The 488,837-nt window shown below is 44.4% G+C and overlaps 5 protein-coding genes and 2 long non-coding RNA genes across 17 annotated transcripts; 3 read left to right on the plus strand and 4 right to left on the minus strand.

Moving 5' to 3' along the window:
• Positions 1 to 111,100: 111,100 nt before the first annotated feature.
• LOC119087908 lies at positions 111,101 to 117,524 on the minus strand. Of its 4 annotated transcripts, none has more exons than XR_005091437.1 (3): positions 117,484 to 117,524; positions 111,406 to 111,588; positions 111,101 to 111,300 (listed from the first exon to the last, which is right to left on the minus strand). It is a non-coding gene; the product is annotated as an uncharacterized LOC119087908 (long non-coding RNA). The 4 variants fall into 4 exon arrangements; XR_005091439.1 differs by having other exon boundaries at positions 111,406 to 111,511; positions 117,484 to 117,522; XR_005091436.1 differs by lacking the exon at positions 117,484 to 117,524 and adding an exon at positions 111,667 to 111,706 and having other exon boundaries at positions 111,406 to 111,511.
• A 119-nt stretch (positions 117,525 to 117,643) lies between these two features.
• Positions 117,644 to 139,272, minus strand: LOC119087909. Its single transcript, XR_005091440.1, has 3 exons — positions 139,140 to 139,272; positions 136,447 to 139,019; positions 117,644 to 118,310 (listed from the first exon to the last, which is right to left on the minus strand). It is a non-coding gene; the product is annotated as an uncharacterized LOC119087909 (long non-coding RNA).
• A 19,901-nt stretch (positions 139,273 to 159,173) lies between these two features.
• Positions 159,174 to 248,224, plus strand: Top1 (DNA topoisomerase I). 2 transcript variants are annotated; one of them, XM_028868386.2, is made up of 21 exons: positions 159,174 to 159,559; positions 159,870 to 159,894; positions 187,838 to 187,940; positions 201,202 to 201,325; positions 203,189 to 203,244; positions 208,660 to 208,755; positions 211,344 to 211,419; positions 216,405 to 216,508; positions 222,367 to 222,482; positions 227,159 to 227,280; positions 228,175 to 228,297; positions 231,296 to 231,483; positions 231,755 to 231,899; positions 237,802 to 237,945; positions 239,072 to 239,257; positions 240,054 to 240,122; positions 240,671 to 240,785; positions 241,766 to 241,893; positions 245,117 to 245,211; positions 245,514 to 245,663; positions 246,909 to 248,224. In XM_028868386.2, exons 1-21 carry the CDS (start codon positions 159,527 to 159,529, stop codon positions 247,009 to 247,011), a joined length of 2,301 nt encoding a protein of 766 aa, XP_028724219.1. In that variant the 5' UTR covers positions 159,174 to 159,526; the 3' UTR covers positions 247,012 to 248,224. The 2 variants fall into 2 exon arrangements, with proteins under 2 accessions (XP_028724219.1, XP_028724220.1); XM_028868387.2 differs by lacking the exons at positions 159,174 to 159,559; positions 159,870 to 159,894; positions 187,838 to 187,940; ... (4 more) ...; positions 216,405 to 216,508; positions 222,367 to 222,482 and adding an exon at positions 226,795 to 226,956 and having other exon boundaries at positions 246,909 to 247,011.
• Positions 248,225 to 256,940: 8,716 nt separating this feature from the next.
• On the plus strand, positions 256,941 to 289,118 carry Plcg1 (phospholipase C gamma 1). The gene is made up of 32 exons (XM_028868389.2): positions 256,941 to 257,244; positions 273,601 to 273,753; positions 273,860 to 273,953; positions 274,088 to 274,135; positions 276,618 to 276,702; positions 276,798 to 276,881; positions 277,099 to 277,133; positions 277,331 to 277,403; positions 277,483 to 277,584; positions 277,782 to 277,900; positions 277,989 to 278,074; positions 278,146 to 278,266; positions 278,861 to 279,029; positions 279,308 to 279,430; positions 279,509 to 279,610; positions 279,692 to 279,879; positions 280,176 to 280,376; positions 280,450 to 280,569; positions 280,648 to 280,828; positions 281,489 to 281,566; positions 282,321 to 282,424; positions 282,642 to 282,738; positions 282,991 to 283,060; positions 283,749 to 283,906; positions 285,285 to 285,381; positions 285,509 to 285,733; positions 285,809 to 285,957; positions 286,873 to 286,987; positions 287,102 to 287,263; positions 287,372 to 287,460; positions 287,564 to 287,748; positions 287,938 to 289,118. The coding sequence occupies exons 1-32, from the start codon at positions 257,028 to 257,030 to the stop codon at positions 287,978 to 287,980; spliced, it is 3,873 nt and encodes a 1,290-aa protein (XP_028724222.1). The 5' UTR covers positions 256,941 to 257,027; the 3' UTR covers positions 287,981 to 289,118.
• An 8,024-nt stretch (positions 289,119 to 297,142) lies between these two features.
• On the minus strand, positions 297,143 to 420,727 carry Zhx3 (zinc fingers and homeoboxes 3). 4 transcript variants are annotated; one of them, XM_028868392.2, is made up of 5 exons: positions 420,519 to 420,727; positions 372,793 to 372,911; positions 329,897 to 329,976; positions 306,986 to 309,976; positions 297,143 to 297,490 (listed from the first exon to the last, which is right to left on the minus strand). In XM_028868392.2, exons 4-5 carry the CDS (start codon positions 309,837 to 309,839, stop codon positions 297,480 to 297,482), a joined length of 2,865 nt encoding a protein of 954 aa, XP_028724225.1. In that variant the 5' UTR covers positions 309,840 to 309,976; positions 329,897 to 329,976; positions 372,793 to 372,911; positions 420,519 to 420,727; the 3' UTR covers positions 297,143 to 297,479. The 4 variants fall into 4 exon arrangements, with proteins under 4 accessions (XP_028724225.1, XP_028724223.1, XP_028724224.1 ...); XM_028868390.2 differs by lacking the exon at positions 329,897 to 329,976; XM_028868391.2 differs by lacking the exons at positions 329,897 to 329,976; positions 420,519 to 420,727 and adding an exon at positions 420,119 to 420,325.
• Positions 420,728 to 438,489: 17,762 nt separating this feature from the next.
• Positions 438,490 to 455,949, plus strand: Lpin3 (lipin 3). 4 transcript variants are annotated; one of them, XM_037205413.1, is made up of 22 exons: positions 438,491 to 438,599; positions 441,271 to 441,384; positions 441,527 to 441,637; positions 442,216 to 442,608; positions 444,229 to 444,324; positions 445,431 to 445,678; positions 445,862 to 445,942; positions 446,839 to 446,959; positions 447,099 to 447,456; positions 448,988 to 449,087; positions 449,224 to 449,384; positions 449,931 to 450,024; positions 450,119 to 450,188; positions 451,817 to 451,909; positions 451,991 to 452,034; positions 452,704 to 452,845; positions 453,732 to 453,880; positions 454,063 to 454,149; positions 454,553 to 454,705; positions 454,882 to 454,996; positions 455,070 to 455,173; positions 455,293 to 455,949. In XM_037205413.1, exons 4-22 carry the CDS (start codon positions 442,417 to 442,419, stop codon positions 455,435 to 455,437), a joined length of 2,553 nt encoding a protein of 850 aa, XP_037061308.1. In that variant the 5' UTR covers positions 438,491 to 438,599; positions 441,271 to 441,384; positions 441,527 to 441,637; positions 442,216 to 442,416; the 3' UTR covers positions 455,438 to 455,949. The 4 variants fall into 4 exon arrangements, with proteins under 4 accessions (XP_037061311.1, XP_037061308.1, XP_037061309.1 ...); XM_037205414.1 differs by lacking the exon at positions 441,527 to 441,637; XM_037205416.1 differs by lacking the exon at positions 451,817 to 451,909 and having other exon boundaries at positions 438,490 to 438,599; positions 441,527 to 442,608.
• A 73-nt stretch (positions 455,950 to 456,022) lies between these two features.
• Positions 456,023 to 462,721, minus strand: Emilin3 (elastin microfibril interfacer 3). The gene is made up of 4 exons (XM_028868395.2): positions 462,400 to 462,721; positions 461,134 to 461,256; positions 459,863 to 460,086; positions 456,023 to 459,596 (listed from the first exon to the last, which is right to left on the minus strand). Exons 1-4 carry the CDS (start codon positions 462,561 to 462,563, stop codon positions 457,810 to 457,812), a joined length of 2,298 nt encoding a protein of 765 aa, XP_028724228.1. The 5' UTR covers positions 462,564 to 462,721; the 3' UTR covers positions 456,023 to 457,809.
• Positions 462,722 to 488,837: the final 26,116 nt, after the last annotated feature.

Genomic DNA, 488,837 nt, shown 5'->3' on the forward strand with positions numbered 1-488,837 from the left:
CTACCCTGCCTCAGTTCTTAACACTCCAAAACTGCAAGAGGTCATAGGTGACCCATGTTCAAACCACTGCATCTGAGGATATAGGACAGGCCTCACTTAACCAGAATAATACCCTCCTCACCTGCTCTTTACCTCAGGTTCCCACATCAGATCTTTTAGAAGGAAGGTTTGTGGCAGAAAGGTGTTGAAAACGTACTATTCTAGCAGAAAATAATTATAATAACACCACAAATTTGGGGGTCACATAGACCTGGGCTGAGTCCCAGCTCTGAGCTTCCTGGCTGTGTATCCTTGCATGGATCCTTCTGAATCTCATAGCTTGGAGGATTTGAGAACTGTGCAAGAACCTGACCCAGGAAACTAGCAAAACATCACAGTGAAGAAGGCCTGATGTTCCATAGTGAGGTGGACCTGAGTTCCCTGGCTCCGTGACCACACATGGCTCGTGGCTCTTGACCTCAGGTCTTGCCATCTGCACAGTGGGGACAGAGTTTGCAGTGAGTTCATGTGACAAAGTGTGCGTAGTGAGTACTTGGCTCACAAGACACCTGTCGTTTGAAACACAGCAGCCAGAAGCACTTCTATGGGTCTGCTCTAATTGCGTGCTGCGCTCTCAGACAGCAGCCTCGTATATGGAGGGCTCTTGTAGACATTCAAGCCAGCTGGGCTAAGGGAGACCCTAGGCTGGGTTCCCATCTGGACATCAGCAAACCCCCAGACCAAGTTCCTTCCACCCCAGAACCCAGGCTGGGTGAGCATCCCCAGCACAGATTCCGCTCCCCAGGGTGGTATTAAGCAGGCATTTAGATACCTGGCATGGAGCGTGTGATGGATGGCTTTATTAACCCACTGAGGCAAAGCTGCTGACAGTGAAGGACGCCCCTGTCAGAAAAGCCTCCCTTGCCTGTGGGCCCCTCACCAGCCTGCCTGACAGTCTGAGTCACTGACAGATGGGCAGCTCCTGCAGATTGGGAGGGCAGCATGGGGACAGGCCAGCATCCCTCCGAATGCCAACCCTTCATCCAGGCCCCAAGCCCATAAGGCTGCTTACTACCCACATCACCTGGCCCTAACAGCCAACAGTACCATCGACCCCCATGTCTGCTGTGCACGTTCACTTTGCAGTATGTATAAACTGTTCCCAGCCAATACGGCTGTCCTGCTAGTGTTCTCTCATGGCATCTGCTACCCTGACTTTGACCAGAATTTCACATTTCATCTTAGCAGCCTTACTGCATCACCTTGGGAAATAGAAAATACTGTTTTAAATATCCATTTGGTATGGGGAGACACTCAAGGTCAGAGATCTGAAATGACTAGCCCAAGTTCACACTGCTGGATTTGAGACCATTCCATCCCTGGTGTTATTCTCCACCTGTTTCCATGGCTCTTCTTCCTCCTCCCATCCAGTCCTGATCACCTCCCTCTCACCCCTACAATGGCATGGGCTGCAAGAGCAAACTCACCTGCTTCCTGGTCTTCAGCTTTCTAAGGCTGAGACCAGAAATGAGACATTTATTGCAAAGAAAGTTCTGCCTGCCCCCACTACTCCAGAGAGTCCCCTCCCCAGAGTTCCTTTGACCTCTCCCAACCATCTCATCATCCCTGAACCCCTCTTACCACTGTTCCTGTTTCGGTCTCCTCCACACTTCTCTAGACCTTGGGTTCCTTGATCTAACCACACACAAGTGTGATCTACCGTGAGCCCCAAACTCCAACCTGCCTGACCCTCAGCATCCAGTCCCAACTCCTCATTTGACCCATCTTCCTCTACAAAACCTTCCTGTATCTTTCAGCCCCACCATGGCACAGACACACACACACACACACACACACACACACACACACACACACACACACACACACACACACCAAATCCTTCCCTCCATTCAGCTGCCCCCCTCTATTCAACACCTCACAGTTCTGCTCCTCTTTCTGACCCTGAGTGCTCTTAGGACCCCATATTTGGCTCTTGGCTTCACCCCCTTATGCGTATCTGGGATTTATTCATGTCACCTGCTATTTCTCCACTTTCCCATGAGCCCTCTGAGGACTGTCTCACACCGACTCAGGCTTATGTCATCATATATACTCTATAAATCTAAGCCCTTATGTTTGCTCGGCTCCGGCAGGTCTTGCTCTGGAGTGAGCTTGGGCTGGCCTCTGGTCTCTCTCTCGGCCTCATCTAAACCTACATCTGCCTCTTGTGCAGCCTTCCAGTGAGTGTCTTGATTCTGTCTAGTTCTGTCACTCCTCAGAGCTCAGCCAGTCCATGTTCTCAGCCTGGAATGTTCAAATTCTATCTTCACTTGGCTAACTCTTTAAAACTTAGCTGAAATGTCACAACCTCAGAGAGGCTTCCTGAAACCACTCATCTGAAATCAAGCATCCTGGTGCACCTGATCAGGTTGTGCGGTAACACACTGGTACCCCAGTGCTTCCTCTTGCCCCAGCCCCATCTGTATCCTTAACCTGATTGACAGTCCCTCTATACAGGAGATAGGGCCCAGCTTCCCACCACTGAAACTTAGGTTGGCCCCAAAACTTGCCTTCGCCAACAAAATGAGCCAGCAAGTGGAGACGGGCTTTCTCCAGTGAAGCCCTGACCAACTGTTCCACAGCCAGCTCTGAGAGCACGAGAAAGGGAGATCTCTTCTGCTGTTTGCCCCTGGTTTGTTAGCTGACCTCCCCTCCGGCCACCTGCTAGAGCAGGAGAAATGGAATGACTGCCAGGACTGCCACAGTGGCTAACTCCTTCTACCCCTGTGTAGGTCAGCTGGAAAGTCATATCATCAGAGAGGGCTCCTGCAGCCGCTCAGCAGCACTGCATACTTTCACTTACCTCTTGCTTCTCTACTTGCACCTGGAGAACATTCCAGGCTGCAGAAAAAGACACATGAATAGCAAGATGTCTCAGGTAAAACCATCTTGGCCAGGCAACCTAACCCAAACCATCAGATATATGAGGGATCCAGACAAGGCAAGAAAAGCTACCACACAGATCTCAACCTGAAAGGCTGACTTAATTAAACGGCGTTTTGAAGCAGGACCTTTTGGAATGATTTGTGATACAACGTTCTCTTACTATCAAGAACTGATACATACCTGTTGGGGGATATTTGATCACACTGTGGACCCTGAGTTTGCATTTGTACTAGTTAAATAAAATTAACCTTGGGTCAGGGGGTTGAGTTAGCAACTAGTTGACAGAAAGTAACCACAGAGCATCAATGGGCATCTGAAAGAGATAAAGAGAAGCACAGGAAGTAGTAGGGAGGGGTTTTGAGTGGCATAGCTTTTTCTGTTTGGGCGGAGTGGAAGGACAGGCTTTAGGGAGATGCCATCAAGGAGAGAAGGTTAACTAGGTGCTATTTAACCTCTCTGAACTATCAGGTTTTTACCCCAGCCATTGAGTCTTGAGTTTTATTTATAAATAGAACGATAGAGATTTAGTTAAAGCTACCTTTAGCAGCAATGGCAAAGCCAATGCCTGTGGGAACAGAATTCCCTCCAGGCTGTTGTCTGAGCAGCCAGGCAGCTGCCAGAGAAACAGGCTGGTAACTGTGGAGTCACAATTGCTGGCAGTAGATTTAGGCACAGCCACTGTGCCTAAGATAAAACAATACATACCCGAAATCTCCCTTCACAGTAGGTTATCACAGTGATTATAGATTTTTGTGTATGTGCATTAGTCTTGTGGGTGATTTCCCTCCGTTAGACTATATGCTTCATGCTGGCAAATACCATGTCTGTCTTTTGCATGATTAAATACATTGTCCTGACATTGGTTAACATGTAGAAGATGAAAAAAAATAAAAACAATTGAGCAAATTAATTAATGGAGTGGCTAAATGGTTAAGTAAATGAATGAACCCATTCACCCTTTCTACAGCCTTTGGCTTTTCCCTCCCAACAACAGCCAGGCTCAGAGCTTTTTCCAGACCAAATCACAGCAGAGAGATTAGGTCAAATGCAGCTGTAAAAGTCCTGAGCTTCTATGAGCTGGGGAGCCTGTGACAAATAGGAACTTCTGTGGCTCCCAAAGCTGTGCACACCTGCACGAGGCTCTGTGGCAGCACCTGACCTGGTCCCAGCAGCCACTGTTTCTCCAGCTCTGGTGCACAGCTGGAGGGGAAGTCAACCATCAAACCAGGACCGAATGGCACAGATATCTCCTTTCTCATGCTTTCAGAGCTGGCTATAGGTACATGGTCAGGGATTCCTCAGCCATGGATCAACTTTTAAACCATTTCCTACCTGGTTTCCAAGGCCCAGCCTCTTCCTTCCTCCCAGTCCCAGAGAGAGGTGGTCTTTGCAGTCACATCAAATGAGGCAGGGGAGGTGTGTTTTACGGTGTTCATGGACCTTACATCACTCTATCAGTCATCTCTTCTCATGTGTCCCCCTAGGCCACACCTACTCCTTTGGCTACAGTTTTAAGATCTTTGAACGAGCCATTCCAGAAGTAGACTGTCCCAGTGCTGAGTCCCTGGCACCTACACAGACAAGCAGGAATCCACAAAGGAAGCCATTTCGTTTATTCTGCATAGTCACTTGTTTATAAAGACAGTCAAGCAATGTTTTCTTGACCATTAACTATTTGCCAGGTCCTAACAATACGATGGTATGTGAGAAAGACATAGGCCATGAAGAAGCTTTGAATCCAGTGGAAGGATAGGCAAAGAGCAAAGAAGTAAATGTTGGGAAGTCAGATAATAGAAGCATTAATGTAACAGCACAGAGAGTGAATGAATGTGGGGGAAGCAGGGGAAATTCAGACAGGCTGCAAAGAAAACAGCAAACCTACAAGCAAACCTGCAGGGGTGGTATCTTTTCCACAGAACTATTTTCTTTATAGGCCAAAGAGATAGTGAACTATACCAGTAATCCCCAGACAAGCTAGTCTTTCACTCAGTACATATTTGGAAAGTGCCTACTGCGTGCCTGGCTAGTCTGCAGTGTCAATGTTGCAGCATGACCTAATGTCTTCTGACTCTAGGAGAGGAGGGAACTGGGGAGAACGAAGGACACACAGCATCCCTGGAAGGGCTCCCCCTGCTCCAGCCTCAAGCTGTGCAGGTTCCCATGTATCTGTTCATCTAATCCTCACATGATGCAGGGAGTGCTAAAGAAGGTAATTCCCATTTTACAGCACCTCAGGGAGGCATCCTCACACATCCAGGAAGTGGAGCCACTGGGATTTGGACCTGTGCGTACCAAGCTTCTTTATCCCTGCATCTGCTCCCTCTTCCGTGAATTGAATCAAATAATCAGAAGTTAAATCTTTATTTTATAGTCGTGAGAACCTAAGTCCAAGAAGAATTATTGACAATAATAATAGAGACAATTTCTCTTAAGGACCTAATTTAAAGCACTCTCCATGCCCTTCTCTATCCCTAGCTGAACCCTCCCAGGACAGTCTCTCCTTCTTCCACCATATATGACCATCCTTGACTGTGACCAAGTCTAGACCAGTTGCTATGTGCCCTCATCGAGGAGCTAAGAAACATCTTCATGACACCTGCCTGAGTCTTTGGGACAGCTTTTTTTTTTTTTTTTTTCAATACTCTCGCATTAAGGAAAGTGTGATTAAAACATCTTTTACAAACTGCATTAATTCCTAGGCCAAGATAAAATTCCATTTGACACAAATAGATTTTCCATGGTGAGTTAGCACTGCATTGAGGGTAATGGGTGGGGGGAGGGGAGGCATCCAGCCCATAAATCAGCAGGGAGACAGGAAGGAGGAAAGGAGTTGATGGAGGGGAAGAAGAGGCACGAGTGAAATTTCAACCTGTGAGAATGATGCCCCCTCCCCTCCCCCCCAGTTCTTAATGATCTCATCAGGGGTCCAAGATCGATTCCTAGCCTTGTTCATCTATCCCCTTCTGCATTCATTATTTTAATAGCATCCACACAGGACCATTTGACATTTGCATCAGGCAAGCATTAATAGGAAGTTTGTTTGGGAAGCTTAGAAATGGAAGAGAAGCAGGCACCTCCTGGCTGGACCCAGGGCAGTCTGAAAGGGTAAAATGCAGAGATTGTTGAAATATGGGAGGAGGAAAGTAACAATCAACGTTCTGCCCAGATCAAACCAGAATGCTGAGTTTCCTTTTTTCCTTATAAAATCCCCCTACCTTCCAGTGCCCAGACCTCTTAGCAAACTAAAGAGTGAAGAATGTGGCATGTGGATTAAAAGAGCACAGATCTCAGAAGTAGATCATATAGAGTGTTGTCGTTCCTCTAGGTCATCCCACCCCCATGTCCCAGCTGCTCATCAGAGCTGAGGTTTGCACTGTGAATGAGCCCCAGGTCTGCCCTCAAGGAGCTCCAGTCTGGATGAAGAAAACCATTTCCAGTCCTAGGAATAGGCAAAGGAGAAGGACATGACCAGGGTTTCCAGAGTTGGGAATGCTTAAAGCAAAACACAAAGGTAAAGGCTTTCCTAGCTCTTTCCTGACACTGGAAACAGCACACACAAAAGTGTGGGGCAAGAAACAGGCTGATGGAGCAGGACAAGAGTTTGTTTCCCAGCACCCACATTGGGCAGCTTACAGCCACCTGTAACTCTACCTCTGGGGGATCCAACACCCTCTTCTAGCTTCCAAGGGCACCCACACATATGTGGTAGACAAACACACACATACACACACACACACACACACACACACACACTCACACACAAATACATAAATAAGTATAAAAGTAAATCTTAAAGAAGAAAAAGCAGGATAATGTATTATGTATTTCATGGCTGTGGGAGCTTGGGCACAGAATCAGCAAAGAACGGTCACCATTTCCTAGCAAACAGTTTAGAAAATTTTTATTTATATATGTATTCATACACACACACACACACACACACACACACACAAACAAACATAATAATGTGTCAACTTTGAGTAGTATATATAAATCCTTTTCATTTATCACTGTGACTTCCTATAAATATGAAATCATAAAACTGGCATGGTGGTTTATATCTAAATCCTAGAATTTTGAATCTAAAGCAGGTTTTCCACAAGTTCAAGGTCAGCCTGGACTACATAGTGAATTTCAGGTCATTTGAAATACTCTGTCTCAGATAGGTAGATAAGTAGATAGATAGATAGATAGATAGATAGATAGATAGATAGATAGATAGATAATAAAACAAATGAGTGATTAAAACTAAGATCATTTACAAAAAAAAAAAAAAAAACAAGCCGGGCGGTGGTGGCGCATGCCTTTAATCCCAGCACTCGGGAGGCAGAGCCAGGTGGATCTCTGTGAGTTTGAGGCCAGCCTGGGCTACCAAGTGAGTTCCAGGAAAGGCGCAAAGCTACACAGAGAAACTGTGTCTCGAAAAACCAAAAAAAAAAGAATTCACATTGCTACCATAAGTATGGTCCAAAGCCCATGGCTAAGGAGCTCCTAGGCTCTAGTGGAGAAGCAACTGTTTTGTTTGGCTAAGTAGACATGATGCACCGATCAAATTGCCTTCTGATAAGTTATGTTTATGCCCAGAGATTAGAGCTGCTGTCGGCTTTGGTCAGAGCCTTCTCTTAGTAATGGGCATTTGTTACTGCAAATACTCATACCTGGTCAAAGTGATGAGAATAAGTGACTGTTGAATGTTCAGTCATGATTGGGACATCTATATCACCACCATACCCCACCAAGGCTCAGAGATCATCATGGAAAAAGGGAAAGAAAAAAAATGTAAAAGCCAGAGAGAGGAATGGAATGCTATCTTCTGGGCAGAAGATGGCTAGTGCAACTGTGATTGGCTGCACAAAACCTGCACATGAGGGGGCCTCATAATGGAGGAGAGATGTATTCAAGAGGCCCAACCCAACAATCCCTGATGGTTGCGGGGTGGGGGGGGGATTTTCCTTCAGGAGTGTACCCAATAGTAAGATACCCATGCTCCTGTAAGCAAGTATAATTTCAGTGTCTCTCTCTCTCTCTCTCTCTCTCTCTCTCTCTCTCTCTCTCTCTCTCTCTCTCTCTCTCTCTCTCTCTCACACGCGCGCGCACATACACATACACACAATGAAAGTAGAAGGGTGACTAGTTACTGGGAAGAGAAAGGGATGGGAGGAGACAAGAAAGGGTAATATTGAATATGTATATGTGTATATAAGAATATGCATACATATACATATATATGGAAATATCATAATGAAATCCAATATCATGTGTAATTAATATATGGTAATAAAAAGATAAAAGAAAAGGAAATGGCTACCTGTACAGGAAATGCCTTTAAGGAGTTATCCAAAAAAGTACTTTGGTCCTGAAGGGTTTCCTGGATCTTTTCTCTTCCCTGAGAACTTGAATTCCTTTAATAGCTGAGACTGGAGATTCAGTGCCCCGCAGTATGTCCCTGCAGGGGCAGGAAACAGCTTCCTCACACAGCAACCATACTCTAGCCTGCTGGGCCTGGCCACAAGGAGGGATACAGATGAGCTTTCAGAAACTCACGTCCTGTGTCTCTCAATGCTGAATTTGGCCTCAAGGAGATTCCCCAGTTCAAAGGGATGAGAATGCCGGTGGGGTGCCAAGGGTTTAGGAGAGAAACATGAGGCCATTCTTGCTGAAGATCACTGGGGTCAGTGCTTGGATTCCAGTCCTGACTCCACCAAGTGGTCTACTCGCTCCGTGTCTCTCAACCCCACGATGTCTGTGACAGGAGGAATTGAAACGTCTACCTCGTGCACTTGCTCACCCTTGGGGAAGCATTCTCTGAAGACCCTCTGTGAGCCTCAAGTTTCGTGAGTTGCCAGGGTGCAGGAGCAAGTAAAGCAGATTGGCCATTCATTCCTGGGAGTGGAGAAGCAGAAACAACGAAGGTAAGCAGATGAGTAAGGGGTAGAGATGCTCTTCTGGATCAATGGTAAGAAAGGAAGTCCTCTCTGAGGAGGGGACTTCACTGGGGCCCGAATGCTATCACCAGCTGAGTGAAAATTCACTCTTGGGATAATCAGAGATTTTCCATCATCCTCACCCTTCTTCCCACTCCTGCCCAATGTAGGCAGCACTCAACCAAAGAGCAGGAGCCCCTTTGCCAGAAAGAGTAACAGCCACCCTCACAGGGCCCTCCACACCCCCACCTGATCCCTGAAAGCCCAAAGTAGCAAAGCACATAGGGACTGTGCCAGAATCCAGAGAAAAACCTCACTCTGTCCAGATGGTTGGTTATAAGACTCTTGCTGTTTCCCTCAGGTGTCGCTGGGGAGGACGCCAAGCCTATTGCCTTTGCCAACATCCCTCCCACTGCACAATGAGGAAACCTCTCTCCTGTGTCCCCCTAAGGTTGGGTGAATACCCCAGTCCCCCGCTTTAACGGGGCAACACCCTTGTGCATTCAACACTGTCTCTTGTGAGGCCCTAGAGACTGAGCCCTCCTTAGTAACACTTCCTCCAGCAACTTTCTTCACTGCCCTGCCCCATGTCCACAGCCCCAGCACTGTTTCCTGAGGTGACCTCCAAAATAAACCATTTGCAGCCTACAGGCTGAGCCTACCTAGGAGAAGCCAGCTGCAGACAGCATTCCGGTGTTCAGCAATCCAAATGGAACTATAAGCTCCTTGAGGACCTCTGCTTTGGGTCTACGCTGTGCCTCAACATCTCACCCAGATGCTTTGAGAATGTTTGTTGAATGAGACGTTGCCTCACACAGAGCTACACAAGAACATGGCAGAGCAGAGAGTGGAGCCAGGCTCCTGCAGACACCAGGCCTCCGCAGAAGGAGGCAGTGAGTGGTCCATATAAAGGGGGCATTATCGTCAGTGGGAATTAGGAGGTGAATGGCAGACAGGGCTTGCACGTGTGAGGCAGGTTCTACTCTGCTCCAGAGAGGAGCCAGCTCCTCTGGGCACTGCTCACCAGGGCGAGTATGTGCACAGCCACAACACGGGCCATTTCGGTTAGCTCGGGAAAGGTACAAGAGCATGACAAATATGTGTAATTTGTAAATTGGCCAGTCTTTTGCAATAATTTAGAGGCACTAGTTAGGAGCAATAGAAACCCCCCAATTACTGATGTTTAAGACTGGTACTGTTGCTGGCTGAATATTTCATGCATAAATGAACTTCCACTAGGCCACCCGCTGCTTCTGATGAGGCTCTTGCGGGCTTTATTGCCCAGCACCCAGCAGGGTCCCTCCAATGGGCCCCGTGACGGATGATGCATCGTTTTGAGGCTTAAATAATGCAGCATGGGACAGGCTCAATGCTAGTGCACTTTATTTACATATCAATTGAGTGGCCACCCTGAATATGAAGAAATATGAGAAGAGAAGTCACTGTCGCTGAATATTTCATGGCCATGAGCCCTGCAGGAAGTGACTGTCTCCAACCCAGAGCTGGGACTGGCCACCAGTGCTAAGGAGAACCAGTACTAATAATAGTCCAGGGATACAGCAGGAACAGCCTCCACAGCCAGGAAGGAAGCCACTAACTGGAATTGATGACCGCCCTAGCATCTGGGCACAGCCTGACGCTGCTTTTACAAGTCAGCAAAATATCTGTTTCCCGCCACTTGCTTCTGGATCTTGGGAACTTCTGCAGAGAAGGGAACCTGTTCAAGCCACCCCATGGTGGCTTCCAAGTCACACAAAAGGAACAGAAAAGAAAAAAACAAAAAAAAACAAAAACAGAGAACAGCAAGGTTCTCTCAGGGAAAACAGCTCTCTTTCCAAGAAATCGAATCAGGAATCAGTCCAGTCCCTCCCTATGAAGGGTCTGGAAACCCCCTTCCTTGGAATCAAGCAGGTAAAAATCAACTTCTTTTATCTGCCAGATGCCAGACCCCTTGCCAAGTGATAAGGACAAAGCTGAGAAAAAGACACAGGTCCACCCTCAGGGAGCCCACAGACAAGAGGAAAAATACTGAAAAGGGGATCTGTTCAATACAGTCAATGTCTATGACTGCTTAACAAATTATTCCAAGCTTAGTGGCGTCAAACAATAAATGTTTATTATGGAACACAATTCCTGTGAGCCAGGAATTTAGAACTGGTTTGGCTGGCTGAGTTTGCCCAGGATTTCTCATCCGGTAGCTGTCAGGGTGTTAGCCAGGGCTGCAGTGGCTGGAAGGGTACACTGGGGCTAGAGAGGGTCTGATGCCAAAGCAGAAAGCAGCACTGGACGTTAGCAGGAGATGTCATCTCCTCACCACATTTGGCCTTCCAAAGAGCTGGGTGCCCTCCCAGCGTGGCAACTGGCTTTTCCCAAGCAAGAGATCAAAAAGAGAGAGAGAGAAAGAAAAAAAAGAAAGAAGAGAAAAACAGAGCATTGGTGTGTTTCAAGAGCTACAAGCAGAAGTCACAAACCATCACTTTGCCTGTATCCTGTTGATCACATGAATAAATGATACAATATAGGAGTGTACAAGAAGGTCATGAGTACCACGAAGCCAGGATCATTGGGGCCATCTTAGAAAGTAGTTACCACATGGAGCCAATGGGAGACCAAATGAGGAGAAGCTTTTTTGCTTTACTGGAATCTATTAAGGTATCTTAGAGGAAGGGAAATATGCACAGAGACTTAAAGGAGAAAGTTGTCTCAGCAAAGAGGAGTGTTCAGCTGAGGGAACAGCTTGAGCAGCAGCTCAGTTTGGCTACAACTGAGAGCAGGCTGTGCAGAGACACCAGGCTTGTTTCTGAGAGGCACAGGGAGCTACTGTAGGATAAAGGAGAAGACTGCCCTGAGGATACAGTGGCTCCAAATCTGCTGCCTATCAGCAAACGTGGGTGGATCTGAGTGAGACAGAGAGATGGAACCAGACCTCGAGTCAGTCCTGGACAGGCCATACTCTAGCACAGTGGCTCTCCACCTCTCTAATGCTGCCACCCTTTAATGCAGTTCCTCATGTTGTGATGACCCCAACCATAAAATTATTTTTGTTGCTACTTGATAACTACAATTTTGCTACTGTTGTGAATCATAATGTACATATCTGACATGCATAATATCTAATATGTGACCCCCATAAGGGTTTGTGACCCACAGGGTGCGAATCACTGCTCTAGAGGTGAACGACGTGGCTTTAGTGGGAACCAGAGAAAGCAGATCTGTCTCCAAGACCAGCCCCCTCCCACACTCTCACTGTGTAATCTTGCTTAAGCCACCTAACCTGAGTGGGTCTCAGCTTTCTCATCAGTAAAGTGGGAAGAATAGGAGGATTTGCCTGAACACGGTGGTGGGTGTTGACTGGGATAAGGCATCTGACACTTAGTGCCCCTCATCTGTGTTGAAGATCTCCCTGAGATCAAAATGGCCACCTTTCCTTACCCTCCTTCTCCTGAACTCTGATGCTACTTTTGAGTCTGCATCTGAGAATATTATCGCCAGCCCCCTGCACTAGATCAGAGCCCCGAGAGTGGAAAGAGTCCAGCTAAGACCCCTTTTTGGACTGACCATCTCTCCACTGCACAGCACTCAGTCAGGTTAAGTTTTGTGACTCCATCATTGTCATGACAGTAATCACATCCAGTACATTGTTTTGTTTAGACTTATATTCTGCTCATATTCTTTATGCCCAGATTGAATGCTGCATAAGATCAGAGTCTCGTCTTTACCTCCACACCCAAGATACAGACTCTGTACTTCTCAATAAAGATAGAAGACAAAAGCAGAGACTGGACCAGCCTAATTTTGCCTCTCAAAACATGCTCTCTTGCCGTATTGTTTTGGACAACCCAGTGCCTCAGTTTTCCTGTCTATAAAATGGGTCTGATACCAACTCGTTAGGAGGACTACGTTATACTACATATAAAGCACTCCAGAGTAGTACTTGAAAAAATTATATACAGTTGAAAAGTTTGTTTCATACATGGACCATTGTGGGATGGATGTGAACTAGCTCCCATGGGCTCATATGTTTCAACATCTTATCCCCAGTTGGTGGTGCTGGCTGGGAAGGTTGTAGAGCCTGTAGGAGATGGAGCCTGGCTGCAGGAAGTGGATCACTAGATCCAGGCCTTGAGATTTTATAGCCCTGCCTCACCTCCTGACTACAGTAATGTGACCGACCTGCCTCTTGCTGCTATTACCATGTCTTCCCCTCCATGAACTGTAAACCAACATGAATCCTTTCCCATGTAAGTTTGTGTCAGGTATTTTTGTCACAGCAACAAAACCCATAACAATATATGGATATAAATATATATACATATATAATCAGAGATACAGTAGTATGTGTTGTTGGTAGTTTTTTGCTCACTTGGGGGGCCCGCCACCCAGATCCCAAATAAATCACACATGGAGACTTATTCTTAATTATAAATACCCAGCCTTAGCTTGGCTTGTTTCTAGCCAGTTTTTCTTAAATTATCCCATCTACCTTTTGCCTCTGGGCTTTTCCCATTCTCTTACTTCTGTAAATCTCACTCTTACTCCCTGGCTGGCTGTGTAGTGGCTGGCTGGCCCCTGGAGTCATCCTCCTTCTCTGGCCACTTCTTTTTCTATATATCCTCTCTGCCTGCCAGCCCCACCTATCCATTCTCCTGACTTGCTATTGGCCATTCAGTTCTTTATTAGACCATCAGGTGTTTTAGACAGGCACAGTAACACAGCTTCACAGAGTTAAACAAATGCAACGTAAACAAAAGTAACACACCTTAAAATAATATTCTACAACAAGTAAGTGCACAATAAATATTTGTTGAATAGTGTGTATAGTCTAATAAAAGGGACAAGTCCTAATTAAAGCAGAGCCCAAGACAGGCATGAAGACAGGGACAAATTCTTGATCTGAACAAGGGGAGAGAGAGCCTTGAACTTGAGAATCTTGGGAGCTGAAGACAGCAGAAGAGAAGGCTCATTGGGAGGAGCCAGAGGCCAAAAGGCCCTTCTCTGGACCCCCCACCTGGGATTGCCAGTCCATGTACTAACACACACCGAACAGCTAAATCATACATTATTGATTTGTCAAACGTATTTGCATATAAATAAGCATGATCATTCATAGAGGCCGAACAGTGCCACCTCCCCTCAGTGCCATGATTGCAGATGGATGGCCCTAGTTAGACACGAACCAGGGACGCTGCCACCCCAGCCGCAAAGTCAGTGGCTGATTTAAAACTACATTTATTGGAGCATGTAAGTGTGACAGCCTAGTGGTGAGTTTGGGATAATTAGTCTAAAAGACAAGATAAACGACTCCTAAAACTGGTATTGTGAAGAAGATCCCACCCCAACACCCCCCTCCCCTCCCCTAGCTCAGCCCTGATAGAGCCAAAAATACAGCCTGTGATAATTAACTAGGAGATGTTAACAGGCAGGATTCAGTTCCAATCTCACTTTCCAAAGGACTCTAGAATTTTACACCCAAGTTGATTGAGTCCCCTCCCCCTCTGTGATTAGGCAAGAGAGAGCAATTCTCAGCTCTAAGCTGAAGCTGAGGGGGGTGGGGGGAGGGGCGTGGGTAGGCAGACAGTCCTAGACAAAGTCTCTATGGCCAGGCAAGCAGGTGGCTTCACTCAGCCTCCCCCGCACTCCAACCGAGATGGATCTGCAGGGTGAAGCATGCTGACCCAGGGAAATTATATCTGCCACGTTAATTCATTCTGCGTGGGAGATCAGCCGTGAGCTTGGAGGCTGGCATTGCCTGCCTCTGATGGATCAAGGGACCCAGCTGCTCAGCTACACACAATACTAGAGAATCATCATCCATCGCAAGGGAAACATGCCGTGTGCTAACACTTCATTTTAATTGTCCTAAATTACACTTGAAGACTTAGAGCCCAGCAGGCCAGGCAGCAAATATCAAGCACAACCCTGAGAACCAGCTTGGCCCAGAGGGGACCTCAACATGAGGCTGATGCAAAAGCAGGGGCTCGATGCCTTTATTCCCATCACTGCCTCCAGGCTCCCAAGGGAGGGATCAGCGCTGCCCTGTGACTTCCAATCCACCAATAAGTAAGTTTCCAGGTTTCTTCTGAGATTTAAATGTTATAGATCTAGCCGGGCATGGTGGCACACGCCTTTAATCCCAGCATTAGGGAGGCAGGGGCAGGCAGCTCTCTGAGTTTGAGGCCAATCTGGTCTACAGAACTAGTTCCAGGACAGCCAGGGCTACACAGGGAAACCCTGTCTCAAAAAACAACAACAAAGAAAAAAAAGAAAGAAATGTTATAGACCTCAATGGGGAGGAAAATGGAGACTTTAGTAGTTTGGGATTTTCAAAGAGGAATCCGAAAAGGCAGAGCCCAGCAAAGAAGTCTGTGGTAGGCAGAATGAGTTCCCAAAAGAGGTCCACATCGAGAGTACCAAAACCTGGTGTGACAAAGGGTCTTGGCAAATGGTTGAAGAAATCAAGATGGGAAGCCTTTCCTGAATCACCCAGGGGGCCCAATGCAAGCACAGGAAGGGTGACAGAGGCTGGGTGATGTGCTGCTGGCTTCGGAAATGGAAGGAGGGACTAGGAACCGAGGAATGCAGGTCACCTCCAGAAGCTGGGAAAATTCAGGACACACACTCCCCTTGAGCCTGCAGAAGGGACCCGGCCCTACTAACACCATGTCAGCCCAGTAATAGGTACTTCAGACTTCTACATCCAGAACTACAAAGCAGGTGTGATCTAGTCCTCTAACTGTTTTGAGATTGTACTTGTGGCAGGCAGTGAGAATTCCATCTAAACTTCTGGAATCACGCTTGTGCTTCTGGGGTACCCAGGGGAAAACTCGCTATAGGTGGCAGATACCCAGTAAATGAGACCTGGGAAATCAGAAGATTACAGTGACAGGTGATCCAAATAAGAGGTGGCCTGATCAAGCGTGGCCCTCAGCTATTGGGACACACCTGTCCCTTGCATGTCTTGGCCCCTGTCTAACTCCATACAGGTGAGAAATACCTGGTTCCTTGTGCTTGGGCCATGCTCTGCATGTAGAGCCCCCAGCTGGGACAGGTAGGTATCTTACCCTGGCTGAGGAGGTAGAGACAGGCAGATCCCTAGGGTCATTGTTCTCCCAGCCTAGCCTGTTAGATGAGTTCCAAGCCAATGACAGACTGTCACCAAAATCACTGTGTATGGCTCCTAAATAATGACACCCAAGATTATCTTCTGGCTTCCACATGCACATGCATAACACACACACACACACACACACACACACACACACGCACGCACGCACGCACGCACGCACGCACGCACAATGCAGCTATTGACCCAGCCTATGGCTGTCAGATCCCTCCACCAGACAGCCACTTTAGACAACACCCTTACAACCTCAGGAGCATACAAAAATCACTTCTGGGCCTGTAGACATCAAGGATTAGACTGAACTCCAGGGCAGAGATTGGGTTTGAGCCAAAGCTAAGTCTCAGAGTAAAGAGTATCACCCTGCCCCTGTGAATCCATGCTGCAGCACAGGACAAAGGCTAACTCATTGGAGCAGGCAAGAATAGTGCCCACCTTGACATGGAGGAGAAAGTCTTTGCCTGACCACTATCCAAACCATGGCAAATCTTAAAACCTTATCTCAGGATAATGGACAGCTCCTCTCCCCTTAGGCAAGGAAAGACTAGGGACTTCCCATCACTCTGTGCACAAGATATCAAGCCTCATGTCCTAGTTAGGGTCACTATTGCTGCAATAGAACACCATGACCAAATGCAAGTCGGGATGGAAAGGCTTTATTTCATAGTTCCATAGAACAGTTCATCAAGGGCAGTGAGAGTAGGAACTCAAGCAGAGCGGGGGCTAGTACAGAGGCCACGGAGGAGTGCTGCTTACTGGCTTGCTCCCCATGGCTTGCTCAGTCTACTTTCCTATAGAACCAAGGACCACCAACCCAGGGTTGGCCCCACCCACAATGGACTGGGCTCACCCCCAGCAATCACTAATTAAGAAAATGCCCTACAGGCTTGCCCACTGCCTGATCCTTTGGAGACGTTTTCTTAATTGAGGGTCCCTCCTCTCTGATGACTCTAGCTTATGTCCAGTTGACATAAAACTAGCCAGTCTACCTCAGGTCTCTACTCTCTATACACCACCTGTATACACCTTTCTGTGACCACCTAATCCTATGGTGACTTAAAGCTGCTCTGTCCCAAAGCCTCTAGTCAGTTTGTTTGGAGACTGAGTACTGAGACTATAAACAGAACTATCTGATAAGTGGCAAGAGGGAGGGAGGAAGGCAGACCCACATCATCCCTAGGACATAACTGATTGGCCTATTGGAAGGAAGTTCTCCCTGAAAAGTCAACCCTACCTCCATTCCTGATGTACAGGCATCTTATGCAGAGGTATCACAGTGTATTTCAAAAACTACCTACTCAAACAATTACAGTACAAACCCTGGTCCCTCTCTTTCTCAGCTTTCAAAACGCTGACCATGCCACTGGCAGACAATCCAAAACAGCCTCCAGAAAGTGGACATGTGAGACTGTATCCCCAGAATGCTTTGCAAAAAGTAAATATTGTGACAAACAGTCGGAAAAAAGTGGTGCATTTATCTGCACTTTTGATAGCTGCTCATATGTTCGCATTAAAAACATTGAGATGTATAATTAAAAATCTGTTTCAAGATGCAGAGAACATGTAAAAAAAAAAACTTCTCGTTTACACATGAAAAACAAAAGCAAATCAATGTGAGCCACAGGGGGAAAAAATTAAAGCAACTTCAGTGGATGCAGACCCATTGGAGAATGATGGCAACAAGTCTCAGATTGCACACATATGCAATCCCCATGTCCCTCAGCACCGATCCACAGGATCTAGGCTAAGTATGTATGTCTTGCAACATACCTAATGTGATGCTTCCGTCTCTCTGAGTGAGAAGAATGGGAAGACAAACATGGGTCTTGAGGCCAGAGAACAACAGAGGAAAAGGACTATAAAAAAGAAAAGACTATAAAACTGCAGGTGTCTGTGCCCTCGAAGCACACGTTTATCTTTTACCCCCTTGACTCTTTCTCTGCTCCCATTCCAGCCAGACCCTGAGTCTTCTAGGAATTACCCTACAATTCTGTTTTTTTAGCTTTCATTTGGGAGGGAAGGAAAGCCACTTAGGAGGAAAGAAGCTAAGAGGAAGAGAGGGAAAGGGGAGCCAAGGGGTATGAGTAGGTTTTGTCCGGAGAGAATTTTTGTGCATTATGGGGGGGGGAAGTTACAAGCAGAGATAGAAGAAGAAGGCAGAGAACGAGGAGAGGAAAACGCAAGAAGCTCTGCGCTGTGAATTAATATTTAGATCTTTAACATTCTTACAGAGATTTCAATAAATAATTTAGGTTGTTCTAAATTCCTTTGATCGTGGGGCATTGGTTTTATGTGGGTTATGTAAATGAATAACCATTCGCTCTACCCTGCACAACCAGCTTGCATAGCAGTGTGGACACAGTGCTTTGAGAATATCAGTAACAACAGGGGAGTCCCAGATGAAAGAAAGATTTTTTTTTTCCAGAAGAAATAATGTTTGAGTTGGAACCAGGAAGCATATGTTAAATTCACAGGTGTGAATTGCAATTTCTTCTCTCAAGATAGAAGAAAAAAATCGCTGCATGGACACAAGTTATTCAGGGCAAAGGGGACCATTTGCTGGATAGAGGGGAAAAAAAACAAGACTCGGGAGGATATACAGAACCCTGTGTGGTGAGAGACCCCAGCGCCTTTAAGAGAAGCACAGCCATCAAAGTGTGATCAACCACCGAAGCAAGCATCTGAGCATGGGAATGGCTTGACTTCCAGGTCATTTGATCCTCCGGCCAGGAGCCTGTGGCCCCCAAGCTGCCTGCACTTTTCCAAATTCCATCTCCAGAAGCGTGGCCAGGAGAAATGGAATTGGCCTGAAGATGCCTCAAGCAGTCCAGAAGGCCCTTTCAAGAAGGTCCCGGGGATAAGAAGACACTCCAGGGGAAAAAAAAAAAAAAAAAAAAAAAAAAAAAAAAGGCCATTTGCCACCATCTGAATTCACGAGCTGGGAATGCATTTGTTTCCAATGAGTTTGTTTCACACACTTGTATGAATGGAAATGAACTTGATTTTGGTGATTTTAGCTGCAGTGTAGCCTTGGTAGCAATATGATGTTTTATTTTATTGTTTGCAATTAGTGGCCAGTGAGGGAACCATGGAAATCACTCCATACCACACACGGTGTGTGCTATCCAAGTACTTAGCTTTATGAGCAGGTGGGGGCAAATATGTATCCACAACAAACTTGAAGTCCTAGAGAGCACCCTGAAGCACATATGGTCTTGAGGCCCTTAACTGGGGAAGCAGCACTCCCTCCCTAAAGTCCAGGAGGGATGGAGAAAGACAGGATAAACCAGGGATCAAGTCACTAACGTGGTGCAGCTTGGCCAAGAAGTTTCCCATGGCTTGTGAAAGGCAGACTTCCAACGTTGCCATGTACTGGCTATGAGTGTAAAAGGGCCAGTATCCACTACCCAGGACTACCTGGGAAGCCTGACTTAGACTCACCAATTCTTTGTTTAGGATGCTATTCTCTGCGCTGAGGAATAATAGCATCCATAGCCTCTACTCACTACATATTAGAAACACTACTTTCCAATTTCAATAATTAAGAATGTCTCTGAACACTGCCAAATGTTCACTAGGTTATAAACCACCCCCAGTTGAGGCCCTCTGGCTACCTGCAGTTACCTTCTGAAACTCAGCTACATAGGAAGGAAGTCCTTAGAAAGACTCATCTGGCTTAGGAAGGCTCTACTCAGAAGGATCCAAGGACTCTCAGCCAATCCCAGCAAAGTCTACTGGGACTATAGACTGTTGCCTTCTCATAACGGCCCAGGAAGCAGAGGGCACAGGGTGCTTTCCCATTGATCTGCATGGGACTCCAAGAAAGACTGAAGGAAAACTAATCAAGTTGATCAGGCCCTAAAATGAGCTCTGTAGATGTGAGTTTGGTCCCAAGCTCATCTGTGGTCAGTCCTTTGCTGACCTGTAAACTCCCTGCTCATCATGCACCAGCCACAATGGCCTATGTATCTCACACTCAACGAACATGCTGCCACCTCCACCTACAGCCTGACAATATAGTGAGACCTTATCTAAAAAAAAGAAAGAAAAGAAAAAAGGATAACTCAGTGATGACTCCAAGGTTTTCCCTCCTCATCTGACATACATTCAGGGCTGTTTCCCTTCTGGCCTGAGACTAGACCTGTACTACCTTCCGGTAAAGCTGAGTAATAACATCTGCATGTTGTTTCAATGTCACATGGCAGAGGCTATCATACCCCCATGGATAAAGGGGGAAACTGAGCTTTGGAGAAAGTATGCAATCCTTAACTGAAGTAAAATCGTCAGTGAATCAGAATTCATATGCAGGTACATGAGGTACAGAGCCTGCCTTTCTGGACTTTGCTAGTTTGAGCCAACAGGAAAGGCTTCGCAGAAAGTCAACTTTCAGTAAAGAGTTCTTGAATGAGCAGGACCAGAGGTGGGACTGACTTCGGGGAAATGCTCACCCAGTCTGCGGTGCAGCAGACAAAACCTCCCCCAGCCCATCCCCCCACCACCACCCCGCCCCTGCTCACTTATCACCATGTAATTGAAATAATGCTTATCGACAGAGACTCACAAACAACTGCTCAATTTTCCTCAAAATTCAATTAAACTTCGTTTATTCTGGGGATCGATCCAATTAAAAGAAGGAAAATTTCAAATGGTCTGAGCAACACCATCCATCTTCAAACACAGTGTCTACCCCAGTGATGTAATAATTCGCCCAATCAATGCTTTAAAAGCATTTAGCAGTCTTGATAATGAACTTTTGTCAAAACAGCCTTGCAGAGCAATAAGTGCCTGCAGATTAATATGAAGTCATAAAGGGCTAATGCCTTGGGGCAGATGGGGTGCAGGGAACTGACGTGAATCAGTTGGAGTTGTGAGCCGGGGTTTCCTGTTTCTCTACCTTCTCAGAACTAGCTAGCTATGGGCAGTATTAGGGGACCTGGAAGATGCCCCGGGTACTTCTCCACTTCTGCTCAATCTGTAGGCTCCTCTTCCTCCCTCAGCCTCAGGGATCCCAACTCCACCAGCCAAGATCTGGGATGCCTCCACCCCAGAAAACACTCAGGGCACTGCATGTAGTTTTCCTTGCCTAGAAGGTAGCCAAGAATGAAAGGGCTTGCCTGCAAGCCGGGCTTCTGCTGGGCCACCTGCACTCACTAGCTCTGGCTTCAATTGGTCTTTGAGCCCTAAGAACCTCCTTTTCTCCTATAGATTACCCTGTTTCTCAGGGTATCCAACTTCCAAGCTAGCTGTGTGACCACTAAAAAGTGACTCATCAGTAAAGCAAGATTAACAGCATTTATTGAAGGTGGGAGAAGGAGGTTGGATAACAACAATGCAAAAACTAAGACCCAGGCTTTATCTCTGAAGATCTTAGAAAGGGGCAGGTAGACAAGATGCAAAGAGCTATAGAGAGAGAAGCTATCATAGCTAAAGAAATATGAGGCGTATCTAAAGCCAGTGTCGGAAGTTCGGTGCCTGACAGATCGGGAAGGACCTGGTCAGAGTGCAGGGATTTGCCAGGCAAAGAAGAAAGAATATGAGCAGATGAGGCAGCAAGCGCAGGGGAGGCAAGGAACAGCAAAGGGAAGGGAGCAGGGTGAGATGGCTGAAGACCTCAGTTTCCAGGGTGAGGTGACTTCATTACAAAGGAACCAGGGAGCTGTGGGAGGTCATATGTCAAGGGTTGATATGTAGAGAATGGCACTCAGAAACGTTCATTAAAACCAGAGGAGGAACGGGCGGCTGGGGATGAGGAAGTGATCATTTAGATGGTATCTAAGATGGTCGAGCCACAGGGCTCCCCGGTGAATCCTCTCATCACACTAAACACGACCTGGGGGGGTCTCAGCGAGTGTCCCCACACACCCACAGAGCAAGTCTGTGAGTCCTTCCATACAACGGGATTGCCTTGTCTGGATGCTGGATCCTGTTTCCAGGGGCATGGTACTCCTTCCCAGGCATTTAAGCTCATTTTTAACTGCGAAGTCTCCCTTAACTCCAAGACACCAGTCAGAGCACAGAGAATGGACAGAACTGTCCTTGGTACTTACTAGCTGTTCTGCTCCAGAGAAGGAAGGATTAAGGGGCTCCTGGGGCAAGAGCTTAGAAAGTCATTTGTGTTCTGACCAGTCTGGGCCCCAGGGGGTCCATGATCTATCAGCAACTACTTGTCCATCTCTCCATGAAGTCCCTCTAGACCCTGAGTGCTCTATCCTCTCTGAGGCAACCAGACTGCAGTTCTACCTGTCAATACCAGCAAGTCTGTGGGTGCCTCACTGCCAGCCTGGACTATCCCCTTTAAACACCAAGAGTAAAACTCGGAAACTGGCAGGTGTTTTAAAAGTGGGGGGTGGGGCGGGGGCATTTGCTGGAAGTCACCGCTCCCCATGGAACACTGTGCCCTGACCTGCCATCACAGAGGCCCAGGATTGGGAAAGAGGGGGATTAAGAATTAAAGGGGGGCTGTGGATAGAGAAGAACTTGTGTCGCTAGATCAGGAGAGGTATTAAATGATCCCATGCCCAGAAATACCTTTTCAAAGACTTTCCCCATTAAGACTTAATATTAAATTTACACTTTCTGTGCCCTAAAATATAGCTAATTTTTTTTTTTTCAAAAGGTAGTTTTGATGCCAAAGGTACAGCTTTGGCTAAAAGGCAACAAGGCACATCAAACATCATGGGGAGGGGAGCGGGGTTTCAAAGGGTAGTTTCAGCAGGATCCTTCCCATACTCGGCATCCTCCTCCTTGGCTGATGAAGTTTCTGAGCCCCCTGAAGTCAAATCTTGTGTTCTTGGCTATCAAAGGCCCAGCCACACCGAGTCCATCTGTCTGTCCATTCCAGTGAAACTCTTGCAAAGAAAGCTTCCCTTTTACCCAGAGATCTGAAGGGAAAATAAAAAGGATGCTGATTTGCGAGGAAACAGGAGGGAAGCCCTGCTGGGCCGATAGGAATCTTCTGACTTAACTGAGGCCAGATTTGAATACATTTGGGGGTGGGGGGGAAAATCCATTACTTTGGAGAAAAGCCTCACAGGGGTTCAAAAAGGAAATATGTTAATGTTGGGAGGAAATCATTTGTGCGAGCTTCTGTGTGAGTGTTTCAGATGCACCCAAAGTTTAACATCTCCAACCAGAGCCAAAAGCAGAAGCCGCAGAGCTGCTGCGGCTAGGTGGAGGCGTGGGGGAGTTGCCCAAGGGCGGGGCCAGACTCTGCAGCCCTCAGGGTCACTCCTGACACTTAACCACTGTTCCTGGGGGCTAACACAAACAACTAGGGATCCAGGCCTGTACCCCTAGGGCCCCGCACACTCCTTAACCCCATCATCTAGATTCTAGATGGGAAGACTGAGGCCTGGGAGGGAGAGGGGCTTGCCTTTGACTCCAGCTTCTCTCCATAAGCTCAGTATTCAGGAGCACCTGCTTTGCTCTCTGGGGGCTACACCTGAGCTGATGTAGACCTCTACCCAGGCAGCCTGAAAACAGACTACCCAAAACAGGCACTCCTGTGGCCTGGACATGTCCTACCCTATATGGAACTAAATATTACTTCTGGATAATTAGTTAGAAGTCTCCTCACATGACTTTAAAAGATATAGTACAGGCTCAGAAAATGGCTCCGTCAGTAAACTGCTTCCTGCAGAAGCATGAGGGCCTGAGTTAGGATCCATAGCCCCCCACATTAAGAAAATAAAATAAACAGGTGTGGCAGCACACAGGTACAAGCACAGCCTCGGTGTTGGGTAGGAGGGCATGGGAAGATCCTTGTGGCCTGCTAGAAGAATTAGTGAGCTCCAAGTTCAATGAAAGATCCCCGCTTAACTAGTAAGGCAGACATAACTGTAATTTTGTGTTTTGACAAACATTTCTCGGAATCCCCCAATGTTGTGTGTGCATGTTTGTCAAAAAACATCCCTCAAACAAAATGCTACAGGAGAAAGTTGGCAGATGCTCTATGTCAGGAATATAAGAATAATAAGAGGAATTAAGTCTTGGGTGTATGAAATTCTCTCTACCCTCTTCCAAAATTTTCTCAAATTGAAATTTTATTAAGAAAATAGCACCCAGTTCTACCTTACATTGTTTTTCAATTTGCTAAATTTTTTCATGTGTGTTTTGGAATGTTTTCCCATTTTAACATACAGATTTATACCATTCTTTATAATATATGTAGAGTAATTCATTGGGCAATTCAACAATAATAATTAAACAAGCTTTTTCTGAAAAAAAAAGTGGAGACTTATTGAGGAAAGCACCTGGTGTTGACCTCTGACCCCTACATGCATGCACACATAGATGTGTGTGCAGCTGCCCATACACATGCATACACATACATACACCACACATGTGCAACACAATGCACACACAAAAACACAAAGGGTAGAGCATGGCTGTTTCTTCCAAGTTGTACACCACCATCTCTGTCTTGAAGCAAGAGACTCGTGAGAAATCGGTCCATAACATTCTCTTGTGGAACAAGTGGAGAAACTCGTGAGACTCAAGAGGCCCTTCCTCTCCCTGAGAGTCCAGTGGACACTATGCAAACAATAGACAGTTGACTACAGTGAGACTTCTCAATGCTGTAGCTGGTGTAAGTCACAGCAGGTGTCTCAGCGACACAGCTTCCTTTGAGTCGTCCATGCTCTTATAAGTGACCCCAATAAACTCACTGGTCACCAAGCTGGACTTGGACAGAACCTTTCCTTTTGGTGCCCTCTCTATATAGGGTGAATAGATGGGGTAAGAGATGTGATAGGAGCTGTACACTAAAGGCTGGATGTGTAGCTCAGTGGTAGAGTGCCTACCTAGCATACACAGTGGGTGCTTGTCCCACTGCCCTAAGAAAAGAAGAGGCTGTGTGCTTGTACTCAGGAGTCACAGATCATCGGCTTAGTTTAGTCTCTCTCGGGGCCAGTCTTTCTTCCTCTGTAAAATAATGACAATTCCATCAGCCCTGTCTTTACTTTGTAAGACCACTGTGACATTCCCTTTAGGTTAGGAATGCAAGCTATAAAGGGGAATTCACAGAACAAAACCAGGAGAAACACCCCTGTCCCTTGAGAAGTTCCCAGCATGAGCAGGAAGAAGGGAACAGGTTGTTCAAAAGGCTAAATTATTCTACTGTGGCAAGTGCAGTCTGAGTTGACAGGAAGCTTCTCACCTTCACATGAACACAGGACTGTTCATTGCAGACTTGGGGGCTTCTTCATTAGGACAAGGGCTAGTAGAAACCAGAAGTAAAGAACTCTAGGATATGTGTTGTGGTAGAGAGGAGGAGGGACAGGGTGAGAATTAGGAGCTGCAGTTGCCGGTCTTGGAATCCTACTTAGGGCTTATCATCTAAGAACCAACAGAATTCAGTACTTGAATCTGAGTCCTGTGCTCTTGCTGTAAGAGGAAAGAGAGAAAAGAGAAGCAATAGCTCATCATTAATGGGCTTGAATTAATATAAATTAGCTGAGCACATCCCAGTTCTCCCAGGCAGGCCACGCCTGGAGCACGGGCTGCTGGGGAGCAAGGAGTTTCCCTTCACTTTGCATCCCCGAGACCATCCATAAAGAGCCTGCTGACCACGCACTCTTCCTTCCTCCCTGCTCCCTCCCTCCTCCCCAGCTCCAGAGGTGTGAAACAGGATAGTGATGAGACTCACCCAACCCCCACGAGGAGTACCCTCCACCAGAACTCAAGACCTTTGGAATGACCTTTAGAACACTGTGGTCAAAGCATTTCTGATTTCAGGAGCCAGAGGAGCTGGCAGTTCTGAGCTCAGCTATACGCTAGGCCTCGTCTCTTCCATCCCACCCTCTCATCCTGGACCAGAGGTGGCAGCCATGTGTGTCTCCCAAGAGCTGATCTCATGAAACAGTCACACCTTGTAGTATTTAGTGGAAGAACAGCAAGCCTGAGCATCCAGACGTGTCCAGAACTGCTCAGCACAGTGGGGCACAGGCTCTGGTATGTCTGTTGAGATATGTGGAATTGTGAATTCTCACTTCACGGAACCTAAGTTGGGCTGGGCCCTGCCCTGTCACATCACTTTAGCTGTCATTAAAGGGATGTGGAGCATTCATCCAGCAGGAGGCTCAGGGCTGAGGGTCCTCCAGAGATCAGAGGTCGACTCAGGCACACTGACACCCACTCTCAGGGCTAGTTCACACTCAATTTCCCCAACTCAAGAATGTCACACTGGGGCATGCTGGAACTTACTGGCTTGGGCTCAATCTACCAAGTGTGCTGGGACCCCTTCATTCACACCTGGGCCCCAGAGTACACCCACAGTCCCTAGGACCAAACAGAACACTGGCCGCTTAGCTCAAAGTCCAAAGATCAAAGAACACACTCCCTCTCTCTCTCCTGGTATCTCTGGGAGACCTGACTTTTATTTCCAGTCACAGATAAGAAAGCCAACACTCAGAGGGGTCAAGTAGCTTGCCATAGGGTCACACACATCAGGTTCAAGTACTGATAAAGACTAACTTTTACCAATGAGGAGATACAGAACTTTATGTGTGATTCCTCATCCAAGCCCAACAATTCATCGTTGTATACACAGCAGCTGTAGCTCACAGAAGTTGAGACATGCTACCCCGTCACACAGCTGGGATGCAAACCCACAGTGTACACAAGTCCAGCAGCACTGGCGTGGTGGTTGAAACCCAGACTCGGGGGCCGGATGCCTGGCTTCATATGCCACCTTTTCCATGTACTGTTAGTGTTGTCCATTTCCTACCTACACAGTAGAAATTGTCATTGTAGCAAGAAAGAGGACTCTGTCACTGAAATCCACGGAACACTTAGAATAGGGCCTTGCAAGTTCCAAGTTTTGTGGAGTTTATTCCGTGAGTCTTTGTTCTGCATAACTATCACCCCTATCATTCTGTAACCATAGGGTAAAAGTTAGCAAACTGGAAAACTTCCACTAGAGCTGAATCCTGGCCTCTCAGGCCTAAGGCTCAAGAGAGACACCCTCCCGAAACAGGCCCCAGACACAGCATCCATAACATTTCTGTCAGACAAAACAAGGCCATTAACTGACGAGCTCCATGATAGAATTGTCCTGTGCAGTATTTATTATAAGGTCCTTTCCCTGACACCTCCCAGGGAGAGAATATTAAATATTTAATGCACGGGAGGCTGCTCATTTTTCATCCCCACTTCAGCACTCAAGCAGACTCTCATCTGGGGGAGAGCCAAACTCTACCTGGCACCCTCACACCATCTTTCTCCCTCCCACAGCCCTTCTTTGGGGGAAGGTTTAGGGGTCTGCGGCTAGACACAGCCTGGGACGAACCAGCGACTTGGAGTCCTCGGACTTGGCGCTTGTCCCACACACAGCTTTGATCAGCTACCCTCTGGTGGTGACCCGAAGACAGCCCACTTTGTCTAAAGCGTTGTGAGTCTTTGGTGGCGAGCCTTGTGTCCTGCCCGTTTCTCCCCACACACACCTCTGGCTTCTCTACCCATCTACCCACCCCCAGGAAACTTCTCACTCCGTACCTACACCCCTGCTGACAGTTACTCTGGCTGCAAGAATATTGGGAGCAGGAAGCTCTAGGGATCAGATAACCCTGAATCATGACTTCATCAACGACAGTGATGAGTCGAGGTATGAACACCCCAGCCTCTCTGCCTCTCTGGCTGGATAACTCAGGAGTACATGCTCTACTGTCATCCCTGGGGCCCCAGGAGGACTGTGCTCTACCCTCCCATGGCAGAGGTCCACTAGTCAGCACACTCGGCTTGTTCCCTTCACTTCCTGATCCCACCTCCTACACACACATCCTGGGGTCGCCTCCCAGACAAGCTTCTGCTCTCAAAGCCTTTTCTGCAGAAGCTGCAACTGTGATGATGCCTCGAGTGGAGGACTCATGGGGAATCATGGGGGAGGGGGCGGGCAGGATCCTGTCTTAACCCTTGGGCTCCTCCCTCCAGATCGCTCACTTAACTCTGGGCTGCATTCAACTAGCAGCAGCATCTTTTTTGCAGCAACTTTGCAGCATCTTCTTTTTTTGTGTGTGTCTTCCATGACATCACCCTTGTCTGGTTCTCCTCCTGTTTCTCTGGGTGCTCCTTCTCATCTTTTGCATCTCTCTCTCTCCCACTGTGCAACTTCTAAGTGCTGGAGCCCCCAGGACTTCACCTTGTGCCTCCACTTCTCTCTCCCTCTCTCCCTCTCTCTGTCTCCCTCTCTCTCTCTCTCTCTCTCTCTCTCTCTCTCTCTCTCTCTCTCTCTCTCTCTCTCTCTCTCTCTCTCCCTAAGTAATCCCATCTAGTCCCAAGGTTGAAATAGCATCAATATGGTTGCATACTATGCAACAGCAGCTTGGCTAACAATGCAGTATGGCATTAGCCTGGGTTGTACCACCAAAACAGTCTAGTATTCACCCAACAACAAAAGCACCTACTATATCTCTCATGATGTCTCATCTTTTCATCTCCAGCTCCCAGTCCTCACCAATGAACTCCTACTTTCTTTATGTAGCTTTCCAAAAGGGATCTCAAAGATAACATGAATATAAGAAAGGGTGTGTGTGTGTGTGTGTGTGTGTGTGTGTGTGTGTGTGTGTGTGTGTGTGTGTGTATCCACATGCACATGGAGGAAAATATGTATGTATGTGTGAATGGGTACATGTATGTGTAGGTGCACATGTAAGCCAGAGAACAACCTTGGTTTTCATTCCTCAGATGCCACCTACGTTGGGTTTTGAGACATGGTCTCTTGTTGGCCTGAAACTAACCAAGCAGGCTAGGCTGGATGACCATCAAACGTCAGGGATTCACTTGTCTCTGCCTAATCAGTTTGTAACTACGATTACAAACCTGTGTCAACACATCCAGCATTTTAGTGTGGATACTAGAAATCAAATTCAGGCCCTCACAGCTGCATACCAAACACTCTACTGACTGAGTCATCTCCCTGCCACCAGAAGAAAACTCTTGATTTCCATGTCTCCTGTCTTAGTAAAGAGTATTGCCTCTTCCATCCTGTTGATGGGAGAAAACACCAAGGAACACTTCTGGATTCTTCTCTCTCTCTCTCCTTGGTCCTCATTCCTCACATCTGCATGTCCCCACTTACCTTGAATCTGGCTACTTCTATTCCCATACTTCCTTGCTTGTTTCCCTGCTTCCATTCCAGCTACCACCAGTCGACTCTCCAGCCACCAGCCTGAATAATCTTCTAGAAGTGCAGGCTCTGCTGATGGCAGAAGACACATCAGCAGCTTGGAATGTGCACAAATCCGTGGGGCCCTTCTGGTAACAGCCCCAGTGCAGGACCTCCAAGAGGGAACCACAGCAGCCAGAGCAGCCTGCCTCCTCCATACTTTTCATGCTGAGAAGCAGCCATGCTACTCAGGGCCTGAGCATCCTACCTGCTGCTCTCCAATGAGTTTCTTTTCACTAATGAAAATAATAACAATTTCATTCTTGACCTTGGTGATCCCCCGCCACTTGCACCTTCCAGGACATCGGTACTTCAACTTCAGCAACCCAGCAGGATCAATATCAGAAGCCCCCATCCCAGTTAAAACTATTCCTCTTAGATACCTTCACCCACTGTGATGTCTGTCACAATGAGCCTTTGGGTCATCTCCTTAAAACACAATCCCACAGCCTGGTGCCACTTTCCAGTTGACTTGAGAATGCGGCAAAAAGCTTTTGTTGGCCACCAAGACCCAGTTTGGACTGAAAAAAATTCTTAGTATCTTCCTGCCTGGCAGGCCTGAACCCAACCACTCTATTCGGGGAGAGCCTCATCTAAACCAAAGCCTGACTAAGCTCCCTGGCAAAGCCCCTGGCTTCACTGGCCCATTCTTGCCATTCTTCACCTTGACTGCTCTTGAAAGTCTCCTGGGGAAGAGTGTGTTGGCCTGGAGCATAGGAAACTCTTGGACACTTTCTAATAAGCCCTCTGGGTGATTCCGTGATAGAAGGTATGTCATTTGAAAACCACCAATAGTCAATCCACAAACACACACACACACACACACACACACACACACACACACACAGAACTCACTGTTAAAGACCAGGGACTGTGTGACTAGAGATGCCTTCCAGATGCTCTACTTAAGGTGGAAAATAGAAAAGTAAAGAGATAACTGGGTGGTAGTGGCACATGCCTGTAATCCCAGCACTCAGAAGGCAGAGGCAGGTGAATGTCTGTGAGTTTAAGGACAGCCTGGTCTACAGAGTGAGTTCCAGGACAGTCAGAGGTACTGGGGAAACCCTGTATTAAAAAACCAAAGAAGAAAAGAAAAAAGAAAGATTATTGAATGAGCTTTTCCCAGGTTCTTGTCTTTGTTACCTTCTTAATTAAACAAACATTTCTAAATATTGCACAAATTTCTAGACACTGCACAAATTTAACTCATTTAGCCTAAAAACATCTGTGAGGTATTATTACCCCCATTCTTCAAATGAAGAAAATGAGACATAGCCAGCTTAGGTCATAGTATAACGTCACATTGTGTGGTGAGTGGCTGAGTCATGACTCTAACCCAGAGAAATGAATACCATGCTTCCAATGACCAGTTTCTAAAAGCAATGCTTCTCAAGAGTCAGGAAGACTGGGATAGAAACAGATTCTTGGCCCCATTTATCTCCCTTCTGGCCCCACCACCTTCTAACTCTGACTCAACCTGCCCGAGGTGAGTGAGACCTGGGATAATGCATGGTTGTTAACATGGCGTGGATAAGTCACTTGCAGACTATCCTCTGAATGACTATTTTGATGGTTTTAAACTATTTCCCCAAATATCCTTTCCTCTGAAAGGGGGGACCTAATTTAAGTATGGGTTGAACTTAATGACTGGCTTCTAACAAACATACATTCACATGTCCTATAGAATTTCTCTTTTTTTTTCTTAATATATAATTTATTTTTGTTTTGTGTTCATTGGTGTTTTGCCTGCATATATGTCTGTGTGAGGGTATCAGATCCCCTGGAACTGGAGTTTCAGACAGGGCTCTGGGTGGGGGTGTGCAGCCAATTCATCAGAGACCCTGTCTCACTAGAGACAAGAGCAAAAAAGCAGGCCTGCTCAAGGCCTGCAGGAAGCCCAGACCCAGAGGTTGAGGACCTGAGTCCTCTGGTTAAAAGTTAACCCGGACCAGGAAGTCTGTCTGTAGGGGCCATAGCCACCATGCAGAGAACAAGGGCCCAGGCAGGCCCCTTTCAGAAATCTGGAATTTCTACCAGGAAGGGACAGAGCCAGCACATTACCTAAGGCATACCCACTAGTATCACTCAGGGCAGAAGGGCACCTCAGGCTCCTCCTTGTGTCCTTTTAGACCACTCATCGCAGGGAAAATGGCCACATCATGAGGATACCCAAGAATACCTAAGAAAAGGCCCCCCATGGAGAAGAGCAGAGGCCTCCTGCCAACAGCCTGCACCTGCTGCCACCCCCAAGAAGACACTATCTTGAAATGCAGTCTTTCAGCCTCAGATACTAGGTAACCAGCCAGAACTGTGCCACAGCCTCCTGGTAGAGCCTGAGACAGAATCACATAGTTAGGTCAAGTCCAAATCCTGATGCACAAAACTGTCAGGTAATGCGTTACTTTGTAACACTCTATCTTGAGACAGTCATTAAGCACCAACAGAAAACAAACATAGAGGGACATCTTTCAGGGTCGATGGGAGCCAGGAAGAAAACAGCAGAGATGACCACTCATCCAGGGCTAGAAGGGAAGAACACTGGCCAAAACAGAGACAGAGGGCATTTGTCCCAGCTAGAGAGAATAGTGTGTGCCAGGGCATAGGTGAACAAACTGAGCCAGCACTGGGGACTTACAGAAGCAGGAGAGGTCCTGTGACAAGTGGCTGGATAGGAGACAAAGGCCAGCCCATGATGGATAGAAGGACCCCAAATTCCACTTTGCCAGCACAGTCCCAGTTTGTGTCTTTTGACTAGAGGTGATGTTCGATAGTGTCACTCAAGAGGCAAGCCTGTAAGCACGTCTGTGAAGGGGTTTCAAGATTAAGTTACATGATGGGAAGACTCATTAACACCATTCTATTGACTTAGGCCCTAAACTGTATAAAAGAGAAAGCTGCATGAGCACCGGCCATCATCCCTCTGCATCCTGACTGCAGATGCGATGTGACCAGCTGCCTCAAGCTCCTGCCTCTATCCCTTGCCCACCAGGATGGACTTATGCCCTCCAGCTGTTAAGCCCATATAAATTCTTCCGTCTTTAGTTTTCTTGTCAGATATTCTGTCAAAGCAACAAGATAAGCAACTAGTACACCAGGCAACCATACAACTCGTGGATAAAATGTCTCTGTTTAGAAGATACGTTATATATTTACCACATCCATGAGCCTGCTGTGGCTACTTGGACACCATGAGGCTCTGGGGAGCCAGAAATTTGCACTGAGGAATGAGTAACACGATTCAAGGGATACCCCTACTTGTTGAAGACACACCCATGTGTGGGATGGACTGGTTCGGAGCAGGAGCTAGTTTCGAGGGGTGGCTAAAGAGGTTTGGCCAGAGCTGAACAAAACAAGAAGCAAGGAAAAAGAGAAGAGCCATCCTCAACCAGAGCAGCCTGTGACCAAGGCAGCCTGTATGGAGGCCAGAACAGTGGGATGGTGTCAAGGGAAGTTTAGGAAAAACTAGTCAATCTTAAACAGACTTGATGGCAGTAAGAAGAGATGGAGGAGCAGCAGCCAAGAGTGATTCTGAGGCTGTCAAGGGAGTGTGCCCCACCACCGCCACCAGGGTTGGAGACCGGGACCGAGCTCTGTCTAAAAATAACCAGCACATGAATCACCTTAGCTGTAGCCAACAAAGCTTTGGCTGGGTGCTTAAGGAATTGTGAAGGACTTGGCCAAATAAACTGAAACCACTTGTCCTCCTGGCACAAGCCAGTCCTGTTGGACTCTGCCTCCCGCTGAGGGCAGGACCGAAGCCTGGAGGCGCCTAGAATGTCAATCAGTTGCCTTCCCCACCCAACAATTCTGCATTAACCAAAGCTGTAATTACCACACACACACACACACACACACACACACACACACACACACACACACACGCACGCTTTTTACAGTTAAACAACCAAGCTGCCAAATGTTCCCAGGGTGCAGATTCCATGGCCAGCACCACTGGAATTCAAACCCAGACTGGTCCAGAAGCTCGGTATCTACTAGAAGGAGGTTTGGGGTAAAAAAAAAAAAAAAAAAAAAATCCCTGGAAACTCACTTCTGCCCCTCCCCTCAGGGATACCTTAGTTGAACTTGAGTCACCCGCCTCATAAAAATTCCATGTTCCATCAGCACAATGTTTCCGTCCCAATTAGATCAATTCTCTCTAAGTAGCAATAAATGTGTTTTTCTTTCAGAGGCCAGCCCGACACATTAAGCAGGCTCAGGGCGGCCATTCCCCAGACCGCTGGCTCTGAGTGTGTGGGGTCAAGGGTCACAGTGCCGCTGTCTCCAGCTCATTAGTAGGACCCATTCATCTTTGCTAGGGACATCAGTATTCAACATGGTGGCAGGGCTCTGGTTGGGGGTGTGCAGCCAATTCATCAGAGACCCCACCTCACTAGAGACAAGAGCAGAAAAGCCAGCCTGCTCAAGGCCTGCAGGAAGCCCAGACGTAACAGCTGAGGACCTGAGTCCTCTGGTTAAAAGTTAACCTGGACCAGGATGTCTGCCTGTAGGGGCCATAGCCACCATGCAGGGAACAAGGGCCGGGGCAGGCCCCTTTCAGATGCACCTGGCTGCTATCCACCAGCAGAGCATCCCTCTGTCACCACTCCAAAGGGACCCCTAAAATCCATCCCAGCAAGCCCTGGCCCTTTGATTTGCAAATGTAGGCTCTAGGAACAGAAAGAGATGATTGTTCTACACTAACTTTTCCTGCCCTAGGCTGCCTTCAGAAGCTTGACCAGAGGAAGATCACTCTCTTCCTCTGTGTTTGTGTTTGGGGCTCAGCTTCTATCAACATATGAGTACACACACACGCACACTCACACACACTCACTCACACACGCACACACATCAGAGCCAGGCAGGGCCACTACTACCTTAGACACAAAATACACAAAATTCCCAGAGGGTAACAGTCCACAGATGTTGAAATAAAATTACACACTAAATAACGGAACAGACACTGATTCTCACAATTCTAAAGTCCATGGTCACCCTGAAGGCTCAAGGGAAGGATGCACCCCATGCCTCTTTCCTGGCAACTGATAGGTCCTTGGCTTGCTTGGGGCAGCATGGCCTCCATCTTCACGTGGCATCTCATGCTTCTTCTTTTATAAAGACACCAGTCATATTAGGTCAGGGACACAACCCCACACCCGTATGACCCATGTGAACATCTGCATGTGCCCTATTTCCAGTGTCAGGTTCTGAGGCGTTGCGGAATTGGGGCTTCGACGTTTAGACTTGAATGACACCTAATCCAGCCCACATTCCAACCTTTTGAGCCACTTGAGGTGCACATGTGTATGGAGCACCCAGCAGTACCCCAGTGCCAAGTGCTGGGGTACTCTGATGGACTGATGCCCGTCCTGTGAGCTCACAGGTAGCAGAGGAAACAGGCTCTGACCTGTCACCAGAGCAAAGACACGATTGCAAACCCACAGAGGCAGGTTCCACTCCAGGTAAGAAGTCAATACCATGCCAGTTCCTGGCTTCCCTGGGCAATTCAGCCCTCCCTGTGCTGCACCTCGCCTGCCCTGCCCTTCCAAGCCCTGGCTGCTCCATCCCCTCCCAGCCTGAAAGCCTTCCTGGGAAGCTAGATTAACAGCAGTATCTGAACAAACTCTCCAGGAACCATAGGTCGGGGTACTCTTTCTGCAGAGCCCCCAAAGCCTAGCAGAGGTCATCTTGATTGGCACAGCCCCTGGTTCTGCCGCTGTGCTCAGCAGACAGCTTCTACCTCAGATTCAAGGGTCTAACAGCAATAAGCCACAGCTCGGTCCACTCCCAGGACCCAGGGCAGAATCCATATCCAGTTCATGTCTAACCAGCTCCAGGCTCAAAAGTCACTTTTTCTGTAACCTCCACTGGTGTGACTACCAGTTTCTCCAGTCCCAAGCATCTCTCACAACTGAAATTAAATAATGGGGAAGGAAATTAGCTGTTCCGTGTCTGTATTCCCCAGAGGCTCTAAGCGTTATGAAAGTTAACACAACTGTCAGACTGCCTCCAGACACCCAAGTCCACCCCAGGCCTGTGGCATAGTTGACTTCTACAAACGTGGGCTGGATCAATAAACAAAGTAATTGATCATTTAATCAACCTCTTATTTCTCCTCACCATAAACTAAACCACAGGCTTGATGCAAGTCTGTGTAAGCCCTGAGGGTTACCAGGAAGGAGAATAGAGATAAGGGAGAGATGCGATTGGAGTGGTGGGGTGAAAAGAACAGCTTGGGCACCAGAGGACAGGGCAAGGGAAGAATGAGGTTTCAAGAAGAGAGCTGAGCATTTGGGTTTGACCCACGCAAGGCTCAGCATGTTGAGAATCGGAGGTGTTTAGAACCCCGTCCCAGCACGCAGCCCCCTTCTGGGACTTCCCAGTCACTCATCTCAGCATGCATCAGCATTTGCAATCTCCGCACCCATGCGTGTTTGCAGCTGGGCGCATCTTTGATGCCCATGTGCAGCACAGAGTGTTTAGCAGCGTCTCTGGGAACAAAAAATGTCTCCAGTCACTGCCAAATATTCGTCACCCCAGCTGAGAGCAGCTGGGGAACAACGCAGATCTGCAGCCCTCTCCCCAGGGAAGACTGTGTGCACCACTGTGTCTTCTACTGCCTCTGCCTCCCAGGGGAGAGCCTGTGAGCAAGCACCCTCAGGTTACTCAGTCACCAAGCCTTCTTTGATCACGTCTATGCCAGCCTAGGGTGGGTTCTGATGAAAGCCCTGAATACACAGGGGATCCTGTTCTCAGAGATTGTACAGCTGATAGTGGGCAAGATACTGGCCTCAAGATGCCTGTCTTCTGTGACTATGTGACTCACGTGGCAAAAGGCACTCTGCCATGTGATTCAGTTCAGCTTCCTGTGATAGGGAGATGATCTGGGTTGCCTAGAGGCGTGGGTTCAATTTATTACAAGGGTTCTTAGGAGTGAAAGAAGAGGAGGCATCAGCCAGAGAAGGTATGACAATGGATGAAGGTATGACAATGGACACAGCTGTCAGTCGGGACCATGGTGACGCCACACTGATGGCTTGGAAAAATGAAAAAGGGGCCACAAGCCAAGGAACACAAGTAGCTTCTAGAAGTTGGAAAAGGCTAAACAATGATGCATATGTGCTGTTTTGAGCCGCCTAGCTGGTGATAGGGTGCCACAGCTGTAAAAAGAAACTAGAACAGAGAGCTGTGAGATCTCAGAAGGAGCAGGGTTGCCATGTGGCCTCACCCAGGTTACGTAGTCCCTAAAGTAGCCAGGCTAAGAGGTCAGTGGAACTAAAAGATGTGACTATGCATGCTGGACAAGGGGGCTTTTTTGAATTTGCAGAGGAGCTACACGGTGACTGTGGCCCCAGCAAGACACTCAGACTCTTCCCAGGGACATCCAGGACCTTCGGAGAGGAAATGATGTCTCAACCAGAATTTAAACGACAGATGTGAAGAGGAGAGTTGTTTCAAGTAAAGATGATGGGGAAGTCTGAAAGGTTGGTGCATTTGGAGGAGAGGATGAAAACCCAGCGCTTGAATTCAAGGTACCCAGGAGACAGTAATCAGTGAAGAGTTCTGTTTGAGGGAGTGCGGCAGAGCGTCCAATGGGATGTTCTTAGGGAGGTATATAGCAAGTGACCAAATGTCCACATCTGGAACTGTGGCAGAGGCCAGGCTATTCTACTGGCCTCCGAAGGCTGGTTCTGCTGGGACCAGCTTCAGGCTCCTCCTTGCCCAACTCCAAACACCGATGCCCCATGACTCCAAGGGGCACTTGGCTCTTCTACTGTATCCTTTAGTATGTAACAGTGAGTCTGTCCCCACGGTGCCTTTGCTCCCCTGCACTTAACTCTAAGACAGGTATTGATGGTGCCTTGACCTTCCCTAATATATCACCACAAGGTGACATGGGCCAGCCCTGCAGTCCCAGGCAGGCCACAACCCCTCCTTGGGCCTAAGCAAAGAACATGAAAAAACCATCAAGCTGGGTGCAAGGTTTGAGATATAAATAGCAGGAAGTTGTTTTCCTCAGGCAAATGGTCCCCTGTGGACTAATGGCCCTTCATAGCTCCTCCTACTGTGTCCCCATCAGTCCCCACCCCCCACCCCACCCCCTACCCCCCCCACCCCCGCAAAGCTGGCCCAGCTGGAATGCTGCAGTGGCTCCAGCCACCCCCAACCTGGCCCTTTTGCTGACAGAATAACCTTCAAGAACCTGAAATTCCTGAGTGGTCCCCAGAGCCCAATGCATCTTGAAAGAAAATTTGTGTAATGTCATTTCAAGCTGTCCCTAATCCAGAATTATTGAAGGGGGGTGGGACTGGGACCTGGGAATTGCCTCTGACACTTGACAAATACTTGGCTTTGTGTAAATGGACAGGCTCCTGAAATAACTGCCTTTAGATGTCACATGAAGAGAAATTAATTCTTTATTAACTTCCACAATGATAATCTAATAAACCCATCGGGCCTCCAGGCCCCAGCATTTAAAGAGCTTGGTGGTTTGGATGCAAATGTCTCCCGACCCCATTTTGTCGGGAATATGCTAGTGGAGAAGAGGAATAATTGGCTCCAGAGGTCAGGTGTCTGTTCGGGGTTAAGGGAGTGACTTTCTTGGCTCCATACGGACCGGGGATGCACCAGGCAGGACTGGCTCTGGGCCAACAACTGTTCTGGGTTTTCTAGGGTGATCATTTCAGATATGCTGTCCCTTTGCTTCCTAAAAGATAATTGTCTCTGCTATTCACTCAGATTACAAGGCCATTGAGTCCCCCAGCCTTCAGTTCCAAAGAACTGGCCACCCTGGTCCTTCTTTCCACTCCTCCATGCCCCCGTGTGCTGACCTGAAGGAGACTCCAAAGCCTCTGTCCTCATTTGTAGCTTACAGTCTAGGGGGTAGCAAACAAAAACATTAGCCTTAACTGTTAACTGAGGGAAATGCTACAACAGCCAAGCATCTGGAGAGGTGGACAGCGTGTGGGTCTGCAGTATGGGTAGTCACCCAGCCAGGACTTCTGGGTCCTTCCAGCGAGGCCAGGCTCAGTCCCTGCCATCAACCCAGGCAGAAATAACAATCTGACTATCTACTCTGGAGGCAGGAAGAGCAGGAAAGAAGGCAAGAGAGGAGACAGAGGCCTTCAGGGTAGAGAAAGCTCCACCCACCCACGCTTCCTCCCTACACTACCACCCCTGCTTTCCCCCACTCCCGGAATGCCAGGAAGGAAAGACTTCAACCTCCCCACTTGCTTAGCTCCCTTAACAGGGCACCTACTACTACCCAAGGAGGCCCCAGGAAACAAATGACTGTACAAGCCCTTGGGGGGGGGGAGTGCGCGCGTGCATGCATGTGACTTGTGTATGGACATTCCCACACCACATATATTATTAGAGAATGATAAAGACATACCAAAGACTATCGAAGAAATGAATTGTTCAGTCCGTGGTACTAGAACAACGGTCCAACATAAGGGATTCCCTCATGGATTTAAAGGCTCAATAAAAAACCAACAAGAAAACAAGGAGAGGAGGAGGGGGGAGGGGCGGAGGAAAGTGAAAGTGTTTTCTAAGTATAAAAACACGGAGAAATTCATGAAGGAAAAGATAATAAATGTGACGACATAAAAATTTAAATTTCTCTATGCTATAGACTCAGGAACAATAATCAATACCACTTTTTAAAAGGGGCAGAGGTCAAGGCAGACCATTCAAACAGGAGGAAACCCAAACAGTTAATATGCATATGGAAGAACTGTTCATTTATATGTAATATTATAGAAGAGCAAGTTAAAGCAACTGTGAGGTACCACCATTCACCTCTCACATTGATTATTTTTTTAATTTGGTGCTGAGGATGAGCAAGATGTGAGCTCTCTCAAATCTCTAGCAGAGGCCCCGATGGTTAAAGCCCTCCAGAAAAGCAGCCTTTTAAAACTCATGGAGAACTGTAAAGGTCTTTTATACTGGGCCCTCCATCACACAGAGGATAGAGTCCTAAAAGCGGGCGTGGTGGTGTGGAGTAAGAAAGGTCCCTGAGATGTACCAATCAAATACACAATGTGCACTTTTGGCTGGACCCCAGTTCAAGAACTGAAGGCAAGAAGACTCTTCCGGTGATAATTAGAGAAAATTAAATGTGACCAGATATAAGACGGCACCGAGGAATTATTTTTCATATATGCAGTGTGATGATGGTGTTCTGTCTATCATCTGAAGAAATTATTTTACTGTCAAATTAATCTGTGGATTTTATCTTACACAAAAATATCCAGCTGAAACAGTATTTGTGCTGAGGAGTTTTAGAGGGGGCGATGTTAGCTGAACATAATTTTAGCATGCTTAGGGTGTGTCTTGCTCTTTGTATTCTCAAGAAAACCCAAGGTATCTGGCCATGAAAGCAAACTCAAAATCAATTATGAGCCAAATACCTTATACAAGTCCATGGAATAGTCCAAGAGGTGAATATTAGGCCACTGGTGTGAATTCAGATCTTTAAAAAGAAAAAACACATATTGGTCTTTTAAAGCTGCTTATGGGTTAAAGAAGGAAGGGGGGGGGAGGAAGAAAAAAATTGTGGATTTGCCTTTAAAAGTGAATATATCTGTGCAGAAAAGAAAGGCCAGAACTAACTGCGGTCCTGCATAGGGGCTTCATTACAAATGACTTATTTGCCTCTATCAATGTTTGTAAATACAAGAAAGTTGGGGGGGGGTGTAGTTGTAGTTATCTTAAGGGCTGGCACCAAAATTCCTCTTAGGAAAGGCTCTAACTTTGCAGAAACATCTAGAAAACAAAGGAGTCTGAAGATGGATCTTTGAAGACCTGGCCCGTGGGGCAAGGCACCAGTTAGGGTGGGGGTGGGGGACACCAATGCCTGGTCTAGCCTGGTCTCAGGCAGGGGGGAGGGGGGAGGAAGCCAGACCCACCCCAGCATGCAGCACTCAGTGCCCCCACACACGGCAGGAAGCTTGTTTCACATAGACCTGCAGAAATCTTGGTGATCTAACATTCTAAGGTTGCAATTCTACAATCAAGAGAAATGTCTCATTCTCATATTTTTAGGGAGAATAAACCTTCCCTATCCCAAGCAGGAACCTATGTTTCTGGAGTCCTCCACCAGTATTGCCACCTGCCTGGAATCACGCATGTCAGCTCCTCTGCCTCTCGCCTGAAATCTCAGCCGTCTAAAACGGTCTTTATTTACCTTCCTCTGCTGCCCTCGGTCCTCTGACTTGATGTCCTTGGTGTTGCTATCATTCTGAATCTCCTCTGCAGGCAAAGTCATCATCTCCAGGCAGGCTCAAGAGAGCCTAGCTCTTGTTTCTGTTACAGGACACACACCTGAACCCACTGATCAGACAGTTCAAAGAAATGACTCCCACCTCCCTCGGATTAGATGATGCTCCTAATAACCAGCCTTTGACTACATCGAGTGTCTGTTGATGTAGATTGCAGCCCTTACAAAACTGTTTCGTTCTGGCTTCGACCTACCCTAACGTGCTCTGTTTCTCAATGGTGGGGCTGGAACTTTGCAAACCATGTTTCTCCCTGGTTCAAAGACACTGCCAAGACGAGCCTTCGGGGTGAGGAGAAAAAGAATCACACACCTTCATGCTTCCCGCTTTTCGTTTTTGTTGTTGTTCTGAGAAAACTACCTCACACTGGCAGAAGAAGCTCATCCAGGTAAGGAGCTGATTCCAGTCAGCAGCGCTTTCGATCTTTGCAGGCCCAGCTTCCTTACATGCCCTCAAAAACACCTGTCCCTGTCGGATTAACATCCTCCCTCAGGCCTAAATTCTGAGCCCCTAGAGGTTCCTCCCAGCTTCAGACTTTTTATATCCCCAGCCTCCTCCCTGGGTTTCCTCTGCCCCAACCGTTGCTTTCTGCAGTGGTCTCCCGCATCAAACCCCTGAGTTAACTTTATACCTTTTCAGTTGTCTAATGCCTAACTGTTCTTTAAAAAAAAAATCATTTTGATGTGTTATATTTGCTTGTGTAGCACTTACACTCTGTGTGCTCCTGGTGCCTGGTGTCCTCAGAGGCCAGCAGAAGGTGTCAGATCCCCGGGGACTGGAGTTACTGACAGCTGACTTGCCATATGGGTGCTGGAAACCAAACCCAGTCCAGTGGGAGAGCAGCCAGCGTTCTTAAACATCGAGCTCTCTCTCCAGCCTCACTTGGGTGTTCTTAATGTAGAATTCTTCCTGTTGAAACCTGGTGTGAATTCAGTGTCCTGACTGGACCCTGGAGAATGCACTGCCTCCAAGTCCTATCTTCCTGCACTGTGCATCTACTGAGTCATTTCCTAGATGCAGTTTCCATTCCTTCCTACTGGGTTTGATGAACACAGATCCAACATGTACCTAGCCAAGTAACTAACAACTGCTAGTGGCCTCATGTTGATTTGTCAGTCAAAACATCAGCGAGGGAAGAGGTCTGTATGAGCCATTGGAGATTTCCCTCCCTTCCCCAAAGCAGCCGTTCTCAACCTGTGGGTCACGACCCTTTGGGGGGGGTCAAATAACCCTTTCACGGGGGTCACCTAAGACCATCAGAAAACACAGATATTTTCATTATGATTCATAACAGTAGAAAAATTACAGTTATGAAGTAGGAATGAAGATAATTTTATGGTTGGGGGGGGTCACCACAACATGAGGGACTGTATTCAAGGGTTGCAGCATTGGGAAGGCTGAGAACCACTGATCTAAAGCACCACCCAAAAGGCCTTCTTCCTGTCTGGGTGTGGGGACTTACTTGTGAGTCCCATCAGAGCTCAGACAGAGCTAAGAAAGCCAAATGTGAACCACTGGGAAACAGGAAACAAAGCAAGGGACCTGACCGGCACTGCCCGATGCGCTCTAGGGAGCGTGAACCTCCACGGTGTGGACCTGAAGTGTCACTTGGGACTGAGAGCAGTCCCAAGCCACCTTCTCTTGGAGCACACTGAGTGTTTACAGATTGCACAGCGAAGCTGCAGTACAAATATCAGAGGTCTATTTTGTAAACTGCTTGTCAATTACATAATTTTCTCAGGAATGATTTTTACATCTAATTAGCACAAAGTGTCTTACACACACACACACTGAAAAAAAATTTAAAAATTAAAAAACACATTTTAAAGGAGGATGCATCTAAAAATAACACATGGGCTTTGGATACCTTAATTAGAAACAGGGCCTTAAAAGGGAAAACAAGCAAATTTGCAAATCAAAGAGGCTCCAAGGTCAGGCCCTAGCTTCTCTCAGAGAGTCTAGGAGGCCCTTGAAGGACAGATCTCACTGGGAGGAGGTTGTTTAGGAAAAAAAGGGTTGCCCAGGTTATCTCTCTCTCTCACCTCTGAAGGTGGGGACCCCAGAAGAAGTCATAAAGAGTGAACACACATGCCCTTTCTGAGAAGCACCCACACTGGGTGCTGGACCCATCCACCTGGCTTATATGGTCTTCTCCTCTAAGTCTGTGACTAGATCCATGGTCCAGCCCCAAAGATACCTCACGTTACAGAAGGCATGTCATGGCCACTTGGGTACCCTGGCTGTCACAAAACACATTGACAAAGATTCGTTCAGATAAGACTCATCCCACCTTCAAGACACTCAGCAAAGCCCAGCTCCTGGTCCCTAGCCAATACCTTTTTACTCCCTCTCTGTCCCATCTCCAGCCCATCGTTGTATTAGGGACCCACAGCTGCTGTAACCAAGTCCTACACATTGAGTCACTTAACAACAGATGCAATGTTCTGAAGCTCTGGAAGCAAAAGTCCATCCTCAAGTATCTCAGGGCTGGGTTCTTCTTAGGCAGGCAGGGAGCAGTTATCCCTCATCGTCTCACTAAATGAAAACCTTGACTTACAAAGACTCCATTCCTCAGCTTCCCATAACCTTCTCTCTGTGCCTCTCCTCAAAATTCCCTTTCTACAGCTATCTCTGTGAAAATTTCCCTTTCTGTTTGGATATGGAGCATATTTATAAGTGCCTACCTACAGACCTCAGTTTAACATGGTTTTTTGTGAGTTGCCTGTTAGCAAATAAGGTCCCGTTCCCAGGTAGCAGGGGTCGTCACTGCAACACCTTCTGAGAGTACAATGCAATCCATATGGCAGGGGCATGTTTGGGGGAATCATGGCTGACAGTTCTCTGGTAGCCCCAGGAACGTCCCCACCTAATACCCAGAGAGCAGGAGAAGCACCTTCCGGACAGCAATGCCCCTGCCTCCAGCCCACTTGAGGCCTAAAATGTGCGAGGCTGTGAGCAGCAGGCAAGGGAGAGGAGGAATGGAAGTAGCTAGACTCAGAGCCCTGCAGCATGAGCAACTTCATAATGATTAATAATTATTAATAAGTTATTAATAAAGATGAATCAGTACTCATCCCCAGAGATGCCTATGAGAGTAGCTAATAGCATTAAATAAGTCGGTAAAAGCAAAGAACTCCCAGAAAACCTAATCAGAAGCCTGGGGACCTAGTGACTCCCTCTGCTTCTGGAGCCCTGCTTTGTCTGAGACATCACACAGGAAAACCCTCCCCTTCCTCCAAGAACAGCGGGAGCATCACAGAAAGGTGCTCTGTAAGCATTTGCCAGTTCTTATGTGGAAAGCCTGAACCCCAAGTTATGGTTACCCCAGGCCCAGTTCAGTCTAATCAGCTGAACAAAGGAAATAAGAACTGGAGTGGAGAGTAGGAAGACCCTCCCCCCTCAGGCTCCAAGCCCTCAGAGACTCTGATGACCAGGACAGACCCAACAGTTAGTTGACGGCAGGAAAAGTGACCGCTCAGTCTATCTTCCAAAGTTTCCTGTGGGCCAGGCAGGCAACATGTGTTAGCACCCCACCTCACGGTGAGGAAACTGAGCTGAGAGGTTGCAGGAGGTCTTTTAGAATACACAGCTGGAGGAGCTTAAGACACTGATTCCTAAAGTAGACCTAGCATGGCGGTGGAGGGGTGGAGCAGGGGGAGGGGGGAGAAGGGAAGAAAGGAGAGGAGAAAAAGAGAAAGGAAAATAAGGAAAAAGAAGAAAGGAAGAAGAAACGGAGGATGGAGAGAGGGAAGAAGAAATGGGAGGGGAGGAGGGAGGGAAGGAGGGAGAGAGGCAGACGGAAGAGCATACATTGCTAAGGTTTGAAACCACATTTAGGGACCAGGATGGTTGCTCCCCCCATGCCCTAGGCTCCATGTCCTATTGCACTTTCCTCCCAATGTTCTGGGCTTCCCCTTTTGAGATTCTCAGCGAGTTTATATTTGGGAATAATTGTAACATAATTTGATGCATAATTAGGGCAGAATAGAAGACTGCGTTTTTAACTACCCATACATCCCCATCTCATTTAAATAATTCCTAATCTATCTGAGCAGGCTGCCTGTGCTGCACTGGTGTGTATTGAACTGAGGATAATGAAATAAGAGATGGGACAGAGAAAATGCTATTTCAGAGTCTGAAGATCACCAATTAATGACATGAAAAACCGAGAGGGACTCTATTCCTTAATATCCCCTACGCAGGGCACAAATGCAGACTCCCTGTTCAGTCCCCAAAGCAATTAGGACAAGCCAGGGGGACTAGGCAGGAGGGGGAAGGGGTGTCTGACACATGAGAAGTACTACATAACATTTTGGGGGGTTTGTTGTTGTTGTTTTAATTGCGCTTAGGGGCTGCGGAGGTGGCTCATTCAGTAAAGTGCTTGCCATAGAAGCAGAAGGGCCTGAGTTCAGATCCCTAGGAGCCACATAAAGAGCTAAGCACAGCAGTATGCATCTGAGATTCCAGAGCCAGAGAAGCCAAGATGGGCAGCTTCTTGGAGTTTGCTGGCCACCTAGCTGAGTGGAATCAGTGAGCTTAATGTGCAGTCAAGAGATACGAACTCAAAAGTAGTATGGAGAGTGGTTGACGAAAAATGTCCAGTGTTGAATTCTGGCTTACACACACACACACACACACACACACACACACACGGGGTGGGGGTGGGGAGAGTGATCCACATTCACACATATACAAAATTGAGCTGTACAGCACTAACACCCTCTGGCAAATATGCACCCCTGTCCTCACCCCAAGCCCTCACCAGACTCACAAGATTGAGTTGAGGGCAGGCTAGTTCGGTGCTTGGAGTTGGCCTTTCCAAACCCACTTGGGAGGGGGGCTTCTATTCCAACAGGCCTGGATGCCTGGAGGGTGTTTCTATACCCAGAAACATCCTGTCCCCTGGTCATCTCCTCAGGCCAGGGTCTTTCTGCTCCAACAGATGGTTTCCTGTGGGCCGCCCCCGCAGCCACAGAAGAGAGAGCTGCTGCTTAGCCAGACCCCGGCCCTTTCACAGGCAGGTAAAACTTTAACCAGAGCCCTTTGGCGGGGCACTGGGCCCTGCGCTCCCATTCAGGGTGTGATAAATGACTGCTGTCAGTGCGACATGAATGCTCATATTGAAAAGCCCTGCTTTCTGTCTCCCTCCCTTTCAGGCCGCCAACTTCTTCTCTCTCTTCAGTCACTGGGTGTCACTCACGTGTCACCCTTATCTTGAATGCCTCCTAGTCAGGGACCCCTGCTCCCTCTGCCCCTCTCCTCCCACCTACCCCACCCACTCTCCCGGCTCTCAAAGTCCCTCTCTTCCCTCCTCCACCCTCCACTTCCTCCTCCCCAGATCCTCCCCGCCCTGTCTGTTCCTCCTCCAGCCCTGATCTGCCCGTTGCAGTCTGGAGACCAGGGAACCCTTTCCCACACCCATGTTGTCGCTGCCACTGCTGTTGGTCACAAGCGCGTGAATGCACTATCCCCACGTCCCCGTGTGGCCCTTCATGGTGAACTGTATTGGCAACAGTACCACGAAGGCCATCCTGAAGGGAAGGACATAGCACTGAGCAGGAACCCCTGGATGCAAACAAAGAGAGCAGCCCCACAGCATCCTGAGACTGCAGTCCTCGACCCAGACACCAGGACGCACGGTGTGCACTGCATTTCAGTGGGGCAGAGACACCAAACACTGTCCATTCTGCAGATATAAATAAAACACTGTTGCTCAGGACCTCCACACTCATCCCAAGGCCTAAGAACCCTGCTCCCACCCCCACTGGAGATGCCAACACAGCTTCACCCTGTACAGACGACCATCCACACCCCCAGTCACCATGTCTGAAGCCTCGACGTGCTGGCTTCCTTCCTCCCCTCACTCACAGGTCAATCAACCATAGGAAGAGCCATACCAGATACCAGACTGGCAAAGACACAGAGCTGAAAGAGCCACCACCACAGGCGGGGATGTCTCATCACAACATCTCACCCAGAAAGGCAAGACACTGGTTTTCTCAGAGATGTGGAATGGTTTGGTGAAAGTTTAGCTTGTTCAGTGAGGTCTCCTGTCCCTCTATTCATCAACCCCCCCCCACCCAAAAAAAAAGAGGAAGATAAGAATGGCTCAGTATGGCGGGGCCTGATTAGTAAGTTAGGGGTGTGTGTGTGTGTCTGTGTGTCTGTGTGTCTCTCTGTGTGTATCTGTGTCTGTGGTCTGTGTGTATGCCTGTATGTGTGTGTGTGTGTGTGTCTGTGTGTGTGTCTGTGTGTGTGTGTGTGTGTGTGTGTGTGTGCACACTTGCAGAAAGCATGTATGCAGGTACACATGCAATACGAGAGTGTCCGTGCATGCATGTAGGGGTCAGGGGATAACATTAGATATAATTTATAAGGCATAGTCTGCCTTGGTTTTTGAGACAGGGTCTCTCATTGGCCTGGAACTCACCAGATAAGCTAGTCCAGCTAGCCAGCAAGCCCCAGGGAGCGCCTTGTCTCTACCTCCTCATCACTGAGATTACCAGCACACACAGCCTCACAGTGTTCTTCTTACCTGAGTTTTTAGGACTGAACTCTGGTCCTTGTGCTTGCAAGGCAAGCACTTTATCACCTAAAATCGCTGTGTCTTTATGCATGGAGGTGAGTACCTTGTGTTTTCATAGCACTAGGTAGAAGAGCATGGTGGCCTCATCGTATGCAGGCCCCTCAGGACCACCTTTCATGTACATTCCCACCCAGGACTGTCTATTTGCTTGCTGTGAAGCCTTGTGCATTGTGGGAAACATGTGAGGGCATACAGGGGGCATGGTTAAGTCTTCTGCGCCCAATACACCATGCAAAAGGAAAGCAGGGGCCTCACTCACTCCGCATAGGGCCTTCTCTCTACCTCAAAAAGAAGCCCTCCTACAAGCCTAAGGGAGCCTCAGATGTGGGCCTCCAAGGGACCTGGGTGCCAACAGCTAGATTCCCACAAGTACAACTAAGGCCATGGAACACGGTGAAATGGCCTCCAAAGAAGGATTCTTGGATCAAATACACTGAAGAAACTCATGCAGCTTGTTTTGTCGCAATGAATATCAGTGATCATAGGTAATTCAGAGCTCCACGGTAGAAAAACCTCATTAGCCAGTTTCCCACCCCACCCCCCATACTTAGTAGGCAAGACACCATCCATGTTCTCCAAGGCACACGGCCTGTGTAACTTTACTGCACACGGCCACAACTCGGAACTTAGGCACCATCCTTGCCCTATCAGAAGGTAAAGGGGGAGGGATTCCACAAGGTGACTTCTATCCTGTAGGGTTCCATCTCCCTAGCAGAACTGGGACTTTCTGACTGCTGAACTGGTCGCCAGGCCATCTGATTCTTGAAGCACATGAAAAGAAACTTAGAAGGACCAGACACCAACCTAAGTTAGAAGGGAGAGAAGAAGGTAGTACGTTCTCAGCATGACGGCCTCTTGGCTATGAAAAAGACAGAATACAACCAGTATCAGAGAGGGGGAGGGGACGAAAGAGGAGGGGCACTCTGCCAGCTGATCCTGAAGGTGGCCATGCCTCCCCCGAAGAGCATCTGTCACACTTGTTGCTTCTGTGCCTCCTCTGGGCTGCCGGACCCTGGAGATTTTGCCTGGCTTGTGATCTGTCTCATGAACTGGCTTATTTCTCTCCCTGGTCAGCAATCAGGGCACCAGATAGAAACTAGCCTCCCTAGCCTGGTTTTTAAAAAAAAGCATAAAAAAAAGACACTGGGAGGTCTGAAGCAAAGGATCCCACCTCGGAAGGGCAGAAGGGCTGGGCTGACAAACTTCTGTCATACTCCAGCAGTCACCTCAGCATTTCATCCATCACCCGCTCCAAAAGGAGCTGTTGATGGGCTCCTGGCAATCTACATCTGTCAGTCCACTCATATTTTTAATATAATATTGTTACTAAGTCTTTGAGAACTGCACACATACATCTAATGTGTTTTGATCGTATTCACCACGCACACACACACACACTCCTCCTAACTCCTTCGAAATTTACCACCATCCCTGACCCCTCCTCCCAACTTGCCCTCCCTCCCTTAGTAGCCATCAACTGTCAGGAGCTCCTGACATGTTGGAGTGCTGACTGGCTTTCTTTTGTGCAGGTTTTATACAGATAACCACCGAAGCTGTGAGTCCGTGAGTAGCCCTGTCATGTCCAAGAGACACTGTTTACAGTTCTCTCCGACTTCTGGCCCTAATGATCTTTCTGCCCCTTCCTCAGGAATGCCCTCTAAGAGTTGGGGTACGTGCACACATGCATGTGTGTGTGTGTGTGTGTGTGTGTGTGTGTGTGTGTGTGTATACACACATGCGCACATGCACATGTATTTGTCTGCCTCTGTGTGTATGTGTATGTGCATCCACACGTGACATGGGGTAGGGGTATGGAGGTCAGACGACAACTTCCAGAATCAGTTCTTTCCTTCTTGAATGTGGGTCCCAGGGATCAAACTCGGGTCCTCTTGGTGGCAAGCACCTGGACCTGCTGAACCATCTTGCTAGCCTGGTACTGGCAAAGTTTGAACACAAGTCTGCCTCATTGCCAACCACCGCAGCACTGCCACCAACCACCACCCAATGGATGCTGGAAATCTCTATGAATGAAAACGCCTTCCCTGCCCCCAGATCATGATTTGTCCTGGGCCATTAGTAAGGGCACATTCTGAGTTGAGAGCAAGGAGTTGGAATGTAGACTCAGCTCTCAGGCTCCAGTGAGAGTGATGCTTGATGGGAAAGGCAAGGATGCTTCCTCTGAGTCAAATCTCCTCTGACGGTGAAAATAGTACTGAAGGGTGATCCAATGCCAAGACTCACGCGTGGGTAGGTGTTTTTACCCCGTAACCAAAGCATGTCACCAGGCTGCTATTGCTGATTGTTATTAGCCTGGTTCTAGATCACAGCCTTGAAATGAGGCTTGCAAACAACTGTCACTGTAAGTAGCTCTAGATTTCTACTACTAAAACAAATTTTGCATCATTAAGAAAAAAAATCAGTTCTGTTGCATGCTCTCCATAGCACATGCATTCAGGATCTCAGTTCTAGGCAAAATAAATGCAAAAGGGGGAAACTCAGTAAGCTTGGCCTTAAAGTGAGAATTGCCTCATTATTATAAGTGAATAATCACTTTCACATTAATGAATTAACTTTAAAATATCAGGCTTAACTACTAATTAACCTCTAGTCGATGCTTTAAGCAAATTTTATTATACTTACTTTCCAAAGTAAAAATATCATTAATAACATATGCTCAGTGTTATATATCTTTCATATGTTATAATTAATAGAAAGTATTTTATAATTTCCCATGTTTGCTGTTTTTAAGTGGTGGGTAAAGACAAGGCTGGGGTTGGAAAGGAACAGGCATCTGGTCATGAATGTCCAGCCAGAGTGCCGTGAGCCAGGTGGGCACACAGCAGCTCCCCTACCGCACCAGGTGTAGAACCTAAGAAAGCACCCTGAGTTCTTTGTGTTTTCAGATCCAGCTGGATGTATGACAGCAGGCAGAGTCCCAAATTCAGATCAAATGAGACAAGGCACTAGGCTCAAATCCTGGGTACCAAGAGATCTGAGCAATCTACTTTTCTTTCCTTCAGAACTAAGGATTGGAAAGAAGCTCTCCCACATAATCCCTTGTCCTAGCCACTTAGTGTATCCCTGAGACCTTAGAGGCATAGGTGTTGCTGTGAACTGTTGCCAAGTGCAGAGAGTCGAAGACTCACTTTCCACACATTATTTTACTGCATTCTCATAATGTTCCTGAGGTAAATATGGAAGAGACTGTCAATGCAGTCAAACCCACCTGCTCTCCTACACTTCCCAGGTTCCGCTGAAATGGTTTTATATTCATTTCATAACTGGGTTGTGGTCAGTGGACTAGAGGTGGACTAAAGGTTGTGGCCTGACCTGGAATGTATCATATGCACTCAGCAAACATTTTTCTGCAAAGGAAGAACTCATGAATACTTGTTGCTTTGAAGGCCATGTGGGCTTCATCAAAAGAACTCAATGTTGCCATGTTAGTGTACAAGCAGTCCTGAATAATAAGGAAACAAATGGATGTGACTATGTACCAACAGAACTTTACTTACCGAAACCAACGGGAGGCCAACTGGCATATGAGTGCAATTTGCAAACCTCTGTCACCAAAATATCCCACTAAAATTGCAGTCCTGGTTATTTCAGAAGATCTAACAGAAGGGTCCAAGGAGGCCTTGTGGAAGACAGAACCTGGCTCCCTTGAGTCAAGACGGCAAAGCACTGCCTGGCCCATGTTATACTTGGATGAAAGCAAGAGATTGCTAGAGATTTGGAGATGGTTTGTTATAGCATCTTGTACTTGTTTTGTTATTTCTGGCAACTTTTGAAAATGACTTGAATGGGGCCAAAGCAAGAAATAGTAAGGCCAGGGTTCAGGATGACTGACAGGCCTCCTGGGCCAGGCCTTCCTTCATTCTATCACTGTGTTCACATTCTCAGCAAACGGGCACCATGCGATCACTCAGCCAGAACTGGCATACAGGTTTCCAAAGCCCACCCTTGCAGCCCTGCTCAGACTGCTTCCTAAGAAGTTAGGAAGACCAGGTTAGCTCAGTCTGATCCCTGCTAGGGGTGCACACACCCTGCTTTACCCTTGGGATGTGACCTAGGAGGTAAGCCTCCTCCAAGGCTTCGGTCCTCCTCCCCAAAGGCATTAAGTCAGGTGTGAATATTTTTGATGTTTTATTTACTAGTCAGGTGTGGCAGTTACACATGCCATGCGTGTCGAGGCCAAAGGATAACTTTGAAGTTGGGTCTCTCCTTCCACCTTTATGTGGTTTTGAACTCAGGTCTCTAGGCTTGTGTGGCAAGTGCTTTTACCCACTAAGCCATCTTGCTGTCCCGCCCCCCCCCCACACACACACCTGCCAACCCCCTGATGTGGATTTTAAGCATATACCAGCTTTGGTGTAGAAGCCAGCCCTGACGTCTATAAAATGGCACTAAATCCTGCTTTTATGAGCTCTTGCTGCCTTCAGCTGAGTGTTTTATCACAGTGGCTGGAAGTGTACTGAAGGGAGTTAATAACCCAGCAGTGCTGGGGCCTGCCTACCTCAGGACTGAGAAGAGGAACCCCAAGTCAACTTCTCTGCAGGCTCCCCACATGCAACTCTACCAGTCCTACCCCTCAGCTCACAGACCCGATCCTCTGAAGTACCAGTGCCCCCACCCACATGAAGGCTCAAAGAGGTCATCCTTCGACCTGAAACCCAGAGGTTAAAGAGAAACTGGTTGGGCCATAAATAAAGGGAGACTGTCCCAGAGAAAGGACAGCAGCTCGGATGAGAGGTGGAGACAGGTGGGTCCCTAGGAGTTCTGGGCTAGCTAGCCTGGCCTACCTTGAGAACTTCCAGGCCAAAGAGAGACCTTGTCTTAGGCAAAAGGTGGAAGGTGCCTGTGAACCAATGACATGTGAGATTATCCCCTGACATCCATACATGTGCTCTGTACACACATATGGCCATATGCTTCATACACACAAGTGAAAATTAAACAAAAACATTAAAGAAAAAGCCCAATCCCGGCATCACTCTGTCTTGCTGCTTTGAGATGTGATCTATTCCTCCTCACACACATGTTCCTGACTCAGTGCCATGAGGTCCTCGCCAGAGCCAAGAGGATGCTGGCACCATCCTGTCAATCTCTAGACCTGAGAGCTATGTAAACCTCTTTACTTCACAAAGTTACCCTGTCCTCAGTGATAGCAGCAAAAAGCGGCTAAAGTCACCTCAGAGTTTCATCCATCACCCGCTCCAAAAGGAGCTGTTGAGGGGCTCCTGGCAATCTACATCTGTCAGTCCACTCATATTTTAATATAATATTGTTATATTATAAATATATAATGTAATATATTATATATTTTTATATAATATAATATTATATAATAAAGTTGCCCTGCCCTCATTGATAGCAGCAAAAAGCAGCTAAAGTAGAGAGGAAGGGAATCCGTTCAGGAAGGAGCCACAGGTGCTAAGAAGAGGAACAGCACATCACAGAGCTCAGGGACATCCAATGATCCAGAGGAGCTAAAAGGGCAAATCTAGGTGTCCCTTGGCTTTGATGACATCAAAGTCACAAAAACTCATGTAAAATCTATGGGTCATACTGCATCAAACACCAGGGCAGCAAAAATAGGCGAACATACAAGAGCACGGAGCATCAAGGAAAGCACAGAGAAATACCAAACACCATAGTGTCTAGAGGAGCCCAGAAGAAAGGGTCAAGGGAAGTTGTTGACCTTGGAGTCAAGGGACTTCTATGGGGAGGGTGGTATCCTTGACTACAAAGAGCAGGAGTTTACTAGACCGGTGTGGAGACAAAAGAAACGCCATGGACAAAAGTGTCAGAGTGATACAACTCGGGAATATAAGAAAGTCTCTTACTCCAGGAGAGCTGAAGAGATGAGGCTGAAGTAAGAGGGCAGAGAGCAAGGGGTCAAAGACCTTCCAGCCTATGTAGGAGTTTCAGTTCACTCCAAGGCAGAGAGAGGTGTAGAGGGAGAAGACATCTGATTAAGAAAATAGTCACTGACTTAGCTAGGACATTAACCTGATGGGTAGTCTTGGAAAATACCTCCCATAGGCCTGTTTTACCCTTTAAAGTTAAAAATTAATATACAACTTCCCCGTTCTTACAACCCAAGGCTCCTAAGAGTTGGTCCATTTGGAGCTGGGGTATAATCTAGTCAATAGAGTGCTTGCCTAGCATACAGGGGACCCTGGGTCTCATCTCCAGCACTTTATAAGGTAGGTGTGGTGGTGCAGTGTAATCCTAGCACTAAGGAGTTAGAGGCAGGAGAATTAGAGTCCAAGTCCATCCTCAACTATGTAGTAAGTTCGAAGCCAACCTGGGCTAAATGAGACCCTTAGAGTCAGTTCATTTGAGAGAGCCGCTTGTTTGAAACAAATGAACACCCCAGTGGGCTCTGATTTTTGGAGCTGTCACGTGGCTTGAGATTTTGCAAAGGGCCAAAAGACCCTCAGGGTCAAGCCATGCCATCAGCATGTGTAGGAGGTTTGTTCCCAATTCTCCGGTGAGGATGAGAATGGAGGACTCTGCTGTGGCCCAGGGGAAGGGCTGACATTTGCTGAGATGTCTGTATTTAACTCCCACTGCCTGACATCTGTTTCCAATTAATCCGCCTGTGTTAAGAGGGATGCTACCCAGAGCACTTGATCCCAGCTCAGTTCTCCAGAGAGGAAGCCACAGAAGGGTAAGGCGATCCTGACTCCCGCCTCCATAGCTCCACTCCCCTACTCCCTGGGGCTCTTTTGACCTCCAGGAGCACCTGGCCTGAGAGGCACCCCAACACCCATTCCTCATCACCCCAACACCAGTTCCACACCATATTTTGCAGCATCAGGGATATGTTACAAGAAATGAAGAGAAGCCCATGTCCAAAGTCACTAGACACGAACTGTGTATAGGGAGAGAAGCGTGAGGTGGATGCGAGAGGCAGGCAGGCAGGAGCCAAGCTGGACAAGAACCTGGAGCCTCCATTAGGAGTTCATGTTTCCTCATTTTTTCGTTTGTTTAGTTGGTTGGCTGGTTGGTTGGTTGGTTTTGTTTGGCTCTCTTTTGGGGTGGGGGGCAGGTAAAGGGATGGAGGTGCAGGACATATTTTGAGACAGGGTCTCATGTAGCCCCCGGATAGCTACTTTTCTGTAGCCAAGGATGACCTTGAATTCCTGATCCTCCTGCCTCCACCTCCTAAGTGCTGGGATTACAGGCATGTATCACCACACTCAGTTCCCAGTTGCTGGGGTCAGAAGCTTACCGCATGCTAGGCACTCTACCAACCAGCTACATCCTCAGCCCCAAGTCCCTGTTTCTACCCTAGGACTGTGGGATAGATCATAATAATCCTTTTACATCTTCTCCCTCTGTTTCTCTCTGCCTGTCTCTGTCTCTATCTGTCTCTCTGTCTCTGTCTCTGTCTCTCTCTCTCTCTCTCTGCTTATAGAGAAGTGGACGGGGCCAGAATGGGAAAGAGGATCATTTTGAACTGTGCTTTCAAGAGCAGCTTCCCCAGCCACACTTAGAAATGTCGTTAGAGAAACCAGGACAGCAAACATCTTCTGCTTTTTTCGATTGATTGCACTTACACTCAAACACTACTTGATTCAGCTATTTGAACTTTCAGTAAGTTTAGAATAACTTAGGAATGTGATTACAACTGTCAAGTTTATAAAACCTAAATACAAATCAAGTGTTTAGGATGAAGATTTTGCAATCCCATTGAAATATAAAGTAAGTGTAAAATGTGTGCTGCATTTTGAAGACACTACATATTCACCACACACACATACACACACACCACCTCAAACATACATACACATACAACATACACACACACTACCTACACACACATCTTTAAGAGAAGAATGTAAAGTGTCTCAATACTGTTTAATACTGATTATGTTAATATGACAGTAGTTTGAATGTAACAAGTTAATTAAATAGAGTATTAAAATTATGGGGCTGGGGGATGCCCTAGTCAGTGAAGTGTGACTTCACAAACATGAGGACCTGTGGTTGAAATGAAAACCAGGCATCATGACACACTCTTCAAATCCTAATGGTGCCAAGCAGAGGCAGGTGGATAGTTCCAGGCCAATGAGAGGCCATTCAAAAAGAGTGGACAACACCTGACGACACCTTGGGTGAGTGGACACCAGAGATTGCCCTCTAGTCCCTCTCTGCACATGTACACACACACACTCACACACACACACACACACACACACACACATGCACCATTCCACATACATATGTATGCACATCATATACATACATCTCACACATTCATACACACACCAATACACACATATATACACATACCATACACACACCTACACACATACCTACATGTGCACATCATATACATACATCTCACACATACATACACACACCATCTACACAAATATACATAATACCACATACAAATCTATACAAATACCACCACACACTACATACACAAACACCACCACATACACACCATGTACACACACTACATACACACACCATACACACATATACATATATACATACCACCACATACACACCACCTACACATACACATATATACATATACAGAAATTACACACACATACCACATACACATGCCACACACAGACATTAACATGTACAGAAACATACATACACATACCACAGACACACACACACATATCACTACATACATGCCACCTACATACCGCACACACACAAACACACACCCCACATACACAAAAATTACAGTCCCTTATTTTGTTTTCTTTTGCTTTTGCGGTGCAGTGCCAAGAAAATGTTGACATTTTCACTGGTGGGACATGCTGTATTCCCACAGGACAGCCCGGTTGGAGGGAACGATGATGCTTTGACAAGGTCAGCAGTGGCATATGCAAAGGTAGCAGATGCCACACCTGAGGCATGTTTTGGAGCTGTTTTGGAGGCGGCCTCGGCAGACCTTGCTGACGGACTGGCTGTGGGGAATGCGTAAAGAGAAGGAAAATCACAGAGGGTTTCCGTTTTGGACTGGGTTCTGGCTTGAGCCCTTAAATAGATGTCGGTACCATGTCCATGAACAGGGAAAACTTGGGGAAAGTCAATATTGGCAGAGGACTCTGGCTTCCTTTGGGACGTGCCAAATCTGAGATGCCTTTGAGATGTCAAACAGGCAACTGGGTGTGCAGGGCTTGTATGCAAAAGCCAAGTCGACGGCAGAGATCTCAATATGGAAGCAAGCACTTGGAAAAAGAAGAACCCTCCCCTGGGTATGCACCTCCTGACGGATGGACAGTCATGTTAATGCCATCCCTGCTCTCTCAGTCAGAGCAAAACCTGAGGACGCAAACAGTCCCCCCAGCACTGAGTCTCTTCCGTGTGTCCCCAGCTCCCATCTTCCTCGCCCTTCTCCTCCTCCAGAAGAAGTCTTTCCTGGGTTCTCCCACATGCCCACAAATTCACCAGGCCAGACAGTGTGGTGAAGGCACCGGGAGCAGGCAGGCCTCGCAGCAAGCTGTGGGTCAGGATGTTTGCACAAACGCCTCCTGGCATCATTTATCTTGAGGGATGTCAACTCGAAAAATGTTAGTTCATGTCACTGTCAGGGTAAATGCCAAAAATTAGCTTTCTTTCATCAGAAAACGGAATAATTAACTTTGCAACTGTTTCCAAAACTGCTAATTAATGGATTTTAGTCACTTGATTTGTCAGGCTGCATGGCGAGCTGAGCGGCAGCCTCGGCCCCTAGAGGATTCCAGTCCTCCCGCCCTCATGACTGGCAGAACTGGGAGAAGTTTCAAGTGAACACACTGGGAGAGCAGGCCCCAGGAAATCACCACTGGATTGGAACATCAAAATCAGTCTTCTATCACCTGTCTTTCCCATATCGTTCTCCCAAGGGATTCTCAAAATCATGGCACTCAACCTACTCTACCTGTCCCCAAACTTGAAGAGCAGATTAGACTTCAATCAATCTCTCTCCCAAGATGGGAGGTCCCTAGAGACCTCTTAGGGAAGAGGGGGAGTTGAAGACCAGCAAGACACTTGCCTCTTTAAACCTCAGTTTTCTGGTCTATAAAATGGGTACGTGTGGCTAGAGAGAAGGCTCAGCAGTCAAAAGAACTTGCTTGCTTTTCCAGAGGATCCAAGTTTGGTTCCATGACCCAGAATGGGCAGCTCATAAGTGCCTGGAACTCTAGCTCCAGGGGATCCAATACCCTCTTCTGGCCTCCACAGGCATCTACATGTGTGTGCATCTACACATACACAAACACACATACACACACACAAATAAAATATACATATACATACACACAAATAAAATAAATAAAATCTTTATTTTTACAAAAATAAAGAATTACAATGTGGATTCTGTGGTAGAGCTACATGCCAAGTTTGCCAAAAGCTTACAGGAGAAAACTCAAGCCTTGGATGTAGTGGTCAAGCCCTCAATCAACACGGCTACCGTCTCTCTCTTACTCCGCCTCCTATACCTACACTACACCTGCCTGGCTCAGGCTCCTTCTCGGCCACAAAGTCACATCTCCCCTGAGAACCAGCTGGAAATCTGTTGCAATTACCAGAGAAACGTTCACACTGTGCAAATCTGAGCAAGCACAAGATTGGAATGTTGGTCCCCATTCTAATATCACCATCCTGAGACTTGACATGCAAGCCTAGTAACCTTCACAGGGCTTCCGATTGTAGGTGGAGTGTACCTCCACTCCCACTGATGGGTATGGTGTGTATGTATGTGTGTGTGTGTGTGTGTGTGTGTGTGTGTGTGTATGTGTGTGTGTCTGTGTGTGTCTGTGTGTCTGTGTGTAACCCCCAATGGTACAATATTCACTATCCTCTGTTGTATCTGACTACTTGAACACTGACTACTAATAGCTTCACTTTCTCCACAGGCTTGCCATTGGCTAACCGAGCTGTGCACTTGTGGCCAGTGAAGGGTTAACAGAAGATGTGCATATCTAAAGACACTCAGGCGGGACCAAGGCTGGAGTGCATTTTTTCCCTCCAAAGTTCCTCCTTGGGGCCAAGCTGAAGCTTAAGTTAATTTCCTTCAACTCTTTTATCAACCTTCCTCAACTTCACATCTCCTGAGAGCAGCCCCCTGATAAAACATTGTCACGATAGTTCCCCAGGAATAGTAACAAATGGTTGTGGTCTTAAGCCACTTGGGTTTTGAGGTGTTCCATTACATGCATTACGAGCTGATACAATTAGAACATATAGCACATGGACTATTATCCAGCCGTTAAAAATGGCAGAAGCTTAATATACTGACTCTAAAGCATGCCGACAGAGCAATTTTGTTGAAAAAAAAAAAAAAGGGGGTCACCAAAAAGCATGTTTAGCAATCTTCTTTCTGTTAAAACAAACCCCTGTTCCCATCCCAATATTACACTAAAGAGAAATGGCTGGCTGGCTCTTAAGGACTTCACAGTGTTCCTGTGCAGGGTGTGTGTGTGTGTGTGTGTGTGTGTGTGTGTGTGTGTGTGTGTGTATGTGTGTGTGTGTGTGTGTGTGTTTTAAGGGAGTAAATTTTCACTTGTTCTTGATTACAGAGGTTTCTATCTATCATGGTAGGGAGGGTGTGGTGGATCAGCTTGAATCATGGCAGATAGGACAGGAAATCGAGTAGAGCAGTGACCGGAAGGGATGAAGGAAAATACAGTCCCCTGTAAACTATTTCCTCCCACCTTCAGCAGACCCACCACCTCCTCAAACAGTGCCACCAGTGGGGACCAAGTATTCATCAGATGAGCTTGTGGAGGACATGTCGTATTTGAACCATGACATCCATTATATAAAATGATATAGTACTTACATAGAACCTACATACACTTTTCCTACACAGTTTGAACTACCTCTAAATTATTTATAATGCCAATACAATGGAAACACTAAATTGTTATTTACTTTATTATTATTGTTATTATTATTATTATTATTATTATTATTATTATTATTATTATTATTATATGTGTGCAAGTGCATGCAAGTGCCTACAGAGGCCAGAAGAGGGCATCAGATCTCCTGGAACTGGTTACAAATGATGGCAAACAGTCCAACATAATAGGTGCTCAGTGCACATGCCACAACACACATGTGGAGGTCAGAGGACAACTTGTGAAAGTCCCTTCGGTTCTCTCCTTCCACCATCCAGGGATCAAACACGGGTCATCAGCTTGGCAGTAAACACCTTTACCCAGTGAAACATTTTGCCAGCCCAAGAACATTCTCATCACCGATACAAAATAATAATAATAATAATAAAAATAAAAAAATAAAGGTGAGTTGGTGAGCAGTCTGGTCAAATCTCTCTACAGTCTACAGTAACAGTGGGTTATACCACAGTGTATAGGTTAAAGAGAGTCTATCAAAATGTGAGCTGTTTTCACCATGCACATAAGCATGGTGGCTTTGAGTTCCTTTAGTAGGAAAGCCTGTAGGAGACACATATGCACTTTCTGGTCTCTTGTCATGTGGTCCCTGCTCCACCTTAGGATGTTCCCAGATACAGGCCCTTGAGCCTACAGAACTATGAACTAAAGAAACCTCTTCTCCTTATGACTTACCCAGTCTGTAGTGCTGTGCTATTACCAACAGAAAATAGACTAACATAGATGCCAATCGCAGAGATTGTCACAGTTCCTGGCCACTGCTCTGGTTTGGCCACAGGCCTGACCCTTATCCATGGCTTTTTCTGAAATTCTTGGATGGAATATATATGGTTCTAGGAGTCCAGAGGTAGTGACACCACTTAAGGATGACCTGGCTATGGGACCAGATACAATCATGACTTGGCCTTTCCACCTGTTAGTGTTTATAACACTTTTGTTTGACTATAAAGGCTATTTATTAATCTACCTATAATCTGTCTACAACTAGCAAGCTACTAACATTCTATGTATTGGCAGTCCAGACAGTGGGATGACAGGAACATGACCTCACCTGGAAGTCAAGAAGCAACGACAACAAGACACGACCACATTTTGTCTACACACAGGAAGTAACGAGAGAGAACAGGAAGTGTTGCAAGGCTGTAGACCTTCGCAGCCCACCAGCAGTGACGTACTTCCTATAGCAAGACTCTGTGGGCTAAAGGTTCCATAACCTCCCCCAAATAACTACACCAACTGGAGACCATGTGTTCAAATAAAGGAGCCTACAGTGGACGTTTTTCATTCAAACCATCACAACCAGCGCCCACTCTACCACAGGTCCTGGCTAGAGAGGATCCTTTCATGTGTGTCTGCTCAACTCTTACATTCCCTCCTGTCAAGACCCAGTTCAGCATCATCTCCTCTGAGAAACATTTCCTGATTCTCTCACCAACAAATACATACAGGAAGGACTGAGAGGAGCAGTGAGAAAGGAGGGGAGAAGGAGAAAAGGAAGAAGGGAAGAGATCCATCACCATCCCACTAGAGAAGCGAAGACCTCCAAAGCTAACGATTGCCCTGTTCTCTATTCATGAATGTTATGTAAAAGTCTAAAGATTTGGGGGAAGAAATCATCACAGAAGGAATCCAAGCACAAAACATGTAGTTGAGCCGGGTATAATCAACAGTCTTTCCTTGGGATTTGGGGCTGTTCCAATTAATTTCTTGCAAAAGATAAATTCTTTGTGGTAGTTCAATCAGTAAAATATTTACATCAGGGACATGAGGACCTGAGTTCAATCTCCAAAACCTAAAGTAAAACCGGGCATGGTGGTGTGAGCTTGTAATCCTAACACAGAGGAGGTAGAAGTAGAAGTGGTCTCTGGGGTTCGCTGGCCAGCAAGTTTATCCTAATTGGTGAAATCCAGGCCGATGAGAAAAACTGTCTCAAAGGAGGTAGATAGTGTTTCTGAGGCTCTCCTCTGACCACCACACAAATGTATATACATGTGCACCTGCGTGTATACACATTTCTTAATATTTATTTTTAATGTTGTGTGTGTATAAGTATGAGCATGTGAGCACAGATGCCAGAGGAGGCCAAAGGCATCAGATCCCCCTGAAGCTGGAGTTGTTGGCTTTGGTGGGCCATCAGATCTGGGTGCTGGGACTCAAACTCCAGTCCTCTTTAAGAGCAGTGCACGTTCTTAGCTTCTGAGCCATCTCCCCAGGCCCTTATCCAACACATTTTTTATAAGAAAAATATTTGATTGTGTCTCGTTTTTCTGGAGCAGGGTTTACCCAATGTACTTGTTATCATTGCTGTGATGAAACAGCAAAGTGACCAAAAGCAGCTTGGGAAGGAAAGGATTCACTCCATTTCACTTCCAGATAACTGCCCATCACTGAGGAAGTCGGGGCCTGAACTCAAGCAGGGCAGGAACCTGGAGGCAGGAGCTGATGCAGAGGTCATGGAGGAGTGCTGCTTACTGGCTTGCTTCCCATGGCTTGCTCAGCCCGCTTTCTTATAGAACCCAGGACCACCATCCCTGGTGGCCCTACCCATGATGAGCTGGGCCCTCCCTCATCAATCACTAATTAAGAAAATGCCCTACAGGCTTGCCTTCAACCTGATCTTATAGAGACATTTTGTCAATTGAGCCCCCCACCCCCAGGACTGTAGCCTGGGTCAAGTTGATATAAAACTAGCCAGCACACCCAGGTCATTTTTCTACTTTAGGTGAATGTCTTAGTTAGGGTTTCTATTGCTGTGAAGAGACACCATGACCAGGGTAACTCCTATAAAGAAAACATTTAGTTGAGGGTGAGTCACTTACAGTTTCAGAGGTTCAGTTCATTATCATCATGGTGGGGAGCATGGTGTTGTGCAGGCAGACGTGGTGCTGGAGCTGAGAGTGCTACATCTTGCAGGCAGGTAACAGGAAACTGATTGACTGTCACATTGAGGAAAGCTTGAGGAAAAAAGAGCTCAAAGCCTGCACCCATAGTGACAACTCCATCAAGGCCACACCTCCTAATAGTGCCTCTCACTTTGGGGGTCACTGCCTTTCAAACCACCACAGTAAAACTATGTTTGCTTAGTATTCTGCCAGCGTCTGGGCTGGAGTGGACTGGGCTGAAGCATCCAAGGTGGAGGCCTTCTTAGGTATGGACCTGAGCAGGAACTGAAAGGCTGGGCTTTTCCCGTGGTTTCTTCTCTGTGTGTGGACATAATGCCTGACTGGAGTGTCCAACAGCACCGTTAAACTTCTCACTCAGTAACTCAAGCTCCAAGGAGACCAGAGCATGAGCTTCCGGGCCTTTAAAAAACTGTACCTAGAAAGTGGCTGGGCTTCATTTTCCCCACATTCTATTGGTGAAATGGTCACAGGCTGTATTTGGAGAGAGACAGACCTCCGCTTTTTAATGAGAGAGATGCTAAACAATTTAGAACCATCTCTAGATTTTTGGAGCAAGACAGAAGAGTTCAACACCGGAAAGATTCACCCAGCCTGGGAACCGACAAAGCAACCCCACAGCCCTGACAGATGTAACTGTGAGATAATAGTAATTTTGTGTTGTCCTAAGTTACCATGTAGTTTGGGAGTAGTTTTTCCTGCAGCAGGAGAATACAAATCCATATGCTTTTTGTCAAGTGCTTTCTGAAACCAGACCATCAACACCTGCTCTAAAACAAACCTGCTTCTTGTATGCCTTTAACAAACATCTTTAAGTTCCTCCCCTTTGCTGTGTGTTAAGCAAAATGCTGAGACAGAAAGAGAAGTTAAAAACAGGCAGGGTTCCCCAAATTACAGGAGTCTAAGAATACCTCTCTTCCTGGTCCTGTCCTGGGAGGTTTGCCTCCAGGCGGACCCTGCCAGATGACGTGGCTTTGTGACCTCTGACTATTGCCAGACTCTGTCCCAAAGCCATCCTGCTTCCTATTCCTCATTCTTCTCCCTGGCTTCTGACCCCTGGTTTATTTCCTGTTCTCAACTTTCAGCCCAAGGGTTAGACCTAAACTCCGTGACTACTACTTTCCCTCAAAAGCCACGGTCCTCTGCACTCCCAAATTTCAAATCCAACACAGGTATTAACTGAGCCATTTCTCCTCGTCAACACTAAGAGCCAGAACCGGAAGTCCGTATTGCAAACCCGGAAGTAGTTCGGGGCTCATTCTTCCCTCTACAGGCCCTTTCCTCCTCAACTGCTCCCTGAGAATCATCCCAGACCGGGAGCCATTGTCCCCGGCCAGCGAGGCGCATCTCAGACGCCCCATCTCCTCGGGCTCTTTTCCTGCTCTGTCTGGATTGGGCTCATTTACTAAAAATTAGTTGGGAATGAAAAAAGCCCCTAGTTTATTAGCGTGCTATTATTCCCTCCCGCCATCCCCCTGCAGCATGATGGATTGCCTGGTGAGGGGACGCAGCCCCAGCCCGGGAGCGAGCAAGCTCTGCTCGGTCCCCAGCGCAGACAGATGGGGAGGCCGAGTCCTGAGCATGATTGATTAGCTCCGCAAAGCCTGTTGAGCGGGGTTCCATCAAGATTGATGCTTTCTCCTCATAACAGCATTTCCAAAAAGTTTCTATTACATTTTGATTATGTTTATAGAATCTCGCTGGTCCAGGGGAAGATGCAATCTCGTTCCTTCCCAGTGTATGTCTGCGTGGGCCGCCACAGTGCCTCGCCGAATCCGGCCTGCTTGGCCTCTTCACAGTGACCTTCGCTTGCTAGACAGCAGAAGGGACCCCCGCCCCCCCAGTGGCCTCCCAAGAACAAGTTAGAGGAAACTAACGTACACTCTCCTCGTGCCTAATGTCCAGCATGGCAGCTCTGGTTTTGAAGGGCCAAAGGTCTAGAGGGCTCTATGGCCTAGGCCTGAAGATAGAAGAAATCTCCAAAGGAATTCCCTTAGATCTGAGGTGGTTAAGGAACAAACTGTAGGGGCCTCATTTTTCTACCCGATTCCCAAGGACACAACAAGGCCATGTCAAATGTAATAAGCGTGATAAAATACATGTTTAAATATTTATATGAGTGTGTGTGTGTGTCCATCTTATCCCACAAGGGATTTTAGTATTGCTTGGGGCATGGTGAAGAATGAGTAGAGAAAAAGAATTAGGAACAGAAATGCAAATTAGGCAAGAATGTCAAGACCAAAAAAGGGGGAATTAATATATATGCAGCATGTAAGCTGCTACACAGTCTTTATGTTTAGACCTTTAATTTGGTCTGAGTTTCCTGACAGTCAAAGTGAAAAAGGAAATAAATCAACTATTTAGTTCTTAAAAATTTCTTTAAGTTCCTTGGAATAATTTTAGGGTATTTTTCCCCAAATACTAAAGGAAATTTTTATATTAGATGGGGGAGGGGGATTCACATTGCTTATTTGCTCATTAGTTTGTTTATTGGAATGGAATCATGTGCATGCCAAGGTGCACATGTGGAGGTCAGAGAACAACTTTCACAGATGCCGATCTCTTCCTCCCACCACGTGAATTCCCAGGAATTGAATTCCCAGGGATTGAACTCGGGTCATCGTGTTTGCTGGCAATCGCCTTTGCCCACGGAACTCTCTCTCCAGCCCTTTACTTAGGTTTCTTATTGTTACTGTTGTTTTCTGGTGTTGGGGAGCAAACCCAGGGCCCTGCACATGTCCTTCTGTGTTGTATCATTCCTTAGCTGTAAATTTTATTGTGATATACCTTGAAAGTAAATGATACACTTTCCAAAAATAAAAATTCAAAGCTCTAATTGAGAACTCCTGAATTAAACAATGTCCTCAAAACACCCTTTCGGTAATGTTGAAGGGAGCTGTCTCTTACAGAACCTATAGATGGTTCTATCAAGGGCCTAACTTCACAACATATGGGCCAGCGTTGGGTATCTATCTATCTCTCCCCACTTTATTTCAAGATGGGAGCTCTCACTGAGCCTGGAGTTCATTTCAGCTTGGCTGGCTAGCCAGCAAGCCTCTGGGCTCCTCCTGTCTCCACCATCACTGCCACTCCAGTGCTGGGGTCACACACACCACTGTGTCCAGCTCTCACATGAGTGCTAGGGATCTAAACTCGGGTTTTTATGTTTGTGCCGCTTCTGCTTTACCTATGGGGCCCTTTTCCCAGCTCCAAGATTAACTTTTTAGCAAATATTCTTTGAGTGGTTTAATGTCTTTAAAACATGTGTATTAGTTTTTCAGAATGAAACCAACATCTTTTATGGGAACATCAATAACATACAGCGAAGGCTGAAGATGTGGCTCAGTGATGAAGAGCACCAGCCACCCTTCCAAAGGACCTAGGTTCAATTCCCGGCACTCACATGATGGCTCACAACTAACCATCTGTAACTCCAGTTCCAGGGGATCTGATTCCCTTTTCTGACGGCCTCAAGCATCTAACAGAGATGTGATCCACATACATGCAAGAAAAACACTCAAACACATAAAAGGAAGTAAATCTTTTTAAAAACTTAAGACACACATGGTTAACAGGCACATGAAAAGGTGTTCACCATCACTAATCATGAGGAAAATTCAAACAAAAACCACGAAGATGCATCACTTAACATCTGTTAGAACAGCTATTCTCAAAATTAAAAGGGTAACAAATGTCGGCAAATGAAGTGGTAGTGAAGAAATTGGAACCCTTGTTTCTGAGATAGGAATGATTCTCTGATGTTAGCAGCCACTTCCCTGAGTCATGTTGTGACTCAGTGGTTTGAATGAGAATGCCCCCCTACAGGCTCAGATGTTTGAATATGTGGTCCCCAGTTGGTGGTGCTTTTAGAGAGGTATGGCCTTGTTGGAAGAAAACTGTTCCCTGGAGGTGAGCTTGGAGAGTTTAAAGACTCCCATGGTTCCTAGGTCTCTCCCTCTGCTTCCTGTGGTTGAAGATGTGAGCCCTCAGCTTCCTGCTCCCGAAGATGGCTGCTTTCACTCTGCCATCATGGACTCCAACCTTCTGGAACCAAAAAGCCAAATAAACTCCTTTTTTCTATAAGTTACCTTTGTGACGGTGTTTTATCACAGCAATAGAAAAGCAGCTAATCACATGTTTGCAAAATATTTGAATTTTCTACTTCATACTTATATCTATGAATATGCATGTAATCCGTATTTTACTTGACAAAATACTGTTTCATAATTTTGAAGTATTAAGTATTATATAAAAAAGAAACAAATTTTCACTGGCCCTATGCTAAGAAGAATGTCTAGTTTCCTCAGCCATCTTTACACACAGTGTTTCTAGGGCCATCATTCAAGGTGACCCCGCCTCTCCTGAACATGACCCCACTTGAGCCAATCAGGATCATTTAAAGAACATTTAAAGTAGGAAGGACAGAGTCCCCTTGATCCCACTGGTTATTAGAAATAGACTAATTTTTGGTTGTGAGCCCAGCCTTTAACGGCTGAGCCATCTCTACTCGGAAGGCAGAGCCAGGAGGATCTCTGTGAGTTCGAGGCCAGCCTGGGCTACCAAGTGAGTTCCAGGAAAGGCACAAAGCTACAGAGAAACCCTGTCTCGAAAAAAAAGAAAGAGAGAGAGAGAGAAGGAAGGAAGGAAGGAAGGAAGGAAGGAAGGAAGGAAGGAAGGAAAGAAGGAAGGAAGGAAGGAAGGAAGGAAGGAAGGAAGGAAGGAAGGAAGGAAAGGAAGGAAGGAAGGAAGAAAGAAAGAAAGAAAGGAAGGAAGGAAGAAAGAAAGAAAGAAAGAAAAAGAGAAAGAAAGAAATAGACTAATTGAGCCAGGCAGCGGTGGTGCATGCCTTTAATCCCAGCACTCAGGAGGCAGAGCCAGGTGGATCCCTGTGAGTTCGAGGCCAAGCCAGGCTGATTACAGAGCAAGATCCAGGACAGGCACCAAAATTACACAGAGAAACCCTGTCTTGAAAAACCAAAAAGTAAAAAGAAACAGACTAATTGGAGTCTATCTGAGCGATCTTGTTGACCACATAAGCATCCATATAACACTGACTTGGCATCTTTTAGGGAGTGTTGGTGTGTCCTGCCGGCTCCCTCGGGGGAGGGGGTAAGAAGGTTCGGAGTCAAAGCACAGACACACCAGGAGTCAAGTAAAAGGCAAACAGCAGACTCATTTATTCAGCAACAGGGAGAACCTTATTATATACCCTCCTCCCAGCACCCAGGCTGGGTCCTGATCCAGTGACATTGTGTGGCTGCCCCTCATTGGGTAGGCACAATCAGGACTTCTGACAGTGCCTGTTGCTAGGCCCTCAGGCAGACTCCAGGTTGGCTCATTTCTCTGCCTTGTAGGCCTTATCTTTCAACAAGGGAGAGGTTTCTCAAGGCCTGCAGCTGAAGCTCACTGCAGAACACTCATCTAGCATTCTCAGTACCCTGGGTGCAATCCACAGTTTAAACAAAACAGTTTGCTCAATTTAGCTTGCAACCAAAACATTCTTCTGAACAGACTAGCAACTATGATACACACACACACACCAAAAAAAAAAAGCTCTCAAATTCAAGAATAAGACTCAAAAATTCTCAGAAAAGTATAGCAAATCAAACTAAGCAGTTGGTGACCAAGAGTTACCAATTCTATAAATGCAAGGATGGCCTAACATAGAAGTCAACCAATGTAATGCACCTATTAATAGAATGAAGGACAAAAAAAATTACACAATTATCTCATGTGATGGAGGTAAAATATTCAATAGGATATAATTCTATCTCATAACTTTCTTAAATTAACAAGTCAGAAGTCAACCTAATAAAGGTTACCTATTTTTTTTTTAAATGACCATCATCTTATCTAAAGGAAAGGAACTCAGTGCTTTTCTCCTAAGGTCAAACTTATACATTACAATGAACATCCAAGACATGAAATTAGGGAAGCAGTTCATTTTGTAATAGCATGAAAAAAGAATAAAAGAATAAAATACTTAGGAATATAAAAAAAGATGTGGAAGACACTGAAAATAGCAAAACATCATAAGGCATTAAATATGATCTAAGCAAGAGAGAAGAGATTTGTAAAATAATATTGTTGAGATGACTTTACTCTTTGTATCGATTCATAAAACCAGTGTAATCCTTATCAAAGTTTCCATTGCCCGTTTCCATAAGTAGACAAGCTGATTGAAAAGTGCATATATAAACTCACATATACACAGTAAAGCACAATAGGATCATCTGGGGATGGAGCTCAGCCGAGTTTTTGCCTAGCATGCAGGAAGCCCTAAGTTCAATCTACCAGCACCACTTGAAACTAGGCTTGGTGGTGCACGCTTGTAATGCCAGCACTCAGGAAGCAGAGGCAGGAGGATCAGAAGTGCATGTTCATCCTTTACATAGTGAGTTCGAAGCCAGCCTAGGATACATGACACTTTGCCTCAAAAATAAATAAATAAAAATAAATCAATAAAATAATCTTGAAAAGGAAGGCTCATTAGTTTCTTTTCTTGTTGCTGTGACAAAATACCCAACAGAAGCAACTTTTAAAAAGGTTTATTTTATCTCATAGTCCAAGGAAGGGTACAGTCCATCATTAGGAAAGCCTTCACAGCAGGAGCTTGAGACTGGTCACATTGCACTCATAGTCTAGAAGGAGAAAGCTGTGAATGCTGATGCTCGGCTCATTTTCTATTTTATGCAGTCTAAGACTCAAGTCCTGTGGAAAAGCAGCAAGTGCTCTTAACTTCTGAGCTATCTCACCAGCCCTGTAACAGCACTATTACTAACAGCCTGGAAGAAAACCAACACAAACGTCCATCCGTTAATGAGTGGCTAACAAAATATGGTATAGCCACATAATAGAATACTAGTCATCTATAGAAAAGAATGAATTTCTGAACAATACTGCAATTTGAATAAAGCTTGAAAACACACAAAGTGGAAAAGGCCAAGCCTACACCATCATATATGACATGATCTCACTTGTATAAATGTTTGGGGGCCAGAGGCATTGCTCAGTAGCAGTACTGTGCATCCTTAGAGTTCATGAGGTCCTGAGTTCAACTCCAATACTTAAAAAAAAAATTGAAATGTCCATAACAGACAAATTCACAAAGACAAAAAAGCCATGATTAGCTTCCAGGGCCTGGGGAATGACAGAATGGGAGGTTATTGTCACAAGGTATGAGTTTTCATGATGAAGACATGAAACACTCTGAAGGTAGACCATGGTGATGGACACACAGCTCTGTGCACACACTAAAAACCAGCCAGTTGTATATGTGTGAAGTATGAGCTTTATAGTATGTGAATTATGTCCCAATAAAACTGTTATTTGGAGGGAAAAAAAGAGGGAGAAAGAAAACACAGAAAATAAAAACCTCAACAGTAAAAAGGCAAACAACCCAATTAGAAAATCAGCAAAAGGCGTGAAGAAATGGTCCATCAAACAGACATGAGAAGATGGTAAATATCATTAACCAGGAGAAAAAGATGGCACTAGGAGCCTGAGGCAGGAGGACAGTGAGTTTGAGACCAGTTGAGCTACATAGTGAGACCCTGTCTTAAAATAAATAAGAATTCAAGAATGACTAAATTAGGTGCCTACAAGATGCCTCAGTGTGTAAAAACAACTGAGTTTGACTCGTGGAATCCACAAGAAGGTGGAAGGAGGGAAGCAACCGCACACAGTTGTTCTCTGGTCTCCATACACACACTGTGGTTCACATATGCACACATACACATCATGGACACCCACACACATGAAAAATAAACTTTAAAAGGATGAGTAAAAATTTTAGATGCCAATACCAAAGGCTGGCAAGAGTAGAGAGAAGTTAGATCCCTGGTACATCTCAGTAGATACATAAAGTGGCACATCTGCTTCAGAAAACAGTTCAATGGTATGTCATTGCTTTATAAGTAAATGTACAGTATCTTATGACCCAGCAACTGCACTCTTGAATATTTATCCCACAGAAAAGAAAATATGTGTTCTCACATGAAGGAAACTTCGTGAAAAATGGTGTGATGTTTCATTAGTAAAAGGTACAAACTGGAAGCAACCTAGATGCCCTCTGATGGATGAACAGTTAAACCAGTTCTGATATATCCATGTATGGAATAGTATTTAGCAATAAAAAGGAGAGAATTATTAATGTATTCACCTTCCATGAACCTTCAGGGAATTATGTTGAGTAAAAGTCAATCCTGGGATTGGAGGGATGGCTCAGAGTTTAAGAGCTTTTGCTGCTCTTCTAGAGGACCCTGGGTTCAGATCCCAGCACTCACATGGCAGTTCACAACTTCTATGACTCCAGTCCAGGGGCTCTGATGCCCTCTTCTAGTCTCTGTGGTACTGGGCATACAAGTGATGCACAAACATACATACAGACAACACACACACACACACACACACACACACACATACACACGTACACACACACACGTACATACACACATACAAGCGTGAACATTTGAGGAAAAAGAAAAAAAGCTAGTCTTAAAATGTTGCAATTATATGGCTCCATTAGAGAAACTAAAAGTTTTAAAATAGAGATGAGTGGTTGCCAGGGATTGGAGTCTGGGAGGCCAGGGCTGAAATGCAGGAAGAAGATAGGCACATCTGTCAGAGTACAGCATGCAGGAGACTGTTGTGTGTATGCTGACCAGTGGTAGACACACAACTGCACAAATGACAATTAAATTGCATATAACTAAATCCACACATCCAAGAGCAGTCAACACTGGGGAAATATAGATGAGATTCACAGATTGTATAGATGACAATGTTCTGCTTGTGATGATGTGAGTTATAAGACAGCACCACTCAGAAGTTCAGAAAAGGACACACAACATCTATTTTTATTACAACTGCGTATGATTCAGGTATTCTTTCAAAGTTAAGTTTTTATTAAATTATGCATGGTCCAATCAAGGAAGGAGGGAGAAAGGAGAGAGGGGATGTGGGGGGAAGAATAGAAGAAGTCCATAGGGATAAAGAGAGGAGCATTTACCGTGGATACACCATGTTCCAGAATCCAAGCTCTCTACCATCTTTTTTTGTTATGTTTTGTGTGTGTGTGTGTGTGTGTGTGTGTGTGTGTGTGTGTGTGTGTGTTTACACACTCACCCCAGTGCACACATGGAGGTCAGAGGACCACTCGCTGGAGTGGGCTTTCCCCTTCCACCATACACAGCCCAGTGACTGAACTCAGGTCATTAGGTTCGGTGGCAAGTGCCTTTACCTGCCGAGAATCTTTCCAGTCTCAGAGATAAACATTTTACCCCCGTTTTATAGCTGAAGAAACTGAGTTCAGGGAATCACTGTCCCATTCTCAAAGACACATTTTGAGGAGTCAGGACTCACTCCCTACCCTCCATCTCTCCTGCCTGCTCCCATCCTTTAGCCAAACACAAGCATCAATCAAATGTAGGCAATGACTGCATTACTCAAGAGGAAATTGAAGCCAGACTGTAAGATGCAGTCCACAAAATTCATGATTTCTTCCTCCCACCCTGGCTCCCTTCTACTTGGTCCCTTTTTCATATGGATTGGTTTTTATTTCTGCATTTATTGCATACACAAATTACAGATGAGAGCATCGACTACACAAGTCATTACTCAGTAGTTTCTCCCCAACTGCCACTGGATGAGGACCGAACAGCTTGTGGTTAATTTGCTATATAATCACTGCCTGTGACAGGGGGGCGGGGCCGGGCCTGTGCTAATATTAGGAAAGGGGAAAGTGAGCAGAGAGGACCCCTGGGGTGTGGGAAGAGAGGGTGGTATTGAACCAGAGAGAAGAGAGGAGAGCTGCTAGGGAGGCAGTCAGGAGGCCTGCCTCACTTAGAGGCTTCTGGAAGGGTTGACTCCATTGCCAAATGACAAACGGATTCCTCCCATTTACCACTCCTCTGTGGAAGGGCTAATCATATCCCCCATTGCCTAACCTCTGCCATTTCCTAGTCAGTGAGGCCTCTGCTAACCCTCAGAGCAGGGTGTCTGTATACATAGGCTGTGCATGCCGGGATGGATACCTGCAGAATGGGCCTTGGAGAGGAGAAAAATTGCCAGCAGCGGGAAGTAGAGCCACCAGTATTAGTACACTAACAATTCAGAAACAAGAAAGGTCGTCCACTCAACTTTTAAAAATGATAAAAGGATATGAACAAGCAGATCCCAGATCTGGAAACTTAAACACGAGCAGACAAAAGAATGTGCAACTGTCACCATAGTGAAAAGGAATTCTCAGTTCAAACCGCAGTGAGACACCTTTCCTTTTTTTTTAACCTGTGGGAGTGACCAAAATCAAAGTGTTTGATCCAACATACTGTGCTAGCCAGGGTGTGAGAAAGCCAGCCCTCTAAAGGTTACAGGGAGTGTAAAACAGCAGTTTGCATGAATGGCAATTCAGCACGCTCCATCAAAAGTTTTGACTCGCGTGCCCATTGACCCATAAATCCCACTGCTCTGGAATGGATTCCACAGACACACTCGAATATATGTATGCAAAGTTGGATGTACAAGGCTATTCACTGCAGCACGGTTTATAATAACAGAAGATTGGAGACAGCCTGAATGTCCATCAAGAGGGGACCGCTCAGACAAATTGCAATACATCCTTAGGATGGAAATCTTTATGGCTGTTAAAAAAGAATGAGGCAGCTCTTTATGTACGGATATGAAACAATCTCCAAGATATATTGTTAAGTGAAGAAAAGCAAAGTGCTGAACAGTGTGATTAGAATGCCACTGTTTGTATGGGGGTGGGGGAGGCTTATATATACACATATGCGTCTCTGCTTATAGACACAGAGCAGCAGATATGTGCTTCTGCAGTGGGGACAAGGTCTTGGTGGCCAGGGTCAAAGGAGAGAGGCTGGTTAGTTATTATTATCTCTTTGCCTTTTGGTTGATGGGGCCTAAGTGTATATATGACCAATTCTAATGGATTAGCAATAGTTGTAGTGGTGCTGTTTAATTTTTTATTACATTATATGTGTATGTGATGTGTGTGGGCACACACATGCCATGGCACATGTGGAGGGAGGTTTCAGAACACAACTCTTTCTACCATGCAAGTGCTAGGGATCAAGCTTGAGTCATCAGGCTTTTCCTGCTGAACCATCTCTGTGATGTTTTTAACCCTCTGTTGACTCATCTTGATCAGGAATTAAACTTGGTCCTGCCCTCAAGGCCTTGCATCTTTGACCTGAGCTTATTCCTCACTTCCTAAGCTCCACAGCAAGTATGCTCCTCTCCAGGCACACTGAATTTCTCTCTTCTCCCCAAGGCATGTTTTCCCACTTCACAACCCTTGTACCCACTGTCTTTCCGGTCTAAGATATCCTCTCTACTCTCGCTTGCTTTATACACTCTTGCTTGTCCTTCAAAGACCAGAACCAAAATGACCCCCAGAATGTGACCTTTCCTGGCTTCCCTCCCTGCTCTGTGATTCCAGAGCACCTTAGAAAGGTCTCTGACCCAGAATAACTGGGGTGGTTCCTGGACAAGAGGCACCCAGGTCTGGCCCAGTTTTGAGAGACTCGTCCCTGTTTGGTCTGGCCTCACTGGATACCAGCACCTGCCAGCAAGGGCTCACCTAGCATGTACAATGTGCCACTTTCCCCAGAGCTCCAGATGTCTATGTGGATACCTCTACACAGTAGACAGAGTGAAGACTGAGCAGTTGTCAATTTGAGCTGCCATAACCAAGTACCATAGATTGGATGGCATACCAACAGCAGCATTTTACTTCTCCAGCTATCAGGATGGCTCAGTGGGTAAAGGCACTTGCTACTAAGCCTAATGACCTGAGTTCAATTCCTGGAACTCATTTAAAGGTGGAAGGAGAAAAGTGAATCCACAAAGCTCTCACCTCCCCCTACACACACGTCAGAGAGAGAGAGAGAGAGAGAGAGAGAGAGAGAGAGAGAGAGAGAGAGAGAGAGAGAGAGAGAATGAATAAATACAATTTTTAAAAAGAACTAACAAGGCCAAGTCCCAAGAAGGATAAGAGCTACTGGAACTCTCACATGGCTGATGGGAGCACAACGTAGTACAACCAACTCAGGAAATAATTTATTAGCCTTTAATAAATCTAGATCATACTAGCCAGTGTCTAGAAAATCCACAGGGAGCTTATCAAAAAGAAATGAGCATACACTTCAGAAACAAAGGCAACTTGTACACAGATACTCATTGCGGCTTTATTTATAATAGCCAAATAGTGGAGACAGCACAGACTCCCCAACAATAAGAAAATGGAAGGACATATTGTGATATAGTCAAATACTACACAGTAGTAAATCAAAGAATAAAATATAAAATATGAATGTATAAAATGTAAGTGTTATGAGGTCCGTTTTACATGATATTCAAGAATAGGCAAAATTGAACTGTGGTGGTAGAAGTCAGAATCCTAGACTCCCTATTGGGACCTCAGAGTCCGCTGATTCTACATAGTGGGTGGAGAAGAGAAGAGGAAAGGTAGACTCAACTCGGAATTTTCTCTGCCTATATGTTTCTGTTCACAGTCCACTAATGAGAACTAGTCACGTGGTCCCACATACATGCAAGGAAGTATGGGAAAGGTAGTTTCTGTCTGAGAAGCTGTTCTTATTTTATGAAAGGGAAAGTATGAAATTTTGGAGGTCAGCTAGCAACCTCTGCCTCACCTGGCCGTGTCTAGGGAAGATGATGATGATGATGACGATGATGATGATGACGACAAAAATGATGGAAATTGTAATGATAACCAATGCTGCTGCTGCTGATGATGATAGTAACAACCACAGTACAACATACGCACTTCCTGTGACACAAGCAGTGTGCTGAGAACTTCCCAAGTATCATGCCATCCAATCTTCCATCATCCCTATGAACTCAGAAGACTTCTATGTGGTCAGATCCTGATCCATTTCACTCTGTACTCATCCTTGCTGCCATAGTCAACTCGTATACCTATGACAAACAGGTAGTGGTAATGCCCCCACTTCCAGGCCGTGAAAAAGAAACACAAAGGTCACTTAAGGGAACTAAAACCCAAAGTGATAGGAAGACAGCTCCATCAGTAAAGTGCTTCGACACAAGCATGAGAGCCTGAGTTCAGATCCCCAGAACCCACATAAGAAGCCAGATATGACTGCATGCTCCTGTTCTCCCAACACAAGGAAATCAGAGACAGGAGGACCCCAGGAGTTTGTTGACCAGCCAGTCTAGCAGCCAGATCATTGGAAGACGTCCACTGTTGACCTCTGACTTCTGTACACACACACACACACACACACACACACACACACACACACACACACACACACACACATGTATGCACATGCAAATCTATATACACCACACAAAAAAATAGAAATAAGATATTATTCCTCATAAGCAGTGGCACTATTATTATGTGTCAGTTAAAATGAAAGGATGTGGATTTTAAAAAAAAAAAAAATTGAGCCGGGCCGTGGTGGCTCACGCCTTTAATCCCAGCACTCGGGAGGCAGAGCCAGGGGGATCTCTGTGAGTTCGAGGCCAGCCTGGGGTACCAAGTGAGTCCCAGGAAAGGCGCAAAGCTACACAGAGAAACCCTGTCTCGAAAAACCAAAAAAAAAAAATTGAACCCAGGCATGGTGACCTACACCTGTAATTTCAGAACCCAGGAGGCTAAGGTAAGGTTGCCATGAGTTTGAAGCCAGCCTGGGTTATATAGGAAACACTATCTTTAAAAAAAAAAAAAAAAAAAAAAAAAAAAAAAAGGCATTCGGAGGTAGCTGAGAGAGGTAGATTTAGCTCAAGATGGTGACTCTTCTCTACACAGGAAGTCTTGGGCTTCCTACACAACAGTGTTGTGTCTACACTTCCCAAAATGATGGAGAGGACTGGGGCATGTTCTATGTAGCCTCCTAAGTAGGAGCTACACAGGCAGGCAGATGCTAATAGTCACTTCTCGTGTGGATTTTTATCACATAGCTTTCTTTTCTTCCACATTATAATTCTTTTTTCTGGAAGCATGGGCTTCCCAGCAACTCAGGTACATGGCTGCTTTTTAAGGGACCACAACATTCAAATTGGCTACACTACATTGGCTTCTGGAGCCTGGATGCTATTCACTGACTTGAGGAGTGGTACTGAAGATGTGCCAAAAGGTCTTCTGGGGCAGGTGGGAGTCTCCGTCTGAACTAAACCTTGAACTACCAAATTCTGTGGACCTTTCAAACACCAGCATCAAACTTGGTGGCATCCCCCAAAAAATCTCGTAATCTGAACTATATGATCCCCATTTCATAGAGAAGGAATAGAGGTTCAAAGAAATGGAAAGAAAAAAAAAAAACCTCATTCATTCGTTCAGTCAACCACTGCAATATCATCACCTAAAATGTGCCAAGACACTGAAGAGTAAGGAAGCAACTGGGAAGACAAGTCAGTAGCAAAGAGGCAAATGAAAATGTGTTCTAGCCGGGCGGTGGTGGCGCATGCCTTTAATCCCAGCACTCGGGAGGCAGAGCCAGGTGAATCGCTGTGAGTTCGAGGCCAGCCTGGGCTACCAAGTGAGTTCCAGGAAAGGCGCAAAACTACGCAGAGAAACCCTGTCTCGAAAAACCAAAAAAAAAAAAAAAAAGAAAGAAAATGTGTTCTAATAATTGTTCAGTGTAGCCAGGAGAAGAATATGAAGAGTGAATGACTGACGACAGTTCCCCACCCCTCTCTGCAGCAAGCCTTTGCCACATGATACTGCAGTCCAGCACGCACGCACACACATAGACTGGCCGAGGGAGTGCTGCTTTAGTCAGTGACACATGAGCAGTCATCCTGAATTGTGCTTGCATGGTAAGCCTGTCCTCTTACGCTTGAGCCACAGCCATGAGCCTTGAGATCCTGCTAACCCCAGGAGGCTGGAAGGACACAGATGATAAGTATATGATAGCTGAGCCACCAGCTCATAAATAAAATAAACATTTATTGCTGAATGTCCCTGAGACTCTGTGCTGTTATTGTTACATAGTCATAGTGCATTATTGAACAATATGAAGGCTGAGAGTTAATGAGTTAAGAAAGCAAGCAATAAAGACTAGAGTTAGATGAAGAAGGGAGAAGAGTCATCTTCCTTGAAAAAGCAACATTGGAACAAGTTTAAGTGTCTCTTAGACACATGAGGATAGCCAAGTGAGAAGGAGAGTTTCTCTGAGAAAGGCCCCAGCATGTACAAAGGCTCCGAGGTAAAGAGAAGCAGAGAGGAGAATGCATTCCCAGGACTCCGAAAAGGCCAAAGAGGAAGGAAAGGGTAGTGGCAAGCACAGAAGTCAAAGAAAAGATCTTCAAGTGGTAGTAGTAAAAGTCCCCCTTTCGCCAGTCGGTGGTGGTGCGCACACCTTTAATCACAGCACTCGGGAGGCAGAGGCAGGCGGATCTCTGAGTGTGAGGTCAGCCTGGGCTACGGAGACAGTTCCATGATAGCCAGGGCTATACAGAGAAACACTGTCCCAAAACACAGAGAGAGAGAGAGAGAGAGAGAGAGAGAGAGAGAGAGAGAGAGAGAGAGAGAGAGAGAGAGTTCACATTTCAAGGGGAGTGGGAGCCTAGAGAAGTTTGAACATGGAAGTCACTTGGGGAAATCCTTTCTGGTTATTGAATAAAGAACAAATTGGAGGAGCAAGAGAGAAGAGGGAGCCATGGACAAGGCGTTACGTTTGTCCAAAGGCTGGTGGTGGCCCAGACTAAGGAGGCGACTATAGAGATAGAGAAAAGGGGACAAATTGAAGGAGCATTTTGAAGGTAAAATTGGTAAGACTTGGCAGACATGATGGCACACACCTACAATCCCAGCCCTTAGGAGGCTGAGAAAGGAGGATTGATAGCTGAGGACAACCTGGGCTATATAGAAAGACTTATGTTTTTAAAAAAATAATGGATAAATCAGTGGGTAAGATTGCTTGCTGTGTGAGCATAAGGATCTGAGTTCAAATTCCCAGCACCTACATAAAAGTCAAGCATGGTTGTGCATATGTATCATATGTATCTACTACCCCAGGTTCGGGTAGGTTTCTGGGAGCTCCCTGGCTGCAAGCCTGCCAAAACAATGAACTCCCAGTTCAGTTCTGTCTCAGGGCAATAAGATACCTGATGTCTTCTTCTAGTCTCTGTGCACATGCATTGCACACACTATAGACATGCATGTACTCCAGTATGTTCATGTACATACACACGCACACACACACACACACACACACCACATACACACCATATACACACAATTAATAGGACTTTTTAAAAAAAAAAGGTATATATGTGTGTGTCCATTGATTTTCAGAAAAAGAACCACGTTCTGTGGAGAAAATGAATTTTAATATTTTTTAAAAATCTTAATCTATATCTTGTACCAGGATCAAACATTAACTCAAACCTGATCAAAGAGTGTGGTTCATCAAATTAAAAAAAAAAATCCTACTTCAAAGAATTCTAGTAAGAAAGTGGAAAATAAATAGAAGTGGGTACTGATGAAGACTGTGTGGGTGTGAAACTGTGACTAAATTTTTAATGGAATTTTATACTTTCTAGGCACAGCTGGGGTCAAATCCAAGACATGTGCTACGTGATATACCATATCTTCAGCTCTAAGCTATTCACTTTAAATGGGTAAACTGTAGATTATGTGGATTTTAGTTCACTCTGTTATCAAAAAAGAGGCAGAAATGAAAAAACCAACACCATAAAACATCAGAACTGTAGTTATATATTTCTCCTACAGTTGTTGGAGAAAATCTTCACGATTTTGCATTAGACACCATCAAGTGGGAATGACTCAGGAGCCAGCAAGAAGGCAAGAACAGGAACCAAGCCTGAAACCTGAGTCTGACCTCTGGAACCCACATGGTGGGAGGAGGAAATTGGCTCTCATAGACTGTCCTCTGATCTCCACACACGTGACATGGCAACTGCAAACACACACTCTCACACAGAGATGGACAAATAATAAATAATTTTTATTTTTAAAAGAATAGTTTGTATAAAAAAACACTTGATGAGTTGAATCTCATTAAAATTTACAACTTTTACTTTCTTAAAGATACTTTAAGAAGAACAAAAAGACAAGCCATAGGCCAGGGGAAATGATTTTAAATGGCATACGTGATACAGACTTTGTATTCCAAATACGTAAAATCAGTCCAGACTCTGTCCTAAACAAATAGTTCAAAAGTTTTAAATAGGTAAATTATAAACAAACACTTGCCAAATAAGAACTTGAAATTTTTCCCTGTTATTACCTAAGAACACATCAAAAACATAATCAGAAATTATCATGATCCTATCTGCATGACCAAAACTTAGTGGGCTTCACATAAAATATTGCCAAGGATAGGGAGTGTCTTAAAGTTGCCCATGATGATGGTAAGATTATAATATGGCACAACTAAGCAGAAAAAAATAGCAGGTTTGATTTTGGTTTTGCTTTTGTTTTCTAAACTTTGCAACTCTGGCTGGCCTGGAACTATCTGGTAGACCAAGCTGGCCTCTAACTCACAGATCTGCCTGCCTCTGCCTCCTGAGGGCTGGGATTAAAGGCAGGCACCACTATGCCCAGCATGGCATGTTTTTATCTCCCTGAGTGCAGGATTTGGCTTCAACATTAGATTTCCTGGTATTCCTTTCATCCTCAAATTGTTATAAATATCCCTGCTTGCTCTTTTTTTTTTTTTTTTTTGAGACAGGGTTTCTCAGCGTTGTTTTGGTGCCTGTCCTGGATCTCACTTTGTAGACCAGGCTGGCTTTGAACTCACAAAAATCTACCTGGCTCTGTCTCCCAAGTGCTGAGATTAAAGGCATGCACCACTGCCACCCGGCATGGCATATTTTAAATGTTAAATATCCACCAACATATTATCCAGACATTCCACTCCTGGGAAAATCAGACTATATGTTCACACAAAAACTTGTTCGGTAATTTCCATAGCATCATTAGTTGTAAGAATCCAAAACCAGAGCAACCCAAATGTCCATCAGCAGCTGAATAGGTAAACATATAGTGGTATATCCACACAGTGGAATACTATCCAACAATATAAAGGCATTTGGCAATATTGAGACAGTCAATAAAATGGTGATCAAAATAATTGTGAATAGGAAGTCCCACAGGGTGGATGCCATCTGGAAGCCCGGGCTGATCAATTCAGCTGCCATCTGGGCCCAGATCCAACCTTCAAGTTAGTCCACCCCAACATCTACTCCATCTATGAGCTGTCGGAGCTTGTGGAGGAGCCGGTCCTGCAGAACCAGATCTGGGAGCATGTATGTCATCACCACAAAGAAGAAAACCTGAAGCACGGCTGTGATCAAAGACGGCACCACAGAGCATCCCCCCAATGAGCTTGAGAGACCCATAAAGGCTTTGAGGAGAGACAAGGAGGCAGCTGAGGAGTCTGCAAAGCCCGCAGTACCCCCAGGACAGCTAGAGAAGGGCAGGTCCTACGGAAAGATGCTTTGTGAAAAGTAGACTCATAAAACTGGAAGGAAAGATGGCACAACAGAATGGCATGTGCAGGGGAGAAAGGGCATGGGAACGATATGGGATCGTGGCCACAGTGGACAAAGACCATGGCATTAATAAATAGACCATGTCCTCGGCCTGAGGGGCAGCATGGAGGAGAATGCAACAGCCAAGATATCCCAGACGAATTTCAGGGATGGTCCAGTGTTTGTGGTGTTTCAGAAACCAGAAACCTTGAACCAGACCAGTAACTCATTGTAACAAGTATTTGCATGTAAAGCCATTCAGGCAAAATATGTGTGTGTGCTTGGACATATACCCAAAGGATATTCGATCATGCCACAAGGACACTTGCTCAACTATGTTCATAGCAGCTTTATTTGTAATAGCCAGAACCTGGAAACAACCTAGATGCCCCTCAACCAAAGAATGGATAAGGAGAATGTGGTACATTTACACAATGGAGTATTATCAGCTGTTAAAAATAATGACATCAGGAAACTTGAAAGCAAATGGATGGAACTAGAAAAAATCATCCTGAGTGAGGAAACCCAGATCCAGAAAGATAAGTATGGTATGTACTCACTCATAAGTGGATATTAACTGTAAAAGGTAACCATGCTAGATTCTGCAGACCCACAGGGGCTAGGTAACAAGGAGGGCCCAAGGCAGAACACATAGATCTCCCTGGAAAGGGCAAATAGAGGGGATCTCCTGGTTGGACTGGGGGTGGATGGGCATGACTTGAGGGGTGGGATTGAGGGATGGACGGAGGAGGACAGTACTGAGAGAGGTGACTGGAAAGGGGAGCTTTATCGATTCGGGTAGAAGCCTAATGCAAGGGAAACTTCCACAAGTCTACAAGGACAGCCCCAGCTAAGACTCGTGGCAGCAGTGGATGCATAGCCTGAACTGGCCATCCCCTGTAATCAGATTGGTGTCATCAGAGAGCCTTCATCCAGTGACTGATGGAGGCACAGCCAAATATTGGGCCAAGTTCGGGGAGTCCTGCTGAGGAGGAAGGAAGGACTGTAGGAAACAGGGGGATCAGGAACATATCAGGAAAGCCCACAGAAACCACCAGCCTGGCTCATGGGAACTCACAGAGTCTGAACCAACAACCAGGGAGCCTGCATGGGACCAACCCAGGCCCTCTGCATATGTGTGACAGTTGTGTAGCTTTATCTATATGTGGGACTCCATACTGCGTGGCACTGTTTGCAATGCCACTTCAACAAACAAATATGTGAAGGAAAGAGGCAGAGCTAGAGACACCGCCACAGGGACAGTTGTGGGCGAAGGGTGCCATGAACAGAGGAGCGTGTCCTCTCCAAGCGGGGCTGGCAGGATGGTGTGAAGCAGCCTGGAGCTAGCACAGACTCTGCCCCCAAACACACTGCCCAAATGCACAATCACCCTGGCTCAAAACAGTGACAGGCTATCTGAGATGGAGAATAGACTGGACTTCCTTGAAGCCCTCCACGGTCCCTGATGCCCCCGGAGGTCATAATCCATGTTATAGCTAGGGAATGTGCTTACATCCGTGGTCCCTGCTGCCACCCTAGGCCATTTTGATGCCCAAAGTCCATGTGGATGTCCATGGTCTGTGCTGTGACTAGGAGCCATGCTGATGTCCTTCTGTAGCCTATGTTGCCACTGAAGGCCATGGGGATGCCCAGGGTCTGTGCTGCCACCTGAAGCCATGTTAATGTCTAAGGGTCGTGTCGCTGCTGGAGACCATGTCAAGAGCCATGTTGATGTCCATGGCCCATGTTACAGTAAAGGTAACATCTACTGTACTGAGGCCTGTGGCTGTGCTACCACTGAAGGCCATGGAGATATCTGTGGTCTGTGCTGCTATCTGAATCCATGTTGATTTCTGCTGCCCATGCTGTTGTGTAGGCCGTATTAGAGTCCCGTGGTCCCCATTGCCGCTGGAGGCCATGTTGATACACTTGGTCCATGCTGTAGCCAGAAACCATGTGGAAGTCTATGATCCACGCTCCCATTGACTGTAAAGGGCAAGGAAGCATCTTTTGCAGTGTTATTAATGACTGCTGACTCACAGTTGAGAATGAGAGACATAGAAGACTTCTGTGACAACCTCTCCTTGCTCCCACTCCCAAAGAAAGAAACAATCTAGACAGGAAGCCATTGAAGAGAATTCTTAAAAACTGTGATCGGGATGCTGAAGTGTAGCTCCTCACAGGTGATGGCTTCTAGCAGGGGTGGGGATGAGAAAGGACTTTAAGAGGCTGGCCAATGGGAGTTTGATCATGCTCCAGTGAGTGTATGGGCAACAAAAATCGAGCTTGATTTTTTTTCTGTTTTTCTTCTTCTTTTGTTTTGGGGAAGGTCACAAGGGTAAGGGTGTGGATCTGGGAGGGCAGGGAGGAAAGTCAAGGTGATCGGGATGCATTATGTGAAATTTTCAAATAATCAATAAAAATATGATGTTAAAAAATAATTATGACTGAGAAAGGCCACGGGGGGGGGGACACACATTGTGTGTAATTTCTGTTTATATAAAATTCTATAAAAAGAAAACTACTCTTTTTTATTTTGTTTTATATTTATCTAACAAGGGGAGGGGTCACATGGAGGTTGGAAGACAACTTTCAGGAGTTGGTTATCTCCTTTCTCTATGTGGGTCCTGGGGACCAAACTCTGGTCATCTAGCTTGGCAGCAAGCCTTTGAAGCCACTGAGTCATTTTATGTGCCCTCAAACTACTGTTCAGTGACAGAAAATGAATCTGGGGCTGTCCGAGGATCAGATGAAAATGCAATACGAATCAGGAAGCCTTACATTGGGTCATAAGGAAACTTCAAGATCTGATAAAAAATGTTCATTGAGTCTCCCAGCAACATATCTCATGTTAAAACCTCTAAATTTTTGTCAATTGTACCTCAATAAAGCTGCAAAAACTTACCAGTGCTTAGATGTGGCAGATGAGAGGAGAGTGTTGCCAGGAGTGACCCCCAGCTGTTGGCTGGAGACAATGATGGATATAGGTGCTGTATCCTGGCATGAGACTATGAGAGAGGGGGCTGGAGAGATGGCTCAGCAGTTAAGAGCACTGGCTGTTCTTCCGGAGGACCCGGGTTCAATTCCCAGCACCCACATGGCAGCTCACAACTATCTGTAACTTCAGGTCCAGGGAATCTGACACCTTCACACCAATGCACATAAAATAAATTTAAATAAATTATTTTTTTTAAAAAAAGACTATGAGAGAGGAGGCTGAGGGAAGGTGGGGAGCAGTTGGGAACAGAGTGTTGATGTGGTAAATTGGTTATCTCTGTAGACGGGTGGAGAAAATAGTTGTGTGTGTTTGTCAACTAAAATGAGAGCCTGTGGTTTGAGAAGGGGATGAGGCTACCCAAGCAAGGAGAGTGAGCAGGATAGAGGGTGGGATAGGAAATGGGCGTGGCCTGGGGTGGTAATCTTCAGGAAGCTGTGGGCAGGTGACCAGAGGAAGACGGCCTCTAAGGTAGATACAGGGATAGGTAGATAATGGTGGAAGTCACTCTAGGGAGGATTTCTTCAGGGCACATGGTGGGGAGGGGAATGAGAGAGAAAGTGCCCGGGAGGCCTCCTTGGAACCTACTAGATCTGTTAAGACAGTGGGGCAAAAGGTTGGTGTTGAGACAGGAGAAACAAAGGAGTCAGCTTTATAGTGACTAAACCTTGAGGGAGACCTCACGCAAACACCTGGATCCCTGGACTACAAGAGCCAGGAGGCAGCTGGCTACAGAGAGGACCTCAGCTACCCCAGGAGCACCTCTATCTGGAAGCAATGTATGTATAGAAGACAGGCAGACATGGAGACAGACAGACAAGCTTGGAGACAGCCCTAGGAGAGCAAGTGAGGGTGGATGTCAGGTTGGGATAGAGGAAAATGCAGCAAGAACAAGACCCATGAAGTCTTTGGAACCTGCTAGAACATCTCAAGCCCAAAGCAAGGTGTGGCCAGGCCTGAAAAGGATGATGTACCCAGAAAGACACAAAGAAGAGGACATGCTGTTCCTGGCACACACACCTCCTCACTGTGTGATCTCTGCTCCAATAGAGATCAGTCATTAACCCCATTGGGCTTAGAAGAAACTAAGAAGCACATAAGTTAAGGGACTTCTTGCAAGGTAATAAGAGTTTTGTTCTAGTCCCTGCCTGGAGAGACTCGTGCTCTTCTTGGGGTCCTAGAACAAGGTCCTTGGGGACCAGACCTGACCCCAGGGTGTCTGTGTGCAGACTTTCTGAGGCAGTTAGCATGAAGGAGGGAGTACAGCTAATTGCCTGTACAAATTAACTCTAATGTGCTCGGCATCGACATACTTATCTTTCTTTAATTACATTAATCAATTAATGAAGAAGATGGCTCCTTCTTATTATGATTTCCAAGGCCCATATGTTCTTGGAACTCCAGCTGGAGCTTGGCTCTCCTCTCTGCCCTTGGCTGGGAAGAACAGGGGACAGGGTGGACATATTTAAAATAAATTGTCCCCTAATTTTCTGCACCCTGAAGTTGAGGTCCAAGAGGGAAAAGGTGAGAAAATGAAGGTTAACTGGTAGGGCTTCAAATGCTGCATATTCAAGACCCTTTTCCCACACTGTTCACGGTTACTGGACCCACCGGTATTAGCCTGGGCAAGTGGACTTTCTTTGCACTACCCATGCATGCTATAGCCCCATGACAGAGCTAAGGGCATAGTTTGGAGTAGAGTGATTGTCTAACATGCATAAGACCCTGGGTTCCTCCTCAACAAAAAGAAGAGAATCTATGACATATCTGTGCCATTTCCTCACCCAGAGAGACCAGCTCCCATCAATCTAATGTCTAAGTCAGGCCAGTAGGTCCCAGTCACATCCTGACAAGGAGCCTTCTGAAGGCCTTCCCTACAATAATCTCAATTCCTGTCAAGGAATAATTGGCAAAAATTGTTCACCTTTGGCTAGCCACGTCTTTAATCCCAGCACCTAGGAGGCAGAGACAGGTGGATGGATATCTGTGAAGTTTGAGGCCAGCCTGGTCTACATGGGGAGTTTCAGGCCAGACAGGGTTACATAGTGAGACTCTGTCAGAAAAACTAAGTTGTTCACATTTAAAGTATACAACTTGGCACTCATGTGTGCATCAATGAAATATCCTTGCTCTCAAACTGTGCTGCTATCGACAATGTTGCAGACAACAGCCTCCGCCCATGGCCCCCAACACACCATTTTAGGGGTGGAAGCCAGGATCATAAATACCTCCTGCTGGTGTGCAAATGTGGGTGCACTCACCTGTGTGTGAGTGTGCCGGCCACAGGTGGACACCAGGCATTGCTCTGCATCTTGTTTTTTGAGACAAGGCTTCACTGAACCTGAAGCCCTCTGTGTTGGCTACACAGTCTGGTCAGTGAGCCCCCAGGCTCTGCCTGGCTCCAAGCTAGCGTTTACCATGCTCTTAGGTGCCTGCACATCACTCTATGGACTAAGTGCTTCAAACAGGCAGCTTCCCTTCCCTCTTTGACTGCCAATCTCATAGCCAAGCAAGCCCCCAGCATCACCTGGGAAGGACTTCTGAGGTCCCAGGTCTCCTGACTCAGCTCTCGGATGGTGCCCAGCCTCCTGGCATCTAAGAAGCCACCCAAGAGATTCCGGTGATTTCTCAAACTGAGGGTATTGGCTTGAGGCATTGTGTTAACTGAGCCTCCGAATCCTTTGGTTTTCTACTCTAATCACTTCTGTTATCTTTTCATAAAAAGACAATTAACTTCCATTTGTCAAGCCATCCCATGTGGCAGGGACTGTGCTAAGCATGCTGTATTTTGTTGAATGCTTGCACCCACCCAATACTCAGCTGTCTGTTTCACAGAGAACTAAACTAGAGTTGGAGAGGCTGCAGAATTTCGTCTGCCTGTAAAGTGGGAAATCCAGGGAGATGAGGCTTGCAGCTTCATCCTGACACTACATTCTCCAAACAGTACAGTAGACATTGTCACACCTGTGTGGATATGTTATTCCTTGTATGGATGTGTTATTCCTTGTACAGATGTGTTATTCCTTGTATGGATATATTATTCCTTGTATGGGTGTGTTATTCTATGCTTTGGTTCCAGGCACAAACAAACGCTCCTCTCAGGTTAACTGGTTTGAACACTTTGTCTCCAGTGGACAACTCGATTTGAGGGATATTGTGGGAATGTCATGAGGAAAAGCCTTGCCAGAGAAGATGAGTCACGCAGGGGTGGGCCTTGAGGGGCAGATCCTGGCCTCTCTTCCTGCCCAAACTTTCTGCTTTCTGGTCAGAACCACTCAAGAAGCAGCTGCCACAGGGTCCCACAGACACAAACCAAGCTGACCCAGCTGCCAAGCCTTCCCTGCCATGATGGACTGTTCCCTCTGAACTGTGAGACAAAGCGAATCCTTCTTCCTTTGAACTGTCAGGCATTCTGTCACAGCAGTGAGGAAAGTGAGTAGAAAAGTCCAATATATACTTCCCCTTCAATCACAAGCTCTCCCTCACACTCAGCCCTCTCCTACCTTGATGCCTTGTTCTTAATAAGCTTTCTTTTTCGATCAGTTTCTTATGTGCTTGAAAGCATCAACCACCCTCACAGACATCACAGGTTTTAATTGTACAAGCATCGTATAGTTCTGTTTACTTCTCAGAATAAAAAGATGGACACAAAAGTTTCCTCTCAGAATGAAATTTAGGTGGAAATAGAACTTTTCAGGGACAGCTTTGGGTCGTTTCTGCTCAAGAGAGTTCAAATCCAACGAGCAAATGTGACTTGAGGCCTCAGTACCTCTGGAAGACCATTACTCTTTCCCAAATGGCACTGTTGTTGTTGTGTGTAGCTTTGTTTATCTTTTGTGCCTCAAAAATAAACTAGGATTTTATTCAGGAAGTTTATTAAACAAGTTATATAAGTTAAAGAACACATACTTTCTCACAGTTGAATTGTTGCAAATACACATTTCTAAGGTTTTTTGATTCTTCTTTATTTCTGAAGTGTTTTAATCAGTCAATCAAACCATCCCCTCTAGGCAACTGAACTGTCCATGCTAAGTCCCCTGGAAATGTGGGACAGGTCCAACGTTTTTTCAAAGAAGAGATGATAAGCAGCCAGCGTCTTTAGCAGAAACAATGTTCAAATCACACACAGAGAGCTTAGAGTGACCAAAACATGGTTTGTCCAGGACTGTTCCCCATTAAGGAGCTGGAAATCCCAAATCCCAGGAAACAGTCAACACAACTGTACCATTCATGGCTTACATATATGAATGAGTCCTATTCTCTTCAGCCAGCCATGGCCTGAGTCCAGGGTTCTCATAGATCAGAACACCCTGGCCAGAACCAAGGTCAAATAGAAGAAATGTCCCTTGGCTCAGCCTGCTGTAACAGCATATCAACTCACAACCAGTGGCACAGGCAGAACATGAGTCTTCCTCCCCGTTCTGGAGGCTGGAGGTCAGAGGCCAGAGTACTCAAGCCTGGCAAAGACTATCTTGTCACATGGTAGAGAACTCTGCACCTCTTCACTGTTAGAGGGCGATGAATCCCGTTCATAAGACCCAGTCACCACCCCAAAGCTTTATTCCCTACAATATCTCATTGTGAATGCAGTCTTCAGTGTGTGAATTTGCAAGAACATAAACATTCCATCCAGAGCAGGCTGCCTGAGGACAGCAGAGAAACTAGCCTGCACAAGGACCATGTCTCCTCCCTTCCCCCAGATGATTCTGGGGCAGGAATGCCCCTCTCAGAACCCAGGCAGATACAAAAGGAGCTGAATACTGGAACTCCCTTCCTGATTTGACCTTGGCTCTCCTGTGCTGGCGAGGGTGGGGAGTACTCAGGGAGAGCCCAGCCAGCTCTATACCCTGGGCCTACGAACTGGCAGGTCCACTGAGGCACCTGAGCACCTTGGTCTCCTTGAGAGCAGAGGCTTGGGAACAGGGCAAGGGGCTGACAAGAACATCCCTGATGACAGGCACTCCATACTACCTGGACCACGTGTAAGCACTCAATGGTGCTAGCTATTTGCAGACAGCTACTGCCTGCTGTGACCCAGGCCCACATTCAGGATTGGCTCAAGTGCCTTCCTTTCTGCCATCTCCATGGCACACCCTGCCTCCTCCATTGCTCTGTGGCCTTAGCCAAGCAACTCTTTCTGAGCATTGGTTTTTCTCATTTACGAAGTAGCACGAATAATAGCCCTGACCTCAGAGAATCACCCTGTGATCCTCAGGAATCAGGCAGGACTAGAAAGATGGCCCAGCAGGTAAAGGCATTTGCCACCAAGCCTGAAGACCTGAGTTGGATCTCCACGATCTTCAGGGTAGAGAAAGCCTATTCCCAAAAGTTAGTCCCCAACCTCCATTTACTCATAGTGACACATGCACATGTAAGTGCTGACATTGTCCTGGCACCCAGAGAGCAAGAGCGGCTGGGGACAAAGAGGTAGCAAAAGTCTTCCCTCCTCCCTCCATCAGTCTCAAAGCAGGAGATCTAAACTCCAAAACCTGCTTTGTTGTTGTTGTTGTTTGTTTGTTTGTTGTTTTCTCCAAAGTGATATAGACTGTTTGCTCTTTGGGAGCAGGAGCAGTGCTTGGGGCCCATGATATTTCAGAGACCCGGGAAAATGTTTTGATTTCCTTCAAAATCCAGAGACAATGAACCTTGAAAGTAGGCAAAAAAAAAAAAAAAAAAAAAAAGTACTTTTTTTTTTTCCTCATCAGAAAGAAATGAAATGTTTAGAGCCCCTGAAAGTCTGTTCTCAGAGGAGTCTCATAAAGACAGTAGTTAGTGTCCCATGCCATGAATGTCCTAAGGCAGTCCTGACCCTGGAAGAGCCACTCCTACCGTTCCTATCAGACACAGGCCACTTTCAACGCTACCTGGCCAATAGCAAGAGCCCTCCTTGCCTACCCATCCCCCCACCCCACCCCACCCCCCTCCCCCGACTCTAAGTCCTACACAGAGCAGCCAAGGCAATCTGTCATCACAGATCTGAACACAGATCTGTCATCACAGATCTGAACACAGCTCCTACTGTCCTCAATACAAACTCCCAGCACAGGAACACAGACCTGGGGGGGGGGGGGACTCTGTCACAGGCATTCTCCTCTACTAGGTGTGCCTTCTCCTCCCCTGAAACTCCTACCCATGCTTCAAACCCTGCCTCCCCTAAGAGAACCAGACAGAAAAAAAATGAGGCACACGTCTACATACCCATCACACTGGGATCTCAAGTGAATGTTCCCTCCAGGTCCTCCTCCAACAACCAGGTAGAGCAGTAAGTAATCCCACAGCCAGCATGAGGACCTCCTCTGGTTCACCCCATCCCTAGAACCTTTCCATTACAAGCGCCCCGGGAAGCCCTCTGATCCTGCCCAGCCCTTCCTCTTGTAACAAGCTGGGAGTGTAGAAGTGGCAGAGGACCCCAGGAGGGTTCCTTCAGCAGCAACGTCCCCCGTAAGTGGTCAAATTCAGAGACACGGTCCAAAGCGGGGGACGGGACCTGGTTCAGCCTTCGTCTGTGACTACACACCCCTCTCTGTACCTCAGTTTCCCCGTCTGTTAAGCTTTGTTCCAGCAAAGGTCTCTGAAAGGATTCTCCCAAGTGACTACCAAGCTTCCTCTACCAGCTCAGATGGAATTGCCAACGCAGTGGGAGAGCGCCACCTACTGGCTCCCAGGCCGCCTGCAGAACGGCACCAAGAACCAACCTTCAAAGGCAGGGATACTTTCTGTCTTGGCAAAGCCACAGCCACCTCCTTCTTGGGGGCTGAAGAGGACTCCCTCCAGACCGGCCAAGCAGCTTCACCCGCACCACCCCCTACCCCAAAGCCCCCAGGAAAGCCAAGAGCCCCGTGGCATGTTGCCCCGGTGCCTTGCCTATCACCAGGGCAGCCTCCCTCATGCTGGGCCGAGGGCTGGAAGGGGGGAACAATGATCCCTATTGTGACTAAATTTCCCCCTGAAGATCTCATTCAAGATGTTAGAGTGAGCGATCATAAAAGGAATTAATAGTTGATTCGCTGTATAATTTCCTAGTTCAATATACTTTAGTGCAGAGACTAAATGAGCCGTCCCGGCCGTTCGGTGGGGCCAGATAGCGACTTTATCGCTGGGATCTCAGGCTGAGGAATAAAAGCAATTCTTCTGAAGTAATTGCGTCTAATTAAAAGAAACATTTAAAAAGTGTAACCAAAAGGAATTCATTTCAAATGGAAAATTAATGCTGAAAAATAGCCCTGAGCTCTCTTGTCGCAGCTAATAGCCAGGCAGCCGCAGAATAATTAAACTGTTTTTGAAATGTCGATACCATCCTCCTCGGGAGAAGATGGGCACCACTAAGCATGCTGTGGGCATCAGCAAAGGGGGTGGCTTCCCCAGAAGTGGCCAGCCAGGGGACTCAGGGTCAGCAGCTAGCTTCCAGGCAGGATGAGAAAGAGGCCAGCTCCCAGGGACCAGGCTGGAAGAGGTGGGTGCTATGGCTCTTAATAAGGGACAGCCACCTCTGGGGACTTGAGTATCTCACCGAATATCCCAAACAGCCCTGTAAGTCTCATTAATTATAATTATGTTGTCAAAATTCAAAGGCAGATTCCACCGGACAAGACACCTAGCTCCAAATCACAGCAAATCTCAGCAGATTCAATATTCAATTTAAGCCTGCCTGGCTCTGCTCTCCATGTCAGTGCGATGACCCTGACGTTAGATGTCAGGAATAGGGCTGCATGCTTTCAAATGTTGTCATAGCTTCTGGTCCTGTCTACCAAGAGCCTCCCCATCATTCCCATCTGTGTGGCTTTGAAAATCCACTTTTCTACTAGTCTGGGCATCATTAGTCCAGAGCCTTGGTTCTCAACCTATGGGTCACAACCCCTTTTGCCAACCCTGTCTCCAAAAATATTTACATTATGATTCATAACAGTAGCAAAAATGTACAGTTATGAAGTAGCAACAAAAATAATTTTAGGATTGGGGATCACCACAACCTGGGGAGCTGTATTAAAGGGTTGCAGCATTAGGAAGGTTGAGGACCACTGACTGAGCTAGAGGAAGCCTGGGCGGTGCAGGTAACTGACTCCTCTACGCACCAGAGCCCGGAAGCATCCATAATCCCTAAGTATCCTACACTCTATACCTCATGAGCTGCACTGAAGTTTCCCTGCCCAGCTCCTTGTAATGAAATCAGAGGGCAAATCCTACCTTACAAGGCCTCAGTTAGGGCCAAATGAACAAAGAGGGACACTAAGGCAGAACCAACGCCTACTCAAGTAGGGCAGCAGACTTCAGAAGCCAGGACAGCTGTCTAGTCAGCCTGGGCTGTAGCTTCTGGCTTCTCTAAAGCTTAAAAAAGGGTATGGCCGAGGAAGAAAATTAAGTCTCAATAATTTAAAGGTGAAAGCCATCCTCCCAAAGAAGTTTTGCTCCAACCTGAATTGAGAAAGGGGAAGTCACTGTCTTCAAAAGCAAACCAGAATTGCTGAATAGACATACACACACAAAAAGCCACTTTTCTTTTTCAAGTACCTCGTAACTCAAAGTAGGCTAAGAGTTGCCTATGGTCCGTGATTAAGGGACTTGCTTTAAGGAAGTTGAATAATTTATAATCTGTAAATTGTTTATATGCTGAAGGATATCGCTAAAGACCTCTGGAATGTTCCCCCAAAAGTCTGTGCCCTTAAGTGAATTTAAGCATGCCCCAAACCTAATTCACACCCGCACCGCTGTAGGAAAAGCTTTCTTTATACATATGCAAAGACTCCTAGCCTCCCTCCTTCCTGAATTGCAAATCCATACGGTTTCCAAAGATCATCACCCAAGCACCATCTGCTTTGCTGCGGCTAACCCTTAAAAGGCAGCCCTGGTCCCGGAGACATTCAGAACCAGCAGAAAAAAACTACCTCCTGAAGAACCTGGCTCCCAGGGACTCCAGCAGCTCAGGCAAGTGTAAGGGATTTCTCCAACACTCTTGAGGGAGGGCTGCTGCCAGCTGCCATTTTCTTGCCTGGGAGCTTCCTTTGTACACAGAATGTATTTTGTCCACCATGTGCCCCTGCTCCAACGAGTGATCAGTGAACACCCCATCTCTCCAGCACTTTGAATCTACTGTCCTGGGACATTGAGACCAGTAGAAACCAATAATACCCCTCAACTAGTTCTCTCTCCCCTCATTTCTTTTCTCCCTTACCCGCACTGCCTTTGCCTCCCAATAGAGACTTGCGTTTGAATCCATGTAGAGACGGACAGGGCCAGAGAGCCTGGAGCTGCCCCTCAGCCTGGCCCTGTGCATTATGCAAGGATCTGAAGCCAAACTTCTCCGGCCACGTGTTTTCCAGCTGTGTGACTTACGGAATAGCACCAGCGCTGGTGAGCCTCTTTCTTCTACTGTGAAATGGGAGCCGCTGAGCAGGGATCCTGGGGAGAGTGTTGGCATCCTGCAGGTTAAGATTGTGGCATGATGTGTTTACTCAACAAGTACTAGTAAAAGACAACAGGTCATGAGTGTGGCAAAGGGTGAGCACAGAACCCCTACCCTTTGCCAGCCCTGCCAGGGCGATGAGATGCAAGCAGGACCAGAGGGCTATGGGCTGACAGCAGGATTGGGGGGTGGCTGCCATAAACTCTCCAAGGTTCTGGTATACTGTCATACAGTAGCCACCAGCTACAGATCCTATTTCAATGTATACTTCAAAGCTCGGCAAGGTCCACGGTGTGTAGTCCCTGCTACTCCAGAGGCTTGGCTTGAGTCCAGGAGTTCAAAGCCAGGCTGGGTAACATCATTTTAGTAAGACATCATTTTTTAAAAGATAAACTACAATACAAAAGTATCTAATGGATATATAGACGTTATAGTTTTATAAAAAATAATTGCTGAAACTTTGAGTGAAATGTGATATATTAATTTTACTCTCAAGTATGTTTATAGAAACGAGAATATTCAGGTCTGGAGAAACGGCCTAATGGTTAGGAGCACTTATTGTTCTTGCAGAGGACCCAGGCTCAGTTCCCAGCACCCATATGGTGGTTCACAGCCATCCGTAACTCCAGTTCTAGAGAACCAGATGCCCTCTTCTGACAGCTACTGTCACCAAGAACGTAGGTAGTGTACATACATACATGCAGGTAAAACACTCACACACAAAATAAAATGAATAAATCTAATACATGAAAAAGAAGTGAGAAAACTGAGTGCAGTGAATGTTTTAGGCGTGACTCTCATTTGTGAAACGCCCCTGAGAATGACAAGCAGTGTGAGCATCCCGAACAAGTCAGTCAGGGATGTGCTTCCAGATAGATACCTTCAAAAAACAGAATGAAATTGCAATCATTAAAACCAAGTACACTAAATTGTCAGGGTCTCAAGCCCTCTAGGCACACCTCAAGTGTGGCTGCATGTACTAGCTCATGGCTTTGCTCTAGTCACGTGGCTAGAGACTATTCCCTGCTGGCCTCGCATCAGGCAGACCTGGACAGCAGATCAGTGTTGTCCTTGCTTCTGTGAGGTTCCGGCAGGGTGCCCGACCCTGGGTGTGTTTCTCCTGTAGAACAGGCTGCACTGGACTCCCTAGAGAGGTGAATGGAAGCACTAGAGGAGCTCCTTATCTGAAAAAGTCTGGAGCCCAGCAATGTTGGCTCAGTCACATCCAGGTTTAGTTTTGCCCTGGGGTCCTCTTAGATCCAACAGTTGCTAACTGTCCTATTTTTCTAATCAGGACCAGCTGCAACCCTACCTGCCACTTTGTGAATCAGCCTCTCCCGCGCGCGCGCGCGCGCGCGTGTGTGTGTGTGTGTGTGTGTGTGTGTGTGTGTGTGTGTGTGTGCGTGTGTCTGTGTGTGTGTGTCTGTGTGTGTGTGTGTCTGTGTGTGTGTGTGTGTCTGTGTGTGTGTGTCTGTGTGTGTGTGTGTGTCTGTGTGTGTGTCTGTGTCTGTGTATCTGTGTGTCTGTGTGTGTCTGTGTGTGTGTCTGTGTGTGTGTCCGTCCAAAACAATCACTAGGTGGGTGGTGGATGAAGGTTAGGGGCTTGCTGGACATGTACAGACAGAAGCAGAAGCTGGCACACAAGTGACTGAGCACAAAGCCTCTCTGAAAAGGCTTCTTCAGGCCGGTGATGGTGGTGCATGCCTTTGATCTCAGCACTTGGAAGGCAGAGGCAGGCAGATCTCTGTGAGTTCCAGGCCAGCCTGGTCTACAGAGTGAGAGCCAGGACAACCAGAGTGGTTACACAAAGAAATCTTATCTCAAAAAAGGGGGGGAGGGGAGGAAGGAAGGAAGAAGGCAAGAAAGAAGGAAGGAAGAGAGAGAGAGAGGGAAGGAGGGAAGGAAGGAGGGAAGGAAGGAAGGAAGGAAGGAAGGAAGGAAGGAAGGAAGGAAGGAAGGAAGGAAGGAAGGAAGGAAGAAAGGAAGAGTGAGCTCCTTGCAGCCTGATTCCGACTATACCACATTCCAGCTGAAGATCAGTGTTTGCCAGAGGCCATAGGAGCCGGGAGGGGACAGGTAGAACACAGAGCATTTGGAGGGCAGTGAAATTGCTCCCTCTGATACTACAAAGCCAATCCAAGCCATAGTGTGTGGAAACCCATGGAAGGAAAAGCACCAACTTCCGGGTCTAAGAGAATGTTAGCTCACAGGCTACACTTGCTGAGGAACGCTGGAGGTGGGGAATTCCACTCAGGGTGAGGGAAGACGGATGGAGAAACTGGGTCATCATGTGAGGGACAAATGAGGAAGGAGCATTCCAAAGCTCAGGCACAAAAAAAGGGGGGGTGGAGAAGACAGGAAAGGGGAAGAGGAAAATGGAGGGAGGAAGTGAAAGAGAGCAGGAAAGATGGGAAAGAAAAAAGGCCCAACAAGATGGAGAGGAAGCAGGGCTTAACAGGGGTTCCCAGTGCCCCTTTGTCCTTGGCCACCACCAAGTGTCCCAGGGTGGGCCACCCCAATCTCACCCCACACCTTCCTTCCTCTGTTAGCTCATTCTCTCCCTTCCGCCACAGTCTGCTCAAATCATCCCAAACTGTCCCTTTATCATTGAGCCTCCCTAATTAAGCTAACATTATTAGAAGGTTGGGGGGGAGAAACCCTCCCAAATTCTCTCTGCGTTTCAGTAGCTCTTTAATATGCGAGGCGACGAGAGATGAGCGGCCCCTAATTGCCAGTCCCTGGAGTAGCCGGTCAGAAAATGAATTGATGCTTTTTTTTTTCCTTATGAACAATGCATGTAGCACAAATTGCAGTGGCCGTCACCAGAGATTTAATTACCAAATATCATTACTTTCACACATCATTTCAGATTTGGCCTGATCAAATCAAAGTCCGGGAGAGAGGGAGAGAAAACTGCACCCTTGGCGGGTCACTCATGCAGGGATGGCCTTGCTTCCGAGCCGTGTGCACTGGCGTTGGGAACACTCCTTCAGGCACTGTGGGAGGAGCCGCTGCTGGAGGCATCCAAGGCAAGGGAGATAGATGCCCAGGGTTCTGGGGTTTGGAAAAGTGGAGGCTGCATACCTATAGGAAGGTTCCCCAGGAAGTGGGTGGCATCCCACCCGCTCCAGGAAGAGACCAGGCTGTAGCGAGCCCTGGGACCCTGCAGGTGCAAGGTAACATGACCATCCGTGGCTGTTGTCGACAGCTTGTTCATTCCGCAAATGTTTGTGAAGCACCCAGTGTGTGTCAGACACTGAGCCCCGACCCTGAGGGTACAAAATAACAAAATAACATAGTAAACCCCTGAGGATACAAACTAACATAGTAAGCGTCGCAGGTTTGCAGTCTGGCTGAGGAAACAGGTTTGATGGAATAACTTGATGCAGTGAAAGGGAGGAGGAGACAAGAGAGCCAGGCTTCCTGGTCCTTCACAGCTGGGTGACCTTGACTAAGTCCCTCAGTCTTGTGGTGTCTCGGTTTCCTCATTGTACAATGGGGATTCTACCAGTATTTATCTCGCGGTTGTATGCAGAATTAGATGATTGGATATTTACAAACACTTGGCACTGTGCCTGGTACATGGCAAACTCCGAAGACGTGTTTGTTAAATGCATACAAATGTCAAACTGGAGCGTGTGTAGTGCTCTGGCAGCCTGGAATAGTGGGACTTTACCTAGACAGGGAACTCAAAGAGGGCAGAGACACCACACAGTCGCAAACTGACATGCAAAGGAAGGGAATATGTTAATTAAGGGAAGTGCTGAAGAAACGTGGCCTTGGCTTCGAAATCAACATGTGCAAAGTCCCTGTGGCAGAAGGGCTCATTTGAAGAACAAGACCTGGAGGGAGGAAAGGAAAATGCGGCTAGAATCCCAATCATCTAAGGATGAGGAAGCTGGTAGGATCGATTCTTGCAGGCTATAGACAGCCAAGAGTTCAGACTGTAACCGTTAACCCTGAGCATCCGAGTCTTGGAAACACTCATCTCTCAGGTAGCTTCAGTTGTGGAGCTTATTGCCAAAGTGTCCTGTATTTCCTCCCTTCCCGCAAGAAGCAGGTGCCAATCAAGGAGAGTTTAATTCTTAGGATACAAGAAAACCAAGCAGGAAGGTGTTACACCCCAGCAAGAGCAGCAGTGAGAAGCCCCGCCCACACCAGAGGCTGGAGGGACCAGATGGGGAGCTTCACTGAGACCCAGAGGAAAAGAGACACAGCAGCTATGGCTCCTGTCCCCAGATCCCTATCACCCTCGGTCTCCAGCTGGAATATTTCATTGGTTGGGCCATCCAGACATTGGGAGATAAGGGAGCTTATGATACAGTATCTTCAGTCAGTGCCAGGATAAGAGGGGTTGACAGGAGACGGGGTGGCCGCCATACAGACAAGTGGGCACTCCCTCCATAGACGGAGCACAGGCTCCAGAGGAGGTCAGCTATTGGCAGAGGCCTGCCTGGGACCAGCTCCTGCAAGAGATCCCCCCTCCATGTCACCTCCTTCCACCTGTGGCTTCAGCTCATTCTCAGCAGCGGACATCCTTTATGGAAGCCCATGAGGGCAAAGCTGCTAACTTTAGCGCTCAGAATGGAGCCCAGCCGGTTACTTCTCTTTTTCTTCTCATTCTCTCATGAGTCTGTGGGGAGGTTTTCCAGAGGCTGACTGTCAGAGTGCCTGCCTGGTATGTCGAACAGCGGCTCCAGAGGCCAGATGGGAAGATCACCTGAGTCCAGGAGTTCAAGGACGATCTGAACGACATAGTGAGAGCCCCCAATCCCAAAAAAGAAAACAGCACACACCCCTTTTTCTACCTGGATTTTTTTCCATACTTTTGACCTATAACAACTCACCACAATGAACCCAGAAACAAATATAAGAATCTAACAGTGTATTGGGCCAGAAATGTAAAATATCTCCCTCTCTCTCTCTCTCTCTCTCTCTCTCTCTCTCTCTCTCTCTCTCTCTCTCTCTCTCTCTCTGGGGAGGGGGAAGGAGGGGGGGGATGGGTGCAGGTATACATATATGTGCAAACATTGATGTCTAGTGTCTTCCTTAATTACTCCCCACCATCTCTTTTGGAGACAAGGCCTCTCGTTGAATCTGGAGCTCGCTAATTCAGCTAGACTGGTCTCAGGGATCTTCCTGTCTCTGCCTCCTCAGTGCTGGGAATTACAGGCAGGTACTGCCACACCCATTTTGTTTGTTTGTTTGTTTTTTGCAGGTGCTGGGAGTCTGAACCCAGATCCTCATGTCTGCACAGTAAGTCCTATATCAGCTGAGCCACCCACCCCATCCCCCATCTCTGTTTTTATTGAAAACATTGTTTACATTAACTTGAAATAGATTTGGAACTATTATTTTAAATAAATGAGTAGATTTTAAATTTTCTGCTTTAATTTCTAATGTAGCAAATATTGGTAGGTACAAATCACATGAACAAAAGTTTTGGAGAGAGTTCAGCAATTTTTAGGTACATAAAGGGGTCCTGAAACCACAAAGTTTGGCACCAAGGTACTCAGAACAGCTGTCAGAGGAGGACATACCTGTGGTGGTATTGTGTTCCCCGAAATATTGTGCATGCTAAAAAACTTATCTGGGGTCAGAGACAGAACAGCCACAATATTAAACACAAAGGTTAGGCAGTGGTAGCACACGCCTTTAATCCTAGCATTCCAGAGGCAGAAATCCCTCTGGATCTCTGTGAGTTCAAGGCCACATTGGAAACAGCCAGGCATGGTGACACTCACCTTTAATCCCAAGAAGTGAGCCTTTAATCCCAGGGAGTGATGGCAGATAGCAGAAAGGTATATAAGGCATGAAGACCAGGAACTAGAAGCATTTGGCTGGTTAAGCTTTCAGGCTTCTAGCAACAGTTCAGCTGAGATTCATTCTGGATGAGGACTCAGAGGCTTCCAGTCTGAGGAAAACAAGACCAGCTGAGGAACTGGCGAGGTGAGGTAGCTGTGGCTTGTTCTGCTTCTCTGATCTTCCAGCATTCACCCCAATACCTGGCTCCAGGTTTGATTTTATTAATAAGACTCTTTAAGATTCCTGCTACACATACTTTTTCTTTTTTAAGATTTATTTATAGTTCACATGTATGGGTGTTCAAGATGCATGCAATGCCTGCATAGGCCAGAAGAGGGCATTGGTTCCTCTGGAACTGGAGTTAAAGACAGTTGTGAGCTGCCATGTGGGTGCTAGGACTTGAACCCAGGTCCTCTGGAAGAGCAGCCAGGGTTTTTAACCACTGATCCAGCTTTCCATCCCCTTGGTTAACAAAGAGAAAGCTACAACTCAGAGAGGAACTGAGGTCACACAGTTGGCTGGTTCTTGGCACAGCTGCCTGACACCAAAGCTCATGTACACGCAGACCGCTCTTCTCATGCATCAAAAGGACAGGGAAACGGTGCATGATGGGGCAGCACCTGTCTTCTGCCACCTCCTCCACCGAGGGAAAGTGACAGGGATGGATTGATCTCAACGATCAGCTACAAATGGTCCCTCTATGTGGCCATGTTAATCAGCTTCCGCCAGCCAGGATCTGACCAGTTTGAAAGGTTTATAGCAACAATGTGGGGTTGATTTATTTCTCCTTAATAAAAAAGTGATCAAGTGAGACCTGCATCTATCATCCTGTTTATCACTCAGGATGATTGATTAACTAATTACACTTGTGTGGCCACTGGTTCCAAGTTTGGACAAAGAGGGGAGCTGGGGTCAAGTGTGGCCCTCCGACTGCCCTGGCCATGTCGGCTGCCTTCCACTCAAGCCTCCCCGCTCACACACAAGCAAGAACGAGCTCTCAGATCTGAGTGCCAAGGCTCTGGAGAGAGTGGAGAGGGAAAGAAGAGGAAGATGGATGACTGTCTGGTGCAGCCTTTTTTCATCTCTGAAGAAATTGCTCTGGTAGTGTGTTCTGTTGATCCCAGGATCTGTCCCCATGGCCATGCCTCCTTCTGCTACACTTAGTCCCCTTGCTAAACCAAGGGACTTCCAAGTGAAGACTCCGAGAGGACATGACTTCTCAATGATGGTGGGCCAGGGAAAGTGAGAGGTGTCTGTAAAGTGAAGCTCCCAGCCAGCCCCTCTCCACCACACACACACTCCCTCCCCACATTCCCCCCCCACCTCCCCACCCCGCCACACACACACATATACAGCAAGGGCTGGAGACAGAAGAAGTCTCCCCCAGTTACTAACCAAATGCTCCTTTCAGGACCCATGGCGGTGGTTGGTGTGGCTGGACCAAACACACCCTATGATGGCCAGGTTCCCTCTAGCCTCCTGAAGGCATACTAGGATTGCATTAAAACAAGTTAGCATCTTCCTGTTGTCAAAAGAAGAGGCAGAAGTAATGAGAATGCAAAGGATCTGTTAACCTGCCAGGACTCTGAAGGTGGTGGTGATGATGATGATGATGATTGGGAAGGGGAATAAGTAGAGAACTTTCTAGACCTGGCTTTCTCAGCCCCAGCCAGTACTACTGATACTCAGGCAGGATCACAGTGCCATGAGAGCTGACCTGTGTCACATAATGTATTTAGCAGCATCCTGGCCTCCATCACTGGGTGCCAGGAGCAGTCCTTCCTCAGCACAGGGATCAAAATGTCCCCCACACATTGCTTCATGTCCCCGGGGATAAAATCAGTGCCTGAACGTGAACCGCTGCTCTAGACGGCATGAGGGATGTTTAGGTGAGCAGAGCACCCAGGGCACAAAGCTAAGGGTGGGAGTGCAGAAGAAATGGTCTAGAAGTCTCCAGGCTGACAGCTGTGGTTGCCCCTGGGAAGAGGATGGGGTGTGCATGGGGAAGAGGAGAAAGAGGAAGGCTTTCACTCCTTGAGTGTCATCTGCACACTTGACAATAAGAATGCATGTGTGTGTCTAGTACCTATGAAACTGGGGCTGGAAAGGGAGGAAAGGAGGGAGAAAGAGGAGAGCGGAAGGAAGCCCACGCCCGCCGAGACTGACCTCCAGCAGCTGAGCTGCTGTGAGTCCCTTGACTGCCGACTTTCAGTCTCTGGCCCTCAGTGTCCTCAACGTCTCAGTGAGGGAATCCCAAGGTGACCTGTCCCCCTCCCTCCTAACCACCCTCCCCTCCTACCCAGCCCAGTCTTTGCACAAAGGAAAGAAGAGCTGGGAGTCCTCACTCCCTCTCTGCAGCTGATTATGCGCCTGAGGAGTGGGGGAGGGGGTCTGGTCAGCTGCCCCCGGCTCCACTCACACTGAGGACTTAGTTGGGTTGATTAAATAATTACACAGGGTACTGAGTAATCACCACTCGAGAAGCAGGAGCACCTTCAGAGGGAGGCCCCATTAGTGATTTGGGGGCGTGTGAGTGTGTCTGTCTTCTGCCTGTGATAAAATTATCATCCGAAGACCTTGCTTGCAAAATGCATGCATGCCCCAAGCTCCTTCCGTGAGGACAGCAGAACCCCAGGTCGGCACCTCCTGGAGCTGAGGCTTGGAGAGATTTGGTGCCTGCTGAGGTCCCACTGGGATGGGAAGCCAAGTCCGGCAGGGACCTGTGGCAGAGGCGTCCGGTCCTATGACAGCAAATGCCAACAGGGCAGGGAGCAGGCTGGAGCCAGAGAGGGTGTATTTCTTCTCCCTCTTTTGGTTTGTGACACCACTGGGATTATTTCTGTTTTTCACTTTGGAATACAAATCTGCAAAGAGCCATAGGAGCTTTCCTACATCTCCTGGAGATGTAGAAAGTTGCCTAACAGCTGCAGTCTCTCCCACTCCCCACACCCCACCACTGGCCAAGGCCAGGGGCTGCTCCAGGGGAGGGGCAAACCCAGACAGTAGGGACTGGGACCCTCCAGTCACCAGAGTACCACCCACTCTAGATAAGGGCACACCTCCCAATGAGTACCTACCTAAGAAGAGAAATAAACAGCCAAGACTGGGAGTCCCTGGAGCCTGCTCATCGCAGATTCGGCTATCTACCCACTGACTACCGGCTCGCTTACACTGTGGCAACCCAATTCATTCACACCTATTAGTCTGTCCCACAGAAGAGGAGCAGCCAAAGGGCCATTAAATTTAAGTGCTGGGCCGGCAAGATGGCTTAGTGGTTGCCAAGCCTGATGATCTGAGTTCAATTCCCAAAACCCACATTGTAAAAGGAGAGCACCGACTCCAGCAAGTTGTCCTCCGACCTCCACATGCACATCGTGACACACACACAATAGATAAACAAATATTTCAAATGTTTAATTAAGTGCTGGAGCAGGAAGGAGGGAAGGGTATCAGTAGAAACAGCCAGACAGTGCAGCAAGACAGTAGTGGTGCATGCCTTTAATCTCAGCACTCAGAAGGCCAAGGAAGGTGGATCTCTGTGAGTTCAAGGCCAGACTGGTCTATAGAGTGAGTTCCAGGACAGCCAGGATTACACAAAGAAACCCTGCCTCAAAAACAAGACAAAACCAAAAAGAAAGGAAAGGAAGGAAGAAAGGAAGGAAGGGAGGGAGGGAGGGAGGAAGGAAAAATAAACGACGGGCATTCAGGAAGACTCCCACACCTTATGCCCCAGGACCTTGGCTCAGTCATGGTGCATCCCGTTTGGAGATCTGATCTAAAAGAAGATCTAGATGAGTTGCCATGTCTGTGACCCTTGTGTGATGATAGCATCCAGAAAGAAGTGTGAGGTGACCCTGACAGGAAGCTCACAGCACCCCGATCCTTGGGGGAAGTTGTTGAGTGCGTGGAGCAATAATAGTAATGCCAACTCACTGAGCTAGGTCCATGGACAGTGACTTCTCCATGTCCTGCTGCCTGCTGCAGGAAGGGGATTATTCAGGAACAGCCTTTAAGGTTTTATAGCCCGACCTCAGCCTGGCCCAAATGGTCTGTTTGCCAATCCTCCAAGATGTCAGTAGACTGCCACACACACACGCTTCTGCTGCAAGGACCATCTATGAACTTCACCATACCTTCACCTCTCAAACCCTGAGCCAACATCAAGTCTTCCTCCCTTGTTTCCTCCAGGCAAACACAGAAAATGGGAAAGTAGCTAATTACAACGTGTAACCACACCTTGATGGCCTCAGCCAGCCCCTTAGCTCATGCCCTCTGCCAGCAAGTAGCAGAAGCAGACATATCAAGAACACTGACGGGCTGGAGAGATGGCTCAGCGGTTAAGAGCACTGACTGCTCTTCCAGAGGTCCTCAGTTCAATTCCCAGCAACCACATGGTGGCTCACAACCATCTGTAATGAGATCTGGCACGCAGGCAGAGCACTGTATACATAATACACAATAAATAAGTCTAAAAAAAAAAGAAAAGAAAACAAAAGAACACTGACGATATGGGAGGGACAGGGAACAGGCCACCCTAGACTCTGGAGGAGAGTGGACCACGTGGTGATTTCTGATCACAGCGGGTGCCTCTCAGCCCTCAGCTTTTACTGATGCCTGGCTTCTCAGTAGGCTTCACCCACACATACACATAGCCATAACTCTCCAAACTGTCCTGAGCAACAAGAAGCCAGGACACAGTTCTCTGCTGGGCACCTGGAGCCCCATGCATGGACAGTGTGGAGAGGCACTCTGTCTCTCAAGGAAGACAATCCACACAGGAACAAAGAAAGAAAGTGTAAGAAGTAGAGGGGAGCTGAGGAAATAGCTAAGTCAGTAAAGTGAGTATAAGGCCTTGAGTTCGAGCCCCAGCTCCCTCATAAAAAGCTGGGTGTAGTGGTATGCATTTGTAATCCTGGCTCTGGAGAGACAGACACAGACAGACACCCTAGAACTCCTGGTCAGCCAGTCTAGCCTAACAGGGGAGTCGCAGGTTGCAGGGAGTCTCAAGAAAGAAGTGAATGGCTCCCAAAGATGGGCACCTGAGTTTATGTGGCCATCTGCTTCTTCTTGAGAACGGGAAGTGACATTTTACAAACTCGTGAATTACCAATTACCTGCCTAGTATTCGATACTTTGTGTAACAGCTGCAAGGACACCACAGGGTGTGTGTTAATCTTTTAGTCTTTCCTGGTTTAGAAAGGAAAACTCAGGACAGACTTATCCAAAAATCAAGCCTCGGACAGTAAATGACAAAGCCAAACTTCACCAGGAATGTCGAATAGAGAGGCCGGGGGTGCAGGATGGGGATGAGTGGCAGGGTCTGGCTGTGTTGCTTAGGCTGACTCTGAACTCCCAGCTTCGGATGATCTTCGTGTCTTAGTCTCCTGTGACCACACTCAGCTAGGTTTCTTCCACCCTTCCACGTGGCCTGGTGACACCATAATGACCTCAGCTAACACCTCCCAAGCTCCTCGGGTGCAGGTTTTGGCCAATTCATCCTCGTGGAAACTCTACAAAGTCAACGCTATCTTACTTGCAGCATGATGAGGACACTGAGGGACAGCAGAGCTCCATACTTATCCCAGGTCAAAGGCAGAAGTAGCAAAGCCAAGACTCAGCCTGGCCACTCTCAACCTGCAAATTTCATCTTTCTCTGTGAGCTTCTGGTGTGGAAAGCAAAGGCCACAATAGCTCTTCCCAGAAAACACTGAGAAACAACACCCACAACGTGGCATAGGATGGGTGCTCTGTGCTGACTCTTAGCCTGGCCTGGAGGTGGTCAGACCCCATATTTGCATAAGACCTCCTCCAGTTCCTTACGGTGAGCCTGTTTCTCCCAGGGCTGGCCTACCCACTGGGCACCCTAGTCCTGTGGTGTAGCTGCCCCCACTCAGAGAATAGAGTTTTCCAGCCTGCCATCCCTGAGAGGAAAGAGCAGAGGCAGAATTTTCCCTTGGGAACCTGCGGACCTAAGAAGAAAGCTCTGGAAGACTCTAGGAAGCTTTGTGTGAGCTGATGGGTTAAGAAACTCCCAACCAAATGATCACAGCGCCACCTGCTGATCACATGGTGTTTCTTGGCCAAGAACATTAACACACTCAACAAATGGATTGAGGGCCTGGGGCTGGAGAGATGGTTCAGCAGTTAAGAGTGCTGGCTGCTCCTGGGGACGGCCCAGGTTCAATTCCCAGCACCCACATGGCAGCTCACAACTGTCTGTAACTCCAGTCCCAGGGAATCCAACATCCTCTTCTTACCTCCAAGGGCACCAGGCACACACGTGATATACAGACATACGTACAGCAAAAACATTCATACACATTAAAAGATAATAATTAAGTAATTCTAAATAAAGAAATAAACTGAGGTCCTGATACTGACCTCTTTGACAGTTGTGTTCATCTATTGTATTCTAAATCCTAACAACTGTCTAAAGAAAGAATCCTGAGGGTGGAGAGATGGCTGTTAGTAAAGTCCTTGCTTTGAAGGCACATGGACCTGAATTTAATCCCCAGAACTCACATTTAAAGTCAGTCACCAGGCATGGTGGCCCATGTCTTTAATCCCAGCCCTAGGTAAAGAAAGATGAGTATGAGTTCAAGGCCAATCTGGTCTACAAAGTGAGTTCCAGGCCAGCCATGGCTAAATAGTGAGACTCTGTCCCAATAATAATAATAATAATTAATAGTAACAATAAATAAAACATCAAGCATGGTGTCCTAAGCTTAATAGCAGCTCTGGGGAGGCAGGGACAGGTGAGTCCCTAGGGCTTGCTGGCCAGGCAACCAGCCTATTTGATGAGATCCAAACAAGTGAAAGACCCCGTCTCATAACACAAGCTGGACAGTTCCTGAGAAGCAACAGCCAAGATTGACTGCTGGCTACACACACACACACACACACACACACACACACACATGCATACTTTTTCACTTTTAAAAACATAAAGAAAGAATCATTGTCCTTTTTACAAACAAGGACCCTGAGCTCAAAGATGCAGTTACCCCGAAAGCCGTTCACTGGGCATCCAGCAAGTGACAGACACTGGGCCAGGTACCGGATGCTTTGTTGAAGAAAGTGGCTTAAGTCTGAATAAATGAGGTTGCGGAGAAGATGGACATTAACAAATAATCACACAACAGTAACAAGGGACATGAAGGAAATATATATATATAAATGCACCTACCCAGTGTAGCACGAATCTTAAAGAGTCTTATTAATAAAATCAAACCTGGAGACAGGTATTGGGGTGAACACTGGAAGATCAGAGAAACAAAACAAGCCACAGCTTCCTCACCTCGCCTATTCCTCAGGTGATCCTGTTTCCTCAGTCTGGAAGCCTCTGAGTCCTCATCCAGCTGGATCTCAGCTGAACTGCTGCTCAAAAGCCTGAAAGCTTAACCAGCTAAAAGCTTCTAGTTTCTGGTCTTCACACCTTATATACCTTTCTGCTTTCTGCCATCACTCTCTGGGATTAAAGGCATGAGTCGCCATGCTTGGCTGTATCCTTGAACACACAGAGATCCAGGTAGATCTCTGCCTCTGGAATGCTAGGATTAAAGGCGTGTGTGCCACCATTTTCTGGCCTCTATATCTAGTGGGTATTCTGTTCTCTGACCCCAGATAAGTTTATTAGGGTGCACAATATTTTGGGGAACATAATACCACCACAACCCAGCCCAGGGGTCAGGGAACGGTCCCCCATAGAAGTCAGGCACTAAATTTAGATCTGAAAGATTATAAAGACTTACTCAGACAATGAGGCATTAATTTGCTCATTGATGAATGAAAGCAGTGTGCCTCTCCTCTGCCCTGTTTTCATTCCTCTCACACATGTATAAATTCCTAAAATGCTTGCTTTCCAATTCCCCATGATTTTTCAGCTCTTCGCCTGTCAATGCATTGAGGCCGTTCATTTTAACTACGGAAGCTGTCAGCCCACTGACAGCTCCCATCTGTACCACAATTTATTTTTCCAAGCCCCTGATGTTGACACTTGGGCTATTTCCAAATTTTCCTTCCTTTAGACAGTGCCACAACCGATGCCCTCCACGTTCGCTTTTCACAACATCCAAATCTGTGAGAATGCCCCTGTGTTTTCTGCCCGTGCTCACTTCAATACTCACTGACATCACATTTGTGTGTGCAACATGCGTGTATGTATGTGTACAGTATATGTGTCTGTAGTACGTGTGTGTGTGGTGTGCAGTGTGAATAGTGTGTGCATAGAGTATATATGTGTGTGTATGTGGTATGTGTACATGTTTGCAGTGTGTGTGTGTGTTCAGTGTGTAGTTTGCAGTGTGTGTATATAGCCATGTATGCAGTGTATGTGTGTTTGTGCAATGGGGGAAGAGCACACATGTGCTACAATATACATGTGGAGGTCAGGAAGACAACTTTCTAGAGAGTTCCTGCCTTCCAGCTTGTTGAGGTAGTTTCCTCCTCTCTTCGGCCATATACTCTAGGCTATCCCCCACCCCTGCCCCCGCCAAGCTTATGGGCCATCCTCCTGTCTCCTCCCAGCTCCCAAGAGGGATGCTGAGAGTCCAGGAGCAGTACCCCTCAAGCTGTGGTGTATATTCTAGACAAACTCGGGTCATCACGCTTGCACAGAATGTTCTTCACCCACTGAGCCATCTGCCACCCTCTCCCACTTCCTTTTAGAGCTCTCACATCAGGCAGCTGCTTGAGAAATGCACGTAAAGAGCAAAGCTGGCCAGTGTCGGGATGGGAAGAGCAAAGGAGACTATGCCAGAATACACCGCCTTCTCTACCAAACTCACTCCCCAGACTCTCTACCATCCACTCTGTCAGGCTCAGCCTGGGCCGAACAGGACAGAACTGAACAGGAAGTTGGACTCCAAGCACCTGATCCAACAGCAGCTCCTAAAATATACCACCAGGAACAGTGCAACTTCTCCAGCCCTGTACTTTCACTGACTTGGGGTGGGTCAGTCCCCTGGGTCTTTCTGATCTGCATCCAGACCTACATTGTGGTTCTTCCATCTTTACAGTATGAGTCACTCAGTGTCCCCTAATTCCCATCAGAAACTCCTCCAAGGCTGTTTATTCAAGGCCAGCATGTGTTGCACAAATCCTAAATGGTCTTATAATAAAAACCCGAAGCCAGATATTGGGGTAAATGCTGAAATATCAGAGGAAACAAGCCATAGCCATTTCTCACCTCACTAACTCCTCGGCCAAAAAGATCTTGTTTCCATGAATCCCCAGACTGAATCTCAGAGTCCTCAGCAAAAAAGGCCTTATACTTCTTTCTCTGTCCACCCATATCACTTCCTATCTCAACCTTCCTAGTGCTGGGATTAAAGGCATGTGACTCTCAAGTACTGAGATTAAAGGTATATGATCCCAGGTGCTACGATTAAAGGTGTGTGCCACACAGCCTGACCTCTGTGGCTGGCTCTGTCCTCTGATCTTTAGGCAAGTTTCATTTCTTAGACTACAAATATCACCACAAGCCTGGGATAGATACATAACAAGAAACTGTTGGAAAATAAAGAAAGAGGAATGGGAAAGGGGAGGGGAAGGAAGGACTGGGGAGGAGACGGTGTGATCCCACCCACCACGAGCTGGAGAGGATGCCCCAGTCTCCAACACAGGGAGTTTCTGAGCCTCTGGGCAGGTGTTTCCAAAGGAATCCCTTTCATTCCTTCACACTGGAGGTGCACGGACAGCTGCTAGGAAGCTTTGCAAACCTCAGGATACAACAGGAGTGCTCAGGACAAGGTCCATCAGAGAGGGGACCCCCAGAGCCCAGGAAGTTATTACTGCTTCTACCCCCTCACCTGTAGCCACAAGAACCTAAACCTAGACTTAGCACTACCCTCTGAAGTCATGGCCCTGGGCCCAGGCTAGGCTTTTTCTAGAACTGCTCTGGAAAGGGGTTGGGGGTACAGCCATACATCAGGCTCAGACTTCTTGGCCCACCATCCAGGTAGCCCTCTGTGGTGGTTTGAAAGAAAATGGCCCCCAAAGAGGGTGGCACTCTTATGAGGTGTGGCCTTATTGGAGTGGGTGTGGTCTTGTTGGAGAAAGTATGCCACTGTGAAGGCAGGCTTTGGGGTCTCATAAATGTTCAAGCCACGCCCAGTGAGACAGACCACTTCCTGTTGCCTTTGATCAAGATGTAGGACCCTCAGCTCCAGCACCACGTCTGCCTGTACACCACCATGATGACAATGGACTAAACCTCTGAAAATGTAAGCCACCCAATTAAATGTTTTCCTTTATAAGAGTTGCCATGGTGTCTCTTCACAGCAATAGAAACCTTAACTAAGACACCTTCCCTGACCCCCACTGACCTCAAGCATGGGGCCCAGGCCCCTATACCCCAATGCATCAGTACATCAGACCTGAACCACAGCTCACCACACATTTAGCCAATGGGTGCATCATGCGGTCCTGTCCTTTGAATCCCAAGCACCAGTCAGGAAACATTAAATCTGTGTGACATTTGAGCAAGGAGAAGTGGTGACCACTCCTTATGCCTGGAGCCTGAGGTCTGGAGAGGCCGCAACTCCACACTCTCACAACTCCCTGTACCCAGTGCTATTGCAATGCTGTGCCTGGGTGTGTGCTTGTGACCTGCTAATGTTCTGCTACCCTGCTGCCGACCGACTCCCCCACCACCACCACCATCATGAAAGCAAAATAGCTGGCCTGCTAGAAATGAAGACACTAAACAGGAACACTTGTATCTTTCAATATAACTATTAGACTATTGAAACAATGGACCCCAAAGATAAAGGAATTTCCCCAGGAATCTCATGGTGAGAGAAGGAAAATGTGCCAGCCAGAGGGAAAACGTGTCTCCTACAAAGAGATTTCCAACTTGTCAAATGTTCGCTTTCCAGGATGACTCTGAGGTCCAGACAAAGATGGTCCTTGGTGGGCATGGTCACACCTGGGCCAGGACTGCTTAGATGTGAATGTCCTGGGCCTATAAACGTTAATCTCACTTCAGGACCCCAAAGGTAGACTTGAGAGAGTCGCTGGATCTTTGCCTCTCTTCCCAATGTCATCACATTAAATCTCCTTTTACTCTTTTTTTGATATTAATTTGGCTGTTTTAATTGGTGTCGCAAGATCAAACTTGACCTCTTGGAGTACAGACTCTAAATTCGGTAACAGAAGAGCTGTGTTCACTCCTGTAATCCTGCACTGGGCACAGAGTAGGTACTCAGAAAATGACTGTAAAATATGTAAAAGAGCAAAGGTTACTTTGCTGGAGGGGACCTTGCAACACTTCCTATGTACACACAACCTGTCATTCCTATCTTGTAACTCATGACCACACACAACATCATCAGATGATCATCTAGAGATCAGAAACTTTGGCACTTACAGGTCCCTGGGATGGAAACCAAGACGTCAGCAGGTCTGCATTCCTCTGCAGGGCTCCCAGAAATATCCTTTTTTTTCTCCCAGTGGTTAGAAGTGTTGACATAAAATACAGCTCACACATCAGAGGAAATAAGAGATAAGTTTATTCTTGAGCCAAATATGGATGGACATGGCCCAAGAACCCAGGTTCAGGTTACCACCCCCCACGTGCTCCAATTGGATATGATTTCATGGTATTCTCTCAGAGTTACAGAAGAGAAAAGAGCCATAAGTCAGGGCATTTTTCATATACATAGGTGGAGCCACTCACTGTGTAGGTAAGTCATAGCAAAGCCAAGAAGTCTATTATAGGTCTCAGATGTTATCTGATGACATGCTTAGTTTGGGGGTTGATGGGAGCTAGTGATCTGCTAGGCTGATGCATCAAAAGGATGTCAGGGTCTGGGAAGACCACTCTGCCATTCAAGTACTCGCCGTACAGGCATGGAGCCCTGAGTCCAGTCCCCAGAAGCTATGTGTAAAAGCTGTGTGCCCTGACATGCACATGTGACCACAGCACTTGGAAGGCAGAGACATACAGATCCTTAGGGCTTGCAGGCCAGCCAGGACAGCCCATCTGGCAAACTCTAGACCAGTGAGAGAAGAATCTGTACCCAAAACAAGATGGAGACATGGAGATGGTTCGGTGAGCATAGGTGATTGCTACTAACCCTGGTGGCCTGAGTTCAGTCCCCAAAACCCACGTGATCAAAGAAAAGAACAATCTCCCACAGTTGTCTTCTCCTCATGCTCCCCTGCCTCTCAGTAAGTAAGTAAGTCATTATTAAAACCAAGCTGATGAAATGAGCTGAAGCATCTGAGGTTATCCTCTGGCCTCCATATGAACACATGCATGTATGCACATATGCACATTCAGAATAGGATGTGAGGTCACACACAGAGGCAGGCAACTAGCCATCGGGGTATTAAAAAGAACCTGAGGGGCGGTGGTGGCACACGCCTTTAGTCCCAGCACTCAGGAGGCAGAGGCAGGTGGATCTCTGTGAGTTCAAGGCCAGCCTGGTCTACAGAGTGAGATCCAGGAAAGGTGCAAAGGTACACAGAGAAACCCTGTCTCATAAAACAAAACAAAACAAAACAAAACAAAATGTTCTGGGTTGGGGATTTAGCTCCGTGGTAGAGTGCTTGCCTAGCAAGTGCAAGGCCCTGGGTTCAGTCCTCAGCTCACGGGGGGGGGGGGGGGGGGGGGGGGGGGGGGGGGCGGGGAGTGAGATAATTTTGGCCTCACATCCACAGTATCCAACTTTCCACCATCATGAAGTTCCAACCAGTCAGTCAGTCCGCAACAGGAATGTGGCTTTCTTCTAGAAAATTCCATTTCCAGAAGCCACTTAGATTCCTTGGCTTGGGTTTCCTTCCTTCCAGCTTCCAATCCTTCACTGTTGCATCTCCATCTGAAACCAAGACAAGGCCTCTGCTTACAGAGAAGCACCGTTCTCCTGAGAAAGGATCAGGTGATTAGAACGGGCCACCCCAGGTAGCCAGAGTAACCTCCCCACCTCCAGGTCCATGTCTGCAGAGTCAATTGCTCCTATGAAAAGGGGGCAGAACCACAGTCCTGTGAACTAAGCCTGAGCACCTTTCTCTTGCCCAGCACAGCCAGACCTGGAAACAGGAAGGTGAATTAATATCACCTTACTCTCTGGTGTCCAGCAAAGTAGAATTCAAAGTGAAGTCTTGAACTACAAAATGAGAGGAAAAATACACGTTATTTATGTTTTCTAAAGAGAAAAGGTATAGCTAGGCATGGTGACACTCACCTTTAATCCCAGCACTCAGGAGACAGAAGCAGATGGATCTCTGAGAGTTCGAGGCCAGCCTGGTCTGCATAAGCAAGTTCCAGAACAGCCAGAGCTATGGAGAGAGACCCTGTCCCCTAAAAAACAAAAACAAAGGTGTGCATGTCTAGAAAATAGAGAAACTCTTTATTTCCTATTATTATCATTATATTAACATAAATATAACTTTCTAGGTAGGAGAAAAAAAAGATTAATCCACTCACTCCATTCATTGGCTGAGGTGGAACTGTGGCCTCTCTTCCATGTAATTAAATATGTGACCAGCAGATGGCGGTACAGGCTCACCGCAGGCCCTTCACAACCCAGGCCAACCTCTTTTTCTTAGGTGATGGAGTCAGTTCTTTTCTTCTGTTCTCTAGAAGAAACGCCCCAAAGGACACAGGGGTGGGGACCCACCACATGTCCTTCTCATGAGCCAAGTACAAGGAGCAGAGGTCAAGCCTGCAGGAACTGAGTGCAATGAGCCAAATTGGAAGCCTGGCAACGGACACAGGAGCCATTCGCTCTCAGACATTTATCATCTCATCATGCCTGTGGCTCAGTATGCAACTTGCCACCAGACAAACTGATCCAAGGCTGGGTGTGGTGGTGTATGCCTGCCATGCTGGAGACTGAGACCGGAGGATGAGCAGTTCAAGGTGAATCCCAAATACACAGAGAAACCCTGTCTCGGCCTGCTCCCTTGCTGAGAAGATCACACAGTGCCAGCAAAGCTTATTAATCTCTCTAAAGCCCACATAAAAATGAGTGGGATCAGAGCAATCAAAATGGAGGGGAGGCCAGAAACTGAGCCAGGAATCCCCCGCAAAAGGTTGCAATCTTTTTGTATGCCACATTAAAACCACACGAAAAAGTGTTCTTCCATTAGGAATGTTAGCCTGCACAGCTCCTTCAGTTGAGGAAAATGGCTTTCACATAAACCATTGAAAAGTCTTGAGGCTAAATCCCAAATGGAGTTGATTCAAGCAAGAAAAATGAGGAACAAAATAGCATTTCCACCAAAAGGAAAAGCATGTCAGAGAGAGAGTCTCAGAACAGAACGGAACCCTAACCTATTTCAAAATGACATTCGAGGCATTCAGAAATCATGCAAGACTGTGAAAGAGCAACACACATCAGCATTAGAAAGCCCTGTGAGTACAGCAAGGAATTCGGGAAAAGATGAGAAATACATTTAAAGGATTGTTTTAAAATTGAAGACTCAGAGGACACAATCAGCCCTGCCTCAGGACAATGCCTTCAAAGAGGTAAAAGATTTTATGTCGACTGAAAAAAGCATACAAAACTGGGCGTGCTAGCATCTGCCTTTTGTCCCAGCACTTGGGAGGAGGCAGGTGGATCACTGTGAGTTCCAGGATAGCCAGGGCTACACAATGAGACACTCTCCCCTTCCCCAGAAAAAACATGCCTTTAATCCTAGCACTTGGGAGGCAGAGGCAGGTGGATCTCTGTGAGTTCAAGGTCAGCCTGGTCTACAAAGCGAGTTCCAGGAAAGGTGCAAAGCTACACAGAGAAACCCTGTCTCGAAAAAAACAAAAAAAAAAAGAAAGAAAGAAAGAAAATAAATTTAAATATTATTGAGCAATGTTTTATGCCAAAAGAAAACAAAGTAACATTCTAAAAATAGTCTGTAACAGAGAATATGCTAATAATTTTTTCCCAGCAAAACTAACTTGAAAATATAATAGGTACAGCCAAGTTCTTATATGAATTGAAAGTTAAGCGTTCCTTGAAGACATCGTGTTAAAGGCTTGATCCCCAGGCAGAACTACTGAGAGAGGGTGGAATCTTCAGGAGGTAGGAGCTAGCAGAAGCCTTTAGGTCACAGGAAGTATGTCCCTGAAAAGGATTCTGCCTGACACAAACCCAAAGCAACGGGGCCAACCGATTCTCTTCCTAAGTCAACGGCTTCCATGTTCGCCACAGCTGCAAACAGCTGACAGGAGAGAACTGAAGGAGGAGGATTCTCATGAGTACTTCCTAAAAATCTATTAGAGAAAAATACAATCCAAATGACCAAAACTACAGAAAAGAAAATGTAAGGAAAGCATTTGTAGGATACATAGTTACTTATGTGACTGAGACTAAATGAGACTTGTGAAGGAGAGAGTATGCCGGGCAACAGCCATAGGCTCTGACAATGCAGCTGTAAGACCATTTCTAAAATGTGAGGAATTCTAAAATAGGAAGAACTGAGCCAATAAGGTGGCTCAGTGAGCAAAGGTATTTATGGCCATGCCAGATGACCTGAATGTATCCCCAGAACTCTCTGGTGGAAGGAGAGAACCCACTCCTGAAAGTTGTCCTCTGACCTCCACATGAGCACTGTGATCTGCATTTGTACATGTATCTACACCAAAAATAAATAAATATAGAAAGAAAGTATGAGAAGATGACGCTTCCCATAAGGGGTTGAAGAGATGGCTCAGAGGTTAAAATCATTGGCCATTCTTCCAGAAGACTCTGGTTCAATTCCCAGCAGTGACATGGCAGCTCACAACTGTCTATAACTCCAGTTCCAGAAGATCCAACAGCCTTACGCAGACATACATGCAGGCAAAACACTAATGTGTGTGTGTGCGCGCACACACACACACAAAGAGTACTAATATAAACTTTAGAAGCTGGAGAGATGAATCAACAATTTAGTTTAGAGCTCCTGCTGTTCTTGCAGATGACATGGGCTCATTTCCCATCACCTACATGGCAGCTCATAACCATCTCTAACTCCCAAGGAATCCAACACCCTCTTCTGGCTTCTGTGGATAGTGCACACAAATGGTATACATACATACACGCAGGTAAAACTTTTATACACATAAAATAAAATAAATATGAAATATATACATATATTCATATATATATCCTATTAGATTAGATTTATATGTATTTTAGGGCTAGCAAAATGGCTTATCGAGTAAGGGTGCTTGCTGCCGCACCTGACTACCTGAGTTCAATTCCCGGAATCCACATAGTGAAGAGAGAGAACTGACTCCCATGAGCTGTTCTCTAACCTCTCTACTTGCACACCATAGTACATGCATGGGCACACACATACTAAATAAATAAATGTAAAACACAAATTAAATGAAAAGAGTATATGCTTTCCAAATGTTGGTGAATATGTCTAGAAAGAAAGTTGCTGGGGTATGACTGTTGCCATTTTTATTTTTGAGTGTGTGACATATGACAAATCAAATAAATAAAGTTGGATCCTCTAATTTTAGTGTCCCCTGTATCCATGAGGATTTAATTTTCCACATGGTAAAAGGGGATATATTCCTTTTTAAAATATTTTATTTTGTGTGCACACACACATGCCGTGCCCCTGGAGGGCAAAGGTGACAGATCCCAATGGAGCTGAAGTTACAGGCAGATTGGGAGCTGCCTAATGTGGGTGCCAGGAACCAAACTGGGGTCCTCTGGAGGAGACATATCTATCTACTCTTAACCGAGAAGCCATCTCTCCTGCCCCAACAGAGTGTATTTCATAGAGAGATTAAGGCGGGTTACTTCCTGGCCTTTTGGCTAAACTCATGTGCAGGGAGATTAAAGAAAGATTTAATAGAGCAGAGAGTCAGTACAAATTAAAGTTGTGTATCACCACATCTGGCAGGAAGTTTGATTTTAAAAACTGCTATTTGTTTGAACTAGAGAGTTGGCTCAGTGGTAAAGAATGTTGGTTGCTCTCCCAGAGGACCCAGGTTCAATTCCCAGCACTCACATCGACAACTCCAATCATCTGTAACTCTAGTACCAAGGGATCTAACCCCTTCTTCGGCTTCCAAGTTGGCCAGGCATGCATATGGCACACAGATATACATGCAGTCAAATACTCATTTGTAAAATAAAAATAAGTAAATCTTTCTTTAAAGTTGTTGTTTCAGTCATTGACTTGACTTCCATTTTTTAAAACTCGTTTATGGAGCAGGAGAGATAGTTTAATAAGTACACTTGCTTTGCACACACAAAGAATTTGAGTCCACAGCACCCACATAAAAAATGGGGCATCAGCCAGACTTAGTAATGCAAACCCTGAATCTCAGCAATCAAGAGACAGAGGGCGGTGGATCTCTGAAAATTCAAGGCCAGCCTGGTCTACATAGCAAGTTCCAGGCCAGCCAAGACTCCAGTGAGAACCTGACTTCAAATGAAAAAAAGTACACTGGGCAGTGGTGGCACACACCTTTAATTCCAGCATTTGGGAGGCAGAGGCAGGCGGATCTATGTGAGTTCGAGGCCAGCCTGGTATACAGAGTGAGATCCAGGTAAGGCGCAAAGCTACACAGAGAAACCCTGTCTCGAAAGAAAAAAAAAAAGACTTGGGTTGGGGATTTAGCTCAGTGGTAGAGTGCTTGCCTAGCAAGCCCAAGGCCCTGGGTTCGATCCTCAGCTCAAAAATAAATAAATAAATAAAATTAAAAATTAAAACATGCAAGGCACAGCTGTATACGCCTATAACCGCAATATTGGGGAGTAGAGACAGGTGGAGCTCTAGAGCTCCCTGGCCAGACAGCCAAAACAGTGATGAGTCAGAGAGCCTATCTCAACGCAATAGAGGAAGTCACTCACTCAATGCCCTGCTCCGGCCTCCACATAAGCACAGGCTCATGGACTCTCACACTGAGATGTGTGCGCGTGTGTGGGATTGGAATTAGGACAGAATTCAAAATAATTTCTGAAATGACCCAAACCTTATTTTTACCATTTTGCACCATGTATTTATGTGAAGCATTATTCTCAGCATTGACAATTACAAAAATCAAAATATCAACTCTGAATAACTCTGAATATATATATATATATATATAAACTATACCAGAAGGCCAGAGGACAACCTTGGTATCATCTGAGGCACTGTCTGCCTTTTGTTGGTTGGTTGGTTTGTGAGACAGAGTCTCCCTGAGACCGGGGGCTTGCCAGGCAGGTGAGACTGGCTGGTCAGGGAGCCCCAGGGACCATCTGTTTTCACCCCCCAGCACTGAAATTACAAGAATGCACCCTCATGCCCAGCTTTTTTGTGGGATTTGTGGGTGGGAAAGTTGCTCTGTTTTTGTTTTGTTTAGTTTTTTAGGAAAGGGTCTCTCTATGTAGCCCTGGCTGTCCTAGAACTCTCCATGTAGATTAGGCTGGGCTCAGACTCACAGAGATCCACCCGTGTCTGCCTTCCAAGTGCTGAAATTAAAGGTGTGTGCCACCATGCCTGGCATGTCCAGCTTTTTTACATAGGTTCTGGAGGATCAAATTCAGATCCTCATTCCTGCAGAGCAAGCACTTTACCAAGTGACCCATCTTAATGCAAGATTTAACTCTTTCTTAGAAAAAGAAGGAGGAGGAAGAGGAGGAGGAGGAGGAGGAGGAGGAGGAGGAGGAGAAAGCCCAGGTACATCCATCTATTCTCAGTGTGTGTAAACTTGTTTTTAACTTTAATAAATGGTAAAATCATAGGTATTCCACAGAATTATTTTAATTTCTTCATGATTTAGTTCTAGTAGATGTTTGACTTGCATAGCTATTTTATGTGTCTATATACCCAGGGGCTCATAAAAATTTCTCCTTTAAAAAGGAGGTTACAGACTGGAGAGATGGCTCAGTGGTTGAGGGCACTGACTGCTCTTCCAGAAGACTTGGGTTCAATTCCTAGCACCCACATGGCAGCTCACAACTGTCTGTAGCTCCAAGATCTGACACCCTCATAAAGACATACCTTCAGACAAAACACTGATACACATAAAATAAAAATAATTAAGACAAAACAAACAAACAAACAAACATTACCAGGCTGGAGAGAAGACTCAGCGGTTAAGAGCACTGGCTCTTCTTCCAGAGATCTTGAATTCAACTCCCAGCATCCACATGGTGGCTCACAACCATCTATTAAAAAAAAAAAAAAAAAAAAAAAAAAAAAAAAAAAAAAAAAAAAAAAAAAAGAGCCTGTGAGAGGCAAAAGCCCTGATGGAGGTCGAGGGAAGGAGATGACTCACCAGAACAACCCTACAAAGGCATCCCTGCCCTCTCCTGATAGGTGACTAAGGGAAAACCCAGAGAGGACAGCAGTTTGCCTCGGGACATGTGACAGCCAAGCTGCCTGGTGGGGCCACAACCAAGTGAATGAGATTCATCTGCGGGCTCAACGCACAGTTGCTGACACTCCCTGAGCGAAACTAGCCTGACTTCCTGGCCACCTGCTCCACGTGGGGGATGGGCGGAAGCAGAAAAGATCAGTGGGTGGTCTTGGTGCCCAGCTGCGCACAGCAAGTGCAGGAGGCCGCTGTGCTGTGCCCAGAGCCCTGTAGTGTTCCTGGAGCAGTTGAGCTTGCATTCTCTCAGGCTTCAGAGATGACAGTGCATGTGAGTTCACCAGGCTGTCCTGAAGTTTCACTTCTGGTTCTCGGCACCTCCCCCATCATTCTGTCCCTTAGAGCAGCGGAGGAGCCTGAGAAAGGGTCTCGGCCTGAAACCGAGAAGTCAGCTTGACCCACCTCAATATCCTCTTGGGGAGAGGCCTGGATAAGCTGGGGCCAGCAGGGCATGCCATCTGCTCTTCAGGCTGCAGCCCCGACTGAATGTTGTATCTGCTGAGACCCCAACACTTGACACTCAGCCTTGGAGAAAGCAGAAGCATGATCTGCACTTGTTGAACAACCCAATGAATGAACGAATGTAATAAACTGTTTTGATCTCATTCAGACTCTAAACCTCAATTCATGCTTTTAGAATACATCCTCTTTTCCTCTGAAATGGGAGCTCAGAGGGAAATAATAAATAAGTATTACATCAGGACTAGATGGGAGCTTGTAGCGGGAGTGATAATAGCCAGGCAGTGAGTGGGGTTTCTGGTGTTTTGTTTAGTTTTGGACAGTGCCTTGCTGCATAGTCCAGGCTGGCCTCAGATTCATAATCTTCCTGCCTCAGCCTCTCAAATGCAAGAATTATAGGTTTATGTCTCCATATGGACATCCCATTTGTTTGTTTCTTTATTTATTTATTTTGGTTTTGTTTGTTTTTTGAGACAGGATTTCTCTGTGTAGCTCTGGCTGTCCTGGAACTCACTCTGTAGACCAGGCTGACCTCGAACTCAGAGATCCTCCTGCCTCTGCCTCCTGGGATTAAAAGCGTGCACCACCACTGCCTGGCTTATCCTGTTTTGTTTTGTTTTGTTTTGTTTTTTGTTTGTTTGTATTTTGACTATCAGTTTGCTTAGTTATGTCCACATTACTCCAGAAGGATTCCAGGTAGCTCTTAGCAACACTAACTGCAGAAAGGTAAGAATGGCAAAGCCAGAACTTTGTGATGGAGGAGTGCTTGTGGCTGCAGCCCTCCAGAACTCATTTACTCAAGACCAAGCCCAGGGTAAGGAAATAGACATGGAGACATGGGGCCGGACTGCAGTGGTGCACGCCTTTAATCCCAGCACTCAGGAGGCAGAGGCAGGCGGATCTCTGTGAGTTCGAAGCCAGCCTGATCTACAGAGCAAGATCCAGGACAGGCACCAAAGCTACACAGTGAAACCCTGTCTCTAGCCACCGCCCTCCAAAAAAACAGATGGTTGTCCTCACAATAGAATTTATGCCCTATGCCCTTAAGAGGGAGACAGCTCAGGCTATAGAATGCCTGGCACACATAAAAATGTAAGCATAACATCATGTACTATAATCCCAGCACTTGGGAGACAGAGACAAGAGAATCTCCAGACCTTGCTAGACAGTCAGTTTAGCTGAATGGGTTCGCTGAGAGTTCCTGTCTCAAAAAAATAAGTTGGAGGGGCAGGCGAGGATGGCTCACCAGGTAAAGGTGCTTACTGTACAAGCCTGATGACCTGAGTTCAATCCCCAGAACCCACATAAAAAAAAAGCTGAATGCTGTCGGCAACATCTGTAATCCAAGTACTACTACAGCAAGATGGGAAACAGAGATGACTAGTGTGCAGTGTGACAGGAACAATGTAAGAGACCCAGCCTCAGCAAGATGAAGAGAGTCAATTCCCAAAAGTTGTCCTCTGACCTCCACACATTCGCAATAGCAATGCACACAAGAAGCATGCACGCACACACACATACACACAGGCAAATACAAAAAAATAATAATGATGATGATGATTTAAAATTTTAAAATAGTAATAATAATGTGAAGAGTGATTGAGGAAAACACGTGACATTGACCTCTGGCCTCCACAGGTGTGCACACAGATGTGCACCCCTCCCCCCCCAAAAAAAAGAAAAAGAAAAAGAGGGCTGGAGAGATGGCTTAGGAGTGGTTAAGAGTGCTCGCCACTCAAGCAAAGGACCTGAGCTCCGTTCCTAGCACCCACATGGCTCTCGCAGCTGCCTGCAACTCCAGTGTGATAGCTTCCCTGGGCTCCTGCACGAATGTAGTGCACATAAATTAATACAAAAAAGAAAAAAGAAAACCACATAGCATAAACACACCTATCTTAAAAGAAAAGAAAAAGAAAGAGACAAGAGCCAGGTATGGCGCATACTGCAATCCCACAACACCTCTCTCCCTCTCTCCCTCTCTCCCTCCTCTCCACAGTGTGAGATGTAATAAGATAGTCTGAACCCAAGAGGAAGGCCCCCAGCACACACTGAATCTGCCAGTCCCCTGACCTTGAACTTGTAAACCTCTCTAACTCTGACACATGAAAACTTCAATTGTTCAAGCCACCCAATCAATGGTATTCTGGTACAGTAGCCCACACCGACTGAGACAGAAATTAGACATAGTACTGGTTTGTTTTTGTCAGTTTGACATAAGCTAGAGTCATCTGGGAAGGATCCTCAACTGAGAAAAGGCCTCCATCAGATTGGCCTCTGGTACATTTTGTTGATTAATGATTGATGTGGAAGGGTCCAGCCCACTGTGGGTGGTGTCATCCTTAGGCAAATGGTCCTGGATTGCGAAAGAGAGGAATCAGAACAATCTATAGAGAGTGAGTCAGTAAGCAGTGTTCCTCCGTGCTCTCTGCTTGGGTGCTCATGCTGCTTTGGGGAGGACTGTGGAAGTACTTGGACTTTGGATTGGAAACACCATTCCATGTTCAGAGCTTAATGAACTGCTGTGGGAACTTGGAAGACAATGGTGACAGCAGTGCAGACAATGGAGGCCTAGATTGTGAACTTTCAAAGTCTGGGAGTCCCTCAAAGACTCTAGCAGAACCATTTGTGTGATAATTTACATTAAGACTCTGTGGTCTCAGCAAGACTTTGTAGTTTCAGCACAGCACACCCTTAATCCCAGCACTTGGGAGGCAGAGGTAGGTGGATCTCTGTGAGTTCGAAGCCAGCCTGGTCTATAGAGCAACTTCCAGAAATAGCCAAGGACACACAGTGAGACCCTGTATCTAAAAAGGCAAAAAGATAAACCCTGCAGTTTCTGGTCAGCTAGTGGGGAAGAGTCTGCTGGGGTTAACAAGAGACCAGCAGCACTGAAGTGGAACCTTCACTTACCGGGGCAATAAACGCTGGCTAACAAGGGCTGAAATATCAGCCCAGGGTCCCAGGGTTATCAGCTCCCAGGATACTGAGTCCCAGGTCCTCCGCTGTGCCGAGAGGCAGACTATGGAACCAGGAAAATGACCTTGTTTCTCCTTCTAAAGAAACTTTTGGCAATGAGTTTGCTATGGTTTGAGTCTGAAATGTCTCCCCTCTGGATCCTGTTTTGAATGCTTGTCCCCTGGCTGTTGGGAGGCTGTGAAGTTTTTAAGAGATGAGTTGGTGGAAGTCATAGGCCAGGCCTGGGTTCTGCCCATTCTCTGCTTCCTGGTCCACCGTGGGGGAACAGCTCCACTCTACTGCATGCCACCAGGACAGAGCCACTCTGCTGTGCCTTCCCCGTTATGATGCTCTGAAGCCCCGACTGTGAGGGAAAAAACAACAACTTTCTCCCCTCGGGTTGTTGTATCAGACATTCTGTCATAGTAGCACCAAAATAACTAATCCAATGTCCTCACTGTGGCGCAACTCTATGAGTCTTCACAGTGTCTAAATAGAGTATTGTGATCACCTCTCTGATCTCATTGTTCACCTGCAGTACCAGCCAAGGGAAGAGGCAATACCAAGTTCCACCCATGGGGAAATCTGGGGTATGATAGACTTCATTACATGTTATTAGGAAGACCATTTCATGGGCTGGAGATATGGCTTAGTTACATAGTGTTGTGGTTTGAATAAGAAATGTCTTAGACCTGTATGAAAAGAATGTCAAATCTTTGAAGAAAGAAAATGAAGAAGATATCAGAAGATGGGAAGAATTGGAAGGAGTGGAGAGAGAGGAAACTTAAGTCGGAATATAAATAATAATAATAATAATAATAATAATAGTGAAACATGGTGGTATTTTATTTGTTCTGAAATGTGATTTTAATTGTATGTTAATAAATAAAGTTGCCCGGGGGTCAGAGCTATTAGAGCCATAGAAAGAACATGGCAGCAGCGGCAGCAGCAGTGGCGGCGGCAGCGCACACCTTTAATCCCAGCACTTGGTAAGCAGAGCTAGGTAAGTCTCTGTGTGTTCAGGGATACAGCTACCATTGGAGACACACACCTTTAAGACCTGGAGGGCTGTACTTACAGGCAGTGATGAGGCAGTCACGTGTTTGGGTTTACAACCAATGAGTAGACAGAACAGAAAGACTATATCAAGACAAACACACAGGAAGTAGGTCTCTTTCAGAGAGGTAGGACCACCACAGGAGGAAGGGTAAGGTTTTAGCTCTGAGCTCTGACCTCTTGGCTTTCTCTTTTACATTGGTTCTGTGTTTCTTATTTAATAAGACGGTTGGTTACATCTACAATGAAAAGAAAAGAAATGTCTTAGTCTGGCAAGAAGGCTCAGCAGGTAATGGCACTTGCCTAGAAGCCTGAAAACCTGAGTTCCATTCCCAGGACCCACATGGTAGGAAGGAGGGAACTGATTGCTACAGGTTATATCCTCTAACCTCCATATATTCACTCCAATACATAAAAAAATGTAATCTTAATTTAAAAGAAATATCCCTCATAGGCTCGTGTGTTTCAACACTTGGTCCCCAGTTGGTGGCGCTGTTTGGAAAGTCTGTGGAACCTTCAGGAGGTGAAGCCTTGCTCAAAAAAGTGGGCCCGTGGGGGTAGGTTATCCTCACTCCCTGTTCTCTCTCCTCTCCCCTCCCCTCCCCTCCCTCCCTCCCTCCCTCCCTCCCTCCCTCCCTCTCTCTCTCTCTCTCTCTCTCTCTCTCTCTCTCTCTCTCCCCTTCTCTTCCCCTCCCTCCTTCCTGGCTGCTTAAGCAATGTGACCAGCTGGCCTCCCATGCCTTCAGGCCTGAGGCCATGTTGTCCTCACTTTGATGGATAGACCTGTAATAAGCCTTTCTCCCTGAAGTTGCTTCTCGTCCAGTATTTTGCCACAAGAAGAAAAGTAACTAATATATATCTGGCACACTTGGAGCCCTGGGTTCTAGCCCAGGCACTGAAGAAAACCAGCACAATGACACACTCCTGGCATTCTAGCACTTGGGAGGCAGAGGCAGGAGGATCAGGAGTTCAGGGTCATTCCCAACTGCATACTGATTTCAAAGCTGGCCTGGGCTACATGAGACCTTCTCTGAAAGAGAGAGAGAGGGATGGGGTGAGAGACTGAGATTATTTCTTCACTTTCTGACGTGGTCCAAAGGACACCTGAGATCCTTCCAGCTCAGCAGAATGCACAAAATGGATTCAAAGATAGAACTGGTATGCCCAGGGACCATAACCATGCGTCCCTCAGGGCACCAAGTCCCATTTGCCCTGACTTCTGGCTATGGGTCTGGACTCCCCCACCTCAGAGACCATGAAGCAAGGAAGGAGCAGGCTTCTCACCAGCTTGAGCATCTTAGCAGCTGCCACTGGCAAGTGTGGATGTCACCCCAGCAACCAATTATCCCTCTGTAAAAACATTTCCTTTAGCTAAAAATCATAAATCTCCCCTTCTAAATGGCAGGTTGATTGTTGCCTCTGCTTTGAAGAGATCTGCACATAGCAAGTGGTCAGCTTTCACAGGCTAACAGGGGATGTGGGTCAAATACCAGGGTCAGAGCCTAGTCCATTCATCACTGGTATGAAAACAAGGTCATGCCAGGGACAGAGATGGCTACAGATCACGTCCATTCTAGGTGATCACAGAATGTTGGTGTCTGGAAACTGGAAGACTCAGCTCTTCTCTGCTCCACACACACTGAGATGACTCATATTAATTCCCTAAGACAGCTTTGATACTCTCATCCCGTGTTCCTAAAGCGGTCACCTCAAGAACTGATCATTAAAAAAGAAAGGAAGGGGGGTGGGCTGGGGGGAAGGGGAGGGGGCAGGAGGGGGGAGAACAAGGGAATCCGTGGCTGATATGTAGAACTGAATTGTATTGTAAAATTTAAAAAAAAGGAAAGGAAAGAAGGGAGGGAGGGAGAGAGAGAGAGAGAGAGAGAGAGAGAGAGAGAGAGAGAGAGAGAGAGAAAGAAAGAAAGAAAGAAAGAAAGAAAGAAAGAAAGAAAGAAAGAAAGAAGAGCTGATCATTTTATAGTAAAAAAAATGTGAAAAACAATAAGAAAGTGAAGAAATAGAAACAAGGGGAAATGAGTAATGGAAAGCTAAGAGAAATCAGGAATGCAGTCAGTACAGAGACACTCACAGAACCCCATGTACTTGGAAACTACAGGCCAATAATGTAAATGAGCTTCCTAACAGTCATTGTGAAAGGAAAATAAAATATATTGTGTGATCCCTAAAGCCAGCTAAAAGAAAACCATTCTCTAGGAAAATGCCTATCCCTTTTAGGAAGACCAGGCTTCTGAGGTCCCAGAGCCCACATGGGTAGAATGAACAAGCGTTGTCCTCACCAAGACCCAGCACTCAACCTCCTGGGCTGTTTCCCTTAATTCTCCTCAATAAAAACCTGCAATGCAATGCTAAGGTCCAGCTTAGCAAAACAGTGACCCCTGGGAAACTCTCCAACGTTAAGCATTGCAGATACAGATGGCGGGTTCTAAGAAGCAGTTACATGTTGAACTGGGTTTTCTAAAACTTTTTTTTAGATTTCTTTTTTTTTCAGTTGTACAAGTGTTTTGTCTACGTGTGTTCAAGTGCACCACGTATGTGCTCGGTGCCCCAGGAGGTCAGAAGGTGTCTGATCCTTTGGAGCTGGAGTTATAAACAGTTGTGAGTGGCCACGTGGGTGCTGGGAACTGAACCTGGGTCCTCGGCGAGAGCAGCCAGTAAGTGTGATGGATATGTTTATTTCTGCATAAAGAATTAAATTTGGGCTGAATATTTGGTTTTAATATTTTAAAATTGTATTATTTATTTATATTTATCTTAATATTCATTATTATTGTATGTGCATGTGTGTTTGAGTACCATGACACGCATGTGGAGGTCAAAGGACAACTTGAGCTGGGCGGTGGTGGCGCATGCCTTTAATCCCAGCACTCGGGAGGCAGAGCCAGGCGGATCTCTATGAGTTCGAGGCCAGCCTGGGCTACCAAGTGAGTTCCAGGAGAGGTGCAAAGTTACACAGAGAAATCCTGTCTCGAAAAACCAAAAAAAAAGGACAACTACTTGTTTCAGAAGTCCTCTCCTTCCACTGTGGGATCCAGGGACTGAACTCAGGTCATCGGGCTTGTATAACATGTGGTTTTATCCACTGATCTGTCTTTCCACTGGCCAAATATTGGATACAGAAGGACACAGAGCATATCTAACATTTATCAGAGTCATCAATAATTTCATTTTACAATAACCCATGCTGAAAATACTACTTTATAAAACTATACAGTATAAAATTGTAGACGTGTATCTTTGGACTATTTCAGATATTGTTAAAAATTCTCTCCTGATTCCAAACCAAAATTCATTTAACAATTTTTTAATGAAACTGGAGTCAGCCACTTAAACAACAATTTCAAACATTCTGACACAATATAATACAAAGTTATGCTGACTTGGGGGCTGGAAGGTTAAGAGCACTGGCTGCTCTTCTGGAGAACCAGAGTTGATTCCAAGCACTCACATGGCTGTTCATAACCCTCTGTAACTCCAGTCCCAGGGCATCTGACGCCTTCTGCTGGCCTCCCTCAGCAGCAGGTGCACACAGCAGGCAAAGACATACATGTTAATGAAATGCTCATGCACATAAAATAAATAAAGCTTAAAAAATAGTGATAAACAAAGATGTGTTAATTTGATAGTTAACGTTCTGAGGAATGACAATGGGGAAATACTAAAAGTCCTTGTTTTTCACAATTAAATCACTATGTTTTCATAAGAGCAGAAAATTTGCATGTGCTGTAAAAAGACTGCCAATTTATAACATAGAATAAGCAGTCTTGTCTCTGAGCTGAGGTGTTTCAGACAACACTGGCTGGTTTTATTTCATGATGGACAACACACAAAGTACAGAGTTCCCATGTTGTGTTCAGAACCAAGACTACAGTGAAGTCACGCAATGCAACATGGGCAAGCACTGCCAGGAAACGCCTGAGTCAGTGTGCATTTGATTTTGGATTACATTTTGGTTATTGAAAGTTCCAAATCCCTTAACTGTTGCCAAAAGTTTCACAGTCCCACATTCCATTATCAACTCTACATGGAGTCGTGACCCACAGTTTAAGCAGCCGGGACTTAGGAGTCACACTTGTAGGATGGCTGTGAGTTCGTTTTCCGTGGCTATAGGGGAAGAAGCACCCTAGGCAGGAGTGGCGCCATGCTGTACACTGGACACCCTGACAGAATAAGAGAGGAGAAAGGAAACAACTAGATGAGTCCCACCCGGCATTCCCTCTCCACTTCCTGCTCAGCCACCATGTGCCCAAGTAAGGAGTCCTGGCTGCAAACCACCACTGTCCAGCTTTTCCTCCCCTAATGGACGGTATCCCCTCACACCATGAGCCAAGAAAATCCTTCCTCCCTTATATCTCTTTGGTCAGGCATTCTGCCACAGCAAAAGGATAGGTAACTAAAATAAGGGAGCCTGAGAGGTGTTCTGGAATAGCAGCAATGTATGTCAGTTACGTGGATGCTTTATAAAAAGTCTTCTAATACAGGAACCTTTATGAAGGGGATACCAGGGGTCCCTCCTCCAAGTCCACCTCCATATCCTTGGGACTTTGACTCATGGTGTGGATCCAGGGTCCCCCTAATTCTTCTCTACTGCCCCTTTCAGCCATTCCTTCTAACCCATCTATACATTCCTTTGTGACTTCCCACAAACCCACAGAACAGCTCTCTACCAGGGACCCACAGCTGCCATACTTGGCTGGGACCCAGCCATTCTGTCTATCCCATCTACATTCCCTTGTGACTCCCACCAACCTACAGAACTGCTCTCTACCAGGGACTCCACAGCTGCCGCACTTGACTGGGATCCAGATTGGGCAATGACAACTAAAGACCAGAACACCTACCCAAGAAAGGCAAGACCAGATATCTGCACCAAGAAATACCACAAATGTACTGACTCCAGATGCCTAGATCCCAGCACAAAACACAAACAGGAAGAACCGAGACACTATGACTCCTCTAGAAGCCAGAAACCATGTTGTAATATGTCCTGAGAAAACCAAATACATTGAAGCACATGACAGGAACTTCAAAGTAGCAATTATTCATCTGTTCAAAGACCTTAAAGAAGACATGAATAAATGCCTTAATGAAGACCGTGAAAACCCTAGCAGATGAATGAGATAATGAAAACAGTTCAAGATATGAAACTAGAATTTAACAAAGAAATAGACCCACTCAAGAAAAGCCAAAGTGAAATAAAACTTCAAATGAAAAACTCTAGAAGTCAAACAAAAAGTCCAGAGATCGGAGCATGGCTCGACCCTCATCAGAGAGGCATCTTCTTGCAGTAGATTGTGATTAACACTGAGACCCACAAATGGACAATGTTCAGAGAGTGAGAAACTTGAGGGCACTCAACCCTAAATGGGGTGTCTCTATCAAATTCTTCCCTCAAGGCTCAGGGATCTATGTGGAAAAAGAAGTGGGAAAACTTAGAGATCCAACAGTGGTGAATGATTCCAAGGAAATAGTATCTTCTAGGCACAACAGGACCGATGCACATAGGACTGTGACCAAAAAAAAAAAAAAAATTGACAAAGTCTCCACCTGCTGGGAAGGAAAAACCAGTTTTGTTTTGTTTTGTTGTGTTTTTCAATGGAGTGATGCTAGGTATATCAACCACATTCTAGGGCAGGTCCCATGCCTAAAAGTTGTTGGCCGACACAAAAGAGACTTCATGTTTTTTGTGTGCTTTCTATTTTGGTTTGGTATATATATATATATTGTCTTACTGTTTTGTTTTGTTTTTTAATTTTCATTTCCTGGGGGGGGTCCTCTTTGAGAGAAAGAACATGAAGTTGTGTGGGTAAGGAGGTGAGCAGGATATTGGAGGAGTTAGGGAATGTCTTAGTTAGGGTTTCTATTGCTGTGAAGAGACACCATGACTACAGTTTTCCTTATAAAGGAAAAACATTTAATTGCAGTGGCTTACAGTTTCAGAGGTTCAGTCTCTTTTCCTCATGGTGGGTGTGCAGCCAGACATGGTGCTGGCTACATCTTGATCAGAAGGCAACAGGAAGTGGTCTGTTTGTTTCACTGGGGGTGGCTTGAGCATAGATAAACTGTCAAAGCCTGCCTCCACAGTGACAGACTTCCTCCAACAAGACCACACCGACTCCAAGATGGCTACAACTCCTGATAGTGTCACTCCCTTTGGGGACCATTTTCTTTCAAACTACCACAAGGAAGAAGAAAGAACATGATAAAAACATATTGTATGAAAGACGTAAATGAAAATAATTTTAAAAGTGATTATCAGACATAATAGTACAGATTTTTAAACAAAGGCTCTTGGCGAGACATGGTATACTCCCACTACTTGGGAAGCTAAGGTTGGCAGATCCTAAGTTCAAGGCCAGCCTAGACCCTGTCTTAAATAAACAAAGAAATATATAAAATAAGACATGAAGCTGGGCATGTTGACACATGCCTTTACTAGTGGTTCTCAACCTGTGGGTCATGACCCCTTTGGGAGTCAAACAATCCTTTTACAGGGGTTGCATATCAGATATCCTGCATATCAGATATTTACGTTCATAACAGTAGCAAAATTATAGTTAGGAAGTAGCAATAAGAATAATTTTATGGATTGGGGATTTAGCTCAGTGGTAGAGCACTTGCCTAGCAAGCGCAAGGCCCTCAGCTCAAAAAAAAAAAGAGAATAATTTTATGGTTGGGGGGTCACCACAACATGAGGAATTGTACTAAAGGGTCACAGCATTAGGAAGTTGAGAACTCCCAGCACTTGGGAGGCAAAGGCAGGTGGCTTTCTGAGTTCAAGGCTAGCCTGCTCTACAAAGGGAGTTCCAGGAAAGCCAAGGCTACACAGAGAAAACCCGTTTCAAAAAAACAAAACAAAAGACATGCTGTTTAGGAAGACAGGCACTCTGCCTAGGCTAGTATTGGAGCTCTATCAGCGCCTGGACCAGGACTCAGCCAAGACAAGTCAACCGTGTCTGGGTCAGGACCCAGACAGTAGCAGCCACCTTATGCCATAGCTCAGTTTAACCATTGCTGTTCCAGAGTCTGACCACTTGGTGTCTCCACTGGACATGCTGCTCAACAGGAACCAGGACTCACTACTACATTCAGAACACAGCCCTCCCCCTGAGGTGGAATAAGTCAGAGTTCTCAGCTCAGAGAAACAATGAGAAATGCCAGCAACTGAATTTAAGTGGCAGCAGAGCTGGCTGGTAGAGAGCTGAGATTCAGACCCCAAGGAACAGGGGGCCCCCATGGGGGTAGACTAAGGCAAGTCTAATTTGAACACTTACCCAACCCACACGGTTCCCTCCAACCCAGAACCAATCTGCTAGCCAGGATCCTCTTTCCTTTTTTTGTTGTTTGTCTCTCTCTCTAGGATGGAACAAGCAGGAAGCAGGGGCTTCATTTGTCTTGTAGAGCCTAGCACCCCAGAGCTTGGCTCAGAGCACATCACCAGCATCTGTTGAATGAAACTTGGACAACAATGCAGTACTCACATCACCCCCGCACAATGGAGATGGGTGGAGACTTCCTCTGAGTCTGGGGCATCAGCTTCCAAAGAACAATTACAATTGTTCCTTGTGATGTTGGAGGAAACCTTTACGGGGTAGGCACAGGCACCTGCGTGGAACTGAGAGCTAACGGTCTCAGTGGAGGGAGGAAGGTGTTGGTAGCCTAGCTAACGGACCAGACACTGGGCAGTTCCATTTCCCTTTTTTTTTTTTTTCAAAAGTAAACAGCATGGTGAAAGGAAGGGGCAGGTTTCCATACCACCCTTTGATAGGCCCAAGGAAAACAGAAAATATAAATCAGCGGCAAGTCAATAGAAACCAACGTGGGCTGCTCCTGCTGGTCTCCACTTCCCAACCACCCTCCATCGAGCCTAGGCAGATGATGGAGAGCAAACTGACCAACCAACCTGAGGCTTTCTGGGATCCTGAGAAAGACTCTTGGAAAGACATAGAACATGCTTGGTGAATAAGGATGGAAGAGTCAAAACTGCAAATACTTCTTGGAGATAGAAGGAGGGACAAAGAACCAGAGAAACAGACTTGGACAACCACACAGACACAGGCAGCTGCCCAAGACCCTCAGAGGATTCATTTAGGCACAGAGGTGGGGCACTAAGGCAGACCCCCAAAAACAGTTCTACACAAGACCACCCCGTGTACATCAATCAACATTTCTATGTGTGCTGTCTCACCAGGGCCTAGAGTTGATCAGCATTATCCAGTAGAACTTTAAGAGGTGATGGAAATTTCTAAAGCTGGATTTTCTGTTTGTTTGTTTGTCTGTTTTTTGAGATAGGTTCCTGTCCTGGATCTCGCTCTGTAGCCCAGGCTGGCCTCGAACTCACAGAGATCCGCCTGGCTCTGCCTCCCAAGTGCTGGGATTAAAGGCATGAGCCACCACCATCCCGGCCCGAGCAGGATTTTCTATTGTAGGGTATTTGCACACTTTGTATTGCTGTGACTGTTGTAATAAAAAGCTGAAGAGTCAATAGCTAGGCAGGAGGTATAGGTGGAATTTCTGGGGGGAGAAAGGAAGAAGAGAAGGGATCTAGGCACTCAGGTGACACCAAGAGACACAGAGGGGGAAACAGGAGGTGAAAAATGTAAGAGAGGTAACGCCACATGATAGAACATAGATTAATATAAATGGGTTAATTTAAGTTGTAAAGGTTAGTTAGGAACAAGCCTAAGCTATAGGCCAAGCTTTCATAATTAATGAGAAGTCTCTGTGTCATTAGTTGGGAGCAGGCTGATGGGACAGAAAGACTTGTTTTACATTTTCCAATATGGCAGCCAGGAGCCATAGAGAGCTCCTAAATTTCATATTGGATAGGACAGTCCAAGACATCACCACCACCACCACCCATGCAGTGAGCAAAGCTACCCCTTGGTAGGTATTTCTGTATCCTTTCCTGTCCTTCCACTCTCTCACACTGTTGGGGAAGCAGGCTTAAGAGACCTCATCCCTTATTGTGCCTCCAGGTACCACTAGACAATCAATGTTGGTGGGCTTGAATTTCATGTAAAACAAATATGTAAGATGCCTTTGGGGGCTAGGAATGTAGCTCAATTGGTACAGTACTTAATTAGCATGCACAAATCCCATGGTTCAATCCCCAGCACAACATAAAAAGATATGGTAGTGCATGCCTATAATCCCAGCATTCAGAAAAGTGGAGGCAGGAAGATCAGAAGTTCAAGGTTATCCTTGACTACCCAGTCAGTTTAAAGCCAGCTGAGCTATATAACACACTGTCTCAAAATAAAATAAAATGATTGTAGCCAGAGTTTTCCTCTATCACCTGCCAGTCCCACAGCCACTCAGACCTGACCAAGCAAACACAGAGACTTATATTGCTTACAAACAGTATGGCCGTGGCAGGCTTCTTGCTAACTGTTCTTATATCTTAAATTAATCCATTTCCATAAATCTATACCTTGCCGCCTGGCCCGTGGCTTACCGGTGTCTTCACATGCTTCTTGTCATGGCGGCGGCTGGCAGTGTCTCCCTCTGTCTTCCTGTTCCCTCCTTTCTCCTCTCTGTTAGTCCTGTCTATACTTCCTGCCTGGCCACTGGCCAATCAGTGTTTTATTTATTGACCAATCAGAGCATTTGACATACAGACCATCCCACAGTAAATGATTTTTTTTTTTTTCTGTGATTGGATTCAGTTTCTATCTCCAGGGCTCATGTTGTCCTGTGGTAAATATTTACTCTAAATAAATGCAGGTTAAATGCAGTTGTGTGAGAGCTTCCCCTTTCTTCTTCCAGGGTTCATCTGAGTCTCAGGAGAGTTTCAGGTATGTGGCCAACAGTCAAACTGCTGGGAAGAGGGATATGTTGTGGAATAATCTTTTTGTAAACTGTGAATATGTGTCATTCTGATTGGTTTAATAAAAAGCTGAATGGCCAATAGCTAGGCAGGATTTTTCAGGGCAGAGAGGACACTGGGAAGAAGAATGGCAGAGTCAAGAGGAGATGCCAGGAGAAGCAGGAAGGCAGGATAGACAGTATGTAGATGGGGTAAAAGAGCCTCAGGGCAGCACATAGATGACTAGAAATGGGTTTAAGTTATAAGAGCTAGCTTAAAACCAACCTAAGCTATCGGGTGAGCTTTCATAATTAATAAGAAGTCTCTGTGTGTTTATTTGGGACAGAGAAATCCACCTACAGGGATATATGGAAACTTAGAGGCCACTGTCTGTGCTGGCATCTAACTCTGACCTGTGCCCTCATCTCCAAGCATATAATCATGGTCTATTTAGTCTCTGGTTATAGGATTCCTGCCACCCCGACAGGAACAGGGGAGCAAGGCAGAAACCCTCCTCAGAGGCCCATGCCTGCCCACACATCTGCATGCCTCCCGCTCATGACAGATGTAATAAAGACAGCTGGCATTTATCAAACTTCCCTTATGTTCCAGGTGTAGCATTTTAACAGCACTAGCCCAGTTGGACTGCCCCAGAACCCACAGGGATACATGCTTTGCTACTCCTTCCCATTTGAGAAACTGAGACATAGAAAAGTACAGTGGCTGGAAAAGCTCAAACAGAAAGTCTGTTCTCCCCTCCCCACCCCCTCTAAGATTTACTCATTTGGGGCCAGAGAGATGGCTCAGTGGGAAAGATTGCTGCTCTTGCAGATGACTCTGGTTTGGTTCCCAGCACCCACACGGCAGCTCACAACTATTAACAACTCCAGTTCCAGGGGATCCAACACTCTCTTCTAGATTCCTTGGGCACCCGCACACATACATACAAGTAAAAACACATCTTTGAAAATAAATAAAATTGCCCACAGGGGACAGAGAGATTAGCATGGAGAAAACAGGTATAGAAGCTGAACTAACCTGAGTGTACTTTAAGACAAGGCTATGGAATAATACAAATGTTTCATGCAATTATTTAAATAAAATTGAATTATAAGTAATCCCTAGAACTTGAAAGCAAAATGAAGCAAATGTACCAAACTATTAATAAAATTGATAGTGAAAGTGTTTAGAGAAGAATTATTTCAAATTTTAAGCAGAATTTGATTCTATATTCCCATCAGAATATACCCAAAAGGCAAAAACAAAAAATGTTTTTAATCTTAAAATGTCTCCCACAAGCATATCATTAATAAAATCATTTTTATAGATATCATAAGATGGAGAAAATGAATCTAATGGTACCATTAAAAACCAGGTTTAGGGTTGGAGATTTAGCTCAGTGGCTGAACGCTTGCCTAGCAAGTGCAAGGCTGTGGATTCAGTCCTCAGCTCCAAAAGAAAAAAAAAAAAAAAAAAAAAAAACAGGTTTGGGGCCAGCAATGTGGCGCACTGGGTAAAGTTGTTTGCCACCAAGCTTATCACTTGAATTCAACCCCTAGGATCCATTTAGAGAAAGGAAAAAGCTGAATCCTATGAGCTGTCTCCTGTCTTCTACATGCTGTGGCACACCTGGGCATGCACACACACATACAATGTAAATAAGTAAAGATGTATTTTTTTTAAGCCACATTTTTCTTTACTGGAAGAGGAGGTAGAAAGATTGTAAGAGGCAGAGGTTGGAGAGGACTGGGGCTAAACAATATGTTGTGGACATGACAGGCCCACAGCACTCATGGACTCACAGCAGCTGTGGTCGCCTGCACAGGACCTGAGCAAGATCAAGCCAATCAACATTCCAGCACGGAGAGTAGAGAGGCACACAAGCCTCACCCCCCAGCAGAGAAGCTATTGGCAGCTGATGGCTGCTGGGGAAGGGAAAGCCAGTTCTGTTCTTTCATTGGTTTGGTTTGGTTTGCTTTGTTTTTATAGCTGTGGCCCCTGGTAAACTGCCCATCCTCCAATGAATGGCTCCACACCCAGGTATATATGGGTGCCTCTAGCTGGACTCAGTAGGGCCTTAAAACAAAAAAGCTATAATGTTTGGAAGGGGATATGCAGAAGGGATCTCACTATGTAACCCTACCTGGCCTGAAACTCCACACATAAACCAGATTGGCCTTGAATTCAGAGATTTGCCTGCCTCTGCCCACTGAATGCTGAGTGCTGAGATTGAAAGCGTGCATCACCACCATGCCCAGTCTAAAAAATATACTTTTCACCGGGTGGTGGTGGCACATGCCTTTAATCCCAGCACTTGGGAGGCAGAGCCAGGTGGATCTTTGTGAGCTCGAGGCCAGTTTGGGCTACAGAGCAAGATCCAGGAAAGGCGCAAAGCTACACAGAGAAACCCTGTCTCGAATATATATATATATATATATATATATATATATATATATATATATATACTTTTCAAAAATCAAAAATCAGGTTCTTGGCACAAGATAAAAGAAACACAAAAACAAAACCAAGCCAGGCTGATGGTACAGATCTTAATCCCAGTTACTCAGCAGGATGCAAGCAGAAGATTGAAGGTTCCAGGCCAGACTGTGCAACTTAGTGAGACTGACTCAAAAAGAACCAGTGACAGAGATGGAGATCTGTGGTAGGATGATCGCCTAAATGCACAAGGCCCTCTGCAAAAATAAATAATCAAAAAGTTAAAACACCATAATCCTAAATTGAAAGTTAAAATATCAGTTATGAATTCTGGATTGCTTACAATTTCTGATACTCTACCCATTGAAAGGGGATAAAAATTCATTTTATTTATTTATTTTTTGAGACAGGGTCTCTGCGTACCCCTGGATGGCCTGAAACTACCTATGTAGGCCAGGCTGGCCTCAAACTCACAGAGATCTGTCGTCTGAGTGCTGGGATTAAAGACATGCACCACCGCTGGGCATGGGGGCGCACACCTTTAATCCCAGCACTCAAGAGGCAGAGACAGGTGGATCTCTGTGAGTTTGAGGCCAGCCTGGCCTGCATAGCTAGTTCTAGGACAGCCAAAGATACACAAAGAAACCCTGTCTTGAAACAACAACAACAACAACCACGGAACAAAGACAAACAAAGCAGCAAAGGCCAGAGAGTCAGGGGGCCAGGGGTCAGGGGGCTGGCTCCTGCTATGTCTAGGCAAGAAAGCACAATTTCAACTGGGGTAGTCAAATAGAAAAGGACTGGTTGGGTTGGCAAGAGTTGGAGACAGATGATGCGGGGCTGAGGGAAGGGGAGGAGAGAGGGGGAAGAGGAATGGGGTGCGCAGCTTTCTAGTTTGGGCAATTAGGTAGGCAGATGGTGGTGTCATTCACTGACTGAGAAGGGAAAAGAAGAGGAAAAACAGGTCTGGGAGTTCAGTTTTGGAGCTGATGTTATGAGTGAGTGCCTGAGGAATGTCTGGAAAGGGATGTGATGTCTCTATTGAGGTTATGGGGCTAGGGCTCAGACCTCATTTCCCCTCATCCACCAAAATCCAGGCAGAGTTTTCCCCAACTCAGAAAACAATGTATATACAGCTCCTCCCTGCAACTAAGTTGGCCACAGCCCCTTTTAAACATTCAGATATCAGGTCAGATGTCACCTAAACAGAAAATCCTTCCCCAGGATCCAAGCTACAGTCAGTGTCAGGACAGCTAAAGATTCACATTGGTCTGATTTTGTCATGATGGTATTGCATAAAATCAACTTCCAAAGGAAGGAGGGAGAGAAGAAAAGTTGGCTAACAGATACAAAACTGAGGTTAGAAAGAAAGAATAAATCCTTGCTACTATAGGGTTGCTATAGGTTACTATAATAAACAATAACTCATAAATTTCAAAGTTGTTAGGAGAGGGCTCGGTTGGTAGAGTTTGTGTACAAGCTTGAAGACCTCAATTCCATCCTCAGAACCCATGTAAAGGTGAAAGGAGAGAATTGACTCCCCAAGGCTGTACTCAGACCTCCACACATGTGCTATGGCACACATGCCCCACACACATCATGCACATACACAAAATAATAATAGATACATAATTTAATTTAAAAATGAAAACAAAATGGAAGGTTCCTGAGTACTGACACACAAAGTTGATATCTAGCCTATACACACACATGCACATACACACACACACACACACACACACACACACACAAAGGAGGAAAAGGAGAAAATTTTTTAATATTCTCACCAAATACATGTGAGGTAAGGGATATGCTAACTATCCTGACTAGATCATAAAATACATGAAATTTCAAGCATCAATAACAAATAAAAAATACAGTAAGCTTCCAGAAACTCAGTACACATAACAATGAACATTGATTTCTCACCCAGGGGTCTGTGGGTCAGCTGGGTCAGGCTGGGCTCCAAGCTTTGGGTCATGCGCAGTTGCCTCACATGTCTGTTCATCGTATGTCCAGCTGAAGGACTCCCTGATGCCTGGTGTTCTCATGGCCAAGGACAATTGCTCAAGAGGTGGAAAGGGAAACACTCAGTGACTTGGAGGAGCTAGCTGCTGCCACTTCCACACATATTCTTTTGGCCCAAGCAAGTCACATGACTAGGTCCAGTATCAACAGGGTGAGGAAGTATACTCCTCTCGAAGTGGGGAGGGTTAGGTGAAGTAAATATTTGCTGAGCAATAATATAATCTACCAAATGACCCCAATTCTTTTTTTTTTCTCCTAGAGAGCCACAACACAGAGCAACACATCCCTATGGAAATACTATCTTCTATGAATGAATAGAGAAAATGTGCCTTTTAAAGCAAGAAGATTCTCTCCACTCTTCAAATGAGGAACCTGAGGATCAAGAAAGGGAAGTGACTGGCCCCACAGCCATAGAAACCAGCCTGTCTGGCTCCTGTTCTGTCTCCTACATATAAGGAATTAAGCAGCAAAAACACTAATTTCTTGGTAATTAAGGCCATATTACTCACCCTGTCCTCTCACGGAGGCTTGGTGAACAGGTATAGAACCATTCTGCAAGAAAGGTCTTTTGCTGATTCAGTCTCAGATCTCACTCAGAATCCAGGTAGTACTTTGGTTCGTCATTTCCAGTTTCCCAAGCCCCAAATGCTAAGTGTGTGTTGAACGGATGAGTCATCCATACTGTGAAATTTTAACTGCTGCTTACGCGTTCTGTGAATTCTGTGTTCTGTCCCACAGGGGCCTACCCTAAGGTACAGACGGTTAGTGAACCTGAAGTCTCAAACACACAGTGAGCTAAACAGTGAGAGACAGAGGCCTAGGAAATGTTTAGCAGGGCATGAATCAGATAAGCAATCAGCAACCCTTCTGAATTGGGGTTACTTAAGACTTTAAACTGCTTTGAGGTTTGTGTACTGTGTAAATAGCTCAGTGAATACAGTTTGCTTCTATAGGTATGAATTCAGGTGTGTTTCTGCTTGAATAGGCTACAATCAGAAACGGGTGTGGCATATGGATCCAATGGGTATTTCCCATCTGGAAATATTTTCAAGTTTATACTAGCATGCAAAAAGCAATTACTTGTTTGTTGGTTGGGAAACTCTTGAAAATCCTCCTCCTCCATAATCTACTCCTACACATTCGCCTGAAGCCTGTTTTCAGCAACAGAGTCAACTTCTAACCACTCCTTCAGTGGCCAAGAAAGGCAGTGAGTATACCGTGTGCCAAGTGCTGAGCGAGCCACCAGGGTGACAGGCGGGGAAACAGGTGGTGTCCAGAGTCGGCTAGGCCCACATTCACCCCATAGCTGACATGGATGACACAGGACCATGAGCCAGACAGCGTGCTAAGTGCTCCTCCTGGATTATCACGTTTAATCCTTGCAACAAGTTGATGAGGTAGGCGCTATTATTACACTGCTTTATAGCTGTGGAAACCAAAGTGCAGAGAGGCAAAGGAAATTGCCCAAGGTCACATAACTAGCAGATGGCAGAACTGACATTTGACGCTGGGGCCTGTGCTCTAAAATGCTCCCCTACACTGCTTCCTATTAAGAGCTCGCCCACATTCCTGGGGCGGTAAGTGGTAGAGTCAGAAATCACAGCAGAAACCCTCATCGACCCGGAAACACTGTGCTCTGAGTTGATAGGTCACCTTTCTTCCTTCCAACCCTCCTCATTTCTGGATGCCACACTAATATGATGGGGACCTTGGGGGGTCCCCCTGATCCTCCTTTTTTAACAAAGAAGAACATTCCTTACCCTGAGAAGTTGCAGGGGGCTCATTTTAGAAGATGGCTTCTCCTATCAAACATGGTAGACACTCACTCAGGATATATCTGTGTGCTTCCTGATTTCTAGGACTGGGTGTAGTTAGCTAAGTAGTTCTAGGAGTGAATCCACCCAACAGTCTCAATAACTAGCGATGTGCGGGGGGAGGGGGCAGGAAAAGGCCAGAGGCGTGCACTGGGTAAAATGTCAAGGGTTGCGAGTGCCCACAGAACTCAATTGAGGGAGCACTGGAATAAACAATCCCCAGAAGGAGGCAGCTTGGTTCGTCATCTTTCCTGTTTTTCCAGTTTGGCCCAATTCCAAAACCTCATCTTAATCTTGTCAGGATTTTGGCCCTCTGCCCCAGGAAGGAGCCGCCAGGAGGCTTAACGCCAGCCAAGTCTTCCAGGAAGTGATGTCTTTTGTGGGTCAAGAGAAAGCAAAGCGGAGCAGGTTTCTGGAAGGGAGAAGGTGGCAAGGACAGAAACAGGCAAGGGCCAGCTAGCCAACTCCCCCTTGAACAGCGCAAAGGCTGCGGTTTCGAATGAGGCAAGGTTTACCGATGGTGTCGCTGGCAGAGCTGGGGGTAGCAGTGGACTGTGGACTGCATGGACTGGCTGCTTACCCACAGAGTGGCCATCTCCCCTCATTCCCTCCAGCTTCTTCCAGTGTGGTTCCCATAGGCACTGAGAGAGGACACAACGGCTGTAAAGACATTAGTGCAAAGATTTTAGCTGTATATTTTTTTGTTACTTTTCCTTTTATGCTAATAGACCCTGACAAAAGCAATTTAAAAGAGAAAGTTTTTTAGGGGAGAAGGCTCACAGTTTGAGGGTACAGTCCATCACAGCAGGGAAGTCCTGGTAGCAGAAGAGTAAGGCAGCTGGACACACATCAGCAGTCAAAAAATAAAGGAGACGAATGCTTATTCTTATCTGTTTCTCCTTTTTATATTGTCCAGGATCCTGTCCCAGATAATAGTACCACCCACAGTGGGTGGATCTTCCCAACTCAGTTAACCAAATCAAGATAATCCCTCCCAGAGGCCTGTCTCTAAATGAATTCTGGATCTCATAAGATAACAACTGACAATAAAGTCACATTGGCCATGTGGGAACTGGTGATGAGACCTTTGAAGGAGTTAGCACGTCCCAAGCACCTACTGCATGTCTGTACGGTACGGTGCAGGGCACTTTTAACCTGGTGTGTCACCTCATGGACTCACTAGCCTTGAGAAGATTACACCCTCATTTTGTAGACGAGTCACCTGGAGGAGACAGTTCCTTTTCAACTCTATCATAACTGCCACCCAAGTCCCAAACCAGGCTATCCACTTTATCTTGAGCATGCCCATTTGAGGACCCTTCATATTTCTGGAACTCTGAGCTGTCCTGAACTTAGCATCTTCCCCTCCCACCGATTTCTGGTTCCCAATCACAGCTTCCCTATTCAGAGCCACAATTATCAGCCTTCATCCACCCATTTCCACATAGAAGCCTGGACCGTGGGTCCAACCTCTGACTCTCTCTCCCAGACATAGGCTTTGCTCTGCTCTGAGATTTGCAGCATAGTTAGGAATTCATGTTAATGAAATCAATTTTAATAACATTTAAATCCAATTTTCCAAAATACTGTTGTTATTCCAACATGTAATCAATGCAAAAAAATTATTAACATTTCGGGGTTGGAGGATGGCTCAGCAGTTAAAAGTTCTTGCAGAGATCCTGGGTTCAGTTCCCAGAACCTCCATGACAGCTCACAACCATCCATAACTCCCCAGTTCCAGAGGATCCAGTGCTCTATTCTAGCCTCTGCACAGACACGTATGCAGGCAAAATAGCCATACACATGCAATAGAAATAAATACATTTTAAGCATTATTGACATTTTAAACCTTGTGTTTATCTTACACTCGTAGCCCATCTTGATTTGGATAGTCCAGTAACACCACAAGCCAGTGGGTCCCAGATTTAACAACACATCTTTAAAGAATGTTTGAAGCTGGCCGACCTGTTTCCTGTTCTGGGGGACAGTAATTTTGAGAAATATTCTAGGCATTCTGCAAGGGGGAAACAGTAGTTTAAGTCAAATAAGTATTGAAAACAACAGTAACAAAGTGAAACCGAGTTTTCTACTTTAAGGATCTTCCAGAGTTCTCTTTGTGCTCATGTAAAATGTGATACTAGAAACAGAACAGAAAGCATGTAGCATTTCCCTCAACTTATCTGAGCTCAGAGTTCTGTTTTCAGAAAACATTTCTGAGGACTGGTGTCCAGAGGAGCACACTCTTGCAAGTGTGGTTTGAGACATATCCTTGACACAGTAGGTTCCTCAATCCCCAAAGAAAGAACTCAAGGAACCACCTCAGATATCCCTGTCCTTGAAACATGACTACTGGGTTGACGTATTCTGGGAAGCTAGAGAGGACGGGACTGGAATTGGTAGGTAAAAGTTTCAGCATATTTGAGTTTAAAAAAAAAAAGGGATGTATGTGCATGGTGTGTGTGTGTGTGTGTGTGTGTGTGTGTGTGTGTGTGTGTGTGTGTTTAAATTGTTTAAAACTAAAATGAGAGGATGGGGAGATGACTCTACTGATAGGATTTTTAAAAGTAAAAGGGATAAAGGGCGGTGCCTAAGCATGAGGACGTGGCTTTGAATCCTCAGCACCCATGTAAAAAGCTGGACATGGCAGCATGTGTCTATACTCCAATTGCTGGGGAGAGGAACATGGTAGTCTTTAACACTAGACAGACAGTTGAGCTGAATGGGTGAGCTCCAGATTCAGTAAGAGACCCTGTCTCAAAAAATAAGATTGATGCACACAAACTAGGGATAGAGAGGGCTCTGTAGCAGGATTCTTAAAAGTTCTTATTAATAAAATCAAACCTGAGGCGAGTTATTGGAGTCCATGCTGGTAGATCAGAGAGACAGAACAAGCCACAGCTATCTCACCTCGCCAGATCCTCAGCTGGTCTTGTCTCCTCAGACTGGAGGCCTCTGAGTCCTCATCCGGAATGGGTCTCAGCTGAACTACTGCTCAAAAGCCTGAATGCTTAACCAGCCAAAATCCTCTAGTTTCTGGTCCTCACGCCTTATATATCTTCCTGCTTTCTACCACCACTCCCTGGGAGTAAAGGCTGGCTTTCTGGGATTAAAGGCGTGTGTCACCATGCTTGGCTATTTCCAATGTGGCCTTGAACTCACAGAGATCCAGAGGGATTTCTATCTCTGGAATGCTAGGATTAAAGGTGTGAGTGCCACCATTTTCTAGCCTTTGTATCTAGTGGCTGTCTGTTCTCTGACCCCAGATAAATTTATTAGAGTACACAATATTTTGGAGAACACAATACCACCACAGGGCTCAGCAAGTAAGAGCACTTGCTGCTCTTCCAGAAGACCCAGGTTCAGTTCCAGCACCCACATGCCCGGTCAGCACCATCTATAACTCTAGTTTCAGGGAATCCAAGGGCCTCTTCTGGCTCTTAGGGCACACATATGTATGTGATGCACAGACATATGGCAAAACATCCATACATACAATAAAAATAAAACCACCTAAAACTAAGTTACTCGAGTGGTCTAGCCAATTCAATAGGAGATCTTGTGAGATGAAGGTTTCTTGCATCACTAAGAGTAGCCAAAGCTCCAGTGTCTTGTCAGGTAGATAGGAAGCTCCTCCCAGAGTCTCTAGTTTCCCTTTTTCAAAACCTGAGGTGGGGAAAAAGCAGTAGTGGGAAAAGAGCTTGAAGGTCAGAGGAAGTGATCAGAAATGGTCTGGGCCCTTTCCTAAGAACAGAGTAGGGGCCGGGAGTGGTGGTGCACACCTTTAACCCCAGCACTCAGGAGGCAGAGGCAGGTGGATTTTTGTTAATTTGAGGCTAGCCTGGTCTACAGAGTGAGTTCCAGGACAGCCAGGGTTCTATCTCAAAAACACAAGAACGCACTAGGATTCTGGAGGCTCCAGAGCACGAACAATTTGTAGCCCAAGTTCCTCTGAGACTTCAGACTCTTGGTTCAATCCAGGAGACTCTCGATCCATTATCCCAGTCACCTGGTCACTGACAAATCAGATGAGTCATGATCTCTCACAGACCACGGTGTGTCTGGGTGGTGGTCGGGAAGATGTTTCTTTCGAAAGTGCACCAGTGGGTGGGGTCCAAACCAGGCAAGGCCCATCTCTGCTGTGGAAGTCGTCAGAATAGTGGTCACCCTTAGGGGTTTGTGGTGGGGAGGAAGCAGGGGGAGGGGCTCACAGTGCTGGCAACACTTAACTTTTTTATTATGTATAGGTCGTAAAGGTGTTTGTGACATGTATCAAGCTGTACATGTTTATTTTCTCTCTGTCTCTCTGTCTCTGTCTCTGTCTCTGTCTCTGTCTCTCTCTGTGTGTGTGTGTGTGTGTGTGTGTGGTGTGTGTGAGTGTGTGAGTGTGTGAGTGTGTGAGTGTGTGTGTGTGTGGTGTGTGTGAGTGTGTGAGTGTGTGAGTGTGTGTGTGTGTGTGTGTGAGTGTGTGTGTGGTGTGTGAGTGTGTGTGTGTGAGTGTGTGTGTGTGTGTGTAGGTACACGTGTGCCCAGCACCCACGTAGAGGTCAGAGGACAGCTGTCAGGATGTCAGTTCTCTCCTTCCACCTTGCTTTTAACGCAGGATCCCTCTCAGTTATTTCTGATACTGGGCTGCACACTGGTCTGAGAGTTGTTTGATTCTCCTGTTTGCCATCAGAATGCTGGTGTTACAGACCTGTACCATCACAACTGTCTTTTCTATTTTCTCTTTCATAGGGTCTCACTATGTAGTCCTGGCTGTCCTGGAATTCACTATGTAGACCAGGCTGTCCTCAAAATCACAGAGATCCTCTTGCCTCTGCCGAGTACTGGGATTAAAGGTATGTACCATCCTGTCAGCTCTCACACCTTTTTTTTTTTCTTTTGTCAGAGCTGAGGACTGAACCCAGGGCCTTGCACTTGCTAGGCAAGCGCTCTACCACTGAGCTAAATCCCCAACCCCCTCACATCTTTTTTGGTGTGTGAGCAGCAGGGATCCAGTTAAGGTCACCAGGCCATTTCCCCACCCTGAGCCCATTTTTATGTGTAGTTTTTCATATTACATAGTGATAGACTTCCCTAAACTGCTTTTGTGATGATAAAATACATTAACCAACTAAGAGAAAAATCATGTGACTGATAAACCCAAGTAAAACTTAACAGACTAGGCTGAGATTTGAGCTGGGGAAGAGGGGGTTAATCACCAGCTGGGTGGTTTTTCCCAAACACAGTATGTTGCTGGCTAAAGGGTACCTAAAGGTTAGTTTGCTGCAGAAAGGTCCACAACCATCAACATCCAGAGAAAAGAAGGAACTGAACCAGCTACCCTACGGCATCCAGGAGCCCACAGGAATTACACGCAGATGTACCTGCAAGCTGGGGCCTTTCTGAATTGGGTTCTGTGTGCCCATGCCTATCACAGACCCTAGCACAGAGTAAGACACTCAGCTAGCTGTCTTCTTCCTCCTTAGATTTCAGTGGTGACTTGGGAACCAGAAATACCCAGGCCCACTGTGAAAAGGACTGCTGTGTCTCATTCAGGGCCAGCAAGGATCACAGAGGCAAGCAAAGCTGGGCTGAGAATGGAAGGGGAAATGAAACCCTGCCACAGCTCACATGTGCTCAAGCAAAGAAGCCACCTGCGGTCAGTTCAAGTGTGGCTGGGGTAGACGGGGTGCTATAGCAGTGGGGGTAGTAAAGACGCGAGAGCTCAGGTGGGGATGGGGGCAATCAAAGATAACAGCAGTTAAGAATAACAAGCAGTATGTCATAAGGTGAGGGCGGCACAGGTCTATGGTAGGGAGAAGGTGGCTCTCAGGTGGTAGACTCAAGAGATCAAAGAAAACAGCAGCTAATAAACTACAGCCTTTGCGCAGAAGAAAGAAACTCTTGACTTAGAACTATGAGGCACTGGCAAAGCATGTAGCTCAGCAGTTCTCTCATCTGGAAGATTGAGACTATAATAGTTCCTTCCTCTTGGGGTCATTGAGAGGATGAAGTCAACTGATGCATGCAATATGTACAGCGGAGCACAGCCAGGTGCGTGGTTACTCTGGAGGCTGAGACAGGAGGATTGTTTGAGTCCAGAAGTACACAGTCAGCTTGAGTGGCAGAGTGAGAAACCTATCTCAAAGACAAAATAGTGTATAAATCTTGTAGTTTGCTGTAAATAAATAATACGTGTTGATAATGAAAAGAAGAAACTTCTGACTTCTGAAAGGAGCTGAAGTAGACCATCTGGAGAGCCAGCAACAACCAGAAATCCACAGGGGAGGGAAGCAAGAAAGACACCCCCAGATGAGGGACTCTGACTCCAGGAACACATGCATGTCTATGCAAAGTGCTATGTTTAGGCATACCATATATATATATATATATTAGAATATATGTATAGGCATACCATATTCTGGGAGGAAGATGGCCCATAGTATATTAGCTTCTCAGAGGACTTGATGGCACATGTGCATATACACATTTTTAAACTACTTAGTCTAAAAAAAGGAAGCAGATGAGACAAGAGGCCCACACACATGCATGAATGGATGTCTGTGAACCCAGGACAAGCAGTAGGGGTAAAGAAAGCAGCAAAAGAAACAGAAGGCTTAGAGAACCAAGCCAACTTGTAGTGAGATGGGATAGGAGTTAGCTCAGCTATCATGAAGCCCTGAGAAGGTTCACAGGTGCTGTTGACTGAAGTTTGAGTGAGTTAGTGGATGGGCGGGTGGGAGAACTGCATTTCTGAGGGAGGGGGGATAATAAAGGCCCTGGCTACGTTCTGTCCTGCTTGACACATTAGAAGTTTAATTGGTAACCCAGCCTAGTCTTCAGGAGCAAGTTCCAGGACAGGTAGGGCTACACAAAGAAACCCTGTCTCAGAAAACAAACAAAAAATAAGCTTACTGCTGATCATAATTTATTCATTCTTTCAGTAAATGTTATGTGAACACCCTACATGTGCAGGCACTGCCATGGAAGGTAGAAGTTTAGCATTAAGATATGTAAGACTAGCCAGGCAGTGTTGGCACACGCCTTTAATCCCAGAGCCAGGTGGATCTCTGTGAGTTCAAGGCCAGCCTCATCTACAGAGTGAGATCCAGGACAGGCACCAAAACAATACAGAGAAACCCTGTCTTAAACCACCCCCCAGCAAAAAAAGATATGTAATACTAAGGATATTCTTCCATTTATGAAGTGCTTGCTTGGTGTGCTCAAAGTCCGGAGTTTGATTCCCTAGCACCACATAAACTTGAAGTGATGGAGAACCAAAGCAATCTGAGAACTCGGGAGATGGAGGCAGGAGGATCAGAAGTTGAAGATCATCCTTGGGTGCAAAAGGAGCTCAAGGACAGCCTTGGCTACATGAGACCCTACTTCAAAAATAAAATAGCCAGGTGGTGGTGGCGCACACCTTTAAACCCAGCACTCAGAAGGCAGAGGCAGGCAGATCTCTGAATTTGAGGCCAGCCTGGTCTACAGAGCAAGTTCTGAAACAGCCAGGACTGTTACACAGAGAAACCCTGTCTCAAAAACAAAAACAAACAACACCAAAACAAACAAACAAACAAACAAACAACAAAAAAGTCTTCAAAAAGATTACATCTTATGGACAGACACAGTGACTCCACCTTTAATCCTAGCATTCTGAGGCAGGGCTAGAGGCAGGCTGATCTCTGTAAATCCCAGGCCAGGCTGGTACCCGTATTGAGTTTTAGGTCAGCTAGGGCTATATAGTGAGACCCTGTCTTAAAAACAAAGAGAAAGATTACAATGTAGTTGAGGGAAGTGTATGAAAAGCAATAAACAAACATGTAAAATATTTAGATATATTTAAGCACCTGGGAGAGAATGCAGGAGTGATGGGTAGGAAGAACTAAGTCATTATAATCTCAAACAGAGTAGTTCCGAACAGTGTCACTGCAAACAGGATGAAAGGGAAAGGCAACTGGGACATGGAGATGTCTGAGGAAAAGAGGTTGTAGGCAAAAGTATCCCCAAATGCAAGGGGCTCAGGCTGGTGGACAAGCAAGTCAGCGATCCATACAGGGGTCCAGGTGGCTAGTAGACAGTGGTAGCAGATGGATGTCAAATAAGGCTGAGAGGGAAGCAGGTAGAGCAGGTCTGGAAGACTGCCATGAAGACTTTGACTTTACTCTAAGTGAGATGGGAATCACTAGAGAACCATAAGTAGCAGTGTGGGGATGCTGCATTCTGAAAGGAGCACTCTGATTCAAAGGATCACTTGTTCTGATGTAGGCATGGACCAGAGGGAGGAGCACAGATGCACACTACACCATTGGGAGGCTCCTGCATTAAACACCTCCAATGGAGAGGATGGAGATTTGGATTAATGTGGAAGCAAAAAGAATGGTGAAAGATTTTTCAGCATTTGAGCATTTGAAGCGATATAAACAAATTTGTTGACAGATTAGTTAGCACCAAGCACCAATGACGGCTCCAGGTTTTTGCCTGAGCCATTAACAACCATAGGGAAGATTAGGAAGGAACAGGTTTTGGAGGAAAGAGAAATTTGACTTGGGGCACATTATACTTAAGAAGCACATGAAAATCCAGATAGAAATGCTGGCTAAGCAGCTGGATATCCACATCTATGAGCAGGGCTCTGGTTACAAACTACAGACTTCTCAGTACTGGTACTCAGAGTGGTAGGAAGGAAGGGATCAATGACACAAAGAGCAAAGCGAATCTGAGTTAAGCCCTGGAGCTTGCCAACATCCAGAGCTGGTTGGCTCATCTGCTTTTAGTTTGCTCCTAGATGTAGACATTCTGGAAAGATTTGTGCAAATATGCCGGGCGGTGGTGGCACACACCTTTAATCCCAGCACTCAGGAGGCAGAGCCAGGCGGATCTCTGTGAGTTTGAGGCCAGCCTGGTCTACAGAGCGAGATCCAGGACAGGCAGGGCTACACAGAGAAACCCTGTCTCAAAAAATAAAAAAATGAAGAAGAAGAAGAAGAGGAGGAGGAGGAGGAGGAGGAGGAGGAGGAGGAGGAAGAAAGATTTGTGTAAATACATTCCTAGTGTTCTGTTTCCTGGTTCTGAACACAAATATATAAGAAAAATAAATTACAAATAATTGTGTTGACATTAAAAAAAAAAAAGCGGAAGAGCCATGGTCAAGGTTATTCAGGGTCATTGAGGGAATTTGGAGACCATAGCCTTGTCTTTTTTCCATGAAGTATGTAAAGCTAGATTCCCTGTCCTGGGGGCTCTCTTACGAGGTTCCAGAAGTTCGTGTTGTAATTGATAGGTTACTCCATCTATCTCCTCTCCCTCCAGGTGGAGGGGAGGTGGCTGTGGTGAACTCTGATCCACAGTAGTACCAGCAGGGCCTGACATCAAACAGCCATGGAGATATGTCAGAGTAACTTAACTGCATTGCAGAAGCTGACAAAGGAGCGTCTATCTATCTTCCTGGCTTCTGAGTGTCTTTCTCCAGATTCACTGCCAGAGCCCACTGCTGGTACCCAACGGCAGAGTCCTGAAAAAATACAGATGTTTCCTGCAGGCCCTTTGGGAGAAAAATATCTTTAGGACTCTGGAAGATAAGCCATCCAGAAAAACTAGTCCTCTGAGTCAATCCTCAAGTGATTTCCTGGGGCTAGAGGCACAGAGTCATGAGAGTAAGGTTGGAAGCAGAGTGTGGCTTTTTAGAGACAAAGAAGGCTGTCTCCTTCAAAGGGATGTGTCCCAAAATTCCTGGTATTAACTGGGCTAGCGTTTTTTCAAAGTTGGTTGGGATGATTCAATAGCTCTGAACTAGAAATCAGCAGATCCTCTTTCTTTTTCTTTCTTTCTTTCTTTCTTTCTTTCTTTCTTTCTTTCTTTCTTTCTTTCTTTCTTCCTTTCTTTCTTTCTTTCTTTCTTTCTTTCATTTTTCAAGACAGGGTTTCTCTGTGTAGCTTTTGCACCTCTCTCTCTCTCTCTCTCTCTCTCTCTCACACACACACACACACACACACACACACACACACACACACACACACACACCCTTTCTTAGCCCCAGGCTACTCCAGTTACTACTGCATTACATTCCTCCCTGTTTATAGCGAAACCTTCTGAACTACTTGTCTAAACTTGCTGCCTCCACTTCCTGATCTTCTACTCACTTACCAACCCAGGCCCATCCCTGAAATGAGGCTGTGCTTCCAGGCTCTCCCAATGACCTCATCTACTCGGATTACTTCAGGTATTACTTCAATGCATCAACTTCCAGTCCCTCTCCTGAGCTCCAAAGCCATGTGTCCTGCTGCCTACCAGACGTCATGACTCAGCTAAAACACAATCATTTTAAGCTCTGCATAGGCAGAGCTGAATTCATCATCTTTTTCTCAAACCAAGTTGTTCTGGCTAGTGTTATGTCAACTTGACACATGCTATAGTCATTTAAGGGGAAGGAACTTCAATGGAGAAAATGCCCCTATAAGGTGGGGCTGTAGGCAAGCCTATACAGCATTTCTTTTCTTACTTTTTTCCCCCCATTTTTTCAAGACAGGGTTTCTCTTTGTAGCCCTTGTTGTCCTGGAACTCACTTTGTAGACCAAGCTGACCTCGAACTCATAGAGATCCATCTACCTCTGCCTCCTGAGTGTTGGGATTAAAGGCATGAGCAACTACTCCTGGCCTGCATTTTCTTAGTAATTGATGTGGGAGGGTATAGTCCATTGTGCATGAAGCCACCCCTAGGCTGGTGGTCCTGGGTTCTATAAGAAAGCAGACTGAGCAAGCCATACGGAGCAAGCCAGTAAGCAGCACCCCTCCATGGCTTTTGTGCCAGCTCCCGTCTTCAGGTTCCTTCTCAGTTTGAGCTCCTGTCCTGACTTCCTTCAGTGATGAACAGTGATGTGGAAGCATAAGCCAAATAAACCCTTGCCTCCCTAAGTTGCTTTTGGTCACGGTGTTTTGTTACAGCAATAGCAGCCCTAACTAAGATAAAGGTCAACTCCCAGTATTCCTTGTTCTTGTGACTTGTACCTCCAACCCCATCCTTCACTCCTCCCCATCTCTTTCCCAGACAAATATAATCAATCACTGACATCAACCCTAAGCTATGAATACCACCCTCCACTGCCAGTTCCTCCCCCATCCTCAGGACTGTTTTGCTGACCAGGGCCATCAACATCGTTTGTGTATGGGGAGGAGGGTTGTGGGCACATGTGTGTATAAAGGTGAGAGTCATGTCAGGAGTCTTGCTCAATCACTCTCAGGCTTCTTTTTTTGTTTGTTTGTTTGTTTTTGTTTTTCAAGACAGGGTTTCTCTGTGTAGCTTTGCGCCTTTCCTGGAACTCACTCTGTAGACCAGGCTGGCCTCGAACTCACAGAGATCCGCCTGGCTCTGCCTCCCGAGTCCTGAGATTAAAGGCGTGTGCCACCACCGCCAGGCCCACTCTCAGGTTTCTTGTCGTTTTGTTTGTTGGGTGGTTTTAGTTCTGAGACCAGGTCTTTCGCTGAACCTGGAGCTTTACTAGATTGGCTGGGCATCCCGCTGCAGGATCATCCTGGGTCTGGGAGCTTTACTAAATTGGCTGGGCATCCCGCTGCAGGATCATCCTGGGTCTGTTCCCTGGAGCCCTAGAGCTGGGATTATAGACATGTGCTTATTTTACATGGCTGCTGTTGGGGATCAAACTCAGATTCTTGTGCTTGTCCCAAGCCCTTGATCACCCGAGCCGTCTCCTCAGCCAACATCATTATTTGTGCTTACGTGAAAACAACCACCTTCCTAAGGTCTTCTTCAAATCTACTTTTCTTTCTATGGGTAATATTATCTATAATGCATATTGATGATGTTTCTCTGTTGATGTGAGGACAAACTGCTAGCCCCTAATCCAATTCAAGAAATCCTACATGAGTTGGGCCTTTCTCACTGATCCAGCCTTCTATCAGTCTGCTTTTCTGTGACAATAATGAAACATTACAGACTGAGTAACCTTATAAAGAAGAGAGGCTTGGCTGGGCAGGGCAGTAGTGGCCCATGCCTGAAATCCCAGTATCCCAGCTCTCAGGAGGCAGAGGCCAGCCTGGTCTTCGGAGAAAGTTCCAGGACAGCCAGGGCTACATGAAGAAACCTTGTCTTTTTTTTTGTTGTTGTTTTGTTTTTTTTCCGAGACAGGGTTTCTCTGTGTAGCTTTGCGCCTCTCCTGGGACTCACTTGGTAGTCCAGGCTGGCCCTGAACTCACAGAGATCCGCCTGGCTCTGCCTCCCGAGTACTGGGATTAAAGGCATGCGCCACGACTGCCCGGCTGAAACCTTGTCTTAAAAAACCAAAATAAGTAAATAAATATCATTGATGAAATTTAACCCACTTACCATCTTACAACAAGTCTTGGGGACTCTCAAATCCTATCCAAACTCTAGGTCCCATCTCTCACACTCCATCCTGATACTCCACTCCCAGCCACACTGAATATCCAGGAACGCCCCAAAGCTCATAACTCTTTAGAGTTTCCAAGTCTTTCCCACCAGTCCCCTTGGCTTCCGGTGCTCAATTTCCTCACACATCAACTTTTTGTTTCATTTTGTTTTGTTTTTCGAGACAGGGTTTCTCCCTGTAGATTTGGTGCCTGTCCTGGATCTCACTCTGTAAACCAGGCTGGCCTCAAACTTTCAGAGATCCGCCAGGCTCTGCCTCCCAAGTGCTGGGATTAAAGGTGGCACACACACCAACTTTTAACCTGCTAACTTCTGTATCTACCTCCAGGCCTGCGTGCAATTGTCACTTTTGGATCAGGGCTCCTCTAAAAACATATAGCATTTCCCCCTACAGCATAACAAGTACTTGTTCCCTTGTTTGTCTTATCTACCACATCTGTACTCCTTCAGAACAGGCACCAGGCAATTCTAGTTCACAACTTAATTCTTTGTTCTAGGTGTAGTACTTGGCTCATTGGTTTTTGTTGATCTTTATCTGAGAGGAGGGGGAGAGAGGGAGGGTGTTGCATGAATCCTAAATGGTCATATAGTAAAGACATGGAGCCAGGTATCAGGGCGAAAGCTGAAAAATCAGAGAAGCAGAGCAAGCCATAGCCACCACCTCCTACCTCACCAACTCCTCAGCCTGAAAGAGCAACAGTTCCTGTCTCCTCCTGCCTTATATTCCTTTCTCTGCCCAGCCATATCACTTCCTGTCTCAATCTTCCTAGTGCTGGGATTAAAGGTGTGTGCTACCACTGCCTGGCTCTGTTTCTCTTTTAGACTGGATTAATCTTGTGTAGCCCAGTGTGGCCTTGAACTCACAGAGATCCACATGGATCTCTGCCTCTGCCTCCTGAGTGCTAGGATTAAAGTATGTGCCCCCACTGCCTGACCTCTGTGGCTAACTCTGTGGCTGGCTCTGTCCTCTGATCTTCAGGCAAGCTTTATTTCTTAGATTACAAACAATATATCACCACAGGAGGAAGGAAGGGAGGGAGAGAGGGAGAGAAAAAGAGAGCAAGCTTAGTGAAGAGGCAGGATGTACTGAAAATTGGGGAGGAGGAGGCAGATAACTTTTGAAGAATGTGTTGGTAGATTCCACAGAAGTAATAGCTACTACATACAGTGTGTGGAGAGCAGGACTAAGCGTTGACTCAAGAGGATACAAAGTTCTGAGCCCGAGACCTGCGCAGGGCCAACGGAGAGACAAGGAAAGCTCAGGGAGAACTCAGGACCTGAGGGCTGTGGGACTACATAAGTAAATATTTCAAAAGGAGTCGAGACTAGAGACATGCATTTGAGAGGCTACCTGTGGAAGCGGACGTAGGGGCTATAAAGCTCCCACGGGGGAATCCATAAGGAGAAGAGGAGGCTGCTGATAACAAGCTGGGAAGAGAGCTCAGCTGGAAAAAACCGCTGCCTCCTAAGAGTGAGGACCTGAATTTGTGTGCCCGGAACCCTGACATAAAAGCTGGACTTGGTGGCACACTTAGAACAAGAGGGTCTCCCACCTAGCCATCGCCTGTCCAAATGTCTCCATAAAGGGGAGGGGAACAGTGACCTAAAGACAGCTTGGGAAAGCAGCATAGGTATTCAGGGGCTGGGCTTCAAGGGCGGCTTAACATACGGATAAAATGAAGGAAGTACTAGGAACTGCTCCCAGTTGCTGCAAGGATTTAATAAGACAAACTCTCAGATGCACTTAGCATAGGAAAGATCTCGGAGTAAGCAGCCAATCAGTGGGAGGTATTTTCTGGTTTCGTTTTATTTGCTGTTGTCAAGACAGAGAGTCTCACTTTGTAGCCATGTCTGGTCTGGCACTCACTATGTAGACCAGGCTGGCCTTCAACTGACAAGAGAACTGTCTGCCTCTGCCTCCCGAATGCTGGGACTAAAGGTGTGTGCCATCGTGCCTTGTTTTTGAAATATTGGGGCTTTTTGTTTGTTTGTTTGTTTTGGTTTTGTTTTGTTTTTTAACAATAACAAGGTCAAAGAGAGCATCAGGAAGAAGGGAGCAAGTAAAGCTAATGCTACAGGAACTTCTGTAGGAAAAGATATCCCTTACAGTAGCCAGGATGCTGACAGGGGCAGAGGAGGGCTGATAGAGGACTTGGAGGGTCTGTGACAGGGGAACAGGAAAGGATGACGTTTTCAAAATCTGGCCCTGACTTAGCTGTCACCATTTGGTTGTTAAGTGGGGCTGCTACTTCTTCTTCTTCTTCTTCTTTTTTTTTTTTTTCTTCTTCTCCTGAGGAGTCACGCTGAGTCAGCTTTGGGTTTCTCTAGCTCCCAGAATCTTTGGGTGTTTTCTGGAATCCCGGTGCTTGCCTCTCTACCTCCCACTGCCTGCTGCTTCTCTAGCTGGAAGCAGTTAGACCCACACAGCAGCAAGATGACCCACCCGGCCGCACACCCTTTGAGGAGAGTCAGCAAAAGCTGCTATCACACCTGCCCTGTGTGTTCCTGTGTCACTGTAGATGGGTCAAGAATCCTCCGGGCTCCTTTATAATTCACATCTCCAGGCCCATTCCAAATGACCTGCTGTGGTTAGAATAATGACCCCAGGAGGTCTCCTAGTTAATCTCCCCGCCTCATTGTCAGCTCCACTGAACTGTCCACCACCCATGCTCATGGTTTTCACACCTTGTTTATACTAACCTCACCTTGCTGTAGCTCCACTGTTCTGGGGAGGGTCCTTCCACCTTCCCAGGCTCCTTCTGTCTCATAGCCTTACATTGATTTTCTCCTCCATTGTGATCTAAAGCTATTTATGCCTATAATCCTTAGGGTACCAGTTGAGGAATGTGAATTTCTCATTATTACATTAGAACTTTGTCTAAAATGAAGACTGGGTGTTGTTTGTATCTGTATTTACATGGCTTAGCACAGGACCGGTCTACCTCATAGTATCAACAATACTCCCATTCCTTCGGGAATAGTGGTTAAACGAATCAATACTCTTATCGTAGCAGAGATGTTTTGTAGAAGGAAGACAACAGAGGGCTTGGGCCTGTAACCTCAGTGCTCTGGGAGGTTGAGGCAGAAGGACGTTTAGAAAGATAATGGAAATACACAAGTCCTACCCTACACCCTGAGCTACGTGGCAGACTCCTAAATCCTAGCTACCTGAAGTCTGCCCATTGTGCACTTCAGGCATGGATCCTCCTCATTGGCCTTTCCTTTTAATTAGACAATTGTCAACCTTTGCTGAGCAGCTGTTGTAGTACCAGCAGACAGCAGGACATTTCTTGTTGCTACTGGGATCAACAGCATGAAAGTCTTCCATGCATCACCAACCAGATTCTATTTTGAGTGTGTCCTGTGGAGGCCCAAATTATTCAGGGTTCAAGAATCTGAGTTTGCTTTACCCAGCAGGGCTGCATAAGGGGATGGATTGACCACGTGCATGGTTACCGGGTGTTTGGAAGGGTCTGTACTTGATTGTGCGGTGTGCTTTGATCTAGCAGGGGGGTGGTCTTTTGCCCCGCCCCTTGGCATTGTTTTAAAAAGCCCTTTTGAAGAGGCAGAAAGGGCCTTTGGGTATTGACCCAGGTCCTCCCAAAGATATCCTGTTTCTGTCTTTCTCCTCTTCACTAACTTTCTATCTAATATTTTCTTATCCCTCTCTTCTCCTCATAGGAACCCTTGAAAAGGTAGAAGCTGGCCTCCCACAGTGTCCAAATCTTAATAGGGCAGTAGATCTCTAGGCAAGGCATTATGACAAGTGGGAACTGTTAGAAAACACTGTTTCAGAGAACCAGTGAAGCCAAGCACCTTGATACCAAGAATGTCAGGAAGGCTGAGTGTGGTGGTGCATGTCAGTATTAAATCCAGCACTTGGGAGAGTCAGGGCAGTGGATCAGGAGTTCAAAGCTAGCCTCAGCTATAACTGTGAGTTCAAGACCAACCTGGGCTACATGAGACCCTATCTCAAAAAGTTAAAAACAAAACAAACAAACAAAGTTAAAAACAACAAATACATTTTTAAGATGTCAGGAGGAGAGCCGGTTGGTGGCGGCGGCGGCGGCGGCGGCGGCGCGGCGGCGGCGGCGGCGGCGGCGGCGGGGCGGAGGCGGAGGCAGCATGCCTTTAATCCCAGCACTCCAGAGGCAGAGCCAGGCGGATCTCTGTGAGTTCCAGACCACCCTGGGCTACAGTGTAAGCTCCAGGAAAGGTGCAAAGCTATACGCTACACAGAGAAACCTGTCTCTAAAACCAAAAAAAAAAAAAAAAAAAAAAAAAAAAAAGTCAGGAAGGGTATCTGGGTCCTATAACATGAAGATCCTAGGTGGGGGTCAAAAGCACAGCTGAGGCCTTGAAAGTTTCCTGATTTGAGCATAGACTGGGGTTAAATATTAGTCATATGATCCACCATAGCTTACTGAAACAAAAGGAGCAATGTATTTAAGGATACCACAAAGGCATTACACATCATAATGAAGCAGAATCCACATCCTTGAACTTCATCAGGGTCTTCTCTCTGCCTCTTAGCACTCCCCTCAACCTCTCCCAGCTTCCTCTAGCCTTAACAAAAAGTGCTGTTCCTTAACTTACACACTATAGACCTACTAGTAAGAAGAGAGACCACACTACTTTTTTTCTCAAGTCTAAAGCCTCAAGGAATTTAAGCTGAGTGGCTCAGTTTAGGCCATGCCTGACAACCATCAAAGAGGAACCACAGCACATTTGTGTCTGTCTATATGGTCCCTACAGAACCTTGTACATCTGGGGGAAAGTCCTTGGAAAGCAGAACTTGTTCAGGCTTCGTCACGAGTGTTTAAATCTGGAAGACAAAAGTTGGATCAGGTTTAATAAAACCACTCCAAGAAGCAAACAGACATGGTCTGAATCTTGAGCAGCCTCCCAGATCCAGTGTCCTGAGTTCATTCCAAAGGAGGCCTAATCTCAAGCAGCAGGTGAGGGGGGTGTGGTTCTAGATTTAAAGATATTTTAGAGGGGCAGTGGTGACACACACCTTTAATCCCAATACTCAGAAGGCAGAGGCAGGCAAATCTCTGAGTTTGAGGCCAGCCTGGTCTACAGACTGTCTCAAAAACAAAACAAACAAACAAACAAAAAAAGAGATGTCCTGTCTCACTAGTCAGGGACTGGAGAGATGGCTCAGTAGTTAAGGGCATTGGCTGCTCTTCCAGAGGACACAGGTTCAATTCCCACCACTCATATGGCAGCTCACAAAGATCTGTAACTACAGTTCCAGGGGATCTGGCACCCCTCACACAGACTTACACACAGGCAAAATACTAATGCACATGAAAAATTAATAAATTGAAAAGAAAGTCATTTTTGGAAACTCTACATGCCTCTGCCATCTTTGTTTGTGTTTGGTTTTTCGAGACAGGGTTTCTCTGTGTAGTTTTGGTGCCTGTCCTGGAGCTCGCTTTGTAGACCAGGCTGGCCTTGAACTCACAGGTATCTGCCTGGCTCTGCCTCCCGAGTGCTGGGATTAAAGGCGTGCGCCACTGCTGCCGGCCACCTCTGCCATCTTTAAAAGAATCATATAGGCGTGGACATACTGCCGGCATATTCAAACAGAACTCTGAGAAAAGATCTGTTTAATGTTAAATCATAATGATGTATGCATTTAAGTGTTGGTGTGTTCCTTTTGCTGTAACATCTATAAATCATCCACCGTTCACAAATCATGCTTTGGAGACAGACCTACATCATCATTTTTCATCTGCTAGTTATTTTTACAGAGGCTGAGATGGTCCATCAGTGAACAGTCTTGAGTCAAAGCAGTATTTCCCAAACCTCATATATATTTATTTGCCTTTGACCTTCCTGGAGTATGTCTTATATTCCCTCTCTGTACCATTTCTGGATTTTTAAGACAGTCTCATTATGTAGTCCTGGTTGGCCTGAAACTCACTATGCTAGGCTGTCCTCAAACTCACAAAGATCCCCTTGTCTCTACCTGCTGAGTAGTGAGTTAATTAAAGGTGTGGGCCACCACACCCAGCTGGATATTTTTATTTAAAATTAATCACCCAACATTTTTTTAAAAATCTTTAACCCAAATAGTTATTACCATGCATTTCATGTGGTAGTTTTTTTTTCTTCATACATATTAAAATAGATACACATCAGTTAAAATGTAAATGTTGGTCTGTGTAGCACCAAAAGTCCTCTCAAGCATTATGACCATGTGTAGGATCATTGGTTGAGGAAGACAGAGAGTGGCCATGTGGACATTGCTTGCCAAACATAGAAGCAGAGACATTTAGTTTGTGACCAGATAATGGCTAGCCATGACTGTGCCTAGTGTACTACCCTTGATACATTGTTCTGGGGCTTGCATTCTGTCTCCAAGCCTATCTGGTGGGAGGGACCTAAAAAGCAAATGAAGATTATTCCAGGGGCTGGAAGCCAAAGCATAGGAAGATGGCACAGTTTTTCTTGAAGGTTGAATGATCTCAGCATAACTGCAGTATACTCGTGGTAGCCAGATGCCTCCCCTGCTGGTCTGGGATCGCTTCTGACTTAGGTAGGCTATGAGGACAGACACTAAGCCAGGCAAAATTGGCTCTGGCATAATGGTTGCAGAGAAAGAGCATTGGCATCAGGCAGACCTGAGTTTCAATAAAACTGGATGGTACATATTATCTACATGCCCTCAAACAAGGTCTTTTTGTTTGGGATACTCTTATTAAACACAATTATCACTATTGTCCAGATGAAGAAACTGGAATTCAGAGAGGTTACACAATTTGTTCAAGGTCACACAGCTAATAGGAAAGCAGAATTCAAAATTAAGCTGGGTTAACTTCCAAGTGTGGGCTGTTAGGCACTGCATTACTCTGCTTGCATTCACTTATTGACTAGGACCCCTTCTGTCAGAGGACCTGTTGCTGAGTCCTGGAGACTAAGTGCTAAACAAGATTGGCAAGTCCTCACCCTCACTGCCTTGCATCATATAGAGAAGACAGACAAAAAGTTGCTAACTCCCCTATAAGTAATTTAACGATCGTGACGTGTTATAAAGGAGAGATACTTTATGAGAGGCATAAGTGATCTGCAGGTGGAAAACACGCACACATGTGTGTGTGTGTGTCACTTCTAGGTAATATTTGGATTGAGTTTTTTTATTTTTTTATTTTTTGAGACAGGGTTTCTCTGTGTAGCCTTTTCCTGGAACTCACTCTGTAGCCCAGGCTGGCCTCGAACTCACAGATCTGCCTGCCTCTGCCTCTGCCTCCTAAGTGCTGGGATAAAAGTCGTGTGTCATCACCGCACAGCTGGGTTGAGTTTTTTGGTTTTTTTTTTTGTTTTTTTTTTCCCCGAGACAGGGTTTGCTCTGTTGTAGTTTTGGTGCCTGTCCTGGATCTTACTCTGTAGACCAGGCTGGCCTCGAACTCACAGAGATCTGTCTGACTCTGCCTCTCGAGTGCTGGGATTAAAGGCGTTGCGCCACTGCCGCCCGGCTGGGTTGAATTTTGAAGCATTCACAAGAATTAGCCCCAAGTATTTATCACTGAATGCGTTTATGAACATTTTTCGAATTTATATTTTGCAGTACTGGAGATTGAGCCAGGGTGATGAGTTCAGCCTGGAATGCGCTTGTGAGGCATCTAAGTGTTGATGTTACTTGTGATTCAAAGTCACTTATCCCTAAGACAGCTTTATAGGTAGGAGTAGGCCGTCCACACCTAGGACCGTGAGGATTCAGGGCAAGCCTTACAGTATGGTGCTCCCTAAATGATAGTTCTCCCTTTACCTCTCTCCCAATAACATGCTCGGGGTACAACCCCTGGATAGAACCGGGACCCATTTACCCAAAGGTCCAATTCCCATTGGTCTGGAACATCAACCCTCTTGATATCAGCGTAATTCTTGGCTCACAGTAGATGCTCAATGTGTATTTGTAGAATGAATGAATGCAGCTGGCCCTTGTGACAGGAATATATGTATGAGTCTGTAAACTGGAGCTAAACTTGATTGAAAAAGTTAAAATAATTTAAAAAAAAAAAAAAAGGGTGTGAAGTAATCCAGAAGTCTGAGGTCTGGACAATGGCTGGGAGGAGACTCCAGCAATACGCCTTAGGGACGGTGGTGAACTAAAATCCCCGCAGCCAAGGTATGCACAGATCGAACTTCTCGGGCTCCAGAGATGCGGAAGCTGGAGACTCGGTCCCTGCCTGGTCCAGCTGGGTCCCGCCGCGGCCTTTAAAGGCCTACCACGTGGCCGCGCCGGTGTCCCGGGTCCAAAGGCGGTGCCCGCGCTGCGCCTGCGCACTGCCCAGAGCCAGTGTACCGCCTCGGAGAACGCGAGCCCGCAGCTAGGCAGAGAGGGTGGGCGTGGTCGAACCATATGCAAATGAAGGGGGCGGAACCTGCAAGGCAAAACCGGCTCTGCCCCCGGACCTCGAAGAGACCCGCCGCAGCCTTCAGCCCCTTTCCACGAGCTCTGACGTCGCCGACGTCCCATTTAAAAGCGGCCGCGCAGGCGCAGTGAGGGGAAATGCGAACTTAGGCTGTTACACAACTGCTGGGGGTCTGTTCTCGTCGCCCGCCCGCCCGTCCGCCCGCCCGGCAGTCTGTCAGCGTCGCCGCCGCTGCCGCCGCCTCCTCAGCTGCCCCGGGAGTCTCGGGCCCGTGGCTGCTGTCGCCGTCTGCTCGTGCCTCTCGGGAACTCCGTCCCCCTGCTCAGGCCGCCCCGACCGTCCGCGTCGCTCCCCCGCGCTGCCTCTGAGCCTTCAGCGTTCGCCCGCCGGCCGACATGAGCGGGGACCATCTCCACAACGACTCCCAGGTGCGACCCGCGGGCCCCCGCCTCGCTGCCGGCCTCCCGGCTCAGCCCCGGCTCCGGCCGCGCCGCGTTGACAGGCCCGAGTCCGCGGTGAAGGGCGGCCGGCTGTGGCCGCTTGGATGGCCGGGCCCCGGGCGGAGCCGTCAAGTTGGAGTTTGGGGGGGATGGCAGCCCTGGGGAGGGCCGTTCGCGGGGCTCCGGGCTCCGGGCTCCGGGGCGCCGGGTGGGCCCGGCCCCCGGCCGCGCGCTCTCGCCCGCCGCCCCGGGGCTTCATGTGCCGGTTGTTATATCTTCCCTCCTTTTCTTTCCTCAGATCGAAGCGGATTTCCGATTGAATGGTGAGTGTGCCCCCCCGCCCCGCCCCGAGTGTCCCCTCACGCCGCCGGCCGCCTCCCCCGCGCCGGGCCGGAGCCGGGCAGAGGACAGACATGGCGTCCCAGAGACTAAGTCCCGGCTCCTCGCTCACCGGCCCCATTGTTCCCATCGGGCCGCCTCTAGACCCCCTTTCCCGGGGTCCCAGCACCCCCAGATCTCGGCCTTCCCCAGAGGGGGCAACGGAGACCCCGCGTCGCTCGTCGCTGGGTCTCGGGCGGCCTTCCTCCGCCGGGATTCTTCCCGGGAAAGTCGCCTTGTCGACGGTCGGGACTTAGTCTCTGCGCCATTTTCTTTTTCATCTCTCCTCTCCTTTCTGTGCCTGTGTCTTTCTCTCCCTCCCTCGGCTCCTTGAGCCGTCCAGAAAGAGCTTTCGGCAGAGCGGAGCCGTATAAATCACAGACCTCACCCGAGAGGGAAGGCTTAGAGACTAAATTATCCTTTTTTCCTAAATAGAACTTTATTTTGGAAGTTATTCGCCTTCTGCTTGACGTCTGCTTGCTTTTTTTCTGCTTCCAGAATGAAAGGTTCCCTTAGGCAGCTGTTGGGTTTTGTGTTTTTTCGTCTTTTTTTTTTTTTTAATGGTGAGATGTTTATGGTAGCAATTACAGAAAACTAAAGCCACCTTTTGTGGAGTTCTTTGTATTTTGGGATTGTTTTCCCAAGTTGTGTTCTTTGCAAATATTCCTCCCTTTAAAAAGTTTTCAAGTTGTCTCTGTGTCACCTAGTGTGAGTGATGGACTTGAGCATATTGATTTTCCTTAAAAAATTAAAAGTATTACTGACTAGAACTTTGTGGCTAGGGTTCCCAAGGCAAATGTTTTAAGAGACGCAGTTTAGTGTACTTGTCCTGAGGACGGTTGGCTGAGTTGCTCGTCTGGACCTGGTGTGCTGGCCTTTTCTTTGGGGGCTATAGGGAGTTTAAAAAAGATTTTATTTATTGAAACAAAGAGTGGCCATCCCTCACTCCTGTCTTCCTGTTCATTCTTCTTCAGACCTGCTGTATTTCAGGAATTAAGAGCTGACTAGCTTTCTCCACATCCTCATGTTTTGAGCCCTTTCCAGTCATTTGTTTTTAAAATATTTCCACTAAAGCTACCCAGGGAAGAATGTGTTGGTGGGTGTCTCCCTCCCACCACCCCAGTAAGAAGCTCACAGTTACGGGCTTTCCAGCAATCCCATTGTAGTACACTGGAAATTCCCACTGCTACATAATCATGTTTGAGTTTGGGGTCTGGGAAACTTTAGTGAGAGAAGCTGTTGAGTAGGTTTTCTGGTGCAGCAGTCCATACTTTAAATTAATATTTCTAAAAAGAGATGGTACCAAGTCAGGAGAGAATCTAAGTCAAGCATAGCTTGAGCTCTTTATATATGTCGTGCTTAGTGCTAGAATTGAACCTGTGACCATATCTCTGTCTTGCTCTCAACTCAGCCTATTGGGGGAGTCATAATTAGTTAATTACAAGGTAGGTGTTAGAGCATATGTGTACCCAAAATGCTTTGGGAGCATAAAGGACTTAATTTTATCTGGGGGTGGGGAAATTTCTCAGAAGTGACTGGGCAGGGTGTTGTACAAGACTAGGAGCTAAGAATTGTCAGGGGTTGGGTTGTTTCTTGAGTGTATCGTTCATCCTATCAGGCTTTTAAAAGAGGGAGATGAGACCTCTTGAATTTAGAAAACCATCTAGTATATGGATATGCTTCTTTGGAAGGGGGCAAAGAATGTGGTAGGTGTGGATGTAAGAAGTGGTTTTAAGCTCTCTGAAGGAAGGTAAGAATTTAATAATAAAGTATTTGCTTTTTAATTTGATCTGGTAAGTGATGTATTTAGTGATGAAACAAACTTGAGCCTTTTTCCTCTTAAGTTTGACTTCCATAATTCTCTTCTAAATAATAGAAAGGAGTTATTTAATATACCCAGTCCATAGTCATGCACATGTTATGTTTGCATTTTTATAGAGACTGACTTAAACTGCCTCTGTTAACTTTTAGGATATATTCACATTTTCCAACGATATCTTTTTGAGCACTTAACTGGGAAGCCGCACCTCAACTCTTTCTTGGTTCGTCTAATTTATTCTTTGGAAGGGCCCTTAGGAGTTAGGTACTGTTATCTCCATACAGTAGGGATGATACTGGTATGAAGAAATGAAGTTTCCTGTTTTGATAGAGTAGATCAAGGGGGGAGGGTGGTAATCAATGGCACACCATTTACTTCTTACCAAAATCTTGAAAAGCACTTTTGTGTACCTACCACCTTAAAGTTCTGATGCTGTAGTGATTAGCTTTGTGGGTATTGTCTACATGTAGTTTCAGTAACTGTTTGCTCTATCAAGTAATACACTGTTGACTAGAGATTGAGCAAGTAAATATGAAAGACAGTTTTAAAAATAAAAACCACCTTTTATACCCTGGCTTCTTAATTGATCTTTATAGTGAGGATATTTACTTAAATATGATTTTAAGTGATCCTGATCCATCTTAAGATTAGCTGCAAGTTCACAAAGTAAAACCACATATCCCTTATTTTGCTTACCTGAATCCTGTAAGATGTAAAAGATTTTTCCCCTGCTGTGGAGCTCATTCTTTACAGTACTTAAAAATTACAGCCTTTTGTGTGAAATTTAGAACATTCTGGGCCATATTCAACTGCTGTGAAAATGTTATTTGTGTAGTATATTTGTATTTAAGATATTAACAAGCTAGGAGTATCAGGAACACAGCCCATACTTCATACTTCCCTTTCACCTGAATGAAAAGGATTCCCTTTGTCAGTGGCACTAACCATTAGTGAGGCTGAGTCATTATTACAGTACTGCACAGGATGCCTAGCTGTACCGATGATAACATTAGCTTAAGGTGCTGGTAATCCTTTTCTGTTTCAAAGGCTGGAAGTTAACTGCTTATCTTACTGGAGTTATGGAGCTTGCTCTTCTCCCTGCATCAAAGTAGAATACTGGACTCCATCATATTATGATCTGACAGCATGTGTTGATTCTGGGTAGGCTTAATGGGTTTAATTTGGACGAGGAGAATTGTTTTTGATCCTAATAGTTGTGCTTTTGTCCTTGCTGTCTGTTGGGTATGAGTTGAGGTAGGTAATGAGAAAGCTCATGATGTGGCTCTGAAACAGTCATGTTTTAAAGCTGAAAACTGGTTTTCTATTCCGAATGAAATCTGGAAACCTTTAGATTCAGTCTGGACACATTTAATTATTAGATTCCAGTGGAGTATTTCCTTTTTTTTTTTTTTTAAACACACTGCAGCCGTACTCCTTGATAGACCTTTTTTGAAATTAGTAAGCTGCTGTTATCTTGGAGTATGTCAGGTCTCACACATTTCAGCCTGGGTATTTCTGGTAAAACAAGAAAATTCTGTAGTTACTAAAGAAATCAGAAAAACCGTATGGTTTAGAAGACACAAACTGGGTAATAATTCTAACCCTCTAACTTCTACTTTTCTTTGGTAAGCAGATAGTGTAAAATGGAAAATAACCCAAAGTTCTCCAGATTTTACAGGGGTGAGAAAGTCAAGTCTCCTGCCAGCATAAAAATCATGCATTTTGAAAGTTTGAGAGATACTGATTTATTCTGGGTATAGTAAAGTAATAGCTATTTGTGTGAGTGGCAGGGATTTTTATAGTTTACCTGTTTTAAGGTTTATATGCCAAAATAGGTTGTAAGATTTTTTTTTTGTTGTTGTGTGTGGCATGAAAAAGTTTTTAAAAAGTCTGCTATTTCAATCTTTAAATATATTAGAAAAGCTGTATATTAATTACAGCAACAGTTGTCTTCTGTTGATTGTGGTATGGGAAATGATTTTGTTGTTCTTTCTGAATGTGTGTCATTTTAGGAGACCACATTATTCTAAAATCTTATTGTTACAGGTTGGGCATGAGTGCATAATGTATATTACAGTTTCCAATAACTATTGTCATTTATTAGATGCAAAGTAAAACCGACTTTCTTCAAACCCAATCATTTCCCCAGAAGTGTGTTGTGTGAGGGATTGCATCTTTCTCCTATGAAACTATGTTGGACTCTTAATTTAAAGGTTCTAGGTTCACTTTGAAATTAATTCCAAGTGTAATTACTTTGAATGTAGGTGTAATTTACCTTGACTGCAAATGCTGGCAGTATTTAGTGTCAAACCCAGAGGTGGTTTCTGTTTTTGTTGTTGTTTTCTAAACAAAACAAAAACAACTTGAAGGAATGGTAAAAACATATTTGGCATTTAAAAAGTGGGAGTCCTTGAGTGAAATTCAGTGTTCTGTGGTTTAAATTATCTGATTATACATTGATTACTTTTAATCTACTAACTTTGCAAAATAAAGGCATTTGTGCAAACAATTGAGAAGTCACTTAAGATGTTGAATTTAGGATAGAACTTCCAGACTTAGTCAATGGAGAATTGTGTTTAAGGGAAGATTTCATAGTAAGGGGAGTGGGGGCAGGGGAGGTCCATCTCTATTTTCATTCTTTGTAAATCTGAAGTTTGAGAATCACCTTTCTATTTCTGTGGCTTCAGACCAATACCTGAAACAGGGACTCTAAAACTGAAGCCATCAGTTTGGAAGAATTAGCTTTTTTTTCAAACTCCACTCTTCCGCTTGGCTATCTAGGTGCTGGCAGTGTGCAGTGCTGATAGTGTGGGCCTGGGCACTTTCAACGGGAGTGAAGAAGGGTGGAGGGCAGTACAGTGGCCAAGGCTTGATTAGGAAAGAAAATGTTTAAAGCAGAAACCCATGTGCTGGGTGGTAGTGGCACACATCTTTAGACCCAGCATTCAAGAGGCAGAGACCCGGTGATCACTGAGTTCAAGGCCAGCCTGGGCTACAGAGTAAGTTCCAGGACAGCCAGAGCTGTTACACAGAGGAACCCTGTCTCCCGGGGAAGGAAAAAAAAAGTCAGAAACACACACACACACACACACACACACATATATATATATATATATATATATATATATATATATAGTATTTTGATAGTCTTAAAGGAAATGTCTCATAGTTTGCTGAAATACAAGTAGGTATTATTTAATATATCTGTTGCATATGTTTAAGAAAGATCTTAAATGCAAATAATACTTCTGGGGTGCATACAGATTTATAATACCATTGACTTAGACTATCCATGTCAAAATGTGTGTTAACTGTATGTTACGCATAACATCTCAAAATTTGGGTAAAGAAGCAACTTTAGTTTTTATTTCTTTTTGGTAGGAACTCATCTTTAATTTGTTATCTTGTTTTTAGTTACATTCTCTTCCCTACCATCTTCACCTCTATGTACCATCCTTGAGATTTTCTGAAACATAGTATTTTTTATATGCATCTCTACCAGAATACTAATCCCCATTTTATTTTAATTTTGTTGTTGTTGTTATGAGCCCCTCCCGTTTTAAATCAACATTTTTTTTGCTTATTTCTGTGGATTGAAGTGACCAGAAATTCATCTAGACAAATACAAAGAATGTTATTAAAGCAGTGTTACCCACTTTGCTATATAGATAGAACAAACTTAAGGCACACTTTGGAATTCTAACAGCTTCCTAGTTTTTTCTTTGTAATATTTATTTGCTTTGTGTGTTTGCTTGCACACGTGGGTTTTGTGTGTGTGTGTGTGTGTGTGTGTGTGTGTGTGTGTGTGTGTGTGTGTGTACAGCTCACAGCCACACTGTGACATCTAGACAGAGGACACTTGGCCAGAGTTAGTTCTCTTCTTCCATCATGTGGGCTCAGGTTGTGAGGCTTGGCTGAACAGGTCTTTACCTGCTGAGCCATCTCACAGGCCCCAGGTCGGTCTATCAGTCAGTCTGTCTGGAGATAGTGTCTCTCTACATAGCCCTGGTTGCTCTGGAGCTCACTATGTAGATCAGGCTGGCCTCAAACTCAGAGGCCACTCACCTGCCTCTGCCTCCCAAGTACTGATATTAAAGGTGTGCACCACCAATCCCAGCTAGGTTTCCTATTTAAGAGCAAGAACTAGCCAAACCTTAGTCCTGATATTCTTTATATTGTTTCTGTTGTGCTACCCAGTTTTCTTGTTTCTAGGTGTTGAGGTGTTTTGTTTTGAGACATAGCCTTACTCAATGTGTAGTCCAGGCTGGCCTTGAACTAAGATCCTCTTGTTTCCTCAGTGTTCCACCACACTTGAACTACAGTAGACTAATCCATCTTTTTGAGACTTAATAAAAGTTCATGTTTTAACCTTGCTACCATTTCTGAATGCTCAGTGATAACCTTTTATAGACATGTTACTGATTGGCAGGAGACTGGTCTGGCAGGTTTGTATCAATTGATTAAGACCCCTTAATTTAGCCAGGTGGTGGTAGCACACACTTTTAATCCCAACACTTGGGAGGCAGAGGCAGGCAGATCTCCGAGTTCTAGGCCAGCCTGGTCTACAGACCAAGTTCCAGGACAGCCAGGGCTACACTGAGAAAGCCTGTTTCAAAAAAAAAACCAACCAACCAAACAAAAACTAAGTTTACCCATCTCTTTATGGTATCTCCTATTTTTCTTTGTAGTTGGTAGTTGAGCTCTTGATTAGTAACAGAAGTAGAAGTGGAAGGAGGGGGACTAATTAAGAGTTCTTAACAAAACACTTTATTAAATCTGAACTGAGTGGGAGTAGTAGAGATTATGTAGGTTTGTGGAGAGCTGGAGGTCAGAAAGAAAACTTTTTATACTTTTTCCATTCTCACCTCCCCATTTTGATAGCATATTGCCTTGGTGCAGATTCCAAAACTCAGGTTGTGGTCAGTAAGCTTCCTATTATGTCCTTTACTATCTGCTGGTAGAGATAGCCTGGACCCATGCACCTGGACTATTAGATATCTAAGAGATTCTTTGGTATTAAGGCTGGAACCAGATTGGTATTGGAGGGTTGGTGGTGAAGAGGGAGCTACCATAAAAAGAAATTGGAGAATTCAGAAAAAATCTAGGTAAGTCTTTGTTCTCACTCTGAAACTTGTCCTGTCCCCGGTTTTTCTCAGCTAAACATTTTCTGTTTCATAAACTATTATGGATTATATAAGAATGTGAAGGTTCTTCTCTCTCCACTTTGTAATATTTAAACTTCAGTAAGATTGCATGTATTTTAAAATGGATCTTTATTTTCTTTTTTGGTTTTGTTTGAGATAGTCTCACTATATAGACCAGGCTGCCTCTTCCTTCTCAGTGTGGTGTTAAAGGTATGTGCCACCATACCTCAGTAGATCTTTATTGCCCCAGTAGATCTTTATTTATGTTAGATTTGTAGTAGTGCTGGTATTGGGATTATCCTTCACTGGTATTTTCTGTTAATGTTTTAAATCTTCCTGACAGTTACACAATAAATTTGTGGCTTATAACTAGAGTTGGTTATGTCTTTTTCTTGTCTTAATTGAACTTCCTGTTCTGTACTCATCTTCCCATTGTAAAAGGAGTCACTCACTGTAAAAAAAACAAGGGTTTCCATATCTATGTTTGAACTAAATAGGACCTAAGTATATACTATGTTCCTACTTTTCTTTCTTCCTTTTAAAACATATTTTATTTTTATTTTTTGATTATATATATATCTGTGTGTGCACAGATGTCATGGAAGTCAGAAGCATTGGATTCTCCCCTGAGCTGGTGAGCCATCTGATGGCGGGTGCCAGGACTCAAATTTATGTCCTTTCCTCTGTAAAAGTAGTCTGCTTTTAACAACTGATCCATCTCTCCAGCTCCCCTCCCCCCACACACTTTTCTAAGAATAAGTTTAAGGCCTAATTAATTTCTTAGAGCAATTGAGAAGACAGGCTTAAAAATGAAGATCATCTATAGATGTGACTAATTTCCCAGCCTTTTACTAGAACTGTGGGTTTTCAATTAAAGATGTCTAGATTTTGGATACATTTAATAAATGAAAGGCCAGATTAATTGTTTCAGTTTTGTTTTGTTTTGCTTTTAAACTGTGAAAGTTAACATGCTTTATCAGTATGTTTTTTCAAAGGCCATTTCTTCCCCAAAACATTTTTAAATTTAAAAACTGAAAACATCTGAGAATTATTTAATCTTTATTCCATGTCTTACTTAAAGTTGCCAACTCAGCCTCCTGTGAAATATTGATTTGGGAAAATAAGAATATCTTAAGTAAGCAAGCTTAGGCCTGTATTTGAGCTTCTCAGAATTTGAGGCAAGAGGATCATCAAGTGAGTTCCATGCCAGCCTCAGCAATTTAGTGAAACCTTGCCTGAAAATAAAAATGAAGCCAGGCGGTGATGTTACATACCTTTAATCCCAGCACTTGGGAGGCAGAGGCAGGCGAATCTCTGTGAGTTCGAGGCCAACCTGGTCTACAGAGTGAGTTCTAGGACAGTCAGTGTTGCACAGAGAAACCCTGTCTCAAAAAACAAACCCAAACCAAAATATTTCTGAGTATTTCCCCCCTCATTCTAAAAAAAATTTAATAATCTTGTCAAATATAAAGGGAAAATAAGATTGGGATCATGTTAAAATAGTCATTAAAAGAGAGGTGACATTTTAACCATTAAAATACTTCATATCCAAAAAAACCCCACAACAAACAAACAAACAAACAAATAAATAAGAAAGGCAGTGGTGCTTCCAAACACCAGCCTGGGCTACAGAGTGAGTTCTAGGAAAGGCTCTAAAGCTACACAGAGAAGCTCTCTCTTAAAAAAAAAAATAAAGAAAGGAAGGAGGCAGTGGTGCTTCTAAACAAGGCTACAGCCACCACAGACCAAAGCCCAGAATCCAGGACAGAGCTCTTGGCACCATGAATCAAGCTATCAGCATTGCTGTCCTGCTGGCAGTCTTGGTGGTATGCTTGGTTCTTACAAAACCTTTGTCTGGTCTGTTGTTAAAAGAAGAGTACAAGCTTGCTGATCCAGTATGAGTTCAGCCTGACCCTGGAGATAAGGTCTCTAATTGCACTGTAGGGGTGCCCAAACACATATACTACTTCCATACCAGTTTCACTGACAAGCACGGCAAGGTCTTCTAAGCCACTTTCACCTACAAGGATGAGGACAGCTCTACATGCAAACTCCACCTCTTGCCAGTCTCCTGTGGTCTTTAGTCAGAATACCTCTGTGCTCAAGAGACATGGCCACATTCCTCAGATATAAGAGCTTAATCCTGATGGCTCAGAATACCACATGGTGGTGGCTGCGGCTGTTGCTTTCTCACTCTGCCAGATTTCATTTCTCTGACTAGTTGAGTCTATGGAAATACAGAAAGCCTCAAGGCCCAATGTAGAGGCTCTGTTCATTCACTCCCTTTAGCCGTTCATAGACTTTGGAGAGAAACAGAGACCCTGTCCTTCAGAAGGTGCTCCTGTGCTATATGCCATAGCCATTTCACCCACCCTGCCACTTTGCTCCCTGCACACTATTGTCTAGTTTTGTCTTCTTCATTCCAGAGTTGCTTCTGTCTATAAAAAAATGGCTGTTAATATATTTTATAGCTCAGTGTAGAGCACTTGACTAGTTAGTATGTGCAAGCCTCTGGGTTTTGTCTCCAGAACTGCAAAAACAAAAAACAACCCCTAAATTAAAGCTTATATTAGAGAATTTGGTAGCAAAGTACATGTTAATAGATGTATAAGAAGATAGGCATTAGTGAGATAGTGGGGAAAAAACTACATAGTCTAGAAATGTCCACAGTGGCTCATAAGTCTAGTTAATGCTGAATATTGAATTGTCTTGAATTTGTTATTTTTAAAATACTACTCAAAGGAAATAAAAGTCATTTAGGAGTGCTTCACTAGTGTCCATTAGATTAAACCTAATAGATCTTAGAGATCATTGATCAGGAAGACTATCTATCACAATAGGCTCAGACTGCAAAATTAATATTCAATTGAAGGTAGGTTATAGTAACTGGAGATTATAGAATGGTTCTAATTTTAAGAAATCCTTAAAGCCTTCAGAAGGTTTTGTCATGGAAAAATGGTTCTTAAAGTATATGGGAAAAACTAGGATGAATCTTAATGCTGTATGGGTGTATTGACCTCTGTGTAGGAAAATGTACAGTAGAGTTTTATTTAAAGCTTATGCCATTTTTTCTTGCATCAGTCTTTTTCTAATGCATAAGGTAAATAGGCTTTTACCCACTGCATCAGTATAGATGCAGAGATTTTTTAAGGGAACTCAAATTTGAGTTCTTGAGCATTTGCTCAACAGCTGAATCTTTGAACTAATTAGTAGAGCTTTATTCCAGTCCCAATTTTAGTCTTCACCTACGAATTGTAGGTCTGATATTTTATCTTCAGTCTTGTAAGATAGGAGTGCTTGGTAGAGATACATGGTCCTAGTCCTACTCCTGGAAGTTGATTCTGTATTATACCATACTGAAAATCTGTGTTAGTGTGTCTTTGAGAATCCTGCATGTTCCTCATTCATGCTGGTGGCCCATAAAGAGAAATGGAGGTTTCTGTTAGGCCCTCACAATCTTAATTGGCTAGATGTGTATTTTGCTTCAGATACTCTGTTAGTCAAGCTACAAGGCTTACACAAGGGTGTGTGCATATGTGTATATGATTTCAGAGTGGATTGCTTTGTGAAAGATAACCAATGGGGCAGGGGTGGGGGTGGGGGGGAGGATGAGTCTCATTTCTGAGAGAGACTACTTTTCCCTCTTTCAGTAGTTATTAGTTGCCTATAGTCCAAGGAATTTTTTTTTAAAGACCAGAACATTGGTTTTCATTGTACATTTATAAAAGCTTAATGCCAACTCCATTCTAGTTTTTAAGTAAATAGCTGTACCAGTTGTGGTGTGTGCTTATAATGGCCAATGGCCAATACATGAAGACGGAGAAAGAAAAATCAGGCGTTAAAAGCCATCCTTGGCTACATAGTTTGAGGCAAACCTGGGCTTTATGAGGCCCTGCTTTAAAAAAAAAAAAAAAAAAAAAAAAATCATTTTACATTGATGATTAACCTAAATATTAGAGATAATTGACTGCCTTTACTGTGTCTTATCAGAATCTTGGTCTTTCTGTTTCTATATTTAATAAGCCATTTAATCTTGAGGTCATCTTTTTGGATGGGGTGATTGACTAGAGCTCAGAGAACTAGAGCTTGTTTATTTTAAATAATAGTATTTTTACTTCCCATTTCTGTCAGTCTGTCTATGCCATGTGTGTGCAGTGCCCTCTGAAGCAGGAGGGTGTGGGATCCCTTAGAGCTGATGTTACTGAAGGTGGATGCTGGGAACCAAACTTGGGTCCTCTGGGATAGCAGTAAATGCTGTTGCTGATGAGCCATCTCTCCAGCCCTATGATGGTTTAGTGGAGGGCTTTAGGTAAACAGTACAATACTGAAGATCCAGTCTCTAGAGGTCATTAAATTAGTTGGGGTCTTCAGCTAGTAATGTTGTTGATTTAAGTGAAGAACATGACTAGAAGAACAGTGATAGTTCTTGGAGTATGGTTTTCTGCCTGATCAGCAGCATTAGCATTGTCTAAGAACTTGTTGGAAATAGAATTTCATCATGGACCTTGCCTAGACCTACAGCATTCCAGTCTGAGTTTTTAAGCAGAATTCTAGGTGATATGATACATACTGAAGTTTCAGAGCCAGTGGAATAGAACAAGATTTGTAGTTCAATTTTGTTTAACCTCATACTTTTAGGAAAAATGAAAGATGTTCATAGTCCACATCAGTCAAAGAGAGACTCTGGACTTCAGATAGTCTTAGGTCAACACTTCTTAGCTAGATAGCCTTCAGCATGTCACAACTTTCTTATCTATAAGTTCAAAGTTGTATAAAATAATACTAATGTCTATAGCTCCAGCATTTGGGATGCAGAATCAGAAGGATTGCCACTTTGAACCAACCTGGGCCACATAGCAAAACCTGTCTCAAAATAAACAAACAAACAAACAAACAAACAAACAAAAACCCAAGAAGTAAACAACTAGGCCTGGTACTAATATATCCCCCATATCAAATTGTTGACAAGAATAAGATAAGTTGACTGATCATCATAATCTTCTTGTTAAGTTCTATAGTTACGGCATTTGTACAAAGCCTAAAGCTAGTTTTGTAGTAACTTAGTTCCATGGCTGGGGCTCATTACTTGTGCAGTGTTTGTGCTTCCTTAAGATTGTGATATTGAATAATTCCTAATGAGGAAGGGGCTCTCTGATTTCTTGAGTTACAACTCACTAGTGGTCCAGAGAATGGCCTGAATGTTTCCACAGTCATTCATAATACCTCAAAGAAAGGCCTCTTGGTGGATACAGCAGTGGGGTAAATGAAGAAACACATTAACACTCTGATACCTTTCTGGCCAGACAAACTGAATTTGGGGCCATTTGAAGCCCCTGACTGTTGGAATCAAAGGCAGTTTAGACTGAGCTGAGGACCCCTGTGTAGTATAGGCAGATTGGAAGTTATCTCTTTTACCCCCACGTATTAAGAACTCAGTCAATGGAAGTGAAAGAGGACAAGCCTGCAGGAATGGGCTTACCCTAAATTGGCTGGCCTGAGAAGGTGCAAGTTCAAATTAGACAAGTCTACCTCCTAGGAAAGGAGAAGCATTTGTAGTGCAGGGATGTCCTTGTGAAAATGAGTCATACTACAGAGACTTACATGGAGGCAAGAGTAAAACATTTTATTTTATTATTATGTTTGTTTGTTTTTTTGTTTTTCGAGATAGAGTTTCTCTGTGTAGCTTAGAACCATATGGTAGGTATTCTTGAGGGGTCTTTAGCTGATCAGCTGAGATGAGAGACACTTCCTTAGGGTCCTAGTTTGTCACAGTGATGTGAGGGGTGGTTTTCCTAAGGGGATGTCTTACTTCTCACCATACATCAGTCTGCTACCAAAGGTCTCTTCAGTCCCTTGTCATTAGTCAGATTCTCTGTTTCCCCAGTGTAAGCTATTTTCTTGAGCTCTCTCACCTTCTGTCACATGTTATCTAACCTCAGTTGTCAAGTGGGATATCAGTGTCACCTAAAAAATGCGTCTGCATTCTGCATTTCGCTGTCCATCCTAGTAGGTGGTACTGTGCTTTATTGAGGACTTCTTAGAACATCATGGTCAGCTGGGCGGTGGTGGCGCACGCCTTTAATCCCAGCACTCGGGAGGCAGAGCCAGGCGGATCTCTGTGAGTTCGAGGCCAGCCTGGACTACCAAGTGAGTTCCAGGAAAAGGCGCAAAGCTACACAGAGAAACCCTGTCTCGAAAAACCAAAAAAAAAAAAAAAAAAACAAAAAAAACAAAAAAACAAAAAACCATCATGGTCTTCCAATAGAATCGGAGTCCTCAGGGCCATGCCACTGCCAGGCTCCACAGTTGTGTTCCTTTGGTACACAAAGGCATCTTTGGTGGCAGAGATGAAGTGCAGCAGCTGTACCTGCTGTTTTGTATTGTGGTACAGATATTTATCCTGAATAGGGTGTCATGTCAGAGCATGGGAGGCTGGCCTGCTGTAAAAACTCCATCTGTGCCTGGACACCTGGCTTCCATTGGCATGCAGCCGCTCATAGTTCATGCTCAGAATTTGGCTGGTGTAGCTTACCAGACCGGCTCATGGCAGCTGGTAGCTGGTACAGCAGATACCCAGGAATAGCTACAATGTTGCAGTTTCAAGACACCAACATGCAAGGTAGTACTGCCCACCCCCATTTTATTGAATTAAATTAGTCACGTGTGACTAATGAGCACAACTCTATAAATAAAATGTAGATACAACCCAAGAGATAAAGTGTATATTTTGTTTAGAATAGGGGGTGGTTGGGGCTCTTGTAACTTTGCAAGAAATTGAAGACCAATGAGAATTTATTGTGTTAGAAGTCTGAATGAATTTCTCATCTATATGTTTACATTGTTTTATCCTAGATGATGTGCTAAGAGAATGTTTCACTTAGGAATTCAGGCAGGTCTTGAATTTCACTTGACCTCCTTAGTGCTAAACAAAAGAGAAAATTTAAAGTCCTCTAGCTAGAATGAGTTCTTATTTTATCTCAGTGTCCCTGAAACTATGAAGTAGTTTATGTCTATTTTATATTTGGCAAAATAGATTGGCTTAAATTTATACTATTCCATATATCAGCATACTTTAAAATGGTTACTGTGAGCTTTTAACTTTTGAAATTCTAAGCTTCTAGTGTGTTATCCATACCAAGTTTACTCACATGAAGTTATAGTTGATAAACACTACACTATAAATGATAGAGTATTGGATATGTTAACTTTTAGTAAAAGCAAATTAGAACTGTGTTCCTTCCTGTATCCCAGGCAGGGTTGTTTTCTCACTTGCATGCTCATGTTGGGTGTAGGCTACACCTTATAAATAATTGGACTCACAATTAAGAAATAGTAATCTGCTGAAACAAAATGGTATTGTAGCCTTGGCTGCTGAGACCACTGACGGTAGACAGATAAGATCTTTAACAACTTGAGTAAATTGTGCAAAGACTAGAAATAGACCCAGGTTCTTAACGGGTTTAGCTTCAATTATAATCAGGGTTTTGGGGACTAGGGTAGGGAAGGCTTAGAGGTGAAACAAATGGCTTGATATTTAATCAATTACTATTAATCAAGCAATGTTTGAAGGGCTCTGCATTTTCACCTGTCAATCCTGAGGCATGGTTGTCACTACTCACTTCTACTTTAGAAATTTAGGCTCAGGTGTTAATTAGCTCACAGTTGTTTAATTTGTAACTAAACTGTAGAGCAAGGAGTTTAATTTACTGTTAGATGCCACAGCTTGAGTTAAATGTGAAACAGAACAAGGTACATGGGAACCTGATGACATCCCCAGGATATCAATGGCTGTAGTAAAAATATCCCTTTAGACTAAGTTTCTGTTTGTGATGGATCTTAAGTAATTTGATACTGGGTTGTGCTGTTCTTTTTTATATGTCTGTGTGAGGGTGTCAGAAGCCCTGGAACTGGAATTAGACAGGTGTGAGCTGCCATGTATGTGCTAGATATTGAACTGGAGTCTCCTGGAAGAGCAACCAGTGCTCTTAACCACTGAGCCATCTCTCTAGCACCCCCCTGCAACCTCTCTTACTCCCCTCCTCTCCACCTTTTTTGGTCTCACTACATAGCTCTCACTATCCTGGAACTTGCTATGTAGACTACCAGCCTTGCCTCAAAGTAACAGGTATTCATCCACCTTTGCTGTAATTAAAGGTGTACACCACCACCCTTGGCTTAATTCTTGGATTCTTAAAGGTACGCATGCTGCATGTATGTATATTTGTGCTATGTCTCTATTTGTTCATTTATTTTATATAGAGAATTGAACCCAGGCCTTCACCCACACATGCTACACAAGTGTTGCTGAACCACATCTCCAGCCAGCCCATGGTTGCTTTAGAAGTGAATCCTTCCATTTTTTTTCTCTCCTTTTTAGTTCCAGAACTCTTAGAGCCTTTCTTTAGCAAGTAACTACCTGTGTCTTCTCACTGAAAGAGTTGTTAATTATGTCCTAGAATTTTGAAAACATTGTCAATGAGAATTGTAAAATAAGGACTCTTGTATGGATTCACTTTAATTAGCTGTTATTAAAATGGATCTAGACTAAAAGTAAACCAACATTCTTAAAGTGTGAATTGAGACTGTTGAAAGAGGGTGGAATTTTTTTGCTGAACTTGCCTTTTAATGACAATAGGCTTTCAGGCATCTTAGTTCCTGGGGAGATTCACATATTTCTGATATATGACCATATTTCCAGATGGCAGTCTTTAAGACCAGAGACCATTATCTGGTCATTATCTACCCTAAACAAAAACAGTCTTTTAAAGCATTAGAAAATACAAGTGTATAAGTATTAAGTATAATGTTGATTTGTGTAAACTCCAGCTTTCGGGATGTGATTCTATGGAGGAAGAAGATACAAGGCGTCATCTCAGTAAGCTTTATAATAATGAGATGATAAATATTTTTTAATTAAATCAGTGTACAGTCAAATGATTTCATTGTCTATTATGTTGTTTGGTGGTACTGAGAGGCAAACCCAAGGCTTTGTTCATGCTAGGCAAGTGCTCTACTGAGCTACATTCTAAGCTAGTAGTTCTCTCAACCTTCCTAATGCTGAGACTCTTAATACAGTTCCTCATGTTGTAGTGACCCTCTGATCATAAAATTATTTTGTTGCTACTTCATAACTATAATTTGCTATTGTTATGAATTGTAATGCAAATGTCTGATATGCAAAGGGTTATTTGAGCCCCAAAGGGGTTATGGCCCACAGATTGAGAACTGCTGTTAAAGTCCATTTATTTATGTATTTATTCATTCATTTGTTTTGGAGACAAGGTCTTGCTTTTTAGTTCTGGCTGGCCTGGAATACATCATGTAGGCTGGCCTCCAACTCACAGGGATCCACCTGTTTTTGTGTCCTAAGTCTTTGGGATTAAAGGCATATGCCACCAAGCCCAGGAGCCATTGTCTTTTTTGAGACAAGATCTTGTTAATTATCACAGCCTGGCCTCCCAATTCTCAGTCCACCTATCTCTGCCTCCCAAGTACTGAGATTACATTTAAGGGCCATCACATGTGGCTCCAATATCCTTTGTGAGCTGGTTGTATTATTTATCAGCGAGGAATAGAGATTTTTCTTTGAAAAAGTTGTACTGTGTGTACCTTCTTGGGGAAGACAGCTTTTGATATTATACACTGATTACACACCAGACTCGAGTACTTACTGTATTTGAAGGAAGGAGGTCATGCTGTTATATAACTGCTATAATAATATCTCAAAGTCTGTCAAGAAAAGTTGGTAAAATAATATCTCAAAGTCTGTCAAGAAAAGTTGGTGTAAAGAGTCTGGCTCCAGGCCATGCTTGGTGGTACATGCCTTTAATCTAAGCACTTGGGAGGCAGAGGCCAGCCTGGACTACATAGTGAGTTCCAAGACAGCCAGGGCTATGTAGAGAGACCCTGGAAGGGGGGGGGGTGCAGGGAAAGGAGAGAGGGGAGAGAAGAAAGAACTAACAGATAAACCAGATACACACATAGACTAGACTGGCTTCAAATATGGCTCAGAGTTCCCTTCTTTGTACAAGAAAGCTGTCTCTCCAGTCTTTGTTTTTATGGAAGCAAAGGATTCTTCTCATGCCTTGATTTGCTTACTTTAAAATCTTGAAGATTGTGAAATAGTGTTATAATTATTAATGTGTGTTGCTTCTTTAACATCTCTCCTCCACAAGGTGGAATTGATTTCCTAGACAAATGTAGTACCATGGAGCCTGTGCCACACACCCCCAGCCTGTGTTTTCTCTTAGAAAGTGTAAATGTTTATGCTTGGATTGAGCTTGACTGCATTAAAGTCCCTAAGAGGAATAGGCTTGGCTACTTTGTTAGGTGGCCACCTACTGACTGCAGCTAAAATAATACAAACATGCACTGCATGTGGGATTTTAACTGGTGTTTTCTTAGAAATTATTTAAAAACAATACAAAAAATTAATTTTGTGTACACACAGAGCATGTATGTTTTGTGTATATAAAGTGTTTATGGAATGAGAACAGCTTTCAGGAGTTGGTTCTCTTCTCTACCTTGAGGTGGGGTCTGTTGTGTTTGCTGCTGACTCACAAGCTTCTAGAAGTGATTCTCCTATATCTGCTACCTATCCTACCACAAGAGTGTTGCGAGTACAGGTGCCTGCCTCTGTGGGTTCTCTGGTTGTGGCTAGCACTAGTACCTGCCGAACCATCTTCCTGGACCAGCCTGGAAATTACTCAGACTTCTGAGTACAGGATTGTTAGAGGAGGCCAAAATTCTATTTCTTTTAAAGTCATTTTTAGGATCTCAGTATAGGAAAAATAATAAAATATCTCTTTAGTGTTGCCTTAACAGGCAAGGTGCCTAGGTTTGGTTCCTGCTTTAAGTGCACATATAGAACCAGAACTGTTAACTTGTATGCAGTGACTAAGCTCAGTTCAGTTCTATATAAACTAATAATGAAGATGATTAAATAATATCTGAGCCCGGACTATTATTTCATCTACAAGGAGGAGCTTTTTTTTTTTTTTTTTTTTTTTTCCTTTGCCAAGGACACAAATACCAAGTTTAAGATATGCAGAGATGTGATGCTCCTGAGAATTTTATACTGCTTTCTCTTTTGGGTGGTGGTGGTGTGTTGAGATAAGAGTTTCTCTTTATGTAGCTTTGGCTATCCTGGAACTCACTCTGTAGACCAGGCTGGCCTCTGCCTTCCCAGTGCTGGGATTAAAGGCATGCCAGCTTCTGTGCTTCTTTCTTGAGTAAAAGTTAAATGGTTTGCATCCAAGGTCAAACATTAAATGACAGAACAAGAATTTGATCATTTTAATTGTGGAGCAAGTCTGTTTTCCTCTAATCTCCTTCAGACCTCTGTGGTAAGGTTTGCCTATGATTGTTCATATTCTGTTTCATTCTTTTGAGAGGGCAGGTTCTCACTACTACCCAGGGAACCTTTGTTTTCAAGTAGTCTGCCTTCTTCAACTCCTGAGTAACTAAAGGTACTAGAGGTGTGCTCACCTTCACCCATCTTATCATTCTAAGGTTTTGCAAAATGTTTTGTGGGTTTGCCTTTTTTTTTTTCCCATATAATTTGTGTGTTTGATTTTCTTATGGAAAAGAAAAATTTATTTGGCCAGATGAGGCTAGAGGGGACTTGGTTTACAAATCTCTGGCTCCCGTTATCATCTTGAGATTAGGTCAACTTTGAGAGAGTTTCTTTTTTTTTTCTTTTGGTTTTTCGAGACAGAGTTTCTCTGTGTAGCTTTGGAACCTGACCTGGAACTCACTCCGTATGCCTGGCTGGCCTCAAGCTCACAGAGATCCGCCTGCCTCTGCCTCCTGAGTGCTGGGATTAAAGGTGTGCGCCACCACCACCACCAGGTGAGAGTTTCTTTTTTAACAGACCAAATTGTGTCAGATTTATTTGATGCAGATGTTTCTTAATTTCTAGATATGTTTTCTTTTTGTCTAAGAAGAGGATTAGGATTCTAGACCTACAAGAAAAATGAGTGTTTCTATAACTTTAAAAAAAAGAAAACTTTTGGGAACCAAATGGCTTTAGAGAGAGAAACATAAATAACTGGGATTTAATTAATCAATTTTCAGTGCTGGGTTTTGAACCTAGGCTCTGAATCATATAAAGCATTAGATTTTATTTATTTATTCATTCATTCATTCATTCATTCATTCATTTATTTATTTATTTATTTTCCGGAGTGGAGGGCTGAACCCAGGGCCTTGTGCTTGCTAGGCAAGCGCTCTACCACTGAGCTAAATCCCCAACCCCCTAGACTTTATTTATTTATTTTTAAAGATTTATTTATTTATTATGTATACAGAAGAGGGCGCCAGATCTCATTACAGATGGTTGTGAGCCACCATGTGGTTGCTGGGAACTGAACTCAGGACCTCTGGAAGAGCAGTCAGTGCTCTTAATCTCTGAACCATCTCTCCAGCCCTAGACTTTATTTTTAAATATGCTCCTGACAAGAATCAACTCCATCATTTCCTCACTGGCAGGAAGTGCATCTTACTTAATTTTGATCAGCCATGAGAGGATGAATGTTTCAGCAATGATAATAGTGGCTAGTTGCTGTTGCCTATTTTTTATTGCAGGTAGGCCCATCTGCCTAGAGAGCTTGCTTCTTATAATTCCCTCTTAGCTTCTAGTAAGATTTAGTCCAAACTGCTTCTTCCACCTGAATTCAATCCCTGGGACCCACCTAGTGGAAGGAGAGAAGTAAGTGGCTTACAAACATAAAATAAGAAGTAAATGTAGAAAAATAAAAGCAGCAAGAATTTAAACAGTTAATAGCATCAATACAATTATGAAAGTTGATAATATAGAAATTCTGTTATAATTCTTCAGAATAGTCTTAATTTCCTCATCCTTTTTCTTAACTCTTTGTTGTGTCCTTAGTGTTAAGTCTGTCTTCTGATTGCTTCCCTTCACCTGTCACTTGTGTTTTGGAAGTTTTTCCCTCTTAACTTTGCTGCCATCCATTCATCCTTCCTCTAGACTCTAGAGACACCTTGAAGGTTGTACCACTGGTGGGTCAGAGGAGGGATGTGAACACATGAGTTACTTGATTAGAAAGACATTGTGGAATTCTACTGCCACAAGGATTGTATGTACCAATTAGGTATACTTTATTTTCAAAAATGTCAAATTAAGGGAAATGCATATTTAGTAAATAATAGCTATTACCTTTGATATGTATATTTCCTTTTCATTAAAAATGGCCACATGGCTGGGTTGCTTCGTCCAACCTTGATGCAGGAGGAGGGGCTTGGTCCTGCCTCAACTTGATGTGCCATGCTTTGTTGACTCCCATGGGAGGACTGCCCTTTCTGAATGGAGATGGAGGAAGAGTGGATGGAGGTGGGTAGGAGGGGTGGGGGCAGGAGACGAGGAGGGAAGGGAACTGGCTATGTAAAATAAATGAAAAAATTTAATTTAAAAAAATGGCCACATGTTGAGAGACTGCATGTTGCCGGCTCCTGTTCTAATGTCCTTCTCTTGTGTGCCTTGGGTAATGGCTCTTCAGGTTCAAATATTAATTGCATAATTAGATTGTAAAGTCTTTGAATTACAGAGTCCTTGTCTGATCAGTCTTTAGTAGGGTACTTTGGACTTGAGAATACATGTAAATTAAATTAGCCCTTACAAAACCTAAATCTGGTAGCATTTTTTGCACAATAATTGTCAAATCCTGTGTAATGCTAGCTAGAAACTGCTCTTAAAGTGGGAAGAAGATGGAAGATTGTTATCATTGGGAAGTTTGGGTCTTTCTGCTTTATTTCTATGTGTGTGTATGTCTGTGTCCTTGGCATACGGAGCTGGAGTTACAGGCAGTTGTGAGCTCACCCAAATGAGTGCTGAGAACTGAACTCAGGACCTGGAAGTTTCTTTACTTAAAAGCCTTTTCAATTTCAGGGAGGAATACTTTAGATAATAATAACAAAAGATGTTGATTTCTGGTCTCTTCTATTTATTCATTTACTTATGTGTCTTTTTGGAGTAATTTTATTTAAATTGCAGTGAAGCAGTGTCACACACTATTCTGTTTTTTAAATGACTTTAGAGGTCTTTGGTTTCATCTAGCGTTTTCAAAAGCTAAGAATTGGAGCATGTTGTTGGTGTTTGTGTGTGCCCATGCTTCTACACGAGCTCAAGTGGAATGCATGCATAACAGCCATTGGGTGACTGAATTCACAGTAAGATTTTATGGTGATATAGTACACCGTGGTTGGCACCTTTAATTTCTTAGCTGTCAGTCAAGTTTATTGCCCTTCTTTTTGCATTTGATAGATATTTGGAATGTCACAATTGTTTTCATAAATATTTTAACAATAACTACAAATTCCAGGAGGATACTTAATCTTTAAAACCACTGGTATATTCTCCACAAATGTATTTTCAGCATGCGGGATAGGGTTCTGTGTGCTCTTACTGGCCTTACTTTCTACTTCTTGCTTCCTCCTTTGACCAGCATCTTCTTGGTCAGGTGTCCCACTATTGCCTTGAATACTTGGCCTCTTTTAGACACATAAAAGTCTTAGTTTTGTGGCACAGCTTTCAGTTTTTTACTAGGGCCTCTTGTTCTTCCAGCTACTAGGATCTAAAGATGAGAGTTTTCCTATGCTCTTCCTCTACATTCTTTACACATAGAGCTCTTAGAACTGAATTCAGCTTCTATTTTCCTCAATGTACTTGCATGTTTTTTTCTGTTGTTTTTAGTCTCTTTGCTGTCCCTGTCTTCTGGGTTGTTACTAGCTAATATTTTTTTTCTTTTCCCTTTCTTATACACACTGCCTTTCAGCTAGTTCCCCTTTAAGTATGATGTATTTTTGTTCTTTTTCAGATTAAAGTAACTGTCAACCTAGAGTAGAACACTGACCCTGGGTTAATACTCTCTATTAACTTTATCTTTGGTACCTTGTGTGGTGGCAAAGTTCTGTTATCCTAGTACTCGGGAGGCGGAGGCAGGAGGATCTTGAGTTCTGTAGACAGCTTGAACTACATAGCAAGACCTCCTTTAAAACAAAAACAAAAACCCAAAGTCTGGGGATGTTACTCAATAGGAAGGCATTGGATTGATCCTTAGCCCCAATCCCAAACAAAATTATTTTTCATTTTTTGCCTTTTTAATTCAGATTCTGTCTTGGAATTAAGCTCACCTTTTTTCCTTTACCTTTACCTTTACACAATAACAAAAAATAAAAAATTAGAAAGGAAAATGCTTAAAGAGATCATGTTTATTATGTAAAGTTTCAAGGATACACACAGTATGTAACAGGGTAGTTTGATGCTTCTATGTATCTTATCACTTAACTTCAATAACTGGCAACTTCGTTATAATTCTTGATCCCACCCCAATTTACTCAGAAATACCTCTTCAGTATGTATCTTTAGAGGGTTTTTTGTTTGTTTGTTTGGTTTTTCGAGACAGGGCTTCTCTTGTGTAGCCCTGGCTGGCCTGGAACTCAGAGATTGCTCTGCCTCCCAAGTGCTGGGATTAAAGGTGTGTACCACCACTCCCAGGCTTGAGGTTTTAACTTCTCAGTTTACTTCCTCATATACAGATCACCTTTTCAGTTAACTCAGTAGATTATTCAGTCCCGTCCAGTCCCGTCCCGTCCCGTCCCGTCCCGTCCTGCCCTCCCAACCCCCACAGGGTTTCTCTGTTTCTCTGTGTAGTTTTGGTGCCTGTTCTGGTTCTCACTCTATAGACTAGGCTGTCCTTGAACTCACAGAGATCCACCTGTCTCTGCTTCCCGGGTGCTGAGATTAAAGTTGTGCACCACCACCGCAGCCTGGCTGATTATTCAGTTTTTTAAATGTTAAATGATCATTTAACATCTCTTCTCTATGTGGACAGTGCTACTTGTGTGTACTGATTCAAATCTATTTCTGTGTCATTTGTCCTCAGATATCCAAGTCTGCCTTGTAAAACTCATGAATAGATTTATAGAATTCAACAGATACTCATATGTTTTAGTTACATTTTCATTAATTTGTATGGGGGTTATGGTACACATGTTTTAGTCAGAAGACAACCAGTGGAAGTCATTTTGCACACAATTGTCAAGTTTGGCAACAGGTTTGCCAGTCATAGAGATTTTAATTAAGAAAAAAATTTTTTTAATCTATCACAGCTTTTGTAGCACAGTTTGAGAATATACTAGATAGATACTGACTTTGAGTTCATAATTTTGGCCTAGATCTTACTTGTGTCCATGCAGTTATTTACCAGCAGCCCTAATTTTCTCCCTGGATAGTTTTTACAGTTCTAGAAAGCATTTGTTTTCAAAGGCTGGAGACCTGGTTTTAAAGTTAATTTTGAATTTTGTGTATTTCAGAAAGATAATAATGTATGTGAAACCTAGTAGGAATTACTCTGAATTTGTATGTCAGTGTTACTATTATTTTAAAGTTCAGTGCTTTTTAGTGATTTATGTTTGTATTTGACAAAAATGAATTTCATTTGTTTGTTATTCATTCATTCATTCATTCATTCATTCATTCATTCATTCATTCATTTAGATTAAGTCTCTCTATAACCCTGGCTGTCTTGGAACTCCCTATGTAGACCAGACTGGCCTTGAACTCCCTTGCTGAGATTAAAGATGTACTATCAGGCCCAGCTTCAAAATACATTTTAAAATTTGCTAATCTTTAACTAACTTTATTATAAAAGTAGTTCATTATGGAAAATAAGATGAAATATACTCAAGTTCATACATTTCTAAATTTTAAAATAATTACATTCACTATTTTGATGTTTGTCTGCCAGTGTTTTTGTATATGTTTATGGATTTATTGAATTACAATACAGTAGTACTCTTTTTCTCCCCTCTTCTCAGTTATTATTTTCCTGCTGTCTTAGTTGGGGTTTCTATTGCTGTGAAGAGACACCGTGACCATGGCAACTTTTATTAAGAAAAAGTTTAATTGGGGCTGACTTACAGTTTCAGAGGTTTAGCCTATTACTGTCATGGTGGGAAGCAGTGTGTAAGCAGACATGGTGCTGGAGAAGGAGCTGAGAGTTCTACATCTTGATCCACAGGCAGCAGGAGACTTTGTGCCACACTGGGTGTAGTTTGAGTATCTAAGACCTCAAAGTCGCCTCCGCAGTGACACAGTTCCTCCAACAATGCTGCACTTACTCTGACAAGGCCATACCTCCTAATAGAGCTACTCCCTATTTGCCAAGCATTCAGACACATGAGTCTGTGGGAGCCATACCTATTCAAACTACCATACTTGCCATGCCCTTGAGCCATAGCAGTACATCTTAACCTTCAATTCTGAAGCTCGTTTGCTGATTTCTGGTTATAAACCAAACAACTCATGCTTTTATTTCATGTTGTAGTTCTGGTGCATATATTGTCATGTTTATGACCTGAGGTAAAGGTCACCAATTTTACCTTGATTGACTCAGCATTCTAAGACTGGAGACTTAAAAGTTGGATGGTTCTGTATACTGCATGGAAGATTTGAGTTCAGCCTTCCAACACTTTATGGTTTGTTCCCATCTCTGTGGGATGGGAGTTTCTTAGAAGTGGAGACATGATCTTGCCAATATTGTTTCTCTTTCCTTGGGGCCCGGTATAGAATAGATACTCAATTATGCCAAGTGTCATTTCTTTAGCTGCAGGTCAGCAATACTTAATCTATACTTAATCTTATTGCTGTGGAGCATGCTCTTTCAAATTTAGTTGATTAAGCTGGGCATAGTGAACATGCCTTATAGTACCAACTTCTTAGGAGGCTAGCTGAATTCAAGAATTCATTAAAAAAAGCATTTCATAAAGATTGCATGTCTACCTGAGTTACAATCATCTGAAGGCTAAATTGGGTGGTGGAGGATTCACTTCTAAGATGATTTCTTCATGTGGCTGTTAGAAGAAAGCATCAGTTCCTCACCACATGCCTTGAGTGTGGTGCTAGTGTGGTAGCTGGTTTCTGCTAGATAAAGGAGCAATCAAGAGGGAAGTTCCAGTGCCTTTTACTATGTTGCATGCTGTATACTGACATTTACTTGTAGACATGCATGGGAGGGTGGAAGTGCATTTGCAGGGCAGTATCAGATGTCTTCATCGGCTTTCTCTGCCTTATTTTTTAAAGATTTATTTTATTATTTATGTGTATGTATGAATATAGATGCCTTTGGAGGCCAGAAGAGTGTGTTAGATCTCCAGGAGCTAGAATTACAGGACATTGTGTGCTATAAAATGAACTCCTATCATCTATCTTAAAGAACAGCAAGTACTTTTAACTACTGAAACTTCTCTCTGGCCTCTTTTCACATTATTATTATTATTATTATTATTATTATTTGAGATAGAATCTCTCACTAAACTGGGAGTTTCAGAGTTCTGTCTCTGTCTCCCCAGAGCTGGGATATAAGGTGCACAGCAATAAGCCAGACTCAGAAATACACAGTTTTGTAAGTTTCCCTTATGTGATCCTAAATAGACATTATAGTAAATGGGAATAGGATGGGATCCAGTGGCAGTGGGGATAATATGGGTAATGAAGGAGGGGATTTCAAAGTATTTTATATAACATGTATGAAATGTTATAATAAGGCCTACAATGTAGCTCTGTGGTAGAGTGTTTCCCTAATACTAGCAAAAAGTGGGGAGAGACAATGCAATAATGAAACCCATTTTTTTTTTAAGATTTATTTATATATTATGTATACAGTAAGCCTGCAGGCCAGAAGAGGGCACCAGATCTCAGTATTGATGGTTGTGAGCCAACATGTGGTTGCTGGGAATTGAACTCGGGACCTCTGGAAGAGCAGCCACTGCTCTTAACCTCTGAGCCATCTCTCCAGCTGAAACCCACTATTTTATACAATCAACATACATCAAAACAAAGAAAACCTCTGTAAGGGAACTGGGGGATAGGTGAGAACAAAGCTCATGCCAAGAGAAAAATTGATTAAATAAATTAGGACATCTTTTTTCTTAAGACTAGTTATGGGGGCTGCAGAGATAATTTGGCTGTGAAGAGCTGCCAGTGGTCTTCCAGAGGACCTGGGTTTGGTTCCCACCACCCACATGGAAGCTCATAACCATCTGTAACTCCAGTTCCAGTGAATCTGATGCTCTTTTCTGGCCTCCACAGACATGCATTACATGGACATGGCACATAGACATACATACAAGCCAAAAACCCATGCACATATTCAGAATAAATCTTTTTTTTTTTTTTTTGAAAAAAAGACTCATTATGAAAGTTCACTTTTAAATCTCCAACAGTTGAGTATCTGATGTATGAAGGAGGGTATCCATTCAAAATAGCAAGCCAATGACTAACAGAATATAATCATAGTATTATAATACATGGTGGCCAAAATATTTGCAACCCAGAAATAAAAAAACTTGTACAACTCAATAGTAAGACGCATACAGATTCACACAGACATATATACAAACAGGACATTGGATGATATTGCAATAGATATTTAACCAAAGTATGTGAATAGTCAGTAAGTACAGATAATCTTCATTAAAACATCTCTTAATCATTAGAAAAACAAGGACTAAAACCACAATGAGGGGGCTGGCTCAGAAGGTAAGAGCACTTGCTCTTGACCTAGGTTTGGTTCCCAGGACTCCAGTTCCAGAGGATCTAATGCTCTTGTGGCCTCTATGGGGACCCAACACACACACACACACACACACACACACACACACACACACACACACACACAAAGCATTTACATACATGCAGGCAAAACACTCATGTGTAAAATAAAATCTTTAAAAATCACAATGAGGTAGTATGTATATCTTAGTCACTGTTACATTGCTGTGAAGAGACACTGTGACAAAGGCAATTCTTTTTTTTTTTTTTTTTTTTTGGTTTTTCGAGACAGGGTTTCTCTGTGTAGCTTTGCGCCTTTCCTGGAACTCACTTGGTAGCCCAGGCTGGCCTCGAACTCACAGAGATCTGCCTGGCTCTGCCTCCCGAGTGCTGGGATTAAAGGCGTGCGCCACCACCGCCCGGCTGACAAAGGCAATTCTTATAAAATAAAGCTTATAATTGTGGGTTTACTTACAGTTTCAGAGGTTTAGTCTATCATCATCATGTCGGGGAGCATGGCAGCAGGCAGGCAGACTGGAGGTGTAGCTTAGAGCTATACATCCTGATCCATAGGTCAAGAGAACAAATCCTACCCCTGGTGACACACCTATACCAACAAGGCCACATTGCCTAACATTTTCAAATAGTGCCATTCCTGATGACTAAGCATTCAAACACATGAGTCTATTGGGGTCATTTTTATTCAAACCACCACAACATACCTTTTTAGAATAGGAAAAAAGACAGTAACGATTATATTAGCCAGGCATTGTGATGCACTCAGGAGGCAGGGGTGGGTGAGTTTAAGGTCAGCCTGATCATACAGAAGTCAGGCCAGCCAGAGCTGCATAGCAAGACTTAAAGAGAAACAAACAAACAAACAAACAAACAAACAAAAAAAGCCAAGACTGATAATTCTAGTTGTTGCTAATGATTTGTAGCAGCTTAAAACTAATGATTGTTCATGGATATGTATGATAGTACAACCACTTAAGAATATGTAATTTAGCACTTTAAGTTAAAAGTACTTTTTAAATATGACCTAGCAATTTTACTTCATTTAGAAGCAAATGTCCACCAGCATGTGAGTCATAAATTACAGTATAGCCATATAATGGATGTCACTCAGCAGTAAATGAAACTATGGAGGCAACTTAGTGGTAGAGTGCTTCCTTATCATTTGTAAGTTCCTGGATTTGAGTGAGACAGGGCGATGGGGTATCTTTGTGAAATCTTCCTACCAGTAGTATGTGCTGTTATGTATGGTCACTTTGCCATTTGACATCTATTTCTACAGGTAGGTAGGCAAAAGAACTTATGATTTCTTGTAACCAACTTGTCTCTTATGGTTGCAGATTCTCACAAACACAAAGATAAACATAAAGATCGAGAACACCGGCATAAAGAGCACAAGAAGGATAAGGAAAAGGACCGGGAAAAGTCTAAGCATAGCAACAGGTAAGGATTGATCAACAGGGCATCACTTATTAGGGAGCTGGCATCCTTAGCTCCCATGGATAGGTATCAGTTTGAGGTGAGGCCAATAGCATGGGTAGCAAAGTAAGAAACTGTATTTGCTGGAGTTGTTAAAGAGAATGCTTTTATAATTCAGGCCTCACTTGGGATGTTATTGTTTAGATCATGATGTACAAAGCAAGCACATTGAGTTTTCTTTTTTTTTCTTTTTTCTTTTTTTTGGTTTTTTTGTTTTTCGAGACAGGGTTTCTCTGTGTAGCTTTGCGCCTTTTCCTGGAACTCACTTGGTAGTCCAGGCTGGCCTCGAACTCACAGAGATCCGCCTGGCTCTGCCTCCCGAGTGCTGGGATTAAAGGCGTGCGCCACCACCGCCCGGCCTGAGTTTATTCTTTTAATAACATTTCATAATACTAAAGTATAGATCTGTTGTAACAGGCTGTTTAATCAAACATGCAGAGCTTACCTTTGTAAAAAAATGATTTGAGGGCTGGAGAGATGGCTCAGAGGTTAAGATCACTGACTGATCTTCCAGAGGTCCTGAGTTCAATTCCCAGCAACCACATGGTGGCTCACAACCATCTGTAATGAGATTTGGCGCCCTCTTCTCTATACATAATAAATAAATAAATCTTTAAAAAAAAATGATTTGATGCCATTGTTCCCTAGATTTTTAAAGCTATATTTATATTTTAAAACTACTTCACTAGTTTTTCTTATTATCAGAAGACAAGTTAGAAAATTTCTTACCATTTTGTGATTTATTTATGAATCATTAAAATATCCAGTTTAATTTTCTCTAGTGAGGATATTTCTTCCCAAATCATGTACCCCTCCTGGTTTTTCTACTACACAGTCATTGCTTATAACGTGATCAGCTAGTTTGTTTTATTTACTCTTAATACTAATCTCAGCACTTGAAATGAGTTTTGGTTCTTGTGCATCTTACCTTCTCCAGTTTACATTTGTCCAGCTAATAGTAATATCTACAAAAGTAGATTGAGAGCAAAGATAAAGAGCCTCATGTCACGATGATACATTAACAACTATTCATGTTTCTTTAGTATTATCAGAGCCTCAAAATACGCACACACATAAACTATTAGAATTTTGAAGAGAATTAATAATTACAGTCAATGTGCCACCATGCCCAGCCTAAATTTAGGCAGGTCTTGGTATACACTCTGTCTTTTAATACACTTTTATAAACCAGTAGCCTTTTTGCCAGGAAGCATTGAAAGAACTTGGCCTGCGTTTCTGTGACTGTAAGTCTCTAATTCATATGTGGTTAAGTTTATGAGGACAGTTAACCAGATACCTTGTAAGGAAGCTTGCAGCTGCTTCTGGTTTTGACTATTCCCTAGACATAGTTTTTATAGCAAAGCAACTGTGTAAAGGTTCTATTCTACTACAGTTCTTGTATAAGTAATTGCTGATGTTCTTAGTAGTGCTGCAGATTCATTATTCTGAAGCCCAGAATAATTAAAACTTAGAATGACCTTTTTCAGAATGCTTACAAATCTTTTTTTGGTTTTTCTTTCTGACCAAGCCTAGTTAACTTTGTGATTATTATCCTCATTTCAGCTGTTACTGTTACAGAGCAGGAGTTTGGAATGTATTTCTGTGTCCCTTCATCTAGATAGTAGCATTGATTGTTTGTCATCAGATTGAACTTGGGACTCAAGTCCAGGTATTACATTCCTGTGCAATAATAGTAGTATAAACAGGAGAGCTACCTTTCTTTCTTCTGGTGCTGTGGACACAAACCTGAAAGAATCCCACCTTGGTTATTTGGTTTCACTCAAGGTGCAAAACAAGGTAGCCAATATTGAGATGATTTCATTTGTTTCTTTGTGTGCACAGGAGTCTGAGGTCATGTGTACAAAAGTCATATTATCCAATAAGAAAAAGTTGTGACTCCAGTCAATATCCTCAGTAGATTATTCTTTACAATCAAAACAAACAAACATCTAACTCACTGCTTAAACAAAGTCAATTGTGTTGCCAATTTACCCAAGTTTACTGTCCTCCTAAGCATGTTGTAGGTTCCCTTAATTTTTTTTTTTGTTTTGCTTTCTCTGCTTTTTTTTTTTTTTTTTTTCCGAGACAGGGTTTCTCTGTGTAGCTTTGCGCCTTTCCTGGAACTCACTTGGTAGCCTAGGCTGGCCTCGAACTCACAGAGATCCGCCTGGCTCTGCCTCCCGAGTGCTGGGATTAAAGGCGTGCGCCACCACTGCCCGGCTTACTTTCTCTGTTTTTTCAAGACAGGGTTTCTCTGTGTAACAGCCTAGATGTCCAGAAACTCAATTTATTTTATTTTATTAGATTTAATTTATATGTATATGAATATTTTGCCTGCATGTATGTATGTGTACCACATGTGTGCCTGGTGTCCACAAAGGTCAGAAGAAGAGGAAATCAAATCCCCTGGAATTGGAGTCTGTGGGTGGTTATGAGCCACCATGTGAGTGCTAGGAACTGAACCCAGGTCCTTTGTAAGAGCAGCAAGTGCTCTTAACAATTTCAACATCTCTCATTTCCTCATTTATTTCATGACCTATGATTATGTGCTGGTTACTTTTTGTGAACTTGCATGAGTTACAGTCATTTGGAAAGAGGGAACCTCAGTTGGGAAGTTGAGAAAATGCCTCCATAAAATCTGCTTGTAGGCAAGCCTGGGGGCATGTTTTTGATTATTGGTTGATGTTAGAAGGCCCAATCTACTGTGCCATCCCTAGGGTTGTATAAGAAGGCGGGCTTGGCAAGCCATTCGTGATAAGCCAGTAAACAGCATTCCTCCATGACTTTTGCTTGATTTCTGCTTTGGCTTCCTTCAGTGGATTGTGACCTGGGACATGTAAGCCAAATAAACCATTTCCCCCCAAGTTTCGATCAGTGTTTTATCATAGCAATAGAAAGCAAACAAGGGACAGAGTAATAACATTCTTACAGTTCAGATTTAAAAAAAAAAAAAAAAAACACTGAAAGAAAAGGACTATTTTTTCAGCTCCCAAGGTGTTATTATTGGGCTTGTAGTCTGACCAGACAGCCCTCTTAGTGTTCATTAATAGTCATATTTTCTTCAATACTAGGTGTGATATTAAAAAGCACCATAAAACAAAAGGCCAAGTTCTGTTATTCACAAGCTTTGTCATAATCCAAGCATTCTACTTCTCTGTCTCTTTTTTTCCTTTTGGTTGACTGTGAATAACAGTACCTGCCTTGGCAAGCTTTTGGATTTGTTTACGTACATGATAGCTCATTATAAACTGTAACATGCTAAGTAATTAAGATAATGATGGTGACAGTGTTGATTACCAGAAAGCCTAATAGAAGATCATGTAGATAAATTGGAGCTGTCAGTTTTTGTAGTGGGATCTAATTCAGTAGTTAATTATTGATACATCTAATTTGGAGTTATGGTATTTTCAGTTATTTCTACCCTTATTGTAGTGAATACTAATCATTGCTTTTAAGATTTCATGGTGGATGCAACTTTTTTTTTTTTTTTTTTTTTGGAGACAGGGTTTCTTTAGCTCTGTAGACCAGGTTGACCTGCCTGCCTCTGCTTCCTGATTGCTGGGATTAAAGATGTGTGCCACCACGCCCAGCCCATAGAGACAACAATTGAAACTAGACACTGAAAATAGTTAATGATCTCAAAAGGAGGAAAGGTAATGGCTAGAAAAAGAGGTATTCCTGCTTGGCACAGTGACACTTGGCTTAGGAGGTAACCACATTGGAGGGTCACCAAGTTTCAGGCAAAACTGGGCTATAACTGTCTCAATCAAATATAATAAAGGGGCATTCCAGATGGTATGAAAAGTGTTTGGGGGGTATAGCTCTGTGGTAGTACTTTTCTAGTACATACAAGCCCTAATTTTATTCCCATAAACAAAGCATAAACAAGATATATTACTATTGTAGCATGTATTTTGTTTTGGAAAGAATGCAAAGAATGTGGGATACCTTAGTTAATGCTGGCTTTAGGCAGACTACCTACTGAAAACTGTTTAAAGTTAGTGCTTGATTTTTAAAGGGAAGAAGAAGCTACTGGAAAAAGTTTAAAAGGGACTTTATAATACAGAAAAGGTTCCTGTTTTGGATAATTGGCTGGCTCGTTATATTAAGACACATAGCCATTAAATGCTATGACTCAAAACCAAAATGCTAATGATAAGGAACTTCGATGGAGAAGGAATAGAATGTTAGAATGTGCATTAATTTGGGCATCTTTGAGCACATCCTCTTTTATTCCGGCCTGCAAATAAAGGAATAAATAGTTCCTAAATTCCATTTTACTTTAATTTTCTGTAATTACACATAGTATACCTCTCTTGGCCAGTTTGACTTTCTGAGATTTTCTTCAGACAAGAAGTCCAAACTGTACTAATGGAAAATTCCTAGTGATAAATTGTTCATAAGTTGTTTTGAGATGGTTACCCAAGGCTGGCTTCAAACTGAAGAGCTGCTTATTGGGATTACATAGGTATGAGCCACTTACTCAGCTCATAAGTTTCAAATTGTATGGCTTTCTAAGGAAATACAACCCTGGGACTTGATTCATCTCTCTATCCAGTATATCCATGATATATATGTATTCTCATGGTGTTTGTCAGTAGTTGTCTGGTTATCTGAAGATCATCTGTCAACACATCATAGTTGAAACTTGTATTCAATTTACCTTTATTTTACCTAATGCTTTCAAAGTGTGAGACTAGTGATGCAGCAATTTAGGATATACCAAAGCAAGCAGTAAAGTGTTTCTTGTAAGTGGAAAGGGAAAGTTCTCAAAGGAGAGGGAGAATAATTATGTGCTGAGAGTTATAGAAAATTGTTATTGTTGACATTAATCCCTAATATGCCTAATTTATAGATTGAATGTTATCATAGATATGCTTGTATAAGGAATACCAACCCCCACTCCACCCCCATAAATAGAGTTTGGTATTATCTGTGGTTTCAGACATCTACTAGATCCAAGGTGGGCAACTCTGGTAATTCAAAAGAGCAGAATCCTTGTGATTTTGTTTAGTAGCCTAGTGATGGTGGATATTAAGCAGCTACCATGCCTTAGAGCCTTTTGAAAACTAGTTGCTGCCGGGTGGTGGTGGCGCACACCTTTAATCCCAGCACTTGGGAGGCAGAGGCAGGTGGATCTCTTGAGTTTGAGGCCAGCCTGGGCTATAGAGCGAGTTCCAGGACAGGCTACACAGAGAAACCCTGTCTCAAAAAAAAAGGAAAAGAAAAAAAAAAAAAAAGAAAGAAAGAAAACTAGTTGCTGCACTATTTTCCTCAGAGACAACTTTTAAGTTATCTTGAATTGTTTTATTTAAAACATTTAAGCTTTATTTAGCTGCCCGCTTTCCTTGAAAAGCCATTAATTTCTTTCCTAGTTTGGAAGCCAACTCACTCTTGTTGGAGTACCTAAGATTCAATTGTCTGTGACCTTCAGGGTCTGCTGCTTTGAATAGTTGGCAAGCATCAGTGACTAAGTCCTATTCTCAGAAGATGAGTAGATTTCTTAATAGTATTATTTATTTGCTTGCCTGCTTTGTTTGGGAAGTAATAGAATGGTCAAGTTCATGACGGACTCTGGAGCCAGACTGCCTGAGTTTAAATCCTCATTCCTTCGCATTAACTAGTTCTCTTTGGTCAAGTTACTTAAGTTTTCTGTGCTTTAATTTCCAGATGGGTGAAGTGGAGATGCCAGTACTTACCTCGGGATTTTGTTAGAGCAAGATGTGTATATGTTGTGTGCTACTATTCTTCTATTTCCTAAACACTATTGTCCATAAAGAACAGATTTTGATGTCTTCCTGTAGCCAACATCTAGCTTCCCAGAATATCAGGACTCTAGGTTTTACAAGGGTACATCATCCCCTTTTAATTTTTCCCTACAAAATTAAATAATTTTCTAGTGTAAAAGAGAATGCCTTATTTTCCTGGCTTCTTCCTGCCATCCCCTTGCTTGTCCCTTCTCTCACCTTCCTTCTGTCTAAATACATGCTTTAAAGAAATACTGGTCAATCTTTTGTTTGCTTAGCTCCTATGAGAGTCACAGACCAGAGGTCTCACTATTGTCTCACTTTAAAAATAGCTTGGGCTACTTTCCATCATCTTCATCATTATCATTGGAATTCAACTGGTTGAAGCATAAGACAATCATGAACGTTATGAAAAGAAGGCTTTAAGTCTTATTTTTGGTTTTTCAAGAGACAGGGTTTCTCTGTGTAGCTTTGGAGCCTGTCCTGGAACTCACTCTGTAGCCCAGGCTTGCTACAAACTCACAGAGATCCGCCTGGTTCTGCCTCCCGAGTGCTGGAATTAAAGGCATGCGCCATCACTGCCCGGGGCTTTATCTTTCTCTTTTTAATATTAGCTTTCAGAGAATTTGTTTGTATTCTATTCCCTCTACCTCTTACTACACTCTTTATGCCCTTTCTACTGCAATGATCCTGAGCCTTTAGAGGAGTGGGTGCCATATATATGTATTTATGTGTATATGTATGTTTCATTTAAGGCTAGACATACTGTTTACTTTCTTTAATATGACTGGTTATTCAGCTGGTGTAGTATAATCTTATTCACCGAGGGACATGATTGCTGAATCGAGTTTTCCACTGAGGAAGATTAATTTTCTAATTACTTTCATTAAGAAAGAGAATTGTGAGATGGTGGTGTAGTGTACCCCTTAAATCCCAGCACTTGTAAGACCGAGGCAGGCAGATCTCTTGAGTTTGAGGCCAGGCTGGTCTACAAAGTGAGTTACAGGACAGCCAGTACTATTACACAGAGAAACCCTTCCCTCCCTCCTTCCTTCCTTCCTTCCTTCCTTCCTTCCTTCCTTCCTTCCTTCCTTCCTTCCTTCCTTCCTTCTTCCTCCCTCCCTCCCTCCCTCCCTCCCTCTCTCTCTCTCTCTCTCTCCTTCCTTCCTTCCTTCTTTCCATTCATTCTTTATTTATTTATTATGTATACAGTATTCTGCCTGTATGTATGCCTACATGCCAGAAGAGGGTATAAGATCTAATTTTAGATGGTTGTGGGCCACCATGTGGTTGCTGGGAATTGAACTCAGGACCTCTGGAGGAACAGCTCTTAACCTTAGCCATATCTCCAGTCGGAGAAACCCTTTCTTGACAAACAAAATCAAAGCAAAAGAAAAAAAGAAGAGGATTGGAGGGATGGCTTAGTGGTTCCAGAGGACCCGGGTTCAATTCCCAGCACCCACATGGCAGCTCACAGCTGTCTGTAACTCCAGTTCCAAAGGATCTGACACTTTCACACCAATCCACATAAAAGAAAAAGAAAAAAAAAAAGAAAGAAAGAAAAAGAAAAAAAAGAAGAAAGAATTGGGAAGAGTGGTATAATATGTAAAGGAAGATGGAGCCTGAAGCATTCCTTAATTAGCCATTTATATTTTCATAGGAGGTAATCACAAAGGTCTGATTCTTTCAAGTATTGAAGATTTCTGTTTTAGGAAATAACTACTTGATGGCAAGATATTAATGACCTCAATATGTCAAATCTTAGACTTTCTATACAAAACAAGTGATAATATTAACTAAGTGGAAATGTGATATCTGGGGTTGGAGAGATTCTTCTGCAGTTAAGAGTACTTAACTACTCTTTCAGAGGACCCCATTTTAATGACCAGCTTTCTTCATATACTAGCTCCCAACTTTCTGTAATTCTAGCCCCAGGAGATCTGACTCTCTCCACTGTCTTTCTCAGATACCAAGACCGCATGTTGTGCAGACAAAAACATCCATCTACAATAAACAAGGAAACAAAACAAGTATTTTAAAATAGTATTTAAGTGGAAAGGTGATAACAGTGTACTAGCAGGTGCTTCAAACTTCTAAATGGAAATACAGAGTTTAATCCTGGCTTCTCTATAACAGAATTTGCATTAGTTTTTAAACTTCCACTTCCTCTGTATATAAATTAGTCGGAAAGATAATAAAACGTACTTCTCAGGAATATTACAAAATTAAGTACAATAAGGATTGTGAAAACAAGTACAACCGTGTGTGCTGCACGCCTTTAATTGCAGCAGAGACTGGCAGATTTCTGTAAGCTCAAGGCCAGCCTAAAATACATAGTGAGTTTTAGGCTAGTCAAGACTACATAGTACCAAAACACACATACACACACTTGCAATTATTAAAACTAAGTACAATGCTTGGTTAGAAGATAGTGTGGGGAGAAGATATATTCATCATTAAGATGACTGCATTTGTTTCCAGAGTTTGCTTTTATATCAAATTTATGTAGGACACTTAAATGTTTAGACTTTGTTACAGGGTTGTTTATTATTATTATTATTATTGTTATTATTATTATTGTACTTTTATAATAGAAGCTAAATATAGTAATATCAAAACTATGTATATTATTAGGTATATGCCACCTAGTGAGTCAGATTTTAGGCTCAGCAACATATAAAGGATTAGATTCTTTTTTTAAATTTATTTATTATGTGTACAGTGTTCTGCCTGCATGTTTGCCTTCATGCTAGAAAAGGGCACAAGATCTTTAATTAGATGGTTGTGAGCCACCTTGTAGTTGCTGGGAATTGAACTCAGGACCTCTGGAAGAGCAGCCAGTACCCTCTTAACCTCTGAGGCATCTCTCTAGCCCTAAGGATTAATTTCTTTATACTGGTTATAGGATAATTTTTTTCTTTTTTGATAAAACATTGTACTTTGTTTGAAACACACAAGAACACAGTGAGTAGACTGATAATATTGTTAGTGGAGAAATGTGGTCACTGTATGCTATCAGCAAGCATTCTCTGTGCCATTCAGCCTTCATGAGCTAAAAGGTTTGCTGATGTAGAAACTTGTCGCTTATATAACAGCTGATGGGAACAGGAGAATGTAAATGAGGGAGGAGTATGTAAACAAGGCAAAGTGGGCATTTCGTCTCATCTGTGATAGTCCCTGCATTCCTCTTAAATCTGTCGTCCTGTTTCTCTTAGAGTTCTTAGAGTCTGTACTTATAACCCAGATGCCTGTCCTAGCTATGGCTACTTTTGTGCATAGAGGTGGGTATAACGGTAGGTGTAGCTGACCCATATTCTATGGCTTGTCTTAATTTAATGCCATTACTTTTTTGTCCTGTTTTTGTCTTTATAGACAAATACCTTTTAGGAAACAGCTGTAGAGGAGACCTTTTGGGCTTCTTGGGGTCATTGCCAGTGAAGCCTCCTTTTTCTGCTCTGAGTAAAACAAGTGGCGAATGAACTGATGAACCTTATAGTCCTGACTATTCCTATTGAGCTTACTATAATTAGCACTCCTGCACCTGGGATGAACCCCGAATTTATATAATTGAATTTGAGTTCTGTTTTGTTTAGCTGTGGAATCCATCAGCTCCTACAATAAGCAAATGCCAGATATACAGAAGAAAATGACTATCTACATTGTTCTGTAGCATGTGGTTTTTACTGGTAGTCTCTGTTTCTGTCTACATTTACAGTCAAAGGCATTTTTTCATAGTCCTGTTGGCATTTGTCAGGAATATTCTGTATGAATTCTTATAGTAGTCAACAAATATTCCTAATAAGTTACATAATTTGATGCAACACAATTTCTTCTCTGGTTTAATCTTTTAGATTGTATCCATATTCCCATTTTCTCATTTTCTTTTTCCTTTTGGTTCTTATGGTAAGTACCAAAATAAACATCTTTGTATGTAACATTTCCGTAAGAAATTTCTAGACGGTAGATCCTATATGAACACGTATGATCATTTTAATGGCTCTTGCCTTGTAATATTTTGCTTTCCAAAATAGGAGTTTTATTTTTACATGCTACTCTTTCAAAGCAAGACTTTGAAATAATGAATGTAGAACTTGTCTGTAGCTAGAATTTTCCTGCCTTGCTCACAGTCAGGACAAATCTTTGTCACCCGCCAGTTCCACAGCCGTTCAGACCCAACCAAGTAAACACAGATTGCTTACAAACTGTATGGCCATGGCAGGCTTCTTACTAACTGTTCTTATATCTTAAGTTAATCCATTTCCATAAATCTATACCTTGCCACGTGGCTCGTGGCTTTCCAGCATCTTCACATGCTGCTTGTCCTGGCAGTGGCTGGCAATGACTCCTTCTGCCTTCCTGTTCTTTCTTTTCTCCTCTCTGTTAGTCCCGCCTGTACTTCCTGCCTAGCCACTGGCCAAATCAGTGTTTTATTTATTGACCAATCAGAGCAACACATTTGCCATACACATCCCACAGCACCTACCCCCCTTTTTTTTTAAAAAAAAAAAAAAAAAAAAAAAAAGGAAGGTTTAACCTCAACAAAGTAAAATTACATATAATTTGGAAATTTGGGCATAGCTTCTCTTACTACTTCCTGCTGGAGGGGGGCACAGTATCTTATGGGGACACAAAGAAAATTTTAGGATTATGGAATAGTCCATGAGGCTGTATTGTCTGCGCCAGTTGCCTTCAAACCATTCTGGATGTTGGATCATCTGGGCCATGGTGTCATCGGAGACCTTTCAGGGGGTCTTGGCTGGTCAAACCTGCTGTATCTTAATCTGGAACAAATCCATAGCCTCTGGCTTTCTGTGGGAACAAAAGCAGAGTCTCCATTCCAAAGAAAGCAACACATCCTTACATCCAAATTTTGAAGTCAAGGTATCTTTAAAATATACATATTGGTTAAACTCAACATCTTTTACGATCAAATGTTTTTCTGCAGTTAAAAATCCCAAAGACAACACAATCCAGACTCTCTGTGTAATATTCATCTTTATGTGGCTTATTTTTTATATTAATTTTATTGTCTCTTTAAAGACTTTATTTTATAACTGTATATATCACCTTTTTTGTCTCTTTCAAGCCCTCGTATATTTTACACACATTGTAAACTATTACATCTGAATCTGTCTTATTGTGAATCTATTGCTTTAAACTGCAGCATTTGTAAGACTGAAACAGCGCTATGGCTGCTGGCTCCGCCCACCTCAGCTTCCCAACATGGCGGTGGTATGTTTACTGCCAGCTCTGCAAGCTATCATGGGTCTATGCTTTTATCCAAGTAGTGTGTCGCCCAGAAACCTCTTTTTTTTTTTGTTTTGTGCTAGCAAAGGCTAAATCCACCATGCAGCTTAATGTGCTACTTGCAGAGGGCTCATTCCCGCCATACTGCAGGTTGAGCGTGCACACCAGGAACCCACAAGTATCTCAAACCGGCAGCTGCCCGCTCATTTGAGAGAGACAATTAGGAAGCTGTTTTTAGCTCTGTTTTAGTATCTTTTCTCAGGTTTTAGGTGGAAACTCTTGCCAACATATTGGGTGCCATTTGTAGATGTAACCAACCGTCTTATTAAATAAGAAACACAGAACCAATGCAAAGAAGAAAGTCAAGAGGTCAGAGATAAGAGCTAAAACCTTACCCTTCCTCCTGCAGTGGTCCTACCTCTCCGAACCAGAGCTACTTCCTGTGTGTCTGTCTTTTTATAGTGTTTCTGTTCTGCCTTCTCATTGGTTGTAAACCCAACCACATGACTGCCTCATCACGGCCTGTCTGTATAGACCTCCAGGTTTTGTATGATTGGTATTGAGATTAAAGGCATGTGTATCCAATACTGGCTGTATCCCTGAACACACAGAGACTTACTTAGCTCTGCCTACCAAGTGCTGGGATTACAAGCGTACCCCACCACTGCCCTGCTTTCCTATGGCTTGCTAATAGCTCTGACCCCTGGGCAACTTTATTTATTAACATACAAATAACATTTTAATACAAATGAAGTATCACCATACTTGTCCTTGATTTCAGATGTGTCTTTTCTTGTTGTGAGGAAGAGGCAAGCAGAATTTATAAACTTCATCTAGAAGTAACTAGTTCTTCCTAGTTAAAGCTAATAGTGGAACTTTCAGTATGCTGGTCCATTCACTTTACAACATTTTGTCTTGAGGCTGGCATAGTCACCAGATACATTTTCAGTAAGTTGGATTGAGTCCTCATATATTAGATGTGACTGTTACAGATAAAACTTTCATTGCATTTTTTTGCTGTTAGAAAGTTATATAAATAACACTAGACTTGTATATTGTATATTCTGTCACTTTTAAAGAATGTTTTGGATTTAGTCATTTGCAGAGCTTGCATTATGTAGTGCTTTAGAGTTTATCTACTTGCTTCTGTGGGACCTAGTGTAGAAAAGCTTTTTCTTTTAATTTTAAATCTGTTTTTCATTGATAAACCGGCCAAAAGTCTGGACATGCTTGCTCTGACAACTCTGGGCTTTCTCACTTGTTCTCTAAGATACTCACTTCCCATACCCCTTCTGCCATGGAGCTGCTTATTTGCCATGTGACTATTTGGGGACCTCCATTGCTGAACATAATGGCTTAATTCAACAGCATGGCTTTCTGTTGTCTTCTTCTCTATCTTCCTCTGGCAGGAACCAAGATTTTCTAGTTGTGTGCCCTAATCTTCCTTCTGAGTCTAAGTTCTTTTATTAATTAGAGCAAGAACCCAAAAGCGGGGAACTCCCAGGCTATATGTGACAACTATGAAGGAGTCCTAAAGAAGCTTCTGTGAGGACAGGAAACAAGTGACTACGTTCAGGACTTTAGCAACCTTATTATTATTATTATTATTATTATTATTATTATTATTTTTTTTTTTTTTTTTTTTTTTTTTTTTTTTTTTGGTTTTTTTGAGACAGGGTTTCTCTGTGTAGCTTTGCACCTTTCCTGGAACTCACTTGGTAGCCCAGGCTGGCCTCGAACTCAAAGAGATCCGCCTGGCTTTGGCAACCTTATTTCTAAGGAACTTGATTGACTGCTGAGTCAACACGTAAAGGGGCACCATCTCTCAGGTCTCATTTGGCCCGTGCCATTCTCACAAAGAGTCATGAAACAAGGTTGTGCCATGGAATGTTTTCTCCTTCCCAGTTGTTCCCTGTGCGCCTAATACAGCACACACTGAGTATACTGAGTATACTTCTCTGTACCTCTGGTTCATTATTGGTTTCTGTCTCAGTGGCAGCTTGTACCTAGGAGCTGAGGGGAGATCACAACAAAATCCAGAGATGATTTATTTTGGTGTTTATGGTTACTCTTGGTGAACTAACCCAGGAGGGACCACTGATACAGCCAGCAGTCTTTGAACCTTTTGTTGGGACTATCTAAGTAAGCATTGCAAGTTTTCATAATTTATGTCTTTTAAGTTAATCTTGTTTTCCTAACTCTAGGCTAACACTTTGTCTTATTTTTAACAGTGAACATAAAGATTCTGAAAAGAAGCATAAAGAGAAAGAGAAAACCAAACACAAAGATGGAAGCTCAGAAAAACATAAAGACAAACATAAAGACAGAGACAAGGAAAAACGAAAGGAGGAAAAGGTACATAATTCCTTTAGGGGGAAAAAAGGGACTTAAGATGTGCTTTTATTTTGATCAGTTTGGAAGCAGGTAATGAAAGTACCTTTGTTGTATATACCCCTGGTATTGGGAGTAAAACGGTCTGTAGGAAGACTTCGGAGTTAGCAGGCAATACTGTAGTTACTGCCTAGCCCACCGCTTCTTTGCAGTGTTTCACTGAATTCCCCACCTCCCTCCCCAAAACACTTTAGAGTCAACCTGTTGAAACTATGAAAACTAAATCATTTACCACTGGGTCTCTCACAATACAGTAAACCTGTTTATTTTATACTACAATTACTACAATGAGGATATAAAATTTCTGGAAACATTATTAAGGAAGGTTCTGTTTTTGGAAGAAGGCCTAAAGCTTTTTTTTTTTTTGGTTTTTCGAGACAGGGTTTTTCTGTGTAGCTTTGCGCCTTACCTGGAACTCACTTGGTAGCCCAGGCTGGCCTCGAACTCACAGAGATCCGCCTGCCTCTGCCTCCCGAGTGCTGGAATTATAGGCGTGCGCCACCACCGCCCGGCGGCCTAAAGCTTTATCAGGTCTCTTTTTGGTGAAGATTGAAGATTCTGGGGTTGGGTATGTGCCTAGTTAGTAGAGTGACTAGAATTCAGGAACACTTTAGTTTGATCCCCAGCACTACCTAAACCAGGTGTATTGGTACATGCCTATAATCCCAGCATTTGAGAGGTGGAGACAGGAGGAGTAGAAATTCAAAATCGTCTTGGGTTATAAAGTGAGTTCAAGGTAATTTCTAACCTGGGATATATACCCTGTCTAAAAAAAGAAAGATTGAAGATTCTTGAATGAAAAAACTCAGACACGGTAAAGTAGAGATTGTGGAAAAAGACACCTTGTCATTCCTGACTTGCTGTCCCCATCTTTCTCCAAGATAGCCAGTGTACTGATGGTTTTGTGAAGGAAGCTGAGGGTCATCCCTTTGTGTATATGTGTTAAGATTTTTGAACGATTTATTTTTTAATGACAAGTGCAAAAAAGAACGTTGAAGGAGATTGGAAAAATAGATACACTATGCCTAAACCAGAGAGAGTAGGAGATAGACTAGTCCATTCTCTTGATTTTGGTATTTGTTTTTTTCTCTGCACCATGAGCACCAAATTTTGAGCAGGGAATATACTTACTGGGGAAGTGAAATTACTATTATCTTAAAATTTCAAAGTTGCTGTTTTGAGTAAGACCTTTCTCAGTCAGTTTTCCCTAGAATTGTCAAAAACTAATTTGGGAAAAAGTCAAGGTCTTTAGTTGACCCACCTTAGTTTCGATGACAAGAGTCAATCCAGGATCAAGATGCTCCAAAATGGCCTGGCATGCCCTTGGCCTTCTTGAACAGTCAACTGTTGTGATTATCCGCACAAGACATGTACAACAATATTGTCCCCATCAACATTTTGTCTTAGAGAAGGGTAGGGACTCACAAGGCTTCACTCCTTCAAGACTTACCACCCATTAAAGGTTATTAGAAGAAAGAGAGACATTCTCTCTAGTGTTGTCACTGGTAAGGTGCTTATACTCCTGTAAGCAACCTTCATTCAACTCAGTCACTCAAAAAGAAAGAAGACAAAACAAGACATGGCAGTTGAAAGGACTTATTGGGAAGGGGATCAGTGGGACTGGGAGGACAAGCTATGCATAGATCAGAATACCTGATATACTTGTATAGATGTCATAATGAAACCTGTTTTATGTATAATTAATATATGCTAATAACAATTTTTAACCTCCCCAGTTGATGGTAATAGCCTTGAATAAGAGATTTGTTTTAAGTATTTAATACTTTGCAAAGCACTTACTGAGTTGCTGTGGTTTTTACCTTGCAGATTAGAGCAGCTGGGGATGCAAAAATAAAGAAGGAGAAGGAAAATGGCTTCTCTAGGTAAGATCTTCTGCTATGGTAGCTTATTTTTTTCTGGGTGACTCCACCTGGTGGTGCCTATACTTTTCCAAGATGTACTGACTTAGCCATCTTAATGGTTCAAAACAAAGTCAGTAAGTAGTAAGAGAACTTGACCTAGACCAGCTTGTGTTTTACCGTTCTAGTTAGTGAGATTGAACAGCACTTATCCAGATAGTTTAGAAATGGAGAAGGCTAGTAGGATAAGATTTTTTTAAAGTTGAGGTATATGCATACCACAAAATTTGCCATTTTAGAGTGTATATAGTTTATGAGTTTTTAGTGTATCCACAGTGTAACCTTATTATTCCCCAATATTTCAAAAGAAACTCCTTGGTATGGAATTTCTTAGTCACTATGAATTACTCCTTTTTAATACTGTAAGGCTTATATATATATAGATCCTTATTGGACTTAAGTTTAGGAATAAGTATATATTTAGATAGATGTATAAAAATGTATACTAACTATAGCCCGTTTTTACTGTCTGCACTCCTTCTTGTCTTTTTCCTCATTTTCAGTACCCTCAAGTAAGCTCCCAAGTCCTCTCTAGATTCAGAAGACCTTTTAGAATCACATTATATTCTCATACCTTCCACAGAAAATAGAATGGTTTTGTTAGGGGATTGTTCAAAGCATTTATCTTACTGACTGAGACAATGACTCGGGTGGTTTGCTTCCTTGAGTCTTTGGACTTTGTTTTATTTGATAAAGATTTTCAGACTATGCCATGCATGTATTCAGGTACTTCAGAGAAAGAGAAGCAGCCTTCTGCAGGGATGTTTCATAATTGGTTTAAGAATATAGAAAAAGTCGAAGTATTCTACAAGCTACCCTTGGGGTTCTATGTCTTACATAAATTGAGTGAGGATTATGATATCTTAATCTCTGCCCAGAGACCGTGCAAAACTTTTGTTAAACTAAGATCTGAATAGATTCTTTGGACTTGCTGTGTTGTCCTGAGTTCATTCACAGGTTTTTGGAAGGTTAGAAGGGTTGGGAACATGTGCTTCTCCTAGGCATTACCTCTGATTCACTTTGCTGCAGGCACTTGCTAGCAGTGAGTCTTGTAGAGAATCTAGATGCTTCACCACTAAAACTTTTTTCTTTTTGGTAAATTATTTTAGTACTTCTTGAAGTATAGTAAACCCTCACCATGTGCTTTAAAAGTCACACATGACTGTCTTAAGATGGAGCATTTGCTTTGAACCAGTTGGGTGTTGCAGTGTTTCTTCTGGATCTCCAATGCTTTGTAATTGATTTGGGAGGAGAAAGAGGAACAGCTGTATGTAAACAGAAGTCTCTGTCCCGCCAGCAGCTTCCAAATATCCAGCAGCTGCTTCCCAAATTGACTTGGAGGCTTAATATTACTTATAAATGCTTGGCCGGTAGCTCAGGCTTATTACTAACTGGCTCTTACACTTAAATTAACCCATAATTCTTGTCTATATTTAACCACATGGCTTGGTTCCTTTTCTCAGTACGACATTCTCATCTTGCTTCCTCTGCAACTGGCTGGCGACTTCTTCACCCAGCATTCTTAGTTTGGTCGCCCTGCCTATACTTCCTGTTTGGCTACTGGCCAATCAACATTTTATTAAACCAATTTGAATGACAGTGTACAAGATGATTATTACACAGCAGCTGTAGAAGTGGTATTTGTTCTTAGACATAGTCCTCAGAAGGATTTCCATAGTGGCCCTACTACCAGTTTACATCTTCACCAGCATTTTTTTGGGGGGGCTTTTCTTTTTCTTTTTGATAGCTGTTCTGACTGGGGTAGTTTTAATTTTTCATTTCCCTAATGGCTAAGAATGTTATTTTTGGCTGGGCGGTGGTGGCGCAGGCCTTTAAGGCCTCCAGCACTTGGGAGACAGAGTCAGGCAGATCTCTGTGAGTTTGAGGCCAGCCTGTCTACAAAGTGAGATCCAGAACAGACATGAAAACTACACAGAGAAACTCTGTCTTGAAAAACAAACAAGCAAACAAAAACAGAATGTTATTTTTTTCAAGTATTTATTGCTCATTTTATTTTGAGACTTCTTCACGTGCTCATTTATTGATGGATGTTTTTTAGAGTTTTTTTGTACATTATTGTCAGATACATAGTTGGCAAATGCTATTGTAAACTGTCACTTCTCTGATAACTGTTTCCTTTGTATACAGGTGCTTTTTAATCTTGTGCAACTTTAGTTGTCTGTTCTTGGCAATTACTTCATAAACTCTGGGGATTCTTTCCAGAAATTTGTCGCTCATTCCTATCTCTATTTTGGAAGTGTTTCCCTCAATCAGTTTTAGTATTTCAGATATTACATTAAGGCCTTTAATCTGTTTTGAATTAATTTTTGTGCAGTATAATAGATAAGTATCTAGTTTTGTAGCACCATTTGCTGAAGAGACTGTCTTTTGTCCAAATGCTTTTGATGAAAATTAGGTGGCTGTAGCTTTGTGAGTTTGTTCTGGATCCTCTTTTATTCCATTGGTCTACATGCTTGTTTTATGCTATTTTTGTTATCATGGTCTCTATAATAGAGTTTGAGATCAGGTACTCTGTTATGCCTCCAGTGTTCTTTCTGCTTAGGATTACTTTGTCTGTATGGGATCTCTTGTATGAACATAGACATTTTTTGGGTATTCTTCCCCTCTAGTTCTGTGAAGAATGTCATTGGAATTTTGATGATCACATTGAATCTGTAGATAACTTAATAATATAGTTTGGTTCACAGTACTAATTTTACCAATGTGCAATCATGGATAGTCTTTGCATTTTCTAATGTCTTAAATCTATTCAGAGAATCTTAATGTTCATTGTATAAGTCTTTCTTTTGTGACTGTTGTTTAGTTTTATTTCTACTAGTGTATTTGTTTGCTTTTCATTCAGACACAGGTCTTACTATGTAGCCCTTGCTGGCCTGGAACTTGCTATGTAGGCCAAGTTATCATAGAGTTCACAGAGGTCTCCTGCCTCTTGCTCTTGAGAGCTGGGATTAAAGATGGGTACCCCCATACCTGGTGAACTTTGTTTTTATTTTTATTACATTTGTCTATTTGTGTGGTTTGGTGTGTGTGTACAAGCATACGATACAATACACAAAAATGTGGAGTTAAAGCATAGCTTCTAAGAATCAATTCTCTCTCCACCATGTGGGTCCCAGGTAGTAATGAATTCATTATCAGGATTGGTAGCAAAGCATCTTCATCTATTGATACATCTTGACGACCTTAGTTGTGTTTTGGTTTGTTTTATTTGGTTTTCGTTTTTTTGAGACAGGATTTCTCTGTATAGCCCTGGCTGCCCTGGAACTCACTCTGTAGACCAGGCTGGCCTCGAACTCAGAGATTCACCTGCCTCTGCCTCCTGAGTGTTAGGATAAAAGGAATATGCTACCATGCTCTGCCCGCCCCCTCCCCCAGCTGAGGATCAAACCCAATTGCACGTGCTAGGCAAGCGCTCTACCACTGAGCTAAATCCCCAACCCCAATTTTCATGTCTTTTTAAAAAAAAATTTAAGATTTATTTATTATATGTAAATGGTGCTCTATCTGCATGCACACCTACAGAAGAGGGCATCAGATCCCATTATAGATGGCTGTGACCTAATATGTGGCTGCTGGGAATTGAACTCAGGACCCCTAGAAGAACTGCCAATGTTCTTAACCACTGAGCCATCTTTCTAGCTCGATGCTCAGCTTTTATCTGTTATTTTATTAGGATTTACTTTCATTTTAAGTGTATGGGTATTTTGACTGTGTACATGACTGCTGCTCACAGAGTCCATATGAGGACAACAGATCCTTTGGAACTGGAGATATGTGCTGCCATGTTTGGAATTGATCCTGGGTACTCTAGAATAGCCAGTACTTTTAATTGATGAGCTATTTCTCTAATACTGCTTAAAGACTGTAGGTGTGGGTGCATGCACATGTGCCATGTGTAATTGTGCCTGTGGAGACCAGACAAGGGTGTTGTTTGCCCTATGTTGGAGCAGTTGTGGGTCACTTGATAAAAGTGTTACGAATCAAACTCTGATTTTCTGAAAGAGCAGTATGTGCTCTTAACCACTGAGTGTTCCCTCCAGACCTTGTATTTATCTACTTTTTTCTAGTTTATTTTTAGAATGTAAGGGTTTATTTTTCCCTTTTCTCCCCCCCCCAATTCATAGTCCTTTTGCCCCAGCCTCCAAATAATATTCTTTATTATTGTGGCTCTTATCCTTCATCATATCACAGACAGGCAGTTTCTGATCTACTGTCCTAAAATCTGTATCATCTTTATTTTCAGAGAGCAGAGTCTTAGCAAAAGATTTAGACATGTTTTGTGTGAAATAAGAAACCTAACTAGCAAGTTGGAACAGTGGAAGGTTTGACTTAATGTGAATAACTTTATTTTGTTCTGGTACTTGTTTAACACCTAGCTTTTTGTTGTAATTTTGTGTGACCGGTCATTTTTCTGTACTACTGCAGAAAATACATATGTCATTGCCACATCACCATTTTAGCATACCATGCTTAGACAGTCTGGTTTTCTTTCTTTCCTTGTAGAGCCTTTATTTAATTTTGGATTGTTAAAACAGTTAGGGTCATTTGTGGGACATGGGTCACATACATAGTAGATCTATCATGTAAGTTAAAATAATTTAAATTTATTCTTTTGATTTGAGCCCTACTGACAAAGGCAGCTAAACTTTAGTGAGGAAAAGAATGCTTAATTTGGAGTAAGGTCCTTTTTCCTGAATCCTGACGTTATCCATTTACCTGTAAAATGAAGACTCCTTTTACCTGTAAAATGAAGACAGTATTACCTAAGTAAGGTTTTTATAAGCTTGTAATGGAATATAAAAGTGATTGTAGAAAATACATGTGCACATTGGTCTTTCTTTGGTAAGTGAAATATGCCTACTGTCTTGGTTAGGGTTACTATTGCTATAATGAAACACCATGAATAAATGCAACTTGAGGAGGAAAAGGTTTATTTGGCTTATGCTTCCACCTCACACTGTTCATCACTGAAGGAAGTCAGGATAGGGACTCAAACTGGGCAGGAACCTGGAGGCAGAGGCTGATTTAGGGACCATGGAGGAGTACTGCTATTGGCTTGCTCCCTATGGCTTGCTCAGCCCGTTTTCTTATAGAACCTAGGACCCAATGTATTATCATCCACAATGGGCTGGGCCATCCCACATCAGTCACTAATTACAAAAATGCCCTATAACTGAATCTTAGGGAAGCATTTTCTCAATTGAGGCACCTTCATTCCTTTAAAATGAGATTCTAGCTTGTGTCAAGTTGACATAAAACTAGCCAGGACACCTATTTTGTGTTATTTAATATAATGTAAACATTCTAGTAATGAGAATCAATAACTAGCTGTTTTGTTTTATTTTTTTCTCTCTTTAGTCCACCACGAATTAAAGATGAACCTGAAGATGATGGCTATTTTGTTCCTCCAAAAGAGGACATAAAGCCACTGAAGAGACCTCGAGATGAGGATGAGTATGTTATTTCTTTCAAACAGACTGAAGAAGAACATTTAATGAAATTTCAGTTTTAAAAAATACTTGTTGCTGCCTTATTAACTATAGCAAAAAAAAATTGGAATCAGCCATGTTCATCAACAGATGAATGGATATGAAAAATTTCGTATGTGTGTGGATAATAGAATACACTACTCAGCTCTAAAGAAAAATGAAGTTAAAATTTATGTAGGAATATGGATGGACTTAATGTGTATAATACTAAGCATGGTCACATAATTTCTTTTTTCTTTTTAGTTTTTTGAGACAGGGTTTCTCTGTAGCTTTTGGAGCCTGTCCTGGAACTCACTTTATAGAACAGGCTGGCTTCGAACTCAAGAGATTCACCTGCCTCTGCCTCCCAACTACTGGGATTAAAGGCGTGTGTCATGGCCACCGCACATAATTTCAGAAAGAAAAAAAACCCACAGTCTCTTATGAAATCTCTGTATATATGTGTAAACAATTGTAAATACTGTATACAAGAAAGAAAGGGAATGGGAAAGGGTAAATAGAAAGGAGTGACAAAAGACGGAATGCTGGTGATCGAAATTAGTTATGAAAGTGTATAAAGCTAATTGTTTTTCTACTCACTTGTCATGGATTTGTTTGTTTGTTTGTTTTTGGTGCATTGATAAATGCATAAAATATATTCAGTACTGAAAATGTAAAATTGATTATGAAGCTCCAGAACTTCCATTCTGAATGCTCATTCAAGTATAGACATTGAGTTTTGGGTCTGATCAGTTTTGGTGTGAGATATTTCTATTTATTTATCTATTTGTTTGTTTGTTTGTTTTTGTGTGTGTGATTTATAAAGTTTAAAAAATAAGTTAGAAGAGAGGATACTCAATTTTTTAAAAGAAGACTGTTTAAAGAGTACATATGTATCTCTAATGAACAAAAATTACATTAATTGGTTGAGCAGTGGTGGTGCACGCCTTTAATCACAGCAGTTGGGAGGCAGAGCCAGGCGGATCTCTGTGAGGTCAAGGACAGCCTGGTCTACAGAGTGAGATCCAGAATAGGCACCAAAACTACACAGAGAAATCCTGTCTCAAAAAATAAAAATTAAACAACAATAACAAATCCCCCAAAATTACATTAATTGGCATTTTGTGATTAATAGACTTGATTTATGAAAATTGGGTTTGCTGAACAAATTAATTTATGTTAGTTATGTGTAAGGTTTTTTTCTTATTAAAAAGATAGGCATATTTAGTATAGAAATTTCAATAATACAAAGTTAATGAAGGATATTTATTTTAGTCTCTTAGAATTCATCATCAGTTTTATACCACAAATAAATTAAGAAATTGGGTTAGGGATATAGCTCAATTGGTAGAGTGCTTGCTTACCACACAGAAAGCCATAGATTGGTTCCAGGACTGTATAAAATTGGATGTAGTGTATGCCTGTAATACTAGCATTTGGGAAGTGGAGACAAGAGGATCAGAAACTCAGTCATAATGAATACATAGTGACTAGCTTGGGCTACATGAGACTCTACCTGACTCTACTTCAATTTTTCTTTTCTTCTTTTTATAGAATCTATGCCTTTTGATATATGAGGGACCCTTCAGTACAGAGATAATGAAATTGCTCTTGTTATTCAAGGCTCTTTCCTAGATTTACCCTGTGATAATACATTCTATTTATTAGTGTGAGTTATGTACCTTATTATATATACTCTATGGATAATCAAAAGATTTTTGATAAAAAGTTTTTAGGCTGTAGCACAGTTGAAGTGCTTACCTTGCAAGCATGAGGATCTGAATTTGATCCGGAGTCCACATATAAATTCCAGGTATGGTAGAGCATGCATATAATCCTAGAACTGGGAAGGCAGAGCCAGGAGAATTCCTAAGACTCCCTTGTCTATCTTAATTGGTGAACTCCAGACTCTTGGAAAAACCATGTTTCAAAGGAGATTGAGAATGTTCCTCAGGAGTATAGCAGAGGATGTTCATTGGCCTACACGTGAATATGAACACTCAGTCATATATACATCCAACAATTAAAAATCAAATATATTGGCTACAGCAATGGCTTAGTGGTTGCTCTTCTGGAGGACCCAAGTTTGGTTCCCAGCATCCACATCAGGCATGTCTTCATAGAGTCACATCTATTGGTCTCTAGTCTGTTTCTGTCTGTCTTTCTGTTCGCTTTTTTTTTTTTTTTTTTTTTTTTTTTTTTTTTTATTTTATGTCTATGAGCTTGAACATTTGTTTGTGTACCATATGCATGCCTGGTGCCCACAGAGGCCTAAAGAGGGCATTAGATCTCCCAGAACTGGAGTTACAGACAATTGTGAGCTATCCCATGTAAGTGCTGGAAATTAAGCCTAGATCCTCTGAAAGAGCATTCTGTGCTTTAGTAGCTGAGCATCTCTCCAATCCTTGGTCTGGTCTTTACTTGTTACAATTTGGTTACTGTAGAAGGCCCAATCAAGAGTAACAGCAGTCACACCTGCCATGGAAACTACCAAGAGTTGGGAAAGCCTAATCCTGTGGTGAGAACTCTTAAGTCATAGTTGCATTAACTGCCTATTCATGTTCCCCTTTCTAGTGCTGATTATAAACCTAAGAAAATTAAGACAGAAGATATCAAGAAGGAGAAGAAAAGAAAACTAGAAGAAGAAGAGGTTAGTAAAGGTTTTTGAGCTTTAAGCTTTTATGAAACAGCCTTAACATGAAACTTTAAAAAATTTTGTGTATGTGCACGCACATAATGGTGCACAAATGGAAATCAGGAGATAGCTTTGAGAATTTGGTTCTCCTGGAAACTCAGGTTATCAGGCCTTTTAACTGCTGAGCCATCTCATTTTTCTTCAAACAACTCTTGAGGCCAAATGACTTTTGGGAATGTATTGGTTTGTTCTAATAGTAATAGTGGAGAAAAGTTTTACAGGCCAGTTGTGGCTGTGGAACTGAGTATGCCAAGATCTTGAAGTGACCCCAGAGTATCTTTAAGTTATCCTCAGCTACCATTGAGTTTACTCTTCGTCTGATCATAGTTTGTGTTATTATGATACATAAGAAATTATGCCACCTGCAGGTATGCAGAAAAGTGTTCATAAGAAACATTTTGGGTTATAACTCTGAAGATTCGTATAAACTTTTATATCCAATAAAGCATGCTCTTCCCTCACTTTAAATAACTGTCCTAATTTAAAGTCCCTTAATGAATGCCCTATTGGACATAGTATGGTCTTGAGCACCACTCCTCAGTCTGGCCTCTGTATCTTGTGCCTGCTTCATTTTGTTCTTCCCGAGCTCACCTTGCTCTGGCCATATTGGCTGCCTGTTTGTTTTTCATACCAGATTCTGTGCTTCCAAGCTTTGTGTATAGTACCTGCTGTTTTTTCTGTCTGGAATACACATTATCATCACCCTTTCTTCTGCTAGCTTATAATCGTCCTTAAAAATCTTTAAGTGCTTTTCTAAGGATTTTAAATTTGGTGCTTGTAGTATAGTATTTTAAATAGAATAATACATTTTTTTTTTTATTTTTGATTTTTTTTGTACTAAAAAGATGTTAGCCAGGAATTTTTTAAAAAAGATGTCAGCAATTCCTAAGGCTCTTAAACTTGGTCTTTTGAGTAGAATTTTTAACTTTTATGTTCCTTTTGAGGTTAGTCAATGCTATGGACAAAATGGGCTAAAAGTGGATAACTTAAAGTACTACCAATAATGATATTGATAGTGGGGCAGGAGTTTTTAAGGATGTAATTTAAGGCTGGATGTGGTGGCCCACACCTTTAATCCCAGCACTCAGGAGGCAGAGACAGGAGGATCTGTGAGTTTGAGGCTACCCAGGGATACATAGTGAGACCTTGTCTTGAAGTGGGGGAAAAATAATTTGATCAGTTATGGTGACTACAAACTTGCAATCTCAGCACTTGGAGGACTGAGGTAGAGGGGTTATGAGATGAAAGTTTAGCCTGAGCTGTAAACTAACAATTAAAAATGCCACTTATCACATTACTAAGAACTTGATATGCATATTTAAATGTAATAGATACTTATTTCATCCCAGACAGCTTTGTACATATGTGTCTTTTAATTCTTGTGGCACCCACAAGAGATGAGTATCTCCATCCTTATTGGCAGATGTGTAAAATTGAGGTTTAGAGAGGTTGATCATGTTAGAGGTTGTAAGTTTACTGAATTGTATAACCAGAATTTGTTCTCATACATTGTGTGTCTAGAGCCAACACACTAGCTATCTTGTTATCTTGCCTCCTTTGTGAGAGTGTGCTGGTCCTTGCACTTCACAAGAAGGAGAAGAAAGGTCATGTCTAAAATATTCATGGGTTTCGGGCGGCAGTGCTGTGCATGCCTTTAATCCCAGCACTGGGAGGCAGAGGCAGGTGGATCTCTGTGAATTCAAGGCCAGCCTGGTCTACAGAGCTAGATCCAGGACAGGCACCAAAACTACACAGTAGAAAACCTGTCTCAAAAAACAAACAAACAAACAAAAAAAAAAAACCATGGGTATAGTGAGCTAAAGAAATAATCAGGTCTTGCAGTTAGGTTATAGCTTTTCAGATCATTAGTGTCTGCTTAGTAGAAAGAAGTTCAAGTTAATGAGAACCAGTGTATGGAATTGATAGTGTAATGTTGAGTAGCTGTTAGTAGCCAGCCACTCTACTCTCATTTAGATAATCAGTATAGATTATTAAAGAAGTGTACCAAAGGCCCCAGATGATAGACATGGAGCTATAGAGGATTTAGTGTTTGCTTTCCATATTTCAATCTTGCTTTGATTTGATTTTTCCTTGCTCTGTCTCATTTTCCTGTTTTGAAATGGTAATGTTTACTCTGTGCCCCTGTATATTGAATGTGTGTAATTTATTTTTTATTTCATGGTGATTCAGAATTAGGAGGTGAATCTCAGAAGAGACTGAACTTTAAAGTGTTGTAAGTGTTGAGATAAACCAATTCAAAAGTTCTACAAACCACCTGGCTGGATAGAGCAACAGCCTCACTTCTCTACAAATTTTTTGTATTACTATTGTTGTGATAAATTTTTTAACAAAATCAACTTACAGGAAAAAAGATTCATGGTTTGAGAGTATAATCCATCATTTTAGGGCATACATGTTAGTAGCAGGATATAAGGTTAGATGGTCACATTGTATCTGCACTCAGGGAACAGAGAGGTGAATTGGTCTTATTCTACTCACTTTTTCTCCCTGTCTGCCCATAAGTCTAGGACTTGAGACCCTAAAATAGTGGACCCACATTCAGAGTGGGTCTTCCATCTTCAGTTAAGCATTTCTGGCAAAACCCACTCTACCATGATGGCCCAGAGCTGTGTTTCTGTGATTCCAAATCCTGTCAAGTTGACTATGAAGATTAATCATCAAAACATATGATACATTTTTGTTTACTTTTTAATTTATTATTACAGATTTATTTTTATTTTTTTTATAATTTTATTTATTTATTTTTTATATATTTATTTATTTCATTTTCCATGAAAATGTATGTTCACCATATGCATGTGCCCACAGAAACCAGTAGAGGGCATCAGATCCCTTGGAATTGAAATTAGTTGGTTGTAAGCCACTGTAGGGTTCTGGGAACCAAATGCAGTCCTCGGCAAGAACAGCAAGTGCTTTTAACATCTGGGCTATCACTCTTAACAACCCCCCACCCCTCCCCCCTTTTTTGTTTTTATATAGATTTTTAAATTTTATGTGTATGAGAGTTTGCTTACGTGTATGTTTGTGTACCACCTATATGTTCAGTGCCTGCAGAGGTTAGAAGAAGGTGTCAGATCCCTGGAATTGGAGTGTCAGAATATTGTGAACTACTATGTGTGCTGTTAACTGAATTCAATATCCTTTGCAAGAGGAGCTATTGCTCTTAAATGCTGAGCCACCTTTCCAGCCCCCATTTTTGTTTGTGTTATTGAGACAGAGTCTTACTTTGTAGTTCTGGCTTATCTAGAGCTCTCTGTGTAGACTAGGTTGACCTCAAACTCAAAAAGATCCCTCTGCTTCTGTCTCCCAAATAAATACTAAGATTAAAAGTATATGCTATACCCGCAGCCTATTTTGTATTTTTAAGATGGAGTCTCATTCTGCCACCCAGGTTCTCCTTGAACTCCTGTCTTTCTACCTCAGCCTCTTGACTACAGGGGATTTTTAGACATGAGCTCACTCTCCACTAACAGGATTTTTGTTTGTTTGTTTGTTTTTTGTTTTTTGTTTTTTTTTTGGTTTTTCGAGATAGGGTTTCTCTGTGTAGCTTTGGAGCCTGTCCTGGAACTCACTCTGTAGCCCAGGCTGGCCTCAAACTCACAGAGATCCGCCTGCCTCTGCCTCCCGAGTGCTGGGATTAAAGGTGTGCGCCACCACTGCCCGGCCTAACAGGATATTTTGATGCTGTTCTTTTACTTCTACACACTTGTATTCCTCATACCTACTTAGAGAGAAACACTATAGCATTTGCTATTTGTCTTCAAAATATCTGCTTAGAGACCTAAATTTATTCCTACTTTGATTGACTTCCTTTTATGGAGTTATAGGATGTTCTCTAGCCATCTCCATTAGTCTCTCTGGTTTTTGTTTGTTTGCTTGTTTTGATTTTGTTGTTTGTTTTAAAATAAAATAGGGTCTCGTTATGCTCAGCAACAGCTACATAACCTTAATAAAATGGCAAACTGATTTTCTGAACTACCTTGGTTATGATTGGGGGAGAGCAAACCAAATAGTTTCTAGCTGGGCCATCCCATAAATCGTCTTTCATTGCTATATAATACTTACCAAGTAAAGTCTTATATGATATTGAAAATGTAGATCCAAGTGAGGGTTAGGGCTAGGATCAACAGGTGTTCACCACCATGCCTGACTGATGTTCTTTTGTTGTACCACTGTGAGCAGTTCACAGTTGAGAGTACTTAGTCTTTGTGTGTATGAGCAGTAGTAACTGAGTCTCAGAATTCCCTTAAATAGAATACTAAATTTTATGCATTTATTTTTTGGTGTTTTTTGAGATAGAGATTCTCTGTGTAGTCTTATCTGTCTTGGAACTCCCTCTGTAGACCAGACTGGCCTCGAACTCACAGAGATCTGCCTGCCTCTGCCTCCTAAGTGCTGGGATTAAAGGCATGCACCACCACTGATCAGCAGAATACTAAATTTTTATTGCGTAGCGTTTGTATACTTCATTAGATTTGAAGAGATTAAAGATGAGTAGGATTTTAAAGTAAATAAGGAAAATACCTGGGATTATTGTTGGAATAGTTTACCAGGCTTTCCTCTTGTGATATTCCGGAGTAATATTTGCAAGAGGTTATAGGGGAAATGAATTTTTATCTCTGGGGGTGGGGTTAGATATAAGGTCTTCCAGTTCTATCATGGCCCCCCCCCCCCCCCGCGCCCAAATAGGGTTCTCTGTGTAGCCCTGGCTGTCCTGGAACTCGCACTATAGTCCAGGCTGGCCTCAAACTCAGAGATCTGCCTGCCTCTGCCTCTTGAATGCTGGGATTAAAGGTGTGCTCCACCACCCAGCCAGTTCCAGCACTTTTTCTTTATAGTTTTTCTTTTGGGTGGCTTCCCCCAAACAGCCTCCAGATGTGTAATTAGTCCTGACTTAAATGCTTTCTGTTTCTTTGTAGGATGGCAAATTGAAAAAACCCAAGAATAAAGATAAAGATAAAAAAGTTGCTGAGTCAGATAAGAAAAAGAAGCCGAAAAAGGAAGAGGAACAGAAGTGGAAATGGTAACATTTTAGCATTAGGTTAAGATGTCAGCGCTCTTTGATTGTACAGCCTAACTAAGCAAGAGTTGAATTACTAAGGTTAATTTCGTGATGTCTGAGGGAGAAATACTTAAAACAAATCTCTAGAACAATAGCTAAAATAAGCTTTTGGGTCTCGATGAAGTAATCTCCTAGCTTTAAACCTAGTGGATCTCAAAATAGTTTTTTTCTCATTTAATAGAATGGCTGTAGAAGTAGCCTATGTATAGAAAGGTATTCAGCACAGGAGGAAGGCAAAAAAATGCATTCATTCCTTACAAATTAGAGCTATTAGAGGTGTAATACTCAGTGCATGTTTACCCTGTATAATGTTAAAGTAGGCTAAACCTGCCTATCTGTCTTTATGCTGAGAATTATCAGCATACTTTTTTTGTGTCTTTCTTACTCAGATCATTATTACTATTAGAAATGCATTTACTGTGATAAATCATGTTTGGAAAACTTCCTGTTAGGAAACTTCCTCAAGAAAATCTTGGCATATGTCTGTGTAATTGTAGAAAAGTGAAGATCTTTTGAAGCAAAATATAACCAGAGCTATAATGAAATTATTAATTTAACACTAGAAAACTAGGGGGCTGGAGAGCAGTTAAGAGCACTGACTGCTCTGCCAGAGGACCCAGGTTCAATTCCCAGCTCACAACCATCTGTAATGAGATCTGGTGCCCTCTTCTGGCACGCAGCCATACATGCTGTATACATATTAAATAAATAAATCTTAAAAAAAAAAAAAGAATAAATTATTAGGGGTTGGGGATTTAGCTCAGTGGTAGAGCGCCTGTCTCGCAAGTACAAGGCCCTGGGTTCGGTCCTCAGCTCTGGGGGGTGTGGGGGGAGGGGGTATTATTAATTTAACACATCAAAAATTAAAAATTTCAGGCTTGGATAATAGTCCAGTTGGTAAATTCCTTGAAGCACAAGCATGAGGACCTGAGTTCAGATCCTCAGCACCCTTGTAAGAAATAGAACATGGCAGGACACTTCTATAATCCCAGTGTTGAGGAGGCAAAAGTGGGCAAATTCCTGGCACTTGCAGGCCAGCAGGCCTAGAGCTGGATTTAAGAGCTCTGTGTTTAGGTAGAGAGCCTGTTTAAAAAATAAGTAGACAATGATGAGGAAGACACTTGACAGTTACTTCTTGTACAAACAAGCACCTGCAGTCTCACAAATGTACACACATGTGATCACATATTTCCCCACAAACCGTTTTTTTAAATAAATTTTTATTTTATAATTAATTTAATTTTACATATCAGCCACTCCCTTCTCCCACCCCCCAGCCTTCCCCTCCCAATCCACCCCCCATCCCCACCTTCTCCAAGGCAAGGTCTCCCCTGGGGAGTCAGCCCAGGCTGGTAGATTCAGTTGAGGCAGATCCAGTCCTCTCCTCCCTTCACCAAGGCTGAGCAAAGTGTCTCAGCATAGGCCCCAGGTTCCAAACAGCCAGCTCATGTACCAAGGACAGGTCCCAGTCCCACTGCCTGGAGGCCTTCTAAACAGTTCAAGCTCATCAACTGTCTCACTTATCCAGAGGGCCTGATCCAGTTCCATGGGGGCTTCTCAGCCATTGGTTCACAGTTCATGTGAATTTGGCAATGTTCCTTCTGTTTCTATTTTATGGAATAGTTTGAGGAGTGTAGTAGCTCTTAGAAAGTCTAGTAGAATTCTGCACTAAAACCATCTGGCCCTAAGCTTTTTTTTTTTTTTTTTTTTTTTTTTTTTCCTTCGTTGGGAGACTTTTAATGACTGCTTCTATTTTCTTAGTGGTTATAGGTCTATTTAAATTGTTTATCTGATCTTGATTTAACTTTAGTAAGTAGTATATAATGGAGAAAATTATCCATTTCTTTTTTTAGATTTTCCAGTTTTGTAGAGTACAGGTTTTTGAAGTATGATCTAATGAGTCTCTGGATTTCCTCAGTGTCTCTTGTAATGTCCTTTTCTTTTCTGATTTTGTTGATTAGGATATTCTCTCTCTTCCTTTTAGTTAGTGTGGATATGGGTTTATTTTGTTGATTTTTCTTGAAGAACCAACTCTGTTTCATTGATTCTTTGTATTATAGAGAATTCTTTGCATTGTCTTTGTATTATAGAGAATTTTTTATTGATTTCAGCCCTCAATTTGGTTATTTCATGTCATCTACTCCTCTTGGAAGTATCTGCTTCTGTTTTGTTCTAGAGTTTTCAGGTGTGTTGTTAAGTTGCTGTTATGAGATCTCTCCAAATTCTTCATGAAGGCTCTTAGTGCTGTGAACTTTCTTGTTAGCACCGCTTTCATCTATCTTGTCCCATAAGTTTGGGTATGTTATACATTCATTTTCATTGAAGTCTAGGAAGTCATAAATTTCTTATTTTTTCCTTCACCCAGTGGTAACTCAGTAGAGTTGTTCAGTTTCCGTGAGTTTGTAGGTTTTCTGTTATTGTTGAAATTCAGCTTTATTCCATAGTGATCTGATAAGATACAGGGGGTTATTTCAATTTTTTGTCTCTGTTGAGACTTGTTTTGTAACTGAGTATATGATCAATTTTGGAGAAGGTTCCATGCGGTGCTGAGAAGATGGTATGGTTTCTTTTTTTTTTTTTCTTTCTTTCTCGTTTTTGGGTGAAATGTTTTGTAGATATCTCTTAGGTCCATTTGAGTCATCACAGTGTACTAATATATTGGAGGATATGTTTGCATTTTTCTGTCTAAACTGAAGTTTTGTGTTCAGTGATTCATTAAAAATCTCTCTTTCTCTCTCTCTCTCTCTCTCTCTCTCTCTCTCTCTCTCTCTCTCTCTCTTTTTTTTTTTTTGACTTTGAAGATTTTTCTGTGTAATAGCTCTGTCTGTCTTAGAACTCTCTGTGTAGACCAGGCTGGCCTCGAACTCAGAGATCCACCTGCCTCTGCTTCCTGAGTATTGGGATTAAAGGCATGTGCCACCACCACCCAGCTTTCATTGAATCTCTTAATTTGCTTAAATGGTAAGGAAATTGATATAGATCCTGAAGAAAAACCATGTTGAATTTGAAGGTATTTGAGAAATGATTTAGAATCTTAATTTCAAAACAGTGCAGTTGGTGACAAGAATATAAAGGATACATGATGGTGTTCTGAACCCCTCCACAATTAACACCGTGACTGTTAAAACAGATTTAAGTCACTTGCAGAAGCCTTCAGATGCTTGCAGACATTTTCTCTGAGTTGGAGAGTAGTAAATTTGGGGATTAGATATTTTCCTGCACTCCAGGCTTTTATCATCTCTAGTAGAGTAACTTCCTATTTGTAAAGTGGTTATTGGTTGTAGGAAGTTTTTATTCTTCCTTCCAGATCTAAGATTTTATAAAATCTTCACTTTAAAAACTGCATTATTTAAATACTTATAATGTGAATGTATATTTAAAATGCACGTAAAATTTGTCATCTTAATTATCAAAGCTGTAATGAGATACCACTTTACACTATTACAAAGCTATAATGAGACCCATTAAGATGGGGAAAAAACAGAAATAGAAACTGGAATCCTTATATACTCTAGAGGGAGTGGTGTATCCATTGTAGAAAACTGGAAGGTATCCCTACTACCCAGCACTCATTCATTCGTTTGTTTGTTTGTTTGGGCTGGAGAGATGGCTCAATGGTTAAGAGCACTTGTTGCTCTTTCAAAGGATCCGGTTCGATTTCTAGCACCCACAGAATTATTCACAGCCATCTGTAACCCCATTTCCAGGAGATCCAACATGCATACATGGTGCACATACATGCATGTGAGCAAAATATTCATAGACACAAAGTAAATAAACAAAAACTTTTGGCCGGTTGTGGTTGCTCTGGCTGGCCTTGGATTCCTGGCTCAAGTTTTCATTTCTTCTCAGCATTTCAAGTTATTGGAACTATAGGCCCATGCCGTTATGACCAAAAAGGAATTCTTTGTGTATTCATAATAGTAACTCTTTATTAGATTTCTAGCTTTCAGGTATTTTCTTTCATTGTGAGTTGCCTTTCACTTTCTTGAATATGCCATTTGATCCACAGGTATTTTTAAGTTTGTAGCCCAACTTATGTGTGTGTGGTTTTGTTGTTACTTTTGGTATTATATCCAAGAAATCACTGTCAAATTCAATGTTGTAAAGCTGTTCCCCTTTATTTTCTCCTAAATGTCCAAATGTGTTTTAACTCTTATATTTAGAATTTTAATTTCTTGGTTTGTCGTGCCCCATCCTCCCACCCCCCAGCTAAGGACCGACCCCAGGGCTTTGTGCTTGTTAGCAAGTGCTCTACTTCTGAGTTAAATCCCCAACCCCTCTTGGTTTGTTTTTTTTAGTTAACTTTTGTATATAGTATAAAGAACTTTCTGAGTGTCACTCTTTGCAAACTCCAGTGTTTAGAATCTGTCCTCTAACCATTGGGTCATCATAACTCTTGTTGAAAATTACTTGACAATATATTTTGACTGCAGTTTTTTTAATATAACAGTATTATTACAACTTGATAAGATTAATGTGTTTCTTACTGTTTCTGAACTTTGTTTAAAATATTGGACTTGGATTTAGTTAATAGCAGAATAAGCCAGGCAGTGGTGTCACATACCTTTAATCCCAGATGTTCGAGACCAACCTGGTCTACAGAGGGAGTTCCAGGATAGCCAGGGACACACAGAGGAACCCTGTCTCAAACAAAAACAAAAACAAAAACAAATCCCCATAGGAGTACATAAAATTCTTTTTGTTTAGAAGTGGCAGTAAAGATGGAATCTGAGAAGTTTAAAAATAATCTGTATGTCAGATGCATTCTATCTAGCTGATTCTTTCCAAACTGTGAGGATGGTAAGATCTGTCTGTGTAAAGGAGGTATTAGAAACATCTGTCAATTGCAATGCATGATCTTCCAGTAGATCTTGACCTGTAAAATACATCGAATCTCATTGGTGAATTTATAATCAAACTAAATATTAGAATGACACTAGAAAATTGATTTTGTTAGATCTGATAGTATGTGTTATAGTTATTTATAAGATCATTTTTATAAGGATAATTGCTAAATTATTTATTGTATATTTATCCACATCTAACTTTATCAGTCAAAATAGAAATGTAATTCATTTCAATAGTTCTTTGTATATATCCACAGTTAATTGTATTAGCCATAGTTTTTTCTGTATGCTTGATTTTCTTTTAAGTAAAAACGTTTCAGAAAGTTATGGCACCTGAGATTTATTTAGAATTTTGCTGTCTACTAGATAGCTCGATGTATTTCAGAAGTGCCTTAAACTCAGTGTGCCTCAGTTAAACTAATATTTCAATCTTTTTTTTACATTTGAACTTCTTTTTTGTTTGATTGCTTTGTGTTTGTCTTGAGACAAGGTATTACTATGTAGCTTAGCTGTTATAGAACTAGATATGTAGATCAGGCTGTCCTAGAACTCAAGAGTTCTGCTTGCCTCTGCCTCTCAAGTGCTGGGACTAAAGGCATGCGCCATCCTGCCTGGCTGTGTTTTGTACTTTTCCCTGCATGTCATCAGTACCACTGTGGCATGTTGTTAGGGTACCATGGTAGAACAGTTATCCCCATTTTCATATTCCCTAGTTAGTGCTGGGTTCTTTGAATGATGGTCTTTAATACCTACTGTCTTTTAACTGAAACTGTTGAATGAAATAGTTACCGCATTCTTTCATCTTACTTGAAATTGCTGCCTTTCTCAGTGAGATACAGGTTATTCTTATCCAGACTTTGAATGAGTACCATCAATTGATTAGATAATTATTATTGGCATTTAATAGGTGAGGATTGTTTTTATTATGTGAAGTGATCCCTTAATAAGGTTGTGCCTTGTCTTTGAAAGGTGGGAAGAAGAACGCTATCCTGAAGGCATCAAGTGGAAATTCCTAGAACACAAAGGGCCTGTCTTTGCTCCACCATATGAGCCTCTTCCAGAGGGTGTCAAGTTTTACTATGATGGTGAGTTATTTCAGGTTTGAATTTTGGCTAAGAAGAGTTTGCTTCTATTGGGATAGAAAATGAAGGCGCCGCCTCTACTGGACAGTCTTATCTAGTTACTTCACTTTGTTTTATTGACCTTGTCTGGTTTGGTAAAAGGGCCCATTTGCTGCTTAAAAAATAGTATAAGAAAAGGGGCTGTTGGTATCTTATCTGTAATCCTAAAAAGGTTTATTTTTGTAGCTCATAGCCAGGCTATGGCCTACTCACTGAAGGTTTTTATCTGAACTCAATTTCTAGAAAGCTGTTGTGTTCTGTGGAATCATTAGAAAAGCCTTACTCAAATAGTAGCATTTTATTTTGGTGGTAATATATACCAACAAACTGCTTGTCACTAGAGATAATGTTTGGCAAAGGATTAGCTGCTTCCATTCAGCCTGTCGGTAGAAATCATAAGCTGTATCATTCACTCCATATAGTGCAATACTTTGCCTTTGATGCATCAGTTATAAAGATAGGCTCTGCCTAGGTCTCTTATTTATTTATTTACATTTATTTACATTTATTTACTTTTATTTATTTATTTATTTATTTATTTTGGAGATACTTCCTAACTACGTAGCCCTGCCTAGCTCAGAACTTGCTAATGTAGATCAGCTGGCCCTGAATTCAGTTGATTAACCTACCTCTGCTCTTGAGGCATGTGCTACCCTATTTGACCTACTTGGATCTCTTGGAACTTCCCAGATTGGCTGAGAGTTACATCATCTGTGTTTTTGTCCTTGAGTTTGAAAGATTTGAGAGTAGTCTTTCACAAGCCTTTTATTGACAGTGTATCAGGTGGTAATGTTCAACTGAATGTCTTCATTCCAAGAGTTCTGTCCAGGGATGCTAGAGTCTTGTTTCTCAAACCCTACATATGCTTAAGATTCACCAAGTAGATCTGGGCCCCTTAAATAGATGAGTGCTAGGACTGGGTGCTTCTGAACCAAATAGTCTATTTACCATTATGGAGAAACACTGGACAGAAAAGCTGCTGAGAAGTACCTGTGGCAAGCACTCAGAGTTGAGTTATTTGGTACGTCTCTGACCACCAGCAATGTTTCATGACCATAGATGCCTGTGGGTTTAGGATGGGATAGGCTTATTAGCATCCAACAATTGAAATCTGGATTTCAGAAAATTTTTTTAAAATTTAAATTACAACATGACACTACAAAGTGAAATGTTAAGGGCCAACAAGATGGCTCTGCAAGGGCACTTGCTTCGAAGCCTGATGACTTCAGTTTAATCCCTAGTGCCCCCATGGTCATGTTGTTCTTGACCACCACATTACACACATAATACACACACTAAATAAATACATGCAATTTAAAAAAAAGTGAAACTTGTATGCACCATATCATTAAAGATATTATGTGACATTACTTTAGCATTTAAAACTGTGTATGAAACAAATTTGTTATAAACCTGGGTCTCATCTTCAAGATAACTCATTTCTTTCTTTCTCTCTCTTTTTTTTTTCTGTTCTTTCATTTATTTATTTGTTTATTTTTTATTTATTTTTGAGACAGGGTCTCACTACATAGCCTTGGCTGGTCTCAAGCTCAGAGGTCTACCTGTCTCTGCCTCCTGAGTGCTGGAATTAAAGATGTGCACCATTATGCCCAGCCTGATACTTCATTTCTTCTCTCTCTCACACACACACACACACACACATTCTCTCTCTCACTCACTCACTCACTCACACACTCATTCTAAAAAACTTGGGGAGGGGGGAGAAAGAAATGAAAGCCTAAATACCAGATCTTTCAGATAAGAGATGTTCAACTAGTTTTGACCAGAGGGCTCATTCTGTATGCCAGGAAAATGTGTTTTTTGAATATGTTTGTCTTCAGACACCCAGGTCCTAGTAATAGATGGAGACTACTGATTCAAACTATTTAGAAAGTTGACATCATAAAACACTTCATGATCTGACATGGTTTGATCAAAAAACACAAGACACTGGGTCATTCCTGGAGACTCTCATGAAAATACTTGATGTTAAATTTCCTGATGAGGAGGCAAAGTCTAAGGTCTTGAAAAAGACAATTAATGCTGGTATTTTGTAGCCTGTTGTGGGCTTACTAGCTTTAGAAAGCTCAGCTGGAAAAGCCTCACTGTGAAAGTCAAGGTGGTGATGGATGGAAACTAGATATAGATAAGAAACTAAAGCCTGGAACCAGTTCATCGTTGGCTACAGTCCCTGCCTCCATTTTCCTAGCTTTCCACTATTGGAGTGCTTGTGTTTTATCTGTTGGTCCTCCTGGGATTTCCTCCCTAAGGTTGTAAAACTCCTGCTTGATTTGTTAGTCCAAGCTGATAAGTAAGTTCTGGTAGGCAGGACCTGGTTGTTGAAGCACGGAATTGCAGCCTCTGCTGTGGACCTTCACTGTCAGCTGACTCAACAGTTTCTGTGTCCAGGAGTTCAGCCTCTTCCACAAAGTGCTATTGCTGGGAACCTACACGCCCTCCACCCACTGCTCTGCTGTAGGAGCTGTTGTTTAATTTTTCCACAGTCCATTTATTTAGAACAGTGAGTCATAGTAGCTTCTTTACTGGGACAAAGCCAATGAAATAATCCAGAGACACCCTCACCCCCAAAATAAAAACATTGAATATCTAGTTTATGTGAAACATATCAGGCAACACATTCATTTACATTTTTTTCTTCTCTATGTTTATTTTTGTTTTGTTTTGACATGGTGGTTCTATAGCCTAGGCTAGCTTCAAACTCACAATCCTCCTGTCTCAGCCTTCTGAATGCTACATAATTATAATTGTAGGCCAGTGCCACCTTGGCTTCATTTTTTTTTCCTTTATATTTTAAGCATGTTGTAGTTTTGCATGGCAACTCTAGTTGAGACCTGAGTGGAGGGTGGGGAGGAGCAGGAAACTTCTTCCTTCAAAGTCTTTTTCCAAAACAGAAGCTTGAAAAGACTGAGAGGGAACTACACCACCTACTGGTCCTTTAAATTATGTCTTCCAAGCTGATCCTCCACTACCACACAAGTTTCAGTTTGTCCTGTATTCTCTGTGTTCCTACAGCCAGGAAGAGCACTTCCACCCATTATAAGATAAGGTATCTTCTGAATTGTACAAGGAGTAGGCTTCTGCTTAAGTTTTAGATTTCTGTAATGAATGTGAATCCTTTGGATTTATTTGTACTTACATAACTGTAAGTCAGTAGGATTATATTTAATCTCATTTAGAATGCAGCCAAATGTTGTTATGGCATAGGTTGCTTCTTTATAGTATTGTAAAGTTGGGTTTTGTTTGTTTGTTTGTTGGCTGGTTGTTTTTTGTTGTTTTGTTTTTTGTTTTTTAAAGAAAAGATAGAAATTAGCCCTAGGAATACAAATTGCCTTTGAATATGTGGTAGGTTAAATTCCTAAGTACTTTACTTTTACTGACAGTTATGATCTCACTAAGGTACACAAAACCTATGCCTCCTCCAGAATTTCCTTATCAGTTTACTGGCTTTCCTTGTGAACACAGGGGCTTTTTTAGAGCAGCTTTTACATATACTTATATGCTGCCCAGACCCAGGCACACCTTGTGCTGTGGATTGATTGGGATTTCCTGAAAGAGGTGAGTTCCTGGTGCTGTTCCCAGTGTTTCAGGTGCAGTGTGTGTCACTTTTTGTGTACACTAGTGTTGCAAAGTGCTGTTTCTGGCAGAGGATGGCTCAGTGGATAAGCTATGAAAGCCTAGTGATCTAAGGTTGTTCCCTTAGAACCCACATCAAAGTTGAATGAAGTAGCACACTTGTCTGTAATTCCAGCATGTCCCTATGGAGAGATGGGAGGTAGAGACAGGAGAATTGACATGAGCCTCTTGTGCCCAGCTAGCCTGGATATGTAGCAGTGAACAAGAGAGACCTTATCTCAAAACAAATGGAAGACAATGACTGATACCTAATGCTCTGACCCCTACATGCATGGGCACTGTTGTACATGTACAACCAACCCCACATGCACAGACGCACACATATACACATTCCGGTTTCTGATTCTAGGTCTAGGGTTGAGGCCCAAAACTTGGTATTTATAACAAACTTGCGTGTGATGCCTTTGGTAGCAAGGTTCTAAAGGAAGGTCTTGTTTAGGCTTTTTATGTGGGAAATCTGGGCTTGCCTGCAATGAATATATATTTTATTCATATTCCACCCACGTAACTTTAAAGAAGAAAGATGCCTATTTCTTTTCCCCACAATTCCTTTCTTCCACTCCCTGCCCCTATCCTTTCCTCCCCTTCTTGAACAGAGGCTGCTTAGCTTAGCAGTGGCAGGAGTCCTTCTGAGGATTTGATTTTTAAAAACCATTGAAGAAGTGTAAAGGACCCTGCTTGCTGAAAGGAAAAGGAAGAGTGGCTGGGCCTTCCCCAGGTCATCCCTGTCCTGAGCAGGCACCTGGGAACAATTAACTGGCATAGTCTCCAAAAAAAGACCCAGGTAAATATCTACTAAAGAGAAGGAGAAATCTTATTAAGTAGATATATAACAGTATGTTGCTCTGTTGTTGTTATAATGATGTGTCAGCAGACCTTTGTACACTTTGGAGAGGTAAGCCATCAGTAAAGATGTCTCCAGTATTCAGTACTCATAAAATATTAATGATGTGCCTCACTGATTTGAACCATTTTCTTCCTTTTAGGTAAGGTTATGAAGTTGAGTCCCAAAGCAGAAGAAGTAGCTACATTCTTTGCAAAAATGCTTGACCATGAATATACTACTAAGGAAATATTCAGGAAAAATTTCTTTAAAGATTGGAGAAAGGTATGTGTTCATATATTTAATAGATTATGAAAGCGCTGACTGGGAAGTGGTTTGATAGTTTTTTTTTTAAAGCAAATTATAGTTTAATCAATAACTTTTCTGAATTTTATTATAGTAAAGGATGTATGTCTTTTGTCTCTTACTATTTTAATTGGGTTTTGTCCAACAAGAGTGTTTTTTTTTCTTAGCTTTTATGTGACTGCAGGAAGGAGTTGGTTAGAAAAATCAGGTTAAACAGAAAATCTCAATTTCAGCTGAACAAAGGAAAGTTTGTTTCTGCAGGGATTGTCTCTGCTGTTTTTGCAGAGGGTTAATCTGACCTCCTATTCCATTTTGATTCATATTGGATTCATATACTGTTGGCCTAGGTAAAAACTGCATTGTTCTCCATTTGAATAATGTAAACAAAGGCTGAGTTAAAACTTACCGTCTAAGGATCTCTAAAGCCAGATTTAATAAGATTTAATAAGTAGTTCTACAGGAGACTAAGAAAAGGTTTTTCCTTTCATTACTAAAGAAATTGATTAATGTATTTTCTCAGGTTGGTATTCATATGCTTTGTGTTCATGAGTTTGTATTTTTGTCAAGGATCTCAAAAAAATGAGAGTAATTTTTCTCCATAAATCACTTAGATATTTTTATACAAAAAGAATACAACTTATAGGGGTTGGGAATTTAGCTCAGTGGTAGAGCGCTAAGGCCCTGGGTTCCGTCTTCAGTTCTGAAAAAAACAAAAAACAAAAACAAAACAAAAAAAGGAATACAGCTTATAACAGAACGACCCCTCTCCCCCAAGGAAAAAATACCTCACTGAGAGAGATTGACTACCTTTCTCAACACCTTTTATTTAATGCTTTAATTATATTTTATTTTATATTTCTTTCATTCAACTAGGAGATGACTAATGACGAGAAAAATACGATTACCAACTTAAGCAAATGCGACTTCACACAGATGAGCCAGTATTTCAAAGCCCAGTCAGAGGCTCGGAAGCAGATGAGCAAGGAAGAAAAACTGGTATGATGGAAGAATTCTAATTACGTGTCTAATTATCTTGGTTCTTGTGACACAACACTGACTTCATTAATTTTATATTTTTCAGTGTTAAAGATTCACTTAGTAAAGTCATTTTTTTTTTTTTTTTAAAAATTTAGATTGAGCTTTGTGAGTACTCAGTAGCAATCAGTAATTTTATTACTATAGTGTTTAAGCACGGGGAGTCCTGGTCCTCAGTGGCTACAGGTACTCAGCTTTAAGACACATGAAATAATACTGGCCATGTACCTACCCATTCTTTTGAGATGTTTTACTTTGGTATCTAGCCACTGTCGTCCATTTCCATTCCTCACTGTTGGTCACACTCATTGTGAAAAAGATCTTTTAGTATCTAACGTGTAAAACTGCCTGCTTTCATAAATGAATGTATCTATTTTCATATTCTCTGAGTAGTTGAAACAAACTGTATAGCCTTCAAGCTTAAAATAATTTCTATTTAGAAAAAGTTGCCAAGCCCATGTTTAGAGGAATCTGAGGTAGGTTTTTTTTGTTTTCCTAACCAGGGTCTAGAAGTTAAGGATTTCAAAGAATGTTTTTTGTACTTTATGATGCTGTAGTTTTAGCATTTTAAAAGGACTTGTAATTTAAGTCACTTAATATTTATTTTGTTCCATACTTTTACAAGTATTGAGCTACTCTAACTGAAAGTTATGTGTGTTGGTACATGCCTTAGGCTTAGGCAAGAGGATTACTGCAAGTTAAGTTCCATTCTGAACTGCAAAGCAAGAACCAGGCTGTCTCAATAAAACAAACAAAAATTGCATTAGACTTTTTCATTTTAGGTTCATTTTATTTGTAGTTTTCCAAGTCATTGAAATTTGGTCAGTTTTTTACTTAGGGGGATTTTAAAATTTTTAATTGTATGTGCATGCAAGCATATGTGTGTGGGTACAGCTGGAGACTGGAAGATGTCGGGTCACCTAGAGCTATTACATGTGGTTGTGAGCTGCCCAGCATGGGTGCTAGGAACTGCCTTAACCACGGAGCTGTCTCTATAGCCCCAGTGTTTTTAAACATAAAGGTCACTTTGGACCTTTGCTCTTGGAATACTAGTCCAAATAACGACATTTTTTATAAACATTGCCTTGTCTAGGCCCCTGGCAAGGACACCTGTGGCCAGTAAGTTGAGCAAGACTTGTATTGAATCACTACATAGAATTCATACACCTATGGGCCATGATGTTGCACTCTTATAATCCCAGAACTGGGTAGAGCTAAGGCAGGAGGATCAAGAATTTAAGGATAGCGAAGCCCTGTCTGAAAGCTAAAATAATAACAAGGAAAGAAGGGGAGGAAACCCACCACTAATCACCATATATAAGGTAGAGGAGAATGGTTAGAAAATTAAGAGGCTGAACTCCTCACATACACCCATATTTTCATGGGCTAAGGATCACATAGTATAAAGAATGGGGTTGGGGATTTAACTCAGTAGGAGAATGATTACCTAACAGACACAAAGCCCTAGAAAACAAACAAAAAACTATGTACCAAATACCAATAAAGACAAGTTCATTGAGGTTTTAAAACCCCATGGGAAATGCTGTTCAGTTAAGAGGGTCTGTTAGTGTTCTTTTAGGAGACAAAGAAGTGAAAGTTTGTGCATGTTAGACAAGTATTCTATAACCAAGCTACATCTTCAGCCCATAGTATGAATTTTTGTTTTTTAGTAAAATTTGATTATAAAGAACTATAAAGAAATGGCAATACCACAAATCAAAGTTAATGAGACCCAAAGTCTATATATCTCAATGAAACAGAATAGTCATTCTGAAGGTGTGGGTTAAATTTTATACTTTCACTATCATAATATACACACTCATACACACACGCACAAAATTTATCACTGTATCCCTGGCTGTCTTGGAACTCACTCTGTAGTACAGCCTGGCCTCAAAGATCCGGCTGCCAAATACATTTTTAGGCGTTTATCTTCCACCACAAAAAAAAAAACCAAAAAAAAAAAAAAAAAAAAATCCATAAAGGAGTTGAAACTAGAGGGGAAAAATTAGCTTTATATCCTTTCTGTGACTCAAGTCTCCTTTACCTGTTTTCAGTCCTCCCTCATTATTGACATTTACTTCTCCTTCTTCATAGTATTAATTTTTAAGGTTAACATTTAAATATATCTCGGTAGAACTTGGGCTGCAGTAACTCATTTGGTACAGGGCTTGCCTGAAGGCTTGTGTGAAGCCCTGACTCTGCTTCCAGAACTGCATAAAACCATGCATGGTGGTGGTACATGCCTGTAATATCAACCCTTGGGAAGTGGGCACAAGAAGATCAGAAATGTATGGTCATTTTCAGTTACATAGAGAGTTTGAAGACATCTTGGGATATATGAGACCATATCCTTTAAATTAAACTAAGTTAAACTAAAAATAAATGACATTCATAAATCTATACCCTTTACAATAAAAGATCAAGGATTGAAGCTGTAGCTCAGTGGTAGAGTGCTTACCTAGTATACATTGGTTTTCATTCAGCACTACTACAAAAGACAAAAGTGAGCATCTGTTAGATATAAGGTCAGTTATTCTCAGCAGATCTTTTGGTGATTTATTTATTTATTTATTTTGATTAAGAAAAATTTTTCATTTTACACACCAATCAAAGATCCTCCTCTTCCGTCCTCCCACCCTCCCAGCCTCCCACTCCCAATCCACCCCCCCCCCACACACACACACACATACACACAAGAAGGCAAGGCCTTCTATGGGGAAGCACATCCAATAGAGGCAAGTCCAAGTCCTTCCCTTTGCTTTTGGCGATTTATTATGTGTAAGTTTAAGATCCAGTAGACATTTTCCTTTATTTGAGTTCATTTCTGAGTGAATTTTGGATTTAACCTTGACCTTTCTCCTGCAAGAGATAAAAAAAAAAAAAAAAAAAAAAAAAAAAAAAGTACTAGCAGACAGGAGTTTGAATCCATTTTGAGTACTTCCTTGCTCTATTTCAGAAAATCAAAGAAGAAAATGAAAAATTATTGAAAGAATATGGCTTTTGTGTTATGGATAATCATAGAGAGAGGATTGCCAACTTCAAGATAGAGCCTCCAGGGCTTTTCCGTGGCCGAGGTAACCACCCCAAGATGGGCATGCTGAAGAGAAGAATCATGCCTGAGGATATAATCATCAATTGCAGCAAGTGAGCACAAAAGTTCACCTTTAGGGGCAGAAGTGAGGTGCAGGCTTCTTTCCTCAAGGCTGGTGGTTGGGACTATTCATAGTTTTAAGAGTACATCTGTAAAGACAGCTTAATATTTATTTCTATGGGTAAGTCTCTAAGTTTTTGTTCAGAATTGGGGAAAGGGAGATTAGAAATACATACTTAGGAGATAGTTTCACTTCTGGTTATGAAAAGCAACATGGTTTGTCATTTTTAATTTCACTTCCCATCTACATGGTTATTTTCACAGAGATGCCAAGGTTCCTTCTCCTCCTCCAGGACATAAATGGAAAGAAGTCCGACATGATAACAAGGTTACTTGGCTAGTCTCCTGGACAGAGAACATCCAAGGTTCTATTAAATACATCATGCTGAATCCCAGTTCACGAATCAAGGTAAGTATAATAACTATATGCTACACCTCTTGGTGGGCCTGATAATCTCTACCTCTCTTTTGGCTGAGTTGCAGTGTGCTTTGTAGACTTGATTTAACAAGTTAAAAACCTACCTTCTGCCCTGAAAGGAGACAAGTGCTTTCATTTACCATTAACTTGATAACCTCCCAAAGATGTTTCAGTTTGTGTCCTATTGTTATTTTACCTATGGAAATTTTCTGAAAACCCACTACGTTCCAACCACAGTGTATTTATAGTAATAGCAATTGTGCAGATGCAGCTCTTGCCTTTACAGTTAAGCATTTACTATCTGGTGGTCAGGATGTGGGAAGTGTAGGAATTACTTTATCTGGATGTAGAAACAAGCTATATACAACCTAGAGTTTTATATACTGGCTTTCTGAGGTCTCATGTGAGTAAGTTCCTTTAGGACCAGTTGTAATTGAAAGCCCACCATATACTATCTTACACACTCATGTGTTTTGAGTTGTTAAACTTATTGAGAGGGACTGTCTTGGTATTTTGTTAGCCAGCTAGCTATATCCTCTGCTCTGGAGAGTTCTAGTAGCTTGTAGCTTCCTTTAACAGACATTATGGAAATGTGAACAACCAAAAGAGAGCAAATACAGCCAAGGAATTAGTCCTGTGTAGTAGCTTCACAAGTCTGAAGCTAAAGGCTTTTGAAACTCTGGTTTATAAGGATTTATCTTCTGTTAATATCTGAGAGTTACAGGTGAAAAAGCTATGTAGGTACATACTTTCTAGCTTATACCCTGTGGCCTGACATGTTTCACTACTTTCTTATTGAAAAATATCATCAGAATATGTTTTTCAAATAAACTGCAAAATAGTTTTTCTAGTTCTAAATAAGTATAGAATCAGGAAGGAGAACAGAGAAAGACAGTTAAAAATCATGCTATTCTTCTCTCCTGTAATTAGGTTATAGAGCTACAGAAGTGGATAAACCCTAGTTTTATTCCTTTACACACTTGTAGGTTGGTGGGCAAATTGTGTAAGGATCCAGTTGTGTTAGAAGAAAGGTAACTGTTCTTATTAATACAGTAGTTATTCTTAACATCCTTAATATTCCCTTTTTAAAGGAAATCAGATTAAAATTAGATCTTTAAAGAGGTCTTCTAAAAAGAGTTGGGGGTTTATGAACAAAAGAGGGTAAGTAAAGAATATGTCAAGATATTCGAGGATGTGAACAGTAACACTGAAACTGTCAGGGCTGGGGGAAATAGCTCAATGGGTAAGAAGACCTGAACTGAGTTTATGTCTCCAGCACCCACATAAAGCTGGGCATAGCCGTGCATGCCTATAACCCCAGTGTTTGGGACAGATACATGCTGATCCCAGTAGCCCACTGGTCAGCCAGCTTAGCTGGGAGCTTCAGGTTTAGTTAGCGATATCCTGTCTTAATCAGGTGGAGGGGCTAAAGAGATGGCTTAGTGATCAAAGAACACTCACTAAGATTACTGGGGTTCAATTCCCAGCACCCACATGTCAGTTCACAACCAGTTCTGTTCCAGGGGATCTCATGCCCTCTTGTTGCCTCTGTGAGCACTGCATGCATGTGGTACACAGGCAAAATACTGATACACATAAAAAAGTGGAGAGTCTCCTTATACTTGCACAGGGATTTGTACCTACATACATATGTGCATATACCACACACCACAATGTGCATGTACCACCTACACTACAACTACCAAGTAGTGTTGTTGGTTCCATAACATTGTGAATATACTAAATGTCACACTAATGGTAAATTCTATGTATATCACCACAAGCAGAACATTGTCAAACTATGATGAGTATTATTTTAGTGTTAAAAGGCTTTTTCATGTAAGTTGGCATTTAATAACCATATATATATTCATTTGTGGTTCCACTTTGTAGATGAATAAGCTAGTCTGTGGTAATTTAAAAAAAAAAAAAAAAAAAAAAAACAAACTGTCCTAGATCTGATAACTGGTAACTCTGTCACTCTTCTTAGAAAGTAATTTAGTTCTCCAATTTCATACTCTCCCATGACATCCTGCAGTTAAATTGTGGCCTGTCTAGATGCATGTACCCAAGGTAGAATGCTTGACTTAACTATGATGAGATCCCAAAAAGAGTCATTACAGGTCTGGAAAGAGCTGGTACTGTTGGGGCCCAGGGGTGAGGAGGTAGTGTCTGTGGCTTCTTGAACTTGCTCTCAGTCCATTTAACAAAACAGTAATGTCTTCAGAGGTTGGGTTTTAATAGCACCTTGAATAGTTTTTTTAAAATTTTGTATTGCTACCCAGAGAAGCATTCTGTTCTTAAATATTTTTTTTTCCTTTTCTTTTCAAACTTGGGGAGTTTTGAGGGGTTGTTGTTATTTTAGATTTACTTTTATTTTATGCATATGAGTGTTTTGCCTGCTTGAATGCATGTGCACTGTGTTAAGTGCCTAGTGGCCACGGAGTCCAAAAAAAGGCATCAGATTCTCTGAACTAGCGGTAGAGACAGTGTTGAATTGCTGTGTGGATGCTGAGAACCAAACCTAGTTCCTCTATAAGAGCAGCAAATGCTCTTAACCTCTGACCATTTCTGAATTTTATTTTTAATAAAATATTTCAAATATGTAAGGATAGATATATGGTAAATTCTTGTCCCTAAGATCTAGCATTGTCATATTTTAGCACAAAATCCAGTATATTCAATCACTTAATTACAAAAAATATTTTGATATGCCGGACAGGGTGGCACAAGCTTTTAATCCTAGTACTTGGGAGGCAGAGGAATCTCTGAGTTTAAGGCTTTCCTAGTCTTCATAACAAGTTCCAGGCTAGCCAGGGCCATGTAGCAAGTTCTTGGTTTGTATTGTTTTTTTTTTCTTTTAAATTCTGATAGATTTCACATGCTCCAGTTGATGCCACCGTGCCACTGTCTGTATACATGGATCTATGGGTGGCACTAACTGTACTTAGTTAACATAAAACCAAAAACTTGAAGTTGGTAGTCGGAATGGAGGGCTTGAGGGGAAATGAGAGATAGATAAGATCATATTTGTATGCATGTGTAGTTTTCCTGTGTCCTGGCCAGCTGGCGGTCGGGACTACTCTCTCCAATGCACATCCCCCAAGTAAACACATAGAGGCTTATAATAATTATAACTGCTTGGCAATTAGCTCAGGCTTATTACTTGACTAGCTCTTACACTTAAATTAACCCATAATTCTTATTTATATTTAACTACGTGGCTTGGTACCTTTTCTCAGTTCTGCCTTGTCATCTTGCTTCCTCTGTGTCTGGCTGTTGACTCCTGACTCAGCCCTCCTCTTCCCAGAATTCTCCTTATCTGCTTATCCCACCTATACTTTCTGCCTGGCTACTGGCCAATCAGAATTTTATTTTCCAACCAATCAGAGCAACACATATTCACAGCATATAGAACGATATCACACAGTACACATGTATGACATTTTCAAAAATAAAAATAAAAGATGTGGCAATTCACATTAATAATAATAATAAAAGCTGAGCATGGTAGTACTTGCTTGTAACCCTGTCCTCCATCCCAGTATGAAGGGAAAGCTGCTATAGAGGTGTCTTGTGTAACTTACTTATATGACTTTCTCAAAGCAGTCATTGAGATAGACTGATGATGCCTGTGAGTTGGAGTGATGAGGTAGAATCCACTCCTGGCTTGATAATTGTGTTTTGGTGAGCCTTTCAGGTGTCTTGTTGGTAGTGGTTTATGTAACAAATGCATCATTGCCTTATACAGGAGGACAGCTTGTATTGTACTTTTTGAATTAATTCATTCTCTTAAATGTCAAGTTGTACTTACAGAGAAATTTTCAGTTCCCCAGGAAATGAGACAACTATTAGTTATTGAACCTCTTGTTTTAAACCAAACAGCACATACAAATAGTACACACACAGTTGTGAGGAAATGTTGATGACTCCTTAGCACATGCAAATAAGCATTGCTTTCTGAGCTTGTTGAGATCTGGAAGTTCGCCTTTTTGTCCCATGTACCCCCATGCCTCTGTGTGTAAAGATCTTGACCATCGTTCTTATGTCTCAAGGATTTCATGAGGTCCGATGGATCAGGTCCTTATGTCTCAGGTGGAAAACAATAATTTATAAAAAGAAATCACTTCCACCTCCTCTCATTTGTTGTAGGATCAAAGGATCAGGAGCAGAGATTCTTAAGTAATTCCTAATTCACATACACACACACCCCTTCCTTCTCGGTTTCATGGCAACTCTTTTTAGTAACCTACTCAGTTGAATTAGTGGTGTGTGTGTGTCCGGCCATCCACTGGGGGCATGGAAAAGCTACCAGGAACCACACCTCTAAAGAAAACTGATCAAGTACACACCAGCAGCCACCAAATGTCAGTAACTCCTCAGCTACAAGTTAGGGCTTGCTATCCCTCCCTCCCCACTTCATGCAGGAATGTTGACTGGTTTGATCTTGTGTAGGCAGCCACAACTGTTTTCTAGTTCCTGTGTAATGGGATTACCATGTCCAGAAGACACTTTGGCCCCAGTCCTCTGTCACCTGTGCCTCTTAAGTCTTTCCATCTCCTTTTTCAATGCTTCCTGAACCTTGAGGTCAGAGTGTATTGTATAATGTGGAGGTCCCATTCATGTCTGAGCAGCATTCCACAGACATTTGTTCTCTGTACTTAGAACAGTTGCAGCCTTGGTATTAACCACATTCATTGCACAAGCTTTGCTGATGAGGACCAAGAAAGAGCTGCACCAGTCTGTGAGTGTAGAGATGCGTATTTAGAAGGCAGTTTGATACCATACCAGTATTTTGCAAAATCATAACAGTACGTTCACCTCTCAGACGTATGAGCTCCCTAGTCACAGGTTTTTGGTTAGGTTTACAATACCAGGCATGTATAACATTTTCCTAACAGTTTATGGGCTTTAGGGTCAGACCTTTAAACTATTATGCCAAAAATTCCATTAAAAAAAGGTGTGGTAACAGGCGGTGGTGGCGCACGCTTTTAATCCTATCACTCAGGAGTCAGAGACAGGTGGATCTCTGAGTTCAAGGCCAGCCTGGTCTACGGAACTAGTTCTAAAACAACCAAGGTTATACAAAAAAAAACTTGTCCTGAAACAAACAAACAAAAAAGAGGAAGGGAAGTATTCCCAGAATCATTGTTTTTCTCAGTCTAACCAGACACTGCTTTTAAATGCAGAAGTTAGAAAATAGTGAATAACTGCAACTGTTCATGGAGGTCAGTGTGTTCCTTGGTGATTACATGTTGTAGGCTTAGGTTCTGTTTCTTGGATAGCTCCATGAAACTCAATGGCTGTCTTGAATTTAATAGAATTCAGTGCTAGCAGAAAACTGGTATTGGACCTGAGATTTGGGAACAATGCTGTGGTACTTGTGAGGGAATGGGAATGCTTATATTCTTTATGTTGACAGAAGTCAGTTTGGGGGGCTGGAGAGATGGCTCAGCAGTTAAGAACACTCTTGTTCTCCCAGAGGTCCTGAAGTTCAATTCACATCAATCACATGGTGGCTCACAACCATCTGTAATGAGATCTGGTGCCCTCTTCTGGTCTGCAGGCATACATGTAGACAGAATACTGTATACATAATAAACCTTAAAAAAAAAAAAGTCAGTTTGGGGGCATGGTTTGTGGGCTTCTCCAAAGAGTATGAGCATTTTAGAGATTCGGAAGCTTTCTTAGCAATTATACACGAGTCAGTTCTGAATGAAAATAGAACAGAATGTATTTTTGTCAGGTTAAATACTCCAGACTTTCTCTTCAGTTCTATGCTTTTCAGCCTCACTTAAGCTCAAGTTGCTGTTCTTGGATATAGAGCTCTGAATATTCAGTGTGTTATTTTACTCTTTGTAAATAATACACCTTTGGGGTGGGGTCTCTATAGGGTGAGAAAGACTGGCAGAAATACGAGACTGCTCGGCGGCTGAAGAAGTGTGTGGACAAGATCAGAAATCAGTATCGGGAAGACTGGAAGTCCAAAGAGATGAAAGTTCGACAGAGAGCTGTAGCACTGTACTTCATTGATAAGGTGGGAGCAGGTTCCTTTATTTGCATTGGACAGTTCTGTTTATAGGTATAGGGTGTGTCGACTCTGTAAGTATAGGGGTTGGGAGTGTATATCTGCTGTGTGACTTATAATCAAATCTATCCTAGTAAGAAAAGTAGATGTGGATTAAAAAGAGGCATTCACCAATGTTTATTGTTGAGTGCTACTCATTTTGTAACAGGAGGATCTGCATAAATTGAACTTTTTTGGGGGGAGGGATTAAGGATAACTAACACTTTTAAATCTTTTCTTTTTTAAATCATAACCCATAATGAAAAGTACTTATTTTATGTCAAAATCCAACTCACATTTATTTGTATGCAATTAATTCAGAAATTGCACAAACCACTGCTTAAACGGCTAGCCCTGAATTCTGATATTTCTTCTCCACTTCATTCTTTTAGAAAAGGATGATTATAACCTGTAAAGTTGGTTAAACAAAAAGTATGATTTATTAAAACTACAGTGTGAAAGATAATGCTATAGAGTTCAGTTTCTTAGTACTCATGTGATTTTTTTCTTCCATTTTACAGTGCTCATATTTTAGCCCAAATTCTGAATTCTCACAAAATTGATAATAGTTTTTAATCTGACTGCCCAAAGGAAAAGTATTTGTTGCCTTGTTAAAATTTTCTCTCTCGAGGGCTGGAGAGATGGCTTAGCAGTTAAGAACACTGGCTCTTCTTTCAGAGGTCCTGAGTTCCATTCCCAGCAACCACATGGTGGTCAACACCATCTACAATGGGATCCAATACCCTCTTCTGGCATGTAGGCATACATGCAGACAGAACACCCAGACCTTAAATAAATAAATGAATGAATGAATGAATGAATAAATGAATTTTTTTTTAAAAATTTTTTCCTGTCTTCCCTCTATCTCCATTCTAAGGATAGAGTAGAGAAACTTGGTCTCTAAGTATCCCTGTGGCTTTCATGAGTCATAACATTGTAGAATCTGAGTTTCCAAGCTGTGCTGACTGATGCTTCATCCACAGAAGAATTGGGGGCTTCTGGTTTGGGGTTTCTTACCTAGAGATTATATATGGTCCATGTCTCTTCACTGATGCTTATCTCTTTCTTTAAAACCCCAATCCCCTTTCCTGTGCAGCTTGCTCTGAGAGCAGGCAATGAGAAGGAGGAAGGAGAAACGGCAGACACTGTGGGTTGCTGTTCACTTAGAGTGGAACACATCAATCTACACCCAGAATTGGATGGTCAGGAATATGTGGTGGAATTTGACTTTCCTGGGAAGGACTCAATCAGATACTATAACAAAGTCCCAGTTGAGAAACGAGTAAGTTCACGTGGCCTGTGCTTTCTGGCTTGCTTTTTTACTTGTTCATTCAACAAATACTTATTGAGTGCTTTTTATATGCTCCACATTTTGCTGGGCTTTAGCAAAAATGATCTCAAAGAGAGATACTGCTTGATGCTGTGTATGTGCTGTGTGCCTCATTTTAGCCCCATCCTGCAATCTCTGCTACTTGCTAGGAATGTGTAGCCATCTCTGGAAGCAGTTTGTAACAGTCTGCAGAGAGTTAGCCCTTAGAGCAAACTCAGCATAAGATTGGACCCAACCACTTTAGTGATTTAAGCACATCAGCATCCTCTGGTCATGTTGCACACTTGCCACCTTATGCCTTTGTTTAGCCTCAGACCAATTCCCAACTGAATGAAATGGTAATCTTTCAGTTTTCAGTGCTCTGCACCCATCACTGTAGAGTGTGCTGCAGTTCCATAGACCCATGAGATAGGCATACAGGCGCTTTACTACTCTAGCCTACTGGATAACTGTACATATCAGCTAAGTCATATAAAACTGGGGTAAGCATAGTTTGACTATAAAGGAGTATTTCTGTTTTTAGGAAACAGACACTGAGATGTTTAGAGCTAAAAGAGATACAATATGTAACCCACAAATGGCTCAGAACAGATACTTAGGTATTTATGTAAATTTACACATCCATAGCAAGAATTTCAGTATAGTATATATGGGTGGTCCCTGTGCCTTTTCTCTGTTTTGCAAGTTTTTGTGAGTTTGAAGTTATTCTAAAGATTTTAAAAATAATAATTGGATTTATTTCTTTTAGGTTTTTAAGAACTTACAACTATTTATGGAGAACAAGCAGCCCGAGGATGATCTTTTTGATCGACTTAATGTGAGTAGACACAGGACACTGGTCTAGAGTCCCAGGCAATCTCCAGCTTCTAAAGACAAAAGTTGCCAAAGGATGCTTGGGCTGTCCATTTAGGCTAGCTTGTCAGTGACATTCTACATACCCTTCCTCCACTGGGGCCAGGAACAGACACCTTCTGCTTCAGATTAGTACCAAAGCCTTAAGGCAGAGGGAGTTGAGGCCTACTGTATCTTTCCCTCTTTCCTGCATCCTTTTATGAGATGCCTAGCTGCCTGTGCTAGGGAGCTAAGATTCATTGATTTCTGTACTGGGAGAGATTTTTATAGGAAAGAACACACTTGTTGTTTTGAACTGCTCAAGATTGAAGTACTTTGTAGAAAGGTATCATGCAATCATGTATTCTGGAATTATTTTCCCTCTTGGCTAACTCCCTCTTTGATGGACAGGGTCATAACTTGTCAGGATGCTGACAGTACTGGCACTGTGACTCCTAGCACTTGCTGCCAGGGAGAGGGTAGTTTGACTTTTACCCAGTTCCAGTATCCTCTGTGTTGCTTTGTCTTCTGCAGACTGGTATTCTAAATAAGCATCTTCAGGATCTCATGGAGGGCTTGACTGCCAAGGTGTTCCGTACATACAATGCCTCCATCACGCTACAGCAGCAGCTTAAAGAGCTCACAGCCCGTAAGTAGTGACTATAGGGCTGCCTGCAGGTGGTGCCAGTGTCCTTGACCTTCGCTCTTTCCCTCCAATCTCTAGAAGAGGCTTCGCTGTCTAAACAAAACCAGTGCCTTTCTTCCCAGTCCTGCCCCAAATTCTAGATTAATCTCATAGAATGCTAACAAAACTTTTTCTAAGAATTTTTGTGTTTTGTCTGTGTTACTTAAAGCTCACAAGAAACAGACAATGCTATTAAATTGGGGAGGGTAAAAGTTGTCACAATTACCAGAAAAATATGAGAATAAGTCTTTTTCTCTGCTATTTTTTGTCTTAATAATAGTATGTAATAATTACTCCTAGTACTTTCCTACCCCCTTAAATCAAGTTCTCACACTGTACCTGAAGGCTAGCCATAATTCATTAGTGCTCCAGGCTAGCCTCAAATAGTAAACCTTCTGCCTAAGTCCCCCTCCCCCACACAGCTGGGATTAATTGATTTTTATTTTATGTGCATCAGATTTTCACCTGCATATGTGTCTATGTGAGGGTGTCCGGATTCTCTGGAACTGGAGTTATAGACAGTAACTTACTAAAGTTAAAAAAAGAAAAGCCAGGTGGTGGTGGTGCACACCTTTAATCCCAGCACTCAGGAGGCAGAGCCAGTCAGTTTGAGGCCAGCCTGGTCTACAGAACAATATCCAGGACAGGCACCAATGCTATACAGAGAAACCATGTCTCGAAAAATAAAGAGGGAAAAAAACAAAAGAAAGAAAGAAGAAGAAAAGTAGAGGCCCAGAATAACTCTTGTGATAAGAACTCATTCAGGCTTATGTAGAAATTTCCTGCCTTTGATTCAAAATTTGACCTTGTACCTTCAGAGAAAGTTGGTTATGGTAAGTTGAAGACTGGTACAAACATCACAAAAGGATGAAGTCCCTAGAGATACTTCATGTATACATTCTTGGTATACAAATTGACTCTGTTACTATTATATTTCTTTACAGCTGATGAGAATGTACCAGCAAAGATTCTATCTTATAATCGTGCCAATCGAGCTGTTGCAATTCTTTGTAACCACCAGAGGGCGCCACCAAAGACCTTTGAGAAGTCAATGATGAACTTGCAGTCTAAGGTATGGTGGGGTCCGAAGGTGGGATAGCAAAGGGAGTCATGTATGATATCATCTGAAAATGAGAGGCGTTTGGAATCTGACCTTGTGTAGGCTGGGATAACAGCAGGCTAGTGTGGGTCTGTTCTGAAGAAAGATCTGTTCTATAGATAAGAAGCGGAGATAATTGGATAGTATTGTATTTTTTCCTAAAATATTTGTGCTGGGGACACAAGTTCTATATTAATTACTTTCTATTTTGAAGTGCTAACTTTGATGCCCCTGGAATAGCTAATTGTCATCCCTGCTATATGCTTAAGGAAAATGGAAATAAGAGTGCAGCTTTGTGGTAGAATGCTTGTCTGGTGTATAATAGGCCTCTAGCACCACAAAAGTAAAGTCTTAGTGCTCTAGCTAAGATCCTGAAGATACACCTCAGTGGTAGAGCCTACCTATGCTTGTCTACCATACATGAAACCCTGGGTTTAATCCCTGGGGTAGAAGCAGGGGAAGGGAAAATTAACTCTTTCCTATCAGATTGTTTCAGCTTTAAAAGCTGGTCAAGCAATGGTGTTTAATTCCCCCTAATCCTAGCACAACTCTTTACATCTGTTGAATTCAGATCTGACTGTGTTAGGGTTGTGCCCTGTAGGGAGAGACTGATATCAAAACAAGGTGATTTTGTTCCACTACCATGCATAATTAGCATTGGCTGATTAACTATGCATCTGAACTCCCTAACCCACAGTGAAAATTTGCAGATAGTTCATGTTAAAACAGTTGCACAATGGAAACCAGTTATATTAAAATTGAGTCTGTGGCACAGGAATAAATATCCCCATTTAAGGTCTTGAGGTGGTCCTAATAATTACTGTATAGTGATACATGAGCTTACTTCACATCAGCTACTGTAATTATCGCTATTCCAACTGAAGTAAAAGTATTTAGCTGACTAGCTACTCTCCACGGAGGAAATATCAAATGACCTCCCCCAAAAAAGATAGTAATAAATAAAAGTGATATTTCAAGAGTTCTGTAACACTGTAATGTATAATAGGGAAGTATTCAACATCTGTTGGTAATAGTCACAGGACAGGTTCTTGCCCACACTCATAAATAAAAAGTAGCCAAAGTGCAGATACAATTTTTTTCCACCATAGTTTATGGAATTCTGTACTTAGACAACTGAGTTTTAGAAACTGCTTTGTAGTGAAACTTAACACACATTCAGGCTCAGAATATTTTTCTTCAAGCCGGGTAGTGGTGGCACACGCCTTTAATCCAGCACTCCGGAGGCAGAGGCAGGCGAACCTCTGTGAGTTCGAGGCCAACCTGGGCTACAGAGTGAGTTCCAGGAAAGGCGCAAAACTACACAGAGAAACCCTGTCTCAAAACAAAACAAAACGAATATTTTTCTTCTATTGAGATATCTGCAAGATGAGTACCCCAGGATAATGTATATAAAGATACAACCTAGAGGCTTTGCTGCATCTGGCCTGAAGGGATCTCTGTATCCACAGTGAGTGAATACAGATCACAGAGCTCTCTAGTCCATGTATAGGGTCAGCAAGCCAAGAAACTCACAAACTGCCATCTTAGCATTTGCCTTTGCTTTGCCCCTCTGTTAAACAGAGATCCTCTGATACTGCTTACTTTCCACATGTTGTCATTTCCAAGCTCAGATTAAAGCATGAGTACTGGGGTGCTGTTTACCTAGGTTAGAAGACCCTTCCTGGAACATTTGTTGCTTTTACTCTGGAACCCCTGTTTGAGTGGCTTAGGATGTCTGCCACATGAGCCCTCCAAGCCTAGGAACCTTCGCCTATGTGCCCACAAAGCAAACACACACCCCACTGCCTAGTGAATCAATGGTGTCTTTGATGCTCTGAGAGAATTTGACATAGCTTGCCAGTGTAGCATTCACAGAAATGGTTTAGACTGTGGTTTGCTGCATTTCTGGCCCAAGAGGCATCTGACTAGTGGTAGCTGTGATGCTTTTTTTGTGTGCAGAGTCAGTTCCAGTAACGTTTTTGAACGACATAGATATTGGAAGGAATCCACTAACAGTAAAGCATATTTAATGATTCTTTCACAGAGGTGGACTGTTTTTAATCTTAGGCTGCATTTTCTGTGGGTTTTTTTTTGTTGTTGTTGTTGTTTTGTTTTGTTTGCCCCGGGGGTGGGGTGGGGTGGGATGGGGTGGGGTGTTTGTCTAACAAATTTTAGGCTCAGTGAACAATAAGCCAACATGTATTTACTCTAGGATATTCTCTTGACCTCATAGGTCATCAGGGTGATCACAGGGGTGGGATTCTTGGGAACCCAGCAGCACAAACTCAGCAGCTTTAACCCCAGCATCCTAATATTGCCTACTGCTGTTTCTAAGCAACACCCAAAGCAGAACTTAGCTTTTCAAGGGTTCCAAAAAGCAAGAAAGGATGAAAATGCTCTGTCTTTTCTTTATAGATAGGGATTACCTTTGTGGTGGAAAATCAATTGATTCTTTTTTCACATCTCTTATTGAGTGATGACTAATTTTCTTCTTAGTTTAGACTTCCTTCCTTTCTAAAACAGAAAGCTAAGGCTAGGCCATTCCTAATTAATGCTATTTGCCATGTTTTTATTTTCTACATATTAATGTACCCTTTTCCTCAAACCTGGCCAAAAAAAAAAAAGTTGACAGACTGTGGGAAATGATCTGTACTTCCTTAGAAGATATTTGAGTGTCTAGCTTTAGTGTTTAGTTTCTCCTACAGCCTTAAAAGAGATGCAGAAGGCCAGGCTTAGTGACCCACACCTATAATCCCAGCAGCATTTGAGAGTCAGAATCAGGCAGATCTCTGTGAGTTTAGGCCAGCTTGGTCTATGTAGTGAGACCTTGTCTTTTAAAAAAAAAAAACCAAACAGACTAACAACAAAGGAAAACTAAAGCCTGGCACAGGATTCATTTGATAATAGCTGCCATCTGGGCCCTTCTCTGTTCTCTAAAGCCAAGTGTTCCCCTGAAAGATTACAACCAGATTTCCAGATACTCTTTTAGAAAAAGTTCACTGAAGAACATGAATGAGAAGCAAACAGGTTGGATTATTTTCTGTGGTCACTGTCCATCCCCCATCTTCATAAAGCCACCCCTGTGTTTGTACCTAGAAAACACTAACAACTCCCAGGTTTTACGTTCTTAGATGGAACTCTTTTCCCTCTCTGGCTTATTTTATTCCTAACTTTACTACTGTTTTTCTCTGCCTAGATTGATGCCAAGAAAGACCAGTTAGCAGATGCTCGAAGGGACCTGAAAAGTGCTAAGGCTGATGCCAAAGTCATGAAGGATGCAAAGACCAAGAAGTATGTATTTGATACTGTACCAAAGGCTGGTTAACAGAGAACAGTTGGCCTCATCATTTAGGCCTGGGTGTCTCAGCCCACCTACCTCTTTTCTTTGAAGGCAGGGTCTCATTATGACTATCTTGGATCTCACAATCCTTTTAGCTTCCCAGGCTAAACCACCATACTGAGTTTTTTTTTTTTCCCCCAAGAGTTTCTTTGGGAAATTTTCCATGCTTTTTCTCCTCTAAGTGGCATCTAAGGATGTAGTCTGTTCTTGTCCAGAGGTCAGTCTTAATGTGTAATGACTGCCATTCTTCCAGGGTAGTAGAGTCAAAAAAGAAGGCTGTACAGAGACTAGAAGAGCAGCTGATGAAGCTGGAAGTTCAAGCCACAGATCGAGAGGAGAATAAACAAATTGCCTTGGGAACCTCCAAACTCAATTATCTGGACCCTAGGATCACAGTGGCTTGGTAAGAATTAGGCCTATGCAAATCTCCTGCTATTGCTTAAGTAAGGTAGGAAAGGCAGAAAGTCTCAGAGTATTGCCAGTGTCCTCATGCCATGTCTAAGCTGCACACTTCTGGGAGAGCCTGATGCTCTGATTGCTGAGCCCCGTTCACAGGTACAGCAGAATAGCCTAGATGATCCCAAGGGCGTGTGTGTGTGTGTGTGTGTGTGTGTGTGTGTGTGTGTGTGTGTGTGTGTAGGAGCCCATGCCTGCAGAGGCCAGAGGACTACACTTGGTATCCCCGTTCACAGGTACAGCAGAATAGCCTAGATGATCCCAAGGGCGTGTGTGTGTGTGTGTGTGTGTGTGTGTGTGTGTGTGTGTGTGTGTGTGTGTGTAGGAGCCCATGCCTGCAGAGGCCAGAGGACTACACTTGGTATCTTCCTCCTATCACTATGCCTTGGTTCCATGAGACAGGGTCTCTAGTAGCCCCTGGGATCCATGTGTCTCCACCCTGCAGGGCTGCGATTATAGTGGCTCACAGCACACCCAGTTTTCCCCATGGGCACTGGGGACCCAAATTTACATACTTCTGTTTTCACACAAGTGTTCCTGTTTACTGTACATCTCCCAATCTTCTGTTATCCTGAGAAGGTGGGTATGACAGGAATGGACTCTCCTAGACCTCTATGAAGGAAAAAATAGAAGGGTCAGTTCACCTGTATTTTAACAGAACTTTTCAGTGGGGGGAAAAAGAAAACGCAAAATATCTTTTTATGAGATTAGTTCTCACTAAGTTGTCCTGGCTAGCCTTGAACTAGCTGTGTAGACCAAGCTGGCATTGAACTTGGAGACCTGCCTGTTCCTGCTGATTGCTGGGACTAAAGACATACACTACCAAACCCAGCCTGCCCAATATATGTGCCTAGTACCCAAGGATGCCAGAAGAATATGTCATATCACCTGGAACTGGAGTTATGGACTCCAGTTGTGAACTACCATGTTGGTTTTGTGAACCAAATTCTGGTCCTCTACAAGAGCAGCACTTACTGCTGCTTACCTTCTCTGCGTGGCTATTTACAGTCTACCTTTTTGGTTTGTGTTTCTGCAGTAACACCTACTTTAGAGATCTCTGTTGAGATTAAATGGGGCAATGAAATAAAGTTCTTTGAATATTTCTGGTGTACTAGAAAACCCTGGACCTCTGCTGTGGGCTATTATTAAGGTACACTAATCTCCTTTCTTATCTCTACCTTTATTTTTGCAGGTGCAAGAAGTGGGGGGTCCCAATTGAGAAGATTTACAACAAAACCCAGAGGGAGAAGTTTGCTTGGGCCATTGATATGACCGATGAGGACTACGAGTTTTGACCAGTCTTGCCAGGGGTTCTGTGAAAAGGGACAGTGTGGTTTGAGGAAGATGGATAAACTGAGCCTCACTTGCCCTCATGCCTGAGGGAGAGGCCACAAGTCTTAACAAACCAACATCTTTGCAAAAAGATAGACCTGGAGATGTTATAAGGGAGAGCTGAGCCAGTTGTCCTATGGACAACTTATTTAAAAATATTTCAGATATCAAAATTCTAGCTGTTTGATTTGTTTTGAATTTTGTTTTTATTTTCGAGAGCAAGTGGATGGGAATTTGTCAGCATCCTGCCAGGCAAATTCAGTTTTGCTGCAATGTTTGGATTCTCTCAGCTACTGTATGCGAAGTCTGATTATATTGGTGCGTTTTTACAGTTAGGGTTTTGCAATAACTTCTATATTTTAATAGAAACGATTCCTAAATTCCCTCCTCTCCCCATTTCAGGAATTTAAAGTTAAGTAGAACAAAACAAAAACCCAGCGCACCTATTAGAGTTGTCACTCTATCGTCATGGGAATCAGTTTTCATTAAACTTGAAGCAGTTGTGACATCGGCAGTGTTTTGGTTCAGACACCTATTCACAGAAAAGCATGATGGGAAAATATTTCCTGACTTGAGTGTTCCTTTTTAAATGTGAATTTTTATTTCTTTTTAATTATTTTAAAATATTTAAGCCTTCTTCTTGATCTTAAAGATCGTGTAGCTTGGGGTTGGGGAGGGATGAAGGGCGAGTGAGTCTAAAGATATGAAATAATCAGTGACTGAAACCATTTTCCCATCATCCTTTGTTCTCAGCATTCTTTGTACCCTTTAAGAGATCCATCTTTTTCTTTGGAAACCCCAGTCTTTCATTTGAAAGACTTTATTGTATAAAAACTTCCACAGGTCAATAAATTTAGAGGAAAATGAGCATTTGGTCAAAAAAAAAAAATTTAAAAACCAAACCCCAAAAAACAAAAAAGAAAAATAATCAAGATTTTAGGGCTTTTATTTTTCTTTTGTAATTGTGTAAAAAATTGAAAAAAAAAAACATAAAAAGCAAAATTTTAATGTGAAGACATTTTTTGCTATAATCACTAGTTTTAGAGGCATTGTTAGTTTAGTGTGTGTGCAGAGTCCATTCCCTCATCTTTCCTCAAGTATCTTCTATTTTTATCATGAATTCCCTTTTAATCAACTGTAGGTTATTTAAAATAAACTCCTACAACTTAACGGAAACTTAGCGTCTGCCTCTTTGTGAATGAGGCCCCAGGCCAGAGTAAAGGCTCGGGGCTGGGATTTAGTGTAGTGCATGGTCTATTCATTCAGGTCAGCAAAGGTAGGTTCCTCCCAGCGAAAGATAGTTATGGAGCTTGACATGGAAGTACATCTGTCCTGATGTGGAATGCAGAGTATCAAAGTCTCCCTACATAAAGACAGGCCCAGAAAGCAAGGGAAGGTACAGAAAACCTGTAAGAACTGCAGAATCCCAGTGTGAGCAGTGCCTATTGAGCAAGACAGAGCCAAGTTTATTTGGGTTACACTTGTAGAGAGCTTTCCATGTGTACTGGACAGAAGCAGAAGGTAGCTTGAGTTCTGCTTATATGGTGAAGCATCCAGTCAGTACTGAGACCAGATCAGTCAGTACTGAGTACCAGATCTCAGAAGCCTCTGGGGTAGAATGAAGACTGCATTGATTGGTTGAAGGTGGTTAATTGTGTCCATTCCCAGAGCTCTGGGTATCTAAAAGTAGCCATAATCCCCACAAAGTGTTCCTTCCATCATCCTGAATCTGAAATTCAGGATGAAAAGATGAAGTCTTCAGGCCGATGGGAAGATCAGAATGGGTCACCAGTTGAAAGGGCCTGCACCCAAGCTTGCTGGTATGAAGTAGTCTATTCAGAACCACCTTCCTTAATGATCTCAGTTGTTACTGGTGCTGGGCCCACAGCAGAGAATTCTTGTTTCATTGAGGCTTGAACTTCAGTGGCCAGTGAAAGAGGCAGCACTTAACCCCAGAAAATAAAAACAGTAAACCATCACTGGAATCAAGAGATTATAGCCAGGGAATTTTGAATTCTGTAGTGTTGGGTTAGCCAGATAGAATGTGAAAACATAAGGTCTTTGAATGGTGGTTATTAAGAAATGAACCTTATTTTGGGGACCTGAGCAGGACCTAATTAACTAGGTTGTCAACTCTAGGCAGATCCTGAGCAGGAAGTAGTACCTACCTCTGGCAAGCCCCACCTGCCAGGTCTTCTGATAACAGATGAAAAGCAAAAGTAGGTGCTGCTCAAGATAACAGCAAATAGGGACATTCCCGGCAGTGGTGGCAGGCCTGGGTGGAGTAAAGCCACAGAATGGGATCTCCGCTGATTCTGACTGGGACTGAGAAGTGGCTGCAAAGTTGGGGTTTGGGGGGAGGGGCAGGGGGCTGATGATGGGGATAAAGTAGAAGGGCTCTGACAACTGTTTGAGCTTGGAGATAGGAGTAAACTTATGTCCCTGCTGGCAACCCAGTACATCTCAATTCCAGCACAAACCCAAGAGGAGAAGCCAGATGGGCAGCATCTGAGAAATTCCCTTCTGTGGTGTCCAGTAGTAGGCAACGAGGAGTGGCTTCTATGTGGCACCCAAACTACACATCTCCCCTCCTCTTGACATCAGTGGGGCAAGCTACCACATTAAAAAGGGAAAAGAGAACCGTCCCAATCCCCAACATTCCCAACTACCATCTCTCTTCCTCTGATCTCACAAGTACCTGCTGTGAGTCATCCACACCACTCGTCACTCCCCACCCACTGCAGCCCATGTTTGCCCCAGGCCCCTCCCTTAATTTTAGCTCTGGTCACCAGTGACCAGGCGACAAGAGGAAAGTATACTTTCAGCATCTTGCTAAAGTAAGTTCTTGGTGAACAGGAGTGGGTGCTATTACTTTTTCAAAAAAGCACTACTATTAAGTGTATTTTACATGTCATAAATCCAACATTTAAAAGTGATTAGTAACTACTGGCAGGTTTGTCCATCACAGGTCATTTTTAAGACCACTTTGATCTGATTAAGATCCCTCATACCCATTGGCAGCTAATCTACATTGCCACGTGTCTCCTCCACTGGTCATTCTCTAAACAATGTCTTTTCTGGATATTTTATTTGAAAAGATTCACAGCATGTAACCACCCCTTCTAAAAATGCCTCTCCGGCTCCTATGTTTACTGGTTTTACCCCTATTTCTGTCAGGCTGTTTGTTGCTGAGATATCTGTCATGTTAGGTCTGTAGCTGCCAGGGTTCTTGTCTTATTTGGCCAAGCCCATTCCAGTCATGCTCTGAAGCTCTGCATGCACTGTCACTATCTGTCTACTGGGACAGCACAGGGACCTCCTGAGGACAGCTCGGCGCTTGCTATCCAAGCCTGTTGGGCCTGGGTTCCTGTGTTTAAACCCCAGGTTATAGGTTCACTGGACCAGGTAGCCTCAGCCTTAAGCTTTCTCCCATTCTCACTTCTATAAGTTGTCAACATTGAAATTCTTTCCTAAATACTACTTAAGCTGCATTTTCTTAAAGGGATTTTTAAAAATTAATTCTAAGAAAGAATTGACTTTTATTTCAGACCTTGCAAATCCCTTCTCTAATGAGACATTCTCAACTTGTTTTGAACAAAAGAGCACGTAGGAGAACATACTACCCTGAAACGATCTCAGTAACGCTAGTTTTGGATACTTATAAGTAGTAAACAGAAGAAATTTAACAGACTATTTCATACAACCCCAAGTAAGCAGCCTTTATAAATTACCAAATAGTTATATTTTAGACTTAATTATGCTGTACTTAAATACTTTTTAAAAATCTTTTAGACAAACACTGAAATATTTATGGAAAACAAGTGATCATCAGTTCACAATTGTAGAAGCTGGGGCTAGTGATATAGCTCAGAGGTGTGGCACTTGGCCCTGGGATCTGTCTCCAACACCATAAAACCAACAACAAAAAACCTTCAGCATAACTCCCAAAGCTGGGTGGAGGCTCTCTGTACTTACTGCCTTGTCTTTACTTATATTTGAGAATCCTTATAATGTGTAAAACAACACAGTGATTATTTATGCTTAGGTTAAAATTCCCAGTGACATATTTGCCCTATTTACTGTTTGGGTAGAGTCACAAGGAGTATATTTTTCAAACTCAAACTTCATGCTTATGATTGGTACATCTTAGGGCTGGAGAGATGCCTCAGTGTTTAAGAATACTGTTACTCTTGCAGAGGACCTGGGTTTTATGCCTAGCACCCACTTGTTGGTTCACAACCTTCTAAGCAAGTCCAGTTCCAAGTAATCCAATAACCTCTCCTCACTTCCATGGGCACCAAGCAAAGCACTCACAAGGTAAAAAAATAAATTTTTAAAAAAAGAAGGCGGGTACAACTTATGTGTAAATTGTTCTTCAATAAGCTAGGCTTTCAGAAGCAATGGGAGCAATATGCTTTGATTACATATTCTTAACATGTTCTTATGGTGAAAAAGACTCAAAAGATTCATGCAAAGCTTACTGGTAGGATTGTGAGTGTGAGGAATCAGTATTCATAAATAAATGGTTTTCAATAATGATATTCAAAGTATACATGTCACTAAACAAATGTGGCATGGGTCTCTAAATTTTGGCACTTCCTTTGCAGAAACACTCCACGAAATACCTTGGGGTGACCGTACAGTGAAAAGGAGTATTCGAATCATTTGGAAAGGCTGTATCTTCATGAATACTCAGCAACTCTCACTTTTCTCTCTCCACAATCACTAAAGAATAAGGCCCTTCTTGCTCCCAGCACCCTTATCATACTGAGCTTGGCATGCCACTTCTACAACAGGCTTGATCTGTTCCTGCCCTGCTGACTGAGACCTTCTAGAAGCCACAGTAGGGGCTGTGCTGGAAGAAAGGGTAGGAGAGTGAAAAGCAAGTCCCCCATGGTTTCAGTTTCCCCTCTATCTTCAGTGCCACACTTCGTGAAACAGTCACTGTACCCTGCCATTCCCGGGTGAGGAGAGCCAATGGGAACAGTCGGCAGTGAGGCAGCTAGGGTTGTGCAGAGAAGTCTGTGTAATTTTTAACTTGAGTTAAATAACATGAAGTTCTTTAAGCGACTGAGAATGAATGCAACCTACTTAAGGACAGAACCAGGAGGTTATGCTATTAGAAGAGGTGGAGCCATAGATGGATGTGGGAGTCAGAGGACACGAGTCTATTATACTGCAGGTTGAGGTGAAGCTCAAGGTTCACTGAGGTGTGCACGTAGGAAGTGCTTGCTATGTGCACACCTAACAGTAAATAAAGGGGATAAGAAAAAGAAAAATCCAACTTTATGCATGGATTAACCAGGCATTTCAAGTCTATTTAAGTCTGTCTCCCTTTGTGAAAGGAGCATCACTCAACTATGCTTTTTTAATTACGACTTCTATAGTCCCTCAAGATCATTCATTATAAAATACACAATTATAATAACACAAATTACAAGTGTGTTAGCACTTGGTACTAGCCTGCTGAGAACACCTTCTTATTCAAATCAAATACATATCTGTGTGAGAATCTTTTCTTAAAATTTAATTCCAAGCTGGACAGCGGTGGCGCAACCTTTAATCCCAGCACTTGGGAGAAGAGCCAGGCGGACCTCTCTTACTCTGAGACCAGCCTGGTCTACAGAGTAAGATCCAGGACAGGTACCAAAACTACAAGGAGAAACCCTGTCTCGGAAAAAACAAACAAACAAACAAACAAACTTAATTCCAGGAAAATTGTACCCCCTTTCCAAGGAACCAGTTACCAAACATGGAGAGTTACTGCTTTAGCTACTAGAAAGCTCAGCCACATTTAGTTCTCAATCATAGCAGTTCTATCATCATATCAACCACATGATGATCCCTCTTTTAGAACCACATCTCCCATTTCAATAGCACAGTACTTGTGTTCTTTTGTGTTTAAGTACTCTATTTTTCATTAAGAGCTTGGTGTGGTGGTGCCTACTGAATATCTCAATTCATGGGAGGTTGGGGAGACCTCAAGCTTTAGGCCAGCCTGGGTTATACAGCAAGACTTTGCCTCAAGAAAAATGCAGTGAACACTGTGCCTGGTTCCCATTCAAATAAAGACTTGTCATTACTTCCGGAAGAAGTGTCCACAGAAAACCAGCTGCCAGTCCTTAAGATCACAAAGATCCATCAGGCTGAGGATGAACTTTTCCCAGAACAATGAACATCCATTTAAGGCTGGTACTGGACACCACAAGTCCCTGGAGGGTGATAGAGGCTGTGCCCATTCCTATTTCCTTCCTGTTCCCTCAATGCTGACCTTAGGTCTGCTCCCTAATAAGCATTCTATCCTCTAGCTTAGAGTCAGTATCCTAAAAAAATCCCAACCTAGCCAGCAGGCATAGTTAGTTGCTCACACTTGTAATCCCAGCAAGGCTGAGAGGCTGAGGCAGGAGAATTGCTAAATTCAAGACTAGCCTGGGCTACAGAGACTTTGTCTCAAACAAAACAAAACCCAGTTTTGGCAAACATGCACAAACTAACTAAACAGAAAATAGAGACAGTGAGACGGCTCAGTGGGTAGAGGTGCTTGCGGCTAAACCTGATGACCTGAGTGCAATCCCTAGGACCCACATGGTAGAAGCAAAGAACCAACTCCCAGAAACTGTCCTCTGACCGCTCTACATATGTGCGCGCGCGCACACACACAGACACAGACACACACACACACACACACACACACACACACACACACCCTTAATAAGTGAAAAAAAGAAACAAAACAGAAAACAGCTGGTAGCAGTGTTCAGAAAGAAGTGAATTAGGAAAAAATTGGTATTGCATGTAGGCAGTACAGCACTGACAGAAGCTGGGCTGCCTGGGTTAGTGTTTATCCCAGACACCTGTAAGCTGTGGTGCCAACCCCTCGACCTCAAACTGGAGATCCTCCTGCATCAGCCTCCAAAGTTCTAGGACTTGGGAGTGTGCCATTGTGTCAAGAAAGGCCTCAGTTTTGTTAAGTGGCGATTAGTAGAGAATCTTACAGAGTTGTATAATTCACAATATGCTTACCACTGCACTAAGTGGTTATTACAGTATCTGTGAGATCAAGCCCACAGACCAGAAGGGCAGTGGGGCAGTTTCTCAGACTTCAAGCACAGGCTTGGTATAAGCTAAGGCATGCTGAAGCATGAGTGTTTCCAGAAATAAGACCAAGCAGGGCTAGTCTGGGTGATGTCACTGGCTAGTGCCTTGTGTGGGTGCCAGAGTTGCTCCTCCCAAACAGCGCAAATGCATATATTACCAGTGACACCTACACATCCTTATATATGCTGAGCTGGGGAAAGCCTACACTGGCCACACCCTGTGTGTGCCCTACTTTCCCCAAACTTCCTTTGGTGGAAGGAGACACCTAAGGCCTGGCAAGCTAATAATTCCCAAGAGGAAATGAAGCCCTGTTCCCTGATTAAAAGCCTGGCAAACAAATTGCTGTTGGAAGGGATTCATGGAGCCCCTGGGGGTCTTGTTACATACACAAGAGCAAAAGGTTTGGGCTGGACACTGGTAAGATAGATTTTAAAAGTGAATTGAAGTCTTATAGGATGTTGGAGTTTGCACAGAAGGCTCAACAATGATACGACATTTAAGAAGGGTCTCCTGGGAGAATTGACAAGACCAGGCAGGCAACGAAGGCCCTACTTCAGCCCCAACTGTCTTAGTATCATCATCCTGGCTGGTCATTCCCCTTCACTGAGCAAACTCCAGGATTCTTTCTGGTCTAGGGTCTTTGTACATGCTATTACTCTTGTCTGCAAAGTAGTTTCCTCCAGCCCACCCTTAAAATGCACTTGGTCATCTTCTTATATCCTCTGGCCTTTCTTGAAGTCCTACAGACATAGACATGCCTCCTCTTACCTACACTGATTGACCAGCTAGTGGCTGACCACCAGGATTTACCTCAGCCAGTGGTTCTCTTGTGGAACAGAAACACATGGACTCAGGTTCCCACTCTTATGTGGCCTCACTTGGAGTCGCGGTGCTCTGAAACCTTGATTTGAGGATAATATGAGCATTAGTTGTGCAAGCCAGGGTCAAGCAATTGGGTTGATTCCAGTTCCCTCCTTCCCACATTAAAGGCCTGTCAGTAGGTGGCAGTCGGTCCATCTCAACTACCCCATCCCTTAGGGCAAAGTTCCTCAGTATTATACTGAATTCTGAGTTTCTTGAGGACCACACTCAAGGGAAACAGCACACATGTTACCACTTCAGCAAGGCAAAGCTGGAGGTGGCCCAGTTGGGTGGGTTGTCTCAACTAACTGATACATTCACAGATTCTAGTCTCATAAATCCCAGGGAGGTTTTTCTGTATCCACTAGATGCTCTGTGGGACTTCTCACCTCCGAAATGCAGATAGCTGTCCAGAGCTGCATGGTAGCTGCCCAACCGTCTGCTCAACACTGGGCAGACAACATGATCAAGGGATACCCTCAGGTTTATGGGTGCTGTTCAGAGAATAGCCTTAGGAAGACAGATTTTTAGATTACTCAGCAGCCACAGAGAGGTGTCATGTCTGGAGAACAGAACGAAGGGTCAGTGGTGAGAGAAGAAGCAGGAGAGGCAGGGGAAGACAGGACTGCTGGGCCATGAAGGCAGTGCTGATTTGAAGCGCAGTAGGAATTTTCATGCGTATTTAAAAGGATCATGATTTCATTCCATTGTAGCGGTAAATCCTGAAGGACAGATACAGGCAAAACCCAAGAGGACAGTGCACGGAGAGAGAAGACGCGGCCTCAGGATCATGGGTAGAGTGGAGAGAACCCCAACGTCAGGAGGGAAGAACCTCAGTGGGTTACCTAGTGGTGAGGCAGAGAGGAAAAGGGGCTCCTGGCAAGGTGTGAGGCCTTTCCAACTCAAGAGTTTACTGCCTCGTAGAGAAGGTAGAGCCAGTGAACGGAGACACGTGATGAGGATAGCAAGGATGTGGTGCTGATAACGGGATGACAGGGTCGGGAGGTCAGGGGAGATCCAGGATTGGCGTCACCTGTGTCCGCGCAGAGGCGAAGCCACCGGAAGGGTCGGCTCGACCCGACAACCGGCAAAGCACTGAGTCCCAAGGAAAGCGAGCTTCTGGGGCGAGGAAGGATCAGCGCCCGCCGGGGCAGAAAAACAAAGCTGAGGAAAAACCTGCGCGTCGGAAAGCATCGGCAGGTAGGGTGCGGGCGGAGCGTGAGGCGGGCAGCGGCCCACGCACGACAGGCCTCGAAGACCACGGGGCCCGCGGCCGAGGGTCCGAAGGCCCGACCCACGCCTGCAGGGCCACTTCCCGCGAGGACCTCCTCGAAGGCCACCCCAGGACCAGTTCGCTCAACCCTAAGAGACGCCAGTGGCGAGGGGGCGGGGCGGACATGCTGTCACTCACGGCCCGCTGGCCAATCCGCGGGCGCGCCCCTCCCCAGAGAGGGTGCGCGGAGGGCCCGCCCCCGCCGCCGCCGCCGCCGCCGCCGCCGCCGCGGGTGTGAGGCGGCCAGCCTGGCGCGGCTCCCTCCGCCAGGCAGCCCGCCCAGGTAACCGGGTTCGGCGGGCGGGCCGGGGGTCGCGCCGCACCCTCACTCCCCGGGAGGCGTGCCCACTGCGGCGGGGCCCGTGCGGGATGGAGGCCCGTGTGCGCGCCTGACTGACTGACTGACGGGCCGCAGCCTGTGGGCGGGGTTGCGTGCGTGACGGGCAGCCGTGCCCCGCACCGTGTCAGGGCCCGCGCAGGGAAAGCTGTGCGGGACCGAGCCGTAGGTCCTCCCGCTGAGGCCTGCCCGGGGTCGCGGGGCGCAGGCGCGGCGGCGGGCGGGGGTCGTCCCCAGGAGCGCCTTTGTTCCCGGCGCGCCGGGGGCGGAGCCTCGCCCCGCCCCGCCCCCGCGCTCAGTCCCCGCCCCGTGTCCGCCCGCAGGAGCCGCCACCGGGTCCCGCTTGCCTCCCGGGCTGCCGCCTCCGCCGCCCCGGGCCCGCCAGCCTGCGTCGCCGAGGTCGCTGCAGCATGGCGGGCGCCGCGACCCCCTGCGCCAATGGCTGCGGGCCCGGCGCGCCCTCCGAAGCCGAGGTGCTGCACCTCTGCCGCAGCCTCGAGGTGGGCACCGTCATGACTTTGTTCTACTCCAAGAAGTCGCAGCGGCCGGAACGGAAGACCTTCCAGGTCAAGCTGGAGACGCGCCAGATCACATGGAGCCGCGGCGCCGACAAGATCGAGGGGTCCAGTAAGTGCGCCCCTGTCCGGCCTGGCTCGTGCCCGCCTGCTTCCCAAACACTTGGGCAAACTTTCGGGCCTCGCGCCTCGCGCCTGGTCTCCGCCTAGTCCCTAGTGATCACTCTGGGCGGGGGGCATCCGGGTCTTGGATCACCTGATAGGACACCCCCTCCCCCAGGGGGGAGTGTCCCAGGCACTTTGCCCTGAGGCCTAAAAGTCCTTACTGTCTGGACTAGTGGAGCGGGATTCTGGCCCCTAGAACCCGGCCGCTGTCAGCCCCGGTGAGGGAAAGCCATGGCAGGGGCCCCTCACCCAGCCTGAGAACCCGAGGGACCGACAAGACTTTCCTGCCCACTGCCATTTCTCCAGAGAGTGCTGTCTGTGAAAGTCTCAGAGCTCCAGGATGGGCACAAGAACCTTTTGGAATCCCCATGTAGAACTTAGGCAGATGTTGGGGTAGGGCTGGTTTTGGAGCCGAGCGGGGCCTACTCATCTCCCTCTCGGAGATAGGGAAGAATGTGGTCCTTTGGGAGGGTGGGAGTAGAAGAGCTGAAAGAAAACAGTGGCAGCCCCCCCCCATGCTTCTTTTGTCCCAAATCTGAGGTTTGGAGGTCGGTGTTAATAAGCAGACATCCAGAGCCATAGCCCGGACTCTTGGTCAAACTACCAGGCTCCTCCTCTACCCTTGCGAGCGTGTAACAAGGAGCTTGGACTCAGAAGGGCTCCCAGGGCCTTGGGGCCAGGGCCTTCTCTCAGAAGCTGACAACCCTTTGTGTTGTATGTTCTAGTGGCTTTAGGGGAGCCCAGAGTTGCTCCCCTGGTTTCCTGCCTGAGCCCTCCCAGACCTGAGTTGGGCGGGTTTACACAAGGCTCTGGTGGCAGGAGTGAAGAAGAGGTTTTTAGAAACCTCAGCTCTTCTGAGAGTCATTTTCCTTGGTGAGAAGCTGGATGGGCACTCAGCTCTGCCCTCCCAGCTGAGAAGATGATGGATTTGCAGGCTTTGAGCTGGTTCTTGCAAGGACCCCAAAGAGACGATGATTAGAGAGACCTGGTCTCAGAATCAGGTCTGTGTTGGGACGAATGGGGGAAGTGGGGGGGAGCTGTCAGGAAACAACAACGGAGAGAAGGTCCCCCAGATCTTCCTGGGTATGGTGTGCATGTGTGTAAATGGGTGAGGAGATGAGGAGGAAGAAAGGTTTTTGTGGTAAGGCAGCCACCCTCAACTACAAACTTCAGGTCTGACACAGATACCAAACAGAAGTGGCACCTAGCCATCATCAGGGCCTCATCAGCCCTGACCTCCACTGGAAGAACATTTCAGTGATTTAAGAAACCATGGTTTCCAGTGTGGGGGGATGGACACTGCAGACAGGTCAGGAGGTCCTGAACATCACCCAGACATCAGGTTGCAGGCATGGCCGCCTCTTTTACATTTGCAGGATTTCCTTGTTAAAGTGCTAGCATTAGTTCCCTGGTAGCCTTTGGTACAAGCCGCATTCTAAACCGTGTGTGACCAGTAGGCAGTAAGTGTGGCCCAGTGGTTGAAGACGGGCGTGCATTTGAAGCCAGTACGTTAGCTGTATGTCACCCAGCCAGGTGCTTTCCTTCTCTGAGCCCTGGTTCCTCTGTACATTAGTATATTTACTATAAATGGTCATTCTTGGAAGTGAGATGGTTGAGATAAAGTAAGCATTCAATTACATCTGTAATAGATGTGACTTGAGACATTGAAGATGTTTAAAAAACAGTTGTTGGTGGCAATAGCCATGGTCGATGATACTGTCCTCCTAGACCCTGGGATGGGGTCCTGAGGGAGGTCTAATGTGGCTCTTAAGAGAAAGAAAGAACTCGGAGGGAGGAGGGCTGAGAGAGGGTCACATTTACTTAACTCACTGTTCACTAAAAAAGAAGAAACCGTGTTGTTTGCCGCACATCGTTTACCCATTCACTCACCATACACATAGAACATGTTTCTCTAGAGAAAAATTTTGGGGTTTTGTACGTTGGATGTCTTTGTAAGTTGGGGCCTGGACAGAAAGAAGGGGTTTGGAGAGGGTCCATTTTGTCTCACTCAGGCCTTTGAGGATTGGAGGCAGGAATGCAGAGGACCTCATTTCCCCAGACTGAGCCTGGCCCTTTGCTTTTGGGGGCCCAGACTGAAGGCTGGCAGACTGTGGGGTTCACACCTTGTGAGTGGAACCTCCCGCTGAAGCCCTGCTCCACTTCTGTCCTTTTGCACCTCACTACTTGGTCATATCCTTGCGGCCTCCTGCAGATTGTGAGAAAGATTGAGATGCCTGCTGGGTGCCCTACCACCTGCTCAGCTATCTCTTGCCCAAATGCCTCAGGTGTTTTGACTTTGTGCTGATAACCTTAGCACTGCCTGAAGCCAGACCAGAGAGAAAGACTGCTGCCGCCCTCACGGTGCCTGTGGACCCGAAGCACAGACTGCCATTTCCTAACTTTTGTGTTCTCTCACTTAGGCACTTGTGAAACAAGTAAGCACCTTCTGATGTACGGCAGCAGCTTGGCTTGAAAGGGGTGGAAAGTGCTTTGGTACTCTGTGTGGTGGTGTGACCAGAGTTAGGCTCTTGTTTGGCATTTAGGTTGCAGAATTTCAGTGAGTTAAAAGCAGTCATAGACTTCCTGCCCAGCGCTAAAGAGACCTTTCACTCTGGCTGCATGGGCAATCTTTACAAGGACTGTGCTCTCGGATTGTGTTGGCGGCGGCGGGCCTTTGCCTCATGTTTTCTGTGGCCTTTGTTGCTCTTTGTTCGGAGAAACCTCCATGTTTAGATGGTATTTACAGGCAAAGACCTCTTGAGCATCTAGACAGCCCTGCTAGGCTCTAGCTCTAGTTTTCCATAGAGTGCCTCTGTAGTGAGCCAGTTCAGACCCATGTTTAGTGAGGTTGTCCAGCTGAGGACATTGTTGGCACAGTAGCCCCAGGTGGAGACTAAAGGTAGGCTGTGATTGCTGGGATGTGACCCCGTGGTTGTGGGCATCCGACTGGTGAGGAATAAGCCTCTGCTCTGAGGGTGGACCCATGAAACCTGAGAACATTAGGGGAGTGTCCTCAAGGGTCCCTTTGTGCTGGCTAGGTACTCCTAGGGAAAGAAGACCAAGAGATGTGCCTGAGTCTCCAGAGCTAGCCATCCCTGCCATGTGTTTCCTCTTTGACTCATTTTTCCAGGGGAAGTCAGACCTCTTACTGTTTCCTCAGCACCCCAAGCTTGCCTGGTATGAGTTTCCGGGTCCCCTGTCCAGGTGGGGCTTTGTTTTCTCTGAACCTGCTTCACAGATGACTAGCAAAGCTGAGCAAACCTAGTTCTAGGAAGCCCAGCTCCTCCAGCTTCTCCCAGGACTTTGTGTCAGGAAGGGGTGGTCTACATAGATGCATACACTTGAGTTGGAGTTTAGAGATCTTGACTATCAGCATTGCTTCAGGTGTTCCCTTGGAATGATGGACATTTATTTGTTCAATAAACATTGTTTGCATACCCCTTACTTGACTTATGGAGGAGACAGGACCGGAATGCAGGGATGAGAAAAAAGGGGTGAGTAGAGCTGAATGCAAAGTTGAGTAGTTGGCTGCATTGGGCAGCAAAGTCAGACTGCAGGGGTTGTTCCATCCATGGCTCGCCTGCTCTGTGACCTCGACTGTGTGCTTATCCTTCTGATCTTTTCATCGATAAACAGTACTGATTTCAAGGTTCCTGTGAGGAGTGGAGGAGTATTTGTGTAAAGTTCTTTGAGTACTCACAGCTCAGTTACCAGGAGGGTAGGATTAGCTGCCTAAGGCCACCGAGGTATTCCTGTCACTATCAGAGCTTCCTCCAAGGCAGAGGAGTACTCTACTATTTGGCATCAAGTGTGGCATGGTGTACATGCTTAGTGTGGAATCTGACAGGAGAGAAATAGGATTAAGTCCCCAGGAGGGCCAGGTCAGAACAAGAGTAGATGTGTCTGTTGTGGTCAAAGGCTGGTGCCTGGCCACCAAGTCCTTTGATGAAGGGTAAGAAGCTGCAGTTCTCAGCAGTGCCTCTGTGATCAGGGTTTTTTGCTACCATGGGCATTTGTGTAGAGAGAAGACCGTTGGCTGGGAGCAGATGCTTTCGGTGAAGACATTATATTGGTTTGTTTCTAAGCCAGTTCAACATTGAATTGGTCTCGCTATCTGAATGATAGGGGACACTCAGTCTTCCAGGAAGTGCTCTGCCACAGCCCAGAGTGGTAAGGCTACATCCGCTTCTACTAACTCAGAGTATCTCTTTTCACTCTGTCTCCTTTCCTATGGAACAGGGTTTCAAGGACAGTGTATCCTAGGCTGAATACATCAGAGGAAGTGGTAAGGCCTGAGGTTATAGAAGCCTGCTATTGAGATTGAGTGTTGCTGGTGGGAGACTAACTTTCCCCTCTCTGCTCTCTTATGAAGAGAGTCAGTGTGTACTTCAGGAGAGTCTTCGGAGGGGTGTGGGGGAAGAGGACTTGAATGTGTTGGTGCACCGTGTAGAGTACTCCATTGCCTTGGAGGAAGCTCTGATAGTGACAGGAATACCTCGGTGGCCTTAGGCAGCTAATCCTACCCTCCTGGTAACTGAGCTGTGAGTACTCAAAGAACAGATGTGTTCTTGTGACCCTGGTTAAGTTACTTTTTAGCTTATCAGATTATTCTATAAAATAATTTGGAGCCAGGTGTGGCAAGTTTAAGGCCATCTTGGCTATACAGTGAGTTATAGACCAGCCTAGGCCACAGAGTAAGACCAGTCTCAAAAACACAAAAGGCAGACAAACAAAAATATTCTGCCTCATGGAATTAGCTTAAGGCTAATGAAGTAAGATTGTACATAAGCACAAGAGATTTTTTTGTGAAAATGACCAGCACGACATTTGCTCTCATCTTATTTAACAGCAGAGTTCTGTTTTCTACTGGAGTGTTGCTGGGAGCCCATTGTCTCCTTGACTTTGGGTACAGAGAATGGGGCGTCAGAAGGATCTGGTATTAGAATAATGTTGTAGGAGTGCATGGTGGTTTTCTCACCCATAGCTCCATGCAGCCAGGGAAAGCAGGAATTGTCCCTATCACAGAGAGAAGGAAACAATGGTCCCAAGAGTGAGGTCATGGAGCAAGTTCATAGTTAAGTGTGGGATTTATGATTCTTGCTATAGTATTGTTTATTCTCCCATTCTAGGAAAGTAACAATAAAGTGGGCCATTCTATAGATACTCGGCCTCTGTTCTATACTCTGGTCAGCTGTGTTTACCCAGCCCAGTTTTCATCTGTGGACAAGCTAGATACTCGTTGCTTGCCTACTGGAACCTCCAGCTCTTGTTCTGGCCATGGGTACTTAGATAACCAGACACCTAGCCTTCCCAGACCTTCCTCTCCTACAGCGAAGGTTCTATCTGACATGGAAGTCAGAGCTCCTCATCCCTGGACTTGCTCCCACTGGTTCATGGTAACAGTCCATCAGCACTTCTGCAGAGAAAAGGGTCATGAGGCACAGTGTTCCAGGTGCTCCCAGGAAGCACCTTTCCAGGCTTCCCTCACAACAGACTCCACTGTGCCCCCATTCCTGTGCTGCTGCTACACCAATTCCTAAGGTGTTGGGCGGGCCTAGCTGCTGTGTGCTGGGCACACTGAGCTGGGTGGGGTTTCTCCTGCTTCTGCCAGTTTATGGTATCAGCAGATCACTAAATAGGTTGCTCTCCATGTCAACATAACCACTTTCTTTAAAAAGGAAGGGAGGGGAGAGAGCGGAGAGATGCTCAGTGGTTAGAGCAGTGGCTGCTCTTCCAGCGGCCCCAGGTATAATTCCCAGCACCCATATGGTGTCTCACAACCATCTGTAACCTGTCCCAGCAGGGAATCTGATGCCCTTTTCTGGTCTCCATGGGCATGGCATGCATGTGGTATACAGACATGCATTCAGGCAAATGTGTGTGTGTGTGTGTGTGTGTGTGTGTGTGTGTGTGTGTGTGTGTGTGTGTGTAAAATATATGAAATAAAAATCTTAATAAAAAAGAAGTCTGGAAGCCGGGCGTTGGTGGCGCACGCCTTTAATCCCAGCACTCGGGAGGCAGAGCCAGGCGGATCTCTGTGAGTTCGAGGCCAGCCTGGGCTACCAAGTGAGCTCCAGGAAAGGCGCAAAGCTACACAGAGAAACCCTGTCTCGAAAAACCAAAAAAAAAAAAAAAAAAAGAAGTCTGGCTTCCTCGGGCCTCACTGGATCATAAACCAGCAGGGCACCACGTGTGCTCTGGCTTCTCACTGTGGCAAGCATTGTTAAGTCTGCTTGTGAACATACAGTTAGGGCAGATACAGCCAGACAAATAATTACAGGGTGTGGTGAGTGCCTTGAAGGAAACAAGCTTGGGCCATTCTCTCTAAAGGATGGTTGACTGCAGGCTGCAAGGACAAAGGCCCTGACCTCAGGCTGGTGGCAGAAAGGTTCATCTGTCCTTTATGCTACATGTACCGCCCGTCTACACTGTCACTGACTTTGGAGAGTGGCCTCAGTGCTCTAGACCTGAACACTGTGGACACACTAGGCTAGAGAGGAATCTGGAGCTTTGTGGCTGGGAAGGAATGGCTTTCTATGTAAAGCTAGGTACAGAGTGTGTGACCTTGAGTCTTAGCATTTAGAGTTGCCCCTGAGCTTCCTCCGGTGTGGCCTTAGTGTTTCCCTAACTGGAGGATTAGGGTTGGCAGCCGTTTGGTGTAGTTGCTCCCACGGCTCTTCTGCTCTGTATGTAGAGCCTCCAGAGAATTGGGAGTCCAGGCTCCTGGAGGCTTCTAGAGAATCTGCTTGTTAGCCCCCAGAGGGCAGAGACAGGAGTACTGGGCCATGAGCTGAATACTGGGGAGCTGTGAGGAGAGGCGGTGGGGACAGTGGAGTTGATCTCAAGAGTCTCTACTTGCATTCCTGGCTCAGGCCTTGGTGCTCTCTCCCTCTCCTTTCAAGAAGAGTTTCGAGGTGGCGCTGGGCTAGCCTTTGAGAGGCTGCAGTGGCTTTGTGCCCAGGCACAAGTATTAGTGCTCTACCCTCACCTCCTAGGAACCAGGCCCATCCTGGGGGAAGCAGGGAGGGGCTCCTTTTTATAGCCCGCAGAGAGGCTTTGTGTATAGGCTCTGCTGCTTCCTTCCGGCTCTGGCCCTTCCCGTGTTGGCCAGAGGCCCTGGCTTCAGCAAAATTCAAGAGTAAATGGGGTGAGGCTTTCTCCAGCAGAAGACTGGCATCTCCTTTACTGAACCCAGGCTAGGCAGAGAGAACTTGGGAAGCAAGAAAAAGAGATGGCCCAGTCCTTGATCTTAGGGAGTTTGCCATCCAGAACATGCAGCAGCTTTAAAACCAGGGCCAACAGGAGACAGTACTGCCGTAAAGTGCTGAGGGCTGAGCCAGAGGGCCAGACGGAGTTGGCCTCTCTCTGGCAGCTCACCCTGCTGTAGAGTCCCTTCCCCATTGACTGAAACATCAGCACTGGGTAGAGGCTCTTACGGTGCTTGGAAGTAGGACATGGACACTAGGAAGGGTACTTGAGAGACCAGTGAGAGACCACGGAGAGCCCACAGCAAGTTTGACACCATCTGTTTGTGGGTCTAGTTTTCCTTCAGCTCAAATGGGGCATTCACTTCGGGACTAGTTTCCAGGAGATACTGCTGAGTTGAAGTCTTATGAAGTGATTCTTGAGGACACGTGTACCTGAGGGATAGAGTGTCCTTGGCTTGGCCATAGCTGTAGTAAGAATAAGGCTTTGACAATATAATTTCTGGCTGTGTAGGTTGATGTGGGCATGTGCTGGGGAGATTCTAGCCTCAGGCCCAGAGATAGTGGGCCTAAGTTCACAGAGTGATTACCCTAAGAAAGAGGGGAGAAAGCCTCAGTTAGCCACAGGTCCCACAGGTTTCTCAGCCTCTGGAGGTTGTAGGTCAGCACAGGAGTACAGTTCCCTCATTTGACAGGGTATCAACCAGCAGGCAGTGGCAGCCCTTCTCTGAGGCTCTGCAGACCCACCTGATGCTCCCCATGTTGGAGCAGCTTTTTTCTTTGCACCCCAGTTACTTCTTCACCTACAGCAGTAATGGAGAGTAACGTGCCTGTGCTCACTTGTCAGGCCCAGCTGGCAGTGCGTCCTTGCTTGGGACCACTTAGCATATCTACCAGGGAGGTTTGCAGAGGGACAATGGCACTTCGTCAGGGGTTTGTGGCGGTCCTCTTGAGTCCAGCAGGGACATGAGAGCAAAGTGCCTGGTGCCAGCCTGCTCGCAAGAGGCTGTCCTGATTTCTGCTCTGAGAAGTGGCCTATACTAGAAACATGAAGTTCTGTACTAGGATGTGTGTTGGTGGGGGTGGAGTGAGAGATTACTAAAACTGGGGGTGGGGTCATAAGGTATCTCTCTCTCTCATCTGGCGGGTGGAGAGAATTTCAAAGAATCTAAGCTAGGCTTCCTGGGTAGACAGTGAGTTCTCCTGTGGGTTGAAGACAGACTGGGTCTTTCTCTGGGGCCTTCCTTCTTTAGGAAGCAAAAGGGGAGTGGCTTGGGCTGGCAGGACCCAGGGAGGTGCTGGGGAGGGGCTGGGCACTCAGCTCTAAGGCAGGAAAAACTTCTTGGGGTATAAAGAAATAAGACATCTGCCTCATAAGACATCACCAGGCCTCCAACTTGATGACTTCCTTTGTGGTTGAGAATTAACCCCTGTGACCTTCTGTTGGATTTAAGACTGGCCCTACCTGCACAAGCAAAAGATGAGAAAACCTTTATTTGAGGAGTTTTGCCAAGGGCTCCCTTCCCTCCCCAGCCCCTCTCCCTCTTGTCTCCTCTTCAGTCTGAAGCTGCGTGTTTTGTCTGTGCGAGGGAGATCCCAGATTCTCCTTTCACTTCCTAACCTATTGCCTATCCTCTGCCCTTTGGGAGGGCCTTGCAGAGAGAGGGCAGCAAAGCCACCTGTAGACATCCCAGGCTATGCCGTTTTACTTACCTGCTGGGCAGGAGCAGGTTGGTCAGCCAAGAAAGACTCTGGTGATAGTTTTCTTTCCTTGCACACTAGTTAAGTTCCTGCTAGGCATGGAGCAGTGAAAATGATAGACATGGTTCATGTCCTCAAGGAATTTACAGAAAACAGCCAGATAGCCTTAAAACACACATGAGAACTGAGAGAGAGACAGCTTAGTGGGGAAACACACCTGCCATGCAAGCCTGATGACCTTCAATCCCTGGAACCCATAGTTGTCCTCTGGTTTCCCCAAGTGTCATGGGATGTATGCACCCTCACACATCACATGTGCACACACATAATCATAAAATGTAAAACAATACACATAAGGCTTTTATTATAACAGTGCCACAAAGCAGCATGTATGGTGCAGCTTGGAGTCCTGCCATCCCCCTGTGTTGCTCGCACTTGGCTGCTTCCCACAGGGATCCCAAGGCAGCACAGAGCACAAGCCCAGGGCACATGCAGCTTGGCATTGAAGTATCTTTGGCTCTGCCACTCGCCAACTGTCACCTTGGGTAGGATCATTAACCACTCTGCTCAGTGTCCTTGCCTGGGAAATGGGAACTCTAATACTTGCTTCAAAGTATTAGTTGTAAGGATGAAACAGCACAGTTTAATTAAGAGCTTTATATAATATGCACAACAAATGTGCAACAGATTAGTGACAGGATGCCAGATGCCACTCTTGCTGCTGCTGCCCTCCCCACCCAGCAGAGACAACGACCTCATCCTCTGTGCTCTGCAGTTTCTGAGAAATGTCTGTAGGCTCTGTTTAACATAATCTTTCTAGCATGGTACAAACCTAATCCTTCCTCCCATAGTCAAGCTCTAGCACCTCCCATGATGTCCTTCTTACGGTTAGTTGCTCATTGTGAATAACAGAGTCAGCTGAACTTGAAGGATTGGACTGAGGTTGATGAGAAACAACGAAATCAAAAAACCTTCAAAACGTGTGTATGTCTTATGGGTTTCTTCTTCCACCATGTGGGTCCTGGGGATTGAACTCAGGTCATCAGGCTTGGCAACAAGTGCCTTTTCCTGCTGAGCCATATTGCTAAGCCTGAGAAAAGGGAATCTTAATGGGTGAGAAATGGGAATCTTAGTCTTCTGAAGTTTTCAGTTCATGTATCTGTTCAAATGGTAATATTGTTGGTGTACCCGGAGGAGCATGACAAGAAACGTAGGGTTTTGGGTGAGAGAAAACAATATTTGGTTTGTAGTTTGTCTTTGGTTTAGGTGTGTGTGTGTGTGTGTGTGTGTGTGTGTGTGTGTGTGTGTGTGTTCCTTAGGTGGAAGACAGGAATAGGAAGTGAGCAGTTGGAGTGTAGTGCCAGACGTTTAGAGGCTAGTGATGTTGTGTGAATAATCAGAAGGAATCGGAGCTGTGGGCATGACTGTCATTGAGGAGATGGCAGAGTACCAGAAGAGGAGAGGACTCTTGTCCATGTTTAGTGGGGGGTTGGCCTGGAGCTCACAAAGAAGCAGGAAAGTCTGGGCAAAGTTGTGTGGAAAAAGTCAATAGCAGAACACCAACCAGAAGGGAGGTTGTGCACACACAGCACCACAGATGTCTCCCTGCTGTTCCATTCTTTGCATGACCTCATAGTTATCTGCTTCCCCATCTGTTTCCTCCCTTAGGCTGGGATTTTCTGAAGGGCAGGAACTCCATGCCTATTGACATGTTTCCCCAGGATCCAACTCAGGCCGGGTGTGGAGCAGATAGATGCTTGGTAACTAGCAATCATGCAGCGGGTGAATGAACCTCAAGTGACCATGAGGTCTCGTCAGGCTCTGTGCTCTGTATGGGGCCTTCTTTCCCCTCCTTCCTTCCTTGGGACCTACAGTTGCCGTCACCACTTGAAGTAAGCTATGTTTTGGGAAAGAGGGCTGCCTGTCTGGGCAGTGTGAAGCCCTCTGTGGCCTCCTTTCTTTTTCCCTGTAAACCCAGTATCAGAGTTGGCACTACCGTGGGGACACTCCAGAGCCCCATCTGCCACGAATCACCATGTAATGAAACCCGTTGGGCCCTCCCTTCCTCATTTACCTAAAGAGAAGAGTCATCTGGAATCTAGTGTCTAGGTGGAGGTGTTGGTGAGGATTGTGTGTTTGCAGCTGTAACCTGAAGCAATTTGTACATCACCGCAGTGCAAGGTCCCGGGTAGGAGATCCCATGGTGTCTGAATGGCTGTTTCCTGTTTACCAAGGTAGGAAAGAGGCTAAATTCAGTTAGGCCCAGCTGCTCTTCTCAGTCAGGGTGTTGGAGGCGGTCTCTTCTGGTGTAACCTGGTTTGGCTAGGGTTCCAAGGAGGAGTCACTGTTCCTTCATCCACAGTGGCTGGCGTGGCAGCAGTTGCTTACCGCACAGGCACAGGAAGGGCAGTGTGTCTTGGTGCCACCTTCCCTTTGCCGTGTGACCCCATGACCCTATATGTGGGGGATATCTGTCTGTGGGGCTGCTTAGGAATTGGCTTTGTCGGAGGTGGGGAATGCTGGGACATGAGTTCTGGCCCAGAGTCTTGGGTCTAAATTAAGGTTTTGGGCTTTGTGGCTTGGTTCCCAGGACCTGTGTACTGAAGAACCCTAAGTTAGGGTTTAGTGACCCATTCTTTTTATTCCCTTTCTCTGGTGCTCCTGCTGTCCTAGATTATAGACTACTTACCTGTTGCCCATCTGTGCAGTGGATGCACGGGGTGGTTGTCCTGTGATGGGCAGGAAAGCTGATGGCAGGCATGTGCTGAGCCTGATGGCTGGGAAGTGGGGCCTGCCGTCAGGAGCCGAGCACCAGAGGAGCCCTCTTCCCATTTCCCAGGCTTCAGACGCATCTGCCATTTAGCTTGTCCCTGTAGCAGCATGCTCAGTGAGTTGAATACTCTAGTTTTCAGTCTCAATTCAGGAGTCTGACATTGGGTTGAGGGAGACAGAAAAGAAAGGAGAGGAGGAGAAGGGAGGGCAATAGGTAGCCTTTCCAGAGTCTCGGCCTCTTAGTACACATTTTGATTTTGCTAATTTAGTCTTATGTCATCTGTCTCAGATCTTAGAGATGCTCCAGATACCAGGCAGCAAACACATTTCAACCCTTTCCAAAACCAGAGTATAAAAAAAAGATTGGAATGATGGAGCAGATCAGGGCTCATGCCCCCAGGTGGGTGTTTGAGTAGTAGCATGTGCGCCTCCTCACTGATACCCTGGTTACTGGTCTCCTTTTTTTCTGGACTGTACCATTGTAGTATACATGTACGCTGTGCAGTGTGCAGGTTCGGGTGCTGCAGGCTCAGGACACAGGCTTGTAGTTCATCTTAGCGTGTGCTAATCAGAACAGGAGTCCTACCCCCACAAAGTTCTCATCTTGTCAGGCCCGCTTGTGAGCGAGGAAATAGCCGCTGGGATTCTTTTCCTGGTGGCCTCTATCTTCAGCAAACTCTTTGAGGTTTGAGTCGGCCCTCTGAACAGAGCCTTGGCAGCTGCTGTGTCCATCTTCCCTAGATGGACACCTTTCTTAAGCCCCATGGCAGTAACACCAGGTACAAAGACATGTGCTTCCCAACTAGGCCTTACCTTGTAAAGTGCAGGGACTCACTGTTTTCCAGTTGGGAAACTGAACCTGAAAGAGTGAGGGACTGCCAGGACCTCTCAGCTGGCCTTGAAGGGCCCTGTGGTTCTTGGTTTTCCTTGCTAGGCCTGGCAGCTTCAGAAGCTTCAGAACCATCTGGTCAGGGCAGGCTTTTGAGGGCATAGGAGTAGGTAGATCTCCACTAGGGGCACTGAGGAGCACAGATCCCCCAGAATTCTGCCTGGTATACCAGACAATCTGGCATCAGAGTCACCATGTGATGCTAGTCCTTGGCATAGGTGTGGGAGGTTCCTCATAATCCAAATCCTTTGAGAAGAGCCTATCATGGCAGCTCACACCTGTGATCTCAGCTCTCGAGAGCTGAATCTGGAGAACTGCAAGATCCAGGGCCATCAAAAAAAGAAAGAAACAGAAGTAACAAAACAAAAACCAAGTCTTGATTTCTTTATGAGAGTTTACAAAGATTAAGTGTGTGAAGGACTGGGTGTCCCTTACTTCCCAGGCAGCCCCGGCCATTCCTAGAGCCTGGTAAGCCTTCTTGCTTGGCCTGGAGCTCTGGTCCTTGGAGGAGTGCATCTGTGATGGAAGCTCCTGACAGTAGACTGTGCCCATTGAGGTCAGGGGAGCGCTCAGTTGGGCTGTTGTCTTCGAGGTCCCCGGTTGTGGGAAACCTGCTCTTGTTTTCAGAGCAGATCTTCTTTTCACTTCCCCAGCCCCTGGGTATAGGGACCTCTCAGGATCCTGGATTTTCTTTTCCCCAGTGTTCCTCTAAACACTCTTCTCCCATAGTTTTTTGGAAAGGAATGCTGGCTCATGGGGCTCCAGACACAGGGAATGAACACTCAAGCATCTGTACATACGAGTGCACACGTGACACACGCACGCACGCACGCACGTCATTCCTGACATACAGAAGATCTTACCCAGACCGTGGCTGTGCTGGCAGCTAACACCGAGGCTATGTCCGATTAGAGAGTCTCTTCACTGTGATGGCAGTGATGGGAGCCAGCCTGTGCTCTCTCAGATAAGAAGAATGGCGGTGTTTGTTCTGGATGCGGGAGGCAGGTAGAGATAACACAGGGTGTGCTTTCAAGGATCTGCTAGACTATTTCATGGCTGTCAGGTCTTTTTCAGTCTGCTTCTGACTTCATAGACTTCATAGAGGGCCTCAGGGCCATGCTGGTGCCTCCTCACAGGAGGAAGAGCAAGGGGTCAGTGTGACCAGTGTGGGCTTAGGAGGGTGGTGTGCCGGGCCTGCCTGCTCTGTGCTTCCTGGTCCTGGTCCCTACGTAACCACAGCCCACTCTGACTTTAGATTGGACTTGGTGCAATGTGCCTGTGACACAGAGCAGGTTAGAACTCACCCAGGGCCCACGGCTTTGTGGACATAAACACATATGTGCATGTGTGTGCCACTATATATGGGGGAACCACATGTGGCCTAACCACGAGCTTTGGACAGACTTTATAGCTGTCTGCCTATTGTGTACACACCTTATTGTGTGTAGCCTGTATAGGATCTGGTGGGCAGCAGCAGGAAAGGCCCTAACTGTGGATCATGTAGGCATGTGTGCGCATGCACACACACACAGGCGCGAGTGTGTGGGAGGGGAATGATAGCTTTGCACTGGAAGAGTATTCTAGTTTCTGTTTCAAAGGGCAGAGTTTGTGGTGGTTGTGTGGTATTCGATGCAGGCACTTCCCCCAATGGAAGCTCTTTCTCCTACCTATAGAAACTGTTCTCAAGTTGTGGGTTTGTGACCCAGCTCTCCCTACTCTGGTTCTACAACCAAGTAGAGTGCTTCCGATTGACTCCATCCCCCTATGCCTTTTTACTTCTCCAATCCATGTGCCTGCGTTTTTCTCGTTTTTTGCATTCAGTCACTCGGTACTGGAAGGGGCTCTGCCTGCCATGGAGTGTGAGGAACACACATTCCGTAGCAGCATGAGGCGTTGAGAGGATGATTACGGCAGGCTGGAACTTCTCGTGTGGGGTCTTCAGTAGGAGAGAATCCAGTTGGAGAACAGGCAGGCCAGGCTCCAGGATGAAATGGGGCAGGACAGTTGCTGTTCTTACTGGAGGTCTAGCTTGGTTCGGCAGGATCACAAAAGAAGGTGAGACAAAGGCTCCAGACAGAGCACCGAGCCCTGTCATCATAAGAACCTCAGCGGCTGGAAAAGGACTGGGTTTGTGGAGGGTTAGCGGTGGGCATCCTCCGGAGGGACGGATGGGCTGATAGGGCCAGATGTCCAAACAATGTTTATGGTTCAGAAGAGTCAGGAGGGTGTGGAGTTGGTGAGAATTGTGGCCACCAACAGGAAAGTCAGGGCTTCCCGCTGGAGGATGGACCTGAGGGCTTTGCTGCGAGGACAGAAGTGGATCCAGGCAAAGCCCGTGCTGTTTGTGGGAGCAGAGCAGGGGATGGGGCCAGAAGTGATGCCTCTGTTCCAGGTGGGACAGATGGTGCTACTGTGGCCGGCTCAGGGACAAGACAGGAAGCCTCTGAGCAGCTGGCCGGGGCCTTTGGGATGTTCCAGCCATGCTGGTGTTCAGGACTAGAATCTAGGGGAATGTACTCAGGAGGACTGGTCAGAACGTTTTAAGTCATACCCAAGCTGAGGGAAAGCTCTCTATCAAGCCTGAATCTCTCTTCCCAGGCTGAGTATTTACCTCTGACCAGGCTCCTAGCTCGTTCAGGGATGAATAGGTGTTCAGTCAAGGGACAGTTGTGGCAGGGCCTCTCACATCTAGAGTCTCAGAGTGCACATCCAAGCAAGTGCTGGCCCAGGAACAGCTCCCTCCGTGTGGCACACTCTTCCTGCACCTTCAGTGTCACGGTTGGTCTTGCCAGCGTCCTCTCTGGCCCTCTTACCACCCTTACCATCCACTGTGGAACAGTGCATGGGGACAGTTGTCTCTCTGCCAAGATCACAGTTAACCTCAGTCCATGCAGCACAGCGCTCCACTCTCCTGAGAAACGGACAGACCCCTAGCTCTTTAGTTGGCGAGTCTGCAACCGGGAGGAGTTAAATGTGTCACTAGCTTACAGGTGCGCTGTCTGTCACTCAGGTTAGTAGCCAGAATGATCATTTACCTCTCTGGCCCGTGTACTTGCCTCACCTTTGCTTGTGAGAATGGGTGAGCAGTTGAGAACCCCTTGGTAGTTGAGATAAAGATACCAAGCCACACAGGTGCAAGATGCTTGGCATTCTTGGACAGCCTTGGCCTTAGCTAGAACTAGGCCTTTGCTAAGACTGGTTTGGGCATGTCTTTGGGGTGTGGGTCATTTCAGGATTTGCCAGTTTTCTGGGCTTCCTCCAAGGTTCTGTCTGGGATTCTGAGACCAATCTGGACTTGCCCTGCCTTGCCTCTGGGACTTTACAATTGGGCAGTTGGGTATGTGTATTGTGTATTGTGTCAGAAAGTGATCTGTAAGGAACTGCCCTTGGATCTCTGTTTTTCCTTCTGGAGTCCAGCTCTGCTCCAGGTACAGCTGTTTAGCCTGTACTCCCAGCAATGGAACAAAGATAGGGAAGGGTTAACACATACACCTACCTTCCTGTCCCCAAAGAGCCTTAGTCCTTAAAAAAAAAAAAACAAAAAAACAAAGGCCTACTCTTAGATAAACCCAGCTCTCTCTCACCTGGAACAACTATGAGTGGGTCCGGTCTGCCTTTTTATGGTCCATTCCCTGAGGGAGGTGCGTGTGGAAATGACTGAGAAAAGCATGCTGTGCTTTCTTTGATACTGGCTGTGAGGATCTCAGCCTGGCCTTGACCTTTACTACCTTTCCAGTTGATATCCGTGAGATCAAGGAGATCCGACCAGGGAAGACATCACGAGACTTTGACCGCTACCAAGAAGACCCTGCATTCCGGCCAGACCAGTCACATTGCTTTGTCATCCTCTATGGAATGGAATTCCGCCTGAAGACCCTGAGCCTGCAAGGTGGGAGATGGCTTAGAGGAGGCGAGGTATAGGGAAAGGGAAGGCCAGGCTGCCCTTGCTCTTGTGAGAGGATGTGCCATTAGCGCAGCTTCTGTTCTGCTCACAGCCACATCTGAGGATGAAGTGAACATGTGGATCAAGGGCTTAACATGGTTGATGGAGGATACATTGCAGGCAGCCACACCTCTGCAGATTGAGAGGTAAGACCAGACGTCTTGGAACCAGGGGAAAGGAGGCAGAGACTTACGGCCTCTCCACAGACAGTAACTGCTCTTCTCCCCAGGCTTTCCCTTAGTTGGAGAGGGACCCTCACCCCAGGCTTCTTTCTCTGCAGGTGGCTCCGGAAGCAGTTCTATTCAGTGGACCGGAACCGTGAGGATCGGTAGGTGCTTAGCTGGGGTTTGTGCCCAGCCAGTGGATAGAGGTACCCAAAGTAATGGTGTGTGTGAGCCAGAGGGCCCATAGAACTGAGCTACCTTGAGAGGGGCTAGGGCTTCTGACACAAGTAATTTACACTGCTGAGAGTGGGGTACAGTGCTGGCTCTGGGTCCTAGGAGGGTGGCAGGCAGTCCAGTCAGGAGGACCAAGGGATGGAGGAAGCAAAGACCAAATGGTACACTCTGTATGCAGCTTGTACTGTTGCAAGGCTCTCTGATAGTCCCCAGAGGCAGGACGTCATGGAAGGTGCAGAGGAGTGACCTGCTCTGGCTTAGAGTTTGCTCAGTGTCCTCAGTATGATTTCTGTTGCTATAATGATACACCATGACCAAAGAAACTTGGGAAGGAAAGGGTTTATTCAGCTTACACTTCCACATCACTGTTCATTACTGAAGGAAGTCAGGACAGGAACTCACACAGGGCAGGAACCTGGAGGTGGGAGCTGATGCAGAGGCCATGGAGGAGTGCTGCTTATTGGCTTGCTCCCCATGGCCTGCTCAGACTGCTTTCTTATAGAACCCAGGACCACCAGCCTAGGGATGCCCCCCCTACCCACCCACAGTGGGCTGGGCCCTCCCCTATCACTCACTAATTAAGGAAATGCCCTGCAGGCTTGCCTACAGCTGGATCTTAGGGGGCATTTTCTCAATTAAAGGCTCCCTTCTCTCCCTAGGACTCTAGCTTGTGTCATGTTGACTTAAAACTAGCCAACGTACTCAAGATCCCACTGCTGAGTAGAGGGCTCTTAAGACACTGTTCCACCATTCTGGGTGGAAGGTGAGAGGGCTCAGGTGGGGTGATATTGGTAGGAAATAGCTGCGTTTAGGCTATACTGTTTAAAATTATATTAAAAAGAATTTCCTAATCCTTTGATTTCCGGATGTCAAAGAGTCCGAGTTCAAGATTTCAACTTGAGCAGCTGGAAATTGAAGTTGCCATTGGCTGAGACAAGAAGATGGTGGGAGGCACACATTGTCGGAGCTTAGGGTTCAGTGTTGGTGTGAGGGTGTGAGTTTTATGATGCATAGTAGATGTCCAGGTAGAGATGTGGAGTCACCAGGCAGGTAGAATGGGGCTGGAGGCAGTAACATAGGTGTGTGTACAGATGAAATGGAAAGTCTTGGGGGCAGAGACGGTCACACAGGGACCCAGATAGCAAGAAAAGGAAGAGGTCCTGTGGCTGACTCCAGACTAGTAGCACATGAGAAGCCAGGGAGGGGGGAGCATGTTTACCCTCATGTTTGATAACATTGTAGGAATAACAGCTTCAGCCCAGTGGTGAGCAGCTCAGGGGCCTAAAGGGAGTGAGTGCAGATGAGTCTAAGAGTTTCACCATGGAGGAGAAGGAGGCAACTGTTCGAGAAGCAGGCAGGGAAAGACCAAAGGAACAGCTTGTCTGTATGCAGGTGGGAGAGGTGGGAACTAGGGCTCTGTCTGCACGGTGGAAAATGGGGCTCCTGGACAGCACCTCCATGGCTGACTGAGGTTCAAGTGCCCCAGTGCCCCATGCAGAACAGACACTCTAGAGTAGTGGTTCTCAACCTGTGAGTCATGACCCCCTTGGGGTCAAAGGATCCTTTCACAGGGATTGCTTAAGACCATCTACATATCAGATGTTTATATTAAAACTTATAACAGTAGCAAAATTACAGTTACGAAATAGCAACAAAAATAATTTTTTGGCTGGGGGGTCACCATAACATGAGGAACTGTATTAAAGGGTTACAGCATTAGGAAAGTTGAGAACCACTACTCTAGAGCATTCAACCATTGGTGCAAATCTGAGCCTTAGGGAATTTTGGTCCTTCCTGCCTGACTCTTAGGCCAGAGGAGAGGCGTGCCCCCGAATTCCAATACCCAGTCCCAGGAAAGTATCCTTTTCCATCTTGTTGTTCATCCTGTTGACAGGTCCTTGTCCTAGCCCCCATGCCTAGAGGGTAGCTCTCTCTGATATTTTTTCCTGGAGCCAGTTACTGTCCTGCCTCAGGAGTGTGCCCAGGCAGCAGAAGTTACATGTGGCTAAGCATGCCCATGCTTTGCTCCCTGCTGCTTATTCTGGGGTGTAGATGAGCCTAGAGGCTGTGGGTCTCAGGATATCCCAGTAGGCGGCAGACATGTGAGTGGGCACTGCCCTGTTGTGGACAGGCAGGCAAGATCAGAGCTGGGGCAGCTGCTGGAGACGGTGTATCCTTCCCCTCTTGCCTGACTGACCTGCTTTCCTGAGTTTGGTCACTTCTAGAATATTGAGCTTTTCTTTATTCACATGCAGAAATCGAGGCTCAGAAAGGAAGGGACTCCATCTGTTACACCATGAACTTTGACCCAGTGTGCCCTTAGGACTGCAGGTTCCCAGAGTATAGCTGTTTACTGGTCCAGTCTTAGGTGGTCTCAGCCTACAGATCAGAAGGATACCCCTTTTTTCTCAGTATATCAGCCAAGGACTTGAAGAACATGCTGTCACAGGTCAACTACCGGGTCCCCAACATGCGCTTCCTCCGAGAACGGCTGACGGTAATGGACACTTGGGGCTATCTACTGGCAGGGCAGGGGAAGCCAGCAGCTCCTCCTGAGGGGCCTGACTGACAGTTCTGCTCTGTACTATGTAGGACCTGGAACAGCGCAGCGGGGACATCACCTACGGGCAGTTTGCTCAGCTGTACCGCAGCCTCATGTACAGCGCCCAGAAGACGGTGCATGAGCCTCTTACCCTGCCCTGCTCTTGCCCCAACTCCCCCACCTCCTCTCCTAGCCCTGCTGCCCTGCTGCCCTGCTTGGGGGCTTCTGGGTGCCATTGCTCCAGCGCCCCCACCCCACCCCGGGCATCTGGTCCCTAGCCTTTTTCCTAAGAGCCCCTTTCCTGCATGGTCTGCCAGGGCTCTCTCCCTGACCAGATTCTGTTTCCTGCAGATGGACCTCCCCTTCTTGGAAACCAGCACTTTGAGGTTTGGTTTGGAACAACTGGTTGGGGTTCTTCTCTGGGTGGTTCCAGATCCAGGTGGGAAGCAGTTGGGGTCGGGGTGAGGCATGGTAAACCATTGGGTGTCTCCATTAGCTGGGAGTCGCAAGGGGCCCCCGTCTGTTCATAAGTCAGCCAGCTGCAAGTCAGCCAGCTGCAGGCACTTCTGTTCTTTCCCTGCAGGAGTGGGGAGCGACCGGAGCTCTGCCGGGTGTCCCTTTCTGAGTTCCAGCAGTTCCTGCTTGAGTACCAGGGGGTATGGCTGGGTCAGGGAGTGAGGCTGAAGGGTGGGTTCATCATTGGAGGCTTCTTCCATGACTTCCTCTACCCACCAGGAGCTGTGGGCTGTCGACCGGCTCCAGGTGCAGGAATTCATGCTCAGCTTCCTTCGAGACCCCTTGCGAGAGATTGAGGAGCCATACTTCTTCTTGGATGAGGTGAGCCCCACATTCCCACCATTCTGTTAGAGAAACAGGTGGGGTGACCAGAACCCTCCTGTGCCCTTGAAGCTGTTGCCACAAACTACTCCCATGTTGCCAGCACAGTTGAGGGTGAATGCACTCTTGTGCACCCACTTCCGTCCCAAGTGGCAGCTAGGACACACTGTCTTTTTCCTCCACATTCACCCCTGTAGTTTGTCACCTTTCTGTTCTCCAAAGAGAACAGTGTGTGGAACTCCCAGCTGGATGCCGTGTGCCCAGACACCATGAACAACCCCCTCTCTCACTATTGGATCTCTTCCTCACATAATACGTGAGTATGCCTCTCTGCGTTCATCCAGCCTCTTCTAGGGAGGGAGGGAGGCCCAGCAGACCACATGTGTCTCCTCTTTCTTATCCAGATACCTGACAGGGGACCAGTTCTCCAGTGAGTCCTCCCTAGAAGCCTATGCTCGCTGCCTGAGGATGGGCTGTCGCTGCATTGAGTGTGCGTTGGGGCTAGGGGTTGGAGGGGGAAGGTGAGAGGCTTGCCTGTGTGACCATGATGATGTTCCCTAGTGGACTGCTGGGATGGCCCAGATGGGATGCCAGTCATCTACCATGGGCATACTCTCACTACCAAGATCAAGTTCTCAGATGTCCTGCACACCATCAAGGAGCATGCCTTCGTAGCCTCAGAGTAAGTAGGTGTGGAGGACATGGGCAGCCTCTAGAGGGTCCTCTCGCTTCTGGAACCCCTCGCATGGCTTGCCCCCACTCTCTGTTCTTGCTTAAGCCAGTTTCCTGAGTTCTTGCCTCTGCTTCCTGCATCTCTGGCTAGCATTCAAGTTCATCTCATCCTCAAAAAACATTTCTGTAACTGGTCTCAGGTCAGCTCCTTTCCCTTCATTGCCCAGGAAGAGTGTGTTCCCTATGAGCCGTTCTCAGTTCCTAGCAACCACCAAGCCTGCAGTCCCCAGTCTCTCCAAGTACTCAAAGGATCCTTAAGCCACATTTGGAGGCTGCTTCTCATCTTTCCTGATGTTTAGTGGGGAATGTCTTTCGACAGGGCAGCCTCATAATTAGACCAGCTAGGGCTCCCTTCTGCAGCCACGTCCTGGTTCCCGCTGCCTCCTAGCTGCTTCCTGATGTGCCCTTCACATGGGTGCCTATCTTCTGAGGGGTCCTGTGGAGAAGGCGCCCCAGATCCTGGGCTCCCATCATTTTGTTCTGTAAGGAACTATTTGGACTGAGATTTGGCCCAGCGTAACTGTACTTCCTCCTTGCCCTTCAGGTACCCAGTCATCCTATCCATCGAGGACCACTGCAGCATTGCCCAGCAGAGAAACATGGCTCAGTACTTCAAAAAGGTGCTTGGTGACATACTCCTTACCAAGCCCGTGGACATTGCTGCTGATGGACTTCCTTCGCCCAACCAGCTCAAGAGGAAGATCCTTATTAAGGTGTGGCAAAATTGGTAGGAAAAACCCTGAATTAAGAGATGGGACTAGCCGGGCGGTGGTGGCGCTAGCCTTTAATCCCAGCACATGGGAGGCAGAGCCAGGTGGATCTCTGTGAGTTGGAGGCCAGCCTGGGATACAGAGTGAGATCCAAGACAGGCACCAAAACTACACAGAGAAACCCTGTCTCAAAAAACCAAAAAAACAAAAAACAAAAAAAGAGAGAGAGAGATGGGACTAGGCGTGGAATGGGTTTGCTGTGACCTGGTCTGCTTCCACAGCACAAGAAGCTGGCTGAAGGCAGTGCCTACGAGGAGGTGCCCACTTCTGTGATGTATTCTGAGAATGACATCAGTAACTCCATCAAGAATGGTATCCTCTACTTGGAGGACCCCGTGAATCATGTGAGGTCTAGCTGAGCCTGGACATGGTGGGGCCATATGTTAGACTCTGGCTCACACGTCTCCTTTGGTCTGTTCCAGGAATGGTATCCCCACTACTTTGTTCTGACTAGCAGCAAGATCTACTACTCTGAGGAGACGAGCAGTGACCAGGGCAATGAGGACGAAGAGGAGCCTAAGGAGGTAGAACTGTTCAGGGTGTGGGTTCAGTCGGAAGAGAACTGGGTGGTCACTGGGTATCTTTGCTGTTGTCCTCCTGTCTAGGCCAGCAGCAGCACAGAGCTGCACTCCAGTGAGAAGTGGTTCCATGGGAAGCTTGGGGCTGGGCGCGATGGGCGGCACATTGCCGAGCGCCTGCTCACTGAGTACTGCATCGAGACCGGGGCTCCTGATGGCTCCTTCTTAGTGCGAGAAAGTGAGACCTTCGTGGGTGACTACACGCTGTCTTTCTGGTAACCCACATCTAGCCCCGTACCTGTGTTTAGTCCATGCATGTAATACTCAGAAATAACTGGTTGACACTTCAGCCTTGAGTCTAGCGTTCCCATGGAACGTAATTCCTTCCTTCACGGGTGTGTGTGTACTTAAACATGCGCGTTTGATCTGTATGTCCTCCTCTAGTGCCTTCCCCACTATCCAAACTTCTTTGGCGAATGGCCTCCCCTTTTGAAACTCTATACTTGCCTAGTTACATATTATTTGGGGCTCTGACCTGTTTTTCATCCCTCTCTCATCTGTCTTTCCTCAGGCGGAATGGGAAAGTCCAGCACTGCCGTATCCACTCCCGGCAGGACGCTGGGACTCCAAAGTTCTTCTTGACAGATAACCTGGTCTTCGACTCTCTCTATGACCTCATCACACACTATCAGCAAGTCCCACTGCGCTGCAATGAGTTTGAGATGCGCCTTTCAGAGCCTGTCCCCCAGACCAATGCCCACGAGAGCAAAGAGTGAGGAAAGAGACAGGGAGGTGAGCGGGGACGTGGGTAATTCTAGTCAGGGCCTGACTCTGTTGGTTTTCAGGTGGTACCATGCAAGCCTGACCAGAGCTCAGGCTGAACATATGCTGATGCGCGTACCCCGTGATGGGGCCTTCCTGGTGCGGAAACGAAATGAGCCCAACTCATATGCCATCTCTTTCCGGTGAGGCCTGCTGCATGGGTGTGGGCTCTTGCTGGGGTCTGGACTGTCTTCCATGCTGACTGTCGTGTCATGGTGAAGGGCTGAGGGAAAGATCAAGCACTGCCGAGTCCAGCAGGAAGGCCAGACTGTGATGCTGGGCAACTCCGAGTTTGACAGCCTCGTTGACCTCATCAGCTACTATGAAAAGCACCCCCTGTACCGCAAAATGAAGCTTCGCTACCCCATCAACGAAGAAGCCCTGGAGAAGATTGGAACAGCTGTGAGAGGGCTGGGCCCTGGGGGGGTGGGCACAGCAGTGTAGCTGGAGGATACCCATAATTAATAATCTCTGCATGTGCTGAAAGCGAGTCTGGGGGTGTTTGGGGTTCACAGGGAGGTTCTGGGAGTAACTGGGAGCCATGGTGTATAGCTAGAGGGAGTGGAACCTGAGCCGTGCCTGGACATTCAGGCAGATCCCCTTGAGCCAAAGGGTGGGTAGCAAGGTCTGGGAGCTTACCTGGGGAGAGGTGTGCGCACATGGGCTCGGTCTGAGTGTGTTGGGCTGAGAGCAGGCTAGGTACAATTGTATCGATGCCTCAGGCCTGCAGGAAGGCCTGGAGGGCAGACCTAGGTTTTCCAAGGAAGAGGGTTTGCTGGACCTCTTCCTGACCTTGGGTTCCCTGAACAACTTACTGAGTATGTGGGGCTGCAGGCAGCTCAGGAGTAGTCGGCATTGAGTTTCCAGGGGCCGGGGGCGTAGAAAGGAGGGGGCCAGGTCCCGATGGCCACCCTCTCACTCCCTTGGCGTCGGGAGTGAACTGGGGTAGACAGCCTATAGAAGAAGGCCGGCTGTGCTTCAGAAAGCAGGCAGGTGGGAGCTAGCAGCCGCTTTTAGCTCAGTTCTGGGGCGTTAACAGGTCACAGTGTGTCCTCTCTCCAGGAACCCGATTATGGAGCACTGTACGAGGGCCGCAACCCTGGCTTCTATGTGGAAGCCAACCCTATGCCAACTTTCAAGGTAAATATCTGTCCTTGACACAGGAAGCCAGGAGGAAGGAGGGGCCCCTTCTGCTTAGGGCTTGTATTTCTGTATTCTGGGTCCCGTGTGGTGTGGAGAAGTAAGTAATGGTTGTGGTTTTCTGAGACGCAGATCTGTGGTTGACAAGTGACCATAGCTCTTACAAGGTTGAACCACTCTCTGGTCCCTGTGTTTTGGGTTAGTGCTGGCCCTTTGTCACTCACTGTTCCCTCAGAGTGACCTCCATGTCTTCCATGGATAGAACAGAGGCTACATGGCACACTGGCCAGTCCTTCCCTTCATCATGAAGATTTATTTATTAGACACATCTTCTTGGTTTTGCCCTTTTCTTTAATGTGGCAGATTGCCCTATCCCTTACTCCTTCTCTTCAGCAGCCAAAGTGCCATCAGAGATGAGTGAGGGTCTGATTACGTAGGGAGGCACACAGGACTGCACTTACTCTTATTGGCCCACCAGCCTGGACTCCTAGGAGCAGACCCAGGGCAGGACTCCAAAGCCTCCACCTCGGTGGCCAGAAGATTCCCTGGAGAAAGCCCTCTGTCTTCTTATCTTGCTTGCCCTGAAGCTTCCCATAAGGCAGCATTGAGAACTGTGTCTCACAGTGCTTGCTAACAGTGACACCTCCCACTGGCATAAGCCCAGGCACATCTGTGTACATGTGCTACACTGGGGACGCGGTGGGCAGTGCCCCTCTGCTTTACTCCACACAGCCCCGTTGTCTTACCTCTGCAGTGTGCAGTCAAAGCCCTCTTCGACTACAAGGCCCAGAGAGAGGATGAGCTCACCTTTACCAAGAGTGCCATCATACAGAATGTGGAAAAGCAAGATGGTGGCTGGTGAGCCAGGCCCTCCAGGCTAGCGAGTCTGGTGGTGTGGTGGGTGGGATAGGTGTCCAGGGCTTCTGTGGAGCTGGCACTGAGAATACTGTAACAGTATGCTTTGAGAGGATCTGTCTCAAGTTCAGTAGCAATGTCTGACTTATGTGTGGGAACCCCCAAGATCTTGTGGGAGTGTGGGGTGGTTGCCGGAGTCAGTACCCTATGGCTCCCACAGGTGGCGAGGGGACTATGGTGGGAAGAAGCAGCTGTGGTTTCCCTCAAACTATGTGGAAGAGATGGTCAACCCAGCAATCCTAGAGCCAGAGAGGGAGGTATGTCTGGAACCACACAGTGTCACAGGTTTCCGTCCCCAGGTTCTCTTTCATGTGTCTATCACACCCAGACCCTCCTGTCACATGTGAGCCAGTTGCACATCCTGTGTGGCCACACTCCTAGTCTCCATTGTACCTGTCACACTTGGCTGGTCATGAGTATATCCAAAGGATAGTCGCACACATGCGAAAATCCCCTCACTGGTGCATGCAGCAGCCATTCTGACTATCCTGTGGCTTTGCTTCCTACAGCACCTGGATGAGAACAGCCCACTGGGGGACTTGCTGCGGGGGGTCTTAGATGTGCCAGCCTGTCAGATTGGTGAGCTCCAGTTCCTGTCTCTTGATTCCTCTAGTGTCGGTGTGCCCTTGTGGTTCCTCCTGCTCCTGGGGAAGAAGCCAGTGGCTGAATCCCCAGAGGCTACTCTTACACTCTGGTACCCTGCATGCTTACCCTATGCCAGATACAGTAGACTGAGAAGTTGGCAGAGATGCTGAGTACAAGCTGACATCCAGTCCTAATGGTTTAGGCCACAGAGTTGTGACAGAGGCTTGAAGATAGGATAGGGCAGGGGTTAAAAGGCATGGCCCCAAGGAAGAGGTATGAGTCACAGCTGGGTTGGAGCCTTGCCTCCACCACAACTACTGTATGTCTGAGCTACAGTATCCTCTGTAAACTGGGTCTCTAAACTAGTCTTGCTTGCTTATAAAGTCTGGCCAGGAAGAAATGGAATGAATTCTTTTGAGCCAGTGTGTAAGGCAGCAGTTCTCATCCTGTGGGTCATGACCCCTTTGGGGATCACATATCATATATTTACACTAAAATTCCTAACAGTAGCAACATTACAGTTTTGAAGTAACAACAGTAATTTTATGGCTGGGGTCACCACAGCATGAAGAACTGTACTAAAGAGTTGCAGCATTAGGAAGGTTGAGAAGCACTGGCTTAAGGTGTGGAGCGAAGGACAAGAGCGAGCATTCCTAGCCCTGTGTTATTTCACCCTCAACAGCCATTCGTCCTGAGGGCAAGAACAACCGGCTCTTCGTCTTCTCCATCAGCATGGCATCGCTGGCTCACTGGTCCCTGGATGTTGCAGCTGACTCACAGGAAGAGCTGCAAGACTGGGTGAAAAAGATCCGGGAAGTGGCCCAGACTGCAGATGCCAGGGTGAGAACTGCCACAGTTTGGAAGGTGCTGCTGGGGCCTGTGAGGGCAGCATGTGGGCCTGCCAGGGAGCCAAGGCCTCTAGCTCCTCAACTAGCTCCTCTGCAGAAGGCAGCATACTGCTGGTTGCTGATGTGGTCTGGCCTTAGGATGAGGGACCCAGAAGAACAGACTCAAGACAGAAGTGTGATGTACGTAGGAAGTGTTGAACAGGAGGTACTCTGGACCACCTGAGTGAGTCTTTATAAGGCAAGAGGTAAGAGAGGTCCTGGGCTGGCAGCGGCAATAGAATCAGGCTTAGAAGAGATGAGGTGGTGAAGGTAGGAAGAGGGCTTAGGTAAACATTTGTACAGAGTGTGTGCCTGGAACAGCAGGCAGAGAAGTTGCAGTTACCCACGGTAGTGGGACTCGGCTGTGCTGATGGCTTCATAGGTGCAGTAACCATCTGTAGGTATCCGTTGGCTTTAGCAGCCACAGATACTCCTAGGGACACTATGGAGGTCTGTTAGTGGCATGACTAGGTTGAATGGCAGTGGGTGGTAGGGAGTCTGGAGTGGCTAACCATGAAGAGCTGGGAGTTGGAGTTTGTGGATAGTGGGTAGCTTGCATTTGTTTGGAAGGAACCGCTTTCTGGAGGGAGCCTGGCCTCTTCCAGTGAGCCTGGTGAAGCATTTACAGATGTACAGGAACTTATGCTTTGCTGTTCTAGTGCATTTGGTGAGCAGATCTGTGCCTGATTTGGAGAACAGATACCTTGAGCCAAGCAGGGAGGGGTTGAGATGTGGAGGATTTTGTCAGTGTGTCCTGGAGGGCAAGGCACCGAAAGAACCAGTGGCTGAAGGGCTAGATCCTGAGTCTAGGCTAGAAAGAGAAGGTAGAGTATAAAAATATAGAGGAGCAGAGTCGAGGGTCTGAGTAGGCTGCCGCTGAGATAGGTATGGGAGGAGGAAGACTGTGTTGTCATGGGGAACTGAGGTGGTAAAGATCATCTTAGGCAGAGTCATTGCCAAGTGGGCTTAAGGCCTGAGCACTTCAGGGAATCAGGAAGCAGTGTTCTTGCTGAAGGATGAGGCTGGGTAAAGAATGATCAGAAAGCCTTACTGGGAAGGCCTTGCCCACCTTGAGCTTCCTGTGAGGTCATTTAGGACATAAGTTATGGTGAGGCTTCCATCCCAAGGGTTGGGGAACAAGTGTGTCCTTGGAGACAAAGAAAAAGAACAATTTTGTGCTGAAACTGGGAACCAGTAGTTCTGTCTGCTGGTATTTGAAAGGTGCAAGGGGAAGGGAGGGCCCCAGAATACCTGGTGTGGGTGTGCCCAAGCTGGCAGGAGCTTCCTTCTCCTGGGCAGGGCTCTAGCCTGGGCCTTGTGTGTCTCACCAGCTTACTGAGGGGAAGATGATGGAGAGGAGGAAGAAGATTGCCTTGGAGCTTTCTGAGCTTGTGGTCTACTGCCGGCCTGTTCCCTTTGATGAAGAGAGTAAGGCGGGGCCAGGTGTGGTGTGCAGGCGCCTAAGGGACTGGTGGTATGAGAGGGGTGTTTATACCCTCTCATACACACACTGCCCAAGGAGCCTGCTCTGTACATGTTCTCGCTGTTTGCTCAGAGATTGGCACAGAACGTGCTTGTTACCGGGACATGTCCTCCTTTCCGGAAACCAAGGCTGAGAAATATGTGAACAAGGCCAAAGGCAAGAAATTCCTTCAGTACAATCGGCTGCAACTCTCCAGAATCTACCCCAAGGGTCAGCGGCTGGACTCCTCCAATTATGATCCTCTGCCCATGTGGATCTGTGGCAGCCAGCTTGTAGCACTCAATTTTCAGACCCCAGGTGAGGAGGTCCTCAGTGGGTGGGGAGAGACACTTAGGGCAGTTTCATTGGACACACTGTAATCCACTCTTCCAGACAAGCCTATGCAGATGAACCAGGCCCTCTTCATGGCCGGTGGGCATTGTGGCTATGTGCTGCAGCCAAGCACCATGAGAGACGAAGCCTTTGACCCCTTTGACAAGAGCAGCCTCCGAGGTCTGGAGCCCTGTGTCATCTGCATTGAGGTGGGTGTATTCATCTGGGTGCTTCAGGGTGGGGGAAGGTGTATGAGGAATAGTGATACTAAACTTGATAAGAAGTTGGGGACCAGGTGGGTCAGCATAAGTGGGGAAGGGCATAGAGCCAGAGGTAAGCAGCATTTTCTGCCTTGAGTTGGGGAAGGGAACTTATCTTGGACTATTCTTGAGCTTGTAGCAGAACTATCTTAAGTGGAAAGCTAGCTACAGGTCCTCAGTTAGGCCAGGCTGACCCTGGCCAGTTTTTGCACAAAGAGTCAGGCTGTCTACTTATTAGCCATAAGTAAACTACCTGGTAGGAAGAGTCTGGTCAGAGTGGCAAAAAGCAGGCTGGAGGGGGCATGTGCTGAGCTAGGCTCCTGTCTGCAGGAGCAAGCAAAACCTGAGCTTTCTAGAGCATAACCAGCTGCCTGGCCACCTTTCCCGGTCCCTAGAATAGAGCTCCCCAGCATGTCCGGTGAAAAGCTCTGACAAGGCTCAGCCCCACCCCTGCCATGGGAATCAGCAGGGGTGGCCTGAACAGAGTCTGGGAAGAACAGGGACAGCCTATGGCCCGCTGGACACACCTGGGAGTGTACAGAGCCATAGATGACATGACTGCTACTTCCCAGAATGTTTCCCCTGAAGGGAAACAATTGAAAAGATTCCCACGTTGGAACAGACATGCACTTAACATGAAATGGAGTGCAAAATGCACACGACACTTGGCTAAATCTCAGATTTTTAGAGCCAACAGCTTGCTCTGGATTGGAACAGTGATGAGCCTAATGGGCAGCACCTTCGGGGCCCAGCAGGGGGCATACTGCCTCCACGGCACATTTGCTCCCCACGCCTCTGCTGTGAGGATGTTGGGAGCAGGAAGACAGTCATTACCCCATCTTTGCCTGCCTGCCTGCCTCACAGGTCTTGGGGGCCAGGCATTTGCCGAAGAATGGCCGAGGTATTGTGTGTCCTTTTGTGGAGATTGAGGTGGCTGGAGCGGAATACGACAGCACCAAGCAAAAGACCGAGTTTGTAGGTCAGTCAGCCTTCCCCCATTACCAAGTCATTCTCCTGGGGTGACAAAGATCTCTCTCTACCAGTCATCCCCAGCCTCTTGATGTGGCCTGAGCTTCTGCCCTTGTTTCCACAGTGGACAATGGACTGAACCCCGTGTGGCCGGCTAAGCCCTTCCACTTCCAGATCAGTAACCCCGAGTTTGCCTTTCTACGCTTTGTGGTGTACGAGGAAGACATGTTTAGTGACCAGAACTTCTTAGCTCAGGCTACCTTCCCAGTGAAAGGCCTGAAGACAGGTGAGGCATCTTCCTTGACATGGTGTTCTTTGGTCTTGCTGTCTGGGTGGAACTGAGCCACTTGCTTGACACCTGGTAGGTAAGCTGAGAGCCAGGCTTTTCTCCTAGGATACAGAGCAGTGCCTTTGAAGAACAACTACAGTGAAGACCTGGAGTTAGCCTCCCTGCTCATCAAGATTGAAGTTTTCCCTGCTAAGGTAACTGCAGCAGAGTGAGCAGAGAACCCACCCCACCCCCACCCCACACCCCCCGAGGTGCAGAAGAGACCTCAACTTCTGAGCACTTCCCCTCACTGAATAGGAGAACGGTGACCTCAGTCCCTTCAGTGGTACATCCCTAAGGGAACGGGCCTCAGATGCCTCGAGCCAGCTGTTCCATGTCCGGGCCCGGGAAGGCTCCTTTGAAGCCCGATACCAGCAGCCATTTGAAGACTTCCGCATCTCCCAGGAGCATCTCGCAGACCATTTTGACAGTCGGGAACGAAGGTGAGGGAGGTGAAGGGGAAATTGGCCAGTGTGGGAACTCGGAGGAGGGGTGCTGGAGCCAGAAAGAACAGCACTCTGTGTTAGGTCAGTCCTTTGGCAGTTTTCTCCTTTGAGGAAAGCAGTAACTGTGTGACTTTGGGTTGTCCTGTCTGGCAACAAGGCCAGTAAGGACACTTTACTTCTGTTCAGGGCCCCACGAAGGACTCGGGTCAATGGAGACAACCGCCTCTAGTCATGCCCCCACCTTGATGGAGAGCAGCAGGTGCTGCCCGCCTTGTGGAATGCCATGAACTAGGTTCTCTGGGAGCGGCCCACTGTAAAGCCTTCCTGGTCTCGCAGCCTGGAGCCTGGATTCCAGCGGTGAAGGCTAGACAAAACCAAGCCATTAATGAGATGTATTGTTTTGGGCCTCTATGCCCAGCTCTGGGTGAAGGCAAAAAACTGTACTGTGTCTCGCATTAAGCACACATATCTGGCCCTGAATGTGGAGGTGGGTCCTTCCATCTTGGGCCAGGACCAGGGCGGAAGCCCCTTGGAGAGAGAAGTTGCCTCAGTTGGTGGCATAGGAGGCTTCAAGGAGCTGCTGACATTCCTGAGAGTGGAAGAGGAGGAAGAGCCTTGCTGGGCTAGGGAAACAAAGTTTACATTGTCCTGTAGCTTTAAAACCACAGCTGGTCAGGGTGAAAGAGTAGATGCCCTGCAGTTTGGCCCTGGAGCCAGGACGGAAGAATGCAGGGCCTAAGGAGAAGGCTCTGCCCTGCCCGAGGAGGAAGACACAGCACAAGGGCACGCTGCCCATGGCTGGGGATGCCACTCAGCCTGAAAGATACAGGGGATCATGATAAAAATAGCAGTATTATTTTTTCTTCTTCTCAGTGGGAATGTAACTAAGTTATTCAGTCTTGCCCCTCACCCTGGAAGGAAAGCCTCAGCATAGAGCCTTTGGGAACAGCCGCTCTGTGGGGTGGCTGTATTGGGGGTGCAGGAAGAGAGAAGAGCAATGACTACCCTGGTGAGCTTTTTTGTTTTATGGCAAGGAAGACTCAGTATGCTTTCCCTTAGGAATGAAATGGAGAATAGGTAGGTGGAGTCAGGCAGTAGGTACCGAATGAAGCTGCTGCTCCACGCAGCTTCTGTGTAGCTGGTAAAAAAGATGCAAAGGAGATGGGAATGTTGGGAAGGCAGCCTCACCTCTGAGAACAGAGGCTGGGGTCCAGGCCCGTGGGCGCAAAGGTGCCTCAGCATAGCCAGCATTCAGCACACGCAAACCCACTGCCCACGTTTGGGCTCAGGGTTGGCCATTTGCTAGTTCTGCTGCCCTCTTAAGATCTGACTGCCAAATAAATCATCCTCATGTCCTTTTCTTTTAACTCGTTCGTTTCTTGAGGGCTCAGGAAAGCATGGTGATTGATTGGGAATAGAAGCAAGTGTGGTATGGCATCCCTGGAGACTTCTGAAGACACGCAGCTCTTCCCCGTGGCTCTGAAATGTGAGGCTGCCTCTGCCACTTCATCTGTTAATGGTATAGCTGAAGCTCACCCCACCTAGGAGCAAGTTCAGTCTTCACTGCACAGAAACCTATTTCAAACAAGTAGTGTTTGGCTACGTGCTGCCTGTTGCTACACCGCTTGCCTCTCTAACTGCCAGCTTCTGTGCCTACACCATGCTGCGGAAGGCCTGGCTCTCCCCGAGGCTCTCCTGCAGCACTTTGCTGGAGCAGGACAAAACTATGGCACAGTGAAGCAGTGTGTACCTGTGTTGAACTAGCTGCTGACTCAGGTCACATAGCACCAAGTACTTGAGTGCTGGCTGGTTTATAGTGGTCATCTAAACCAGTAGTTCTTAACCTGTGGGTCGTGACCCCTTTGAGGTTGCATATCAGATACATTCCAATAACAGTATCAGAATTAGTTATGAAATAGCAAGGAATAATTTTATGGTTGGGGTCCCACAACATGAGGAACTGTGAAGTTTTCTTATCCTATCACAGAAAGGAAGGATCCTCCCCCACACGGGAAACAGTGGGTGGGATTCATCAGGAGCTCTGAGTTCACATTCGAGTCTGGCCTAGGAGAAGGTAGGAGCCATGTGTGCTGGTCCTCAGTGTTGATGTGTGACATCTTTGCTTGGTGCTGAGCACTTAAATTTTCAACTGATAGCTCCATTTCCTGAGCAAGTCTTCCAGGAGCAGCTCAGCTCTGCTTTCCTTATGCAGCTTCACACCCTGTGGTTCACTTGTCATTACATCTTATCCCATTTCCTTTCCAGTTGAGTCTTGATCCTTCTCTCGGTGAGCAGACTTAAGGACCAGTTTCATCTCTTAAATCGTTTAGGTGATCCTGACTGCTGTTGACTGACCCAGAATACCCAGCAAAGGGGACAAATGTTGGGGAAGGAGAAATGACCTGGGTCTTAATGTCTTGGCACCTCCTGGCTATCTTGCCCGATGCATGCACTGTGTCCCTACATTCGACAGCTTGGGTGTAACATTGCCTTCCATCTAGTGGGTTATGACCTGTAGAGCCTCAGCCATGTAGTGCCTAAACACAGGTGCATCTGAGAAATACGGATACTGGAGCCTTGAATTCAAGCTCCTTGGGTCATGAAAATGAGTGGTCAAGTTGAAAACCACTGACTTTGGCAAAAGAAACCAAAAGAGTGGGGTTGGAAAGGAAGTCAGTGGTACCGGGAACACAAGCCAAAAGAAGTGTCCTTGTGTTTGGCTACCGGGCCAGGAACAAGTAAAGAGGGATCACTAGTGAACACTTACCAAGAGAGCATTGCTTACAACTTCAGGAATATTCTGCCTCTTGCCACAGACTGAAAGCCCTGGGGTCAGAAGGCAGAAACAGTTTGTGGCCTTTACTAAGAAAATTCATTTACCAGGTAGCTGTGCCTTTAGTAAAAAAAACTGGAGCCAGACTCAACCTTGAACTTCAGCTGAGGACTGGGACTTGACAGCCACTTATCATTCAACTTATCCATTATCTCTGACCAAGTCAGATTTATTGAAGGGTGATGAGTGTGAGGTTACTTTACCAAACTTAGTGACCAAAACAAGCCCAGACCTGCCTTTATTTTAATGAAGTAGATCTGGCCCTTAGAGGCTTCCCCAGAGGATGTATGGCCATGGCCAGGCTGTTCTTACTAGTAATCATGTGCAGGTAGCTCCCTGCTGGCTGCTGCTGCCATCTCCACACCCAGTGTGTTCTGGATCTGCCCACCAAGGACTCAAGAGATAGCTCCATGGTATTAACTAGTTTAGTCAGTCCAGTGACCTGGCCCTTTAGATCCAACACAAAGCAACTCCTTTAGGACCCAAGCTGGCCTTGGGAAAGAGCAGCCCCTGATGCTTGTTCTTTCCCAGGTGGGTTTTCTTCAGGAGCCCCTTTCCTTGTGTGATAGGCCAGTGTGGTCATCCCAACAAAATTAAGTTGCTTTGAGTCTTGGAGGTGTGGGTTTGACCCTGGTCCTCTAGAAGGCTCCCGAGTCTCCTGTATAGTGATAAGCTCTCCTTAGCAAACAGCATGTTCTACTGGCGACTCTTCTCATCAGAAAAAGGAACAAGAAAGCTTGCCTGTGTCCTATGTCTCTAAGATCAGACTTGGTTGGCTCTGCACAATTTTAAAATTCCACAGTTGTTTCACATGGAAGCCATCAGAGTTAACTCAGTAAGGCAGAAGACAAGTGAATTGGAATGTTTTCCCTGGGCACTGAGGGGAGCCCTAATAGCTGTTGATTTTAAGGTCAGGTTTGCAAAAATAAATCAATAGAGGGGTTTTTAGCTTTTTATTAATTTCCCCACCACATACACACACACACAGTCAGCAGATAAGAAATGTCTGTACATTTTTATTTAGGAACAGTCAAAAGGTTGGAAGTACCACTGAGGCCCACTCAAACTACATAAGCAGTTTTGTCCCTCATCCCATCCCTTATCCAACTCTGCAGATACAAAATCTAGGAAATGTGCAATTTGCATCTTAGAAATAGCAGCATCCCCATGGGGGACCTTAAGAGGCCCAGAGACTCAGCCCAAGGAGGTCAGCCCTGCACCTCCTACCAGACACAGCCCACACCAAAGGCAAAGGCTGTCTTTCTATTCAAATGTTTCCCAGGGTAAAGGGTTCCCACACTCCAGCAGGTGTGGCCCATGCCTGCCTGTAACTCAGTGCCTGGGAGGCAGAGGCAGGAAGAGTGTCCAAGTCTGAGGCCAGCCTGGTCTACAAAGTGAGTTTCAGGCCAGCCGGGGCCACAGAAAATTCCCACCCCACAAAGGCCTATGTGACAGAATAAGCTATTTCTCAGTTTGCTCTCATAGCTGGTCACAGTAGCAGGTGACCCTCCTGCCATTAAACAGGACAGCTGCCCCCCACTTAGCACCAGGACAGTCACTTCAGCTGTTCCTGGGAGACAGGAAGCACACCAAAGGCAGACTGTTCAAGTCATTCACCAGTCACACTTCTCAGCAGTCTGGCCCCCGAGAATAAAGCCATCCACACTGAGATCAGAACATGAAGCAAGTGCCGGAGGACCAGGAACCAGGACATTGTCAGCAAGGACTCTGCAGGCCCTTGGCAGCCTCCCCAACTTCCCCAAGGGCTGTGTCAGGACAACTGAAAGAACAATAGTCAGCAGGGGCCAGAGAAAGGTTGGCCTGTTCTCTCTGTTTAATAACATTGTGACACAGTCTGACCTCCCTGGCAAAGCTGAACAAAGCAGGCCACTCAGAAGCATGGGAGAGAGATCACTGCCCTAGTGACCACTGCTGCCCTTGGCCCACCCAATTTCACAAGGAGCAACCCAACTCATGCTGGAACCCTGCTGAGGAATGGGTGCTGGCTCTCATTGCAGCCAACCTCCTCACATGGGGCCCTGACCTGAGCCCAAGAAGCTACAAGAACAAGACCAAACTGTGAGGGCAGGAGCTAAGGACAATCTCTAAGCGCAAACTGCAGGTTAACAGAGACCACATTATAATGGACTTTCCCCAGATGGACAGGGTCTCTTCTGGGACTTGCTTGGGAAGGACCAAGCACTGGCAACTTTCTATCTTCAGTGTCTGAGCAGGCATTACCATAGACATTTTACCTTCAACTCCAGTTGTACAGAGTACGGCAGCATCGTCCACCTTCCATAGAAGGGAATACATGTCAAAAGGCATTGACCAAGAAAAGCTGTTAACACACAGGTGCCTGTAAATGTGCACAGTCCACCAATCTCTTGACAAAAGAAGCAATGATAGCAGGTCACTGTGCAGGTCCCTCTCAGGTGTCCTAACTTGCCATCCGCCCACCCTTGTAAACAGTAGGAAGACACCATGCATCTAACGGTCCCTGCCAAATAGCTGTTCTCCCTCTGCTCTGCCTGGTTCCTGCCCGAGTAAGAGAGGGTCTAGCCCAAGGAGGGCAGAGACATCGGAGTAGAAACTACCCTGAATCCATTCAGCCCTGCAAACCATAACAAGAGACTGAAAAGGGAAACAGGCACCTACTTCTGTCCTTTGGCAACCCGGGTCTGCCTGAGTCTCGTTCCCAACCCCTGGTTTTCCACCCTTGCTCCAGACTTCAGAGGACTTGGGAAGAGGTGCTCCTGCTAGACCCTGAGCTAGAAAAACCTGTATTGTTTTTCAAGTCTGGAGGACCAGGTCCTTAGGATTGCTGGCTAGTGTTGACAAGCATTCAGACCCCAAAGCAGGTTCTCAGTCCTAAGACCATACACTCTGTGAACTTTATAACCAAGTGCAGGTTCCAGGCTCTCAGTGCACCTGGGCTTGCCACTCCATGCAGCCATCCTTAGTGGCCAGGCACTAGGAACACAGACTCCAGCAGAAATGAATTCTGAGGACTCAGTTCCATTTGGATTTCTGGCTAATAAACCAGGTAGCAATGGAAACAGCAAGTATAATCAGTTGTCATATGTTCAGTCAATATCAAGCCCAGCCGTTCCACCGAAGACCCCCAACAGTCTCATTACCCTGGCATATACAGCCCAGTCATTTACCTGCTCCACTGAACCAAGGCAGAACAAACTGCAGTGTGGATAATTAAGGCTGAAGACTCAGGAAGGCCTGTGCTTAGAGAAGACCTGTGGGCTCCAGGGCTAGAACACATGGAAGTCACCCCTAAAGGTCTGGGCAGGATGGTGGTGAGCAGTGTGCTTTTGAGAAAAAGAACAGGAAGCTAAGTCAGGGATGCTGAAGTGGGGGTTCCAGTCTGGAGTAAGGAAAACCAGGCAGCCTGCCAAACCTTGGCCAGGATGAGCTCATCTAGAAGACTCCTGCAGACAATTGAGCCTTGCAAATGAATGTGATACAAATTCATCTGCAAAAGTGGATGGACCCAACATTCTTCCCTGGGGAACAGCAGGTAAAGGGCAGGGACTTTAGGAAAAACTGTAAGTTCCAAGTTTTGTTTTAGGATTCCTTTTTGCTTGGTTTCCCAGAAAGTGTCTATATGCACTTGGGATGTCAGTGGAACTTACTGAGCTGTTCCAATCTGAGGATTTTGGTCCATACAGAGACTAGGAAGACAAAAGGCTCAAGGCAGGGACAGCTCAACAGTCACCTGCGGGAAACACAAGAGACTCTAACCAGAAAGGCTGCCTCTCATTCTCCACACAGGCAGCTGTGTGACAGGTGTCCTAGGGCCAACAGGGAGGAAGGGGCACAGGTATGGCTTAGCTACTGACAGAATACGCAAACTCTCTGAGCACCATCTGGGCCTAGAGAGTGCTGCTAAGCTTCCTGGTAGGAGCCACTCAAGGCCAGCTGGGGAGAGATTGGAGGATACAGGCAGAAATCTACTGGGTCTGACCCAATTCTTCTGCTTCCAGAGGGAAGGGTCCTCAGGTGAAGGTATTTTATCCACCTGACAGCTGCTGTCACTCAGCCAAGAGAAAAGTACAAGAGCAGTCACTAGTAGACCTCAAAGTGCTGGCAAGCCATCCAGAGAAGGCCTCCTGAAACTGACACACCCAACTCTCAAAAGAAAAATACGATCAAAAAATTACAAGTAATATGCAAAACCTATGTATAAGTTCAGATTTCTGTTAGAATGGGGTCTGGTTTAGAACAAACTTACAACCCTATGTAAGTAGGAAAAAAAATCAAACAATACAGGCAACAAAGAACACTTAGAGTTTACTGCCTCCGGTAAGTCCAAGTAAGTGCAGAGGATGGGGCAAGACTCATCTTACAAAGCAAGCTGTTAGGAGAGGCACATTCCATCCCACCTCTGCAGCCCTCAGCCAGCCTTCTGCTGAAGGCACACAGAACAGCTGACCCTCCAACTGGACGAGACAGCTGTGATCTGTCACGTAGTAGCCATAGACATGGTAGCTGCCGACTTACACACCTACTCCTCTGTCAGTGCACTCATGCTTGGCACCCAGAGCTCTTCCCTGAAGTGCCTGCCTGCTCCATGACCACCTCCCTCATTACCTGTCAAACATAAGGTCCAAGCCACAATTTCCCTCCCCCATCCCAAAGCCAAGGAAGGTCCAAAACAAGGTCCATTTAGTCTGTTGGATTCCTTACCTGGGCAGTCTTGCCATTACCAGCTCTGAGAAAGGTGTGCTGGGGCCAGTGTTACTGCAACTTCCCATCCAGAAGACTGCCCGGTGCCCAAGACCAGGCTGCTATCTGCGTCCAGCATAGTGTCCACCAAGTAACTTGATTTTTCCATTCCGTGTAAATTGTTCAGACCTTTTATAGGGTCTACCATTCAGCTAGTGCAGCAGGGCTCTAGAAGTAAAGCCAGCAGGCATCTGGGCTCAGGTGAGACACAGGCGCTTTCTTGGACAGTAGATGGCTTCCTTTGCTGCTCCAGCTGCCCAGTGTACTTTCATCTCTTCACACACAGGCTACTTCCCCCTAGGGCATTCACATGAAGCTCACGTGTACATTAGATGTATGTTTTTATAAGTATCAAATAAGTATGTGTACAGTATATGTGGATATGTAAATCTGCACGTACACAAACACTAAAGGAAAACTTTCAGATGTCTGTTCTCTGAAGGAAAGCAGTCACTCACCATTCTTTCCAATTCCTCCAAGTTTGGGGCCAAATAACTTCCCTCCCCAAAGAGAAAGGATACAAAAATAGGCTGTAAAACTTGCCAAGTAGTCAAAAACCCCCAATCTGAGACAAATGTGAGGTCATCCCTATGGGGACAGGAAAGGCAAGAGAAACATCTTATAATGGTTCCAGGGCTCTGGGTTACAAAGAAAGCCCTCTTTCCTAGAAGGCTGAAGGCCGCCATGCTCATCCTCAGACTGTCCCCACCCCTGTGAGGGGAGCGAAGATGACATCTACAAGTTGACCACTACTTCTTGGTCAAAATGCTTGCCCCGCCTGTGGGTCTCCTGGTGGAGTTTCCAAGAGGTAAGGGGTCATGAATGATACATCCTGTTTGTCATCTTTGTCCCTCCCTTACCCTGCTTTATCCACTGCTCTCAGAGAAGCCAGCCTTGGAGATACTGAGGCTTTAATATTTAGTACAGCTCCATAAGCAAGTTGTCCATTGTTTCAAAGGCACCTTTTCTTGTGATTTTAATTCAAAGGACACAAGGCTTAGGCAAAAGCAAATAGAGTTCTTGTTTCCCAGGTTGGGAATATAAAATTCAAACTTTAAAAACATCTCACAGGAATCTATCCAGTGATGTCCAGCACCTCTGGATCATGAAACCAGTAGTTGGTCAGGTCCTTGGTGTGCGGCAAGGGCATTCTGCCAGGGACTCCTACCCGAAGGTCTTTGTGTTCAAGACCAGTGCAGGTCATTAAAAAAACTCCCAAGCTCTTCAGCCTCACTCTTTCTACCAGCCATGGTGTACTTTTTCTGACCCGCAGGAGGCATTGAGAGCACCATGGTGGCCAAAGCCACAGCAACTGGCTCTACCTTGCCCTCCTTCCTTTTGCTCTAAAGGAGTCTGAATTGAAGGGCTGAAGGGAGCATATAGGTCAGTACACTGGACTCTACAACAATGGTTTCTTTAGCTGATCTGATAATGGAGAAGTTGGTCCATGATTCAAGCTCCATGAAAAATCAGAATTACAGTTAACTAAAGAAACTGGGAAGCATCCAGTGGTAATCTCATAGCTGGGTTGTGTTCAGAACTTAGGATAACAGTGGGCTCTATCAGTCAGAACAAAGGCAAGCCTGGCACAAATGTGGCTTGCTTCCACTCAGTGATGCAGAGCGCTCTTCAACAGTTCTGTTCCCTTGAGAAGGCAAGTGGGGCTGGGCCTGAAGCAGTTCTGAGCACACCTGTGACTCCTGCTGCTGCAGAGGATGAGGGCCCTTGTGGTCTCAGCTTCCCAGAGAACAGACATGGCATTGTCAGAGCTGTACTGCTTTGCTAACCCGAGCTCCTATGTATTGAGAATGTCTGTAGTTGGATGCTTTATTAAATGTATATGGGCAACTGTATATGCTAAAAACTTGATTCTGGGTCTATGTCTATGCAATCTGAACTGCTTGTCCCTGGGAGGCAAAGGAGAGGTCCTGCATAGTGGGAGGGTGGGCTGATGCGAACCCCTTGCTACTTGCTTAGAAGTATCAGGCAGAGGGTTGTTAGGGTGGCGGCAGGTTCTGGGCTCAGTGAGGCCTCCAGAGGCTCTCTTGGGCGCCTGGCAAAGCTGGCCATCAAGATGATGCATGGCAGGTTTGGTCCTTCCACGTGGTAGACAGCATCCCAGACTGGCCGGTCCTTCACAGTAATCAGATCAAATTCAGTCTGTTTCTGAGGAGAAAACACATACCTGTCATATACAACTTGTATACCTCCCAGGTATGCCCAGTCCTCACTATCCTGGGTGGTATCAGTGGTGTTGGGGATTCCTTAATTCCATAAGTAATGCCATGCCACTGTCCCCTCCAGTCTGAGAGAAGAGCAGAGTGTGGGTTAAGGACAGGATGCTGGCCGAATCTGACAAGGCCTTCAGACTTCTTGGCTTCCTGGCACTCACTGCAACCATCATCACTGCAATCACTGACCCCTGATGCTACCCCTGTATTCTAACAGCTAGTCCTGCCTCCTGGCCCATAAGAGCCCTGAGTTATGGCATCTTGGCAGTTACTGTGCCCCCTCCTCATGTCTTCATTTATAAAAGTCAGGGCAGCTGATCACGAGTCTCATCTCCTAGGTACACTAGATCCACTGAGGTTGACAGGGGAGTAGAAGAAGCCAGGGTGCTTGTGGAGGCAATGCTACCACAAGAGTATGGCTACCCCTGCCACCTCTGCTCTGTTCTGCCATGCTTGTTATTTCCACCCACTCATCCCCTCTCCAGCTTAAAAAAAAAATCTTGGTTCAATACACCTAACACTAAATTTCTCATTACAGCCATACTAAGTATATGACTCAGTATTATGTACATTTCTGTTATGAACCATCACCCTGTTTCCAGAAAGTTTTCAGCACCATAAATAGAAGTTCGGTGTCCATTATATAACTACCAATTCTTCTCTCAGAAGTAGCCTACATTCTACCTTCAATTTTCATAAAGTTGGCTATTCTAAAGACTGCATATAATAGAATTATACAATATTTGTCTTTTGTGACTGGTTTATTTCACTTAGCATGTTTTCAAGTTCCATCCATGTTGTGCAATGTATCGGCATTTTATTCCTTTTTTATAGTTGAATAATACTCCATTGAATGTTTATAGCACATTTGTTTATCCATTCCTGTGGCAATGGGCACAGGTTGTTTCCTTCTTTTGGAACTTGTGAATGAATATTGCTGCTTTGAACATTCGTGCACAATGTCAGCTCAGGCCCTCTTTTCTGGGTTGGATGAGAAGCCTCTATTCAGCTTCTTGAGACTTGCTGAAGAGTTTTCCAAGGTTTAATCAATCACTTTCCATTCATAGCAATATACTATAAGCCAATTTCCCCACATCCTCACCAATGCCTGTGATTTTCTGTTTGTATACATGTTAGCAATAGTATATTTAAGTGTGAGCTGGACTCTCACTCTAGGTTTCATATGCATTTCCTTAAAAACTAAACATCTTAGTCACCTTTTTCAACATTTTTGTCTTTTAAAAATTACTTTTATGTCTATGGGTGTTTTGCCTGCATCTATGTCTGTGTACTACATGTGGTGCTTGGTCCCCATGGAGACCAGAAGAGAGCATTGGATCTCCTGAGACTGGAATTGAAAGTGGTTGTAAGCTGCTATGTGGGTGCTGGAATCTGAACCCAGGTCCTCTTTAAGAGTAGCCAGTGCTCTTAACCACTGAGGCATCTCTCGAGCATAAGATGTTGCCCATCTTTTCATGAGCTTGTAGCTCTCTCCTTAAGAGAAATATCTATTTAAATAAATTTACCCATTTTAATGGCTTGTTGAATTGTACTTCTATGTATTCTGAATATTAATTCCTTATTAGATGCATGATCTTTAGGTGTCTTCACTCATCTGTCAGTTGCCTTTTCACTCTCCAGCTCAGTGGTTTCCAACCTTCCTAATGCTGTGACCCTTTAATACAGCTCATGTTGTGGTGATCCCCAACCATAAAATTCTTTTGTTGCTACTTCATATTTATAATTTTGTTACTGTTATAAATTGTAATGTAAGTATATGATATGCAGGATATCTGGTATGTGACTCCCAAAGGGTTCACAACCCACAGGTTGAAAAATGCTGCTCTAGAGGCTACCATTTAATGCACAAAAGCTTTTTATTTTATTTCTTTTTGAGACAGGGCCTCATTATGTAGACCAGACTGGCTTCAAATTTTCAGTTCTCCTACTTCAGCTTCTGTAATGGTGAGATTACAGGAATGTGCCACCATACTTTTAAAAAGATTTGAAAATCTTCTTAAAACTTTGTTTTGCTGTTTTGAGATAGGGTCTTGCTATGTATCCCAGGCTGGCCTGGAACTCATAACCATTTCTGTTTCCTAAATGCTGATTTAGAGGTGTGTACCACCTAGCTCAAGGTCTTTAAATATTGATGTAGCCCAATTTATTTATTTTTTGTTGCCAATGATTTTCATATCATATTCAAGAAACCTCTGGCTGCTGGGCAGTGGTGGCATACACCTTTAACCCCAGCACCCAGGAAGCTGAGACAGGCCCAGAGGCAAGCAGATCTCTGTGAGTTCAAGGCTAGTCTAGTCTACAAAGCAAGTTCCAGGACAGCCAGAGCTGTTACACAGAGAAACCCTGTTGAGAGACGGGGAGGAGAGGGGGAGAGGGGGAGGAGGAAAGAGGGGAAGAGAGGGAGAGGGAGAGAGAGAGGAGAGAAGAAAAAGAAGAAACCTCTGCCTAATCCAAAGTCTGGAAGGTTTTTACCTGTATTTTTTTTCTAAGTGTTTTATCACTTTTGCTTGGCAGATCCATTTGTATCTAATAATTCTAATTATTTGTAATATTTTCCTTTTTCCTAAGCTGGCCTAGAACTAACTTACGTATCCAAGCCAAGCCTCCAATCTGTAGTAGTCTTCCTGCCTCCATCTCCCGAGTGCTAGGATTACAGGCATGAGCTACCACACCTTGTTAAGTTTAGATTTTTTTTTTAAGTCTTCCATTTCCCTGTTGATCTTCTGTTTGATTTCTGCTTCTTTTGTTTAGTGTTGAAGAATTTCTCACTATATTGTCAGGTCTGGTCTTAAACAAGGGATCCTCCTGCCTTAGGCCTCCTCTCGGCATATGCTATCTCATCTGGCTTCTTTGTGGGCTTTCTGTCCACTACTGAAAACATAGTATTAAAGTCTCCAAAGAGTTTTGCTCATTTCCCCTTTAATTCTGCCCATTTCTATTTTATATACTTTTGGACACAAGTGTGTATATTAATAACTGCTAAGTCTTGTACTAGACCTTTACCAAAATATAATATCCTGTCTGTCATAAATGTTTCATTCAAAGTATTTGGCCTCACCATAATACAGCCACATTGGCTTTCCATGTACTTACTTGCTGTATGACATATTGAGGCAGGAAAGTATAGGAGACAGTTTAGTTTGGGACCCCATTTGGTTTTGATTATGTACACAAATACATACCCCTCTTGTAGCAATGCACTTGGCAGCCTAGTTCCTTCATCTGCATGTGCTCTACACATGTACCCTTCTCTAAACAGCACCTTACGACCTCAGAAATCTCAATATCCCACCTATATCAGGCTACATGTACTCCCATTTGAACCATGGTATCCCTGCCCCTAGTAACAATCAAATGTTGACAGTTTCTATCCAAGCCCATTCTCAACTTATCTGGGTATGAGAGTAGAAGGGCCAGTCTGGCTTGAATTGGTTTTGAGTACGTGTGAATTAAGATAAAACACTGTCCTCTAGTAATATCTTATGGAGAGTCCCCTACTTACCATCTCATGTCTCTGCATAATTGGGTGGGCATATGACTAAAACAAATGCATTATGGGAAAGGACATGCAGAGTAATGATTATATAGCCTAATATACCAATCAAAACAGAGAACCACCCAAGTATACCTGTTAGTAACCAGCTTCTCCTCTTGAACCCCATAAAGGAAGCCTGGGACAGTAATAGGGGCTCTTGACTGCTTTCACTCGGGTGGCCGGCTGTCAATCATGACAGTGTCTCCCTGGATACCCTGCACTATCGCTTTGTTTCAAATGAAGTTATCTTGCTGCTTCTGCACATCTGTGTGATCCTTGATTTTCAGTTCTTTGGATAAAAGACCAAGAGACTGGAAACCTTGGCAAGGACCCCAATCACTGGTAATTCTTCTCCATCCTTTACCCTCCATTTCTTTTGTGTCCCTGTATTTTAAGTGAATCTCTCTCTTTTTTTTTTTTTTTTTGTTTTTTTGTTTTTTTGTTTTTTTGTTTTTCGAGACAGGGTTTCTCTGTGTAGCTTTGCGCCTTTCCTGGAGCTCACTTGGTAGCCCAGGCTGGCCTCGAACTCACAGAGATCCGCCTGGCTCTGCCTCCCAAGTGCTAGGATTAAAGGCGTGCGCCACCACCGCCCGGCTTAAGTGAATCTCTTATTGATAGTATATAGATGATTCCTGCTTGGTTTGATCCAATCTACCAATCTGTGTCTTTAGAACAAATTAATCCATTGATATTGTATATGATTATTGATAAAGAAAGATTACTCCTGACATTCGGCTACTTGTTTGGATCTTTCTTAGTTTTCTTTTTCAACCCTCCCTTACTGCTTTTTGGATAGTGACTTGTTTTTCTCAGGGTGCTCAGTTTGACCCACCTTTTTATATTTTTGTTATTTTCTTGCTTAACTTGGGGATCATAATTAACACTTTAGACTTGAAGCAACCTGACACCACTCAGTTTCCATGTTATTTAGACCCTAACCCTGAGTATCTCCTCCCTTGCTCTTTACTGCATTATTATTAGTGACTCGGGCTTCATCTTCCTGTTACTAACACAGATTTATACTTCACCTGAAGTTTGCATTTTAAATCATACAGGGAAAATAGAAAAATGCAAACCAACTACAAGTATAATAGTACTGGCATTACATTTACCTATAAAACTATTTTTTATTATGGTTATTTTTTCTTGTGGCTTCAAATTGCTATTCCATGTCATTCATTTCAGCCTGAAGGACTCTTGGTAGCATCTCCAGTAGGACAATCTTGTCAGTAATGAATTTTAGCCTTTGTTCATCTTGAAATGATTCAACTGATTTCCTCTTTCAGGACTTCAGCTGTATCCCTCTTCAACCTTTAACCTTATTGAGGATCCCTTATGTGATGAGTTACTTTTCACTAAATTTACCCTGTTTTGAGTTCACTAAATTCCTTGGATGCGTATGCTCTTGTCTTTCATCTTATTTTTAAAGTTTTCTGCTATTACTTCTTTAGATATTCTTTCTGCCTCTTTCTCTCCTCTAGAAGTCCCATAACACACAGGTTCATGTTTATCTATGTCACACAGGCCTCTTTAGTCTCTACTGTCCTTTTTGTTTTCTGTACTTCTGGGTAATTTCATCATCTCTTCACATCCTCTGATCCCTTCCTTCTTGTTCAAATTTGTTGCTCAGTATCTTTAGTAGACTTCATTTCAGTGATTATACTGTTTTGCTTTGGAGTGTGATTTGTTTTTATCATTTGTTCCTCTTTAGCTACCAATGTCATTGTGTTCATCCATTTTCTCTCTGCTTTCCCCCATGGTTTCCTGTATTTCACTGGACAGAGAGTAGTTGAACACACATCTTTAACCAGTAATTCCACTGCCTAGACTTCCTCAAGGGCAGTAAATGTCAAATTCTTTTCTTGTTAAAGGACATACTTTCCTATTTCTTTTTATGTTTTGTAATTTTCTATTGCAAACTGGACCTTCTATGTATAGTGTGTGGTAACTCAAAATTTAATTCTCTCAGCCTCCAGAATTGGTGATTTTTGTTCACTGAGGGCTGGAGCCATCTGAGATTTTTCCAGACTTCCAGTCAAGTGGGTACTCCTCCTGCTGTAGGGTCATTGGAGTTTCTGCTGTTGTCTCTGTGGGAACCTAAGATACTTCAAATATCTGGCTTACTACAAGGGGGAAAGACTCTTTTTAAATAATGACTGGCCTCTATAATGGCAAAAACTCAAAACAAGCTCTATGTTTTGGAGGACAAAAGTCATTACTGCTTACTGGTAAAAACAAGTATCAGAAACCTGGGCCACAGTTCCCATGACTGCCTGCTGTAGGGGTGTGGAAAGAAGACTCCTGCACAGGAAACAGAAATTTACCAAACTAGACAAGCCTCTCCACACTCAGCCCTGGATATTATGAATGTTCAGCAAAACTAAAGAGTTCCAAAGCAAGTTTTAACGGTCTTTTGCTAGGGTATGTTGTGGTTGTTGTTTGTTTGTTGTTTTGGTGAAGGGATGGGCTCTGTGTCCTGCTCTACCATCTTTATAACATCACTCTCTGATCAACATCATCTCTTGGATATGACATCCCAGCCTACTGGTCATCACACAAGCACAGAAGTGGGAACAGTGTATGGACACTTAGACTAATATATTCAAAACCTTCCAGGTAAAGGGGAGAGACAATCTGTTCTGCACTGGAAAAGGGTCAACCCAAACATTTAAAACGATGTCTGACACTATTGTCACTCCATGATGTCACAAGTCACCCCAAGAAGCACTGTGAGGACTGAGGAAATGGCTCAGTTGGTAAAGGACCTACCACACCAGCATGAGGACTTTAGTTCAGATCCCCAGAAACCATGTAGAAAGACAGGCATTGTGTCATACTCCTCTAACCTCCGCTCTGAGACAGTTATAAGGGAAATATGCATGTTTAGATAATGCTACTCCTGAAAGTCTATTAAACAAAACCCCCAGTGCCAAATGTGAGATACCAACTTATGAGTTGTTGGTCATGGAGCTAGGGTACCCCCAAATAATACAAGTCATTGCCATTTCTCTTGGTTGCCCATCAGAACTAATTTATAAGACCCTACAACTGAAGACCCCATATACCTTGGTTGCAAGGATAGAGGTCAAATTGGAACTGAGCTGGAAGCTTCCTCCACGCTGGCTAGCTTCCTTAGTGCTGGAAGATTATACATACATACATACATACATACATGTGTGTGTGTGTGTGTGTGTGTGTGTGTGTGTGTGTGTGTGTGTGTGTGTATGCTGTTGAGGAGGAAAAGGCACCAACAGTCTTTAGTAGCTAGGAACCCTACAAACTACAATACCAATCTGTAAGGCAAGATGTGTCTAACAGTGGACAACTATTAGATGGATAAACAACACGTTCTGATTGGACTTCTGGCCCACTCCAGAAAAGGGAACTAACTTGTGTCTGATAAACACTGACGGCTAAGGAAGTCTCAGGTCATAGGGAAAACTTACTAGTATTGTTTAGCTAAACTATCATGGCGCTGAGCTGCCTGATAAAATGGCTGCTCAAGGTGCTAAGAATAAGTGATGGTTGAGTGCTCAGCCCTAAACAGGATGTTTATACTACCCACTCTAAGGCTCAGGGATCATCGCAGAAGAGAGAATGGAGAGAATGGAAGAGTCAGGGCACGGGGAAAAGGAAAAGGGCTGTGAAATGCTATCTTCTGGGCTTGGCACAGTCAATGCAGTAATAACTTTACAGCAGCTACCTTCAATTCCTAGGAGGCTGGAGAGATGGCTCAGTGGTTAAAAACACATGATGCTTTTGCAGAGGACCTGGGTTCAGTTCCCAGTACCTACACAACTATCTGTAACTCTAGTTCCAGAGGATCCAATGTCCTCTTCTGTCATCCAAGAGCACCAGGCATGCATGTGGTACACAGACATACATGCAGGCAAAACACCCAGACACATACGATTAAAATTATTTTTTAAGTGGGGGGCGGAGACTGGTTCTACCAACAATCATGGATTGCGGAGGGGCTCACAGGGCCATTGAAGTACTGGCTACTGATGGAATCTAGAGGAGAGGTAGCTATTGCCTTCAGTTGTGTGCCCACTGAAGAGCCACTAGGCTCGAATGGACAGTTCCAAGCCCATGGTCACACAGACGATCCTGGTTAAACTCAGTGGATCACCAAAACAGAGGGGCATGAATTTGTGAAAGTGACTGAGAAGTAGAAAGGGTTGGGGTTACAGTAACCAATACACTTTATACATGTATAAAATTATCAAAGAACAAATTCAATAAAAGTTGCTTTAAAAAAAAGTATAGAGGCACACTCTGGAGGATGAGGGTAGGGGTATGCAAAGAAAGGTAGATCCCTGAAACTCACTGGCCAGCCAGCCTAGTCAATGAGCTTCAGGTTTAGTGAAGAACTTTTTCTTAAAAAATTAAAAGGTAGAGAGCAATAAAGGAGAAACATCCAATGTGGACCTCTGGCTTCCACACTTAGATGTATACACACACATACACAAACACACAGAAAGAAGCAGGAGGGAGAGTGGGGGAAGAAGAAAGAAGAGGAGGCAGTGAGAGCACTTTCTGCAAGTGCTCACTGGTGGCAACCCTCCCCCCAACAACCATTACTTAGAAATCTCCTTTTCCTTTTTAAAAAGATATCGAAATAAAGGAGAATATTCAGCGAGAGGGTAAGAATTTTGTGGCTTAAGTAGGAAATAAATAGGGCAGGAGAACTAGGTCAAAGCAAACAAAATGTCCAGGCATTGTATGCACACAGTGCACCACTGTCCAGGAAATGCACAGGATCTCAGGGGCAGCACTGGGATGGATTAGGGCCTCCCACAGAAGCAGCAGTCTCCAGGGAGGACCTGCACAGCTGTCCAATCCCACAGACACTTTCTGGTCTCCTCTGCCCCTTCCTGACCCAGCTGGCCAGGCTACCATTTTGGAGGACCAGTACTTGAGCTTCTGCAACACTCTTCTCTCCAGGCTCCCTTGGTCTAGCTGCTCGGGGCTGGGGCATTCCATCAGGAGACAAATGCAAAGGGACATTGAAGGAAGAGTCTGGAGCTCAGGAACCCAAAACACAGAAAAACAAACCTGAGGATGTGACGTGTCGATGGCTTCACAACTGTGTCTTAAAAATCTAATGTTACTTCTGAATACTAAAATACCACCACCCAGGGAAACCCAAGGGCAAAATTCAAACTTTGGATTTCATATTTCTTAAAACAGAGGTGATTTTTCCATTATGAAAAACATTTCTTCCACATCAGGAAAAACAATACAAACCTAAGATAAGATTTTCATTAGGGGGAAAAAAGCACCCTGTGAGGCTGGAGAGATGGATCATCGGTTAAGAGCACTTGCTGCTATTCCAAAAGACCCAGGGTTGAGTCCCAGAACCTACATGGCAAGTCAGAACTGCCTGTAACCCCAGTTCCAGGGGATCTGACGCCCTCTTCTGACCTTTGTGGGCACCAGGCACACACATATAAATGAGACCATTAAAGAATCTCTCCTGCTTGTCAATTTGAGTTAAATTTCCTCTGAACTCCTAACCCTGTCTTCCACATAGTGCCTGAGATTTTTGTGACTCAGATGACATCTTAATCAATACTAAGAAATGGCTAGGAAAGCATGAGTCCCTCTAAGTTTACTATTTCTCTTCCCTGCATGGATTTAAACCAAAACCACCACCACAAATAAACACAGGAACCAAAACAAAAGTCCAATTCTCAGCCTTTTACTTCTGTGACTTCTATTGCTAGTTGTTCCCTGGAATTTACTCCTCAGCAATTAGTCTGGTTGCCAGGTAGCCTTAGAGACAATAAAACCTGCCACCCATACCCACTGTGACAGCACCCTCCCTCAGATTCAGAGGAAGGCCATGCATGGATCCCATGAGCCCCTTACCGAGCTGACGTCCAGACTGGGGACTCGAAGTGTCAAAGAGCTCTGAGCTGGCCTCAGGAGCACTTGGCTCCCATGATTCACTGTTCTCAGACATCTCTGAATAGGCATCACCCAGCACTCTGTGCACTGCCACAGACTCTCCAGTCCCAGGGCCCTTGTCCTCACTGCTTGTGTCTGCCACCGCCCGGGTCTCTTCACCCATTTTCTCAGCAAACCACTGCTTGACCTGCTGGGCACTCATTTGGGTTTTGTCACAGAGGGTCTGCAAATCTTCCTCACACAGCATCTTGTGTGTCATGTAGTAATCTTGCAGCAGCTCTCGGTTGCCAGGGGCAATGACGAGCAGACCTGGTGGGAAGTTGCCCCTCTTATAGTCTTCATACCACTTGAGCTGGCCATTCTTCAGGGCGTACCTGCTGTCTCCGAACCAGCGTACCACCTCTGGCCGGGGCAGCCCTGTTTGGGCCATGATGGAGTCATAGTCCTGGTTGCTCGGCCACTGTGTCTGGACGAAGAGCTGCCGTAGCAAGTGACGCTGCTGTGCCGTCTTCTTGTAGCTCACTTTGCCCAGTGGCTGCTCTACCAGCTTGTGCAAACCCTCCTCCTCAGGCTCGCAGACACCCGGCCCTGGAAGCTCACTCTTGCCGCTGGCTTCAGTGACCCGCAGGTTCTTGAGGTTGATTTTTATGGGGCTGACCTTCCGCTCTGCCAAGGTATGGCTAAGAAACATTTCAGGAGAGCCATTTTCTCCAGGAACCCTCAGCTCACTGGCCAACTCTTCATCTCCACCCTCCTCCTCAGCACCCTCCTCCTCCTGAGGTACCTGCCCATCAGCCTTCCTGGGCTCCTCAGCATTCACCTTTTTCCGTCTCTCTGAGAACCAGCCATCGATTTCCCTTCGGGTCATTTTGGTTTCACTTCTCAGGCGATCTAGCTCCTCCTCAGGGGGAAGCGGGTTTTGTGCAAAGCTGCTCTCCAGAACTCGAAGCTGCTCTGGGGCTCTCTCTTTGTATTTGGTTGGTGTGAAGTCTGGGGTCTGGTGCCAAGATTGTCGTTTTGTGGCAGGGTGGCTTGCTAGTGAGGTTGCTGTTGGGATACAGGTCACCTCCGGAACTTTGGAGGACAGAGGAAAGGGCACCTCTGGCACAGAGTCAATGAGAACAGAGCCATGCTCTCCAGGCATCATGGCCCTGGAGCCCTTCAGGTTCCGGCAGTGGTACCGCCGGTCACTGAACCACTTCCGCACCTCTCTGGTACTGAGGCCTGTCACTTTGGTCAGGTGCTCTACTTCACTCTGCCCAGGGAACTGGTTCCGACAGAAGCTTCCTTTCAGGGCTGACAGCTGTTCATGAGACTTCTTGTTTTTGTAGATGCTTGCATCAAGGAAGGCTTGGGAAGTTATGCTGGGGCATGCTGTGAGGAGTGACTGGGCTGCATTGACTACCTTCACAGCTGATGTTGTATTTGAACACACAGTGTTGATGGGTGCCACAGTTGGCTTGGGAACAGATGCAGTTGTCAGGGGGAGAGATGAGCTTGACGCTTGTAACCCGTTGGCCATCAATGGCTGAGTGACCAGGAGGCCCCCTGCTGTGCCCTCTGGCTGTCCCACAACATGGCCTGGGAGAGCGGCCTGGATGAGATGCTGTACATTGCCAGTACTGGCAACAAGGGGTGTGTTTAGAACTGTGATGGTGGGCTGAGGCACAGATTGGATGACTGTATTGAACATCTTTTTCCGGGCATCTTCAATCTCCTCAGGAGACCAGCTGATTCCCTGCTTCAGCCTCTGGGCTGTGAACCAGATCTTAAGCTGTTCTTCTGGATACTTGGTCACCACAGTCAAATAGCAGAGTTCAGCTTTGGTTGGGTAGGGGAATTTGTGGAAGGAGTTCTTCAGAAAGCTGTTGGAGTCCATAGCTGCATTGTATGTTGGGATGCTGCTCAGGGGGATCATGACTTTTGGAAGGGCCTTGGATGTGGGCAGGGGCTGGTGGGTATGGTGCTGGGCTTGCACTGGGGGCTGCTGCTGGAGGGAGAGGAACTGTGCTATACCAGCTGGTAGTACTGGCACTGTTCCTATCAGGGGCCCATTGGCAGCATGAGGGGGCTTTGAGGTGCTAGCAGATGCCTGACTGACTGGAGTTGCCCCGTTGGCGAAAGTGTGGTCCCCCTCTTTAATCTCTGCCTCCCCAGCCAATGGCTTTGGCAAAGCTTCACCCACAGGCTGATTGGGAGCATTTTCTTTAAGCATATGGATTTTCTTGGCTTCGCCTTTGCCTTTCATTATCTTCATGATTGGTGTCTTGGTAATAATGATTTCAGCCTGTCCATCAGTCCCGTCAGCGGCAGATTCACCTGCTAGGTCAGATGTGCTAGTACTCTCAGGGACACTCTGTTCTACCACTACATGATTGTCTGGCTTGGTCACATTCCACAAAAAGCTGGCTTCCCCTGAGTGACACTTGGCATTGTGCAGGGAAAGCCCCTCGGGGGTTTTTGCCAGGAAACTGCATCCTGTACATACAAAATTTGGGTCTTTATTAAAGTCTGTGTGCTCTGAGTTCATATGCCCTACAAACTGAGTCATGTCCTGGGACCTGAAATCACAGTCTTTACAGGAATACACATAGCCATCCAAAGTGCTCCGGTGCCCGTTTGCCAGGGCAGAGCCCTCAGTGCTGCTGGGGTTTGGGGTTGCCTCACTGCTGGCATCAGGTGCTTCTGAGGGCAGATCCTGCTGGGGACCTTCAGGCAAAGTTGCCACAGGCTGAGCCTCTGTGCTGGCCCCCTGCAGCACCACAGTCTTAACCGGGATCATGCATGGGGTGGTGGACTTCCTCTTGCTGGCCATGGTGACAATCACTCTGGGTGATCAGCAGGCGAGAGGGCCTTGCAGGACAAATTTCAGCTACTCCATGAGGGCCTGAGAAGTGCTTCTAAGGGTGGCTTTATCAGTCATTTGCAGAAAGCCACTTTTCCTTGTTAAGCCTGAGGAGAAAGAGAAAAACTATGATGACGATCTTGCAATCTCCAAATCTGTGTTTCTAGGTCACCAATCAAATACCCACTGCTGGTTTTCTATCTTGTAGGTCTTTTCACAAGAAGCTCATGTGCTTCTTAGCTATGAGTTCTAAAGCAGGAGCTCCTTGGTAGCTGTGCTAAGAAATGAGCTGGGATGTTCTGTACCATTTGATAAGCTTAAATTATACAGTTTCTTTTTGTTTCTTTTATCCCCCTTATCTTTGCATTCAGTAACTCCGCTTATAAAAAAGAAAGAGGGAGGAAAGGAAAGCCACCCTCTTTGGACCTAAAAATCTGACCATTTTGGACTGAGAACAAAAGACCCAGTGTAATTCCTGTTTAAACATTTGAGCCAACAAGTGCTTTCTTTTCACAGTCCTCCCACATATAAGAACATGAAAATGCCTCTGTCTCCTTCAAGCCAGGCCCAGAGACAAAGTCCATTTTAGTCAGGCCTGGCCTTTCCTTTTGGCCTACCACCTGTATTCCCAACCAAAGTTGTGGTCCCTCCATGTTCCTAGGACACAGTCACTTAGGTGAAGCCAAGCATCAGAAGGTTAGGACCCCCACATACTCAGTTTGGGTGGAGCAACTCAAAGTGAGGCCTCATCTTGGATTCATGGAACTACTCACAAGCATGTATTTCCTTGTTTTATATTTTTCATTTTTATTTCTTTTGTATTTTTTCATTTTTATTTCTTGTGTTCTTTGTTTGGTTGTTTGGTTTGGTTTTCCAAGACAGGAATTTTCTGTGTAGCCTTGGCTGTCCTGGAACTCACTTTGTAGATCAGGCTGGGGTTTTTTTTGTTCTTAAAACAAAAAACAAACAAACAAACAAAACTACTATTGAATCTTTGATCTGCTTGAAATTAAACTGAGGGATTTACTTATATGTAAAATAACTGTAGTGGCTACTTCATGGGACACCCTGAGAAGGTGTTTTGTCCTGTGACCCTGCCCTGTTTGTTAAGAGTTGCCATCAAGGCCGCCTCTTGAGGAGCCACACTCCTGTCTCTGGTGTGCGCTCTCTTGTTCCCAAGTGCCTTCTCTTCCTACTGACCCCTAGCTTACATCTGTATTACATTTTCTTTCTAAAACTCTGGCCTTTAAAAAAATATACATCACCATCATTAACTTTCTTTTTAGCAAATGTCCAAGCTATAATGACTGAATATAGTGATTCTAATATTAAAATAAAATTAGTATCAGTGTTTAGATTTGATAAAAAGGTAAAGAAAATTTAAACATCTTGATTCAAATTCTTAGTAAACAAAAAGAATAAACTATATTTTTTGGCTTCTAAATCTAGCCTGATGATCATGGTGATAAAAGTAACGGCTATTAAAAAGGCTATGATAATAAGATAAACACACATCCAGAGCTAACCGCTTGTTACTATTTCTACTACCAACTTACCAATGTCAGGAACAAATTTACTGAATTTAATTACAAAGATAATTATAGTATGTGAAGTTTAAGAAAATAAAACTACCTAGTAATAATTCAATACTCTTCTGTGTCTAAATATACATATTTTCAATCATAACAAACATATATTTTCTTTTCCTCACACTATCGTACATATTCTCATTGTATGGCTTTCATAATTAAAATGTCTACTAACAGTCTAATAATGTACTGCAGTGGACTTAACTCTAATGAATCCTGCTCCGTGTCATATGAACTTCAATTGCTCACTCTTAGGGGTCACAGTACAGGAACAACTGCCCATATAGGATATTTTTTCTTCCAAAAGTTATTTCCTGAGGGTAAGTGCCCATAAATAGGTTTATTAGCCTAAAGTACTTAATTTCTAAGTTCCTTTAAATATAATTAGCAAATGCTTCGAAGTAAGTGTGTGGTGATATATTGTGTACCTTAATAAACTTGCCTGAGGATCAGAGGACAGAGCCAGCCACTAGATTATACACAGAGGTCAGGCAGTGGTGGCACACACCCTTAGTCCCTATCACTCGGAAGGCAGAGATCCTCTGAATCTATGAGTTCAAGGCCACACCGGAAACAAAGCCAGGCAGTGGTGGCACAAACCTTTAATCCCAGCACTGGGAAGCACACACACCTTTAATTCCAGGAAGTGATGTCTGGGTAGAGAAAGGTATCTAAGGCGTGAGAAGACAGGAACTCTTTCTCTCTTTAGGCTGAGGATTTCATAAAGGTAAGAACTAGTGGCTGGCTGTTCAACTTCTCTGATCTTTCAGCTTTCACCCTGATATCTGGCTCTGGATTTTTTTTTAATTAAAAAAACCATCTAAGATTCAAATATCATAAGTGCTTTACATAATTCCAAACATAAGAATGACACACAATTATCCTTCTCTAGTGAGCACTTCATATTTTTGGATGAGTCATGAAAGGCCTCAGACAGAATCCCAGCACAAGTGAAAGAAGAAAACGGCAGATCAACTGAGAGTCACCAAAAGTAAAAATGGACTTCAAAGGTCACTGTCAGTAAATTACAAGATGGTGCTGGAGATCTTAGAATGCTTTCTTGACATTCATGAGGAGCTTAGTTTAAGACTCAGCATAAAAGGGGGCTTTGAAAATCATATATCTGATAAGGTATACCTGGAATATATATGAAGATATTTTACAACTTAAGAAAAAGACAATCTAGTTAAAAATGAGCAAAAGATTTGGTCACACTTTTGCCCAAGGACATACAAATGAGTAATAAGTACATTTAAAAGTGCTCAACATTGCCAGACATGATGGCACACATCTTTAATCGCAGCAATTGGGAAGCAGAGGCAGGCAGATCTCTATGAATTCAAGGCCAGCCTGGTCTACATAGTGAGTTTCAGGACAGCCAGAGCTACATAGTGAGACCCTGTCTCAAAAAACAAAAACAAATAATAATAATAATAATATAAAAGTGCTCATCACCATTGGTAGCTAAAGAAACATAAATCAAACTACAATGAAATCCCTCTGCACCCCACCAGGACAACTACAATCACATGGCAGAGAACAAATACTGGTGAGAATGTGAAGAAATTGGAGCTTTCTGTTACTGGTAGGATGTAAAATGGTGTAGCTACTTTGAACAAAAGATTTTGGTGGTTCTTCAAAAAGCTACATACATAGTTGCCAAATTTATCTAGCCACTCCACTCCTGGCCATATGCAAAAGAGAATGAACATGTGCTTACACAAAAGCATATACAGCTTTACTATCAGCTCACCATGGTATCATTCACAATAGAAACTGATGAATGGGTAAGTATGTGAAACATCTATCTAGTAGAATATTCTTCTACCATAAAGCTGGATAGCATTTTTCTGGTTTTTGTTTTGTTTTACTCCTTTGAAGTATAACTTTGTCATGTACCTTGGGATGGCATCAAGCTCATGATTCTGCCTCATCCTCCTATGTATTTGCCATAACATCTGGCAGGGGAGAGGTTTAATAAATACTGAAACATGATAAAACTGAAAAGATTATGCTAAGTGAAAGAAAGCATCCACAAAATGCCCCACGATGCATTATCTCATCTATATATGACATCTAGAAGAGTAAATGCACAGAGACAGAAAGTAGATTAGTTGCCAGGGGCTGATGGGCAGGGAGAATGGTATGAAGTCTCCTGGGATGAAAGTACTAAACATACACTAACTAGAAAAACAAGAAAGGTAAAGTGGTACTGGGGAGATTGCTCAGTGCTATGAGCGCCTACTGACCAAGCATGAGGACATCTTTAAACCATGCACTGGAGAGGACAGAGACAAGAAAATCACTGGAGATTGCTGGTTAGACAGCCCAGCTGAAAGACAGTGAGAAACTCTATCTTGTGGGGATAACAAGGGGTGTGTGTGTGTGTGTGTGTGTGTGTGTGTGTGTGTGTGTGTGTGTGTGTGTGTGGTGTGTCAGAGAGAGAGAGAGACAGAGAGAAAGACAGTCAGACAGACAAAAGAAAGAGAGAGAGAGAGAGAGAGAGAAGGAGAGAAGGAGGGAGGAGGGAGGAAGGGAGGGAAGATAGAGGCCAGAAAGTCACAGCCTTTAGTTCTACAGAAAAGGGCCATCACCCATACTTTTAAGGTTATAATTCAAGTGACAGTTTGGTGACACATTGTGTTATTTATGCCTACCCAGAATAAGGGTGAATGATAATGTTTGCAAGCATCATGCTTGGCAGGGAGAGAAAAGAAAGATGGAGACCCATTAACTGGAAGATGCACCACCAGCTAGAAGAGAGCTTGGGCTCACCACAAGCTCAGACAGCCAGCAGAACTTAGTAGCAGGTAATGCAGGACCTTGCCTCTATGGCACAAATGCAAAGGCACAGGGCCAGTGCTGCTATTTGTGATGGGGACTGCTGGGTTTCACTGAGCAGCAGGTAAATAATGTTTCCAGTGCTTTATTTACAAAAGCTGAGAAGTGGCACAAGTACAAGAAGGTGCATGTGTGTTTGGGTGTGTGTGTGTGTGTGTGTGTGTGTGTGTGTGTGTGTACACACGCCCAAGGTTGACATCAGGTGTCTTCTTTGGTCACCCTCTATCTTTATATACTGAGGCAGGATCCCTTGCTGAACCTGGAGATTGCTGTTTTGGCTAGTCTGGCTAGCCCAGTTTGCTCTAGGAACACTGTCTCCACCTCCTGTATGATGTGATTACAGGCAGCTGCTACAGCAACACAGCTTTCGTGTGGACTCTGGGGACTTGAACTCTGGTCTTCATCCTTACATGACAAACGTTTTACCCAATAAGAAATTTGAGTAAAATGATTGGCTATATTAGCAATATACATAAATTATAAACTTTCCCATATGATAGAAATGACTGATTAGAGAAATGAAGGAGGGAAAGCCCATTTACATTAGCAGTAAAAGCTCTAAAGTCTTTAACAATAAGCACAAAGCTTTAATAAAGAAAAAAGAAAACCTAGGCAGAGCCAAAGCTTATACCTGAAAGTAAAGACTCAGAACTCTAGTGATAGCAGGATTTTCCAGAGAGATGTTGGATTTCAGTGAGACTATAATCACAGTTAAGATGCCACCAGATAACAGTCAAGATGCCACCAGACAAAGGGAGATGTTGATGGTATAATCTAGGTGAGAAGTATGTGGATGCTCTCTCTAGGTCTTTCAATTTTTCCTCTTTGATACTTTGTTTTTAAGATTGTTGGAAAGAAATGCCCTAAGAATTTTTCATGGAATTTGGCAAACTGAATCCGAATTGTCCTTTCAAGGGAAAAGGTAAAAAACAGCTTTACATTTTTTTAGAAAGAACAGTAAAAGGGGCTTTTTTTTTTTTTTTAACCAGAAACTGAACTTTAAAATTGAATGATTAGGCTGGGTGGTGGTGGCACATGCCTTTAATCCCAGCACTCAGGAGGCAGAGGCAGGTGGATCTCTGTGAGTTTGAGGCCAGCCTGGTCTACAAAGCGAGATTCAGGACAGTCAGAGCTACACAGAGAAATCCTGTCTCCAAAACAAAACAAAACCAAAAAAAAAAAACAAAAAAAAAAAAACAACAAAAAACACCCACAAAAAACAAAACTGAATGATTAAAGAGGTATGTTATAAGCATGTTAAGACAGATGAGGGAATCATTAAGTTACTATAATGGTCAATCTTGCTAGATACTTTCAAGGGACTAAAGTACCTAAGAGATTAATAAACAAGCAAATTCCTGAGTGTCTGATGGCATTTCCAGAGAGGATTAACTAGCCAGGTAATACCTCCGCAAATGTGCCATCCCACAGGCAGAGAAACCAGGCTGCAGTAGACAGTCTCTTCGGACGCTTGGCCACAGGACATGAGTTTCTGTGTTCCACCGTATCTTCTTGAAGTGGACTAACCCCTCTGAACGCATGAGTCAAAGGAGCCAATGCTTCCTTTCTTTTAAGCTGTTTATTTCAGACGTTTGTCACAGCAACCGAAAGGCTAAAAGATATATTTTATGCAGTGGGTTTTTATTCTTTTGTTTAACTTATTTATGTATCTGTATGTCTCTATGTGTATGCACTATGTGTGGGGGTGCCCAAAGAGAACAGAAGAGGGCACTGGATACCTGGAGCTGGACTTAGAGGAGGTTGTAAACCATCTGATATGAATGCTGAGAACCAATGTTGGGTCCTCTTAAAGAGCAGCAAGCACTCTTAACCACTAAGCCATCTCTTCAGGCCCTAAATTACAGGGTGAATAAGTACTTCAGAGCATGACTGTGGGACAGAATCAAAGGATCCCAGTTGGTAGCCATTGGTAGTAATAGCTACCACTGTAAACTACAGCCATAAATACTGGACAAAATTCACGGTTCCACCTCAAGAGACTTATGAAACATAAGAGAAAGTAAAAGAAAAAGAAATCCAATTGTTTGTGTAAGGAAACAATCCTATTCCTTAAGTCAAGATCCTTCACTGTCTTCTAGGCTATCATGAGCCTCCTTTACCTGCCTTACATAGAGAAGACAGCAGCTGCAGGTGTCTGTGGGAGCTGTAAGCTACCAGAGGGCTTGCTCTTGAGTCCTGCTTCCTGCACTTTCGTCTGTAGAAACCTCTATAGACCATATACTTTTCCTTACCTTAGAGAAGATGATCCTTCCTTCTTAGCCAAACAATTAGCCCAACAAAATGACAGTATTGGCTGGGTGTGGTGGTACATACCTTTAACCTCCGCACTTAAGAGACAGAGGCAGGTGGATTTCTATGAGTTTGAAGCCAGCTTGGTCTCTACACACGGAGTTCCAAGACAGCCAGGAGTACACATAGAGACCCTGTCTCCAAGAACAGAGAGGTAGGGGAGGGTGCTACTTACAAGATCTGCACAAGTTCAAGCCAGACAAAATCCTAGCACAGAGAAGGGGAAGTGGACACAAAGTCTCATCCTTAACCAAGAAGCTATCTGCAATTGATACCTGCTGGAAGAAGGAAAATTCAGCACTCTCTAACAGAGTGATGCTGGATATATCAGCCATACTAGAGGCAAGAGTAGCTGGCCAAAATAAAATGGAATCCATGGTTTTGTATGCTTTTTGTTATGTTTTACTATTTTTTGTCCTTTGAATATTTTTTTTAGTTTTTTTTTTTTTTTAAGAGAGTGAGAAAGAACATGAAGCTGGGAGCATAGGGAGTTGGAAAAGTTCTGGGAGGAACTGAGGGAGGGAAATAATATGACCAAAGTAGATTATAAGAAAAGTTAAAAAGAATAAAAATATTTTTTAAAAAGAAAATCATAGTGCTTTAAAATATTCTTATATAGCCAATGAGATGGTTCAGCGAGTAAAAGCATTTGTGACCAAGCTTGACAACCTGAGTCCAATTCCTAGGACTCAGATGGAAAGATACTGATTTCTGCAAATTGTCCTCTGACCTCCACATGTAAGCCATGATACATGAATGCTCACACATACACACACACACACACACACACACACACTCATGCACGCGTGCATGCATGCACACCCATACTCGCAATAAAATAAAATTCAGTTTTTTTGTTTTTGTTTTTTTTAGATTTATTTACTTTTCATATGAATGTTTTGCCTGCTTGTATGTATGTGCACTATGTGCATGCTTGGTGTCCACAGAGGTTAGAAAAGGGCATCAGATCCCCAAAGACAAGATTTAAGTATGGTTGTGAGCCACTGTGTGGATGCTGGGACTCAAATCTGGGTCCTCTGCAAGAGCAGCCAGTACTCTAAACTTCTGAGTCATCTCTCCAGTCCCAATCCAAATGTTATTTTTGTTTTTTAATGGAAACCAAGAGAACACTAAAAAGGGCACAGAATTCAGGCTTTTAGAGTAAATTCAAAATAAAAATTTCATTTTCAAATGAGCTGCATCTTATCTGGACCCTGATTCTAATAAACTAAGAACAAAAAGCTATTTTTAAAAAATTATTTATTTATTTTTATTTATGTGCATTGATTTGTGTTTTGCCTGCATATATGTCTTTATGAGGGTGTCAGATCCTCTGGACCTGGAGTTACAGACAGCTGTAAACTGCTATGTAGGTGCTGGGAATTGAACCTGGGTCCTCTGGAAGATCAGCCAATGCACTTACTTATCTGCTGAGCTACCACTCCAGCAGCACCCCCCCCCCAAGCTATTTTTTTAAACAATCAGAGGAACATGAACATGTGTTTGCATTTTAGCTTATTATCACATTAAAAACAATTTTTTAAAAAACCCCTCAAAATCCAATGGTTTAAAGAAAACAATGTCTTTCTCATGATTCTGAGTAGGCTTAGCTGGGAGATTTTTTTGTGCATGAAAGGGAAGCTAGAGACCAGGACATGGCGTCCTCTCTCACATGAGCCATTCCCTGACTGAGATGGTTAGGACAGGACTCATTCTTCTTCGATGGCAGCTTGGGCCTTCTCATAGGATAGCAGTCTAGAGTAGTCAGCTTTCTTGTGTTACGGATGACTTCCAAGAGAGGAAGCTGCCAGTCATCTTACAAACTGGAGCTGGACCTGCCAGTGTCACCTTTGGCACACTCCACTGGTCAAAAACAAGTTATAAGGCCAGTTCCAATTAAAGGGGAGCAGAAACAGATTCCACCCCCTGTTTGGAGAGAGGAGCTAAATGCTCATACAGGGAGCAAAGGTAATACTTTTTTTTAGCCCATCTACCAAAATTGGACATTATATGGCATTAAAGAATTACTTCTAATCTCTTTGTATGTAACATTGGAATTTCATTATGTCAAAACAAAAGTTCCAAATTAGCTAGTATGACACACAGAAATAGTTATGAGCATATATTTCATATTTTCATAATAAAAAGAAAAACTGACATATAAAAATTGGCATGATAAGCAAAGTCTTTATATCAACTTCTAAAAACAGTTTTGTTTTAAATGTTTATCTTTCCTTTCTTGGAAATTACTAACTTTGGCCAAGACAACCAGATATCACCACCCACCTTCCCACTGCCCAAGCCTACATAAATTGACTATCTTTCTTGGAATTTTCCACACCATAAAAAAAAAAACAAGTTAATGACAATTCCACCATTCAAAAGACATGATACTCTGTGTCTCCTGCTCCATCCTTGATGCCTCCAGGGGATTATTACTGCTCTTACCCTCTTTTAACACTGAGACGATACTGAGCAAGAAGAGGGACAGGATATACCCATCACAGCAGATCCTCATTCTAAGTCCATTTTCCGTTTAAGCTACATTTACCCTGGATATCTACTAAACAGCAAATATAGTCCCTTTATTTTCACATTTCCTTCCAAGTGGCTCAAAGATTTTACAAACTGAATTATTCCAGTGGGTTTGGTGGGTTAGTGATCATTCTTCTTTTTCTTCTTCTTGTCATCTTTTACTTTTTCTTTCTTCTACTTTTCTTTTTAAAAAATCATTAGAAGATACCTTAGGGTTACTATTGCTGTGATGAAACACCATGACCAAATGCTACTTGGGGAGGAAAGGGTTTGCTTGGCTCACACTTCCACATCATAGTCCATCACTGAAGGAGGAAACTCAAACAGAACAGAAAGTCAGACTGGGCAGGAACCTGAAGCAGGAGCTGATGTAAAGGCTATGGAGGGGTGCTGCTTACTGCTTTGCTCCTCATGGCTTGCTCAGCCTGCTTTCTTATAGAACCCAGGACCACTAGCCCAGGGATAGCACCCACAATGGGCTGGGCCCTCCCATCAATCACGAATTAAGAAAGTGCTCTACAGGCTTACCTATAACCCACTCTTACAGAGTCAAGTTCTCAATTGAGGCTCCCTTCTCACTGATGACTCTAGCCTATGACAAATCCATAGAAAACTAGTCCAGCACAGTATCTATATAGCCAAACTTACTTTCATGGGTTTTGACTGGTTTTATTGCTTTGTAGCCTAAAGAAGGCTTAGGTGCTGAGGCTTCTTTCTTCTCCTCTCCTCAAGCCACTTCAGTGCTCTAAGGTTCCTCAAAGACAGAGTCAAGTGCACACAGCAGACCTGAAATGCCTTGTTTGACTCTCTGTGCCTTGTTCTACTACCTCTCATGACAGTTCACTGAACATGACCATGATCCTAAAGAGTTCTGGGAAAATGTGTAACCTTACTGATGAAGTACAGTTGGTCCCAATAGTTTAGCATAAAATCAGAAGTGGATTTTGTACACTTACCTGGCTCTTAAGTCATAAGGCTGATCAATCCACTGAGTGGCATTTAATATTGGCTATCAAGAGACAACAGTAACTTCCTGATAAGACACTAACAGTATTCAAAGTACTACCCCAGAAGTGAATGCTTGTCTTGGGCCTTCATTTCCAGGGGGCTGAACCCTGGGCTCCTACAACTCTTCTCTGTGCTCAGGCCTGGGGCAGTGCTCTCTTCTGGATGAAGGACCTAGAGCTTTTTCAATAGAGAAGACAAGAAAAGGCCTAATAGCTTCCTTCCCTTTTATTTATTTTTTTCTTTTATTTTACAATACTATTCAGTTCTACATAACAGCCACAGATTCCCTTGTTCTCCCCCTTCCTGCCCCCCTCCCCTTCCCCCCAGCCCACCCCCCTTTCCCACCACCTCCAGATCAAGGCCACCCCCGAGGACTGTAGAATAAATTTAAAATTTGACTTGTTGAGTTCACCTAAAAAGAAGAGAACCCAGATGGCATTAGGAAGGACTAGGAAGCAAGCTCAAGAGGGAGCTAGTTTAATGACAAAAACTAAAAGATAAGACCAACTGACAACACTTGCAGCTGCTGACCCACCAGCATCACAGCACTGGGGAGGGAGGACTAAGGAGAAGCCTAGGTTTGCTCCCTGATGAACTCTTACATTTGCATTATTCACAAGAGCCAAGAGGTGGACACAACCTAATGTCCACTGACAGACAAAGGAATAAAAGAGAATGTGATGTAAATAGAGGGTGGAATATTATTTAGTCTTTAAAAGGAAGGGTATTGTAATATAGTACTACAACATAGAGGAACCTTGAGATAGTTGAGTGAAATGAGCCAGACTCAAGAAGGTCAATAGTTTTCGTACCTAAGTAATTTCCTGGTTAGTAGTGTCAGTAAGATGATCAAGGTATAGACAGCATATAATTCTCATCTGCTTGCACTACACTCTGAAATAGGATTTTAACTCATAGGAGCTATAGTATGAGCCAATACAGATAGCACTATAGTTATTAGAATTCTTAACCCCATTCCTAGATCCCATTTATCCATGTATTTAATAACTAGAAGCTATCATTATATGTCAGGCATTGTGAACATGGCAGAATTCGAAGAGGGAAAAGGGCAGAAAGTCCAGAAGTGTTAGAAATATCTGCCTGAAAGCCCTAGTGGCCTTGTGATGAGATAATCCCAGTCTACTCAGTCCAGTGGGGCTTCCTTAGCTTGCTGGATCACTTCACCCCAGATTTCTCCTCTGGGAGGGGAAAAATGAAACAGGACTTTGACATAGATGTCGGGAGTAGTCATAGCAGTTGCAAAATGGTAAACACAGTTTTCACTGAATCCTGTTCTGGTTGGGCTGCATCTTGAGTGCTTCTTTCATTTCTAATCGCCACATTCTGAAAGATGTGCACGAATTTGAATGTGCTCAAAGAACTGGTCCCCACATAGACTGCAGAATGAATTGAGGGTGCTTACACTGTACAGGCAGTTACTAAAGGGTGAGACGATGACCTTTAACCCTAAGACAAGTCAAATACAGAAAGAGCTTGTTGGTCAGGTAGTAAATAGATAACTTACTCTGCACCTACAAGGGGAGATCAACTAAAACAGCAAATACCACAGCTGTGGTAAGCTCTGAGCCCTGGTGACACTCAAAAGAGACTGCAGAACAGGTCATGTGGAAATATAGCTCAGAAGGCAGCCAGGCTTCACACATTGCCTCTTCCTCCACATTGGGTACTCCCAAGTCCCCTTAGAGCTATGGCTTTAACTTGGAGGCAAACACAGGTTATGTTTGGGGATTGCATCCTGATGGGCAGTGCCCATGTAAAGTACTACAGAGGCTATCATAGTTGTCATTTGGGGTGTAAAGGAGCCCCATCTATTTTCCCATCTCTGTCACATATCTGGAATGGTCTTGGCCTTGACCCCTCTAGTCTATTATTTCTTACTTGTTATATGTAACAACTTATAGTTTCTGGGAAATATGTTATTTTAGCATTTAGTTAAACTTAACTTTTTTATTTTGAATGCAAAGAATATTCATATTGTTCAAAAGTTAAGAGGGTTCATGGGGCAAGCTTCTCTGAGTCTCACTATTTCATCTTCAACCCAGGAGCAAACACTGACTTATTTCTCATGTATTTTCTATAGTGATTTTAAGTGTATACACACATGCACACACACACAGACACACAGAGTTTTATTCTGTATTTGTATTTTAAAAATATATCAGGTTATCTCTTGAAGGTTAGCTTACAGTAGTATAAAAAGTACTCCCTTGTTGTTCTTCACAAGTGCATATTATTCCACTATCTAGATATGCTATGTTGATTTAACTGGTGAGTGTGTAGGCTGTTTCTCATTCATTGCTGTCTCAGTGCTGATCGTGTACTACATACTTGACATATGTGTGGGCTTATCAATAGGATGTGTTCCTAAATGCAGAGTGGCTGAGCTGAATAAAGGAGAGAACTCCATTTTTGTTTTCAGTGGATCTTATAAATAGTGGGTGAGAAGGCCTATTTTTGAAGCCCTTACCCACTGAACACAACTTCAGATGTCTTAGGTTTTCCTCAAATAAGCAAGAGAAGCAGACAATTCTGTTTTCTGCACACGGTGACAAACTGAAGCACTGTGTGACTGATTGTGTGGACTTTGTAATAAGGTCAATGAAGAGAGTCATCAATGAGACTAAGCCTGGAAGGAGGAGGAGGGACACTGGATCTACATGGTGAGCTGGGTTTGGGGCGGTTATTTTTCTAAATGAATGTTCTTCAGAGGTTCTTGTAAGCATGCCAGCCTACAAGCTATTTACCCTGTAAACTATGTGGCCTACACTGGAAAAATTCAATTAAAACAAAACATGTAATTTCAGAAGTAAAACCACATCCAGAACCATTTATAATGCTTTTTTAAAATTTTAGCTTAAATTTAATAAAGCAATTTACTTTTGTATTTGAAACAAAATTTAGGATTCAAGTCTGTTTCCCAGTAACACATCTACTTTGAAAGCAGCTTTCTTACACCTCCACAGAACAAGTCCTGGCCACTCGCCTTCTCTGCTACCCTAGACTTGCTCCTAGCCCCAACCCAACCCCTTAAGTCTCACCCCACTTCCTGTATTTTTTCTGTGGGTTTGAGAGGCTTTTGGCAAAGATTAGAATCTTTTCACTGGGGACACTGGCATTTCACAGCCTCCCTGCTCATTAGCAGTCTGACCCATTAGCTCCCTGAAACACTGTGAGGAAACCAGCTCAATCTAGTTTCCCCCTAGAACAGAAGCCCATTATCAGCAGCTCAAATCTCCTTTTGCATTTTGTGTTGTTGCCCTTACTAGTTGCAAGTGTGTTTGGGTTGATAGTAATACCATCTTCCTAAGTTGAAGACTAAGTTGAAGTCTTGGTTTCCATCCATGTGGATGAAGCACACATACCCTGTTGTGGTGGTATTGTGTTCTCCAAAATATTGTGTAACTTAATAAATTTATCTGGGGTCAGAGAACAGACAGCCACTAGATACAAAGGCTAGAAAATGGTGGCACTCACACCTTTAATCCTAGCATTCCAGAGATAGAAATCCCTCTGGATCTCTGTGAGTTCAAGGCCACATTGGAAACAGCCAAGCATGGTGACACGCCTTTAATCCCAGAAAGCCAGCCTTTAATCCCAGGGAGTGGTGGTAGAAAACAGAAAGATATATAAGGCGTGAGGACCAGAAACTAGGGGCATTTTGGCTGGTTAAGGTTTGGGCTGGTTAAGCATTCAGGCTTTTGAGCAGTAATTCAGCTGAGACCCATTCCGGATGAGGACTCAGAGGCCTCCAGTCTGAGGAGACAAGACCAGCTGAGGATCCAGCGAGGTGAGATAGCTATGGCTTGTTCTGTCTCTCTGATCTACCAGCATCGACCCCAATAACTCGCCTCGGGTTTGATTTTATTAATAAGAACCTTTAAGATTCCTGCTACACCCTGTACTTTCAAAAGTGTTTCCAGAACCCAGCTACCCCCTCATTGCCTCTGTTTCTCCCAGCCTGATGCCAGCCACTGTCATTTCCTGCCTGGACTACTTTCAAACCCTGATGGATGTCCCTGTGTCCCCTCCTCTGGCTTTTCCTAGTTTATTCTCAGTACAGCCAATGGAGCCATGCTGAACTGAACATGAGACAGATCCTGTCAGTGCTGTATTTAAAGTCCTCCTTTGGCACTGCCTGTCTCCGAGAAATTTGAACATCACAGTGCACCGCTCCACCCCACAGCTCTTTCACCTGGTCACTTCCTGTCCTCTCTCTACAACTGGTACAATTTCAACATCCTAATGCCAGCTGGTACTTCCGCCTGGAGTAGGCTTCCTCACATACCCAGATGGCTCAGTTCTGCATGTTCCAGTCTATGCCCCAGTGCTGGAGATAGAACACAAGGCCTTGTATGTGTGAGGCAAGTACTTTACCATTGACCTACATGCCCAACTCCCAGCTCTTCTTTTAGGACTCAATGAGGAGTCACTATCTGAGACAGTGCCAGTGACCAGGCCCACGAGTAAATACTGAAACAAAGCAGATACTTTCTTGAAAGTGGCCCTGGAAGTGACATATTTTCTCACATTTCATTGGTTACCCTTAATCTTGGGTAGACAGGCAATTCTGATGTATCTAGAAGAGCAAGGTCCAGGATATTGATGAGTAGCCTAGTAACCACAGCAGACTGTTAGTTTCTTGAGTTCAGAGATGGCATAAACTTAGCAAATCAAACCTTAATGAAGGCAATTTTATATGTGTTCACTACACAACACCATTCTACAATACCTTTCCATTTTTGCTAAGTGTTGAGTTCCCTATCTCTGGAGATGCTCATACAGAGACTATTTTAACTACCAAGTAGTGATACACTGAAGGACCCTCATACAGAGAGGGCTGCTTGAACTGAGTCTTTCAAGTACTCTTATTCTGGGGCCTCTGTATTTATACTATGCTCACCCTTCTGAGCCTGAAGAATAACTTAACATTCACTTTAGAGGTGATAACATCTGACTAGAGCAGGCTATTTCTGCTGGTAATTTGACAGTAACAAGAACTGAGGGATAAAAACAAGTAGAGAGCTTTAGTCTCAAGCCCCCAGATGAATTACAGGTTTTTTTTTTTTTTTTTAAAGTTGAGTCATTAAAGTTTTTTTTTATTTTTATTTTTTTATTTATTATGTATACAGCATGTATGACTACAGGCCAGAAGAGGGCGCTTGATCCCATTACAGATGGTTGTGAGCCACCATGTGGTTGCTGGGAATTGAACTCAGGACCTCTGGAAGAGCAGTCAGTGCTCTTAACCTCTGAGCCATCTCTCCAGCCCGAATTACAGGTTTTAAATGCAGAAAGTATTAAGAAGACCTGTATGCACTCTGTTGGTGGTTTTAAAGAAAATGGCCCCCAAAGGGAGTGGCACTATTGGGAGGTGTGTCTTGGTTAGAGTTGGTATGGCCTTTTTGGAAGAAAGTGTGTCACTGTGGAGGTGGGCTTTGAGGTCCCATATATGCTCAAGCCACACCCAGTATCTCAGACCACTTCCTGTAGCCTGCACAAGATATAGGACTCTCAGCTACTTTTCCAGCACCATGTCTGCCTGCACGCTGCCTTGCTTCACACCATGATGATAATGGACTGAACCTCTGAACTGTAAGTAAGACACCCCAATTAAATGTTTTCCTTTATAAGAGGTTCATGGTCATGGTGTCTCTTCACAGCAACAGAAACCCTAACTAAGACAGAGGTTGGTACCAGGGACTGGGGTGTTGCTGTGATAGGCCTGACCATGCTTTTGTTTGAAGGAATATGGACCTTGAGACTGTGGATTAGAAAAGCAGTTGAACGCTTTAAGTGCTACTTAATGGGCCATCTTAGCAGGAGGATGGAAGACAGTGGTGCTGAGTGTGTTCTATGAACCGTGGGTGCCTGGATCAAGAGGTTTCAGAGGAGAAGACGAATATGTGGCCTAGAGATCATCCTTGTGATATTTTGGTGAAGAAAGTGGCTGCCTTTTGTCCCTGTCCAAAGAGTCTGTCTGAGGCTAAATGAAGAGTTTTGGATTAATTCTATTGGCAGAGGAAATTTCAAAACATCCTAGTATAGACTCTGTTGTGTGGTTATTAGTGGTAACTGGAATGAAGATTTATAATGAAAATGAGAAAGCTGAGCAAGGTAAACTACAAAATGTAAAATTTGAGGAGAAAAGAAGCACCAGAAAGTGAAATGGAGCTAAGTCCTGTGTTCAAGAAGATAAACAGATTAAGAAATGGAATAGTGAAGTATTATTGACCTCAGGGAAAAATCACACCCAACCAAGTTTCCAACTTGTGAAAATGAATCAAAGAAAAGTTTAGAACCGGCACTTTTAATTCCATCAGTCCAGAGGCACAGGCTGACAGATCTCGAAGTTTGAGACCAGCCTGGTCTACAGAGCAAGTTCAAGAATAACCAAGCTTAGGCAGTGAAGGAAACCATGGAAAACAGAAAGCTGGTAAAGATGTAACTGAACAAGGGGGCCATGTTCCAGCCCCAGCAAGCAGCAGATCTTGGCAACTTTCGCCACACGGTTCTGGCTTTAGAGTTAAAGATAGAAGAAAGGGGTTATGGAATTTGCCTCCGAGACTAAGGAAAGTCACTGAGGCTAGCCATGTGTCGAGGTGTCCCTGAATGGAGGCCTAGAGAGGCCACTGCATGAATCTGTGAAGTTGAAGCCTGTATTGTCTTGGAGAACCCAAGATGTTGGAGATGCCAGAGTTGTGGGATACCTGTCCAAGAAAGCTGCTGACAGGAAGTGGAACTAGCCCAAGAGAAAGAAGTGTGTTGCAGTCAACACGTTGGAGAGGAATTGGTATTCAGTATTTCCTCAGTATGCTCCTTCCATACGTTTTGGAATGGTAATGTATACCCTGTGCCATTATACGTTGGAAGTATGTGATTTGCTTTTTGCTTTTGCTTTTGCAGGGGATTAAAGTTAAGAGATTGCATGAATCTCAGTAGAAACTTTGAACTTTAGACTTTTAAATAAGTTTGAGACTGTTATAGACTATGAGGTTTTTAAAAGTTGGACTGAATGCATTTTTGCATTATGATATGGCTACAAGCCTATGGGGGCCAGAGAGTGGAATGTGGCAGTTTGAAAGAAAATGGCCCCCAAAGGGAGTGGCATTATTAGGAAGTGTGACCTTGTTGGAGTAGGTGTGGTTTTGTTGGAGTAAGTGTGTCACTGTGGAGGCAGGCTTTGAGGTCTCATATATGCTCAAGCCACACCCAGTATCTCAGACCACTGCCTGTTGCCTGCACAGCTACTTCTCTAGTAGCATGTCTGCCTGCATGCTGCTTTGCTTCCCACCATGACAATAATGGCCTAAACTTCTGAATTGTAAGTGAGCCACCCCCAATTAAACCTTTTCTTTTTTTAAGAGTTGCTGTGGTCATGGTGTCTCTTCATAGCAATATAAACCCTAACTAAGACACACTCAGAGGGCAAAACTAACCCAGCTCTGGGCTTGGCAGTTCTTTACCACTCAGGGGTTGGACACATTTGAACTTTGTGTAAACTCAACAGAACTCCGACCACTCCAACCAGCAGATCTGCTATGTTGCCACAGTCCTGCCTACACATATTCCTGACAGAAGATGTTTTCCCACCTGTGATGTTTGCTTTAGAGTGCTACTGACTCACGTCATCTTCTCACTTTGTCCCACTGTGACAGTTTTCTATTAGATGTAAAAGAAAAAAATACAGCTTGTCTTCTTTTTTTATTATTTTATAACATTATTATTATATTTATTGATTTTCCTGTGCATGGGCACACATGCCACAGGAATGACATTTTGTGGGAGTTGTTTTGTTCTACTATGTGGGTTCCAGATATTGAGCTTGTTAGTCTTTCCAGCAAGTTCCCTTACCTGCTAAGCCATCTTGCTGGACCATAGCCTAGCATCTGATAAATAATAATAGTCATTGTAACACTGTTATACCCATAGTGCAGGCTAGTTATAGGTCAATAGACAAAGCTAGACTCATCATAGAGGAGGGAGACTCAATTGAGAAAATATCTCCATAAGATTGGCTGTGGACAATCCTTTAGCAGATTTCTTTAATTAGTAATTGATTGGGAGAGTCCAGCCCATTACGAGTGGTGCCATTCCTGGAGTGGTGGTCCTGAGTTCTGTAAGAAAACAGGTTGAGCAAGCTAGTAAACAACACTCCTCCATGGCCTCTGCATCAGCTCCTGCTCCAGGTCCCTGCCTTGTTTGAGTTCCTGTCCTGACCTCCTTCAGTGATGGACTATGATGTGGAAGTGTGAGCCAAGCAAACCCTTTCCTCCCCAAGTAGCATTTGGTCATGGTATTTCATCACAGCAATAGTAATTCTTACTAAAAAAGATACAAAAATCTGGGGGCTAGAGAGATGGCTCAGAGGTTAAGGGCACTGACTGCTCTTCCAGAGGTCCTGAGTTCAATTCCCAGCAACCACATGGTGGCTCACAACCATCTGTAATGAGATCTGGCACCCTCTTCTGTATACATAATAAATAAGTAAATCTTTGAAAAAAATTTAAAAAAAAAGATACAAAAATCTAAGACTAACAATTGTTTACTTACATCATTTTCAAACCAGAAATGAAGATACATACTACCATCTCAACCAGTACATGAGTATATACATATGGGCACATGCACAAACACATACACTCATTCAACAAGAATCTAGGGACAGTGTTGGGGATTAGTTCATACAGATACACACACATGCACACTCACATACACAGTTACCCAGTAGGACTCTTTGGATAGTGTTTGGGTGAGTGAACTTTCTCAGCCAAGTAGGATGCACTTATTTCCTTTCTCTGAGATTGAAAGTGCCTAAATCACAAGTTTCTACTGGGCACAGTGGCTCCACTTGCAACCCCATAACTTGGGAGGACAGGCAGGAGAATCATGAGCTTGAGGCTAGCCTGGACTATACAATGATACCCTCTCTCAGAAAAAAAAAAAAAAAAAAAAAAAAAAAAAAAAAAAAAAAAAAAAAAAAAAAAAACAGTTTCTAAGAATTTCTCTTAATTGTATGCTTTAAAATTTTATGTAAGGAGTGGGGGAGATGGCTCAGGGGTTAAGAGCACTGGCTGCTCCTACAGAGGACCTAGGTTTGGTTCCTAGCACCCATACGGCAGCTCACATACCTGTACTGTAACTCCAGTTCTAGGGGCTCTGACTCCAGCATCTGGCTCTCTCATTATCAGGCATGCATGTGGTGAGCATGCAGGCATTCAGGCAAACCCACAAAACATAAATAAATAACCTTTTAAAATTCTTTTTTGATGTCTTCTTTTATATGTCTGCCTTACAAATCTGGCAAAAGTATATTTGTTTATCTGCCTTTAAGCAAAGGGTGTGTTGATCTGTTATTGTTTCTGAGATAACCTTAAACAAACAAAACATCATCTGACTTTACTTAAAATACTACTTAACTCCCATAAAACCCAGAAAACACTCCCTTAAATGGCCCTCTCCTATCCTGTCTCTGTCCTGTAGAGCCAGCTAGCTAGCCACATTTGACTGCCTTGCTCAGCCTCTGGCTCACTGTAGGCCTTTCCCTCTTCCCGTTCTGATCAAACTACTTGTTTCCGGGTGACCAGTCAAGCGGCTCTTCCCAACAACTCTTCTGCAGCTTTAATCTGAATCTCCAAAGTCATTAAGGACCCTTAGGACCCAGAGGAGCTTAAGGCCCATATTTATGCAAATCTCACCCATGCCAGAACTTGTAGTCTTCCATACCTGAGTGTCTTCAAAAACACCAGCTCCACCATTTACATCCACCACTGGTAGGTTCCTCTCTGACCTGGGTACTTATTCCACTAAGAAAAAAACAAAAGAAAAGAAAAGAAAAGAAAAACATCCAGGTTCCATGGATCTTTACTTCACTCTTGTTATCTGTTGTAGTCAGTTTGGGCTGCTGCAACAAACATGTCATAGGACAGGTGGCATATAGATAGAAATTAATTTCTCCCAGCTCTGGAAACTTCAAGATCAATTTGTTGGCAGACACTATCTGGTGAAAGCCTATTTTCTAACCCAGTCATCATCTCATTGTGACCTCATGTGACGTAAGAGTATGTGAGGCCTCTTTTTAAAAGGTGCCAATCCTACTCACTACGTTTCTGTCTCCATGGCCTGCTGGCCTTCCAAAGGCTTCACTTCCTCATCCTACACTGGGAGTTAGAATTTCAGTGCATAGATTTGAAGGACACAAACATTCAGAGCACTGTACAGTCCATCCAGATGTCTAAGAAGAGATCTCGACATCACTTCCACATCATGCACCCTTCTCCCTTCTTCCCCTTACGTGCTGTATTCATCAGTTTTCTCATTTCTGACAAAATGGCTGACCAAACCAACTTCAGGAAGTAGATTATTTAATTCTCTAACAGCTGTGACAAGATCCCTGACAAGAGCAACTTCAGGAGGGGTTCACTTTGGCTCACAGTACAGGGTACAGTCCATCACTCCATGCACTGACTTTTCAATCTGTTCAATGTGGTCCTTGATAAGTACAACTCGAGATTTTTGTTGTAGTTCAATTTGTCTATTTAATCACCTTTTGTCTATTCTTTTAGTATCATAGATAAGAAATTATTGCCTAAGCTAATGCCATACAGATTTTCCATGTGATCTCTTTGAAGTGTTTCATAGTTTTAATTTTTCATTTTGGTCTTTGACCCACACTGCATTTATTTTTTGCATATGGCATAAGGGTTCAGCTTTATCTATCTTCATAGGGATATTCAGTTTTCCCAGTACCATTTGTTGAAAAGACTCTCCCTTGTTCCACTGAAAAGAATTGGTCAAAGTTCATCTATGTGTGTAACAGTTAATTTCTGGGCTATTTTATTCCATTAATCTATACATTTTTATTAACAATCTTAATACTGAATACACAGTGAAATAATATTTTAAATAAATTAAACACATGCTTGAAATGAATTTTGTCTGTTTCCTTTTACTTTTTCAGTGTGACTCCTAGAACACTTAAAACCACACATGTGGCTTCCATTCTATTTCTACTGGACAATACTACCACAGCTGCTCTATACTGGAGCCACAGGCAGTGGAGAAAACAGCTGAGACGTTGTGGGATAAACTGATTGTAAGTGCTCTTCCCCCTCTGCTTGCTTGTCATTGCAGAACGTAGGGAAAGAAAACCACTGTGACTAGTGAGGCTTTTAAATGGGGCCAGTGCCGGTTTCAGAACCCACACATGCTAAGAAAGCACTCTACCATTGAACTCCAGCCTTAATCTTAGAGCTGTAGATACACAGCAAAATTAAGGAGATAGTACAGTGGTTTCTCATATATCCTGTCCCTATCCATACAATGCCTATGGAATTATGAGTATCCTCCACCAGAACAATGCATTTGCTAGAATGAATACATAGACCCTGCAGTTTACACACCAGGGTCTACTTGCATACTCTATGAGTTTGGGCAAATTGACTGTATTCACTATTACAGTATCATGCTGTGTTCTACCTATTTATCCTTTCCTTTCCCTGAAAACCACTGCTTTTTACTATTACACAATTCTGTCTTTTCTAGAATGCCATAGAATCACAGAGAATGTGGGCTTTTTGGATCAGGTTCTCCTACTAATATTCAGTTAAGATTCCCCTCGGGTCCCCCCACCCCCTTTTTTTTTTTTTAGTTCTTCAAGACAGGGTTTCTCTATGGCTGTCCTGCAACTTGCATTGTAGACCAGGTTGGCCTCAAACTCACTGAGATCCACCTGCCTCTGCCTCCAGAGTGCTGGGATTAAAGGCATGTGCCACCACCACACGGCCCCCTCAGGTCTTTTTATGGCCTATAGCTCATGTTTATTTTTACTTTAAAAAATAATGTCTTATAAAAAGACTGAATTACATGTATACGTGTGTGGGGGGGGGGAGTATGCACATGAGTGTCCACAGAGGCTAGAAAAGGCATATTGGATGGGTGATGGGAACTGAACTCAGGTTCTCTGCAAGAACAACAATTACTCTTAACTGCTGAGCAATCTTTCTAACTCTTTTTTTATTTTAATTTTTTTAATTTTATAATCTAATTTAATTTTACATATCAGCCATGGATTCCCCTGTCCTCCTCCTTTACTCCCTCCACCCCCGCCTTTCCCCCAGGCCCCCCTTCCCATCTCCTCCAGGGCAAAGACTCCCCTGGGGATTCAGCTCAATCTGGTAGATTCAGTCCAGGCAGGTCCAGTCCCCTCCTCCCAGGCTGAGCAAAGTGTCCCTGCATAAGCCCCAGGTTCCAAACAGCCAGCTCATGCACTAAGGACAGGTCCCGGTCCTACTGCCTGGGTGCCTCCCAAACAGTTCAAGCTAATCAACTGTCTCACTTATCCAGAGGGCCTGATCCAGTTGGGGGCTCCTCAGCTATTGGTTCATAGTTCATGTGTTTCCATTCGTTTGGCTATTTGCCCCTGTGCTTTTTCCAGTCTTGGTCTCAACAATTCTCGCTCATACAAATGCTCCTCTTTCTCGCCAACTGAACTCCCAGAGCTCCACCTGGGGCCTGGCCATGGATCTTTGCATCTGCTTCCCTCAGTCATTGGATGAGATTTCTAGCATGATAGTTTGGGTGTTTGGCCATCCTATCACTAGAGGAGGTCAGTTCAGGCTTTCTCTTGACCATTGCTAGTAGTCTATTGTGGAGGTATCTTTGTGGATTTCTGGGGACCTTTCTAGCACTTTGCTTCTTCCTATTCCCATGTGGTCTTCATTTATCATGGTCTCCTATTCCTTGTTCTCCCTCTCTGTTCTTGATTCAGCTGGGATCTCCCGCTCCCCTAAGCTCTCTTTCCCTCGAACCTTGCCCTTCATTACCCCCACTCATGTCCAGGTTGTTCATGTAGATCTCATCCATTTCTCTGTCATAGGGTGATCCCTGTGTCTTTCTTAGGGTCCTGTTTTCTAACCCCACATCTGACAGAGGGCTGATATCCAGAATATATAAAGAACTCAAGAAATTAGACATCAAAATGCCCAACAGTCCAATTAAAAAATGGGCTATAGAGCTAAACAGAGAATTCTCAACAGAGGGAGCTCAAATGGCTGAAAGACATTTAAGGAATTGCTCAACATCCCTAATCATCAGGGAAATGCAAATCAAAATGACTCTGAGATACCACCCCAAACCTGTTAGAATGGCTAAGATCAAAAACACTGAAGACAGCTTATGCTGGAGAGGATGTAGAGCAAGGGGAACTCTCCTCCACTGCTGGTGGGAATGCAAGCTTGTACAGCCACTTTGGAAATCAATATGGCGCTTTCTTAGAAAACTGGGAATCAATCTCCCCCAAGACCTAGCTATACCACTCTTGGGCATATACCCAAGGAATGCTCAATCATACCACAAGGGCACTTGCTCAGCTATGTTCATAGCAGCATTTTTTTTTATAATAGCCAGAACCTGGAAACAACCTAGATGTCCTTCAACTGAAGAATGGATAAATAAAATGTGGTACATATACACAATGGAGTGCTACTCAGCAGAGAAAAACAATGGCATCATGAGGCATTTGCAGGCAAATGGATGGATCTAGAAAAAAATCATCCTGAGTGAGGTAACCCAGACTCAGAAAGACAAACATGGTATGTATTCACTCATAGGAGGATACTAGATGTAAAACAAAGATGACTAGGCTGCTACTCATAACTCCTCTTAAAGCATTTAAAATGATATATGCATCTCATATCATGCTTTGGTTCGATGCTCTTTGGCTTGGTGTGGGAAATTTTTCAGAATACCATCTGCCTGCCTCTCCAACTAGTCACTCAAGGACATGTCTGGCCACACTTAAACCCCTGCTTCCTGAAAGTGCTGGCCTCTTAACCTTCACCTGCGGTAGTATCTTTTTTAATTTACTAAAACCCAATTCAAACGGGACATTTTCAATGAAGGCTTTCAAATTTCCACTGCCCTTAAACCATCTATATTATAGCATATACATCATAAATTTTAAGCATGTGCAGCCTGGATTTCCTTCCAGATGATAAGATCCTTGAAGTCAAGTCCTACATTTTATTCATTTTATTTCATCTTCAATCTCTAGTATAGAGTTGAACATATAGTATCAATCACAGATGCTGAGTCAACAATGACTAAATACAAGAAAGGATTGTCGTCTCATAAAATAAAAGTCACTACCAGGCAGAAAAGGATCTCAAATGCAACAGGCTAGGCTGCAAAAGTCTACTAACCAACATTTCAGTCCAATCAACACCTTAATCAAAAGTATTTAAAATGTGTCACAGTGAAGAGACAGAGAAAATAGACCCTAATAGTCAGCACACTGGGACTGACTTGGAAACATGGGGACTAGCCATGGAAACAGGATGGCTAAAACTACATTCCATATCCATTAAATGTTGATGGCCAGACCCTACCAGAATAGAGGCACTGAAATGAGCCTTTGATGTAGTTTCCACAGAAAGCCACCAACATGATTAAAGGGTTAGAAATTGAGATTTATGGGCCATGGCCAGAGGAACAGAGACAACTATGCCTAGACAAGAGAAAAGGCCGAAGAGTGACTTAATAACCATTTCAATCATTGTTATTACAAAGACGACAGTAACCAGATGGTCTCCATTTCCACCAAAGAAAGAATATTGAAAAGTACTTAAGCTGTAACAACAAAAAAAGTTGTCTAGTTTTAACAAAGAACCTGACAGTTAAGAACTGAAATATAGAGAAACAGACCCAGAGAGTGTGGGGTGTAGTATTTCTGAACCCCTTTATTAGGCTGGAGAACAGCAAAAGAGAAGGATGTGTTTAGGCAGTCCTTTGTTGAGAGCAAATCTCAACTGGCTACTCCTCAAAACATGAAACAACCATAACAATGAAAAAGAAGGTATGAACATTGAAGCATAGCACCCTCTGGTGTACGTAACTGTCCTTCAATCAAGGAACATTCTTGAAATTGTACTTATCAAAATCTGAGATACAAATTATGACAAAACTTAGACAAATGAACGAAGTAACTGATAGGATTCATTTATCACTATATCTTCCATTATCAAACACTAACTATGCACTTTCTTTGGAAGTAGGAAGTACCACAAAAGCAACCTCAACTCCCAAACTTAGTAAATACTGATACCACCCAATCACCTTTTGAATGCTGCCTTCAGACTTTGGTACAACTGTTGACACATAAGCATTCCATCTTGAGGCATGATAATACCATCTGCCAAATAATATAAATTTGTCAGCATTTTGGATTATAGTTATCATGTCCAAAAGTAATGAAACCACATTTCCCTGTTCTGTTGTGGTATAATACAGCCCTTCTTACTACTTTCTGTGTGCCACCACAATTCTTCCCCAAAACATTCTATAAGGTCTATTACATCAATTCCCCACAACCTGGGACCATGTTCTGCCTTAGTTAGGGTTTTTGTTGCTGTGATAAAACACCTAGACTAAAAGCAACTTGGGAAAGAAAGGGTTTATGTCATCTTACACTTCCAGGTCACAGCCTATCGCTGAGGGAAGTCAGGGCAGGAAATCAAACAAGGCAGTAACCAAAGCAGAGGCCATGGAGGAGTGCTGCTTACTAGCTTGCTCCTCATGGATTGTTCAGCCTGCTTTCTTATGTCATCCAGGACCTGTCTCAGGGTGGCACTGCCCACAGTGGGTTGGGCCTTCCCACATCAATCACTAATTAAGAAAATGCTTGATTTGCCTATAGGCCAATCATATAGAAGCACTTTTCTCAATCAAGAGTCCCTTTTCCCAAAGGGTTTTAGCGCCTATCAAACTGACATAAAACTAAGCAATGCACAACACTCTGCATCCCAAATACTGACAGGCTATGTTTACATATAGCTTCCTAAGCTATATGCTCCAAAAAGCTGCACATATCTTTTTTACTTTTGAGTACAAGAGATATTCAGCCAGCTCAAAATGCCCAGAAATAAGCCAAGAACCTTCTGCAAACTGCATGAAGTGGTGCATGCCTGTAATGCTAGCAACTGGAAGACTGAGGCTAAAGAAGCATCAGTTCAAGGTCACTCTGAGATACATAGAGACACTTTCTCAAGATAAATGGGAATGAAAAAATATTTTAAAAAATACTTATTTTTATTTTACATGTTTGAGTTTTTGTCTGCATGTATGTATGTATACCACATTCATGTGGTACCCATGGAGGCCAAAAGAGGGTGTTGGATCCCCTGGAACTAGAGTAACAGAAGGTTGTTAGGAGCCATATCTGTGTTGGGAATTGAACCCAGATCCTCTGGAAGAGCAGAAAGTACTCTTAACTGCTGAGCTGTCTCTCCAGACCTTACAAAGAATCTCTTACAGTCCTCTCCATATCTTTAGTCATCTTAGTGCCAGATGGGAAGTTCATTTTCATGACATACACACTTCTTTCATGTGACTTGCCTTACCAAGAAGATGATGTGTCCTAAATGACATTCACAGTTTTGTGAGAGAGACAGATAGATGCAGGTCAAAACAGAAGTTAGTTCATGGTTCTACAGGCTAATGCAAAAGGAAATGACAATGGAAATCCTAGAGAACAATTAGCAAGGTGTCCCTCAGGATATCAGCCAGAGTTCACATCCTATGAGAACAGTCCAATGAATGAGAAGGAGTTATACAGGCAGGAGAGAGGAGTATGTTTTATTCTAGGTGTAAAAGCCCCAAGGTTTAAAAACAGCCAGTCAACTTTGGGAGAACGGAACCACGCAACACACTTTCCCCTATCCAACCATCTCCTTGGGGAGGCATAAGAAAAGGACCTGGAGAACACAAACCTGCAAGTAGCACAGCATATGCTAAGAGACAAACAATAACAACCAGGACCTAGACAGGCTCTGGTTGTACAGCAGCAAGCCAGGCAGGGCTAGAGAAGAGATGCAAGCACACAGTGTGGCTGGGAAGGAACTCCTCTAACATCCTTCTCAGTGCCCTTCTGTGGCACAACCAGCAGCCTCATCCCAGGCCTACCCTCCACTTCTGGTGCACTGGCAACCAGGCCTTGCCACTTTTAAGCACAATCTGAGAAAGATCTGTGAGGTTTTATGCCTCTATCACACATATAGAGCTCAAGCAAAGTTTGGAGGCTAAGCCATTAGCTGCTACATGTGATTAGGATTTCAAGAGCATAACCCTGCACCTAGAAACCAAACACCACTCTCTGTCTGGTTGATCTGTTTTGCTCTTCCTCAGAAGCATCTATCCTTTTTTCAGCTAAAACTTTTCCTATCCTATTTTATATTCATAAACCATCCTCCACCCTCCAGGTGAAGAGAAGGGATATATATTACTCTCTTTAGTTCAGAGTGACCTAGGTCAAACTGAAGAAAGCCAAGCCAAAGAGGTTAGCAGGGAAGTGTCTTCTTGAGCACTCAGGAGAATGTGAGAGTGCTACCTCCCGAGAGAAAAGAGAAACCCAACCCAATTACTGTAAAAATAGGTCACTGTTTGAATAGATGGCAGCATGCCCATTCTGTTTCTGATTCCAGTGTCACAAGAAAGGGACTGCCCAGTCTTAGAATAAGTGTTCCATGACCAGCTGGTCACCTTGGCCTGGCCTTCCAGCTGGCATTCTAGAAGCAGCACACAGGCCAGGGCACTATGGAGCTTAGCAAGCCTTTGTCACTGCTGACATGAAATAGTAGAGTTGGTTAGGTTTTTCTATTTTGTTCTGAACAAGTTGGGAAAGAGTTCAAGGCTGTCCTGTAAGTCTTTCCTCAGACTTAGCAGTACTTTATTAGTAGGGGTACAATGAATAAAGTTCAACTAGATCACTTCTGTGTGACCAGGCAGCCTTGGCTGGTAGGGCATCAAAATTCTGGCTCTGTCGGGGGAAAAAGCTGTGTTTTTTGCACAAAGGGTAGGGGGAGCTAAGAATTACTGATGGAGAGAATACTGAATACTGGTAGGACAGTAAATAATGAACATTTTTTTGTAGAAACTTACATAATGCTATTAACCTTTGTTCTCTGTGAAAAACACATGACAAGAAACTGTTAAGTTTGGTAGGTTTACCTTTGGTAGGTTTACCTTAGGTTGTTTACCTAAGTTTGTATTTAATCAGCCAAAACAAGTAAAACCAAGTGTGGTGGCTCCTGCCTGTAACTCCACACCTTGGGAGATCACAGAGTAAAATCTTGCTTCATAAGAAAACAAACAAACAAAAAACAAAACTTGAAAAGCATCAAAATATATAGGCAAGTCATTAACTTGCAGAATTATGTTCTCACAAAAAATCTGTGCCTTGCAGAAGTGGAGTCCCTCAATTCCTCAGGCCCCTTTTTCATGGTCAGAGTCACTGACCTGCTAAAAATTGAAGGTTATATATCTACCAAATACCATATGGATTCCAAGTTGCAAGTAAGAAACCCAATTTAAGATGGCTCACAATAAAGGAGGGTTCTAGCACACGTATGGAAGAAAGTTCAATGTTGGGTGGCTTCAGTTTGATTTAGGAATTCTGTGAAAAAACAAAGGCTATGATTTGTTAGTCATATCCTAAGGGTGGCTTCCCTAATCATAGCTAACAAACAACAGTCCCAGGCTTACATCTCCCAAAGTCTAGGACAGAAGGAAGGCTGGCTTTGGGGGTAGGCCTGTTACAAGACTGAGGAGTAGGTTTTTTCTCCCAAACTCCTTAGCAGACTTTTAGGTTTTCCGGGTCATATCCAGCCCTGAAATCTCCTTCTGGTACTAGTACCACTGGATTCATACATGTGGGATGACATGATTTAGTTAAGTAGTCAAGACCCAAGGATGAGGCTTGGAGTGAGACCAATCCTTTTCTTGTGAAGATGAAAACAAACATGGTTTGCTGCCGCAAAGAGTAGAGAAGAAGGAGGGACATGGAAAGAAAGAAACCAGAAAGTTCTCTAGCCTTCACCTGGTGCATAATTTGACCCTCAGAGTCCCAATATTGAGAGAAATGTACTTTGAGTGGTGCTATTTTCATTAATTAATAAATATTTGTGTCTGCACAGAGGCAATTCCTCCTGGGGACACTCAAGTAGAATCATCCCCTGGAGTTCTCTATAAGGGAAAACAAGCAAGGGTCCAGTGAAATGCATGCAATGACCATGCTTACATTGCTCTCCAGAAGGCAGGGCACAGACAGTAGGTCATTATCAAGTGATGTTGGTTCAGGAGATGGCTCAGATGATGTGGTTCAGATGATCTCACTTAGGACCTGCAAGGTAAGGCCTGGCCTATCTTAGACTCCCTCTTAAGAATGAGCTCAAACACTAAAAACATGACCTCAAGTGTTTCAAACTATTGTTATTTCAGACAATCCTCTCCATGTGTACTTGTGTGTAAATATATGTATCTGTCACTTATTTCAAATAAAAAAGTTTGCCGGGCGGTGGTGGCGCACACCTTTAACCCCAGCACTCGGGAAGCAGAGGCAGGCGGATCTTTGTGAGTCCTAGGCCAGCCTGGGCTACCAAGTGAGTTCCAGGAAAGGTGCAAAGCTACACAGAGAAACCCTGCCTCGAAAAAAAAAAGTTTGAGGACTACTGGATACATATGGTAGATGCAGGAAGAATTCAAAGATAACTAAGTGCCTGTCTTCAAGCAGCACAATCACTGCCACCACCATTCACTACACAAAATCACTGTAAGCCCTCACCAACTTCCTTTCATTTGTTTTCTCACTGGACTTGAGCCTTACAATAATGCCATGAATTAAATATCAATATAACTTTACAGAGTGGGCTACTTGAGGCTTCAACAGCTAAGTAACTCACTTAGGTTGCACAAGCAAGAAGCAACAGGTGTCCCAGATTCCAAAGCTTGTGTGTTTAACTCACAGCACAGTACTTCTGGCTGACAAGAAGAGAAAAACAAACATCCTATAATAATGAATAGTACAAGAAAATATATTTCAGCTTATAGGTAAGTCCTGAGATGTAGTATCTATTCTGGGAAGTCAAAAATGCAAATACGGTGAGGAGATATTCCATGTGTTTCTAGTAGCTTTGTGACCCCTGCTGATGATGGTAATGCCTAACCATCAGGGATATCTGTCTCTGACCTCTGACCCTTCTTTAGATACTGATAAAGTTGAAGATAAACATTTCATATGCCTTAAGGTCTTTTCAAAGCCTTAAAAGGAATCTTAAAAGGAAGTCATAAAACAAAACAATAGTCACATAGGGGTAGATGTCCCATGTTTCCATGGAGTAAGGAAAAGCACTAACACTATTTTTAATTATTCATCTATTTATTTTGTATCCCAGCTGCAGCCCCCCCCATTCTCCCCTTCCAGTCCCTATGCCCCATTCTCTCTTTCCACCTCCCAATCCTTCCCACTTCTGATTCCATCAGCACTAACACTTGTAAGTATTTCTATAGCAAAGGAGATCACGCTCATTAGGATGAATGTTGGGTAGCTACCTGGAATCAAGGTCACTACTACTAGACAATAACAAACAGTGACATTTTCTGTGTCTGTTAATTACCTACTATCTGGAACCCTGGCTTCATTTTCCAGTCCTGTAACACACTGGAATGTGGTCAGTTCTTTGCTAATGTTATCTCACAGTCTCAAACAATCTCAGGAAGCCAATATTGTCTCTGTCTTCCTATGTGGAACCTAAACATCAGGAAAGGTATGAACTATAAGTCCTCTGCTCTTTCCTCAATGTGCCCTTATTCTTTTTTTTTTTTTTGTTTTTTTTTGTTTTTTTGTTTTTTTGTTTTTTCGAGACAGGGTTTCTCTGTGTAGCTTTGCGCCTTTCCTGGATCTCACTCTGTAGCCCAGGCTGGCCTCGAACTCACAGAGATCAGCCTGCCTCTGCCTCCCGAGTGCTGGGATTAAAGGCCTGCGCCACCACCGCCCGGCTGTGCCCTTACTCTTTTAATGTCATGGTTTGGGCCCTTGGAATATTTTTGTTTTTTATATATAAACATTATATAACAACAGCATATTGAATTTGGTGGATGATCATCTGCATTCCAATGAAGCTATTATTCTGCTCTCAGAAGAACAAGTCCTTGTGAGGGGCTATCAAAGCAACAGTGGGAAAGGCTGCAACAAGTGGACACAGCAGGTAGGAACCTAAGGGAGGACCCACTCTGACTGGATAAGGAATGAAGGAAGACTTAAAAGAGGTGAAGCCATCCAGGGAAAGGAGCAGCTACTAAGGTTAGAAAACCTCCTTAATGTGACAGAGGCAGGCAGGACAACACAAGAAACCCTGAGTCAGAGCTTCTCAACCTTGTTACTAATGAAAATTTGCAACTGGAAGCTCTACTTTGGGAGTAGGATAATATACTGTACATTGTAGAGTGTGTCATCATAGCCTGACCTTTACTCATTATAAACCAGTAGCTTCCCATAATCCCCGGGTAGTGACAACCAATCAAGTTTTGAGACTCTTCCAAATGCATGATTATCTCTTTAGGTAATGTGCCAGAGAAGGGGTGGCCAAATGGGGGTAGTCTGAGCAGGTGCAGAGTGAGGAGAGGCCTGGAGCTAGAGGAAAGGCGAACGGATGCTGCTGCAAGAACTCTCTCTCACCAAGTGCCTCTGATATGGACTCTGACAATGTGTAAGCACCCAGAGCCCCAGTGAGAACCCACAATGAGAGCTTGGTGGATAAAACCCAACATAGACCCACACAAGGCAAGAACAGACTCTAGTACTAGGCAGCTTGGCAAAATCAAATTCTCTCTTTTCTCTTTTGAGTAGGATGTAAGAAAAGAAGACATGGTAATGATGTAGGAGAGTCAAGAGCCTGGGACTCTCACACCTATTTGGGAGATTTGAGGGTACCTGCATTAGGAGAAATAGTGACCTAGGATATGCTTATGAGAGCAATCCACTCTTATCTTCCCAGGCCAGCCCTTTCCCCTACCTCTCATCCTTGGCTTGCTGTTCCCCAGGAACAGCAGAAAGGGGTATGGATACATATTCCTGGGAGGCAGAAAGGAGAAAGGAAGAAAGTGAAGATGAGAGTATTTTGAGGTACTGAATATATAGTGATGGAGTTCATGGATGGGACTGTATTTCTCAGCAAAAGGAAAAAGGCAGAGCTGGGGCAGAGGTTGGGAAAAGGAAAATGGAGAAGAAATGAACATTTGCAAAATGTTCACCGAGGAGCAATCTGGGGAAGGCACATTACATGAGTCACTACAACTAGTGTTGACACTATGACGAAATACCCAAACATGGAACAGGCATTAACATGTTTTCATAGCAGAAGTATAAAGAAGCAAATTTACAGATTAAGGGACCCCACAGTATGACCAGTACCCCAAGCTTGGTTAGTGGGTTTCTCCTTGCTGTGTCTTTTCAGCTCCTGTACACCACAAGCCTTTTGCTCCACATGAGCTGGCATTGCTTGTCTATGAGCTGCATACAGGTCTATGAGCTGCAGTGAACTAGAATGTCAGGCTGCAACTGGGGTTCCTTGTTTCCAGTGTTTTCTTATGCACCAAGCCTCACAGCTATCAAGGAAGCAAATGAGAGTTCACATTGAGGTGGACAAAGGACCACGGAGGCCCAGCTGTCTGAATTTACAGCAGTACTAATGAGCACTCACTTACGTAACTGCCTCTCCTGCTATGTTCATCCGCCACTAGAGGAAAGCAGAGCTGGCTTTCCACTCCTGAGCTATGTATATAATCCAGACTTTGAACAGGGGCATATGCTACAGCTACAGCTTGGCCACATTAAATAGTAAAATTTCCCTTAAAGACCCAGCATTTTTACCAGTGATGCCACACAATAATACAGGCTGAGTACTGAGATACCACGTTTTCTATCTTGACAACATTCATTATCTCTTGCTCCACTGTGAGAAACAAGCAAAGGAAATTGGAAAGGGGGATGCTGAAAAGACAGTTATCATAAGCACAGCCCTGATGCTAGAACTGTGAGTCTCCAGTTCCAAATGGCTGTGGATTTCACTCAGGTACTTAACGGAATGGTTAACTAGTCTCAAGGAGCCAGGTTTGCTTTTGCTTCTTTACGGTCTATTTCCTAGGATCTAATCCTGGAATCTATGTCATCATGACTGAAAGATGAATGAAACAAACAGAGAACTATTTATTTGTCTTGGGGTTGACAAAAGCTGAGCTCTACAGAATAACCCCCCATTCAAGATATAGTTATCTGAAAACTGTGTTTTTTCTGAACCCTCTTAGAGCATGCATTTATTAAACAGTGATCCCACACCCCATCTATTCATGTTAGTACTAAATGGTTCTTTAGTTTCTGGAGGCCAAAGTGTGTTGTTCTCATAAATTGTTATATATACACTGGACACTGAAACATGTATTTTAGGGCTGGTGAGATGGTTTAGTGGGTAAGGGTACTTTCCACTAACTCTGATGACCTGAGTTGGATAACCAAAATCTACATAGTAAAAGGAGAAAACTAACTCTGGACAATGGTCCTCTGACCTCCATACTCGCTGTGGCACACATGTTCATATATAAAACAAAATAAAATATTATCAAATTCAATCAATCAGTAACTTTCTCAAGTTATATATATTCATGTTTTGTCAGTTTGATTTGGGCCTTTTCCCAAAGCAATTCATACACAAGGGTGAGATTTCAAGAAATAAAATCATGCTGGTGTTTTTATATTATAATAGTTTAAGAAGAAAAAGAAAAGCAGACATTCTAAATGTTACTTGTATTAGCATTAATACTATTATTTAAATATTAGTAGATGACTATTTGTAGGTGTAAGCTCTCAGAAAGAATGTATACAAGGCTGGACATTGTGAAGCAAGTCTGCCAGCACAGCACTGGGGAAGCAGGAGAGAGGCAAGAGAATCACTGCAAGTTTGAGGCCAGCCTGGTCAACATAGGAAGTTCTAGGTCAGCTAGGAGCATATCTCTGTCTCAAACAAACAAATAAAGAATACACACACACACACACACACACACACACACACACACACACACACATTATCTATATATCTGTGTGTGTATATATACATGCATATATATATATATATATATATATATATATATAGAGAGAGAGAGAGAGAGAGAGAGAGAGGAGAGAGAGAGGCATGTTCAACACTGGATTGCTCAGCTGTATATAGTCCGATCCAAGAGTAGGCATGCCATTATGTTTGAAGCCATATAAAACTGGGCTCCAACTCTGACTCGGCTGCTTCCTCGTGCAGGCCTCTTGGGTTTGGGGAAAGTATTGAAGCTCCCAAATCCCAGTTTTCATTGGTACAATATCGAAGTGAAAACAGCATAGAGAGCACTACATTAGACATGACAGTGTATGTGAGTCACTGACAGCATGTTAGGAGTCCAGGAGACTTCCTACCTCCTGTCTCCTCCCTGTACTCTTTCTCCACCAAGGTCAGTCCTAAGCAATGTCCTCTTCTTACTTGCTGCAGAGACATCAGTGATCTACACTACCTGCCCTGTCCTCCCCATAAAGTCCTCTATGTCACAACCATATCTGCCTTCCCAGGATGTAGATCACTGTCTCTACTGACGCCATGCAGGAACCACTTCAGCCTGACATCATGGTCTTTCCTTAATTTGGTCCATCCTGACATTTCTAGTGTAGTAAGCACAAACCTACTTTTTCTCACCCAATTCTGCCCCAAGTCAATCTCCAGCTTCTGGCATTTTTACAGCTCTACTGCCTACAGGAGAAAATCTAGGCTGCTTCTTGCTATCAATGAGGTGCATAGTACATGGTCTCTAGCTAACCAGTTCCAGTTTTACTCCCTTCCCTACTTACTTCATTAGATCCAAGTGTAACTCTACTAGTACCCCAAATCCCAGATTGTGTCATCACTCCCAAACTTTAAATCCACTCCTATTTGCCCAGAAACTCTTTTTAAAGGAAGAAAACTTCTTCAGTACACTACAGGGGGCAGAGGGCCAGGCAGTAACCAAGCAGCTCTAGAACCTTCCCATTGGTTGTCTGGCAAACTCCTAAAACAGTCTCCAAACCTTACTCAAATGCCCTCATGTCCATCATCCACTATGTGAAATACTGTGATTGTGTTTTCTGTTACCACACCTGCCTCACATTCGTGTAAGCATATTTCATGTTTTCTTCTAATTCACTGGCTGCCATCAATGTCTTCTTTCAAGGATGGGCCAGCACTCAACCATGCAAGACAGTACACTGAGCAGAAGCTGCTCCCATCCTGATAGGCAGATCAGATGAAATGTAGGAGAACATGCCATGCACAGTCCAAGGGAACAGTGGAACAGCAAAAGAGAATTCCACTATACTCCTGTTTAAATAGTCTAAAAGTTCATGTCCACCAGAGCACAGGAAGAAGAAAACCCTTTTCACATGGTCACAACTCACTCTAGAAAGTCAATTACATTTATCTAAAGCCAGTGGGACTCAAAAGCACGTTTCTCTCCCTCAAACCTCATTCTCTTGTGAGTCCCTTGCTCTATGGAATGAACATGAGCGATCATCTTTGCATGTCCTGCCGATGCCAGTTTATGGCTGTGTTTTTCTGCTCACTGAACTGGCTCATTCCTTCAAGAGAACACACTGTTCTGCGCTGAAGCAGGAATTGGCTGAGTTCTAACAAAAAGATCCCCCCCCCCCCAGTGTTTTTGCAAAAGACGCAAGTCAATTTATAGCCAAGTAACAAAAGGTCAGAAAGGTTAGTTAAGCAATGGGCGTAATTCCTGTGTGTCACAGCCAATAAAGGAAATGGGTGGGAATAAATAGTATGCAATTTTAACCTGAAATCATTTGTGTAAAACTACTATTGTAAACTACATGAAATGGTCCCTGACTTCCAATGTTAGGAATTTCTGATTTTTCAAAGACACATTTACTGTGGAAGAACTGAGATGACCTCAAATCCCTCATTTGTAAGAAAAGAATGTAAAAAACACATTTATAAAAAAATTGTTTTTCAGTGCATAAATTTAAATGCTCTTATAAAAATTAAATAACTTACAGTTAACTGATGGATACAATTTGCATGGTTGAATTTAAAATAAAATTCCTGTCAATAGGGAGATGACATTGATCAAAAAGCTAAGAAAAGACCCTACAAAGCTAACAGTTTATCTGTCTTAATTTTTAAATTTCATAGAGGTATACAAACTTACTGTATTATTCATCAAGCATAAGAACAAGAAAGGGCTGGCTGCCTTTAAAGCAGACATAAAAAACACAAGCAGCCAAGCAAGGGGAAGGCAGATGAGAAGCAGCCTCCCATGAGCCTGTGGAGCAAGAAATATTTTCAGACCCTGAAGCTTCCCCCAGAAGTCCCTCACCCACTTTATGAAGTTTAAAGTTGTAACCATTCAAAATAATCATATTATCCAAAAGATGAATGACCAAACAGAACAGTGTCATGAGCCAGACAACATGGACAAGCCCATGAGCTCACTTCTTACCTACCTCTCCTAAAGTACAATGGGAGCAACACCAGAGTCAATGGAAGGAAATCGCAAAGACAGAGGAAGGAAGGTGGATGGTTAAAAACAGCAGGGCATGTTATGATATCCATCATACAACAGAAAAAGGAGGCAGGCTCAAAGTTTCCCAGACCCTCACCTAACAACAGAAGGCAGCCTAAGACTCCTGACAATACCAGGCCAGTTGCCAACACCAATAGCAGGATAGCTCAGGACCAGCTGACAATAAATCAGTCTAGGGAAATACCCTCACTTTTTCTACAGGGTCCCCAAGAAGTATTCTTCATGCCAGTGGGACAGAGACTTCCTTTCTTATATACAGGCACCAGGCAGCATGGCCTGGGGAAACTTCTTTATCTTTTTTTTTTTTTTTTAAATAAATGATGGGTCTTATTTTTTTATAATGTATTTATTTTTATTTTATGTGCATTGGTATTACACCTGCATATATTTCTGTGTGAGGATGTCAGATCTTGGAGTTACAGACAGCTGTGAGTTGCATGTGGGCACTGGGAATTGACCCCAAGTCCTCTGGAAGAGCAATCAGTGCCCTTAACCACTGAGCCATTTCTCCAGCCCCTGAGGAAACTTCTTACATAAGATTCTATCGATAAGGCCCAGTGGGATCCCCCAGCAGCACCACAGGAACTAAGCAAACCAAAGAGTTTGCAGTCCACTGGGACTGCTAAACTTAAACAGAGTGACTCAACAGCAGACTTAAATAGGATCCAGATTTTCCCAATGTTATAGAAAAACTGTTCAAAACAAGAACCAGGAAAATCACAACCTGAATGAGAAAATACAATCAAGTGATGCCAAAGCAGCCATCAGAAAAATATTTCAGCAGGCAATTACAAGGGTTCCTCCTCTTTATGACAAGATCTCCCACAAGTTATTTTCTGACCTCCATTTATGCACCATGGAATGCACAACTCTCCCTGTAAATAAACATAGGATTCAAAACCTATAAACAAGCACTGACTTATACTCCATGACATGCACAGAAATACTGAGGCAAGGGATGAATCAAAAACACAATAGGTAAATAGTTAAAAAAAAGGGGGTAAGAAGTACATGAGGAGAAATATTAACAGGCAAGATACAGCAGTAGGTATATGGTTTCTCACTGTTATATTCTTGCAACTTTATAGTAAGTTTGAAAGTTTTAATAGTAAGATGTCAGAAAAGATCATACTGAAAAAAAAGGAAGGCACTCAAAACACCTTACTTTACCTCTTATCCCTTTTCCTATAGTTTTCATGCATTTCCTCATTCATCTATTAAATCTTACTAGGCCATACTGTAATGTTGCCTAGCACAAGTTGCTCAACTCCAGCCTCTCTGAATTTCAGTTTCCTCATCTACAGAATGACTGTGTGTGCCTCATGGACTTTGTGTGAGGATGAGATGATATATAACCCAACCCAGTGCCTGCCACATAAGCAATATTCATAAACACTAGCTGCTGGTATGCCAATATGTCACACAGTGGAGAGCATGGGCACTACCACACATATTCCAAGTAATGCTTAAAAGACCCATATCCTTAGCCGGGCGGTGGTGGCGCACGCCTTTAATCCCAGCACTCGGGAGGCAGAGCCAGGTGGATCTCTGTGAGTTCGAGGCCAGCCTGGACTACCAAGTGAGTCCCAGGAGAGGCGCAAAGCTACACAGAGAAACCCTGTCTCGAAAAACAAAAACAACAACAAAAAAAAAAAAAAAAAAAAAAAAAAAAGACCCATATCCCAACTTCCTACCTGGCTTCCAACCCCCACCTCTTTCTGGCTTTGGGCAAAATCTTTAACCTTTCTGTGCCTCATTTCCTCATCTGTGAAACAAGAATATGTGCTACTCTCACAGCATTATTATGACAAACAATAATAAAGGTAAAGTGTTTAGGTGATGGCTACAATGTTAAGTATTGATGTTAAGAAGCTCTGGGTTGCTGTGCATTGGTAGAACATGCCTTTAATCCCAGCACTCAGGAGGTAGAGCCAGGCAGAACTCTGTGAGTTCGAGGCCAGCCTGGTCTACAAAGAGAGTCCAGGACAGGCTCCAAAGCTACACAGGGAAATCCCGTCTTGAAAAAAACAAACAACAACAACAAGCAGCAGCTCTGGGCACAAGAGGACACAATGACAAAGACACACATCTTGGTCACCTCAGAATAGGAGATGGCCATGTCTGTAGTCATGGTTCAGCCTATTGTGTGTGCTCTAGGAGAGATACTACACTGGGTTTGGAAAAGCCAAAAGAGAGGTTGATGGGGTAAAGAAGGTAGAGTCAGGAATGGTGGCACATATCTGTAATCCTAGCACTAGCACTTCAGAGGTAAAGGCCAGCCTAGGCTATACATTGAGTTTGAGGCCAATGATAGCTACATGAAATTGCTTTAAGAAAAAAAAAAAAAGATGGGGGAGGGAGTGAAAGGGCCAAAGAGCACTTCACAGGGAGGATGGTGACTGGAGAACCAGGACTTGTAAGATGGCATGGCATTGGCTGTTAGAGCCTAACAAGGCAGGGCAGGCTGTAAGAGCCACTGCTGAGAAGAGGAATGGGTCAAACTTAGCTTATGAACATAGACTTTGCCCTGAAAAAGTAACTGGAAAGAATGACCATTCATTCAAACACTCCCCTGGACTGCAAACTAACTGTCAACCAGTAATGGATCCCTGATTTTTCTTTCTGCTTCAGCTTCTAAAGTATGGAGTGCTGGCATTACAGGGTGGGTCTTCATGCCTGGCTCTGACTGTATCTTTGATAAAGAAAAACTAACGATTTGTAACATCTATGTTTTTCAGCTCAAGGTATGATGATATATCACTACTAAATAAAAAGAGCCAAAGCTTCTTTGGAAGGGCCTGCCCAGGAAGAGGCTAATAGAGATGTAGAATCAGGTTGGTAGTACTACTACAGTTGGTTCACTGCTTTGAGTGAGGCTATAGCTTGGAATCTGACCCAGGAGATTAAATTCAGGAAGAGAGAAATGTCCACACAGCAACAGAGAGAAGTTGGCTCCCTCTCGATGCTGCCAGCTGGCCACACTGCCTCTTAGAGCTTGCCGAGCTTTAGTAAACACATTTTGGATTGTCATGTACACTGAGCAAACCCACTAATAGCTTTAACATCATAGTCTGAGGGGAGCAGTTAGGATAAGGGCTGGTTTTATGTTCTAAGGGACCAAATGCTGCTTCAAAATTGTGTAACTCAGAGTATACATACAAGTATCTTTCCAACACTTCTGGAAGCTAAAACAATAGTTCATTTTAGTATTAAATAAAAACCACATTTATAGCCACCAGAGTGGTTTAGTGAAGGCACTTCTAAGTAAGGCAGATGAGCTGGCTGATACAAGTTAGGAGGGGAGCAGTTTCATTGCCTGTGAGCCCCTATGAGGAAAGGACTATGATGAGCTTGTTTGCTGCTGCATTGACAGGACCTAACACAGTGGCTGGCATGGAACTATTGCTCACAAAACATCAATCCAACCAAGTATGCCTAACTCAGTTTTGTTAAGTTCAGAAGTCTGATTTTTTCTTTTAGTTCATTAAGAGATTAGTCAGCTCACAACTAGGTAGAGAAGAACTGGCTAAACACCAAGTAAACTCGATGGAGACAAAGTAGACCCCTCACTATGAGAGGAGATAAGATTTCTTAGAGCCTCATTGTTATGTCACTCACCCAGAGCCTCTAGCAAACAGAATTCCTAGCTAGGCTGCTGCCTTAGAAACAAATTCAAAGCTCCTCAAGATCTTCAACCTACATATCTAGAATGCTCAACTTCACAGAAGCCAGAATGTCTGCCCTGGGCCTGACTTCTCTCTTCTCATGAGTAAACCAGATGTTCTGACAGATCCCTTTCCTCCAAATCCAAGACTCCATGCAGACTCCTAGTCTGCTCTCCCTGTAGACCATGATATAAATATTTTTACAAACCCCTGGCTTTTCGGATTTTTTTTTATATATAGTGATTTAGTTTGGCCATTTCCCAATGACAAAGGAGGGACTTTATATGTTTCCAGAAGACAGTGTCTTGTCCCTTCTGCATGAATGTGCTCCAGTTTTCAAGTCATCTTGATCTCAACAGCAAACACAGTATTCAGAGAATTTCATGAAGCTGAAAGAGATCTTGAGACTCATGATTCTGTGTAAATGTGGTTTGGAAATTTTTCCCCATTAAGTGCATTATTTTATAATGACTAAGTTCATGATCACTTTGCTCTATAAAATGTTCAGAGATCTCTCTCATCAGTATGGTTTTTCATTACTATGCCCCTTTAAAGGGTCTAGAAAATTAGATGTATTAGAAAGTGAGACTAGAGACAAGACCATGGAAAGTTACTGGCAGCATCAGTCATTGACAAGAATTCAATACTAAAATTTCCTTCATATTCTTAAGCCAGTTTCTACCAAGAACCAAAAAGTTCTTCTAATCTCATAATAGATTTTCACTTAGAAGATAAAGAAGACAGAGAAAGATACAGAAAGTTTATAAGGAATCTTACATAGGTTACTTTTTTTAACTTTTTTGATCAAATTTTAGGCTTTTTGAAAAATTACAGCAATAGTTCCATTTCCATACATTCCTGACATAGCTTCCCCAATGTTAGCATTTTATATAGCATAATATGTTTAGCAGAACCCAGACAACAATGTTGGCATAATACTAAACAAAAACCACATTCAAAAGACACAATTTTTCCCTGCCAATATTCTTTTCTGTCCCAGACTCCTTCCTGGGATCCCAGGATATTTAGTTACTTCTCTTTAGTCTCCTGAAGTAGCTGACAACTCCCCTACTTATTTCTTTGTCATCCATACTCTTGACACTTAAAAAACTTATTCATCAGTTATTTTGTTGGCTATTTCCTTGATTTGGGTGCAGCTGCTTGTTTTCTTACCATTATACTGTTACAATTATATATTTTGGGCAAAATCTACAGTAATGATACTGGGTTGTTCTTAGTGTATATCATGGGGTAGATTATTTGACATATTACTGATAATGCTGGCCTTGGTCACTTGGTCAAGCTAATTTCTCCTCTATATATTTGCTACCTTTCATTAGTATACATGTTGAGGTAGATTATTTGAGACTATGAAAACACTGCTAAAGGTTATTACAGGAATACTCCCTCTTTGACAAATTTGCTCGCTCGCCTTAAAACTAAGTTATGGGCTGGCAAGATGGATTGGTGAGTAAAAGCACTCTCAAGGCACAACTGAAAATTTGAGTTTGATTCTTAAAATCCACAAACAAGCGGAGGAAGGAGAAAACCAAGTCCACATGCACACTATGTCACATATGGACATTGGGTACACATGAACAAACACACACACATACAGTAAGTTTTTAAAAATTAAACTCGAGTGATTCATTGATATGATTTCTTCTCACTACTGTCACACAAAAAGCACTTTAGTTATACACACACACACACACACACACACACACACACACACACACATACACACACACACACACACACACACACACACACACACACACACACGATGTTTTTGGACAGGGTCTCTCTTGGCTGTCCTGGAACTCACAGAGATCTAAGACATGTGCCATCATGCCCAGATACTACATAATTTTTAAGTATTTATTTATTTAGGAAGGGGGATACCACATACCAAGGTCCATATGTACAAGTCAGAGGACAAGTTGTGGGAATTAGTTCTCTTTTTGTAAGAAAAAGAAAACATTGTGGCACTCTCATAACCCTCCTTCAGAGACTGGCACAATAGACAGTTAGTTATATATTCAATTTTTAACTTCTTTTTCTTTTAGTCACACTGGAGTCAGGAATCATGGGCTTCAATCCAAGTTCTACCATGGACTTAAGGCAAATTATTTAAGTTTATTCAGCTCACAATCTTTTCCTTTTTTGACTGTGGGGTAGGAGTAGTGACTTTTTGTGAATCTGATCTATAGGGACTCACAAACTTAAGAACTCTTGTATTTATCACCTTTAATCCACAACTCCATGTTTAGTAATATATCCTATATAATATTGTACATACAAACATGTAAGAAAATTTTTATATGGTGTTAGCAAAACATAAAAATCAGAAATAAGTTTAACATCTAACAAGGGGACTAATTAGATAAATTATGATCATACCACACTATGAAATACTATATAAACAGTGAAACAGACATGTGCATGGACTCAGTAAGATGCCCATAAAATACTATTAAATGAAAATTAGAGTTTCAAGACTATGCGATTGCAATTTTGGTAAGATGAAGGTAGGGGTGAGACAGACATAGGAAAAAAGAAGGGAGACAGAATAAATGGGAAAAATAATGAGAAATTTATTTACATCAAAATACATAAGAAAAATCTAAAGTTTTATAATAAACCCAACATAAATGAAGAATTATCAGATTCATTTTACTGTCTGGTTAGCCTATAACTATTCTATTATTTCAACTTTTTACAAAGGCATGTTAAGTTACTTTTAAAAAACTTCTTTTTTTAAATCACACCTTTAATAATTTACTATATCTTTCTTCATACATAACCAAAATAATAAAAAAATTGATTCCTATTTACATTGAGATGAATAAAGCAGCTTGTAAAATGCTGAGACAGCTTCAGAGACAGTTACTTTTCTTGGTAAAAACAGCAAATCTCCAAGTGATTTCACCCTTCTCATCCATCACACGTCTGAAGAAACTGGATTAGAACTCATATTCCTGAGTCTAAAGCCCCTCCCCCGCTCTTCAAACCCACGCACCCCGCCTCTTCTTTTTTAAGATTCTGGGAAGTACTCCTTCAGTCTTCCTTCTGTACAAGCATCAAAGGTGAGGTTTCCTGACTTGGACATTTTTGTCAAGACCTCAAGTGTTCCTCAAGTTAGTTTATTAAGCTGTGAAAAGCAATCTGTTCCCAACTAGCTATATAATTATTTTCTTTACAGTGCCACAGTGGAAAGATAAAGGACCTTGCTCTGTTGGTAACCTAGATAAAACTAATATAATGTGGGAATGAAAGTGACCACACAGCAGCAAAACCTATATTAGGATCTTGCTTAACTGCATTATTCTTTGTCAAGCATATGGAAATGTTCAGATCTTATTAAACTATTAAGCAATATGACAGATGATACTTTTTCTCCATAATTAGAGTAAACATAAAAAAAATTCCAAAAGGAACTTTGTCAGAGACAACATCTCTGATTCAGTATTGACTTAAGGTTTTCTCATTGGCAAAAATAATTAAATGATAAAAGAACAACCAAATGGATAGGAATTGGCTCACAGGGGAATTATATCTCAAGATAAACATGGTACAAAACCAGAAAGTTAAATGAGAAAAGCCAAATGAGTCTTTTCAATAGATACCAGCAGATCATTTGCTAATATTCATTCCTAATGAAAATTCTAAGACCAAAAAAGGCAACAAAGGGGAACAGAAGCACATATGCAGGACAGGAAATATAATAATTCATTTCTAAGACAAATCCAAAGGTGGGGTATAGACCACTATGACAGTGGTGGTTTGAATGAGAATGGTCCCAATGTCTCATATATTTGAAACTTGGTCCCCATTTGGTGGAACTGTTTGAGAAGGATTAGGGGGTGTGGCCTTGTTGGAGATGTGTCACTGAGTATGGACTTGGAGGTTTCAAAAGACATTCCCAGTATACTTTCTGCTTGTGGGTTTGAGATGTGAGCTCTCAGCTGTTGGTGATTTCATGTCTTTGCTCCACCATCATGGATTCTAACCCTCTGAAATGATAAGCCCAAATAAATACTTTTTTTAAAATGAGCTGTCTTGGTCATTGTATTTTACCAAGGCAATAGAGAAGGAACTAAGACAATGACTACCTTGAATATTTTAAAAATTCTCACTAAAGAAATAAAAAGACTAAAATAAGATCAACATACAAATTGTGTGGACAGTTAAAAATAGTATGAATTAATGTTCTTATCATTGTGAGTAAATAGTTGACACAAGGAACTTTTTGGTTCATTTGTTTTGGCTTGGAGTTTGAGAAGAAACAATTCATTGAGGCAGGGAACATGGCAGCAGGAGCAAGAAGTTGCTGTGTTAACAGTCAGGACGTAGAGAGACATCCTGGTACTCAGCTCATTTCCTCCTTTCCCCAACACTCTTTCTCATTTTAGAGCCCCATTCCAAGAGATAGTGCTACCCACATTCAGGGTGGGCCTTTCCTCTCCAGTTAGTCTGGAAGTAACCTCACACATCCAACACACACACACACACACACACACACACACACACACACACACACACACACACACACACATTTCCTAGGTACTTCCAAATCCAGTCAAATTGACAGTGAAGATTAACCATCCCCAAAGTGTTGTTTGCAGATGAAAGAGCTAGAAGAGCATTTTTTTTTAAATTTGGGAGAGCTACCCTTCATACATACATATAACTTTGCTTATGTACCCTGGAGAATAGAAATAATTTTATGGATTATTTTTAAGGAACATCAGTTGAACACTGAGATAGGGAAAATGAGATCACACAGTGGACATCTATATCTCCAGATGCTACATTTGGCCAAAGCTAAAAACTGTTCATTGCTTAACTCCTTAAAAATGTAAGAGGACACTACCTGGTAGCCTATTTTTCACTCATCAAGTAAGGATTCAATGGTATATGAATGCATTGCTTATTTGTATGGACCAAATGGCAATCAGGAGGAGTACATATCTCCTACTGTTTCCCCCTTAGAAAGCTAAATTAACAGTGGTGTAGCACATGACATACTAGATGTCATTCATTCTAAATACTTTACACATGGTACCTCTTTTAAGCCTCATCACAGCCTGTGGTAGTCAATATTATTATTGACTCCAAGTTAACAGATGAGCAAACTGAGACACTTATGAAGTAATAACTTGGCTTTTGGTCATGGCCAAGATTTCAACCTGGGCAGTGTGGCTCTAGAACCTGGCTCTTAGCACTACTGCCTCCTGTTGTTAAAGAACTGTTTTCTAGAGGAGAGTCACAACCTGTGAATTAGAATTCTGGAGGAAATAGAATTGAACAAGACTGAAATGGCAGAAGGAAATGACTTCAAGAGTAGAAAAAGCTAAAAGAAGAAACCAGAAGCCCCCCTGGGGCTCATATATAATTAGTAATCAAAAGAGTCACCACAGAATGTGTACAGCCTAGAAACATCTGAAAACATAATGTAGAAAGAAAACAAAACAAAAAGACTTTCAAGTAAACAAGTTAAACAAGCAGATGGCTCAAAAGGGATCAGGCCCTTATTTTTTATAATATCTAAAGTCTAAAGACAAGGAAATCTAAGAGGTACAGACCTCAAAGGGTCTTAAAACCTGAACAAACTAGAACAACGCTGTCATGTGTGAGCAGGATACAGCTGTCATATGTGAATAATCAAGCATGAAGCCACAGCTCCTCAGACCAGGTACCCTTGTCATTTCTCTGCCACCAAGCTGTTCCCAAGGCCTCACTGAGTCCAGGACAGGCTAGTTTGGGTGCTGTGTGGGATCTTAGCATGCAGGCATAGCTTTTAGTTTTCTGAGAATCCAGTGGCTTAGTGTGCCCTTATCCTATTGTCTCTGAGTATGTGTCCCCACTAACCACTGCCCCTTGAGGGCAATCATTTCTTCCACACCAGTTCTTTGCTTCTAGCAGAAAAGCATGGACTTGGCATTAGGTCCTGGCTTGCAATCCCACTAGCTTGCCTTGGAGCCTTAGTTTCCTGGCTCACAAAGCAAAGTAATAATTTCCATGCACAGGGTTCTTGAGGAGATCAAGAAAGCCATCTGAAGAGCCTTAGCCACTACATGCTGGACATTAAACTGATCATTATGTTTTGATTTCCTGCACACAGAGTTTGGCCTTTTCCAAGAGTTTGTTTTATTTTCTGCCTACATGCTCTACTTGAAGGGGCTCATACCTACGGTTAGGACATCACTTTTTCCTTGAAGCAAGTGAGTACTACACCTTATCTACAGCCCCTGATGGCCCATTTCAGCTTCTAGGTGTTTCCCTAGATATCAGCAAGTTCAAAAATAAATCTCTTCTGCCTATCTCCAAATTTGTTTGTTCTCTCCTCATACACTCAATCACAGCTGGTCAACCGTTCTATCTATCATTGCCTTCTACAAAACTAACAAAGCAAGCCTTTGGTGACATCCTTTAATTCACTACACAGATACCTCAAACAATCAATCTTCTCCATTCCCACTGTGGACTCCTTACACCGACAGCCTTCACCTCTCATCTAGAGACAACCACAGTTGCTAAGATCACTTCTCTTCCTGAAGTTTGTTTCACAGAATCACCCTTCAGAGAATGAACTCCAAGCACAACTTCCCTCCTATAAGATTTCAGATGTGTAGCCCATAGGATACAGACTTAAACTTGCTGGTCAGGCACTCAAGTGCTTCATAACTGGTCTCAATCTCCCCTTTGTCCCATTTTATCCCTAGCCACTCTTCCAAGAACAAGGTGACACCTAGGTGTGCCTTCCCTTTTTCTCTGTTTCACAACACCACTGCTACCACCACCACCACCACCCCACTGTCAAAGCAACTCTCAGCTCACACAATTTCTATGCCAACAAACAAAACACATTTGCTTCCCACTCCCTGTCTCAAATACACCTGACATATCATCACTTTTGCAACTGTTGTTAGGTTTGTATCACCTGTAACAACTTCAGCTAGACTGAGGATCTTTTTTTTTTTTTTTTTTTTTTTTTTTTTTTTGGTTTTTTCGAGACAGGGTTTCTCTGTGTAGCTTTGCGCCTTTCCTGGAGCTCACTTGGTAGCCCAGGCTGGCCTCGAACTCACAAAGATCCGCCTGCCTCTGCCTCCCAAGTGCTGGGATTAAAGGCGTGCGCCACCACGCCCGGCTTAGACTGAGGATCTTGAAGGCAAGGGCAGAGCTATGTTTTTCTCTGTATCTTCTGCCCTCACTCATTGTCTATCAATTCTAGACAAGACCTCAGTAGTCATAAACTAAATTGATCAGAAATTTAAAATAAAATCAGAAGACACAACTAAAGCTCAGAAGAATATATACACTTTAGAGACTATATATAGAATGTAAAGGAAAAGGAAAAAATGGTAGACAAGAGGAAATACAGACAAAGATTAGGAAGAAAAGATGCCAAGAAAGGGAGAAATTGAGTTTCTGAATATGGATGGAATAGTACATTCCTGCTTCTGCTCTGATGTATGTACACAAAGACACAAACATTCTTTTTAGCACTAGCAGAATTCAAAAAATTGTTCACCTTTAAAATTCATTTCAAGGCTAAAGGAAACAAATAATACTCTATGAAAAGGAACTAATATTAAAATGAAGAAATAAATTCAGAAAACAGAAGAAAATGCAATAGTTACCCTAAAAACAGAAAGCATAAATATCTACATCAGACACAAAATCTCCAAGAAAGGTTAACACAAAGGTGAAACCCAACAATATTCTGCTTGCTAGAGAAAAAAATCTCTAAAGTATTAGTGAGCCTAGGAAATGTTACAAAATCACTGCAAAAGAAATCATATTGTAGACTATTTTTAAAATAGAGACTGGAGAGATGGCTCATAAATTAATAATGCTTACTGTTCCTGCAGAAGACCCAAATTTGTTTCCTAGCGCCCATGATGGGCCTCTCACAACTCCAGCTCCAGGGGGATCAAACACCCTCTTCTGGCCTCTATGAGTACCCACAAAAATGCACACACATGTATATTAAAATAAAAATAAATCTTAAAAAGGAAACAGAGCCCACTATAATTGCAGAACTCAGGAGGCAGAGGCAGGCATATCTCTTGAGTTCAAAGCCAAGCTGGTAAACATAATGATTTCCAAAAGAAAACAAAAAGAAAAGAAAAAGTAAGAAAGAGAGAGCAAGAAACAGAACAAGTATCTCTTTTAGTAATACAAAGTAAAAATTAATTATACAACTAAAGTTATGGGATATTTGTGCACTGTGTGAAGATATATTGCTGTGATTGATGTAATAAAGAGCTGAACAGCCAATAGCTAATCAGGAGGTATAGGTAGGACTTCCGGGCAGAGAGAGAACTCTGGGAAGAAGGGAGGAGTTGCCAGCCAGACACAGAGGAAGCAGGATGGGCAGAACAGAGATGAGGTAAAAAAGCCTCTTAAAAGAGTGCAGATGAAAAAATATGGGTTAATTTAAGTTATAAGAGCTAGTTAGAAACAATAAGCCTAAGCTAAAGCCAAGCTTTTATAATCAATAAGTCTCCGTGTCATTATTTGTGAGCTGGCTGCACAAAGAAGAATCCAACTACATATGGCATCCAACATGGAGACTCAAATATCTACAAAGGGCACGAGAAAGCAGTCTCTCAGGTAGGCTCCACCCTTTAAGAGGCCCTGCTGTGCAGCTGAGCACTTGAGCAACTGACACTGGGTACAAACTCCTGCTTCAGGCAGACACAACACATTCCCAGAGCTGGGGCAGGTAATGTGGCTCCAGGGCCAGGTACCCGCAGGCATGAGACTAGGCTCTCACAGAACCAAAGGGGGGGGGCAGAGCCAGCCACCAGTGCCACTTCGTGGTGGTAGCTTAGCAGTTTAAGATTTGTCTCATATGGAAAGAGAATCCTACAAGCACACCTGCAAAAAACCAGGTCCAGACACAGTCATTAAAAAGTAGTTTAAAAATAATAAAGTCTTCAAAGAAAGAGTAAAGTAATATAAAAACATAAGGATGTAAGGATGGGAAATATTACATTACAGGGAGTTTGAACCTTACATGGTACTTTATTAATTTTGAATTTCTTGAATGCTAATGAACAAAGAACAACTGCTGCTGAGAGACATTGGATTATGAAAGGGACTGCTAAATTAAACCAGCCTATATACTTTAGAGATGTCTTGGCTTCAGGATGGAAGTTGGAAAATGTGTTGTGTTGTGGGAGAGACCATGTTTTTTCAAAAAAATGAAAAACTATGGATTCCTTCAAAGTTAATAAAGATCAAATTTGACCAGGGAAGACCTCTTAAGGATCTTGACTACAGATATGAGGGGAAAGCTAAGAAATACTACAGGACAGGTAATGTACATGCATATCCCTCAATATGGGAACAGCTCTGAGACTGGATGAGACATGATAAATCTTGTTGGTTATAGAGTCCTCATGACTTGTTATATTACAGTTTGGATATGCAATCCAAATGGACTTTAAAATTGACAGATGCCTTTTACCTTCACAAACGTAGAACAAGAAAATCATCTTTAGCTGTCTTGTGCACACCACACATTCCATACTTTTGTTAATACAGATATATATGATACCTTTAAAGTTTATGTGTTTTCAGAAAAAAAGGACCAGATGCCAAAGACAAGTAGCCCAGGTGATCCAGCCTCTCAGAATGCCTCTATTGCAGTTTCTTCAAAATTCTGCATCCAGAACAACTTCAAAGCTGCTAGCTGAGATGGTCCAGCCTCACAGACGATTCCAGCTAAGACTTTAGATAAGCTCTACACTTTCCCACCATACAGAGAATAAACAAATAATAATAATAATAATACAGCTAGCTCTCCCAGGATTTGACCATTATCCCAATTTTCTAAGGGTCTCCTAGAGATGCTATCACCCCTAGACAACAGGAAGATGTCTAGAGAACATGATGCCCACATTTCCAAGAGATGGGTGAATGTTTTTTGCTCATTCAATGGATTGTGGATGTTTATCATCCTTTAGGGGGGTTGGTGGCAAGCTGTTGTTGGTCATGATTAGTAAGAAAGCAGAGCAAAGGAGATTAGATTCAGGGATCTCTTTCTGAAGGGAAAAGGGGGGATCTAGTATAAAAATGATAGGAAAAAGGGTAGATTATTGAATCTACTTTAAGCTAAAATAACATTGCTAGTCTCAAATACTTACATTGGTATGGATTTTTGTATATAGATATAAATTTAAGATTATTTTTGTTTTAACATAATGTATATATGTTTCTACTATTGTTTAACATATTGCACCTATGTAGCTCATTTTAATGTAAAGTTCTAATCCTTAAAGGATATTATTAAAACTGTTTAAGATAATTAAGAAATATAGGTTAGCCGGGTTGTGGTGGTACACGCCTTTAATCCCAGCACTCGGGAGGCAGAGGCAGGTGAATCTCTGTGAGTTCAAGGCCAGCCTGGTCTACAGAGCAAGATCCAGGCCAGGAAAGGCACAAAGCTACACAGAGAAACCCTGTCTCGAAAAACCAAAAAAAAATGTAGGTTAGTATCTATAACAATCAAATTTGTGCCATGTTAGGCATGTTTTCAAGGTCAAACAGATATATTTTAGATAGACAGATGATCTTTAAAAACTTCAGAGAACTACAGAATATGGCATTTAAAATGTTTTAAAAATATATAAGGTTTTTCATGATAGTGAAACATGTCTGTTCCTGGCAGCACCAATCTACTTCAAAAAAGGATAATGGTCACCAAGGAACCTCCATATGGAGTTTGCTTTCATTGTGGCAAAGTCAGCCACTGGGCAAGAAACTGCCCTTGCCTTGACTACTAAAAATATGCTGTCCAAAATGGACAAGTAAGACACAAAAGAAGGTGACTGCCTGTGGGGGCCATCCTACCCCCACATCCCACATCATTTCCCCAGGGTACTCTTGAGCAGGAGCAACATGAAATATTAGATAGAAAGATAGCTGGAGAGAGAGAGAGAGGAGAGAGAGAGAGAGAGAGAGAGAGAGAGAGAGAGAGAGAGAGAGAGAGAGAGAGAGAGAGAGAGCCTGGATCCTAATCCTGGATCCGAGTTGCACCCACCCATTAGGACACATAGAGGCAGGTACCCCTGATACCAAAATTCCCTTGGGGATTGCTCATCTGCCCCAGCCAATCATTGAGAAAGAATGAAAGCACTCAAAACAACCATTTCCCACAGCTCCTTCAGAGACTCCCTCTCACACAGCTCCCAGCTTGGTCTTGGCTCATGACTTTCCCCAGAAACAGTCCCTGATGCCACAGTGGCAGCTTTCTCTGCTAACTGCTTCTGAAGATAGGGGCTTCTGTTCTGATTCTGCTTCAGCTTTTTCGGGTTTGGCACTGCTTTTCTTGAAGCTGTCTGACCACTGCAGGAATCTTAGTATCCCCGGAACGCACTCAAACTTGGAGTTACTGGCTTTCTGGCCCCTTGCTAAGGAGATACAATGCTAATAGAGAGGGTTTGCATTGCTTCAGGGTTTTTTTTTTTTTTTTTTTTTTTTTTTTTTGGTTTTTCGAGACAGGGTTTCTCTGTGTAGTTTTGTGCCTTTCCTGGATCTCGTTCTGTAGCCCAGGCTGGCCTCGAACTCACAAATCTGCCTGCCTCTGCCTCCCGAGTGCTGAGATTAAAGGCGCCGCCGCCGCCACCACCACCTGGTCGCTTCAGGGTATCTTTGTGCTAGAGAGATTATGAGCAACCTTTTCATTCTGATAGATGCCCACCCAGAAACAATCATGAATGCCAGAGCTGCAACCACAGCCTAAAGGCTCATCTTCATTGCTTCCTCCCAGCCAGCAGTTTCCTGCCTCACTGGGCTCTCTGGCTTTCTGCCTGCACTCTCCCAAGTTCTATGGCTAAGTTCTATCTAGCCTCCGGGGATTCTGACTGCTGTTTTTCCTGGTTTGAAAGAAAGACAGAATTTAGCAGAGAGGTTTTGCCCTGTTCCAAGAGGTTTGTTATTTTTTTTCTTAGAGTGAATCACAGGTGATTTTTCCCATAGAAGTCCAGGTGAACCTAATTTTGCTCTTACAGAAAGAGAAAAATCTAAGAAACAAAGTTCTGAAAGGCTTTTTAGTTTTTTAGAGAGAGATTAATTTTTCCCAAGAAAGCTTTCAGTTTTTGAGAAAGACCACCAAGATTTCCCAAAATTTCTATTCTCTAAACTGGCTTCAATGACCAAGAGGAAACTAATTCTGATGGTACCATATTGTACAAGTTTTCTCAGGCACTGCTGACAGAGCGGAGAGTCTTTATTTCATCCTCATCTGCCTCAGGGGAAATTCTCTCCTCTGCTGGTTGGGACCAATGGTTTCCCACAGGAATCTTTTTCTCCCCATTAAGCTCTTCTTTGATAGATATTTCCTCTGATTTTTCCGAGCTTGTATTCCTAGCCCCATAGTTGGAAAATTAAGAACATGGTTGCTGTCTTGCTGCTTATCTTAATCTACTATACCCTAAGCTTTTTCTTTCTTAAATTACATTCCTACATTCTACTTTTCTAAGTTTTTTTCTACATTATATTCTACACTCTACTTTCCTTAAATTTCATGCCCCAGTTTAATCTTATCCTACATTCCGATATGATATTTTTCCTACAGTACCTTACATTTCCCCCTTAAGATAGAAAGATAGAGTGGAGAGAAAAAAAAAGAAACCTTAACAGAGAAAATTCTACACTGCAGTCTTCTCTTGGACATCCTTTCAGTACCCCACCCCCCCCCTTTTTCTTTTTCTGTCAAGGATAAAACCCCTTGCCCTGCTTTTCTTTTTTCACTACAAAACCTGACTGTACCAACTTCTTACTGGCAAAACCCAACTACTACTTTCGCCAAGTACCCTGGAGTTTTTTCTTTTTTATCTTTGTCCCTGTCCACTGTCACCATCTGTGGAGGGCCATCCCACCCCCACATTTCCCCAGGGTACTCTTGATCAGAAGCAGCAAGAAATATTAGATAGAAACATATAGATAGATAGATAGATAGATATATAGATAGATAGATAGATAGATAGACAGACAGACAGACAGACAGACAGACACAGAATAGCCTCAGGAGGGCCTAGATCCTTATCCACTGGGCCCTGTCTCTGCCAAAGGGCTTTTAAAGGAATGCCAAGGGGAGGAGCAAAAAACCTCCCCCCAGGCATAGCCAAGTGCAGACCCTTCCAACCACCTTGCAACCTTGCCCATGGTCAAATCATCCCCTTATGAAGCTCTACTGTGTCAGGCAAACTCAGGTTTCACAAGGAAACTTCCATGAGCTCCCACAACTGCCAAATTTTACCAAGACAAGGTAAGACAGTCCTTCAAAATTCCTGCTTCACAAAAAAGTTTGTCAGATATTTTAGGCCTGTAGGCCAAAGATGGATGCCCTAATGCTGCAGAGGAACCTTGGGTGACTGTCCAGGCAGCCAGATATCTCTGTCATTTCAATAGTTTTGGAAGTCGTTTGCTCTACTATGGTGATATTTTAATTTTACTGAAATGTGATTTTATTTGTATGTTAATAAAGTTGCCTGGGGGTCAGAGCTAATAGCAAGCCATAGCAGAAACTGGGTGGTGGTGGTGGTGGTGGTGGTGGTGGTGGTGGTGGTGGTGCACGCCTTTAATCCCAGCTCTTGGGAGGCAGAGCTAGGCGGATCTCTGTGTGTTCAAGGATACAGCCAGCATGGAGACACACACCTCTAATCTCAATACCAACCATAGAAGACCTGGAGGTCTGTACAGACGGGCAGTGACGAGGAGGTCATGTGGTTGGGTTTACAACCAATGAGAAGGCAGAATAGAAAGTCAATACAAAGCACAAACACACACGAAGTAGGTCTCTTGCAGAGAGGTAGGACAGCAGTGGCAGTGAAGGGTAAGGTTTTTAATCTCAGCTCTTAGTTATTGCTCTGACCTCTTGGCTTTCATCTCTGAATCGGCTCTGTGTTTCTTATTTAAAAAGACGGTTACATCTACACTCTACACTTCCTGTTTACTCAGGTAATATATCTTTCTCGGGGGTCTTTGATGGGGTTGAAGACTAGATAGTTATAGTTACAGTTTTCCTTGTCATGAAATTCAGAAAAGAAACTCACAAGAGAGGTGTAAAGTATATGAAGTTGAGAGACATAAAAGCTTAAATTCCTTATCTAAGAAAATGTTTTGAGGTCTAAAAAGCCAGTTTTGGGTTGGTAATACATGTTGGGATAAAGAGTGAATTGGGTAGAAAACTTTGGACTCATTAAGATAGGATAGATAATGGAGTATTTTCTCTGAATTGGCCAAATGCAAATGCACTGGAAACTGTGAATGTAATTCTTACCTGATAATAGTTCTTACTGTATATAGTTTTATTGCTTTATAGTTAAAACCTTTCCTTTTTATTTAGACCAAAAAAGGGGGAAATATTGTGGGATATTTGTACACTGTGTTAAGATGTATTGCTGTGATTAGTATAATAAAAAGCTTTTTTGGCCAATAGCTAGGCAGGAGGTATAGGTGGGACTCCTGGGCACAGAGAAAACTCTGGGAAGAAAAAGGGTGCAAAGTCACCAGCCAAATGAGGAGGAAGACAGGATGGGCAGAAGAGAGATGAGGTAATAAGCCTTGTAGAAGAATGTAGATTAGGAGCTAGTTAAGAACAAACCTAAGCTAAGGCCAAGCTTTTATAATTAATAAGTCTGTATGTTGTTATTTGTGAGCTGGAGGCCCAAAGAAAAATCTGAATACAAACTAAGACACAAACAAAGGAATTTCAAGTAACTTAAAAGGAATTACATTTTGTTTTGTTTTGTTTTTGAAACAGACTTTTGTTTATGTAGCCAAGCCTATTCTCAAACTGGAAGTAATTCTCCTGCCTTGTAGAATGCTGGTTATTAAACATATGTGTCATCATGCCCACTTCTAAGAAACAACAATCTGAGATATCACCTTATACCTGTCAGAATGGCTATGATCAAAAACACTAATGACAGTCTATGTTGGAGAGGATGTGAAGCAAAAAAAACACTCTTCCACTGTTGGTGGGAATGCAAACTTGTACAACCACTGTGGAAATCAGTATGGCAGTTTCTCAGAAAATTGGGAATTGATCTACCTCAAGATCCAGCCATACCACTCTTGGGCATATACCCAAGGAATGCTCAATCATACCACAAAGATATATGCTCAACTATGTTCATATCAGCACTATTCATAATAACCAGAACTTGGAAACAACCTAGATATCTTTCCTTTTATTTTTTAGGTTTTGTGTCAAAGCCAGGTATGATGGTACATATGTAATCCTAATACTCCTTTGGAAGCTAAGGCAGAATTTTACATTCAAGAGTATCATGAGCTTTATAGCAAACTCTGACTTAAAGAAAAAAAACAAGGAAGTTTAATATTACTACTTTCTTTTTTGTTGTTGTTGTTGATTGTTGTTTTTTCAAGACAGGGTTTCTCTGTGTAGGCCTGGCTGTTCTGGAACTGACTCTGTAAACCAGGCTGGCCTCAAACTCAGAGATCTGCCTGACTCTGCCTCCTGAGTGCTGGGATTAAAGGTGCAAACCACCACCCAAGGAAAAGTTGACTATTTCAAATAGGAATATCTGTGAATAAACTAAACTAAAAGTGATACTACTAGTAAATGTGATTAGAAAAGAATAAACTTGAGAAAATAGCACTCAAAAAAGAAACAAAATATTAAAAAGAGATAATTTCCATGCATTGTTAAGTGTGGGTTAAAACCAAATAGCTGTGTCTGGCTGCCATGCCCTTTTCCCCAACTCGTGCAGACTTCCACTGCCTAGGTGCAGGCCACACCAGTCAGAAGAACTGGTACAGGCCTTGAGAGTCTGAAAAACAGGTATAGGCAAAACAAGCCAGAAAAACAGATAGGTGAACTCAGGCAGAGACTCCCTGCTAGACCACCATATCTTACCCCCCAACTCAGGCAGAGACCCTTGCTGTACCAAAGGCCAAGCTAGCCACTAGAACTCCAGCCACCAACTTGGACAGAGATTCCCTACTGGATCAGAGGTCATGTTGGCTGCTAGAAATCCAGGCCACAAAGACCAAAAGACCAAAAAGGAAACAGAAACCAACAAACAAAACACCCATTACACAAAGGCAAATTCAGAAATCAGCACCTAGACCCATAATCATCCCAAACCCAGATGCCTAAATGCCAGTGTAAGGACACAAACAACAGAAAAGGCAATATGGTACCACCAGAGCCTAGCTATTCTACAACAGCAAGACCTGAATATTCCAACACAACTGTAGCACAAAAAAAGACCTTAAAATCAACTTCATGAAGATGATAGAGGTCCTTAAAGAGGAAAAAATTCCCTTAAAGACATTGAGAAAAAGACTAACAAAAATTGGAGGAAATCAATAAATCCCTTAAAGAATGCCAAGAAAGCCAAGAAAAACCAAACCAACAGGTGAAGGAAAGTGTTTAAGACCTGAAAACGGGCAGGGCGGTGGTGGCTCACGCCTTTAATCCCAGCACTCGGGAGGCAGAGGCAGGCAGATCTCTGTGAGTTCGAGGCCAGCCTGGGCTACAGAGTGAGATCCAGGAAAGGCGCAAAGCTACACAGAGAAACTCTGTCTCAAAACAAAAACAAAAAAACAAACAAACAACAACAACGAAAAGATCTGAAAACAGAAATAGAAGGAATACAGGAAATACAAACTGAGGTAATTCCGGAAATGGAAAATCTAGGTAAGTGAACAGGAACTACAGACACAAGCAACACCAACATAATAGAGGAGATGGAAAAGAAAACCTCAGACGGTGAAGATACAAAAACAAACAAACAAACAAAAAACCAAACAAACAAAAAAAGATTCATCAGTCAAAGAAAATATTAAATCTAAAAAATTTCTAACACAAAACATCCAGGAAAACCTGAAAAGATCAAACATAAGAATAATAGGAATAGAAGAAGGATGAGAATTCCATATCAAAAACCCAGAAAATATGTTCAACAAAATCATAGATGAAATTTTTCCTAACCTAAAGGACATGCCTATAAAGGTACAAGAAGCTTACAGAACACCAAATAGATTGAACCACAAAAATCCCCACATCACATAATAATCAAAATACTAAGCATACAGAACAAAGAAAGAATACTAAAAATTGCAAGGAAAAAAAGCCAAGTAACATATAAAGGCAGACCTATTAGAATTACATCTGACTTCTCAATGGGGACCCTAAAAGCCAGAAGGGCCTGGACAGACGTCTTGCAGACTCTAAGAGTCCATGGATGCCAGTCCAGAGTACTAAACCCAGTAAAACTTTCAATCACCATAGATGGAGAAAACAAGACATTTCATGACAAAGTCAAATTTAAACAGTATCTATCCACAAGCCCAACCCTCAAAAACGTACTAGAAGGGAAACTCCAACCTAAGGAGGTTAACTACACCCATGAAAACACAAAAGAACATACTTTCTTCTCAGCACTTCATGGAATATTATCCAAAACTGACCACATACTCGATCCCAAAGCAAGTCTCAACAAACACAAGAAAATTGAAATAACCTCCTGTATCCTATCAGATCACCATGGATTAAATCCAGACTGCAACAACAAAAGAAAGTCTACAAACTCATGGAAACTGAAAAACTCCCTAGTGAACTACTACTAGGTCAAGGTAAAGATAAAGAAATTAAAAACTTCCTAGACGTCAATGAAAATGAATACACAGCATACCCAAACTTATGGGACATATTGAAATTGGTGCTAAGACAAAGTTCAGAGCACTAAGTGCCTTCATGAAGAAAATGGTGAGATATACTAGCAACTTCACAGCACACCTGAAAGCTCTAGAACATGAAAAAGCATTAACACACACAAGAGGAGTAGATGGCAGGAAATAAACTGAGAACCGAAATTAATAAAATAGAAAGAAAATACAAGGGATCTTGAAATAAAGAGTTGTTTCTTTGAGAAAAACCAACAAGATAGACAAACTCTTATCTAAACTAACCAAAAGGCAGAGAGAGAATATCCAAATTAACAAAATCAGAAATGAAAATGGGGACATAACAACAGACACTGAGGAAATCCAGAGGATCATTGGGGTCATACTTCAAAAACCTGTACTCTACAAAATTGGAAAAACCTAAAAGAAATGGACAATTTTCTCAATATATACCACATACCAAAGTTAAATCAAGATCAGATTAAACAATTTAAATAATTTATAACCTCTAAGGAGATAGAAGCAGTTACTAAAATTTTCCCAACCCCAAAAAAAGACTAAGGGCCAGACAGTTTTAGCACATATTTCTACCAGACTTTCAAAGAAGAGCTAATACCAATCCTCCTCAAACTATTCTACAAAGTAAAAACAGAAGGAACATTGCCAAATTCATTTTATGAGGTCACAGTCACCCAGATTGTCAGATCACATAAAGATTCAAAAAAAGAAAGAGAATTACATATCAATTTCCCTCATGGACACTGACGCAAAAATACTCAAATATTTGCAAACTGAATCTAAGAACACATCAAAAAGATCATCCACCATGATCAAGTAGGCATCATCCCAGAGATGCAGGGATGGTTCAATATATGAAAATCTGTCAATGTAATCTACTATATAAACAAGCTAAAAGAAAAAACAAAAACATGATCACCTCATTAGATAATGAAAAAGTCTTTCGCATGCTTTTTTTTCATGCTAAAAGTCTTGGAGAGATTAGCAATACAAGAAACATACCTAAACATAATAAAAGCAATATAAAACAGATCTGCAGCCAACATCAAATTAAATAGAGAGAAACTCAAAGCAATTCCATTAAAATCATTAACAAGACAAGGCTGTCCACCCTCTGCATATCTATTCAATATAGTATTTGAAGTTCTAGCTAGAGCAATAAGACAACTAAAGGAGATCAAGGGGATACAAACTGGAAAGGAAAAAGTCAATGTATTGCTATTTGCAGATGATATGATAGTAAATATAAACAATTTTACCAAAACTTCTACCAGGAAATTCCTACAGCTGATAATACCATCAGCAAAGTGGCTGGATACAAGATTAACTCCCAAAAATCAGTAGTCTTCTGATATACAAATAACATAAGGGCTGAGAAAGAAACCAGGGAAACAATACCCTTCACAATCGCCACAAATAATATAAAATATCGGGGTAATTCTAATCAAGCAAGTGAAAGACCTGTATTACAAGAACTTCAGGTTTTTGAAGAAAGAAATTGGAGAAGATATCAGAAGTTGGAAATATCTCCCATGATCAGGGATGGGTAGAATTAATATAGTAAAAATGGCCATCCTACCAAAAGCAATCTATAGAGTCAACACAATCTCCATTGAAACTCCAACACAATTCTTTACAGTCCTTGAAAGAACAATACTCAACTTCATATGGAAAAACAAAAAACCCAGGATAGCTGAAATAATCAATATAATAAAAGAACTTCTGGAGGTATCACCATCCCTGATTTCATGCTGTACTACAGAGCTGCAGTAATAAAAACCACATGGTATTGGCATTAAAACAGACATGTTGATCAATGGAATTGAAACAAAGTCCCAGATATAAGTTGACACACCTACAGACACTTGATTTTTTTTATAAAGAAGCCAGAAATATACAATGGAAAAAAAGCATCTTAAACAAATAGTGCAGGTCAAACTGGATGTTGGTATGTAGAATGCAAACAGATCTATATCTATCACCCTGCACAAAACTCAAGTCCAAGTGGATCAAAAACCTCAACATAAAACCAGATACATTGAACGTGATAAAAGAGAAATTGGGGAATAGCCTTGAACACACAGTAGACAACTTCCAGAATAGGACACCAATAGTACAGGCACTAAGATCCACAATTAATAAATGGGAACTCATGAAACTAAAAGATTCTGTAAAGCAAAGGACACTGTCAATAGGACAAAATGGCAGCCTACAGAATGGGAAAACTTTCACCAACTCCACAACTGACATAGGGCTAATAGCCAAAAAATATAAAGAACTCAAGAAACTATACATCAACAAACTAAATAATACAATTTAAAAATGGGGTACAGATCTAAACAGAGAATTCTCAACAGAGGAATCTCAATTGGCCACAAAACATTTAAATGTCCAACATCCTTAGCTATCAGAGAAATGCAAATCAAAATGGCTTTGAGATTCCATCTTAATATCTGTAAAGATGTCTAAGATAAAAAAAAAACACAAGTAAAAGCTCACACTAGTGAGGATGTGGAGCAAGGGGAACACTCCTCCATTGTTGGTGGGAATGCAAACTGGTAGTTTCTCAGAAAATTTGGAATTGATCTACCTCAAGACCCAGTTATACCACTCCTGGACATATACCTAAAGGATGCTCCATTATACCACAAGGACACTTACTCAACTATGTTCCTAGCTGCTTTATTCATAATAGCCAGAAGCTGAAAATAGTATGTTTATTTTATAAGTGGGCTACCGGACTGCCGGGGCTTGGCAGGACCTGGAGAGAAAAACTCCAGCTACAGCCTTCAAAGAAAAAATGGGTGAAGAAAATGTGGCGCATTTACACTATGGCATATTAGTCATCTGTTAAAATATCATCATGAAATCTGCAGGCAAATGGATAAAACAAGAAAAAAAAAATCATCCTGAGTGAGGTAATCCAGACCCAGAAAGACAAACATGGTATGTTCTCACTTATAAGTAGATATTAGCTGTAAAGTAAAAGATAATCATGTTACAGTCCACAGACCCAGAGAGGCTAAGTAACAAGGAGGGCTTATCAGAGATGCAAGGATCTCTCTGGGAAGGAGAAATAGAATAAATGTTCAGGGTGGACTAGGGGCAGGTGGGGTTCAGTAGGAGGGATCAGGTTGGTTCTGTGGGATGGTCTGTATTTCAAATGCTCTGATTGGTCAATAAATAAAACATTGATTGGCCAGTGGCCAGGCAGGAAGTAGAGGCGGGACTAACAGAGAGGAGAATTGAGAGAAGAGGAAGGTGGGAGGAGACACTGCTAGCCGCCACCATGGCAAGCAGCATGTGAAGATGCCAGTAAGCCACTTGGCAAGGTATAAATTTATAGAAATGGATTAATTTAAGATGTAAGAACTGGATAGCTAGAAGCCTGAGCCATTAGGCCAAACAGTTTAAACAATATAAGTCTCTGTGTTTACTTGGTTGGGTCAAAGTGGCTGTGGCACTGGCAGGTGAGAGAGATTTGTTCTGACTGTGGGCAAGCAGGACTGGAGAAAACTCCAGCTACAGGTTGGGGGTGGGAGAAAATACTAGGAGAAACAACTGGAATTGGGGGGCACTTGGGGGTGAGGTAGAAACCTAGTGTAGTGGAAACTCCATGGAATCTACCAGAGTAATCCTAGCAAAGACTCCTAGTAATGGAGGACATGGAGCCTGAACTGGCCATCTTCTGTAACCAGGCAAGGCTTCAAGTGGAGATATTGGGACACCAACCCAGCCACAAAACCTTTGACCTACACTTTGTCCTGCCTGCAGAGCATTCTGGGACCAGAGCCTAGCAGATTCATCATCAAAGAGTCCAAAGAGACTTTATCCAGCAACTGATGGAAGCAGATGCAGAGTCCCACAGCCAAACATTAGGAGGTGGTCTGGGAGTCCTGCAGAGGAGGGGGAGGAAGGATTGGAGGAACCAGAAGGGTCAGGAACACCACAAGAACAGGGCCCACAGAATCAACTGACCAGGACTCATGGGGGTTCCCAGAGATCAGGGTGCCTGTAGGGGTCTGACTTAGGTCCTCTGCATATATGTTATAGCTAAGTAGTTTGGTGTTCTTATGGGATTCCTAACAGTGGGATCAGGGGCTGTCTCTGACTCTTTTGCCTGCTTGTGGGACCTTTTCCCCCTACTGGGTTGTCTCATCCAGTCTTGATGTAATGGTATGTGTCTGATCTTATTGCAGCTTGTTATGCTGTGTTTGGTTGATGTCCCTGGGAGGCTTGCTCTTTTCTGAGGGGAAGGGGAATGGGGGGTGGATATGGGGGAGATGGGAGAGGGGAGGTGGGAGGGAGGGACTTGGGGGAGCAGAAACTGCAGTTGGGATGTAATATAAGACAGAAGAATAAAAATTTTAAAAAATAAAAACGAGCCGGGTAGTGGTGGCGGTACACGCCTTTAATCCCAGCACTCGGGAGGCAGAGGCAGGCAGATCTCTGTGAGTTCGAGGCCAGCCTGGTCTACAAAGTGAGTTCCAGGAAAGGCGCAAAGCTACACAGAGAAACCCTGTCTTGAAAAAAACCAAAAATAAATAAATAAAAATTTAAAAAAATAAAAATAAATAAAAAATTTTAAAAAATGAAATAAAAAAGACCACCAACAACCAATATCTGTGTGTGCTGCATTTGGAGATGGAGGCCAAAGCTACATGAGACTTAACACCAATACCACCACTCCACCATGAAAAAAAAAAACTTTTTAATTAAAAAAAAAAGAATGTTAGACAGTAATGAAAACTAAATATGACTATAACACCTCAGGCATTACAGTCTTGTAATGGATACAGCAATAATTTTGTTAAAATAGAGACCTACTTCTTGTCCTTGGGCCAAACATTCTCACTTCATCATCCTCTCCAGGGCCCCCTTCACTTGCTGCAGTCCTGTGGCATATTTAAAGAGTCACTTATTGCCTCGGCAGTTGCAATTCAGTCCTGTAAAAGAAGCATCATGCCATCACCTCATGAGAAAAGAAATCACATTCTAGGAAACCCAGTTATCTATTCTCATTAATCTTTGCTAATTCATTTTCATAGCTCTGCACATATACCACATACACAGAGAAGAGTGAGGTTATCAAAATGCACATGGTGATTTACAGCTACTACAGCAATGATGTGAGCTCTGACCTCTTAAAGCAGAGACAGGAGCATATGAACACAGGTTAGTGAGCTCAGCCATTAAAACAAGATGATTCATATAAATCTCTGCATCTCCATTTAGCTAAGCTTCAGATGGCTTGGCAGCAATCATCAGCTGATGAGCACATGGCCTTACAACTTCCAGGATGTACACCCCAAGGATGTGCTAATGTTTTATGTTCTTCCTTCAAAGCCCTAGGGTTTTCCTGGTATGGACTTGAGTCTCTCTCTTCTCTCCCCCCCCCCCCTCTCTCTCTCTCTCTCTCTCACACACACACACACACACACACACACACACACACGCGCGCGTGCGCGCGCGCGCGTGTGTGTGTGTGTGTGTGTGTGTGTATTCATATTCTTCACTTCTATGCCAAGCAACTATTTTCTCTTTCTTCTCCCCTCTGATCCTTGTATCTACATCATTCCATTTTGCCCAGGAGCAATGTTAGGCACATGGTAATTGTTAGTGAATGAATAAAACAAACTCTTTTCAACAAACACTACCAAAGATGCTTTATGAGGTCTTAAATTACTTAAAATTACTTAGAAAAGTCTTAAAAAACAGTGCGCTTGAGTTCTATATTCATTTTCCAAAGCATTCTCCTTGGTTAAAATGCCAATTAGCAGTAAAACAGACCCAAAGTGAGAATACTAGTAGAAGGGCTTGAAATTTCTGACATTAACACTTAGCCTCACTACAGGTGGTCAGGACTGTTGAACATCTGTGAATATGAGCAGGTGTGACCCTCACAAACAAATCACTAACCAAAGTAGCTACAAGTTTACAAGTTACTATCGGCATTCTTTCATCCTTAACATGCACATATGCCTTTCCCATTGCACCAAGCCCTGCTCAAGGAGCTTCAGCTATGTTAGCACATACAATCTTTACCATGATCTTAACATGTAAATTCTATTGTTCTAATTATCCAGTTGATGAAACTCAGCAGAAGTTCAGTAAATTATTTAAGCCATTTAGTGTGTGCTATGCTGCTTTTCACAGGCAGACCTTTCTGAGAAAATATAATTTGAGTTTTCCATTAGGTTTAAGTTTCATCCCTATTTACTTTTGTTTCCTTGCTCTGCTGGTATGTTTTGTTAAAGTAATTGTCACCAGATTTTTCCCAATTTACAACTTATAAAAAACCTAATTGATAATTCTCCAACAACTTTTTCTTATTTTAAAAAATTATCCTATGAACATTAGAAAAAGAAAATCCGGGGACTGGAGGGATGGATCAGTCACTAAGAGCACTGGTTACTCTTGCAGATATCCTGGGTTCAGTTCCCAGAACCCACAGGGCAGCTCACAGCCATCTGTAGTTCCAGTTCCAAGGGGTCTAACATCTTTTCCTGTGGGCACCAGGCACACATATGGTGCACAGACATATATGCAGGTAAACAAGACACTCAGAGATATAAAATAAAAATAAGTAATTAAAAAAGAAAATCCAATAATGTGAAAATCTGAAGCAATAATTAATCTTAAGCTATTACACTCATTCACCTCTATGATTTATTCTATTTATTTTAGCTATTTTGTTATGTTTACCAAATCACCTCTAACTTTAAAGTCACAAAATAAGCAAGAAATTTCTTTTCTCTCTAGTTCAGCTGTCTTAATTCATTATAGACCAATTAAATACTATTTGCTTCATAGCTCTTAGAATCTTAGCCTGGATGGTGTGTTTGGGTCATAATGACCATCAGGTGGGAGTACATAAAGACACTAATATAAACACATCTGAAAAGACAAGGACAAAAAACACAGCAGTGACTATGGGCCAGAAGTCATTGGCCTCCTTCATGAAAAAAAAAGCTTCATGACTGACACATGTCTACTGTGTGAGAAGCTCTTCTCATCCTCAGCTCTACTGACAGAATGCAAGTTAAACTCCATTCTTCAAAACCACAAAGCAGGTGGAAGATAAAGAAATCAATGCACGCAAGTTCTGCATAAACTCTGCTTCGCTGAACTGAAAATAGGCTTTCATATTCCCAGCACCAATTCACCTGGTAACAGGAAGCATTCACAGTGGTTGTAGAGTAAAACTAACATTTCTACTAGCATAGCAGAAAAAGAGCCACAAAACTTCACTGCAACTGCATTTCTTACTAAGTCTTTAAAAATTTCTATACATTTTCATAAAATCAAAATTTGCTGCATTTCCAAACAATACAAAGTTGTTTTAAACATGCCTTTCCAAGTTAAATAAAGAAGATGATCAATGTCAGACCAGACTACATTTTAAATCACTCAGTCCAAGGTAGAAAGAAGCTTTTCAAAGTTAAGAAAATAAAGAAAATAAAAATGAAACATCAAAACTACATTCCTTAATTGTTATTACAGGAAGAAACCCACTTTGGACCATCTGTCTTCAAAATTAACCACCCACAGCTAGAGAGAATGTCCCAATGGAGCACTACTAAAAAATTACATGGATTCCAATAGTCGCAAGGTAACTGTGACAGCAAAGCCATATTTGTGAGATCATAGAAAGTGTATGACATAATTTTTAATTGAAGCAAAATTTACATAGTGTAGTATTAATCGTTTTTAAATGCACAATTGAGTGGCATTTAGACCATTCACAGTATTGAGCAACAATTACCTCTACCTAATCACAATTTTTTTTTTTCTGGAGCTGAGGACAGAACCCAGGGCCTTGGCGCTTGCTAGGCAAGCGCCCTACCACTGAGCTAAATCCCCAACCCCAATATTTTCAAGAATTCAAAATTAAGCCTGGCACTCAAGCAGTTTTAGTACTTTCTTTAACTCCTAGAAATCACTAATTTGCTTTGTTACTTTAATAATTTATTTCTTTGGGTTATTTCTTTTCGTATGTTGTTCTGGAACTCACCAGACTAGTCTTAAACGCACATAGATCCTTCTGCCTCATTCTCCTAAGTGCTGAGATTATAAGGTGTGAGCCACCACGCCCAACTTCTTCAGAATAATTCATATAAATGCAATCATGCAACGTGACCTTCCATGTCTGCCTTTTTTCACTTAACTCCGAGTTTCATCTAAATTGTATTATGTGTCACTACATTTCTTTTTATGTCAAAAAACTCCCAACTTGTATGAATCACAAATTTTTATTGATTCAGGTATTGATGAATACCAGATTGTTTCCATCTTTTGACCACTGTTAATAGTATTGCTGTTAATAAAACTACTATAAACATTAAAAATTTATTAAATATATTAAATTAATATAAGTATATAATATATTTATGTTATATATAAATATATGTTATATTATATTATTATATTAAATATATCAAGTATATTAAATATTTGAAAACATGTTTCCAATTACTGGGACATAAAATACCTAGGGGTGAAATTGCTGGGTCACATGATAATTCTGCATTCAATTTTTTAGGGAGCTACCAAACTGTTTTCAATAGAAGCTACACTATTTTACATTCCTACCAGCAAAGTATGTGGTGGGGACTCTTCACATCCTCATCAATACTTAGAACTTTCCATACTTTTGTTCTGCTTTGCTCTCAAGGTTGCAGTCATCCTATGGATATGAAGTGGTATGTCACTGTGGATTTGTTTTGCATTTTCTTTATGACTAATGAGGCTGAATATTTTTCCATGTGTAGAAACATTTATGCATCTTCTTTGGAAAAAATGTAATCAAGTCCTTTACTCATATTTTGATTGTGTTATTTTGTTCTTCAGTTTTAAGATTACAGATAGTTAGGCCCTTAAGAGGTTTTAATTTTTCTCTTGTTCTGTAAGTTATTTCCATTTACTTGATAGTATCCCTTGGTCCACAAAAGTATTAAACTTTGGTGTACTCCAATTTGCCATTTTTTTTTTTAATTTACTGTTTGGGTCCAATGACCACTAAAATAACTCAGAAGGTAACAGTACTTGTCACCAAATCCTGACAAACTGAGTTCAAGCCATAGAACCCACAGTGGAAAGACAGAACAGAATCCTAATTGTCCTCTGATCTCTACACTTTGGTCATGACACACAGGTGTTTAACCTCACATACACATACAAATAATAGTTTAAAATTTTTAAAGATTAGCCTTTGGGGTTGAAGACCTGGTTCAGCACTTAGAAGCATTTGTTACTCTTGCAGAAGACCTGTGTTTGGTTCCTAACACCCACATGGTGGCTCACAACCATCCATAATTCCAGTTCCAGGGGATCTGATGTCCTCTTCTGGCCTCCATGGGTATCATACATACATGTGATACATGTACATATATGCAGACAAAACACACACACACACACACACATATATATATATAATAAAGTCTTTTTAAGAGAATTGCTTTATGTTTACTTGAGAGAGTGTCATAGTCTGCTCTCATAACTGGGTCTTTGATTCATTTAACCTTTTATAGTGTTTGGATGCAACTTCACTGTTTTACATGCTGGGCGGTGGTGGCGCACGCCTTTAATCCCAGCACTCGGGAGGCAGAGGCAGGCGGATCTTTGTAAGTTCGAGGCCAGCCTGGTCTACAGAGCTACATCCAGGAAAGGCGCAAAGCTACACAGAAACCCTGTCTTGAAAAAATAAAGCAACTTCACTGTTTTACATAAAGATATTCAATTGTCTCTACACCATTCATTGAAGACATTATCCTTTCACTGTCGAATGGTCTTAACATGATTTTCAAAAACCAATTGGCCACACACACACGTGGGTTATTTATGGATTCTCAGTCTTATTCTACTTATCTACATGTTTGTTATATCAGTACCACACTGTTTATTACAGCTTCATAGTGAAAGCTGAAACTGGGACATGCAAGTCCTCCAACTAAATTTTTCAAGATTGTTTTAACTATTCAAGGCTCTCTGCAATTCCACACAAATGAATGGAACTTTAAACTCACAGACCAGCTTGTACCACTAGCACTTTTAACTACTGGGCCATCTCTCTGGCCCCAAGGAGAATTTTTTTTCTCTAATTGTCAAAAAATAAATTTAATCAATAATAAAAAATCATTTCTAGCTCTAAAACATTAGACTCTTACTTCTCTGATTAATAAGGATAGTGTGTGTGTTAGAAGAGTTTGTATTTCAGTATTTCAATTATGAAACCTGTTTTTGCATAATATTTTCATTAATTCTTTAAGAACTTCATTGTAAAGCATTTTGATCATATTCATACACCCTGCTATTCCAACTCCTCTCAGATTCACATTCATCTTGCTTTTTTGGTTTTGTTTCCAAGACAGGGTTTCTTTGTGGAACATGATTTGCAGGATGGCTTTGAACTCACAGAGATCCTCCTGCTTCTGCCTCCCAAGTGCTGGGATTAAAGGCATGCACCACTACACCCAGCTTTGCTTATTTGTTGGGTTTTTTGTTTTTTGTTTTTATTATGTACACAGTGTTGTTTGCATGTATCCCTGAAGGCCAGAAGAGGGAGCCAGATCTCATTACAGATGGCTATGAGGTACCATGTGGGTGCTGGGAATTGAACTCAGGACCTCTGGAAGAACAGCCAGTGCTCTTAACCTCTGAGCCATCTCTCCAGCCCTTATCTTGCTTATTTGTAATGACCCATGAAGTCCAATTTGTGCTGCTGAAAACTCACAGGGTGGAGCCATCCACTGGATCATTGACGATCTACCAAGAGCCACACCTTTAAAGAAAACTGACTTTCCCTTCCCTACAAGTCAACTGTCAGTGTAGCTCCTCAGTTGGAGGATTATGAGCTCCTCCTAATTCTATGCTAGAATGCTGACTGGCTTGATTTTGTGCAGATCTTATGCAGGCAACCACAATGTCTATAACTAAGAAAGACTTAAAAAAAGATTTATTTTATTTATACTTATGCAAATGTATGTGTATCTCTGTGTATGTATGCACACATGTACATTGGATCCCCTGCAACTGGAGTTATAGGTCGTTTTGAGCTTCCTGATGTGGGTGCTAGGAACCAAACCCAGGTCCTCTGCAAAACAATGAGTGTTTTTAACCTCTGAGTTATGTCTTCAGCTCAATAAAAAGGCTCTATAAAAAAATGTTTTCTTAAATGTTTTTGGTGAGGCCTATGAAAAAACAATCATTTGATATTACATATTCCTTGGGCTGAACACAATCTGTTTCTTGTTCTCGCATCAAAATTTAAACTAAAAGAGATGTGGTAACATAGGAAAAAACAACTGTAGTGCTTTCTAAGACTAGCAACTTCAAAAAGCCCAAGACATTTGAGACTGGAAGATTGAGTCTATGAAGCAAGGGATTGCTGCTACACCTGTGTCTGTTGTCAACTTCTCAAAGACTCCAGAACCAGGAAGTCCTTCTGACACAGAAGGTGGAAAGGGCTTTCTGTCTGGACCTGCCACTACCTAATGAGGTCCTCTCTTCAGGGCTTTCAACAAGATAACTGAATTGTACCTGTTCTCCATACTCTTCTGCTCTAGTTGCACTTAGTTCACCTGAACTTAATGTCAAGACTCAGGTGGGACATGAGGCTTTCTGATTGGTGGTGGAACAGAGGAAAAGAAAGATGTTATTTATATTTGTGCAAATGTGTGTATATCTGAATGTGTGTATGTTAACATGGAGTTATAGGTTGTTGTGAGCTGCCTAAACTCTACAGGAAATGAGCCTCAGCTTCTCAAACCCACAATTCAGAATCTCTAATTTGGGGTAGCACATAGTACCCTAACACAGGACAATGACTTGGGTCTGTGCTTTTCATTTCCAGGAGTCAAGGGTTTTTGCTTGGCCCCTTCATATCACTTCTGCTAGAAGAGTAGACAAGGGCTGCACAGCAAGGGTTTCAAGCACTAGTGCTCCTCAACCCTCAAGACTAAAGCAGAAGGGAGCCCAGACCAGGCCCTCAGGGACACTTGCTGCAGGGCTGGCTAGGGCTAATTCCAGTGTTGTGACAACTGCTGTGATCTGCCTCCATGCACTGGTTTCTCTATTGGATGGTAACTGGAATAGCTTCTTGAATCTTAGCCCAACCTTTCTTCCCCCTTCGCTTTTTTTTTTTTTTTTTTTTTTTTTTTTTTTTTTTTTTTTTGTAATGTGAGCTCCTCACTAATTTGCAGGCCCACTATTTGGTATTTAAAAACTGAATTGCTGATGTGGCCATCTGGGACTTCAGTTTTATTCTCTGCTCTCTGTGGTGGTCCTTGTTATAAGTGTCTGAAAGCCAACTCTTTATTGCAAGGCAAATGCCTGGTTTGCAAGCTCCACCAGACAGGAAAAGGGAAGCAGATGGCATGCTGAGGTTTCTGAAACAGCTACAAACTGACCAGACTCAATTTTAAAGTAGCCAGTATCTAAGCAGATACATGGCTAGCCAACACAAGAATAGATAGACCGTGGTAAACAAGCAGTGGAACACTACTCATCAATAAAAAAGAATATTCACCTAATATATATCACAAATTGACCTCAAAATCATATTGAACAAATGAAGCTTAGACCTAAAAGAAAATATATAATTCTGGCTTATAGAATTTTAGGGAAGACAGAAGTAATCTCTGGTGGTAAAAAATTTAAAAAGAGATTACATGTTAATGATGACAAGAGAGAATATGAAAGATCTTTTCCAGGGGTACAAAAATGTTCTGTATAACATGGTTTGGGATGGTGATTGCCCTTTTCAAAACCACACAATTAAAATCTGCATGTTTTCCTCTATGTAAATTACACCTCAATTGTTAAAAATTTAAAAGTTCAAAGATCTTTTTTTAAAAAATGACACAAAGGCAGTTTTTCATCATTACTATGTGGTTATCATTTTGAGGTAGAAGTAATAAGATATTTGAATATGTATTCTTATATCTTTAAGGTCAATGAGCTGGCTCTCTGGGTGAAAACATTTGCCACCAAACCTGACAACCTGAGTTTAATCTCCAGGACCCACATCTCAGGAAGAAGAGAACTGACTCCGGAAAGCTGACTTCTGACCTCCACCTACATGCTATGGCATGCATGCACAGAAACACACACAATTAATGCAATTAAAATTAAAATACATGTGGCTATAGAGTTTAAAAACAAGTGGTTAAAAGCTCTTGTTGTTGTTGCAAAAGACCAGGGTTCGATTCTCAGCACACACATGGACGCTCACCACCTTCGCAGGCATCTGGTATGCATGTGGTACACAGACCTACATTAAGGCAAAACACATACATAAAATAATAACAATAAATCTAAAAAATACATATATATCTAAGTGAAACAATGATGCATATCTTTAAAGTTGTTCAGAAGTTTATCTTAATTTAATTAATTATTTACAGGGTGTGTGTATGTGGTGTATGTGTGGGTGTGCACATGCAGAGGCCAGATGTTAACATCAGGTTTTCCTCCTCTATCACTACACACCTTATTTTTGAGACAGTTTCTTTTACTGAACCCAAGGCTCAGCTGTTTAATCTAGAATGGCTAGACAGAGCTCCAGGTGTCCAGCTACCTTGGCACCAACCCTGGAACTAAAGTTATAGGTGAGCAGCACAGCACCCAGCTTTTATGTGAGCACTGTGGATCTAAATTCCGGTTTATATTATTGTGCAATCACTGTACCCACTGAGCCATCTCCCTGGCCTTTATTTAATAAATTCTAACTTAATTACATCGACATTTCTTTCAAGTTTCTCTAACTCTAACCTCCCCTCCATGACAAATATTTTAGGTATGTTTGAAAGTATAAAGTACAGTATAGAGGATAGACATATTAACTTGATTTTTTAATATGTAAAAATAAAGCAGATTATAAATCCATATATATTCTATATGGCAAACTGGGAGATACAAAAGTGTATTTAAGACAATAGAGGGTACTCTGTGATGGTCAATTTTGACTAACTGGCTTTAGAAACATCTGTATTAGTAAAAACATATCTCTGGGTGTTTTCAGAAGCAATTAGATCATGGAGACTATCACTTAGGCTTTATAGAATGATGGCAGAAATCAGTGAAGTGGAGGAGGAAGGGGCATGCCCTTAAGGCCTATCTCCTGCCTTGAATTCTTCCTTTATTCCCCCTCTTTCTGCTTTCCACCTACCAAGAACAGTCTCTGCCACACACCCCAGCATGATGTCATGCCAGATGTGTGCAGCCAAACAACCATGACTGATACCATTGAAACTGTCCTAGTTAGGGTTGGCATTGCTGTGATAAAACACCATGACCAAAAGCAACTTGGGGAGGAAAGGTTTATTTCAATCACAGTTCCATATCACAAAAAGTCCATCAACAGAAGCAGTGAGGGCAGGAATTCAAGCAAGGCAGGAACCTGGAGGCAGAAACTCCTGTAGAGGCCATGGAAGGGTGCTGCTTACTGACTTGCTCATCATGGCTTACTCAGCTTGTTTTCGTAGAGAACCTAGAACTGCCAGCCCAGGGATAGCACCACGCACAATGGGCTGGGCCCTGGGTCCTCCTACTTCAATCACTAATTAAGAAAATGCCCTAGCTGGATCTCATGGAAGCATTTTCTCATTGAGGCTCCCTCCACTCCCGATAACTCTAACTTGTGTTAAGTTAACATAAAACCAGCCAGCACAGGAACCATAAGCCAAAATAAATTTTTCTTCCCTTGTTACTATCAGACATGCTATCACAGCAGTGAGAAAAACTGAGTCATAATAAAAGTTAAGGCATAAAGAAGAAAACTAGGGGGCTGGAGAGATGGCTCAGTGATTAAGAGTACTGACTGCTCTTCCAGAGAACCCAAGTTCAATTCCCAGCACCTATGTGGCAGCTCACAATTGTCTGTGACTCCAAGATCTGACACCCTCACACAGACATACATGCAGGCAAAACATCAATGCATATAAAATAAAAATAAATTTTAAAACAAAAAATAAAAGTAAGTCCAAAAAATATATGCTACCCAGATATCAGTACTGTCAATATTTGATATCACTCACTCACACACACACACACTCAAACCAACTAAATAATGTATATAATAATGTTATTTTCATATTTTTTTTTTTTTGGTTTTTCGAGACAGGGTTTCTATGTGTAGCTTTGTGCCTTTCCTGGGACTCACTTGGTAGTCCAGGCTGGCCTCGAACTCACAGAGATCCGCCTGCCTCTGCCTCCCGAGTGCTGGGATTAAAGGCGTGCGCCACCACCGCCCGGCTGTTATTTTCATTTTAATGTATGTAACAAATACTTCCCATGTTGTTGAGTATTTTTACTATGCTTCTCTGGTTAAACATTTTCATGTGATTATTATCATCCACACATTTCTATGGAACAAGTTGATAATATAATAATTTCATATATTTACTTTAGAAACATAGGAAATAAAGAAGAGCATAAGACTGTATAGTGAAAACATAATTCAAACCATAATAACAACCATGACTGTGAAATCTCATTGTTCTTTTTACTGTGGCTCAATATGCTATGGATGTTTTCTCACTCAGCATCATTACACAAGCATCATCTCTGTTGTTGCAATTTTTTTAGCTTCACCTTGATTGCTCAATTTTGTTAGCTGCATAATTTATCATAGTTAAAAATCACTACTGTGATGACTATTCTTGATTATCAAATTGAATATATATGGAATTAACTAAAATTCAAAAATGGTGGGCACACATCTAAGGTATTTTTGCTTAATTTGAGGTAGGAAGAACCACTTCTAATCTTGAACTTCGAGGTAGGAAGACATGTCTTTAATCCAGATCTTTGGAGCTGGGAAAACCCACCTCTAACCTGGGCCAAATCTCCTGCTGGAAGCCTATATAAGGACATGGAAGAAGGAAGCTTTTCTTTTTGTCTGCTTGCTCTTGGTCTCACTCCACTGGCAAGTTCATTCCTCATTGGCATTAGAGCCTACTTCTTTGGGATTCCAGGGTATGCCGAAGAACAGTTAAGACATCCAGCCTCATGGACTGAACAACCACTGGATTGTTGAACTTTTCATTTACAGCTAGCCATTGTTGGATTAGCTGGACCACAGCCGGTAAGTCATTCTAATAAATCCCCTTTATATGTATGTGTGTGTGTATCTGTATATATGTATGTATGTGTGTGTGTGTGTGTGTGTGTGTGTGTGTGTGTATATATATATATATATATATAGAGAGAGAGAGAGAGAGAGAGAGAGAGAGAGATAAACAGCTAAACATGTTTGGCTTTGGTTTTACTCTACCTTGTATCATTTTTGCATGTAAATTACTGTCTTCATCCATGATTATTTCATTAGGATAGGCCTCAAGAATTTGAATTCTTAGATCAAAGCATTTTTACAAATATTTTAAGACCCATCCACTTTTCATTCCACAAGTATATGAGAATGTCTTCTACACTCTTGTCTGCATGCAATGTCCTGTTCTCTGTATTTCACACACTCTCTACCCCCATACACTCCCTACCATAATATCCACACCCATACACACAAACACACTTTGCTAACTTGATACAAGAAAAATAGTAATTTACAAGTTCAAATGCATTTTTCATTAACAGAATGAAGTTGTTTTTCCATTTAGTTAAAACATCCACTGCTCCTCTTCTGTAGCTAGTATGCTAAATTTCTTGGACACTTTTTAGGATAATAAAAAAGTGTTAGGAATTTCTGGTTCAGCATGTGCACATGTGTATGCAGGTGTGTCTACCAAAAAAAATGCATGTATGAGGCCAGAGGTGGACATCTGGTGTCTTCTATCACTCCCCACCTTATTTTTTGAGACAGGGACTATCTCTGAACCTGGTACTTACTGCTTTTCAGTTTAACTGGCTGGCCATGATAGCCCCCTGTCTCTGTACCCATGACATACCAGTTGGGGTTACAGAGACACGACAGCCTCAAACTTTCTACATGGTTAATAGGAGTCTAAACTCATGCTGCAGAGCAAGAACTCTATCAACTGAACTATCTCTCCAGGCCCCTCTTCCATCTCTTCAAATGCCCCATGTAAAATACTAGTTATTATAAGAATATATATTATAAAATATAAAGGGATGGTAGAGTGGCACAGTATAATAGGAAAACGTTATCAGAACAGAGTGATTACTGAAGGCATACAAAATTTAAAAAGCAATCAAGATCACGTAGGAAAAAACCTCTAACTGAATCAAGCAAAAAGAAGGGACTCCTAAGACTGTGTGTTTATCCATATAACCCTGGGGGAAGCAAACCTAAATTCAGATAGTAGAAGCTGATGTGGAAGTAGAAAGGAGACAGGGATTGCCAAGAGAATAATTAAAGGTCTGGGGAACAGTTGTATCTTCTAATGTTCTCATAAGGACTGAGCTATTAGAACAGCTCTCTATATTGAAGGAGTGTATTAGCTGTGGAGATCACCCACATAGGCACTAAGACTACAAAGTGAAAAAATAGCAACACAATGATAAGGCAAACACCCACCCAGAAGGCAACTGGCTTTGAACAGAGTGCTTATTAGGACAAGGGCACCTGTAGCTTGAATTTACTTCTGAAAGAATGGTAATTGCCACTTGAGTTGAGAGAACCCAATTCAGTTACTACTCTGATCACATAAGCAGAGTCATCTGGGAGCTTCTTAAAAACAGCAATCATCTAGACCCCACAATTCAACTGAGTAGTACTGGCAGGAGTGGGCCCAGGTGTGTATATTTTAAAACTCACCAGGAAATTCAGTACTGTCCTAGTTTGAAATTGTTTATCTAACTCTGTTCCTCCCCATTCTATAGACACCTGCATTTTCTCATGCAGTGCCAGCCTAGTCCCTGAGACACTGTGGTAAAGGTCAGAGTGAACACATTTGGCCATATTGGGCACCTAGTTACCAGGGCTTCTTTCAACTCTGGCAAAGTAGATATTGTTACCATCAGTGGCTCTTTTCATTGACCTCAACTACATGGTCTACAAGTTCCAGTATGACTCTACCATGGCAAATTCCATGGCAGAGTCAAGGATAAGAAAAGGAAACTTGTCATCAACAGGAAGGTCATCATCATCTTCCAGGAGTGAAAGCCCACCAAAATCACATTTGTTGATACTGTGCCAAGTATGTTGTGGAGTCTACTGGTGTCTTCACCACCATGGGGAAGGCAGGGGTCCTATTGAAAGGTGGGGCCAGAAAGCTCATCATCTCTGTCTCTTATGCTTATGCTCCCATGTTTGAGATGGGTGTGAACCATGAGAAGTGTAACAACTCACTCAAGATTGTCAGCAATGCTTTCTATACCACCAACTGCTTAGCCCCCTTGGCCAAGGTCATCCATTGACAACTTTGGCATTGTGGAAGGACTCATGGCCACAGCCTATGCCATCACTGCCACCTAGAAGACTGTGGATGGCTCCTCTGAGAAGCTGTAGCATGGTAGCCATGGGGCTGCCCAGAATATCATCCTTGCATCCACTGGTGCTGCCAAGGTTGTGGACAAGGTCATCCCAGGGCTGAACAGGAAGCTCATTGGCATGGGCCTTCCATGTTCCTGCCCTCAATGTGCCTCTCGTGGATCTGACATTCTACCTGAGAAAGCTGCCAAGTATGACGACATCAAGAAGGTAGTGAAGCAGGGATTGCAGGGCCCACTAAGGGCATCCTTGGCTACACTGAGGATGAGGCTGTCTCCTGTAACTTTAATAGTGACATCCACCCTTCTACCTTTGATGATGAGGCTGGCATGGCTCTCAATGATCACTTTGTAAAGCTCATTTCCTGATATGACAATGACTATGGTTATAGAAACAGAGTGGTGGACCTCATGGTATACATGGCCTCCAAAGAGTAAGAAGTCCTTAACCATCCACCCCAACAAGAACACAGGAAGAAGAGAAAGGCTCTTGGCTACTGAGGAGTCCCTGTCCCAAGTCAGCCCCCAACACTGAGCATCTCCTCTCACAGTTTCCATTCCTGACCCCCAGAAGAGGGGAGGGACTTAGGGAGCACCACTCTCTTGAATATTATCAATAAAGTTCACTGAACTCCCCCCACAAAAGAAAAGAAAGTTGCTTTTCTGGATCCTCATTTATAAATATTAATAGAAACCAAACTAAAAACTAAGAAAAAAACAGTAGATTAAAAAGTGAGGGTTGTACGCTCAATTGGTACAGTGTTTGCTTAGCATGCACAAAGTCCTAGATTTGATCCCCAGGACCACATAAAACTGAACATGATAATGCATGCCTGTAATCCTAGCACTTGGAAATTGATGCAAGAGTATCAGAAATTCAAGGTTATTCTTGGCCTCATAATGAGTTCAAAGCCAGCCTGGGCTACAAGAAATGGGAATAAAGAGGACAGGGATTTGGGTTCAAGTAAGAGAGAACGGAAGAAGACATTAACACAGTTGACTTAATTTTCCAAAAGACCACCCTCGCTGAAGTGCCAAATGGATGATAATGGAGGCCGGAATATGAGCAGAAAGAGAAAGCAGATGGCTGTTGCAGAAGTCTGCATTAGTGCCACAGTAGGCTGCTGGCAATGGAGAGGGTTCTCTGTGTGCTGGAAGCAGGAGGCATCAGCAGGCTTCTGGTGGGCTGCACATAAGGAACAGTGTTTAATGATGGATCTCAACTTTGTAGCTTTAATTACTAAATCCAGGACAATATTGTTCTACCAAAATGGAGAAGATAACAGGATAGTTCTGAAGACATCAAAGAAATGCCCAAAAAATCCGCAGTATTTTTGCTCAGGACTAATTTTTCTAGATTCTGCAAATATCAAAGGCAATCCTATGTTTTATCTCACCCTTCCTATCAAGTAGCAATCCTCCTCAATACATATTTTATGCACATTTAACTCTAGGAGTAATGCTCCAGATGTCTACAAGGCTTTTTTTTTTTTTTTTGGTTTTTTCGAGACAGGGTTTCTCTGTGTAGCTTTGCGCCTTTCCTGGAACTCACTTGGTAGCCCAGGCTGGCCTCGAACTCACAGCGATCCGCCTGCCTCTGCCTCCCAAGTGCTGGGATTAAAGGCGTGCGCCACCACCGCCCGGCATACAAGGCTTTTAATACCTCTAATGAGGTTCATATATCAGATACACCCTAGAACCCTAAGTCCATTACATATAGTAAAGCAGGGATAGTGGAGGTATTTAATAAGTTTGGAAATGACACATGGCTACTTTTCACTAATATTTCCTAAAGATTACTCTTAACAGCTAGAATTGGTGTGAGTATACTAAAATGTGAATGCACCTCCAAAGACACATCACAACTCCTAGATGTCCCTCCTGGGTTGTGCAGTTGTGTATCTACATACATTGACACAGCAGTGGTTTTCTAGGTCATGGAAATGACACATCTCTGCTCTGCATCTGTCCAATTCTGTAGAGATCCCCAGAGTTCATAATGCAGGGTTTCAGCTCTCCACTATGAAGCTGGATATCCTGTAACATCAAGACTGTTCACTACAAAGGGCAAAGGTAAGTACCTCTTCCAGGAAGACTAGTCAATGAACACTAACAAAACATATCTATGAGCCAAAGGCAAACATAAAGAACCACAACCTCCAATTTCTAAATTACAGCCTATTCAGCTTCTCTTACCAATAGTAAATAGAAAACCATCTTAAAGGTCTTCAGGGGACAAAGGACTAGGAGAAAAGTAAAAGTGGACAGCTTCTTACTCTCTACACATATACATATTTTTGAATATGTTAAGTATATGTGTGTGAATTATATGCATAACTTAAAAGAAAAATGTAATACACTTTAGTCTCCCTATAGCAATAAATATTGTATATCATGTTTCAACTACAAAATATAAAATGCTTATTGCATAATGACTTTTAAAAATACAGCTATTGATTAAATAAATTAATTTAAGCACTGCATTTGGTATTTATAAGGCACCAAGCAACATGCTGTACTAGACTCTCCTCTGCTCAAGCCACTAACTGTTCTGTGTTCATCTATGCTGTTCCAGGTGCTTCAGGTCTTACCTTACATGCCAGCAATTTCCAAAGCCAGCTTCCTCTCACCACAGGCCTGCTAGCTGCACACTGCATACCAGCTGTTGGATAACCCATTTCCTCCAAAGCTCTGCGTGTCCCAAACTTGTCCCAAAAGAATCATCCTCTTCTTCAGAACTGATCCATCTCTTCCATTGCTCACCTCAATGTATAAGCAAAAACGAAACCTATGTTTTTCCACTATCTCCAACTTCCACCAGTATTCAATACCTATTAACTTCCCTTCCTGAGATTTTCTTTAATATGCTGGCTATTCAGTTACATCTGTTCAAAGAAACAGCCTGATATAGATATGATAGGATGAAAGGGTAGATTATTGAATCTACTTTTAAAGAGTAACTTGTTTAAAATGTTTTACATTGCTATGGATTTTAGTTTATTGATACAAATTTAAAGTTAATTTTGCTATACTGTGTGTATATTTTTACTCTTGTTTGAGGTATTATGTTTATATAATTCATTTAGATTGTAATGAATAATTAAGAAATACAGATTAATAATTAGTCTTCTATGATAGTCAAACTTATAGTCATGTTGTTTCCTAGGTATACATAGATATAATTCAATTAGGTAGGTAATCTTCAAACACTTCAAAGACCTACAGAATATAGCATTTAAAATGTTTTAAAAATTTAAACTTTCTGGACAATGAGACATGTCTGCTCCTGGCAGCACCGATTTACTTCAGAGAGGAGGATGGGCATCGAATACACTCTATATGGAGTTTATCTTCTTCTTGGCAAAAATAGTCATTTGAGCAAGAAACTGTTCTTGCCTGGACTGCTTGATTGACTGGACATACAGGACTCATAGAAAGGTGACCACTGAACTTTGCTTGGTGAAATGGTCCTTCAGGTTCCTGCTTTGCAGAGGAAACTGCCAGACATTCTACAGAACACAGAGAGAAATGACTGAGAGACTCTAGGCCTATGGGCTGAAGACAGATGCCCCAACTTTACAAAGGAACATTAGGTGACTGTCCAGTCTGCCAGCTGTCTCTGTCTACCCTACAAGACTCCCGAAAGTTGCTTGCATCCTTCTCCCATTTCTCAGGTAATAGTATATCCTTCTGGGGTCTTTGGTGTAGTTGAAGACTAGAGTTATAATTTCCTCAGTTATGATTAAAGATAAGTTAGATATAAAACCTTAGACTCACAAATATAAGATAGATAGGATATCTTCTTTAATATTGTAACTGTAATTTTTGCTGGATAATTGTTTTGTTATATGTAATTTTACTATATGAAAGTTAAAACTTTCCTTTTTAAAAAAAGAAAAGAAAAGAAAAAAGAAAAGGGGAAGTGCTGTGAATATCACTCTGTATAAATAAAATGCTGATTGGCCAGTAGCCAGGCAGGAAGTATAGGCGAGACAAGCAGAGAAGAGAATTCTGGGAAATGGAAGGCTCAGGCAGAGAGACACTGCCAGCCGCCACCATGAAAAGCCAGATGTAAGGTACAGGTAAGTCACGAGCCACGTGGCAACTTATAGATTAATAGAAATGGGTTAATTTAAGATATAAGAACTAGATAACAAAAGCCTGCCACGGCCATACAGTTTGTAAGCAATATAAGTCTCTGTGTGTTTACTCGGTTGGGTCTGAGTGGCTGTGGGACTGGCGGGTGAGAGAGATTTGTCCTGACCATGAGCCAGGCAGGAAAACTCTAGCTACAACAGCCCTTCTCACCAAGATTCCAGTCTCCAAGCTCTCTGCATTCCATTCTCTAGACTGCTCTCGATTTTTTTTCTCCCCTTTCCCCTCCATCTTCTCTTCCAGTTTTTGGAGTTTTTCCTCAAACTGACCATGCAGCCCAGGAGGGCCTGAAACTAGAAATCGTCCCACCTCAGATTCCTGATTGAGTATGTGTGCAGGCTCGATCTTTCCTGATGGAAATCTGGTCAGTTGTTTCGTTGCTACATAGTGTTCAGGCTCCCTTCCTCAAAACCTCAGCATCAAATCTATGAATGCTACCATCTGAACCAGGCTCCTCCCCACCCTTCCCAGCCTCATAGTCCACCAGTTTAATTACCACCAAGCTCAAGCTCCATCTACCCACCCCCAACCTGCATAACAAGTTCTTGCCAGATTCCTCAGGGTCCTACCACATGTTTCCCCCTGAATTCTTGTCCCACTGCTTCCTCTATACATACTCTCACTTCTCCCTTGGTGTGGTTCACTCTTACTAGTCCTTTACTCTTCAGCTCAGGCACTTCTTTCTCCCAACATCCCCTAATTGCCTCTGCTCCTCCTCCTCCAAATACTAGTTTGGTTGTCCTGTTTTCACCAGTCTGGTGGAACTGGAATGCTAACCTGCAATTTCCTCTTACTTTTCACATTCACACCAACTGTACATTACTTGAAGCCAAAGATCCTGTCTACTGCCCATTTCCATGGAAGATACTTATATCAATAAACACTGGTTTTTTTCTTCCCACAACCACTTCATTACTGTTCAATGTAGATGGGAAAAGGGTGAGGGATAAAAGCTAGTCCTTTTTCACCTTCCCCTTTACCTCCAAATTTTGCTGTGCCAAATGTTTTAAAACTTTGAAAAAATATGCCCCCTGAGATGTCATTAATATTTTCATTATAAACCTTTTTAGCTATATAAAGGGCATCCAGCATGTTGGACTCCTTTTCCCTTAGAGAATGGGTGGAGTGAATTATATTCTGGGCATTATTACACTCTAGTGACCCATGGGCCAAGAAACTTCCAGAAGTGGGGCTAGGGATGTAACTTTCCCAGCATGCATGAAGCCCTGAGTTTGACCCTCAGCACTACACACCAGGTGAGAACAGACTAGGCTACATGAGGCCTTGTGTCAAAGAAAAGAAAAATGCTCTCTGATCTTTTCCCTCCCAGGAACAGCCATTTCTTCTCACTCAGTGCCAGCTTCATCCATGAGACATGATGGTAAAAGTCGGAGTGAATAAATTTGGCCAGACTGAGCAGCAGGTCTCTTGGGCTGCCATCAACTCTGGCAAAATGGATATTGTTGCCATCAATGACCCATTTATTGACCTCAATTACATGGTCTTGAAGTATGATTCCACACATGGCAATTTCCACAGCATAGTCAAGGCTGAGAATAGGAAACTTGTCATCAATGAAAAGGCCATCTCCATCTTCCAGAAGAGAGATCTCACCAACATCAAATGGCTGACTGTGTCGTGGAACCAACCTTACCAGTGTCTTCACTATCATCAAGTAGTTGAGGGCCCATTTAAAGGGTTGAGCCAAAAGGGTCATCATCTCTGCCTCTTCTGCTGAAGAGGAAGGACTTAGGGAGCTCCATTCTTGCACATACTACCAATAAAGTTCACTGTGCTCCCCAAATAAGAAGAAACTTCTAGAAGTACTTTTTAAACAATTGTAGCCCACACTTCTTACCACATGAGTTGAGTCAAGTGACCATGCTTTTTTTTTTCCCTTCAATTCCACAATTAAAATTTTCTTTGAAAAACAGCACCGGGACACATGTTTATGTGAATGAGAAAATTTTAACTCAATCTGTCCAGAACTGTTCCATCTTTAGCTTCTTATAAGATAAAAACTTAACAATTTGTTTAAAAATATTTAGTCATTCTTTGAATTATAAAATTGTGATACAGGGAACTATAAATAAGACATTCACATATGAAAGATGACATCATCAGTTATCTTTATATAAACTGTGTATATGTACAGAACTAATTCAATCATGCAATGTCTTTTAGCTGTCCCACTTTCTATAAAGTTTTTGCATGAATATTATATATAATTAAATATTATTGAAACATATGCATATTATAGTTTTCCCTAATGGTATCTAGAAGTACTTTGTATTTTCTTATGAAAGTTAAAAATATAATTCCTTCAGAAATTATAGTTAAAATTTTAAAGTACTTAAAAATAGTCAAACGTGGTGTGTATCTTTAGTCTCAGCATTCGAAGGTGAGGCAGGCATAGATCTCTGTGAGTTACAAGCCAGCCTGGTATACACAGTGATTTGCAGGACAACCAGGGCTATATAGCAATACCCTGTCTCAAAACAACAAGAAAAGGAAAATAATAAAATGGACTAGTTATGAATCCCAGCTTACAGAATGAGCAAGTCTGGACAAAATTAATTTCTCTAAGCTATTGTAATAAAACCTTGATTTTTTTTTTTTTTTCAAGACAGGGTTTCTCTGTGTAGCTTTGTGCCTTTCCTGGGACTCACTTGGTAGCCCAGGCTGGCCTTGAACTCACAGAGATCCGCCTGGCTCTGCCTCCCAAGTGCTGGGATTAAAGGCATGCGCCACCACCGCCTGGCCTAACCTTGATCTTTTTTGAAGCTAACACTCAGATTTTAAAGAAATGATGCTAACATTACCTGACTCTTGAATGTTGCTGTTACCAGCATCTAAAAGGTTGCTGCATAACCACAGACAAGTCGGCCTATATGCCTGGGCCTTGGTTTTCTTGTTTAAATAGTAAAAGACAGGAACTCACCCACTAACAAGATGATACTAAATTTAGTAAGAAACCATCATCAAATTATTTTCCAGGGATTCCTGGGTTAACTTAGCACTTTAATAATTCTCTCAAAACAAAGTAATCAAAGAAGACAGAAATAGTGTTGCAGTTGGAAGCATGAGCTCCAGGGTAAAGCCTGTTCTCCTCTTGTTCTGGCTGTGCTGCCCACTAGCTAGTGTCACCTGCCTGTGCTTCTCTATAGCCCGTACCACCACCAGAAAATTAGGGAGCTTTTATAATGTGAGCGTTTTCATTTGTAAAACAAAGATAGCAGTAGTGCCTATCTCAGAGAGTTGCTGAGGACTAGGAAAGAGAATACTTATAAATGCATAGCAGTCTACCTACCACAGAGTAAAAGCTCATCAGTGTTAACTATTGGTACAAGTTGTAAGTATTAGCTAATAGAGTCCTTACATTGACACAGATAAGAAAAATTTACAATGGCATCAGAATAATAGTCACTGTTTACAATGTACTTTTTGTATATTTGCAGTCTTTTAAATTAAAAATGCAAAAAATAAAAACAAAAAAAGCAATAATTTTTATTACCCCAAATTAGCCACTTATAATTGATTTAGAGAGACAGCTGTTGTTAATGTAACTGGTTGTAAAATGGCTTCTTGCATCCCATTCCTTCCTTTTGCATTCATTTGTTGGCTACTTTAGGGGTTTAACAATGATCACTACATGCTAAATTTCTCAGTATTTGTCTGGAAAAATCTATGTCACCTACACTCTAAAATGATAGTTAGCTTGCTATCCAATAACAGTGCAGCCTGAATAATGGCTTAGATACTCTCAGTCAGTTCTTTTCTTCACAGAAGTGACATGTTAAATTTCCTTATGTCTCACTCTGTGTTAGGCAAACTTTGAGATGGTCCCTAATGATCTCTGCCTCCTGGTATTCATGCCCTTATGTAACCTTCTCTGCTGCAATGTGGGCCAGGCTTACTGACTCACTTCTAACAAACAGAGCAGATGTGGTGGAATGTCACTTCCAAAACCAGGTTATAGAGAAGCTCTGGCTTCCATCTTGGGTATTTTCTTTCCCTCTTCCTTGGATCATGCCTTCCAGGGGAAGCCAACATGAAGTCATGAGACAACCAGGTAGATGGGTGCTTGTGAATAACTAAGCCTAGCAACAACATTTAAATTCAAATGTAGAGCAAAGCAAACACAGTTTTTAAAATTTTCATTTGAGTCTAACTTTAGAGCCTCTTATTCATGGACCTGAAATCTTCATGATGATGGTGACTTTTACTCAGTGCCATCATCCCTTCAATCTACAAAAGTGATTGGCCCACAATAGTTGTTAAAATTTTTTGTAAGCAAGTATACAGTTAAACTATATGCTAATCACAATTTTACAAGACAACAAACAAACAAACAAACAAAAAAAACCCTTAAGATTGCCAAAATTTGCTGGAAGGGCAACACATAAAGGTTTATAGGCAGAAATTAGCCTACAAAAAAACTAGTCTTTGCAGGCTAGAGCAGTATCTGGTAAAATTACACTGACATAGGTACAATTTGCCATAGGTACTACCAGTCCTATTTTGTTGCTGTTGGTCCCTCCCCCCACCCCGAGACAGGGTTTCTTTGTGTAGCCTTGGCTATCTTGTTACCAAACTCACAGAGATCCACCTGCTTCAGTCTCCCAAGTGCAGGGATTAAAGTCATGCAACACCACTGCCTGGCCTTTTTGTTGTTGTTGTTGTTATTGTTTTGTGTTAAAGATATATTTTTTAAATTATGGGGCTGGAGAGATGGCTCAGCGGTTAAGAGCACTGGCTGCTCTTCCAAAGGTCCTGAGTTCAATTCCCAGCAACCACATGATGGCTCACAACCACCTATAATGAGACCTCTTCTGGCCTGCAGGCATACATGCAGGCAAGCACTGTATACATAATAACTAAATAAATCTTTTTTAAAAAATTATGTATATGTGGGGAGTGCATGTTTAAACAAAACTGTGAAGTGTACAAAAGAGGATGTCCAATATTGTGGTGATATGAATGAAAATGGCCCCCATCGACTCATAGGGAGTGGCACTATTAGGAGGTGTGGCCTTGTTGAAGTATGTGGCCTTGTTGGAGGAAGTGTGTCACTGGGGGCAAACTTTGAGGTTTCAGATACTGAAGCCAGGCCCAGTATCACTCTCTCTTCTGGTCGCTTTCAGATTCAGATGTAGAATTCTCAGCTATTTCTCCAGCACCATGTCTGCCTGCATGCTGACATGCTTCTTGCCATAACGACAATGGACTAAATCTCTGAACTGTAAGCAAGCCCTAAATTAAATGTTTTTCTTTATAAGAGTTGCTGTAGTCATGATGTCTCTTCACAGCAATAGAACAACGAAGACAGATGTTCTGGAGCTGCAGTTACAGGTGGTTGTGAGCTGCCCAATGTGATTCTGGGAACCAAATTCAGGTCTTCTGTAAGAGCAGTGTTCACTCTTAACCACTGAACTATGTCTCCCATCCCCTACCAGTTCCACCTTTATATTATCTTCCCATGCTCCCCCTTAGTCTATGCCTAGACATTCTCCATCATTAGAAATGTTAGAAAGTAAGTCAAGAGCATTTTGTACTAGAAATGTAGCTATTCTAAATAGTTGTAAAGTTCCTTTGAATTTCAGGGCTCTGCCATATTGCTTATTTTGGGTATATATTTTGCAATTATTTAAACCCGTGGAAAAACTCAGAGCACTTTTAGAGAGGTTAATTAATGTATTCTAGAAAATATTCCTGATCATATAGCCATTTTCAACCATCACTACATCACTGTTGAATGATAATCTAATTCCGATTGTGTCATCCAATGTCAAGTGCATGGATGAATGGCTCCAAACTCACTGTTAGTCCAATTGGGAGGAAGTAAAGACACTCTTTGTTTCACTTCAAGACTCTAAGGAGCTGGTTATATTGTGGCACTGAACAGAGAGTGGTGTCTCCCATTTTGTCCACAAAGGAGGTCTCTGTCTTCCTTCGGTAGCATGCCAAGGATATGATTATGCTGTACCAATATGGAGCTTGGATATGTCTACCAAATGTTCTAAATTTTGCCTTTTTCCTTTCAACAGTTTAATCAATGTTAGTTAAGACTGTCCTATTTTTTCAATAATCCAATGAGCTCATGAAAGCCTTTTGCACTTCAGGTGCAAATTCCACAGAGAAATGACCCTATCTTACTTGTTCACTACATTCCAAGAGCCTACCAGTAAGCTGACAAAAAGTAGTAGTAATTTAAAAATCTGAATAAAACGATAAATAATTTTACTTATGTAGGAATTTACCTCCATCCTAGTTGCAACTGTAACAAAAAGATAATTACAGATTAAAAACTAATTGTGAGTCCAAAGATTTTTGAGCAACATTGGGCCAACCTGAGTTAAATAAGAGGTTTTCAAAGTGGGGCATTGGAAAGGAATGTTTAACAAAGTTCTGTTATGGTTTTTAAAAATATGCTTAATCATGCTGAGCAGTGGTGATGCATGCCTTTTATCCCAGCACTTGAGAGGCCGAAGCAGGCAGATCTCTGTGAGTTCAAGGCCAACCTAGTCTACAAAGTGAGTTCCAGGATAGTCAGAACTGTTACACAGAGAAATCCTGTCTCAAAAAACCAAAACAATAATAGTAATAATCTATAATCACTTTAAATGTTATTAAAAGATCATAAAACTCCACTAACTCTACAGCTGGACACGGTGGTATGTATATACCTGTAGTTCTGGTCCAAGAGTCTGAGATCACACTCAGTAAGATAATAAGACCCAATTTCAAACACCAAAGCAAACCTCTATATCTATAAAGATCAAAACAAACCTATATACCTAAAAAGAAGTAATAAATGAGAATTAGTTTGCTTTGCTAAATTCTGATTGCATGCCAGGTACCATTTCTGAAATCAATAATCTATAAAGCAAATGTTATGTTATCTAAGTTGGATGAAGAGAGAGAAAGAGAAAGGTGAAAGACTCTCTACCTTAGGTCACATAGCCACCTATACATAGTGGCAGGGCAGGGATTTTAAGCCAAGCTATTGCTCTTATCCACTTAGCTACACTAGCAAAGCCAATATTTCTCCAATTATCAAGTCTCCATGGTAGGAAATCTAAGTGAACATGTAGAAAAATGGCTACAGATTCTCAATAAATATTACCTATCTTTCTCTTCTCCAGTCTCCTCTAGCACATTCTTCACCTGGAGGCCTCCCTCCTGGCTTCTGCATCAACATCCTCTAAATTTAAGTTTGAGAAACTAAGAACTACCTCACAAAAATTCTCTAAAGCAATTAGAAAACCCATAAATCAAATCACAATGAACTGTACAAAATAAGTAGATGTAATAAATAGGTCTGCATCTTGGCATAGTGATTACTCTTTGAAATAATAAAAAATTGTTGGTAGAGTTGGGGATATAACTCAATAGCATAGTTATGGCTTAAAATGCACAAGGTTCTCTGTTCTATCCCCAAACACACACACACACACACACACACACACACACACACACACACACACACACAGTATTAAATGAACTGTTATTTGCCTTATACAAAGAGCAAAGAAAAGCACTTTTCACTCAAGCTAAAAGAGTTAAAAATTGGGGAAAAAAGGGGGGGACATCAGTGCTTCTGATCTCGTACCGTGTGTTCTAAAGAATTCACTTGGCTAATCTCAAAAGCTGCCATCTGCATGAGTATCTTTTCAAATCAGGAATGTTATTTCAACAATGAATCCATTTTTTACAGATTATAATAAAGTAAAAAAAAAAACCTGAATGGCATTAACATCTCTTATAAAGGAATTTTATCAGTAACAGCATACTTTACAGCCAAATATTTTAAAACTATCTTTTTAGGCTAGTGATATAACTCAGTGGTAGAGTGCTTGCCTAGCATGTTCAAGGTCCTGGATTCAATTCTCAGTACCACATAAACAATGTATTCACTCTTTTGGTAACCTGGTATATGAAAATATTCCCAAAACTCAAACAAAACCCCAAAATAGTATACATCAATGATTTATCAAATGTCCAAATGAAAAGCAACTCGAAAAGCTACTGAATATGTAGGATATGAGAGCTGTTCTGCTGGAACAAAGAATCCAAATGAACTTGAACAGAAAGTGGGCAGCTCTTAAAAGCTAGTGAAACAACATTCATCTTGTTTTCTTTATCTAGTGAGCATCAGAAAGAATCTTCTGAGGGTTTGGATAGGAACTGCTCAGCCATCCAAACACTGATAGATTTGCACTCAGGAGTAGTTTTGCCCCAAAACTCCACCTTGCTACACAGAGTAAAATCCAGGAGACCCCACAGTATCAGCTAAACCTTAGAGAATTTGTTACAGAGGTGTAATCTCAGGTTGTACTCAGACCTAATGAATCAGAACCTGCATTGTAACTAAATTCTGAAAAGCATGGAATTGGGGATAATTGCCAGTTTGGAGGGAGGTTTCCACAAGGTCCCTCCTTGGAACTTCCTTAAGGATGAGGATACTGAATGAAGAACTCATCAAGCCCCAAGTGACACTAAAGTAGAAGGAGGCAATGTACACAGTATTTTGTAAAATACCAGGTTTGACAGTAGCTTATATACAAAGACATAAGCATCCAGGGATTTCTCAACAAACTAAAATAACAATGCATACTTGAATATATTACTGTAAATTACACCGTTCTGAGAAATCTGGGTATGTATGTTATAGTAATTAATAGCCAACAATGGCTATAGGCAATGAGGATCAAGAGAGTCTACCATGAGGAATAACTGACTTAGAAGACATTAAGCTGCAGAAGAGCTATGTGAAGACTGTAGTACTATTTACACATTTCAAGACAGTCTCAAGACATTTCATTCTACAAATGTGTTTTTGAGCATCTGCTATGTGCTGGGTGGGCATTATGCCCAGAATAAGGATATAAAGATTCAAAACCAAACTACTCTGATTTTTGAAGGTTTCTGCTTAGTGAAAGAAATTTGACTTATTCTGGAAGAAAATTTGAGCCACTCAAAAGACATTCAAAGAAGACCCTTCTTTCTGGGTTATAGCTTTTACAGACAAAAGTGACTCTGCTCCCCAAGACTGTGAAGAATGGCTAAGAGTAGAAAAAAACACATCCCAAGGCACAGTGCAGGGAACTAGCAGGCCAAGGTTAATACTCAAGGGGTATAAGATAACTGGGGACAATATCATTAATATAAGATTAAGAACTGTCACATTTAATTTAGCCCAGAATGATGTTTTTAACTTAACTATATCTCAGATTATCATCTAGATTTCATATGTAAATGTTAATGATGTTAAATTTCCCTTTAGCAATCATTTTTAAAACTTAAGACTTAATAAAACTCCATGTTAATATTTTAAGCAACCATTCTGCCTACTGACTTAGCTAGTCTTGCTTCTCCCAGCTACCCTTTCTACAACTACTGCATATCGTGTTCCTTGACAGCTTTGGAGTCACGCATCCCACTCTTGAAAGTTCTCCTAAGGAAATGAAGATCTCTTCCCACCTCAGAGAGGGAGGGTAGAACTAGATGCCTATAGAGAAAGGCAGTCTGTTCAACAAAACAACCAGTTCTCTCAGGAGAAGATTATGAATAATTTTAAAAGTCTAACAAGTAAAAAAAAAGGTTAAGGTAAACTATAAACCATTATAAATAATTTTGCAGGTTTCATAGCAACATGGAAAGTGTTTAGAGAGATAACTAAAAAATACAAAGTTGTAAAATTTTAGCCATGTGAAAATTACACATATGAGAAAAAAGCAGGAAAAAGGAAAAAAATTAAAGTTATTTTCAAGCATATTAGGGTTTTTTATCAAAAATTTCTTTTGGGGGATCTGGAAAGATGATTCGGTGGCTGACCATTTGATGCTCTTGCAGAGGACCCAAGTTCTGTTCCAACACTCACATAGTAGCTCACAACCATCTACAACTCCAGATCCAGGGGATCTGACTCCCTCTTCTGACCTTCAAGGACACCAGGGGCACGTACAATCATACATACAGGCAAATATATACATATAAATCTTTAAAATAATTTTTTTATTTTTTAATGAGAGTGATAGGAATTTTAACTCAGGTCTTCATGCTTGCCACCAAGCATTCTTACTCTCTTAAGCCATCTCCCCAGCACCTTACTAAGAATTTCCATGTCACTGTTGTTTTTTTTTTAAGATTTATTTACATTTACTTTATGTGTATAATGTTTTGCTTGCATATATATCTGTGGCCTGTATTTGTACAGTGCCTGTGGAGATCAGAAGATGCTCTGGAACTAGAGTTAAAGACTGTTGTTAGCCACCATGTGGGTGCTGGGATTCAAACCTGAATCCTCTGCAAGAGCAGCAAGTGCTCCTAACCACTTAGACATCTTTACAGCCCCACTGTTAATTTTCAATACATACTTTTATAATGAAAAATTTCAGGAAACAAAATAAGAATAACTCATTATGCAGTATAATAATATTTACATTAATGAGAAATAAAGTAGCAACAATGACATAACTGATCTTCATGGGTCTTTGTCCTTTAAAAAGCTCTTTAGATGGGCTGGAAGACTGTTTGGCAATTAAGAGCACTGACTGCTCTTCCAGAGGACCCAGGTTCTATCCCTAGCACCCACATGGCAGCAACAACCATCTGTAACTCCAGTTCCAGAGGATCTGATGCCCTCTTCTGGCCTCCTTGAGCACTATATGAATGTGGTGAACAGACATGCATTCAGAAAAAACATTCATACACATAAAAACATTTTAATTAATTAAATATTTTAAAGCTCTAAGTTTACAAGCAAGTAAAAACTAAAAATAATGACATTCATGTTGTTAGAAGAGGAGGAGGGAGAGGAAGAGGAGGAGGAGAGCTCGAGCATTTGTGGGAAGTAAAAAGGACTTTGTTCAGCAACCGCCCATGAACTCTGAGTAAAAGCAAAACTAAATTTCTGGATTCTATTTTGCTTTTCACCTTATTTGATCTTGCTTAACATCATTCATGCCAAGTTGAGTTTTTTTCCTCTTCTTTTTCCTTGCCCACAGTTAACAGACTTGAAGGCAAAAAGTACACAGCAGCTCTATTACAGTTCCCTGTCCCCTGGCAATGCCTTGAAATAGAGCTTTCTGGGATGTGGTAAACACCAGCCATCATCACCAGATTCACAAGGACTGGCTGAGACTCAGGACCAAGGTATCTGGGTTCAAATTCTCCACATTTGTAACAAGAAAATAACATACTTACCCTAAAAGATAAAGTCATAAGAAAGTCCCTAGTACATGGTGATGCTCAAGAAATGTTCATCTTATCCCTTTATCCCACTTTCTACCTAAAGCACACATGTATTCCCCCAATGTAAAACTTCATGAGTTCTTACGCCTCATGTTATCCATGTGTCTTCCTCTATCTTGCTCTCTAACCTACTCAGGCTATGCCTTGGGAATCCTTGGAACCAACTGATTGCTAATGCTAAGTCTCAGAAAAAGGCCGAGAGAAGGAAGTAAGGGACGAGGAAAGGGATAAAACTAGAGGAATTCACTGTATTTGGTGTGGTTGCACTCCTCATCCAAAAAGTACAGGAGCCTCTCAAAGAACTGTCCTCTAAAATAAAAATCTCTTCTGGCTTCTTATAGGCACTTTCATCCATCATTCCTTTTCAGGTGGGGTAGTAACAGCTCCTCCATTACCATAACTTGAAGTTACTATAATATCCCTATGTTTTCCTCTACAGACAACCTACACCTCTTTAAGTTACCTCTCCTGGAATTATCCTGAGTTGAGAATGCCAACATTTCTTTTCCAAGATTCCAATAAAATCCTATGCACAGCATTCCATTTGATGTCAAGGGGAAGAAACACTTCCACTAGTTAGTTTGGCTCTAGGCCTCTACAATGCATCAGACTTTGGTTTAATTGGGCTTATAAAGCCTAGAGTGACTCTAGTCACTCAGGACTGAGAAAGCGAGATTTAACCTTTTATTATTGAGTCTAGAGACACAGTACACCAAGGGCCTCAACTCTATCTGTCAGCACCCACCACGTGCATGCTGTTCCTCTAGATGGCCTGGTAAGTTGACAAGAATCTGCCAATATTCTGAAAAAAAAAAAAATAGCATTCCAATGAAGAAGATACGAAAGCTAAACGCGTATGGAGCACAAAAGAAGGAAGTTGTACAAAGAAAGGTGTGAAGAAAATAGTTGGGAGGCAACCTGACAGCTTGCTGCCTATAAACCATGGAGCAGTCTCAACCTTTCTAAGCCTCTATCTTTTTCCTTACTAAAATGGGGTCAGTAACATTATACCTGAATGATATTATTATTAACACAGGGCTGCTGCATGGTACTAACAATATCTGTAACAAACTGGTTCTTGTCATCAGATTCAAGTGACATGTGTAAATGAACTCTAGCAGGAAATCAAATTCTATAGCCATATTGGGATTTTCCCATCACCCCCAAATTTTAAAACATTTGCTTTCTTTTAGAGGTAAGTATATTACAATATTACCAAATACAACAAAACACAACAGGAAACTTACTAGTTAAAACTTCTGAGATAGTGATAGTATACATGAGTGACCACAAAAATTCAACCAAGGAACTGATACAGCTTATAAACACCTTCAGCAACATAGCAGGATACAAGATCAACTCAAAAAAATCAGTAGCCCTCCTATATACAATTGACAAACAGGATGAGAAGGAAATTAGAGATACATCACCCTTTACAATAGCCACAAATAATATAAAATACCTTGGGGTAACTCTAACTAAGCAACTGAAGGACCTGTATGACAAGAACTTTAAGTCCCTGAAAAAAGAAATTGACGAAGATGTCAGAAAATGGAAAGAGCTCTTATGCTCATGGATAGGCAGGATTAACATAGTAAAAATGGCAATCTTACCAAAAGCAATCTACAGATTCAATGCAATCCCCATCAAAATACCAGCACAATTCTTCACAGACCTGGAAAGAATAATACTCAACTTCATATGGAAAAACAAAAAACCCAGGATAGCCGAAAGAATCTTATACAATAAAATAACCTCTGGAGGCATCACGATCCCTGACCTCAAGCTCTACTATAGACCTACAGTAATAAAAACAGCTTGGTAGTGGCACAAAAACTGACATGTGGACCAATGGAATCGAATTGAAGACCCTGACATTAATCCGCACACCTATAAACATATAATTTTTGACAAAGAAGCCAAAAGTGTACAATGGAAAAAAGAAAGCATCTTCAACAAATGGTGCTGGCATAACTGGATGTCAACATGTAGAAGGCTACAAATAGATCCATATCTGTCACCGTGCACAAAACTTAAGTCCAAGTGGATCAAAGACCTCAACATAAATCCAGTTACTCTGAACCTGATAGAAGAAAAAGTAGGAACTAGTCTTGAACGCATTGCCATAGGAAATCACTTCCTAAATATAACAACAGTAGTACAGACACTGAGAGAAACAATCAATCAATGGGACTTCTTGAAACTGAGAAGCTTTTGTAGAGCAAAGGACACAGTCAACAAGACAAAGCGACAGTCTACAGAAGGGGAAAAGATCTTCACCAACCCCACATCTGACAAAGGGCTGATATCCAGAATATATAAAGAACTCAAGAAATTAGACATCAAAATGCCCAACAGTCCAATTAAAAAATGGGCTACAGAGCTAAACAGAGAATTCTCAACAGAGGAAGCTCAAATGGCTGAAAGACATTTAAGGAATTGCTCAACATCCCTAATCATCAGGAAAATGCAAATCAAAACGACTCTGAGATACCACCTTACACCCATCAGAATGGCTAAGATCAAAAACACTGAAGACAGTTTATGCTGAAGAGGATGTGGAGCAAGGGGAACTCTCCTCCACTGCTGGTGGGAATGCAAGCTTGTACAGCCACTTTGGAAATCAATATGGCGCTTTCTTAGAAAATTGGGAATCAGTCTCCCCGAAGACCCAGCTATACCACTCTTGGGCATATACCCAAGGAATGCTCAATCATACCACAAGGGCACTTGCTCAGCTATGTTCATAGCAGCATTGTTTATAATAGTCAGAACCTGGAAACAACCTAGATGCCCTTCAACTGAAGAATGGATAAATAAAATGTGGTACATATACACAATGGAGTGCTACTCAGCAGAGAAAAACAATGGCATCATGAGGCATTTGCAGGCAAATGGATGGATCTAGAAAAAAAATCATCCTGAGTGAGGTAACCCAGACTCAGAAAGACAAACATGGCATGTACTCACTCATAGGAGGATACTAGATGTAAAACAAAGGATGACTAGACTCCTACTCACAACTCCAGGGAGGCTACCTAGAAAACAGCACCCTAAGAAAGACACAGGGATCACCCAATGACAGAGAAATGGATGAGATCTACATGAGCAAACTAGACATGGGGAGGGGGTAATGAAGGGCAAGGGTCGAGGGAAAGAGAGCTAAGGGGAGCGGGAGACCCCAGCTGGATCAAGAACAGAGAGGGAAAACAAGGAAAAAGAGACCATGATAAATGAAGACCCCACAGGAATAGGAAGGAACAAAGTGCTAGAAAGGTCCCCAGAAATCCATAAAGATACCTCCACAATAGACAGCTGGCAATGGTTGAGAGAAAGCCCAAACTGACCTACTCTGGTGATAAGATGACCAAACACCCTAACTGTCATGCTAGAAATCTCATCCAATGACTGAGGGAAGCAGATGCAGAGATCCACGGCTAGGCCCCAAGTGGAACTCTGGGAGTCCAATAGGCGAGAAAGAGGAGGGACTGTATGAGTGAGAATTGTTGAGACCAAGACTGGAAAAAGCACAGGGACAAACAGCCAAACGAATGGAAACACATGAACTATGAACCAATAGCTGAGGAGCCCCCAACTGGATCAGGCCCTCTGGATAAGTGTGACAGTTGATTAGCTTGAACTGTTTAGGAGACACCCAGGCAGTGGGACCGGGACCTGTCCTTAGTGCATGAGCTGGCTGTTTGGAACCTGGGGCTTATGCAGGGACACTTCACTCAGCCTGGGAGGAGGGGACTGGACCTGCCTGGACTGAGTCTACCAGGTTGAGCTGAATCCCCAGGGGAGTCCTTGCCCTGGAGGAGATGGGAATGGGGGGTGGGCTGAGGGGAGAGTGGGAGGAGGGAGGACAGGGGCACCCGTGGCTGATATGTAATATTAAATCAAATTATATATAAAACCTCCTGAGATAGAAATATTCCTGGCCTGCAAGATGGCTGAACAGATAAATATACTTATCACCAACCTGATGACTTGAGTTATATCTCCAGAACCCACATGCAGAAAGGAGAAGACCAACTCCTCCAAATTATTCCCAGACCTCTGCATATGTACCATAACATGTACACACACAAGCACAAAATAAATGCAATTAAAAAATTCCCTAAGTAAACATGAAAATCAATATTGACAGGAGTTCCATGAGTGTGGGTTTCAGACAATAATAAACCAGCAAGTGATTGAGAGAGCAGAAAAATCCATTAAAATTTTGGGACAATCTATTATGATCACAATGTGTAGAGTACAAGGGAGGGTTACATCTGAAGAGAATAGGGATTCAGAGTGTGGAGAGGAAGACAGGGATAAAAGGGAAGATGATAGCTTTAAGTAATCTAAAGGGTTGTATATGGTCGAAAGACTAGTTATGAAAAGTGGGTGAATCAAAGTTCCCAAGACAGAGGCTAGTTTCCTTTAAGGAAGAATGTTCTTGAGCTAACAAAGAAGGTCCCTACATAAGGGGAGTTCTCAGCATATCATCAATGGGCATACTGGAAATCTATTGTCACTTCTTGAGTGTCTACAATCCTAATGTCTAGTTGAGACATCAGAAAGAAATGTAAGTGATAATAAATATAGCATGGCTCACATGTGCCAGCATTTCTTATCAGGATAACTACAAACACTTGAGAGAGCAGAAGTGCTATGAGTTACTCTGCTGTGTTGCAGAGGGAGTTTTACTCCATTTGAGAATTATTCTAGCAGCCCTGCAAATAGAAAAAGAATCCAAGCCAACACTACACTTAAAAAGCACAAGTACAATCTGTTGCATTATTTTGAGTAATGATACTAAGAATTTATACAAAGGCAAGATTGCTTTTTATTCTGTTTAGAAAACTAAATATTAATGTATATATTGATATATATTCTAAAATTTGTTGCCACTAGAAAGAAAGATTCAATATTGTATTGTATTTGTTCTACACCCCCCCCAAGGTAGAGTGGCTTCAAAACTAAAAGACAGAAAGAAAGGATTCAAAAGAATAGAAAGACATGAGCGTTCAGTGACATTAACCAACCAAACCTTACTGAACTTCCAAATGCTGGACTTGTGCACTAACTGATACAGCACCATCTCTGCTCATCTCTTCTTTTTCTCTCTCCACCATGAGCTGGTTAGCAGGAAGCAAGAACATAAAGGAAGAAGCTCATCTTTCATCCAGTGTATTTGCCACTTTCCACAGCTATCACAATTCAGCACAGAACATTAGTGCCCATCACCATGGAGGCAATTGTAACGTCAAACCCAGAACTGTGAAATCACAAAATACAAGATACATACAAATTCTGGAGAGTAAGCAGGAAAGCAGAGATACCAGTGAGACACAAGCCTTTACAAGTTCCTCTGAAACAATTCAGATTTTTTAAGTCATTTTGTTCCTTTCAGAATATGAAGACAATTTATAATTATTTTAAATTAAACTAATTTCTTCTGTTCACAGAAGATATACCCAAACTCCAGCCTTCAGACTCAGTGAGAAATGAATGCTCTATTAAAGGTCAGACACCTTCATAAAAAAGTGTAGCTTTCATCTGAAATGAAGAAAAGCAATCTTTGGCCTAGATCATGAAATATTTTGTTGTAATCCTATCCTTCGTGCACTATTACCTGGGCAGACAAGAACACCAGGTGCTAAGTGCTACCATAAGTGTCCAGTTTATTACTCAAGAGAAATGAAAAATGGGGAGTGGTGCCTAACACAGCCAGAGGGGTCAGGGAAAGCCCTCAGAGGAGGGGGCACCTGAGACAGGGCTGCCAAGAACTGATGAAGAAGAAAAGGTTCATTTTTAGCAGAGGAACATAGGAAATCAAGAAAATTAGAGGCTAGAAGCCTCAAGAATGCCATCATATCAGGACTGGTCTGAGAACTTAGGACCTGAAAGGCCACAGGCCTGAGAGCCCAAGAATAAAAGCATTAAAGGGGAAAGCAACTCAGGCTGGAATTGCTACAGTGAATGTCCTGGACTTAAGAACCACAAAGGACCCTGGGAGGCCTTTGCCCTAGACATTTCAGGGAGTTACAGAGCTGGAGAACAGAGGGCTGAACCACAGGAGGTGAGAAGTAGAGGCCATGGATAAGGAGACCCACAGGAAGCTTGGCTTAGAACAGACTGAGCTAACAGGAAACAGGATCACATTTTATTCTCTAGCCAGCACCTCTTCTCTGAGCTCCAGACTGGGCTTTGCATTCTTTTTACCTATCTACTACATTGAATTTATATTCTTTCTTCCTCTCCACCTGTTCCTCCTCCATCAGCTAGATGGGATGGTCTTTTCAAAATATAAATTGAGATCATCTTACTCATCACTCAAAATGTATAATGTATAATTCCCGCTGCCCTTGAAGTAAAATCTCAACTCCACATCAAGCCTGGAAATTCTTGAATGATCTAGGTTCTGCTTCCCTCCCATCATCTCATCAGCTGTCCCTCCTACCTGATTTTACCAACCTGCTCTTTTCAAACCTGGAACACTCTAAGCAGGTTTTCACCTTCGGAGCCTTGCTCAGGCCGCTTCTTCCACCTAGAAGTGTTCCTCGTTTCTTACTCCCTCTCCTCTAACTAAAGCAGCCATAGGGGAGGTCGTCTACAAAGATCTTCCTCTACCCCATGCCCAGGGGTTCACCTCCAGCCACTTTGTCTGTGGCTTCAGTTGTCCAGTCATCCAGGTAGGATTTTCCTGGTTCTCACTAATACAGACTTAACTCACTTCTCTCGGTTGCCTATTAGTTGTGCGGGCTTTAAAGGGCAATAGTGTCTGTCTCCAGAGCTGTTTGAAAGGTTGCTTTAGAACATATGTGAACACCCCTAGTTCTCACTCCTGACCTTTGCAACCACCTGCCTCCACCCAGGAGCCAGTCTTAGGCCCTCCAGCCCTTCTCAATCCCTAACTATTCAGACAGAAGGACCTCTTCATTCTGTCTTCAAACAGCACAGGTCCTGCCTCACTCTTCCTGGAGTCTTTTCACCACTCTGTGCAAACAGACAACCAAACTCACTTCCCATCCAGCCTCTTCTCAACTTTTTCTTGTTTGGATTTACTCACCAGCTCCCATCCTAAGTCTGGTGCATAAAAGCCTCCTAGACAACCATTCATTCTGTCTCTTCCCTCATGCTGTTGGCCACTGTTAGCCCAGGACAACTTAGGATGCCACAATTATAAGCCAACATACACTCATGGGACTGGGTCTTCTCTTCCTCGCTATTTGGATTATTAATAAGCACAAATATGTCTATTATTTTTGGTCACTGAGGTTTCAGCAGTGTTGTCTATTATATATGCTAGTGCTTCTCTACTCATATGAGTTTAGGTATCTAAGAGAAGGCAGAAGATACAGTGGCAAAGAAGAAAATTTATACAAGAACCTGGTGTGATGATTAGGAATAACCTAATGACACAACTCTATATATTACTAATTTTCACCAAGAAACTCTAAAATAAAGTTTCTCATTTGACACTCATCATTGTTACAAAGGGTCATAAATGAGAATGACTTAGAGGGTAAGTAAATCACTAGTAAATGGAGGAGTCAAGAGTGAGGCACAGTTCAGTACTTGACTCACAGTCTAAAGGCATTTTCACTACAGGATCTGGTCTCTCAAATCACATTCTAGTGTTCTATCAGAGGCACTCTTGGCTGATGTACAAAGGAGCTGGAATGAATGAAAAGGATAAGTAGTCTGGAGAACTGATCAAAGACTGTGGAAGTCTTTAAATATCAATCTGTGGAGTATAACTTTCATCCAACAGACAATGGAAAGCAATAATCAACTCCCACTTCGAAGTTCCACAACAGTAATTTGATACATTCTCCTTCCTTCAAAGACCTCGTTGTACTACTCCCCTTGACTGTTAGTGCCAAAGGCCCACCCACTTCAAAAACAAAATAGCTTTTACAAGGGTAAGACTTCAGCTCCTCCTTTCCACAGAACCAGCATGGTGATCTACCTGGCAGTCCCTAACCTGCCAAAGGAGTGCAGACTCAGTCACAGGAACACACTCATCAGTGAGAAAGAATTCACTCTAACAAGATTTTTTTTTCCTGAGGCAGACCACACAAGAACCAAGCACACAGAGCCCTCAACCAGGAAGAGCTCCCCTGAGCACTGCTTCACAGCCTTTATGTTAGTCCCTTTGTACTTCGCCATCCTAGAGCAAGGGGGATCCGAGAGCAGCTGACCCACCCCACAGGGCTCCATCACCAACTATTCCATTATTTTGGTTTTCCATTTATCACATTACATAATCATGAGCCACATCATGATGTTTCAGTCAACAATGGACTGCATATATTATGGTAGTCTCATATGATTCGGATGGAGCTGAAAAATTCCAACTGCATGGGGATTTTACTATACTTTCGGTTTAAACACACAAACGCTGCTGTGTCATAGTTACTTCTAGTATTCAGAACAGTAGTACGCTGTATATTTTTATAGCTTAGGAACAATAGGTTATACCATTGTCTTAATCACTGTTCTAGTGCTGTGAAAAGACACCATGACCAAGGCAATTCTTATAAAGGAAAGCATTTAATTGGGGGCTTGTCTAAGGTTTCAGGGGCTTAGTCCATTATCATCATGGCAGAACACATGGCAGCAGGGGGCATTGAGGCAGCAGGCAGGTATGGTGCTGGAGAAGTAGCTAAGAGCTACATCCTTATCCATAGGCAGAAAGACAGACAGACACTGAGCCTGGTGTAGGTGTTTGATCTCAAAGCCCACCCCCAGTGACACACTTCTTCCAACAAGGCCATACTTCTTTATCTTAGGGGGGAAAAGGTTCTTTGAGGCTAGAGACCCCCCTCACCTTTTTTTTTTAACACCAAGATACCTGGTACATAGCAGGCATTTACAAAAATTGCTTCACAAACTGAATATTATTAGTAATTCAAATATTACAAAGAGTACCACAAAACAGCAGTTTCAGGGGTTTTTGAACTCTGAAAGGAAAAGAAGTCTGATACTAAAGAAATACCATCAAACTGCTCATTGGCTTTGTTCAGTGTTTCTCTGCTTTAGAAGAAAATGTTTTTCAAAAAGGGAAAGAAAACTCTGTTCCAGGGGTTTTTCTAAGATAGAATATTTTTATTTTAAAACTGAAAGTTTTGATTAGTTGGCATTTGCTAAACTTCCAGTGCCATTATTTTCTAGGCCTTTCAGTGTGGAAACAACTGGGTCCCTGAAGTTCAATGGTAAAGTTGGGGAGGAGAGGAGAAGGGAAAGAAGAGGAAGAGAAGGAAGAATGAGACTCATGACTGGAAGATGTGGAGGTTACTGGAATGCAGCTGAGATGTTAATGGGCTCATCAGCTGAAAGCCTGGCGTCTCTGTATAAGAGAACATAGAAATCTAACACAGGACAGAGCAAATCAAAGTTTTAAGCTGAAGGCCCACAGCGTCCACTTCCTCTAGTCCTGACTGCATTCTTTCCCCCAAAAGCTTTAGTGTTTGTGTATGACAACCCATGCAGTAGGTATACAATTAAATATTCTAACAGTACAACTCCAGCTCAAAACCTCCTCACAAGTAACAGAAGCTTCTAAGCAGTCAGTCAGGGAGCTAACTTCCAGTTCCATTCCTAGCAACTACTCTTTTGCAGTGGCCCTCTTGTCACGGAAAGAATTTGCTTAGTTGAAATAAAAGAACAGGGTAGCATGGCTACCGGTATTATGATACTGAATATCTATTCAGTTATACATCTCTTATAAATAAAATTGTTTTTGTCTTTGGTGTGTTATTAAGTGAATCTTTCTTTTAATCCAGTATCTTCAGAGACAGAATTGAGTTGCATAAGTTAACTTTATGTATCACTAAAACTTGCTTGTTTGTGATGAAAAGCTTTCTAAATTTATTATTTCCCTGACTTATGAACAAATCAAGCCTGAAGAGCTATTTATGTTGAATGGGATAACAATAATGATTCGTGAGCATCCTCCAAACTGTTAATCTTTCTGTTAATTTATTAAGAAGTGCTGTTTCTATCCTTACCTGGCACCCTACTTGTTTTCAGTGTGGATGCCTCTAGTGAAACGTTTCCTAGCTTCTGCTATCAGGTGAACTGGGGGAAATGAGCTACTGAAAGTCAAGGCAAAGGCTCACTGCCTTTGGTGTCACTTCTTTTAGACCCAGCAGTCAACTTTCAGATTCATAGTCTCGCTCTCACTCTCCCTCTCCCTGAACCCTCCTCCCACGGTGTGTGTGTGTGTGTGTGTGTGTGTGTGTGTGTGTGTGTGTGTGTGTGTGTGTAGCCCAGCCTTGCCTTGAACTCTACATAGACTAGGTTAACTTTGGACTCCTGATTCTCCTGCCTCCACCTCCTAAGTGGTAGGATTATGGGCAACCATATTTTTGTAATGCTAGGGATAGAACCCAGCGCTTTGTGCCTGCTAGGTCAGCACTCTACCAAATAAATTACATTCCTAGCACTCCCGTGTTATTAATCACTATGGACACACTACTCCAAAACAACCTAATTATAAAGAAGTGCCAGGGATAGGTATATGGAAGAGGAGTGTTAAATATATATTCTCAAGTTCTTCTCCTCGAGATAGTACCATAGGTGAACCTGGTATCTCTTATTTTTAACATTGTTTTCATACACATTCTAGAAACACAGCAGTGCATGTTACCAAGGCAGACCATTTGAATTATGATGAACAGGGCCAAAACTGACTTCTCCCAAAGACCTTACAACCAGTACATCTGGGTCATGCCTTTACCATCCTCCTTTGAGCAGAATCCACTGATAATTTGAGGCTCCTACAGACTGGTTTTAACAGATCTTAGCCTCTTCCACCGCTGGGACCTCTTCCCTCACCTCATTCACTGAAGACCTAGCTCTTCTTCTCTCAGTTCCATACATGCTGCCATCCTCCTAATGGCTTCTCTAACCCTACCGACAACTAAAACAACTCCAGCTGTTCAGTTATTTAATCTCCTTGACTTCAGTTTTCTTCACAGAGTTCACTTCAATCGTTCATATCTGTGGTAAAACACAGGAGTCTGTCATGCCCACTAAGTACTCCAACTCTGAAATCTTGCATGCACATGTCACTCTAACCACATCCTGGTATTATTCATCACTCCCAAACACTCATCCCTTGACTTCATCAACACCTCTAGCTCTTTTCTCCTTGCCATGTAGCCTTGGAACCCCATGTTATGTTAATCACTTTCTGACCAATACCCTCAGCACACCTGCTTCACTGTCCTTCTGCCACTCACTCTCAACAAATCCCAACTCTGGCTCAATCCAACCATATGCCTTCTCTGCCCCCAAATTAGCAGTTAAATGCTACTGGTGTCTCAATTAATCCACCCTCTCCTATCTTAATGCTGCCTAGCCATCACAGACATTGTTTCAAACTCATTCTCCATCCTTCTGACCTCAATTGGTTGCCAAAATATTTCCTTTTCCTTTGGCTTCTTTCCACTTATTCTAAGCAAACAACTCCATTCTCTATTGGTTAATTTCTACTGTGGCTCTTTGGATTAGTAAACATTTAAGTTACCAATGAGGCACACATTTGAGTGTGTCTGTGAGGGTTTCCAGAAAGGATTAACAATGGAGGAAGGCTGCTGATGAATGTAAGCAGCACCATCACATGAACTAGAGTCCTAATTTAATTAAAAGGGGAAATGGAGAAAACCAGCTTTATGCCAAAATGCATCTTTCTTGGCTTCCTGACTGTGGACCCAGTGTGACCAGTTGCCTCATACTCCTGTCACCATGCCTTCTCTCCATGAAAGACTGTCCCTTCTTAAACCTAAGTTGCTTTTAGCCAAGTATTTGGTCACAGCAATAAAAAAAGTAACTTATTCAAAAAGAGTGGAAGCCATTATCCTATCACTCACCCATAAACAATCCCACTAAAAAATACAACTATATTTAAAGAGTCCCATCATGAGGGCTGCCAACTTCATGATACCTGAGCTGGTCAGGTAATGGGGCCCTGTTCATTCAAAGATTTGAAATTCCCTGGAGGAATTGGAGTATCCCTGAAACAAACAGTATGCTGGTGAATAGCTTTCTAATGTTTTTATTTTATTTCATGCATATGAGTGTTTTTGTCTGCATGCATGTATGTGTACCATTTGTATGCCAAGTGCAGGTGGAGGTCATAAGAAGGCATTAGACCTCCAGGGACTGTAGTAACAACAGATGGCTGTGAGCCACCATGTGGGTACTAGGAACAGAACTCAGGTCCTTTGGAAAAGCAGCCATCTGTCCAGACCCCCAGTGAGTAATTTTCTAGAAAAGGAAAAATAGCCTCTTGAAAGTTCTCTCCTCTAAGAATCTTAAAGACAGAGATGAGTTTCAAAAGAAGAAAGGAAGCCAGGAAGTGGTGGCGCATGCCTTTAATCGCAGCACTCAGGAGGCAGAGGCAGGCAGATCTCTGTGAGTTCGAGGCCAGCTTGGTCTACAAAGTGAGTTCCAGGATAGCCTCAGCTAAACAGTGAAAAAAAAAAAAAGAAAAGAAGAGAAAAAGAAAAAAGAAAGGAAGGAAGCTATCTTGCCTCCCAAGCATCAAACACAAGCTTAAATCCAAACATAAAGTTATCATGAATACACAGAATAATTATAAATCCTGACTCAAAACCAGGGTTAGTGGAAGAACACACAATTATTAACTGTATGTCTTTCATTCTCAACCAAGCCATCATTGTAGGTGAGACTACAAGCCTTTCCTTCCTTATAATTGACACTGATTTTCTTGTGTGTGCAATTCTGTTCCTCACAATGACCCTCTGAGATGAGAACCACATTTTTCTTTTACATTTACAGCTGAAAAATAAACTTTAAAAAAAAAAAGAAGGGCCAGATGTGGGGGTGCACATCTTTAATCCCAACACTCTAGAAGCAGAAGCAGGTGGATCTCTAGGAGTTTGGGATCAGCCTGGTCCACATACTGAGTTCCAGACCTTCAGGGTTACAGAGTGAGGACCTGTCTCCAAAGGGGAAAAAAAGGGCGAGGAGCAATTAAGAAAGACACTCAAAGTCTAATTCTGGAATCTATACCAACATAACCACATGTATATTAGCACGTGTGTATACACACACACACACACAGAGAGAGAGAGAGAGAGAGAGAGAGAGAGAGAGAGAGAGAGAGAGAAACTTTAAATCTTCCCAGAATTACATAAGACCATAACCCAAATATTCTCAGTTTTTATCTCCCATACATCGTTAAAAACACAACACGAGCAGTAATTAACTATAAAGATCACAGCATTCCTCATATTCATTCACCCTATATTCATGTCAAAGGGTAGAGATGATTAAGGTGAAAGGATGAAAGATCATGTGGATTAAAATCCCAACTCTACTGCTTTCTCAACTGTGTTACTTTAAACTCCAATTCCTCAACTACAAAGAGAAATGGTTAACTTAATTATCATTGCACCTTACCAGGCTCTCCCAATGATTTAGAGTAATGTGTGAATATACTTAGCAGTGGACCTTGTACTTAGTAACTCTCAAAAAGGTTACTTGTTATAATAATTATTCAATGTGCTTGAAACATTGACCTACAGGATCCTACAAAGAGAGTCACACGCCAGAGCTGTGCCTTAACCAAGGCAAAACTGTCCTCACCCACATACATCTTGCAATCTATTGGGAAAGGGACAATAAAGAAAGAAACAAACATAAATGAATTCTTGGGATTTTAGTACGTGCCTACCAGGAAATGTCTATGTACCGAGATGAGATGATGAGAAGAAAGCTACTATATAAGGAGCCATCAGTAACTGCCATTCTAAAGAGAAGGTAAATGTTAACTGAGGCTAGGTGTTTGAGAAGGAAGGATCTTTCTGAGAAGAGTACCAGGCAGAAAGAAGGATTTATACAAACAAGGAGGAGAATTTGGCATATTTGAGGAATTGAAGGTGTTCAACATGATAAACATGAGCAATGAGCAGGGACTAGAGAGGGCAGAGGGGCTGGCTGGCACCTCAAAGTAAGCACAGATGTGATTCTACATAGAGTGGGTCCTCTTCTACAAAGAGATGGTCCGCCCTTGCCTTTGTTTTGTTTTGTTTTTCGAGACAGGGTTTCTCTGTGTAGCTTTGCAGCTTTCCTGGAACTCACTTGGTAGCCCAGGCTGGCCTTGAACTCACAGAGATCCACCTGCCTCTGCCTCTCGAGTGCTGGGATTAAAGGCGTGAGCCATCACTGCCCGGTATATAAGTTTGCGTGAGTGTGTGTGCATGCGCACTCATGTGCATGCATATATTGTATATCCTTCCATATAAACACATGCTTGAGAATAAGAGAAGGATTTGGACACTCTTGTTATTTTATTTTGGGTTTTTTATTGTTGTTTTGTTTTGTTTTTGTTTTGGGGCTTTTTTTTTTTTTTTTTTTTCTGGAGCTGAGGACTGAACCCAGGGCCTTGTACTTCTAGGCAAGCACTCTACCACTGAGCTAAATCCCCAACCCCTCGCTCGCCCTTGCCTTTTAATGAGTTTACTCTGGCTGCTGTGGAAGTAGGCAAGAGTGAAGCTAGAAGACCAGCTAAGATGCACTGACAGTCATCCAGCTGAGAGAAGAGAATGCCAGATTAGGAAATAGGAGAAGGATTTGAACTATTCTGAGATGGGCATAAGTGATGAGTCAAGAATGATGACTATAAATGTGGAAGTTTGAGAGGAAGATGGAGAGACCAATTTGGGGTTTTGGGGGATTGCTTAGCAAAGCCAAGGCCCCAGGTTATATCACTAACATGAGAGAGGAATGGAGGGAGCACATAAGTTGTGGACATGTGAAGTTTGAGATGAGGTGGCAAGCAAAGACAATAGGAAAGTCTGGTAGATGAAAATGCAAGTCTCGAGCCAGAAAGAGTGGGAGGCTTGAAGAGGGAGTTGTCTCCATATAGGGCATACTAAAGACTTGGGTGAGACTATCTAGGGTATGAGAAAAGAATAAAATTCAGGTGTGGTGGTTACATGCTTTTATTCCTAAAACATAAGAAGCTGGGGCAGAAGGATTACAAGTTCAAGGATATCCTGGGTTGTATAGTGAGTTCAAGGACAGCCTCAGCAATATATGAAGACCTGTCTTGGAGGAAGAGAGGGCAATCTGAAACTGAACAAGATTAAGCGATCTCTACAAAAGCACACAAGCTTGCCCCCAAATACATTTGCAACAAATCCCCATTGAGGAAAAGAAATAAGAAAACATTTTAACATATTTCCTACAGGCCTTCAGCTGAAGAAAATTTCCATTTAGAACATATACACTATATCACCAACAACCACCACCACTACCACCAAGTTCTTACATATCTGGAACATGAGCATCAAAAGGTTTTCTACGGTCTCTGGGCTGTATTGTTCTAGGCATCGTTCAAAGAAAACAACAAGTCTTTTTTTTCCCAAAAAACTTAAATAGTAGCCTATCTGAAGTTCAAACTTTTAAGAACTTTACACCCAACATTAGCCCCTCTTCAAAATCAACAGAAGCACAATGATACATTTTACTATAGATACTGTTTCCTCCTGAAAGATAAAGCTGGCACTTTCAAACAGTTCAAAGGTCACACAAGAGACTGAAAAATGCTCAAAGGTCAAGGATTAATTATAAAATGATTTTAAAAAAAGTAAGCAAGTAAGTGCACCTCCAAAGCCAACTAAAAATGATAGGCAGAGAGATGAAAAGGACAGAACTGCCAAGAAAGTAAGTAAATATAACAGCTACTCCCCAAGTGAAAACACACTGAGGCTGTAATTACACCTTTGGTATCTGAGGACACAAAAAGCTCACTATGCTCTTGAGGATTATACTATTGCTAAGAACAACCAAACTGGGACACTTTAGGCTTCTCAAAAATTCTCCATGTGACACAAGGGATAATGTGTAAGACAGAAAGCCAGCAACATTTGCCAAAAATGTTCCTTCCCTCAACTGTTCAAGTTAAATCAAGGTTTTTCTTTTTTCAGATTTATTGATTTTATTATTTTGTGTGTATGAATGTTTTGCCTGCACATATGTATGAACACTATATATGTGCCTTGTACCCATGGAGGTCAGACAACTGTCAGTTCCCCTGCGGCTAGAGTTACAGACAGTTCTAAGCTGCCATGTGGGTGCTTGGACTCAAACCTTGAGTTTGAGCAACAAGTGCTCTTCACTGCTAAGCCAACTCTCCAGCCTGTTTTTCTATTTTATTATTTTTATTTTATGTGTATGGATGTTTCATCTTTGAGTATATCTGTGTATTACTTGTGTTCCTGGTGCCCACAGAAGCCAGTGGAGGGCATCAGATCTCCTGGGGCTGGAGTTCCAGATATTTGTCCATGTGGGCACTGGAAATGGACCGCTGGTCCTTTGGAGAGCAGCCAGTGCTTTTAACTGCAGAGCTGTCTCTCCAGCTCCTAAGACTGTTGTTCTAAGATCCTAAGCCTCACCTTATAAATTCTTCTAAGATATGTTAAGGAGAGGAAAGTTGCAAAGTTTAATAATGTGTTATTCCATCTCATGATGTAGCTATCTAAAAGGCTACCAGCAATGTCACATGAATAGATGGACAACTAGCATTCCTCTACTTATTCACTGAGCAAGTATTTTAGCACCTGTAGTGGATCAGGGGCCGTTCTAAACCCCGAGGGTATTTCAGTGAAATAAGGCCTCGTGCTTGAGAGACAGCAAAGGAGACAGACAATAAGCCAAGAAATAAATACTACCAAGTGGTGATAAGTCCAGTACCGAATGGAAGGCAGGGGTGATAGGAATTGTGAAGAGTTGCTGGGGAAAACCTAAAGACCTAAAGCTAAGGAAATCCGTCCTAATTGTATAATATCTAGGCCAGCTGTGCACACTGAGGAACCGTACCCTCAGAGGCACAGGGCTGGAGTATGACCGAGGTTCGTAAAAAGGCAGCCGAGATTGACTGGGCCAGGCTGGAGACTGGCAGCCAGCAGGCCACAGGAGGGACTGGAGATCTGACTTTCAGAGAAGTTACTGGAGGGGTGCAAGCAGAGAACTTCCACAGCCTGGATTTCTTTTTAAAGGAATTACAAAGGGAAAATAGTTCCTCATAAAAGCTAGTCATAATCCTCATAATCTGTTTATAAATGGAAGGAAAAGTATACAATAAAAATCATATAGGCTGGTAGCACTTTTACAGAGAGAGTGAAAAAAAAGAAAACACATATAATTGGGAACAAAAGACTGAAAAAAATAAATGCCAAACAAGTTTACTAGAGTTTGTGTAATTATAAGGGTTTTTTTTTTTTTCACTTATTCTTCTTACTCAAGTTTTCTGCCTTAAATATAAATCAGTGACAGAAAAACAGAGAAATGGCTTCACACAAGCAAGCAAAAGCACATACGGACACACACACACACACACACACACACACACACACACACACACACTGCACCCCCAATCATGGACGAAGGTAGTCTGAAATCTTACTTCAACTGAGGGGGAAAAAAACAACAACATAGGGAACTTTTTTTCGTCCAAAAAATTACCACACTTCCCATGCAATGTTTGCCTGTCACGAACCACTGCACAAATCAAGAATGGCCCAATGTATCAAGGTCACAAAATCAACTTGGTTAATATGTTTATCATTACATGGCAGCCCTGTCCCTTAAAGCAACTTTGATACCATCTCTCTAAGGCATACAGACAAAGGCCCTTTTCGCTCATTTCCTAAGGCTCTTTGATACTCCTTTGCTGTTTCTGGATTTTTCCACTGTATGTCTCTTAGAAGCAAATTAAGCCCGAATCAGTTGTTCCAGCTAATGAAGTGTGCTTTTGGCTCTTTTCTCCTCGGTTGAGAATTATCCGGCAAGCTACCAATTGTTTTAGAACACATTTCTTTTAGTTTTGAAATATTGCAATACTAAGTTACCACAAACAAAAAAAAAAATCAAGATAGCAACATATGAGAACATGTATATAAATGGAAAGTGCCGTATTCCTTTTTAATTAAAAAATGTGTGGATGCCTTATGAATAAACATTGTAGGCTATCTAGATAAATATATGTGTTGGCGTGACACCGATAAAGGCAGAAAGGAACATGCTTTCTCTTCTCTAACCCCCTACCCCACCCGAATCACGTAACCGTTTCTCGCACAATACCACGGCAACCACTGTTCATAAATGCAACTCCAAACGACTCAAGCTCTCAGACACTTGCCACCTAAGCCCCGCATCCCACCCACTCCTCAGTCACTTCCAACAGGTTTCTCTGAATGAAAACCCCCAAACTGGCAAGGCTTAACAAGTCCCAAACTCCGCTCACACGCCCATCTGGGCATCCCGGAACCCTGGCGTTTCCGCGTGGGGAAGGAGGATTCTACTGTACCCCTGAGTGGTTCGAGTCCCGACGCTCTTTTCACCAGAGGCCCGGGGTGCCAGCCGCCCGCAGCCGCCCGCGGGAGTGCGGACACGCGCGCCCACGGCCAGGCCTCCACCGCCCGCTCCGGCTCCCTCTGCAACCCTGCCCCGCGCGACCACCTTGACCCGGGACTCCGGGACGCCGGACCCACAGCGAGCGCGGCGCTGACAGATGGGGAGGGCGGGGCGTCAGGGGGAAGGGGCGGGGCCGCTCGGAGCGGGGGTGCTGGCGGCTGACAGGGCCCGGCGGGAGCCGGGCCTGGCGGGAAGGCGCTCGCAAACACACAGGGGCTGACAGGCGGGGAGCCGCACAGACACCGGGGACTGACAGCTACGGAGGGAGACGACGGGTCTCGGCGGGCGCTCACCTGGCGACGGCGGCACCCGCGGCCCAGCCGCTCTCCCCGCGCTGCAGGCCTCCCTCCCTCCCGGGCGGGCGGGCGGCCGACGCAGGCCCCGCGGCGGTGGCGGCGGCGGGGGCAGCGGCGGCGACGCCGGAGCCACGGACTGCTTCTGCGGCGGGGACGAGCTGCACCAACCGTCTCCCGGCCGCTCGGCCGAGCTCGGTGGTGCTCGGAGGAGTTCGGCTCCGATCGGCCCTCCGCGACTCGGCTGGGGGCGTGGCCGCCCCCCTCCCCCGCCCAGGTCGCTTCAGGCGCTAGGGGGCGGGGCTTTGGGAACGGGCGCGAGCCCCCTGACGTCGCGGGGAGCGGGCCTTACCCAGAGCGCATGCGCCGGCCAGCCACCCGCCTATGGTTTCTGTGTGGAAGACGGAGGCGGTAGAGGAGGCGGACACCGAGGCGGATGCTGAGGCCCTATCCGTTCCCGGCCTTTGTGCTCCATATCCTGGTCTTTCTGTAGGGCCGTCTGGGCAAGGATCCCAAACCCGTGCGCCCTATCTCCTCAGTGCAGTGATTCCTAACTACCAACCTTAGGGAGATATTTTTTAACACCACCAAGGTTTCACTGCAGGCTGTAGTATCTTGTTCACTCCAAGAAATAGTAGCCGAAACGAATTTATGGTCACCGCTTCCCTAACACTATCTTAGGATACTGGAGCTTTCAAACACCTGCTCCCATCACGTTCATTTTTGCAGCTGCTGTTGGCCTGGGATAAAATCTTGTTTCATATTCCAGGCATCTTTTTATAACGGAACCCAAATCTGTGGCAACTATGTTCAAAAAGTGCTCCTCACCCTTCGAATCCAGATTAACAAATAGAGCTTTGAAGACTGACTAGGTCCCAATCACAAATCTGCTTATATCCAACATCAATTGGCTATAATCTCTCATCCACAAAAGGCAACAAAATATTAGGATATATAGGATAAGTGAGAGAATTAAACGGCAGTCTATATAAAGCTTTCTGCTCCATGTCTTGGTGTTTAGTGTTTAAAATAAGGCTGTGTGTGATGGCCTACACCTGTAATCTCACTTAAAGAGGCTGAAGCAGGAGGATTGCCAGTTTGGGATCAGCCTGGGCTACATAGTAAGACCCTGTCTCAACAACAATAAAAAGGCTGAGTTTATCACAGTCAGCAAACCTATGTAATGTGTCAAATTTAACGTGTCCAGAGTCAAACACTAAAACTCATACCTTAACATGTTGCATATGGCCATCACACAATATTCCTTGTTACAGTTTGTATCAAGTCCAGTGTATTTAATGACCAGGCTAAAGCATCGCAGCCACCTTTCCTCTCTCTCTTCCAATCATAGTCATCTCAATCATTAGCAAGTCTGCTGGCCCTCTCTTTAGAAGTCTGTACACAGGGAATGCTGCAGGAGCTTCCTCCCTACCTGCTCCTCTTCATTACAGCCTGTGCTCAGCACAGCAGCCACAGGGATCTTGTTAAAGCCTAAGTCAAAGTATGTTCCTTTCCTCTTTAAAACATCCAGTGGTTCCTATATTGGGCACAGTAAAAATCCAAAGCTTTATTTCAGGGGCCCCTAGATCCATGCAGTCTGCTCTTTCTTCTAACAAGTTCATCTCCTTCTTCCTCATTCCTCAGCCAGCAACGCTAGCCTCCTTCCTGCTCCTGGAACATGAAGGACATTTGCACTTAGTATGTCTTCTCCTGGGCATCAGAAAGGTGTGTTCTCACTTCAAAGTTCTACTCAAACGGTAGTTCCTTCAATGGATATCAAGCCTAAATCTCCATCACTCTGTCTTCCTTTGTTCTAGCCCTTATAACCTCAATATTTGTCTCTCATGTCCCTTGGGGCAGGAATGTTTGTTTTGCTTATTTTCAACATCTGGAACATGGGCAGACATGTTCATGAACTCAATAAGTATTTCTTGAATGAATGAGTATATAGGATAGGTTGTGCTCCAATTTATTTTCATTTATTCAACCAACTTTTCCAATCACCTTTTCTGATCTAGGCCCTCTAGGTGATGCAAGGGTAAGAAAGACATTCCTCCAGATGCCAAGGAACTCCATATTTCTGAAGAGAAAGAAATGTAAAGTTACAGTTCTGGAAGAAAATATGCAAAGGCTAGCTGCTTTGGGAAACATGGAACTGAGGGTATAATAACCAGTGTGTGACAAGCATGGTGATATTTATATGCAATCCCAGATATTCAGGAGGATAAGGCAGAAAGATCACAAGTTTGACCCAGCCTTGGCAACTTTAGCAAGACCTTGTCTCAAAATAAAGACTAGCAGGGTAGTGGTAGCTCATGCCTTTAATCCCGGCATTCAGGAGGCAGAGGCAGGTGGATCTCTGTGAGTTCGAGACCAACCTGGTCTACAGAGTGAGTTCCAGGACAGCCAAGGCTACACAGAGAAACCCCGACTCGAAAAACAAAAACAAAAGATAAAGACTAGTGGGAGAAGAGAGTTGCAACTGGGCTGCACAGTGCTTGTCTGACATAGTCAAAGCCTTGAGTTCAATCCCTAGTGTCAGAAGGGGGGACAACAAAAGGCCAAAGAAACAAGATATAGGCAAGTGTGGAAAGGGTTCCCAATGACACTGGAAGCTAGAAGCTGAATCTGGAGAAATGACAAGAAGTGACTCCAGGCAAAGGCAGTAACCAGCATGCACATGTTAGTGTATAGAGGTATGCCAGAGGAGGAGGACTAGAAGGAGGAGGAGGGGAGGAGGAGAACAAGGAGGAGGAGAAGTTGTTGATGATATTTAATCAAAGAGGCAAATTATTTTTCTTCAAAAGAAAAAGGACCAGTGAGAGGGCTCAGAAGGTTAGGCACTTGCTGCCGAGCTTGAAAATCTGAGTCCCATCCCCAGAACCCACACTGTAGAAAGCAAGAACTGACTCCTGCTACTTTTCTTGCCCCATAAATAAATAAATATAATCTAAAAGTTGTTTTAGTTAAGTGTCCTAGGAGGATGGCTCAGTGCTAGCCACACAAGCATGAGGTTTGTGGGGGGCCTGCCCCCACCTTTTACAGGGTTCCTATGAAGAGGAGAGAGGCCTAAGGGATTAATAGAAAGATAGCAGAGATGGGACAGACAGAAACACAGGATAGCTTTGGGAGGATCTGGATTAAAATCCACCAGCCCCTTCTGTCTCTTCTAAAGGGCTTTTTAAAGGAATGCCAAGGGGCAGGGCAAAAAACCTCCCCCTTGCTTGATCAAAGCATACTGCACATACAAGTGCAGACCCTTCCAAACACCTGGTAACCATGCATGTGGTCAATCCGTCCCCTTATGCAGCCCTGCTGGGTAAAGCAAGCTCAGATCTCACTAGGAAACCTCTGTGGGCTCCCACAAGTCCCTCCTCTTAATATTTCAAAGAGCCCCTCAGGCCCCTCAGATAGATTGTGTGTGCCAGAGGTCATCTTCAGTTAGACAGACTTTACCCATCTTGGAGATACACTTTCCATCAAGCATACTCTTGTCTTAGGTTGGAAGCTAACAAGAACATTGCCTGTCCCTGACTACCAGCCTACATCATGAGGGAGTACAGAGTTTAATTCAACTTTAACTCAGGTCCCTACTAAGAGCTTACAAGTAGTTTGAACAACCCAGTGATCCCTAAGCTGCCACAGCTCCCCAGTAAAGGAATAGAGGGTGACCAAGATGGAATGTTCTTTTTTGAATGGGTCTTAAGATGTCTATAACAGCCTTAGCTGTGCCAAGCCCTTTTTTTAAATCAATAAACTCTTGATGCAAACTGCATCAAAGAAACTACATCAAACTTAAATATTCCCTTAGCTTCATCAAACCTTGGTTCATTAATATCAACTTAACTCTAGCTATGAACATTACTACACATATTTACAACTAGCATGGCTATTTACTATGTGTATTTACACTTCTTAAAACTTACATTCAAAAGCAAACTATAGGATTTACCTTGTAAACTTTAGTAAGCAACTAAAACAGATCTTTTAATAGAACCATTTACCATTCTCTTCCAACAAGACAGAGTACATGAATCAAGAATCACCACAGTTAAAATTGCAGGTGAACTCAAAACTGATTCATTTCTGAAGTTCATAGTCAGTTTTGATAACATCCTTAAAGTTCCTCTGACAGTTGGGAACAAGAGCCTAATTTGTCAGTGGCTCTAGAGTGGTTATATCTAACTCCCTTGAGTCTGGGATTGATGAGTGCTGCTGCTAGAGGGCTGTAACACTTGGGATGATGCCACTCCCCAAAGCCTCCTTTCCCACCAGCCCTTCCGGCCGTTCCAGAACCAGCAGAAGTGTGCACAGCAGCCACCAGCCAGGTGCTGTTCCATCACTCAAACTCATTGCAGCTCCCCTGAGTGCCACAATTCAAACAAATGTTGCTGAAACTTCACTCAGTTATAGCAGAACTTTCAGTTCACTCTACCCAGAAGCCTCACCTCAGGGTGAGGATAGAACTGCCTATTGAGCTGCTGTAAAGCTTTTAGAAAAATCTTCCTATGCATCTATTAGAAATCATCTTTCTTAAAAGAGCCACACATCAATTTGCTGATACTCAAACAAAAGCAGTGTGGCTCCAAACTCCATTTCCTTTCAGCTTTTGCTAAATAGAGACAAAATCTTTGTCCCAAACTCCTCAGCAGTCTGGGGGCCTCCTTAGTCTCCTATTTTCCCCAAACTGCAGGATGGAACCTCATTATCAGGAACAGGTTCAGCTGCTTTCACTCCAGTTCCTCTGGAGGAGCATCATTGGAGCTGACATTCCTCTGTTCCCCACTCCTCACCAAATGCTCAGAGAGCCATTAAGCTTCTGAGGGTACATTTTCCCCCTTCTTTTTTATTTTATTTTATTTTATTTTATTTTACAATTCCATTCAGTTCTACATATCAGCCACGGGTTCCCCTATTCTCCCCCCTCCCACCCCCTTCCCTTACCCCCAGCTTACCCCCCATTCCCACCTCCTCCAGGGCAAATCCTACCCCCGAGGACTGCGATCAACCTGGTAGACTCAGTCCAGGCAGGTCCAGTCCCTTCCTCCCAGACTGAGCCAAGTGTCCCTGCATAAGCTCCAGGTTTCAAACAGCCAACTCATGCAATGAGCACAGGACTTGGTCCCACCGCCTAGTTGCCTCCCAAACTGATCAAGCCAATCAACTGTCTCACCTATTCAGAGGGCCTGATCCAGCTGGGGGCCCCTCAGCCTTTGGTTCATAGTTCATGTGTTTCCATTCATTTGGCTATTTTTTTTTCAATAATTGAGTAAAACCAAAATTTATTATAAGCCACAGTCGTCTTAGGGACCTCCATGCTATATATATAGCCTCCATGGTTCTATGGGTTGTGGTCTGATTGTTCTTTATTTTATATCTAGAATCCACTTATGAGTGAGTACATACCATGACTGTCTTTCTGGGTTTGGATTACCTCACTCAGGATGATTTTTTCTAGTTCCATCCATTTGCCTGCAAATTTCATGCTTTCATTGTTTTTCTCTGCTGAATAGTACTCCATTGTGTATATGTACCACATTTTTTTCATCCATTCTTCCGTTGACGGGCATCTAGATTGTTCCCAGTTTCTGGCTATTACAAATAGTGCTGCTAGGAACATAGTTGAGCATGTATCTTTATGGTATGAATCAGCATTCCTTGGGTATCAAGGTAGTTTGATTCCTAATTTTCTGAGAAACCGCCATACTGATTTCCACAGTGGTTGTACAAGTTTACATTCCCATCAACAGTGGAAGAGTGTTCCCTTTGCTCCACATCCTCTCCAACATTGACTGTCAATGGTGTTTTTTGATCATAGCCATTCTGACAGGTGTAAGGTGGTATCTCAGAGTCGTTTTGATTTGCATTTCTCTGATGATTAAGGATGTTGAGCATTTCTTTAAATGTCTTTCAGCCATTTGTGATTCTTGTTTTGTGAATTCTCTGTTTAGCTCTTTAGGCCATTTTTTAATTGGACTGTTGAGTATTTTGATGTCTAGTTTCTTGAGTTCTTTATATATTGTGGAGATCAATCCTCTGTCAGATGTGGGGTTGGTGAAGATCTTTTCCCAATCTGTTGGCTGTCTTTTTGTCTTATTGACTGTGTATTTTGCCCTGCAAAAGCTTCTCAATTTCGAGAGGTCCCATTTATTAATTGTTGTACTCAGGGTCTGTGCTGTTGGTGTTTTATTTAGGAAATGGTCTCCAGTGCCAATGCGTTCAAGAGTGCTTCCTACTTTCTTTTCTATTAAGTTTAGTGTAACTGGATTTATGTTCAGGTCTTTGATCCACTTGGACTTGAGTTTTGTGCATGGTGACAGATATGGATCTATTTGTAATCTTTTACATATTGACATCCAGTTATGCCAGCACCATTTGTTGAAGATACTTTCTTTTTTCCATTGTATAGTTTTGGCTCCTTTGTCAAAAACCAGGTGTTCATATGTGCACGGATTAATGTCAGGGTCTTCAATTCGATTCCATTGGTCTGTATGTCGGTTTTTATACCAGTACCAAGCTGTTTTTATTACTATAACTCTATAGTAGAGTTTGAGGTCAGGGATGGTGATGCCTCCAAAGGTTGCTTTATCATATAGGATTCTTTTAGCTATCCTGGGTCTTTTGTTTTTCCATATGAAGTTGAGTATTTTTCTTTCCAAGTCTGTGAAGAATTGTGTTGGGATTTTGATGGGAATTGCACTGAATCTGTAGATTGCTTTTGGTAAGATTGCCGTTTTTACTATGTTAATCCTACCTATCCATGAACATGGGAGATCCTTCCATTTTCTGATATCTTCAATTTCTTTCTTTAGAGATTTAAAGTTCTTGTCAAAAAGGTCCTTCACTTGTTTAGTTAGTGTTATCCCAAGGTATTTTATATTATTTGTGGCTATTATAAAGGGTGATATTTCTCTGACTTCTTTCTCAGCCCTTTTATCATTTGTGTATAGGAGGGCTACTGATTTTTTTGAGTTGATCTTGTATCCTGCCACTTTACTGAAGGAGTTTATCAGCTGTAGGAGTTCCCTGGTAGAGTTTTTGGGTCACTTATGTATACTATCATATCATCTGCAAATAGTGAAAGTTTGACTTCTTCCTTGCCAATTTGTATCCCTTTGATCTCCTTCTGTTGTCTTATTGCTCTAGCTAGAGCTTCTAGTACTATATTGAATAAATATGGGGAGAGTGGACAGCCTTGTCTTGTTCCTGAATTTTGTGGTATCGCTTTGAGTTTCTCTCTGTTTAATTTGATATTTGCTGTTGGCTTGCTATAAATTGCCAAAGCAACTCTTATAAAGGAAACATTTAACTGGGAGCTTGTTTACAGTTTAAGAGGCTTAGTCCATTATCATCATGGCAGGGAGCATGGTAGCATGCAGGCAGGTGTGACTCTGGAACTGAGAACTTTACATTTTGATTCACACATAGGCAGAAAGAGAGTCTGTGTTTGATGTGGACTTTTGAAACTTCAAAGCCCACCCTCAGTGACACACTTCTTCCAACAAAGTCACACTTCCTAATCCTTCTTTTCCTTTCAAACAGTTCCACTCCCTGATGACTAAACATTCATATACGAGCCTATGGCAGCCATTCTTATTCAAACCACCACAGTAGTTATTTTTTTTCAGGGTATCCAAATATTATTTACTCTTATAATCATGGGATTATAGTACATACACTATACATATAAACAAACTGTTTAACTCTTTCAAATTTGACAGTAGGTGTTAAACATCTGCCCATTTGTGTGTGTGTGTGTGTGTGTGTGTGTGTGTGTGTGTGTGTATACTTCCTACTTTGAGGCATGATAGATATAATCATTATCCTAATCATAGTCATGTATACCCAAAACTCAAATTGAACATTTCAAATGTGTGTGGTTTACTATACATTAATTATGCCTTAATGAAACAGGAACATTATTTTAAATTTTCTTTTACTCTTTTCCCACTTTAACTCTGTAAGCTCCGTACATGTTACTGTAGGTACAGCTAATCTATGTAGGGGGTGTTTTTGTTTGTTTGTTTGTTTTTACTACCATGCAGAATTTCAAGGCACATGTTTTAGTTTTCATTTCTGGTACTGTGATAAAATATCCTGATAAAAAGAAACCTAGGGAGGAAAGGAAAGGTTTTCCACTCATAATTTCAGGTTACAGCCCATTGTGGGGAAGTCAAGGCAGCTATTCAAATAGTCATATCACATCCAGTCAAAGGCAAAAAGAAATCAGCACATTTATGCTCATTTGCTTGCTTGTGCTTGGCTAGCTTTCCCCACAATTCAGGACTCCCTACCTAGGGAATGGTGCTACCCACAGTAGGCTGGGTCTTCCCACCCACATCAAGTAAGCAAGACAAAACTCACAGATACGCCCAGAAAAACAGACCCATATAGACAACCCCTCATTGAGACTCCTCTTCCCAGGAGATTCTAAGCAGTGTCAAGTTGACAGGTAAAGCAAAAATATACCTCTACAATATTTTGTTTACTCAATCCCAAGGGCTCCTTTTGCTCCAAATCCCCCACCTATCTCCAACACTATAACAAATTATCTCTTTTTGTTTTTACAGATCTGAGTAAACTTTCTCAGAGACCACCCCAGAAATGAAAATGCTACACTGTGAGTTTTGTGCACATTTTATTTTTTTTTTACCAAGAACTGGCTCTTACATTACAGAGGAGCTGCAAGCGTAGATAGTCCCACCACGTGGCTGGAGAGTTCTCTCTATTTTCTTTCAGACCTTCATACTGCAACTAAGGGATGGACCTTGGTTTCTAGTGGGTCCCACCCTTTTCAGTTTGGCACTGGCCTTACGGTCACTGACAAACAATTCTTCAGGCTTTATAGCCATTCCCTGGTGATTTAACAAATGGAATTTCTTGCTTATTTTTACTTGTTTTCTAAATTATATTTCTGGGGAAGGGTGCAAGTTAAAGATGGGAGTTCTTTGTTCAGTCCTCCCCAGGCACTCTTTGGCAACCCACAAAGATTCCACCTCCACAGAAGAACTGGTCCTTGGTGCTTGAGCCAGTGTCCTAAACGGCAAGGAATTCGGTGACTCAGCTAGTCACTCAGGGACACTTTGGTGAACAAGGCCACGGGAAGGAAATCATTACAGACAGCTGGACTGTAAAAAGCAAAAATACTCCACACACCAAACTCTACAAACCAGTGGAAGCCGCGCGTTCCATGATTCAACAGGCCTGTTTCTGCCACGTGGCTCATGCTCATGGTACGTGGCACATAGCCCTGGCTTGCAGCTGGCTGCTGCTCTAAGCGCTGCTAGGAAAACGACAGAGCAGGGACCTCAGGAAAGCTGTGAGTGCGTTTTCTCCCCACTCTGACTGTCTGGTCACTTGTCATCCCCTTCTCCTCATCTGCTGTCCTTTTACCCTCTTATCAGAGCCCTCAAAATCAATAATAACAATAAGCTGGAATTTATCATTTCACACACGCTTGCAACTTGGCAGGGATGCAAGGTCAAACAACCAGTATCCTCTCAAGGCCCCAAGGCGAGCAGACACCCGACAAGTCTTGCTCCCTGGGGTAGGTTCTAGTGTCCGGGCGGGGGGGGGGGGGGGGGGGGGGGGGGAGGAAGAAGCCAGTGGCAGTTACAAGGGACTGAGACTGGGATGGAGGCGGGACAATGGAAGATGTGACTACAGGGTCACTTATTTTTATTGGAGGCCTAGTGTGCACCAGACCCTGATCTTCAGATAGATTAGTGAAGACAGACCAAACATCTTGTCCTCCCAGGTCCACATTCCTGTGGAGGGAGGCAAACACCAGCTATCATCAAGACGTAAGCTACAATAGCATGTGAGGGAGTGATTGTGTGTATGTGTGTGTGTGTGTGTGTGTGCATGTGCGTGTGTGTGCGTGTGCGTGTGCGTGCATTCATGCATGAGTACTCACCCAAATGAGTTACATGTGAGTGTAGGCATAGGTAGAGGCCAAACGGTCATCTTCCTCCTTTGCTCTTTATTTTTATTTTTGGAGACCATTTCTCTACTGAACCTAGAGCTAGATATTTCAGTTAATACTGGCTGGCCAGAGCTCCTAGGATCCTCCTGTGTCCATCCCCACTCTGCTGCTGTTCCCCCACTCTCCCCCCAACACACACCCACTCTGTAGCCAGAGTGACAGGGACATCCAGCTTGCATGTCGGGGGAGGGGCTCTAAACCCAGGCCCTCAGGCTTCACCCAGACCCATGGAAGGAAAAGAATGGAGGAAGGAAACATGACTCAGAAGAGACAGAGAAGACTCCATTGAGGTGACCCTCAAGTAGTTGTGAGGTTGGTGGGAATGCCACATGAGTAGCTACGGAAAGTCCATTCTTGGATGGAGAAGTGCCAGTGCCATGAACTGTGAGCCGTGTGGCAGAAACAGCCTGGTAAGTCATGGGATGCTCAGCTGTACTGCCTTGTAGAGTTAGGTGTGTGGAGTATTCGTGTACTGGGCATTTGGTGAGTCCCAAAGGATTTTTTTTTAAGTTCATTTATTCATTATTTAATGTGTATTTGTGTGAGCTTGTGTGACTATATGTGTACCATATATATTCAGTGCCCACAGAGGCCAGATGAGGGTGTGTGATTCCTTGAATCTGGAATTACAGATGGTTATGAGCTGCCATATGGGTGCTGGAACTGAACCCAGATCCTCTGAAAGAGCAGGCAGTACTCTTAATGGTGAGTTAATTGAGACATCTCTCCAGACTTTGAAGAATTTTTTTTTTTTTTTTTTTTTTTAAAGATAAAGTCTCAGGCCGGGCATTGTGGCACCTGCATTTAATCCCAGCACTGTGGAGGCAGAGGCAGTTGGATCTCTGTGAGTTCAAGGCCAGCCTGGGCTACAGAGCAAGCTCCAGTCCAGTCAAGGCTATGTAATGAGACCTTGTGTCAAAAAACAAAACAAAAAAATAAAATAAAATAAAAATAAAATAAAAAACAGTCTCCCTATCCCAAGGTTGACTCACACACTTCGTAACCGAGGAAGGCCTTGCATTTTTGATCCTCCTCCTCTGCCTTGCTCAGTTATATGGACTGTTGGGGTTTGAACCCAGGGTCTTTTGCACACTAAACAAGCACTCTACCAACGGGGTTGCATCCCCAGCCTGCTGGAGAACTTTCTTTTCAGACACAGAAAGCTCCACTTTACACAGTGGCCGTTCGGTTTTCCTCTTTAGGTCAGATTTACTGTCAAATTCCGAAAAGGCTCAACCATCTGACGTCTTTCCTGAGAAAGGCAGTTGGAGCCTGGGCACTGCCAGGCAACATGGCCATGCCAGCCAGTCCTCAGCTGGCACTAAAGGCTTTTCTTTGGCAAGGACGGCAGAGGCAGAGCCCAGAAGGGGTGGGGCCGGAGAAGCAGCTTCCCAAGCCCTTTCCCTCTGTGAGTCCCGGAAGAGCAGGCTTTGTACCCAGAGCATGGGCTGGACTTCTGAACCTCCTACCTGCTGGCAGATGCAATTGGGAGTTGAATCTCTACAGATGCCTTAGAGGACAGAGGTTTTCTTGGCCTAAGGGATGGAAAGGCCCAGCATCCCTTGGATCTCTCCTCACCCTCCTCCACCCTCCATTTTCTGAAGTGCTCCCTTTACCTAGAAGCCAGAGGGCTTCCACGATGCCCACAGTGTTTTTTCCTTTGCTCTTAGGGCAGGGGACACCACAACCACTTTCCTCACCCTGCTGCAGCAACGCCACACTACTTCCAGGTAGAAGCGTTCAGCCTTCCTGTAAGGTAGGCCCCACAATGCCCCACTCATCTTCTAATTTGAACTGGGCTTTCAGGCCTCCATGTGTACTAGAGAAAGTGCTCTGTGACCCCCTTCACCTGGCTGTGGGTTCCTGGAGGTGTACTCACTTAACATGGCAGTTGCTTGACTCTTGTCCTCTTAGACCTAGCACCATGACTGTGAAGTCCATATGGCATCCCCAGGGTCTGGCCCAGCCCTGGCATCAGTAGGTCCTAAACAACCTTCCTGAAGGCCCTCTGCTGTGCTTTAATCTTGGCCTGGGTGGAGACTTCATTTCTTACACATTTCAGATTTCATATTAGACCGAGTGTCAAGCCAAGGGTTCGGGAGAGAAGGGAAGGGACTTCCGTGAGACACCAACAGCTGCCAGCCCACATCCTCAGTCTCTGACTCATCAGGTCTGGCAGGTGGGTAGGCAGAGAATGAGTTCCCACCGCATTCCCAAGTGCTACTACTGCTGCTGGCCCAGGGAACTCAGTCTAAGGAACACTATCTGAGGCTGGGGAAACGGCACAACCAGTAAAGCTCTTGCCTTGCAAGCATAAGGGCCTGAGTTAAAAAAAAAAAAAAAAAAACCAGCCAGGGGGTGGTGGAGCATGCCTTTAATCCCAGCACTCGGGAGGCAGAGGCAGGCAGATCTCTGTGAGTTCAAAGTCAGCCTGGTTAACAGAGTAAGATCCAGGACAGGCACCAAAGCTAGACAGAGAAACCCTGTCTCCGAAAAACAAACACCCCCCCCAACACACACACACCAAAAATCCCAGGGGTTGATGGACATGGTGGCATATACATTTAACTCTAGCATTCAGGAAGCAGAGGCAGGTGGATCTCTGGGAATTTGAGGTTAGCCTGGTCTCCATATTATATTCCAAATTCCCGGCTAGCCAGGGATATACAGTGAGAACCTGTTGAAGAAGAAAAAGAAGGAAGAGGAGGAGAAGGAGGAGGACAATGAAGTCAGGTGTGGTATTAGTGTGCTTGTAATTTCAGCTCTGAGGAGGCAGAGACATTTGGATCCCTGGGGCCAGTGAGAGATCCTGTCTCCTAAACAATGTGAATGGCTTCTGAGGAATGACACCTAAGGTTATCCTCTGTCCTCTACAAGCATGTGCGCACTCGTATACTGGTCCACATACAAATATACACACAGGTGCACACAAAATAAACAAGTAAACATTGTGGTAGTTTGAATGTAATTGGCCCCCATAATCTCATAGGGAGTGGTACTATTAGGAGGTGTGGCCTTGTTGGAGTAGGTATAGTCTTGGAGGAAATGTGTTACTGTGGAGGCAGGCTTTGAGGTCTCATATATTCTCAAGATACCACCCAGTGTCTCAGACCATTTCTTGTTGCCTGTAAGATGTAGCATTCTCAGCTACTTGTCTAGCGCCACATCTGCCTGTATGCCGCCATGTCCCACCATGATGATAATGGTATGATCTTCTGAAACTGTGAGTGAGCCACCCCTATTAAATGTTTTTCTTTATAAGGGTTGCTGTGGTCATGGTGTCTCTTCACAGCAATAGAAACCCTAAGACATACATGAAGCATTATCTTAGAGTGCCTGTCTTTTCACTGGTAAATGGAATTATTATGGGTTCCTGTGTGCTAGGTCTTATGAAAAGCCAATGAGACAATGAAAAGGAAGAATTCAGCATGAGGCCTGCACCCAGTAGGTACTCAGTGAACACATGGACAGAGATGGGAATGGGTCTAATCAGGTCAGCTGGGCTTGCAGAAGAGCTGAGGCCAGGGAGTCCTGGTTACATTGTAGAAGCAGCTGGGAGCCACGCATTGTTCTGGAGCTGGGCTGCGGAAGCTGAATGTGGAAACATTGGACAGCAGAGACTGTTACTGTGACCTTAGCTATTTGAGCAGACACGGATTTACCAGATTTAACAAAGAAAAATGAAAGCATGCAGTTAATCTTGAATTTTAGGTAAATAATGAGTGTTACAGGAGACATACACTAAGAAATGTGTATCTGAAATAGAAATGTAACTAGTGTCATTTGGTTTTATTTGCTAATAGCAGCCATGTACCGGTTGCCTGCCTCCCTACCCCTCGAGCCTGCTCCCTGAGGCGAGCCAATTCTGGCTACCCCTGCATCCGGTCCCTCTAGGTCTGGTGGAGGCTCTGCTCCTGGCAGACAGTCTTGCCGCTTATGACATGTGATCACAGCTGCAGGCCTGGCTCACAGCTTCCATTCACCTCAGGCTGGGTTCACCCGCAAGGAAGTAGTAGGGCAAAGTAAATAGTCACTGGACCTGCCTGTGGATGAAGAAGCATATAGGTTACCACATTTCAAAAAGAAGGCAGTCTGCCTCTACTTTTGGATTACTAAGAAACCAACAGTCACCTGTGGCATAGGCCCCAGCTAGCACATGGACCGAGGAAGAGGAGGAAAATGACCTTACCTTTAACTCCAGAAATAGGCAAATGCAGTACACACAGTACTTTCAGACAAAAAGGATACCCCAAAGGTGGTGATATAAGTTACCAGCTAGAGCAGGATAGTCCCTGCTTTGGTCAGCTTGGCTGGGTGTTAGGACAAATAAGACAACCAGAGACTGCCTCTTGCTCCCTCACACTCCTTCACAATCACCAAATTCCAGACGGTTCAGAGTTCTGAAAACAAGCTTGGTGGAAATCCAATTTCTGCAACAATCTTTATATGAACTCTGCCCCCCCCCCAACAAAAAACAATGAGAACAACATGGGCTTCATCTTCAAAACTGTGGGGTTAAAGCTGGTCATGGTGCTATGCACCTAGAGTCAGAGCCACTGAAGGGGCTGAGGCCAGAGGATCACCTGAGACCGGGAGTTTGAAGTCATCCTGAGCAACATAGCAAAATCCTGCCCCCCCATCCCCCCTCCCCCCCTCCCCCCCAACCCCGGCAACAAACCAACAAACCACATAAAACAAAAAGAAAGGATTGGGGGATGGCTCACTGGCAAGAGCTCTTGTTCACAAGCATGAAGAAGAGTTCAAATCCCTAGGACCCACATATAGAAACAGTCACAGGGATTGAAGCGGTGGTTCAACAGTTAAGAGCACTGGCTGCAGAGCATAGGTGTTGGATTCCCAGAACCCGAATGGACTCTCACAACTGCTCTAACTCCAGTCCCAGGAGATCCAATGCCCTCTTCTGGCCTCTGTGGGCACTGCACCCAGGTGGTTCATGGATATATACGCAGGCAAAACCCCCAAACATAGAAAATTATAAAATAAAATAAAAAAGAAAGCCAGGCTTGATGGCACATGCTCATTGTCCTGGTGGGTCAAAAAAAAATCCAGTCATGGCTATGCATGCCTATAAGCCCAGCACTGTGTGACACAGACAGAGAAAGATCCAGAGACATCACTGGTCAGCTGAGCCCATAAAGCAAGCTTCCTGTTCAGAGGCAGACCCTGTCTCGAGGCATTGAGGTAAAGATCTGCTTCCAGCCTCCATATCCACCTAGACACGCCCCAACACACACACACACACACACACACACACACACACACACCAAACATTTAAACGATGATAAGCAGTATTGAATGCCTAACGTGTGCCTTGCATTGTGTTCAGGATTTATTTAGCTCAGTAAAACTAATGGGGTTGAAATCTCAGTGCCATGGGGTCAGCCTTTGTCCAGGGCATGAGGATTTAAAGATGCAATCAAGACTGAGGACCACTGATCACCAAATCTTCAAATATAGCCCTGCAAGGTAAATTGTATCACCATTTTGAAAGTGAAATTAAGGATCAAAAAGTTAGATTTGCTCTGGGCATGGTGGGGGCACAACTTTAATCCTAGTTCTCTAGAGAGTGGAAGAGAAAAGCAGAGCTCTGAGAGTTGCGGCCAGCCTGACCTATATAACTACATAGTGGGGCCCTTTCTTTCTTTCTTTCTTCCTTTCTTTCTTTCTTTCTTTCTTTCTTTCTTTCTTTCCTTCCTTCCTTCCTTCCTTCCTTCCTTCCTTCCTTCCTTCCTTCCTTCTTTCTTCCTTCCTTCCTTCCTTCCTTTCTTTTTTCTTTCTTTCTTCCTTCCTTCCTTTCTTTTTTCCTTATTTATTTATTTATTTATTTATTTATTTATTTGCTGAGACAAGGTTTCTCTACATAGTCCTGGCTGTCCTGGAACTCACTTTGTAAACCAGGCTGGCCTCAAACTCAGAACTCACAAAGATCAGCCTACCTCTGCCTCCTGAGTGCTGGGATTAAAGGCCTGCTCCACTATGTCTGGCTGTGAGACCCCATCTTTAAACAAGAAAAAGTTTTGACTCTAGCCTCAGGAGACCCAGTCTGTGACCCCCTCCTTCCTTCTGTCTCAGCCTTCTTGGAGAAGTTCCTGTTTTCCAAGGTTTCACCATCAAATATAATCATTCTATATCACAGTGCCACGGACAATCTTGTGGCCTGCCATAACCCCCAGGGCCATTGCTCTGCTTTCAGCAGGGCTCCTGGGTTCGGTCCTCAGCTCCAGGAGGGGTGTGTGTGTGTGAAAATAGCAACTAGCCGCTACAGAGAGGACGACAAAAGCCACTCATTTCTAAACAAGCTCTGTCACCTTGGATCACATCATGGCAACAGCTTCTCACTTCTCACCTCCCAGTCCTTTCTACAGCTGGTTTTTCCCAGGGCTCCACTGCCACCCCTCTAAGCCTGCCTTTTATGCCTTTACCTTAAAGTAAATCAATAATGCAGAACATTTATTTAAAGCAGTGTGTTCTCAAAATTGTGGGTTGTGAGCCCTTCAAGGGTCAAAACACCCTTTCACAGGGGTTGCATATCAGATATCCTGCATATCACATATTTTCATTATGGTTTATAACAATAGCAAAATTATAGTTATGAAGTAGTAATGAAAATAGTTGTATGGCTGGAGATCACCACAACATGAGGAACTGTATTAAAGAGTCACAGCATTAGAGGCTGAGAACCACTGACTTAAAGTATGTGCACAGGGTGAGCACTGGCTTCACAGCCTGCCTGGGACACCTTGTAAGTGTGGACACTTTGTAAGTGTGGATTAGTTATCCAACTCAGAAGCAAGCACCTTTATTGAGGCTTTTTTTTTTTTTTTTTTTTTTTTTTTTTTTTTTTTTTTTGGCTAGTCTGTTTTGTTTTGGCTTTTTTGAGACAGGATCTCTGGAACTCCGACAGACCAGGGTGGCCTTTAACTCAGGGATCCACCTGTCTCTGCCTCCCAATGCTGGGATGAAGGCTTGTGCCACCATGCTGGGCTGACTGAGCCAGCCATCTTTTAAGCAAAGGCTGTCTGTGCTTTTTTAAAACAAACCACCTTCAACTTTTGATCTTTTCCGGCACGTCTTCTTTTCAGAGACCATATATACTTACAGGTAGTCACAGAGGTCTTTGAGTCAGGAAAAGCAACGCACCACTAATTTAAAGGGAATAGCCATTCCCGTCCTGGCCCGTGTATATATATAGCCTACAAATCTGCTCATCTGTCCTGCTTTTGAGATTGTTGGATGATGAGAGAGCGTGACTGGGTGAGAAGGCTGGTCACCATCTGCCCTCTGCTGGGCCGTGGTGGTATTGAGTACATTGCCTGTCCATTGACGAGTCTGATGGATGACCGAGTAGGTATTTATTGCAAAGACCCTGAGCTCGAGAAGGTAATCTGTCCACAAGGAGTTCAAATTCAATTAAAGAGGACATTTGGAGCTATGTGATGTAGCGGTGGTAGATCCCTTTGCTTGATGCCCTGGGCTTGATATCAGCACTGCAAAAACAAATAAACAAGGCTGACATTAATCGAGCAAATAAGAAATTACTACTGTGAGCACACGGGCAGTTGGAGCTCGGCTAGAATGAGATGTGGAAGGCCAAGGTACGCTGTTCCTGGGATGGGAAATCCGAGCAACAAGAACCCGAAAAAGACATTTCACACACTCTGGCAAATCCTACAAGGCGCTTTCCTCTTTGATAAATCAAGAACCGGCTTCAATTCAGTGGGAGATTCGCCCAAGGTCACAGGGCCAGGTGGAAAGGAACAGGACGTAGGTAGACGCGGTTCCAAAGTCCTTGTGTCTCTGGTGTCCCTGTGGTTGCAACTGGTGGCCAGGCTGGGCACGGGTCAGAGTCCTGAAGTCTGGTGCTCCCCAGTCTCCTCCGGAGAAAGGGTGCCCTTGGGTGTGAACACAGGACAGGGGCGGGGTCTTTTCGAAGTGAGGGGTGGAGCCAGGACCGGTAAGGGACAGTGAAGGTTGCACCTGGTTGGTGGAAGGAGTGGAGCCCGGATCTCACCGGGTCCCAGAGAAGGCGGAAGTGCCAGGACCTGGACACCTACCTGTGGAACCTCTGCGTACAGGTAGAGGCGGCTACTCTGGGTCCTGGAGGTCCAGGGGAGGAGGGGAATTCTTAGGTAGGAATCTAACTGTACCAGGGGAAAAATGTTTCTCTCCCACCCTGTTCTATCTCATCTTCATTTCTAGTGCTCGGGCAAGAGTGGGGGAGGGATGGTCTCGCTTCCTCCCTGGGCTGCGAGCTCCCTGGATAGCCCAAACTAGGAAGCTGGAGAGGAGATGCTGGAACGTATTATGAAGGCTGCCCTAGACTGACTGTGTGTCCTTGGTACAGAGTGTCCTCAGTTGCAAGGAATGTCCGGTTCTTGTCTGGCCTGTCTTGCCAGGCAATGTGGGGAGCTGAGGCGGCACTTTCCCGCTCTGGGGCAACACAAGTTGCTACCCTATGTTGGGGGACTGCATCTTAGTGGTAGAGAACTTCCCTGGGATAGGAGGGACCCTGGTTTTCATCCCCAGCACTGCTATAAAGAAATAAACAAAAGTGCTTATCCTCCTCCTCTCTTTGGTGGCAGATGGAACGTCATCCCTACTCCATGACTCCCCCACCTCAAAATCTGGGCACCCAAGAGGACAGAGCGGTCAGGTCCCAGGGCCACTTGTTCTGGCTTCCCTCTGGTAGAGGCAGACTAGCCTAGAACCTTGTGAATATTTCTAGCCTGGCTTGAGCAAGGTGCTCCACGAGGCCCGGAGTTCACTGTCCATTTTGTAAATAGTGAGGTCCCCACTGGTGAGGAAGTTGAGTGCCAGTTTGCTGTGTCTACACTGTTAACTGCAAGTAGGGGCTGCCGCACTGAACTGCCCACAGCCTGGGTGAGTGGGACTGCCATGATGCTGAAAAAGATGCTGGTGTTTCTGCCAGATGACACATATGGGCACAACACATATCGTACAGCAAGGCTGTATGCAATTATCTTATCAGGTATTCAGACCTTCCTGATATCATCCCCACTTAGAGAAGCTGAAATTAAGACTCAGATAAATCAAGTGATTTGCTCAAGGTCATAGCTAGTAAGTGAGCAGATTAGAACTCGGGGAACTATGGTGTTCTTACCCACAGTGCTCTGCTGCCATCAATGATCCGGCTATCTGGTAATAAAGTCTTAACCTAGACAGCAGGAAAGTCAGGAAGGGACAATTGTATAAGGCAGCAAGCTGAGCTCCCAGCTTGAAAAAGGCAGAAAAGAAGGTTCCCTTAGGGGTGGATGTAGGTGTAGGGGAGACCACTGGGATTTTGGTTAGAGGCACTCAGGAGCTCATGCAAATGGGATTCTGGACTCCTTCGACATTTGAGTAAGATGGGTCTAAAATAAGGCCTATATTGTACAAGGGAAACTGAGCCCAGCAAGTTGCTTGCCTGAGAATCCCTCATGAATAGACCTGAGTAACTCTAGTCACACCCCCTCCCATGTTCCCATCTCTGCCATCTAGCTCTTTTTCTTGCAAGGAGACATCTGGTTTTGTTTGCAGTGTTGAGGGTCAAGCCTAGCGCCTTCCATATACAAGGCAAGTGTTCTTCCACTGGGCTATATCCCCAGCACCTCAGGAGGCATTTAATATCAGGAGACAATTTGGCTGTCACAACCTTGGATGGGAGCTGGGGACATACTGGTATCTAATGATACAGAGACCAGTCTTACAGTGTATTCTGCTTAGCGCGCGCGCACACACACACACACACACACACACACACACACACACACACACACACGCACACACGCTGAGCAAACTAAGCCTGCCACCCTACTACAGGCCTCCCATGCTCACTCCTTTATTCCTGGAAACTCCTGGGTCTTCTCTGCTTTTCCTGGACTCACTGGTCTAGAGCCAAATGTCTGTCCTGCCTGCCTGTCTCCTTAGAGCTGGAGTCACTGAGCTCAGGGCTAGAGAGAGCAGGATGAAGCTTTCCACCGAGGACCCAATCAATACGTATCTTGCAAACTAAAACTGTTTTTGGATTTGAGCGGCATTAGGAAGCCACAGAGTTTAATTTCACCTTATTTTTGACTTAGCTTCCTGCTGTCTAGGTCAAGGCTTTATTATTAGATTCCCAGATCATGAACGGCCACAGGACATTGTGGGTAAGGGTACCAAACTGCCTGGGTGCTAATCTCTACTCTGCCAGTGACTAGTTGTGACTCTGGGCAGGTCACTTCATCTGTCTAGGTCTTTGTTTCCACCCTCTGAAGTGCACCACCTGTTGACACAGAGAGAGGAAAGTCTGTGATCAGCGGCATTCCCTCAAAAAATGTTGCCCACTGGGGTTCATCACTCAGACTTTGCCAAAAATCCAGCTACGGCCTGGGAACACTGAGATGACTCTTCTCAACACTCAAGGATACAAGCACCCCTGGGAAGGATGTTCTGATGTACATGTGTACCCAGGAAGGCTGAGTTAGACCTAAGCCTCCACATGTCTAACAAGCTCCCCAGTGACACGTAGGCTGCCAGTTCATGGACCACATTCCAAGCTCAGTGCATCACAAAGCTATGCTGAGGTGGCTGCTCTCTCTGCAGACAACTGTGGTGTAGTTCGGGGACTATGGACTAATTGAGGAGTCAAGAGTCCTGAGTCATAGCCTCTCTCCTGCTCCCCCGCCCCCGTCTACGCTCTATTAGCCCCATAAAGCTCGATAAGTGGCTTCTTTGAAGGATGATTCCCGAACCCTTGTCCTCCAGGAATTCTTGTGCAAGATCTGAGAGAGGAGGGTGACATGTGGAGGTGCCTTGGGTCCAGTTCTCAGTCCTAGGCAGCCAGAAGAGCAGTAGGTCACTTACCTGGCGGCACGGCAGGTACATGGTCTGAATCTGGAAAGGGTGGCGTAGGGCGAGGGGACATGCTATCAGCCTGGTTATGACTTTCATGATAGCCCTGGCTTTTCTTTGCTGCCACCGAAGCCTCTGCCTTCACCTCTCCCCACCCTGCCCGATGCAGGAAAGCCGGAGGGACCAGTCTGCCTGGGATAAAGAGCAACGATGACCTGAATGTGCGTCTGAGTTCTAGTCTGAAGCCAAGGGCTGAGAACAATGTCCTGGAGACCATGAAGTAGGGCTGTGGGCCTTACTGGCCAGGAAAAAGGGGGTTTCAGGGTTGGAGTGGTTCCTTAAGCTACATAGGGACCTTCCTTGGTGTCTGGACTAGTAATATGGCTCAGTAGAGGTTTAGGTACCTGGAGTGCATAAGCAATTTCTAGGGCCAGGAAGCAGCAAGCTATCTAGACCCATTTCTCAAATGGAAGACTTCCTCTAGGGTGCCACCTATTACCTAACAAGGCTAGCTCTATCTGGAGGCTCTCCCCACTGCCCACAATGTCCTGTTTCCATGGTGAATCTTCCTATCTGTTTCTGCCAAGGTTTCTGGATGTGAGTCACCCAGAACTGGACTTGAACCTCAGGTTCTCTCCTTATAGGTGTGAGAGCCTGGGCGAGTCACTCCACCTCTCTGAGCTTCGACTGGTCCATCTGTAAACATGAGCAACAACCCCACTCTGCCAGCCTTGCAGGGTTGTTGTGAAGATTAGATGAGTCGTGCCCATGGAGTGCTCATGGGCATTGCCATGAGTCATGGCATTTAGAGGCACAGGCACCCAGGCATCGTCTCACCATGAGTCCTTATTTTTACAGATGTGGAGATTGGCAGTAGGAGAAGGCAGCCGGCTGCTCAAGGGCCCCACACTAGGTCGGTGGGCCAGCCTCAGCTAGTAGGTCCAGGTCTCCTGGAGATCCTCCCATCCCACGGCTGCGGCCACTGTACAGACGCGCTCTCTCTTCAAGGGCTAGACACAACCCAAGCTTGGGCATCCCAGCTCCTGGCCAGCAGCAGCCATGAACTATGTGGGGCAGCTGGCAGAGACGGTGTTTGGAACAGTTAAGGAACTCTACAGGGGCCTAAACCCCGCCACGTTGAGTGGCGGCATCGACGTGCTGGTGGTGAAGCAGACAGACGGCTCCTTCCGATGCTCACCCTTCCACGTCCGGTTCGGCAAGCTGGGTGTCCTGCGGTCACGGGAGAAGGTGGTGAGTGCTTTGGCCTATGGTCTGGCTTCATCAGGGTGGGCTTTTGAAGGCAGTGTAATCAATCACTGCTGTCCCAGAAAAGACTTGGCTTCCTTAAGGGGTGGTGGGGGGCGGTGCCTATCCTGTTTCCCTTCTTTTGTGTTTTCATTGAATTTTCTTTAAAAATTTATTTTGTTGTATTTATTTTGTGTATGTGTGTCTTGTATATGTCTATTTGTGTGTGTGTGTTTGCGTGTGTGTGTGTGTGTGTGTGTGTGTGTGTGTGTGTGTGTGTGTACAATGTGGGAGTCAGCCCTTTCCTTCCACTGTGTGGGTTCCAGGGATGGAACTCAGGTCTTCAGGCTTGGTGGCCAGTGCTAACTCCTGCTAAGCCACCTCACTGGCCCTCACTAATGTTTTTGGGTTGGTTTAGGGCCTTGATCTAGAAGATTCTCGTTTGCCAAAGCCCAGTGGAGTAGAGCCAGATTCTGTGGCTACCAGACCTGGTTCAACTTACGAGGACCTCCCCTGTGGCCTTGCTAATCACCCCAATCCTCAAACCCAGTCACATGGCCTTTAGGAATGGACACGTTTTTATAAGCCTAGTGCTAGGAATGGAATAGTTTGGGACAGAAAACAGGAACAGATAATGTGGCCTTGAGGCGAGGCCTGTGGGGACAAAGGTTAGGCCTTTAGTAGGGCCACATCAGCTCCCTCAGGTTCATGACAGAGACTTCACTTAGCACCTGCGTCCATGTGTGAACAGCAGTGTAGTGGGCCCAAACCCCATTCAAGTTGAGGTGACTGAATTTTTCAGAACCCCAATAGGAAAGGATAATCTATAAAAGACCGTGTACCTCGGAGATAAGAGGTTGGGCTGTAGGGCTGGGCAGATGGCCGAATCAGTAAAGAGCTTGCCATGCCCTGAGCTGGGGTTCCCAGCAAACTTTTCCCACATAAACAGCAAGGTGCAGAAGATGTCTATAATCCCAGCACTGAAGAGGTGGAGGCAGGTAGATCTCTGCAGCCCGCTAGCCTGCCAGCCTCACCCATCGGTGGGAGACCCTGTCTCAAAAAAGAAGGAGGAGTGTGACTGAGTGTAGACACCTAGGATTGGTCGCAGGCACCCACACATGTAGGCACCCACACAAATATGCACACACGCATATGACGCTGCACACAAAACAAAACAAGGGGACTGGGGTGTAGTTGAAAACCTTTTGAGTTTCATAGAATCCTGCTGGGAGGGCAGGCCCTCACAAATACCCCACACACACACACACACACACATACACACCAGCCTCGGTTTCCTTATCTATAAGACGGAGCTAATGATAGGAGCTACTACAAAGGGTTGTTGTAAAGTTAGACAGGATGCTCTACATAAAACACTCCAAGTGGTAATTCTCACCATTATTATGTAGTCAACACCTGGGAGCTGGGAAGAAGTAGCAGAATGAGGTTGCAACGATGTTCTCCTGGTGACCCAAGGATAAGCAGCCAGGGCCACTGAAGTTTGGAGAGAGCTCCAGCCAGTTCAGAGCTGGACCAGGCAAGCAGGAGTGTGTCTCTAGTTGCTGGATCAGGACGTGAGGCCTGACGCTATGGCCCTTCAGTCCCCACCCACCATTCCCATTGCAGGTGGACATTGAAATCAATGGAGAGCCTGTGGACTTGCACATGAAGCTGGGGGACAGTGGCGAGGCCTTCTTTGTCCAGGAGCTGGACAGTGATGAGGTAGGGATCACCATCCTGGCTCGTGCCTGACCTCACCCCTTCACTGGTGCTGTATGAGGAGGGAACCTGCGATCTGTTGTTATCCCTGACCTCAGGGATAGCCCTTCAACAGAGAACCGATGCAGAGGGGCACTTGAGGCTGGCCTCATGATATTCGGTCACAGCCCAGAAAGGGGAGCCCTATTCTGGTTGATTCTACTTCCCGGGGAAGGTTTCTGAAGCAGGAGCCCTCTGAGCTGGGCCCCTGGGGAGTAGAAAGTTGGCCTGGCTAGGAATCTCAGAAGAGAAGAGGGTCAGGGGACTGCAAAGAGGAAAGCCTGGCTGTTCTGGTCTGTGTCGGTACCATACAGCCAGAACACAGAACTTTGGTGTGTGGGTGCGCACGTGTGTGCATGTGCATGCGTACGTGCGTGTGCGTGTGCGTGTGCGTGTGTGTGTGTGTGTAAAGTGGAGTGTTTGTAGAAAGAAGGCAGGGCCTAGCCCAAGCCAACAAAAAAGTTTTAACTGCTTGATAAGCTTTAACTGAGCCCCTGCTGTATGTCGGACCCAATGCAGCAGACTCAAACAAGTGACTCCTTTACTTTCAAAAAGAGTTCCAGACAAGGGCCTCTTCCAGAGTTCAATCCTGAGTTCAATTTCCAGCAACCACATGATAGCTCACAACCATCTATAATGAGATCTGGTGCCCTCTTCTGGCCTGCAGGCATACATGCAGGCAGACTATTATTATATATAATAAATAAATCTTAAAAAAAAAAAAAGTTCCAGACATACAGGCCCATGCATATCCAGTGATGCAGCCTCTTGGTCATTGCAAGGAACTGCAGTCTGGCAAGCTTCCTGGAGGAAGTGGCACCTGGCTAACTCTTAGAAGAGAAATGGGTGTTACTAAGAGGCAGTGAGGGGCTGAGGCCCCTGCTTCTGCCTGTTCTGACGGAGCTGCCCTGACTGCTGCCTCATCTCGGTGAGAGGGGGCTTTGTTGTCAGTGTGGGCTGCCACCGCCTCTGCTCAGCCCCCATGCCTGTCCCTAAATGAGCTCACTGTGGGGTTCTGGACAGCCTGATGGCTCTAGCACTTTCAGCTCTGCCCCCGGTTCTCCCCACAGGAAGATGTACCTCCTCGCCTGTGCACCTCACCCATCCCATGGGGAGGCCTGTCAGGCTTTCCCTCAGACTCCCAACTGGGCACAGCCAGTGAGCCTGAGGGCCTCGTCATCACTGGGCGGAAAAAGAGGCGGCGCAGGAGGAAACCCAGGCGCAGGGAGGATGCTGTGGACTCCAGTTCTGAGGAGTTGGAGGCAGGTGCTGAGAGTGAGCTGCCCTTGCCAGAAAAGCCAACACCAGAGTCCCCAAGGTGGGTAGGAACCAGGTGGAGGCTGTGAGAAACACTGGCCTGGGTTGAAGCATTTTTTCTGCTGATGCTGTGCAACTTTGGAGAAGGGCCTTGGCGTCTCTGGGCTCTACTGTCTGAAGTCCTGATAGCCAGGTTTCCATGCCCTTGCCTATTAATGAACATTTCTCTGTGCTCCCTAAGCAGTGCTCAGGAGGAAGAGGAGTCCTCATTGCAGCCTAAGGACATCTACCCTTACTCTGATGGCGAGTGTACCCCGCAGGCCAAGTAAGTGTTCAGTGGTGGCAGGCTGCTGTGAGCCTAGTTTCAGCTTACATCTTTGTGTTAACTAATGCCTCAGAACCCACTCAATGTGTTTGCTGTCCATCTGTATTTCTCTTTTGTAAAACATTCACGTTTGGGGGAGATTTTTGTTTTATTTTACCCTATGTTTAGCAGTGCTTGAGATCAAAGTCAGTTTTTAAATTGTAGCAAAATATTCTTCACATGAACTTTACCATTTTAACCAGTTCAGAGTGTACAATTCAGTGGCATGCAGTCTGTTCACAGTGTTACGTTCCTGAAATGACTCTCTAGTTCTAGAACTTTCCTTCATGCTGGAAAGAAATTCCATACCCATTAAGAAGTCACATCTTTGGGACTGGAAAGATGGCTCTGCACTTGCTGCCCTTCCAGGGGATACAAGTTCAGTTCCTAGCACAAGTATTAAGCATCTTGCAACTGCCTGTCACTCCAGCTCCAGGAGATCTGACGCCCTCTTCTGGCCTCCATAGGCACTGCACTCATGTGCACACATACACATAAAGAGATCTTATAGAAGTCATGTCTTGCCATCCTATTGTTTTGACTTTTTGAGACAGGGTCTCACATAGCCAAGGATGACCTTGAACTCCTTATGTAGCAGAAGATGATGCTAAGATTACAGGCATGTATTACCACATCTAGCTTTAAAAAATAAAATCAGATTGCCTTCTTATTGTTGACTTATATGAGTTCTTTATATATGTACATTTATAGATGTATACATATATACACATATATATTCTTGTATACTTTGGATTCAATACAGGCATAAATACCTGTTGAAACAATTTTTTCTATGTTGGGCTAGGTTGCGGAGTAGTGACAGGTTAACTAGTATTGTCTCTGCTTGTTTTTTGCAGCCTTTCATCAGGTGACCTAATGTCCCCTAAGAGTGACTCTGAGCTGGAGCTGCGGTCCTTGGAGCCTAGTCCTCTGAGAGCGGAATCTCACATGCATTGGGCCTGGGGGAGACTGCCAAAGGTGGGTTCCTCCATGCTGCCCCAAGCCTCCTCCTTCCGGGGACTCCCTGACCCTTCTGCATCATCATTAGAGTTGCTGGAATGTGAGCCCTGTGAGCTCTCATTTACCAGGCTGTCTTCCTGTATTTATCTGATTGAAGGTGGCGAAAGCTGAGCGGCTTGAGTTGTCCGTGGTCCTTGACAGCATGGCCGAGGCAATCCCTGCTCTTCCCGGACCACTCGAACCTGGCATTTCTTCTTCCTCCTCCGTGGCTGGTATGGACCCTTTGAGACTCCCACTGCTGCAGCCAGCGGCCGGGGCTGATACAGTGCATCCTGACGTGGAGACACACTGTGAGGGAACTCTAGCGGATTCTCCTCTTGCTGCCCCAGAGAGTAAGGAAACCAAGACTCAGAATTCTAGGGGTGCAGTCCACCCTCCTGCCACTAAATCATGGAGCTGGGCTACTCTGGAGAGCCACATTCCCTCTGGGCATCCAGAAGTCTCCAAGGGAAAAGGTGAGTGATGGCGAGGTCCCCCTCAGTGCATCCCTGGCCTCAGGTTATGTCCTGGGTGGCTTGTAGGTCTTTAGGTACAGTTTGAGCAGCTGCTATGTGCCAGGCCTTGTGCTGGCCTAGTGTTCACAGGGCCCAGTCCAGTGGAGGAGCCAAATGGAATATGTGTAAACAAGGGAGGTCATTGGCATAGACCTCACAGAACAGAGTCATTAGCTTAGGGATGGGGACTGTAAAGTCACATGGCCATGGAAGGTCTCTCTGAATAGTGAGAGTTGTAACTGGGACATGCAAAATGAAGACTTAGCCGTGGAAGGAAGGAAAAGAAAATTCTAGGAAGAGGAAGTTACATGAGTTAGACCTCCAAGGTGAGAGAGACGTCTCAGGCCTAGGACCTGAGATAGCCATTTGAAATGAGGAGGGATGGGTGCTGAGGTAGGAAGGCAGGCAGGCCGCTCTCAGCTCCCAGCCTGTCTTTACTCAAGTGTGGCAGAAAGGCCCCTGGACTGCATTGTCCAAGTTGATAGCCATTGATTCATAGGAGGTTAAATAACATGAAATAATTAAGGGCTGGGGATGGCGTGCAGTGGGTAGAATGTCTGACTGACATGTAGGGAGCCAGGGTTCGAGCCCCAGCCCCACATAAACTGTGTACAGTACTACAAGTTTTTAATCCCAGATTTAGCAGATACAGGTAGTTGGGGTGTGTGTGTCAGGAATTCAAGGTTATCCTTGGCTACATAGTGAGTTCGAAGCCAGCCTAGGTACATGAGCCCTATCTCAAAGAAATAATGCAAGGGGTCAGTGAGACAGCTCAGGGGGTAAAGCTCTTGCTGCCAAGCCTGACAACCTGAGTTTGATCCCCAGGACCCACATGGTGGGAAGAGAGAAACTGACTCCTGCAAGTTGTCCTCTGACCTGCACACATGTATTGACCTCTGACCTGCACACATGTATTGACCTCAGACCTGCACACATGTATTATGGTCCTCAGACCTGCACACATGTATTATGGTCCTCTGACCTGAACACATGTATTGACCTCTGACCTGCACACATGCATTGACCTCTGACCTGCACACATGTATTATGGTCCTCAGACCTGCACACATGTATTATGGTCCTCTGACCTGAACACATGTATTGACCTCTGACCTGCACACATGTATTGTGGTCCTCTGACCACTACATGTGTACCATGACACACATGTATCCACACTCACACACACAAAATAAATAAAAATGTTTATTTTTTATTTATGATGCCAATAAATAGGTAAGAAAAATGAAATAATTAAAATTAAACAAATTTTAAAATTCCACTTCTCTGTGATACCAACCTATCTGAATTGTGCTTAGTAGCCACATGTGGCTAGTGGCTGCCACATTGGACAATACAGATATGGGACATTTCTGTCATGGAAGAGTTCTATTGGACAGTACCACCTTAGGACATTCAGAGGCAAAGGGCCACATGTTGTTCATGCCACTGAACCCATGTTTGGTGGACGGGTGTCCCCTCCTTCACCCTCAGGTTCCCTGAAGAGAAACCACCACCTGGGGCCCAGTGACATCTACCTGGATGATCTATCCTCCTTGGACTCTGAGAATGCAGCCCTTTATTTCCCCCAGAGGTGCCAGGGCTCTGGGGGACAGGGAGCTTGGGACTGGGGCCTGTGGAGCCAAAAGCCTCCAGGGATCCTGGGAGGAAAGGGGAGCTGCCTACATCTTCTTTTGGATTCATATCATTGCTGGTCTCTTTGTCTTCAGTGACAGTGGGATGGGGGCCAGGAGGTGGAGTGAGCCCAGTAACCGGAAACTCCTGGAGAACCCCAACCCCGAGCACACAGCAGAACCCACTCTGGACTCAGTGGACAAAATAGCATTGTCCCTCTGCGGTGGACTGGCTGACACCCGAGACATCTCCCTGGGTATGTTCAACCATGGCGCCAGCCCTTCCAAGGATTAGTGCAGAGCTAAGGAACCAAGAGAGGATGGGAACATATTCAGGGGTCAGAAGGGATGAAGGCCCCTAGGGATGAAAGGAGGTAAAAGGAAACAGATATGACGCCCAGGAGCCATAGGAGGACAGAGATGACCCCTCGGGGCCAAGAAAGAAGAAAGGCACCCTCCAGAGGTCATAGCAGGGTAGAGAAGACTTCCAGGAAACAGGAAAACTCAGGGGAGACTTTTTAGGGTGGGGTAGCACGGGTGTGAGGTTGGGCTGGGCTCCCTGCCATTATCTGCCTTGTGGTGCCCACCATCAACCAACATCTTTGGGATACAAATGCTTGATAGTAAGCCTTCACCTAGCCTGTAGATCCTGGAGTGGGAACAGGTATAAAAAAAACCACAGAAGGGGGAAATGTTGCTAGGTCAAAGATCTGGCCAACAGGAGGTTTGTAGGAGGAATATGGGGGAAGCAGATCCTGTGGGATATGGCAGTGTCAGCCCTCACTTTCTGCCTCTGTGCCCAGAGAAGTTCAACCAGCACATGGTCTCCTATGAGGACCTCACTAAAAATCCCGGGCTTCTGGATGACCCAAACCTCGTGGTGAAAATCAATGAGAAGTGAGTAGTGGGTTGAGGATGCCCGATGGCCTGAGTTAGCCACTCTATTCCTTCACAGCTACTGCAGTCCTAACATCTCATTCTGTCTCTCTAGGCATTACAACTGGGCTGTGGCTGCTCCTATGATCCTTTCTCTGCAAGCCTTCCAGAGGAACTTACCTGAGGTGATGCTTACATTCCACTAGGGCCATTGCCTTGAAGTCAAAACACTGGCAAGAAAATAGATGGTGAACAGAGATGGGCCTTGAAGCTTATGGCTACTGGCTACTGGCTTCACTCTTGAGGCGGGAAACAGAGGTCCTCAAAGTCTTGCCCATCATTCCCAGGGTTCTCAGACATGGCTGGGTCCTATTGGGTGTGGACTTCTCAGCAGAGGAACTCAGGTGAAATCAGAGCAGGATAAAGGTCCAGCAGATGACTGAGACAAACCTTCAATGGGAGAGTCTGGGATCTGAAAGATGGGGCTTGAGAAACGGAGTTCCACCCTGCCCCTCCTCTGTGCTGGATTGAGGGGCGATTGCTCCCTTGGTCATTCCTCATCTATTGAGTACCTTTTATGTGCCACATCCAGCCTGAGGAGTCATGCACCAAACAAACACATCCCTAGGTAGGCACAATTGATCAAAGAGTCATCCAGATGAGCATCAGATTCAACTGAGTGCTGGGGATGAGCAGCCTTGGTGCTATGACAACTCATTATAGGGTGTTTGCTGAGTAGGTGCCCATTAGCTAGACAAATGGGTGACAGTCCTGAGCAGGTCAGGCAGGGAACAGAGTGTGTACATACTGAGATAGGGGGAGAGAGCCAACATTTTTCTTCCTCCTTAGAACTTACACCTGGCCTTTTGGGGCTACCTGCCCTTTCTGTGAGGTCAGTTCCTTCTTGGGTAGTGGCAGCCTGTGACTCTACCTGCCCTTTATACTGTCTAGGATGCATCCAGGGCCCCACTCTGGCCTTATCCATGATTCTTCACTTAGTTAGGCCTCCTCAAAGGTGAAATGTTGACAGCATCCCTTTAGTAATATCTGGGTCTATCACAGGACAACAGAGCTAGGATCTAGAGCCTATGGGAAGGGAGCCACTCCATTGTTTGACTGTCCTCATTTTATCCACACAGACCCACCACTTGAGGCCTTTGAGAGACCCCCACCCAAGCCTGTTGGCAGCCAGGCTGGTTGACCTCAAGCTCATGTCCTTTTGACTTGAGTTCTGGAACCTGAATCTGTAGGGTGTTGATATGTCATCTAGGCAGGCCTTGCCCTAGACTTTGCTGGGTTATCTAGCATGCATCTAATCAGCTCTTTCCCCAAGGTGATGCTGCCCCAGTCAGATACTGATCAGAATACAAAGAGGGGGATAGGATCATGGGTTAGGATCACTGGCTTCAGGAAGTTGTCTGTGTCTGTCTTTTGGATTGAAGAGTGTCCTAACGACAGTCTGTTCCTGGGACCACTGGGAGGCATCATGCATGAGGTACCAATTCTTAAGAGTCTCCCAGGGCAGTAGTATTACCTTCAACACTCCAGTAGGGCATGGGTTCATGAGATCTGGAAGCTAGGCTAGAGCCAGGAGTTCTGGTGAGACAGGAATGCCCTTGGTCTCCTCTGCAGAGTTCCATGAGTCATTCTTGGGCTCTCGGGAGGAGGAGTGGTGGACATTTTCTTCAGTCTCCAGAGGCTGACAGTACCATGCTATAGGTTGGGCCAACATTCTGGGCTCATGGAGTTCCCAATGTCAACATAAGAGATTTATGGGATGTAGAAAGAACTCATGGCCATCATCTACCCACAGAGCACTGTGGACAAACTTGAGAAAGAGAAGATGCCCAGGAAGGGTGGGCGATGGTGGTTTTCCTGGAGACGCAGGGACTTCTCAGCTCAGGAGGTAGGTGGGTGGTCAGTGATCACAGGCCAGGGCCAGCACAGGGCGGGGAACAGAATTTGCTTATGGAAGTTCTTCCCACAGCACACTGCCCAGAGGGAGAAAACCACAACCAGGAAGCAGCAGGGGTGAGTTGGACCTGTTGGCAGGGCTCAGGGCTGGAGCCTGGTGAGCTGCTTGGGTGGGGAGTTCCAGAACCTCTTCCCCAGCCATGGTGGATGTCAATTCCCAAGCACTTCATTTTCCTGAGAAATGTTCCCAGCTCCCAGACGGGAAAACTGAGACCTAGATATGCCAGATATCCCTCTGATAGGAAATGACAAAGCTGAACAGTTATGCAGATCCTAGCCTGAGTAAGGGGCTGCTATATTAAGGGGAGGGTCAAGGGTCTCTCTTCCCCAGCACCCAGGGACTTGCTGACTTGGCTTCCTTTTTTTTTTTTTTTTAACCTTGGAAGTGGCCCAGCCATCCAAGTTTGGGGAAAGAGTGGCCAAGAGTAGGTCAGCCGAAGCCAAAGCGAGCAGGACTGGGGAGACGTGCCAGGGTGCACGTGTTCAGGAAAGTATCTCCAGGGTGGACACCCCAGGGAGGCATACTGAAGCTAGGAGGTGTGGACCTCCATTCCAGCTTGGCTCTCACCTTCCTGGGGAGACATCCCTCATAGGCGGCACTTGAAGGCAAGGCAGTCTCTAGAGGGACAGGAACAGGCCCTGGGTGCTCATGGTCCTGGGCTGAGTGTAAGGAAAAGAGGGCCCTTTGGCTGGGGGAGGTGGCTCCAACACCAGCAACGCCCACAGAGAGAAGACAGAAGTCCTAAGCAGTGACGATGATGCCCCAGACAGCCCTGTGATCCTTGAAGTCCCCCCACCACTGCCACCTGCCACCCCAGGCTACATCCCTACCTACAAGAAGTCCCTTCGTCTGTCTTCTGATCAGATCGTGAGTGTGTGCATCCGTGTGTCTCTGTGTGGAGGGGCTGGGCTGTGTTAATTCTATCCAAGTCTCACAGGGCCAAGATGAGATGTAGTTCACCACAGGCCAGAATCTACCCCACAGGCGGCTTCCCTGATGGTCCCTGCTTGAATAGTGATGGAGGCTCACTTCCCATTTCTCTCAGGTCTGATGGAAAAAGTCCTCTTACGTCCTAAAATATCTACCGTCAGTGTCCCTTGGACACCTCATTGAAGTCATCTGTGCTGACAACTCTTAAGATTTTGACTACCCCTTCCATCCTTCACTGTAGATCTGTAGCTGGAGGCCCCACTGTCAGGGAGGCATTCAAGGTTTGACCAGCTTGGTACAGGGTAGCAGCCATTTGCCTGGTACCCTAAAGTACTTGTCTACTTTTGGATCAGCCAGGACACAGGGGTCACCTAGCTATGATGGAGAGCAGCCACCATCATTATCTATGGATCACATTCAGGGCTAGGTTTCCCTTTAGGGGAATACTGACTCAGGTATCCTGGCCCCAGAAAGAGGCTTTCTAAGATGATCCCATAGGGTCCCCTCCTTTGGAACAGAGTATCTGCCTGGCAAGACCAGCCCTTGCCTTGGGGGCTGACCTAGAAACCCAGGCAGAGAGTCACAGACATGCCTGTCTGATGTCTGTGTCGTGGAGAGTTGAAGGGAAGTCAGGGCTCCTGACCCTGGCACTGTGCTGGTCCCTGGGCAGCACAGATGCCTTCTGCCCATGGAATTTATCTATGTGTGGCTATCATGAGACTCCTCACGAAGGGTCTCTGAACTAAGAGGAAGTGGGGATCAAAAGCCACAGTCAAAGCAGAGGGTAGTAGGGGACCGTATTTCCCCCTCTGTCTATTCCCAGCGATGTCTGAACCTGCATGAAGGAGCTAATGATGTGGTCTTCAGTGTGACTACCCAGTACCAAGGCACCTGCCGTTGCAAAGCCACCATCTACCTGTGGAACTGGGATGACAAGGTGGTCATCTCTGACATTGACGGCACCATCACCAAGTGAGACCCAGCTAGCTGTGAGGAGCCTGGGGGAATGCCTGGGGACTTACCTCCCTTTGTTCTGGGTGTGTGGGAGCATTGTGAAATGCCTTCTTCTGGGTGGGCTGAGACACACTGGGCCACGCCCATGGAGCGTGGGAGCCATTTGGGTAACCTAAATGACCTTTCTTCCCTGGCTATAGGTCAGATGCTCTGGGCCACATTCTGCCCCAGCTGGGGAAAGACTGGACACATCAGGGCATTACTAGTCTCTACCACAAAATCCACCTGTGAGTGCTGAGCTCTGGCTGGGCCAGAGCCCCTATCTGGAGGGAGGGAGTCATAGGGTATCTTAGGCCACCATAACTTCTTCCCTGGGAAACCAGTCTTGGGCACTGCCAGAGCCCATTACAGAAGTAGCCTGGGAAGTCCAGAAAACACTGAAACCTTCCTGGTGTTTAGTTCTCTTGTGAGCCGTCTACCTGCTGACCTCAAGGTAGCAGGAAGCCCATAAAACAGTGTGCATGTTCTAGCTGGGGTAGCTGCGGGGTCACCTCTCAAGGCCTTCCCAAGGCCCCTTCCTGCAAAGCCCCCTGGGTTGGAAGGCCAGAGCCCCCGAGCTGAGCTGGGCTCACAGCAAAGGAGCAATGGGAATGTGGAGGTTGTCTCTGATTGGCTGTCTCCCACCCCTAGAAACGGGTACAAATTCCTGTACTGCTCAGCACGGGCCATCGGCATGGCTGACCTCACCAAGGGCTACTTGCAGTGGGTGAGCGAGCGTGGCTGTGGCCTTCCCAAGGGCCCCATCCTGCTGTCTCCCAGCAGCCTCTTCTCTGCCCTCCACAGGTAACCACCCTCTCACACAAGCCTACGGCCCCTTGCAGGGAAGGGCGAGAGCACCTCCAGCCCAGCACACATTTGCTCACGGTGTCCGACAAGCCTGGGCCAGACATGTCTTCTGACCCTCTGATATCTTGCCTTTCCTTTGCCCTCTTCCCTGTCCATGGCCATGACCAATCCAGGGAGGTGATCGAGAAAAAGCCAGAGGTGTTCAAGGTTGCCTGCCTGAGTGACATCCAGCAGCTGTTTCTGCCCCAAGGACAACCCTTCTATGCTGCCTTTGGGAACAGGCCAAATGTGAGTGTCCCCCTCGTCCCTGCCCCACACAGTCTCAGACACGGCCCTAACTAACCCTTTCTGTCTCTTGTAGGATGTTTTTGCCTACCGGCAGGTGGGCCTCCCTGAATCTCGAATCTTCACAGTCAACCCCCGGGGAGACCTCGTGCAGGAACTCATAAAGAACCACAAATCCACGTAAGGCCATGTGTCCCCCATGCCCGGCCTCCTCCCCTGGACAAATCCTGGGCCTCACCAGCTGTGAAGGCCACCGCCTTGTGACCCCTCAGACTCAGCGCAGCCCGTTCTCCCCACAGGTACCAGCGGCTCGGGGAGGTGGTTGAGCTTCTCTTCCCGCCCGTGGGCCGTGGCCCCAGCACAGACTTGGCCAACCCTGAATACAGCAACTTCTGCTATTGGCGGGAGCCACTGCCACATGTGGACTTTGACTGCCTGGCTTGAGCCTGCCCAGGCTGTTCTCCTTGGTCTGACCTAGGCCTGGTGGGGAGCTGAGGACACCAAGGATTATAAAATGAGTGCCGTGGGGCCAACCCAACAAAGAGGCTGCACGGTGGTTGGCAGTGAGAGACCCTCCCTTCTCCTTGGAACACAAATGCTGTAGTCTTCGGTGTGATTACTCAGTACCAGGGCGCCCGCCACTACAAGGGGCCATCTCCTTGAAGAAATGAAATGGCAAGGCAGTCATTGCTGATACAGATGGCACCATCATCAAGTGGGGCTCAGCTGGCTGTGGGGGGCATGGGGAGTACTGGGGACTACGGGTGTGCCTAGGGCCTACCTCCCCACCAGCGGTGGGGCAGCTGCACCAGGCCTAAGTACAGCCCTGACCTCTAACAATTAAATGTGTCACTAGGGCCCTTGCAGGATTCTCTATCCCCGAGGTCAGTGGTTCTCAACCTGTGGGTAGTGACCCCTTCACAGGGGTCACATATCTGATATCCTGGATATTTACATTATGATGCATAATAGCAGCAAAATTATAGTTATGAAGAAGCCATGACAATGTTACAGTTGGGGGGGGTCACCACAACATGAGGAACTGTATTAAAGGATCACAGTGTTAGGAAGGTTGAGAACCACTGTCCTAGGCATATCTGTCTCTTGCCACCCTGTGGCCTTGCCTCAACTTGAGACAGAACAGAGGAGGAGGCCTCATGAAAACCTGAGACCTAGATGGACAGGGAAGGGTGTCAGCAGCAGGCTCTGTTTCATCCAGGGCCTTTCTCAATCCCTTTCTCAGGGTCTGGCTGAGTGCCTCTGGGAACACTACTATCCTGCCCCTTCCTGGAGCCCAGACTACCCTCCGAAGCCAGATGGCACTGTGTTCCTATCTGCCCATAGCTCCTGATCCAGGCATCACTTCTTCCTCTAAATACTCTGAAATCTCAGCCCTAGGCATGGATGGTCCAGAGCCCCTCTGACAAGAGGCGAGAAGGACTTGGGGGTCACAGAAGGGCTCGTGGACCGGGGTTCCTGCCAAACCACTGCCCTGCTGCTCTCGGCCCCTTTCTGAGGGCTCAGCAATCCTGACTACAGCAGATGGTGTTTGCTCACCATCCTGCCCTGGCGTCTGCTGGTCAGTCTAGTGTCCAGCTGGCTGCATGAGCTGTCATCCAAGGCAGAGTGGGACACAGGATGACACTTCAGTCGCTTTCCCTCCCACTGCCACTAGTGAAGAAAGCACCTTTAGACCAGTTCAAAGATTTAATCTTCAACCTGCTTCTAGCCACATCAGAGTGGAGGGCAAACAGTGAATGCCCACAAGTCAGAATGCAGGGCTGTGGGGGAGACAAACAGCACAGCAGGCCCCGGCTGTTGTGGGGGAAACTGAGGCCAGGAGTCAGCAGAGACAGTCAGTCTCTAAGCATGTGTATTTTCCAGTTGTTCCTTGACAGCTCCCTACCCCAACTTCTCTCCAGTTTGTGAATTCCTGGCAAGGTTGGGGTGTTGTAAGGATGCTGAACAGCAAAGTCTGGACTCCCTTTCATCCAGCTACAGCCCCTTTCTTGGGGTCTGCCTCAACAGACCCCAAGGCTGCTCTTAGCCAGAGGTACTGACCTGGGTAGCAGGGGAGAGATTTTCCTCTAACTGGAGAGGACCGTGTGGGTGTATTTGTGAATTCAAAGAAAAATTATAAATTGGGGTGGGGTCTCCAAACAGTGCTTGGATTCCTTCTTTTCTTTGGGAGTCCACAGCTGCCTACACCCTCACCATGAGGCAAGATCAAAAGGAATACAGAGAACTCCTGGCTGGGCTGCATGCTTTTGTTCTGTCCTGAAGGATGTGTGGGGAAATGGAAACCTCGGGTGGCCTCTGGTCTTTGGTTCAGAAATAGCACCTATGAAGCTGCCAGGTAAGTCCAGTGGGCATCGTCTTCCTTACATACCCAAGGATGGAAGCCCACGGGACGCGGGGAGTGATGCCCCCAAGGGCTGTGACTGGTCCCTGGTCAGTAAGGGGAACAGTGGACAGGTTTGTCTGAGTCTTGGCCTGGAAGCTTTGCACAGTTGCTAACTCCAGTGTGTCTGCAACAAGAGAAGTGCAGACATTGCAGCATGCCATCAGAAGTCCAACTCTGTCTGCAGGCATGACGTGCTTGCCTTGACTCTTGGACGCAGCATCTTCTATAGCTCGCCTTGACTGTTATCCTGATCCATAGCTGGACCTTTCAGGGTGGCTGAGCTGGACCAAGGCCATTCATCCAGTGGCCTCGGGATGGCCAGGGAAGGCTGGAAGGTGCTGCTGGGTAGGGTTGGTCTCTGGGATGATATTCCCAGGGTTGGCGGGATCTGGCTTTAGATTCCGTCCAGCTCCTAGTCAGCTTGCCCTGGCCTCACCTCAGCCAGCTGGGCTCTGCAGTCCAGCAGGTCATCCTGGAGTCGGGCAATGTCCTGCGTGTGCTGGGCCAGCGTGCGGTTCAGCTTGTGTATGTGGCCCCACAGGCCCTCCCTGGCCCTGCTCACCTGCTCAGCAGGCAAACTGTTCAGGTGGGCAGCCAGCAGGCCCAGCCTCTCATAGGCTCCTTCCACTCGTGCCACCCGTTGGTCAAAGTGGCCCACCGTATGCTGGAGTTCCTGGGCTGTGTCCCGGCAGCGGCTCAACCCTCCAGCCACACTGGCCACACCAGCCTTGAGCTTTTCCAGCTCCCCTCGCAGGTTCAGGACCTGCCTGTGGCCGGCCTGAAGCCTTGAGCCTTGACTGCTGACCTGTTCCTGGATGGCGTGGACTTCCGCTTCCACCTTTCGCTCTCGTTCATCTAGGGATGTGTTGGCGGTCACGAAGGCATCCGAGTACTGGCTGACGGAATCACTGAGGCCCGTGAGGGACTTGCTCACCGAGTTCAGGTTGACCTTCAACAAAGTGATCTCACCTTGGAGGGAGCTGCCTGTCCCTTCTGCCAGCTGCCCCTGAACTTCGGCCACTGTGCCATTGAGCTGTTGGAGCAGAGCCGTGTGACTGGCCACCTGGTGTAGGAGGGCCTCACTCCGGCTCTGCCAGGCCTTCACCTCGGCCACAAGGTTGTCCAGGGTGGCTGAGGTGGTACTTGGGGTGCAGGAGGTCTCCAGGGAGACTAGCCGCTGTTCCAGGACGGCTAGCTCTGTCTGCACAAGCGGCCGTGCGGATCTGTCTGGTGTGGCACTGTTGTGGCTTAGCTCTCCAGTCAGGGCCGCCAGACGCTCCTCCAGGCTCTGGACACGCTCCTCCAGCATAGACCCGAAGCCACCGACACTCCAGCCCCCCATCTCCATTCTCAGACAGCAGCCCCTTGCTCCGTTCTCCGTCCCATTCATGGCCTCTAGGCCCTCAAGCAGCCCGTCCACACCTCCCTGGAGCACAGCCGCAGAGAGACGTGCAAGCTCATCTGCAGCCAGGGTGCCGAGGCCACCCTGCGCCTCCGTGACAGCCTGCAGGTTCCTCTCAAGGCTGTCCACCCGGGCACTGATCACAGCCAGCTGGCTGCAGCAGGTGCCCCCACCAGTCAGAGTCAGGCCCTGCAGCTGAGTGCCCAGCTGTGAGAGCTCCCGCCGCAGGGCCAGCTCCCGGCCATCGAGGCTCTGGTGCAAGCGCTGGCTGGCTGCTTGGCCCTCCTCACACTGCTGCCGCACCTCCTGCACATGCAGGTCACACTCACTTTGAACACCTTGCAGCTTCTGCTCAAAGCCATCCAGCAGGCTCCCCCAGAGTCGCTGTAGCCGCTGGTCCACATACTCCTCCAGCAGTGCGAGGGAGGTCAGTGGGGACGGCGGGGCTTCCCGCAGCCGCTGCAGGTGAGCCTCGTGACCGAGGGCCAGCCCATGCACCTCATCTAAGAGCTGCACCTTGGTCTGTAACGTGTTACTCACCTCTGTCACTTTATTCAGGATCTCGCCCAGAGGAGGGATGAGTGGTCCTCGGCCTCTGTCTTCTGGGTCTGCCAGCCCTTCAGGGATGACCCCAAAGCCTATACGTGCAACAGGAGTCCTAGGGTCACCAGTAATCCTATTGGGGTCCTCATGGCTGGCCACCAAACCACTCAGAGTGCCATATGCTTGTGACAGGCGCCGAACATCGCCCTCCAGCTGTTCTAGCCGCTCACCAAACAGCCCTTGGCCTTTTCTTCCTAAGGAAAAAAAAAAGAAAGACCTCAGGAGCACCCCTGGCCCTCCAACATGTCATCCTCAGCCCTAGACACAGCTCCTTCACCTGTATGATGGGGTCTCGGTGGGGAAAGTTCGGACCTAACAGTCATGCCCCACATGCAATGTACCTCCCCACTTCCACCCCCAGCTCTAAGAGAGCTTGTAGCCTGCGTAGGTTCCCTCTCCACCCTGCCACTAAGCCTAAGAAACTTGACTCCCTCTGGAGGACATCCATGGACAGACTCACCATGAGAGCTTGGGGCCTCTCTGCTGTAAGGAGGAGGTCTGGGGCCTGGGCCCAGCTGCCCTAAGGGGATCTGAGGCTCTGGCTCTCGGTGTGGTGGGGTAGCTCCATGGTCGGTGAGGTGTTCAGGGCAGCCTTCTCCAGTAAGACCAGGGCAGCAACGCCAGGCCAGGTCTGTCACAGTCTTGTAGCCAATCTTGTATCTGGGTCTGAGCACTGAGCGGTACCTGGATCAGAGGGGACAAGGGAGCGGAGTCCTGTACCTGTGGGCTGAGATTCCTGCCCCCTAGCTGGCATCCCAGACAATCTTTGGATGTTTCCATTCTCAGGAGTTTCCTCTTCTGACCCTCTAGGTGATAAAAACCATGCAGTGGAGTAGCCTCACAGAGGCCCTGAGTCCTGGCAGTGAAGGACACATGGAGAAGCCCTACTTGATACTGGTTACTTAAAGAGAATGCTAGCAAGGATTTAGCCCCAACCTTCCCAAGACCACCAGGTCCCCATCAGCTCCTGCTGCCATGAGGAATTCCATTCTGGCTTTCCCGGAGCCTCTCCTAATCCTGACAGAGCTTCAAACTCCTGGTGTATAGAAGAGATACTGCACCAGGGCTGCGTGGACAGCCCCTTACACTGCTCCGGGCTGCTCTCAGTGCCCACCACTCTTGCCACCCATCTCTAGTCACTCAGGGACCTGGGCTCTGCTCAGAGACAGCTGTGAGCAGGAAAGGCAAGTCCAAAGTGCAGGCGGGACTCACCAGGAACTCACCCTCCTTTACCTGATCAGCCATGCACCTGTTCACTCTGGTACAGCGGAGCATAGGTCTGTTTTCACACATACACAATTAAACTCTCCAAATGCAGACAATTATATCTCATCACCCGTGCGGCCTGTCTGACCTACCATGCCGGGACCTCTGGCTCCCACCTTTGCCTCCCACCTTCTCCTGGTCACCAGAACCTCCCTTGGGTCTCAGCTCTGGGCCCCTGTACTATCAGCCTGTCCTCTCCTTCCCTAAACTCTGCCTCCCTCACATCTTCTTAGCCCAGCCTCCCGCTTGTATCCCTGGACTCTAAATTGAGCCCAGCCTTGTCTCTATGGGGAAAGATTTTGCTGCAAGTTCCAAATTCAGGGGTCTTTCTTGGCCTCTTTCAGGGGTCCTGGTCCATTCTAGCCAGCACTGTGGCTCAGGTAGGCTCTTTCAAGCCCAGAGTACAGCAGTCCTTTGCAGAACAGCTCTGTTCTCAGTTGAAGGCTGTACCTGGGATATACTCACCTGATTGTGGAAGGGCAATTGGGCCCCCACCCACACTGGCGGTACTCAGCCTTTACATAGCTCTCTGCTCCCTCCTGTAGAACGCAGGTCACATTCCTGTGCACCACATAGGCACAGAGGGACCTGGAGGGGGAAATAGCACCTCTAGAATATTTGGCCCGAGCCCCAACCTGTTGGTCTCAGGAGACTTCCTGCCCCCCTCCCCCCCGCCCCGGCCCCGTATCACTTTTATCTATTCCTGTTCCACGGAAGCCTGGACCTTTGCCTGGGGTCCAAATCTTGTGGGATGGGCCCAGTTCCACCGCTGGGCTCTGATCTGTGTGTCCTTGATGGGTGGCTGCTGAGCCAAATGCTCCATTAAACCAGGAGATTGGGGGAGGCTAACTACCCCTCTGAGAAGGCCTTCGCAGCTTCTCCCTCAATCTTCTCTTCTCCCACTGTCCAACTCTTTCACTGTTTCTAAACTCCTTATCTTGGCCTTCAAAGCTCCTTAGCCCACAACTTACCAGCTTCTTTTTAATCAGGCTTTCCTCCTTCCTCCCCTGAAAAGGCTCTCTGACCTCTGCCTTGCCATATCCTTGCCTTTTCTTCTAGGAAGGCTGCTTCGATGCTCCAGGGCTCACAGAGTGTGGCTGTGGCCTGGATGCTCGCCCACAAGATCTTTCATTCCACTGAATTCAAATTTGGGTATAACCCGACCACTGTGGAAGTCTGTCTCTTCTACAGTACAAGCCCAGGACCCACAAGTCCTCACTAGCTCTGGGTTCAGCCACCTTGGGGCTCCCACTCCTTGGGGTTACTGGGGCCAGACCGCAGGAGGGGAGGAGCGACTACCTACAGAAAGTGTAGTTCTATCTAAAACCACGCAAGGCAGAGGAGAGACAGAAGGAATCGGATAGGGGAGCCCCGCGTGTTCCAGGCGCGGACAGCCCTGCCTCCTTTCCCTCCACCTGGTCCGCTGCGCCTGGAGTTTGCTCACAGCGCAGCTGGAAAATGTTACTTCGCTGGAAAGGTTTCCACGGGCACTGCCAGGATCTCAGCCGCCGAGCCAGGCCCCCTCGGCTGACTTGTTCTTCGCCAACCCCGCAGCCTCCTCGAGCGTGGGGCGCCTGCCCGCGCAAAAATCGCGCCGGGGGAACCGCCCCTCCCGTGGTTAGGGTACTCGGGTCTCGATGCCTCCGCGCGGGTCCTGGCAGGTGGGAGTGGCGGCGCGCCACGCGGGGGGGCCCCCCTCGCGTTCCCGCCACAGCCCGGCCTCGCGCTTACTTGTGCGGCCCCGGGCGCAGCCGCGGACGCCATCCGGTCGTGTAGAGGCTGTAGCGGGAGGCACTGGGCTGTGCTGGCCGTGCGAGGAGCGGGGTGCCCTTGGCCTGTGCCCCCGAAAGCAGCGCCGCGACGGCGCACAGCCACATGGGCAGACGGCGACCCATCGCACTCTGTCTCCACTCGGCCCCGCGCGGTGCCTCCCGCGGGCGATCCTCCGCTCGCCAGCCCGGCTCCCGCCTCCACTCGCGACACCCGCAGCGCGCTTGTTTGGCCGCCTGGAGCTGCGTGGCCGCTGCGTCCCGCCGAGTGGCCGGGGCTACTCGCGGCTGGGGCCGCGCAGGGGAGGCGGGAGGCGGGCTCTGCACGGATTAGCATAAACTTGGGGCCGCGCCGCGAGCTCCGCCAGCCCCTTCCCCGTTGCCAGCCCCTCGGCCCCAGTTCTGAGCTGACGCCCGAGGGGCCCCGTGCAAACACGAGGTTAAAAAAAAAAAAAAAAAAACGAGCAGGCAGGACGCAGGGTGCTGAATTCCAGGAGGGCCCCCCAAACACACACAGCCCCTGGGTACCTCTAGGGTACCCGGCAAAAGCAGCAAAGCTTGGAGACAGGCCTGACCTCCCTGCTGGGATTCCCCCAGACCCGCTCAATAATCTAGCCGGATACAGTAGTCTTAAATGTCTTACTTGCACATGGGTGCTGCAGTCCAGGCCCTGGACCAGGGATGACCGTATTAAGAGGCACACCAGGAAACCCTTTCCCAGTCCCTTTCCTGCAATAAGGTTCAGACTGTCCACTGTCTATGGGTGCCCCCAGGAGATCTAATAACTGCAGATTTCCCTTCCCACCAACTTCTGCCACCCGGGTAGGGTGGTCAGGCTGCCTGTCTGGGTTCATTGGTGGGTCAGCACTGTCCGTTTCTCTTAGGTAAGAGCTGCACCATTAACTCTCCAACCCCGCCGAGAATACACTCACAATCCCCTCCATACCCCTGCCCCGTGTGTCTCCAATACGGTCTGATGTCTGTTTCATTATTAGCTTCAGTTCAGAGAATATTGCTAGGACATCCTCATAAGAAACTACCTTAGGCCAGGCCCCCTGCACATTCCGTTCACGAAAACGATGACTCTTGTAACTGAAGAGTTGATCTATATAGTCCTTCTTACTAAACATCACCCGTTAACTGCCTCCCCTGCGAGAAGCCTCTGAATCCTGATTCTGTCATCCAAGAGGACCACTTCTCTGTGGTTTTGTCTCATCCCCACAGGACCACAGCCCTCTGAATCTGAACCCCAATGGAATATGGGGCCTGCTTGGAGGTCCCTGTCCCCCACTTTGGTGTGCTGTGGGGTGTTCACATATATGTGTTCACATGCATATGGAGCCAAGGTCAACCTCAAGTGCCGTTTCTCAGACACCACCCACCTTATTCTTTTGGAGACAGGGTTGCTCGATGTTCTGGAGTCTGCCCAGTAGGCTAGGCTGGCCAGTGAGCTGCAGCAACCCCAATTCTACCTCTCCAGCACTGGGTTTACAAGTGCTTGCCACGTGCCTGGCTTCTTTTGCTTTCTCTTCTTTTTTTAAAATCTGTTTTATAGAATCAAATTGAGGTTTTCATGCTTACACGACAAATAAGCATCCCACTGACTACTGTCTCCCCAACTCCAGTTTCTTCCTAAAGTAAATTTGAGGGGCTGGAGATCGTTCAGCAGTTAGAAGCATTTGTTGCACTTGCAGAGGACAGTTCCAGAGGACCTGACGTCCTCTCCTGGCCTCCTAGGGCATCCGGCATGCAGGCAAATTAACCAGACATAAAATAACCAATTTTGTAAAAAGTTACTTTGAGGTGTGAGTAAACACATTTGAGGGAAGGTGCCGATATCCAGGATGCTGGAAGAAGCAGTTCTGAAGTCACATCTATGCCCTGCCATCTCTGGCTGGTCCCTTAGAGCAGGCAGCTGACCTAAGCTAGGCTGATTGTCCTTCCTCCTGGCCCCAGCAATGGTGGGACGCAGGTGACTGCAATCCCTTTAAGGTGTGAGTGTTTTAGTTTCTAGGGTTGCCATCACAACTACCAGTTCAAGTGGTTGAGAAGTAGCAGTATTTTATGGGACTGGATGGCTTAGTGGTTACCAGCAAGTATGTGTAACTCCAGTTCCAGTATATCCAATGCCCTCTTCTGGCCCCTCCAGTACTAGGCACACACTGTGGTATACAGACATACTTAAAATAAGATAATAAATTTAACAAAAACTGTTTAGAAATGACAGTGATTTATTGCCCTCTATTTCTGGAGGCTTAATGTCCAGAATCAAAGTATTAGCTGGGCCACTCCTCTAGGGAGGAATCCTTTTTTGCCTCTTCCAGCTGCTGGTGGCTTTGAGCAATCTCTGGTTCATGTCTACAGCGCTTTCAGCTCTGCTTTAGCCCTTCTCTTGGTCTTCGAATGACCCTCTCCTGTGTTTCTGTGTTCTTATAAGGACAGCGGCCATTGAACAGCTTCATCTTAAGTAAATATATCTGCGAAGACCCTATTTCCTAATAAGGTCACAATCTGAGGTTCTGATGGAACTGAATTTTAGCAGGACAGGGCTCTATTCAAGCCACTGCACAGGGCCTTCTGGAGGTGAGAAGACACACTAGGGCATGCTATGCCCACAGCTCTGTGCCAGTTAGGAGGAAGTAAGGAGAGTAGCTTAGAGAGAATGCTCAGTGCTTGGGAAACACAGAGCCATTTGGTGACAAGCCATGGCTTCCTTGATCTACTTCTAATAACCCACCATTTGAGCTTGAACAGGTCAGGCAACTCTCCAGATACCCCCAATGTTGCACATTTACCAGAGATGTTAGTTGCCATTTTGCAAGTATGGGGTACTCATGCTCTTGAAGCCATCGACTTCCTGCTTTTCAGAAAGTGAGACATCTGAGGGGCAAATGAACAGAGCCCAGTTCCTCACCCTGCTGGGTTCTGCCTACTTGGCAGCACCACTGGGCTGGCTCTGGGAGAAAGCTCCCCCACCCCAGAAGCTGTGATCTTTTTCCAAAGGGTCCCACCCCTTCCTCTCACTCCCTTCCCCAGCCCCAGATGTGGGGCCCACAACTCACAGGAAGGAGGCTGGACCCTGTTTGAACTTGAGAATGTCCATGTAACAGGGGGCTAGAAGGACAGATGGGTCTTGCTTCCCCTTCCCAGGTGGCTGACATCAAAAACAGGCTCCTTCTTTAATTGGAACAGTTTGGGGAGCCAATGCCTGGGCCCCATCCCAGTGGAGGAGGAGAACATTGGCATAGGGAGATGCTCAGGGGCTTGGCTGGATACAGCAGAAACTGGGGTCTCCCTGTGGATCATGAGGCCACTTTGCATCTGCCAGACAGGAAACCTAGGGAGGCCAGAGGCAGGAGAGGGAGGCAGACAGTCATGTCCTCCCTGGCTCAGATGGGAGTCTCTCCACCTGGATGGAGACTCCAGAAGCACCACACACAGAAGCACAGCTTCCGTTCACATGGCATGCACAGGCACCCCGAGACACAATTCACAATTAGCTGCATTGTCTCGCAGAAACATGCACAGCCCACAGAGGCACACACATTCCCTACCTTTACAGCTCTGGTTAACAGGCATAACCAGGGGAGCTGTCGGAATGACCCACGCAGGCATCCTAGACAGACAGACACAGGAGTAAACTCTTGCATTTAGAATGCTTCAGTGGTAGAGCAGGGAAGGAGGTGGGTGAGAACCTCTACTGGACACTAGAGCCGCCCTGCTTCCTTCTGTGGATCTCCTCCTGGGGCAGAAGAAGAGAAAACGAATCCCTGGAAGATGCAGAGAGGTGAGCTTACCTGGTGGTGTGTGAGCCTGGGCCCCTGATGCCTGGCATGCTGTATGCTTTGGACCTGTCCCTTCTCTGCCTCCATGCCCTCCTCAGAAGGGGGTCCCTGTGTTCTTTCTAGCCGCCTTCTGTCTCACCCAGGGTATATGGCTCCTTGTTTATCCAGAGATCATCACCTAAGATCGTTAAAAGCCACACAGTCTTTGGAATGTAGCTCTTCTAAAAGAGACAGAAATAGAACGCTCAGATTGGGCCAGCTTTCTGGCAGGAGCCTCCCTGCTGCAGATGAGGCCCTGCTGCTCAGAGAGGCACAGCCCATGCTTCCCTAAGCAAACTGTGGAGGCACCTACACTAACGTATGGGTTCTCGACTGTACCCAGACCATCACCCACGCTCACCATCCCTTCCCAATCTCTTCTTTCTGTACCGGTACACCTGGGCCTCTCTATTAAAAGCTTTTACAACAAGTTCTTTGTCCAGCCCTGCTCCCTCAAAGCCCATTGTAACCCATTTGGACTGCACATGCACATCAAAAAGGGCAACTGTCAAGTTTACACAAGTTTCTGGGACAGCAGCTTGCAGTAGTGCTTTCCCGTTAGACAAAAGTCACTTGTTCAGGACCCTGGGTGGGTAGATATACAGCCTAGAGGTGAGGACCAGGGAGAGAGTCCAGAAATCATGAAACCTGGACTCTGTAAAGCCCAGATGAACGTTCATGGAGTAAGGGTGGCTTAGAAACAGCTTCAGCATCGCGCAGTGCTGATGGGGTCTCGATGTGAACACATGCAAGCCAGATGCATCCATTATGCAAATTATATGCAAAATACATGTGTGGGCCTCCCAACTTGCAAATGCCAGATGTGAACCTTGGGGACTCTGAATTTAACTGAGCACTGTTGTAGGGTACAAGCATGACCCAGCTTCTTATGGTTGGCAGGGGGAGCTGAAATCAAGGTTACTCACACAGAAGGGGATGAAAGCAGTCAGGGAGTCTCACCTGGGTTTGAATTTCAGTTCTTCCTCTCAGTTACATCATCTGTCTGAGGTCCCATCACTCCTCCCAGCCTGTATTCCCACATGCAAAGTGACCATTATGAAGACTAGATAAGAACGCTGGCCTCACAGCTGGGCACACAGATGTCCAGTGAGTGGGGCCGTGCTCACTGGAGAGTCTCTTTCTGGAGAGTGGGCATTTGTCCCCATGACAGCTCCACTGTGTTCTCTCGGGCTATGGGCGGGACCCTCTCCCAGGACAGCAGGCACATGGGGGGATAGTGATTGTTAGCATTGGGAGAGCCAGAATCCTCACTTCTCAGTCCTCCAGAAACCTGTCAGAAGTCCCACTCCATGGGGGACGCTGTCTGTACCCCGCACACACACCCCAACCTGGCCATCCTCTTGTAGGTGAGATAGGTCCCTTTGTTCTGTGAATCATCCTGGCTGATAACAGTCACTTCTTCAGGGAATTCTAGAACTTTCCTCCATACAACCAGCTGATCCAGGAACAAAAAAAGACAGCCTCCTTGCCTTAGAGGATAGGTTGGCAGTATGGCTTATGCTACAAAGGCCCTGGATTGGGCCCTGTCTAAACTCTACCTGACATCCATTCTGTATTCCTATCTTCTGCCTCTTTTCCTTGAGCGTGACTGTGGTGTGTGTGTGAGTGTGGGGTGTGTGTGTGTGTGTGTGTGTGTGTGTGTGTGTGTGTGTCCTGAGAGTACCTCCCTTCCATCCTAGTAAATCACCAGAACCTAGATCCCTGCCTCAGGCTCTGATTCTAGAAGCCTGGCCCAATTCAGGGACATAGATATGTAAGCAGAGGAGTCCCTGACCATGACACTCTGTGTGGTTAGAAACCACAGAGAACAAGATGGTTAGATGCCTGGGTTAAGGAGTGAGAGGATGTGTTACAAGACAGGTCATATGGAAATCACCATGCTAGGGGAGAGCATCGGATGGTGTTTATAGCATGTACATGACCAAGATATAGGAGAGAGCTTGGTGTGTTTGCTGAACACTGCAAGGCACTGAGGGACCCAGGTCCCAAGAGAGCTTTCCATGAACAGAGAAGAGGCATCTCGAACATCCTAATGAAGGGTCACAAGTTACGGCTGGGAACAACACATAAGAAAGCTGATATTGCAAATATCCCAGGCTGCTGGTGCATGGAGTGGGTACAGAAGGCAAGGGACCAGTGAGGCAGCCACTGTCATTCTCAGTAACCCGGCCATCAGAAACCGTCAGAATGGATGCCAAGGCTAGACCTCATAGGCTTCCAGGGTAAAAAGCCAGTAGGCCCTGGAGGCTGACCTGAGGCTGTAGGTGTGAAAAGACATCTGGGAGGTGCTAGGCAGAGGGGACACAAAACTCTGGGACTTAGCCTAAGTGATAGGGGTAGGGGACTGTCAAGTTCAGGGAGAGGGGCAGGACCCTGAATTGTCAGGGACCTTCAAGCAAAGCCAGAGCCAGACTGAGTCTTTAGGGAACAGGTGTGTGTGGGTGGAAGGCTGATTCCAGTCAGGGTTGGAGCTGCTCCATAACTTCACGGTTGGCATCTGTCTAGGGCTTGGGATGCGGACGGGCTGGAGGGGAGCAGAGCTGCCCAGGCACTGAGTTGGGCATGGTTGGGCCCTGGGAATAGTTTCCACCCACTCTCTTCTATTCACAAGCACTGGAGTAAAAATGTACACAGGATTATCAGCCAGAGAAGAGGCGAGGCTATGTGATGGGAGGATGTGGAGACAAGAGAAGGACTGCTCTCAGGGGGAGGGGGAGGGGGAGAGGGGAGAGGGAAGGGAGGGCTTGCTGTTGCCATGGAAAACTCATGCTTGGGCAGACAGAAACTGACCTTCACCCAAAACTGTCCTTATCGCAGACCTGCTCGGCTGTGACTCCTTAATTTGCTGGGACATCTGCTGGGCACTGCTTTGGTGTAGGAAGCACAGACGGGCTGTCCCCCGGGCTCTGCTCAAGGCACTCTGAGACCGAGAGAAGCGGGGTGGAGGAGAATTGGTAGCTGTCCCAGGAGGAATGCCTGGGGAGAAAAGTGTGCTCTAGTCGGGACAAAGGGACTCAGATGGGTATAGACCATGTGCAGCCTGAAGACCAGAGGTGGTGCATAGACACTCTCAGTGTCCAGCCCCATGAACGCACTGGAGACTGACTCCAACACAGCACAGCTTCTGTTTGTCCCTCTGTTGTGCTCCATTACAGATGGGCAGTTCCAGACTATCTGAAAAACGGTCCAATCATGGGTTTAGATGGTCATTCTGTAACTACAGGGTGTGTGTGTGTGTGTGTGTGTGTGTGTGTGTGTGTGTGTGTGTGTGTGTGTGCATGCCTGGAAGAGCTGCTGCCAACAGACAGGAAAGCCATTCTGGAAGGAGAGCTGTCAAACTTCAGGGAGTCAGGGCTGAGGTCAGCATCAGGGTACTCTCATCCCCTGTGGGGCCCCAGCCTCTATCTTATGCTTAGGGCTAGACGATGTGTTTGGCATCTGTTTAGAAGGGCTCCATGCTAGGGCCTGGACTTGCACACCCCCACTGTCCAGCAACCTGAGTTCCATCTACCTGCTCCTGCTATCACTGTGTGGTCTTGTTAACTGATATAGGAAGGACTCGTGACCTCTTGGGCCTCCCCAAGTCTGAGCCTCTGCATTGAGGCCTCCTGCATTCCTGGCTACTCTGGCCTTGGCTGACAGCCCCAGTTCCTTAGAGAAAGAGAGGCCAGGACGCTCTCATGGTGGGATGTTATCCCATTAGTCTCTCCTCTCCTCTGGGGTCCATGCTGGGATGAGGACAGCTCCATCCCTGTCTGCCTCCCACCCCGCCCCTGTGGCTGAATCCCATCTCCATGTGTCTCCCCTTAGCCTCCGATGCCTTAGCCTTTTCAGTCTCAGGTCTCTCAAAGAGTCTCACCATTGCCCAAGCTATTCACCATGGAGTCCCTGGGCAAGTGTGGGAAGGAAGAGGAAAGTTGGTTAGAAGGGTGTGCTGGTGTCCATGGCCAGGTCAGAGAGGAGGGCTGGAGCAGAAAACATATGGAATGATCCGAGAGGCCTGGGGACTTGTGAGGGGCTCCAGAGTGACCCCTGGATTCTAGTCCTTTTGCTGAGACAGGAGAGGGAGGCGGCATGAGTTTGGAGGGAAGTCAGGTATTTCTGCAGCTACAAGGAAGGATTCAGGAAGAGCTGCTGGAGAAGAGAACGGCCAGGTCTCTCTCTGGAAGATATCCTGGAGGAGACTGCGTGGGGCACCAGGCTATGGCTTTAGTGTCCCATTTGTCCACTGCACCTCCCAACGTGCAGTGTTGAGGTGTGTTTCAGGCTCAGGCTCTAGAGGCCTGCCCCATGCAGCACACCGCTGGCAGTCAGGGCTCCTGGAGCCACAAGCAGACAGCAGCCTGGCAGTCCTGCTGGTTTCCTATCCTTCCAGACACTTGTCAAAGGCCCTGGTCAGAGGGCAGACCAGGCAGCTGGCTGCTGCCCCCAAGGCTGTCCCTATCTGTTCCATTGGCCTGACACTTCCCATTCCCACCCCTTCTTCTCAGACCCTCTCCTAGTTCTCCCTGGGTGTCCTTCCCAGGGGCCTTCATCCTCCTTCTTAAACCTCACTCTCCCATAATCAGGAAGAGCCTTGATTGCTCATTATGTTTGGAACCCAAATTGTCAGCCAGTGAGAAACTAATTTCCCCAATTTAGGCACTCAAATGCCAGTCAGGCTGCATTCCTGGGAAGAGGGGGAAGTGTTCCATTCCACTTTGGGGGACGATTGTCTAAATAAGAATGGAATCAGCAGGGCAGTGGTGGAGCATGACTTTAATCCCAGCTCTCCCAGAGACAGGTGGATCTCTGTGAGTTCCAGGCCAGCCTGGTCTACAGAGTGAGTCCTAGGACAGCCAGGGCTACACAGAGTAACTCTGTCTCAAAAACAAAACAAAAAAAGAAAAGAATAAGGAGGAGGAGGAAGAGTAAGGAGAAGAGGAGGAAGAGGAAGAAGAGGAGGAAGAGGGAGAGGAGGAGGAGGAAGAGGGAAGGGAAGTCTCCAATGCAGTGGAAGATAGAGGTAAAAACAAACAAAAATGTTTATAATGAAAACAAGAATTTTCAAAGCCTGAACCATCTCTATTACCAGAAGCTGGAGAGAAATTGATTTTTCTGCAGAAGTTCTGAACAGGGGAATTAAGTTCTCCAGAGGCATTTGTGTGGCAAGAAGGTATCTATCTGGGGACAAAATCCAAGGAAAAAGTATTGGGGAAGAAAATCAGAAAGATGTGGTCAGAGACATGTGGAGACAGACAGCAGCCACGACAAGGCAGGGTGAAGTTTCTGAGCCATAGAAGCAAAGACTGGGGTGTTCCTGCCTGGGTGGAGTTGGGCTGAATCAAGGGAAGGGTGGGGCCAAGAGTGGAGGAAAGGAGAGAGTTAGGAATTCAGAAGAAGGTGAATAGGAAGCTCTGGGTCCACAGGGGGTGGGATATGCTGAGATGGAGAGTTGAACTGTTTCTAGGTAGAAGGGCTAGAAGCATGGTGGGGAGAAAAGGAGGGAAGGAGGGAGAGAGGGAGGGAGGGGAGGAGAGATGGGGGAGAGGAGAGAGAGAGAGAGAGAGAGAGAGAGAGAGAGAGAGAGAGAGAGAGAGAGAGAGAGAGTGAGTGTGTGTGTGTGTCTTGCAAGCAACAGACCTAGGTTCAAGGAGAAGTAAAGGATGAGGGCCAGCAAAGCCAGGAGGCAGAGGTCTGCAGATGTGGTGGGGTTTGGGGTGGGGATGGGGTGATGGCAGGAAGTGGGGATGGTCTCCATTGTTCATGATAAACAAGAGGTGAGGCTTGCTCCTGAGATTTGGGGTGGGATGGAGGGATATTTAAGTGGGAGTCAGGAGAAATGAAAGTCTGAGGAAGGGCTGGACCACAGCCTCTGCTCACAGCCCTTGTAGCTTGAGGGTGGAGACAAAAATCATGGATTTATAAGACATATGGAAGGGCTGCAAAGGTCGATGGGTCGGGGATGGGAGAGCCTGGCGGAGTAAAGATCAGTGCTCATAGGAAACAGAATCAGCAGGAACACAACTGGACCTTCGAGAGTCCCCTGAAATACACATGTAAATCACAAAGCACGACTCTGCTATTTGTTTTATGGCTGCTATGGTTTTGGATATGGTTTTCTTGCCAAACCCCACGTTGAAATTTGCTTGCCAATGTAATGGTGCTGGGAATGAGGCCTTTAAGGCTATTACTTGGAGAATGAGTTCGATTCTCTGGGGAATGGCTGTGCTGTCCTCATGACAGCAGATGGTTTTACGGTGATCCTTTGTCTCTCCTGTCTTTCCATCACACCCATTGGCCTTTCTGCTACATGGAGAACCATGCTACCTTTCCCAAAAGCTGAGCTGGTAAGATAAAAGATAGATTATTGAATCTACTTTTTAAAAGGGAACTACTTGTTTTAAATAGGATAAGAAATAAAATTTTTTTGTCTGAATTTGTCAAATGTGAATGGACTAGACATTGTTAATGTAATTCTTGACTGTATATATTGTATATACTTATTGTATATACTTTTTCTTATATTTCTTATAACTTTTTTATTTTAAACAAAAAAAGGGGAAATGTGGTTGATATATTGTACACTCCAATACACTTATCTGGGGGTCAGAGAACAGAACAGCCACTATATTAAACATAGGTTTAGGCAGTGGTAGCACACGCCTTTAATCCTAGCATTCTAGAGACAGAGATCCGTCTGGATCTCTGTGAGTTCAAAGCCACACTGGAAACAGTCAGACATGGTGACTCACGCCTTTAATGCCAGGAAGTGATGGCAGGAAGCAGAGAGGTATATAAGGCATGAGGACCAGGAACTAGAAGCTTTTTAAGCTTTTAGGCTTTTGAGCAGCAGTTCAGCTGAGATCTATTCGGATGAGGATTCAGAGGTTTCCAGTCTAAGGAAACAAGATCAGCTGAGGAATTGGCAAGGTGAGGTTGGATGTGGCTTGTTCTGTTTCTCTGATCATTCAGCATTCACCCCAATATCTGGCTCCTGAGTTTTCTATTAATAATACTTTTTAGAATTCGTGTGATACTGAGCAGCTACCAGGACCATGCTCTTAGACCTCCATACTGTGAGACAGAATAAACCTCTATCCTTTATAACTTTCCCAGTCATGCATTCTGTTATAGTAACAGAAACTGATCTAAAATGCGACAGTGGCAAAAAGTTTTAAAAAAATAAAAGTCACATTTTTACTGAGAAAGAAGAAAAAAAAACTAAGGGAAATAGAAACATCTGGGAACAACTCAGTTGTTGCTGGCATTTCCCTGTATCATCTCCATCCCACTCCCACTCCCGCCTATTTCTACCTGTCCAGCTGGCCTACCTTCGTTATTGCTGTTCATGCAAAATTTCCTAATGGTTTTTACTTCCTGAAGTCTTGCTGAAGGACATCTGTGGTGTGATTAGTTTTGGAATAGGCTTAGTTGGTAACCTGCTTGCCCTGCAAGCATAAGGACTTGAGTTTGGGTCCTCAACATCCATATAAAAAGTCAGGCATGGTGGTGTGTACCTATATTCCCAGTGTTCGAGGCAGAGACAAGAGGATCCCTAGGGCTTGCTGTCCAGCTGCTCTAGCAAAGTAGATAAGCTCCACACTCCGTGAGGGACCCTGCCTCAAAAATCAAGGTGGGGAAATCATGGAGGAAGACACCTAATGCTGACTCTGGACTCTGAGCATGCATACACAGGCACCTGCACACATGCATGCAAACATACGCATTTCCACAGAGGGTTAAGTGAGGAAGACCCATCCTGAAATGGGTGACGCCATCCCATGGACTGGCAGCTTGATTTGAATGAAAGCTGGGTGAGCACTAGGATTGATTGCTCTGCTTTCTGATCTGCTCAGATGGGAGCAGACAGCCTCCTCCTTCTCCTGCCACCATGCCTGCCCGCCACGCCGGGTCCTGAAACAAGCCAGCCCTGAAGTTGCACTGTGTCAAGTATTTGGTCACTGTCATGAGAAAAGCAGCTAATGCAGGTTCCCACTAAAAACTCATCTGCCCCAGGCCATTTCCTGCTGCTGTAACTACAAACTTGGCAAATCAGAGACTAGAAGCTTCACTGGGAGGTCCACGCCTGTGTCTAGGTGAAGGCCTTCTTGCTGGATCCTAACATGACGGAAGACATTGCATGATAAGGGAGAGAAGGAGAAAAGAAAGAAGGAGAGAGGGAGGGAGAGCTTGCAACTAACCTGGTCCTGTGATAATGGCCTTATCTGTCCATGAGGACACTGCCCTTCCCCATGACCTAGTCACCTCTTACATGTCCTGCCTTTTAGTCCATCAGAGTGACAATGACATTTCAGCGTGAGGGTCACCTCCACGCCATACTTCAGATTGAACCAAGGGCCTCAGACAAGCAGGTGAGCAGTCTACTGCTCAACTCCATCCCAGCCCTCACTTGTTTTTGATTGTTGTTCGTTTGTTTTGTTTTTTGCTTTTGTGATAGCATCTCACCAAGCTGTTCCAGGCCGTCTCAAAACCTAGGCAGGCTTTAAACTTGCTATCCTCCAGTCTCAGCTTCCAAAGTATCTTAGATTATCGGCCTGTGCCACCAGGTTAGGCTCAATGCAAGTTTCTCAGGGGATAGCCAAACCATAGCACCAGCTCATTGCTCCTCATCATGTGGAGCTGGCTAGACATGGAGGCTCAGCTTACCCTGGTTTCCTCTTGCTGTATTATAGTTTTTTCCTGCCTAGGTGGGTGAATGGCAGCCTGGTCACTATGGGATGGTTTCTCAGTAGGATGTGGAGGAGATTCATATAGGTAGCTTTGTCCCCTCCTCCCTCCCTTTCTCCTTCCCTCCCTCCCTCCCCCTCCTTCCTTTCCCTCTTGTATGTGTGCAGGTGCACATGTATGCTATGCTAGAGGTCAGTTTCAGCTGTCATTCCTCAGATGCTGCCCCTCTTGTTATTTTTTGAGTCAGGGGCTCTCACTGGCCTGGAGTTCACCAAGTGGGCTATGCTGACTGTCCCCCTGTGTCTACCACTCCGGCACTGGATGACAAGCAAGTGCCACCATGTTCAGTCCTTTTCACTTGGGTGCTCGGCTCCACCTCAGGCTCTTGCCCTCGCATAGCTGGCCCTTTGCGGACTGAACCTCACAGAGGTCCAGCACTGCAAGGAGACGTCAGAGTTTGGTCTGAGCCCCCCCCCCCGCCCCTTTGCTACTTGTTCTCTCCACTGAGAAGCTTATGTGAAGTTTCCCTTTAATCATGGAATTCCGGGCTCTTCCCTGGCGTTGCCTAGTTATGAGTCTTTTTCCATCATTTCTGCCTGGAAACCAGTGGGCCTTCCAACCTGCAAAACCCTGGGCGTTCTTCAAACCACGGAAACTTTTCCTTCCATTTAGAAAACAATGGCTTCTACTCCATCTGCTCTTTCCCTTCTGGGATGTGCGGCCTTTTCTTTTCTGAGCACACGGTGCCCGTAGGCCCCGCTCCTCCGGGCACATGTTTTTCTTACACTTTTGCCTTGGGTTTTGCACCATTACCTCCATGTGGGTTCCCACATTCCTACCCTTTCTCCAAATCATCTTAAATTTCAAACTGTGTTTCCTAAAGTCATGTTTAGGAAAGATTTTTTCCCCCCTCCTTTTTCTGCCATTTTTCTTTCTGACAAGGTCACATTATGTAACCGCTGGCTTCGAACTGGGGAATCCTCTTGCCTCAGCCTCCCAGGTGCTGGGGTGACAGGTATGTGCCACACAGACTGGCAGGCTTTGCTCTCCCCCAGCACGCACACACACACACACACACACACACACACACACACACACACACACACCGCGTTTCTTCCTTTCAGCTGTGAATGGCATCTTCCCGTGGCTCCCACAGTATGCTGCCCTCCAGGTCCTCTTCTCTTTCTAACTTCTGGCCCCCCTCCACTGACCACCATCCTCCCTTTGTATCCTGGGGTTCTCATCATCCCAAGGCCATGTCCAGCTGACAGACTAATTGGGCCCTCCCTATGCTCCAGGACAAGGGCTGTGCTTTGGGGAGCGATGCAGTGGAACTCCTGGGACCACCCAAGGCTCCCGGCCCTGCCTCTCCTATGCTGGGTTCTGTGCCAAGGTCTCCCCTGTAACTGTGGAGATCCGATTCGCACCCAAGGCCCTCTGTGCTGAATGTCCCTACTGTCTGGCGCAGACAGAGAGTAAATCCTGAGCCAGCCCACTCAGCACAGCCCTGCCCCACCTCCTAGGCCTGGCTGCTGGCTGACCCTGGCACTCAGCCACAGGAGCAGGTTTAGAGCTGGGAAAAGAAGACAGTGAGACTTCCAAGCTGCCAGTGCTGGGGATGTTTAACTAGAGAGAGGTTCTTGGGTTCACAGATGTTGGTATGAGCCGGCCTCTAGCACAGGTCATAAAAATATACCAAGCTGGGGATATGGCTCCAGGGTGCACTACTTGCCTAGCATGCACGAGGAGGACCTGCATGCAAATCTTAGCAGCAAAGGAAGGAAAACAAACCAGTAAAAGTGTAATTGATTTGAATACAGCCCTTTGTTGGCTCAATGACGATGCGTGCGGAGCAACACTGTGTGGAAAGCAGGTGGACTGGAGCACTCCTGTACATCTCCTGGTTGTGATAATGGTGACTTTGAGGAGGGAGAAAAAAAAAAAAAAACCTGCTTTCAGCTCTGCTCCTAGCTGTACCAAGAAAAGCATTCCCAAACCTCTGGAGGCGGTGAAGCTGAGTAAAGAGGCAGCAGGGAGCTCTTTCCTGAACAGCACATGAGGTCTCTCTGTCATCATCAGCTGCAAATGGACCACTTCATCTGTCACTAGGCTACAGGAAGCTGGCCTAAATGACTCTTCACATCCTGTGGGTGACAGAGGAGCCAAATACAGTCACTGTTTCCAAATCCAAATTATTTTTCGCTTCAGATTTCCTTACCTCATGATAAGGGTCCCAGGAATTTTTCTCTAGCAAGCTTCAAAGTGAAACCATAGGCGTTTTTCTTGTCTTGAAAAGCCAAAAATCATCATCACTGCAGTGAAATGATGAGGTTGCTGAGGCCACTTGGGACAAAGCAGACAAAGTGTGCCAAAAAGCAATTCCTAAGAACTTCAAAGTCAGAAAACATTTCAGATAAAAAGAATTTCTGGAATAAAACAAATAAAGACAGTTTGGAATATGCACTTCTCTGACTTTATTGGGGGGGAGGATTAAATTAGAATTTGTGATAAAAGGTGGACTCTTGCACTTTCTTTTTTCTTTTCTTTTGAGACAGGGTCTCATCTTGGGTGGGCTGGAACTTGCATTACAGACCAGGCTGGCCTCAAACTCACTAAGATCCTCCTGCCTCTGCCTCCTGAGTGCTGGGATTAAAGGTGTGCGCCACCATTTCCTGCAATTTCTAATTCAACTATTCACATTGCTAGAAAGAATCATAGCAAAGTGAAGCAAAATCTTTTTTTTGCCAGGCCCCATTCAGATGGAACAAAACAAGATCCAGAAATAGCCACATGTTGTCTTAATTTGTTTCTTGTTGCTGTGATAAAAATACCTTGAGAAAAGTGTCTCAGGGAAAAGGAGTTTACTTTAGCTCAGAGTTCCAGGTTATAATTCAGTTCAGGGAGTCCTAGTGGCAGGCGCTTGAGACATTTGGTCAGGTTGCATCCATAGTTAAGAAGCAGACAGGATGGTTCAGTGGTTAAGAGTACTAGCTACTCTTCCAGAGGATCAGGGTTCAAGTCCCAGCATCTACACGGCAGCTTACACCTGTCTGTAACTCCAGTTCCAGGACTTCTGACACTCTCACACAGACATACATGCAGGCAAAACAAAACTAAAAATAAATTATAAAACAAAAAGAAGCAGCAGAAAGGAATGAATTAATACATGCATGCTTATACTCAGCTGGCTTTCTGCATTCCTATACAATCTCGGATCCTTTACATAGGGAATGGTGTCATCCTCAGTGGGAAAGTATTCTAGCCTCAGTTAATGTAGTCAAAATTGTCGGAGTCCAGCTCCGACCTGTCAAAGGCTCTTGGAGAGAGGAGGAATGAGGAAGTATTAGATAGAAATATAGACAAAGACAGAGAGAAAGACAGAGACACCGGATAGCTTTGGGAGGGCCCTGGGTCAATACCCAGCCACCTTGAAATTTATTCTAATGGGCTTTTAATACACTGCCAAGGGGAGAGGCAAAAGACCTCCCCCTTCCAAGACCAAAGCACAACACACAGCCAAGTGTAGAACTTTTGAAACACCTGGTAACCATGCCCTTGGCCAAATCACCCCATTATGCAGCCCTGCGGGGTAAAGCAAGATAGATTCTCTGACCCTGAGTAAGGTTTTACCAGGGAGCCTCTGTGGGCCCACACACAAAATAACTTCCCCCTGACTCCCTGGCTTGCCCACAGGCTAACCTAGTCTTGACAGTCCCTCCTTGAGACTCCCTTCCCAGGCAGTACTAGACTGTGTCAAGTTAACCATCACACCCATGTATAAAATGTGGGCACCCCAGAAGCATTTTGATCTCACAATTGAGAGTGTGTTTCACAAGACTCTAAACATACCACTTCTCCTATGATCAGTGGGTTGATGGGTGTTGGCTCTTGGTGACTTTACTGGATGGCCACCCACCTCCTTGCTCTCAACTATTCTATGCAACAGTGAAGAAAGCTCATTCTATCCTATTGTAGCCCTGAAATCCACTGCTGATGTCTTGTCCATGGAGAGGCCCCATACTTCACAGCTGTTGAACAGAGCAAATTATAAAGCACAGAAAGTAAACATTTAACAACTAATTGTTAAAAAACAAATTGCTCTAATGCCATAGCGTAGAATATTAACCGTCAACTAAAAGGGACAAGACAATATGAATAAATCCCAGGAGCCTTAGACTGGACAGACACACACACACACACACACACACACACACACACACACACACACACACACACACACAGAGTATTTGTGCAGATGCTGTGCATGTGCACAAGCCAGAGGAGGACATAGGGTATCTTCTTTATCAATCACTCTCTGTCCTACTCCCTTGAGACAGAGTCTGTTACTGAACCTGAGGCTAGCCACTTTCTAACCCCAGGGGTTCCATCATGGCTCCCCTCCCCAGGCTGAGGTTACAGGCACACATGGCCATATCCACTTTTAATTTTTTTTAAAACATTTCTATTTTAGTATGTATATGTGTGTGTGCCCATGTGTATGTGTGGCAGGCAGAGGATAATTTGTAGGAGTCAGTTCTTTCCTTTCACTATGTGGGTCCAAGGAATAAAACTCAAGTCGACAGGCTTGCCAAGGGCACCTTCACGCACTGAATCATCTCATTGGCCTGTGTCCAGTTTTCACACGGGTCTGGAGAATCTGCACTCAAGTCCTCACGCCTGCACAGCGTGCATTCTTACCACTGGGCATCTTTCCAGCCTGACCTTGTTTTCTGAGCTAGGGTCTCTTGTTAGGATCTGGGTCTTACCAATTTGACTAGGCTGGCTGAGCCTCAGCCAGCTACCTGCCTCTGCCTCCTCAGCGCTAGGAATACAAGCATGTGCCACCACACCCTGGTTTTTCCATGACTTCTGGGGACTGCGTTCAGATCCTCATGATTGCTATACTGACTGGCCTTTTTTCAGCCCCTGCTTTTATTTATATGAAATCTTGAAAAGACTAGCCTAGTATCTTGGTTTGTTAGGAATGCCAAAACCAAGTACCACAGTCCAGGTACCTTAAACGACAGAAATGTGCTTGCCCCCAATCCTGGAAGCTTAAGTCTGCCATCAAGGAGTTGGCTGACAGTTTTTTGTTTTGTTTTGTTTTTTGTTTTTCCTGAGAGGGGAAAAGACCTATGACTTTACATGGTCTTCTCTGTGTATAGCTGTGTCTTAATTTCTCTTTTAATAAAGACAGTCGCAGGGAATTAGGGCTTACCCTAAACTTCATTTTTATTGAATAGCCTGTCTTCAAGTACAACCATATTTTGAAGTCTTGGGGAGGCACTGAAGACTTTAAACATCTGAATTTGGTGAATTCTCATCTATGGTGAAAATAAGCATAGTAGTATTTGTGTCTGGGAGGGATGAGGATCCGGAGTGCAGGAGGAGGGAGGCTGAGATGCTTTGTGGGTGGATGATGGACTGATTATAAAGACACTGTTGCATTGCACAGGTGTCTACAGCCATCAAGCTCACTGAAACAGGGAACATAAAGCTTGTGCATTTCACAGTCTGTCAATTCCACCTCAAGGAAACCCAGAAATGGGCTGCTGAGATGGCCCAGTGGGCAAAGCGCTTGCTGTGCGAACCTGATGGTTTGAGTTTGGATCCCCTGAACCCACATCAAGCCAGACACAGCAGCACACATCTGTGATTCCAGTGTGTCCCTAAGGGGAGATAAGCAGCAGACAGAAGACTTGCTGGGAGTTCCTGGTGCATGCAGAAGTGAACAAGAGACTGTCACAAGCAAGGTGGAAGGCAAGGATCGACACTTGAGGATGTCCTCTGACCTCCGCATGCTTGCCTTGGCACATGTACGCTTGTGTTCGCATACACACTCTCACACACACTTGCTAGCAAGCATCCTACTGATGCAGCTTCACCCTGAGTCCCAGTCAGATGTTTCTTACAGAGGTTCTTTATTGACAGACCAAAGTCCTTTCAGAGCGTGCCACTTATGCCCAGGTCATTTGTGTCTCCACTAATGTGTCCAGGGAGGATGGGTAGGGAATATGGTTTGAGAGTGGACTGAGGATGCCTGGAGGAGTTCGATGGCTAAGGGTGATCAGGTTTGTAATCCGGGAGATTAATGTCCAGGGTGCTGCTGCTCAAGAGTCAGGACAGAGGGCATCACACACACACACACACCCTTCTGGATACTGTGGGTACTGCATGCACATTGTACACAGGTACACACAGGCAAAACACCCATATACACGTAATAATAACAAAGTAATAAAATAATAATTCAGGCCCTCTCTTTTTTCATCTTCCCCTTCTTTCCTCCCTTTCTTGGGTTTCACTGTGCTGCCCAGGATGAGCCTCTCACCTCAGGCTCCTGGAGTAGCTGGGAACACAGGTGCATGCCAGTATACCCAGGTTGATATTGTGTATGTGTGTGTGCGCGCGTGCGTGTGCACGTGCACATGTGCACATGCTAGGTACATATGTGGAGGTCAGAGTATAACTTTCAGGAGTCATTTTTCTCCTTCCATCCTGACTGGAGTCAGGTCTCTCTTTTTTCTGCCATGTTGCACACTCTAAGTGAGCAGACCTGACAGCTTCTGGTGATTCTCACCATCCATCCACCATTAAGAGCACTAGGATTACCAACTCACACATCCATCCACCATAAGAGTACTAGGATTATGAATTCACACCATCCATCCACCATAAGGGCACTAGGATTACCAATTCACACCACTATATCTGGCATTTAAATGTGGGTTCTGGGGATCAAATTCAGTCGGCAGGCTTGTGTGGCAAGAATGTTTACCTATGGAGCTGTCTCTTGGTCCCTGAAGCCTTGTGGAAAAAAGGCATAATGGAGAACCTAGATTTACTGGCAGGCAGTACTGGGGCTAGGCATGTGATTGATATGGAGATGGCAGCACATAATAGGTATGCAATTTTCTGGATCAATATTCAAATGAATTTGGAAAGGAAGCTTGCAAGGATGTAGCCAGCAGAAGCACTGTGTGGCGGGGGGTCTCTTTCCCTGTCTGTGCCCCAGCCCACCTCTGGCCCCTTACCTTGAGAAACAGACCCAGGAGAGGCCACTTGGTCCCTAGGTTCCTGGACAGCCAGGGGGAGGGCGCTGTGCCACATTCTTAGGAGCAAGCATATCCAAAACAATTTCTTTTTCTAAAAACTCAGTGCTAAAGGGTTCCAGATGTCTGCTTGTTATATAATGGGGTTTGTTTTAATAGCGTCAACTTCCAGATGTGCAGGCTGGAATCAAGAAGCCCATTGGCCCCCTGAGGACACTGCAAGCCAAGCTGAGTGTTGCCCAGGGGAGAAAGATGACTGTACATGCAGATCCAGGCATGGGGACAAGCCGGAGGTGCCTGTTCACTGCCCACTGGGCCACTCACTTGCCCAGCAACTGTCCCTGGATTGAAAGGTGGGGAGGGTGACACAGATTTCTATTTGTCAGTCTGACTCTGAGCAGGGACCCCAGGAGACAATCAGAATGTGGTAGTCATCGAAGAGTCTGCTTGGACTCCAGGTCCTTGCTGGGTGCTCTTGGTAGTCACTTAGCTCACAGAGATTTTTTTTTTTTTTTGTGTGTGTGTGTGTGTCTTAGAATGTGAAATAGAGAAATACCATTCCACCTGAAGGAAGTCAATGTAAAAAGAGAAATGAGGTGAGAGGAATGAAGGAGGGGGGTACAGGGGGAGGGGGAGGGAGAAGGGAGAGCTGGAAAGACTTAGTCTTCTTTCCTTGAGCAGAGTAAAAACACCAGGGTGCACATGTGTGTGCGTGCATGAGCATCTCTCTCTCTCTCTCTCTCTCTCTCTCTCTCTCTCTCTCTCTCTCTCTCTCTCTCTCTCTCTCTGTGTGTGTGTGTATGTGTGTGTGCGTGCATGTGTGTGTGTTTCTGACCCAGCACCTTCCCAAAGTGCCTGTCACCAGCTAGGAAGCCTCTAGGCAGCTCAGACTCCATTTTTCCCCTGGAACACTGGGAAAGAGCCAGCTCTGAAGAGCTCAGAGCCTCCTCCAGAAGTTTGTTCCATGGCCGCACAGCGCCAACAGATAGAACATTCTTGTGCTTGCCGAGCCAAAGTGGCCCCTGGGTGACCCCCTGAGCTAGTCCAAGCTGTGTTCACTGGAGCTCTGCTGAGTACCAACACCCTCTCCTACCTGCTGGCCATTGGGCCTCAAGCCTGCTCTTCCTCTCAGGTGGTTGTGACTGTCACACCAGGTACCTTAAGACTAAGATACTTTCAGGAGGATGCGGACGACCCATGAAAAAAGTTACAATGTCTGAACATAGTCACAGAAGAGAGACACCAAAGGGGACATCCACTCCACAGACAAAATAACCTAATAATCTGTCAGAACAATTCAGTTCCAACAAAATTCCAGTCAGTGAGAAGGGGTGGACAATGTGAGGCTCCTGAGGAAAACAGCTATAGAACAGTCGTGCTGTTTCTGAAGCCAACAAGGCAAAGACTTGAGTGTTCAGGGGCTGAGCCATGTGGTAAAATTCAGATATTTTCAGGTTTGTTACTGGCATGAAGATACAGTCCGCCACAGCAAACCCATGGTCCCAAAGTAGACCCTTTACAGATGAAAGCATGGAGTGGAAGAGAGACAGGCTCTTCAGACTAAAGTGAAGAGGGCATTTCAACTCTGGCTACCTTTGGGGAGAGGGGCTTGGCACAGGCAGGGCCAGTAGTGAGTGAAACAGAATGCTTGTTTTCCATTTCCCTCCTCTTTGTATATCTGTGCGTCTGTTTGTGTGTGGGGACCTACCTCTGTGTGTGTGCATGTAGAGGCAGTTTTCCTTGGTTGTTCTCTACTTTATTTTTTGAGGCAGGGTCTCTCCTGTGAACTGTGAGAGCTTGCAGACTCAGTTTTGCTGGTCAGCTTGCTTGGGGGAAGTCCTGCCTCCGTTTCCTGAGTGCTGGGATTATAGGTAGCCTGCCACACCCAGCATTTACCGGGTGCTGGGACTGTGAACTCCAGTCTTCACATTTAAGTGGCAAGGGCTTCATTTACAGATCTACCTTACCAGCCCTGCTTTCTTCCTTTTTATTCTTTTTAGACAGTCTTGCTATGTAGCCAACTCCAGATCCTGTGTCAGTTTCTGCCTCCTGAATGCTGGGATTAGAAGAGTTCAACACCATGCTAACACTCTATTTCTTCTTTTGTATCTTTCAGGCTTGCTTGGCTTTTCCAACTTTATATGTGTATTGCTTCTTTAAAAAAATTAACTTTAAAATTTTACTTAAAAATTATATGTTTGCATGTGTGTCTATGTAAAGGGAGGTGCACATGAGTGCAGGTACCTGAGGAGACCAGAAGAGGGCATCAGAACCCTTGGAGCTAGAATTACAGTTGATTGTAAGCTGCCTGTTGAGGGTACTGGGCCAGAAGAAGGTGTTAGATCCCCCGGAACTGGAGTTACAGACAGTTGTAAGCTACCATGTGAGTGCAGGGAACTGAACTTGGTCCCTTGGAAGAACAGCCAGTGAACTGAACTTGGTCCCTTGGAAGAGCAGCCAGTGAATTGAACTTGGTCCTTTGGAAGAGCAGCCAGTGCTCTTAACTGCTGAGCCATCTCTCTTCCCCATTTATTTATTTGTTAGTGTTGTCTGTTTATTTATTTTTGTATGTGGGCATGCATGAGCAATGAATATGCATGGAGGTCACAGAAAAACTTGCAGAAGTCAGTTCTCTTTTCCCATCATGTGGTTCATGAGGACTGAACTCAGATCTTCAGGTTTGGTGGCCAAGCACCTTTATCCACTGAGACAACTCACCAGTCCAAGGTAATACATTTTTATGCTAATATATTACCTAGATATGATGATCCCTTTTAGATTTTTCTCCTCTCTATATCTATATACTGAAGGGAAAACCAATTATGAGCTATAACATAATAATAAGTGGGCACATAATAAGCAATAAACAGTTGACATTTTCTTGGGGAGTTGGGAAGTTAGGCAGTGGTGGCACATGATTTTAATCCCAGCACTCAGGAGGCAGATCTAGGCGGATCTCTGTGGATTCAAGGCCAGCCTGGTCTACAGAACGAGATCCAGGACAGGCACCAAAACTACACAGAGAAACCCTGTATCTAAAAACCAACAAAACAAAAACAAAAACAAACAAACAAACAAACAAAAACCAAAAACCAGTCTCTTGGGGAGGTGGGAAGAGAGGACTCTCACTTTCCAAGACACACATTCCCATGGGAGTCCCACATTTCTTCTCTGAGTTTTTCTCATTCTTCTTTTCTCTACATAGAAACTATACCTTTACAACTAAGCCAAAGGGGAATGACATTTTGGAAAAAAATAAACTATTGCAGAAATGATGGATTACTCACAAAATGGGACAGGATAACTGGCTAAGAATTTGGAAAAAATAAAGTTTGATTCCTACCTTACACCAAAATAAACCACAGATGGCTTAAAGGTTTAAGTATTAGAAAAAATGAAATACAAAATGATAAAAGAACATAGAAACTGCCTGGCAGTGGTGGCACTTGCCTTTAATCCCAGTACTTGGGAGGCAGAGTCAGGTGGATATCTGTGAGTTCGAGGCCAGCCTGGTCTACAAAGTGAGTTCCAGGAAAGGCGCAAAGCTACACAGAGAAACCCTGTCTCAAAAAACCAAAACAACAACAACAACAAAAAGAACTCAGAAACTTACAGTGTAAGCAAAGAATATCTGAGCATGGTAATAGATTTATAAACTCACAGTGTGAGGGTTCTTCCCATTAAGATGTGTGTGTGAGAGAGAGCAGGAGGGAGGGAGAGGGAGGGGGAGGAAAGGGGATGGAGGGAGGGAGAGAGAGGCTGATTTTAAACAGGCCCAAGCCAAGGATCAAGGAGAGTCTGACCACAGTGGATGTGACCATGCAGCTTTCTAGGATGAACATAGGAGAGTGGGTTGGAGTCTGGGCATGCTAAGTGGGGATGGCAGCTCCAGCCAGAGACAAGTGCCCTCCACGTGGCAGGAGGTCCCTGGCAATCACACTCTCTCTGGTGCCAGTAGCTTCCCTGTTGAGCCCAACACTCTCTGCCTCCCTCCGCCCAGAACACCCCACGCTTTTCTCACACATCAGGCACTTCCCTACTTCCTAGGGCTACTTCTGTTTGTGCTGGTCACTGCCTGGACAAACTCCAGCTCTCCTTCAAGGCTCAGTCCGTCTTGAAAAATCATCTTTGATCTACCTTGTCCCTCAACCCAAGGAACTCTCCAAGGGCTGTCACAGCAGCAGCTTGTCATCTTGTCCAGCACTTGCTGAGCCCACTGTCATTTTTTTGCCCACCTGCATGGGGCCAGGACCATGAGGTAAAGACCCCACGGAAACTATGTGGAAATGTCTCTAAGTCTTCTGTTAATAGTGTTTAGAGGTGGGGTCCTCTGGGAGGTAGTTAGGATCCCCATAAAAAGGCTTGTGGATTTATAGCAAGAGGACGGCAGCCCTGGGCTGACACATGTTTGCTCTGTCAGCACCATACTCTTGGCTTTCTTAGACTCCGGAACCACGAGCTAACTAAGCCTACCAAAGCCACCAGCTCCCTGCCTACCCTCCATCCTATTCCAGGCCTGACTTGACCTTCCTCCCTAGGGTGATGAACTGGCCTGGCACTTACCCTGGAAGAGGCTGCAGCTGCTCCCACAGCCCTGTTCCCAGCAGACAAAACTTCTTGCTTTCCCAATACCAGGTCTTGAATGCATGTTGTAACCCTGAAGGAAATGGTTTTCCTTTGTGTGCATGTGCACATGCGCACACAGGTGCATATGTACATATACATACATGTGTGTCGGGTTCCATTGGGCTGGATGGACAGTAAGCTCCAGCCCTTTCTTAACCTCCTCGGTGTGGCTTGGCATTATTATCTGCAGTGTGAACCTTTGTGCACATCTTTGGAGTGTTTGTGTCTGTGTATTAAAGCACATTTGTGTATGGCTCCGCAGATGCCTGGATCATCCGTGCCCCTCTCTATACATTAGTCATGTTAGTATATATTTGCAAAGTTCATTACCTACAGTTTGTTACAGTGGATGAGTTAATAATATATGTCACATGTATGTCTATGGAGGGATACCTGGTCCTAGGCTTCATCTTTGCTACTTCTGCCCACATCTCCTCATCCTCTCCAATGGGTGGGCTGCTGCTGGGGGACTCTGCAATAGGCAAGGCCTCTTTAAAGAGTCCTTTCCTCTCTTCCATCTCCTGCCTCCACCTCTGCATTTGTGAGCAATCTGGCCCTTATGGGCTCTGGGAGGAAGACAGGTTTGTACATCTTGGTCTAACCCATAGAGTTTTCAAAAGTTCCTTGGTCTCCAGACAAACTTTTTATCAAAAGCCTCCTGGGGAACAGACTAACAGGAAGGTAGAATCCTGCCTGGGAGGACCCCTGCTCTAAGGCCCATAGACCGAATGGGAGCATCAGTGGTGAACTCCAGCCAGGAAAAAGGCCCTGAAACCTAAGGCCGAGTTCAGTCCAGAGACCTCTTGCCCCAACAAAGGGGGCACAGCACCCCATGGCTCTGTGAGGAGCAGCAGAGCTGGAGGGGCCTTCTTAATTGAACAGACATGGGAGAAGGGGCCCATGGAGGTTTCCCCCAGGCCATGTGGGATCCATACCCCATTTAAGCATCCTTCAGCCTCCGCAGAGGAAATCCCGGAGTTGGCCCTACTTGCAAGCAGCTGGTGGCCCTGCTGGCTTCCCATGGTTTCACTGTAGCAGGCTTTAGGGCCCAGCTGCCCCTTCCCCTGGCCTGAGAGGGGAAAAAGGCCTCCAGACTTCAAATAGCAAAGTCAGGGCTTTCTCAGCACTTACTTGACATGGGTGCTGGAGGCCTTGGGCTCATTTCTCAGTCCCACTGAGGCACAGGAAGAGTTTGTCATACTGCTGCCCACACTGTGATCAGGGTCTTCCCCGGTGTTTGTACAGGGTTTTATTCTAGAGTCCCAAAAGGATAATTATCTAGGGGGGTAAGAAAAGATCATGAGTGGCAGTTCAGTCTGCGGCGGTGGCGGCGGCAAGGCCTCACCGACCTGTTGATGGGAGCCAGTGTAAGAGTTACTGCAGCCATGTAAGAAGGTGGCTTCTGGGTCCCAGGGAAGAACTGGGAAGTTGTCCTGGAGTAGGAGGGGATTCCTGGATGCTGGGGCCTTGTGTCCAACCCCTGCTGCATCCTGCCGATCCCGTCTTCCCTCCCTCCTTGGCCAACCGGCTTTGCTGTCTGGAAAGTCTGAGATCTGCAAGTGGAAAAGTCTGGGTCAGAGATGAGGTAGGTGTGGGGGAGGGCATGCTGGGAATAGTGTCTAGGCAGCTATAGTTGTCTTGGTCTGTCACACCCTGGCCAGAGCCAGGAAGCAGGAGGCATGGTGGGGATCTCCCTCCATCTTACTCCCAGCACCCTGCTCCCCACACTCAGCCATGCAGAGGACTATAGGAAGACCTTTCACTTTTTGGCAACCATAAGGATCCTGGAGGCCAGACACTTTGGGAGAAAAGAGGGTCCAGTGGTGATATGAAGGGTGGTGCCATGGTCATGCACTCCAACAGGGTCTCCTGAGTTGTGGGGACTAGACCCCACAGGCTAGACCCAGGGGACTTTGTTAAGCTACTTGTCTGGCATGTGCTGCACTGAATCCTTCTGATCAGGGATATAGAGATAATGCCAGAGTTATTGTGGAGACCAAGGACAGGGCCAGTCAGCACTCGGAGTAAATCCTGGTAGTGTGTACTGAACAACCTTCCCGGCTCTACAGGGGTCTTCTCACCCACCCAGAACACAGGTGATGCAGAAAGCAACCTTTCTTGTGTGTGGGCCTTGGGGTTGGACCAGAATGCGTGTTTCCTGCAGTGCTCTGAGTCCAATCCGAGGTCCGGAGCATATATGTGTCGTA

Source organism: Peromyscus leucopus, chromosome 4 (assembly GCF_004664715.2).
Source record: "Peromyscus leucopus breed LL Stock chromosome 4, UCI_PerLeu_2.1, whole genome shotgun sequence".
NCBI lineage: Eukaryota > Metazoa > Chordata > Mammalia > Rodentia > Cricetidae > Peromyscus > Peromyscus leucopus.

Coding starts and splice junctions, on each gene's coding strand:
- Lpin3 (XM_037205413.1), top strand. CDS start 442,417: ATGAACTATGTGGGGCAGCTGGCAGAGACGGTGTTTGGAACAGTTAAG. Junction 449,088..449,223: donor GCCCTTTATTTCCCCCAGAG/GTGCCAGGGCTC, acceptor CTTTGTCTTCAG/TGACAGTGGGATGGGGGCCA. Junction 451,910..451,990: donor GGGACTTCTCAGCTCAGGAG/GTAGGTGGGTGG, acceptor TTCTTCCCACAG/CACACTGCCCAGAGGGAGAA.
- Top1 (XM_028868386.2), top strand. CDS start 159,527: ATGAGCGGGGACCATCTCCACAACGACTCCCAG. Junction 159,895..187,837: donor AGCGGATTTCCGATTGAATG/GTGAGTGTGCCC, acceptor TTATGGTTGCAG/ATTCTCACAAACACAAAGAT. Junction 201,326..203,188: donor AAAAACGAAAGGAGGAAAAG/GTACATAATTCC, acceptor TTTACCTTGCAG/ATTAGAGCAGCTGGGGATGC.
- Zhx3 (XM_028868390.2), bottom strand. CDS start 309,839: ATGGCCAGCAAGAGGAAGTCCACCACCCCATGCATGATCCCGGTTAAG.
- Plcg1 (XM_028868389.2), top strand. CDS start 257,028: ATGGCGGGCGCCGCGACCCCCTGCGCCAATGGCTGCGGGCCCGGCGCG. Junction 277,404..277,482: donor TCCTGCTTGAGTACCAGGGG/GTATGGCTGGGT, acceptor TCTACCCACCAG/GAGCTGTGGGCTGTCGACCG. Junction 281,567..282,320: donor ACCCTATGCCAACTTTCAAG/GTAAATATCTGT, acceptor TTACCTCTGCAG/TGTGCAGTCAAAGCCCTCTT.
- Emilin3 (XM_028868395.2), bottom strand. CDS start 462,563: ATGGGTCGCCGTCTGCCCATGTGGCTGTGCGCCGTCGCGGCGCTGCTT. Junction 461,257..462,399: donor CTGCGCCCGGGGCCGCACAA/GTAAGCGCGAGG, acceptor TTCCCCCTCCAG/GTCCCTCTGTGCCTATGTGG. Junction 460,087..461,133: donor AATTGCCCTTCCACAATCAG/GTGAGTATATCC, acceptor CCTCTGATCCAG/GTACCGCTCAGTGCTCAGAC.